Source organism: Lissotriton vulgaris, chromosome 4_1 (genome assembly GCF_964263255.1).
Source record: "Lissotriton vulgaris chromosome 4_1, aLisVul1.2, whole genome shotgun sequence".
Classification (NCBI taxonomy): domain Eukaryota; kingdom Metazoa; phylum Chordata; class Amphibia; order Caudata; family Salamandridae; genus Lissotriton; species Lissotriton vulgaris.
In genome coordinates, this window is record NC_141691.1 from 165,831,060 (window position 1) to 166,407,775 (window position 576,716).

The following is a 576,716-nucleotide window of genomic DNA, read 5'->3' on the forward strand; positions in this document are numbered from 1 at the left end:
CGCCCCGCGGCCAGCCAAGGAGGCGCCAGCTAGTGCCGATGTGATGAAAGGGGGGGCGCCGGGGGAGCGAACTCCGTGAAGCTAGTTGTTGCGTAGCAAGAAATGGAGCCAAGATGGCGGCCGCAGGCCGTTAGTTACTGATAGGCCCCGGGAACAGCGAAGCACACCACCGGGCGTGCACAACAGGGCAGATCCCACTGCCGACAGAGGAATATCACCTTCTCACTCCAGCACACTTCCAGACCACCATGCCACGACGGCCCCAATGGCGCGTCTCAAAAGAAGGCGATCGCCGACAAATGTCTTCGGGAGGGTACAGTTTCCCGCCAAGGGGCTCCGGCGCCTTGCCGGCGCACCTCCAGGCAAGAGCAGTTGGTTCACGGTTAACACACCTCCGACAGCAGGGCGACCTCGTCCACTCCCTAGACTGCAGCTCAAAAGCACTCAGCAGGAACTGCAGAACAAACGCTGAGCCGGCAGTCCGAGTCCACTCCGGTATCACACGCCGCACGCAGCGTGACGTAGGCCGGGCAGCCCCGCAGGATAGGCCGTGGATTACGGCCTGGGCCGTCACTTCGCCCTCCGCCGACTAGCGGAGCGAAACCTTAACCGATTTCGACCGGGGAAAGTCCCCTCACCAGCACCGGGGGCAGCTGAAGCGATACCCACAGTACCTAAGGCCAGCCAGGCGCCAAAAGGATAGTTTTGTGGGATATTAACGGGGCTCAGGCGAGGAGCTCAGCGCTCACACGTCTTTCATGGACGCCGGCAAGCTCCGCCCCCCCAATAATCAGCACGATTATCAGCAGAATCAGCAATATTTGAGAAACTCGCAAAGGTACGAGTCTTCTCAACAACGTTTTCCGTATAGGCCTAATCAGTGTGCACATTGCAAAGAAGAGGGCCATTTCAAGAGTAGTTGTCCGGTTCTGTTACAGCACACGAATGGTGCTTCTGGTGTGAGAGGTTGAGGTGCTCAACAAGCCCCTAGAGGTAGGGTTCATGGTCAGAATACGCGTTCTTTGCCTCCACAGAATTCTATGAATAGCTTTGGTCAGCAACAGGGTGCATCTGGTAGGACAGCTCAGTACTATGCAGACGATTACTACGTCGAAGGTGAGGAAGTGAATGGTAATGAATATTAGGACAGCCATGGACAAAGAGAGGGAGTTGTTTCAGTTCCAGTAGATCAGAGTGGACCTTATGTTGAAGTGATTGCATCAGGTGTGTCAGAGCCTTTTCTGTTGGATACTGGTGCTGAGAAGAGTTCTATTTTGCACTCTAAATTCCCTGGCGCACCTTTGTCTGGCTTAAAGAATGTTTCAGTAGGTTTTTCTGGCGCCCCAGTTACAAGTCCGATTTCTACTCCGTTGTCTATTTCTGTTGGACCTTGTGAATTCGAAGCACCCCTTATTCTGACGACCGGTTGTGGTGAGAACTTGTTGGGATTGGACTTGTTAAAGAGATTGTATGCGACGCTATATTGTTCTCCGTCAGGAGTACATCTTACATTGGGTGAGAGCGTGATCTCTCCGATGTATATATCTACAGATCGACTTCCACCTGAATTGTCTTTTCTCCCTGATTCTCTTTGGGCTACTGGTCCGAACGATGCAGGCCTCTTAGAGATTTTTCCATATGTTGGGATATTGAAAGAGAATGCTAGGTTACCACGCATTCCACAATATGGTATCTCAAGCGATGGTGAGCGAGCACTGTTGGCGATCATCTACGATCTGATTGAAAAGGGTGTGATTGAGGAAACAAGAGGTAATGTGTGCAATAGTCTGGCTTTGCCTTTTCTGAAGAGAAGAGATTCTTCACAGCCTCCTGTATATAGGTTTGTGATCGATCTTCGTGAGGTGAATAAGATCGTTGTTCCGCAATTCCCTGTTGTCCCTGATATCACCGCTTTGCTGACTTTGATCCCGGGTACAGCCACGTGGTTTTCGGTGATTGACTTGAAGAATGCTTTCTTCAGCATCCCGATTGCCGTGGAGAGTAGAGATATTTTTGGATTCTCGTTAGGAGGACGAAGCTTCCGCTTTAAGCGCGCTCCTCAAGGCTATTGCGAGAGTCCATCGATCTATAGCCAAGCTGTGAAGACGCAACTTGATTTGTTGGTTTTACCTGATGGTGCTGCTCTTATTCAGTACGTTGACGACTTGTTAGTTGCTGCCGACAATGAAGAGATTTGTAGAGAAGCCACTTTGTCGTTGCTACGTCATTTGTCTGATTGTCATCACAAGGTTTCTCTTTCGAAGTTGCAATATTGTCGACAATAAGTTACCTATTTAGGTCACCTCTTATCGAAGGAGGGAAGGAAATTGACCCCAGAAAGAATTCAATCTATTGCGAAAATGAGTGTCCCTACGACACAGAGAGAAGTACGTGCGTTTTTGGGTATTTCGTCGTACTGTAGACAGTGGATCCCTAATTTCTCGTTGTTAGCGAAGCCTTTGATAGCTCTTACTGTTAAGGATACTCCAAATCCTATTCCTTGGACTGACGAATGTCAGAAGAGCTTTTCAGAATTACGCAATGCGTTGTTTTCGGCTCCTGTGTTGGGTACCCCCGACTACAGTAAGCCTTTCACATTGTATGTCCACGAGAGAGAGGGATGTGCATTGTCAGTTTTGACTCAACAGTTTGGTGATAAGCAGTGTCCATGTGCTTATTTTTCGTCGACCTTGGATCCGGTAGCTAGAGCGTTGCCGAGTTGTTTGAGAGCTACAGCAGCAGCGGCTGTTTCTATTCGACAGTCTGCTGGTCTGGTTATGGACAATATACTGATTGTGATGGTTTCACATGCAGTGGATACCTTGTTGAATCGTACCAAGAAATAGAGAAAAACAGTTTCCCTTGGTCAAATATCTAAAGAATTGAAGCCCAAATATTAATTCTGGACACAAGACTCAATTTTGATGCAAACATAAACAGCACTCTATGTAAAAAGGTAAACAATTTTATTAAAACAATATTTTCATAATTCTAAAAAACACATACACAAAACTTAAAAATCGAGTTTCTCGCTCTTTACATTACTCATTGAGACATTCTAAGAGAAATGTTGATCCTACAGTGCAAGCACAATTTGTGTGAACATAAATGTTAAAAACATGTATAAAAGAGACACCTATAAATATGCTCTTGTTCATACAATATACAATAAACGAGGAGGGGAGAGAAGAAAGGACACAGACATTCACGATTTGTCATATATTAGTGCACATTGTATCCCTCTGTGTTACTCAAACCCAGACTTGTCTTTCTTTCAATATTCGTGGGGTGAGTTGGGTTATTGAATTGTGCAGAGAATGGGCGTCGACGCGTTTCGATGGACTCATAGGATGTGGGCCATCTTTTTCAAGACATAAGATTTTACTTCTCTCCTGTTTGGCACTGGGTGGTTGCCTATGATTGGAGACCCTGTTGGTGAATATATTTAGATCAGTACATCACATGTCACTTAATGATGTTATTTTACAAAACATTCGAGTGATCGTAATACCTGTTTCTACAATCATCTTAATACTACTTATACATAGTGATTATGGTAATCAGTGCAATTTTATAAGATAACCTTCTATTGCATCTAGATCTAGATTAACAGTCCAACCAATATGTGGGCTTCTTGTCATCAATCCCTTGGCAAATATGGGGTAAGTAGATCGAATGAAGTGCCAGGGCTCACTGTGGTATTATTTGTGTTGTTGTACAACACACCTGTTGCTTTTGCTTATAAACTAGCCATTATAAAGGGGAAGAATTACCTTATAACATGATCCTAGTTAGCTGCATTCTGGTGGAGTCTTTGTCTGGTCGGTCTTTGCATTGCAATTATTGTATGCAGTCAGATCTAAAAATATTATTCAAGGATATAGTTATTTATGCCTCAAGATATACTTTAATACATACTATCAGACTGCAGATTGCTTGTTGGGGGTGTTTTACCTGCTCTTTCTGCAGTTTCTCGGTATCTTAAAAAGCACACCTTCAGTCAGCAGGGAGAAGTGAGTAGACAGCAGTCTGTTTCCTATGTAAATGGTTCAAACTAGTTTAATTATAATTGTTCCCATTTGTTATTAGGAGACAATTTGTCTTAAAGTAACCTATTTTTTAAAATGTACCTTGTATTGACCACGTTGACTGCTTTGGATATTTTGCCTGCTGTCAAACCTCGTCATAGGCTGTGATATCCGTTCTTTACATTGTAACCTAAGGAGGGATTTTATATCGATGGGTGTTAGTGTTATTTGTTGTTTATTTTTGTCTATTCTATCGGTACACAGTTAATTACAGCTCTTACCCGGTCTTTATGGGTTAAGTATCCCAGGGTCGGGTGCCTGCGAATGATACACGCGTTGCAGTCTAAAAACGGGTGTCTCACGTCCCTTAAACAAAGAGTGTTAAACACTAGGTTAGTGATGATTCCTCCCTTACTGGATAGTTAACTGGGTCCGTAGTTAAATACAATCCTTACCCGATCTTTTTAAGTTGAGGGTCCCAGGATCGGGTGTCTGACACTGGGGCAGTCGCTGCGGTCTAATGCCCTCGATTGTCCCGGCGTCCCTTAAACGCAAGAGTGAAATCCTCTGTAAATCTTCATACCTCCCAGTGTGGGTGCTATCTCTATTAACCCCCTCAAAGTCAGTTTCCTACCTTGGTTATACGGAAATCTCGATCGCGCACCCGACCTCTTGCGTCTGTCGTCTGTTCTCTTCGATACCTCTCGGCGTAAGTTGGTTAACCTGGTGCTAGTTAATGCGACCTTATTTAAACTTTGGGAAGTGCCCTCCCATTGGCTGTTATTAACTATTGCCAGCTGTATATGTTTACACCGGTACACGGTTCATTGCTTCCGCGTTTCACTGCTGGAACGCATGCTGCATTACTTCCGCGTTTCACGCCTCACTCTCGGAAGTTTTGGATTTAGCCGTTTATAAATTCAAGCCTCGTTCTCGTACTAGCTATCGAATATTTACAGTTGCTCCTACCTACCTTCGCTTATTTTAATTCTTTCACGTTATGCTGTATCTGTTTAGCTTCGTTTTGAGAAGTATTATACGGTATTTTTTAAAAAACTTATCATTATCTACTTTTAATATATGTGTCCGCATTGGTTCACTGTACTGGGCGATATTGTACATTTTTTAGATTTTATACTGACTAAGGGCCTTCATACTATCCTGCACTGGGACACAATTATGTGGGGTCCATAGTATAACCTATATTGAGCCCTCTTTCTATTTATCGTACCAAGACACAGCACTTAACTAGTGCTTGGTTGTCGGGTTACGAATTGACCTTATTAACGAGTCATGTGCATATTAAAAGATGCAACACGTTGAATCCAGCCACGTTGTTGCCAATTTCAGCTGAGACAGATAATGACACAGAACAACATGATTGTTTCCTTAGAACTGAGGAAGAAACGAAAGGGAGGATAGACCTTAGGGATACTCCTCTTCCAGAATGTGATGGTACTTTGTGGGTTGATGGTTCGTGCTTCAAGCTTCCGAATGGTGATACGACTGCGGCATATGCTGATACGACTTTGCATACGATTGTTGAAGCTGCACGTATCCCACATAATTCAGCGCAAGCAGCAGAGTTGATTGCATTAACGATAGCATGTGTGTTGGCGAAAGGAAAACAAGTGAATGTGTACACTGACAGCCAGTATGCGTTTGGGGTTGCTCATAGTTTCGGACGTTTGTGGCGAGAGCGTGGATTCCTGACTTCGCATGGGACGAAAATACAGCATGGACAGTTAGTGAATGAACTCCTTGAATCACTTACTTTACCACTGCAAGTAGCGATTGTGAAATGCAGTGCACATAAGAAAGTTACGGATGATGTTGGTCGCGGAAATGGGTTTGCAGATGAGGTCGCGAAAGAAACTGCGAGAAATGTGATGAGCCGAATGTATGTTGCAGGTCCGGCGAGATAGGTTCCAGATAGAAGTATGTGTGAAGATACGATCAAGAGTGTGAAATCCATCCAAGCTGAAGCTACAGAGAAAACGTTGAATGAATGGAGAGAGAGCAAGGGTAGATTGGATTCGAATGGTTGTTGGACTGATTTGTCAGAGCATCAAAAATGGTTGTTACCTGATGCGTATGTGCTTCCAGTTGTTACGATGGCTCATGGAATGGCACATATCAGCGTGAAATGGATTTGCAAGTTGTTGGCTCCGGTTTGGCAGAATGCAGGAATTCCCAAATGTGCAGAGAATCTGGTTAAGAACTGTATGGTGTGTTTGATGTACAATACTGGTAAGGGAACTCCAACTCCAGCTGGTCATTTTGCTCCTCCAACGTATCCGTTCGAGGCTTTGCAGCTAGATTTCATCCACATGGAGAGGTGCAACAACTTAAAGTATGTGTTAGTGGTTGTTTGCTCTTTTTCTAGATGGGTGGACGCTTACCCTTTGAAGGACAATACTGCCTTGTCTACAGCGAAAGCCCTTATCAAAGAGTTCTTTCCTAGGTTTGGTTTGCCAAGAATGATCTGGAGTGACAATGGGAGTGAATTTGTGGGTCAAGTGATGAAGAGAGTGGGTGAGGGATTAGGAATAAGGCAGAAGTTCCACGCTGCAAATCACCCCCAATCGGCTGGTTTAGTCGAGTGCTATAATGGCACCTTGAAATTAAAATTAGCCAAGATTCAAGCGAGCTCTGGTTTGCAATGGCCAGATGCTTTGCTCCTAGCCCCTTTGACCACTAGAATGACTGTGCATTCGCGAATGGGTTTGAGTCCATATGAAGTTGTCTTTGGCCGCCCGGCGAAGGGGTGTGCCAAGGCCGACTAAATTCAGTGAGATTGAACATCCTGTATTGCTTGATTACCTGTGTGAAGTGACGGCTAAATTGCGTGTTTTACACCAACAGGTTCATGACACTCTTCCACAGCCTTCTGAAGATCCAGGTCACGCCATTGAACTCGGCTCGTGGGTGTTTGTCAAGAATTTTCAGCGAACCAAGAACGAGCAGCCCCCTTGGACAGGACCCTTCCTTGTCTTGTTATCTACACGTTCCGCAGTACGAGTGCACGGCAAAAAGAATTGGATCCACAGCGTACACTGAAAAAGGGCTCTGTTGCCCTTGCCGTACGACCGGTGGGTCCAGAAGGGACTTCCAGACTCTGAGACTGAGACCGTGCCTCGTTTTCTGCCATTCAGGGATCCCCGTTTGATTGGAACGAACACTGAGAAAGAAAGTGACGATCTTCTTCAAGAAGCTGTGCCTCCCTTGAATCATTTGAACACTACTGAGCCTGAACTCTTGTTCCACGAACAAACATTGCCTGCCAAAGACCGTTATAATTTGCGACCGAGAGTCGCGGGACAAATAAATAAATAAAGTTTTTATGATTTTTCTGTTTACAGGTTAACTCTCCTCCGAGGAACTACTTTGATTTTTGTTTTTCGAACCGCCATCCGGGTTCAGCTGTAGGGTCGCGGTTGACAAGTCTTTGGAGTGCAAGCCTGAGACAATAGGTCGACGGTTCTGGTTGACCTAAGGGAGTTGCCCTGGGCTGACAGAGGCATTCCTTAGCATAGAACACCCTACCACTGCGAGCAGCATATTTAGTGAGGATGGAGTTCTTCGAGATGGAGAGACCTGTTGAGACAATAAGCTTTAAGAGTAGAATTTGCAAATTGATGACTCAAAAGCGATTTTTAATATTGTGTCTATTTATGCAACTGAGTTTAATGATATTTTTAATTGGTTATGTGACATTTTCTTTTAAAGTGACGCTCATGCCCACTGTGCAACCTACACCTCCTCCCACTATTTCTTCTCATTCTTTTCACCCTCTGCCCGAACATGAAATAGTTAGAAGATTGGAATTTGCTAATAATTCCTTTATTCAACTTTTGCACCAACACCAGCTAGTTATCAACACGACAAATTGTTGGATTTGTGGCCTAATGCCCCATACGACCGATAAAGGTATTCCGTACTTGGTTTTGCCTTTCAGCCTTAATGGTTCTATTTGGGCATATAGAACGATGTTCATTTATGCTCATAACGTCTATCCCCAACGTTCACCGAAAGACAATCCGAAGAATAGTGCTCTGTCTAAGGGTATAGTCAACATGGTTAAAGGGACTAACTCGTATGAGGCTATTCCGAAAGATGAGAGACAACCATATAGTGGTTGGGACGTTACTGGATATGGAGTTAGTCTGAGTGTTAACCAGTGAGCAAAATGTTCTCCACCGATTTGGATAGTGCCCCATCAGGGTCGCTATTGTCTGCAGGGTAATGGCAAAAATCCGAAAGCTCAGTTAGGGAAGAGTATCTGCATTGAGACATATGCATTTGCGTCTCAGACTTCCCCAGCGTTCTTAGCAGCTAAGGGTACCTATTTCATCTGTTACGACAAAGCATATACATGGTTGCCCCCTGACTTTTCGGGCACATGTTTTGTTTCTTTCCTGTTGCCTCCCACTTTTACAGCTGCAGCAGATTACCATAAGATGAGAGTTGCTAGAGGTGTCTTCAGCAAGGAAGATACCACAGGGCAAGAGTTGGGAGATTTCTTTAAGGGTTTTCTGCCATTCTGGGGACCGATGGCTAACAGCAGGGACATTCGCCAGTTGACGAGAGTGGTTGAGTCCACCATAGTCAAAACTGCCGGTGCCCTTAGTAACTTGACTGCTGAGCTCCAGTCGGATCGACTTATGACACTTCAAAAAAGAGTTGCTCTTGATGTCATACTTGCAGACCGAGGTGGGGTGTGTAAACTGATTCAATCGAGCTGCTGCGTTTTCATTCCAGACAGCGCTCCGACAGTCTTCCAGGCCATTTCCAGACTACATAAGCTCTCCAACTCTGTACATATAGACAAGGGAGATTGGTCGTTGATGGGATGGTTTTGGGGATTGATATCCACGTGGGGATGGAAGATTCTGATGGTCATTTGGATGGTCTTAGCTATCCTTTTCCTGTTCTGTCTCTGTATACAGTGTGCTCCCGCTATTTGTGGCCTCTGTGCTACTTTGTGTGAGAGGAGACCTGTCCAGAGAGAGGTACTAAGAACTAGGATGATGCTGCAGCAACATATCGATGATCTGATGAATATCTCAGCACTTACTAAGTTCTTAGCTCTTTTTTTGATCTTTCTGCCATATTTCCCTCATTCCCCTTACTTTTCACATTTTGGTCAATTCTGGTTTTGACCTTTTGCCATTTTCTTACTTTCTCCTTTATCTTTAACACGTCTTGCTTGTTTCTGCTTTGGTTTGCTCTTGCCCCTTTGCTCATTTTTTGCTCCTTTCTTTCTTCTCCCCTCTCTTTTGTGTTTTCCACCTCGTTACATTTTCCTTTTCCTTCAATGATCTAACCCTACTCTATTCTTTATCTTTTCTCTATTTCCACTACTCTTTCACTCTGTGCTTGCCCACTATGGCATGCGCTATGTTTACCCTTAAATGACAATCTAGATTATGTATTACTGTGTTATCCTGATGATTCTGTTTGCTGCCAGTTGCATCTGGAGCTGGAGTGGAGAAGTGTGGCTCAATGGTTAGAGCGGCAGACCCTGATGCAGAGGTCTGGCCCGGGACCAGGGTTCAATTTCCGCCTCAGTGGGTCTTGGGCTCAAAATTCCACGGACCAGATAATTCTCGCCTTGGTGCCTATTCCAATCACAGAGTCCCACTCTGCAACTCTGCTTGCTTAATCTCCACAACAGCCCCCACAATGCTAAGGATGCCTGGCCTCCACCTTGGGGGTGCCCAGGAGTGGACGCCTCACAGGGAAAGCCAGGATGGGTTCCACAGCGGTATTTGTATAAGCGCCTTGAGACCCTTGCTGGTGAGTAGTGTGCTATACAAGTATCAATTTACATTACGATCTGTATGGACTTACTTGCCATGCTGAAATAAACCTACTTTGAATTTACTTTTTGGAATTGGATACCATTTTAATATTGGCGACGAGCGGAATTAGAATCATTCATGTCATTTTCAGACAGCACGGGTACAGAGTGTTTTCTTGGACCCATGGATTGAATTTCAAATTATCCTTTTAATTGGAATTATCATCAGGTACTTATTTATTCATTTTATTCACCTTTGTATATTCATTGGAAGAACAGCAAAGAGCTTTTGAGTGCATTAAAAGAGATATTGTTAATGCTCCAACATTGAATGTATCATCACGTTAGATGCAAGTTTATATGGACTTGGAGAGGTTCTTTCACAAAGAGTAGGTAAAGGGGAATGGAATGTGGGCTTTGCGTCTCGCACATTAAATGAGTGTGAACGTAAATTTGCTGTAATAGAAAAAGAACTTCTTACATGTGTGTGGGCTGTTGAGCATTACAGACTGTATGTGTGGGGCAGTAAGTTCACTCATAGAATGGATCACAAGCCATTAGTGAACATTTTATCTACTGGTGGGAGTTGGAACTCCAGTGCCAGAATTGCTAAACTAACATCTAAATTACAGGAATATAATTTCAAAACAGAGTAAGTACCAGGAAAGAAAAATGTTACAGCTGATTTTCTTTCCCGGTTACCTTGTGACCTTGGTGTGGAGAACACCATCAAAGAAGCTGAGTTTCTTGTTACTATTAATGATGTAATTCCTGTACAATTTCAAGCAATAACTGAAGACGGTTGGCAAATTTGCGAGCAACTTGATGACAGATGGTGTGATTTAAAGAAGTTTATTATAGGAGGTTGGCCAAGGAAAAATTTGGTAAGGCCGGACTTGGTACCTTTTTTCAATGTTTCAGGAGAGCTGGAAATGGAAGGAAATGTATTATTTAAGTCTGGTAAGTATATTCCTCCTAAAGGTATTCAGGACATTATACTCAATATAGCTCATAAAACTCATCCAGGTATATCTATGAAACGGTAGGTCAGAAGTTTTTTTTTGGTGGCCAAGCATAGATAAGTTAATTGATCGTGTTATTAGAGAATGTAAAGAATGTGTTTCCAGTGAGAAAATGTTAAAGGTGCATGTACCTCCATTGAAAGTTGTCAAGTGGCCTGAAGAACCATGGCAAAAAGTTGCCTTTGATATTTCAGGTCCATTCAATTGTTTACCTGAGAGTTCGCGGTTTGCTTTGGACATTATAGATTGCCATTCGAAATGGCCAGAAGTAAAATTTGTTTCAAAGGCTACCACAAGTGCCGTTATTTGTTCTTTTAAGGAAGTATTTGCTTGTGAAGGCTGTCCTTCCATGTTAGTTACAGATAACTAGGGTAGATAGGGTACAACTAACATCTATAGAAATTGAGAATTCCCTCAAAGATTGTGTTATAAAGCATAAACTTACGTCTCTGAAAGGGGCAGAGGGAATAGGTTTCTCCATCAGGCTGAATGCTTCTGTTTCATTCTCAGGAGCTTTGGTCTATCGTCCTCCAGGTAACGCCACCTCATTTCTTGACTCAATAGGAGAATGCCTAGGACAACTATTGGTGCGCTACCCTCATTTTACGCTTATGGGGGATTTTAATCTCCAGCTGGGATCTAGAAATAATGCGCAAGCTACTAACTTTTACCAGACTCTAGACATTTTCGGGTTGTACCAATTGGTTGAGTTATCTACCCATTCTGCAGGGCATACACTGGACGGTGTCTGTTCCAATTTCCCGGCACTATCTACTCTCAACCCAGTCCCTCAAATTTGGACAGACCACAGTCTTATCCCATTTAATATCGGTCTTTTGGGTCAGATAAAAACACCTAGCGTTTCTCAACAGTCAACTGCTAATACTAAAGAAGGTGGCTGAGATTATAAAAGCTTGCCCTCCACGCCAGTTGCAAGCTCCTAGTTTGTTAGGAGATGCTTCTCATGATTCTAGAAATTTCCACTCCTGGATGCATCAAGTCATCACAGAATGTGCCCCGTCTAGAGTACGCCAACATAAGGGCACAAAGCCAAAACCGAATGCCCCCTGGTTTTCACAGGCGCTGGCAGAAAGTCACCTACTATGAAGGAAAATGGAACGTAAATGGAGGAAATCCTATGACCAATCCGCCAAAATTGCCTATGTTCAACAACGAAAATCCTACTTGGCTAACATCAAGCTGGCCAATAGAGAATACTATATTAAGGCCATTAACGACGCCCAACATAAGCAAAAAATGGTCTTTTCTATAGTCAAATCCTTTACACACCCTAAAACTCTTGAGCCGAATATTCCGCTTTCTGAAGCCTTCTGCAACCAAATTGCCGACTTCTTTGAGGAGAAGATTGCGCTTATCCAGAGGGACTTTCCTCGTCCTGATACTAAGCCCTTTCTTGTTCAATATTTATATGATCCCACTTATTGCATTAATAGAGTCATACGGCATACTTGTAACATCTTATGCCGATGACACCCAACTCGTAGTCTCTCTGGACAAAAACTCCACCAAAGCAGAACAAAATCTTAAGATCTGCCTGACGGATGTATTCCGCTGGATGGACAACAATCATCTAAGATGTAATGCCAACAAAACCGAGATTCTACCTTTGGGTATTGAAGCCCTCTTTTTTATCTAAGGACTGGTGGCCTGAGGAGTCACCTGCCCCGCCTCCTTCAGTCGAAACTGCAAGAAATGTAGGGGTCCTCTTCGACTCCTCTCTTTCTTTTGATCAGCATGTAAGAAACACAGCAGGAAGCTGTTTCAGCATTATCAAATCTCTCAAGAAGTTCTTCGACTTCCTGCCTACAGACTCCCAAAAATCAGTTGCAGTGGCTCTGATACTTTCGCGGTTAGATTACTGCAACGGCCTAATGGCTGGTGTCAAAATGTCCACGCTAAATAAATTACAAAGTGTCCAATATGCGACAGCTAGACTAGTTCTGAAATTACCTAGAAGATCTTCTGCCTCCACCGCGCTTCAGACCCTACACTGGCTGCCCCTACACAAAAGGATTCTTTTTAAGATCCTGTTAACCGCCTTTAGATCCCTGAATAAGACAGGCCCGAAATATCTTACGAGACGTTTCACTCGTTATGATCCTCCGAGATGCCTGAGGTCATCGGGGTAATCTAACTAACATCCCTAGATTCAAGCTTAAAACAAAAGGTGGAAAGACGTTTACAGTACTGGCCTCTAAGGCCTGGAACGCCATGCCCTTGAACCTCAGACTCCTTATCCAGGAAAATGCCTTTAGGAGACATTTAAAAACCTGGATCTTCAGTCTATCAGACAGTTTCGTAATGGCGGCCATTTAGAGCCCATTACTCAGTTTGCACACATGTTCTTAGCACCAGGATGCTCCTTCCGGAGCGACAGTTAGCGCTCTAGAAATACCCCATACAAAATACAAATACAAATCTCTGTATGAACCACATGAAAATGGACAAGTGGAACGCTTTAATAGGGTTCTCAAGACTTTTGTTACAGATTCCTTGATGTTTTGGGGTAGTGGGTTGAGTGCGTTAAGAGAACGTTTGTGGGTTTATCGCATTACACCCCATTCCACGACGGAGGTCAGTCCTTTTAAACTTCTTAAAGGAAGAGATCCTGCGTCCATCATGTGTCCATGGTGGTTCAGGGACAAATGTCATACTAAGTTTACTGAAAAAGAGTGTGTACATGATACTGCAAAAAGAGTTGAAATGAAACAGTTTAAAACTGCAAAATGGTATAATGACAAATGGAATACTAAGGCACACACATTTCAAGTGGGTGATTGGGTTAGAAATCCTAAACTAGGTTTAATGAATTTAGGGGCACATGCATCAACCTATTTAGGAAGTGCAAACGGTGCGAATCGGTAAATTCGGCCGTTTGCGATTCCTAAATACGTTTTTGAGATGCATCAAACTTTTTGGGGAAAATCGCTATTTTTAACGAAATCCAAAAATGCGATTGCTTTTAAGGAATCGCAAATTTGCGATTCCTTAAAAGCAATGCATGATTGCTTTTAAAATTGTGAATTCGCAATTAGGGGGTGCAAATTACCACGAGGGTGAACCTCGTGGTAATTTGCGAAAAACTTTTAAAATGCTCAAATTAGCATTTTAAACACTGTCATGTTACAGACACACATGTCCTTAGGACATGTGTGTGTGAAACATGCTCTTTAAAATACATTTCAGGGGTGCAGGGGGGGTCCTTTGGACCCCCCCTTCACCCATGGAATGCATTAACATTTTGCGAATCGCTAATTAAAATTCGCAAAATGTCAATGCCTTCCCATTGATTCCTATGGGCCTTTTGGCCCATAGGAATCAATGGGAATTGCGAAATCGCAAATTAGAATTCGCATAATATTTGCGATTCGGTAAAAATTGCGATTTTTACCAAATCGCAAAAACTATGCGATTAAAGTGATGCATCCCGTTTTGCGATTCCTTATTTGCGATTCCCTATTTTTCGCAAATAAGGAATCGCAAAACCATACATTGATGCATGTGGCCCAAAGGCTCCAACAAATTTGGAAAAGCTATCCGGGTCAAGAAAGTTTTTAGCAATAGTGTCATTACACAAGATGGTAAAGTGTGGAATGTCAAGGGAATAGCTAAATGTCTGTATAAGTGCGCTTCCCAGCTAGATACTTATAATAAAACATGTTATTCCACCCCTAATACAGAAGATGAGCAAAACAATGGAACTGTTGCTTACAGAGTTAAACTTTCTGACCGCGTGAGACAATTACCAAAAAATGTAATGATTTAGTATAGTTACACATAATCCTTGTTTTAGCTTTTTATTAATAGAGGGGGATGTGTTACGTTTCCTTTTCCTTCAATGATCTCAGCCTACTCTATTCTTTATCTTTTCTCTATTGCTACTACTCTTTCACTCTGTTTGCCCACTATGGCATGCGCTATGTTTACCCTTAAATGACATTCTAGATTCTGTATTACTGTGTTATCCTGATGATTTTGTTTGCTGCCAGTTGCATCTGGAGCTGGATCTGTATGGACTTACTTGCCGTGCTGAAATAAACCTACTTTGAATTTACTCTTTGGAATTGGATATCATTTTAATACACCTTTTCCCTCCCTTTGCCTCCCCGTACACTCCTTAGCTCTTTTCCCTCCTCCTGTCTTGCCATGCTCTCCCACTATCACGCTTTCTGTCTCCTGCTCCCCCTCCCTCACCGCCCTCTGCTCTCCTCTCCTCCTCCCCGAACCAATTTAGGGGTCGATTAGGATGGCGGACGGACAAAGTCGTCCGCCATCCTGTCTGGGGCAGGGACCATCCGCCAAAAGGGCGGAGTTATCGTGCCCCGAATTAGGATGCACCCGCCACAGTGGCGGGTGCATCCTGCATTTTTAACATTGCGGCCGACGGTGCTGAAAGTACAGACCGCCGCAATGTCAAAAATGCATGTTGTGCGTTTCACAGCATCACATGACAGGCACCGGGTGAAACGCAGGTACCCCCCACCTTCACCCTGGGGGCCCGCAACGGGCCCCCAAAGCAAGAACCGTATGCCTTTTCGTGGCAGCATTGCCGCCACAGAAAGGCATTCCCCTCAGCCCATCCTAATATGGCTGGCAGTGTCTGATAGACACCCCCACCATAGTAGACCTTAACGGTCTTCCCATCCGCCACGGTCCCCCCTGCCATTGTAATATGGCGGGTGTTAGACCTGTCTGGCTTTTTGACGTAGTCCCTTCTATTTATTATTTATTTTGTCCCCTTTTTGCCCCTCATACCCTTGAGAATTTTTGTCCACTGACTTTTTATAGGTGTTGGCCATGGGGATAGGTGTTCTTTTGTCCCTCATAGTTTTTTACCTCAGGCCCAGAGGCCTGTTCTGTCAGGAAACTCCTGTATTCACAAAATGGAGGGCCCTAACTGTTTCCAACTGCCACACCTTAGTCAGCCCCATAGGATAACCTTAGGCCTTCCAGAACCTTCTGGACCCTACTGGACTCTGTGGGGGTTGTCTATATAAGGGCAGAGGTTAGGAAGCCATTTTGTGTTGACCAGAGAGTGGAGGAGTGAGGCAGTGGTGAAAGGAGGAGGACGCACTGGGAGCAGTTAGTTTGTCCCTGTGACAGACAGCCACTACAGGGAGACGTTCCCCCTTCTACCCCTGACCAATCCCTCCCAACCACCTTCTTCTACTGAAGAGATTGTTCCATCTGAGGTGGAAGCCCCCCTCTACACTTGAGCCCCATTGACCCCTGTCGGGACGCTCTGCTTAAGGACTTCCTTGACTTCCCCCTGGCAGTGTTTCACTCACCAACGTTGTGGAGAAGTCAGCTCTAGCCCGGTGTTGAGCCCGGTGTTTGGGAAGGACAGAAGGCACTGAGGAGGCAGGGGCCAGAAGAGATCGGCGCCGGATTTGGTCTGAGGAGGCGCTTTGGAAGTGAAGGGTGCCGGTTTTATTGGAGCGGCGCTGTTCTCGCCGTCTGCAGGACCCCGGGGGCACCGGCCGCGTCATCGTGAGAAATCCCAAGGTTTGGGAGTAAGGGAGCGCTTCCGCGCATGTCTCAGGCGTGTCCACTTCTGGGGACAGGAGGGGCCTAAGATCGAGCAGGCCCGGAGGAGCGGCGACCTTACTGCGGAGCCTGCGCAGAGGAAGGCGGGAGCGGAGGCGGGCTGAGAGGCGGAGTAACCAAGGAGCTTCGCGCATGCCCAGGTGATCAGCGCGACCCCCGGTCTCAGCGCGGTGAACCTGAAGAGAAGCGCCAGGAGTTTCCCTGACAGCGGAGGCAGCGGGAATTCCTCTCTTCGGCTTGAGCGCCCTACTGTGAGGCAGGCGCGAGCAGGAGGGGGTACGGAGGAGCCCGGCAGCCGGCCGTCTACAAAGATCTCTCTTCCCCGCTTGAGCGCTACCAGTGAATTCAGCGCGAGCGGGAGAGAAGAGAAAGGTGCACCGGGAGGCTGGTGATCTTTGTCAGCGCTGAGTCCTCCCTTGCCCCGGTTAAGCGGATTTTCTCCCTGACACGATAGAAATACCGGTCTACAAGTAAGGAGTGATACACAAAGGGGAGGGGAGCAAATCTACACGAAGAAGGGAATAAAGAGGCCCTGTCAGAGGGTGGAGCTACCTCAATACCTGAGAGGCAAAAGTTATAAAACAACATTAAAAGTGGAGGGAACTAACAGGTGTAAACTGTTGAATCTAAATCAGATCGTTTTAATGGTAGTTTCAGTAGATAATTCAACTGCCAGGAATTAGCAGTGAGGGAGGTTGGTGCTGTGGGAGACCAGTATTGTGCACTGCATAGTAACCTTTTAAAGCTGATTCTGGAGCCTGATGAAATGCCTAATTAATGTTGGTCATTGAGTTTAGATAACAAATTGGAAGTGTTATTATTAATTTATTGATAAGTGTACTGTATTATTGAACTAGGTTAACATCTCTGGAAGTGGTATTTCTGATTTAAAGACAACTGAATGAAATATAATTTGGAATCTAACTGATAATTTGCTTAGAAGTTTAAGAAGTTTAATTGCTGAAACTACAATATCCTGAAATGTCCTAAGCTGTAAATTTTGACAACAACGAGAATATTATTTTTATAAAGCAATACTTATTTTCCTACATTTTTGGTGTAGCGTTTTCTTTTTGAGTGCTATTGCGTGGTTTTACTGTTGGGTGGTCTGCAACCTTTACACTGTGCCTCTGATATGTTAGTCTTGCCCTAGGCCAGGCTACCCCAGTTCCCACATATTGGTGCCTAGCGGTGGGATCCTGACTTGGTTGCAGCTACTCAATAGTAATTCAACGTAATACACTAAACCTACACCAGGAGTTTTCTCCTTGCGGCCCTCCTAATTTGTCTTTTTGATTTTTCCAAATTTGTTCCTGGTGGTGGGTGGAGGTGGCTTTAGGTTGCCCTAGCAACTATGCAATTTCTGGTGTGTTATCTAGGTTTGCCTAACTCAAGATGGAGTTCGCTATGGAGAACCTAGAGGTCTATTCTGTGTCACAGTTGAAAATGTTCTGCCAGCAAATGGGGGTATTTTTCAAACATGGTGCCAGGAAGGGGGAGCTCCAGACCAGTCTTAGGGCTTGGGTGGAGGCACACCAAGAAAAGAAGGAGGAGGATGAAGAGGCCGACCAGGACACGGTGGGGGGGGGTAGAAGGTTTATTCCGCTCTGAGGGGGAAAACTTACTCCCAGGACCAGTGTCCTACTCCAGAAGGGGCAGTAGCGCCTCTGGGGGAAGCTTAACGGAAGCCGAGCTCACCGATAGGAGGGAGAAAAGACAGTTGAGGTGGGAGTTGGCCAAGTTGGAGCAGGAGAAGGAGGAGAGGAGGATGCTCCATGAGTTTAAATGGAAGGAACTGGAGCTCCAAAGCCTGCGAAGGGGGTCCTCTCCTGAAAGGAATGGTGGCAGCGAACCAAAGGAGTCAGCCAGGGAGACCAAACCCTATTTACCAAAAGACCTGATAGCGAGCTTCAGTCAGGGGGACGATATAGCTAAGTGGCTGGCTGCTTACGAGGTTTCTCTGAGGGTTCATGGGGTGCAGGAGAAGCACTGGGAGGGTAGTTTGTACAAGTACATGCCTCCTGCTGGTCGGGACACCTTGCTGGCCCTGGAACCAGAGGAACAAACAAACTACCCCACCATGAAGCTGGCGTTGTTAAGGAAGTTCGGGCTTACCCCAGAAAGGTACCGACAGAAGTTCAGGGGGAGCCACAAATTAAGCACCCAGAACTGGGTGGACTTCCTTGACTACGCCAGAAAGGCCTTAGAGGGTTGGGTCAAGGGCAGTGAGGTAAAAGATTATGAGGGGCTGTACGATCTATTTTTGAGAGAACACCTCCTCGAGAAATGTTTTCCCGAGCTGCGCCAACACCTGGTGGACAGCAAGCTGACCAATCCCCGGAAGCTTGCAGAGGAGGCGGACATCTGGGCAAGTACCCGGGTGTCCTCCAAGGGGACTGGAGGGGAATCTCAAAAAGCCGGACAGGGCGCCCCCCCAGAAGAAGGAGGGGGGGGAGAAAAAGAAAGAGTTCTCTAAAGGTCCCCAAAATAACTTCCAAGGGAAGGGAGCAGGTTTCACCCCTAGGGCAAACCCGCCCAGAAACCCTAATCCTGGCCAAAGCCATCAGCCAAGGGTTCTCCACTGTTTTGAATGTGGTGGTGTTGGACATTATATGGGGGATGTCAGATGCCCAAAGAGACCACCCCCTCCCACCGGAGGAAAGTCACCGGGAGTAGCTAGTGTAGCGCTCGGGGAGGAGTTGCCCTTAGATAAGGGGGGTGAGTGGGCGGGTGTCACCTTAGTGTCCCTGGGAGAGCGGGAGATGGTTCCAAAGATCCAGGTGCCCCCAAATACTACAAAGTATGGGCAATGGGTTACCATCAATGGCCAGAGAGGGGAGGCTCTGAGAGATACAGGAGCCAGTATGACTATGGTGAGAAGTCAGCTGGTGTCTCCAGAGCAGGTTGTTCCTAATGTACTCCACCCCTCCGCGATGGCTGACGGCAGAATGGGCCACTATCCAGTGGCTGAGGTTCCCTTTGAGTGGGAGGGGGTTGCAGGTTCACTTCGAGTTGCTGTAAGCTCTGCCGTGCCAGTCGATTGTCTGTTGGGGAATGACATGGAACACAACACTTGGAGAGAGGTGGAATACCGGACGCATTCTGCGATGCTGGGTACACCTGACTGGGCCTGTGCAAGCACACGGTCTGCGACTGCCCGGAGAGGGAGTTCGCCTGGGTTGGAGCCTGGAACAATGGCCGAACCCGCTGCTAAGAAGGGACAGACCCAGAGACAGAGAAAGCCTGCTCCGGCTTCCACACCCCATGAGACAGATCGGCCACCTGCGGTGGTGGACCAGGAGTCCGTGGAGGGGGAAGTAGGCTCTCTGGAGGATTTACCCATCCCTGCGGAGTGGCATGTGGAGGGAGGTCCTACCAGAGAGGAATTCTGTAAGGGGCAGAGGGAGTGCCCCACCCTTGAGGGACTGAGGCGACAGGCTGAAGCCCAAGCAGCAGGTGATGTTACGGGACACTACCATATTTACTGGGAGGATGGACTCCTCTACAGTGAACCCAAGGTACCCTTGCCCGGTTCATCAAGGGCCTTGGTAGTCCCGCAACAGTACCGAGCCTTTCTTTTGGAATTGGCTCATGCCATACCCCTGGCAGGACACTTAGGCCAGGACAAGACCTTTGCACAGCTTGTCCTCCACTTTTACTGGCCGCAGATGAAAGTGGCGTCCAACACTTACTGTCGGACATGTGTAACCTGCCAGGCCAGTGGGAAAACAGGGGTGAAGCTAAAGGCTCCCCTGGAACCACTTCCAGTCGTTAGCACACCCTTTGAGAGGGTGGGCATCGACATTGTAGGGCCTTTGGATCCACCAACAACAGCTGGTCACAGGTTTATCCTGGTTCTGGTGGATCATGCCACACGGTACCCAGAGGCAATACCTCTGAGGACAGTCACTGCACCTGTAGTGGCAGGAGCCCTCATGGGAATCTTTACCCGAGTGGGATTTCCCAAGGAAGTTGTGTCTGACAGGGGGACCAACTTCATGTCAGCTTACATGCGGGCAAAGTGGAAGGAGTGTGGAGTGACCTACCGGTTCACCACTCTTTATCACCCCCAGTCGAATGGACTGGTTGAGAGGTTTAATAAGACCTTGAAGAGCATGATCAGAAGTCTGCCCGAAAGCCTGCGGAGGAAATGGGACGTCCTCCTACCCTGTTTACTCTTTTCCTACAGGGAAGTGCCCCAGAAGGGAGTGGGCTTCAGCCCCTTTGAGCTTCTGTATGGGCACCCTGTACGCGGACCTCTCAGCCTGGTGAAGGATGGTTGGGAGAAGTCTCCCAGGAAACCCCCCCAGGATGTGGTGAGCTACATGCTGGCCTTCAGGAGCCGAATGGCGAAGTTGTGGAAGCAAGCTTCTGACAACTTGGAGGCCAGCCAGGCAGTCATGAAGGAGTGGTATGACCACAATGCTCACCAGGTGGAATTGGAGCCTGGACAGAAAGTGTGGGTGATGGAGCCTGGAGAGCTTAGCGCCCTCCAGGATCGCTGGACAGGCCCCTTCGAGGTGTTGGAGAAGAAGGGTAAGGCCACATACTTTGTGGACCTTAAGACCCCCTCGACAGCCCCTACGGGTGCTGCATGCCAACCGTCTCAAGCCCCACCATGAGAGGCCCGAAGTCATGTTGATGATGGTGACTGACGGGGAAGAGGAAGCGGAAAGGGAACCTCTCCCAGATCTCTTTTCGTCTCAAGAGAAGGATGGGTCAGTGGAGGGAGTGATTCTCTCTCCTACTCTAACTCCTGAGCAACGGGAGGACTGCCGCCAGATCCTGGAGCAGTACTCTTCGTTGTTCTCCCTTGTCCCGGGAAGGACTCACCTGTGTACCCATGACGTGGACACAGGAGACAGCCCACCAGTGAAGTCGAAGACCTACCGGCTGTCTGACAAGGTGAAGGCTAGCATCCATGGAGAGGTTGCCAAGATGCTAGAGCTGGGAGTAATTGAACCTTCCAACAGCCCTTGGTCCAGTCCGGTGGTGCTCGTGCCAAAAGCCGCACCACCAGGCACCACACCTGAACTGAGGGTCTGTGTGGATTACCGAGGACTGAATTCAGTGACAAGGACCGATGCTCATCCGATCCCTAGGGCGGATGAATTGATTGACCGGCTAGGAGCTGCCCAATATCTGAGTACCTTTGACCTCACTTCAGGGTACTGGCAGATCTCCTTGACAGGTGGAGCAAGGGAAAGGTCAGCCTTCTCCACGCCTGAGGGACACTACCAGTTCTGTGTGATGCCCTTTGGGCTCAAGAACGCCCCTGCCACATTTCAGCGGCTGGTGAACCAGGTCCTCTCTGGAATGGAGAGTTTCTCTGCTGCTTACTTGGATGACATTGCTGTCTTCAGTAGTAGTTGGGAGGACCATCTGCAGCATCTGCAAGCAGTTCTCCAGGCCCTGAGACAAGCTGGATTGACAATCAAAGCCAGCAAATGCCAGATTGGGCAGGGGTCGGTTGTGTACCTTGGACACTTGGTCGGTAGGGGGACTGTGCAGCCCCTGCAGGCGAAGATTGAGGCAATCATGGCCTGGGAACCCCCCAAGACACAGACTGAGGTCCGAGCTTTCCTGGGCCTCACAGGTTACTACCGTCGCTTTGTGAAGGGGTATGGCACTATTGTGGCGCCCCTCACAGAGCTCACCTCCAAGAAACAACCTCGACGGGTAGTTTGGACGGGAGCTTGTCAGCAAGCTTTCGAGAAATTGAAACAGGCGATGTGTGCGGCACCGGTCCTGAAGGCCCCAGACCTCTCCAAGGAGTTCATTGTCCAAACAGATGCATCAGAACATGGCATTGGGGCAGTGTTATCGCTACTAAATGAAGAGGGCCTGGATCAACCTGTAGTCTTCTTATCCAGGAGACTGCTTCCCCGGGAACAGAAGTGGAGTGCCATTGAGAGGGAAGCTTTTGCGGTGGTGTGGGCCCTGAAGAAGCTGCGGCCATACCTCTTTGGCTCGCACTTCCTGGTTCAGACTGACCACCGACCCCTTCGTTGGCTGATGCAAATGAAGGGGGAAAATCCCAAGTTGTTGAGGTGGTCCATCTCCCTACAGGGAATGGACTTCCGGGTGGAACATCGGCCTGGAGTGGACCACGCCAATGCAGACGGTCTCTCCAGGTATTTCCGCCTTAGTGATGAGGACTCCCAAGGGGTTGGGTAGTTCTCCCCACTTTCAGCTGGGCGGGACGCGTGTTAGACCTGTCTGGCTTTTTGACGTAGTCCCTCCTATTTATTTTTTATTTTGTCCCCTTTTTGCCCCTCATACTCTTGAGAATTTTTGTCCACTGACTTTTTATAGGTGTTGGCCATGGGGATAGGTGTTCTTTTGTCCCTCATAGTTTTTTACCTCAGGCCCAGAGGCCTGTTCTGTCAGGAAACTCCTGTATTCACAAAATGGAGGGCCCTAACTGTTTCCAACTGCCACACCTTAGTCAGCCCCATAGGATAACCTTAGGCCTTCCAGAACCTTCTGGACCCTACTGGACTCTGTGGGGGTTGTCTATATAAGGGCAGAGGTTAGGAAGCCATTTTGTGTTGACCAGAGAGTGGAGGAGTGAGGCAGTGGTGAAAGGAGGAGGACGCACTTGGAGCAGTTAGTTTGTCCCTGTGACAGACAGCCACTACAGGGAGACGTTCCCCCTTCTACCCCTGACCAATCCCTCCTAACCACCTTCTTCTACTGAAGAGATTGTTCCATCTGAGGTGGAAGCCCCCCTCTACACTTGAGCCCAATTGACCCCTGTCGGGACGCTCTGCTTAAGGACTTCCTTGACTTCCCCCTGGCAGTGTTTCACTCACCAACGTTGTGGAGAAGACAGCTCTAACCCAGTGTTGAGCCCGGTGTTTGGGAAGGACAGAAGGCACTGAGGAGGCAGGGGCCAGAAGAGATCGGCGCCGGATTTGGTCTGAGGAGGCGCTTTGGAAGTGAAGGGTGCCGGTTTTATTGGAGCGGCGCTGTTCTCGCCGTCTGCAGGACCCCAGGGGCACCGGCCGCGTCATCGTGAGAAATCCCAAGGTTTGGGAGTAAGGGAGCGCTTCCGCGCATGTCTCAGGCGTGTCCACTTCTGGGGACAGGAGGGGTCTAAGATCGAGCAGGCCCGGAGGAGCGGCGACCTTACTGCGGAGCCTGCGCAGAGGAAGGCGGGAGCGGAGGCGGGCTGAGAGGCGGAGTAACCAAGGAGCTTCGCGCATGCCCAGGTGATCAGCGCGACCCCCGGTCTCAGCGCGGTGAACCTGAAGAGAAGCGCCGGGAGTTTCCCTGACAGCGGAGGCAGCGGAAATTCCTCTCTTCGGCTTGAGCGCCCTACTGTGAGGCAGGCGCAAGCAGGAGGGGGTACGGAGGAGCCCGGCAGCCGGCCGTCTACAAAGATCTCTCTTCCCCGCTTGAGCGCTACCAGTGAATTCAGCGCGAGCGGGAGAGAAGAGAAAGGTGCACCGGGAGGCTGGTGATCTTTGTCAGCGCTGAGTCCTCCCTTGCCCCGGTTAAGCGGATTTTCTCCCTGACACGATAGAAATACCGGTCTACAAGTAAGGAGTGATACACAAAGGGGAGGGGAGCAAATCTACACGAAGAAGGGAATAAAGAGTCCCTGTCAGAGGGTGGAGCTACCTCAATACCTGAGAGGCAACAGTTATAAAACAACATTAAAAGTGGAGTTAACTAACAGGTGTAAACTGTTGAATCTAAATCAGATCGTTTTAATGGTAGTTTCAGTAGATAATTCAACTGCCAGGAATTAGCAGTGAGGGAGGTTGGTGCTGTGGGAGACCAGTATTGTGCACTGCATAGTAACCTTTTAAAGCTGATTCTGGAGCCTGATGAAATGCCTAATTAATGTTGGTCATTGAGTTTAGATAACAAATTGGAAGTGTTATTATTAATTTATTGATAAGTGTACTGTATTATTGAACTAGGTTAACATCTCTGGAAGTGGTATTTCTGATTTAAAGACAACTGACTGAAATATAATTTGGAATCTAACTGATAATTTGTTTAGAAGTTTAAGAAGTTTAATTGCTGAAACTACAATATCCTGAAATGTCCTAAGCTGTAAATTTTGACAACAAAGAGAATATTATTTTTATAAAGCAATACTTATTTTCCTACATTTTTGGTGTAGCGTTTTCTTTTTGAGTGCTATTGCGTGGTTTTACTGTTGGGTGGTCTGCAACCTTTACACTGTGCCTCTTATATGTTAGTCTTGCCCTAGGCCAGGCTACCCCTTTTCCAACAGCGGGGGAAATAGGTGGCGGACGGGCAAGGATGGCTGACGGATCGCCACCACCTGCATGGAGGTGGCAATCCGTCCGCCATCCTAATCGGCCTTTAAATGAGGACCACGGTCCTTCCCCCACCACTACTCTGCCATGACCCTGCACACCCTCATTCCTGGTAACCGCTCACCTCGCTGCTACCACACAGCACATCACTACAACAAAGAAGTATTCTCCTGCTGCACCTGCAAGCTTTCCTGCAATCTCTCATGCCCACTGCTCACAACTCCTACACCAACAGCACTCACCACCTGTCGCGTTCACTGCCACACTCACCAGCCATGGACCGCACACCACTCTAAACTCTATTTCAAACTCCTCAACACCCACTCACACCACAGCCTCCTAGACGACTAGGCATCTGACCTGTTGTTCCTCACAGAGACCTGGATTAACCATGCACCTGCCCCGACATCACCACAGTCATCCTTCCCGGTTACAGGATCTACAGACAGGACCGACTAGTCAAGCCTGGTGGCGGAATCGCCGTCATCTACATGGACTCCATCAGCTGTGAGGGAGCATTTTAATAATGACGAGAAAATAATACGGAATGAACATATAGACTTTAATGAAGAATACAATGTGTTCAAATGCAAAAATTGTAGTAGGCAACCATATTTACTCATACTAGGGCTGAAATGGCTGAGAACATTGCCTTACAAGCTGTTATGACTAGAAAATGCTTAATGCGCATAAAATCTTAATTTTGCAACCTTTTCATGGACATGTTTTTCATCATGAACAATAGTTGCATAAATGTTTTCACATAACTCTGTAAAATTTTTCTACTCACACAAAGATCACTGTTAACTAATGATTAGAGATTTGTCATGTAGAGAAGTAATTAAGAAATTCACACATGTAGATGCAGCCTTTCTAAAGGGAATGAATGATTTGAAAGTCTAAGAAAATTAACATTGTAATTGATTAGAAATGTTTCACTCGAATTGCTCTCTGTGGACTATTGTATTCTTGGTGAGAAGACAAAGAGTGATCCTGTTCCCATGAAAGCATCAAAAGCTCATTGGCTGACTAGAGACGGAAGAAGAAACTAGTTACAAAAGCTTCAGACTGTGTGTTCGATAGTAGTGTATGTTCCTAGATATGTTCAGACTTTTCCAGACCCCTTCTTTTTATTTCATCCACAGCTATCCCTAGGCTATGCTGATTTGAGTCTCTATTGAGTTTCTTGAACCGCTCTTTATGAGAAGTTCTGCTTTGATCGATTCATGATTTATTGAGTTGATTTTTTATGCTAATGCTTCATGCTTTTATTCTCACTCTCTCGAACTAGAACTCTGTATGGGTTCTGAGTGACACCGTTCCTTCCCTTTCCTAGAATAGGGATTCTTTCCTTTCTGAAACACACTTAATACATTTGTATTGCAATTTATTGATTAGTTATTAATTATTGATTTCTAATGACATTCTAATGACTAACAGCCTGCTTACAAGTTTGGTGATGTGTCAGCAGGCCAGCACGCCAGTGCCCCACTTCCACACCACCAAACTCGTCTGCATACTGCCCGCTAGATTACACGTTAAATCCTGGCTGGCGGTCTTAAGGTGGCAGTTCCATGGCAGTAACTTTCAAAGGCTCATATCTGAAAGGCACTGCAATGGAAATAGCAAAGCACATTCCTGCATGGCATGGACTGTGCAGTCCATGCTGTGCAGGACAAGGGGGTGTATACTAACAGGGAGGGCCCCTTTGCATGCACCCAAGGCCCTGAGGCTACAGGGAGCCCTATAGGGCCCCTTTAGTTTCCTTTCTCCACACTTTTCATGGCAGGCTCACTGCCATGAAAAATGTGGCAGTGAGGAAACTTGTAATATGCTTGGTGGTGCTACAGCTGCACCTCCAGCATATTGCAGCCTCTGACTGCCGCGCCACAGCAGTGGGATCCATAATCCCCAGTAGTTGGGAGCGGTCCTGTGGCTGTTCGACCACCAAACTCGAAATACGGCGGTCAGACCACCGGAGCGGCGTGATCGCACTGACACCACAGGTTTGGCGGTCCAATGGACCGCCAAACTCATAATTAAGCATTAAGATTGATTACATTAACTTGTGACCTTAATAAAGATGATTTACTGAGACTGGATTAGTAAAACTCTTTAACTCATACCAAACTCTCATTATTGACTGGAAATAGATTAGTTATTGTGATTATAATTAATGTGATGTGCAGCTCCTGATCTTCTGAAAAATAACTGCAAAGATCCATCGCCTGTAGTGAGAGCAGCGGGGGTCAGCCCTGTTGAATGGAAACCGAGATTTTAAGTGAAAAAAACTCCACACCTCCAGCAGCTGCAACACCTTCTTGGACCAAATTCGAAGTAACATCGAACACCTATCCTTCAAACTCCACTTCACAGCCAATTTCACTCAGAGCAAACACCCTCATTTACTGGCCTCCGGGACAATGGACCAACTTTACTACACTATTGCTGACTTTGTCCTACCGCCTCATCCCTAGCACCTTCACCCTCCTCGGAGATGCCTGGAAGACTGCACCAACCCCAACACGACCGCACTACTCGACAATCTGGAAAACCTTGGCCTCATCCAGCCCATAAAATAACTGCACCCTCTGCCAGATATCTCCTGAAACCAGTCTTCACCACCTTCAGCTATATTATGGTCAACAAATCCATGCCGATCATCTGGACCAGCCACACCCTCATCAACTTCACCAACCTCAACCCACACCAACACAGATCAACCACCACCAATCCAGCAAGTCAAGACTAGAACAAAATCCCAGATGACTAAACAGCCGGACTCATGGAACACCTTCCAGAGCACAGCAGCAGCCTCCTAGACTCCATGTCAAACTTCAACAACTGGATCATCACCTACCCCAACATCGTAGCTCCACTCAAACTCAACAATGCCCCTAGATCAGGCCCCAAGCCAGCTGGTACATGGAGGGGCTTAGGATAATGCAGCACCCCTATAAACAAATGAAACCCAGCTGGAAAACAAGCCAGGGCAATGCGAACAGGATCATCTTCCAATCCGCTTTCAGCCACTACCAGCATCAGATCTAGCCTCCAAATGCTCTGCACTCGCAGACCACATTGATGTCTGCACTATCATTTGCTTAGAGATGATTGTTATTGTGAGAAGTTGGCCTGGTATATGATGTCCACTAATTAAAGTGGGCACATTACACCAGTCCAAACAACTCTTACGGTGATTTAAGAGGTGAAAGATAACATTAGAAAGCTATCCAGTGGTAGCTGTGGAAAGCAGCCTTCAGGTTTACTCTTGAAGGAATGTTAAGCAGCTTGTTTTACCAGAATGCAACCTTATTGTATTGGTTAAATGAAAGGAGAACCACACAGTAGTTATAAAAAGATGTATTTATTATTATAACACACCTTTAAATACCTCACAGTATCTGCTACACGCAGATAAACACAAATCACCCAATACTGTAGCACAGAAACAATCTTAAGTAGCACTAATACACAGTGGGCTCCAGGGGGTATAAGAACGACAACTCGAGTCCAGACAGTATCTAGAGGGTGTAGAATCGCTGGGACCCTAAGGAACCACCAATGGTGAGTAAGGTTGGACCCCATAGAGGATGGGTGCAGTGCGAAAACACGACCATGTGATACGTACAATTCAATGGGAGAGTCCCGGTTGCAGCTTTAAAGTTTAAGCACCCTTCCCAGTGGATTTCGAAGAAACCCTTGGGAACCCAGAAGGTTGGAGAGCCACCCCACCTGTGGATACTGAAGTACCAGAGTTACCTATCCCAGGGAAGTCGGGTACATAGGGATGAAGTGGCGTCAGAAACCGTTGTTGATCTCAATGGGAGTCTTCAAAGAAATGCGACTGCTGGAAAGGAGAACTGTGTCCGGTAGAACCCACAGGTGGATTCTTGATGGAGGAACCTGAAAGCAGACGGGACAGAGTCTGGGTCACTCAGTATTGACCACTGATGTCGTGTGCTTCAAGTGTGATGATGGAGACCTTGACTCTACAGCTGCAGGGACCGGGAGATGTCAATGGCAACTGGGAGCTAGCTGTCCCACAAAGGATGTCGAGTGTTAGGGGTCGGCGTCCGGCGGGAACACCAACAAGCCTTGGCAGCGGCAAGCCGCGCAGAATGTCAAGGAAGATTACGGTCTGGCCCAGCAAGGACCAGGAGACTCAACTCAGGTAGGGGAGTCAGGGCAGGGTTGGAGCAACCAGGGGAGCCCAAGAAAAGCAGTGCTGTCCCTCAAATGGACCCACAGGCCGGAGGCACAGGAGTCACGAGAGGACCTCTAGCAGTTTCACAACATAACAGCGGGCAGGGCACAGAGTGCAAGGCGGCCAAAGACCTATGTGTGAAATATGCGCAGAGGTTGGGGCTATTCGTAGCCCAATGCACTTGTTTGGGAAACCCCAACAAGCATATGCACTTGCAAAAGTATGCAGTACACAGGGGTTTGGGTTATGCAGTCCCCACGAGGGATGCTGGACTCAGACTTGATGAGAGGGCAGCTCAACCTCAAGGAACTTAGGAATCTACCTCCTGGGTTGCTGGTGACTTTAGAGTCTGCAGGAGCTCTGGGTTAGCAGGAGGGTCAGTTGCGTTATGGTGCCTGTGAATGCCGTGGAGTGACTCCTTCACGCCAAGGGAGATAACTTCTGCCTCTGCCTGATTCCATCACCTTAGCCCTGCCTCTGCCTGATTCCATCATTTTAGTGGGTCAGCTGTGCCTGTATTTCTTGGTACTGTTTGGTTAGTATTGTCTTAGTTAGAGTTTTATCATCTGTTTATTCTGATTGTGTGCCCGCTCCGCTTTACCCCGCTTCCCCCTTCCCACCACTGCTGCCCCTGAGGCCCCTAGTCACCTGTTTTTCGCCTCCTAGCTCCAGCTGCTCATCCCTCCCCCTGCCCTACTTAAAGGCTGTCGCTGCAGGGGAGCGCGAGTAAGACCTCCGACCCTCGGTCTCAGGGTAACTCTCTCCACAACAGCTCCGCTCCACCTACTCAGCCACTGAGCATCCAGCCTACTCCTGTGAGGTGTTCAAGGCTGCTGTCTGCAGGTTCCTATGTGTGTGCCCCGTTACTGCCTCTGCCTGATTCCATCGCCTTAGTGGGTCAGCTGTACCTGTATTTCTTGGTACTGTTTTGTTAGTATTGTCTTAGTTATAGTTTAGCGTCTGTTCATTCTGATTGTGTGCCGACTCAGCTTTTACCCACTTCCCCCTTCCCGCCACTGCTGCCCCTGCATCCCCTTCCCATTGTCCTCGCCTGTTTCCCACCTCCCAGCTGCTCTTCCTTGCCCCCTTCCTTACTTAATGGCGGCCGCTGAGAGGGAGCGCGAGTAAGACCTCCGACCCTCGGTCTCAGGCCTACTCTCTCCCTAGCACTCCACTCCACCTACTCTGCCGCTGAGCCTCCAGCCTCCTCCTGTAAGATGGTCAGGGCAACTGTCTGCAGGTTCCTTCATGTGTGCCCCGTTCCTAACTCTGCCTGATTCCATCGCCTTAGTGGGTCAGCTGTACCTGTATTTCTTGGTACAGGTTTGATAGTATTATCTTAGCTATAGTTTTAGCATTTGTTTATTGTGATTGTGTGCCCGCTCCGCTTTTCCTCGCTTCCCCCTTCCCGCCACTGCTGCCCCTGCGGCCCCTTACCCTTGTCCTCACCCGTTTCCCACCTCCCAGCTGCTCGTCCTTGTTCCCTCCCCTACTTAATGGCGGCCGCAGTGCGATCGCGCTGCTGGTGTGCCAAATGCGCGCCTAAGGTACCCCGTCTGCGCCCGCCTGCGACCCGACCACAGCCAGCGCCAGGAACCGTGGATCTTTGGCCTTCCACCACTACAGCTCCGCTGCCTCCTCACACTCAACCCCGGAAGAAACAACAACTGCCAGAGTTCAACGCCGAACGTCACCCATGGCCAGTTCTCCTGCCGACACTGCTGACTATCCTTCACCATCAACAGCCCCCCCATGACCGCTGAACCCATTCAGGATGCCCGCACCACCAAAACCCTGACGTGCGTCCTCCTCAACATGTGCTCACTACACAGACATGCCATAGAGATCTGGGACCTGCTTGACACTCGCCAGACGTCGATTTCTTCACGGAACCTTGAACCAACGCCACCTCCGCCCCCGACATCGCCACCACCATCCTAGACAGATGCAAAATTCCAAAGAAAGGACCTTCCCCACTGCCCAGGAGGAGGACTCGTCATCGCACACAGGAGCTCCCTCCAACTCTCCACCTCAAGCACTAGAGACCCCCTCTCCAACACAGACCACCTCCACTTCCAGATCCAGACCAGCCCTTAGCACCATTCTCCGCGGGACCGTCACCTACAGACATCCCGGGCCTCACACCTCTTCCTCCACCACTATTGCCGATCTACTCACACCCTACGCCATTGCCTGCACGGACTACATCCTCATCGGAGACCTGAACTTCCACCTCTACAACCGCAGCGACCCCGACTCCATCACCCTCCTCGACAACCTCGACAACCTCGGACAGAAGCAACTCGTCACCACCCCCACCCAAAAAGCCGGACACACCCTCGGCCCCAACTTCGCAGAAGGAACAAACATCCACTTCAGCCATGCCATGCAGCTCCTCGGGACAGACCACCACTGCGTACACTTCACTGCCAACACCACCACCGCACGCAAACCCGCCGCATCCTCCACAAAAAAACTGGAGTAAGATCACTGAGGAACACCTCACCACCTTCACGACCCCCCCTCTGCCATGACCAATGCCAACTCCGTAGCAAAAGAGCTACACCACCAGATCTCCAGCTGCGCAGACAAGCTTGCACCCCTCCGCCACCCCGTCAGACAACACCCCAGGAAAGCTACCAGGTTCACCACCAACCTCCAAGAAGCCAGGCGCTCCTGCTGGCGCCTCGAGAAACTGTGGAGGAAAAGGAAAACCACAGAAGACCAGAACACCTACAGGAATGCCATGACTGAATACCACCAGTGCATAAGAGTCAACAAGCAGAACTTCATCAAGAATAAAATCCACACCAATGCCAGCAACCCAAAGGAACTCTTCAACATCATACAGCAGTTCACTAAACCCCCTAGTGAAGCCACGGATGACACACCTTCCCAGGACCTCTGCAACAAGCTCAGCTCCTACTTCCACCTGAAAATCAAGACCTTCAACGAACAGACTCCAGACACTGCCCCCTCTCCATCACCAGCAACCTGCCTACCATCACCACCTGGAAACCTGCTACCACCGAGGACACCGGCATAACCATGAAAAGCACCAACTCAGGAGCCCCCACGGACCCCTGCCCGCCGCATATCTACCACAGAGCCGCTGCCGCCATAGCACCAGAACTAGGCCGGACCATTAAGGTCTCCTTAGAATCCAGCATCTTCCCCGATGACTAGAAGTGTGCAAGGTCAAGCCCCTCGACAAGAAGCCCTCGACCGACTCGACGGACCTGAAAAACTACCAGCCCATCTCTCTCCTTTCCTTCGCAGCCAAAGTCACAGAGAGATTTGTGAATGCCCAGCTGACCACCTTCATCAAAGAGAACGCCATCCTCGAATCCTCCCAGTCTGGATTTTGAAGCAAACACAGCACCGAGACCACCCTCCTCGCCGCCACCAATGACATCCGCATGCTACTTGACCAGGGCCACACTGTGGCCCTCATCCTACTAGACTTCTCTGCAGCCTTCTACACCGTCTCACACCGCATTCTCACCACCACTCTAACCACCCTCAACTGGATCCGCTCCTTTCTCTCCAGCAGAACCCAAAGGATCAGACACCCACATTTCCTCTCCTAACCCACTGAGATTAAATGTGGGGTACACCAAGGATCCTCGCTCAGCCCCACACTCTTCAACATCTACATGGCCCCCCTCGCTGCCATCGTCAGGCAGCATGGGCTCAGCATAGTATCCTACGCAGACGACACCCAGCTCATCCTCTCTCTCTTGAACAACCACGAAAACACCAGACTCTGCTTCCAGGAAGGAATGAAGGGTGTCACAGACTGCATGAAAAACAGCTGACTGAAACTCAACTTGGAGAAGACAGAGGTCCTCGTTCTCCTCCTCCACCGCCTGGGACAACACCTGGTGCCCACCTACTCCATTGGACCATGCCCAAAACCTCGGCATCATCCTAGACTCCTCCCTCACCATGATCCGCCAGGTCAACGCCGTCACCTCCACCTGCTTCAACTCCCTCTGTATCCTCTGCAAGACCTTCAACTGGATCCCCTCGAATGCAGAAAGACCGTCACCCACGCACTCATAACCAGCATATTACACTACAGTAACGCCCTCTACGCTGGAATCACCAGAACCCTGCTACACATGCTCCAAACCATCCAGAACACCGCAGCCAGGCTCATCCTCGGAACCCCACAACACGAACACATGACCCAGCACCTACGAGACCTCCACTGGCTCCCTGTTGAGAAGAAAGTAATCTTCAAGCCTCTCACCAAAGCCTACAAATCCTTCCACAACATCGGACCCAAGAACCACAATGAGAGGGTCTCCTTCCATGTACCCAAAACAAACCTCCGCTCTGCGGACCTCGCCCTGGCAGAGACCCCTCGCATCTGCAGAACCAGAGCAGGTAGAAGAGCCTTCTCCTACATCGCAGCAAAGACCTGGAATGAGCTCCCAGTCCGCATCAGATGCTCCCCAACCCTGCACACCTTCAGGAAGAGTCTCCAGACATGGCTCTTTGACTGATCCGGAGCTGCTCCCCCCCACACCCGCCCCCAGCACCTTGAAATCCTCACGGGTGAGTAGTCCACCCTATAAACCCCGTGATTGATTGATTTACTGAACTTCAGTTGTCCTTGATGCTCCACAAGTCCAACATGGAGCCTTTATGGTGCAAGGGCACATACAATGCTTTGGACGGAGAGGGAGATGAAGTTGGGCCTAATCGAAGTCCAGCGAAGTCCAGAGTATCAAGACGTCGAAGGTCAGTGGTTTCTAGTTCAAAACCTTGACCACTTCGAATCTAGGGTCCTACAGCCAGGTAAGACCTTTTATACCCATGGGAGAGGGTTGGACAGATTCAGGGGACCCTCCTAGGGGAGGGTCAGTGTTAGAAATGGCGATTTCCGGTTGGCTGAGGCTTGCGCCAAAGCCAGGCAGAAACCACCATTCTACGTCAGGACAAGGAAGTCACCCGCCAAAGATAACCCCTGCTCACCCCCTTGGTAGCTTGGCACGAGCAGTCAGGCTTATCTCAGAGGCAATGTGTAAAGCCTTTGCGCACGCACCCAGCAACAACACCCACGGCCCACCACAAAAGAAACTCCACACAAGGTTATATATAAAAATAGCCTTTGTATTATATCAAACACATTGGATAAGAAACACACAATTTACACTGTGCCAACTGGCACGGGCAGAATTTACAGGGGATTATATACACAGGACAGGGCCACGTGGATCACTGTCAGGAATGAGCACTTTTAGAACTAGCACTTTTAGAACATATAATATTTGTAGCACCAAATAGCAAATGTAGCACACAACCAGTAACCACTGGTAAAAGGTAAGTACCTCCTACGCAATCCTAACCACTTTAGGCATATATCACACAGGGAGCCATGAACTCACTAATATAACCCATACTAGATAAAACAACCTCCTAAGCATAAACATATGTCTAGAGGTATCAGAACACAGGGGGAGCAAAACATACTACACACAGTACATTTCCTAACACCCCAAAAGCAATAGCACATGAATCATAACAGCACATAAATCACATTAGGATCCAGGTTTGCGCCACTGCGCCAAAACCTAAACGTAGCAGCTGCCCACTACTTGCTGGGCAGCTGAGGACAAGAACAGGGCCTAAACGCTGCAGCTGGCACTAAGTGCTTCCCAGCTGTGGAAGGCGAAGGTAGGGATGAAGGAGTGCGACTCATTCCTGAGTCTAGAGACCTGTCCCTCGAAAGAAAGACCTAAACGGTGCAGCTGCCCACTACTTGCTGGGCAGCTGGGAACTCAAAACTGTGACAGGAGCTCTCACTGGCCCTTAGTAACAAAGACTGCGCCAAATGGGGGAGCCATCTAGGCTCTGGAACAATACTGCGGCACAGGCTGGAGCCATCTAGGCTCTGGACACATGAAGTGCATTTTGGGAGCCCTCCAGGCTCTAACAGAAACAGGTCCATTTTGGGGGAGCCCTCTAGGCTCTAAACAAATCATGCCAACTGGGGGGAGTAGCCCGCTACCAGCCGGGCCGCTCTACCTCCCGAAATGCCCCCTTCGTTGGTGGAGCCTCGTTGTCTCTAGATTCAAAAATGCCCCTTTGGCTCCTCGGAGGATCTGGACTAAATTGCTGCCACTAACGTAGGAGCCATGGGGCTCTGAACAGAAATGCCCGGAATCGTTGGAGTCCCAGTCAGGGGACTTGAAACACAAATATGCCTGGGTGGAGCCCTCAGGGTCCTAAAATAATTGTGCGCCCAGCATGGGGAAGATCTGGCCTTCTTTCTGCACTCTCGGAGCCCCCCAGCCCTTTGCACTCACCAGGCTGCTGCAGCGGGGATCTCCTCTCTCCGGTGCGGCGGTAGCGCTTTGCAGGGCTCTCTCACCACATGAGAGCTCCGCCTTCACAAGGCGCCCGGCCCGCTTCACCCGGTCTTCACCCAGTCCCCCATCTCGGGACCGGGACTTAGTGTGTGGAGCCTTCGTGGCTCCGGGGCAGCAGTCTCCTCTTCCAGCCGGGCGCCGGCCAATCCCAGCGCGCCGGCGGGGACTTCCTTCGAAAACCGGAAGTCCTGCCCATAGTCAGGCACTACGGTGCCTGAATTCCTGTTTGCGGCGCGAGGGCCGCAGCAGTGACTTCTCGGGGGCAATAACGAGGGGTGGGCACCCTCGAAATCCAAAATAAAAGTAGAAACGGGGTGGGCACCCGTTAAATGAACATAAAACGAGGGAATAACAGAGGGTGGGCACCTGCTGTTAAATCTCGAAATAAGCGGGGTGGGCACCCGCAATTCGGGGGAATCCCTACACTGGGGATTCCCTCAGGGCGACGGGCAGCTCAGCGCTGCCAGTCTACATTTTAAAAATAAGATACAGCGCTTCCAGGCTGTCAGAGGTGCTGGAAAGAAAGGGGAAGCCAAAAAGGGTTCCAGCAACAAGGTCCTCATAGGTGAGAGGGCAGGAGGGTCCAAAAGAAGTCCTCCAGGGCAACCAGGGGTTGGGCAGGGCCCAGGGAGGCAAGCCTTCCCCTGGGCCCCAGCAGCAGCATGCCCCTGGTAGATTCCAGTCAAAATCAAGAACATTTAACATAAGGTCACAGCCTCTTTTTATACACCAAATCCCTTTGTCTCTAGGGTGCAGATTGGGGGAAAACCAGACGCAGCTGGTTCTGGAGTACTCTGTTGTGCTCAGCCCCTCTCCCCATTCACAGGACAGGCTAGGGACATCAGACGCACCACAGGGGGCGGAGCCAGCATTGTGGAGGGAAAACCCAGCCCTATTCAGGTCCCAGGTGCACTCCTCCCTGCCATCAATATGCAGATCTCTCCACTCACCACCGGGGCAGACCCATCCTGACTCTTGCAGCCAGGCACACCAGCCCGCTCCAGCCAATCACAAGTCAGACAGTCATTTCACCTTTATTACACAGACATGCCAACTTCTAGAAGTGGCACTTCCACACTAGACACATTAACGCCGCACACATCATCGCGCAGCATTCAACCTCACGAGTTCGCACATACCAAACTCAACCTTGCACTCCCCACGCATCAGGAATTACCATGGACACATATATTCCCAATGCATTCCTATGGGGGGGCAGGCCACTCTCACACACGCACTCAGAGAGCGCACGCACTTTACACTGCGCCACAGTGCTAAAGTGCGCAAAGACCAGAAATTATTATACTAATGTAACATTAAAAAGGCAAAAAGTTCAGGGGTGAACCTGCCAGAAGGGCCAAGTCCAACAGTCAGGACAGTGGGGAGGTTACTCTTATGTCCTTTGTACAGTTTCATGCCAGATTGGGAGCCAACGGCTCCCAGGACTGGTTTGAACTGGATTATGCACGGGACATCAAGTGTGATCCAGATGCAGGCTTTCAGGCACTTTGGAAGTGCACCCACCCATCCCCAAAACACTTAGGGGGTCATTATGATTGCGGATTTTCCGCATCCTCGGGGCCGGCGGAAGCCACCGCCGGCCCCGAGGATGCGGAAAATCCGCAGCGGACTGACCAAAGACCCACCGCCAGATTAGGATGGCTGGTGGGTCCTGGTTTCCGTCCGCAGCTTTTCCGCCGCGGTCGGATTGCAACCGCGGCGGAAAAGCTCTAATATGGTGACGGTGTCTTCCAGACACCGTCACCATATTAGGATGGCCAGTAAAGTATGCTTTTCCGCGTCTGGTTTTCCGCCGCGGAAAAGCATACGGAACTTCACTGTGGGGGCCCGTTGCGGGCCCCCTAGGTGAAGGGGGGGTGGGGGGTGCAGCAGGCACCGCGCGGTGCCTGCCTCTTTCTGCATGCAAATGCAAAGCGTGCATTTTTAACATTGCCGCGGGTGCAGCTTGAAGCGGCACTCGCGGCAATGTTAAAAATGGAGGATGTGACCGCCAGGGTGGCGGTCACATCCTGATTGCACAGGAGGGAACACCGCATGCCATGCGGAGGTTCCCTCCTGCTCTGGGGTCGCGGACGGAGTCAAGTCCGTCCGCGATCCTAATCGACCCCTAAATCCTGTCTGGGAGGTGGTCCCCCTTCTCTGTGACAGGATGCCTATTGTGCTGCCTTCCGCTGCTTGAGCTTGGCTCTGCAGCAGGAGGGCAGAAATGTGTCTCTGGTTGGCAGCAACCATTTTGTGATGCCCCAGTCAAGAAGGCTGGTACTGGTAAGACCAGGGAACCCACAAAGCTCACTTCAGAAGGGTGGAATCTTACCTCCCACACTGGTTACCTGTGTGGAGGTATGAGTTCAAGGTGTTTGACGTGTTTTGTTGCAGCCGTTTCCGAGATAGCATGTAGAGGAGCATATCATGTCCCTCTACCTATATGTCTGGCTACGTCACCGAAAACAAAGGAGAATTGTCTCTGAAGGCTGCATGGGTGCCTGCTCATGCAGGGGCACCCTCTCATGTAAAACCCAGAACCCTGCCTTCAGGATTGTCAAGGCCTACTAGAGGGATGACTGATAGGTTTTAAGTGTAGTGACCTTTTTATATAGTAAACCTATATCTAAAGGAAGTGGTGCATGCACCACCTTACACAGGCTGCAATGGCAGGCCTGAGGTTCCATTTTGCATGACCTCCATTGGTGGCATAATATATGCTTCAGCCCAGGGTAGGCCTCTGGGGTACCTAGGCCCTGGGTACATGTGTACCATACACTAGGAACTGACATAGGTACCCCAGTATCCAATCTGGAGTATACCTAAGTACATGGCATACAGATAGATTGGGGTCCTGATTAGCAGCATCTCAGTCAGACTAGTCAAACAGTGTAACTTCAAGAAAAAAGAGGGGGTAACCATAAGAAGCAGATCCTACTTTCCTACAGTTATCATGAAAGATTTCACCTACCCAGCAGCCACCTCCAGTTGTGTCACCCCCCTCATAGGGTCTTTCCAACAGGCTCTCCCAGCTCTCTTGCAGCAAGATAACCAGCATTTAGAGCAACTTTGACCCCCAAACTGAACTGGCAGTCATCCTAGCGAGACTCCACATCTTATCCATGGAAACCACATGCCCCGCTATCTGCATGGATGAAGGCGCCTCCACCATGCAGTCCATTCTCTCTGTGGCCCCATTGGACCATTGCCCCCACCAAGTCTGTGCAAAGAACAACAACCCATCAGCTTAGCTCTCACCTTGATCTTGAATGCCTCTATCTCAACAGCCATCTTACCAGATGCCTGAAAACACACCACCATACTCACCCTGCTTAAGAAGCCATCTGCTTAAAAAGCCATCTGTGGACCCAATGACACTTGATAGCTACTGACCCATCATTCTGCTACGGTACCCAGCCAAAGTCCTGAGAGCTGTTCAGCAAGTGCCTAACCACCATCTTAATGCACAACAATCTCTCAACACCACACAATCTGGCTTCAGACCAAACCACAGCACAGAAACGATCCTCATAGATAGATAACTTCTGGACAGGGGAGACTGAGCAGCCCTCATTCTGCTGGACCCCTCCACGGCCTTCGACACAGTGTCCTACCATAACCTCACCTGGCCTCTACACGTGATTGGAATCCAAGGACCAGCATCAGCGCTGTGAGTTATCCATTGTGTGAGTTTGGAGGCAGCATGGTTTGGGTTCGATGATATGGCAGGAGGGTTTTGGTTAAGCGATGTGAAGAGTTGGTCGGTGGTGACTTTGTTCCAGTTTCTTCGTGGAATAGGTTGTGGGTGGTTGTGGGTCGTGGTCGTTTTGTAGCTGAAGTGAACGCAGCTGTGGTCTGTCCAATGGAGAGCTGTGGTGTGATCGAAGGAGATGTGTTTGCTGGAGGAGAAGATAAGGTCGAGCGTGTGTCCGGCAAGGTGGGTGGGGGTGTCAACAAGTTGTTTGAGTCCATGATTGGCCAGGTTGTCCAGAAGGGTGGTGGTGTTGCTGTTGTTTTTCTTTTCCAGGTGGAAGTTGAAGTCTCCCAGAAGAATGTAGTTCTCAGAGGTGAGGGCATGTGGGCTGATGAAGTCAGTGATGTCTTCGTTGAATTGTGTGCGGGTTCCTGGTGGTCTGTAGATGAGGGTGCCTCTAAGTGTGGTCCTGGGGTCGGTGTGGATCTGGAAGTGAAGGTGTTTGGCGGTCGCGAGGTTATCGTCGGAGCTGGTCGAGATTCGGATGGTGTTCTTATGGACGATGGCGATTCCTCCTCCTGTTTGGTTGGTGCGGTCTTTTCGGATGATCTTGTAAGCGTCCGGGATGGCAATGGCGATGTCGGGGGCTGATGATGCGTTCATCCAGGTTTCTGTAAGATATGCGACATCCGGCGATGCAGTGTCAAGTAGGTCCCAGAGTTCAGTGGTGTGTCTGTGGACCGAGCGGGTATTCAGCAGGATGCATTTCAGGTGGTAAGAGTGGGAGCTGTGTTTGGAGGTTGTGGATTTGGTGTGGGTCCTGATGTAGGCAAATTTACAGGATTGGCAGGCGAAGGCTCCATGTGTGTGTGCTGGGGCGGCTTCGCAGCATTTTGGTGTGCGTCCAGGGTTAAGGGCAAGGAGGGTAGCGGCGTCATACAAAATGCGGGTGGAGTGGGTTTTGCGAGGACCAGGGGGTCTGGCGCTGGGCACGGTGCGGGCGCGGACGGGCGTAGACGGGCTTACCTTTGGCGCACCTTCGGCACGCATGGGGCGCGACCGCTTCGCGTTACCGCTGCACGAAAATGCATTTGTCGTATGCGGATAGAGGAGGGGGAGGGGCGAGGGATGGTCAGCTGGGAGGCGGGAGCGGGGCGGAGATCCGGGCAGGGAGGCACAGAAAACAACAACAACAAGATCAAAATGGCCTCAGCCAAAATCGAAACCGGATTGGGGCACAAAGATGAATAACGCGATGCTGATGGCAGTGGCATCGGTACAATCAGGCAGCAATTAGTTAGACAGGCAGCGCAGCAATCTTTAAAATATAATTTCAGCGTAGTTAGGCAAACAGAGCGCTACGATTATACAATGTTCAACTATTCCGCAATCTAGCGCTACTGGGTACTTGCGACCTCGAAGCAGGTAATGGCGTATGTGGGAGCGAGGTGAAGAGGCAGAAAGCAGTTCAGGTGGCAGGCAGAGGGGGGAGCAGCCTCAGGTGCGACCGTTTCTGTGGGAAACAGGACGGATCATCCCCTTCATCCTGGGACGACTCATGGTGGCCACCGGCCCTGGGTAAAGCACCCATACCTACAGATCACGCACGTAACCTGGGCTTCATCCTGGACTTCTCCCTCTCGATGACCAAACAAGTCAACGCCGTCTCATCCTCATGCTTCAACATCCTACGCATGCTCAAAAAAATCTTCCACTGGATCCCCACCGAAACAAGAAAAACAATCACCCACGCACTGGTCACCAGCCGACTGGATTATGGAAATACCCTTTACGCCGGAACCACTGCCAAACTACAGAAAAAACTACAACGCATCCAAAACGCCTCAGCCAGACTCCTACTGGACATCCCTCGTCAAGCTCACATTTACGGTCACCTGAAAGACCTCCACTGGCTCCCCGTCAACAAGAGAATAACGTTCCGTCTCCTCACCCACACTCACAAGGCCCTCTACGACCTAGGACCTGAATGCCTCAACACAAGATTGTCCTTCTACACTCCCACCCGCCAACTACGATCATCCAATCAAGCCCTTGCCGCAATTCCACGCATCCACAGATCCACCATGGGAGGAAGATCCTTCTCCTACCCAGCGGCCAAAACCTGGAATTCTCTCCCCACTCACCTCTGCCTTACACAGAACCACCCCTCCTTCAGAAAGCAGCTGAAAACCTGGCTTTTCGATAAATAATACACCCTCCCTCCCTCAAGCGCCTTGAGACCCTCTGGGTGAGTAGTGCGCTATATAAATTCTTGAACTTGAACTTGAACTGCAATGGATATGCTCCCTCTTGACTAGAAAAACCTAGTCAGTCAGTCTAGTCACCTACTGCTCAGACACCTACAACTTCATGTGCTGAATACCACATGGACCATCTCTCAGCTGAAACCTCTTCAACACATACTGATCACAAGCGTCATCAATACCTATAGGATCAACCATCCTACGCAGACAACACTCAACTGATTCTCTTGCTCTTGGACAAAACCCCCAACACCTCGACCAAGTTCTCCAACTGCGTGATGGATATCGCTGACTGGATGATGACCAACTGACTCAAACTGAACACTGACAAGACAAGTGTCGCGAATTTGGGAAAGAACGAATAGCCGTGCGACTCCCCCTGGTGGCCCACTGAACTCGGATTCACCCTCTCTCCCACCACCCCTGCCTTGAGCATGACTGTCCAAGACAACACAGTCACCTGCTTCCACACGGTGAAAATGCAGAGCATAATATTCAAATGCCTCCCACTACCACCTGTAGGAGAGTAGGGTCTGCTTCCTATGGTCACCCCCACTTTTTGATATGATTTTCTGGTTTTCGACTTTAGTGTGGCTGTGGGCCTGCTAATCAGACCCACAGCCCAGTTGTTCTCTCTCTAAATTAATACCATGTACTTTAGGTACATACCTAATTGGGTATTGGGTCACCCGTGTGAGCCTTGTATAGTGTACCATAGGTACCCAGGGCATAGGTGCATCCAAGGCCTACCAGGGGCTGCTGCATGTATTATGCCACCCCTGGCTGGCCATTCAAACTGACACCACAGGCTGATCACTCAGCTTGGGTAAGGTGGTGTAATCACACCTTACTTAGATATAGTATACCTATATCTACCCATATATATAGACACATATGCACCTATTAGTCACTCCTATGGTAGGCCTCGACAATCCTTCAGGCAGAGTGCTTGGGTTTATGTGAGAGTGTGCCCCTCATGAGCTGAGCCCCTCTGCAGCTTTCGGAACCATCTCCTTATAGCTGTTCTATGATATAGGTATACCATATACTCTTAAGTGCATTATAATCCTCGTGGTTAATGCTAACTTTGGTTTGGCTTTATCAAAACATGTTGTGTAAGGTTTCAAACACTTTGGAATACTACCCCCCTCCCGCCAATTCTGGCGGCGGGGGTAGCATTCCACCCTTCTAGAGGGAAAAGACATGTAGGTTACTGCTTTACCCGGTTAAAGTTAAACAGAGCCCCAGCATCACAAAATAGATGCTGCTGCCACAGACACAAGTCTGACCGCCTGCTGCTGGACAAAACTCTGGCAGGGGAGGCCTGGACAGTAGGTTTCCTGTCCAGGGAGGTGCCAGCACCTCCCCAGACAGGCAGATGTGTATTGGGACAGGGAGGGCTGCATCAGCAGATGCTTTTTGAGACACTGCCTGGGGCACACAAGGTGCTCCATGCATAGCCCGGTTCAAACCAGTTGCTGGGGCACTCCAGCCCCACTCTGGCACGAAACTGGACAAAGGGAAAGGGGTGTAACCACCCCCTTCCCAGGTCCACCCATAGGAGGGACCTAACAGGTAATCCAGACCCTAAAATAAGTATAAAGATAGGAGCTGTGTCCCCAGGATTTTACATTATCCTGGAACGAAACTTTGATACAGAACTCTTGGACCTTCGACGTTCTATTGTGACAAGAAGACTGAAGACATCTCCCTTGTGGTCAAGGAATGACCACCCTGTGCAAACAGGCACCACCAGTAACTTGCCAGTCTTTTTTGTTGACGCTCCCGCCGGAATCCAAAGACTCAGCGACACAGAAACTGGACTTCAAGACTTCTCTGACTCTGATCCAAATGTACAGCAAAGCTGAGACCCATGGCGGACACGAGAGACGTGGGACCGGACACCCTGGACATCCTGCATTTTGCTAACAGCTCAACTACCGAGGTACCCTCGCAGTTGTGCATTGGGGTACAAGAAGCCCCAGACCCGAGCACCATTTGCATTGAAGCTCAACCCTCCACACTCTACGAGTGCTGTGTGGGGCCCGCTCTTGCATTTCAACTCAGTGCGTTTTCCCGGTTGCCAGCCTGCTGGCTAGGGAGCCCCCTGAAGACAAACCTTTGAAACCAAACTGCTTTCCTGGCTGCTCTCGGCTTGCTCAAGCTTTCCTGCAAAGGAGAAGCTCCTCAGACCTTGCTGTGTTGACCTGAATCCCATCTTCACTTCCTGCATGGATTGCATTTGCCATGGCTTGTTGGGTCCAGTCTGGATACCAACACCGCAGTCAACTAGACCCTTTGTGGGATAGCTCGAACCCAGCTCCTGGTTGTCACCGACACCTCCTGTTCCTCGTGGCTGCAGAGACAAGCTTCATCTATTCTCCTGAGATCATCGCGACATCGCCTGGTTACTTCCTGGTTACTTCCTGGTCACTGGCTAGTGACCCAGACTCTGTCCCCTGTGCTCTCAGATTCTTCACTTCACCGATCCACCCTTGGATCCCCCTGGACACTTTTCCTCTGGTCGCCTGCAGCACCTCTTTGCATATCTCCATAGAAAACGACGATGAAACCCGACACGAAAAGACACTAATGCACCCGGCTTCCCTGGGTGAGGTAACACGAGTACTCGGGTGCTCCTGTGGGTCTTGACTCTCGAAGTGTCCTAATCTAAAGGGGTTTTACCGTAGTCCATCCGGAAGTGTCCTTAAACAATAACTTTGTAACTTCTTCGTTCTCCTTTATAAGTCAATGGTAACTCGTAACTGTGTTTAGACACTGCGCGCGTCTCCCGTGGGTCTCCTACTTCCTAACCTTTGGTTGTTTAGTGTAGCCCTAGTGATTCCCTAGGCCTACTCACTATTTCTGTAGTGGTTCTTAGACCACTTACTTAGTATATGGTTTGTGAGGCCCCTAGGGCATAACTGTATTTGTGCAACTTATGGTATGCTAATTGAGTAACTTGTGATGTACTTCGATCTCTGACCTTATAAAGAGTGCAGAGGGGTTGTGCTTACAATAAATACATATATATTTGATATATACCTTGTGTGGTGTCCTTTCATTTGGTATTCAAGGGATTATAATTGGGAAAACAGCTTGCTTCACATGCTCTCTGAAGTCTTAGCCTAAGACTGCTGGTTCATGCTACCAGTAGGATAGCTTGTCTATAAGGTTGACTTTACAACCACCATCAATAAGAATCGTTTAGACTGGTGCAAGGTGCCCACTAGAACAGTGGACATCATATGCCAGGCTAACTTCTCACATTTAGGATCGTTTAGACTGGTGCAAGGTGCCCACTAGAATAGTGGACATCATATGCCAGGCTACCTTCTCACACCACCCACAAAACAACCACCAATGCCATCCACACTATCAAGCTGTACTACGGGAACACCCTTCATTCAAGTATAAGCAAGCAACTCACCACACAACTGGAAACAACCCAAACTCTGGCAGACAGGACCACACCCCATTTTCCACACCACATAAGCATAACATCACACCTCAGGAAACTCCACTGACTTCCAATACACAAATGTTACCTGTTCAAAGTCCTCACTCACATCTTTAAAGCCCAACATTACATGGGCATAGCTTAACTTAACAACCGAATCTCGATTGACAACCCCACTAGGCACTTTCACTCTGCTGGACTCCTACTTGCACACATCCCACAAGAAGGCAGAACCAGAGCTGGGGGTCGAGTCTTTTCCTGCATTGCTCCTACAGCCTGGAAAAACCTGCCATTAAACAACAGAAATGCACCATTAATTCCCAAATTCTACAAGAAGCTGAAGACATGGCTCGCCAAATATACTCACTGTCACCAGCCATAGGTCGGGCCAGACTTGCCTCCCGGCTGAATGTGCTCTTTACAAATAAACGTAATACAACATAAACATTCTCACATCATCGTTTGGTATCATGGGAGGAAAGGATGAATATTGCTTATGCTATTGTAGGCTGTTCCTTCAAGTGAAACATTCAATTACTTGATTTGATTTCCTTAGTGGGTGTTCCATAATGCGCTAATGCATCTGAATTTATTAGCATTTTCTCTGAAAATCCCACCACACACTCTTACAGTGCTTAATTTGTGCAGGTGGTTGCAGGTGGTGGGCACCTCTCTGGGCACTTCTCTGGGACTAGAACTTATTTTTCGTCATCAGATTTTGATCAAGAGCAAGAGAGTGAAAGAGAGAAATTGGAGGAAGAAGAGAATGTTAGGAAAAAATTACAAAGAGGGAAAGAATGGATGAAGAGGAACCTGCAAGAATGAGAAAAACAGGCCAAAAGTGTAGACTGTGGGAAGAAAGAGGCATGAGATGTCACCAAAACTATACAGCCTTGGTACTCAGCAACCTCTCCACTCAGTAGCTCTGATGGTACATTGCTATGTAACCCTTTAGGCCCCCGTGCTTATTTTATACAAATGAAACATTTACACATACTAACCTTTCACACAACAAAATGCAGAAAGTCAGCTAGAGGCGCTGCATTGCATGAAAGGGAGAGAGCAGAAATGCACCATATCTACTAAGATACGGAGCTCTTCTCTTCCATTGTGCCATGTTACAATGTTGCCTGTGTTATGGGCAGAATTGTTTCCTTCCTGCACACAATCAATCCGTGGGAGGCGTGTTCCTCTTTCCATGTGTGCTTCAAAATGCAGTATACATGGAAAGATGAATAACGAGGAGAAATCAAGATATTTCTTCTCGTTGCGCATCTCTCAGGTAGGCGCACCATTTGGGTGCAAAGCCAGGTGTACGCGTATAGTAAATCTGGGTTTGCCATGGGCGTAGGAGCATCTCCCCACTGCTTTCTTGCAGTGCAAGAAGCAGAAACATGAAATGGTATTTTAAACACCATTTTATCTTTCTACATCTCGCACTGCGAGAAAGCAGAAGGCAGGGTTTGGTTGGGGCCGGGTTGGTGGGCGGGCCTGCTCCAGGCAGGGGAGGAGTGGTTTGGCCACTGTTGTGGGCTCTGACTGTTTGGTCGGCCCCAGGGCCGACCAAACCAGTCATGCACACTCTGCATTTTCTCTATGTAGGCTGCATGCAGCCTACATAGAGAAAATGGCCCTCCCATAGATGCCTGTTGGGTTGGCATCCCAGCCAATTTAAACGCTGCGGCTGCCTCCTTCCTGTATGTAGAGGAGAGAGGAGACGCAACACGACGCAGGACTGGAGGAGATGGTAAATTTACTTTTTTTATTAAATTAACTCCCCCTCCCCACGCAAGTCTCTTGCCCCCCTCGCCCCCACCTGCGAGTAAAGCCACCCGCGACTGGGGTTTGCATCAAAATACATGGGTGGATGCATGGAAATGCACATACTTCACCCATGCAATGCCTACCGAACACAGGGTAACGGAGCACTGCACAAGGAGCTGCATGGCTTTACTTTTTTTTACAAAGCCACGCAGGGCGATGCAAATTGGCTCTTGTGTGAATTTGTAAATCTCAACTAGCTTTTTGTGTCAAGGTTGCACCAAAAATGTACTGCCCCCAAAATGGTGGTAAATCTGGGCATTAATGTTAAAACGGGTCGGTCCTCTTGGGTCTCTGCTGCACCACTACCTAAGAGATAGGAAGTCTTAGAAGGCGCTTGGAGTCCAGAGATGGAGTGGGAAGAAGGGTTTATGCCCCGGGTTGTGTCCCAAGCGGCGGCCATGTCTGCGCCCATCCGTTCGTCACCAAGGCACGTTTAATGCCCTCCAAAAACATTGCTGCGGACAATCTCATAAGGGCTACTGTGTACCAACACAGAACTCCTGGTGACCACTGCAGGCTCAGTGCCAGGCCCTGCAATCCTCAGAGAAGCTCAACAGATCTCAAGGAGGAGCTACAACTGAGGGACACGCCCTGTTTGCAGTTTTTAATTTCAAGAACAGTTGAAAAGTTCCGTTTTATGTCATGATGATTCAGTTTGCCAGATGTGATGACTCTATGGTTATCTTATGTTTTTATTATTGAAAATATGCAAAACAAATGTGTGCAATTTGGATAAAAGAAATACTAAGACAGCAGAAAGACAAAAGCATGGAGCAAGGACCAGCTCCAAATTACACATTTAAGAACAAAGACTCATTTTGCAACCCACCTGTGTGCATCACAATGGAGTGAAGGTGAAAGTGGCAGCCTCCTTCTGTGCTTACAGCTCAGGTCATGGATAGGACATGGGTTGACATTGATGCTGTGGGCGGGCGATCAGTTTAAGAGGTTTACCTCCTCCCTTCTCTGCAAATCCTAATCCGGCCCTCACCATCCTGCTGAGCAGGGAGTCTGCGGGGTTGGGACACTTGGGGATTATTTCCATCTAGGAGCGGAAGGAGTCTATGAAGAGGACGTTTACAGTTCATGAACAACGTAAGGGTGCTACTTTTTGGCCCCTTTTTCGCATTTGATGCGGCGCCCTCTCATGGGTCACCTTCCTGCGCAGGCTGATAAAACCGATATTAATAGACTAAAATGGTTGGGTTTCTGATGATAGGCAAAGGAGGTGTCCGAAGTACTTGGAGTTTATGTTGGTAAGTAACTTACAAATTGCGGTAAAAAAACGTATGTGTGTATGTATATAGGATAACAGCATAGATATATGATTATGTTGGTTTTATCATGGTTAGTCATTGTTGAGCAACGCATATTTATTTTTATTGTATATGTTGGTTTAGCAATACACTTTAGTAGGGAGACTGGATATGTTTCTAGACATACTCTTCATCAACCCAAACCATTGTGTTATTGATCTAAAGATGTTTGTGGGGTGAAACTATAGCAACCAAAAATAGCACATTTTTAGGCTTCTTGAGTACATCAGGCATACACAACTGATAGATTTCACAGTCACGGTGCCAGTTTGAAGATTTCGCCCTGTGGTTGAAAAACAAGGATTTATGTTTTGAGATGTTTCAGTTCAAGGGAGGAGCCAGAAAAGTAAAATACCCCCCACTTGAACCACAACACTAACCCCACCAAGCACGTGAAAGCAAGTAAGCCTCTTGCTTTCACATGTTCATTCTCCTTCCATCTATCTTTCTCCATTCTACCTAGCCATCCCTTCTCCTTTCACCCTTTCTTATATACATACTTTCTTTCAATCTTCCATCCATCCATTCACCATTACATCCATTAATTCTCTCATCCTTCCGTTACCTTTCCTTACAAACTTTCATCTTATCTTCCTTATTCTTTTCACGTTTTCTTCGCTTTTCCTCCTGTTCTTTCCTCTACCCATTTTTTGTCTCTCAAATGTACAAATTATTTACTTTCTCTTTTACTGACTTTTTATATTCGTCCTTTTCTCTGTAAAATGCCCTATTGTCCCCTGTCCTTTCCTGACTTCTCTTTCTGTTTCATTTGCTGCACATGCTAGTCCACCTCCCACGCCTCTCTGTCATTTAATTCCCTAACAAGTATGGTTTACGACCGCCTAGTCTGCAGACCTGCATGCATAAGGGGCTTATACACAGGTAATTAGTCTTTTAGTGGCACCCAGTTTCCCAGCCCATTGGGCCAGTGGCAGCCCCCGCTTTCGCTGCTCAAGTCCGCGGCTCACTACTCCACTGGTTCATTCAGCTAAAAGGACTCAAGTGCAGTGGGTAAAACATGTCCTATCTTTGACGTTGTTTTGTGCTTCAAATGTCTGGAGCAAATACTGCATGTGAAATAACACGCTTTGTAGCTGTTGTCGGAGGACCTCCTTTATGAACGTTTTTCATACATTCTGACACGTTTCAAAATGCAAACGTTTGCTGCAAGCAAAACTTATTCTGGCTTCATTAAAGAAAACGTGTAGGATTTTCTTTACTCTCCTAGGTTTACGCCTTCATTTGGAGAAAATGTAAGATTTTTCTGAAACCTCGAATGTCAGAACTACTGTCAGAACTACTCTCCAGCTCAGTGTACTGATCGTGTGCAGAACTATTTATCATTCCTCATTACCTGACGTGACAATTACACTTTTTGGGTACCTAAGGAGAATTGTGGGACTCAAGAAGGTTTAATGAGCGAACCTTAAAAGTTGAGTGGTCTGTTTGGTATGTCAAGCAAATAACCCACCAAACAATGCATTGTCTTGCAAGTTTCAAATCAATAAATGTAGATCTTTTTTGGGCTGTGCTAATTTGAATTGAAAATAAAAGAAAAAGGATGAAGAGTGGTGATTATATATATGGGGTGAGAGGAAGGCTTTGGTAACATATAGAAACATGGGTTTACAATTATTAGAATGTTCTTTCAAAGTTAGAAAAAGTGGCAGTTTGACAGGGGAATAGCTGAGCCAGTAAATACATCTCCACCAGTAAGATTTGGATAAAATGTCCTCATGTGGTTTAAATCTTGGGAGGTTAACTCAATAATGTATCTATCTAACTATGACAAAAATAGAGCCATTTTAAGAGAGAAGCAAGAGTCTCTCTAAATTGCACTGTGTACATGTGATCCAGTTAAACCATTGTTGACTTGAAAGTCATCATAATCTGTGACAGTCAAATATCAGTTAATCTCACTGAGCTATGAGACCGACCAAACTCCTTCTGACGCCTGACCAATCATTTCCACAATATATGACCTAGTTATCTAGTTGTCATTTTTTATGCAACATCTCACTCATACTTGACACTTACTGGCTCCCAGGCTGACTCCGAACTGTTGCGCTTGTCTTTCAAACACCTTTTCTGAAAGGCATTGTTGATTTGTGGTGGTTCGGCTGCTAATGACGCTGTGGCTGCGCTTTTCTGTCCTTGATTCAAGTCAAGTCGAAAGTTTAGTGTATGATTAATTAAAATCTTTACAATCTTCCCTTTATAAAATAACTGTACTGAAACGATTAATATCAATTAATAACAACAGCCTTAAAATTAAATACGACAATTAAAATTTGGATTTAGGTCAGCACCTGCCATCTAACTGGGCTTGAAATCGACTTTAGATTCAGTCTGTGTGTACCGTTCGGGATCCTTAAGAAGCAGGTATAGGGCAACTTACTCCTGTGTTTTGAATCTGCTCAGGTTGCCCTAACCGTTTCCTTACCTCTGCCAAGAATTTTACTCCCCGGCAGGCCAGAATTATGGAGGAACCCCCCAGCCAGCTAATCACTGCCTGTCTGCAAGTACGAATTTTCAGTTCATTAAAAATGGGCTTCAAGTACAGTCTCTTCAGGACCATAAGTCCTGGACAAGCACATAGAAAGTGAGATAAGGATTAAGTTTTGTATCCACATTGCTCTGTTTGATGGTTGTATTTCCAGGATGGTAATAGATCTTTTGCAACGTGCTGTCCCATTCGGTATTCTATATAGTTCTTTTCTAAGTGCCCGCTAATATGAGATACTAAATATGCTTGCGGCTTAAGTGATTTTAACCCCTTCCAGGCTGATGATGAGCTGGGCTCGTCATGGCGTAGCCTCCTCGCACGCTGATGATGAGCCCAGCTCGTCACGTAAAGTGCGATTTAAAAAATCTCAGCGCAGGAGCGGAATTCCGCTAGCGCGCATGAGGTTAGAGAGATGATAATAGTCCACCCGTGCCGACATTTAGAGGTAGTATTTTTGTCCGCCAAGAAGGATTTACTTTTTGCTGCCGCGTTGACCTCTCTACTGATACTTGCTTTGTCTGCCCTGATATCCCAAACTGTTTGTAGACCAAGCTCACTCAAGCAGGTTTGCAAATACCTTCCCCAGGAGCTCGGTGTTTCGTTTTCCACCTGATGTTTGATTTCTTCCCAGCATAGACTGTCCATGGTCTCTGGGTTGGCGGAGCGAAATTTTTGGCAAAGCTTCACAAACCTGCTCATGCTCCGGAATTTCTGGTTTTGAAGGCCAAATTCAAGCCGCACTTGTGAGGGGGAGGCAGATTTCGGCAGATTAAAAACAGCTTTATAGATCTTTGTCTGCAGGTCATTTAGTAGATCAGCCTCCTTACCGCACGAAGTAAGAGGGCCGTAGGACAGGGTGGGCAGAATTTGAGCAGCCATAACCTTTAGGAGATGATTGTAATTTGGGCAATCCAATTTTGCTTTTAATAGTCGATATGCGAAAATTAGCGATTGCGCTTTCGCTTTTAATGCCAATGTATACTCCTTATGTGTTAATCCTTGCCCTATTGTGATACCAAGGTATTTGTAGAACCGTTGCTCTTCCACAGTTGCACCATTAGTCATCCATTTGTACTTGATTTTTTTTGATTCCACTAGGCGGACGACTTCTGTTTTTGCTTTATTTAATTCCAGTTTTTCCTGTTCCAAGTAAGCTGTTAATATATTTATAGCTCTTTGTAGGCCTATTGGTGTCTGACTTAGCACTACTATGTCGTCCGCGTACTGTAGTATATTAATTGGTTTGTTGGCCAAAGACGGTGGGTGAAATTCAGTGGCATCCATGATCCATGTCCTTGATTCATTTTTCTTCTCTTTATCCTAAACGTGCATGGGCCCAGACTTATATGTTTGATCTCTTTCAGCTGGCATCACAGTTTGGCAGGTAAGCATGGGTCTGGGCATAAACTGTAGGTTAGAGGTTTCAACCACTCTAGGTTGGTCTAGGTTCTCCTTTCTTTAAAGACCAATAACTTGAGCGCCATCCAGTGTGATATGATTCACAAAGCTTTTTCTTTAAGTAGTTGTATCTTTATCAGGTCTTGTGTGTGACCTATTCATGAATCTCCAAGCAAAAAGTTATGAAATGCAGCTGCAGGAATGATCTCACTGCATTCAACAACTGCACTGATTGTCAAAGTCTTGGATACCACCGCATATACAGCTGCTAGAAATGTGATCTTTGTATAAGGGTTTCCTACAGAAGCTAAAAAAACACAAAGGCAGATATCGACCTTCCAGAAGATTTAACTTTCGACTAAGGCCCTGATTACAGGTGAAGGGCTAAATTATGATCCCTCTGTAAATGCATGTTTGCACAGGGATCGGAATTGCGAGTTGTGTAATAATCATAATACAAACACAGGTCAAACCTGCGGAAATTAATGGAGAAAAAAAGGCCTGTAAAAAAGACAAAACATACCGAATTCGGTGGGTTAACTACCAATTCTGTGCGTTATACCTCATTTGCTGGTTAAAAAGTCGGAATAGGAGATATTTACCATGTGCGATTAATGCCTCACCTATTTCTCCTAACTTGGAATGAGGGCTTCTCACTAATGTTGACCAGTTGTGTAATATTGACTAGACACGTTATATAATTGTGCGCACTGGATTAAGGGAATTAACCTAATTCCTGAGTCGACAATTCACTTGAACACTGTGCACTAGATAAGTAGCTAAAGCATGACTAAACATTTTATTATCTCTGGATATGGTCCAAGTCTCGCGAGAACCATACTTCAGTATGACTTTTAACTTTTGTCCCTACCTACATTGAGTCTTCAACGGGCTAGCACTACAGGTGCAGTGCTTTATTATTATTGTCTTGCCCATTGTGAACTCTGGCCAACCGGGTTTCAGAGAGTTGTACAATGCATATTTTAAAAACAAAAATGGCAGCCATATGTTGACTGTGGGAGTGTATAAGCAATTTCGGCACATATGTGGCATACATACACCACTGTCCTCAATCTTACAAAGGTAATTAATGCTCTCCATTTTTAGCAGTGGGGGCTGTGGGGGGCATGACTGTAAAAGGCAACCAGGGTATATCCACCCCAGAATGAGGAAGCAAATGGCTCACTCCTTATACCGCATATGGTGGGCCACTGTTTTCACCTTGTTGAGATTTGGTAATTATCATTTGAATCCCACAGAAGTAAAGTCATCATAGTTGTTCCTTTCACCTTCATTCTCATGAAAATCTGCTTGGTCATACCGTGCTAAAGCGCCTCTAGTGCCCTGGACGAGTAAGTGCATAACTGAGCTGCCTAATATCTAGATCCGATTATAGGGCATGTGTCATTGGCGTGTGAGCTGGAAAGTCATTGATTGTCCTAGAACAGAAACTTAGTGCGCAAAGGAGATCAGCATTCAGTTGAGGAAGCGGCAGGACTATTATGTGCTTTGTGTTTTTTATGGTTTCTGAATCTCTCATTGCATTCATTTATTCATATTTGTGTTTTGCTCATTGTTTTGTTACATGTATTCCTTATGTGCCAGATATATTAAAAATGTGGTTGCAAAAAAGCAGTCGCAATTTACGTGACAACTTTTTTTGACCACTAAATTATTTTACAAACCTACCTAAGTCAATTTATATAATAATACTTTGGAGTTCGTTGCAATCCGACCTAACTCATTAATATTCACGAGGTAAGTCTCAAATTGCAACTCCATCTGATTGATGGCCATCACTAAGGTGGCGGACTGATAGGTTAGCAGACCACCATGTCTGTGATCACCTTTAAATAAAATATTCTTTTTTTACGGTTGTTTCCTTAAAGTATATGGGCTGCGTTAAAAAAAAAGTTAAATTTTTTTTAAACCTGAATCTGTGACTTCACAGAGGTCTCTTGGACCACAGCCTACACCTCAACAAACTTTCTTTTACATTCACGAAGTGGGAATCTTTCCCTTTTGCAAATGAGTTAGTACCTGAATTCGGAAGAATAATTTCAGGCCCAGAATACATTTGTAAAACATTGAAACATCCCATACTGAATATCAATTTTAAAGGGATGCCCACATCCCATTCTGTCCAAATAGTGATTTGGATTGAGTTGCAAATAAATGCTAGTATTCGGTAATATTTTTTTAACTCCTAAAATAGGTCTAGTACATTGTAAAAAAATTATTTACAGTCACAAACAACAATTTGAACTATTTACAATTGCAAAAACGTTTAGTATATCTGCTCCCACATAACGAAATGTTTTGCTCCCGGTTGATAGTGCGTCAAAAGCTCATATCTATAAAAATAGTTTAGTTTAGAAAACACCATAGACCCAGACAAACATTGAGGAGAAATTCATTTTTTATTTTTCTGCCACGTAGTTCACAAATTACAAGGTCTAACTTTTTCATAATAATATCACAAATAGTATGTAAGCTCAATAATCAGACAATTTATTGTAGAAAGCATCTTCAGAATTGAGGCTGCATGACGACGCACAGTGGAAAATGCACCGAAACCTTCCTTCACAACAACGAAGGGTAATCCCTTTTGATTGTACAGTTTTGTCTACCTTCCTGAAATCTGATGACAATTGATATTGGTTATTTTACTTCCTTGGAGATTATTAAGTACTGTCGAACGGTGTTATGATGGTAAGTGGCATGCATACTTTTCCAATTTGCAGGAAAGTTAAACTTGAAGTGTAGAGTAAAAATTAAAGAGCGCAGTGATGTGTCTCTCCCGTCGTGTCTTCTGTAAGAGTGTGACATCTGTCTATGTACTGTAAATTTCTTTTCTTAGACATATATTTTTGGTTGGTATGGATGTTAAATTTTGTTTTGTTAGGGTGCCTCGCTGGTCCTCTCAGGAACATCAAACTTTTTCTTGTAGTATATTTTCTTGTGTTGTGACTCCTTTCAGCCATACAAGCAGTGAATCCATCACCTCTTTTTTTTAAACAGCTGGGTTTTGAAACTTATCTTGGAACACTTGATGCATCCACATATTAAACTGAGAGGAACACATTTCTGCTTTTACACTTGTTGGATTTTGAAGAAAGGACTTCCAGAATTAGGCTTAAATTATGGTGAACAAATAAATGAATACCCAGAAGCCCCAAAACAAATTATGGATCAGGTTTGATGTCCAGCCCAGTCTAGTAGTTTCTAGATAGATGATTTCTTAAGAGTTCACAAACTAGGATAAGACGTTGATAATTACATTACAACACTACCCAAACTGAAAGCTGAGTGGCAGTTTGAAAAGGTCAGTGTCCAGTTAGACTGTGAACTATTCATTAGCCATTGCAATGACAAAGGCATTCGCCAGAAACTATCTATGGTTAATCTTACACTAAAATAATTTATCAGAACGCTAAGGGCATTGAAAATTAACAGATTTCAGCTAAAGTTCTTGAAGATAAAGTAGTCAACCAAGTTGGTGCTGTTCACTCCTGAATGGATATGGGAAGGAAAACTATCCCACATGTTGAAGCAAAAAGTTTTGTTTACTCTAGCATATATCTGTTTGAGATAAGCGGTAATGTATCTCAGTCAAAGTCTTCCAAACCCAGTACGGCCAGAAATATTACAAGTAGGATATTCAAAAACAGAGTAAACCAGTGTAAGTGAGCCAAAGCTAAAACCATATGTCAAGCAAAGTTGATTATGTGCATGACGATAGTGTCCAAAATAATAGTAATGAGTTGTTACTAGGCATGGGCGGAAAATCCGTTCCGCTCGCGGATTTTGCGGATTTTCGGGAAATCCGCAATCCGCGAGATTTGCGAATTTCCTGCAAAATCCGCAAATCCGCGAGCAGCGGATTTTGCTCGCACTGCTCGCACTGTTCGCGTGAGTTCGCGCCCCGCGAATAAGTGCGAAATTGCAGAAATATGATCTAAGCAAAACTGAAAGTAACTACTTACCAGGTTCAAAAGTTCAGGCACATCATTAGTAGCCATTTCCTGTAGTGCTTCCTGAGGGGCCCCTCCAGAGTTCAGTTGCCAGTTGAAACTATTATGTGACCCTGCTCTGAACCTCAGAATAGTTACACATATGCCACAAAGGTCATGAATTACAGCTAAGGGAGACAAGCAGGAGCCAGGCTGGAAGTTAAAATCCATTAATCAGCCCCTAATTCATTATTATCAGTTGGGGCAGGGCAGGTGTTGTAACTAATTTTGCAACAATGAAAGCACTTAGCAAGTGCAAAAGATCACTAATCAGGGCGCACTAAGGAAGCAGGTGCCAGCTAAAAAAATATTCTGTGACACATTAATCAGCCCCAAATTAATTCAGGTCACTTGAGGCAGGGAAGGTGTGCTTTGCTTTGCCGAAAATAATGTACACTGGACAACCAGAGGGTGTGGTGATGAAACAGAGGGTGGCATGGGTGGGCCAGAGGGTGGCATGAGTAGTCAGAGAGTGGCAGTGGTGACAGAGAGTGGCAGTGATGAAGAAGAGTGTCCCAAACAGGTTGGACACGTAGAAACAACAAGTTCGCAAAACTTGCGACCCGACAGGTAAGTTCGCAAATTGCGAAATTGTAAAAACCCTCGCGAACTGGCAGAAACACGGGCGAACACAAAAAAAAAAAAAATCCGCAAATTCGCGGGAATTCGCGGATTTTGCGGATTGCGAGTTCGCAAATCCGCAAATTCGCGGATTGCCAATCCGCAAAATCCGCTCATGCCTAGTTGTTACACTGTGACACTCACAATTTGGTTCTGGTTGTTACTGATGACACTTAAGAGAGGAGACTCTTCTGAATGTATTGACCCCTATGATGATATTGTGTTGGGTAATAAACAACTACATCTTTTAGGTGATTGTGGTGCAAGGATCACAATGATTATTCACAAATTCTAGACTGATATCTGGAGTGGTAGACTGTTACTCCCTCCTCATCGTTGTATTTTATGAAGGACAAGAAACAGACATGTGTGCTTTTTGAAGATATTTTATTATTCAAGGAAAGGTGTCTTGAGGGGAAAGAATACCTTGCTGTCAAGGGTCTCATCATCCTCAGGTGGCTCCACCAGTTTCTTCTTTTGGGATGGTAACAAGACCTGGAACAAAATACCAAGTCTTAGTTATCAGAAGAAATGAAGTTGCTTAGCAGTTAACCAGTGAATTCCCCAAACATTTTCAGGGAAGCTGGGGAATAAGTAAAGGTTTCAGGAACTAAATAAGAACTAAAGAGGGGGCATCCATGTCAGACATAGAATGAGAGGTGTGCCTTTCAGTGTAAATTATGATCTAGAAAAAGAACTAATGACCTCACAATAAAGGGATAAATTAACTTGTTGAATTTTCCATTTGATTGTCACCGTTGGTTGTGTCATGGAAAAGGAATGGGGAATTACGAGTTTGTGTTGACTTTCTTAACCTGAATAAGAAACTTTGGGTTGACTCTCACCCCCTGCCAAAAATTACTGAATTACAGTAAAGATCCTGTGCACACGTTAGGCGAGTTGATTTGATACAACGTATATCAACAAGTATCTAATGTTAAAGCAATAATGTGAAGACAGGGTCGATAAATATTAGAAGTTTTTTTGGTTATATATATTGTGGACCTCCTTCAAGAGGAAACAACAAGGAGAAACCAGCCGACACGTGTTTTGCCAAACAGGTAGTCACCCGTGACTCTTCAGGGCTGAGTAATGTCTGAATAAAGAACGGAATCGAGGGACAGGTGATAATTCCAACCCGGTCCGAGCGGGTAACGGATGCAGGAAAGGCCGGTAATGGCGTTAATTAAAGCAAGAATGCTCCCCAATTCCAGGAGCAATGATCGACGGGCGGGTACTGCCGTCTGCAAAGAAACTGCAAGTGCAGCAGGAGGAGTGTTCTGTCGATCTCTCCGGATCCGGAGAGATCGACAGAACACTCCTCCTGCTGCACTTGCCGTTTCTTTGCAGACAGCAGTACCCGCCCATCGCTCATTGCTCCTGGTATTGGGGAGCTTTCTCGCATTAATAAACCAAAAAAACTTCTAATATTTGTCGACCCTGTCTTCACATTATTGCTTTAACATTAGATACTTGTTGATATACGTTGTATCAAATCAACTCACCTAATGTGTGCACAGGACCTTTACTGGGCTTTGACAGGGTGGGCCCTCGCCCACTCTTTTCAGGAGTTAATTGGGTTCCCCCTGACCTAGTTGCACCATATTCTAATTTGTACTGATTCCCAATTTCACCGCTACCTGTGAAGTGCGCCATTCTTCCTGTACACCAAAAACCCTCAGCAGAAACTGTATAAAAATTACTGAATTGTTGATCTTGGTTGCAGATGCTAGGTGGTTCTCCAAACTTGACCTGACATCTACCTATTACCATGTGGATTCAATTCAGAACCAAGATACTTAACTGCTTTTGTATCTTCCATTATTGTGGAATACCTTTTGGGTTGGAGTCTGCAGCTTTGTTTTTTTTACGCACCATGTTTAGCATGCTCAGGGACGTCAAAATTGTCGCAATTTTTTAGGATGATGTGTTGATTTTTGCCTCTGAATGTAGTTCTCATGATCACATTTTGGACAGAGTCTTGATTATTTTTCAAGAAAATTTGGTGGTTTTGAAGCAAAAGAAAATGAGTTCCTGAAGGAAAAGGTAGAGTTTCAGGGTCACGTAATATCAAATGAAGAGATTCAGCCAAAACAGGGTTTGTTTGATGCTATCTCTTGCACATCATCACTCACTGATAAGTCAGGTGTTAAGCCCTTTTTCGGTTTAAGTGAGTTTTATTCCAGTTTAGTTCCCAAGTATGCCTAAAAACTTTGACCTACCATCAAACTTCTATTGATAAATGAAGCTTTTATATTGGACTAACATTGTCAGGAGGCCTTTGAAGGTTTAAAATAACATCGTCTGATTATCAAAGCATTGAGCCCATTTGATCTTTCTGTGAAACGTTCTTTGGCAGTAGATTCCAGTCATGTGGCAGGCTTTACTCAACAAAGGGGCAACAAAGTATTCATGAGCGGATATGCATCTAGAGTCCTTAAAGATGCCGAACATCATTTTTATGTGATTGAAAAAGAACTGCTGGCCTGCTGGTGGTCAATAGAAATGTTTTGCAGCTAAGTGTGAGGATGATGCTTTACCTTAAAAACTGATCATAAACCTTTAACACAAATTTTTAATGGAAAAAAAGTCCAAAACAACACACCAAGGATTGCTTCTCCAATACCAATTTGATATTGTACACATACCAAGTGGTAGAAATACTAGGGTAGATTTATCTCAAGGTTTCCGATTAAAGATGCCCATGATGTTATGTTTGCAAACATCAATGATGATTATGAAAACTGTCTTATAGTATGTGTTCTGAAATTGAGAATTTTTGTGCTTTTTCTGAAGCTGAATGGAAGATTGCCAAAGCTGAATATACTGTGTTAGGGCATATAGTGTGCTTTCTGAGTGATGATTGGCCCAAAAAAAAAAACTTGATAAACGTTTCCAACCTTTTTCTAACGTTTCTGACAAACTGTCTGTGGAGGATGGCCTGATCTTAAGGGGAGAGAAGTTAGTTCCATCAGCAAAATTAAGGCCTGGTTTGTTTATGAGTGCACATGAAGGGCATCTGTTTTTAACCCTGATTAAGAGAGTTCGGTCTAACTTTTGGTGGCCATAAATAGACAGTGACATTGATGATCTACTGAATAACTGTGTGTTCTGCACCAGCAATGCTTCAATGTTGTAAACTTTCAATGCCTGCTTTGACTCCCATTGTTTTGCCTGGTGGCCCAAGGAGAAACTAATGAATGGTCAAATAGATCCGTTCAATTCTCTTATTTATTCACGGCCTATATTAGTTATGATAGACTATTTCTCAAAGTGGCCAGGAGTGAAATTTTTGAAAGAACCAACTCCAAGGCTGTGATTGAAATCATGAAAGATATTTTCTTAAAAAAAGGTATTCCAGAAACTTTAATTTCTGACAAAGTGGTGCAATTTGTAAGCACAAGGTGTATGATTTATTCAAAACAAGCGGGATAACTCAGCTCAAAGCTTCCTAAAACACCTGAAGACCAATGGAATGGTTGAGAAGGCCAAAGCAAGAGGCATCTAATTTTGACCTTCACCCGTAAGTGAGAGGGAATGTTGCAGCAGCCCAAACCAGACAAAAATGTGTCACAAAGAACATCAAGGATGTAACCAAGATGGCAGGAGACCTTACGCGCATAAATAAACCTATCCATATGAAGGAAGGTAATAGTAAGTTCACTGAACAAGTATGGGTTGAAAAGATATGTGGCAACTCAACTATGATAACTGGTGGAAAGTAGTTAAATGTATCTAAAGTAGTGAAAGTGAATCTTCATTTGCATCCTCCTGACACCGTATCGGTTGGAACCGTTCGACCATTGGTTCCAACTGCCTGATTTGCATGCAATCGCTCATAGGGCGGTTGAAAAGATCCATTTGTCAATAGAAACTTGTGCGTCGGGAGGAAAACGCTTGCAACACATCCTTCCATTGACAAATGGATGTATGTAAACATCCCTGCACCGTGTGGCAGGCACCTCATGGTGCCTGCCACACGGTGCAGGGTTGTTTAGGGTGACACCATAGGTGCCCCCTGGGCCCCATTACGGAGGGCCAGGGGGGAAAGGGTCCACCAAAAACACTTTACAACATTCTTTTCATGTCAGAAAGGCTGACATGAAATGGCTGTTGGAAAGTGCCATCATAATCCAGACAGCAGAGTCGAGTTTTACTCTGCCATCATTAGGGGATTATGCTGGCTTCCGACACTCCGGCGGGCTCCTTAAGCCCAGTCGGAACCGCATCAGAAGCACCCAGCTGTTTTCGTTCCAACCGCCGTCATCCTGATACAGCGGTCGGAATGATAACTGCGATGTCAGGCGGAAAGCCTCCGACCAGCGGTCGACATCCGCCTGACATCGTAATCAGGCCCGTAGTGTTCATTGTGTTGGGTGTGTCCACCGTCCGCCATGTAAGCAATTACTAACCATTGTGACAGATCTCCTTTGTCACTGGAGTTCTCACTGGAACGTATGCTTTGAATGTGAACCAAAAATGGAGAGGTTTACCAAGCTGTGTGGACATGCCTGGCTCTTGCTCTGATCACACTTGTTAAATAAACATTTATAGTTGATGTCCAAAGACAACCCCAGTCATGCACAGATGGTGCTTGGACTCAAGTTGGGGCTTAGGTGCATTTCATGTCATTTCTTCACACTTTCGTTAATTTGACCTATAGAGATATTGCGGAGATGTGTGCAACATTCGGTCCCTACAGTGGCGCAAACTCACCCTTTGGTTGCCACAAGGCAATTTAAAGCCCTTCCATTCTGTACTAACATCATTGCGTGGGCATCCAACTGTTTTAGCAAAAGATCATCAAAATGTGTTGTGTGTGACCCCTTTGAAGGTGCTGCTGAAGAAACAATTGTCCTTCAGGAACACAATACTCAAACCATATTTACTGTGCCTAACAGGAATAAAGGATACATTTGCACCTCAGTGTTTGCAAATGAACCCCCGGTCAGTCATTTCAAGGTGAATAGTGCCTGGCATGTTCCGATTATGAGGGGTGTTAAACTTCTCGAAGCCTGGAAAGGAAGAGGGGAAAATTCAGGCACATTCTGCCACTCTGTGTCCCATATGATAAAGTTGCAGGCAAATAACATTAAAACTGCTGGGTGTCCCAATCAAAGGAATACTATCTCCTTCCTCAACAGGCACATGTGTACAGACCCAGCAGGAGAAAGAATTAATTGTTTGCATGGACTTTTTCTAACAGCAGCACATCAGGCTTGCTTTTGTCAGATGAGGGGCAGTTTCTTACCAGGGGAGACTTGGAACAGTTCAGTCTATGAATAACTCCCCATTCTGCCACAATAATATATCCCATCAATAGCAAGATGCTCAGAGCATCAGCAAATATAGCAACCCAGAGGCATAACAGAATCCAGGGGCATATAATCAAGGCCAGGCGATACATTATCGCCGCCTTTATCGGCAGGAAACTGCCGATAAAGCGGCGATAATGGCCTTGATAATATGCTCTATGAATTCCAATCGAAGCCCATGTTAAATGTGAACACATCTAACATGGGCTTCGATTGGAATTCTTAGAGCATATTATCAAGGCCATTATCGCCGCTTTATCAGCAGTTTCCTGCCGATAAAAGCGGCGATAATGTATCGCCTGGCCTTGATAATATGCCCCCCAGTCCCTAGGGGAAGAAGACTGCCTACCAGGGCCAGACCCGATAACGATAAGTGGCCGTTGGCATACCATCCTGCGACGAAGAAGCAAGAAGGGAATCAGGGACCTCAAGTAGGCTGTAGCAGAGTGGGTAGTGGAAGTCCATATCTGCTTCAGGGTCTGTTCCAGGTCCTGGCTTGATTGCAGGAGTATCACTGCCCTTGGAGGACTAACTTGCTTGCAGGGAGAGGAATGCATCCACATCAACAGGCCTCAGCATTTAACAACAGTGTTTGTGATGCACGTGGCTTGTAGATCTGCTCCCCTGTCTTTGGGTGAAGTGATGTTTGTAACACTAGGTATCACAGGAGGGGCTCTAAGCAGGAGTACCCACAAAATTGGAAAAATCAAGTGTGACATACTTGTTCTTGGCTGTCATTAACCTTTCTGAAGCAGCAACAGGGACAGGCCTGGCCTGGACACTTCCTATCCTTGAATAAACTATAGTCCCACCTTTCACCACTACCATCTACCAAATACCAGTGCTCTGGAAGAGCTGCCTTTGCTAACAAGTTTCATGGAATTGCTAAAAGTAGCCTCACTTCACTGCCTGGGTCGCCACCCTGCAGCCACACAGATGGAAGAAATACACTTTCAATGTCTGTGAAAGCTAGCCTCACCCTCATCTTGTGCCATGTCACAACCAACAGTATTTAAAATTGATTCCACTAATCTTGCGTACTTAATACTGTGAATCACATTTTAAAGGTACCACATAATGCATCTGCTCCAGCATTTGCAAACTTATTTTTCGATATTTGTATTATTTATTTATTTAGCTCTCTCACACTGCTATGATCATAAGGTTATTGCTGTCTTTCAGAGTAACCCAAACTCTCTATATTTCCCTATCTGTGCATCCGCCACTAAATACATGTTGTTTTTCTGAATTGGTCTCTGATTTGTTCTTGCGTGTGTCTCTCATTTATGGCCTCTGTGGGTGCGACAGGTGCTTGGCGCTTCCCTCTGGTGGGTCTGGGCTGCTCGCCCGCACTGCCACGAGGGAGAGCATTTTGGATTGTTACTTATGGCTCTGTGGACTAATGGGGGTCGCTTGGGTTCTCTGCGCAGTGTTCCTTGTTTTGGTGCACTTTGGGGAGAGCTAGCTTCTTACACTAGTCATATTCATCACCCAGAACTGTACCAGTCCACAGCACTAAACCACTCTTCGCCATCTGGACAGGCATGCAGTAACTAAATAGATCTGCGCCATACCAGAGGACTTCAATTTTTTTTACTATTGCAGACCCGACAAGATAAATACAATGACTGCTTCTTGAAATCTCACAATGACAGTCAGATATGGAATGATATTAACAGTCTATCCCAACAGATCTTACCACAATTTCACCCCGAAACTAGTGGCGTAACGAACACCCCCGCAGCCCCTGCGGTGTGGGGGTCCCCACTCTCTTCAGTAAATGAAGAGGGCCCCCTCAGCTCTTCAGTGAGAGCTGTGAGGGAGGCTTGCGCTAAAGCAAGCCTCTCTCCCTCTAAAGCAGGTGCAGCCTGCTCTGAGCCCCTCCCACTGACTGAAGAGAAACAATGTAACAACTTACATTGTTTCTCTTCAGTCAGAGCCGCTGGAAAAAGGATGGGGGTGGGGGCCCAGAGACAGCATTCTCCACAGGCCTCTGCTCCTCTGAGAAGAGACAAGGACAAGGTTGGGGTGGGGGCCCCAGAGACAGCATTCGCCAGGGCAATGCTCATATGAGAAGGGATGAGGCAGCAAAATGGTGCCCTTAGGTAAGCACTCTTGTTAGAACACACCAGGGGCGTCTGCAGGGGGGCAAGGGGGTGCACTTGCGCCCCCCTGGATCGCCAGTGTGTCTGGTGTGGGCCCAGTCAGGGCCGGCCCTAGTCCATCATGCTTTTGACATGGCGCCATTGTTCCAGGTGGCAGCCCACTCCATTGGGTGGGAAGGGTGCAATGGGGTGGCAGAGAAGGTTGCTAGACAGCGGGGAGAAGGGTGCAAGGTAGAGAGGAGAAGGGTACAAGGCAGAGAGGAGAAGGGTGCAAGGCGGTGGGGAGAAGGGTGCAAGGCAGCGAGGAGAAGGGTGCAAGGCAGAGGGGAGAAGGGTGCAAGGTAGAGAGGAGAAGGGAGCAAGGCAGAGAGGATAAGGGTGCAAGGTGGAGGGGAGAAGGGTGCAAAGCAGAGGGGAGAAGGTTACAAGGTAGAGAAGGGTGCAAGGCAGAGGGGGAGAAGGGTGCAAGGCAGAGGGGAGAAGGGTGCAAGGCAGAGGGGAGAAGGGTGCAAGGCAGAGAGGCGAAGGGTGCAAGGCAGAGGGGAGAAGGGTGCAAGGCAGAGAGGAGAAGGGTGCAAGGTACAGAAGGGTGCAAGGCGGAGGGGAGAAGAGTGCACGGCAAAGGGGAGAAGGGTGTAAGGCAGAGAGGAGAATGGTGCAACGGGAAGGGGGAGTAGGGTGCAAGGTGGAGGGGAGAAGGGTGCAAGGTGGAGAGGAGAAGGGTGCAAGGGTGAGGGGAGAATGGTGCAATGGGGAGGGGGAGAAGGGTGCAAGGCAGAGGGGAGAAGGGTGCAAGGCAGAGGGGAGAATGGTGCAAGGCAGAGGGGAGAAGGGTGCAACAGGGAGGGGAGAAGGGTGCAAGGCAGAGGGGCGAAGGGTGCAAGGCAGAGAGGAGAAGGGTGCAAGGTACAGAAGGGTGCAAGGCGGAGGGGAGAAGAGTGCACGGAAAAGGGGAGAAGGGTGTAAGGTAGAGAGGAGAATGGTGCAATGGGGAGGGGGAGTAGGGTGCAAGGTGGAGGGAAAATGGTGCAAGGTGGAGAGGAGAAGGGTGCAAGGCATAGGGGAGAATGGTGCAATGGGGAGGGGGAGAAGGGTGCAAGGCAGAGGGGAGAAGGGTGCAAGGCAGAGGGGAGAAGGGTGCAAGGCAGAGGGGAGAATGGTGCAAGGCAGAGGGGAGAAGGGTGCAACAGGGAGGGGAGAAGGGTGCAAGGCAGAGGGGCGAAGGGTGCAAGGCAGAGGGGCGAAGGGTGCAAGGTGGAGGGGAGAAGGGTACAAGACAGAGGGGAGAAGGGTGCAAGGCAGAGAGGAGAAGGGTGCAAGGCAGAGGGGAGAAGGGTGTAAGACAAAGGGGAGAAGGGTGCAAGGCAATGAGGAGAATGGTGCAACGGGAAGGGGGAGTAGGGTGCAAGGTGGAGGGGAGAAGGGTGCAAGGTGGAGAGGAGAAGGGTGCAAGGCAGAGGGGAGAATGGTGCAACAGGGAGGGGGAGTAGGGTGCAAGGTGGAGGGAAAATGGTGCAAGGTGGAGAGGAGAAGGGTGCAAGGCAGAGGGGAGAATGGTGCAATGGGGAGGGGGAGAAGGGTGCAAAGCAGAGGGGAGAAGGGTGCAAGGCAGAGGGGAGAATGGTGCAAGGCAGAGGGGAGAAGGGTGCAACAGGGAGGGGAGAAGGGTGCAAGGCAGAGGGGCGAAGGGTGCAAGGCAGAGGGGCGAAGGGTGCAAGGCAGAGAGGAGAAGAGTGCAAGGCAGAGGGGAGAAGGGTGCAAGGCAGAGAGGAGAAGGGTGCAAGGTACAGAAGGGTGCAAGGCGGAGGGGAGAAGAGTGCATGGCAAAGGGAAGAAGGGTGCAAGGCAGAGAGGAGAATGGTGCAACGGGAAGGGGGAGTAGGGTGCAAGGTGGAGGGGAGAAGGGTGCAAGGTGGAGAGGAGAAGGGTGCAAGGCAGAGGGGAGAATGGTGCAACGGGGAGGGGGAGTAGGGTGCAAGGTGGAGGGAAAATGGTGCAAGGTGGAGAGGAGAAGGGTGCAAGGCAGAGGGGAGAATGGTGCAATGGGGAGTGGGAGAAGGGTGCAAGGCAGAGGGGAGAAGGGTGCAATGCACAGGGGAGAATGGTGCAAGGCAGAGGGGAGAAGGGTGCAACAGGGAGGGGAGAAGGGTGCAAGGCAGAGGGGCGAAGGGTGCAAGGCAGAGGGGCGAAGGGTGCAAGGTGGAGGGGAGAAGGGTACAAGGCAGAGGGGAGAAGGGTGCAAGGCAGAGAGGAGAAGGGTGCAAGGCAGAGGGGAGAAGGGTGTAAGAGAAAGGGGAGAAGGGTGCAAGGCAGAGAGGAGAATGGTGCAACAGTAAGGGGGAGTAGGGTGCAAGGTGGAGGGGAGAAGGGTGCAAGGTGGAGAGGAGAAGGGTGCAAGGCTGAGGGGAGAATGGTGCAACGGGGAGGGGGAGTAGGGTGCAAGGTGGAGGGAAAATGGTGCAAGGTGGAGAGGAGAAGGGTGCAAGGCAGAGGGGAGAATGGTGCAATGGGGAGGGGGAGAAGGGTGCAAGGCAGAGGGGAGAAAGGTGCAAGGCAGAGGGGAGAATGGTGCAAGGCAGAGGGGAGAAGGGTGCAACAGGGAGTGGAGAAGGGTGCAAGGCAGAGGGGCGAATGGTGCAAGGCAGAGGGGCGAAGGGTGCAAGGTGGAGGGGAGAAGGGTACAAGGCAGAGGGGAGAAGGGTGCAAGGCAGAGAGGAGAAGGGTGCAAGGCAGAGGGGAGAAGGGTGTAAGACAGAGAGGAGAATGATGCAAGGTACAGAAGGGTGCAAGGCAGAGAGGAGAAGGGTGCAAGGCAGAGAGGTGAAGGGTGCAAGGTAGAGAAGGGTGCAAGGCGGAGGGGGAGAAGGGTGCAAGGCAGAGGGGAGAAGGGTGCAAGGCAGAGGGGAGAAGGGTGCAAGGCAGAGGGGAGAATGGTGCAAGGCAGAGGGGAGAATGGTGCAAGGCAGAGGGGAGAAGGGTGCAACAGGGAGGGCAGAAAGGTGCAAGGCAGAGGGGCGAAGGGTGCAAGGCAGAGGGGAGAAGGGTGCAAGGCAGAGTGGAGAAGGGTGCAAGGCACAGAGTGGAAGGGTGCAAGGCAGAGGGGAGAAGGGTGCAAGACAGAGAGGAGAAGGGTAAAAGGTACAGAAGGGTGCAAGGCAGAGAGGAGAAGTGTGCAAGGCAGAGAGGTGAAGGGTGCAAGGTAGAGAAGGGTGCAAGGCGGAGGGGGAGAAGGGTGCAAGGCAGAGGGGAGAAGGGTGCAAGGCAGAGGGGAGAAGGGTGAGAGGCAGAGGGGAGAAGGGTGCAAGGCAGAGAGGAGAAGGGTGCAAGGCAGAGAGGAGAAGGGTGCAAGGCAGAGGGGAGAAGGGTGCAAGGCAGAGAGGAGAAGTGTGCAAGGCAGAGAGGTGAAGGGTGCAAGGTAGAGAAGGGTGCAAGGCGGAGGGGGAGAAGGGTGCAAGGCAGAGGGGAGAAGGGTGCAAGGCAGAGGGGAGAAGGGTGAGAGGCAGAGGGGAGAAGGGTGCAAGAAAGAGAGGAGAAGGGTGCAAGGCAGAGAGGAGAAGGGTGCAAGGCAGAGGGGAGAAGGGTGCAAGGCAGAGAGGAGAAGGGTGCAAGACAGAGGGGAGAAGGGTGCAAGGCAGAGGGGACAATGGTGCAAGGCAGAGGGGAGAATGGTGCAAGGTAGAGAAGGGTGCAAGGCGGAGGTGGAGTAGGGTACAAGGGGGAAGGGGAGAAGGGTGCTAGGCAGAGGGGGAGAAGGGTGCAAGGGGGATGGTGATGAAGTAAAAAATGTGCCCCCTGGAAACATTTCTCCGGATGCCCATGGAACGCACACTACTTTGTGAGAGAGAGTGGGAGAGAGTGAAGGGAGAGAGTGGAGAGAGCGAGAGTGGAGAGAGAGTGGAGAGAGACAGTGGAGAGAGAGAGTAGAGAGAGGGTGAAGAGCGAGAGTGGAGAGAGAGACAGTAGGAGAGAGTGGAGAGAGAGTGGAGAGAGAGTGAAGAGAGGCAGTGGAGAGAGAGAGAGAGTAGAGAGAGAGTGGAGAGAGAGAGAGACAGTGGAGAGAGATTGGAGAGAGAGTGGAGAGAGAGAGTGGAGAGAGAGAGTGGAGAGAGAGTGGAGAGAGAGACAGTGGAGGGAGACAGTGGAGAGAGAGTGAGTGTAGAGAGAGAGAGTAGAGAGAGAGTGGAGAGAGAGAGAGACAGTGGAGAGAGACTAGAGAGAGTAGAGGGAGACAGTGGAGAGAGAATGATGAGAGAGTTGCGATAGAGACAGTGGAGAGAGAGTAGAGAGATAGAGTGGAGAGAGAGTGGAGAGAGAGAGAGTGGAGAGAGAGTGGAGAGAGAGTAGAGAGAGAGAGAGAGAGTGGAGAGAGAGTATAGAGAGAGAATGGAAAGAGAGTGGAGAGAGAGAGTAGAGAGAGAGAGAGAGTGGAGAGAGACAGTGGAGAGAGAGAGTAGAGTGAGAAAGAGTGGAGAGAGAGAGTGGAGATAGACAGTGGAGAGAGAGTGGAGAGAGCGTGGAGAGACCGTGGAGAGAGTGAGGGAGAGTAGAGAGAGAAAGTGGAGAGAGAGTAGAGAGAGAGAGTGGAGAGAGAGTGGAGAGAGAGTATTGAGAGCGAGAGAGTGGAGAGACAGTGGAGAGACAGTGGAGAGAGAGAGAGAGTAGAGAGAGAGAGAGAGTGGAGTTAGACAGTGGAGAGAGAGTGGAGAGAGCGTGGAGAGAGTGAGCGAGAAAGAGTGGGGAGAGAGAGAGTGGAGAGAGAGTGGAGGGAGAGAAGAGAGAGAGAGGGGAGAGAGAGTGGAGAAAGAGTAGAGAGAGAGTGGAGGGAGACAGTGGAGAGAGAGAGTGGAGAGAGAGAGCGCAGAGAGAGAGAGAGAGTGGAGAGAGAGTAGAGATACGGTGGAGAGAGAGTGAGAGAGTGGCGAGAGAGTGGAGAGAGAGTGGAGAGAGACAGTGGGGAGAGAGAGAGAGTGGAGAGAGAGAGAAGGGAGAAAGGGTGGAGAGAGAGAGAGTGGAGAGAGAGTAGAGAGAGAGTGGAGGGAGACAGTGGAGAGAGAGAGTGGAGAGAGAGAGTGAGAGAGTGGAGAGAGAGTAGAGAAAGAGAAAGTGGAGAGAGAGACAGTGGAGAGAGAGTGGAAAGAGAGACAGTGGATATAGAGTCGACACAGTTGAGAGAGAGAGAATGGAGAGGGAGAGTGGAGAGAGAATAGAGACTGACTGACTTGGAGAGATTGACTGCGAGAGAGACTGACTGACTGACTGAGAGAGACTGACTGAGAGAGAGACTGACAGAGAGAGAGAGAGAGAGAGAGAGAGAGAGAGAGAGATTGACTGAGGTAGAGAGAGAATGACTGACTGAGAGAGACTGACTGACTGGGAGAGTGAGAGACTGACTGGGAGAGAGAGAGAGAAACTGACTGACAGAGAGAAAGACTGACAGAGAGAGAGAGAGAGACTGACTGAGAGAGACTGACTGACAGAGACTGACAGAGAGAGAGTCTGACATAGAAAGAGAGACTGACCGACAGAGAGAGAAAATGACTGACAGAGAGAGACTGACTAAGAGAGAGAGAGAGACTCACAGAGGGAGAGTGACTGACAGAGAGAGAGACTGACTGACAGAGAGAGAACGAGACTGGCAGAGAGAGACACTGACTGAGAGAGAGAGAGACTGACTGAGAGAGACTGGCTGACTGCTAGAGAGAGAATGACTGACAGAGAGAGACTGACAGAGGGAGAGAGAGACTGTCTGGAAGACTGACTGATAGAGAGAGAGACTGACTGAGAGAGAGAGAGAGAGAGAGAGAGAGAGAGAGAGAGAGAGAGAGAGAGAGAGTCTGTGATGGAATTGGGGTCAAAGTGAGCATGAAGCTATGCAATGCTTCTTAAGATTGCTATTGTCAACAGTACAGTTTATAATCAGGCACTCAGAATGTGCCTGCATTGACAAAGGTATTACCACGTTATGGCGGTAGTGAAAGTACTCCGTTGGCTTTCAAAGGAGTCCATGATCAACACAAATAATCATGACATAAAACACAAAACAATTTAGGGCAAAGGTCCTGGCAACCTCCATCATCTAACATTTTGCTATGTGGTTGGTGTCTTATCTGATTCAAAACTGCCACTACCGGATGCTAAATCAGGGCTGCCTGTATACCTGGTTGTGGCTCCAACTGAAGAATACATTCAGGTAGAGACACTGATATACACTGTCACTGGTCTGTCCTGATATAGGTTATAATTTAGTAACACAGATAGAGGGCAATAAATTACGCTTTATAAAAGCTGTATTCTGGTCACATTTATTGGATGCCTATGATACCATCTTAGGCGAGGATGATTGTTCATAATTTTTGCAAGGAACACACCTAGTGGAGAGGAGGTAATACTTGAATCATTTTCTTCCTTAGTTACTAAATTCTCAGGGACAAATATTCAGGTGACTGAACTTTGAAGTAAGCTCCAGCACTGTCTTGAAACCAAGCAGGATGGAATAAAGAGTCTGTGCCATTGTGCTCCATTGTGACTTTCCTCTGATCTAGTGCATCCAAATACCTGCAAGTATCGTTTTGTGCTTTTAGGTGCCACGTTCACTAGAAACCTTAAAATGGAATCTCTCCGGTTCTACAGAGTGGCTTTTTGTCCTTCTGGGATCATTTTACTTACTAAAAGTTACTCTATTTTTCTAGATTGGATAGGGATTTTTCTTGTATTGTGTTTTCACTTTATTATAGCTGTGTGCTGCATACGTCCTTAACACATTGACTCTAAGTTAAGCCTGACTGCTGAGTACCAAACTACTAAAGAATTAAGCTCAGGTTAATTTAGTGACTTTTGCGGTTCACCCTGACAAGGATTGTAGTTGTTGCCTGAGCGGGGTTTCCACCCCCCTATAACTCAATTTTTTATGAGTTGGACATTAAGAACATATAATTCTCACAAGGTGCCCTGGTCTCTGATCAACAAGGCTGCTCTTTTCTGCCTTATAATCTCACTGCCAGGCAAACCCTTCTCTAAGAAGGAGACATCCTACAATTTGCTCTCAATTCTTCAAATAGTGTATGCCCTTCTCTTCTGCTTATGGTCCACGTTTAATGTGGTTATTGCATGGAATATTTTCTTATATATCACTTCTTTTCATTTTTGTGTTTGCCGACAGCAAACATCTACAACAGGGTATGATTGCATATACAAACATTCCTAGAAAATATTTCCCTTTAAATTCCAGTGTCTCACCAATGGAGATCCTGCATTCATTATTACTTGTTTATGCAGTAACTGCTATTTTTATATTTCTAAAAAGAAAATATTATCGTGAAATATCATCTGTTTTGTTCATATTAATTATAGCCTGAGGTCTTGTGGCTTTGTACCATACTTATACCTACTTGCTATTAGAACAAATGCTTCCTGCTGTGGTCTTGCCCAAGGACACGTACATTAGTTATATTAGTTAACTCTTCAGAAAACGATAAAATGGTGTGGAGTTTTTAGCCAATGGTCAGTGTCACAAATATGCAGCTAGAGAAACTTAACACGTTACCTGCAATTTTAACTAACAAAAGGGGACCCTCTGACCTCTGCAGCAGAAACGTTTTGCCTCTAAACAGCTCACACTGCATGTGACATATAGCAGCTTGTGTACACCCAGTTTCTGACACATTTTGCTGATTTGCTTCACACTGTATTTTGTGCATCGAAAACAAAGGATATTTAACACTTTTTCAAAATAATCAGCGCCATTGAGATCCTAAAGTGTATGTGCATATTTTTAAACAATTTCAGGATTCTGAAAACTTAATATTAAACGATTTTTAGTATAAAAACAACATCCCATTTTGGCTGGCTCCCCAGTATATGAAATCTTAACATACCTGCCCAAAACTATAGCTGTTTCAATGTCATACAAACAAAGGAGGAACCAGTAGCATACAAAGGAACAAATATACCTTTATAGAGAATGCCTATTTAAACCAACGTTGGGCAAAAATTATCACCAAAATTAATCACATAAAAACTCTCACACAAAATTTTTAAAAGGACCGCTAAACGAAAGGGGCAAAACAGAACAAAAGAGAGTGATCTTTTGCCCCATTATTTACTTTCTAATAGTTTTTTACGCTTTTAAATTACCATAAAACATTTAGCAAACTGGCATGTAAATTGAACATTTGCAAAATCCATATTTTCTCAAGGCCCGCCTTAACATGCATATTTGTAGATAATCAAACAATGGTTATAGCAGGTGAACTCTCTCATCTTTGAATTCTGGGCGCATGCGTACAATATTCTTGACTGGCCCACAGTGATAGGCACAGGAAGATCATGGTTGGCTGAAGCATGTAGACCCAATATTTTAGCAGTTATTTTGTTAAAACTGCTCTTGCACTGTTTTTAGTTAGGGTATCAGGAGATACTCATTAAAATACTTTCTGTCTTGATATTCAAGTTTAAATTGTACATATCACTATCTTCTATTTTTTGCACTGCACCGTTCACTCTGAAATTCTTGTTCATCCTTCTGGATGGGTATTGCAGAGCTCCATCTATCAGATCGTGTTTGAAAACATCTGTGAGCTCCCTTCTGACAGACAGAAGGTTGCAGCCCTTGGTTACCTCAGTGTGTAACCAGGAGGAGATCCCAGATAATGAAGCATGTCACCTAGGTGAGTGATGGGAATCTGTCCTCCTTTTAGGATTATTCCTATGTTTCCTTTTTCTTGTTGAACAAAAGAGAAAAATACTTTTTCTTCTTCCTTCCTTTCCAGACCCTTGTCTATGAGATCATTGGGACTCAATATTAAGTTTTTGTAAGGCCACCTGGACCTTGTGGACCCGTGGACCCTTGCTAGTGTTTAATATGCTACAGATGGGCAATATGTCCACTCTTAGTCTTTAAACGTTCCCATAGACCCCTCTCTCCCGTTAGTTTGTTTTTGTCGAACCTCTCATACCCAGCTTCAGTCAACGTATGCAAAGAAAAAGCCTCATGCGTTTAGGTGTGAACTCACCCCACATGATTCTCACACCTGCTACTGTTTGAAAGTTTCATTGTAGACTCGTGATTAATTGTGTCCAGTGGTGTTCTTTAATTTTAACCCATTTGGTGCAGAGGACGTGATCTCCGCATCCTTTTAACCAACTTTGAAGTTCAGATGATGTGTCGCTAAGGTTCTTGCACCAAAGACTGGGAATCCCTCTGGTGCTTGCATCATAATGATCTCCCTATCAGGTCTCTACCTCGAGATGCAAGGGAAGAGTTTCCCTTGACGCCTGAGATCTACGCTTTTGTAAACTTTGAGAAACGTTCAGCATTCCATGCATGCGGAGCCATTGAATGTGAATTAAACTGAAAGTAGGTGAAGCCAAAAAGCTCTGGCTGCTTTCATTGTGATTGGTGCCTGAAGGCACAGCTTAACCACAGAGCATCAATCTCCACCGAAGAGATACCTTTGGGTTTCCATGTCCATGGCTGCAACAGTGGGGCCAAGGGTCGCCTTATCATCCCTGGGCATTTCTGAAGTCTAGAGAAGAAGAAAAATCTAGGGTGGTTTGGCTTGCATGGATTCAAACAGGTTTTCTTGACCAGAATTCCCTATGAGTGTAATAACTATGCTTAACCCTAATTTTCTCTCACTTGCCAAGGCCAGGGCTGGGACTCCTGCCAGCTTTACCACTCCAGATTCTGCCAGGTGTCCAATTGTTAGATATATGTGGCGTTTTTGGCTTTCACTGGGTGTTTGCAGAACCCAGGGCCACATGCCAGAGTTACTGCCATCTCAAGAATCGATGCACTTTTAAAGCAAAATCCCTAATGTTTCACCTGTATGTTTCTTCGCTGTTCCTGGCCTGGGCGACGGGCCCAACCACACAAGTGACGTACCATTTTTATTGACCAAATAAGTAAAAGCATATTGATAGTATTTGCGTTATTTTGCACAGATTCTGGAACGTTCCCTCACTGAAATGTGAGGAAATTCTGTGATTTTATCCACAGTTTTACTACAATTGCAGGACATTCTGGATAAGAAAAAGTGGTGGGATTTGGGCAAGTTGCTCTACCTTGGACTCCTCCAGTTGTCTAGTTTTCAGAATTTTCTGGGGTTGGTAGTTTCTCTGCATGTCAGGTCATGATCTTTGATATTGTTTAGGCAGATTCAATAGCGGTGAATGAAAGGATAAATTCTCTTCAATTAGATCTAAAATGACGACGCCAGAGATTTTGTATTTATTGACTTGAGAACATCTATACTTCTGAAACTCAAAATTGTAGTATAAAGCCAATATGAGTATAAGGCACATATCTATCAATAAAAGCAAAGAGCAATTTGATGTATGATTTACTGGAAGGGTGCCATTGATAAACACAAACATTACAGAAGTTCTATATAATGTATGTTTATTTCTTTATCAGGTGACTGGAAATGCAGCTCTGACTATCTCATGACGGAACTGAAGTAAAGCTTGAATACCACTTCATCAACCTGCGCTGTAAAACGCATAAGTGCAATGCAACAAGAGCCTTGGCCATTTAATACATGTGCCTTAAGATTTACCAACCATCTGCGATGGAATGAAAGTGAATACCTTATATTTTCAAATCTCTCCGCAAGGATATTCCTATATTGGTCTCTGATATTCATAGTCCTCTTTCCACAGCTCACGCATTCTATTCCATACCGAGTAGGCGTTGTAGGTCCATGGTCTTGTGATCCCTTGTTTTCCAAAGCCCTACCCAGTGCCGCCGCCAAGCTCGCCATTGAGCGCATCAACAGGGATTTATCCTTAGACATCGGGATCCCCTTCAACTATGTGATACTTGAAGAAGATTGCCATACTTCCAAAGCTCTTTCAAGTTTTCTGTCTTACTCTGGGGTGGCATCAGCATTCATCGGTCCTTCCAACCCCGGATACTGCGATGCTGCCACCCTCCTTGGCAAAAACTGGAACAAAGCTGTATTCTCCTGGGCGTGTATCAACTATGAATTAGACAACGTGAAAAGCTATCCTACGTTTGCAAGGACTCTTCCGTCACCGACCAGGGTCCTTTTCAATGTAATGAAGTACTTCCAGTGGGCACACGTTGGTATTATTTCATCTAATGAGGACCTCTGGAAAGACACTGGAAATAAGGTTGCAAATGCCCTTCGGAACAATGGTCTGCCAGTGGGCATTGTTACTTCTGTGGGTGAAGATACAAGGAATATCAGAGAAGCCCTGGAAAAAGTCCGTAAGGTGGACAATCTCCGCAGTGAGTAATGATTTCCAGTTTACAGCCTAGTGCTTAAATCGAACTAAGTGAAAGTGGTTTGATTAAGAATGCATATTACTGTGGCATTTAGCAGACTGAGTAAAGAATATGTCTTATTCAGAGAAAGAACTTTTCAGAACAATTGTTTGGGAATTTGTGCAGCCCAGATTGTGACTACCACAGACATACACCCACCTTCCTATTTTGTTTGTCTTCTGTGGTCCTAGAGTGGGGGAACTGTGCACTGGGAGAATTTGGTTTGATTATTCGTATATGAACTATGTTTGGTTCAAAGACCACCTAATTATTCATAGAGTAGAATACCAGCCAATACATCCTTTGCATAATACTATTGTTGTATCTAGCAGGATAATGATATCCTGTGCTGTTGCCAATGCATGCAGTTAACCCATCTATTCTCTGTCACTGGCTCAGAATTATTTCAACAGACACAACCTATGCTTGCATTCAGGATAGGGACTTGCCACATTTTATTCTCAGAGGGTTCTTAAAACTCTTCTATTAGAAAAATAAAATGTGTGCTCTCTATAAGAAAAGAGACTCTTTATTACAATCAGAAAACAAATACCTGTGTCTTACACCTCAGGTCCAACAGTGATTGTTGGCATTGAGGGGTGGCATTTTACTACTGGATGGTTTATAACAAGTATCACAACTAGCTCTTGCAGGTGGTACTCCAAATTAGTGTGACAACTTGTATTGATCATAATACTTGGAAGACACCTGTGTTGCTTGTCTATCCTCCACTCTCTGGAGAGGTACTTATGTGTCTTACATATGCTGCTGGGGGATTGATTAGGCATGTGCCATTTTTTACACCACAATACTGCTTGATTTTGGATGCTAGATGACTCCCAATGGGCAATCAGCTATAGGTAGACTGCACAAATACCACAGCAACCAACAAAACCAATTGACACGAGCAGCACCAGACAATACAGGTGGTAGAATAAGCCCTTAACTCCTTGACAGCCACCAGCGGGGAAAAGAGCATTTTCCATCTTGATAGGAGGGCCATAGACAGGCACCAAAGATGCACTCTGAAGAATGCCTTGCTGGGTCCAATTTGACCATCAACTACCAGCTTACTTGAAATTAGAAATGCTTTCACCAGCTACACAATACTGTTGGAATGACAGGGACAAGCAGATGACCTTCTATCTTGGGGGGGACAGCAGCAGCACAACACAACAGAGCCATCTTCCAGCTCACCATTTTTAGGATCCTCATCTGGGTTGGTTTGGCATTCAACAAGCATGTCTGGACTACCGGTGACACAACCCTCTGTATCTAAGAGGGAAACATGTTCTCAAATTAATATGTGTGGCAATTGGTAATAGGAAGTGAGGTACGAGAAGGGATAGGTTTATGGTACACTTTTGGTCACAGAGTTAGGTTGGAGAAAGGGTATATTCATGGGACTGTGTGCGTTAAGGAGTATGTGTGCTCCTGTAGGTGAATGCATGTGTGCTAACATTAAAAAAAGTTCCAAACAGCATAATCTCTTGCTAAAATTGCTTATCTAAAGGCATGCCTTCATCATCAACACTGCTGTGTCGTAGGCCTTTCTCCCCATTATAAGCACACTAAATTGGATAGAAATATTATGTACGATGCAAGAGAGGACTACACAACAGCGTACATTTGCACCAATAAGGCCAAAGGCATGTCCATTGGTGTTCCTGATCTGTTTATGGCCATTGTTCACATTTCCTTCTGTTAATGGATCACGTATTGGGATATAAAAGGTATCTTGGTCAGATCTTACTGTCTAAAAATAAGTGTTTTTGGTGGGCTTGTATCATGACAACATATGTGCAGACAGTAATCTGTGTTGTAAAAATCATTGATGAGTGTATGTCGTGATAAGGTTACTTGTTTGCATTCTGTTGGTAAACCCTTGTATATTTAAGGTCATCATAATAATTTTCCAGACCCTGCTGAAGGGTTTGTCAGGTTTGCAAAGCGTATGTGTCTCTGTAAAGTCTGACTTTAATGATAAAAAGCCCTTCTCCTGGACAAAGTATGATTGTATGATGTTTGGGCTCTTGCTGTTGTGGAGGAACCTTGAGTCATATGTTGAACACGGGAATGGAGCACACCCAAGTGAATGTTCGATTAGTATTGCATATCATCTGGAGATTTATGGAACAAGATATTTTCCTATTTCTCCACATCTCCTCTAGTCCTTGAGTAGCACCAGCTGGACGTGTGTGCAGTCAGGAGGACCAACATCATTTGGGAAATTGGCAAAGACATGAAGACAGGCTTTGAGGGCATTGACAGTATATTGATCTGGTTGGAATGCTTTGTAGCATTCCACTTATCTCAATAGGGCTTCCATAACATGCTGCGTGATTTGGGAAAAGTTTGGTTGGGCGATGCCGTGTGCCAGTGCAACTACAACTTCAAGACAGCAGCTGGTAGTCCCATATAAATGTAGCTCTGATAACAACTTCACAGGAGAGGCTATCACTGTTTGTGACCATATGTTAGATGTTCCTATGAAGGACAGTATGAATATGATGCTACCCATTTCAAATATGTGAGAACCTGCAACCTTCAATCATCAAGACTGCCGATGACTTTGCCCATTGGCCACATCTCCAGTAGTGCTTATTGTCAAAAGGATTGTGATGTCCCAGTTTGACTATCTTTAAAGCATTCTTCCATTACTAATAGGAATTAATCTTCTTTGACACAACCATCATGCTTTTAAATGCTTATATAGCTACATCATACAAAGTACTTGAGATCCTGCCTTCAAGTACATTAGTTGCAACAAGACAAACTATCTGATGGAGTCTTATTACATAATGCACCAACTGTAGCAACTGGTATATTTGACACCGCAGTCAAAGTCCATCCCTGCCTCGGCCAGGATAGAGCATAAGACACTACAAAATCCACAGTGGCTAGGATTGTCGTATGGCACCATAGCTCCTGCAATCCTATTGGCAAGCCCTGTCATACATGCCATGCCTTCAGCATGCAAATAGATCCTTTGGTACATGTCAGCCCCTTTCTGGAACAATGCTGGTCTCTAGACTTGCAAACATAACAGGAAAACAGAGTTGGAGGTGGATCTAGAACCTAGATAGATTAGACGACATGCTGGAGAGAGGGCTTGTCACATCTTTTTGTAACCTCCATGTGTATTATCTGAGTGACAGTCATATATAGAGATACAATCATATGCCACCTTGCCTGAACTACTGCCTGGGGATTACTCATATACTAACTCACAGGTTCCAAATATTGAAATACATTCAAACATATGACCACGGGGCAAGATGGCTGCCGTGAGGAGGGGCAAGATGGCCGCCGTGACGCCGTAGAGGAAGGTCGTGTCCTGACTCACTCCTGATGGCAGAATGATACTGCTTTGAATTATGTGCTCACATATGCAACTGCAGCTTTGACTTTCTTTTGTTATCGGAGGACTCGAAGTTTCTGAAGGTTGAGGTGTGTGCTTAAGGAGTTAGAGCTGTCTCGTTTTAAGCCCCAAGACCTTAAGAACTGCTGCAATAGCGGAGGAATCTTGGAGAAGAGTTGGTGCTAACAACTTAAACAGAAGTTCTCGTCGCCGAATAGAGTGTGATGCTGAGAGAGTTTACTGCTTGGTCTTTGCAGATAAGAGACCTCTCCAGGGAAGAAGAAGGAGCTGTACATAATTATTTCATATCCCTGGTAATCCGTCCCCTGTTTGTTGGGAGCACATACCGGAAAAACGCTCTGAAAATCATGGCTCCAAAACTTGCACGCTCCCCCCCTAAGAAAACCCGTGATCGAGATGGTTGGGGAAATGTGGGTGAAGAAGAAGATGATACGGACAATTTTGGTGCACCTGCATCGAACCTGAGGGGAAGAGTCAGGTCTAAAGCGCAACAAAGACGAGAGGCAGCAAAAGAAATTAAAATGAAGAAAATCTGTGAAAAGGATGCGGGGGAAAAAAAGAAGAAATCGTTAGCCCTAGAGTCAGTCTCAGCAAGGAGGAAGGATGAGGTAAAAATCACTGTCAGCGAGGCTTCAGGGAAGGAGATAGCACTCCGACAAATTACAATAGTGGAAACGTTTTCACCCGCTCTGGTATCTGTGGCACCCGTGTCTGTATCAGCAAATCCTCAGCAGGATGTTTCACGGAGAATGGAAATCCCCACGCTGGCATACCTGTGTAGGAAGAAGCAGCTTGGAGCTGTGGGGGAGCCGCTCGAGCAGACGGGAGCTGACTGGAATACGACCGGCGCGCTGGAGGCACAGCTTCAGATTGGAGTTACAGAGCCCATAGAAACTGAAGGCTTTTCTGCAGCAGTAGAAGAGGGCGGACCTAACTTCTTAAAGGAGAAGGCTGTAAATGATGCGGTTCTTGGGGATAAAGAAACAAGCACAAGCACAGGTCAAAATTTGCTGATGGGCTTAGAATCCGAAACGGGAAAAATCAATGTTAAAGAAGTAATCAACTCAATTAATCCAACTGGAAATTTAACGGAGATGGAAATAAGGGCTAAAGTATGTACAAATATAGATCTACTCGGTAAGGTGAATGTAAGCACAATTAATTTACCTGGCGATCAACCTGATGTTCAACCGGTCTCTCCAAGAGATGATGTCTTCTTTACTGGCAACGACGAGGCAGATGACGAGGAAAGTGAGAAAAGCAGCTTGGAAACAGTGTCAAATACAGAATCGGAAATGCCAGTGGATTCAACAGTGAGTACCGATATATAAGACAATGAGATTGAATCAGGGACTGACTCCGAAACTACCTCTGCCTCTACAAATAGCGATATAGAATCTATAGAGGCAGTAAAAGAAACAGTTCAAAAGAATGCTCATACAAGGCTTAAAGCAGTCAACACAGGCAGCATCAAAGTTGTGGAGAACGTTAAATCTAAGAATAAAACCAAATCTAAGAAACAGAATAGTAAGCCTAGACAAAAGAAATTGTCAAAAGGATTACGTAGAGGCAACACGAAGTCTGTGGCAAAAAGAGTTGAATGGGACAACGCGACGGAGAATTCTGTACCACCTACGGGGGAGCTTGGATATGATGAAGCAGGCTCCCAGGATGCTTCATCGACAACGCCTGCTGAGGCCTGATCGACACCGAAGACGCGACGCCGGATTGCTCGACGCCGCTGGTCATCGTGTGCTTCATTTTCCTAAGGTACTGTGTTGTTGGGGGTCCGTGTGACTCCAGGCCCGACGTAGCGCTCCTCGCGGTCGACGCCGAACCTGTGGATTATCTCTGCCCCGGCGTTGTGTAGCTCCCGTGTGAGTTACCCTGTTGCTAAGAACTGTGTTTCCAAGAAGAAGATTTGCTTGATACTAAAAGACTTTTTCGTGCTACAGAAGAAACTACCTTTGAACTATCCTTTTTCCTTCCCAAACGTATTTATTCCGATTGTGTACAGTTTTGCCGTTATTTTGGTCTTGTGCTAAGCCTTATATAAAAATACTTATTTTTATAATACTACGGTGTCGTGTCCATTTGTAGCGTATTCACTGTATTACTGTATGTGGTCATAATTGCTTAACGCACAGCCTCTGAGATAAGCCTGTTCTGCTCTGCCAAGCTACCAAGGGGGTGAGCAGGGGTTATCGAAGGGTGTGATCCCCTTGCCCTGACTAGAAAAGGAGTGTCCCTATTTGTCAGAAGTGCATACCTCTGCCAACTAGAGACAGCCGGTTCTAACACATTCCATGTCACTAATCTAACAGACATACTTTTTTACCAGGATACTATCGGCTAACTGCTTGCTTTTATTTATCAACCTAGAAAGTTTATCAATTACTAATTCTAACACACTAACTGAACAGAATCCCGTGTTTATGTCCGTAATGACTTCCATACGGCCATCAAACTCATACATTTGATTCAAATTGTGTTCTTCAGATTCCAATAACCTATGTATGTATGTGACTTTTATGGCAAAATTGGCCGAAATAAAGTAATAAATAAGAATAAATAATAACCTTATAGTTCCCTTGTGCCCTGTCCATGTTCCTGACCTCCCCCACCCCAGGCTGCCCACCCTCAGTTCCCCACCCTCCCTACAGGCAAATAGGTCCGAAGGACCTATGTCTGGCCGACTTTGCCTACAGGATGTTGCACCCGTCATCACTCCTGACTTTCCATCGTGACTCAATGTGCCCAATATGTGCCCAATATGTGCCCAACAAATTCCTCCCCTACTTTTTTTTTTTTTCTTGAAAATACTAGTATCAACCATTTTGCTAAACCAATTGCACACCTTCAGAACACAAAAAGAGAAAGAAAAAAAAAGATCATCTTTAACTTGCTATAAGTGGTCACTTATGTCTAATTTTACACCCACTTTAAAGACAGCAGACATAACATCAGTCAACTCAGGTTCGCTGCTGTGGAAGTGGTCACTAAGCGTGATGACAGAGACAATAATAACTTTTTATCGCAGCGTGAAAACCACTGGATAAAATATCTTCAATCCATGAAACCTTAATGACCGGATGGAATTCACATGTTATCTGTAGAGAAGCTATGCTTATAAGAACATTTTTTGTTTCATTGATTATATCAGTTTAAGTATCTAACTGAAATGCTTTATTTCATTTATTTGAATTCGCACTATGGACATAATTGTTATTTTATGCTCGATACGTGATTATCATGCACTGTTCACTAAATTGGTTTGAGGGTCCCTCTTTACTATGTTTTGTTACCACTATAAGATGGCCGCCATTTGGAAAGTCCTCTTTCTATGTTTTCTGCTTTATTCAATTCACTTCCGTATATACGGAACACATTGCTTGCATTCAGCGGCGAAGGGCGCACGAGTGAGACGCGTGATCTTGCTCCACTTTTTCTGTAAGTTCCATGCACCGCGAAACTCGCATGACTTAGTTTGATTTTGGTTATTATACGTGGTTACGCTTTACACGTAGTTTGGACACGAACTATCACCATTTAATTCTTTGGCACTCTTTTTGTTACGACACTGGGCTCGCTTTACTTGTCAGGCAACCTGCAATTCTATCGCTCATTTATATATCTTTGGGGAAGCACATTTTCAGATACTATTTATCTCTGTTATATTTTTAACTTTAACTGATTAATCGTTTGACTTACTAATGGATGTGACGATATGTATTTATTTGTTTGATTTCATCTCGGTGGATCGTACTTAGATTGGATTATTGTTTTTCAGGATTCCCCTGATGAAGGACTATCTTGTCCGAAATGCATTGGGAAATGATGTCATAATGCATACACTAAAGTGGATTTCAGACATGAGCTATTGAAATGAAACTCCATGAATTATGTTGAGAAACTCATGTGAATAAAACATGAAGGAACTGGTTACAATGTTGATTTAACTTTATTTTGGCATTCGAAGCATTTGACACAGAAACGGATCTTGTTTCACACAGGTTGTGCTCAGAGAGTTGGCGCTTATCCTAGGTGCCACCAACCACGTTTCTAATTTTACACCCCGAAATGTTAATGTTATCAATCTTTCTCTTCCATTTTTATATTTTATCTTTGCTTCTTACGGGGTACATCGCTGATAGCAACAGTGCGGTCACCATTTTCTGTATTCTCCTTATGACGTGTGTTTTGTTGACCCCTAGTCTCTCGTAAATAATTGAGGTGTTCTTGTGCAAGGATTTCAGAATGAAATATTTTAAAGTTCCCGTTCTTCAAACGTGCTGGAAACATAAGATACGCCTCACAACCTATATTCTGAAAAGGAGTAATAAGTTGTCTCATTCGCCACCTTCTTTCCACGGTGGTGTGGCAAAAGTCAGGGCGAGAGAAAAATTCAACACCATTATAGCTACATTTGGATTGAGGTTTTGCTTTACTAATTATCTCTTCCCGCAGTAGGAAGTTCCCGACATAGAATAAAATTGCACGAGGCTTACCCTGTGTCTCTTTCCGTGTCATAGGGAAACGATGTGCCCTTTGTATTTCATGGTCAAGATCCCAAGCAGACAACTCTGGAAGGGCACCCTTTAATAGTTCAACAACAAAGCCCCGAGCATCATTCCCCTCTTTCCCTTCCTGGATTCCAATCAGTCGTACAGGATGCGTCGAAGGGCACACGGTTGATGCGATCAGCAGCGGGGCAGACACGAGGTCCTCTGGAGTTAGAGCCGTACTCCCACTCACTGGCGTTGCTGCTGGCGTCGGTCGGGCCCAGCGTCCGATCGTCGTGATTGCTGGTCCTTTCAGAGGTGCTGGATTCACACTTCCAGCAAATAGCACTTTTAGCAGATGAAGTCCTTTAGCCCTGTGACTTCAGCAGGAGACTGGCACTCTTCCAGTCCTTGGAGATTTTCTTAGCAAGCGTGAGAGTACACACACAGTTCCTCTCTCCTGGTTCCTTGGCAAAAATAAAGAAGCACTGCAGGATTCCCCCAACAACAGCACACTGGCAGAAGGGGTAGGCAGTCCTTTAGATCAGCAGGCTTCTTGTCCTTGGTTACAGGGTTCCTTGTCAGAAGTGATCTGATTTCCTATTTCAGGGGTCCTTCTCTTATACCCCTTTTCGTCTTTGATCCCTTTGTCTATGCCGGGGATTTCCCAACATCCCGGGTCTGTGGTGGGTGGAGCTAGGCAGTAGCACCTGGCCTATTCATTGAGCCGGGCTGAGTCCTCAGACGCCCCGCAGGAGGTGGAGCCAGCATTGATACTGGCAGGAGCAGAGCTATCGCCCTCCTGGCAGGAGGTGGGGCTAGGATCGCCCATGGCAGGCACAGAGCCATCAGTCGCTTGGCAGGAGGTGGAGCCAGCATTGTATCAGGCAAGGCAGGCTATCAACAACTACTCTCCCCCTACTCTCAACGTAAATGTCCCACTCATCCCACACTGACTCATCCAGACCTCTTGGAGCCACCCAGCTCCTGTCACACACACGTAAGACCAGCAGAGACCAGATATGGTTAGACAAGAAAATAGACACTTTCTGAAAGTACTATTTTCGAACCCAGAGTCCAAAAACCATCCACACCAACGGATGCGTAATTAAACCCCGAGTTCAGGGATACCAAACTCGACATTGCACCATGCTCCCCGAGCCAGCTAGGATTATAGCGTTAACAACCCCGGCGGCCCATTCTATCCAACGGAGAGCAGGCTACCTCGCAATAGTGAAGCACGAAGATGGCGGCACGTCACTATCAGGACATGCCAACTTGGTCAGGCGTGTCCTACCTTACACTTACAATGCACCCTGCCCATGGGCCTACCATAGGGGTGACTAACATGAAGTTAAGGGAAGGTTGGAGGGGCTGGCAAGTAGGGATACCTGCGCAGCCGGCGTGACAGTACAGGACTGCATGTGGGTCTCGCAATGACCGACCCGTAGACATTCTTTTACAAGGCCGCTCCTGTGGGTGGCACAACACGTGCTGCAAGCCCACGAGCGGCATTTGTATTCACAAGCCCCGGCACTCCTGGTGCACTAGACTAGGGACTGACAGTAAACCAAATAAGCCAAACATGGATACAATAGATACATCATTTTAACATAGGGAGCACTTGCGCTATGGCACTGATCAGCAGTGACACGGCGCCCAAAGCATATACCAGCCAAACATCGTAAAACAGTAGAGGCAAACAGAAAAAATGGAGGAGAGACTCAAGCCAATGATGTCAGGTCTAACACGTGTCCCCTCCAGCTGAAATGTGGGGAGAACTACCCTTAACCTAGGGAGTCCTCATCATTAAGGCGGAAAAATCTGGACAGACCATCAGCATTGGCGTGATCTGTACCAGGGCGGTGTTCCACCGTAAAGTCCATCCCCTGTAGAGCAATAGACCACCTCAACAGTTTTGGATTCTCACCCCTCATTTGCATTAACCATCTGAGGGGCCTGTGGTCTGTCTGAACCCGGAAGTGAGTCCCAAACAGGTAGGGTCTTAGCTTCTTCAGCGCCCAGACCACAGCAAATGCTTCTCTCTCTATCGCACTCCACCTCGTTTCTCTGGGAAGTAATCTCCTACTGATGAAGGCTACCGGCAAGTCTCGGCCCTCTTCATTCACCTGAGCTAGAACAGCCCCCACGCCATGCTCTGAAGCGTCCGTCTGAACAATGAATTCTTTCGAAAAATCGGGTGCTTGGAGTATAGGTGCTGTGCACATTGCAGTTTTCAGGGTGTCAAAGGCCGTTTGACAGGCATCAGTCCCGATCACGTTTCGTGGCTGCTTCCTGGAAGTCAGCGAAGTCAAGGGGTGCACAATGTTGCCGTAATCCTTGACAAACCTCCTGTAATAACCCGTGAGTCCTAAGAAGGCTCTCACCTGCGTTTGGGTTTTGGGCGGTGCCCAAGCCAGGATGGTATCAATCTTGGGTTGCAGGGGGGCGACCTTACCGCTCCCTACTTGGTGCCAAAAGTACACCACAGAACCCTGCCCAACCTGGCACTTACTGGCTTTGATTGTGAGGCCTGCTCCGCGCAGGGCCAACAACACTTCCTGGAGGTGGCGCAAGTGTTCCTCCCAGCTGGCGCTGAACACTGCGATGTCGTCCAGGTAGGCGGCACTGAATTCCTCCAGTCCAGCCAAGACCTGGTTGACCAACCTCTGGAAGGTGGCAGGGGCATTCTTCATCCCAAAGGGCATCACCCGGAACTGGTATAGCCCATCTGGTGTGGAGAATGCTGACCTCTCTTTTGCACCATCAGTCAAGGCGATCTGCCAGTACCCAGACGTTAAATCGAACGTACTAAGGTACCGGGCAGCCCCCAACCGATCGATGAGCTCATCAGCTCTGGGGATGGGGTGCGCATCAGTCTTCGTGACTGAATTGAGCCCTCAGTAGTCCACGCAGAACCGGAGTTCCGGTGAAGCACCAGGCGCTGCAGCCTTCGGGACCAAGACCACTGGGCTGGCCCAAGGACTGCTAGAGGACTCAATCACCCCTAACGCGAACATTTTGGAGACCTCCTCCTTAATGTACGCTCGGACCTTGTCAGTCACCCTGTAAGCCTTGTGCTTCACAGGAGGGCTGTCTCCGGTGTCAACGTCATGGACACACCAATGCGTGACACCCGGAACCAAGGAAAACAGATCCGGGAATTGCCCCAACAGTTGGTGACAATCCTGTCTCTGCTCAAGGGTCAGTGTGTCAGAGAGGACCACACCATCCACTGACCCGTCTTGCTCTTTAGCATACAGGAGGTCAGGAAGAGGCTCACTCTCCTCCTCCATCCCATCATCTGTAGCTAGGAGCATGCCCACTTCGGACCTTTCTAAGTGGGGCTTCAAACGGTTGACATGCAGGACCCGCAAGGGGTTCCTGGGAGATTTCAAGTCCACCAAGTAGGTGACATCGCTCTTCTTCTCCACAACCTTAAACGGTCCAGTCCACCTGTCCTTGAGCGCACAAGGTTCCACAGGGGACATGACCCACACTTCCTGACCAGGCTGAAGCTCTACCAGAGTGGCATTCCGGTCGTACCATCGCTTCATCTCCTCCTGGCTGGCCTCCAGATTTGCCTGAGCAAGTTCTCTGAAGCGCCGAGTCTGGTTCCGAAAGGCCAGCATGTAGCTGTATACATCCTGGGGAGGTTTCCTGGGAGATTGCTCCCAGCCTTCCTTGACCAGACTCAAAGGTCCTCTTATCGGGTGACCGTATAAGAGCTCAAAGGGGCTGAACCCTAGAGCCTTCTGCGGCACCTCACGGTAAGCAAACAACAGGCATGGCAAGAGGACGTCCCATTTCCGCCTCATTGGTTCTTCAAGACCCATAATCATGCCTTTCAGAGTCCGGTTGAATCTCTCAACCAGCCCATTTCCTTGAGGGTGGTAAGGAGTGGTGAACTTGTAGGTTACCCCACACTCCTTCCACAGAGACTTCATATAGTTCGAAATGAAGTTGGTGCCTCGGTCGGACACCACCTCTCTGGGGAACCCCATCCCGGAGAAAACACCCATCAGCGCTCGTCCCACCACGGGGGCCGTCACTGTTCGGAGAGGGATGGCCTCCGGGTACCTCGTGGCATGGTCCACCAAGACCAGGATGAACCTGTTGCCCAGGGCTGTCTTGGGGTCCAGGGGCCCAACAATGTCAATACCCACCCGGTCAAAGGGGGTGCTGACCACCGGAAAAGGTTGGAGGGGAGCCTTCTGCTTCCTTCCGCTTTTCCCACTTGCCTGGCAAGTGCGACAAGTCTTGCAATGGATGTCTACATCCCTACGCATCTGAGGCCAATAAAAATGGGTGACAAGCCTGTCATAGGTCTTGTCCTGCCCCAGATGTCCAGCTAACGGTACGTCATGAGCCAAACCCAGTAGGAAGGCTCTGAAGCGCTGGGGTACCACCAGCACACGGGCTGACCCAGGCTCAGCAGCCTTAGGCTTGCTATACAGGAGGTCGTTCTCCCAGTACACAAAATGTGACCCTGACTGATCACCTGAGGATTGGGCTGAGGCCTGCTGCCTCATGCCCACAAGAGAAGGGCACACCTTCTGTTCTGCACAGAATTCCTCCCTGGAGGGACCACCATCCTGCTGCCAGTGGGTCAGCTCGGGCAGATCTCCCAGTTCGGCAATTTGTTCCCCTGTGGGCTCCAGGGCATCCCCCTCAGGGTCTACCTCCTCCTGGACCACGGGAACAACGGGGGCCGGTTTCCCGCGCCTCCTGCCTCTTCTCTTCACAGCTGGGTCCTGGGCCGTACTTTCAGGCTCCGGGACCCCATCAACACCCTTACTCGCTGTCATGGATCGAGTGGTTGCACACACCCACTCTGGCACACCCAACATTTTCAAGTGCGCCGCTCGCTCCACCTTAGCCCAAGGGGAGTCTTCCAAATCATTGCCCAGGAGACAATCGACAGGCATGGCGGGCCTCACAGCAACCTGAAGAGTACCTGAAACTCCCCCCCATTCAAAGGAAACCTGAGCCACCTCACACTCTTTCTGGGAGTTATCGGCAGCTATCACGGGGTAGAATGCGTGGGGAACCACCTGCTCTCTGGACACCAAGTGACACTTGACAGCTGTCACACTCGCTCCGGTGTCTCTGAGAGCTTCCACTCTATGGCCATTAATGGTCACCCACTGCCTATATTTACTAGTGTTACTAGGCAGAGGGGGTGGAGGGACCATTTGCATGTCTCCTAGCGAGACCAGGGACATTTCTGCGGGACCCCTCCCACCATGGACAACCATCTCCTCCCCTCCCAAGGCTACACTTGCCAACTGACGAGGGGGTGCACGCGGCGGTGCATTCGAATCCTTTTTGGGACACTGGGGGTCATAAAACCGGTGTCCCACCTGCCCACAACCGTAGCAGGTTAGGGGGCCCCTATGAACAGGTTTACCCGTCGGGGCCCCTGGCTTCTTCTCAGGGGGAGGCTGGGAACCTTTCCCTTGGTTCCCTTGGGGATTACTTTGGGGCCCTTTCTGAGACTCCTTCTGTTTACCCTTGTCCCCCCCACTCTTCTGCTGGGGACCCTGCCCACCTTTGTCTGAGTCTCCCACTGGACCCTTGTGGACCCTGGTACTGACCCAGCGGTCCGCCTCCTCAGCAAGTTTTCTAGGGTTAGATATCTTGCTATCAATCAGGTGCTGGCGCAGCTCTGGAAAACAGTTATTAGACAAGTGCTTCCACGCAAACAAATCATAAAGAGCTTCATAACTTTCCACTTTGCTGCCCTTTACCCAACCATCCATGGCTCTGCAAAAATAAGACACATATTCAACCCACGTCGTACCAGGCAACTTCTTACATTCTCTAAAAGCTTGTCTGTACTGCTCGGGGGTTAAACCATATCGCAACATTAAAGCATCTTTCATATGAGCATACGACATCCTATCCGCAACAGGCATGTCTAACAGGGTATCTCTTCCCTCATTCACAAAGCGACCCCACAACCCCGCTCCCCAATTCTTCTCAGGGACCTGGTGGGCCAACAATGCTAACTCATATGCTTTAAACCATTGACCAATATCTTCATTCTTATTGTAATCTTTGATCACATCTTTCGGGAAGTAAAACTTACTTTCTGCAGGCTCGGATGGAATGCTGCCACCAGAGGGATTCAACTCTAACTTTTTAGCTTGGATATCCAGTTCCCTCAACCTGGCTTCACGCTCCAAAGCTAACTTCTCTCGTTCAAACTCCAACTTTTTGATCTCTAAATCAGCTTCCCTTCTACCTCTTGCATTTTCTAACTCCAACTGCCCATTTATTTTTAGCCTCGCCATCTCCATGTTGTAAGCTCGCTCTTTCGCCCTTTCTTCTCTTTCTTCAGGGGAAAGACCTTTGGAGGAAACACTGCTTCCGGGAGAGGGCACAGGTCCATTCACTGGCACCTCCTCATCCCCTTCCTCTGTGGGTACCACCACCACATCAGAGGGATTTCTGGACTCCCACCAGGCCTGCAATGCTTTATAAAAATCATCTTTTCTCGAGAGGCCGGTGGTAGGAACTTCAAACTGGTTGCAAAAGTGTTTCAGCTCATCTTTCTTGTATTTCTTTAGCTTACTCCTCTCGAACTCTTCCACAACAACGATAGCAGGGGCAGTGACTCCGTTGTCACTCATGGTTAAAACTGGCAGTGTTCAAAAAATCAAGTTTCAGGAAAGCGGAGAACAAAAATAGGATCCTTCCAAATTAGATTGTGACTGCGTTATGGTCTGCTTTCACTACGTAGCGCACACTAATCACTGTACATGGGTCATAAATGCAAGGTCCAAATCCTCACCGCTGCATCCAATGTTAGAACCGGCTGTCTCTAGTTGGCAGAGGTATGCACTTCTGACAAATAGGGACACTCCTTTTCTAGTCAGGGCAAGGGGATCACACCCTTCGATAACCCCTGCTCACCCCCTTGGTAGCTTGGCAGAGCAGAACAGGCTTATCTCAGAGGCTGTGCGTTAAGCAATTATGACCACATACAGTAATACAGTGAATACGCTACAAATGGACACGACACCGTAGTATTATAAAAATAAGTATTTTTATATAAGGCTTAGCACAAGACCAAAATAACGGCAAAACTGTACACAATCGGAATAAAAACGTTTGGGAAGGAAAAAGGATAGTTCAAAGGTAGTTTCTTCTGTAGCACGAAAAAGTCTTTTAGTATCAAGCAAATCTTCTTCTTGGAAACACAGTTCTTAGCAACAGGGTAACTCACACGGGAGCTACACAACGCCGGGGCAGAGATAATCCACAGGTTCGGCGTCGACCGCGAGGAGCGCTACGTCGGGCCTGGAGTCACACGGACCCCCAACAACACAGTACCTTAGGAAAATGAAGCACACGATGACCAGCGGCGTCGAGCAATCCGGCGTCGCGTCTTCGGTGTCGATCAGGCCTCAGCAGGCGTTGTCGATGATGCAGTTGCACAGAGTGAGCAGCGCTCACGGCGTCGAAGGGCACACGGTTCATGCGATCAGCAGCGGGGCAGACACGAGGTCCTCTGGAGTTAGAGCCGTACTCCCACTCACTGGCGTTGCTGCTGGCGTCGGTCGGGCCCAGCGTCCGATCGTCGTGATTATTGGTCCTTTCAGAGGTGCTGGATTCACACTTCCAGCAAATAGCACTTTTAGCAGATGAAGTCCTTTAGCCCTGTGACTTCAGCAGGAGACTGGCACTCTTCCAGTCCTTGGAGATTTTCTTAGCAAGCGTGAGAGTACACACAAAGTTCCTCTCTCCTCGTTCCTTGGCAAAAATAAAGAAGCACTGCAGGATTCCCCCAACAACAGCACACTGGCAGAAGGGGTAGGCAGTCCTTTAGATCAGCAGGCTTCTTGTCCTTGGTTACAGGGTTCCTTGTCAGAAGTGATCTGATTTCCTATTTCAGGGGTCCTTCTCTTATACCCCTTTTCGTCTTTGATCCCTTTGTCTATGCCGGGGATTTCCCAACATCCCGGGTCTGTGGTGGGTGGAGCTAGGCAGTAGCACCTGGCCTATTCATTGAGCCGGGCTGAGTCCTCAGACGCCCCGCAGGAGGTGGAGCCAGCATTGATACTGGCAGGAGCAGAGCTATCGCCCTCCTGGCAGGAGGTGGGGCTAGGATCGCCCATGGCAGGCACAGAGCCATCAGTCGCTTGGCAGGAGGTGGAGCCAGCATTGTATCAGGCAAGGCAGGCTATCAACAACTACTCTCCCCCTACTCTCAACGTAAATGTCCCACTCATCCCACACTGACTCATCCAGACCTCTTGGAGCCACCCAGCTCCTGTCACACACACGTAAGACCAGCAGAGACCAGATATGGTTAGACAAGAAAATAGACACTTTCTGAAAGTACTATTTTCGAACCCAGAGTCCAAAAACCATCCACACCAACGGATGCGTAATTAAACCCTGAGTTCAGGGATACCAAACTCGACATTGCACCATGCTCCCCGAGCCAGCTAGGATTATAGCGTTAACAACGCGGCGGCCCATTCTATCCAACGGAGAGCAGGCTACCTCGCAATAGTGAAGCACGAAGATGGCGGCACGTCACTATCAGGACATGCCAACTTGGTCAGGCGTGTCCTACCTTACACTTACAATGCACCCTGCCCATGGGCCTACCATAGGGGTGACTAACATGAAGTTAAGGGAAGGTTGGAGGGGCTGGCAAGTAGGGATACCTGCGCAGCCGGCGTGACAGTACAGGACTGCACGTGGGTCTCGCAATGACCGACCCGTAGACATTCTTTTACAAGGCCGCTCCTGTGGGTGGCACAACACGTGCTGCAAGCCCACGAGCGGCATTTGTATTCACAAGCCCCGGCACTCCTGGTGCACTAGACTAGGGACTGACAGTAAACCAAATAAGCCAAACATGGATACAATAGATACATCATTTTAACATAGGGAGCACTTGCGCTATGGCACTGATCAGCAGTGACACGGCGCCCAAAGCATATACCAGCCAAACATCGTAAAACAGTAGAGGCAAACAGAAAAAATGGAGGAGAGACTCAAGCCAATGATGTCATGTCTAACAGAATGTATGTGGTTTAAATGATGCTCAAAAAAGGCAGAAGATAGGAATGCGGCTGCGACAAATGAATGTAGACTTTGTATTTTTACAAGAGACACATATAATGAGTACTCAGGAATTTTGTCTTAACCAGCTGGGGTTTCACTTAATAGTTAGTTCTAAACAAGGGGCAAAACATAGAGGGGTAGCTATCTTATCAAGGAGTAAAAATGTAGTTACAAGGAGAAAATTAGAAGATCAATGGGGGAGGTGGGCTATGGTCGTGATTCTATTAGAAGGAGTATGGACAACATTGGTGGCGGTGTACGGCTCTACTCAGGATGATCCAGAAATTTTACAGTTTCTGGATTCTGAATTGGCAGCCTGGGCCCCTCGGGTTATCATAGGAGGAGATTTAAATATCAACGGAGCGGAAGGCCTGGGACTAGGTACAATAAGAAAGTATAACGGAAGGAAGAAAAAAGTTCACAAGGCCCTTTTGGAAAACAATACTCTCCGAGATGTTTGGGAGACGACTAGAACAGTGCATCTTATACAAATGGATCTTATACAAATTGGTCATGACTGTACTATAAAGAGATTCTATTTAGAGATGACAAAGTTAAAGAAAGATGACCTCGAGAAGTGGATAGTTAAATGGTCCTCAGACTTAGATATAGATAGAGAAAGGGATATTTTTACTGAATCACTTGAGATGGGAAGTAAGTTATTGTGTTCATCATCCCTTCAGGCCCAGCATTATAAGACTCTGTACCACTTGTACTATACGCCATGGAAAATTGCCCAGTGGGGGGGTTTATCCGGAACTACTTGTTTTAGGTGCGGCAGTATGGAGGCTAACTTGATACATATTTTCTCGACCTGCCCGCACCTAGATAAGTTAAAACAGGATATTGGGAATTTTTTTCGTAATGCTCTAGAAACAACATTAGAGCTAACCCCGGTAATCATCTTGCTGGGGGTGTATCCCAATGGGCAAATAAACTGTAAATACTTCTTGTTTGTAGCAATGGCGATTTTTAGATTACTAGTGGCCTCAGCTTGGCTTGACCCAAACCCTCCAACTTATCATCAATGGTTAGGTAAAATCTTATCAACACAAAAATTGGAAACTAGCAAGGGCAGAAAGGGTAAAAAATTGGGCATGCAAATCTGGGGACCCTTGATTCAGTGGAAATTTGGAACTGAATAATGCAATGTGTAGAATACATACTATAGAATGTGAATATATATGAATATGTTTGCATTTGTCCAGATTGAATCTACATGTATCAAGTGTATATTGTAATATGTCTCTATATCCAACCAATATTTGTGACATGTGTTCTCTGGGAAAAAATCTCTTTTTATTTTGTTTCTTTTTTTTTGTTTGTATGCATCTATTGTGCCTTGTACATGTAATCAAGGGGGGAGGGGGTGGGGGGGGGAAATGAGGGGAAAAACTTTTCAATAAAAATACTTAAAAAAACAAACAAAAAAAAAACATATGACCACTATAAGAGAGTGTATAACGTTACTACCCATATCTGTTTTTGTATACTTTAGAGGCAGAACTGTGCTGATTCTGTCAATATAATGTGCCCCACTAGTGCAATAGACATATCGTCCCAACAAATCCATCTGAAGATGTCAAAGCTCAAATTTAACTATTTCAAGATACTCGTGAACTAGTATTGGGATCCTTCTAAACTTTTTCATGCTCGCCTTCATTGAGACAATATATGGTGTAGATCGGATGGACCTGATTGCATAATACTTTCTTTACTGTGAATGCTTATATTCCTTGGGCCAGTTGTATGTCCCTTTTATTTAGCACCTCGCGATTTGCGACACATTGCGAGTCGCAAATTGCGAGGTGCTATATGAAATATATAACAGTGTGTTTACATTGTTTTGGGATTCCCAATGGGATCGCAAATTGTGAAGCTCATTAATATTAATGAGCCTCTCGCAATTTGCGAGCCCATTGTGAATGCCAGCCCTCCTAGGGATGACAGCCTGCTGGGCTCAGCAGACCACCATGTCTGGGACAGCTTTTTAATTAAACAGTTTTTTTTAAAAAGTGCAGCCCGTTTCCTTAGAGGAAAACGAGATGCATTTAAAAAAAAAGGAAGAAAAGTTTTCCTTTAATTTTTTAATTTTTTATGGGCAGGCAGTGGTCCCTGGGACCACGCCTGCCCTTAAAAAGTATTTCACATGCATTTGCAAAGGGGAAGAGGTCCCATTGGGACCCCTTCCCCTTTGCAAATGCCTTACCACCTACTTGAAGTAGGTGGTAATTGCTTGTGTTTTGTGACCGCAATTGTGATTGCAAAACATTAGTACATTCTTTTGAGACTTGCTATTTGGAAGGGAACGCCCCTTCCAAAAAGCGAGTTGCAAAACCTATTTAGGGAGTCACAAAAAATTGTGACTCACTAAATAGGCTATGTACATGGCCCAATATGTTTTTGCATGCGCAAATGGGTTCGCAAACCCGTTTGCGCATGCATAAACGGGTCATACATCTGGCCCCTAGTCTCATACTGATCTGTGACCTGGAGCACTATGTGCTACATTAATGTGTTCACATTTCAACCCTTAGATAACCTTGAAATGCTCCACAACACCTCTGATACACCATCTCACATTAACCAGATGGAGCTCCACCTCTTTGGCAGTGGCCTAGGTATGCATACTTAGACACTGGTATCACTCAATATACCGACACATAATGATAAACTCTTGGAACTTGTCAGTTTAGCTATCTATGAAAGAGTTTTTTACAGAGGACCAGATCTATGTGTTAGTCTGACTCTTGTCCTCATTTCGAAATGTTACTGCAGAATCCATTGCCCTCTGATCCGTCCCTGTTTCATGTTGCCACCATACGGTGCTATGCTGCATGCTAAAAAGGATTTAACATCTGGCATGAATTCCACATCAGAATTAGAGCTCAGAGAACTAGAGTGCTATACTGTAATGTTCGCTCACTACTGTGAGAAATGAGTGTGTTGGTTGAGTGGGGTCAAGCCCTTCTCATGCAGCAGCCACAATCATTGTCAGGGTGAATCACTAAAAGTCACTAAATTGACCTGTGTCAAATAGCTTAGCACAAAGGCAATAAAGCTTAACTTAGAGGCAATGTGTAAAGTATTTATGCAGCACTTAAACAGTAATAAAGTGAAAACACAACACAAGAACAATCCCACACTACTATAGGAAAATAGAGTGCATTTTAATAAATTAGTTGACACCAAAACGACAAAAATCAAATCAGTAGAATGAAAGTTATGAATTTTTAAAGTTTAAAGTTTATAATAGCGTCAAAAAGATCAGTGCGCCAGCCGCAGACATCTAGTGACACGAGACCGGGACAACGTTGAAATTTATGGCCGATTGCGATGGAGCACAGTTTCGATATATGAAGTGGATTGGGCACGGTCTCCGCTTACCTTCGGACTTTCAAGAAAAATACCTGAGTAGGTAAAGTCCAGTGGGGCAGGCAGCCAGTAGTGTCTAAGGACGGGCATTGTCATCGGGAAATCGCTGGACAAAGTCGCAGTGACTATTTCAACATTCGGACTTAGTCTCTGTTATGGAAGCCTGAAATCTCTAGTGGGAGGAAGCTGCAGTCTCTAGCTGATAAAGGCTCCACAAGAGAGCTGCAGCGAAGTCAGGCCGACTTGATCAGTGAGTGGGTAGGTCTCAGTCTTCACTTGGTTCTAAAAGCAGTTTCTGGCAGAAAATGTTCTAAGCCCCAAATTTTGGATTTGGGCTATGTGGGCACCTTTAGCTCCACTTTCCAGGGTCCACCACTTGGAAGGTGATGCCTCACTCAGGCTGGGTCCAGGTGCGGGTACAAGGGGTTGGAACCTATTCTGTCCCTGAGGTTCTGATAAGGAGACCAGCCAACTTGCATTTAGAGTCATTCTGGAAGTCTTGGGTTCAAGCAGGAAATCATATCTCGAGCAGCAGGGAAGATCTTTGCAGGCATGTGGCAGGCTTCAACCTGCAGAAAAGTCCTGTTGAGGCAGCAGGGCAATCCTCTGAAGTGCACAGTAGGCCAACTTTGAAGTGGAAAAACTTTCTGCAGTATTCCCCCCAAAGAAGTGTCTGGAATTTCCTGACTTCCTGTCCTGGTGTTAGGCTGTCTGTAGACACAATGAGCTAGTGTGTAGTTCTTTGTGTGTGAGCTCAGGCAGAGTCTTTGAAGTGTAAGTGGGACTGTGCTAAGCTCCGTCCCCCATCTCGCTTGGATGGCCTAACGTGCCAACACACAGTCCCTCTTTTGTGTGGCCCTCTTAGAGAATACACATAGGCCAACTGCCAACTACATCCAGTCTTCTGACCCAGGAATCAGGTTCTAGGCACCAAATAGTTGGGACAAGAAAATGCCAACTTTCTAAAAGTTATAGCTTACAACCAGTGTTCACATGGAACTTAGAAAACAATTTCATTTTATCACAAAATATTATTCTGTGTTGGTTTAGTCAGGAAAAGAAACAAGAAATAACAATAAGGCAGGGAATATCTGCCACAAATTAATTTTAACAACAAAAATATTTTCATATAAAGTAGCCCAATAGTTGTATTTCATTAAACTCAATTCAGCCTAACTGAGTGATGTATTTAATTATTCATTCATTTGATTAATAGAACAGAAAGGAAAAAGCTATATAGAAAACATATTTTTTTAATCTCTGTAAATGTTTTTATTTTGACGCAGTATATTTAGTGAGTGGTGTTTCAGAGAGTAGAGTGATATATCAACCCCAAGTGAAGTGACCATAACCAAAACATTTACATTTGTACATGATATTGAAGTGACTTAAAATTGCGAAACGGTTATAGGTGTATACAAGGTTGTCTGAGTATTTTATTTCTTTAATCCACAAAAGATCAGCCAGACTGTTCTGTGATGCTTTCTTTATAAGACTATGCCTGGGTGTTGTCAATGACATTTCGACCCTACTTGAAATGAGAGGGCCTCTTCAGGACGGGTATACCCTGTGGACTATAAATTGTGCCGTGTTAAAGCTGTCTTAAAAGAATAGTATCATTGATTGATGGAAAGTGACTGAGGGCTACTGAGGTCAGATTGCAATGCTTACATAAGAGTAGCTGTTACTGTGCACAGAGCAAGTTCTCTTGGCATTTACAGAACTTTAGGTAGATGAATGTCCTTTCTGAAGGCATCTTGAATTTACCTAAGGGGAAGGCTGTTGTTATGAAATTATTTACTTACAGTGGACTGTTACCGTATTATTTGGTGTGAATCCCTTAATACAGAAACTCACCATACAATTAATGGCTTCCGGGCGTGAGCCATTCTATTAGTGTTGGTCACCTGAGGATATACAATATGGCCATGACAGATGAACCAGACTTCTCTGTAGGACGTTAATGCCTGAAAAGAGCAAGTGAGCATGGTTGCTAAAATTGCCCATGTGGACATATTTATACATATCTGCACCGTAGTGCAGAGATTTTTCACAATTAGAAACTCACCATCTGTACTTAGTTTGGCAATCAGCTGGCTCAAAATGAAATGCATGGCGCATGGAGGGATCTACGCTGTATGCACTCCATGATTAAGTAGCAATGATTTCTGGGTTCCAGAGTGGAGCTACGCATATTACTTATGTTCGGACTTGACGTGCGTCTTGTTTGCATGGTCGCGTCCAAGTCTGAGTGAATGCTGCTAGACCCTAAACGTAATGGGTTGTTCTGCAACATTAGTGCGCATGTGCCATGGGGTATGTGCCATGGGGTAAACTCCACTTGCACTAAACTTATTATGAAGGTTGTTCCAATGTTGCGTATTAATCAAAAAGGCAATTTATTCTGCTCCAGTAGATTTGCAACATAACAGTTAGTAGCCCATATTAAATTCTTAATCGTGAAAAGAGTCATTTTTAGGATTGAAAATCCAACTTTACCATTAAAAAGTGTCTTAAATTACAATTTCTTAGACACCAAATGTGAGATTTCTACCTGCTCCCAAACAAAAGTCATCACTAATTAAATGTAATAAGAAAACTCAATGTTATCCTATGGGAGTGGTAGGCTTCACAGAGGTAAAACACAAATTTGTGAGTTTTTCACTATCAGGACAAGTAAAACTTAAAAGTACATGTCCAACTTTTTAAATACAATGCACCCTGTGCCTTAGCGGTGACTCAATATGTAATAAAAAGGGAGTTTTAGGTCTAGCAAGGGGTTTATCTTGGCAAGTCAAACTGGTAGTTTAAGACTGCTCCCAGGTTGCAGTAGTAGGTCTGGGACTTGTTTTAAGGGGCTACTTAAGTAGGTGGCACTATAATCACATTTAATTTACCAGCCCTGGGTATATGGTATACAGCTTTGCTAGGGAATTATAAGTAAGTTAAATATGCCAATCAAGTATAAGTAAATGTTACCATATTTTAGGAAGTGAGTACAAGCACTTTAGCACTGGTTAGAAGTCATGAAGTGTAGAGAGTCCTTAGGGCAACACAAATAAATTCAGCAAAACAGGAGGGGGAAGGCAAAAGGTTTGGGGGTAGACCACCCTAAGGCTGACAGGTCTAACACCTACACTTGGCTCGTATCCATCTGATCTTTATTCAAGTTATTTACATATATGATTTTGAGTGATTGACTTTATATAACTCCTCCTTCTGCTTGGATCTATTTTGTTGTGAGCCAACCAGACTGTTTTTAATTAATCAGAGTTCCCACCGCCCACCTGCTAATTTTGGACAAATTATCCAGCCCCTCTGCCTTCTTACCCATGTAATACTGCCCCTCCCATGCCATTGCATGCCTCACCCCCCTTTCCACCTCTGCGCCCTAAGCATGGCCATCACAAAGGAAGCGCAGCCGGGCTTAGTTGCCTCATAACAGGGCGCCGCACTGCTACTGCAAAATTGATTTATGTGTCAAAAAATCCGTTTTAGCCTGCTTTTGAGGTACCTTTTTGGTAAGGATAGTAACCTTAGGTGCCACAACTTGTCGGCATAAAACAAAAGAAGGGCCCGCATCACATTGTAACCTAAGCCTGCCAAAGCTTCGGACAGGCACAGGAGCCCACCAAAGCATCGGACAAGCACCTGAGCCTGCAAAAGCTTCGGACAAGCACCTGAGCCCACCAAAGCATTGGACAAGCACCTGAGTCTGCCAAAGCTACGGACAAGCACCTGAGCTTGCCAAAGCTTCGGACAAGCACCTGAGCTGCCAAAACTTCGGACAAGCACCTTAGCCTGCCAAAGCTTCAGACAAGCACCTGAGCCCACCAAAGCATCGGACAAGCACCTGAGCCCACCAAAGCATCAGACAAGCAGCTGAGCCCACCAAACCATCGGACAAGCACCTGAGCCTGCCAAAGCTTCGAACAAGCACCTGAGCCCACCAAAGCATTGGACAAGCACCTGAGCCTGCCAAAGCTTTGGACAAGCACCTGAGCCTGCCAAGGCTTCAGATATGCACCTGAGCCCACCAAAGCATTGGACAAGCACCTGATTCTGCCAAAGCTTCAGACAAGCACCTGAGCCTGCCAAAGCTTTGGACAAGCACCTGAGCCTGCCAAAGCTTCAGACAAGCACCTGAGCCTGCCAAAGCTTTGGACAAGCACCTGAGCCTGCCAAAGCTTCAGACAAGCACCTGAGCCTGCCAAAGCTTTGGACAAGCACCTGAGCCTGCCAAGGCTTCAGATATGCACCTGAGCCCACCAAAGCATCGGACAAGCACCTGAGCCTGCCAAAGCTTCAAACAAGCACCTGAGCCCACCAAAGCATCAGACAAGCACCTGAGCCTGCCAAAGCTTTGGAAAAGCGCCTGAGCCCACCAAAGCATTGGACAAGCACCTGAGTCTGCCAAAGCAAAGCATTGGACAAGCACCTGAGTCTGCCAAAGCTTCGGACAACCACCTGAACCTGCCAAAGGTTCAAACAATCACATGAGCCCACCAAAGCATCGGACACACACCTGAGCCTGCCAAAGCTTCAGACAAGCACCTGAGCCCACCAAAGAATCGGACAAGCACCTGAGTATGCCAAAGCATCGGACAGGCACCTGAACCTGCCAAAGCTTCAGACAAGCACCTGAGCCCACCAAAGCATCAGAAAAGCACCTGAGCCTGCCAAAGCTTCGAACAAGCACCTGAGCCTGCCAATGCTTCGGACAAGCACCTGAGCCCGCCAAAGCTTCGGACAGGCACCTGAGCCCACAAAAGCATCGGACAAGCACCTGAACCTGCCAAAGCTTGGGACAAGCACCTGAGCCTGCCAAAGCTTCGGACAAGCACCTGAGCCCGCCAAAGCTTCGGACAGGCACCTGAGCCCACCAAAGCATCGGACAAGCACCTGAGCCTGCCAAAGCTTCGGACAATTACCTGAGTCCACCAAAGCTTCAGACAAGCACCTGAGCCCGCCAAAGCTTCGGACAGGCACCTGAGCCCACCAAAGCATCGGACAAGCACCTGAGCCTGCCAAAGCTTCGGACAAGCACCTGAGCCCACCAAAGCACCAGGCAAGCACCTGAGTCCACCAAAGAATCTTACAAGCCTGCTGTAAGGGAACAGACTAGAATAGAAAATACATTTGAATGTTAGTTGTTTCTTTCCTTGTTTACTATGCTTGACACTGAAGGCAGGAGGGAACTTCAGAACAATGATTTGAAGTTACATGTATTGCTACTATTACTCGAGAACATAATATTCTCTTCCACTATTTTCTCTTCCAACTAGTAGAAAACATTATTCCCATGCAATTTTATAATATTCTAAAAGTATCTCAATTTAGAGTTGTTTAAAAACATATTACCAGAGGGACTGAGAGAGAAACTTGACGTGTGGCCCAACATCACAATCTAGAGAGTGATGGCTGAAAGTGGTGGGATCGACCCACAAGCGGCTGCTTTGAAGATTTCTGCCTCAATGATGCGCACCTAGAAGATCAGGCTCAGCTATCTTTACTGTGAGTCGAAAATGCTGACTCAGTTCAGGACCTGCAAGAACTGTCAATTACCGAGGGAGTTAGGGAGATATATTTAGCTGTGATATGAGTAAGGAGTGAACCAAACCCTTAATGTCTTAAGCAGGCTGAATCCCATACTTGGTATACATGTATTACTGTGTGTATAGCACTCATGTGACCTGTTTGTGTTTGGCACCCTCCTCCGTAAAGATAGTTTTGGAAAGAATCTTTAGAAAGTATTAAGATGTATGTCATGCATTTATTTTGTATGTTTACAAAATAATGGTAATACAAAACAGTGCCATGTGAAAACCACAATAAAGATAATAAAAGGTGTAACATACAACAAGCTTGCTAGTTCTAAAACTCATCAAAGCATTTTAATGAACCACAAATGGTAGTAACCTATCAATAAAATGATTAAATATTGCAGTAGCAGTTTCAGTAACATATTTAACAAACGAAATAATGGTTTCTGTTTTCCAAATAACACTTGGTCTTATATATAAAGGGTTGAATCAGGCAAATGATGCAGTCACTCTTTTCTGCAGTGCCTGAGCTGCAATCCACGCCTAACACTCTGTCCCCATCCAACCCTTTGAAAATACTTCAAGTCACCAGGCTACAGAATGAGTGACTTGAAAGACCAGTCTTTTTCCTGATTCCAGTAAACTAATTCAGCAACAATGGCATGTCTTCAACAGATTAGGATCTACCTCATCACACAAGCCATGGTTTCTCCAGGTACCCTGATGATTCAGGTAGTGGTCCAAGATAAATTTCTATGTTGACCTTCCCACATCTGCCTCTCCTTTGTCAAAGATGGCGCTTCCAGGAGGCAGCTGGCTCCAGACCGACCATCAAATTCTCAGAAGTCAGAAGAATGGAAACTAGCTGCAGCAACTAGGACTTGGCTCCTCACTCTATCTTCCCACCGATCACACACACATACACAGGAGATGCACACCTACTCGAAGGGCTGCAAGCCTCGAATTATGCATTATTTATTTCTTCCATGGTTTACTTTTCCCCCCCTTTTTACTTCTGATGTTTCTTATTGCCTGTAGAGTGCATAACACCACCTATTGGTTATGAAGGGTCTAGGTGGCAAATCTAATGTGCAGATTTTCTTCCCTTTCCTGTCAAAAAGGCTCATTACACATGTTTTGATGTTTTTCATTTAAATTATTGATTAGTCCCTCATTAGAGTGGCCCGTTAATTCGAATAGACCCGGTAGCCAGAACAGCATGGAAAGACGAAGATCGATTCCTCCATGATATTCCCCTAAATCTTACAATCTATGTTATTTCACCACCCTATGAGGTACCTGGACCCAAAGTACCGGTAATCCTGAATGGCAGGAAACTAATTTATGTATGTGAGATCATCGCCAAGAAATATGTATTGTCAAACAACAGTAGTTTGAGCAGTTACTGTAGCCTAAGATGCCACATATTTAAATGTATTTATATTTGCATAAAAATCTGAAGTTGAAGGTATGATGTCATGCTACAGTTGCAATACAAAACCTAAAAAAGACAGATCAGTTATGTCTGGCTGTGCGGGTATAACACCAAATACCCCAACCCACACACACATTGGACTGCTCTTGACAACAAAAGTCACTTCATAAAACTCAAGATCAAAGCTATCTATCCCTGTTGAGATTGCAGATGATGTGACCAATAACATCATCAATAAAAACACTGATGTCCCTTCACAAATGCCAATGTCTGCTAGTGAAAAACTGCACTATATGCCTGAATGTTCAGAGATGTTTTTGTAATGATTAGACATTAAAACTAGCTGTACCACTGATCGTAAATAGGTGTCCTCACAGTAAACAAGCAGTAGGCACATAAATAGCTGCTGTACCACTGACAGTGAAAGGGTGTTCCTGCGAAGACTGTGCAGAGATGAACTTTGCACATACTGTTGACAGTGGAAGAGATAAGGAAGCTGTTTGCACCATGCAAACTTGGCAGAAATTCGATTCTCTGCTATGTCCACTGGGATAGATTTGTATCTGAAACTGAGGTTAAAATCACAAATTCAGCAATGTATCAATGACTGTGACACAGACCATGCCCCACAGAAACGAGAGGGAGAAGGGTACATTTTGCAAATCATAAAGAACTTGGTGTCGGCCTCATTCTCACGAATAATATTTTTTGTTATGGTAAATTATGTTATGTTATGCTATGTTATGCAGATTTGTAAAGCACACTATCACCTGGTGCTGTCAGAGTCTTCCAACACTGTGGACTTCACAATATCTCACAAAGGTGCAGGTGCTGAGAACCATTGTCCATCCAATTAATTGCAACAAACATGACCTACACACAGTCAGCCTACAGGAAAGAATACATTTCATAAAAACGTGGTGACACGAGTGCTTGAAACAAAAACAACTTTATGCACAACAAAGAGAAATGCAGCAGTTTGTTTCCAATATGGAGTAGAGTGCTTAGGTCTATGTCGGCTCGTGTCAATTTTAAGATGTACACATTCTAACTATAGTTAATTCAAAACATAGCAATCACTCGTTTCACTAAATCTAGTTGTAAAATAACGTATGCACACATGTCAGTAATGGATAAGAATATTGCAAGTTAACATATCATGAAGCACAATTAAATGATGGTGACCCAGCGTCGCATTTGTTAATAGTAGTCCTTGCAGTTATTGTTTGGAAATGTAATGTTCTTATAGCGCAATGAATGAGTCTTAGAACGCACAGCTAAGGGTTTGAAACACACGTTGACAAAAGACAAATACAGCAATTGACTGAAAACTATGGAATTATTCTGCAATATTGTGTGCCCTGAAAACACCTTTCTAAATGTATACCTGTAACTCTGTATCACTTGTATAGGTTCAGTAAAAGATGTTCTACACTTCCATCGTTTCTAAACTTCTGCTATTTAAATGATGACCATGTGTAAGTTTTGTTTATATGTTCACGTGACACTCTTATGTATGCATTGCTTGTGTGTTTCAGTGATAATCATGTGCATGCATTCAGTCCTTATTGGTGGGCATCTGCAACAGCAACTTTTGGAGGTTGCCCACGACTTGAAGATGACAGACGGCTCGCTGGTCTTTGTGCCATACGACACCCTTTACTACAGTCTGCCGTATGAAAAACATATGTATGAGGTGCTGCAGAACAACTCCAAGCTCAGAGCAGCCTATGATGCTGTACTGACCATCACCATGGAATCAGAGGACAGGACCTTCCACCAAGCCTTTCAAGAGGCCATAGACAATGGAGAGCTGACCACAAAACTGAAGCCCACTCAGGTAGGCAACGCCTGCAGCATCCGCGACCATCGATGCTGGTATTGGTTCTTACAAAGTGCGGGAGCAATAGAGTGTCGTAAGATATGCTCAGGGCCATGTTCCTAGTTGCAGAAGGATTGGGGAGAAGGATTGTTGCTGGATTTGTGCATGCTGAGGAGCTGTGGTGTTTCTTGAGAACTTATTTCCATCTCAAACCCTATTAGTTAATTGCCACTCAACTCTGATGAGGCTGGTAATAACTTTGTCAAATAAAAGTCTGGAATTTGTGGATTGAAGTGACGAATGCAGTCCAAAACATAATGGAAAAACCTGTTGTATAAATAGGTGAATTTGGGGGCATATTACCAACAACTAGCGATATTTATCGCTAAATGGGCTTAGCGAGTTTTTTTTTTATCGCCAAGCATCGCCGGATATTATCGCAGAGATAACTTGCTATTAGCAACGTTTATCTCAAAGCGATAAAATATCCGGCGATAGCGTCGAAATGCGTGAATATCGCTGAGACTACAGCGATATCCACGCATTAACGCCAATAGGGTCTTAGCTATAATATCCACCTCCCATTGGATATAATGGCTAAGAACTGGTCTGAGCAGGCGTTAGCTTTTGGAGATATTTGCGCTTAGCGCGAATATTTCCATCGCTACGCCTGCGTTGATAATAGGCGATAGCAATGTTAGCGACTGCTTTCAGTCGCTAACAGGTTGGGTACGCCCCCTTTGCATGTCATTAGCGATAAATGACGTGCAAAGCGGGCCCCAAACCGCTCGCTAGCACCTAAAAGCTGTCGCTAACTGATGTTAGCGACAGCTTGCTAATAGGGTGATGAAATTATCGCTGCTTAGCGGCCGAAAACGGCCACTAAAGCGGCGATAATTTCATTTCGCCCGCCTTGATAATATGCCCCTTGCTCCTCTTATAGAGATAATAGTTATGGGTTTCAGATGATTGAACTAACCCCAGTCTAAGAAGCCCAAACAACCATTTGCAGATTGGCGATGATAGTGATGTAATCATGTCATACATATTCTATCAACTCTGGCAATTCTTATAATTTTGCAATGCTTCCAGTGTTCTATTTAGAGCTTTTCAAGTGTCTATTTAGCCATCCTGGGGTGGGATGGGGGGTAATGTTGATATTTGTTTAAGACAATAGTTTAGTTGTGCAAAGTAGCTAGATCCGCTGACATGTGCTTATATTGCAAAGTTTAAGAAAATAAGAGGGGTCCTCAGGGAATCTAATGGACTGGTTCTCCTTACTACCCACCCATGTTCCTTTCCAGACCCCCCCTGCTGCAGTCAGTCTGAGTCTTGGTCCCCTCCGGAACTCCTTTGTCCCCTGCCCACCACCCAGACTGTCCCCTGTGGCTATACCAAGCCAGTGTCAGGATTTTGGGGGCTACGGATAAGACATTTGAGAGGAACACATTTGAATTTTTTTACCCATTTCCTGCTAACTCAAGCCTGCATGATTCCAAACAAAACAAAACGGTATATTAACCCTTTAAGTGCTGCCGTCGGCCAACGGTCATCGCGAGCACTACCTTGCCAGTGCTGCACACGACCGTTGGCCGATGGGGCCGCACCCGTTATTCGAACGTTCAGCACTGGGCGCTGAACGTTCGACGCTGCTAAGGTGTTAAGCTTTAACAGTTTCACACGAAAAACAATTGAAATAGAGTGTTGGTTGATGGCATTTGAAAGTGGTGGGTTTTAAAAGTTGAGTATGACTTTTACATATTCAGCGAAGCAAGCAAGTTCAGTGAAAAAATGTGGGGCTTGAGGGTAGGCAAAGGACCCCATCATAAGAAATATTTGAAAAAATGATAGGCAAATGGTGCGTATTAAATCACAGATCAATAAAGAATTTAGTGAGAACGCATGGCATTTTATAAAACAATTATGAACTTGTAGCCTTGAAATATTCAAAGACATTTAAAGCAGTGGCGTAACAAAGGGGGAGCACGAGGGGCGGACTGCCCCGGGCGACACGAGTTTTGGGGGTGGTGGTCTCCCACCACCTCCTCGCTCGTACCAGCTGCCGTTGCGTAACCGTGCGTTAATCGCGCCAGCACCCCCCAGCACTCCCAGCTCCCCCCCGGGCCATCGTGGGAATCCATCAGCACCCCCCAGGTCTTACATGCCACAATAATATGTTCAACAGTTATTGTAGTGTGAAAATTGTACATTACAGCAACTTTAGGCACTTTAAAGTTTGTGCTTGCCCAGTGTTTTGCATTGCATGCAGCATCGACTTTGTAAGAAAATGCTCTGACGAGACTTGGGGAGACACCCACAGCTTCTGGCTGTGATAAGTCACATAGAAATATGTTCAGACAGGGGTTTAAGTGGGATGAAAAAAGGGAAGGTCTCTTAAAGGGCGTGGCTTAAACATGTAAACAACATTTCTGTGATTCCAATAGTGTACCACACAACAAGTATTTTGCTTCTCTCTGAGCTTGTTGCAATCATTTTTGAAAATTTTTCAATTCTAAAACTGTGAGACTGCGAATTAAATATCATAAGTCCTGTGGAAGGAGTATTAATCTTCAGTTATGTGTATTTTATGTTTGACATGTATGCCTCTTTTCTCGCCACATCTCGTCTATCTGCACTTCTTAAACCTCATCTCCTTGCTCTACAGCACTCTTTTTTCATTCTCTCCTGAATGCACTTCCTGCATCTCCGTCACCAAACATACACTGCACTCACCCACATTTAAGAAGTTTATGTTTTCTTACTTTCTAACTTCTCAATATTTTGACAACTTTCTACCCCCTCCACACACATTTCCACAGAACTTCAATTGCAACTGGAATACATGACCATTGCTCTGTATACTCTGCAGAGATGCTAACTCACTGACAGGCACTGTGAGAAACTCGCACTCACCATGCCACCAAGGGGCAACCCTGATGGGTGAGGGTTATATTAGAACACAAGTGTGTTTTCTTCACCTTGTGGAGGGTTATTTCGCAGCAAACTAAGTGGCTCACTATATTTTGGTTACTTATCGTATGCAGATGAGCCTCTCTGTCCCTCTATCCCCCTCATTTTTGATAGCACAGTCATGGAATGCCTCCTGCAGGTGTCCAATCCACTTGTGGTCAGATATATTTGGTTTGGTTCTAGCTGTAAGGTATGTGCTAGTTATTTTCCATGTCAGAGAATATGGTTTCCTCTTCTTCCAGAGTAGGTCACAGTAGCAGCATCCCTTCCATGTTCATAGATCCTTCCCACCCTAAGAGAAAACTGCAAGTCAAGTTCATGAGTCGTTTCATGGCCAGACAACCTTCTGTTAAGGCTGAGCAGAACAGACAAATCCAATGGTCTGACTTAGTCCTCATTCACACCTGTCAGCCTGCTTGGCTTCAGGCCACAATATTTCTCTATTCTAGCTCATTGAGTTCTGTATATCTCACACTTCCACCCATCCTGACATTTCTCCCATATCCTATTCCATACTTTTAGATGCATTCCAGCATGGTCCCGTCAAAAATGTCACTGTTATCAGCGCTCTGACAACTGTTTCAAGTGTTGGAGGACTCTCCCCAGCTTTCTGTCCTGGTAGGCACATTGTATTCTTGTGTCAAAAACATTGTGTATCGGAACTCGCCTCTCATTTTGATCTCATTGTCCATGTGCGTCTTTTACTATTTCTCAGTCAAACAGGTTTGGCTTCTATCTGTACATCTTGGTCTGATCAGGACTCATCATTTTTCTGAAATGTCATTGTCTGCAGGATACAACTGTAGTTATACCCTTGCTGGTCTTCCCTGAGAAGTACCTTCTATTATGTTGTAATGTTCGCAGAACCACCCTGAGTCTCCGCGTCTGCTAGATGAAGATCTCTTGCCTGAGCTCCGGGCCTTCCGTTTACTTAAATGTTTCTCTTCCATTCCCAGCTCATCTCTGCCAGTTTGGGAATAATATCCATTGATTATCTGTGATTTCATGCATTACTCATTCCCTTCTGAACGATGTTGTGCTCCAGAAGGCCCAGATTTGATTAAGATTGCTTTCTCATTGGTAAATAAGGTTATTGCCTGACCATGCATACCTTGTCACACTGAGCCGTATCATGATTCTGTGCAGACAAGATCTGTGCATTTGTTTTTCTGAAATCACATTTTATACAGTACATGCATTAACTTGGAACATCTAGGAGTTCATGTATGAGCTGCAGGCAGCATAGCTCAGAAACACAGACAAGGAATGATGGTTCTGTGCAGGCAAGTTTTGCGCTCTGTAGCTCCTGCACTACTAACTCTGAAACTTTCCATGTTAATATATGTGCTGTAGACAGTGCCATTATAGATAAAACAAATGCATGGACCCTCTTCTTCGACTGTACAGTGCTTAGAATAAGAACCTAAAATATTCCAGATGGAGAATTGATCCCATGAAGGCATTTTGTACTTTGTTTTAAACTTAGTAAAGTTTATTAAAGTGATTATGGGCCCAATTTAGAGTTCAGTAATATCGAAAAATCTTCCACTTTTGAAAGAATTCCTAAGTGTTTAAGAAAACTCAAAGGTCTACATTTATCCACTGGAGTGATAGTGAGGTAAAGGAAATTCAGCCAGTGGATCTACCCCATATATAATATTTGCTATAAAAGCTGAAGGGTTTTCAGTTCCACTGATCTCTTAATCAGATCCTGTTTTCCATGATCATACCTTGAAGTACTGGTTTACTATTCTAGGAGACTACTTAGTCCAGTTAAGATGCTTGGGGAAACTATTTCTCAAAAGGTAAAATCCTGTGCAATAGGAACATTTATTCTGTCAATACTTTATTTCATCGCCAGTACTACAAACATTAACATAGAGAATATTATAAGTTTATCTGATAAATATAACAGCATGATTTTATTTCTTTGTTTTAATCAATATAGGTGTCACCATTGTTTGGCACAATCTACAATGCAATTTACTTTATTGCCCAGGCCATGCACCACAATGAGAGACACCGGACATGGGTTTCTGGAACCAATTTGGTTAGAAGTTCTAAAAACATGGAGTTTTATGGATTTAACCAGAGGATCCGGACTGATTCAAACGGAAACGGATTCACAGATTATGTCATCCTTGATACCGACATTAAAACCTCTCAGCTCCATCGAACTTACCTGGTGGACATGGAATCAGACATGGTGCGATTCATGGGCAGACCCATCCACTTTCCCAGTGGAGTGTCTCCCAAATCAGATTCCTACTGCTGGTTCAGCCATGGAAAGATCTGCACTGGAGGTAAGGTGGAGTCTAACTTTAGTAGTTCAGTGACGTCAGCTGTTAGTAGTAATGTGTTTAGTACTTGGTCTTCGGAAGTCTGCCGAATTCTAAAAAAAGTCTGTGGACTTTTTTGAGCAATTCACTGATCATCAATAACAATGCATGACTTTAAAAATACTTTTCAGACTTATTTCTGTAATGTAAAAAGACACATGGAAAAAGACTCCTTTTATATGATTTACACCATTTGTTAGTATGAAGAAGGGGATTACATCTGAGGATGTTGCATTCACATTAAACAACAAAATAATTGGAAATTCCAGCAAACCATATGTTAGGACACTAATGCCCCTTGCATGGTGTATGGCCATGTCTCCTGACCTGCATGCTCAATTGTGACTATCTGGTATACTAGTTTTTGGATTCTGGCCCATCGTCATACCAAACTAGCGTGTGCGCAAAGGCAAAGGCCTAATCTTGACAAGAGTGTGGTCACGAACCCATCTTGGATCTGGAAAGATGCACCAATTGCGCTTTCCATTGTGACAGAGGATTACTGTCCCTGTTATGGGTTCATGCATATAGCACAGTAGTGGCAGCATACCGTGTTTTTGACAATCCTAGTGCGACCAGACCATTTAGTTGTGTCAGGAGAGTGGAGACCTGCTGGCCTGTTTGCACAAAGTTCTGCTGCTTCATGTGAGCCTGGATCCTTGCACTAAGATCCCTAGCTCATAGGTGTATGGATACTGTGTGTGGTTTACATGCTACACATATACATGAGTGTCTGAGGCCTGCAGGTCTGACAATGACCTGCCAGTTCCATTTTGGAAACCCCTGACCTGTTCATGTGCACAAGACAGAGGTTCGTTTTCTAAGCAGTGGGAGTGCATTTTGCTGAAATTCTTGAGACTGCAAGGAGGGAACTTAGACATTGAAGTGGGAAAAGAGGAGACAGGCTTCCCCTTAAAAATGTGGTTAGGCCCTTTTGATTCGATTGCAGCCGGTCAACCTCCTTCCCCATGGGTGGGGGGTGTATGGACTGAAATGTGGATAGTAATGAATGTTCCTACTTAATAAAGTACTTTTATTATTAACAGATAAGTCTTTTATGACTCTGCTGGGTAGTTGTTGAATGCAGAGACTGTTGTACTACCACACAAACCTCTCTGAGAAGCCTGTGAAAGCTCACCATCGTTACCACTGAGAGTCAAGTGTTGAAGAGGTTGTACTTGGCCTAGTTTGCACAGTCATAGCACTTGGTCCCTGGGACATCAGAGACAAATTACCCCAGGGCCAACGGTTGTGACCTAGTGGCACCGGATTCTCTCATGACCCAGAGGGGGTATGACACTATACAAATTAAGTTGATTTTAAGATACAAGGGAAACCCAGCAGTCACCAGGGACTGGGGCAAATGGTTGTGCAAATAACAGATGTCTGTAGTTAAGAGATACAATATTTCTGTAAATCGCAACCCTCCATGTTTGACCCGCTTGAACTTAGGGATGGTCAATAGATTTTGACTAGAAGAACGAAGAGTGCGGGACGGGGTATAATTCCTGATCTTATTAGAGATAAACCTGGGACCTCCTCCCAGTAACACCTTGTGAACGATGCAGGCTTGCTTGGCGTAGGTGATGGCTCCCTTTATGACATTCTCCAGAAAAACCTTTAGCACACCGCGGGTCACCTCATGGATGAGGCTGGAGATATGCTTGACTCCTCCATGGCGCTCTAGGCAATGAATAGCAGACGTGGTGATGCCCTGGATGTTGTTCCGAGGCATCTTCCTGTTCCTCTTGACACCCCCTTTGCTGGGACCCTTTTCTTCTTTGCAGAGTAACAAGAACAACACAGCCCAATACATCAAATCAGAAACTCAAACCGAGTCTGCAGCTAAGTCAACAACATTTGGATCCTTATTTAAAATACAGGATAATCATGAGAAGCTCCAAATGGTCATGAGCCATAGAGAGCTGAAATCAATGAAAACATAACACATAAGAAATCCAAGAACAAGACTACGAAAAGCAATAGTAAGAGGTAATCAGTATTATCCACTTTTTATGTAAAAATGGAAGGCACTATTGGGGTAGAAAGAAAGAGGAAGGGAACTAGAATTGCAGTCCTGTCAAAAATATTCAATCAATCAATCACTTGATCACTTGGTACTTGAAAAGCACAGCTTATCACCTGTGAGTGTATCCAGGCTGCTGGGTTCAGTCGAAGAGCCAGGTCTTGAGCTTCTTCCTGAAGTCTGTCTGTGAGGATGAAGTTTGGAGGTGGAGGGCATTCCAGGACTTGGCAGCAAGGTGGGAGAAGGAGTGGCCTCTGGTGAGGCTGCAGCAGATCTGTGGTGTCTGAGCAAGGGTGAGGTGGGTGGAGTGGATGTTCCTGGATGGTTGGTGGAAGTTGAGGTGGTGATTCAAGTATGCCGGTCCGTGGAGTCAACAGTTTGAAGTGGCATCTTTTTTGATGGGGAGCAAGTAGAGTCCTTTGAGATTACTAAGTATGGGCGAATTTTGCAGATTTGCGGGCCGCAAATTCGCACGAAATTGCAAAAAAATCCGGGAGTTCGTGAAAAAAATCGCGAACTCGTGGATTTGCAGTTTTGCACAAATAGACTGTACTTTCTGTACTTCTACTGGCTAATCAGTAAGTGCTACCTCGTGTGTGGGTGGGGCCAAATGGGCGGGCTTCTATGTAAGTTCACATGCCTCTTGTGTGTATAAAAGGTCAGAGACCGATCAGAGCAGCAGATGAGGAGAAAGAAGCTCCTGGTCACAGGAACTGCATGGGGATTGCGCTCGTGAAAGTCAAGGATGCAAAGGGCTCCATCCAGCATCACAGCAAATTTTCGACGTTAGATATGGGGAGGAAGCACACCTGCCCAGCCTCGACAAAGCTCATGATTGTTTTTGGGCTGAAGAATGCGTTACTGAATTTGAGCTTCAACTCGGGCACCTGCTTTATTTATATCTGTAAGTGCTTCCTGTTGAGGTTTAATTTTTGTGATAGGAACATCATGCCAGAATGAACCCTGCCGTTCATATTTATCCAAGAAGACGCCACCGGTTTGTGCGATACCTCTACTCAACCCTGCCCAAAATCCGCCCGCGAGCAGATTTGCAAATTTTTCTGCAATTTCGCGATATTCGCAGATCGCGAAATTTCCAAAAATCTGCAAAAAATCCACGAGCGGAACGGATTTTGCCTTCTCCTCCCTTAGAGACTACCTATTGAAAGGGTGACTGTCCCCTGCACAGAATAATGTATGTGAAAGGTGAGAAGTGTCTCTTCTAGAGGGTCATAGTTACGAGAAAAAGCCCACAAGGTAAACAAGGGGAGCAAATAAACGAAAGGAGGAAGTCTCAGTTTTCACTAAATTTGGAGGAGCGAGAAGAAAGAGAGGGAAGAGGGGGGACAAACAGAGGGACGGGCAGCTGGCAGCGGCAGGAGAACAGACACTGTTCTTGTTTTCTCACAGGGCACAAAGGAAAAGACAGTGTTCAAGGTGGTTGCTGGCTGAAGACTGTAGAGGGGCCCCTGGAGCACAGGGCCCCCAGACCGCAGGGGCTGCGGGGGGCCTGTGTTACGCCCCTGCTGAGGTAAATGGGGGTAAATAAAATGAGCAGTACGCAAGGCCCTACTCTCTTGCTTATAAATCATTGTTACAAATGGGCTCCTTCCATTTAGTAAGCCAGAAAATGTAGCTTTTTGATCACCTGGTTTATAGGCCTTTATTTTGGATGAGTCTCACTTCCTGAGTGTGACTCACAATAAGTGCCTGGTAATTGGATTGCTCGTGTTTAGTGTCAGCGCCTGCCCTCCTCTCCATGACGGAATATCTGCGTCTCGTGCTGGATTCTGGTCGAACGGCGGCACTGGTGTTACTTGACCTCAGTGCCTCGTTCGACACTGTCTCCCATGCGATACTACTACAGCGACTGGGAGAAGCGGGCGTCTCGATGTGGCATTGGATTGGTTTCAGTCATTTCTAACAGATCGTACTTTTAGGGTTGCTATACCGCCCTTTGAGTCTAAACCCCATGCCATTGAACAAGGAGTACCTCAGGGTTCAGCACTTAGCCCCAATCTGTTCAATCTCTATGTGCAACCTCTAGCTGCAGTCGCCAAGCGCTGGGACTTAACCATGGTCTCTTACGCAGATGACACGCAGTTTGCGGTTGCACTTAGTGGGGACTCCTACCTTGAGGCCTCCAGGTTTTGAGATGGCTTGACAGCAGTAGCTGGTTGGATGAATGCTAATTGTTTACAACTTAATGCTAAAAAAACGGAGGTTTTAATTGTTGGTAAGCACAGAAACCTCTGGGGTGAAATATGGTGGCCCCCAGCACTAGGTCCAACTCCCGCTCCGGCATCTGAGGTTAAAAACTTGGGGGTTTGGTTAGACCCAGCCCTCAGCTTTTCCGGTCATACAAAAAAAGTAGCTGCCACCTGTTTCGGGATCTTACGTGGACTTAGGCCAATTCTGAAATTTTTTGATGCCCCCACCAGACAGCTGATAATTCAGGCCACGATCCTGTCACGGCGTGACTACGCCAGTTCGCTCCTGCTGGGGGCTAATCAGGCGGAAGTTATTCGGATGCAGCGCATTCCGAACGCTGCAGCCAGAGCCTTGGTAGGCTTACCTAGGTTCTGTTCAGCCAAGGAAACCATTCGGAAACTTCACTGGCTACCTATGATACAAAGGATTGAATTTAAGACATTATGTCTCTCCTTTAAAATCCTTAAACTTTCCTCTCCCCAGATTCTTGAACATCTTCTTATGCCTTATGTTCCTTCTCGATTCAGAAAAGGGGGTGGTGATGTGAGCTAAAAAACGGTGTTGGATCTAGCCCTGATCTCTTGACTGGGTGAGAGTATTCTGCTTAATTCAGAAACTCTGTCCATCACCACCCCTTGTTGTTTAATTATTTTGTCCACCATAAGCGTGGAAGGGTATACTCAGATGTGAGTCCCTTGCTCATTGCACCATCAGGATTCAAGCAAGCCGGGCCGAAGAAGGCTGTAATGCCAGAAACCGGTCCCCGGAAGCTTGTTTCCTTCCCAGTGAAAGAATTGGCTTTGTAGTTTGGTTTGCCCTGTTCCCATCATGCACTGGGACAGGAACAGACTAATTTGCATATAGCCAGGTTCTGAGCTGGGATGGTGCAGTGAGCTAAAAAACGGTGTTGGATTTAGCCCTGATCTCTTGACTGGGTGAGAGTATTCTGCTTAATTCAGAAACTCTGTCCATCACCACCCCTTGTTGTTTAATTATGTTCCTTTTCGGCACTTGAGGTCACTGGCCATAGTCCCACGTTTTAAACGTAGTAGGGCGGGTTAGCGTTCCTTCTGCGTTTTGGCGGCAAAGCTTTGGAACTCACTCCCTGCCCACATTCGTGCTCTGGATGAGTTGCTTGCATTTAGGAGGGCCATTAAAACTTTTCTCTTCCCTCCTGATTCCCAATAACTGTTCTTCTGATTAATTCATCTTCTCTGCTTGCCTCGCGGTTGTGGTCCTTCTTCCAGATAAAGCGCCGGGACGCCCCTTTGCTGGGGCAGCTGCACGCTCTAAAAGTTGAAATAACATAACATAACATAACATAACATTTTCAGATAAGGTCGCTGCGACGCAGTTAGGGCACTGGGCTGTTTGCATGTGAACACATGTGCACATGCGCACAAATGTTTGGTCTGGACGGTCGGAACCAGGGCCGGACTGAGAACCAAAACTGGCCCAGGCAAAGTGCTCGGCCGGCCCCCCTCCCCTCTCGGGGGGGTTGAAGGTGCCGCCGAGCGCTTTGCTAAGGCCAGTTTTCGGCCGATTTTGTTGTAGGGCCGATTTTGCAGCTATGCTGCTAAATCGGCCCAGTAACAAATTCGGCCCCCAGGGGCTCAAAACCGGCCCCCACCCTAGCGGTGCACCCGGGGATTGCCCGGTGCCCGCTATGGCCAGTCCAGGCCTGGTCGGAACTGCAGTCGTGCGATGCCTGGTAACTTGACATAGGTGACATGCCTGAAATGCAAATTTCACCTGCCAAAGTAACCTCTTCTGGCATGCCTAAACCTTCCTTTTATATATTAATAAGTTACCCCTAAGTGGTCCTTATTGTCCATGAAGGCAGGGTGCATAATATTTGAAGGTAGGACATGTGAAAGTTACTGTTGAACATGTCCTTACAGTGATATATTCACAAAAGCGATTTTCACTGGAACAAGTCTGGCAGCTTTGTTAGGGAAACACTGGGCTAGGGTGTGACATTTAATAAAAGCTAAGTTCAGATTGGTAGCAGCTAGACAAATATTTCTATAAATTAGTTATTAGAAATAGTTATTCAAAAGGCAATTTAATATTGAAATTTAGTTTTGAGCCTAAAGCTTCAAAGCCTTCAACTTTCACCTGACAGCTGGATGGCTCTCCTGTAGTGAGTTGTGTATTGCTCTCAGGCAGTGGGTAAAGGGCCCTGGGTGTAGGGTGGGAGTTTCCTCAGGAGGATGACCTGGGGGCTGTGCTCTGTAACGTGATTATCTTCATAGGGGCCACCCCAGGCATCAGCGTGATGAAACTGACACGAGATCTGCCCTCTTCGTTTGTGCTTCAAACCCAGTGAGGCAGGAAACTGCCCCATGACTTGTTTGGAGTAACCACAAGGGAACGTTTTCCCATTATAATAGCTAGACCTCTTGGTGGGCACAGGAGCTCTGGCCAGCCGAAGAAGAGGCTTTCCATGTTGGACTGTGCCAGAAATCTGTGCTGGAGGCTTGGGACAGGGGTGGAAGTCATTCCTTAAACTTGGGTGCTGTCCCTTTCCCCATCTGCAGGCCACCCTGCGTTTAGCCAGGAGTAAGGACAACAATACGTATCTTCTGAGTGAGGCTGCGAGGTCTTTTGTTTATCCCAATAGTGCGGTGAGAGGGGTATGAGCTCTATAAATCCCTGTCATTTGGCTGAGGGCTTCTAGTACTGTGTTCCAGTATGTCTTACTGGAGGCGCATTCCCAGGCAAAGTGTAAACAAATGGCTCCCTCCATCCCACATCTGTCCCAATTGTTGTTACTCCTGAGATAAAAACGGAATAGTTTTACAGGAGAATAATAGAGGCGGTGGAGGTATTTGAAGTGAATGATAGGCAGTCTGCTACTGGTCAATATTCTCCCTGTATGCTGACAGCAAAATGTCCATTGATCAACACTAAGAGGGGTATCTAGGTCTTCCCCCACCTGGACTATGCGTTCTGGGCAGTATTTTGGCTCTCTGCCTGGGTGATCCGGTACAGCAGGGATACCACATGTGCTGGAGTGGACCGTTGGAGTAAGGAGTGTAATGGGGCCAAAAATGGGGGCTCAGCTGAAAAGTCAGGAGTAGCAGACTTGACATTGGGGCAGAGCATTACATACATAAAGAGCTCCATAGTAGTGGGTTAGCAATCTTTAAAAAACTGTTCTCGTGTGCGAAAAGTCCCCCCTTTGTATAGTGTCCCCCAGGTTTGTGTTTTAAATTTACGAAGCATTTGTCGACATCTCCCCTCTTATGTGACTGGAATATCCTAGCGGCCTGGTAATGACAGCAGGGGAGAGTATATCGTATCTACTTACAGTCGATTAGCTATTGCCCCCATGCTCTATTCGTGCATTCCACTGTGGTTGGGTCTTTACAGTTAGGATTAGTCGGTGCGCTTATATATGCCTGGTAGGGAGTCGGCACCATGGGCCAGTGCTCTACTGCGAGGTGTGGCATGTACGGTGGTGGATGTATACAGTACGCAGTGAAATGTGCCTGGTTGCACCAGAAGTACAGTTCCATGTCTGGCACCTTAAACCCACCCTTGTCAAAGGGTAGAGTCAATGTTTCCCACCTTAGCCTGTGGTGTTTGCCCCCAGGTCAGTCCGACAAGTTGAGATTTGAGAACATTAAAAAAGTATTTGCTGGGCGCATAGGGAATGTTTATATAAAGATAGAGAAGCTTTGGGAAAGTTGCCATTTTTATCAGTGCAACCCGACCTGCTAGTGAGATAGGCATAGCGATCCATCTAGTGATGGAATCAGTTAAAATGTCCTGCATTGTACCATAATTAACTCTCATAATGGTTTCCTTGTCTCTGGTTATTACTATCCCAAGGTATTTTATTTCACTATCGCAACAGGTTAAGGGGTAGTCTGGGATGTATCTCTTGACCGTATCTGTGAGGGGGAAGATTTGTGACTTGCTCCAGTTGATATTGATCCCCGAATACCTTCAAAACTGCAAAAAAGCACGTAATACAGGGTTAAGACTCTCCTCAGGATCGCGTAGGTATAGTGGTAGGTCGTCGGCATATAGGGAGATTAGGATTTGCCTGTCAGGGTATTGGAGAGCGTATTCATGGTGATGTTGACGGAGTTTAGCTGCCAACGGCTCCATGGCCAAGGCAAATAGGAGGGGGGAAAGCGGGCACCTCTGCCTCGTCCCTCTTGTGATGTGAAACCTAGGGGAACATGTTCCGTTTATGATCTGCTTGGCCTGCGGTTTAGTGTACAGCAGCTGGATACAGACTAGGAAGGGGATGGGGAAGCCCATACGTTTCAGTTCGCTCGCCAGGTAATCCCATTCGAGGGAGTCAAATGCTTTTGTGGCGTCCAGGAAGACAGCCACCGCGGCAAGATCTGGGTCAATGTCTTGCATAAGGGAAAAGAAAGTGCGCAGGTTGTGCGACATCGCTCTGCTGGGTATAAAGCCTAACTGGTCTTACAATACCAAAGCAGACATCAGAGGGCTAATGCGATTGGCTAGTAGTTTTGTCAGAATCTTGGTGTCACTGTTTATGAGCGAGGGCAGCCTGTATGAGTCGCATCTGATGCTTGGTTTCCCTGGCTTCAGTATAGATATAGTAAGTGCTTCGGTCATTGTTTGCGGGAGTATGCCTTTCTCTCGTGCCTCTTCATAAACATATTTTAGAATCGGGATGAGGGCATCGCTGTATGTTTATAGAATTCTGCAGGTAGGCTGTCCGGTCCAGGGGCCCGGCCAGACTGTAGCTACATGATTGCCGTGTGTTTCCCAGCGTCTTCAAAATCTGCTAGTAGAAATTCTCTCTGAATGTCACCCAGTCATCCAAGTGCTTTGTCTTCGAAGTATGGCTCAAACTCCATTGGTTGAGTCCTATGCGTTGTATGAAGGGTATTATAAAATGCATGGAATGTCTCTAATATGTTTGGGGTGTCTCTCTTCGTTTTGGCCATGTGGTCCAATAACTTCCAAGATGGTGCTGGAAAATCTTGGTTTTCGGGTCAGCTCTGCCAGAGCCTTCCCTGGGCATTACCTTTCTCCATATTGGCGGGCGCAATGGTACTTCCCCCAATGTTTGCATTCCCTCCCTGCTGTCTCCTGGTAATCTGTCGACTTCTCCCTGAGCTGTCTCTTTAGGTCAGTGATGGGGTTAGATTGCAAATGAGTCTCCAGTTGTTTAAGTTCATCCTCTAGCTTCCTAAGCGTGTTACGGATGTCCTTTTGGATTAATTCCCCCTTTGCAATGCACACTCCCCTAATGGTCACCTTAAATGCCTCCCAGACTGTGGAGACCTCAGGCACTGGGTCAATGTTGCGTGGGAAGAATTCTTTTATTTCTTGTTCCAAATCCGGTCAGAATGGGACATCAAGCAAAGCATTCACTGACAGTCTCCAAGATTGGTAGGGTGTCATTGTGCAGAGTGGGGTCAGGATCAGCAGTACAGGTGAATGGTCGGAATATGTTCGCTGTAATGGTCTTGATTCCGTTAGCCATGTTTTTAACACTCTGGTCAGTAACCATCCATCTAGACATGACCATGAGGAATGTGCCGTTGAGTAGCATGTGCCCTCTTTATCAGCTGGGTGTATCCCTCCATCCATCCACTAGCCATTTTCACTGACTATCTCTAGTAATTGGCGTTGGGCCCTTGTGTAATGATAGCGTTGTGGGTGCTGCTGGTCCATTGTCGGGTCTAAGGTGACATTAAAATCTCCGCCCCATACCACATGAGTTGAGCCTATATCTAAAATTGTCCCCAATAGGATGTTGAAGAACTCGGGGTCATCAATATTAGGGCAACAGCAGCATGCAATTGTTATAGACTGGGATGCCATTTGCCCCCACGTGAAGCAGTATCTGCACTTGAGTAATTTACACATTTGAGTAAGTTAACTACTTTTTGCTTATTCACAAAATCTGTGTGTAAGTTACAACTAAAAATAAAAAACCGTAGTAAATCCGGTACCACACATGCCCAACCACTGGCCTATTTCTTTTTTGAATGATATATTGCTTTAGAATACTTTTATGGTTTTATGCATAAACCGGAAAAAGTGAATTTGATTTGATTTGACTTGCCAGGTGCAGGCAGAGTCCAGTCCAGATCTATTTGCCACAGGTCAACTGGGTATTTGTAGAAAAGGCCTCTAATAACTTGCTGTATCCCTGTAGCTTGAATAGGAAGTCAGCCTTATAACTCTCGGAGTCCACTTCTTTGTCCTGGGTACAAGAGAGAGAGAGCAGGTACAGTTCTTTAGGGCTCTTCTTGGGTCTCAGATTCAGTTTTCTTCTGATCTTCTAGAGGTTGAAGTGTGTGCCTGGAGGTACCACCTTCATGCTTGGCATGTGATAGTGGGTGGGATTGATGCTTGGGGGCACCCTAACCAAGGGGGTAAAGGCTCCCAAGGCTAACACTACCCACTTTGGGCATTTTCAAGTTAGCAAAAATCTTCAGCCACACTAAACCTGGCCTCTGAGGGCTGGTGGTGTGAGCTATTGTAATCCTAGTGTTATCCAACATCTAACACTAAAATCAAGTTTTAGGCAGTCCCTGTACCGCCAACAAACTCAGAGACATAAGTTTGGTAAACTTGAAGCTGAACTTACCGCAACCAGACAGCGGATACACACAAATTGTTTTGACATTCTGTTTCCCTCCTTTGACGTTCATCCAAAATGTTTTATGTCAACCCCCAGCAGACCTGTCAAGCGGGATGTGATATTCAAGCAGGATTTGAAACTCTAATGTCAAAGAGGATGCTCAGAGCCCTACCCCAATAGTCACTCCAAACCAGTTCTGGGATAGCTCTCCCTCCCCATGTTGTTGGTGCCTGACTGACTAGAAGGACAAAGGGGGGGGGGGGGGGGGTCTGAGCTTCATTTGCCCGTGACAGGGGAGGCCACTTTGAAGTGCACTATGGGTCTGGGAAAACCCCAGGCTATCCTGTTAAGCCAGGCTACAGTGGTAGGCTGTGAGTCATGCTTTATTTTGTCACTGTATTGGTTAGCACAATGAGTGCTGCACCCCACTGATGACCTTAATGGAAGGGATAGATAGGTGTCCTCTACCTTTGGATTCCTGAGCTAGAGATGGGCTCTTCCAATTGGTGTGAACTACCAAAAGAATATGAACTGATAATCAATGGACTGGAAAAATATGAAATAATATTCTTTGTGTGCATATTTAAATAATTAGGGAATAAATTCGACAGCCTAATCTTTTCTTTAAAACGTCTTTATTAATCGTGTTCCACAGATTTCTTGAAACTTATTTTATTCATGGCAAAATGCTCCTTGACTTCTAGTCATTATTGTTACCTTCCAGTTCTGCAGTGGGTGAAGGATATGGCATTTTGGGGTCCTGTAACTAATCTTACACTTTGTTAAGTCACTGGGATTTTGGTTAAATCCCCGATGGTTTTAAATATTGACATTAAACAGTTGGTCAATTATGTATAGATTTGTAGAGGTCAGTTAATATATTTGTATCTCCCACTGATTTCTGGAATAAAGTACATAGGGCCCGATTCACAGAACTAACTTAAGACAAAATCCTAAACTTACTAATTTTGGTATTCACAGAAGGCATTTAGTAGTAGTAAAGTTAGGATTTTATCTTAAGTCTGTCTTAAGTCTGTCTTAAGTCTGTCCTAAGTTTGCCTTAAGTCTGTCTTAAGTCTGTCCTAAGTCTGTCTTAAGTCTGTCCTAAGTCTGTCTTAAGTCTGTCTTAAGTCAAACTTAAGACAAAATCCTACCTTTACTACTACTAAATGACTTCTGTGAATACCAAAAGTAGTAGGACAGACTTAAGACTGACATAAGACTGACATAAGACAGACTTAAGGCAAACTTAAGACAGACTTAAGACACACTTAAGACAAACTTAAGACAAACTTAGGACAGACTTAAGACTAAGACTCCATTGTTGTAGTTGAGGTCATTTATCTCTGCTGTCCCAGGGTCCGTCCTACTATGGCTTTGCAAACTGGGCAAGTTCAACACTCCTGCACTTCACTCTCAGCTGCAGCGATGGCGAGCAGTCACAGGCGTCTCGACGAGGCAGTGTAGAGGGAGCTCTCGTACTTCACTCTCAACTGCAGCGATGGCGATGGTGAGCAGTCACAGGCGTGTCAACGAGGCAGTGTAAAGGGAGCTCTCGTACTTCACTCTCAGCGGCAGCGATGGCGATGGTGAGCAGTCACAGGCGTCTCAACGAGGCATTGTAGAGGGAGCTCTTGTACTTCACTCTCAGCGACAGCAATGGCGAGCAGTCACAGGCATCTCAAAGAAGCAGTGTAGAGGAAGCTCTCGTACTTCAGTCTCAGTGACAGCGATAGCTATAGCGAGCGGTCACAGGCGTCTCAACGAGGCAGTGTAGAGGGAGCTCTCATATTTCACTCTCAGTGGCAGCTATGGCGAGCGGTCACAGGCATCTCAACGAAGCAATGTAGAGGAAGCTCTCGTACTTCAGTCTCAGTGACACCAATAGCTATAGCGAGCGGTCACAGGCGTTTCAACGAGGAAGTGTAGAGGGAGCTCTCATATTTCACTCTCAGTGGCAGCGATGGCAGGCAGTCACAGATGTCTCAATGAGGAAGTGCAGAGGGAGCCCTCGTACTTCACTCGCATTGGCAGCAATGGCGAGCAGTCTCAGGCTTCTCAACGAGGTAGAGTGGAGGAAGCTCAAGCTGAACAGTTGATCAACAATTCAATATTTGAATGTCCATCCCAAAGCTTACTTTTACAAGAATGAAAATACTAGAATAGTACACACTACCAGCAAAAGAAAAAATTTACTGTCTTTGAGCATTATTTGTCAGTGCTTGCCCTCCACCCAGGCTCTCTCTTGATTCTGCATGGTCCCTACTCTCCACAGGGATTGTCACAGTAAAGTGAATCTAGCTCAGTTGCACAGGAGTCACCCACAGATACATGTGCACACAGTCTCAGTTCCGTGTCTTACCATTCTGGAAGAGAATCAGTCTTCACAGGTCAATCTTGTCGGACTGAGACTTCAAGGGCACTCACACCCTGTGCTTGAGTGGTGATGTACCAGCAGCTCCTCTCTCCTGCTTCAGGATCCGTGGCTGAACATGATGATGCACCCACTCAGTGTCTTTCGGCAGTTGGGAACAGCCACCTTGGTTCAGTGTAGTCCTGACTGGTGTCTCTGGCTTTTCCTGGCTTGGTGCTGGCCCATGCCGGCATCCGTCCCCCCCAGACTGGTCACATCTTCAGGTATTGCAGTACCGATTGGGTAGAGTACAACTTTGGCAGCTGCAGATCCTGCATGGGTATCTCACCTTGGCAGTTTTCATCATGCTCAGGTCATACACCATCGGGGTAGTTGCAGCCATGCATGGACTGATCTTCGTCTTAGCAGTTGCAGCCAAGCATAGGTTGATGACAACTCTAGTAAGCATTGCCACACACAAGTCAATAATTCACTTGACCGTTGTGGCAACAGGAAGGCAAATCATAACTTGAACAGGCACGGCAATGCACTTGCCGATCTTACACTTGGCTGCCGTCACGCACAGGCTGATCCCAACACTCAATCACAGCCTTGACCGTACCTTGACAATTGCAGTCACAGAGTCCTGTTCCTGCCAGTAATCACCATGGTGAGACTGTAAGGCTGCCTACAGTCCAGTTAAACAGCGTTCCTCTCTTCTGGCTACTCCATAAACACTGATGATGTGCTGCATGTTGCTTCTACTTGGACAGCCACTTCTCCTGCAGAGTTGGCAAGCTCCTTCTCTTCTCAGCATATGGGCAGGCTTATAGGCACTTCGTGAAAGTATATAAGTCCTCCAGCAAGAGATCCAGACCACAGATGATGTCCTTGCACCTCTGGTACACTGGTTGTCAGGCAGACAGTGTACCAGACATAGCCTTTGAGCATAGTGAGTCTTCTCATAGCAGGATAATCTCCAACCTTGAGCACCCACAACAGAGGCACAATGAGGCATGAAGTGTCTGCACCTGGCTGTCATCAGCCCACTGAATCAGTAGTCAGGGAAGACAAAAAGGCAGACTTCACCTAAGTCCTCACATTGGACAACAGAGTCTGTAGTCCCACCCTTCACCCCTACCATCTACCAAGAGGCAGTGCTCAGGAAGCCGAATGATCAACTCCTTGCTAAGAAAATGGCATAATCCAATATTTAAAGAAGCCCTGCCTTCATGCCCCTGTGAAGGCCACCTCCCTCCAGCTTCACCAGAGTGTGCACACTTTCACTCTCCAGGATCACAACCCTTACCTCCATCTTGTGCAAGGCTAGACCCGAGGTATCTAAAATGTTTCTCATTGACCCCCACTTGTCTCGCTCACTCACACATATCAGGGCATGATGCACCATTTCTCCCTCCACATTTTTCACTTCGTCAAAGAATTTGGGAATTTAGTTCAAGTGGCCATACACTTTTAAAACTTTCCTATTCTCTTTGGTTAATAATCGTTTTACTTTTGAAATATATTTACTGCATGTATTCAAAGAGAACAATGTCATTGTACCAAACCCTGTAGATCTCAATTTCTGCAATTACGGTAAATTATAAGAATAGTGTACTACTATGCGACTGATAGTTTATATATAGATAATCTGTGATTGCAATGGCTCAGCTCCAGCAAGCCAAGCGCCATGCAGACCACATCACTTTTACTTGCCACTGATTCTGTTAAATTTGAAAGTTACAAATAGATTTACACTATGTGGCTGGACAGGCACATCGTTATTTCTATACCTGATATCCAGGTGGGGTGTATGCCTTTTCGTGCAACCAGGAACATGTCGTAAATAAATGGAAATGATTTCTAAAAAGCTCTAGAACTTCAGTCTGTTTTACGCCTTGCCTCTAACAATGGATGTAGACCAGTTTTCCAAATACAGTTCGACTGATTTCCTCAACAGTGAGTACACAAAATGATCGGATATTGGAACTGTTAAAGAACCTCAGAGTTTCCTCCCCTTTGTGATTGTACCTAAAAAAAAGGCAGAGAACACCCTGCGATTTCCAGTGCCTTTGTGGCCAGCATGCCATTAGACATTGATCATTGTCAACAAGAAAGGACATGTGCGTGGAGCAGTTCTTCAAGTTCACCACTTCATTGAGACTTTTGCGGGAAACAACCTTTACTACGCGGTCAAAACACCGCACATTCACAACGCAGCTTTTACAACGCAAGTCGTTACCACGACTTGCACTGGAGGGCGCTCTAGACTAAGGAATAGTGTGATTTACTATTCCAACACCTTCCCTACTGTACGTAGGCTGGAGTTGGAATAGTAAATCATACTGGCCCACATGCATCATTGTTACATTTTGCACTTCCTAATTTGCGAAAAATAAGGAATCGCAAATTAAGAAGTGCAAAATGCTATGCATCATTGTTTTCGGTATTCATTTGGGATTCGGTAAAAATCGCAATTTTTACCGAATCCCAAATGAATACCGAATTCTTAAGTGCATTTTCGCAATTCCTATTGATTCCTATGGGCCAAAAGGCCCATAGGAGTCAATGGGAGGGCATCAGCAAATTGCGAGTGGCACTTTGAAAATTTCATGGGTGCAGGGGGGGGTCCAAAGGACCCCCCCATGCACCCCTGAAATGTATTTTTCGCATCATGTTTCACACACACATGTCCTAAGGACATGTGTGTGTGAAACATGAATGTAGAAAAAAAAACATTTGCAGCATTTTAAACACTTTTTCCAAATTTACCGAGTGGTTCAACCACTCGGTAAATTTGGCACCCTAATTGCGACTTTGCACTTGTGAAAGTAATGATGCATTGCTTTTAAGAAATCGCACATCTGCGACTTCTTAAAAGCACCCGCAATTTTAGAACTCGCAACAATGTTACGAATTCTAAAATTGGTTCATGCATCCCAAAAAGCACTTTTGCATTCGCAAACGGCCAATTTTAAGTAATCGCACCGTTTGCGACTACAAAAATGCTTGATGCATGTGGGCCACTATTCCTAAGCCCAGCACCCTACAGCGCAAGTCGTGGTAACGACTTGCGTTGTAAAAGTTGCGTTGTGATGTACCGCGATCATTTTGATCGCGTTGTAACTTCATACATCCGACTTTTTCTTATGTCCAGGATACTGAACATGTTCACGGTGTTGAGGTTACGCTTGTTCAGGTTGGACTTTTATACGTTATGCTTACTTTCCCAGGGAACGGGTCTCCATGTTGCTCGTTCCAATCTTATGTGAGACTTCACTTTCTTGGGAACCACTTCACACTCCATGCTGCCCATTTGCAGGGCAGCTTTTGGGAAAAAACCATTGAATAAATGGACTTTTCCAGTTTTCTTGCTTGGGTTTGTGGAGCGATGTCAGGCAATGCATTGACTGATTCACTTGTCTGCAGAGCAAGCATGCTGTTCTTAAAGTATGCCAATCTGGTGTACTTTTTCCCAAGCAGGAAACAACTGCAGGCAGCAGAACTGGTTTGGTGTGGCTTCCTATTCAAGTACCTCTTTAAGCAGTTTTGCAAGTACTTGGGCTGATGCGGGATAGTATCCAGCGTGGAGAAACCACAGCAGAGTCACAAAGAGGTGTGAACTTTCTGCATCTTGCTGTGTATAGCCACAAAGACAGTCATCACAGAGACAAAAGGGTGGTTTTTACCTAGGATAGGATAACATTTATAGCGCTCTCTTAAACCTGAAGGATCCCCAGTGCAGGACAGATGAATCAGCAAGAGCAGCGAAGCCAAGAATAAAAGATTCTGAGATGAGAAAAGGCAAGTTTTATGATTTTTTTAAAGGAATCAGCTTCTGAGATATAGGTAGGTTGAATGTTCCATAGTTTGGCAGTGGCTACCGAGAGGGAGCGCCCACTCCAGTTAGTCTTCCAAAGTCTGGGGATCCTACGTTTTTTACAGCATGAGGATCTAAGTAGATTGCCCAGAGAGTACCAGTGAAAAAGGGCATTCATTTGTATGAGGCCCCTAAAAGACCCGTCTCACTCAGAACAACAACCAGCACCCACCTTCGCTCCCACCATCTACCAAGTGGCTGTGCCACAGGAAAGACCACATCGAATTTCTATAGGAGCCTCGCCTCCTTTGTCCTCATTTCACTGTCCGGGTCTCCTGACACCTGCATCCTGACACACCAAAATGGAACCCACAGGCCTCTATCACTGTGTTTCACTAATATGTACAATTCATTTATTACAATAGCCACATACGCTAACACGAACAACGTACACTTGGATGGGATTAGGTGACAAAACAGAGTATAAATTGGACTGCACATTGGTGAAACACTCTCAGTCAGTGCTAAATAACTCAGGGCCATATTTTCGAGAACAGCAATAACATTATAGCCGCTTTAGCGGCAGGAAACTGCAGCTAAAGCGGTGATAAGGGGCTTGATAATATGCCCTTGAATTCCCATAGAAGCCCAGGTTCTGGTGTGAACCTGGGCTTCTAGGGGAATTCTCAAGGGCATATTATCAAGCCCTTTTTCGCCGCTTTAGCAGCAGTTTCTTGCCGCTAAAGCGCTGATAATGTTATCGCCGTTCTTGATTATATGGCCCGTAGTGAGTGAGTGAAAAAGCATTTAATTTACAGAATAGTGAGGGAAGACCTTGAAATGGGACCTTAATTTTTTCCACACAAGCTCCCTTGGAGCAACGCACAGTCCCTGTGCCAAGGTTGAAATACTTCAGACTATGTTTAAAGAGCTGCCCCAGATTTGCCACACATCATATTGGGCTCTTCATTTTTTTGTAAACAGACTTTATTCAGTTACATCATATGCATTAAGATCAGTGCTCGGAGGAAACGGTATACATAATATCTGATTCTTTAACATCGTTTGCAGGTATGATTACACGGTCGTAGGAATTACTTCCCTGTTGATGTCTTCGCCTCCGCCAGTGTTCCTGTAGTCATCCACCTAACCAACATTTCTCCACCTAGAAAGTCAAATCCTTGCGACTCCATGCTGGATCGTACTCTTAACAATCCCAACAGTCAATGGGGTAACGGGTTAAAAAAATCGCCCCTACCCTACTCCCCCCTCAAACAACATATTGGGCTCTTAATGGCTAAACGATGTGTACATCATATGGCTAAGCTGTCTACCCCAAATCTCTGGAGTACTTTGTATAATGCTTCTTTCTACAGATTACATTCTCCAATTGCTTGCTATCTCAGAAAACCTTCCCCCACTACACTCCTAAAATCCTGCATGAAAAACTGACCTTGACATACTTTCTTACTTCAGAGTGACCCTCTTCTTACCTTTCATCCTCCACATACCTCAATTTCTGAGTATAGCTTTCTCTTAGTCGCATGCCCATCTGCCTCAATCCTTCTTATTGCAATTTTTCAAAAAGCTGATACCTAATTTTATATCACAACTTCTCCTCTTTAAAACCCTATCCCTCTGATCTAACAGTATTAAATCTCCACCATCCTACCTATCTCATCAACCATTCACCTGAAACCACACATCCCCCACTAATGATCACACATACATTGCATTAAATTATCACAGATTAACCAGAGTAAATGCCTTAAATCTTTTCTTGAGAGCTCATGACTAATCACAATAGCCAACCATAACCACTAAATTAACCACAAACCTTGGTTTCTGGTATCCAAAGAAAATATGAAAGTTTTAAAAGTTTAGTGCCACTTGAACTGAACTCTCCAAATTTTTGAGGAAGTGAAAAACGTGGAAGAGAAACAGTGCATCGTGCCCTGCTGAGTGTGCTACTCGCTGTAAAGCGGTTCAACAAGTCGTCGTGTGTACTAAGCTATATAGCAATTAATCCGAATTACAATTACAATCACATAGGCTACACACATCAACATGCAGAACACCTGCTGTGGATGTTAGATCATGGATCTGTAAGTGCATAAAAGAGGAACTTTACATGAGTGTGGCAACAGACCTTTACTCCAGTGACTTAGATAAAAAAAGGTCTGATCACACTAAGGATTCAAAAAACAGTATGCTGCCACCACTGCTCAACGTGCCAGGGACAGTGGTCCGCTGTCAGTAAATGAGAGCATGCTTGGTGCACACCTGCAGGTCTCAGGACAAGTGCAGGACTTATTTATGCCCGGGACAAGCATAGGCCTCTGGGCACAACCTGGATTAGTGTAACACCAGAGCCAAAACTCAAAAGTCAGGATATCAGATACACATAGTCGGGCACTCAGGGGACCAGTTCACCATGCATGGGGCATTCCCATCCCAACATAAGTGTAGTTTATTCTTAATGTCAGATCAAACATATTTTGTTTATGTGATTCTAAGAAGAAACACTTGTAAGAACCTACAATGTTTTCTCATTTCTAACTTACAGAATTATCTGACAACTTTTAATAGGTTTTCTGGGTTCTGTAATATTCTGTTATGGTTTCGTTTTATTTTGTGCCGTTTAAGTGTTACTCTAATTCTCCTGGCTTGGCATTTCAGGCTGGACTGTTCCCATGAGGAACAGGGTCAAGTCTGATTTGCATATGGATGGGTCTGAACTGAGGTGATGAAGTGAGCTAAAGAATGATGATGGATTCAACCCAGATCTGTGACTGTGGGTGAGTTTCTGAAAAGTTTTTTCACTCCGTTCATCATCTCTTTGTGTTTGCCACATTTATTGGATGACATTTGCTAAGACAGTTCCCCACTCCATTTGTCTCTAGAATTATCGGTACTACTCAAGCTAAACGTGATGCAACCCTAGTGCAAAGTGTTGTTTTGGTGTTTACTTTCCAGTGCAAATCCTGAATTGCTTAGAAACGTAGCCTTAATGTAACACGAACTAGCACTATGCACTACTTTGCATCAAGGAGGTGGTACATGGATGTTCTCATGCACTCATTCATGGATTCTGATGTGAATCCCTCATCTACTGACTTTGGGAGAAAGGGATTTGCAACAAACAATTACTCCTCTTTGGGGCATGTGTAAAGTTGGAGAAAATATTTATTTTCCCCAAACCTTTCCAACTTTGTATGTGTACTCCACAGTACAGCACACATACAAAGTGGCAAAGTGATCAACTTTGTCAAAGCATAGAATTGTGTGCCAGAAGGGTACCCTTCCTACATAAAACCTGTGACTGACATCATGCACACACCCTTGCACAAATGTGTGTGTGCATTGGTGCAAGTAAATCTGCCACTCCATTCTCCAGATCAAGCACTCATAACATATAATGTGTGCTGGTTAGGATGATGTGACTGCTACACCTTTTAGTCCTCATTGTGGTAGGCAAAATTTCCTTCACAGTGGTTTACACACTTGTCTGACTCAATGTCTCTATAATATGAGTGTAATTACCGGCTGTGGGGGCTAGAGGAGCACACTGCACAGGACTCCAGTTCCCAGGAGTCCATGCCTGGTCACACCTGTGCCGAGGCCCGCCCACACGCCCAACAGACCTACATAATACCGCACGGCCCACGCTGCGCGGGACGAGCCGGGCGAAGCCCGGGCAAAGGGCGGGCCGTATGTGACCATCCGGGGCTGGCTAAGGCTGGGCTGGGCCATCCCTCTAACTTCTGAACTTTAATAGGTACTTGGTCATTATTATTGTATCTTGCACTATTCCAAAGACTTGTTGTTCTGTGATTGCTAATAGAACGTGTGTTTGTCCATGCCAATGTCTTCCCGATCTGGAAGGGGTAAGCGGGTGGGGGGAGGCAGAGTTAGCGGCACAATGGACCAGTTCATCACCCGGGATTTCTCGGTTTTCCGAGAAAGAAATTGCCATCACTGAGCGTCGCCTCTCACGTGAGTCCCTTAATCATATTCGCTCTTCCCTAGGGCCCCTGGCTCTGGCGATCTCTCCTGTACATACAGTTAAGGTCATTGATGAAGTTGCATCTGGTATAGATCTGCCAAGATCGGGCGCTATAAGGGCCAGCCTGGAGAGGCTTAATGCATTAGAATCTCATAGGCAATTGGTTACCCTGTCAACATTGAGGCCTGCCTTATCTGTAGCGAACCATGCCCCCATTAGTAATGCCATAACTTCCGAGGGACCCCCTGTGCAACTAGAGGCAGTGGCTGTTAGAGGAGCTAGAGCAGCACCTATTAAAAGGAAAAGAGCCATAAGCTACCAAAGGGGTGGACCCTTTAAACCCTCAAAGAAGCCCAGGGGAACTTGCTCAAAGGGTAGTGTGAAATCCATGGTGCTAGGGGGGGTCGAGAAGCAGATGAATGCTAGTAAACGAGGAAGCTCCTTGACTTGTGGTCAGCCGTTATGCACTCCAAAAGAGTTGGAGAATGTACGCTCAAGGCCCATCTCCACTTCAGACAGTTTACCTCAGATACCCCCCATCGCCCAGATAGAGAAAATGATGAAATCCCTGATACTCCCTGTACTTGAGAGGGTGAAAGTTTTGACGGAGAGGCTGGATAGATTTGAGCAAGCCACTCTCGACAATTTTTTTCACTTAAGGCTCTAATTAAGTTACATTCGAAAAACAGGGAGGGTGTGTCAGAGGCGTACAAAGATCCCCAGGTGGATCTTACATCTACAGAGACGAGGGTTTCAACAGCGCCAGAGGAAGCTCTTGGGTCTAAAGAGGGTGCAGACATTGTAGTACAAGATGGACCTATTCATACTAACGATCTAACTAGTTCCATCTGCAATTTGAATACGGTCAAAGGGCATAAAGGTCCCCGCCAAAGTTTCTCCACGCACCACCTTGGGAAGAAGAGGGAACCAAAACCTTAACTTATCTTCTCCAATACATATGCCCTTCCCGGCTGAGAAGGGAGACACTAACCCTCCCCATATTAACCTTCCACCACAATGCCAGCCCTATGTAGTTGTGCTCACCGGTGTCCCACAGCGTAAGGCTGGCAAACAAGAATCGTATGATGAACTTAAAAACAGAACTATGTTTTGGTTAAACGAGAACAGACCTCTTCGCACCTTCATTTGACGGTCAGGTTCTTCATGTTAGAAGGGTCAGTTGGGTTGGAAGCAGGACAAAGGACACAACAGGAGATTGCATTCTGGTTAACTTCAGGGACGTTAGGTGTTGCAAGGTATATCTCCAACCAACATTCTGGCCAGGAAAGTTCAGGAATTGGCACTCACGATCTTAGCTATTTCCAACTTCAACCAGTACTTCCCCTGATTCCTAGCTATATGCCCTGGGGTGGGATGGAAAGAGGGTTCCACCCCTACGACTACTACACCAATATGACCTAAGTGTCAAACGCTGGCCTAGGAGTCTATAGGATGGGTCGTGGCTACTGACATGGCGTTCATTCTCCCGACAAGAGGCTAGCAGTTGCAGCTGATACGTTTGGGTGTAGAGAGTCGACCGAGCACGGTGCTCCATATGGGCCCCCACACTCTCCTGAGCACTTTTCGTCTCTTAATACTTTTAGCCCCACAAAAATAAGCCTGCTTCTGACTTTCTCCAATCAGAGAACAATCGTAGGCCTGTCGAGCTGGAGGGCATGCCGCTGGAGATTCAAACTAAGTCCAGAATGCCAGCTACACAGTCTCCATTTGAGCAAGTTGTAGCGAATAGTGATTTGAGGATCCTCAGCTGGAATATAGCGGGTATTTCCAGAAAATCAGAACTCTTGGATTGGAATTCCTTTATTGAGTCTTTTGTGATATGTATCTTTCAAGAGATCTGGAGTGTGGAGCCTCACTATAAGGTTGGTCACACCACGTATATTGTACCAGCGATTCCACCCCCTACAGGGAGAGGTCGCCGCTCAGGAGGACTTCTTATATGGGTTAGCATTTCTCTGGGTTGTCAAATCAGGCGTAGAGAATCTAATACTCCAGACATTTTAAGAATCTCAGTTAGGGGGGCCCCAGAGAGGGCGCACTCTGGAGATATTTAATATTTATGCTAGGGGCACTAAAGGTGGGTCTCCATCTCCGACCGTTACTGAGATTGAAGATGAACTCAGTCAGTGTAGTGATAGCATGTATGTCCTGATCGCAGGGGACTTCAACTGTACCTTTGAACCCCTTGCGGCAGAGGATATTTTGGGTATCTCCGATGAGGATGCCAGGAGGGGTATTCCATCTTTAACAATCTCGCCCATAAAGAGGTTGGTCCCAACAGGCCATCCAGCTTAACACCTTAACTTTGGAATTTGGTCTAAGGCCAGTGAATGGTAGATCACCATCGGACCCTTCCGGAGCCCATACGTTCAACAGGGTAGACCATTCCTCAAGGATAGACTACATCCTACTTGACCTTAAGCTCTGGAGCTTTATGAGTGACATGGAAGTTTTGCCCACTGCGGACAGCGACCATAATCTGCTATCCTTGATCTTGCACTCTCTGTGGTCGCTTACAAACGGTCTGCAGGAACCATCTGTATTACGGTCAACCTTAGAAGTTTGTCCATCTAACTGTGGGAGGCGCCTTAAATGGTGCAAGTTTGTCCTGGAGGAGGGGAAGGTCCAGAATATTGGGGCACTTATGGGTGCGGCCCTGTCCAAAATGGACAGTACCATCTTGGACCACCCAGAAGTATCCATACTTTTTTGTGATACTATTAATGCCCTGGGCAACCTATTTATAACACATAGTAGGGGTCCCCCTGCAAGGGAGCGCCAGAGACCCAAGGGTAATCCAGGTTAGTATTCCCAAAAATTTCGGCAGACGAAATCTGCACTCTTGAAAGCAGTTAAACTCAAGGGCCCTGAGCTGATCCGGGTTGCTAGGAAGGATTATAAGCTCTCCATTAGCGAAGCCAAGAAAGTTTGGGAGGGCCAGTTCTGGTGCGACCTAAAGGAAGCTAGTGCGGGGAGGGATTCTAGTGGTTTCCGGAACCTAGTAAGGGCTAGGAATAGGCCTGACAGCTCCCTCATAACGTGTAATATCACTGGTCAAACGTGGTTTGATCATTTTTCTCTTCTTTATACCTCCCACCTAGATGACAGGCAGGGGCCGACTATACCATCTCTAATGGGCCCCACTGGGGAGAGTGAGGCTCATCCCTTCACAGTTAAGGAAGTGGAAAACGTGATAAAATCATTAGTACCGAACAAAGCAGCAGGCCCTGATGGGATACCGGGGGATCTGCTCCGCCTCAATTTCAGAGAATGGGGGAGGCTTATTTCATCCTTACTCAATGCCATCCATAACGGTGCAGCGATTCCAAACTCATGGAAGGGGGCAGAGGTCGTCCCGATCTTCAAAAAGGGGTGTCGGGACGACCCTGCCAACTACCGTCCTATAAGTCTAATTGATTCTACACAGAAGGTTGCAGGAAAGGTGGTTCTTGGGAGAGTGCTGCAGTGGGTTGATGATAATAAAATTCTTTCGGACTACCAAGCAGGATTTAGGACGGGTACAGGGACCATCGAGCAGGCATTGAGATTACTGCTCATATATTGGAAGGTGGTTGTACTAGGCAAAGGCAGTCTTTATCTCGCTTTTATTGACCTAAAGACTGCCTTTGACCTGGTGCCCCGGGATCGTCTGTGGGGGGTATTATCTGAAATGGGGATGCCCGCATATATCTTGTCTTTATTGGTGAGGCTCCATACTGGAAACTTTGCTCAGGTGAGGTGGGGTACCCAGGGCCAGAAGACAGTTAGAATTCCAGTGAATAGGGGCGTCCGCCAGGGATGCGTCCTTGCCCCCACTCTGTTTTCACTTTATGTGAACGGAGTGGTGGAGCATCTTTTGAAAAATCCAGCTGACACACCTTCCCTGGCGGGCAAGCGAATACCAACTCTCATATTCGCTGATGATACCCTCCTCATCTCTAAGTCCCCTGTGGGTTTACAGAGCCTTCTGGATAGCTTCTAGTCATTCTGCACCTGTAGGGGGCTTATAATTAATACTGACAAAACAAAATACCTGGTGATGAACCCCCCAAAAAACCTGGACACCCACCTGTTCTGAATCTTGTGCCTCTAGAAAGGGTTGCGGAATTCGATTACCTAGGTATCCGCTTATCTGACACCATGCAGTGGAACCCTCACCTCCAGAAGATGTTGTTAAGCCACAAAAGGGTAGTGGGGGTATTACTTAAGGAGCAGCGCTCTTCCTCATTCAAACCTATTGCCCCTGTGTTAGATATATATAAGGCAGGAGGAGTTAGCGGAGCCCTCTATGGGGCAGAACTCTGGGGAACCCTTAATATTGATCAGCTATCCAGATCCGAGAATAAATTCTTGAAGGATTTGATGGCCCTCCCTCAGAGTACCCCGACGCTACCTTTGCTACATGATACGGGGTGCCGTTCAATCAAAGACCAGGCACAACTTCGCCTGTTACTACTTTGGGCCCGCCTATGGAGAGTCCCCGAACTAGCCAAATATGCGGATGGGTTGTTGGAAGTATTATGGACGCCTGGATGGTCCAAAATTAGGTGGCTTAAAGACGGTAAATTCTTACTTGGCGAATTGGGGCTCAGGGATGCTTGGGCATCTAGATCTGCTCCCCCTAAAGCTGTCCTTAAGAACATCTATTGGAGTTGGGTATCCAGTATAAAAAGTTCAGACCCCAAACAAAGTAGAGCAAGCACTGAGTTTCTTAGGATCAAGGACGTGCCTTTGCGGGAACCCTATCTTGATATGATTTTAAAACCCACAGATCGGGCTCTGTATTTTAAGTTTAGGGTAGGCATGCTTCCAGTGGGTGAATTGACTGCACGCTGGAAAATTCTGTCTCAAACCTCACCCTTCTGTTTATTTTGTACGTCTAGGGTAGAGTCTGTTGCCCACCTTTTATTTGAATGCCCGGCATATAAATCCCCGAGAACTAGGTGGTTAAAACCATTATGTTGGGGCCTAGGCACCAGACATCATATTGTCGCATTGCGAATTTTGACCCTCGGCCCTTGTATGTGTGTGGCTTATCAACATTTTTAAGATGGGCATGGTCGATCAGATCTAAAAGGCTTAATGAAATTGTTTAATTATGGTCATTTTATTTAGACCTTCTTAATGTATTTTTAATGATATATATATTATTTTAAACTGATCTGCTGAAGCATTTTATATGTTGTGGTTTTTAAGTTGATGTATTATGTATGCTTTTAAAGATATGTCTTATCGAAATAAAGCCTCACTGACTGGCTGAGTGTAATGTCTAGCGCTCTAACTCTGGGGTGAGTAGCACTATATAATAAATAAAAGCGAGAGAGGAGCTTAGAAGAGATAAGGGGTACTATTGAAGGGTGGTACTAGTGAGGGAATCCATTAAAAAGGATGTCATTGTGTGAGTTGGGCGTCACCAACGTTAAAGCCAGCCCTGTGCAAACCAGGCGCAAAGTGTTAGTACATTCGGCCCATAAAGTCAGGATTTTAAGGATTTGAAACTTAACACAATAATTGGGGTGTCATACTAATAACATTGTATTCCCACCCAAGGAAACCTTTTTAGCATTCTTAGAATAACGAAAGATTGAAGAAAAGATAATAAGGTTCTAAACCAATATTTGAAATTTGCATGCTGCCCTTTGATGCCAGTTCATAGCTCAATGTACTACATGAGAAGGATTATAACTTACGAACGTCAAGTAGCAAAAGGATCACTATGACAAAGGCAGTAACCCACTGAGCTATGTACATTAGATGCAATATGTGATCTGGATGTTCCACGTTAGGCTTTGCAGCAGGAACAATACTCCTCTGTACTTCTTTATCATGAGTCAAAACTGTGACTAGGCAAATCACAGATGCATCCACCAAGTGCAGAGTTACTGTACCATTGCTATTATTCCCTGAAAATGCCAGGCCAAAAGTTCTAGGCAGGCTGCTCTTGTCTCACCTCTGCCTATCATGCAAATGGCACCCCTTGAGCTTGGTGCTCAGTGTGGCAGCACATGACGCACACCCTAAACCCGGCACTGTGCGGGGTGTAATTATGTGTTTGGGTCTCAGTGTTAATAGTAAGTTGCACTCCTCCTAGGCTTGAAAAGGGTCTATTTTGTGAGGGTTCTACAACTGATAAATAGATAGGATGTTGTATTCATGTTTCTAAAATTAAGAATGTGTTGTGCTGGCTGCTCAGATTACAGTGCTGCACTGATATTGGCTGACTAGCTTTACAATATTGAATGTTTTTCAGCAATCATTTTGTTTGCAGATTTAACTGCATCCAACCATAATTTAGATCCTCTAAACGCTCAAATAGTACAGTCTACAGAGGAGAAAATGATGTGGACTTGTTCATTTTCAAGCCACACCAGAATCCCAAAGGTCTCAAACTGCTTAGAGGCAGAAGAATGGCTCCAATTGCCTTATTGGTTCATGATCCAAGGCCCATATTTTTGCAGGTTGGATTATGTATAACATACGTTTCCACGGAATCTCGTTTATTTGCAATAGCGTTTAAAAATTTAAATTTGATGTAGTGTAATGTTATTCTTATGTCGTTCTCTTCTCGTGCTTATTGTTCTTATCTCGTGAGCACATGTATGAGCGCATGCACAGAATGTACACATGTATTCTTTTGAATGTAGGGCGCCTTCAGAAGCCAGGCGTCCGTTGTGTATGTTCAGTTGCTGCTTGGACTCCTGGCTGATGAGGCGCTCCTCCTGTGATTGGAAACCTACTAATAAACCTCTTTTTGAATATAATCCTTCTCTGGGATCTTATTAAGACTACTTGTCTTCTACATATTGGCGACGATCGGGATTGTTTCCATCACCGACCCACGCAAAGGGATTTTCTTCTTTTGACTTTTGACGGATTTTACATTTTTTTTTTGGATCTAAAAAAAATCTTTCCCGTCAAATTTGGATTTGGATGAGCGATTCTATGCTCATTTCAGACACGAAGTGGATTGTTTTGTCGAGATTTATGCTTTGGAGGAGCGGATTTGAATTTCGTTCTCGACACTTCCGATCCTGAGAAACTATTTGTTGTTCGACCGACCTTGTGCCGATGATTTTGGTCGGAACCTAAAGACTCAGTCTGGATTGTCATTTCATCCTTTGAAAGAAAAGAAAGAAAGTCCGACGATGCCCGCATTTTAAATTGCGCGCTTACCGGTCTCCTTGGAACGCCGGCATCGCGTCTTCAGAACTCCGGCATCGCATCTTCTTCACGCGAAGGCGGAACTCGAAGCTGGGCTTCGCTTGGAATTCTGGGATACTCACGACACGTCACGCTTCTTGGAATACTCACGACGCTACGCACTACGTACGGCGGCCATTTTGGTGAAGTTTGAAGCTTCAACCATGGTTCAATACTGCGTGTGGCGCTTTACCGACGATTCACACGTCTTTCTTTATTAACTGCGTGTGACTTCCTCGGCGATTCACACGCCTCACAGTCAAGTGTTAACAGTTGTATCTGGAAGCTGTATTTGGAACTATTAACGAAGCCTTTTCTTTTCAGCAAAACGTGTGATGATACAGGTTTTACTTTTTACTTTTGTGAAATAAGTTTTGCATTTTTGTTTATTTGCTAATTCTAATATTGCTCCTGTATTTTATTTTCTGAACATTTACTGTTTATTATTTATAACATGTCTTCAGTTAGGGAAGTCACTCAACCTCCTCCTTTCCTGGAAAAGCCTGGAAAACCTACATTGTTATGGTCTGAGTGGTTTGGCTTATTTGAAAATCACATTGCAATTGATGCATCTGACTATTCTCCTCCTAGGAAGTTTTCTCTTCTCTTTGGCAGTCTTGGGTTAGCTGCTCAGCGCATTTTTAAGAGTCTGGTACCCATTCCACCTCCAGCCGCTCATTCTGGGGATAGTGAGTGGAATGTTTATATAGAGGCTATCGCCAGATTAAAAAATCAGTTTGAGGAATCTCCTAATATCATGTTGGAGAGACACAAATTTTATAAAAGAAAGCAAAAGGAGGATGAAAAAATTGACGAATATATTTCTGCATTAAGGGTGTTAGCGATTACCTGTGATTTTGGCCCTTTGCTAGATAATTATATTCGGGACCAATTCGTGTTCAATTGTTCCTCTACCAAGGTTAAAGAAAGAATCCTCAGTTGTAAGAATCCATCGTTATCTGAAGTTATTGACCTTAGCCTTAGTATTGAAAGATCAATAACTTCTACCAAAGCGATGTCAGTTGATACTTCCGCTAAAGTTAATTTTATTTCGGACGAAACATCTGAGGAAGGTCTATATGCTATTTCTAGTAAAGAAAATAAGGAGAAATGGCAAAGTAAAACAAATGGTAACCTGAATAAACAAAATTTTTGTTTTAGATGTGGATCCAAATTTCACATTGGGAATTTTAAGGGGTGTCCTGCCATGAATAAACGCTGTGTTTTGTGCAAAAAAGTGGGACATTTTCAAAAGGTTTGCAGGTTCCAAAAGAAATCTGTTAAAGTCAACTATGTGGATATGGATGAATGTTGTGACAACTTTGATAATCTGATGTTAATGGTGGAGTGTGAGGATTCCGAACCTATTAAAGGGCCTTTATGTGAAGCCATAATTGACAATGTTAAGTTACAAGTAATGGCCGACTCTGGAGCTCCTATTACTATCCTCAGGGACTCTACATTTTTTGATAAATGGGGAAATGATATGAAATTAAACCAATCAGATGTCAACTCGAAAGCTTTCGGGGAGAAAGATATTGACATGTTAGGCTTCTTCTTAGCAAACGTTCAAGTCCTAGGTAGGTCCATTGTTACAAAGGTCTATGTGGCAATTAAAGGGAAAGATATTGTAGGTTGGAAGGACCTTGCTAAGATGGGCTTATATCTTGTCCCGGGTGATGAGAATCCAATTAAGGTGCGAGAGTTCCCTATCTGTTTTGTAGAGGATGCTAAAATTGATAGAGCTGATCTTTTAAATGAGTTTAAAAATGTGTTTAGCAACAAAATTGGCCTGGTGAAGGGGGCGGAGCACAAGATTAGACTTATTCCGGGAGCATCTCCTGTTTTTCATAAGGTTCGCCCTGTTCCGCTTAGCGTCAGGGCTGAACTTAAAAAGATGCTTGAGGATTTGGTTAAAGACAAAATTATAGAACCTTCAGAATCTTCTCAATGGGTTGCGCCCATCGTCGTAGCACGCAAGAAAAATAATGAGATCAGGCTATGTGCGGACCTCAGGGGTCTCAATAAAAACATTAAAATTGACTGTCATCCCCTTCCTAAAATTCAAGAGCTGTTGGCAAATCTAGGTGGAGCTAAATGGTTTTCATTGTTGGACTTAAAGTCCGCTTACCATCAGATTCCCTTGTCTAAAGATTCTCAAGAGTTAACAACCTTTGTTACACCATTCGGAGCTTTTAAGTTTCTGAGACTTCCATTTGGGCTAGCTTCAGCAGCTAGCGTTTTTCAAAGGTTAATGGACTCTTTGTTTGGGGATCTGGTGGGGGTACAAGCATATTTGGATGACATTTTGATTTTTGCAAAGACGATGGATGAACATAATATCCTTTTGAAAAAAGTTTTGTCCATTCTGGGAGGTAAAGGTATGACCGTCAGAGAGGACAAATGCAAGTTTGGGGTGTCCGAATTGGAGTACTTGGGTCATTCAATTTCAGAATCTGGCATTAGACCTACATTTTCGGTGGTTAGGGCTCTGATGGAAGCTAAACCGCCAAGTGATAAAGATGCTCTGCGTTCATTTTTGGGACTGGCAGAGTACTATGCCAGGTTCGTGGAAGGTTATGCTCAGGTGGTGGAACCACTGCGGTTACTCCTTAAAAAAGGTCAAAGATTTGTTTGGACCAAGGATTTAGATGAGACTTTTGCTAAAGTCAAGGACTTGATTGTTTCTGCACGTTCCCTTCAGGCATTTAGGGACGATTCCATGTGCATTATTGCGGTAGATGCAAGTATGAAAGTCCTTGGAGCTGTGTTATGTCAACAGGTAGAGGGCAAAGAACACACTGTAGCCTTTGCCTCTAGATCTTTGAAAGATTTTGAAAAACACTACAGCACAATTGAGAGGGAGGCGTTGGCCTGTGTGTGGGCGGCTCAAAAGTTTAAGATGTACATCTGGGGCCGCAAGTTTGTGATTCTATCTGATCATAAACCCCTTTCATTTATTTTTAGCAAAGTTTCTGGTACTAATAGTCTTTCTCCTAGGCTGACTAGACTGGTCTCTAAACTTCAGGAATTCAACTTTGAGTTAAGGCACATTGCTGGGGGGAAAAACTTCAGAGCAGATTGCTTGTCCAGGATGTTGATGGACAAAGATGATGAGGATGACATGGTGGAGGAAGACGTGGAGTGTGTGTCAGTGGTGGACGCTGTTGAGGAATGGAATTCGGTTGTGTCTGAAAATGATTGGAAGGAGGCTAGTGAAAAGGATGGTATTTTGTCCCAAGCTTTGAAGTTTTCTGCTAATGTTTGGCCAGAGGTTAGAAACCTATCTGGGGATTTAAGGAATTTTGCTCAGGTGGCAGAGGAACTTTCAGTCAAGGATGGAGTTTTGTTGAGAGGCGATAAATTCGTTCCTCCCAGTGGGTTAAGAAACACTATTGTCAAGTTAGCCCATGAGGGTCACCTTGGTGTGACCAAGACTTGTATGAGAATCAAAGCTCATTATTGGTGGCCGGGTATTGATTCCCAGTTAAGAGCAACTGTTGACAATTGTGAGGAATGTTTGTTGTCTGATAAGCATTGGAATACTCATCAGACCCCATTACAACCTTCTCAATTTCCGGGGATGGCTTGGGAGAAGGTTGCTTTAGATTTCTCCGGTCCGTATAAAGTACTTCCTGAAGGGAAGAGATACCTTATTTTAGCAATTGATTATTTCTCGAAGTGGATGTATTATAGATTTGTAGAGGCTCCGGATTCAGATAATACTATTTCTTTTCTGGAAAGATTGTTTCTTTTGGAAGGAGCCCCTCGAGTCTTAGTGACCGACAATGGGACCCACTTTGTCTCAGACAAAATGTGTAAATTTTTGAAAATCCACGATGTAAAGCAGCTGAAAGTGGCGCTTTATTCGCCCTCTTCCAATGGACTGGTAGAGCGTGGTAATAAGGTTTTGAAAGAAGGAATTCAAACGGCCCTAGCTTCTGGTGTGGATGTTTTTAAGTTTTTGGAAAAGAAAATTTGGAATTATAATGTCTCTCCTCATTGTACGACTCAAGTGTCCCCTTTTCAATTGTTGCGGGGTAGGGAACTACATTCTCCCTTGTTTCCTGCTTGGTTAAGGAAGGTGGAGGGCAAACAATTTTCTTCAATTAGGGATAACATTGACTTTATGGTTAAACAGAAGCAGGCAGTAATGAAAGAGAATTTTGACAGGGCGAAAAACGTGAAGGACGTTTAAATGTTTGTGGGGGATTGGGTTATGATCAAAAAACCCTATAAAGTTACGAAAGGTTTGTCTATGTTTTCAAGTCCAGTTCAAATTCTTAAAGTCAGCAAGAATGCTGTTTTTCTGGGGGACAAAGGCTGGTGGAACGTGAGATAATTGGCAAAGTTGACTGCGGACCAAGCAGCCCTTATTTCTAGGAGGAAAAATGTATCTACTCAGGAGGGATGTGATTGGTCATATTGGTTACAACCAAATGTGGTTCAATCAAATGTTGGTTTAGATCCTACTTCACTTACTTCCTCTAAAGATTCCTCTCCTGCGCAAGGTTCTGTAGTTACCCCTGCAATCCCATCTTGTAGTCGCAGTGGTCGTATCAGAAAACCCCCTGCAAGATATAACGAATTTATTTCCTTTTAAGTTATTTTATTATTACTCTTTCTCTGTATTTTTTGCATAAGGGGGAAGGTGATGTAGTGTAATGTTATTCTTATGTCGTTCTCTTCTCGTGTTTATTGTTCTTATCTCGTGAGCACATGTATGAGCACATGCACAGAATGTACACATGTATTCTTTTGAATGTAGGGCGCCTTCAGAAGCCAGGCGTCCGTTGTGTATGTTCAGTTGCTGCTTGGACTCCTGGCTGATGAGGCGCTCCTCCTGTGATTGGAAACCTACTAATAAACCTCTTTTGGAATATAATCCTTCTCTGGGATCTTATTAAGACTACTTGTCTTCTACATTAACCTAGCAAAATGCATCTACGGCACTCAGGGACACAGCAGGGATATATGTACTATTTACTGTTTGACTGGTAAATAATTTTCCAAACTTATATGTACAATATCCCAGTTCAAACTGGATTGAATTGCATTCCAACCTGCCTTATTAATACTTTTGAGAGTAGACAGTAGTCCCATGGATCATTGCTTACTCCCAAGCAAACCTTTTTCAATTCACCAAGGACCCCTTCCATTTCGAAAATTGGTTACCACCCCAACTTGGGGGTTGCAAAAATGTCAACGTTGTAACAAGAGTTTGGTTCCAAAACATTGATACATATGATACCTATTCAGCGTTTGGAAGGGACGCCTACAACACGCCGATCCCATACAGGGCCAGACTGGCCGTGGCAGACAGCGGCTGTTTTACCAGGAGGCTGGAAGGGTGGGGGACGGTTTTGCAATAGTGGGGGACGGTTTTACAATAGTGAGGGACTGTGTTGTGTTACTGGGGGCCGGTCTGGTTTCCGGTAACAAAATAAAAAATGTGCTTATTGTAACATTGACATAGCTGTCAAAAAGGAGTCTGACATTTCAATAGAGTTTTGTAAATATTCCTAAGAAAGCCATCAACTTCTGATGACCACCCCCCTTTTTAAAGCCCCTGTCAGCCACCTTTTGTAAGGTGATTGGACCATAAGGTATACCTCTATCCCTACAATATCAAGTGACTGAAAATAGCTATTGATATATTACTTTACATCTCCGTTTGTCCATAAAACTGTGCAGTCATAGGCGAATATTTAATTTGTTTCCTTTATGCTAACAATGAAAGTTTTCCACACTTTAGTCTCTGCTCCCTGAAAGCTAACCACTACATATTCTCTTTGCATATGAGCCTATCTTTTTTATTTTTATATTTTCAATTTGTTTTAAGAGAGGTGAGTTTTTGACTCACATTTATGCGTCATTTCTAAAAATTGAAGTTGATTGTCCAGTGTGGTCAAACTTTTAGTTTTACTTTTAGGATGGATGTTCTAATCTTGCTGCTGCCTCTTCTGAGTTTCTGACTGTAAAGGCAATTATAATAACAAGCACAAACACCTAACATTTTGCTTTCAGTAGACAATGACCATGTATAAATTGCATCCAATGTAAATGTTCAATACTGGAGAAAGAACAGCACTCTAGGATTTTACTACTTCTGAACCTATTTGTGTCATGTATATACTGGGTATACAGACAAAATATAGAGTACAAAATATCGAATTGCACAAATATCGACTTCAAAATATAGAATGGACAAAATATCGAATGGACAGAATATAGTCATCAAAAATATCGTTTTTTGGGTAAGTAATGTAATATCGATTTTCATAAATATAGAAAGTCAAAATATCGAAGTATATAATATAGGTTATTAAAATTATTGAATTTTTAATAATAAAGAATTTTTAAAGTGTTTTGATTGTTAGTATATGTGTTAAAAGTGTATAATTTTTTGTAATTTATTTTAAGTAATAATTTTATGTTATTTAATTTTTGCGTAATTTAATTCTGTAGCGGGTTGTGGGGTTATAGGGGAATTGGTTGTGAAGTAATTTAATCATAATTAATTAAATATGTTAATTTATTTATTGTTTTTTATTTCGAATACATTGTTAATTAATTTTTAATTGGCAATTAATTAATTCTTAATTGGTAATTCATTTTTATTAATTGATTCATTGATAATTATGTGAATTTTATTAATTTATTTTCTGTAGCGGGTTGTGGGTTTATAGGGGAATAGGGTGGCAAGTAATTTAATTATAATTAATTAAATATGTTAATGTATTGGTATTTATTTTGAATAAATTGTTAATTATTTTTAATTGGTAATGAATTAATTCTTAATTGGTGATTACTTTTTATTAATGGACTAATTGATAACTAAGTGAATTAAATGTATTTATTTTCCGTAGCGGGTTGTGGGTTTATAGGTGAATGGGTGGAAGTTATTTAATTGTAATTAATGAAATGTTTTTATTTATTTGTTGGTATTTATTTTGAATTAACTGGTAATTACATTTTATTTTTTAATGAATTAATTGTAAATTGGTAATTAATTTATATTAATAGTTAATCAATTTTAATAATAATATATTTATTAAATTGATTAATTATTATATTGTATTAAATTGGTATTTAATTTTAATTAATGTTTTATTGGTATTGATATTTAATTTATATGTATTAATATATTAAATATTTACTTTCTCTACTGTTAAGCTCACTAGAGTGGGAATAGTAATTTTTACCCCTTCGTTACCCAACGCTTACCCTGGGAGTGGGAATAGTACATTTTACCCCTACGCTATCCAACGCTTTCCTTACTCTTGCACCCTCTGGAGTGGGAATAGTAATTTTTACCCCTACACTATCCAACGCTTTCTCTACTGTTGCACCCTCTGGAGTGGGAATAGTAATTTTTACCCCTACGCTATCCAACTCATTCCTTACTGTTGCACCCTCTGGAGTGGGAATATTAATTTTACCCCTACGCTATCCAACGCTTTCCTTACTGTTGCACCCTTTTGAGCGGGAATAGTAATTTTTACCCCTATGCTATCCAACGCTTTCCCTACTGTTGCACCCTCTGGAGTGGGAATAGTAATTTTTACCCCTACGCTATCCAATGCTTTCCCTACTGTTGCACCCTCTGGAGTGGGAATAGCACATTTTACCCCTACGCTATCCAACGCTTTCCCTACTGTTGCACTCTGTGGAGTGGGAATAGTAATTTTTACCTCTACGCTATTCAACGCTTTCCCTACTGTTGCACCCTCTGGAATGGGAATAGTAAATTTTACCCCTACGCTATCCAACGCTTTCCCTACTGTTGCACTCACTGGAGTGGGAAGAGTAATTTTTACCCCTACGCTATCCAACTCATTCCTTACTGTTGCACCCTCTGGAGTGGGAATATTAATTTTACCCCTACGCTATCCAACACTTTCCCTACTGTTGCACCCTTTTGAGTGGGAATAGTAATTTTTACCCCTACACTATCCAACGGTTTCCCTACTGTTGCACCCTCTGGAGTGGGAATAATAATTTTTACCCCTACGCTATCCAATGCTTTCCCTACTGTTGCACCCTCTAGAGTGGGAATAGTAATTTTTACCCCTACGCTATCCAACTCGTTCCCTACTGTTGCACTCTCTGGAGTGGGAATAGTAAGTTTTACCCCTACGCTAGCCAACGCTTTCCCTACTGTTGTACTCTCTGGAGTGGGAATAGTAATTTTTAACCCTACATTATCCAATGTTTACCCTACTGTTGCAGTTGTTGGAGTGGTAATAGTAAATTTTAACCGCTTGCTATGCTACAGTAAAAATATTGTATATTTTTAATTAATATTAAGTTAATATATATATGTGTTAACAAATCAAGTTGTATTTCTAAGTATGTTTTAATTAATTATAGTTATTATTTAATTAATCTTACATTATTTTTAAGTTATTTTAATAAATTCGATATTTTGTATTAAGTATATATATGTATTCGATATTTTTGATTCGATATTTTTGTACTTACCTGTTTGTAGATAGGATTTTTGTCTTTCTATATTTTTACTTCGATATTTTTTTTCGTCTATATTTTTGTAATCGATATTGTTTTCAGTGATCCGCCATGTTTGTATTTTGTATGCAGTATTTCATACAACAAATTACACATGGTGTTGATTGTTCTAAGAGACTGCATTCAAAGAGACTATATAAGTTACCAGCAAACTTACACATTTGGTATTAATGAATAGTTTAAATATTTTGCCTTCGTGTTATGGATTCTTCTGCACTGCAAGTGTCAAGTCTTTGGATCATAAATTTACCTGGAAAGGGCCACAGTGACACTATTGTCCTTGAGAGTAGCCGGTAGTGTTGGGCGTCCCCACCAGAGTGGTTATCTGTTAATGGCTGTTGTTTTGAGAAATCTCCGGAGACTGTAAATGATTTAAAAACTCTTTAAGTTGCAGTTAGTAAACATGGAGATGGGTTATTATAGAGCGAACTATGTTTCTCCTCTGAGGTATATGTTTTGATGTGTTAGACTTGAGTTTACGAAGGTCACAGGAGTGTAAAAACTTTCTGATATCACCAAATGTATGTCACATGTCAGACTGAGTTATGTTAATTAGCAAACGTTATGTTTCATCAGTGGAAGCAGGGGATCACAGTTGGAGGGAAATTTTGGTGATAGGTCCACTCAGACTACTCAGACTACTAAAACGCCTGTATCTAAAAATGAGAAAATACAGGGGGACCCTGTAATCTGCAGGGAACCAGGTATAAACATAGAAGAAAACAATGTTCTGTACGGGGATTAAGTAAAAGTAAATTTAGTAGCTACTACCTATTAGAGTCTCTGGTAGACATTGCACAGTTAATGAAAATCAAATTTTATCTGGCCTGCACTGTACTGTTTCTTCATATGTGTGTTTTATTTATAAATTGTTCTTGGCTTTGTAACACAGTTTAATCCTTTGGGTGATGTTTTCTTCTGTAGTAAACATAGAGATTATCAGTGTGATTCAACTGTGCAGGCGGTGCAGAGAGAGAGTGAATATGTACGGAAGGAATTCAAATATATATACAATTTACATCAACAGGACATGAGTATGATCAGTCAATAACTGACAGGTCTGTGTACAAAGTTGGTAAGAAATTGTAGAACGAGGAAAGAATCAGATAGGTTCCTACAATCTTCACAGTTTTTACTTCATATGCCCTCTGCTGCCAATATGACGTGGGGCGGGGGTGGGAGGGAAGGGTGAGTGCGGGGGGAAAAAAATAATAAATGACTTACCTTTCACTGCCGACTGCTACAAACTTCTGCTACCACGCAGTGCGTCGCTGCTCTTTTGCTCCCGGCACTGCAGTTCCCATGAGCACCGACTCCCTATGCACTCCCAGCGCTTCTCTCATGCTACTACTCCCAGCATGAGAGAAGCACTGGGATTGTGCGGTGCGGGTAAATTTCAGTCTTCAGCAGGTACTGGATCATGTGCCCCTGAGCACTGCGGATATCGCCTACCCCGGGACTTCTTCTCTGACCTCTTTCAGTTTCTAGCGCCAAGAAACCGCTGGTGTACGTGCGCTGTACAAATAATTTTAAATAGAAATAGAAACAGTCTGGAGATATCCAAGTGTGCATGTTGGTTTGGCCATCCTAAGGCTGCCGTCCAAACTCTCATGCGCACTTTCAGTGCCTACCACTCCTCCTCCTCTGCTGCTAGCGTTGCCTCGTGGCCCTAGCCCTGCCCTAGACTATGTGACTCTGTAAGTGAAAAATAAAATGACAATTGTAATTTTATTTTTCTTCTGTCTTCTGCATTTCAGCAGTGGGCCACCACCCTTGCATATGCCAGAAATTGAACAAGGTCATCATAGGGACAGATATTCAACAATTATTCAGAATTGCTACCATCATTTCAAACAGTTAAAAAAAAAATGAAAAAGTGTTACCAGGCACTGTTAACACAAAGGTCAAAGACAGTAATCAGGGCAATATATTTTAGTTTTAGGAAAAAAAGAAGAAATTGCCAAGTTGGTTTATTTTAATTATTGGAGGTGAAGTATCTGGTGCAGTTCAGCACAGAAAGCATGTCTGCATATGTAGAGTGCAGTGTATGTAATTTCAATAATAGTTGCATACAATATTTTTTGGGGCTCTGATTAATGTTTTCTTATGTCTTTCTTTTCTCTTTCACGTAGGTATTGATCCAGCTTTTGCACTGATGGGCTCTCTATGCGTACTTTTAGCCATTGGTTCATTTAATGGACTTGTGTATGCTATAAGGTATGATTTTTTATCTATCATTGATCTGTGTTGAAAATGATTACTTGTATTCCAGTTAGATTTTTATGACAGAACCACTCCCATACTAGCTCACGACATAGGAGGAAGAATAGTCCAAAGTACAGGTTTTATGGTGTTTATTAAGAAAAGACTAATTAGGTCTTGCCTGAGCCAGCGTACATGCACTGCTCTGCGAGGCTTCTAGTAAGGACTTTCAACTCAGACCACAAGCTCATGCGTGTGCTTATTTTTTTTTGCTCACACACTATTGGCCTTTGCGTGCATCTTTCTAAGAAAGATAGCATGCAATTGGCCAAAGGCGGGTGCATGTCCCGCCTTCTCTCACCCTGGCCTAGGGAGCTCGGAAGCGAGCAGCAGCGCGGCCGGGTTCCATCTGCATACCTCACATTCCTTGCAGTGCGCCCGCACCGCACTTGTTTTTCTATTCAGCTGTGCCAGAGTATTAGTCTCTATCTTTCAGATGTTCTGATTTAAGATGACAAGGGGGCAATAGTGCATTAAAATAGCTCGGTAGGGGGGCGTGGCCAACTACATGGTCGAGTGAGTCGCACGGCGCTGCAGCTCCGATGAGCCGAATTGATCCGTCGCTCTTTCACCCATCCAGCCGCCCGAAAAGTCCCCCGGAGGTGTGGAGGGAAGGTAGCAGACCTCGGCGGCTGCCTTGGAGAACTCCCGGAGGCCGGGGAGAGGCAGAGAAATAACGGGAAAAGTTTCGGCGCCCAGGGCCGGACCCAGATGCAAGATGGCGGCGCCCGCAGCAAGGTGACAGCGGAGCCAGAGATCGTACCCGGTGAACGCCCAGGGAGGCAAGGGTACGAGCACTGCAGTATCCGGGGCCCCACGACAGCAGGTGAGCCCCGGGGAGCCTGGCCGGGCCATTGGACCGGGAGCGTGATCCGCTGGAGGACACTAGGGGCCTGAGACCCACGCCCTGCATGGCGGTCCCCGGACGAGAGCGTGCGGAGGATGGGGGATCCCATTTACAGCGTTGGAGACATCGAGGGACCTCCTCTCCCCCATTCAGCCGCCCGGGACTGTAGCGACGCACCGGGGGGCAGACGGAGACCGAGTATGCTGCGCAGCGAGACTGCCGCCTCCACCACCCGCCTAACACCCGCGGTCCGGGAGAGGAGGTACAGAGGACGGATAGGGAGCTACAGCAAAAGGTTGCGGGAGAGCAACGCTCGGCCCCAGCGGCACCCCAGGGACATTTAAGATGCGATTGTGAGACCAGCTGCGGGTGGTGAGGGTTCCTAACTGCCCCCCTCCCTGTCTCGAACCGACTGGTGGGCCCGGCATACCTGGAACGTGGAAAGAAAGACCCTGATCGGGCGCTCGAGCTGAGACTGGCGCTGACCCGGGGGGAAGCCCGAGCTGGTTCCTTTGGAGGCCGAATGGGTTGAGCGCCTGCTACCACTGGATCGGGGACGGGGGAACCAGCCTGACCACGCGGCCCGACCACCATCCGTCGGTATACACGACCCTCGGTCCGGACATACCGTGCATCGAGACCCAGGAGGCGCAGGAGATCCCACCGACCCCTTGGGAGAGCGCCGGGGTGTGGAGGGTCTGAGACCTGCGCTTGACACACACGACTGTTGAGAACTGACCCACGACTGCCGGACAGGGCCGGTGGAGGAGCGGCAAGGTGGAGGGCAGGAGAGGACACCGGAATGAAGCGAGGCACACAGATAACCCCCCTCCTCCCCTCCCGGTTAAGGGACCGGTACAACATGGGGAAGAAGGAGGCAGCTCCCAAGGCTTCAAAACAAGGCCCTATCAACAGATTTGCAGTGGCACCCCAGCAGAACGTCATGGAGGGAGCAAGCTCAGACACGGCGCTTCTCATGGGGGCGATACAGGCTTCCAGGGCAGACATCCAGGCCTCACGAGCAGCCCTCGAGGTGAAGATTGGGGAAGTGGGGGTGGAGGTCAACCTACTACGCCAGGACTTTCGAAACCTCACGGAGAGAGTCACCACGAAACAAGACTGAGTGAAGCGGAGGACGTCATACATGCCCTACAGCTGGATGTTAAAGAATTGAAAGACTCTCACAAACAGCTGCAATGGAATGTGGACGATGCAGAAAATAGAGCGAGACGCAATAACCCCTGCTTTGTGGGATTTAGGGAAGGAATTGAGGGGTCCAACATGGCGGAGTTCCTGCGCACATGGCTGGTCAAAACACTACCCCAAGCGACGTTTTCCAACTGCTTCATTATAGAAAAGGCGCACAGAGCACTTCTTGCTAAACCAGTGGCGGGGGCGCCGCCCAGGCCTATCATCGCGAGATTCCTGAATTTTGCTGACACAGATGTGATCCTACGGGAAGCCAGAAAATTGGGCAAGATAAGGGTTGAAAATTCGCAGATAATGATCTTTCCAGATTATAGCCAAGAAGTGCAGAAAATGAGATGCTCCTTCAACGCGGTGGAGGCAAAACCTAGAGACCTAAAGATCCAATACATGCTCCTCTTCCCAGCCAAACTCAAAGTAATATATAAAGAAAGTCCGCACTTTTTTACACATCCGGATGATGCATGGCAGTGGCTAGAGGAACGCCCGCCAACGCGAAACGAGAGGAGAGAGAGCGAGATGCAGCAGGGGGTGGCCCCACAACCGGGAACCATTGGGAGTTGGTGAAACCACAAAGGAGATGCAGAATAAAGGGGACGAGGAAGACGCAAACGACACCGTATCCTTCACAGACCCGGACTCCCAGGTCAGAGCAAGACTCTGGTACCCCGCAGCAAGACAACCAAGCAGGTTCTAGGTTCCGCCCCTTGGAAGTCCCGGAGCGCTCCGGGGGAGAGGAGGACACAGGGGGTGGCATGTCAGCAAGGGAAGAGGAGGAGGACCAGTCCCTACACCCACTGGTGGCGGCCATCAATTAGCTGGAGCGGGATACCGCGGCTGCAGAGATTCCGGCGCAGGGCGAGAGCAGGGACCCTCACAAGTGAGCAGAATTGGAGCTGGATGGACGAGATATCGGCTACAAGGACTATGAGCATGCAAGTGACTTACACGCTCCCCAATTGTTATTGTATAGACTGTTTTTTCCTTTTTACTTGTATTTCTACAATTCTTCTTTTCCACCGAATAGCCGCACAGGATCGCAGACTTGGTGGGATCATATCCTTGACAGTTGTTCTTTGACAGACAGGTAGGGGTAGGTCGGTAGAGGAGAGGGGTATCAGGGGGGGTGGCAGACCTTTTCCTACCAGTAAGTCCTATCGTAGGGGGGGAGGTTGATGGGACTGCAGGGGGAGGAAGGTGGGGAGGGGGGAGCGGGGAGAAGTTGGGGTTGTTCATTGAGTCAGAATGCATGGGTTGTATGTTGGGAGGGGAGCGAGGGTTGGGGAGTTGGGAGACACTGGGGGGGAGAGGGGAGGGGAATCCATATCATGAGGGCCACACAACCTGACACCACAGACACCAGCCACACACAAGAGACCGGCGATATAGATCAGACACTAATGCAGGACGTTGGGTGATACGAGGGGACAGGAGTCTGAAAGAGAGGGTTTTACGGTATTAACGTGGAATGTAAACGGCCTGGGTAGCAGGATAAAGAAGGGCCTAGTGAATGCATACATAAAAAGGCAACAACCTGACTTAATACTCTTACAGGAGACACACCTTAAAGGGACACACTGCGCTTTCCTAGCTAGAGGTCAATATAAAGTATTGGCGCATGCAGGATATACTATGGGCTCGAGAGGGGTGGTCATACTGATTAGGAAGACCACACCGTTCGCCACTAACCAGACGTGGACGGACCCACTGGGGACATATGTCGGGGTGAAGGGAATGTGGAAAAGATGAGAATACACGATCATCTCGGCATGTGCCCCCCCCCGAAACTGAAAGCCACTACGCTTAAGGGGGTTGCGGCGATACTACTGGACACTGCCGACACCACACAGGTTCTCGGGGGGGATTTCAATGACGTCATGGACCCAGAGCTTGACAGAACTGGAGCGAGCTCCAGAGATAAGACTCAGACTGTACTATCCAAAACAATAGCTGAAATGGGGCTAATAGACGTATGGAGGTGGTTGCACCCTGAGGGTAGGGCCTTCTCCTTTTTCTCGGGCGCACATAAAGTGTACTTGAGGCTAGACCATATCTTCCTGGCCAGACAAAACTTGAAGGTAGGGAACGTAGCAGAATACAAGGCGAGAGGGATCTCGGACCATTCCCCACTCTTGGTACAGGTGGGAGTTGGGAGACATGAAGGTAGAGGCTCCTGGAGACTGACAGCCTGGGAATTACAGAATACCACTATCCTGAAGGGTATAAGGGCAGAAGTCAAGGTCTATATCTCGGAGAATGAAGGGACGTTCCAATCCAGGACAGTTTTCTGGGAGGCGCTTAAGACAGTCATGAGAGACAGGGTGCAAAATAGACTGGCGGTGGAGAGAAAGAAACTCACATTAGAAATAGAGGCTCTGGAGACCCAGGTACTGGACCTAGAGCGTAGGTATCAGGATTCGGGGGAGATAAGGGTCCTCCGAACGCTGACAGATGTGCAACAACAGTACCGGGAGGCGGCGACTGGGGAGGCAAAAACACAGGCGCTGGCCACACTACACAGACTGTATGATGTAGGGGATAAGTCAGGGAAACTGATGGCATGGCTCAGTAGGAAAGAGCGAGCAGCTAGATGGGTAGAGCAAATTAGAAACCCCCAGGGGGAGCTGCTCCGATCCGACACTCAGATAGCGGAGGCGTTCGCTGCCCATTACGAACATTTCTACAGGGCCAGAGATCTTGGGACCAGTGAGGACGCACTGCACTATATGGCGGCAGTTGAACTGCCGGCATTGACCACCGAGGCTCAACAGGGTCTTTAGGCAGACATCACGATGGACGAAATTAAGGTGGCCTTGGCCAGACTGCGGACCGGAAAATCACCGGGTCCGAACGGCTTCCCAGTGGAGTTATTTAAGCGGACGGCAGACCTCCTAGTGCACCACCTCAAAGGGTTGTTCGAGGAGGCAACTCTCGAAGGGAGACTCCCACCAGACTTATGTATGGCAACAATAATACCGACGAAGTGTCACGACTTACTGGCAGACACGACAGGGCTAGCCCTCGGAACGATTATGTTCTTGGGAGACCCTCCTGTCGGACACCATTTCGGGTTTATGAAATTCATAAACTCGTGAATGTTTTCCCGCACTATTGGGATCAGCCTCCACATATGACTTAGAAAACTTAGAAAAGTACGGATCCAGAAGACCTGCTCTTTTCTGGGGGTCTATCAACCGAATTACGGGAGGGCCAACAGTGGCGCTGATCGCGACAGTCCTGATGAAGACGGGGGTGACCTTTTTAGGCACGAATTTAGCTGTTGAAACATGTTGACTTCAGCAGTGGTAGGAGGGAAGTCTTGAGGAACTTCACTTTCTCAAGAAGACATTTCCCATCCTTTTCTTACTTTTAATCCTGGTAGGGGTACCAAGCTATGTTTAATAAAGCAATTCTCTCAGTTGGCACCCTAAATCAGTTTTAATCACTTCCTCGTACTGCACTTTTTTGTCGCACTATCAGTTTCAGCCACAGGGTGTTTTGCATAGCTTTTCACCTCATTCTGTGTTACGTGTTGTATGTGTTGAAATTATTCGGTTGTACGTCTTGTAGTGTGGAATTTATTATTTTTCCCCCTTCCTTATGCTCCGCCCTGGATGTGGCTACACCAGGGCGTTTTGTAGCAGGCACAATGATCAAGCATGTCACATACTTCGGGATGTGAGTGAGGGCAGTTTTTCCAAACAGAGAAATTTGTCTGAGTTGTGTTTGTCGTGTACTCTACACACCCCTTTTGTGTACACATTTGAATTTGTTTGGGGGCCTGGGATGGTAGAGTCTAAACATTAATGGCCCTCTCCCCTTCTTCGTGTTGAGTAACAATAATACTGATACATAAAGAGGGAAAACGGAAAGAGGACTGTAAGTCGTACCGCTCCATCTCCCTCTTGAACATAGAGCTGAAGTTGTTAGCAATGGTCCTGGCGCTGCAACTGCGGGCGGTAATAGACGGGCTGATCCACTTGGACCAGACGGGCTTCCTCCCAGACAGGGCCTCGAAATTTAACCTTCAACGCACACACAACTGGCTCCAGGAGGTCCAGGGGAGGGAGGAGTCGCATGGGTTCATATCCCTCGATGCCGAGAAGGCATTCGATGCGGTCCATTGGCCGTTCCTAGAGGGAGCACTAATTAAGTTTGGATTTGGCCCAAAATTCCAGAAATGGGTAAACTTGCTCTACACGGAACGCAGAGCCACGGTGAGAGTGAACGGGGTAGTCTCTCAAGACTTCCCGGTACGGAGGGGGACCAGACAGGGGTGCCCGCTATCCCCCCTCCTCTTCACACTTACAATAGAGGTGCTAGCGGCCAGGATACGTCTGAATGAGCTGATTTAAGGTTTCAGAATGGGGAGAGATGACCTAGCAGAGGAGGAAATATCCCGTAACGCAGACGATGTCCTGCTCTACATTACGCACCCAGAGACCACAATCCCGGAGCTGTTCGAAGACTTGGAACAATACTGGAAATATGCGGGGTAGCAGATACATCTGCACAAGTCGATGCTATATGACCCTAAGGGGCGAGAGTCTTGGCCGACATTGCCTGGATGCTTACTGACGACATCAGAGGGGTTTAACTACCTCGGAGTATACATTACATTACCGGAAAAGGTCGTTTGAGCATAATATTGAAAGGATAATAAGGAACTTTATTGAGGACACAGCCCGATGGCGACAGCTGCCCCTCACCATGTTGGGGAGAGCAGCGATGTTCAAAATTATCACTCTACCCAAATTCCTATATGCCATGCAAAATGAGTATTATCCCCTACCACGAAAGGTGTTTGACAGGATTAACACAGAACTTAGGTCCTTCCTGTGGCTGGGTAAACAACCAAGGGTGGCGTTGAAAACACTACAACGCCATCAATACAGCGGAGGGCTGTCACTGCCGAACCTGGAGGCGTATTACTGGGTAAAACAAATAGCTCCGATCAATGACTGGCTACATATACAGGCAGACCATCCCACATACGCCCTCGAGCGATACTGCATGTCTGCGCAGACACTGATGTACTACCTGTACGGTGGGAAGCGGGCCAGGAAGCTTCTCCCGGCCACGACACTTACCATAGGGTTGTGGAACAAAGCCACTAAAGGTATCGGATGGGAGAAAAGAGCCACTCGTCAAACGCCAATCTGGCAGTGTACGTGGCTGCTGGAACTGCACAAGTTGAAGGGCTTCCAGAGTTGGGACGATATTGGGATATCGACCCTGGGGGGCTTACTGGCGAAAGGAGAGCTGAAACCATTCTCGGCCTTGAGTGCAGAGTATGGCCTGCATCAAGCGCAACTTTTCAAATACGCACAACTGCGGCACACCTGGAGTGCGAAGCAGATCCCGTCGGACACACTCCCTGAATGCGCACCACTTGAGGGTAGATTGCTGCAAGAGCGGATACAAGAAAAGGCAGTATCACTTACATATAAAACACTACAGAACAACATGGCGGACGGCTTGGTCAAACTCAGGGAGCAGTGGGAGAGAGAAGTTGGGTCGATGGATGATGTGGATTGGGACACGGTTTTAATGCATTCTAGAGAGGTAGCCATAAAATCCAGACTAAGACTAATACAATTTAATGTGCTCCACCGTACCTACTACGACAGAGAGAGATTGCATAAGATGGGCAGAGCTGATGACGCGAGATGCCTTAGATGTCTTGCCGCGGAGGGGAACTTTTATCATACTGTTTGGCTGTGCCCAGTGATCCAGGGGTACTGGCAGGGAGTGTTCAGTGAGCTGAGTGAGGTACTAGAGACCCCCCTCCAGGCGGAACCTAAGCTAGCCCTCCTAGGGATGACAAATGACGTGGATTTGGTCCGCCCGCAGTTGACCTTCCTGGTGTTGGTATTAGTAGTGGCCAAAAGAGACATAGCCAAGCACTGGGGAGTGCCCGCGCCACCAGCACGGGAAGAATGGAGGAGGGGATTGGATCTCTATATGGCGGCGGAAAGGGTCACATACAAAGTGAGGGGCTGCCCTAAGAAGTTCCGAAAAGTCTGGGGCAAATGAAGAAAGTATCACAGGCTGGATGGGGGCCTATGAGCTGAGATGGGAGAACCTAGGAGGGGCACGGATGCTATCTTGTATGCATCGAAAGTGTAAGAGGTGGGTCACACCGGAATCTTGTACAGCCCTTCATGGGAACGTAGGACGGGAGAATCAAGACAGTACAGCTGATTTATTGCTGGGGGGTGGCGAGTGGAGTGGGAGGAACTGTGGTCTGAACATGATATGATGTTAATGTTGACTAATGATAAAATGCAAATAAAAATATATATATTTTTTAAAAATAGCTCGGTAGGTTTGTGTTTGTTGCCGCAATCTATCCGAAAACTTTTGGGCACAGTTTCTAATCTCAGCATTCTTAAAATGTCTACTGTCGTTTCTGAGACGTTCGGCCAATCGTGTTTTCTTTTTTCATCTTGCATTGTTAGAAAAAGAGCGACTAGCAGTTTTTAGTTTTGCCACCTTCGGAAATTTTGTCGCTAAAACATAACACGTGGAACAACTAAATAGGGGAAAACGACATAACTCATTGGCGTTAAAAAGTGCTTAGTTCCATATCCAATGCAAATTCTCAGAAAATAAATAAAAATCTAAATGGTTATGTCTATTTGAAACAATTCTGTGTCTGACCACGGGTAATCCGGCAAGCTCAAAACCACCCTCCTTCCTTCCGAGGTCGGTGAATTGGGAATCCTTGAATTTGGTAAAACGAACACATTTATTTACATTGCTTAGAAATAGCAGAAGCGTGCTTTGAATTACTGCTTCCAAAGTTATTATTGTTACTGGCCTACTTTGCATCCATTCCTGTGTGTCAGACTCCCTGATACCATGAATGCCTGACTCTCCTCGCCTGATGGGTGTCGGGCTCCTTCAATCCAGAGCCCATTTATGGCATGGGCTAAGTGGGCAATTGCCCAGAGGCCATAATTTCTAAGCCCCCATGGTGAAGTGATCAGGGAATACCTGTCTTGATAACAGCATGCATAAAAAAGATGCCTTTTAAAATGTGACATGTGGGCATGCACACTTTATGGATTCTCTGCCTGCCCAATCTTATCCTATTGCGCTTTCAGGCAGTTGATGGCAATTAATAATAAAAAAAACAACAATCTTTCTGTTTTGACTCAAGCCTGTGCCCTTACTTCCCCTCACCTCTTCTACCTCAGCCTCATATGCTATCTGTTTACCTACCTCTACATTTCACATTTCTATATCTACCCCTTGTATCTCAAGTGTCTGACTCATCGATTTATTATCCAGTCCCCGCTCAATACACCTCTCTATCCCATCTCTCTTCATCACACTCTGTGCCTACCTATACCACTCAACCCACTCCCTCTCTACGTCAGTTTCTCTCTTTGTACCTCACTATTCTGTTTCATCTCACCTACCTGTATTTCTCCCCCAGTTACAAAACCTCCCTGTCAAGCTCATCTCTCTTTACCACACCTCTTTACCTCTTTCATCATGTCTGTACCTTACCTCTGCCTATTTAATTTCTCTCCCGTCCTCACATCTGTACCTAACTTACATCTCTCTACCCCATCTACCATTATCTCTCACTTCCTAACCTCTTAATTTCAATCACTGTTCATTCACTCGCTCCATCGGCTTTCTCCATCTCTTTCTTTCTACCTCTGTTTTCTCCACCTCACCCCTCTCACCATCTTAGTCTTTGTCTTCCTCTCTTTCTTTACCTCTGTCTCTTTTGTCTATCGGACATTGCCTCTTGTACCTCATCTCTCTCAGCATGCCATCTCTATGTAAACATACACTCTTTAATTCGCCCTGTCTCTCTCTGCCCTTTTTCGTTCATCTCTCTACATCATATCTCTTCTTCAAGCTCTCTCTCTCTCGCTATTTAACTTCTCTCTGCACATCAGCCCTTCTCTCGATACTGCTTTATCAATCTCACCTCTCTTTCTTGCTTCATGTATGTCTCTTTCACCTCATCTCTTTTAACCCTTCACTTACTCTCTCTTTAGCTTTCTCTCTGCCTCACTACTCTTTTTATCTGACTTATCTATCTATATTGTTTTGCCTCTTACCTTACTGCTGTGTCTATCTCGTATCTCTCTAAGTTTGTTTATGTCTTTAGCTCTCTATACCTCACCCTGCTTTCTACCTTACAGCTCTCTCTGTCTTTCCCCTCCTTGTAACCCACAACTCCCATGCACAATACATTTTCATATCCTGAGCTTTTTCTACCCGACAAGGGTAGAAAAAGGGGAGAGAATTTAGCAGAATATGGTCACATTTCAGCCAATAACAGGTAAAAACATCTTCAGAGCTTTGATTTTTACTGTTTAAACAAGAATGCGAGTTGTGAAGAGAGATTCAGTCAATTCATCTACAATTTCAAGTGCTATGTCCATATAACATATTTTAATATTATGTACAAATCCATTAAACATCAACCCTTACTGTGTTTTTCCCACAATGAGTGGAACTGGTTGGTTAGTCACTGAATCCTTATAAATGATTGTTGTTGTAAGGAACAACTTAGATCAAGCGTGAAAAGAAATTAATTTAACACTGCTGCTCAACCTTTATTTTGGTACTATTTGACTTGCGGATACCAGGAAGCTAATGCTTTTTGTCGCTTTCACAATCCTTACTGTTGAAAAATGTATCCTACAATTCAATACTGTTTAGCATTAGGAAGGCTTGAATTATCTAAAAATGTGTAATATATTCCAAGTTGTTTCAAAAAATCTTAACATACCACTGCCTGACACATTGAAGGCCAGGCTACCTGCTGCACGAATAGCTGACTGATACTGATACAGCGTTAATTTCACGGTAATTTCTCAATGCAAAACCTCATCTACCTCTATTTACCGCTGAAAAGGTGTTGTGCCCTTGACACCATGTATTACCTTCAGGACACTTTACATAAACATGAATAGTCAAAAATGCAATTATTATTTAGGCCATTGAAGAGAGTTGTTGAGTATTTTAAAGGGTTTTATTTTCTAGTCAAAAGTTAAGGTTTTCTCTAACCCTTTATTCATTAGTAAAATATCAATCAGGTTACAGAATTTTAATAAACAGAAAAAATAGCATTAATACAGAACATATTACAGTCTGCATATAAGCATCACACTCTAATCGTTGAGAAGTGTGGCTCAATGATTAGAGCGGCGGACCCTGATGCAGAGGTCTAGCCCGGGACCAGGGTTCAATTCCCCACCTCGGCGGGTCTTGGGCTCAAAATTCCACGGACCTGATAATTCTCACCTCTGTGCCTATTCCAATCATGGAGTCCCACTCGGCAACTCTGGGCAATAGCTTGCTTAATCTCCACAACGGCCCCCACAACGCTAAGGATGTCTGGCCTCCACCTTGTGGGTACCCAGGAGTGGACGCCTCACAGGGAAAGCCAGGATGGGTTCCTCAGCGGTATTCGTGCAAGCACCTTGCGGGTGAGTAGTGCGCTATACAAGTATCAATTTACATTTACTTAAAAAGAAAATGTGGCGCAAAATGTAAATCCTAACTCTTAAAGAGTTTCTAAGAAGGGGCGTGGCCACAAGCTGAGCATGGCGGACGCATAGTGTGTTAGCTCCGTCCATTGCCCGAAATAAACGCTGATTATCCTGCTATCCCTCAAGCCATCGACCACCCACTCGAGTCCTTCGAAATCGCCGTGATGGTGAACAACCGGCGACGACTAGCCACAAGTCCCGTGGAACGACTGGGACCGAAGAGGAGGAGCAACGCCGGTGAGGCCTGGGTCCCCGTGTCAATCCGCGGCCTAAATTAGCGAGAAGAGCCGAGTTGGAGGAGGACGGCGGACCCTGCAGCGTAAGGGGGCGAGCGGAGCGGAGAACTGCCCTGGCGAACTGTGCATGCCCGGTCGCAACAGCGCAGACACCGAGAACGACTATACCCCCTAAACACGAGTGAACACCCAGGACCCAGCCGGGGGCAGGCGGGCGCGGTGACCGGACCAGCAGCACCGGAAGGTTCGCGGATGTGCGAACGTGCTGGGCGGCCGGCGGAGAAATAGCGCACCGAGCTGGGCGCTTCTACACAAGCCGAGGAGCGGACATGGAATAGAGGTGAGCCCCGGAGCTGCACTGGGGAGGGCGCTCAACACTACAACCGGATCTCGGCGGATGGCGCCATTTTGTTGCATACTACCGAGACGGCGTTACCGCTACTGGTTGTACAGCGGCCTTGCGACGCCCAGAATCGAGACCGGGGCAAAGACAGTGTTGGCCGATTGGGGACTACACCGCAGTGATACACGCTACTCATAGCAACGCGCTGGTTGCACACAACGGTGAGGCTTACTCGCGTGTCACCGCACAAACAATAGAAGCGCCCCCCCAGAGAAGCAATAACAGTGGGGGAAAGTGCAGCGGCGCCTCTGACTGCCCACGACCCGGCTCCCCGGAGTGCTGTGCGTGGTGTTCGCCCTACCCTTGAGCAGCAGTACCATACCAGGCACTAACAAAGAGGCCAGAGATACACGCAGTAAGTGCTGGGCTGAGACTCTAATGGGACTAGGGCGTCAAACTAGATGTACCCCCGACCCGGCGAGGCATTCCCCTTATACTGTCAGGGGCGCTGGTCTGCGTGACGGAAGGAAAAGAACGTCGATAACCGGAGACCTCTGGATTGGTAAGAACAAGTAGGATCCTGCCACCGCCACCCTGCAGACGAGAGCTATGGGGAAACACAGGGCCAAAGTGCAAGATCAGGGCACAAATGCTGACGTTCAGTCCACTGGATCAGAAGACCCGCTGGCCTCCTCCAACATGGAAATTATACCACCGACGGGCAAGTGCACGCAAGACGCAAAACTAGACCTCATTTTAGCTGAAATAAAGGCCTCAAGGGAGGCACTGGAACTTCGCATGGATAACATGGCGACGGGATTGTCGCTCCTCAGGGCGGACCATAACAAGTTAGCGGAAAAGGTATTGGAGCACAAACTTGCGCTTGATGACCTTATACCGCAGCAGACGGACCACTCTACTAAACTAGAGAACATGGAGAAGCAGATTAAATTACTGTGGGACAAGATGGATAACGCGGAAGGGCGGGCTCGCCGCAATAACGTGAGAATTTTAGGGATTCCGGAACGAAGCGAAGGGAGAAACCCCACGCAATTTGTTGAAGACTGGCTGAAGAAAATTGTTGGTCCACAGGAACTGACCCCGCTATACAGTGTGGAAAGAGCGCACAGAATGCCAGCCAGACCACCCAGATCAGGAGCACCGCCGCGACCACTAATAGCGCGCCTTCTAAACTATAAAGACAGAGACTCAGTCCTAAGAGTGGCGAGAGAAAAGGCACCGCTAAGGTATGAAGATAAAATCATCTCAGTGTATCCTGACTTCACTCCAGCGGTACAGAGAGCCAGATCGACGTTCCTGGGAGTGAAACGCAAATTGCGAGACAGAAACTTGAAGTATGCACTGCTATTCCCCGCCCGTCTTAAAATATTGTACGAAAACAAATCATATTTCTTTGACACCCCTGAGGAGGCAGCAGAATGGATGGAGGTGACTCTGTCACCCCCGAACACGCAGGACCCGTTTGAGGAGGACCTAGGAGAAGGGTCAGTACACCCTGACGAGCAACGGCGGAACGGCACAGGAGGAGAACACTCGAACGACCCGGCGGCAAGCGGGAAGACGAAGTTGAACCGTCCTGGGAACTCGACGGGAGTACTCCAACTGACGACGGCTGCAATAGCTGCTCACAATGCAAGGGACAAATCTGACCTGGACAGCAACTCGGGCACGCAGACGGAGGTGTCCGGTTCTGCAGACAGCTTGCAACTATTTCCTAAAATCACGGCGCAAGGGGCAGAAGAATTCTGAGTGTATCCCTAGAAGACTTCGGTTGGTAATGTATGAGACTCATGCAAGGACAGAAGTGGGTTGGCGGGGCTTGGGGAAACACTAGTTTAGGGCACGCTGTAGTCTCACCAACAGGTCTTGGACAAGTGTACGTGGGACCCCACCCCCCCAACGAATAGACATGTTCTGGTTTAACTCTTGCCCACGTTGGGCAAAAATGTTTGGACCTCGGGGGTTTTTACTCGGGGACCTTGAAGTTAGGGGGTTACAAGTTCTGATAGCACTCAGACCTATGCATATCCTACACATGGCCCTACTGGCACGGTGCCTAATGGACACGACCTCCACGGACAGTGATGGGGACTCCTAATAACTACAAAATATGCACCTGGAACGTACGGGGCATGGGGTCTATACACAAGAGACATAGACTTTTGGCACAACTTAACCGGAGAAGGGTGATGATAGCCTGCCTCCAAGAAACACATCTGAACAGTGCGGAGAGCGTAAAACTTCAAAAGAAATGGAAAGGACAGCTGTTTGCCACCTCTTATTCTGTGTTCTCTAGGGGGGCGGCTATATGGTTCAGGAACTCGGTGCCCTTTAAGTTGGTGGAGAAAAGACTAGATACGGAAGGTAGATATATGTATTTGTCCGTGGCTTACTAGATGGCTCCCCCGTTGTCATAGGAAGCGTATATGCGCCAAACTCAGGCCAATCAGATTTCTTAACTAACATTAATGGTGTGCTGGCAGACTGGGTGGAGTACCAATGGATTATAGGCGGGGATTTTAATGCAATATTGGATTTAGCACTAGATAGGTTACACCCACCTCTACAAGCCACTGAATGCAGGAGACAGGCGGATGCACTAGCGCAATGGGCAGAGGGTTGGGACTTAACTGATACATGGTGCTGTAAACATTTACTGGACAGGGAATACACCTTTTACTCCCCGCCCCATAAACTACACACCAGGATAGACAGGGTTTTCTGTGCCAAGTCAGTGTTGGAAGCGGTTGTCACAGCGGAACATATGGGGAAAACCCTTTCTGATCACAACCCAGTGGAAGTCACACTACAGTGGGGTAGAGTCCCGACGCCTATACCGACTTGGCGCCTCACCACGGAATTACTATCAGACACTGTATTTAAAACAACAATTGCAGAGGCAATTACTAATTCTTTCACAGTGAATGCGAATACTGCTAGCTCCCGGCAAGTAGAATGGGACGCCTTTAAGGTGTCAATCAGGGGAGAGGCAATAGGAACACGGGTGGGTATGAGACGGAATATAGTACAGAGACTCCGGGAGGTGGAGGGCCGCCTGGCTATGTTGGAAAGTGAAGCTGCAGGCACAAACTTACCATTCACGCCACTTCAGGAGGCGAACATACGGCACGCTGAACTCCTAGAGGAACTGCCTGTGCTGGATTACAGAGAATACACATGCAAGCAGCACACACAAGCAGACAGATCGGGGCCCCTATTGGCCCGTATAGTGCGGGATGTACCAACACACATGCCTATACTAGGTGTCACTGATCACAGGGGATCTCAGGCCACGACACAAACAGACATTACCACCGCCTTCAGGGACTACTATGAAACGCTATACGGCCCGCACCGGCATCTCTCAGAAACAGCATTTGAGGAGTTTATGGCAGGACTAGATTTGCCGCGCCTAAGGGCAGGCAGGGGGAGGAGCTAGCACGTCCTATTACAATTGCTGAGGTACGACAGGCCATTCGCGCACTCCCACGAAATAAAACCCCCGGAACGGACGGCCTCCCAGCTGAGTTCTACGGGACCTATATTGACCTACTTGCCCCACGTCCTCATGTAGTGTACCAAGAAGCACTACGAACCCACACGCTGCCACAGACGTCCCTACAAGCATTGATAGTCTCGCTGCTGAAACAGGGCAGAGATGGAATGCAGTTGGCCAACTACAGACACCTGTCCTTACTAAATACGGATTTTAAAATATTAAGTAAGATCTTGGCGACGAGATTAGCTCAATACATCCCACAACTCATACACTCTGACCAGTGCGGTTTTGTACCGGGCAGAAGTACGGCTATGAACCTACGACGGCTCAGCCAACTAATGCTATGCGACAGACCACATGAGAGAACAGAGGGGTGTATTTCCCTAGATTTACAACAAGCATTTGACTCCCTCAGGTGGGACTTCATGTTTGCAACATTTGCGAAATTCGGAATACCGCCAGGGTATGTTGCCTGGGTCAAACTGTTGTATACCCATCCGACTGCCCGGGTACACACAAACAGGTGCATCTCGGAACAACTGGACATAGCGAAAGGAACCAGACTGGGATGCCCACTGTCCCCACTCCTATTTATCCTGGCACTTGAGCCATTGCTCTGTAAACTTTGCAAATTGGCACATCACAGGGGCATACAGAGAGCCGGAACAGTACATGTGGTATCGGCATATGCAGATGATAATATTCTATATTTACGGGATCTGAGAGGTGACCTGGACCCTATCCCTAGTATTTTCGAGAACTTCCGCGCATTGTCTGGTCTCACTATTAGTGAACCTAAATCCTATGGGTTCTGCTTCGGCGCCACGGGAACTAATGCCCCACTGTCCTTCACGCCACACACTTTCCAGGTAGCGGAGACAACCTTCCGATACCTAGGGATACAAGTATACAGAGGAGCCGGGGATATGATTGAAGGCAACCAGGGCAGGGCGACTGCAACACTGAAATCGCAGGTTAAATTCTGGACTGCCCTGCCATTGTCGGTGGCGGGCAGAGTCGCCATCTCCAAGATGGTAGTTCTACCTCGTCTAATTTACTACTTTACGGGCCTACCGTTCGTGATCCCAGCTGCTGCGTTCCAGAAATTGAACACAATACTGACGGAACTGGTGTGGGGGTCGGGACGGAGGCGCATTGGCCTGTCCAAATTGCAACTTACCACAGCAACAGGCGGAATGGGTGTCCCGGACATTCGGGCATACAACTATGCCTGCCAACTGCAATGGCTGGCCTACTGGCTGGCAGGCCGCAACTTACATGAAATTGGCGTGTCAGAGACGGACTGGTCGAGGGGGATCATCCACACCTTGTTGCTACCTGGGTCGGAGGTTCCCGGGCACACGCCTCCCCTACTTCGACTCGCGATTACCTATTGGAGGAAGGCGGTGAAATACACGTCCCTTGCGTCCTCATATGCCCCCACGATTCCACTTCTGGGTAGCCCACTGGGGACGGGATTGCTATCGAACCAAACACTCAGTACATGGCACAAAGCGGGGGTTACACAGATGGGGGATCTATTTGCAGATGGCCAAGTTATGTCATTTGAGGACTTCCGGGAAACTCATCATGCCCCGGGAGGAACGTTCCTCTTCATGCCCGGGTGCATCGGTACCTAATTAAGACGTGGGCACCGACTGGGGAGGAGCCTCCCACAAACCCACTACTAACGATGCAATACCTCATGGGAACGGGCAGCCATTTGACGAAATGGATCACAAGTGGTATAAGAGCCGGGAGGGCGGTTTCGCTACAGCCTCTGAGAACCAAATGGGAGGAAGATGTAGGAAGGTCATTCAGGGATAAGGAATGGGAGCATATCCTCAAATTCCCCAAAAAAGTGTCGAAGAACCCAAAATTCAAATTCATCCAACTAATGGTCTTACACAGGGCGTACCTAACACCACACCGCTTGCACGCAATGTTTCCCAATACACCTGATAGTTGCCCCCGATGCAGCGCGGCAAATGCGCGACTGATACATATGTTATGGGACTGCCCGAGACTAGGTTATTATTGGAATACGGTGCACGAGACCCTAATTAAACTGGCCCCTTCTAAGCCATATGACACTTTGGCTTACTCTATACTAGGGCTTGGGCCTACGGAGCCTAAAAAAAGTGTGTCCACCCGATTTGCAGACCTAGCCATACTACTTGCGAAACGCACAATAACAATGCGCTGGAAATCGGCCAGACCACCAAACCCAGAGATGTGGAGGGCAGAGGTACTGCGCTGGGGAAAGCAGAGGGGGAGACACTGAAGCGTGAGGAGCGTAGGGGACTCAGGAAGAATCTAACATCCCTTGATTGGAATACTATGCTTGGGGCTTTCGAGGTAGGTGGGTACCCTGTGTCGGACTCAGAATCGTCCACTAATTAAGATATAGAGCGATATGCCAGGATCTAGTGTGACTCCCCCTATGGATGGCATCACCTTCCGCCCTGCTGGAAAGAACGGATCTAGGTGCACAGATAGAAGCCTATAGAATTATCATACTGTACATTGTCCCCGAAGGGTACGTGGTGGGTCGAGAACTGTGATCCAATCGTGCTAGTTGAAGCCATGTAACATGTATATTGAATGTGATTACTCTGAGTGTGGGGAGAGGGAGGGCAGGGGTGGGGGGAGTTCAGACTGTACGTAATTGAGATGTATGGCAACAAAAAACAGATAATGTCAAACTATTCTTGAGATACTTGCTATGGATATTTGAACGTACCGATTTAAAAAGTGCATGATTATGTCGAATACAATGTAAAGGTCTTATCTACTCTGCTAATAAAAAGAGTTTAAAAAAAAAAAAAAGAGTTTCTAAGAAAAATAAGTCTTGCAAGGCTAATCAATAATTACATTATTTGCAAAAATCTCTAATTAAGAGAAATAAATGCATAAGACAAATAAATCTTTTCAAAACTAATTAATTATTCAAAGCATAAACTTAGAATTTTAGCATCTAAATCTAAAAAAACCCTTTTTTATCTGTTGCTGCTCTCTGCATCTCTGCCACTCTGAGCTACACAAAGAGTGAGAAAGCCCGCCCTTCACAGACCACAGAGGAATGTGATCTGCATTGCCAAAAATATAACGTGCAAGGACTTCTCTAAAAAGAATATGAGCAAGAAACCCCTCCTGTCTCTCCTCAGGCACAAATCTCCACCCAGGCTGCACCCGCGACGATCACATACCTAACCCATATGAATGTCTGATCTCATCTGCTGCCTCTCTCAAGAACTCACACGCCCCCCAAAGCCTCATAGCCTAAAAGCCTAATGAGCCAACCATGCCTCCAAAGAGGTCATTATTTATACTCTAATTCTTGGCAGACTACACAAAAATGTTTCACATTCAGAAAAGCTTGTACCTGATTGGTCAGCCACGATGGCAAGAGGTCTCATCATCCTGATCTCATTGCAAAATCCTAACCATACCAGTTTTAACAAAAGAAGCGTTAATGATTCAATACATGTGTATGTTTTAGCAGCATTTACTAGGAAAAATGTTTCTATTTTTTCCTCCCTGTCACATCCAGGCAGGAAGGATACTTTAGCTAACACTGATACATTGGCACAATAACAAGTATGTATAGTTCACAGTGGCCTTGACTCCTTCTGTACTTGAGGCAAGCTGGTACAATCTGCGCATGCTGTCTTCTTTTAATGCAAGTCGCAGCCTTGCTGGATTGACAGGCATTCATGTTATCTTAGGCCGAAAAACAAAACAAACACAAAATAGTGTTAACTTTATGTAAATAAACCCATTATGTTTTCCAACCCCCCTACTAATACCCTTTATAAAAGATTTCCTAGCAAAGCTATTAGGTTAAAGCAGCTTTTCCTATTATTTGTGCTCAACATGCAAAAATAAAAATGTGCAACATAGCATAAACATGCACTAGTGTAAATTTTCAAAGCATACAGTTCATACATACTCATAGCAACATGCTTTAATGTTTTAGATAGCTTTTCATGCAAAAAAGCGTTTTGCCCCATGTGTAGTGTTTGGTGCATTTGTTAATTAAAACACATTATAAAAGAGGTGTTATAAACTGAACATGTTTATCCATATACCGTATTTTCCGGCGTATAAGACGACTTTTTAACCCCTTCAAATGTTTTCAAAAGTCGGGGGTCGTCTTATACGCCGGACACTAAATTTTGATGAGTGGAAGCAACGCTCCACCGACGTCGAACCCTCCAATATGACCTGGGCTCTACTCGCGCGCTCACACTCCCACGTTTACCGGTTACATTAATCTAAAATTGCACATGATTTAGTGCAGTTACTCACCGGTACAGTCCCGTAGTGCTGTAGTGCCGATGGGAGAGGGTCCACGGGGCATTTCAGTATTCTTACTGCGTCTTCATCCTAGAGACACAGCGGTGTAGGCGCTGATCTGGCGCCATAATCCTAACGTTTCACGTTCATCGGAAGTAGAGGAGCGTCACTAGCGCACGCCTTCTACTCAGTTCATGGACATGGAAAGGGGACTTCAGAAGGTTCCAGCCGGCGGAAGTGGGGGTCGTCTTATACCGCGAGTATAGGACGAAACCTACATTTCATCATGAAAAGTAGGGGGTCGTCTTATACGCCGGGTCGTCCTATACGCCGGAAAATACGGTATGCAAAAAAAACAAAGTCTTTGAAGACAGGACAGGGGTGTAGATTACAAGGAAAAGAGCTGGGAAGAGAGAACACATTCTATTAGTATCTTCAAAGCTAAAAAAGGCCACTTAAATCACAAACTTTTTCTCTACACTGCAAAAAACACATGTTAATTCAGCAAAAGCATTTCAGACTGACTAGGCCTCATTTCATGTCTCATGTGCCATTTGTTTTCACTTGCACCAAATGTGCATGTCAATTTAAATGCAGTCTGTCTGAAGCACAAAAATGAAGCAATGCCTGACTCCAGATGAAATCTGCTCCATCAATACGATGAATCCCAGACTTCCTGCCCTTTGGATGCTGGACTTCCTCATTCCTTGAAAGCCATACTCCTGGCCCAGCCTGTGTCAGGCCCACTTGCTGTTGGAGGGCAGTCATATTGTTCCCATGAAGCAAAGCTTCCTGTTTCTTTGATGCCATATTGTCATTCTCATAGCTAGCAGACTGTCTTCTTCTAGGATGCTAGACTCTTTGCTTCATGGACTCCAGGCTGATCATTATATGGCTGTCACAATCCCATTGCAGGGGATGCCAGAAAGCATTCCACATGAATGCCTTGCCCATTGTGCAATGTGACCATTCATTCCAGCAAAGATGCCACATTGAATGCTTAATGTAACCATATTTTTTGCCAACAGATATTACATTCGCCATTCCACAGATTTCATATAACACACTCTCTAGAAGCAAAGCCACACGCTCCACGGAGACCAGAGCCTGTATTATAGGGATGAGAAATTCCTAATTCTTGGAGGCCAAAATCCTTGCTGTGGAGGCCACCTGGATGTCTAAATCCCTTGTCTGTTGAGGTCAGTCACTTTACACCATGAATGCCAGACTACATGCCACATAGACGAGAAGCGTTCTGGCACTTGGAGGCTAAAACATCAATAACAAAAACAAAACAAACCAAAATAATAAATCCTTTCCTTTCTGTATTTTATAGGATCCTGTGCCATACATGCAGGGAGGGGCTTATCAGCACTATTTATTGTAGATCCCAATGGAAACCAAACATAGATACTAGTATAGCCTCTTATTAATCTCACTATAGGCCTCCCCCATATCACAGCTGTCGTTATTTGCAAAATTATAATTCATACACAGTTAAAGCAGAGCTCTCTGTGGTATAACATAAACATAGCAAGAGGTAGGTACAGTAAGAGAGAAGCTGATAAAAAGATTTTAGTCTTTCATCGGCTCTTCAAGACAAAACTGTAAGCATGTAACCAACCATGTGCCTTGTATCCACTTTCTTGCTGAACAGTATGTTGTGTATAATCTAGGGAGGTCAATAGTAGGACATCAGAATACTATATGCAGAAATATCGGCTGATATAAATATCATGACCTAAATATAATTTATGAAAATATCTTGTCACTGGGTGTAGATTTTCTAAAATTAACTCCAGTGGAGTGATTTTTAGGTCGAGCCTGGGCAGCGCATGCACTGTTCTGGAGGCATGCTGTACTGGAGTATGGACTTGAAGCTCCGCCCACTCTCCACCCATATTTGTCATTAACTTGTGTCGTTGTCCTTCATAAATGCTGGCTTTGGATTCGTTAATATGCTTGTTGGTCCCTCCTTAGTACCGCCTTGTTCTTTATTTGTAACTTCCCATCAGGACTGGCCCTTTTACTTCGGTTGTTACACTGTACGTCATATATAGTCTGTAAGCACTATTTTCTTTAATGAGTTTCTCCTACTGCAGGCACGGCATGCTTTCCTGCAATATGCAGCCTGCCATGCGCACTTTCACTTTCCAAGCAGCCCGGGACAATGAGGGGCGCTTCTTTAAAGTGAAATAGGTCTCACATTTACAAGAGTTTGAGCTATTGGAATTATAAATGACAATGATTTTTATTTATGTGTTAATGATCAAAACAGATAAATTAAAGACATTGTCATTTACAATGCCAATAGCTTAAACTCTCGCAAATGCGAGACCTATTCCATTGCAAATGCTTGTTTTTCTTCTTACGTCTGTGAATAGAATGTAGTATTGAGAAGGACCTCTCACCAAAACTGCCCAGCCTTTTGTGATGTTAATTTCCAAACATTGGATCATATATTGGTTTAGGAACCCTGCATGAGTTTCTGTTACAGATGTTGAGGACCTGCAGAATGGAATGCTGTTGACAAATGTCAATAGTTTCAGTTGGCTCCTTTGTTTTATTGCCAGCTATAAGACATTCTGCTTTGTATGCAGTAAGTAAACTCAGACTGGTTAGCTCTCAGCATAGTTCTAAAGAAGCAATGTTTAATCCCAGGGCCTGAGTTAGTGATAGGACGCACTGTCTTTATTTGCACCAGTGCACCCTACCACAATGAATGCGCTTTCTCCAGGGCAGCGCAAACGTGCATCCCTGGGGGTGGGCATTCAGTGAAATATGGAGCAGCAGCTTCAAAACCGGTTGTTGTTTCATAGTGCAGATGGCAACCAGCCTAGGGAGAGAAATCCCCTTGCAGGTTGGTTAGTGAGTGACTACACCCACCTGCAGGGAAATGTCTAGGGGGTCCATGGAACCCCCTATTCAATGATCCAGAAAGCTGCCCTCAGGGGGCGCACTGAAAGTGTGCTACCTTTTTGTGGTGCAATTTCAGTGCAGCTACTAACAATGGCGGCTACTACGCTAAGGCAGAGGAGCGTCGCCACACTGCCTTGAAGCAGTTAAAAAATAAAAAATAAAATGATAATGTAATGTTATTAGCCTTATTTTTTTTATCCTCCACTTGTGGCAGCTTTGCGTTACGGGGCGGGGATGCAGACCAGGGGAGGAGTGGTAGAACCCTCCTAAGTGGGCAATGAGTGTTTGGCCGGCCCTCTCGCGCTGCCCAAAACAGTCATCACTTTCCCTGTTCTCCATGCAGGCTGCATTACAGCCAGCATGGAGAACGTGTTCAGGCCCCTAGTCCCTGGCTGAGCGCCAAACCACAGTGCTCAGACAAATCACAATGCTGCATTGCAGCATTGTGATTGATCAGGGGAGACTGGCTGTGCTTCATGGGGTCTGATAAAGAGGAAAGCAGTAGCAGAGCCGTGGGACCCGGCGGAAAGGGAAGTGTATTTAAATTTTAATTTTGCGTTGTGCCCTCTATTCGGCCGTATGCCGTAGTTTACTACCCCCACCCAGCTCCTCCCCCGCCTGACTCACCGCCCCACAGAACTCCCACCACAAGCTGCTACTGATGTCATATAACCCTTATCTTGTTAGAGCCAAACAATTAGTGATAAAACCTAGCTTATTCGTATGTTCTATAGAAGTTATTAATGCTGCATAACTTGAGACACCGATCACAAACAAAGGTTTACACATAATCCACATAAAACATTGTGGAGGCCCAAGAGACAGTTTCTACAAGTAATATCTAACTCTTCCTACCTATCAGTAACCTGAGGCCTCTGACTACAGCCCTTGGAAATGTCAAATAATTCCACTGATGCAAGGAAAGTCTTTAAGGTGACACAGCAGAAGGAATTTCATGAAGCACTGCAAATAAAAAACATCTGGAAGGATATTCTTAACATCTGACTTGAAGATAATGTCAAATAGGGAGTCCCGATTAGATGTGTAGAATTGAGCCATAAACAAGCAAAGAGCAGAATCCAAGCAAAGGCTTCTCTCATCAACAGAGAGGAAAGCCAAGCACTGGAACACCTGGTCATACCACCGTTTGTAGACTGTGGATCTTCGAAACCTGCAGTAAAGCCTCTGATTCCTGGATCCTTCAATCCTGCTGTAAATCCTCGAATGCCAATATTCTTGCATCTTGCAGCAAATCCTTAAATCCTGCTGTAGCCTTCCACTGCATTGGGTCATATGGTCACCGCTTTTGGAGTGCCCAACTGGGGACAGGATTGACTGTGCTGATGATGGAGAGGAAGTGGGTAACAACTTGGTAGCCACAATTCTGGGTGGCAAAATTTTTCCCAAGCACTGTGGACACCATGCTGAGTGACAATGGCCTCATTAATAGGTGGCAGGGGCAGGAGAGAGGTGGATTGGAGTGGGGTGAGCACCTACAACAAGTCACGACACTCGTGTATATGATAGAGTCCAGGATTACTCCAAAATTCTTAATATTTGCAGATTTACTTGTTTACTGATTAGGACTTCAAGAAAAGTCTGGCAGCCCTAAGCAGCAAAAAAACCAACAAGCATTGGCATAGCCAAAAGGTCTCACCCTTGGGACGTTATAAGTGTTTAGTTATCCAGCACAATATCCTTGGTGGAACAACATCAAGTGTTGCATGGCTAAACACTTATAAGGTCCCAAAGGAGAGACTTATTGGATATGCCAATGCTTGTTTTGAGTGAGTGGATCGTGCACGTATGCCACTGTGAGGAAGAGATGCTGCGAGTGCTTTTACAGGAGCCCCAGTGACATTGCGGCTCTTCAAAATGTATCTTGGGTCTGGTGTAATACTTCTAGCCCCTATTCCTGTCTTCTCTCACTCAATGCATCCTTAAATGTCCTATGTACAGCCGGGGTTGACATTCCTATTACCTCTGCCCTCCAGTGACACTTTACTCGTCACAGGTGGTGGTGGTGAACATGGTGGTGGTGGACGTGGTGGTGGACATGGTGGTGGTGATGTTGGTTGACGTGGTGGTGGACGTGGTGGTGGTGGACGTCGTGGCGGTAGTGGATGTGGTGGGGGTGGTGGATGTAGTGGTGGTGGTGGATGTGGTGGTGGACATGGTGGTGGTGTGGTGCACGTGGTGGATGTGGTGGTGGTGAACGTGGTGGTGGTGGACCTGGTGGATGTGGTGATGGTGAGCTGTGTTCAATGCTCAGGGGGACAGATAGACGGGCTTGCCTAACGTGATTGAACAGTCTAGCTGCAACGGCATTCACGCACGCGACTACTCTTAAAGGGCAGATGACGCGGCTGCGCAGCAGACGCATGCAGCAGGCGCGCCGCTGGTGCGCCGAAGGTGCGCCTAAGGCAAGCCCCTCTGCACCTGTCAACGCCCAACCGGGACCAGGACCCCTGGTCCGTTGACAGAAGGTAAGCCTTCCTATACATTCGAGCAGCTATTTGCTTATAGACAGAGCCCTCTTTCTCCTTGTGCACATTCAATGTCGCCAACTAATATTGCTAACAAATGCCACCATTGCCCTTTTGAAATAGTCCCTCCTTCTAATACCACCGATTAAAGCTAGGTACTGACATCCACTTTTAAAATGGCTCTTCTCAATTGTCGCTCCCAACCCAAACACACTACAGAGCTGCACTTACTCCTGGAGGAGCAAGACCATGATGCCTTGCTGCTTAGCGAAGTATGGCTCTCTGACACCTCGAATCCAATGGTAGTGCAAGCTCTGCCTCCTTGCTTTCTCATTCAAAGACTAGACCGGGAAGCAAATAGGGGTGGAGGTTTAGCTATCATCTAGAAATTGAAAGAAATTGAATTGTCGTATGTCAGCCAATAAAATTATGGATTGTGAAAGCTGTCTATTATCCCTTGTTTTTTCCCCCATGTGCACTTTTTCTGGTGTTCCTATATATCGACCCCAGGACACAGCGGCCATTTTATTAGGGTCCTCCCTGAAAATATAGGTAAACTTGTCAGCTCCTTTTCCAACTTTTCCGTATGAGGAGATCTTAATCTCCATTTTGATATGGAATCCTCCACGGATGCTGAAGCCATTATCGACAGTCTGGGGGCCTTAGCACTGAAACTCAAAGTCTCCAGCCCCACCCACCAGAAGGGTCACCTTCTTGACCCTCTTTTTTCTAATATTGACAACCTGACAGTAAGAAAACATATTCCTCTACCATGGTCTGACCACTTTATGATTCCCTTTGCCTGGACCCCTCAGGATGGTGCTCTGCCACGAGATAAGATACAAAGTTGAAGTCGAGATTGGTCCAAACTGGATAGTGACTCCTGGCCATCGACTCTTGAAAAATCTAGACCCATCCTAGCTAATAATAAAGTGACTAGTTGGCTGGAAACGTCGCTAGACTCAGTAATCCCGAAAAAAAGGATGACCAGGAAAAAAGATAGTTATGGTTCAGAATGGTACAACTCTAAACTTAAGGAGCAGAAACAAATTCTTCAGCGCTTGGAAAGAAGCTGGAGAAAGGACTTCTTGGTGATCGAGAAATTGAAGTATAGAGACGCCATTAAAATCTATAAGGCTGAAATTAGGTTAGCACAAGCAGAGTATTATAAAAAGAAGATTCCAACTGCCCCTGGAAAATTTTTAAAATTGCCAAATCCCTCCTTAAGCCATCTGAACCTCCCCTTCCTTCTGTTGACCACTTAGGTCGGTGTAATAATTTGGTGCTTTTTTTTAACGAAATTTATTCTACCTTTCCATCTCCATCAGGACAGGTAGGCAGCCCCGCCCCTAGGTAGCCCGGACCAACTTCTAGCCCCAGGCATTGAGACCATTCCTCCCATGGACTTGAAATCTTTAAAAGCGTATTCATACCAGTTGAAATCTGGCTCCCCCAGTGACGTGTTTGCCCCTATTTCTATTACCCGGGTCTTTGACACTATTGGTTCAGTTATTCTGGGCCTTATTAATCTTTCACTGTCCACCACCGGGATTGTCCCATCCCCATGGAAACGGACTATGGTTTGAGCGCTCCTGAAGAAACCTACCCTGGACCTAGAAACCTTTGCAAACTACCAGCCAATCTCGCTGCTACCTAGGTTTGCAAAATCTGCGAAAAGTATGTTAATTCTATCCTCTCTCCTTTTTGGAGGAGAACGATCACCTGCATCCCTCTCATACTGGATTCTGACCTCAGCAAGGCACAGAAACAGCCGTGCTAGTAGTGGTCGAAGAAACAAGGAACATTCTTGATGTCGGTGGGTCCGCAGCCATTGTTCTACTCGACCTCAGCGCGGCCTTTGACATGGTCAACCATCAACTTCTGATTGAAAGACTTAGAGAGATTGGGGTTTCGGAGCCTCACTCAAATGGCTGGAGTCATTCCTTAGAGATAGGTCCTTTCAAGTTATTGAGGGTAACGTTATCTCGGAGAGAATGCCAGTTCACTGTGGGGTGCCTCAGGGATATTCCCTTAGCCCCATGCTTTTTAATGTTTACATGCGACCTTTGGCAGAAGTCGTTAAGCCCTTTGGCATTAGGATTGTCTTGAATGTAGATGATAACCAACTGATTGTGTCTCTCAATCAGCTGGAAGATAAACAGTACTGCTTAGCCAATTGCCTGGAGAGAGTATCCACCTGGATGGATAACTCCTTCCTAAAGCTAAACGGAGCAAAAACTGAACTGATGTTTTTAGGAAAACCCATTAACATTAATCCTTGTGTTTTCTGGCCTAAATGCTTAGGTGTTATGCCCCCACCTAAAGAACACATAAAGAGCCTTCGGGTTTGGTTTGATCACAAATTGGATTTTAAGGAGCAAGCACGCAGAGTGGCAGTCACCTGCTTTGGAATCCTTAAAATGATCAGGAACATTCTCCCCTTGCTACGTTTTAATGCAGGGCAATTGCTGGTTCAGGCCCTGATTTTATCACGGCTTGACTATGCTAATGTGCTTTTTCTTGGATATTGATGCGCCAACATAAAAAAACCTCAAATGATACAAAACTGCGCCGCACGCTCTCTTCTGTAGGCTCCATATCGGGCATCGGCTAAGCCCTTGATTGTCGCTCCACACTGGCTGCCAGTGGCCAAGAGAATTCAGTTTAAGGCCCTGTGCATTGCCCACAAGTTGATGTCTTCTAGGGCACCTTCGATTTTAAGAACCATCATCACCCCATACCTCCCTAAAAGAACATTATGCTTGGAAAAGAAACGTCTCGCAGTAGCCCCGAGAGTTAATCAAGTGCGGAGTGGTGGACGGATGTTCTCCACCATATCGCCAAAAAGTTGGAATCAACTTCCAGATCTTATTCGACTCAAGACCAAGCATCTCTCTTTCCGTAAATATCTGAAGACCTTGCTGTTCCCCGATGCTCCTTTTGTCGGTAATTTACTTTGTCTTTAGCCCTGGGAGGCCTTTGGTAGCCATGTTCTAGTTCTCATTCATTCATTCATTCATTCATTCATTCATTCATTCATTCATTCATTCATTCATGTGGTGGTGGACGTGGTTGACGTGGTTGTGGATGTGGTGGTGATGGTGGATGTAGTGGTGGTGGTGGTGGACGTGGTGGTGGTGGATGTGGTGGTGGACATGGTGGTGGTGGTGGACGTGGTGGTGGATTTGGTGGTGGTGGTGGACGTGGTGGTGGTAGACGTGGTGGTGGAGGTGGTGGTGGAGGTGGACATGGTGGTGATGATGTGGTGGTGGTGGACGTGGTGGTGGATGTGGTGGTGGTGGTAGTGGATGTGTTGGTGGACGTGGTGGTGGTGGAGGATGTGGTGGTGGTGGTGAGGGTGGACATGGTGGTGGTGGATGTGGTGGTGGTGTTGGACGTGGTGGATGTGGTGGTGTTGGTGGACATGGTGTTGGACATGGTGGTGTAGTGGACGTGGTGGTGTACATAGTGGTGGTGGTGGACATGGTGGTGGTGGATGTGGTGTTGGACATGGTGGTAGTGAACGTGGTGGTGGTGGTGGACGTGGTGGTGGTGGACGTGGTGTTGGACATGGTGGTAGTGAATGTGGTGGTGGTGGTGGACGTGGTGGTGGACATGGTGATGGTGGATGACATGGTGGTGGTGGTGGACATGGTGTACATGGTGGTGGATGTGGTGGTGGTGGACGTGGTGGTGGAGGATGTGGTGGTGGACGTGGTGGTGGTGGTGGACATGTTGGTGGTGGTGGATGTGGTGGTGGTGGTGGATGTGATGCTGGACATGGTGGATGTGGTGGTGGTGGATGTGGTTGACATGGTGGTGGTGGTGGATGTGGTGGACATGGTGGTGGTGGTGGATGTGGTGGTGGTGGTGGATGTGATGCTGGACATGGTGGATGTGGTGGTGGTGGATGTGGTTGACATGGTGGTGGTGGTGGATGTGGTGGTGGTGTTGGACGTGGTGGATGTGGTGGTGTTGGTGGACATGGTGTTGGACATGGTGGTGTAGTGGACGTGGTGGTGTACATAGTGGTGGTGGTGGACATGGTGGTGGTGGACATGGTGGTGGTGGATGTGGTGTTGGACATGGTGGTAGTGAACGTGGTGGTGGTGGTGGACGTGGTGGTGGTGGACGTGGTGTTGGACATGGTGGTAGTGAATGTGGTGGTGGTGGTGGACGTGGTGGTGGACATGGTGATGGTGGATGACATGGTGGTGGTGGTGGACATGGTGTACATGGTGGTGGATGTGGTGGTGGTGGACGTGGTGGTGGAGGATGTGGTGGTGGACGTGGTGGTGGTGGTGGACATGTTGGTGGTGGTGGATGTGGTGGTGGTGGTAGATGTGATGCTGGACATGGTGGATGTGGTGGTGGTGGATGTGGTTGACATGGTGGTGGTGGTGGATGTGGTGGACATGGTGGTGGTGGATGTGGTGGTAGTGGTGGACAGGTTGGTGGATGTGGTGGTGGTGGATGTGGTGGTAGTGGTGGACAGGGTGGTGGATGTGGTGAACGTGGTGGTGGTGGACATGGTGGATGTGGTGGTGGTGGTGGACATGGTGTTGGACATGGTGGACATGGTGGTGTGGTGGACATGGTGGTGTACATATTGATGGTGGTGGATGTGGTGGTTGGACATGGTGGTGGCGGATGTGGTGGTGGTGTTGGACGTGGTGGATGTGGTTTTAGACGTGGTGGACGTGGTGTTGGACATGGTGGTGGTGGACATGGTGGTGGTGGTGGACGTGGTGGTGGACATGGTGATGGTGGACAACATGGTGATGGTGGACATGGTGGACATGGTGGTGGTGGACGTGTTGGTGGATGTGGTGGTGGACGTGGTGGGGTGGAGGACATGGCCGATGTGGTGGTGGACATGGCCGATGTGGTGGTGGACATGGTGGTGGTGGAGGTGGTGGGGGATGTGGTGGTGTTGGTCAATGTGCACTCTCAGCACTGGGACGCTCTCGGGCAGCCATGCGCTTTATAAATCCTTTTTCATTTCATTTCATTTCATTCATGTGGTGATGGTGGACGTGGTGGACGTGGTGGTGGTGGATGTGGTGGTGGTGAACATGGTGGTGGTGGACATGGTGGTGGTGGGCTTGGTGGTGATGGGCATGGTGGTGGTTGTGTTGGATGTGGTGTTGGATGTGGTGGTGGATATGGTGGTGGACATGGTTGTGATGGTGGTGGACGTGGTGGTGGTGGAGGATGTGGTGGTGTTGGTGAACAGGGGGGTGGTGGATGCGGTGGTGGGGGACATGGTGGTAGTGGATGTGGTTGACGTGGTGGTGGACGTGGTGGTGGTGGTGGATGTGGTGGTGTTGATGGACGTGGTGGTGGTGGATGTGGTGGTAGTGGTGGACAGGGTGGTGGTTGTGGTGGTGGTGGTGAACGTGGTGGTGGTGAACATGGTGGTGGTGGACATGGTGGTGGTGGTGGACATGGTGATGGTGAAGGTGGTGGACGTTGTGGTGGACGTTGTGGTGTACATGGTGGTTGTGGTGGTGGTGGATGTGGTGTGGACTTGGTGGTGGTGGTGGACATGGTGGTGGTGGACATGGTGGTGGTGGACATGGTGGTGGACGTGTTGGTGGTGGTGGACATGGTGGTGGTGGACATGGTGGCGTTGGTGGACATGGTGGTGGTGGTGGACGTGGTGGTGGACGGGGTGGACATGGTGGACATGGTGGTGGACATGGTGGTGGACGATGTGGTGGTGGTGGACATGGTGGTGGTGTACGTGGTGGTGGTGGAGGTGTAGACGTGGTGGTGATGATGGACGTAGTGGTGGTGGTGGACGTGGTGGTGGTGGATGCAGTGGACATGGTGGACGTGGTGGTGGTGGACTTGATGGTGGTGGTGGTGGTGGACGTGGTGGTTGTGGACGTGGTGGTGGTGGTGGACGTGGTGTACTTGGTGGTGGACATAGTGGTGGATGTGGTGGTGATGGTGGATGTGGTGGTGGTGGTTGAGGACTATTGGGTAGGAGGGTGCTGGCAGAATGTGGAAGGAGAGGAGGATCTCGAAGGGGGCACATGGGAGAGCAGAAAGAGGCCGAATATCAGAAACAACAAGCAGTCTCTGCATGGTAACGGAGCCCAGACATGCAGTGTGTTTACTTTTGCTTAAATGCATGCATGTTTTGCATTGGGTTATTTTGCCACTAGTGCACGTTTGGCGCTTCCCTTGCCGGAGCAAGGAGCGGTGGCATCTGTTTTGAAAGAGTGATCAAGATAAATAAAAACAGACGGCGCCGCTGCTCGCTCCCGCAAGGGAATCACCAAACGTGCGCGAGTTACAATACAAACCAATGGAAAACATGTAAGCGTTTAGTCAAAAGTCCAGAGCGATGGCTAAAGGTCCCCCTAAACAGTACTTGCGCGCTGCGTAGGCGAGACCTAATGACCCACACACCCGGGGATAGCAAACTCCTTGGTGTTGTAATCAGGGATGACACCAGTATGATGTAGTCAATGTAGGTTTATTGTAGTAAAGATAATGCAGGTAAATAGGTATCCATAAGCTCCATCAAGGTCTTAGGTAGGTCCCATCACAGTCCTACCAGGAGCAGCATGCTAGCTGCTCAACCCCATCCATCCAACTGTCACTCTCTCTCAGTCACTCAAACCTTCCACACATAGCTCACACACTAAACGTTCCATTTAGAACACACACAGGCTGAGCAGCTAGGGAGAAGAATAACATGAGATATATAGTAAGAGGAGAATACTACATACCTCTTTCCTTATAAAAGAAAGACAGTGCTAAACATCATGAAACTATATGCTTAAGGATATAAGATAAGGTAATACTAAAAATGTCTATAACTACAAGAATAAGTGTACAAGCTAAATAGATACATTTAACATCTTAAAACTGTAAACAAACCAGTATAAGAAAAGTTGATGAATATGTACCAAACATCCTAGAGTTGTAAACACCTCAGCAAAGGATGTTGTTTCGTCAAAAGATAGGCAACATAGTCAATAACCCAGGGATGATATACATAATAACACCACTGGAGGGATAGAAACTACGCAATAAAAAGAGAAGGGAAAAAGGTAAAAATAAATGAAATACAGAATACCCATCTCCCTTCTTTAATATTGGCAAACAAAATTGAAGAGAAAGTGTAGATAATCCCATGTAGGGAAACTCCTTATAAATATGTGGAAAGAAGGACAGTGTATCCAATACCCAATTTCCTGCCCCCAGCCTAAACAGGGAACAACCAACATGTGCAGGGACTATTACCCAAAGTCCTGCCCCCCACCCTTAACAGGGACAACTGAATGTGATCTCCATGTAGAGACATATGTAGCCTCGATGTAGAGACAATTCATTCAAAAAACTAAGGGACTAAAAACCCAGTGTCGTGTCCCAAACCAAGCTAAGAGACACAAAAGCTAAGTCCTGTGTTTTGGACAAAAAAAAGTGTAAATGTGGACAAGAAGGACTAGTACCAAATGTTCTGCCCCCCGTCAACCAAAAAGGGACAACCTAAAATAAAACGTAATGAGTACATAAGGACTTACACCTTATGTCTTGCCCCACCAGGAACAACTTGTGAAATCACTCCAATTACATGGAGAAAAACTGTGTGAAAAAGCTTACAAATCGTGCGGCGCAAGGCGTCTTAAGCACGCAGGGTCCCACCCCTGCAACAAGTCAAATGTCCACCCTCACGTAAGGGTACATATGTAATTCAGCGTAAAATTTGACATAACAATCCCCACCACATACTATGATGTAGAGTCTACTTTCTTGTAGGGAAAACTTACCCAGTGTAAAGTTTTACTCCTGTGTAGGGGCTAAATATCTCTCATCAAAATGCAATATTATAATACTGTAACTTGTTACACAAAAATCGGAACAGTGAAGAAGAAGAAAACAAGAAAAAGGAAGCAGGAGAGAAAAGCTGAAAAAAGAAAGAAGAAACAGGAACAGGCAGATAAAAGAACTTAAACACTAAATTTGAGGATAAGAGAACTTTAAACTCTAAATCTATGAGGAACCACCCTAGTACGTAAACTGCGCCTCAGGACTGATTGTCCCGTACAATCTTGATAATGACTGACAGCAGAGGAATTACAAGGTTCACCCGGCGAGGAACATTTCACTAACCGGCTCTTGTTCCACCAATTCCCATTAACCAGTTTAACAGAATTCCCTCTGACATCACACACTTCAACAGGAGAACTGAACTTAGAAAAACCCTTTTTAACATGAACAGGTTTCTTAATGGAGACATAATCTCCAGGAACTAAATCAACCACCTTTACATTTTTCCTCTTATCAAAATACGCCTTTTGTTTAGATTGAACAGATTCCACATTAGACCTTACAACATCATCATTCCACCGTCCACCTTTCACCCACTTAGACATCCAACCAGGACAAGACAAAGTAGAGGCTTTCCGGCCTCGTAACAACTCAAAAGGTGAGATGCCAGTGGTGGAATGAGGCATGGTCTTGTAGAACCAAAGCATGCTTCTCACTGAACTGCTGACAACACAACCATTCTTTAGAGCCCACTGTATGCATTCCCCCAAAACTTTGTTCATCCGTTCTACAAGACCATTAGTTTCCGGATGATATAAAGAACTCTTCAAGTGCTTGATGCTACACTTGTTCAAATAATCTTCAACCTCCAACGAAACAAATTGAGTACCATTGTCCGTAACTAGAAATTCCGGAAACCCTTCTTTTAAAAAAACATCACGGAGGAAGTCAACAACAGTTCTAGCAGTAACCTCCCTGACAAACTTAATCTCCGGCCATTTTGAATAATAATCCATAAGGACCACTACAAATCTAGAAGAAGAATCAAGCGCATTGAAAGGCCCAACGATATCCAAACCAAGCTTCACCCAAGGTGCAGATGGCTACTCAATGGGGGACAAAGGCTGGGTACGCAGTTTCACAATTTTATCGCAGCTAGAGCAGATAACACAGCCCTTAACAAACTCATCAATCTCCCTATCCATGTAAGGCCACCAGAAAGAAAGACGTACTCTCCTCTTAGTCAAAGTCGCACCTAAATGTCCTTCATGCGCACATTTAATCAACCTATCTCTCAGGACCAGTGGAGGAACCAATTTATCATCTCTTAAAACCAACCCACTCTCAATCGTAAGCTCATCCGCAACTTGTAGAAAGGTCTTGAGATCAAAGGCAAGATTTCCTTCCTTAGGCCATCCATTCTTAATGAAGGTAACAACCTTCTGCAAAGTCATGTCAAGAAGAAGAGCCTGTCTCCACTCATTCTCAGACACCGCACACAACTGAGGAAGATCAATAGCAGCAACCAAATATTGATCCTTATCTTCTTCATCCATATCAATATCCTTGTCAATTGTGTCAGAAGAACGAGAAAGGAAATCAGCACACCCATTCTTGTTCCCAGGAATATATTCCACAAGAAAGTCAAATTGAAGCAACTTGGAGGACAAACGTGCAATTCTAGGTGTGAATCCTCTCACATTCCTCCCACTAAGGATAAACACAAGAGGTTTATGATCAGTCTTAATGCAAAATCTCTTTCCCCAAAGAAAATTCCTGAACTTCATTACAGCCCACGAGCAACGTATCCCATCCTCGTCACCAAAAATAATATGTGGTAATCAGGGATGACACCAGTATGATGTAGTCAATGTAGGTTTATTGTAGTAAAGATAATGCAGGTAAATAGGTATCCATAAGCTCCATCAAGGTCTTAGATAGGTCCCATCACAGTCCTACCGGGAGCAGCCTGCTAGCTGCTCAACCCCATCCATCCAACTGTCACTCTCTCTTAGTCACTCAAACCTTCCACACATAGCTCACACACTAAACGTTCCATTTAGAACACACACACAGGCTGAGCAGCTAGGGAGAAGAATAACATGAGATATATAGTAAGAGGAGAATACTACACTTGGGTGTCAGAGTCTTTAGCATTTTGTTTTAAAACACATACTCCCAGTCCGGAAGTTTCTTTCTGTAAAACCCAAAGACTGATGAGAGGCAGCAAGAAAGATGACAGCTACTCAACAAACGTTTAGTGCCTTTATATGAGCCGATCTCTGAATACGGCAGTCAGTAGTCAGCTAGGGTGGCAGAAGTCATGGCCAGACTGCTGCCTGCCATGACCTCCACAACCCTGCCAGGCTGTGGGCTACCCGCCAAACTCTAAATGAGGAACTCAGTCATTTTGTACATTTAATATGTATTTAAATACTTAAATAGAATCAAATTCTCATCCTATTATACAACACCAAAGTTCATTTTAAGTGCATAAGAAGCCATCTACATGGCTGATTCCCAAATCCTGATTCACATTCAGAGATTTACACCAGTAGATAAAGAATGTGGCTGGGTGTAGCGAATTTACCCCAGTCAGAGGTTGAATGTTAGGGCTGGGAGGGAGGGAGTATGTACACTTCAAAACCTAACACCTAAAAAGAGGGGGATTTCCTAAGTGAAGGTAATAAGGGCATAAATTAGAGTTTGGTGGCAAGGGTACTTTTTCACAATGGTGAAAGACTACCTTGTCTGCTAAGCTCTAAACCAGGCCCTTAGTCAGGTGAACTGCCAGGTTTACGTCGAAGGAGTAAAATGTACTCCATCTGCCTAAATCTACCCCTGAAGAACCTATGGAGTATGGGTTGTCGGAGGTTAGCCATCCTATGGTTTTCCCTATTTAAAAGGGATGGCTTTTTTTTCTGTCCATCACCACCAGAATAATTCTTGGGAATGAAGGACAGTAAAAACTTTAAAAAATGAACCCGACACCATGGGAGAAAAATCCCATGGTGTTAGGCCATTCTTTTTTTTCTAACAACCAACCTGAATGATGAATTCATGAGTGTATGTATGAATGTATCTGCCTGCGCATGTGTGGGTTGTGAAAGGATGTGTGCGCTTGCATATGCTTATGAATGGTGGGTGTATGTGTGCGCTTGTGAATTATGTGGATTTGTGTGAGTATATGTGTGTCTTTGTGGAAGAGACTGCATGTGTGCCTACCCGTCACTGCTGCTTATTTCGGGTTGCAACTGCTACCAATATTACTAGGAGCGTTTTACTATTCAAGACATTCAACACATTCGATCATAAAAATGCAAAATAACTGGAAGTGTTCTACACTCTTGATTTGTTAAACTAACTGCTACTTTGATAGCAGTGCCTTGGATGAGAACATGAATGTGCCTCAAAGTGAAACAATTCATGACAAAGATTGACTTAAATGAAGTGTTTGTTTCCTGTAGAACTTCCCTGAAAGAATGGACTTTGCTTGATTTGTTGTGAATTGGTTCAGTAATTTTTCAGCAGTTACCATTTAAAAAGTGTTCCTGTCTGGGCATGTAGGGGTTACATTTTATAGATATCTTAACAGTTGGAAAGGTATATTTTTGATTTGCATTTAGTGTTAGCGCTGACGCATTTGCACAAAATCCAGCAGATGCTTAATATGTTTACTTTACTCTCAGTATGTTTAAATTTATGCAGATTCGTCACGGGAGGCACATTTGAAAGAGCCAAAAAATGTCCATTGCTAATAACTATGACATCATTTTGCATAATTCGCTGAATCCAAATGAAATTTGGCAGACATTTAGTATGTTTGCTTGCTATGCCAAGAGTCACCCAGATTAATGAAGGAGCAGCAAAGTTAAAAGGGATGAGGAGGCAAAAGCGGTTTTATAGTCTAATAACTTTGGTAATATTTAATGATTCCGCATAACGTTTCGAGGCTGTTAACATGTTAAGCCCATTGCACGACTCTCAAGATTCATGCAGATCCAGGAAGCCATGGGGCAGATTTAAATGGAGGGGTAAAAAAACATATGTTTGCTAATTCAATTCAATTCAATTCAAATATTCTTTATTCGGATAGAAGTATCCATAAAAGCACAGTTCATCACCACCAGCAGGAAAAAAAAGGAAAAAATTTAGAGCGCATAGATCCAAATTAAAATCCTATATAAATACAATACTACAACAGTAAATTTCCAAATAAAATAATAAAAATAGCATTAAAAAATGGTTGGACGGGCATACAAAGTCTAGCAGCATTAATAGCGTAGTGCAAATATAAAGTTAGGCGAGAATACAAAATCAGCAGCATGAAATGAATAAAGTGCAATAAGTGTTTAGCAGCATTCGCAGCATGGTGAAAATATGATTAATTATAACCACCCATTACAACGCATCTCTTACAGCGCAAGTCGTAACTACGACTCGCGCTGGAGGGCGCTCAAGGACAAGGAATAGTTAATTTACTATTCCAACACCTTCCCTACTATCCACCGGGACTGGTGTTGGAATAGTAAATTAAACTATTCCTGAGTCCGCACCCTACAGCGCAAGTCGTGGTAACGACTTGCGTTGTAAAATACGCGTTGTAACGGTACGCGTGGTAATAGCCCGCGTTGTACCGTCATACATCCAGTACATTTATCACATTAAAATTTGCTTGTGGAGGCACGTGAGCGTACCGCTGCTTGTAGGAACGCACTCACACTGTGAATCAGATCATCACTTCCAAGCTGTAAAATTTAAAAATGTGCGGATTTGAAATCAAAGATTCATATATCCAAATGTTGTTTACATGAGGTTGCAGCTTAATTGCTTGATTATATGGCGATCATCAAAAAGATTTCTCCAAACATGTCCTAATACCTTGATTAATGAAAAATCGTGCTAACCCATAATATTTTGTACATACAGAAAAATAATAATAATTTGCTGAACCTACTCCCTGAACCCAAAAAAAGACACAACAGTAAACAGTGCATCACCTCAGTAACTACCATATTTTGCAGATATATTCTACTTATAAGTACCTCATTTGAGCGTTTCTTTCTCATAAATCTGCAAAAGACATCATGTATTTTTTCTCTGTTTCTTGTTGACCAAACTAATAGCTGGAAGATATCATATCTTTATAGAGTGTAAATTTGCAAAGGACTAAAGTTTCAAAGTTTATTTATTATGATACGGAACTCATTTTGAGGTCCACATAAAAACAACATATACATACAAAGCACAAATATTAAAATAGAAGGAAAGCAAAAAGATAATTTCATCATAATCACAAGAAATATCTTAATACAAGTCCAAAAAACATTTAAAAAAGTTGTACAGTCTACAAACAAACATTTCATTAGGAGGTTTAATTAAGGCTGCCTTAAATGAAGACGCTGATAGTATATTAAGTTGTAAGCAGATTGATCTTAACCATCTACGCCTGCATGGCATCAGTGTAGGGCAAACAAACATCACGTGATCTAAATCCTGATCATGTAATTGGCAAAGATCACAGCGTGCCGAACAACCATACCAGCTGGCTTGTAAAACTTTTAGTGGAAGCAAATTATGTCTTAATAAGTACACCAGGCGTCTCACGCCATGGGAGATGTTCCAGTACATATATGGTTGAGCTTTCCGCAGGGTATAAGATTCAATAACAGGCGTACAACCTTTTTTCATTAAACAAAAGTCTCTATCAAGACAAAACCCCAATTCCCAAGAGGCTGACTTCAAAACTGTTTTTAATTGATGAGAGGAGAGTGAAAATAAAGTCTCCTCATCCAGTTTCAATTGCAACACAGCAAATCTGAAATTTTTTACAATTGAAGAGAAGCCATTAAAAGATCCTAGCAATTCCTTTTTTATCAGGTCTCTCAAGGTATTGGGTTCACCTTTAGATAATGCTACTACCCAACGTATGATACTAGCAAGACCTTGAACCCTACTGCTGCGTAAACCCAATTCCTGACGCAAGGAAGCAGTCGAATTTACAGTGCCAACAGACATTAAACTCCGAAGAATTTTTCCCTCTGCCGAGTTTAGAAAACTCCATTTTTTTAGATCAACTAATTCAATGCCATATAACAGGGAGGCTGGTACTTTCGCTCTAAAAACATCTAACAAAATAGAGAAATGCCTTCTACCTGTGGCTTTATATAGGGAGACTAGGCTCTTTCCCTGGGAAATCGCCTTCCGGGAATTATTGTCTATGTGTGGTTTGTCACTTAGATTGTGAGTGACAATTTTACCTAAAAAGGTATAAGATTTCACACATTCTAGTTTTTCCCCCCTACAACCCATGGAAAGGTAAAACATTTAGGCTTCTTTCTACCAGAAAAACAAATTATCTTGCTTTTTGCCGTATTTATTGATAGAAAATGACTTTCGGCGTATTTATGAGGTGCGTGCAATCGGTCATTTAGGCCCTTTGGGGTGAGATCCAAAATTAAGATGTCATCTGCATACATCAAGCATGCAATTTGAACACCCCCCAAAGATGGGGCAATACCGGCGCATGCAGAAAGAGCGATGGGTAAATCAGCAGTGTACAATGAGAATAGCAATGGAGCCAAAAGGCAACCTTGCTTCAACCCATTAGATGTTTGGATTAATTTGGAAGCGCCGCGATCACCTCCAAGTAAGACTCTGCACCAGGTGTCAGAATATAGGGCGCGGACCAAATTAATTAGGGAAGCAGGCATACCAAGATTAACTAACTTTCTCCACAGCAGATTTCTATCTACTTTATCAAACGCGGTGGTAAAGTCAATAAAAGCGCCATATACCTGACCACCCCGCACTTTCACATATTTTTCATTGATAACTTGCAATGCGGTCAGGTTATCTAAGGTTCCATGATTTCGTCTGAAACCTGTTTGCTCCAGAGGCAGAATATTATGTTCAGATACCCAATCGTTAATTAAAGAAAGCACACACTTTGCAAACACCTTGCCGATGGCATCAAGCAGGGCAATTTGCCGATAATTTTGTGGGAGATCTCTTGCCCCTTTTTTATATAAAGGGACAATAATGCTTCCTTTCCAGGAGGGGGGGACTGTTCCGTTAGCAAAACAGAATTTAAACACGGGAAAGAGTATTTTACTCCAGAGTTCACTCTGCTTTTTTAATACTAGTATTGGGATTTTATCAGGACCCATCGCCCCTGAGGAACGCATATTCTTAATGGCACATTTGATTTCTTTTTCTGTCGGACCGTCAAGTATAGCCGCAGCATCTTCAAATTCAACATTAATACCTTGAGACTTATTATTACTGTACAACTTTTCAATATAGTGAACCCATACCTGTTCCTCGATGGCAATGGGCGTGGGACTGGCTCTAGTACCGCATCCTTTGCCAATTAAGGACCAAAAGGTCTTACTTTGATGATTAAAAGAAGCTTCCCTCAATTGAATCCAGAGGGCATCTTCCTTAGAGCGTTTTAAGCGAGCCTTGAGTCTAACTCTCCTTCTTTTCAGGGTAGATAACCTAAACTTAGCTTCTCGAGTAAAACATAAAAATTGCCCCCTTATAATTTTATTTATTTCTCTATTTATAGCCCGCAGAGGGTAAGGAGCTACAAGGGACTGTTTCCCACCTGATTTTTCTTTTGCACAAGATGTTACAGAGTCTAAAAATTTTACAAAACAATACAACTCTTTCCCCTCCCAAAGAGGAAGATTCTCGACAGTATTACACAAGAGAGGTGCCAGGTTTTCCACCGTGCTGATGTTCCAAAAACATTTCCCTGTACTGGAGTCAAAATTCACAGAATCTATATCCAGCCTCCATGGAACCACTTTCTGAAGACTAATAGAAACAGAAAGCGTCAATACATTATGGTCACTAAGATTCGATTCAATGACCTTCATATCTTTTAATAGGTGAAAACCGGCATAATCTATCATGATAAAATCAATAATAGATTTTCCCTTATTAGATTTATGAGTAAAAGCTGCCGGAATATCAGACGGAAGCCTCCCATTTACAATTAAGCAATCCGCATTATGTAAACCATCTAAAATAAGTTTACCTCTTTTGTCAGTTTTTATATTTGGGGGAAATTGAGCTGAAGGTATATTCAGAGACTCTTCCAACGGAATATTTCTAAACAACTCCAACCCGCTGTTAGATACCTTACAATTTAGATCCCCAAACATTAACACATGCGGAGTAGGTGAGGTCTCCAAAACTTTTGTTAAAAAAGTGAATAAAGTTTTTAAACCATTATTAAAACAACAATTGGGAGGAATATAAATATTTAGCACAATCAGCAATCTATTAGGGCAATCTTCAAAAACATCTTTCAAAGTTATTGCTTGAAACATTTTTCCTGGATCCAAATAATGAGTAAAGTTCCATTGCAATCTATTAGATAATAAACATGCTAATCCTCCCTTAGCATGGCCTCTTCTAGTGCTGGTTGCGCTACAATCCAAAACAAAATAATCTTTATCCAAAATAACACTTCCATCAACCCAAGTTTCTTGCAAGCAGATTATATCTGCCTTTTGAGCATGAAGGAAACCCAATTTATCCTTATTATCTTTAAAACCGGCCGTGTTCCATGAGATAAATCTCAGCTCCCTGTTAAAAATTGGAATCCTGACTGGAGCGGGGAGCGGATTTACTCGCAAGAACTCCCGGGAGCCAACTCCATTTAAATTGATCATCCTTCACTGTTTGTTTGAGGGGAGGGTTTTTATAAGAAACCAGCCTTTCATTGCTAGCCACACAAACTTTTAGGTTCTCAGATCCGAGATTAGACCAATCTGACAATCGCGCATCAAAATTGGAGGAAAATGATAATACGGGATTAATCGCACTATTTACAATACGTTTTTCCCCAAAATGAGGCATCACATCTATCCCTCTAATTTGTAATTCCTCAGCCCATTGTAAAACAAGATTCAACACAACTTTTGAATAAAATTTCACCCTTGTTGATCTTAAAGGTTTCCCCGCATAAGATTTGAGGAGAAGTACAACATCTAGATCGGAGGTTTGAACTAATTTCAAACCTTCGATCTCTTTAAAACAGAGTAACAGGGCAGATCTATTCAAAATTAAATCTGGTTCAAAAAGGGGCGAGAAATCAAGGAATAATGTATCCACAATTGTTTTTTCCTTTGGAAGGACAACTGTCGTTAAGGATGGAGCCTGAAAGGGTACTGCTATAGGGTTTAAATTAGAAGGGGGAAGAATAACAAATGGTGGGGTAATCTTGGATAAAGCTTGGCAAGGATCTTGACTAACCTTACAATAGGAAAAGGGATTAGTAGATGGGAGAGAAACCTTAGGAAGAAAGGGATTAGTTAAGTTTACTGGACCAAACCCAGAGGAGGTGGCATCTTCTTTAGGCGATACCACCCTAATTTCAACCTTAGGGGTAAGACACTGCTCCGCCTGCGGGGGGTCATCTATATTTACCTCCACATTATTATCAAAAAGAAGTTTCCTCTGTCTTTTTTTAGCAAACCTACGAATAGGTTTCCTCTTCTTCATTCTAATCTTTTTATGTTTCTGAGAACTCGTATTTCCCATCAATCCCGTTTTTCCTTTAGGAATTTCCTCTTCCTTTTTTGATGGCAAAGAAAATATTGGAAAGAGGGAAGGCAAATCAGATTTGGCATCAGGAGGGGGAGTTGTTATTACTTCTATCTCGTCTCTAAGCGGGGCTATACAATTAGCGCCAGCCGAAACCGCTTTAGAGGATTTAGAGATAGTTGAGAGTACTATAGGCTGCCTTTCCTTTTGACTTTCTAACAAAGGAGAAGAAAGCTCTACATCCAACTCTACTGGAGAACAAGGAGCACTTATTTTCTGTGGCATCAACCGTGGGGCCACTGGACTAGAAGGATCTGATACTAGTTCTTCTCTGTTTAATATCAGAACTTGCAGAATCTGTGTTACGGTATCGAAGATACATTCCGAGCCTCCCACAAATTTTTCCAGCAATCTTAAGATCGAAGACAAGACTGATTCCAGAGATGACAAGGAATTAGAAATTAGTCTCCCGTTAATATTTGGAGAACCCTCCGCTAAATTGTTCAACACAGGGCCTGAACAGGTTGTAAGATTTAATTGTGGGAGGGAGAAATCCAATTTATTAGAGGGAGTACTACTTAGGGGACCAGTACTTGAAATTGTAATAACTTCCTCCACAGGAACACCTGTAGAGATCCCCTGAAACACTTCCACCCGCGCCCTATGAGCTGATAAATCAATATCAGGCAGAGTGAATTCATTCCCTACTACAGGGGATATAACTTTAAGTGTTTCCCTTAATGTAGCCGATGCGGGAGCAATATCTTCAGATTTTGTAGGCATACTGCCCGTAGAATTCAGGTAATTATTCTGATTTGGCTGTACATTATTTGAAGACAAAGGTAAGCCCCTTAATTCTTCCGAACTGACTACAATTGGCAAAGATTGACTGGCCACCATACTTAGACTAGAGGAGACATTAATGACCTCATTAACTGACACCGCTACATTGCAACCTGGAATTTCGCTCGTGGACTGTGAATCTGTGGGTTTATCTTTCCCTTTGTCCCAAAGATTAAAGAGCTGACATTGGCCCTTCAACTGCATCGTAGACGCTATTTTGTTTCGTAGGGGATTAGATTTAGTTTTAGACCCAGATCTCCCCACAATCACTCGTCCAGAACGTAATTTTTTAGCCGTCATGAGACTATTTTAAAGGGAAGGGGGGAAAGATTAAGAAAATAGCAATTATAAAGTATAATATCAAATTTAACAAAATCGTTAAAATACGAAATCAGCTTATGAAAACAACAAAACAGGATATATAGCAACTATAAAACCAAGGGAGGGGGCCCAGCCCAGCCTCCTTCGGCCTCTGACGGCCTCAGACGGTCCCGCCCTTGTCCCGGGCTTCTCCCGGCGCGCTCCCGCGCGCTCCCGCGTTGCTGGATTAGGAAGGAGAATTATAGCCGCGCTGAGGCGGGGGAGGAGCCAGCAGGGAGAGCGGGTCAGCTGCTGGTAATGCCGAGTGTCAGGCGCTCCTGGGACTTGAAGTCCACGCCTGACCTCGCTCGCAGCCCTGCACACCCCACACCACAGAGGCACAGTTGACAAAGATCTTAGAAGTCTCAGCGCTATTCCAGCAGCGCTGACAAAGTACCCAAACGCGAAGCGGGACCCGCGGAGCGGGTACCGCGAGTTGCTGGCAAAGGAGAATTACGAGAGGAGCAGCTCCAGCGTGCTCACAGTCCGAGGCTCCAACTGCTAAACAAAACGAAGCACAGGTGAGGAAACAGTCAGGAAGGCAGCCGAGCTGGATTTAGCCGCGCTGAGGCGGGGGAGGAGCCAGCAGGGAGAGCGGGTCAGCTGCTGGTAATGCCGAGTGTCAGGCGCTCCTGGGACTTGAAGTCCACGCCTGACCTCGCTCGCAGCCCTGCACACCCCACACCACAGAGGCACAGTTGACAAAGATCTTAGAAGTCTCAGCGCTATTCCAGCAGCGCTGACAAAGTACCCAAACGCGAAGCGGGACCCGCGGAGCGGGTACCGCGAGTTGCTGGCAAAGGAGAATTACGAGAGGAGCAGCTCCAGCGTGCTCACAGTCCGAGGCTCCAACTGCTAAACAAAACGAAGCACAGGTGAGGAAACAGTCAGGAAGGCAGCCGAGCTGGATTTAGCCGCGCTGAGGCGGGGGAGGAGCCAGCAGGGAGAGCGGGTCAGCTGCTGGTAATGCCGAGTGTCAGGCGCTCCTGGGACTTGAAGTCCACGCCTGACCTCGCTCGCAGCCCTGCACACCCCACACCACAGAGGCACAGTTGACAAAGATCTTAGAAGTCTCAGCGCTATTCCAGCAGCGCTGACAAAGTACCCAAACGCGAAGCGGGACCCGCGGAGCGGGTACCGCGAGTTGCTGGCAAAGGAGAATTACGAGAGGAGCAGCTCCAGCGTGCTCACAGTCCGAGGCTCCAACTGCTAAACAAAACGAAGCACAGGTGAGGAAACAGTCAGGAAGGCAGCCGAGCTGGATTTAGCCGCGCTGAGGCGGGGGAGGAGCCAGCAGGGAGAGCGGGTCAGCTGCTGGTAATGCCGAGTGTCAGGCGCTCCTGGGACTTGAAGTCCACGCCTGACCTCGCTCGCAGCCCTGCACACCCCACACCACAGAGGCACAGTTGACAAAGATCTTAGAAGTCTCAGCGCTATTCCAGCAGCGCTGACAAAGTACCCAAACGCGAAGCGGGACCCGCGGAGCGGGTACCGCGAGTTGCTGGCAAAGGAGAATTACGAGAGGAGCAGCTCCAGCGTGCTCACAGTCCGAGGCTCCAACTGCTAAACAAAACGAAGCAAAGGACTATAAACATAATAAATATTTATCATAATATATTGGGACCTCAGACCATAAATATAGATGTATAAAATATACTTTCCACAATTCCATGTCTAAAATCAAATCATAAATATCATATAAAAATACATAAATAGTCCTAAAATGTACCTCTATAAATAAAAATATAAATATTTAAATATCTCCCTTGGAAAAAATATATATCTATACATAAAAAGCAGTGTATAGAAAATCGCGACGTATGTTTATAAAACGTTGCACACAATTAAAGTTTACCAATTCATATCTATTCTTTTCTGTCACAGAAACGTGTGGAAATCTTCACTGGTATTTAGTCCCCTGAGGTATTTAGAGTCTAATTCCAGAATGTACGATGTCTCCTTTCTTCTAAGTTTTAGCTCTCTATCCCCTCCTCTTTTCTGGGGACCCTCTGCGTCTATGACAAAATATTTATGATGTTTCAAATCATTATTGTGGACCTTTTTAAAAAGTCTCTCTACAGGGTAACTATCATCACTATTTGTGATTGCTCGCATGTGTTGTAAGACTCTTTTATGTGCCTGTAACTTTGTGCTTCTAATATATTGTGACTTACAACTACATGTTAAGACATATACAGCATACTCTGTTCTGCATGTGAGATGTTGTTCTATGCTCCGCGGCTTGGTATTAAACACCATTGTGTAGCTGGGTGTGTACATACCATATTGGCGAGCTTTACAAGTTGCACATTTAAAGAATCCTTGTTTTGCCATCAGCCATTTGCCTTTTGCTCTGGTATCAAGGTTGTTACTGGTAAGCATACTTCCCATGCTGTTAGCTTTTTTAAACGTAACAGCCGGATAATTGGGTACAAGCTTACCAATCACAGGGTCCCCTCTCACAATAGACCTAATCTGTTTTTCCTGTCGAGAGTAGGACAAAATCAACCTTGTCGGTTCCTCCATGCATGGCTTGGTGCGGTGGTCTTTTTAGCCCAGTATTGCATGAGGTCTAATATATATTCACTGAAAAAAAAAAAAGGTTGCAGGGACGTTATATTTAGGCTGATACTTCACTCATACAAAACCAGAGAAATTTGTTTTCAGTGAATTTCTAAGGTTCTCTTTAATTTTATTTCCTAACTGTAACGTCCCTGTAACCTTTGTTTTTTTTCAGTTAATTTCTAAGCTTTTTTAAATGCTAATTCTTAACAATAAAGTCCTGGTAACTTTTGTTTCTTTTGTGTGAATTTCTAAGGTTTTTGAAATTTAATTTTCCAACTATAACTTCTACGTAACCTATGATTTTTTTTGAATTTTCTAACTAAAATGGCTCTATTAGAGGTCAATAGGGTGTTTTGTAAATAACCTGAAACTCTTCATCCGTTCTTCTGTATAGCAACCATATACACACAACCAACGCAACAGCTCTTGTCAGAGCCACTCTAGTACCCGAAACATTGTGAAGTTTTCTTCTGAACATTTAGTCTTTTTTTCCAGGGAACATATATAAATATGGTCCTAACACCCCAGACACATGAAGCAGCCTCCTAGGAAAACTCTTCATGCTTCTGGCCCCAGCACTGTCACTTTGCATAACTTTAAACATTTAAATTAATCCTATCTTTCTGACTCCTAGTATGAAGGTGTTTACTGCCTTTCTTCTTCTTGCTGCAGTATAAGTCATCAACCAACATACGGAAGCAACAGCTGTCTCAGGTGCAAGACACTGCACCTGCTGCATCTTCTTGACCCTGGGCCCACTCCTGCCTGGATCTTGACCTTGGGCTGACTCCTGCCCGGATCTTGACCCTAGGCCCCGCCCTGCCCGGAACTTGTCCTTGCCTGCGTCCAGTACGCACTGAAGTGGATCTGAAGTTACACAGCACAATACAAGTCACTGTCAGGGAAACATTTAAACAGTATCAATTGCAATGTATTAATATTTTTTAATGCAAGGTTTTTCGTTTGGAGAATTTAGGCCTCAGTGAATGGCACCTCTTAGCGCTGCCTCTGAATTCTACTCACTTTGTATTTTCCTCCTTTCAATGTCATTAATTATGACTTTTTATTTAACTCTGTTTTCTACCCCTAACTCACCCCACCACTACCCTGTGTTTTACCCATCTATAGCTTCTCCTACCTAAACGCGAGTAAGGATACCTTTTTCTATGCCTTATTACCACTACTCCTTCCTGTATCCTAGTGTCTCTAACCAGTATCTCTACCCCTTGCCTATTCTTTAGTACATTTTATACTCTGTTTTATCCACCCCTGCCTATACCCTGGTACCTTTACTCATGTCATAACTTTGGACCTTTGAACGTTTACCCTAGCACAACCACCCTGTCTCAACCCTAGTGTATTCTCTACTGCCAAACAGCGCCCTAGTGTTTATTCCCCCTTCCATTTTTGTATCTATTTTCCTGTGTTGTTATTATCCGCCATGGGCCCCTTTTTTCTAGTGTGTTTTGAGGATATGTTCTCATTTATGTAGCTCACTAAAATAGTTTCACTAGGGTGATGTTCTTCAATGTGGACATTCTTCTTAATGACGTTAAGCTGTATTTCTCCCAAAGAACAATTTTGATTCAAATTTATGATGCCGTGTCTTGCCTTATTTCTTTTATATTTCAGACGTCGAATAAACAAAATAAAGTTAGTTAGAGGACCAAACAAAATTCTGCTGACATTGGATGATGTGACATTCATCAACCCACAGTTAAGTATGAAGGTAAGGTGTTTGTGCGTATTGAGTGAGTCCCAGCTATTCAAAAATACACAAGAACTTGAACGTGTTAAAAAGTTAGACTGAAACCAGAATCAGCCATCCCACCCAACAGTGGTCCATGAGTGACCAAATATGCCTGAGAGTCTTTCACTTGAGGACATACCTACTTCAGCCCCAGACAGTTGACTTTAGAGCCTTAAAAAAGTAGTCCTGGTGTTACCCCAACTCTTGTAAAAGTAGTTCTCTTCCTGAAAAAGATTGTGGGTGTCTGTAACAAGTCTCCTCCGAAACTGTATGCGTATAATACTAAGGGAGTTAGCTCTCCTTAAACCAAGTCGGACAAAAAACCAAGGCAAAGCCAGATGATTTCATATATTTGTATATAGTACTGAATTCACACCGTGGAAGCATGGTGGCTCCAAAAAGAAACTCCAGACAGGAACTAAAAGAAACTTTGTGAACTTTCGTGGAACTGGAGAAAGAAAGAGGTTAGTAGAAAAAGAAAAACTTCAGGGCCAAAAAGCAGGTGATTTTGTATACACTGTCGTTGCAATGAAAGGTCATTCCACAGCTTTGGACCTAGCGATCTAAATGAACAATTTTCACACCTGATGCATCAAATCAGCCGAAGACGATCTGTAGGGGAAAATTTTTTTTATCACGCAGGAAAGGTTGCAGTCAAGGAATACTTTTGAGCTCCATAATGAGTTATCTGTTATTTCCACAGGTAGATATTAGGACCGGAATTAACAATTAATTCCTGGTGATATCTCCCAGTGAGAATATGTGATTACAAGTTTTCCCTCAGGATTGGAGAATAACATGCAGAACTGGAGCACTGTGTTCAGTTTTGAAGGTTTTTCGTCATTCAAGGGAAAATACGGGCCGAAATATTCAAACATTTAGCACCTGCTTGAAACAATTGGTAAATTATGCTGAGGGGGTACCTTTGCATGTCGTAGGGTTGACAGGGAGGCATCAGGCTAAAGGAGGACAGGTTTCCTTTAGGTTTAACAAGACCTTCTTCTTCTGCTCCACCCAGCTGAAGAATGCAAGATGGAGGCAAGGGCAGGTTGCAACATCTGCCAGCAACCGCTGCAGCTCAGTGGGGAAGTTCAGGACAGACGTCTTGGGGCCCAGAACTATCGGGCTTGAAGATTGCTGATGTGATAGTTCTGGGCTCAGACACACCAACTGGGATATAGTTGCATGGCAGGGTATATGCCCCGAGGGTGATGCTACAGGCAGCTCGAAATAGGGGTCCTTTGTGTATTAAACAGAGCGTGGTCCTTTGCTGAAGTTGGAGGAAGGAGGAAGCTCTGGAAACCTCAGCGGCATGATTCAAATTCTTCAAGGACACATCCTTAACAGGCCATTGTCTCTAAGATGTATGTTGATGCGGCAGGAGAATTTGCCTGTGGTAAGGGATTTTGTCCTGCACGATGAATTAGGGACATCCCGCATGAAGAGGGGTTGAATCTAGGTGACACTTTTCTGGCCTCTTGAAGTGCAATTACAACCATTGGTAACTTATATACATTTTTATTAAGGCTTAAAGCTTTTTAAAATGTCCATGTTTACTTAAGTGTTAATATTTTTTGTTTAAATGTAAAAAAAATAATCTTTGTTATTTTTCAAAAGTTACTTTTCAAGTCTTTAATTATTTATATTTAGATCAACCTTTAGAAAAAATGACTATGTGAAAATTTGTGTGTGATATTTATAACTTTTTCAGCAGCTACTACGTCATTTTGAGAATCCCACTGCTAATCCTTTTCCGCCTTGAAAGGCCTTCAAGGAGTTATATTGGACCATGGTTTCTATGAAAGGTTTTAGGATCTGCATTAGTCCATCACTTACAAGAGCCTTCCTGGAGCTAAACATGATATCGCTTACGAAGGGTACTGGGATTTTATCACACTTCCCTGTGATAGGAAACGGTACCACCAATTCAGGGTGGGGACGCTTCCTGTCAACTCTTTCACCGGCAAATGGCATGCCAAAACCAGCGAAAGTTGCCCATTTTGTCCTTCTCAGCCGGAAAGTATAGCACATATCCTGTTTATTTGCCCAGAGTACAAATATCCTAGGTACACGTGGTTGAAGCCTATCTGTCTGTCACTGGTTCAGAGGCACTAAGGATACTTAAAACAGATTGTTCAGAACCCACTGTTATTGGGTGGACGAGTGTGGCTCACTGATTAGAGTGGCAGACCCTGATGCAGAGGTCTGGCCCGGGACCAGGGTTCAATTCCTGACGTGGCAGGGTCCTGAGACCAAAAATGTCCACGGACTCGATAATTCTCGCCTGGTGCCTAATCTAATCATGGGGTCCCACGCTGCAACTCTGGGCAATAGCTTGCTTAATCTCCACTACGGCAGCCCACCCGCTGCGGGATGCCTGGCTTTCACCTTGGGGATGCCCAGTAGGGGTTATCTCACAGGGAAAAAGCCAGGACGGGTTCCCAAGGCAAGCGCCTTGATGCCTTCGGGTGATACGTGCGCTATATAAGTCGCAATACATTTACATTTACATTGCTGTCGCTAAATTTCTACACTGGATGTGGGTAATTCATGCGCACAAGTTAAGCCAGAACTAAAGTTGCTGTAACATATTTATGAATATTTATAGCTAAATTAATTCTGCGATGTTCATTGTATTCTGGCCCTGGATTCTTTTTCTACATTTTTTATAGCCTTTTATTCTGTTTTTAGATAAACTATTGTGTATTGGATGGATTAACTTGATGATCAATTATTTTGCTGTGTTGTTCTGTCACTCATATGAGAATGGAATGTTCATGTTTCTTAAACTTTTTTAAATTTAAATGTATAGTCTTTTATGATATGTGTATCGAAATAAAAACGTTTTGAATTGAATTAATAAAGGTAATTCTAAGCTCACCAAAAGTCTTCATTAAAAAAATACTACGCTTTTCTATAACAATACCTAACTTAAAAAAAAAACAGATACATGTTGTAATTAGATCTAAGTTAATAATTTGCTCTTTGTAACTTGGAAACAGCATAGGATTGTTTGTGGAAAAAAATAGTTTTTGCATATAGACACCTTTAACACCATATAAAAGGTAGTAAGGATAAATATATAAAGTCTGTTTCATAACATTTTAACAATCACTACTTTTGGGAAGAAAAAGCTATAAAGGCTGAGAAAACAGTCGCCATTTTAGAATAATTGTATGGAATGCCTTGAGAGGCAGTATTTTCTGTGAGGAACCAGGGCATGTGCCCAACTGGATATGGCTCTTGCATGTGAGGGAACACACCATTGCAGATGACCTTTCTCTTCTCTTCACTTACAGAAATCGAGCAAAGATGGAAGCCGGGCCAGTGGAAGCGGCCAAGGAGCGTCAGATGGTAGAAGCATCAAGTCACCAATGAGGTCATATTCAGTAAAGAGCCTCACCCCTGCTACCCTTGAAAACTCAAATGTGGCCGTCTATGAGGTGGGGCGCGGCAACTGATTATACATCTTATACACCCACAAGATGCTGTAAACTTCAATATGTTCCCTATCTTGCTTTCTTACCCATGTATAATGTTAAAATGCAGTCTTCATTTCTAAATGAAATGTTACCATTCCACACATTGCTAAATCTTTATTCTCGTTGCATATGTAGATTCGACTCACACTCAAAAATATGCTTTTTCTCTCAGAAGGTATTTTTTGTGAATGCACACGTGGATTTCTAGCACAATGATTTCTATATGAGTAGTGAGTTGGCATAACAGAGCTACTCAGTTTTTGAACATGCACTAACTTATTCGATTGATGGAATTCACATGCTCTTCTTTGACCTGTTCTTAACCTGGAAAAGGCCACATCTTTACTCCTACGAAGGCAGGAGTAAATCAATTTCCAGCCTTCCCATGGAAACCATTAAATATGGTGGGAGAAAAGGGCTGTGGTTTGGGAAAATGGGGAAAAATATTTTCCACCTGGAAAATAAAGGCTTACTTCTGTAATTCAGAATTCTTACAAGAGTATGTCACATCAAAAGTCCCTACGTGTCTATTTTCTTCCACACTAAAGTGGAATTCAGAAAGGCTTCTCAGAAACCTGAACACCTGGGGATGTGGCAGGTTTATGAATGTTGCCTGGAAATCATTTCGAATTCCAAAAAGAATGCCTCAAGGCTGAAAACCTTAACAGCTCCACAGTGTAGACTTCTGCCTTTTTTTGATTCAGGATACATTTTAAATTGCTAAAACATATAACCATATTTCATTTACATTAACCACATAGTCTGCACGCTGCTACAGCACATATATGCAGACTTCAAGCTTGACTTCAATTTTATTCTTTATAATAGAATATTATTATTATATGTATTATTAATATTATTTTTGTTAGTATTATTTTGTAATAACACCCAACAATGTGGTGCTGATATGTATTTTGGAATCTTATTGATGACTGCAGTACTGAAATGAAAAAAGACGCACTTTAAAATAGCAGTCATTGTAGGGACAATGAAGAAAACTAAAAATAGTGTGGCTCGAAAGTGTGGACCATGTATGTTGGTGCCCAGTAGCATTTCAGGAGAGGTTTGTGTATGTAGTAATACATGTGTGCAGATAAGTGTCACAATTGATGTCTGATTTGTTTTCGCATATGTCATCTTTTTAAGGGCAAGTCGGAATAATCTAAAATTTACCTTATGCACGGTTTTGATTCTCTGTTTCATTACATGTGCTTGTCCCTCCTTCTCTTGCAGTGTAGTTTAAATTTATTTGATGTATAGTTTTGTCCTCTAAAATAATGTTTAAGTTTCCAAGAACTGAACTTATAGCTCAGTAAATTCCAAGGTACCAAATGGAACACATGTTCTATCACTTCTAATATGAATATTTCCCACATATATTATATGCTTTTGCTGTCTCCTGATATTGCCTAGAATGTAATTGTTCTGTACATTTCACATGTGCTGTAACTGAACTATAAGGATAGTGGCCCATCAATGCATCAGTTATGGACGAAATATAGGTTTTTATTTAGAAGAGTCATCCCAAGTCCATATTTTTGAAGAACAACACTTGTTTTTGTTCTGACCCATTCACACCTTAGACACAGCCAAATATTCACTCATTACAAGGGGGTGAGTATAGCCTTCGTAGGTGGGAATATTTTTGGAACAACTGTACCTTGCAAGGCGTATAGGGAGGTTTAGGCATGTGCAAAATGTGTGTGATTTGATTTCACGCAATTTGAACATTTTTTGACAAAATGACACATTATTACGAGAAAAGCATATCTATTATTTGGCGCTATATTTTAGTTCAAAATGCATCATCATATTCATTTTGAAATGCGTGGATGCAGTTGCAAAAAAAATGTGGAAAAAAGCATGAGTATTGTGAGTGACAGTCACTCGTGTTCTGGTCATTTGCATTGTTTCCATGCTCTCGGGGGAGAATCTTTTAGCAAGCATTGCATAATTGCGTGGTATAATTGTATAGTTTCAGGATATTCACATAACAATGTAACCCAAAATTCCCAAAAGTCCATGAATCATACTGGCGTGATTTAAATTTTCCATGAGTCTAGTTTTTCTTTTTTTTTAATCTTAGCAAGAGAATTTAATAAAAGACAATTTCACACATGCAATAGTAGTTTCATATGTGCACATGTACACTATTTGCAAGTGGGAAAATACAAAATATATGAAGGAGTATTCCTGAAAACATTTAGCAACCCATGCAATATGTGTTCAGTTCAATATTTACAAATTTTCAAGAATCTAGCTAACTATCAGAGATCTAATCTTAATTGAATCAATGAACAGATATTAGTTTACATTTCGTAGGTGCTAGCTTGTGTCTGTGAGGTCAGAATTAGTTTAAATTAGTATTATAGGTTGATTTAAATGATTATGGGCCTTATTTACATAGAGGCAGACGAGTTGCTCAGTCACAACGGGGACGGATAACCCGTCCACCTAAATATAAATCCCATAGGATATTATGAGATTATTATTTTGGCGAACAGGATATCTGTACCGGTTGTGATGGAGTAACCCATCAGTCGATATCTGAATCAGGCCCTATGTATCTTTGCAATAAAAAAGGTAGAACCGACTAGGGGCCCTATTACGGTGCCGTAAGAAATGTGCACGACATCGTAATCGGCTGTTCGGATTCCTTTTCGACTGACCCTATCCAAAATGGATTTCCCAATGGCCGTTGGAGGCCATTCGGAGAGCCTCCATTAATCCCTCGGGCTGCTCTTTCCGCCCGAGGGATTATGATGGCAGATTACAACAGTCTTTCTGTGGCAATCTGACTATGGGGGCGACCTGCAGGGTCCCCATGGGTGCAAGGCCTACGGATGGCTGCTAAGGGTGCACCATACCCCCCCTGTTGATGCCTGCACCCCGTCGGAGGCACCTTGAGGAGTGCCCCAAGAGTGCAGGGGTGAACTGCACCTCAGTTCTTTACAATGAGAGCATGCATTCCGATCGGAATGTATGCTCCCATTGTAAAGAATAGGAATGCGACCGAACAGTGTTCAGGTCTATCCAAATTGCTGGGTTGGGACTGACAACAGGAGGTCGTTCTGTCCCAGTTCCTAAACAATGTCAGACGGACTCAGGTCCATCCGACATCGTAATCGGGCCCTAAGGAACATTGTACTGCATTGAAAATGTTATTTTGTTTGGCTCACAGGCATGACAAGCACCAACTCATTAACACAATTCATCATGCACAAACCACTTCAAAAAGAAGAGAGAAAGTTAATGCAACCGGAAGTGTTTTTTCAAAAACAGCAACTGTCTGGTGTTCCCTAAAAAGTAGGGGTTAACAAACTCTACTTCATCTTTACTACTCATTTAATAAAGCTTATCCTCTTTCTGCTACTCCTTTTCCTAAAGTCCGATTGGTCCTACCATGTATTTTATTTATCTTCAGTCCTCTTCCCTCCCGGCATCCTACTAAATCCTCCCTACAGTATCTTCTAACTCGCAAATCATATTACACTCCTCTATCTGTTCTTCATGACCATCCAATACATGTTACATCTCATAACCGCGATATTCTCTGCCAACCCTAGTGTAGGTTGTATAAGCGTTTAGTTCCTTGTTCTTTCCTAAGAGAGTTTCTCTCAATATATAGCTCCAGCATATCTCTTCACTGCAAGATGCAGTATATAAAAAAGTAATATAAAAAAATTGCCCTTTATGAAAAGGGGGTTTGAAACTTAGACAAGTGGGAATGGTGGACAGACAGGCACGAAAACATCAAGGAGTGAGACTAGGTAAGACTGTGACATTTTTAGGTTTTGTTGGCAGTTCATGTAATTTGAAAGGAGAAGAAAATGGTTGAGGAAATAGGACATGACTAGAGGGAGGATTATTAAGGATATCCTGCTGTGAGCACCATTATGTGGGCATCACATCATCACCTCCTGCCGTCCTTCCTCCAATGTGAATAGTTTGTTATGACACTGAGGGACCATATAACATGGTTAGATTATGTTGTATAATACTATATTCTTATATCATAATGCATATTAATATTGTACTTGGCGTACAGTTCTGCAATACTTGTGTTCATATTGCCTTTACATTATATATTTACATTTATTTTAGGGTGACTGGGTCTGGATGAAAAAGTTTCCTTCTGGGAATTTTGGAGTCATTAAACCAAGCACAAGTGATGTGTTTGAAATGGTAAGTTTTGTTATACGATATAAGACTTAGAAAAATGAGCCACATGTACATAACTAACCATTGTCATCATTCCACTAATAATAAGCAGCACAGATGGACAAACATTTTCACCTCTTTCTAATGTCGTCTACATTTATTGTGGTGATCATTCCCGATGTTATCTCACAAAATTTAAAGGGGGTAAGATAGAAGTGGCTTCAGATGCTGGGACATTCTATATTTTGCAGCAGTCTTTATCGGAATCAAGGGGAAATAGTGCTAAACTTTGATTGATATTACATATAAACAATCAGCAAATATGCAAAATCCTCTAATTACATATTTACTTTCAAGAGACCAGTAGTCATACTGGTTCAATTACAGAGAATGAAAAGCAGTCCACAGGGGTTTCATGCATCAGACATAGTACTTGACTTCAAGGATGCTGGAGAACAGCACTTGGCCCCTAATTAAGATTTTTGAGGGAATAGCCAAGTCTTCAAGCCTTTCCTAAATCTAAGGAGACCAGTCTTCTCTGTGAGATGCATAGGTAGTTAGTTTTGTTGTGCTGCAGAAATAGGGAGATCTTGGACTCTGAGTGATGACCGATGGAAACATGGGATCACCAACAAGGATTGATCCCTAGATCTCAGAGACCATGAAGAATGATAACAATTGAGCCAATTTTTAAGAGCAGAACTATTTGATTAGTAGACACTTTATGAACAAGTCATAGCGATTTGAAAATAATACTCTTAACAGGAAGCCAGTGGATAGAACCAGATTATGTGGCTGGATTAATGCAATGCTGTTTATCTTGAGCTTTAAGGCCCACCACCAACCTTGAAGAATTATTTTAACCAATTGAAACGTGAGAATCAAATAATCAGACAGCTCAAGATAAACAGCATTGCTTTAATCCAGCCAAGTAGATATGATAGCATTGAAGATGAGCACCAACTGCAAAAAAGAGCACACATTAAAGAAGATGAAAAAACAAGAGCTGGCCACGGATTTAATCTGCTCATCTAGGGACAAAGTCGAGCCAAATATCGCCTCTAGGTTTTTTACACAAATTACTGGCGTTGGCCTAGAGCCCAATATGACAGGCCAAAAAAGAAGATTCCAGGAGGAACTCTTAAAGGACAGAGAATCTCCGTCTTGTTGCCATTAAACTTTACATGATGGCTAAACATACAGTATTCAATCTGAGTTAAACAGTCAAAGAGTTTAGTTGCCACTCAATTAGGTGCATTGAAGGTCTTTAGTATAATCTGAATTTTATCAGTATATATATATAGAACAAAGCCATGTGACTGGATGAGCTCAGCCAGTGGAGCCATATAAAGATTAAATAATAATGGGGAAAGTATTGATCCATGAAGGAGTCTGATATTATTTGAGTGGGATTAAAGATGAATGCTCTCCAATGGTTACTCGGAAAATTACACAACCATTCCCGTGTCTTGCTGTCAATACATAGAGTCCACAAATGAATAAGGTAATTAACAGTAACAAAGGCTCCATCAAATTCAAGTGCTGCAGGGGTGTTGTAATTGGCATACTGGCGTAAATAGTCCAGGGCAGAGAGAACCTCCACTTCTGTAGTTCTATATGGCTGAAACTCTACTTGAAGAGAATGCAATAGTTTTTTTGGCATCGACAAAAACTGATACCTGGTGAAAGATTTGCTTTTTCCAACAACTTTGCCACACATGGCTACGGTGAAGTATAGAGTTAACAGAAAAAAGTGGCTAAATAGGGAAAATTTGTGACATAAGTATTAGTGACGTAGTCAATATGTACCACGTAACTACGGTCAAAAGTACCAAAAACAAATTTATTTTCTTTTTTGTTTTTTTCAAAGTTTCAACAACACAAGGGCAAACCAAGGACTGTCACGGCAGTGATTCCATGAATACCATATCTACACATATATACAAAAAATGCAAATGTACAATATTTACAATAGAAATAACGCAAGACTAATGAAAGCAAATGACCAAAAAATTAAACAAATGACACACGAATAACAATACATCAATACACTATTCACAACTTGATTGCATTAATAAACAGTGAAAAAGTTCGTGCAAAAAGCAAGGGACAACCAGTCCATGGGGATGTAAAACCATGGGACAGGCGGGAATGGATGGAATGGGACGCCTGCCTGCCTGACAACACTGCGGTACAAGGTTTAAATTGGGTTGCACTGCTAGGAACTCCGCTGTTAGACAATTTCTTTTCCTAGATGCACCCTTATGCGTGACCGCAGGGTGGTGGTTGTCCCTTGCTTTTTGCACGAACTTTTTCACTGTTTATTAATGCAATCAAGTTGTGAATAGTGTATTGATGTATTGTTATTCGTGTGTCATTTGTTTAATTTTTTGGTCATTTGCTTTCATTAGTCTTGCGTTATTTCTATTGTAAATATTGTACATTTGCATTTTTTGTATATATGTGTAGATATGGTATTCATGGAATCACTGCCGTGACAGTCCTTGGTTTGCCCTTGTGTTGTTGAAACTTTGAAAAAAACAAAAAAGAAAATAAATTTGTTTTTGGTACTTTTGACCGTAGTTACGTGGTACATATTGACTACGTCACTAATACTTATGTCACAAATTTTCCCTATTTAGCCACTTTTTTCTGTTAACTCTATTGTTGAGATCCGGGCTAGGTAGACGTAGGATCCAAAACCTTATCTGTTTCTCAGTACGGTGAAGTATGGCAGTAGTTTGAGTGGTCATCAGAATTTAATGTTGGTTTCATTAACAGCAGTATTACAGAGGTGAACTTAGAGCCATTAGGAACCCTTTCTGATGATAAAGAGGCATTAATCATGGCTTCTGGAAAAGAATAATCAAACAGTAACAGCTCCTTGAAGATCTGGCAGACAAAGGGCCTGTCTTTAGGTGAACCAGTAGCTTTACACACACTCACTTATAAGTTTGAAAAGGTCTTTGTCAGATAGCGAGACAAATTGTTGTAAATAACTACTATTATGATTATTAGGCTGAGATAACTGAAATCTCTAATGAGAAGACTCGCATACACTCATATTACACACAGCATCAGAAACCTCAGTAAATGGCAAAAGTGGCTAGTCTCTGATCCAGCGCCAATCAGGGATCGATAATCAACAACTCATACATCAGAGGCTTGTTAGACCTGGCACCATTGGTGTGGGTCTACCTTCCATATTTTGCTGTTGTCTCCTCTGTTTCTGTTGGTATTAGATGCTCTGGGCGCTGTGCCACTGTCATTCAGTGCCACAGCGTGAATACTCCCTGTGTAAATGTAACTGTGAATTGGTATATCCCTGATTGGCTTATTTGGGTTACCTGTCAGTCCCTAGTAGTGTGGCCTGTGTGTGGCCAGGGCCGGTAACCCAAATGCTGCTGGTGGGCCTGCAGCGCTGGTTTGCGCCACCCACAGAAGCAGCTTGTAAATGGTACCTCAGACCTGCCACTGTAGTGTCTGTGTGCAGTCCAGGACTGCCATCTTGGCTGTGAAGTGCCCACACTTCCCAGTCCCTGAACCTTCCCTTGGCATCATGTCAGTCACCCCTATGCTAGGTGCATTGTGTGTGTAAGGCAGGACATGGCTTGATATGTGTAGCATATCCTGGTAGTGAATGACCCTCCATTTTGTTTTTCACTGCTGCAAGGCTACCTGCTCTCCATAGGTTAGAATGGGCAGTCTGGCTATTACATCTTATAGTCCTAACTGTCTCAGGGAACATGGTAGAAATTCGAGTTTAGTATGCCTGAGCTCAGAATAATAAAATACATCTTTTAGCAAAGTTGGATTTAATATTCTGTGTTTGAAAATACCACTTTTAGAAAGTATGTATTTTCTTGCCTAAGCCTTCCAGTGTGCTCTGCTCTTATGTGTATTGACTGTCTGGGTTTAGTGGGGCAAGACAGTCTGAGTCCGACCTGGGTTGAATATAGAGATCTGCATTGAGTACTGGGGAGGGGTAGCTCCTTGACCTGAATAGGGCTGTGCCTGGCAAGGTGAATGCTGGCTCCACCTCCTACTGTGCATCTGATGGTAGACCCCCTCTTTCTGAAAGGAAGGATGCAGCCTGGTAAACAAAGTGCTCCAAGCCTGAGCAGAACTGGTTCTGGCTGGGTTCAGTGACTAGAGACTTTTGAGAACAAAGACTTTTGGGGTATAAATATCTGTGCCCAAACCCCTGATTTGTATATTGCTCCTGGATGTCAAGAACAACCTCTGTCCATTTCACTGAAGGACTCTGCAGGAGAGGACTGTCCTTGTGCTTATGTGCTATTACTTGGATTGGCCTGCAGTACTTTCCCCTGGACGTGGAAGAAGAGGGAAAAAGAATTTTGAGAGAACTTTTATTTTGCCAAAGCAATCACCCAAGGGCTAGAAGAGAGCTAGCCTCCTGCTGGAGTCACAGGCACACCTGACTCCCCCATCTGCCTCCTGATTCCTCCCTGCGAGGATTTCTATCTGAAGGTGAGGCCCCCTTGAGTTCCAGGGCCTCTAGTTCTACTCCAGAGAAGAGAGTGCTGAAATCGTCGCTAACGCCCGTTTGCGAGCCGCCGCAGATGAAGAGCATCGGAAAAATCACTGCACTGCTGCCGCCGAGTGCTCGCAAACCAAGAACCATCGCACCACATGCTTGCGCCCCAAACTGCTCACTACTCCCAAAGATCATCGCATTGCACGTTTGCGGGCCGCCGAGTGCTCGCTAACCCCGGATCATCGCATCGAGATCGTCGCAAGACAGTGTGGGCGCCGCGCGTCCGCCATTTTCCTCGCATCATGCCCGGATCGTCGCTCCCTCGCGGAGCGCCATTTTCTTTCATCGCAGCAGTATCACACATGCAATAGGCTCAGCGCATCATCCCCCCCTTGCGGCAAGGATTCAATGCATTTCTGGCCTAGCGTGAAGAAGTTTGTCGCTTTGTCCCACACGCATCCGCAGACCGGTGCATCATTCTACCTTGCAGCAAGGATTCAACGCATCAACGGCATCGCGTGAGGTAAATCATCGATACAGCTCGTTTGCGACATTTTGTTGGTTTTGCTACGAAATCCAGGTACTTTGTAAGTAAAAGGGTCGCAGAGACCACTGCCTTGAACTGAACTCCTATTTGCACACTGTGAACTATTTTTACAGCATATTATTGATAATGTCACTGCAGCTACTGAAATAATTGGTGTTAGAATTTTCCCTAAGAAGCTACTCCCAAATGTAGAAAACCATTTACCTCTACATGGCACAGATTCTGCCTTCTTTTACCAATAAAATATCAAGGGCAAGTCGATTTTTCAAAACCATTGATCTAATTGCAACCATTTCAGTATCAATCATCAAGTACCCACCAGCAGTATCTGTTGATAAATGATCAACCACTGTGGACAATTTTCGAATTTTATGCAAATTCAGAATGACTCCAACTGAGTGTATCAGTGCTCCAAAAATATCACCAATTATTTCTGAAAAACTTCCTCTCCTTTTGCGTGTTAGTCCATGTTTTATGTAATTGATTCTATTAGTTATATCAACGTGGTAATCTTTAGGGAAAATAATTCCAAAGTAACAATAACCATACCAATGTGCAAGCAACCTATAGTAGGCATGCTTTATCGCACACATAATAGACTCCTGGAAAAACAGGATCAGTTCCACCATTCAATACCCTTCCACCAGTTATTAAGAAAGTATGTTCACATTCACTAGTACGAATGAAATAATTATTATAATCAGTTTTTAATCTAAGCAAGCAAAGTTTCCCTTCATGATACCAATCCAGAGACATTGCAGCGTACGTCTCGCCCTTTTTATAATTTCCCTCTCTAAATGTCAGACTCCACGCTGCAGGATTCGGTCGTTGTACATATAACTCCACCTCCCGACCTCACCAACACACTGGTACTAAAAACACAGTGTGTTCGAGTGATAGGGCGAGGGAAAACAAAGAAACAAAACCAGGAGGGGACGGAAAGGGTCAGCAGGGAAGGGATGGCTGAAAGACAAGAACACAAGTTTACGGGTTACCACTGATCACAAGGAAACACCTACTCTCATTTCAATCTCACTAAATAGTCTAAAATGTTCACCTTTTCAGAAAGCAGTGTACTCCTCCTCCTCCCCGAGGTGTGAATAAGAATAATCGAACAGATAGTCCCTATGGAACAATAACAACAGTTACACTCTCCTTTTACATGAACACCTGCACCAAATTCTCTCTGCTGTGATAGTACGTACCCTGCCTGGTAAGTGTTCCGTGCCCAAAGTATAAACGTGTAATATTGAGTGAACTCCACCCTTGAAACAAAACAAAAGTCAAGTGTTTGGCAGTGAAAAAACGTTCCACCTTAAAAGCACCAATGTACTCCAGATATAGACACGGCATGACGTAGCTTCCTACTACCGTCTTCCGCTCTAAGCCAGCTCCTGTACCAACAACTCCAAACACGGTAAGGTGTAGCAGACCCACTACCTTCCGCTTTGGCACTTGACGAGCTAGACACTAGTGCCTGTCTTCGTAGCGGTGGTGCTCAGAACATATAGCTCTAATACACTCCGCTCCCTCTTCACAGTAACTATAAATCTTTTTGATACAGGTCGCCGCCGCGCCTGTGTAATCCTCTCTGTTCCTTTTTTAACAGGCAGGCAAAAAATGAATACAAGGCTTCTCCACATACGCTACGCGTTAAATGACACGCGGAGCGTATTCTACTCACAGTACTTGTAAGGAGTCTCTCTTCCCGGTTCGTTCTCCTTCCTTTCCTCTTCGAAAGGACCTTGGTTCAGAAAACCCTCGGAGGCTCTTGGAAAGCAATGCGCTTCACAACGCGCTACTCGGCAACCCGAGCAAACACCAAGGCGCGGTTCCGTTTGTTTCCCCTTCGCCACCTTCACAAGTTTTATGTCAGTTTCCGTCCTAACTCGGCTCGGATTCAAGAGCAGACGAGCCGCTGCTCTCCACCAGGGATAAACCACCAAACAAACGCTGTAACCACAAAATCACGAACAACGTGTAGAGGGTCCGCCCTGCCTTTATAGTGCCACGCCCCCTCACTAGATTTCTGGGAGATGTATTTCCAAAAGTTAGGCGGCGCAATTTGGTAGAACCTGACAGAATGTCCCCCTCCCTAGCGCCTTCTAGGGCCAGGCTTAGCAGGAAACCTTTGACGAAAAGGCAGCACCTTCCCAGGAGCAGGCACCTCGGAACAGCCCACCTCTTGCATGTACTCCTCCCTGACCTTGTTCAAACATCCCTGCACCCCATTGTGATTCCTCTGCAGTATTAACACCTTTTCCTTAACTACTGGCTGAAATTGGAGATCAAAAGGGATATCAACCGGCAAAGTGTTGGTATCAATTCCGGAATTAGCAAGGAAGGGGAACATTCCAGGGGGACTATGCCACTCATTCTTACTAGACCTCTCCGTCCTCATCATGCGATTAACCTTCCCTGTAGGAATGATAGACTGTTTATCGTCCACTCCCTCCTTGATTGGCAGCATCTGTCGGGTGAATGTGTCTGTATTCTGACTACTCAACCTAGTGCGAATGGTGACCACCTCTTTCTTTGCCAACGTGGCCACCCTGAACTGACATGCGACTACCGCTAAAGGTGATGAGGCATAAGACACCAGATGTTCCTGACAATACCCAGACAAAAAATGTACTGTTCGAGTTCTCCAATCTATAGAAGGGTTGTGGTACGTAAACCACGGCATCCCCAATATGATCTCGTATTGGGGAGCTTCTATGATGTTCAACGTTATCTTTTCCACATGTCTCCCTTCTGACACATCTATTGACAACATTACCTCAGCTGTCTTCTCCACTATTAGACCTGATTTTATAGGCTGTCCATCTACTGCCAAAACCTCCTCTGGTATATCTCTAGGTACTCTGAGTATAGCTAAGCGAGATACTAACCCATTATCAATAAAATTACCTGTGGCTCCTGTGTCCAGCATAACCCTAACTGGATGACTTTTTTGCTCATACTCTAAGGACATGTTAAGAACCAGGTGTGACTCATTCACTCCTATACCCGGTGTAGATAGGGACGTGAGTCTCCAATCAGGTATCACTTTCTCTAGGGATGAAGGTGCTAACAAGTTGTCTGTCTCCCTTCCCATAGTGGAAACAGCTATTCTTTTATTCTTGTTCCAACTAGAGGGGTTTTGGGGCTTAGAAGGGCATTCACGCACGTAATGCCCTTTTTTGCCACAGTACATACAAAGACCGTGTACTCTTCTGCTTTCTTTCTCATCATAAGACAGAGGGGATCTAATAGCTCCTATTTCCATAGGTTCTGCCCCGTCTGCCGATGCCTCTAGAGCTATAGGAGGGGAACTCACTATACTATTGTAACCCCTGTCCCATTTTCTTCTATCCCCACTCAGCTCAGTCAGCCTACCATCCAATCTCAGGACCAAGTTCACCATATCTACACAAGTGGAGGGTTGAGGATCTATGTAGGCCACAGCGTTCTTCAATTCATCTCTCAAACCCTGATAAAACAAGGACATTCTTTTTCCCTCGGGCCATTACGTTTCCGCTATCAACCTGTTGAAAGTTGTTAAATAGGTAATTAAATCACTCCTTCCTTGTCTCAAAGATAGCAACTCTTTATCAGCACTGAAGTTGGTGGCCCTTCTGTCAAATACTTTTTCGAACTCTTCCCTAAACGCTGTCCAGTTAGACAACATGGCATCATCTCTCTTTACCAGCGGAACCGCCCAATTGGCTGCATCCCCCACCAGATATGATATAGCAAATGCCACCCGGGAGTGATTCGTAGGGAATGAGGCTGGTTTGCACGAGAAATGAAGCATTATTTGGGTCATAAATGCTTGCGTCTTACGTGGATCCGCCCCATAACGTTCAGGGGTGGCCAAGGGAATAGGGGGAGGAACCGTAACCTGGATCTGAGAAGGGCCAGATGAAAAAGGGTTCTTAGATAGTTGTTCAACCCTATCTTTAAGAGCCACTGCCTCAGCTTTGGAAGATGCCAATTCCTGTTGGACCAAAACCAACGCCCTCAACACATCATCCAAGGTGGCCATATGTACCCCGACCGAACCAGGCAGAATGCAATTCATGGGTTCGTGATTCTGTCAGACTCCACGCTGCAGGATTCGGTCGTTGTACATATAACTCCACCTCCCGACCTCACCAACACACTGGTACTAAAAACACAGTGTGTTCGAGTGATAGGGCGAGGGAAAACAAAGAAACAAAACCAGGAGGGGACGGAAAGGGTCAGCAGGGAAGGGATGGCTGAAAGACAAGAACACAAGTTTACGGGTTACCACTGATCACAAGGAAACACCTACTCTCATTTCAATCTCACTAAATAGTCTAAAATGTTCACCTTTTCAGAAAGCAGTGTACTCCTCCTCCTCCCCGAGGTGTGAATAAGAATAATCGAACAGATAGTCCCTATGGAACAATAACAACAGTTACACTCTCCTTTTACATGAACACCTGCACCAAATTCTCTCTGCTGTGATAGTACGTACCCTGCCTGGTAAGTGTTCCGTGCCCAAAGTATAAACGTGTAATATTGAGTGAACTCCACCCTTGAAACAAAACAAAAGTCAAGTGTTTGGCAGTGAAAAAACGTTCCACCTTAAAAGCACCAATGTACTCCAGATATAGACACGGCAAGACGTAGCTTCCTACTACCGTCTTCCGCTCTAAGCCAGCTCCTGTACCAACAACTCCAAACACGGTAAGGTGTAGCAGACCCACTACCTTCCGCTTTGGCACTTGACGAGCTAGACACTAGTGCCTGTCTTCGTAGCGGTGGTGCTCAGAACATATAGCTCTAATACACTCCGCTCCCTCTTCACAGTAACTATAAATCTTTTTGATACAGGTCGCCGCCGCGCCTGTGTAATCCTCTCTGTTCCTTTTTTAACAGGGAGGCAAAAAATGAATACAAGGCTTCTCCACATACGCTAACCGTTAAATGACACGCGGAGCGTATTCTACTCACAGTACTTGTAAGGAGTCTCTCTTCCCGGTTCGTTCTCCTTTCTTTCCTCTTCGAAAGGACCTTGGTTCAGAAAACCCTCGGAGGCTCTTGGAAAGCAATGCGCTTCACAACGCGCTACTCGGCAACCCGAGCAAACACCAAGGCGCGGTTCCGTTTGTTTCCCCTTCGCCACCTTCACAAGTTTTATGTCAGTTTCCGTCCTAACTCGGCTCGGATTCAAGAGCAGACGAGCCGCTGCTCTCCACCAGGGATAAACCACCAAACAAACGCTGTAACCACAAAATCACGAACAACGTGTAGAGGGTCCGCCCTGCCTTTATAGTGCCACGCCCCCTCACTAGATTTCTGGGAGATGTATTTCCAAAAGTTAGGCACCGCAATTTGGTAGAACCTGACACTAAAAGCCCATGGTGGTACATGTGACTTCTATTCAGCAGCTTTTCTTTGAAAATCCAGTCTTCTATCTTCTACCATGTTCATGAAATCTTTTTCTTCAGCACGCAAACAACAGGTAAGATTATGTCTATGAGCATATACCATATTTAGTGTCTGAGTAATATGGAAAAATTCTCCCATGTATCCAGCATTTCTTTTACCATACACTTTATTCATATCCTTTCTAATTGGAATTTCTGAAAATACTAAATCTAGGTTTGAGTAGTAGTAATCCAACTTCCCCATCATGTACAAAAAGACTAGTTAGTACACTGCATGAGACACCATATGTTAAAGGTAAATGATGGTAAGTCACTCCCTCTGAGACAGACGAAGGTAATTGCATGCACACGTAACAATCTCTCACATCCATTGTCTCAACATACTCATGAAGTAATTTTGTAAAGACATTTAATGAGAAATCATTAATCGACTTATCATGATGATAAACACTTTCATCTATCTCTTTAGTGTTAGCATTAGGTGTTCCTTTAGTAACGGAAATCACACTCTCACTTACCACATTATTAGTATTATTTTTGTTATTAGTCAGTCACCATTAAAACAGGCACAATGACAGTCAGTATTAACCACATCAACATTAGTAGTAAGACACTACATAAGCAAGTGTTAATACATCTACGTTTTAGACTAGGTTTTGGATGGCCAGTCACTCTATCATCTGCCATTTTGTATTGTTGAAAAAACTAAAACAAAATCTAAGAAAAAACTCTAACAAACTGTCTAGATATTGACAAACAGTCCAAACACCAACGTAAAATAGTGTATCCTACACTTTAAGGCATTCTTCTTTACCCCCTCTTTTATTTTTTCAAAAGAGTGTTCTTCAAATCTCTGAATCCTTTCAATGTATTTTTACTAAAGTTGTTGCACCTTAATTATTCAAAGTTCTCTTAAGGGGTTTCAATTTGCTCTCATCAATCTGCTCAGAATCAATACCAACTTCTCTTTTTATTGCATCTGTGCTTTCAATTTCTTCCAATAATACATATGTCCATTCTAGAGCTGCGTATTTCTTGCTTGTTCTTCTTACTAGTTCTTCTTCTGATTATTCTTGCTCAGTTTGGCTTGAAACTTCATTTATTTGCTCTGGTTTTGTCTTCTCAAGAGTGTATTTCAGTCTTTTCACTCCACTTGGCCAATTAGCACCCTTTTTTGCTCTCTTAGCTTGAATTGGTTCTTCACCTTCATTGTCTTGTTCACCAGTTCTTTTATTTAGACCTTTTCTTTGTTGTGCTTGCTCTTGTTTTTCAGTAACCTTCTCTTCTTCTTGCTCAATAGCAGTCTCACGAGATCCAGTAGCTTGTGCCCACTCTACTTGACTTGTGCTTGATTGTTCGTCATCCACTTGCTGATCAGAATCTATCAATCTAGACTCTTTAGCTTCGCAACCTTCAGCCTCTGGTTTCTTCTTTTCATTTACCAGTTGCTGCTCACCTTCTATTTCAAGTGGACTTGAGACTCTTCTTGTATGACTTGCATTTATCCAACTTGGCAAGCCACTTCTCTTCACCGCTGTTGTTGTCACTAGTGGTGGGCAGAATTTGCGTAGTCTCCGCGAGCACCTCAAAGTTCCGCAAACATGCGGAATTGCTTGTTCCACCGCTCGCAATGCTTTTTTCCTGTTCGCAAACACTGTTTGTGTGCTCGAAAGAAATATCTAGCGAACACGCATTTTGAAATCCCGAACAAGCAAAAAATTCCGCGAAGCAGCCGATCGTAGATCATCAGAAATATTCACCAGTTTGTTTGCTGGTACAATTGCTTGTCTCATTGCTCTTCCAATTAGGACTTCATGAGGACTCAATCCAGTCTTTTTTATCTGGAATGCTTCTAAGACTCTTCAAGACCAGGGGTAAAGCATCAGGCCATTTCAGTGTTGTGGATGCACAGTCTAGACTTTATAGTGTCATTAATTTGCTCGACCACTTCAGATGCATCTGGTTGATAGGCACAATGCAATTTTTGCTCAATTTGTAATGCTGCACAAATCATCCGAATGATCTCATTATTGAAAAGAGAACCGCGATCTGTTTCTAAAGTGACTGGAAAACCGTACCCTGGTATTAGTTCTCTCAAGAGTAATTTTGTAACTGTGAGGCTGTCATTCCTTCTTGTTGCATAGGTCTCCACCCAACGAGAAAACAAACCAACAACAACTAACACATATTTTAGTCCATTACATACAGGAAGCTCTATAAAGTCGAGTTGGAGCCTCATAAATGGACCTGCTGCTTTTCTAATCCGCCCCCAACTAACAACTGTCTTTCTGCCTGGATTTTGCTGCTGACATATAGCACACCTTTGGCATAGACTCTCTGCAATGACTCTGAATTTAGGTTTATACCATTACTGCTTGAAGAGCCTGATCATAGAATCTCTTGCAACATGTGCAATTCCATTGTATACCCTTGCCGTTTGAGGAAGTAAACGGTCTGGCATGAATGGTCTCCCGTCTGTGTACACCCATACCTCATATTCTGCTCTCTTTTTACAGCCTGATTTTACCCAAAGTTCTTTCTCCTCGTCTCCTGCATCTTCCTGCAACTGCCTAATTTCATCCCAAGTTTCCCCCAACATCAAGGGGCAATAGGGATTTTTTGTTACCACCCCTCTGTTGATTGTAATTTAATTTTGTGCACAGAAACGTGTTACTTGATCAGCGTATCTCTTACCGTTCATCACATAATCATTTCCTAACTTATGTGCAGAACATTTCACCACCACAATCTTTTTAGGCAATTGCAAAGCATCCAATACATCTTTTACATTTTTTCTACTCCTGATCAGAGAACTTGAAGAAGTCAGAAATCCCCTTTGCATCCATAACTGGCCGAAATCATGAACCACCCCGAAACCATATTGACTATCAGTAAATATAGTTACTCTCAAATTTTTGCCAATTTGCATGCTCTAATCAGAGCTATTAGTTCAGCAATTTGTGCTGAGTTTACCCCTTCTTGACAGGATGCTTCTAGAACTGCAGCTACTGTGCACACTGCATAAGCAGAACTCAATACTCCTGTTTCATTTCTCAGACATGATCCATCAACAAACATCACACTGTCTGATTCCTCTAATCGAATATCCTTAATGTCTGACATTGGTTTCGTGCACAATTCTGTCACATCCAATCAATCATGATACACTTCATCTTTCACTTCCCCACAAAATGGACTACATAACAGCGTTGCCTGATTTATTGTCGTACATCTCACCACAGTCACATTTACAGCACCCAAAATTACTCTTTCGTACCAAGTCAGCTGACTATAGGTCATGTGCTGTGTACGTGTCCTTGTCAAAAGAATCTCAACTGAGTGTGGCACATATACCTTAGCTGGATGTCCCATCACAATTATTTCACTCTGTTCCAAACTCACACAAGTAGCAGCAACTGCTTTCAAACAACCTGGTAACGCTGCAACCGCTGAATCCAAAGTAGCAGAAAAATATGCCACTGTACCTAGTGCCATTCCATGTATTTGAGTTAAAACTGAAAGTGCACACCTATCTCTCTCACAACAGTACAACGCAAAATCCTTTGTATAACCTGGCAATACTAATGCAGGTGCTCGACAACGTCTTTCTCATAATTCAAGAAAAGCTTTCATACTTTCTTCGTCCAACTCAATCCGATCAGTCATATCTTTGTGTGTCAACCTCTGTAAAGGTTTTGCAATCAGTGAAAAGCCACTGATCCACTGTCTGCTGTATCCAACTAGTTCCAAAAACATTCAAACTTCTTTCTGAGTTTTAGGAGGACTCATTTGTTGAATCACAATGATCCATTCTGGTGTCACCTTCCTGATGCCATTCTCTATCTTGTGTCCCAAATATTGAACTTCCTGTTTACAAAACTGCAATTTTGCCGGTGACACTTTGTGCCCACCTTCTGCCAGATGGTTCAGTAAGGCAATTGTATCTGTCACACATGCCTCTCGTGTTTTTTATGCCACCAATAGGTCATCAATGTACTGAACCAAAGCTGATATTTCTGGCATGAACAAAGTCTCCAAACATCTTTTCAAAATCGTATTAAAGATCGAAGGACTCTCTGTGGACCCTTGAGGAACTCAGCACCCTGCCAGCACATGGTCTCTGAACCAGAAAACAAATAAATACTGGCTGTCCAGATGTAAAGGAATCGAGAAAAATACCTGACACTGATCAATTACTGTATACCATTCTGCATCACAAGGAATTTGATAAAGAATCACTGTTGGATTTGGCACTATTGGACAACAGGGTATCACAATCTTATTAATTTTCCTCAAATCTTGTACTAACCTATGTTTTCCGCTTGGCTTTTTAATTCTCATAATAGCCGAATTACATGGACTGCTTAGTATTTCTCTAAGAATACCTTGCTCAATCATTTGGTCAATCACAGGAATAACTTCAGGACTCATCTTGCACTGAGGTGTGTTTGGATATGCTGCACCCTGTTTCACCGTGACCTGAGCAGGATCCACACCTTTCTAATTTCCTGTAAAATCCCAAACATCAAACCTTACTGTATTTCTCAACTCTGCAGGCAAATTTTCCTCAGTGAGAAGTGAAAACAACTCATCCACATCTGTCCCTTGCTTTCCTAGCATCATCTTAAACGCTACATCCTCATCTGGCATTTGAAAAGCGATACCATCTGGTGTACAATAGAGGGTGCAGTTCATCTTGCAAAGTAAATCTCTCCCTAAAAGATTCACCAGACTTGTATCACATACCATGAACCGATGCATGTCTCTGAATCTCCCAAAATGAACTTCTATTGGCTTTGTGATTTGGGTTTTGATGAGCTTATTGGAAACTCCCAGAACTTGGATAGTTTCTCCAGAGAGGGGTAGATTTGGAATTTCTGCTGCTCTCACAGTAGAACGGGTAACACCAGTGTCCACTAGGAATGTAACATCATTACCTTTCACTTTTCCATCAACAAAAAGACCTGACTGATCTACCTCAAGAGTTGTGCCAAGCACAAACTCTTCCTCCCCCTCAGGCACTGTCATTGAGATGAGTTGAATCAATCTCATTGCACTGCAACAAGTATTGTGAAACCACTTGTACATTTTCATTCTTACCAACTTGTTAACCTGTGTGAAATCCAGTGTTCACATTGTATCTCTGCACTTGAGCATTCTTATTTTTTGGCATAGGAGCTTGTGGCACCTGTAATTGTGGTGTGACTACCTGCTGCTGCTTTTGCTGTTGTTGATTCATAACCACCTCATTCTGCATCTGTGAATTAAAATGTTGATTCATCCCATTATTACTCTGAACAGATCTACACTCATTCTTCCAATGTCCAAACTTTCCGCACGCATGACAAGGAAATTTCTTTTCCAATTCATCTTTACTCATTTTACCTCTACCTCTATCACCACTGAAACTTGACCATTCTGATTCCGACCTTTCATCTGATAATTTGTCTGAGAACCACTGCTTCCTTCTCGCTGCTCTGCCACTTTCACCTGTGCCTCATTTTCTCTTTTAACTTTTTATGTCTTGACTCAATATCATCACTACAATATTTTGCATACCTCAAGATCTCGTCAACTGTGTTACTCTGCCAGCAAATTAAATGTTGCTGAATCATGTTACTAATTTCTGGTTTCAATCCAAACACAAAACGATACACAAAATGTCTCATATACTTATCTCCAATGTTCTTAAACCCACTGTACTGTTTAAACACCTGTAGCAAACTTTCATAGTAAGCATGTACCGACTCTTTCGTTCTTGGGTTGTCCTGTCAATTTTAACCCAATCTGTTTCCTTTGGACAAATTTTACCTTTCAAGTAAGTGATTACCTGATTGTATTTCTTCATCACCTCATCGGAAGGTGCACCTGTTTTCACATCTCTAGGGTATTCATCTTTAGACCAATCAATAGCTATCTTAAATTTCGGTAAATCAGCAGGAACAACAATCTAAAACAATCCATCTAAGTACTTTAAAAAGACCTTAGAAACTTTCACAAACCTCTCTACATGTTTGTACCACTCAACCGTTTTCTTAATCTATAAATTTTCTGTAACACCCTCTATGTCTATTCACAAGCAGCCTCTGTCAATTTCTCATGAAGATTTTTTGCTTTCAAAGTGAAATTTTTACACAAAAACAATAACTCTTCATCTCAGTAAGTACTCTGTCTGGAATTATCGTACCAATAATCATTCCTTCCAAACCCATTCTCAGTTTACTCACATCAGTACTCTGTGTTTTAGGTTTTTGCTTTTCCATCCCCTTATCCAGTCATCTAACTCATCTGGCAAAGGACCCATCAAACTCCCTGACACTGGAGTAACATTCTGCACTATTCTCCTCGGATCCATTTGCGTACCTCTTTTAGGGGTTTCAGTTATCAAGTCACAAACTGGAAGGTCAATAAAAGACGTACTTGTTTTAGCCTGTCCAGCCTGATCAGTTATTGTTACCACCTTATTCCTGTCACTATTCATTGGAACTGTCAATGCATGTACTCTCGATATATTCTGTTTTTCTCCATATAATGGAACTATAGGGCCAATCGTTACAGGCACTGGAATGCTTCCACATTCAGACTCAATTGATTAATTTTCTGAGCCAACTCTTCTCTTGCATTATTCAACTTGTCAATTTCACTCTCTTGCACCACTCTACTAACTACCGGGATTTCTGGAACCTGTGTAATTAGTGGTGCTCCCATTAATGGTGCATTTGATAAAAAAAACTCAATTGGATCCCACGGATTTAACTAATTACCAGCCCATCTCCCTCCTGCCTGGAGTAAGTAAAATTGCAGAAAAGCATGTTAACAGTGCCCTCCATACATTTCTTGAATCCCATAATCTGCTCCATCCATCCCAAACTGGTTTCCGTCCCAGACAAGGAACCGAAACCGCTCTAACAGTGGTAGTGGAAGAATCAAGAAAGATCCTTGACCAAGGAGGCACATCTGCCATCATTCTTCTTGACCTCAGAGCGGCCTTTGACACAGTTAACCACCAAATCTTGATCCAACGTCTTAGGAACGTCAGTGTGTCAGGCCACGCACTCAATTGGCTTCAATCTTTTTTGGAAGGAAGAACATATCAAGTGTTCGAAGATGATGTCATTGCAGTGTGGTGTCCCCCAGGGTTCCTCCCTGAGCCCTACTCTTTGTAATGTCTACATGTCTCCCTTAGCGGACATTGTTGTTCCCTTCGGGATTCATATTGTGTCATATACCGATTGTAGGAAGGTACCTCCTGACTATGGTTGCCCCCAACTTTTTGCCCTGTGTTTTAGCTGGTTTTTGACATAGTCGACCTGGGACCCTGCCAATCAGGACCCCAGGCCTACTGCTCTCTCTGTAAAATGGATTCCATGTACCTTAGGTACATTTCCAATTGGTACTGGGCCACCTTATCAGACCCTGTAACTCAGGGCATAGATGTACCCAGGGCCTACCAGGGGCTGAAGCATGTATTATGCCACCCCTAGCTGGCCTCCTAAATTTGACACAACTGGCTGCATGACAGCTGGGGCAAAGTCGTGTAATCACCCTTTGCTGTAGATATAGTATACCTATATCTAACCCTAAAAATGGACACACAGATTCCTATCAGTCACTCCTATGGCAGGCCTTGACAATCCTGAAGGCAGAGTGCTTGGAATCGTGTGAGATGGTGCTCTGGCATGAGCTGAGCCTGTCTGCAGCTTGCGGAACCAAGTCCTGATAGCTGTTCCATGATAACGCATACCATATACTCTTAAGTGCATTATAATCCTCGCGGTTAAATGCTAACTTTGGTATTGCTTTATCAAAACATGTCGAGTAAGGTGTCATACGAATTGGAATACTAACCCCTCGCCAATTCTGGCGACGGGGTTAGCATTCCACCCTTCTAGAGGGACACGACATGTATGTAACTGTGAACCCCGGTTAAAGTTAAACGAAGCCTCAGCTCCACAAAATGGATGCTGCCACCACAGACACGAGTCTGACCCCCTGCAGCTGGGAGTCCTTCCAGCGAGGGGAGCCTGGACAAAGGGTTTCCTGTCGAGGGCGGTGCTAGCACGTCCCAGACAGGGTTTTGTGTATCCTGGGTAGGCAGGGCTTTACAGGAAGGTGACTGCTGAGTGGCACCCCGGTGCTCACTACGCGTAGGCCGGTCAGAACCAGTTCCAGGGGCACACCAGCCCCTGGCCTGGGGAAAGTCCGGCATGGGAGAGGGGTGTAACCACCCCCCTCCTAGTCCCACCCATAGGCGGGACCTAGTCACCGGGTCAGCCCCCTTTTTTAGTATAAAGATAGGAGCGGGCCCCCTGTTCAAATTAGATCATCTTTGGAATCAAGACACGACTTTCTGCGAAAGGACATCAAGATTTCTTCTTCAAGATTCTCCCTTGTGGCTAAGGAGTAGTCACCCTGCATCAAGCGGGCACCATCCTAAGAACACTGCGGTCTGCTGCAAGTCCTTCCTCCGGAATCCGACTGCCCAGCTCGACGAGACCCGGCTTCCCTGGCACCTCTGACCTCTACTCACCTCTACAGCCAAGCTGAGAACTGTGAGTGCGACGAGACCTCGAGGGACCGACGATCGCCAAGACTGCACGACTTCTTTGCAACAAGCCCACCGTGTGCTCCACTGGTGAGTGCTTTGGGGTCCGAGAAGCCCCCACCCTGAGCAGCTCCAGCACCGAAGATCAGCCCTCCAGCATCTCCACGATCTGCGTGGGGCCCTTCTGCTTTTGCCTGCTCACCGCGTTGTGGGCTACTAGCCGGCTGGCTTGTGGCCTTCTTCACGACGCCCGACGACATCACTGCTGCTGGTCTGGTTGCTCCAGACTGGCCCTTGCTTCCTTGCAACAGAGAAGCACCCCGGACCCTCCTGGTCCACTCCAGACGCCATTTTGAGTCCACCGCGTGGGCTTGAATTTGCCAAGGCTTTGTTGCCCAATCCTGGGTCCAGCGATGCCGACAGCTTCATCCATCGTGGGACAGCTCGCTCCTCCATCCTGGTCGCCGACAACGCCTCCTGGTCCGTGAGATCTGCGAGCACAGCGTCACCCACTCACCTAGTCGAGGTGACTACCATCCGGTGCCCTCCTGGTGCCACCTGACTACTGGCTAGTAGTCTCGAACTTGGTCCCCTCTGCTTTCAGGTGTCATCTCTCTTCAAGATCCAGGCTTGGATCAACTCGAACTCTCTTCACTGGTCGCCTGCCAGCATCTTCCTTCCAGGCTCCTGGTCCGTCTACGAGGATTCCCGACGTCTTTTGAGACCTATGCAGCTGCAGCCCCTGGGCTAGGTAACTTCGGCATTTTGGTGCCCCAGCATAGCCTCACTATCCAAGGGTCCGAATCCACTTTCGTTTTCCTCCTACCAGGCCGGGTTCGCCCGAGAACACTAACTTTGTCATTACTAGCTACCATAGACTTTGTCCCGCATCATGCGTGAGACTGCACACTCTGCACCCGAGTCTCCTAGGCCTCCTAGAAGTAATCTGAAGATTCTATAGTCAAGTCCTAGCGATTCCTAAGCCTATTAGTACTGTACTTACCTGCTAGTAATTTCGCATTCCACTTTCAGAGTATATGGTTTTCCGTGCCCCTCGGGCATTTGTATATACTGTGCTAACTTAAGTATTTTCGTAAAAGTTTTGTTTTGTGCTAAGTACCCTGTCCTCATAAAGAGTACAGGGCTGTTGTGATTCTTAATAAATATCTTGTTTATTTTCATAACACTTGTGTGGTGTCCTTTCACTGGGTGTTCAAGGGGTATATGTGTGGTATAACAGCTGGCTTAACACGCCCTCTCGAGTCTTTAGCCTTAGACTGCTCGTATCCATGCTACTAGGATAGCTGGTCTATAAGGTTGACTTACAACCAATCATCAATAAGGGTTGCTGGACTGATACATAGTGTTCACTAGAATAGTGAGCACTGCATATCAGGCCACCTTCTCACATTGGTGAGCAGCGGTTGGGATTTGAGCTTGCTGTTGTTTTACCACACGTATCCTAAGAATATCTTGTTGAAAGATCACATAAGTACTTTTAGGTACATATAACTTAGCTTAGAATACTCTGAGTTCTACTTAACCAGCTGTTGCAGCTCCTCAAGGCTTAGCACCCCTTGGCTGCAACTCTTAGCAAGGGATCAGTAGGCAAACACATAGTGTAGGTAGGTGCATCACTTACACCACACTAGAATCAGCATGTCAGACAAAGGAGGAAACTCTGAGTCTCCCCTTGTGTCAGTGGACCCTCCACAGGTCACTTCCAGATATGCTGCTCTTAGCTTCCAGGAGATGAGACAAGTGTGTACCTCCAGGAAGTTGAGACAGGGGTCTAACCCCACAATCCCATTTCTGATTGGTCTCTTAGAGACTTATGATGCTAAGAAGGCTGCTAACACAGATCCTTCTAATCCAGATGGGAGTATGCCCTCCTTACAGGGTCCCTTTGATAACCATGACCATCCCCTCCAGGAGGCAGATGATGCTGAGGATGAGGATGAGTTATCAGGGGATGAGGCAGACAAGGGACAGGTAGAAGTCAGCAGACTAACCAGGTCCAACTTAAGCAGGCATGAGAATGGTACTAGGGGACCCCTGGGACCCCTCTCAGGCCAGCTTAACATTGGGAATGGACGAGTTAGGTCTCTATCAAGAGGCTCTGGCAGATCCATTCAAACCAATGGCTCTCAGAACTCTGCTGTGAGGAGGATGACTTCCCCTCAGAGGAGAATGTATGAAGCTAAAGAAAGGGCAGCCAATCTGAGGATTGAAAGGGAAGAACTTGCCCTGGCCAAAGAGAGGCTTGCCTTTGCTAGAGAGCAACAGTTAAGTGGGGTAGTCCCCACTGGTGGAAGCAATGTACCTAGCAAATGGGAAAGGAGTTTTGATACAAAGCGCCTGAATAAGATAGTGCCCCCCTTTAAACAAGGGGATGACATCCACAAATGGATAACTGCTTTGGAGAGGGCCTGCACTGTGCAGGGTGTTCCCCAAAGTCAGTGGGCAGCTATCTTGTGGCTCTCCTTTGAAGGTAAAGGTAGAGATAAGCTCCTCACTACTAGAGTTGAGGATGCTAACAATTACCAAGTCCTGAAGAATACACTGGTTGATGGGTTTGGTTTAACCACTGAGCAGTACAGGATGCTGTTCAGAGACACCCAGAAAACTCAGTCTCAGGATTGGACTGACTTTGTTGATTGTGCCACTAAGGCTTTTGAAGGCTGGCTACTGGGTAGTAAGGTTACTGATTTTAAAGGATTGTACAATCTAATTATGAGGGAGCAAATCTTAAGTAATTGTCAGAACCAGTTATTACACCAGCACCTGGTAGACTCTGATCTGACCTCTCCACAGGAATTGGGTAAGAGGGCAGACAAATGGGTCAGAACCAGGGTCAGGCCTAAGAACCAGGGTGGTGACCAAAAGAAGGAATCAACCAAGCCTCAAGAGAAGGGTGGGAATAAATCTGCTGATCAAACCACAGGGCCCCAAAAATCCTCTGACAAGGGTGGGACCCCTACTTCTCCCAAAACCCAAAAGAAACCTTATTGCCATACCTGTAAACAGGTGGGCCATTACAAAAGTGATGTCAGTTGCCCTAAAAATAGCAATAAGGGAAATATACCCCCAAGTAATACTCCCAAGCCTCCTGTTACCACTGGTGGTAATCCCCCAGGTGGTGGGAGTGCCCCCAAGAATGTGGTGGGCATTACTTTGGGAAACCAGGAGGACTATGGCCTAGCCAGGTCCCCTAACAACACTCTTGTCTGTGAGACTGGCTTGGGGTTTGCCAACTTCACTACTGGTTCCCACATTTTGGGAAAGTATAGACAGGAGCCCCTTATCAATGGTCAGAAAGTTGAGGCATACAGAGACACAGGGGCCAGCATCACCATGGTGATTGACCATCTGGTCCCCTCTGCTCAACTGACCCCTGGTTTCACTTATCAGGTGACAGACGTTCATGGAGTGAAAAGAAGGCATCCCATGGCAGTAATTGAGCTCAGCTGGGGTAATGTCACAGGGCCCATGAGAATGGCAGTGACAGACACCCTACCTGTAGATTGCTTACTGGGGAATGACCTGGAAATCTCAGCATGGGCTGAGGTGGAGCAATAAACTCACACCAGAATGATAGGCCTACCCAGACAGGTTAGTGGGGCAGTAATAGCTACAGCCCCACTCCAAGCACCATTCCTCCCTGAAAAAGGTTGGAAGAGCAGTGGTAGCCACTGCCCAGCCTCAGACAGACTTTCCTGAACAGGATAGGAGGGCTGTGACAGTCACAGCCCAAACACAAACTGAGTGCCCTCCTGAAAAGGTTGGCAAGGCTGTAATGGTCTCAACCTCTACTCAAACAGATGATAGTGTTGTGAAGCCTGAAACAATGGATCACTCCACTCAGACAGAGAGCATTGAGGAGGAAGAGAGATCTCCCTCCCACCAGACTTTAGGCAAGGATCAGCCTCCTCAGGGAACTGATCTGACCCCTTGTGTAGGAACTGCCCCAGAGGTAGTCAGGCCTAGCCTGGCAGAGCCCCTGATGTCAGTGGACCCTTCCAAGGTGGGACCCAGTCTGGAGCAGGTAACCTGCCCCTCTCTACCCTGCCTCAGTCAGCCCAGGGCTGAAGAGGTCAGGGAGGCCAGTGGTGGACCCCAAAGGGCCCCCTGTCCAAAAGAACTCCTTAATCAGCAGATTAGGATCACTGAAGCTGGTAAACCTAGCCAAGTGAAAAGAAATCAGACTCCTGAGGGATCCCCCTTAAAAGTAGTTAGGGACCTCCCACAGCTGGACACTGTTGGGCACAGCCAAACATGGGGCCTTAAAACCCCAGACCTGACCTGTCCCTCCAGTAAGCCAAACAGAGGGACTCAGCCTCCAGCTTTAGGTAGCCAGAGGCTGACCCTGAGAGCTCAGTGCATCTCAGCTAAAGAAAGGAAGGCACACATGATGGATGGTGATTGGAGGAAGTTGAGCCCAAAGGTAGAGGAGCCTCACTTCAGCACTCCATCCCAGCATCAGCCTTTTTCTTTCCCAAGACACACCAGAGACAGAGATTCCCTATGGTGGAGACCCTCAGACACCCTTAGGGTGAGGGGTTGCCTAGTGGACCATGACACAGGGGGAAACCAAGCCAGAGCTGGTCCTTCCTTATATGGCCACTTAGGTAATAGAGGCTTACCTGGACAAGGATAGCCTTATCTCCTTTCGTTTGGGGGGGGTTGTGTAGGAAGGTACCTCCTGACTATGGTTGCCCCCAACTTTTTGCCCTGTGTTTTAGCTGGTTTTTGACATAGTCGACCTGGGACCCTGCCAATCAGGACCCCAGGCCTACTGCTCTCTCTGTAAAATGGATTCCATGTACCTTAGGTACATTTCCAATTGGTACTGGGCCACCTTATCAGACCCTGTAACTCAGGGCATAGATGTACCCAGGGCCTACCAGGGGCTGAAGCATGTATTATGCCACCCCTGGCTGGCCTCCTAAATTTGACACAACTGGCTGCATGACAGCTGGGGCAAAGTCGTGTAATCACCCTTTGCTGTAGATATAGTATACCTATATCTAACCCTAAAAATGGACACACAGATTCCTATCAGTCACTCCTATGGCAGGCCTTGACAATCCTGAAGGCAGAGTGCTTGGAATCGTGTGAGATGGTGCTCTGGCATGAGCTGAGCCTGTCTGCAGCTTGCGGAACCAAGTCCTGATAGCTGTTCCATGATAACGCATACCATATACTCTTAAGTGCATTATAATCCTCGCGGTTAAATGCTAACTTTGGTATTGCTTTATCAAAACATGTCGAGTAAGGTGTCATACAAATTGGAATACTAACCCCTCGCCAATTCTGGCGACGGGGTTAGCATTCCACCCTTCTAGAGGGACACGACATGTATGTAACTGTGAACCCCGGTTAAAGTTAAACGAAGCCTCAGCTCCACAAAATGGATGCTGCCACCACAGACACGAGTCTGACCCCCTGCAGCTGGGAGTCCTTCCAGCGAGGGGAGCCTGGACAAAGGGTTTCCTGTCGAGGGCGGTGCTAGCACGTCCCAGACAGGGTTTTGTGTATCCTGGGTAGGCAGGGCTTTACAGGAAGGTGACTGCTGAGTGGCACCCCGGTGCTCACTACGCATAGGCTGGTCAGAACCAGTTCCAGGGGCACACCAGCCCCTGGCCTGGGGAAAGTCCGGCATGGGAGAGGGGTGTAACCACCCCCCTCCTAGTCCCACCCATAGGCAGGACCTAGTCACCGGGTCAGCCCCCTTTTTTAGTATAAAGATAGGAGCGGGCCCCCTGTTCAAATTAGATCATCTTTGGAATCAAGACACGACTTTCTGCGAAAGGACATCAAGATTTCTTCTTCAAGATTCTCCCTTGTGGCTAAGGAGTAGTCACCCTGCATCAAGCGGGCACCATCCTAAGAACACTGCGGTCTGCTGCAAGTCCTTCCTCCGGAATCCGACTGCCCAGCTCGACGAGACCCGGCTTCCCTGGCACCTCTGACCTCTACTCACCTCTACAGCCAAGCTGAGAACTGTGAGTGCGACGAGACCTCGAGGGACCGACGATCGCCAAGACTGCACGACTTCTTTGCAACAAGCCCACCGTGTGCTCCACTGGTGAGTGCTTTGGGGTCCGAGAAGCCCCCACCCTGAGCAGCTCCAGCACCGAAGATCAGCCCTCCAGCATCTCCACGATCTGCGTGGGGCCCTTCTGCTTTTGCCTGCTCACCGCGTTGTGTGGCTACTAGCCGGCTGGCTTGTGGCCTTCTTCACGACGCCCGACGACATCACTGCTGCTGGTCTGGTTGCTCCAGACTGGCCCTTGCTTCCTTGCAACAGAGAAGCACCCCGGACCCTCCTGGTCCACTCCAGACGCCATTTTGAGTCCACCGAGTTGGCTTGAATTTGCCAAGGCTTTGTTGCCCAATCCTGGGTCCAGCGACGCCGACAGCTTCATCCATCGTGGGACAGCTCGCTCCTCCATCCTGGTCGCCGACAACGCCTCCTGGTCCGTGAGATCTGCGAGCACAGCGTCACCCACTCACCTAGTCGAGGTGACTACCATCCGGTGCCCTCCTGGTGCCACCTGACTACTGGCTAGTAGTCTCGAACTTGGTCCCCTCTGCTTTCAGGTGTCATCTCTCTTCAAGATCCAGGCTTGGATCAACTCGAACTCTCTTCACTGGTCGCCTGCCAGCATCTTCCTTCCAGGCTCCTGGTCCGTCTACGAGGATTCCCGACGTCTTTTGAGACCTATGCAGCTGCAGCCCATGGGCTAGGTAACTTCGGCATTTCGGTGCCCCAGCATAGCCTCACTATCCAAGGGTCCGAATCCACTTTCGTTTTCCTCCTACCAGGTTGTGTTCGCCCGAGAACACTAACTTTGTCATTGCTAGCTACCATAGACTTTGTCCCGCATCACGTGTGAGAGTGCACACTCTGCACCCGAGTCCCCTAGGCCTCCTAGAAGTAATCTGAAGATTCTATAGTCAAGTCCTAGCGATTCCTAAGCCTATTAGTACTGTACTTACCTGCTAGTAATTTCGCATTCCACTTTCAGAGTATATGGTTTTCCGTGCCCCTCGGGCATTTGTATATACTGTGCTAACTTAAGTATTTTCGTAAAAGTTTTGTTTTGTGCTAAGTACCCTGTCCTCATAAAGAGTACAGGGCTGTTGTGATTCTTAATAAATATCTTGTTTATTTTCATAACACTTGTGTGGTGTCCTTTCACTGGGTGTTCAAGGGGTATATGTGTGGTATAACAGCTGGCTTAACACGCCCTCTCGAGTCTTTAGCCTTAGACTGCTCGTATCCATGCTACTAGGATAGCTGGTCTATAAGGTTGACTTACAACCAATCATCAATAAGGGTTGCTGGACTGATACATAGTGTTCACTAGAATAGTGAGCACTGCATATCAGGCCACCTTCTCACACCGATGACACACAACTGGTCGTTGCATTGAATCAACCCAACCAGTCGCCTACCGATCTCCACTCCTGTTTAGAGGAAGTAGCCAAATGGATGAGCCTTTCCCACCTGAAGCTCAATGGCGACAAAACTGAGTTGATGCTGCTGGGTAATCCTTTCAGCCTTAATATTAACTCGCTTAGGCCAGCTTGGATGGGTCCTGCCCCGGTCCCCAAACCACAAATAAAAAGTCTCGGAATATGGCTAGACCAAGATCTTTACTTCAAAACTCAAGCCTGAAAAACCTGTTATGGTTTGCTGAAAATGATTCGGAAAGTACTTCCTCTACTTCTGTTTCTAGCTAAAAAGATCTTGGTTCAGGCCCTGATCCTCTCCAGGATTGATTTCGGAAACACCCTCTATCTGGGGTCACCGAAGGCAATGATTACGAGGCTTCAGATCCTCCAGAATGCGGCAGCAAGATTACTGACTGGTACCAGCCACTATTGCTCTGCAAAACCTGTTATCCGCGCCCTTGACTGGCTCCCGGTTCAAGAAAGAGTCCATTTTAAGGCCTTATGTATTGCCCATAAATCTCTAGAAAGAAATAGCCCTACCATCATCAAAACTCTGATTCGTCCAAATAAAGCCCCCAGAAACCTTCGTTCAGAATCACTCAATCTAGCTACGGTTCCTAGAATCAGGCTCTTCTCGTACAATGCTCCCAAGCTTTGGAACTCTCTTCCACTGCACCTCCGTAGAGAACCCAACCATCTTGTCTTCCGAAGGCACCTGAAGACTTGGCTCTTCCCTTAGGTTTGGTTACCTGTCTTATAATTGATCAGCGCTCAGACACTTCTAGGTAGCCATGCGCTCTACAAGAACCCTTTTCATTTCATTTGGGAACGTCTCAATTGAGTTTTCTTGATGTGGCAGAGATCTTTTAATCAGGATATCATCTAACAACTCATCATCAGATTCACTCGGGTCAAAATGTAATCCTGGTGTCTCTACATTTTTCTTTTTCTCTTTACATTTGCCTCCAACTGTTTCTTCAGCAACTAAAACTGGATACAAGCCTTCCGTTACCACAGCTTTCCTCCATCTTTTCACTCTTTCTTCCCAACTTTAAAAAGGATATCTAGTCATTATATTTCTGTATCTTATTTAACCCCTATACTTCTCTTGCTCGTATGCCTCATATTCCCATTCCTCAAGCGCTTCATACTGAGTAGGTCTAGGTCTTGGTTCTAAAGAATTCATTCATCCTATCAGATTCTGTAAAACCATTACATACATGTACCATTCTCTGGAAAGGCTAAGACACCATCACCTTCTTTGTATTTCCTCCAATTCTCTAACCAAGTACATGTATGGTAACCACATTCCAACATCATAAAAGAAGCAGGAGTTCTTGGAGGTGTAATGGGAATTCCCTCCCTAGTCACTATTGGTTTGTCCTTTTTAAAGAAACCCTTTCTCTTATTAATCAGGGTCATTTTTCCGGCTCTTCTCACTTAAATATAATTCAGTAAACTAACAACAAACTCTTTGTTCCTCTGCTAATCCTGTTTGATAACAGTCGACCAATGCCAGCGCGACTCACACAAACCGACCAATCAGAACACTACTATGTAATCTGCACCTCAACCAATACCAGTGCACCTCACTGCTTATCAACCAATCACAACTCTCTAAGCATCCGCTGTCTGACCAATGCCAGCTCAGTCATTCTGATGTCAGTATCGCTCCAGCTACTGACCCTCCCTGTACAAAATATTACAGCAATATATTTCTAAGTTTTTCTCAACTGAAACTTGTTAGAAAACAACATTAAATATTGCTACCTTGTGTGTTCCTCTAAATAAAGAGATAGTCTTCACTTCAAAAAGGGAGATTCTTTCCCTTCAAGTAAAATAACGACCAGCGCTATTCTACACACAATCAAGCTACAGGAGGACTTGGTACTCCTCTAGGGATAGTAGCCAAAGTTTCGAAAGAGGACTTTTACATGTAAAGAGGTCTTGGCACTCCTTTGGGGATGTAAGGCCAGTGTTTCGGTAGTGGGCCCTTCACTATTTCAAGCAAAATCTACTCCCATACGAATACTTCCTAAATATAATACTAACAGCCTTTCGCGTTCAATATTGTGACAACAGACAAAGTGCCTCTGCAGTGTGATACCTTAGCCACACTATTCTTCTCCCTCTTCAGGCTTAAATAACATTATCCCGGGGTCTCCGGTTTCTCCATACCCGCAATTCTAGGCAACATATAACAAAACACTAACCTTTCATGTTAGGAAAATAAATAATCAATAATCGATAATTATTACCAAACTAATCAATAATTAACCGTCCTCTGCTCCAAAAACGGGTCCAGTACCAATCAGGGATCGATAATCAATCAGCAACTCATATCTCACGGGCCCAATACTCATTTACCCAAACATAAATCCCTGTTGACGCTGGTGATCTGTTCTTATAATGCAGACTCTCTCACTAAATACATAACTAAGCCTGTTTATCAACTTCTTTCCTCTGGTTGATGGACCTAAAGTTGAGAAGTTGATGGCAATATTTATCTATCTATCTATCTATCTATCTATCTATCTATCTATCTATCTATCTATCTATCTATCTATCTATCTATCTATCTATCTATCTATCTATCTATCTATCTATCTATCTATCTATCTATCTATCTTTTTAAATAATCACAAACTCCATGTAAGTTTAACAATGTTTATCGCAAAATAATGTGAAAGGTAAAAGCTCATCATGTACAGGTTACAAAGCAAACAAAAGATCAATCACAGAGAGAGAGAAAAGACAATAATAAATGCAAACAGTGTCAAACTCATATCAATTGAACATATGCAAATGAAGGAGTGGATAGGTAAAGAGATAAAACATTCGGAGACATAAATAAATTTGCAAATGATAATGCAAAGTATGGATCATTTAGCTAATACTAACCTAAGCAAAAAGCATGCGGATAGTAGGGGATCCCCCGAGAAAGATTCAGGGTACAAAGATTATCAGGATACTGGTTACAGGATTGGAACAGGAAACAGGAAGGCCTCAGCAAACCGACGGACAGCGACGATCTCCCTCTAAGTTTCTTCCCAATAGCGCCATCCAAACCACACCCCCAGAGCACCTCAATTATCCCCTAAAACCTACATGTCCCACCCACATTTGTTGAAACATTTTCAGAAACTCAATCTCTCATTGGCTGATTTGGGGGGTGTTCTATCATACCACCATAGTCAAGTTCATATTTTCATAGCATTCTTTGTTCAATATATTTCACATTACGTTAACCACGACTTTTCAAATACACATTTCCTTATGTAAGCAACATGTTACAAATCGCTACAGTTTCATTGTTCAACATTGCCGCTTCTGCTGAAGAAGTGTGTACATTTCCTCTCGTTCTAACGGCCATCCTTCCATTACTTGGCAGACATACAATGGCTCTGCGAAGTTTATCAGCCTTTTGCCTTCTCCATTCTCTGTCAGAGCTCGATTTTCGGTTTATTTCTTCTTTTTTTTTTTTAAACTTTATTGCAGCATTCATAAGGTACAAGTACGGGCCTACAACCGCAGGGGCCGGCCGCTAAACAGAAGTGAGACCTGATGTATCAAAATATAACACAGCTCCTCAGCCGACAACCCTGAGGTCCGGCAGCGATTCAGGATGGATCTTCTACTGGAACGCTTTGATAAATTACAGGATATAATAAAGGTTTCATTTTATATTATTTAAATGAGCGGATCAGGTGCCATACAATCTAACAATAGGATACGGGGGACAGGCTAAGAAAACAGGATATGCAGATAAAAACAGCCATTCATGGGACTCTGGCATTAAGACTACGATTAAGAGGAAACAACAGAGCAATATACATTTCCTTGGACACCAGTTCTCAGGGCCTGCCCACCCAAAAGTTTGACTTAACGTAAAAAGCAAGGGCACTAAATACCAGGTCTCAATGAGTCAAAATAGAGCACAAACCATACTGATCCTAAAGGAATAAAGGGAAGGGAGAAGAAAAAGGCCATAGAAAATAAGAAAGGCAAAATAAAATAAAAAACCTCCAACACCCCACCCTGCACCCCTGCCGGTGGCTATAGCCTAACCCCACTAGCAGCGTGCCTGTCGCCCCATTAACCTAAACCCTAAAGGAAGGAAAAAGAAGAATGGAGGAGGGCATAGTCATACGATGTTCCCGACCCCTTAGTCCCCCGCCTAACACAGATCCCCCCTGTCGCAAAGGACGGATGTAGAGCTACTCTTACAAAGGACCACAGGGGGTACCGTGATACACCGCCCAGGCTCTTTAATCAGACAGTTGCAGTTCAAGCGTTAATAACAGTAGTTCCAAGTCGTCCCGATGCAATGGACTTAACCCTGACCCTTCCGAATCAGCACACAAACCCTCCCCAGTGAGACCCATGAGCACACATACAAGCCATAAATGAGAAGAAAGCCATCGAAAGTCAATCCATTACCACTTGTAGCTGGTAACTCTACGCAAAGTTCAAGCACTGAAAGTTTCCTTTCCCTCGCTGTACCGTCACGATGATTCCTGCCCCGGGATCGTGGAATCTCCAAAGGAGGGAAAGACCACCACATGATATGGGGAGAGTCTATAGCACAGGTCTCCGGGGGGGGGGGACGCTACACGATACTTCTAAAGTCAATGGTGATGTAAGGTACAGTGACACACTCACGGCCTTGGGGACACATTCTTCCAGAGCGCCATCCGTTGGTTCCGATATTCGCTTCCATACCCGTTCCCTCACGGGGTCCTCGCACAAAGTCAAAATGGCCGCTGCTTGAATGACTGTAGATTGCTGACTCAACCGTAGGGCAGGGTCCGGTACCTCAAGCAGAATCCCAGGTAAGCAAGCATCCATTTTAGTCAAGGACACATCCATTTGCGAGTGAAATGACCAAAGTTCTGACAGTATTGACCTTAACGGTAGCCCAGATGTCGTTCGATCCATATTATCAAGTTCGGTACCAGTCACGATCAGCTCCCCGGGTGATACTGGCATTTTCGGGGGGAGCGAATAGGTTCACAAGAGGGCAAGCGTGGACGGTGACCCGTCGTTATCCACAGCCGCGGTAACCCGGCGGAACACCGCAGGCCGGGGTCCTGACCCGCCGAGCCCTGGCATGAATCTATGTCGGGTCCGCGGAACGGGGATCCCCACCCCCAGTCAGCAAGCAGGTCACCCCTCTCTTGATGCTGGGAAAGGAAAACAATCGCCACCAAATTCGGGCATAAATAAAGTCTCCACTGCGATCGACCAGACCCTGCCAAGGTCCCCAGCTGATGTTGTTGCACTGCAGCCCGGCCTTGCAGATACTCGAGGCCCCGGCTTCACCGCCAGAACAGGCCACAATCTTCAACTTGGTGTAAGTTCGTTAAATCAGCCGATAAAAACGTCGGGATTTCGCCATCGAAGTGAGGAACACTTCATACAAGCAGGGGCTGGGCGTAAGGTCAGGATATTGTACAGGATCTTGCGGCGGAATACGGAGATCGGCGGAGCCGGGAACCTAAGCAGCCATCTTGTTTGCCGTCATAGCTCCTCCTTTGGTTTATTTATTCTTATTCATTTTCTTTTAACCCACTACTGCCACGCAGAAATGTAGGCCCATATTTGTTTCACTACAATGAACAAAACACAGATATTATTAATTTCACAAAATGTACTTCTCATTGTTTACCACCCACCATTGCACGAACCCATATTATATTTCTAGCAAGAGCATTAATATGCAAAAGCAGCATTATTTTATTTTATTCTAAAAGCAGAATCAAATGCAGCCTAGACTTTTATGCATTAGTCCAAGCATTAGTGCACGTATGCGCAAATCATTTTCTCATATGTTCGTATTTTGTGCACGTTATTTTCATAGCATACTGTTAGTAAATGTTACTGAGGAGTCGATTGAGCAGGTTTTATTTTCTCAAAGCCCTGCTCCATCATCTCTCAACTCACTGCATTCGAGAGTAACTTTGTCTACTCTGACAAACAATTGTTAGGTACCATTTGGAGCCAACATATCAAAGGGAGGATTAATTGATTTACCCATTGAATAGTAGTAGGGACAAGAGAAATGGGTGACAAAGAAGCTACATCTAGTGCATGATCCTTGAGATGAGGTGGGTGGAAGGTGATCATAACCAAATTAAACCAGTCAAATGTCTTGTTAAAATTACTAGTGAAAGGATGGGCTGGGGTTTTAAATTGAATATTAAAGTCCCCCAACATGATTATTTTTCATGGCTCAATATTGATCTCTTATAAGTCACTGATTAATATGTCCTGCACTTCTGGATCTCTGTGAGGAAGACATTGTTTTCTAAGTCCCTAAAAGGGCTAGAAAATTCACTGTTGCTGAAGATTTGCACATCATTGGAGGGTATCAATGGTATAGTAGGGTAGGATTTAGTATGTGTATGTTATGGTATGGTCTACAGTAAGGGAGTTATGGTATATAGTATTGTTTGTGTTTGAACATGCCCCTCATGCATGGCAATCCCCATATTTTGCTGATAGCTATTAATGGATGTTTAACTTTGCACACTGAGGCAATGTTGCCCAGTCCCAAGCGTATGAGCTCAAACCCCTCCAACTTTTCAGTAAGGCCTGGAGAATATGGTGTAGGAAAACGCACCAATAACCTACAAAGTTAAATGTCACCTCTGAACTGCAGCACATATTATGCAGTCCACTAGGCTGACCAGGAAAAAGCATGGCTTCAGGCCTACATTCATACCCTTAAGTTCACATGCATGTAAACCTGTCAAAGTAACCATTTTCAGAGCGCACATAAGAAAAAGCAGCACTTCTCTCCCACAATACTTGCACTATGTAAACCCTTGTGGGATTTATGGGGGAAACAGTCCAAACCTGGCTGCTTGGACAGGACATTCTGCTGTATTATGGCACTGTCCTCCATTCAAAGATGCATAATTCGGTATGTGGATTAATATTGGACTCAATAATTATTTCACCCAACAGGACCAGTATTTAACGTGTGCAGTGTTAGATCCCCAAATAATTAGGATAAATAAATAATAATAATAAATTATAAATAATAATAAATAAAAAATGAAAATACATCCTCTAAATGGTAACATTGTAACATTGTGAATGCCTACAAGTGGGTGTGCTTGCCCTGTGTACTATAAACATACCTTTCAAATGACACATTCTTTTAATAAAATGGCAGTCTGAAACTTTGAACCAGAATGGTTTAACTTGAGTTGAGAGCATCACTGCTGCATCCTCTTCTACAAGCATGTTTCAAACTCCCAGTTTTCCTTCTTATTGCTCCACAGATGAAGGACATGCGCCATGAGAATGTCAATTCCTTCTTGGGCTTCTTCCATGACTGCGGGGTCTTTGCCATTGTGACTGAGTTTTGCTCGCGAGGAAGCCTGCAGGACCTTCTGAGAAATGACGACGTCAAGTTAGACTGGATGTTCAAATCTTCCCTTCTTCTAGACCTAATTAAGGTAAGCTGTGTATTGGGAGCTTTAATGCATGTTTGTTTGAAAATTCATGCAAAAGTGATTAAATTAGCCAAGGGCAAGAACATGTGGGCTACAAAAATCTTTGACAAAGCTTGGACCAATTTGCAGAAAAATGGAGAAAGAGGCTGGAGGAAGCGACTACACGTCGACGGGGAACAGCGTTTACAATGCAACTTTTACAACAAAGTACCTTTACGACGCAACCATTGCAACGCAAGTCATTACAACCACTTGCGCTGGGGAGCGCTCTAGGATAGGGAATGGTTTTCATTTACTATCCAACACCTTCCCTACTATCCACGGGGACTGGAGTTGGAATAGTAAATTAAACTATTCACTATCCAGCGCCCCCCAACGCAGTTGTAATGACTTGCGTTGTAAAAGTTGCGTCATAAAGGCATGCGTTGTAAAAGCATGCGTGGTAACGACGTACATCCCACGTCGACATGTCAGATTTCTTCAAAACATAAATAAATAGAATTCAGTGCTGTAATATTCAAACAAGCTGGAATGAGAACCCAAAGTAGCCATGTACATTTTCTAATACAACACCCATTTTGCAGGGGCGGCTCCTCCGCTAGGGCGAAGGTGCATTGCCCCACTTCTTAAAGAAAGAAAATGAAAAATAAAAATATAATAAAACACTTTTATTATCATTTTATTTTTGATTGACTTAGCCGAGTGTGCTGAGTCTGTCAAGTCTGAGGCAGGACAGGCCCCGGTCGCATCGTCACCAGCAGGGGGAAGAGAAGTTGTAGGCACTGAAAGTGCACATGTTGGTTTGTCAGCCAAACCGACATGGCCACTTGGATATCCCAGAGCTATTCCTTGGAGATATCTGCAGGGCTCAAGAGCTCAGGCTCACAGTCCTTGCTCTGCCCAATCCCAGCACTTCTCTCATGCTGGGAGTAGTAGCATGAGAGAAGCACCAGGACTGCGTGGCTCATGAGCTCTGGGGAACTGCAGTGCCGGGAGCAGTGGAGCAGTGAGGCGCAGTGCCCCACGCTATCCCCACACTTTTATTTATTTTATTTTTTATTTTAAAAGTTTTATATAGCGCAAACAAGATCTTTGCAGATAACAGAGCACTTTACACAGGTAAAAATGAGTGGAAGAGTGGGTACACTAGGGAACATAGTATGGAGGATAAGGTAAGGCAAGGTAGGTCAATGCAGTAGTACAAATAAGAGGGGAGAAGAACAATCAGTTAGGTCAATATTACAGGTAAAACATATGTGCAAAGGGATCAAACCCTACCACGTAGTATGGGAAGCAGCCATGACTGCCATTTTGTCCAGCGAACATAGCGCACTTGACCAGCCGTATGCAGCAACATTTGCATGGTCTTTCCTGGCACATGCAATTCTGAACTCCTTTATTCGAGCGCTATATATTTCCTAAAGGGTTTGCCACTGCACCTGGCAGCAGTATTCCTCTGCAGTAGCAAAACAGACCCTTGTTGTACCAACCCACCATAAAGTCTCCTGGGGATCCTGTGATGCAGTCTAGATGAAAGGAGCGGCTGGCACAGGAGGCTGTCTGGATCTCTGATAAATGTAACTATATTTTGCGGTAACATGCTGCTATGGAAATATTATAGTTTAAAAGTGATAATGGATCATATATTCTCACAAGACCTGCCAGATCTATAGAAAAGCATGGATAATTCCAATAGGTCTGGCTTTAAAATAATGCTGTATGGTAATGTGAAGCATTAAAGTAAATAGCATGGGAATTAATACGTATTTGTTTGGAAGCAGAGAACTGTGCAGTAGTATTGGTGTAGGTTAAAAGGTCAGGTTAAAATTTCAAGTGGCAGTTGTGCTGTCAAGCCAGAACTAAACATAGGTAAATGTAGGTAGATGGATCCCCTCCTCACATCTGTTCTGCCGCCATAGAAAAACACCATAAATTATCTAGTACTCTAAGACACTTTTACAGCATTACAATGTCATGTTTGTGCCCCTGAAAGTTCAAACTCAGGTCGCTGGATAAATAAGCAAAATTATCACAGCTGTGTGAAGGGCAAGCACTTTTTTGTGGAAGAACACAACTTCTGTCCAATCGAAACATATACTACTGGTTTCCAACATGTGGGCGGAGCCAAAGCCTGTTTCTAGTGATGCTCAAAAGATTGTCTGGTAAAAGCTATGCTATCTAGCCAGACCTTAAAAACCTATGGTTGTGTATGTTTGTTTTCAGCAAAGCATCTCCTATAGCCATGATAGAAGTCACTTTGGTAAAACAAAAAGAAAAAAATGAGTTGTGGCCATGCAATAGAGGAATGACGGGCTGCTCCAAAGTGTGGGTATTTTTTTCAGGAAATACATTTCTGTGGTGCATTGTATTGTATTGTATGGTATGGTAATTGCATTTGTATAGCGCTTACTACCACTGACCAGACGTTGAAGCTCTTTTTTTCCGCGAGTAGCACGCTACTCTTGGACCCATAGAAGATTAGTGTTGAATTAGTATAGTGAAACATGCAAGTATATTTTAAGTGGTGGATAGGTTAGTCAGTTATTTTGATTCGGAAGAATAGCTGAAGGATAGAAGAGGAAAAAAGGTTTGTATTTATAAAGCGCTTGTTACACCTGATGGGGTGTTGAAGCACGCTACTCCAGAAACCCATGAAGGATTAGTGGTGAATTAGTATGGTGAAATATAAAAGTAATTTGAGTGATAGATATTAGTCAATTATATGGAGTGAGAAGGATAGCCGAGGGATAGAAGGGGAAGAAAGGTTTGCATTTATATAGCACCTGTTACCCCTGATGGGTGTTTAAGTGCTTTTCTGGCAAATAGCACCCTACCCCGGACACCATAAAGGATAAGTGATTGAAAATTAGTCCAGTGAAATATGAAGTAATTTCAGTGAATGAGTTGTTATTCAGTTATTTTGGATAGAGAAGGGTAGTAGGTGGGATAGAAGAGAGAAAGAGGTTCGCATTTATATAGCTCTTGTGACCCTGATGGGGTGTTGAAACGTTTTATTGGCGAGTAGCACACCACTGTGGAACACAAAAAGGATTAGTGGTGAGTTAGTATGGTGGAATATGGAATTTGAGAAGTGAACATGTTAGTTTGTTATTTTGATTGAGGGATAGAAGAGTGAAGGATTTTTTCTCTGTTTTTTCTTTTTTAAAGTCATAGCAGTAGGAGGAGGCTTTTGGATGAGTAAAAAGTTGTTTTTGAAGGGAAACAGTCAGACGGAAGAGTTGAGAGGTTTGTTTTGGGGGATCGGTATAGTAAAAGAGGTGTCAGATGATGCAAGGAGGAATAGAGTAGGAGAGAGTCTAGAAAGGGTTATTTTGGGGATCATAGTAGTGGTATGTGGTTTGGGATAAATGAGAGAGTGGATGTAGAGGAAATATTGATAGATGTATAGGGTGAGAGATAGGGTAGTGCATTGGAAAGAGTAGTAGAAAATTGTTTGAGATGAGTCAGAATGTTGGGCTAGAAGATATATTGAGAGAAGTATAGGCTGAGAAATAGGGTAGTTTATTGGAAATGCCAAATTAGAAGAAAGTGATAAATATATAGCTCCATAAGTACATTGAAAGTATATAAATGCATAAAGGAGGTAAGTATATGTAGATGAAAGATATTGATAGAGGTAGCGGATGAGCAATAGGGTAGCGCATTCAATATGCTTCTTCAGGAGAAAAGTAGCAGACACACAGATCCAAGTACATGGAGGTACATAGATGCACAATGGAAACAAGTACATGTAGACCAAAGATGTTTTTTCTTTTTAAAATAACATCATTATTTTACAAGTTTATACAAAGCATAGGTACATATCTATAGTGAAAATAAATTGTGGTTGGGTATTACTGAATGGGAACATGGGCAGCATTTCTGGCCCTGATCCCGACCAGTCTTGAACAGGCAACTGCCCTTGTTCTCTCCACCTAACAGGCACAAACAGGCAACTGCCCTTGTCCTCTCCGCCCTACAGGTTCAAACAGGTAACTGCCCTTGTCCTCTCCGCCCTACAGGCTAAAACTGGCAACTGCCCTTGTCCTCCCCGCCCTACAGGCCCAAACAGGCAACTGCCCTTGTCCTCTCCGCCCTAACGGCTCAAACAGGCAACAGCCCTTGTCCTCTCCGCCCTTAGCCCGACATCCGGGCTGAGACGCCCTAAGCCTGGACTTTTATAGGCGTAGTAATGGGGTGACCCCTTCAGTCAATGGAAACCCTAGCCCTAACACTATCCAATCACAACATTGTGAGTTTTCTCCCAGCATAAGGGAACATTTTTACGTTTTTCCTGCTTTTTGTGCACAATACTTTCATAGCAGTCCCAGACAGGGGGAAAGTGGGTCTACATTGTGTCAGACGTCCATCCTAAATGAGGAGGGCCTTCCCCAAACAATGTTTGTCATTTGATCCTTGTCACAGAAATATTTCCTGATTTACTTACAAACTCTCACACTTTAAACAAGAGATTGGGGCAGAAACAGATGCTACTTATACCTACCGCTACATGACCTCCCTCACTACCCCACAATCATTTTGTAGCATAGCTAGAAAAAAACATTTTTTTTGTGTTTAACATTGTTTGCAGGGCATGAAATACCTCCACCACAGAAAGTTCCCCCACGGGAGGCTGAAGTCTGGTAACTGCGTGGTGGATGGGCGCTTTGTGTTGAAAATTACAGACTACGGGTACAACGAGGTGTTACAGGCGCAGCGAATTCCACACAACAAGGCTCTAGCACAAGGTATGTTCCTCTTCTCACACCACTGACAGCCCACACATTCTCCCCTTGTGGTAGGCAGTCCACGGCTCCAGGAATTGGTATTTGGGTGGGCCAAGGGTGCATTTGGGTGGGCCACTGCGGGCCCAATTTGTCACTTCTTGTGGTAGCCTACACAACCTTGATGACATCATATCTACTTGCAAACAGTCACCATGATACAACAGATCGATTCTGTGTGTAAACAGAACATGTGGAGAGTTATTTGAAAGTAAGAGCAATGTCTGAACCTAAGTGGAAACTGTTAAATTATCCTTGTTATATTTCTTTAATGTTTAGAATGTTAATGCATTCATGATCCATGTCAGAACGTGGTACTGGCACTTGAAGAACAGCTATTGGTGTGTGCAGATCTTGGTGACATCTCCTGTGAATAAAACTTCATAAAGACATCTCTTTCTACTGCGTTTTCATACATTTTAAAAGTGGCGACGAGGGAAGAAACGATCCATCATTTGTTTGTGCTGTGATATTCTATTTTATTTTTTTGTTCCTGCTTTCAAAAAAAAAAAGGGAAAGCCATCTACCTTCATGCCGTGAGTAAATTGATATCTTATTAATTGACTTCTTCAAATGCGTCTCTCTCTTTGCGTATTGTTTTTCAACAAGAAACGCTGAAAGACCCGTGTACAAGAAACACTGTGAAAGACCCGTGTACAAGAAACGCTATGAAAGAGCCGCGTATAATCTCAAGAAGACGTTGAACATTGTTTTTATCAAGCATTACTAGTAACGAAGGTACGGCGGCGTTTGAGAGAGGCGTGTGGAAGCGGCGTGTGGAAAGCTGCGTGTTATTTAAACGAGTGCTTTGAGATTTACCGCACTAACAACACCAAGTGAAGAAAATTAAACCCTCTGCATTTTATGAAATCTGGCACGAGACGTGTTTACTTTTGAATAGATTACCTTGCTCGTGGATGCGCTGTGCTCCATTTCAACGGCAAGATACAGGAAGCTTCAGGAAATACACCGATGACGCGCAATGCATTCTGGGACCCGCTATGCATTCTGGGGCGCGTTGCTTAGCAACTCTACGATCTTCATTTAAGTTAACTATTTATATACTACAAATCTTTTAAAACTCGGTTTTAACTTCATTTTACCTAAAATCAACGTCTAACAAGAAGAATAAGACTACGGTGACTACTTTTATTTTGTTAGTTTATTTTTTTTTCTCTTTCCTTTTCTTAATATTACATATTAATATACAGTTAACACTATGGAAACCAATACTATTTTAGCTCCTCCTAAATTTTTACAGGACCCTGGCATTCCTCCTATGAACTGGGAGAATTGGCGTGAGTCTTTTGAAACATATTTGGAAGCCATTTTTAGCTTCACGCAAATTAGCTCTACTTAAACACAGTCTTGGTGTAGAAGGTAGAAAAGTGTTAAAAACATTACCCATACAGTCTAACAAGGTTACTTCTAAAGTATGTGATGTTGGTGATGAAGACCTTAGTGATGAAGAAGTTGTGTTTGACTCTTCAAAAATTGAAGCATTTTCTTCAGATGAATATCTTGATTCTCTGAAGGCTTTAGAGGAAAATTTTGGAAAAAAACAAGTATAGTAGTAGAAAGACATAAATTCTTTTCAAGGGCACAGTTACCTGGTGAAACTGTGGAACAATATGTTACTGTTTTAAGAAGACTAGCAGTTACTTGTAAATTTAAAGATTTACATGAAGAGATTATAAGAGATCAATTCATTAATAGAACCAACAATACCAAAATCCAAGAGAAATTATTAGATTTAAAAGATCCTTCTCTTCACAAGACCATTTCAATTGCTAGAAGAGTTCAAAATAATTCCAGATATGTTAAAGAGTTAAGCTGTGCACATAGCAAGGACTCTAAGTTGACTGATAATAAAGAATCAAATGATGTGTGCGCTGTAGTTAATAACAAATCCAAATCTTTCGACAATAGACAAAACACGAAACGTGATTTTAGAGTTAGACCTCAAATATTTTCCAACACTAATAAAAATACCATGTCATACAATACATCTATATCATATAATAAACCATCTTCTAGCAAGTCACAAAATTTTAACAAACAAATGTGTTTCAGGTGAGGAAATGCGAGAAATACTTCAGAAAATTCTTGGTGTCCTGCATCAAATGTTACATGTTTCAAATGCAACAAGACTGGTCATTTTGCGAAAATGTGTAGATCTGACAATCCTAATGCTTGGAAAAATTCAGTTAACTATATTGATCAGTTTAATCATTCTGATAGCGATACTGACATAGAAGTTATGCCTATTTGGAATGAAGTTAACCATATTGATGATGAAATTCAACCTCCCAAATGTGATGTCATGATCAATGGTCACATGTTAATTCTTTGGGCTGATTCTTGTTCACTATATACCATAATTGACAAAAATATGTGGGAAGCCTGTGGCAAACCTAGTCTTACTTGTTCTCAAAGAACTCCTGTAGGTTATTTAGGTATCAAATTACCAGTTATTGGATGTTTTGTATCTGAAATTATTTTTAAGGACAGGAACACTTCTGGTACTGTTTATGTTGTGGAAAAAGGAAGAGCATTATTAGGATGGAAAGAAGTGTGGAATCTAGGTATGACTCTTGATCCCAATCATCCGGATAAAATAGTATTATCTCCTAATTGGCGCAAAAAACAATCTGATGTAGTTTTACTAACTCAAGATGATGCTAGTTTAGAATGGCACAAAAAAATTCCTGATTTATTTAGTACAAAATTAGGATGTCTTAAGAAATTTGAGCATCGCATTATTCTCAAGCCAGATTGTACACCTATTGTCCACAAAGTACGCAATGTTCCCTTGGTGTTAAGGTCTCAGCTTAAAGTAGAACTTGATCGTTTATGTCAACAAAATATCATTGAACCTATCGAAGCATCAGATTGGCTTAGTCCAGTGGTTTTGGCACGGAAACCCAATGGAAAATTGCGCATGTGTGTGGATTTAAGAGATTTAAACAAAAATATTTGGGTAGATCGCTATCCCTTACCCAATATCAACGAGATGGTTGCCTCTGTCAGAGATGCTAAATATTTTTCGTCAATTGATTTGTCAAATGCTTATCATCAGATAAAATTATATCCTGAGTCTCGTCATTTAACGTCCTTTATTACTCCAGAGGGAGCTTTTCAATTTTTAAGAATGCCTTTTGGTTTGTCCTCTGCATCAGCTGTCTTCCAGAGAGTTATGACTAGAGTTCTTGAAGGTATACCTAACATGTTAGTTTTTCAAGATGATGTATTGGTGTGGGGGGAAGACAAAAATATGCATAATGAAATCTTGAATGATGTATTACTTAAACTTCAGAATGCTGGTTTAACGGTTGCTGCTGAAAAATGCAAATTTGCTACTAATGAAATTGAGTATTTGGGACATACCCTATCTGCGCAAGGTGTTAAACCGAAAAAAAATCTATTAGATGCTATAAAGAATGCTCCATCTCCGTCAGACAAAGACCAACTTCGCTCCTTTTTAGGGCTTGCGGAGTATTATTCCAAATTTGTGCAAAATTTTGCTTCCAAAGTTTTTTGCTTAAGATCACTAATGAAAAAAGGTGTTAAATTTGTGTGGAGTTCTGAATGTCAGTCAGTTTTTCAAGATGTGAAAAAAGAGATAATAGATGCTGTTGCACTTAAACCTTTTGATCCCAACAAGAAGTCCATCATTGTTGTTGATGGAATTGCATATGGTTTAGGAGCAGTTTTGATGCAGGGTAAGGACAAATCGGAATGGGTAGTATCTTTTGCTTCCCGTACTTTAAAGGGCGCTGAACCATCGTATTCTGTTATTGAGAAGGAAGCTTTGGCTTGTTTCTGGGGTGTAAATTATTTTAGAAATTATGTGTGGGGCACAAATTTTAAATTAAGAACTGACCACAAACCCCTTGTTGATATATTTTCAACTAAAGGCGCTGGGAAAGCTACTCCTAGAATTGCGAAGTGGATTTATAAACTACAAGAGTATGATTTCTTAATGAAGTATGTACCAGGCATTAAAAATGTTAATGCGGATTGATTATCCCGTCTTCCTATCTGTGGTGAAGATTCTGTATCTGACCAAGATGAGGAATGGTCAGTAGCCTCCATTCAAGGGGTTTGTAGTGGTGCTATTGATGAGGTAGAGTGGAAAAAAGCAGTTCAAGATGACCATATTTTGAAGGAAGTAATTGTACGATTAACCTCACCATGCAATAATTTCTCATGGAGTGATTGTGAGCTATCTGAATATAAAACTGTGTGGCCAGAACTATCTTATAACATAGAAACAGGTATAGTCAGGAGGGCGGATAAACTTGTGGTACCATCTAGTTTACGTAATAGATTGCTTGATCTTGTTCATGTAGGACATTCGGGAATGTCCGGAATGAAAAGAAGGTGCAGGTGTGATTTTTGGTGGCCTGGAATGGATAAAGATGTAGAAAGGCGTGTGAGGAATTGTCCAGCATGCACGTATAGTGATAAATCTCATGTTTCCCAAGAATCTCACATTAGTTCTGTTGTGTTTCCTGACAAACCATGGCAAAGATTAGCTATGGACATTTGTGGTCCGTTTAGCATTGGCAACATTGCTGGGAAATTCGCCATCGTTTTAATGGATTATTACAGTAAGTGGCCTGAAGTAGCGTTTGTGAAGGAGATCAAAGCTTCTAATATTGTCAATTTTTGTGACGAATTGTTCCATAGAGAGGGTTTTCCTGAAACCATCACCACTGACAATGGTCCACAATTTGTTGCTAATGAATTTCAAGCATATTTACGCTTGTGCGGTGTGAAACGCATTACCACTGCAGTTTATTGTCCAAGAGAAAACGGTATGGTTGAGAGATTCAACCGTGTATTGAAGGAATGCTTACAGTTGGCCGTGTTTGAAGGTGCCGATTGCAAAGTTGCCGTTAAAGATATGATTTGGAGCTATCGCAATACTCCACATTCTGCAACTTTGGTATCACCTTTCCATCTTCTTAAGGGGCGTTCTGCTGGTAATAAAGTAACCCCTGCTTGGATGCTCAATACTTCTAAAAGCCCTGTTCTTAAAGAGAGTCTAGATGACAGAATGCATGTTTACCAACAGAAATATGTGGATAGGCACAACAGTAGAATCAAGAAATTGGAAAGATCTTTTCATATAGGTGATATTGTGAGATTGTCTCGTTTTGGTTTGTCAAAGGATGGTTCTTCTAAGTGGTCTCATCCTAAGAAGGTGTTGAAGGTTATGGGAAATTGTGTTCTGTTAGATGATGGTCGCAAATGGAATTTGTGTAACGTTGTTTTATGCAATGAATTGGAAAGGAAGTTATGATTAAACAGAAACCGTGATATTCCTACACCCAAATCCAACCCAAATGTTGTGCCATCTAATTCTCTTACTATTCCTACTGTGTTAACAAAAACATCTTCGCCATGCTCAAGGAGATTATCTGGGAGGATTATTGTAAAGCCTGTCAAGCTCAATGATTACATGTTGTAACTAACTATTCTACAATTATTGTTTTGGGTTCTTGTTCTAGTTATATTTTATGTTTTTTTAAAAATATTTTTTAGAAGGGAAGATGTGTTACATTATCCTTGTTATATTTCTTTAATGTTTAGAATGTTAATGCATTCATGATCCATGTCAGAACGTGGTACTGGCACTTGAAGAACAGCTATTGGTGTGTGCAGATCTTGGTGACATCTCCTGTGAATAAAACTTCATAAAGACATCTCTTTCTACTGCGTTTTCATACATTTTAAAAGAAACCCTCAAATTCCAGCAGGCCAGGCTTAAATACAAGATCTTCCAGGCCTGATTATCCACTTTTCTACCATCCCTCTTCTGTGCACCTTATCTCTCAGCTGACCTTGGGTGCCAGCCCCATATCAGCCACCATCAAGTTCCACTTTCATTATTCCCGTAAGAAACATTACTGAAATCACCTTCAAACTTAAAACATTGAATACATCAGTACATATAATTAGCATGCACTTTAAAATATGTTCCACCGTTGCCCTAATGACCTGACTGCTAATTAAATAAACAAAAACGGAAAGGCCATGATAGGGCCATGACAGGACCGGTGGCGCCCCACCAGTGACTTCTTTCTTCGCCTATACCATTACTACCACCCTCCAGCAGTGCCCTTCATCTCTCCGTAGCCCCTCTCTCATATGCATTTCATTTGTTGTAAAGCGGTACTGGTATCAGTGTCGGGTGTCACAGTACTTTACATCACACACACATTGAGACAATGAATCATACAAGTATGTAAATTAGCCTATAGGGAATGTCACATAAGCCAATGAGGATTACAAGGTATAGGAATCAGTTGTCATCCATACTGGTGGGCAGTATATTTTAAGAGGGTTTGGGCTGCGGAAGCACAAATTCAGGAGTTAAAGCATACATCAGTAGTTGGGGGTTGGCTTTAAGTTATCACATTCTATTTCTTTGGGGTTCGTTGTGTATGCATTGAATGTCTCTGTCCCAGAATTTACAGCTGTCTGTGTTCCTTTTAGAATTACTCTGGACGGCCCCCGAGTTGCTGCGAGACCCCCACGCAGCCATGCATGGCACCTACTCTGGTGACGTGTACAGCTTCTCCATTATAATGCAGGAAGTTGTTGTTCGGGGACCTCCATTCTGCATGATGGAACAAACTCCAGACGGTAGGATGGCTGCGCCTTTTCTAATGTCATTTTATTGGCAATCACAATGTAAAATACGCTCATATAACATTGACGAATTGAAGAGTTATTGCTTAATCTTCGATAATGAAATCTTTTTTGGGAGGAAACATATATAAACAAAATATTTTAAAAAAGCATTACAAATACCTATCAGTGAAGAACAAGTCATCAATGCACATAGTTTTTAGTCATATACTCCTCAGTTAGTCCAGTTGTCTTCTTTTCCTTGAAGTTTCTCCCGGAAAGCTTGAGACACTTTGTAATTGAAACAATCTCTGATCATTACTTTCGCATTCTTTTCCTCTTTCTCATAAGATTTATTTGGCCAATGTCGAAGACTTTGGAAATCCACAAATTGCTGTATTTATACTTGATCTTTAGATGAGTAAAGTCATTCACAAGCATAGAAGAAGGACTAAAGATCAGTCTACATGTCAGTTCCATTCTTTCCTGCACTTTAAGGGGCGAAGGTTTTACACGAAGGGTCAGTGGTCTGATCCACAGAGGGAGTCAGATCATGAAAATATGTTTATGACTTTGGTTAAAGATGCAATATTAGTGCTTAGTTCACCAGGAAGGAGGAAGGGAGTATAGTCCTGTTCTCTGTGAAGGTTTTAGATTGTATTTACCCGGAGACAGAAGTAGAGGAAATAGCGCAGGCCCCTAAGACATTAGGGGTGGGGCATCATTCAGGGGTCCCCATTCTTCCCAAGGTCTGTGAATATCTGTGACATCACCACATTCTGCAGCATCATCAGCACACTAGGCCCTGCTGCACAGAGTCCCCCAGGTCCACAGTTTGGTGGGTGGACACTACTGCCTGCCTAAGGGACTATACAGAAAGTGTAGGGAGGATAAAGAGTCCTGGAGAGGGCAGTGTCTGACAGCATGGTTGAATACACGCGCCCCGTGGAGTGGAAGAGCACACGCAAAGGACAGCAGCATGCTAATACAAATAGCCTAGTTCATAAATCTGCTTCTGGAGTTCTCTCTCCATAGGAGGTGGGTTGCCCTGATTAGGTACAAATTGCACAACTGTTTACTATTCCCCTCTCTTGGATGTCAAAAAATAGGCGAGTATTATTAGTGGGCGCTTCCATTTAGTGTTTTCCAGAAATGCATGTGAAAGTCTCTGCAGTAACGATGCTAATCATATGGTTGCTGACCTGACTGAGGGGGGGGCGAGGGGGGGGGGGCGGGGTCACCAGCCTTTTGGTCACTGAACCCGTTCATGCAGAATTGCACACTAGTTTTGTGTCCGTCGAATATCTCCCTTTACAAATTGTGCTTTGACGAAGCAATTCGTTTTCAAACAAAGCAATAACTTTGATAAGAAACCACAGCATTTTTCTGCAGAGAACTGTGTGTTCCTAAATCCCGAATACCTATGTGCCTGCTCTGAAAGGTAATTTATGTTATTACACTCCATAGATACTGCTTCAGGTCACGTGCTGGGCTGTCCTCGGATTACGCAACAATATGAATGTATTTCTTGACAAAGACTTAAAACGCCATTTCTTGAAGAAGCAAGTCATGACATTTCCCCAAATCTCTCTCCTTCTACTGTTGTGCTTACATTTCAAAAAAACATATACACATGCAAAACAGGTCAAATTGGCACATCAGGTTTACGGATTTGCCAATGGCATTCATCTCATCCAGGGGCTTTACCTCTGTATCCACTGGAGTTCTTTTTGCTGCAAGAAATTGCAATTTTTTTGGGGTTCAAAGCCTTAGGTTTTATTGCCTAGCAGTGGTCTCTGTGCCCCACAAAAGATTGATAGTGTTACCATGTCTCTTTCATAGTGTGAAGGTGAGTCTTCCCATGCATCACAACAATCTTAGGATGTTTTTTCTTGATGACCACTGCGGATGTGCAAATGCACGGCAGCCATCTTGGAATGCAATACCACCATTTAAAGATGATACAACTTATCCAATCAAAACATGGCGAGACCAAAAAGCTTCTGGGGCATGCCAAATGCAAGAACAGGGAGAAAAGCCATTGAATCAGGAGCAGGGACCTGAGATAGACAAGGAAGCCATTGAATCGTAAACAAAGAGCAGACAGAAAGTCCACTCTAGGTCTGTATTCGATACAGTAGTTCTGTTGTCTGAAGGAAGAACCTTTCATTTTTTTAATGATGTAGGGGCATATGTATGAAAATCCCCGTTTGCGATTCTCAAATAGAGATTTTTTGAGAATCGCTATTTGAAAATTGCAAAAAGGGATGTATGTAAAACATCACAATTTTGTTTGCGATTTCTTAGTTTTCCTTAATTGCGATTAGCAAATTGGGAAATCGCAATTAAGGAATACTTTCCCATTCATTTCTATGGGCCTGGAGGCCCATAGGAATGAATGTGAAGTCATTCTAAATTTGCGATTCGTAATTTGAGAATCGCAAAGTGAGCATAATTTCAAGGGTGTCATAGGGACACCCTGATGCACCCTTGAAATGAACATGTGTGTGCATATGGTGCACATACATGCCCTAAGGGCATGTATGTACGTCATATGGCACCTTCACAAATGCAAAAAAGTACATTTGCGAAAGAAATCGCAAATTCCCACCAACTTGATGCATAGCATTTAAGGAATCACAATTTGCGATTCCTTAAATGCTTACACAAAATTAAGGAATCACAAATTTTGCGATTCCTTAATTTTGCAATGCGATTTCCCTACTACATACTGTTTTGCAAATTTTTGGTCACAAACGCAGCTTTTTTGCGAATCGCAGCGTTTGCAACAAAAAATTGCGTTGATACATCTGCCTCGTAATCCCAATTCAATTATTTAAAAAGTGCAGTAGATACATTCTTTGCATTTATTGCAGATAACTATCATCAGAACATTAATTTTGCTTAAGTTAACTTGCAGTGTGCCACAAGACAGTTAATTAAACCCCGTCTATTTTCTGAATAGAAATCATCCAGAAAATAAGGAAACCTCCACCCATGTGTCGGCCATTGGTATCTCCTGACCACGCCCCCATGGAGTGCATCCAGCTCATGAAGCAATGCTGGAATGAACTGCCAGAGCGACGCCCATGCTTCGACGACATATTTGATCAGGTAAAAAGTATATATTTCTCAATTATGTACCACTTGACGTGGAGCAAGGTGGCAGTCCTAACTGCAAAAGATATGTTTTGACATTGACTGAAAATCTGAAAGTAGCCCACTCAGGTAATATTTCCAGACTGCATGTGCATGCACTATACTGCTGTGTGTGAGCAATGCATGAGGGACTGTCCATTAATACCCCCATTTTTTTTTATATCACCTCACCGTTTTCATGCCTTGCCTTCAAAAAGCTGTTCTCCTTCCCAGCAGTATGTTGCTGTCCAACACATGGTGTAAGTACCTCCTTGTAAATTTCAGCTCCCCATAGTCTGTCCAGCCTCCTTCCTGAATAGAATGCTGGTTGCATCCCTCTCCCAGCACAGTTTTGTCTTCTGTGCCCCCTCTCAAAGTGCAAGAGTCATTTTGCCTTTTCCAAGATGCCCCCAGTCTGCGGGTGTGCGACAGGACGCATCTCTGTTCTCAAGCGTTGTGCACAAAAAAAAACAAAATAACAATGACTCCACACTCTGCGGGTCAGCGGTTGTGGTGATCATTATTGTTTTTTCCTGTCCCTCACCGTCAGGTCTTTCTTGGCAGTAACGGACAGGAAAAAATAGGCATTACACAATCCAGCCTAAATTAATCAGAATGTACAGTATCCTACTACGGCTCCTACTCCTTCAGGCTGTCGAAGTGAGTATTTTTTTCGACTGCGCAAATGGGAGCTCCATTGGCAGAATTTGGTGGGTAAGGTAGTCTTTAACATTTACAACAGAGTACCCTGTCTGCCAAACACTAAGGAGCATATTTATCAAGGTTTTGCGTCACACTTTCACCACTTGCAAGGGGACACAAGCCAATGCAACACCACCTTGGAGAATTTTTTTTCTAAGCGATACAAAAGGGGATGATGGACGGAGCGTTTGAGCCAATCAAACACTCACCCCCAGTCAACTGATCTGGGTTTAATCCATCACCATTCTTTAGCTCACTCAGCCACCCCAGTTCAGACATGGCCATATGCAAATCAGTCTGACCCTGTGCCTCATGGGAACAGTCCAGCCGGAACTGCCAAGCCAATTTTTTTTCGAGCCAAAAGAGCGCATGGACACACTTTTATCATTGAGCCCTTGAACTGACACAATATCATTGCTTGGACATACGTATTTTCAAATGATGCTTCATTTAAATGATGTGATATGACCTGTGTATCTTTCTTGAACATACAGTGTTTACAAATCAATTGGTCTAATACATTGGCAATGGTTATACAAACAAGCACAGTTTACATTTTGAGCCCTGAAGAAGTCAGATTGAAGACGAAACGCAACAGCGGTTGCAAAATTTTTAAAATAAAGAATTTGAATAAAGGATGAACTTCAATATAGCAAGATCATATCGACTCTTTCTTGGGAAAACAATCTTGTTGTAAATCTATTTCACTGTTTGATACTTAAAAGTGTGCTGGGCTGTTTTGTTGTATGTTACTAGAGAGGCCAGGTAGGTTTCTTCTGGTTTCTCTATACTGGGACCTAGGGGATTGTGTCCCAAACTCTTTGCACCTTGTTTTCATCTTATATAACCCATAGGGACGTCAAGACTGGTGCGGGCATCTATGCTTTGATCCCCGACCCTGTATGATATAAAACCTAAATGAGATTTATCAAGCCATGGAAGGCCACCTTGCATGGGCCTGAGAGGTTTGATAAATCTAGGGGCATAATTATCAAGGTTTTGAGCCACACTTGCACCAAGCAAGTAGACGCGAAGGCGATGCAAAACCTAATTGAGATTTATCAAGCCACACAAGGCCACCTCGCATGGCCCTAAATAGCTTTATAAATCTAGAGTAACGTTACCTTGCAGGTAGGCGTGCTATGGGTGAAGCATGGGTGCTCTCACCCATGGACGTATGCATTCTGACCAATTCCCAGATTTACCAACATTGCTAGACCTGGGAATGCGTCAGAATTGAACGCCACCCCACCAGAGGCGCAACAAGGAGAAATATCTTCATTTCTCCTTGTCGTCTCCCTGTCCCTTCCTGCACAAAAACAATTCTGCCTGCAAAGTAGACACCCATGCAACATGACACCAGAGTGCCTGCATTGGTGCTAAGCAGCCAAAAGTGCGCCAGCGCTAGGAAAGGATAGGAATTTGCTGTATAATGGTAAATACACTGCATTCCTGCCCAATCCCTTTAACGCAGCGCAGCAAGGTGGCTTGCTGTTTTGCGTTGTGGGAATTTTTGATAAATATGGCCCTATGTTTGACCAGGAGGCAGGAACCTGATAATAATGCTGGAGGAATTGTGTCAGAACCTTTCAAGTTGTGAATAAGTTGGGTGGCAAAGTGTTCTGCTCTTTGTTGTTTAGTCATGATTTATCCAGGAGTCTCGTATAATCGCCACTGTAGTAGTCGATTCTTGCGAGAGGCACTGTTAGGACCAGAGTAATCAGAGTTTGCAGCAGAGAGAGTATCCTATGAATGAGATGGAGATGGAAAACACTTACTTAGCACAGTGTTGCTCGCGTTGTGAGAGATAGTTCTTTGTTGAAGCTGACTCCAGGATTTCTGACATAATATAAAACTAACATTGTCTTGTCTGTCATTTCCTCCTGTGGAAGAAAATGTAAGAGCAGTAATAATATTTTTATTTTTCAAACACACTTTGGTTGTTTTTCTTTATTTTTTCAGTTTAAAAATATCAATAGAGGGAAGAAAACAAATATTATTGACTCCATGCTACGCATGCTAGAGCAGTACTCGAGTAACCTGGAGGACCTGATTCGGGAGAGAACTGAAGAGCTGGAAATAGAAAAACAGAAAACAGAGAAACTCCTGACACAGATGTTACCACAGTAAGTGAGTCACATTCGACTTTCCTAATGTCACGCATAATGTGTGACTTGCACTTTTGCATTCACAACTTAGGGCCTCATTACGATGTTGGGCGGAAACGTTCCGCCTGACACTGTCTCGGGTTCAGGACCCGACCAAATCATGGTCAGCGGTTCCACCCGACCAATTACAATACGACCGCACACTGCTCGGTCAGAGTCCCTCTGATCCCTATAGGAGCCTGTGTTCCAACCGACAACACAGGCTCCTATGGGGAAATGGGGGGTGTGTGTAAAGCCCTGCACCCTGTTGCGGGCAACCCACTGTGCCTGCCATACAGTGCAGGGTTTTAAAGGGTGGTCCCTTAGGTACCCCCTCGTCACACAACCGGAGGCCTCAGAATGAAGGGGGCCATGCCCCCAAAGTCACTTTCCGACACCCTTTTTGTGTCGGACAGGTCGACTCGGAAAGGCTGTTGAAAATCGAAATAGTAATCTGTCAGTCGGAAACGCTGTCAGTAGAGGTGCACAATGTAGTTCTGATCGACAGGAATACTTTGTGAGCGAGTCGGAACTGATTCGGAATAACTGTGCGGTTTCCTTTCCGACCACGGACATAGTAATCAGTCGGGTGGATTGTAAACCGACCCAGTCGGTTGGAAGGGTTCCAACAGGTTCTAGGAGATTCTGAGTGTCAGGCAGAGGGTTTCCTCCTGACATCGTAATGAGGCCCTTAATCTTGTCTTGGTGACATATGAGAACTAGGTGACAAAATTAGAGAAACATTTGTAAAATAACATAGCCGTGGTTTATCCCCAACGCTGATTTTATTATTTTCTAGAATTAGAGAACTCACAAAAAATGGCTGTCAATCAATCAGAGTTTTGTATAGCGTGCTAATCATCACAAGGGCTATCCAGGCGCTAGCATGATGTGAGTCTATTTGTCGAGATTCATTTAATTAGACCATTGAGATCAATTTGGATTCCTATAGAGGATAACAAATCTATAGGTAATTCTCTTTCAACTGTCTTCCAAAGCAACAGGAAACCAGAGGGTGAAGGATTATTGAATGGTTGTATGTCAGAGGGTAAACAACCCTGACCATGAAACCGTCACCCTGCATGTTGTTACAACGCAGTCATTACAATGACCGCGTTGTAACAATGCATACCATTCCCCCACAAGTCGTAATAACGACTTGCGGAGGAGGGAGAAGGTGTCAGATTTAAAATCCAACACCTTCCCTACTGTCCGCACAGACTGGAGTTGGGATTGTAAATTATACTATTCCAACATCCAACATTGTTATGACTTGCGGGGTAATGGTATGCATTGTTACAACGCGGGCTTGGTAATGACCGTGTTGTAACAACATGTGGGGTGACGGGCTGCGGAAAAAAGAGGCGTTTTCATATCAGAGTAATGATGATCAAAATATCAACGTGGCAAAATGTTGTCGTCAAATTATCATCTACTTTTTTTGCAATGAAGGTAAGTACATACAGGTAAACATAGATTTGCTTTTCTGAACTCATAATCTATATGCCTTGAAGAAATATATTATCAAGGTACATATATGTGGAGTTAAGATTAGTAAATCAATTCGTATCTATACATAGTTACCTTCTCGATGAGGTGGTTGTCAATATTTTGGCAGGCTGGCATTTAAGTCTCCATATTCTGGCTAAAGAATTCAGATTTGTGTAAAAGGGGCTATCACCAGTTGAGGATCCTGGTTAGGGAGGAGCTATGCATAGAAAGCAAACACTCACACTGATAATCTTGAAGAAATGCACAACATTTTTCAGTGATTATCCGAAAGTATCGGCACAACTGATTTACACATGACATAGGAATGGTATTGAAATGTCAAGGACCTGATAAAACTCCAAGGCCTGACCAAGATGGTGAAATCATAATGGTTCCACAATAGGACAAGCTAATGAACCCCTTTTTTAATGACCTAACTAGTGCCTCAGATATCGTAGATGCCTTAGATAATACCTGGAACACAAAGGGATAGGTTAAATCAAGCTTCATACTCTACCCTCTCATTAATAGATTCTTCTGTATACTGATCACCAAATTGCTGCTGCACTGTAATGAAGAGGGGGATAGAGACTAAATATATTCTTGAGGTATGCTAGACAGTATTTTGCGACAGAGCAGTGCCTATCGCACTTATATTTTCACTCCCGCTCATTATAAGTAAGTGCAAATCTCTATTTATGCTATATCTGCACACATTGACCATGATTTTTAGTGACTGGCTAGGGATTTCTTCTGGTCTTCTTTGAGAGCTGAGGAGATGAAAGAAAGCCTGGCGGAAGCATTGGAGCAGGTATCATCTGAATAATCCTTTCTGATTCTTAGTGGGTATTTTTGGAGGGATAGACTTGATACACATCTCTGTACTTCTATTCGACAATGATGCCATGTTTCTGCCATACGGTGAGACCTCATTGATGGCTTTATTGAGTATTTCATAGATTACTTCTTGTGTAAGACCTCAAAATAGCTAATTTAATCACATGGTGTTTGGTTAGCACCTACACCTTGATTAATACAATTAGGTGCTCAGAAAAAAAAAATTCTTTAGATTGCGTTAATAATGGTTAAAATCATGACCAGAGCTGGCGGTCCAAAGGTTAAAAACATTACCTTCCATGAGCCTGAACCTTGGGGCCATCTGAGTTGTGTTATCTTAGTAAAGACAGAAATACCTGTTTGAATCTTGCTTTGTGTTCCTAAAAGCATCCTACACTGTGTATCTGGCAGCAGGTTTGATTCTGACATCGCTGTGGTCAACATCTAAACAGATTTTCTTAGGGATTAATGGAAACACTTGATTTTGCTAGAGGGTGAATTTATAGTGACACGAAAAGGCCAATTAAATGCATCACTTGTATAATTGATTTAGCTGAAATCTGGGAACCACCTGACCTCATTTCTAAGGTCACTTCGATTAGAGAATGATTTTTTACTGTACCACGTACCACGTGTCTGTACAGATTCTGTATAACAGAGCTTCTAAAAATATGGTGTCCTTATTTGGTAATAGAAGATTAGGGCATTGCGAAATACTGTAATTAAAGATTGTTCCTGCAGTGGAGAAGAACCCCTGTCTAAGAATATGATTGAGCAGTTTATCTGCTCCATATGTTCTGATTGCTTTTGAAATGCCAATATAGGGCAATTCTTGAGCTTTTTTTGTCTACCTCCCATACCTAAGTTACATAAACGCAGCAGAGCTTAATGACAATCCTCAATATAGTGAAGCCAGTAACTTCTTTGTCAAAAGGCTTATTGTCATGTTTTCACACACCGTTTTATAGAAGCTGTACATGTATTTTGAGAATGATGCATTCATAAATTTCAAAAACTACTTTGATGTATGATATGATGTATTTCCTGTTGATTCTGAGAAAAAAAATCTTTTTGCTAGGATATTACTTATAGTGCAAATATAATCCATCAGTTCCATGTTCCTTCTGAATGCCTCCTCCTCTTCCACAAATTCCTCAGATGCTTGGAAACACGCAACTGTCTTCCCTTTGCGAAGAAACAGTCTCCGGACCAGTCAATGCTCGCTAACTACAGATCGATCTTCCTGCTACCATTCCCAGCCAAGGTCTTAGAGAAAATCATCCACAGACACCTTACTGAATACCTCAACAACTATCAACTTCTCAACACCACTCAGATTGCTTTCAGACGTAACCACCGCACAGCCACTCCCTCGTCGTTACAACAGGTGACATCCAGAAAACTCTGAACAAAGGAGACACAGCAGACCTCGCAGCGTTTGACACAGTCTCCCATCCTATCTTCATTCAAGGCCTTCACAACATCAGAATCTAAGGACATGCACTCTGATGAATCTGCTCCTTTCTCACTGCAAGTTGCCAGTCAGGCAGCTTGGCACTGTACTCCTCATCTGTGGAGTTCCACAAAGATCCTACCAAGATCATCATCAGTTCTCATGATATCATCGTCATCTCCTACACCAATGACACGCAACTCATTCTCTCCCTCACGGAAAACAGGACCCAAAAAAACCAAAGTGCCACTCACAGCTATTTGGTTGTGCGAGACCGAAAGAAAGTCACTAGTTCAGGTTGACTGAAATGGATACAGGGACAAGGCGAGTCCCGCTGAAAATGCACCTTCTTTAGCTCAATGAGCAACGTTCATGGTGGAGGGGGACGCGAGGACCAGAGAAGCATTGAAAGAGCAGTCCTGGTGTTGTGTACCATCACTGCTGTAGGGCGAAGATGCTGTTGAAGATCCTGTTGTCATTGCAAGCATTCGGGCCGGAGCCCCGTGAGTGGTCGATGCTGTAGCACGAAGAGTTGGGTTGAGGGAACTTCATGTTGGCAGACTATGCAATGAAAACTGTTGTACCCCACTGTTGGTATAATTCTTCCTTCCTATTGATGTTCTAAGTCCAGCTACTCAGCCAGCGTGTGATGCCATTACAATGTTGAGAGTGTTGTTGCTTGGATGAGTGATCAATTGGATTGAAAGGGCTGAGCAGCAAGGAGGCTGCTCCTATTGGGGCAATATTTAGATGCTTACCATCTTCCTGAGAACTGAAGATATAACTTAAAAAAATAAACCTTCAGTAGTAATCTACATGATCTGTCTACGTGACTTTTTAAAATTTTAACAACAACGTTTCAGAGCCAATGGACCCATTAGAAGTCTCAAAGAGCCCAAAAACCTCAATTCAGCCTCTCTGAAGTCACACCAAGGGTCAAGGACCTTGAGGGTGAGCGGCTTCGTCCAGCTGGAATGGATGAAAGGCTAAGTGGACCCACTGGGATTTGAACCTGTGACCCTGAGGTTGAACACAGGCCCCTACAGTGGCCACATTAAGCCACCATACACTACACCCTGCTCTATCGGCTGTCCGGGCCTACTTTATGGGTGACATATTTATGAAAAGGAATGATTTGGGCTTGGCAAGAGGTTTATCTTGCTAGGTCAAAATGACAGTTTAAAACTGCACACACAGTCAATGGCAGGCCCGAGGCTTGTTTTAAAAGGCTACTTAAGTGGGTGACACAACCAGTGCTGCAGTATCACTATTATTATTTAACTTGCAGGGCATGGGCACAGGTAATGCCACTTTACTAGGGACTTAGAAGTAAGTTAAATATGGAACTTGGCTGTAAGCCAATGTTGTTTCATAGCTACTTCAGCTGGTGGCATTATGGGTGCTGCGACCCACTAGCCGCATTTAATTTGCAGAACCTGGCTATTGGTAGTACCATACACCAGGAACTTAAAAGTAGATTAAATGTACCAATAGGGGTATCCCAATTTTACCATGTTTTAAAAGGGAGAGCAAAAGCACTCTACCACTGTTTAGCAGGGTCAATGTGCATAGAGTCCTAATGCCCCAAAAAACTGGTTCCACTACAGAAGGCAAAAACAGGGGTAATGCCACGCCAACAATGGTCAATTTCAACGACAACGTTTGTGGGTTTTTTTTTATTTTATTTTTTTAAAACCTTTATTGATGCATTGAAGTATTACAAGCGCCGGCCTACAACTACAGGGGCCGGCCGCAAATTCAGCAATTCAAAATAGGAGTTATGCATCTACCATCGACCCTGGCAACAGCTGCAAAGAGATTACAGCGTATGATTGAATGCGCCGCCGGTACAAAGGGTATATCAAAGGTTTCATTTTTTTCTTTTTGAAGAAGCAGTAGTGGCATTACTGTAGGAGCCGTCACACCATTTTATAAGAAGCAGTAAGAGGTGAGGAGATGTACCACACACTGCAGTCAAGAACAGGAAACGAATAATACAACCTTAGTCAGACAACAGACAAGGAGTAAAGTTGATCTATTAGCTAGCGATCAAGTGCGAGCACCCTCCAGAAAACCCACCCTTAGGAGACAGTAAAGTAGAAGCTGGTATAGACGCCCAATAAAGCAAGAAGTGACAGAAGGAGAGACAGCAGACCCTACTGAGAAGAGGAAAGGAAAAGAAAGGGACCATAGAACAAAACAAACTAAAATAACAAAACCCCCCCCAACACCCGCCACCCTGCACCCCTGTAATGGCTACGGCCTACCCCACTAACAGCGAAAGGAAAAGAGAGCGGAGGAGGAGAACAACATACACACTCCCGATCTCCCTTACCTCCCGCCATTTGCGACCTCCCCAAGACATCGTAGCCACTGTTTGAAGCAAGTATTGAACCCCGACCTGGGGAGGACAGCAGTAAAACCAACCGACCCCCGTTACATTATAAGGTACAATCCCAGCATAGAGCACAGAACGGAGCAAACCCCAGAAACCAAAGTCAACCCTGACCAGTACGGGTCTTTACAATAGCCCTCGCCGCCCAAGCCACAGTCATTTTAAGGAAATCGAAGCGTTCAACACAGTGCAAGTCAATGGTATCGGATCGAAGACAGGATACAAGATGGCGACTTCTACAATTCCGGCAAGGAAAGATGAAGAAGAAAGGCGAACCTCTCCAATAGTCACTGAAGAGCTGTTCATGGTGATCAAAACCTTTAGTAACGATATTCCGCCGAGCAGGGATCGAGTACGGAAAGCCAACGATGATCGCGGGTGCGCCATCCATGGAGCCAGAAACATCAGAGTGAGCCAAATCAGGCTTTCGCCCAGGGCCCTTGAAGTAGTAAGCAGAGTACTCCACAGGAACCACAGCTTGCTGATAACATGTCGGAGCATCGTCTTCCGGTCTCAAACAAACGTTGTCCAGCGGTACAGACATCCGAGCATACATGCCGGTGATATGAGAGTGGAGCGCCCCAATGGCGGCCATTACGGACCTCAACGATATTGTGCTGTCCGTCCCCTACATCCCCTCTCGCGAAGAGACAAAGCAGGATTCGAACCCCGGACACAACTCCGAGGCACCAGGCACGCACAAAGCTGATGACAACAGCGGGCGCTCACAAAACTGGCAGAATCGACACCTTCACCTCCTGCGGTGGCCAAGCCCGTCCACCCCGGCCCCCCAGGAGGGTCTCCGGGCGCCGGACCCCGACCGCGGTTGCCGATCTTCACTTGCGTCACTGTACCGTGTCCATAGCGTAAGCCGGTAACTGAGTTGCCAATCGAAAATGCAAAGAATGACCCAAGTTCGGGAGACCGGACGCAACCCTGGTCCCACAGCCGATGTTGTGCAACTCCAACCCGGATGGGCTAGTAATCGAGGTCCCGGCTTCAGCCCTGGAGCAGGCCAAGAATAGTACTCGATAATACTTCGTCACCCGGTAAGTTGGGAAGTCCGGGATTGCACCGCAGGAGTCATGAGCACTTCATGTGTACGGGAGTCCGGCGGCAGGAAAAGGATAGTCAACAGGATATACGAGCCGCCGGCGGAGGTTGGCGGAGCTGGGAGCTTATGCAGCCATCTTCGTTCGTAGCGTAGCTCCTCCAACGTTTGTGGTTTTGAAAGTTTCCAGGGCCATTTTATAGCTGCTTTATTGCCATCTACCTGGATCTTTATCTTCAGCTCTTAATTCCAAAGTGTAGTTATTTTTGATGTTGGTTGATTTATTAGTGCATACATTGCATTATCTATTTGTGTTCCTCATTTAATGATAGCTATTGTGAATTACGCAGAATTGGATCTCACCATCCAACCATCTCCTGCAACTAATCTTTTGAGGTTAGCCAGGCTACCAAATGGAGTTTGGTTTACCTCTGTGATTAAATAACTTCTGTTGTAGGCAAACTGTTGCTCCCCAGTATTGCAGCCTCCAGGCCAATTGAGGCCTTACAAACACTTGAAATGCGTGTCACCCGGAAAGGCTGAGAACCAGTTGTCGGCTAATTCACTTAGCTGAGTTGCTAGACTTCATACCTGGTTTGGTAGAAATTTGTGGCTTTTACTTCTAGTATTGCAGTTTCAGTTAATCAACAAAGTCTGAAACTGCAGTACGAAACAGGACCCGCAATCAACAGCAACCTCGTCATTCCCTATCACCCAAATAGGAACCTCCGCTCCTCTGAGGCCTTCCTGGCAGTGGTTCCTAGAGTGAAGAGAGCCAGATCCGGGGGCAGGCTGTTCTCATTGAATACCGCTAAACTTTGGAACACCCTCCCCCTCTCACTCCGTTCCAACCCGGACCTGCTGTCATTCCGTAAAAAGCTGAAGACTTTACTATTTGCCAAAGCCTCCGAGCTCTAATCTATCTCTCCGCTTGTCCCTCCGATTCTCACCCCAGCGCTTGGACGCCCCTGGGCAGCAACCGCGCTCAATAAATCTATTTCCATTCCATTCCATTCCATCTCCTAGCATAGTCATGGCCATTTAGATGAAGAATTGTAGTTGTCTGACACTGTGTCATGTTTGTCTGTTTCTAGAAAGGGGTATTTTTCTTCCTCATGAACCAGCTTTTTTTGCTAGTTCAGTTTTAAATTGACTTTGTAGTTCCCTGATTGTTGGATATCCTTTGTAATTGATGCTAGCTTACCAACAGGAACTGGAAATTTCTGTGGTCCCTTCTTTTGATGGTGCCAGTGATTTTCAAAATATTTCATTCTCTGAAAGAGAAGGGCTTAATGTGTTGTCTATTTTTGTGTGTGGTTGTAATTGTTTGTTTGTGAGGAGGGGTAAATGCCTATATTTGTATCTTGTTGTACTTGTGTTGTTGCAGGGAGTCATATTTGCCCTTTCAAACTTCTTTTACTGATTTCAGAGTATAAAATACATGAAAGAAGAGCGTCTAAACAATTTCAAATTCAAGAAGTGTAATTGTCTGCTATATTCTATTTCCATTTAATAGACTGCATGTTAATATATTATGGGCCCGATTCACAGAATTAACTTAAGACAAAATCCTAAACTTACTACTTTTGGTATTCACAGAATGGATTTACGACTACTAACTTTACGTCTGCATTCAGGCCAGAGATTCCTGCCCGGAGGGGGAGATTGCAGACCGGAGGCAGAGCTTCCGGTCCGAGGCGGAGCTTCCAGCTTAAAGGCGGACCTCCCAGCCCAGAGGTGGAGATTGTGCCGCCTCCGGGCCGAAAGCTCCGCTTCTAAGCCGGAAGCTCCGCCTCCGGGACATAATGTTCTCTGCCACCCATATGGATAGCGAGCTACCCGCCAAACAATAAAGCGTTCCCTTATGTACATAGCAGTTTGAATTTTTCATATATCACTAGTCTTTAAAAGAAATTTTATTTAGTGATATGAATATAAATATTTATCATGATGTACCCCTACCTTATTCTTTACATAATCCTATCGCACAATTCATCCATTAAAAGAAACTCTTTGACTAAACTCATTTTGATTTCTTACCCTTCGTTCTGGATGCCTTTCTCTAAGGCTAGACCTCACTCTGCACTTTCTTTCAGTCATTCTAAATGTATATTTTTAGAGACTTAAATAAAATGTTGCATCTCTTCCGGGTTTTACCCCTCTTATCCCAAACACAGTGGTGGCTGCAACAGAATGGGCATGGTGGGGCAGGACGGGAGGCTTAGGGGAATAAATAAAAAATAAAAAAATCACTTATCTGGGTACGGTCGTCGCCTCTCCTTGTGTCTTCTGACTCCCGGCCCGAAGCAGGAAGCACACAGGCTCCCCTAAGTCAATCACAATGCTGCTGTTACCATGACAGCAGAGTTGTGATTGGTCTGAATGCCATGGTTCGGTGCTTAGACAAGAAATATGAGCCTGTGCATGTTCTCCACCAGGGCTGTGCAATACAGCCGGTTGGAGATCATGAAAAGTGCGCATGACTGTTTGGCCAACCCAAGACGGCCGGTTAAACCGCCATGAGCACTTAGAGAGTGCCACCACTCCTTCCCCTGCTCTGCACAGCCCAGCCTCGTCCGCACCTAGAACTGAGCAAGTAAAGGAAATTAAATGATAAGAACATTGTGTTATTATCATTTTCTTTTTCCTTTTTAAAGTGCTCAAAGAGCAGTGGGACGACGTTCCTCCACCTGAGCGGAGGAGCCACCACTGCCCAAACTAATTTTGGGCTTTGTGTTTGTTTCGAAATAGCAGAAGGTCAATACTTATATTTTTTGCTATTATCAATATTAAGCTAATATGTAAAAGTGCTAATTCTGGGTTAAAAGCATCTCACAATGTATTTATAGCAGTTGTGTCATAATATCCTCTCAAAGAAAGTAAAGCCAACCCCCCTGACCTCCCATCTCTTATGCTATTTGCGACTTACTCAGGCGCACACTTGTTTGTTTTGCTGCCCAGCCAAATAAAACTGCTTATCATGCTAACTTTTTTTTAAATCATTTATCCTGAAAGTTCCAAAATATGATGGAAAATAAAAGATTAACAACAGGACGATGGACATCTTCACTAAAGCGACCTTTACATCTTTCCATTGTTTTAGCTGCTTTATTGCGGAATGGTTTAAAATGATTACTTCAAAACGCTTCCCATGCCTCTGTATTCCAAACTCTGAGTTACCTTTTTGTTTTCTTATATAATATATCCTTGCATTATGTAACTTGGAAGGATCTCTTTTGTTGTGTGTATTGCTAGTGTCTCAGTTTTTTTGGTTTTAATGTGGTTACTCCATACCTCCTAAATTGCTTTATTAACTGCAATATTTAAACTATGTTTTTTTCCACGCTTCTATGTTTGCACATCACTCAACAGCTGGAGTGCCTTTCAAATCACTGTCTATGCTTAATTTTAAATCCTAGCTTGGGTTTAATTTGTAATCATGTGACTCATAGATACTGGGAAATGTATTTTCTGGTAGAGGAACACTTTTGTAAAAGTCAGTAGACCCTGGGGTAACATATTAAAAGTGAATAGGTAATCAGGAGGTACCAATTTATTTTTCATTTACTAGGTGAAAAAAAAACATGGAAAATTGAACCCCAAAGGTAGGCACCACCATTGCTCATTCAAATTAGTCTGTGGATTTAAATAAGATTAGCACATATTTGCTCATGATTATACAAGGACAATTCCGCCAAATTTTACACTAGGAACCAATCTTCATTCTGCACACACCATTTCTTCACTCTGCATTGGACAATTATTCTTATATTTCAAAAGACTTCAGATCCTAATATGCATTTAAATCCCTGATATATTCAGTATGAGCAAAACCGTTTTTTTTTCGTGGTGATAAAACTAATTATCTGTCTGAAATTCGAAATCCTTAAAACCGGCAGTGGTTGTGTTTATCCGTCATGGTACAATGTGTACATGTAAGCAAGGCTCGTTTTTTCCATTGATTTTCTAAGTGCAATGCACCTGCTTATATTAATGCGTCATCTTGCACCTTACCAAGAACAGTGCAGTTAATTTGGAAACAACCCCAGTGTAATAACACCTGTCTTCTATTTTGATTCTGACATTTTGATGATCGTTTTTGAAACTGTGTTTGGGTTAACGCTATTGTGAAAGTTTAAAGGTGAATACCTCTGTGCTGCATATTTATTTGAAACAAGAAGACGCTGCATGCATTTGTGTTATAATTAGATTGCACTGAATTTGAAAGATGTGCATTTTCCTTACCTACTCTTCAACACTGTACCATTTTGGTCTATTATTCTATTTTAAAGATTGTTTTTTTGTTGTTATTGTCTCAGCTAAACAGGTTATGTTGGTGTGATGTTTAAGCAACATTGATTAGACACATAAATCCCTAACAGCCAGAGCTCAATGACTGTGACAATAAATGCTCAGTTAAGTTCGTGCACAGCTAATGTCCTTTTCTGCTTGTGGTTGCTGCACACATTTGAGACCTTCATAAAACCAGGGTCCTCACAAAGTTGGGACCTGGGTGAAAGAAGTTTTACCTGTTGAGGGATTTCTCTTCGCAAACTGGTACCTTTACAACAGTGCTACTATTTGATTAATACTCATATTGTGAAGTTTTGGGCCATTTTTCAGAAGCCACAGGATAAATTACTGGTAGGTGGGAAATTAGAGTTCAGGAGGGAATCTTAAAATGTGTTTGCTGAAATGTTTGGCTGTGTCGAATATATTTAGGTAGTGTATGTTTTTTTTCTTCCAGCTTTGCAACTACAATTTTTAGATGGGGTTTGTTAAGTGCTTGATGCTCTTAGACCACACAACGTGTGCAAGAGCGACGCAAACCTTCCATGTGATTTATGAAGCCGTGCAAGGCCACTGTGCATAGCCCTTACTGGCTCCATAAATCTGGAGTAAGGCAACGCAGCGCACCTCGCTGCGTTGCCTCACTCTGCCCTGAAAAGGCGTTCCATGGGCGTTGCGTGGGTGTTTCCAATGGTTTTTGATGCATTCCCAGATTTACCAGAACTGGTACACCTGGGACTGCACCAAAAAGATACGTCTTCTCAGGTGAGGCGGAACAAGCAGAAAGGTCTTCATTTCTCCTTGTTGTTTCCTTCCTGGGGCCTCGGGCTGTTCTTCTGGCTTCTGGTGGCTGGCAGGCTGCTCTCCATCTGGAGTGGGTTCGCCTTCTTTCCCTCGTTTCCTTGGGCCCTCTAGGCTTCTTCTTCCGCGTTTCCTGTCTTGGTATTGGGCAGAGGCTATGTTGCCTTGTGGAGGGGTGAGGGGGGGGGTGGGGGTGGAGAGGGTGGTGCTCCCTGTCCTCCTTTCCTTCCATTGCTTTCCTCTGATTAAGGGTCATCTGGCCATGTCTTGCCCTTGTCCCTTGTGGGTGGTTGCCCTCTATGTTGGGGTGGCCTGGAAGTTTGTTGTCCCTGTCTGTCTTGGGAAAGGTCCCATTCCTTGCTCAGGATGGGGGTGGTGGTTTTACTAAGTGTGCCATGACTTTTAAACATGTTCTTTGCCTCCAGGGCACAAGGATGGGAAGCTGTGTCTATGTGCTGGCAGGGTGACTGCCTAGGGTTCTGCTTGTTTTTCTTTCTTCTTTCCCTGCCCTTGGGTTCTGCGGTGTTGGCACTACTCTGGTGGTGTTGTTGGTCATTGTTTCTTTCCAATTTTTCTGCTCTTTGCACACTGCTCCCATGCTTCCAGTTTTTTATCTGGTGATTCCGCGTTGTGGTGCGGAAAAGTTCTCCAAAGAAAACTGACGCAGACGCGCCGGGGCAGGTCTTATGTGACCTTGCTGGCTTCACGTGCACGGACGAAGCCTGGGCGGAGTCGCAAGATGTTGTCCCAACCAACGGCATGCAGGGATGCTGTCGCAAAAAAGGTTCTGGATCCAATCTCACGCCTGGGGATAATCCTAAGTGAAGGAATATGCGGCTAGAATCGTCTCTACCAGATACAACGTTACCGAAGGTAAGTAACTCGTACATTCTGTGTATGTTAATTAGGCCAAGCTCCAACCTAATAGATGGGTCTTCTCTGTCACCATTTGGGCTGTCACTAATAAGCACAATTTGTCTAGCCCAGTAATATGATTTTATGTAGCCCCATCCCAACCCTGCATCATATGTCGATTGGCAATCTTTCTCAATTGAAATGAGATTTGTGGTATTGCGCCGTCCCATAACTAATTCTTGAACCCGCTATTATCAGGTAAGAGAAAAGTACACAATTTCTAATCTGGATAATGACTCTTTTTAACTTCTGACAATAGTGTAATTTCGAACTGATACATTTAACATAGTACCCTATAGCTGATCATATGAAATAGTTGTACTTGGTGGATTGGTGAATTTTGTAATTTGTTTAATACTCATATTGTGAAGTTTTGGACCATTTTTCAGAAGGCACAGGATAAATTACTGGTAGGTGGGAAATTAGAGTTTAGGAGGGAAACTTAACATGTGTTTGCTGAAATGTTTGGCTGTGTCAAATATTTAGGTAGTGTATGTTTTTTTTCTTCCAGCTTTGCAACTACAATTTTAGATGGTTTTTGTTAAGTGCTTGATGCTCTTATACCACACAACGTGTGCATGAACGACGCAAACCTTCGATGTGATTTATGAAGCCGTGCAAGGCCACTGTGCATGGCCCTTACTGGCTCCATAAATCTGGAGTAAGGCAACGCAAAGCACCTCACTGCATTGCCTCACTCTGCCCTGAAAAGGCGTTCCATGGGCGTTGCGTGGGTGTTTCCAATGGTTTTTGATGCATTCCCAGATTTACCAGAACTGGTACACCTGGGACTGCACCAAAAAGATACGTCTTCTCAGGTGAGGCGGAACAAGCAGAAAGATCTTCATTTCTCCTCGTTGTTTCCTTCCTGGGGCCTCGGGCTGTTCTTCTGGCTTCTGGCGGCTGGCAGGGTGCTCTCCATCTGGAGTGGGTTCGCCTTCTTTCCCTCGTATCCTTGGTCCCTCTAGGCTTCTTCTTCCGCGTTTCCTGTCTTGGTATTGGGCAGAGGCAATGTTGCCTTGTGGGGGGTGGGGTGCTTTGGCCTCTCCGGCCTTGCCTTTAGTTCCTCTGCTGTGAGTGTACGAGCTTCTTCAGCCTTCTTTTCCTTCCTACGTCCCCTTGGCGTCGGTGGAGTTCTGCTTGTGAGGGGGGTTTCCCTTGCATGGCAGGGGTGAGGTTTTACCTGGTCCACAGATCTAGTTCCCTGTGGGGCCCTCTGTTCTGTATTGGCTGGCGGGGTCCTTTCGCAGACCCTCCTTCCCAGTGGGTATTGGTAGGGTATCTATTCTACGTGAAGGAATCTGCGGCTAGTAGTCTCTATCAGATGTACGAGTTACTTACCTTCGATAACGATGTATCTGGTAGAGACGATTCTAGCCTCAGATTCCTTCACGGCCCGCCCTTCCTCCCCTATTCTGCGAGGACCCTTGGGTTGGTCTTCGGTATTCGCCACCCGGTGGGGGGCTGTGTCTCCTGTGAGTGCCTTCCTTGTTCTTGACGGGTGGCTCTGTCTGGGGGCGGTTCATTCCTCCTTGGTTCTTTGGAGGATGGGGTTCTGGTGCTCCAGTGCCTTGCTGCTCTGGCTACTCCAGGTTTGGGGGGATTGCTTTCTATCCCTGTCCTCCCTCCCCTCCCTTTCTTCCATTGATTTCCTCTCATTAACGGTCATCTGGCCATGTCTTGCCCTTGTCCCTGGTGGGTGGTTGCCCTCTATGGTGGGGTGGCTGGGTAGTTTGTTGTCCCTGTCTGTCTTGGGACTGGTCCCATGCCTTGCGCAGGATGGGGGTGGTGATTTGACTATGTGCGCCATGACTTTTACACATGTTCTTTGCCTCCGTGGCACAGGGATGGGAGGCTGTGTCTATGTGCTGGTAGGGTGACTGCGTAGGGTTCTGCTTGTTTTTCTATCTTCTTTCCCTGCCCTTGGATTCTGCGGTGTTGGCAATACTCTGGTGGTGTTGTTGGTCACTGTTTCTTTCCAATTTTTCTGCTCTTTGCACACTTTTCCCATGCTTCCAGTTTTTTATCTGGTGATTCCGCGTTGTGGTGCGGAAAAGTTCTCCAAAGAAAACTGACGTAGGCGCGCCGGGGCAGGTCTTATTTGACCTCGCTGGCGTCACGTGCGCGGACGATGCCTGGGTGGAGTCGCAAGATGTTGTCCCAACCAACGGCACGCAGGGATGCTGTCACAAAAAAGTTTCTCGATCCAGTCTCACGCCTGGGGATAATTCTAAGTGAAGGAATATGCGGCTAGAATCGTCTCTACCAGATACAACGTTACGAAGGTAAGTAACTCGTACATTCTGTGTATGTTAATTAAGCTAAGCTCCAACCTATTAGATGGGTCTTCTCTGTCACCATTTGGGCTGTCACTAATAAGCATCATTTGTCTAGCCCAGTAATATGATTTTATGTCGCCCCATCCCAACCCTGCATCATATGTCGATTGGCAATCTTTCTAAATTGAAATGAGATTTGTGGTATTGCGCCGTCCCATAACTAATTTTTGAACCCGCTATTATCAGGTAAGAGAAAAATACACAATTTCTAATCTGGATAATGACTCTTTTTAACTTCTGACAATAGTGTAATTTCGAACTGATAGATTTAACATAGTACCCTATAGCTGATCATATGAAATAGTTGTACTTGGTGGATTGGTGAATTCATTGACACATCAGGCTGGGCATGTGTATTCTTCAGTTTATTTAAGCTTTGAAAATATTTTAATTGGTATCAGAGCCAACTGCGGCTACTGGAGCTGCAATTGGTTACTGCAATTACACAAGGTAACAGTTTGATACATTGGATGGTATGCATCCAAAACAACAAGAAAGAATATTTTGTGGTTGTGTACTTTCAGATAAGTCAGAACGCATTTGTGGAACAATTTACTTTGGCATTAATGACATGAGGAGGAATGCAGTGATTGAGTTGAAGGAAAACTTCTAGAAAATTGGTGTATGGGTTCAGCTGTGCATGAAGTTCCCAAAGTGTTAGCAATATTGAGACTGTATCAAGTGAGATATAAACCATTAAGGCGACCCAAACAGTTAATGGTGGCCTCTAAAACATTAAATCTAAGAATGTATTTAATACTAGCAGCCCGTCCCGGCCTTGTCCGGGAACAAACAGTCTTCAGGGCCCCCGCCCGCCCCGACGTTGTCCGTGGGTCCCCCGGATCCTTACTTCATATATTGCAGTATTATACCTCTATGTTTCCTTTGTACGCTTTTGTAACCTGCACAAATCACGTTTTCCTTATGTAATGCACCGTTTGGTAGCTCTTGTATTTTGTTGGCTCACAATTCTCACTTTTGTAATGCACTCACTTTTGTAATGCACGGTTTGCTACCTCTTTTGCTTCATTTAATTCTCACCGCTCCTCCCCGCCTGTATTTCACCTACGCTCACCGCTCCTCCCGCCACTTTTTCCTCATGTAATGCACCGTTTGTTAAATCTTGTATGTTGTTGGCTCACGATTCTCACTTTTGTAATGCACTCACTTTTGCCGTTTTGCTTCATTTAATGCTCACCGCTCCTCCCCACCTGTATTTCACCTATGCTCACCGCTCTTCCCCGCCTGTATTTCACCTACGCTCACCGCTCCTCCCCGCCTGTATTTTACCTACGCTCACCGCTCCCCCCCGCCTGTAGCTTTTTTTATTTCACCTACCTCATCCGCCACTCACCGCTCCTCGCCGCCTGTCCGCCGCACCTCGCCGCCTGTCCGCCGCTTCTCACCGCCTGTCCGCCGCTCCTCCCCGCGCTCATGTCCGCCGCTCCTCCTCGCGTACGCCGCTCCTCCCTGGTTCCTGATGTCAGTACGCACGTCGCGGCCGACCGGTTCTACTTCCAAGGGACTACTTTTTTTTTATTAGGTAAATATTTTAAATGACGTATATTTTTTTATTTTATATAGCCTATGTCCATCTACAGACCCTGCCAGTCAAAACAATGTATCAGGTGTTTGGATTGGCGCGGTGGTTCCCGAGTTTACCCGCCTCAAAGGTTCAAAGTTCTTCCTTTATAATAGTAGTATAGATTTTGGTATGCCTCAGGCAAATGGAACCAGGTTAGCGAGAGGGGAAGCCAAGAAATGTTTTGGCACTGACAGGGGCTGCGGGTGGAGGGGGTTGGAAATAAAAAGGGATGAGTTGAGGGTGAGAGGCCAAAAAGGAAAGAAGTAACAGACAATCCATCACAGAGCTGCAAGGACCATTGGTGAGTTTGTCAGAGAAGAGTGGTAAAAAGTAGGTCTTCATGAACTCTTTCCAGAATTTCAGCAGATACAGATAGCAGGCTTAATTGTGCAACAAAGGCAAGTACTCTCCAAGTCCCATATCACTTAGAAAAGGTGGATGAGAAAACAAGATAGCTCCTACATGGATATAGTTGCTGATGTTCAGGAAACAAAGAGATTCTTATCCCACTTTAATGATCAGGGAGGCCTGAAAAGAAGGGATGGTTGCCTTTTGTACTGTGGTAGGTGACAAAAGAGTGTGGTTGAGTAAAGAAGTCACAAACCGATGCAGAATTGTATGCTTGAATGTTGTAAAACTTTTTTTCTGATTTGCATGCGAGTTTAGCTTTAGGTAGTACGTTGTCAGATAGAGGTTCCGTCTCATTATATTTCTTTCCTAATTGTACTTTCTGTGTCGTCCAATTTGCAGATCAGTTGCAGAAGCACTGAAAACCGGCTGCACTGTGGAACCCGAGGGCTTCGACGAGGTCACCTTGTACTTCAGTGATATTGTGGGCTTCACCACCATCTCGGCCATGAGCGAGCCCATCGAGGTGGTGGACCTGCTCAATGACCTCTACACTTTATTCGATGCTGTGATAGGGAATCATGATGTCTACAAGGTTTGTATTTACACTAAGTGTGATTTTGTCATGGGAAACCTGTTTGGCAAACACCATGTTATAACTTCTGTAATTGCTAGTATGTTGCAGTTTTTTCAGTAAATCGTTTCAGAAATGTAAATGTTTCCATTCAGTATTACTGGTAATATGTTGCCCTCTGGAAGTTAGATTTGGTGTGTGTGTCATTGCAAGTGTGTGTAGCTTTTGTATTCATGCTTTAGCTTGAACGCTTAGTTTAATTTAATTATAGTTAAAAGTAATTCCTTATATATACATACCTCCCTTTGGTCCTCTTCTATACTACTATTACAAAGAGAGAACTTGCACCTTTTGGCCAGGTAAACTCGGGAACCACAGCACCAATCACAACACCCAATACAGCGTTGGAAAGGGCAGTTGCAGCAGAAGGACATAGGCTATGCAGACGTCCACCATATACATTTAAAATGTAAAAGAACCGTGCCAGCAAAGTAGTCCCTTGTGGGCGTGTCTGCATTGTGCTGTGGGTGTGTGCTGGGGGCGTGACAATCGCTGGGGGCATTCCGTCACAAGTGTTGTTTTTTCATCCCAGGTTCTATACATTCCTGCTCCCTTTAAATAGTAATTCAGTGGAGGTCCCATTCTCTTAGAACCACCCCAAGCACAGTTATGGGCAAAAATACAACTAAAAGGCCCTGCAAAGCATTATGGGATAAGCTTAGCATAATTTTTAGCATTCATGAAAGGGTTTCAATGTTTTGGAATTTTACTCATCAGGGACATCTTGGGACGACGAGGTGAACTGCAGCTTGATGTATAATATTTTAAATGCTATTGCATTTGCCTCATCAGGGACATCTAGGGACGGCGAGGTGAACTGCAGCTTGATATATAATATTTTAAATGCTATTGCATTTGCATCATCAGGGACATCTAGGGACATGAGGTGAACTGCAGCTTGATGTGTAATATTTTAAATGCTATTGCATTTGCCTCATCAGGGACATGTAGGGACCATGAGGTGAACTGCAGCTTGATGTATAATTTTTTAATTGCTATTGCATTTGCCTCTTGGGGACAACTGGGGAGAACGAGGTGAACTGCAGCTCTTTGTAGAATTATTTGGATACGATAATATTCACTTCCCACTGCTAATCTCGTCCCATAATGGTTTGCAGGGGCTTGATCTCAAAATCATCACCTCTCTCACTGCTTGCTGGAAGCTAATTTCACTTTTGTGAAATGACTATATGCATTTTAGCATCTAGAAATACTTGTTATTTTACCTTGAATATATGAGGCTTCTGTTTTAATAATTGGAAATCTGACGGAACGAAATATTGCGGATTTATTGTACCAAGTTCACGCCAATTCCGCCCACCCCTACTTTAAATACCCCTGCACCCCATAATCATAACCCACCCTTACTCTATAAAATACCCCAACACCCTTAAACACTAACCCATCTCAACCCTATAAATATACCATGTACCCCAAAACCCAAACCTATCCCTAAACCCTAAAAACACCCCAGTACCCCAAAACCAAAACCTAGCCCTGAACCCTATAAATACCCCTGTACCTCAAAACCCAAACATACCCCTGAACCCTAAAAATACCCCTGTACCCCAAAACCCAAACCTACCCCTGAACCCTAAAATATCCCTGTACCCCAAAACCCAAACCTAGCCCATAACCCTTAATATACCCCTTTACCCCAAAACCCAAACCTACCCCTGAACCCTAAAAATACCCCTGTACCCCAAAACCCAAACCTAGCCCAGAACCCTAAAATACCCCTGTATCCCAAAACCCAAACCTAGCCCTGAACCCTAAAAATACCCCTGTACCCCAAAACCCAAACCTAGCCCTGAACCCTTAAAATACCCCTGTACCCCAAAACCCAAACCTACCCCTGAACCCTAAAAATACCCCTATACCCCAAAACCCAAACCTAGCCCTGAACCCTAAAAATACCCCTGTACCCCATAACCCAAAACTATATCTGAACCATTAAAATACCCAAACACCCCAAAACATATACCTCAGTACCCCAAAACATATACCCCTATACCCATACTTGCCTTAACCAAACATTTTTAAAAAACATGCTTTTACCATTCATGCATTTACAACAAATTTCGTTGTAAATGTATGCGTGGTAAAAGCATATAAAATGTAATGCCATGCGTTATAATGGCATTGCGGAGTCATGGTACTTTCATAATGAAAGTATGCAGAGTGATGGTATGCGGAAAGAAATTTGCAGAATAATGGGTGTTTACCCTCCCCCGGTAAGTACATTGGTGGCACGGCGGCCCACATCTCCAGCAACATACTCATATTTTTTCACCACCAATTGGAAAAATGCACAGGTCTCTCTCATTGATGCCCAGCACCGACATACACTTTTAGACACACCTCCCACCACAAGTTCTAGAATTGCGAACTTTAGAGATGGGGAGCTACGTTAGAATCTCGGCATCAGCTCAACATCCTGTGATTACAGGCAAATCGCTTTGTCTCCCCGTGCCTACCACAAATCAATGTGTTCTTCTGTAATGTAAATTGTGCTCATGCCATGTTGTCGAGTTCGCGCTATATAATATTGCAAGGAAAATAAAGTAGGGAAACTCGAGTTCACACACTACTGAACGCGCACTCCTAAGTGCATCAGCAGTGCACTGTGAATTGGAGCGTTTCAAAGGCCTGTCACAGATAAGAAATGCTATCAAAATGAAATCCTACGAAGCAATATACTACTGGCCGGCAGCAATTCATACCCGGACAACGTCGGGACGGGCTGCTAGTATATATCTATTTGCCTATCTATGCACCTGTTTCTTTTTTTATCACTGTATGCATATACAAACAATTCAGCAGCATAAGTAGGATATTGCTAGAGGGAACTGGCCACATGTTTATAATAGTAACAATGAAAGGCAGGTTCAAACAACATACAGGTCAGCCTACCCGCCCTTTAATGCTGGCTACAGCTACTGAATGATGCAACAGAATGCCAAATGCTCACTCTTCGGTATGCTGCACCACATGTCTGCACAATCCTCCTAACATCTCTGAAGCCACTAAATGATGTAAATTCAACATCAAAACACCACTGTTCCTTTGTTATTCTTAATATTTCTTACCCCATTTTCAGCCACCCTGACGGCTGCCACCCACTGAGATGCACCTGCACCATTAGTTTCAATATAATATGGTCCCGTTTACATGGTCCCTCAAACATTCAGCCTCTCGCTCATTCACACGTTCACAGCCACTACTCAATGCTCTCTTGATTATTGAGATAACTCTTGATCAGCACTGTTGGTACCACCATTACCCCTCTTTCATCTTCACCTTCACTATTAATCGGCTTTCTAGACTCACACACATTCTTCCCTTCACTCATTCCACTTTGCCATTCATGGTATCCCATCACTCATCTATGCTCCTCGAACTCACAATTAGCACTTACCAGTTGATGCATCAGGTCATGTCATCAACTTCCTTTCACTGGCCAAATTTCCTACTCTGCTTGACCTAATAATTCACCTTTGTAGAATTTTACCCACTCTTAACCATACTTTTGCCACCTCTAAGTCCAAAGAAACATTATAAGACATGTTCATCTTCTCTGCATGCCACTTTCCTTCTCATAACTTGTGTCCCTTCATTGGACAAAAAGACACATTTTGTCTCCCTTGACCATTTAGCAAGTGGGCATTCAGTGCCCAAATATCCACGCGCCTGTCCATCTGTCTAAGGAGATGTAAGATTTGAAACAACAGAATATTGAGCCTTCTGGAGATCCTTATCATAAGATAATTGCCTGCCACCCTAATTATGCACCCCTGGCCAACGTCAAGAGTATATGGAGTATATGTAGAATGAGGCTATCTCATAGATAATGCCCTCCAGACTGGGGATTAATATAGCCTTATAGCCCGCCGTAGCGGGCTATACCGGCTATTAAAGACCCGCTGAATCGTTAAAGGCCTGAGCCGAAGGCGAGGGACTTTAAGGAGACAGCGGGACTTTAATAGCCGGTATTGCCCTGCTACGAAGGGCTATAAGGCTTTTAGAACATTCTGCCACTAGAGGGCAGAATGTTCTCACAAATTAAACAAAGGATTCTCGAAGCTCGAGGGGATATAAATCCCCTCGAGCTTCGAGAAGCCTTTGTAGAACATTGGAATGTTGCTCTGCGGGCCTTTACCGGCCCGTAGAAGCAGGTAGCACTCCATTGTCTGCAATGGAGCTCCCAACATTCCAATGTTCTAATAAGAATTAGCACACAAAATATGGCTACATTTTGTAAGTAAAAATAAAAGTCAATTTCACATGCTATTCTAAAAAACCGTGTACTCAACCATTTGAAATTAAAAATCTATTTCTCAGATCTCACTAGCATTTTTCATTTTATGCCACATACAGGTAGAGACAATAGGAGATGCCTACATGGTGGCGTCAGGACTTCCGAAGCGAAATGGGAACAGGCATGCAGCTGAAATCGCCAATATGTCGCTTGACATTCTAAGCTCAGTGGGATCTTTTAAAATGAGACACATGCCAGATGTCCCTGTCAGGATACGGATAGGCCTGCATTCAGGTAATAATGCTTTGTATGGACAAAGAGAAGCTTACCAAGTGACCCACATGCATTAAACTGCAAATACTATTAATGCAAAAATGATCCCACTATATAGTTTGACCCATAGTCTCCAAAATTGTTTCCATGTAACTTCATAACGTTGTGGGTCTGGGTGGAATCAATAGAGGAATTGCATAATTAGCTGTGAGGTGTTAAGGTATGGTTATTAAAGGTTATGATATAAGTAGAAAGTAGTATGAATCAGGGGTGGCTCCTCCGCGTTGCTCCACTCCTTAAAGGTAAAAATTTAAAGATTAAGGGCCAGATGTAGGTAATCTTGATTTACCTACTCTTAAATACCGAATCATACCGATTCGGTATTTAGGAGTAGGTAAATGGGATGTAGGTAATTTCTCTTTTGAAATTACCGAATCGGTAAGAATCGGTAATTACCGAATCGGAGGCACATAGGCCCATAGGAATGAATGTCAATTACCGAACCGGTAAATACCGATTCGGTAATTGGGGGAAACATTGAAGGGTGGCAGGGTGTCACTTTGACACCCTGTTGCACCCCTCAATCGTGTATGGGTGCACATGTTGCAGACATACATGCCCTAAGGACATGTATATCTGCAACATGCCCTAAGGGCATGTATGTCTGCAACATGGCAGCGTTTGAAAAGCAAAAAAAATGCTTTTTCAAAGCTTTTCATTATTTACCACCAACTTCTAGTTGGTGGTAAATAACATATTCTTAAAGCCCTGTAGCACTGATTACAGTGCTACCTACATCTACAAATACAGATTCTGTAATTTTACAGATTCAGTAATTTTACAGAATCGGTAAAATTACTGATTCGGTAAAATTACCAAATCTGTATTTTAGGTGGCCCTACATCTCAGTATCCAAATACTGGTCGGTAACGGCCGAAAATCGGTATTTTCGGCCATTATCGACCGGTATTTGGATACCTACATCTGGCCCTAAATGATAAAAAAAAGCACTTTTCTTATCATTTTATTTTTTGTTGACTCGTCCAAGTCTGGGGCGCTACATCACCAGCAGTGGGAGGAGGAGGAGTGGGCACTGAAAGTGAACATGTCTGTTTTGCCGGCTGTCCCAGGCTGGGCAAACTGACAGAGGCACTTGGATATCTCAAGGCTATTCCTTGGAGATATCTGCAAGGCTCAGGAGCACAGGCCCCCAGTCCCTGCTGGAGCGTGAACCCAGCCCGCTATGCTATATCCCATTGCTTCTCGCATGCTGGGAATAATAGCATGAGAGGAGAGCTGGGATTGCGTGGTGAGCTGGGAGGCTGTGCTCATGGGAACTGCAGTGCCGGGAGCAGAGGAGCAGCGAGGAATGATGCAGGAGCAGAAGGAAAGTGTATATTTCTTTCTGTTTTATTTATTTTTCCCTGCACTGCCCCACCACGTAGAATGGGCAGCAGCCGTGACTGGTAAGAATAGTGAATGCCAAAGAATAGAGACGTCTGTTACTGATCTCCGTGTATGGCGTCTTCATTTTGCATTCTCCTGGACTGGGGATGATGTGACAATTGTCTAGGAGTAGGGGATACATACCCCAAAGAAACAAGACTGCTCTCCCTGAGAGTTTGAAACAATAGAGCAAACTCCTCGTGCCTTCCACGTGCCTGCTACGTCAATGCAAAACCAGCCAGCAGTTGGCGTTTGTGTTGAAGGCTTTGCAGAAGAGCATAGTTGGAAAAGCCCGCCAAAACCTGCTGACAACCAGGTACAATGCTAGAGGCAGTGATAACTAGGTATGAGAAATTAAAATTAACTTACCAGTAAAATGAAATGCTTGACTACTTTGAAATCTGATGTGACAACCTGGACCTGAATGAGAGGCCAATGAGTGTGAAGTAGCAAGTGGCATCCAGCATGTCTCAAATTCCAAATCAAGCGTAGTTCCCAAAAGCACTGCCCCCTGTTGTAGAATTGTAGTTGGACTGAGAATGGTGGTAGCTGCTGGAATAGCACAGAAAAATAATGCGAACAAAGCAAAAAGACAATAGGAAAGATAACCATGTGTAAAAACAGAAAACTCACTCACCACCAAGGATGAAGACAGAGCCACATGATCTGTGAGTGGGCAGAACCACCTAGGCTCCAGCACGAAGACAGAGCTTAGAAAAGACACAGATTCAGGTTTACAACAAATGCTGTTGGAACATCATATACTCTCAACGGCGGTAGAAAGAAGCATAAAGTACCTGGCAGACATTTTTCTGAAGCCACTACTGCCATTCAACACCGTCAAAAAGCAGAAATATTGCCATTCTACAGGCGGCAAGGGTAGCACCACCAGTGAAAGTTCAGAACGCAACTTTGGCCTTCTTCCCAGATTACACGGCTGAGGTGGCCAGACGCCGGAAGTCCTTCACTGAAGTAAAAAAGACGCTACGTGAAAGGGGCCTGCCCTATTCGATGCTTTTCCCCGCCAAATTACGGATTGTGGCTGAGGGAAAGACGTGGTTTTTCGACACGCCTGAGGTGGCACGTGAGTGGCTGGATGGCTGGAGGCCGGTGGGCAAACCCCAACGCACGCACAGGGACCGCCAGGACCACCGCAACGAGAGGACGACGGAACACCGGGCAAACAGCCCGGCAACTGAACAGGGCGCCCCCGCGGGACTGGATTCTGATCTTGAAAGGGACCCATTTGATTCCGGTCAGCCTAGCCGGGGTTGACTTCTTGAGCTATATGCAAGAGGACGCGATCAAAGCCCTTGGGACTTCGAGCTGATGGAACTGAGTAGGGCGGGCACTGGCCGGTGCCTGTAGGGGACTCACCAACCCCACGAGCAAGTAAGACTACACAGGGAGGGGACTAAGCACTCTGCCAAGTTGGGGATGCGGGCGGGACTTCGTCCGTGGAGCAGGGGAGCAGGGAGGGGGTGGGGGGGAAAGTTCTACTGTTACGGTTATGGTTACTGGTCATCACTGTGTGTACACGAGGCATAGTTGCATTGCTGAACATCAGCGCCAAGTACCCCGGCGCACAGCTCATCATACTGGCTCTACCACATTACTGCATATTGTCAACATGGGTATTGGATCCAAATGGCACATCAAGAACAAGCAGCACCCACTGAGGGCGCCCCTTTAATGACAATGGTTCCCCCACTGAAACTGCTTACATGGAACGTCAGAGGGTTGGGGGATACAATTAAGCGAGGTTTGGTACTGCAAACCATCAAACGCCATAAATCTGAACTGGTACTACTTCAAGAAACACATTTGGCGGGGACTACCTGCAAAGCACTAAATAGGCGTGGCTACACCATGGCAGTACACGCTGAATTCACTACAGGCTCTAGAGGCACAGGTATACTCCTCAAGAACAACTCGTCCTTTTTGGTTAATAGCCGCAAGACGGACGACCAGGGGCGTTTTGCGGCACTCTCTGGCCAGTGGGAGGGGAGGGCCCTCAATGTGGTATCTGTGTACATCCCCCCGGCGCTTCACTCTACAGCACAACCGGCACTGGGGCAGTTTCTCATTGACCTCCCGGAGGGTGACATGATCATTGGGGGGGACTTTAATGCTATAGCGGACCCCTTACTAGACACCTTTCCCACACGTGATCGCCCGAGGGGGACTGCCACGCTTCCTGGATTCCTGACTGCCATAGGCCTCACGGATGTGTGGCGTCAATTAAACCCCACGGCGAAGCAATACACGCACTACTCCGCCCCCCACAACAGCCTTTCACGCATTGATTTCTTCTTTTTTCTAGGGGTGGGACTGGGTTCCATAGACAAGCTGGAGATTCTACCGAGAGGCATTTCAGACCACTCCCCAATATCCCTTCACCTTACTACAAAAGAACAAAAGCGCGCTAGACTGTACCCGATATACCCCAATTATCTGCAAATTCCTGGTGTAAGGAAAAAGCTTAAATTGGCTACAACACACTACTTTCGCGAAAACATGGGCACGGTCTCCTCACCCTCGGTGCTCTGGGAGGCGTACAAAACGGTCCTACGTGGGGCATCCGTATCGGCAATCACTGGGCACAAAAGAGAATCCAGAGCCGACCTTGCAAATTTAGAATTGGCACTCCACATGGCGAACACCGCTCACATGGCAGACCCCATTCCTGACAACGCACATACGTTACAACTCCGACAGCAGCAGTACCAGGCGCACCTCACCACGGTCACTAGGGGACACCTGGCAAACACCGCACACCGAATATATGATGTGGGCGATAAGGCAGGGAAAATGCTGGCGTGGTTGGACAAACGGGGCGGCAGTAACAGGGGGATACAACGCCTATATGATACTGAGGGCCAGCTGCAGACTCACCCGGACCGAATAGTGCACACCCTAGCGCGCCACTTCCAAGGGATATACACACCGACACGATCAGTCACAGAGCAGGAGGCCCTGGCGTCTCTCGGAAACATTGCTATCCCTGTGCTCCCTCTTGAAGCGCAGCAGGAACTAGACACAGACCTAACAGAAGGAGAGATCCAAATAGCAATACAGGCATTACAGTCCGGTAAGGCACTGGGTCCTAACGGAATACCTGTGGAATGGTATAAAGCGACAGACTCGGTGCTGGCCAAGCCTCTCTTGGACATGTACAATGAGAGTGTAGAGAGGGCACTGCTTCCACTCGACCAGCGAACGGCCACAATCGTAGCCATTCCCAAACCGGCCAAACCGCCAACTGACTGCGCCTCGTATCGGCCCATCTCTTTGCTCAATACTGAAGCGAAGATCTTGGCGAAACTCCTGGCAAGTCGTCTGACCCCGCATCTGCGCACCCTGATACACCCCGATCAATCGGGCTTCATGCCACACAGGAGCACAGCGTTGAACCCACGAAGGGTGCACGGGGTGCTGGCACGGGCACATCGTCTTACGGACCAAGCTGTGATCCTTTCCCTAGACGCTAAAATGGCATTTGACCTGGTGGAGTGGGAGTACCTGTTTGCTGTCTTGACCCGAATGGGATTCGGACCAAAGTATCTTGCATGGGTGCGGCTGCTCTACACATTACCGGTTGCGCAGGTGGTTGCGAATGGCCATATATCGCCCACCTTTCCACTGGGAAGGGGAACTAGACAGGGATGCCCGCTATCACCCCTTCTATCTGCACTAGTGCTGGAGCCGCTGGCAATCATGCTCAGAGCGACACCACTGTTCCGAGGCATCACTTGGGAAGAAGGGTGGGAGGACAAAGTCTCCTTATACGCAGATGACATGCTGATCTATATGATCAATCCCAACGAGGGGGTCCCTGCCCTGTTGGCTCTATGCGATGAACACGGCAAGGCATCGGGTTACACCCTGAACTGGTCCAAATCCATACTTTATGTACTCAAAGGCCCGGGTCCAGTGCTGCACGCCGAATGTCCCCTAAAGATAACAACCACCTCATTTAAGTACCTGGGTATCTTTATTACTGCCAATGCTACGAAATTCTATACCGAGAACTTGCTTCCACCTCTGACGCGCTTGCGTGCGGACGTCAAATACTGGGCAACGCTACCGCTGACCCTCCTAGGGCGAGCGGCACTATATAAAATGATGGCCCTCCCAGGGTTTCTGTATGTGCTTGAAAACTCCCCTTATGTAGTGAACCCGCGATATTTCCGACAGGTCGCTGCATTGATATCCAGTCTGCTATGGAGCAACGGCCCGGCGCGAATAGCGCAGGACAAACTGGTGAAGAGCTGGTACGAGGGGGGGATCGCACTGCCCAATCTCCAATTAAATTACTGGGCGTCCCAGCTTAAGGTAATCAATCACTGGATACACGTCACGCGGGAGGACCCCGCGTATAAGGCAGACTGGTCACAACTGGGGAATGAAGGCATGCTCTCAGTGCTATACAACTACTCGCAAGTGAAGACTCTACTAGGCCCAACGCTTCACACGGCGACGCTATGGCATACAGCACAATCACGTATGGGGTGGAAGGGAAAAATAACTAGGTTAACTCCGTTGTGGGACACTAAAACACTGGGAAACTTGCGGACATGTAAGGGGTTCACACGATGGGACACCATAGGGATCTCGGTGGTTGGAGACCTTTGGGACAAGGGCACGGTTATTCCTTTCCCCCAACTACAACAACTGTACGGCCTGGGCCCCTCTGAAACATACCGGTATGTGCAGATCCGTCACGCCCTACTGCAGGCAATCCCTCCTGACACCACACTCCCAGAATCATCACCACTGGAAGACAGGTTACTGACCGAATTTATGGAGCAGAAGGCAACCTCACTCACGTACAAAAAACTGATAAATAACCTGCCAGACCCCACACAGAAACTCAAAGAGAAGTGGGTGGGGGAACTAGGTGAGATGGATGATACAGAGTGGAATGAGGCACTTGCTTCACCGCGGGAGGTAGGCATTTCGGCCAGATTCCGCCTAGTGCACCTCAAAATTTTACATCGCACCTATTACACCCGTACGCTGCTTCACGGAATACAAAGGGCACCACACCCATACTGCCTCAGGGGATGCGGGGAGGAGGGAACTCTTCTCCACACATTATGGGAATGTCCTCAGATCCGGGAAGTCTGGAGGCAGATTATGCGCACAGTCTCCCAGGCCGTCAAGGTGTCTGTCCTGCCTGAACCCCGTAAGTGCCTGTTGAACATTTGGGCCCCTACAGACCTAAACAGGTATGGCCAACTATGGGTCACGCTGGCGGTGACAGTGGCCAAACGAGACATTGCGCAGAGGTGGGGTGCTCCGGAGCTGCCAACGGTGGCGGGGTGGATAAGGAATATGGACCTCCTAATGGTAAAAGAAAGGGCAGTGTATGTGTTACGGGCATGCCCCCGCAAGTGGAATAAGGTATGGACGCCATGGAACACGTATAGGGGAGAACCATGTGAGCCCCTACCGGAGGGTGAAGACTCAGACTCGGAGGAACATGAGGACTAACCGAAAAGGGTCTGTTAACGAAATGATGGGGGTAACCGGGAGGCTGCGGAAACGCAACACTACCTTGGGCGCAATGCTGAACAAATGTACATGCAAAAGAATGTCTGTAGATGAGCACACTCAATTACTCAGGGATGACCATAGTTAGGTTTTAATGTTTTTGTTTTTTCTAAAACTTTACGTTGTTAGTCTTGGGTGAATATACTAGAAATGTAATGTCAGGGACTGACTTGTGGATGGGAAGCGGAATTCTGCCGCGACCTGAATGTGTTGGTTACTCTTCACTGCTCCGTGCAATGACCGTGGCAGAAATGGATGGTTAGGGACACACGTTATGTTCTGTTCATTTCTCTTGCTTACTCATGCTACTGATGTGACACTGTGTCATACGAGTGAAATTCTGAATATCTCTTTTGAATTCCTGACAATAAAGAATTTATAAAAAAAAAAAAAAGCAGAAATATTGGCGCTAGGTGGACTCCATGGATGGAGACGTGCGATGACTTAATTGATTACCCTACAAGAAGTAGATGACAAGAAAGTCATTGCAACTCAAAGAATCTTGCTGATGAATGAGTAAAAGAAGTGATAAAGTAAGTCTTACAGACTGATACAATATTGTACCGTCAAATCAAAGAAACATTAGGAGGCAAGTTCAATCTGGTGTTGAATGTTGCCTACCAAAGGTACATTTTCAATCAAGCAAGACAACAAGTTGGTGAAACGATGATGAGTTTGTTGAAAGGTTTGACGTGCTTGTCAAGCACTGTAAGTTTAGTGAGTTTCAGAGTCATCGGTGGCCATCTTCGGACTCGTTCAGAAGACGCATGTTGAGAGAAAATACTGATGGCTGCAAGATCCGTTAAAAGGACGGATCGACAACCCGCTGACATGGAAGCTGGAACAGCAAAGAGTGAATCAGAATTAATCATGGAAAACTTACACAAGCACAAGGTAGATATCAAGTCGATATGCTCAAAGAAAGAAAAGTTGGGTTTCTGCTGTGAGTTTTCATTTCCCCATGAAAAAAATGTCCTGCCATTGGACAGACATGCAAAGATTGCGAAAATGAAAACCACTTCATGATAGTTAGCAAGTCACTGGAGAAACCAGCTACATCTCAGCGAGTATAGAAAATGGACACCAGAAGGTTCTAGAAGCATTCTCTCCCTGTCCACAAGGCCAAAAAGCAAAATCAGTTACGACAAGTAGAAACCAAATGAAGTCGATCATCATCAAGTTCATCCAACAAAGGGTTTTTAACGTCATTATCGAGCGCAGCTGAAAAAGATGAATGTGCAATGATAGCTTCGACCTAAGAACGACATGCACAAGTAGGTGTGGCTGCTTGCAAAGAAGAAGTAAAGACCAAAACAGACAAAAGATAAACAACAGAACTCTTTGAACATTGCCCCAGTTTTACAATAAAAGTCAGCAGTTGCCCTGTAACTTTTACTATAGACAGTGGTGCATCGATTATCGTCATGCCTGTTGAAAAGTTTAATAACCTGTCACCAATGCCACATCTTAACCCATCAAACACAAAGATATATACGTGGGATGCCTCCAAACCGTTGCAAAGTCAAGGTTCGTCCATAGCAACATTGCGACATAAAACAACGTCAGTGCAAGCACCAAACCATGTTTTTCAAGGCACTTCATCTAGTGCATACTTACTCAGTTTTGTCACCGCTGCTGACATGAGACTAATATCTCTCAATTATAACCTGCATTCTCAAGCTGAAATTGTAAGTAAGTTTCCATCATTGTTTCATGGCCTAGGAAGGCTCAAGACAATGAAAGTGCAACTCCATAATAACAAAGACATTAATTTTGTTGCCCAGCAACACTGCAGAATCACTTATCACTTTCAAGGAGTCATTGAGTAAGAGCTACGATTGCTGGTGAAGCTTGACATCGTTGAGCAAACCACAGGTCCTACATCATGAGTTTCCCCCATAGTAGTAGTGCCAAAAAAGAACAGTGAAGGTGCCGTGCACATCTGTGTTGACATGCGCCAAGCCAACAAGACAATTGAGTGAGAAAAACATCCTGGTCCACACATGGCAGACATGATCTAGCAGCCAAGGTCTTTTCCAGTCTTCACCTAAACAAGGGATATCATCAACCCGCCCTGGAAGAAAACTGTAGGTACTTCACTACCTTTTCAACCCATATTGGTTTGTTCAGATAAAAAAGGTTGATTTTTGAAGTGTCATCCGCTGTGGAGATATTTCAAGATGTTGTACGTAGATTCAACCTGTTACACATGCTTTCAACCACAGTGCTGACATACTGGCATTTGGGAGAACACAAAAAGAACATGACAAGGCTCTTACACAAGTGGGCCAGTTAATTGCAGATGCAGGTCTAACTCTCACATCAGAAAAGTATGAGTTTCATAAAACCAAAGTTAAGTTCTTTGGGCACATATTTTCTGATGGGGAAATGACTCCTGAACCAGGCAAAGTACAATCAGTGTTAGGTATGTGCTGCCCACAAGATGTTCCCATGCTGCAATCCTTCTAAGGCATGGGCCGTTATTGCTCAATGTACATTCATGATTTTGCTACTGTGAGTGCCCCAATGAGAGACCTGACAAAACAAAATTTTACTTTTAAGTGATCTCCTGAATGTGATCAAAGCTTCAAAAAGGATAAAACATGCAATTGAAAATGCAATCAAGATGGTCTATTTTGACCCTGTGTTACATACTGAGAACAGGGCCGGATTGGCTACCGGGCAGTTTGGGATGCTGTTGAGCTGGGGGCTGATTTCGTTCTTGGAGACCTGCGTGTGCTAAACGAAATTCGTTTTGCTTTAATTATTTTGAAGCACACGCAGGTGCCCATGAACGAAATCAACCCCCACCACATTGAAATCAGCCCCCACCTCGGCAGCATTCCAAACTGCCCGGTAGTCAGTCCGGCCCTGACTGAGAACACAGTAGATGCAAGCCTGGTGAGGCTGGAAGCATACCTTGCTCAACATAATGGTCCTCCAAATGCTCAAAAAACACATTGTGGCTTACGCCAGTCAAAGCCTGTCTAACACACAATGCGCCATTTCTCAGCCAGAGAAAGAGAGTAATCTGGGCCTGCGAACCTTTTCATTGTGAAATTTGTGGAAATAGTTATAGTCAATGTTTATTGCCCTAAACAGGTTACTTTGATTAATCCTATTCCTACACTTGATTCCATTGAAAAACCTTGACACTCAGCAGAAGTCCAATTACTCTAGCAAATTACAGGAGAATCAGGATAAGGTACAGAGTAACACTATCTATTTATTAATACAATTATTCAGAGAACCTGGGTGCCCATTTCTATCCAATGATCCAGATAACATTTCACCTCATCCAACATTTCTTCTGTCAAATCATACAGGGGTAAATTGATAAATGGCACCCATACAAGGATAAATGGCAACAAATGAAAAAAAGCCAGGCCTCTATACACTGAAAGAGCTCCAGTTTTTCTACATAATTCTAAAGGGAAATCTCTGCAAGATGTTTCTTCTTTAGACTTGTCTGGGTGGTTTCCATTATACCCCTTAGCTGCAGAATTTGGTTCTGGGATCCCCATTCATTCACTTTACGTGCAGTGGAAAAAAAGGTTCATGAAGTTCCTGCTTTGCTCTTAGACTTTATTTATCCCTGCCCTGAAGAAAGGCGCATTTGATCATTCTATTGAATTTCATGTATTTATATCTTTCTTTGTTGTACAGTATGTGTGGGTGCTTCATTCATAAAGCAGGACTGATTTTCACTCTAGGACCTGTTGTTGCCGGGGTTGTAGGCCTTACCATGCCTCGATACTGCCTCTTTGGGGACACTGTTAACACCGCCTCTCGAATGGAAGCTACAGGGTTGCGTGAGTAAAGCAATTGAAATGAGTTGTTGTTATGTTAATGTGTGTAGCAGTACATTTCTTACTAGTTCTGCACACCATGTTCTGACTTGATCAAGCAAATTCACTTAGATTTGCATTAAAATTGTGTTTTAGTTACAATAGAAACAGCATATCTGTGTTTAACACCTGCATTTTCTGAAAAGTTAGTCATGTTATGTGTTGCATGGTCTATTGTACTATTCTACCCAAGCCTTAAACATGAATGTAGGTTTACGTAGGACCTAATATCAACTGTATGAAGCACACACAAACTATAATATTTATATGGGGTTATTTAATGTGAAAATGTTCAGACCCTAGGCTTCTTACAGTGGATATACATGGTTAGATGAAACGTAAAATGTATTGGGAAACTGTTTGCAGTAAGTCTAACCACCATCATTGATACGAAGTAACAAAAAACTAATATTGATTACATTCTTATTGCTTGGATCATGAATCACTTCAGAAGATTTTAAAATGCCTACAACGTTGTTACAGTTATGGTAACTGCTCCTAAACAATAAATCAGTGCCATATAAAGAATTTGTTTGCACCAAATCTATAAACACATCTAAAACAGGTACCAGAGAAGGACCTCCATAGTCCCTTCTAAACTTGTGTAACTCTGCTATACTGAATTTCATGGCATGTACGTGAATCTTCCATTCTAAATCTGACATAAATAGCATTCCATGATATTTATAGGAAGTCACATTGTCTACTTTTGTTTTTATTAAGAAACCAGGTTGGCTTCCTAGGAGCAAAAAAACATTGGGCTTGATTTGGTGCAGAAACAGAATATCGAGTCATAAATATTGAGTTTCACAAATATCGAGGTATAAATATTGTGGGTCAGTAATATTGACAGCAAGAATATTGTGGTCAAAAATATCAATTTAAGGTAAGTAATATCGTTTTCAAAAATATAATTGTTATAAATATTGTTTTTATTATTGTTATGTATTTTAGTATATATTTTATATGTATTTGATGTGTGTTTTTGTATAAGAATTGTTTGTATTTTTAACATAAGTGTTACATTTTTAGTAGTTATATATATATTTTTTTATTTATTTTGTGTTTTTAGTTTCGTAGCGGGTTGTGGGTTTATAGGGGAATAGGTTGGGAAGTAATTTAATTATATAAAATGTATTGATTAATTTTTATTTGTTCATATTTATTAATTTCGTTTATTAATATGTGTTTAATTGAGATATTATAGTGTTAAATGTGTAAAGCCAATTATGATTAATTAAATAATAATTGGTTGTTAATTAATTCTAATTAATGAATTGGAAATTAATTATTGTAATTGTATAATTAACTTTAGGAGTGTGTTGTGGTGTTTATAGGTGTAAAGGGTGGGAAGTAATTTGTTTTTATTTATGAATTATTAATTGGTTGTTAATTTTAGTTAATTGGTTATTACTTTTGGTAATTGTGTAATTGATTTTAGTAGTGTGTGGAGGTTTTTATAGGTGTAAAGGGTGGGAAAATTATTTTTAGTTGATGAATTCATATTAATAATTGGTTGTTAATTCATTTTAATTAAATAATTGGCAATTAATTAAATATGGTAATTGTGTAATTAATTTATGTGGGTGTTGTGTAGGTTTTAGGAGTAAAGGGTGGTAAGTAATTTGTGTTTAATTAATTAATATAGTTGTTACTTAATGTTAATTATTTTGGGTAATTGTTTATTTTTGTGTGTGTTGTTTTTACCTATAAAGGGGTGAAGGGAGGGTATTAAATTAAATTAAATTTAATTATTTAAGTATTAGTTGTTAATAGTAATAGTTTTAATTGTGTTTCATTATTTTAATTGAGGTGTGTGTTGTGGATATTATAGTATTAAAGATTGTGTAGTTAATTATTGTTTATTATTTTTTTATTAATAATATTTTTTAATTGATTATGAATTGTGTTAATAATGCAAATACATGTAATTAAAAATGTTGAAGTGTTTTGTTATTGGTGTGGTGTGATAGGGAAGGAAATAATACAAAAACATTTATATATTTTTTTTTTTGTAAAATTTTTATTTTGCAAAACACAGAGAAAAAAAAACAGTGAACAAAAGGTACCACCTCGGGTGCACAGATGGTCCCACACAGTGGGAAAGCAGTAAATTAAGACGAGGCAATAATGCAATGCGAGAGAAGTGAGCAAATAATAGGCTCCAACATCCGCAAGACGGAGGCAGTCGTGCATGTAGCCCCAAGGCGGGGTACTCAGTTAGGTCAGCCGGCAGAAAGTCCAGTGTCACAGAGCCGTCGAACTGAGCCTCGTCCCAGCAGCACTGATGTCCCAATAGCAGTACACAAACTCAACTTCCCGTTTCCCCCCCCCCCGCCCCCCTCCCGTGACGGCGCCTCACTCATTCCCCACTCATCCGTCACACAAACTTAGAGCTGAAATAGATGTAAGGCCCTCAATGATGCTGGGCACACTGCCGAGGGTAAACCAGTAGAGAGAAAGGACACCAGGGGGCCCCATATGTGTTTAAAGTGTTTGTAGTTGCCTAGGAAGATGTCCGCCATTCTCTCAAGACTCAGGAGCCTCCACAGTCTAGCGTGCCAAAGTGAGATCGCCGGCGCCTCCTTCCGCTTCCAGGCTGACGCCAGCGTGAGCTTGGCAGCGCCTAGGCAGAGCCATAGAATCTTCTTGTCTGCGCGTGTCTGGTGCTCAAGGCCAGGATCTCTCAGGCCCAAGAGTACGAATGCCAAAGAGTTATCGATAGGATACTGCAAGATATCTTTAATATGGGATAGGATCTCGTCCCAGAAGGGTTTGATGATCGGACAATCCCACCAAATGTGGCGGAAGTCCCCCAGCAGGCCACAACCCCTCCAACATCTGTCCGAGACAGCCGGGTAGATACGGTGAAGCCGGGCCGGGACCATATACCACTGTGTGAGAGTTTTTAAGTGCGCCTCCCTCAGGAGTATTGAGTGGTTAAATTGCGTCATGTCCCTCCACAACGCCGACCATTCTCCATCAGTGATATCCCTCCCCACCATCTCCTCCCACTGCTCCATGTAGCTCGGTCTAGGGGAAAGGGCAGATCGAAGCAGTAGTTGATACAGAAAGGAGATGGCCCCCTTCATGGTAGATGTTTTTAGCAGGAAGGCTTCAAATTCGGAGGGAGGCCTCGTGGCTGCCTCCCGTACTCCCGGTGACGTGGCCCAGTGGAGCAGTTGTAAATGCCTGTATTTTTCAGTTGGCTGCACTTGGTAGTCCCGCATGCAATTCTCAAAGGTCAGGGGGTCAGGGCCGTGGAACAGATGGAGCAGCGCACGACATCCTCCCTCTCTCCAAGTATCAAAGGGGCCCTTGGCGAGTGCCGGCGGGAACGCCGGGTTGAAATGCAATGGAGTGAACGGAGACGGGAAGGTCGTCCATCGCTCATCCCCCGCCAAGGTGTCCCATACTTTCAGTGTAGTCCCCGTGGGCGTACTGATGTACGCATTCACCGGGCGGTCACGCTTTGGTTTCCAGGCCAGATCCCAGACGGACCGGCCAGCCACGCTCCGGTCCATATGCAACCAGTGTTTTTCGGAAAATTGCTGTGACCATTCCACCATGACTCTTAGTTGGGCAGCTTTATAATAGAGGTGTAGATCCGGGAGGCCGACCCCCCCGTCAGCCCGTAACCGTCGCAGGAGTGCAAACGAAAGTCGTGCCCGACCTCCCTGCCAAACAAATTTCAAGATCAATGTTTTGAGCTGGCTAAAAAAGGAAGTGCTCAGTGGAATCGGTAGGGCCTGAAAAAGATATAAGTATTTGGGGAGAAGGACCATTTTAATGGCATGCACCCGACCTAGCCAGGACAGGAATTTGGGCTTCCACTTCTCCAGTTCGGCCCGCGTCTTGGCCAGCAGGGGCGGGAAGTTGGCTGCAAATAAGCCACCCACCGTGGGAGTGAGGTGGACTCCTAAGTAAAGTATCGAGCCCGAGGCCCAGGCTAGTGGTGTTGTCGCTCTCACCTGAGCAACTTCGGCCTGTGATAAGGTTAAATTCAGGACATAAGACTTGCCGTAATTAACCTTGAAGCCAGCCACTCCCTCGAAGTCCAGCAAGAGATCCCGAACGCATGGGAGAGAGTTAGCGGGATCGGCCACCGACAGCAGGACATCGTCCGCAAAGAGAGAAATTTTGTGCTGCTCTCCTGTGAATGGTATGCCCTTCACCCCCTCATGCTCCCGAACCGCCATCGCCAAGGGCTCAATGCTGAGCGCGAACAGCAAGGGAGAGAGGGGGCACCCTTGTCTGGTGCCTCGCGAGTGCTGGAAGAAGGCCGATAGGTGGCCGTTCACCGCCACCCTCGAGCGTGGGCTACAGAAGTTTGCCCTCACCATGGTGATGAATCTGTCGGAGAAACCAAACGCCTGCAACGAGCGGAATAGAAAGCTCCAGTCCACCCGATCGAAGGCCTTCTCCGCATCCAGGCCCACCAATACCGCCGGAATGCGGAACCTGTCCGCCTTCTCAATGAGATGAATCACCCTACGCGTATTGTCCTGCGTCTGGCGGCCTTTGATGAAGCCAGACTGATCCGGATGAACAATCGCCGGTAGCAGGTCCTGGAGGCGGCTCGCTAGAATCGCTGAGTACAGCTTCGCGTCAATATTAAGTAAGGCTATGGGACGGAATGAAGTACAGTGCTCCGGATCTTTCCCCGGCTTCGGCAGGACCGTAATCACCGCCTCCGCTAGGGTCCCGGTATTCACACCGGACGTAGCCATGTCATTAAAGAGGGCGACCAGGAAGTCGCACACCTCAGTCACGTAGGTCTGATAGAAGACTGCAGTATACCCGTCCGGGCCGGGGGCTTTATGTAATTTCAAGTTTTTAATGGCGGAGAGGACTTCCTCTCTCGAGATCGGAGCTTCTAACAGGTCGTTCCACGCACTAGAGTCCTGCGGGAGCGGCAAGCGTTGCAGGAACTCCCGCTGCGCTGCAGCATCCAGCTCCTCGCCCGTATACAAAGCGGCATAGAAGCGGCCAAATATGTCCGCCTTCACCCCGTCACGATGGTGGAGTACTCCTGCGGGGTCTCTGATCCCCCCTATGTATTCTCGTTCCCTCTTGTCCCGCAGTTGCCGGGCTAAGTGTCTGCCAATCTTATTACCACTGGAGTATGAGTGCCGCCCCAGCCGCAGGAGAGTGACCTCGGCCCTGTTTGCATAGTGTGCCTTCAGTTTGCCCCTAACCGCCGTCAGTGGACGCAGGGTGACCCTCGAGGGGTTGATCTTATGAGCCCTCTCGAGCTCAAGCACCTCGGCTTCCAGCGCATCCCGTTCCTTCCTACGCAGAGTGTTAAGTTGCGAATTGAGGCCCAAGCACGTCCCTCTGATCGTCGCCTTGAAGGCGTCCCACGTAGTCGTCAGAGAAGTGTCCGACGGGGGATTGCAATCGAAAAAATCACGGATGGCCAGGCGCAAGGCTCGGTTGGAAACTTCGTCTCTAACCACCGACGCCGGGAAGTACCACTTTCGGCTCGCGGTGTCGGGCGGCGACCAACGGAGAGTGAGCACCAAGAGGCTGTGGTCCGACACCGAGATCGGAAGAATGGCGGCATCTAGAATGTTCCCTCTGAGGGATTGACTAAGGAAGATGTGATCCAAGCGAGAGTAGGAGTGGTGCACATGTGAAAAGAATGTGTAGTCTTTCATGGCGGGGTGAAAAAATCGCCATCCATCTACTAGACCCAACTCCCCCACCCCTTGCTGCGTGGAATCAGAAAAGACCCCTGTGTCCGCTCTGCATCCCCCCGAGCTGTCCAAATCCCTGTCCCACACCAAATTGAAATCGCCCAACATGAACAAGAGCCCCTCCGCAAAGTCCCCCACCTTCACCAGCAATTCTTGTAGATACCTGTTCTGACCGGCATTGGGCAGATATACCACCACAAACGTACACAACCTACCCTGAATGTGCCTCTTAACCATCAGCCAGCGACCCTCCCTGTCGTTGCGGACCTCCACTGGTTGAAAATGCAACGTAGCCCTGAACAGAAGTGCCACCCCCCGGTGCTTCGTGACAGCAGAGGACCTGTAGATAATGGGGTACGCCCTATGGCGGAGCCTCAACTCATCCTTCCGTGCCAAGTGTGTTTCTTGCAATCCAACTACATCAAGGTGATGGTCCATCACATACTTCAGAACCCTCTGTCACTTCTGAGGCGAATTCATGCCCTTAACATTCCACGTCCCTATACTAAGCGGCATAGCAGATACAAAACCCAGAACCCGCTCTCAGCATGCCAAGTGTCATCCACCCCGCATCCAGCCCCGCCCCCAGGCAGTAGACAACCAGTTGCTTCCAGAACATTCGCGGCATGACATCACCAACAGTAATGTGCGCACTCAGCAGCAGACACACAACAAACATCCCCTTTGGCCCTCCGTCACGGGTCCCCCCCCACTGTCCCCAACAACCCCCATCCCAACCCCACCCCAAAAGATATGCAAACCAAACAAAGTGTAAAGTCAAAAACAAAAGTGCAGAAATAATACTCATCAAGACCAGTCGGCCGAAGTCCGTAGGAAGCCTCCCACTCAAGAAGCAGGCAGGGGGAACAAAAACACTATTCCCCATGGCCATAGTCGAGGGCGTCTCCTCCAAGAGTACTTTCAGCCCCCTCAACCAGAAGGCCCGGGCCCCTCCGGCGCCGATCCGCCATTTCCCGGGGATCACGCCGCCCCAGAGCTATGCTGTGTGTCGGCCAACGTGACCGACGCCACCGAAGCGACTGCTGCACCCCATTCTTGCAGGCTGGCAGAGAGATCCGGCCGTTGTCTGATGGGTGAACCCCCCACCCTTTGCCATGAAAACGAACGACGGCGCCTTCGGGACGGGGAAGCCGTCGCGGCCTGCGAAGACGGTACATCCTCCAGGCCCAGAAGTTCTTTTGCTGCCTGAAGCGTGCGGATTTGAGCGAGGCGATTCTGCCACCTGAAAATGATCCTGAAAGGGTGCCCCCAGGAGTAGGCGATGCCCCTCTCTTTCAGGAATGCTGTCACCGGTCGAAACTCCCGCCGCTTTTGCAAGGTAGACGCGGCCAGGTCTTGGTATAGCTGAGGCCGATGCTCCCGGAACTGTAGCGACTCGATGGCCCTGGCCTTGCGTAGTATCCGTTCCTTAAGCTGGAAATCGTGTACGCACACTAGGATGTCGGGGGGGCCCCCCCCCCGCGCCGGGGCAGGCCTACCCTGTGTACTCTGTCCATCCGAATCTCCTTCGTGTCTTCCTCGTCCAGCACCTGGAGGAACAGCTCCTGGACATACCCCCGCAGGTCCCCAGCCTCACCGTCCCACGGCACCGCCCGTATTCGGATGTTATTTCTACGGGAGCGGTTTTCTGAGTCCTCCGTGTGCAATTGTAGGTCCAGATTTTGCTCGGTGAGGCGAATGATGTCTTGCTGTAGCAGGTGAACGTCGGTGGCTACGCTCAGATCTCGGTCTTCCAGGGTCGCCACCCTCTCGCCTATGCCGTCCACGTCTCTCCGCACCTCCCTCAAGTCGGAGGCTAGCTGCGCCCTGAGTTCGGAGATGTCCTCCTTGATGGAGGCAAACAGCTCGGTCATAAAGGCTTTCGTCGCCGGGGCCTCATCGTCCGATTGTTTCGACGACCCACTCGCTCCAGGGGAAGCCGGTTGCTGAGAAGATTTCGGGGCATTGTCTTTCCCTTGGCCCCGTTTGCGCGGCACAGTAGACATGGCGGCTCACAGCGCTCCGACCCGGCGCCACATGGCTCAGGATAGTGGTGGGCTCCTCAGGCAGTCCAAACGCACAACAAGGCACGCTCTGTAGCTTCCAGCTGTGCCCAGCCCCACGTACACAGCTACTCGATTCGTGGGCCCCACCGGAGCCCAGGCAGGGCAAAGTCCAAGTGCCGGCGCCTGCTTTCCAACGCCCTCCGGGCCTTCGTGCGACGCAAGATGCGCCGGTATCCGCTGGCCAGTTCCGCTCCCTCACTCCACAGTAGACTCGGCGGCCCACAGTGCTCAGGCCCCGTGCCTCGTGGCCAAGTTCAATGGCGGGTTTCGCCGTTCAGTTCAAACGCTCACCAGTACTTGCTCTGTAGACGCCGGCTGTGTCCAGCCCCACGTGTGCGGTGGCGGGTGGCGCTAACCGTGGATGCCTCCGACTTCTGTGCGCCGCAGTCAGTGCTGGAAACCGGTGCAGCAATACCCCAAGGGCAAGGGGGGTCGATCTGGGTCTGTCGCCAGGTCCACCTGTCGCCGGAATGCAGCTACTCTCCGCCTTCCGTCTGCTCCGACTTCCTCAGGGCAGCTCCAGGGCCCCGCCCATCGACCACGCCGGGCCTCGATGTCAGGAGAGCCCGGGGTCTCACAGGCCGTGGGGCGCGTTCGATCTCAGGGGCGAACTCGGGGTCACACCGCTCCGGCGACCACACCAAGGCCAACCGCTCCGTCAGGCGGACTTCCCCGCCGCTTTTGGGGCGGGTGAACTCCCACAGATTCGTGCTATTAGAAGCTTTGTAGGATCAGCGCCGGAGCTGCACGAAAAGGCGTCCTACTCCGCCGCCATCTTGGCCACGCCCCCAAACATTTATATTTTAATACATATTTTTGCTTGTAAATAGTTTCTAGTTTTCAAGAATTATTTTTTTGTAAATGTATTTATTATTTTAATTTATGTAATATTTCTTATTATATGTGATTAATATTTAATGTGTTTATTTTTATATGTTTAATATGTTTCAGATTTATTTTTTTAAATAGTGTGTATTTTTTATTTTTTTATTTTATTAAATGTTTTCTTTAAGTGTTTGAGTGTGAATAGTATTTTGTTTTACTCCGCTATTCAACACTTTCCCTGCTGTTGCATTCACTGGAGTGGGAATATTAATTTTTCCCCTCTGCTATCCAGCACTTTCCCTACTGTTGCACTCAGTGGAATGGGAATAGTAATTTTTACCTCTCCACTATCCAATACTTTTTCTACTGTTGCTCTTACAAGAGTGGGAATAGGAATTTTTACCACTCTGCTATCAAACACTTTCCCTACTGTTGCACTTACTGGAGTGGGAATAGTAATCTTTACCCCTCCTCTATCCATCACTTTCCCTACTGTTGCACTCACTGGAGTGGGAATAGTAATTTTTTCCTCTCCGCTATTTTACTGTTGCACTCAGGGGAGTGGGAATAGTCATTTTTACCCCTCTGCTATCCATCACTTTCCCTACTGTTGTTCTCACTAGAGTGGGAATAGTAATTTCTACCACTCCGCTATCCAACACTTTCCCTACTGTGCCCTTACTGGAGTGGGAATAGTATTTTTGTCCCCTCCGCTATCCAATACTTGTTCAACTGTTGCACTCAGTGGAGTGGGAATAGTAATGTTTACCCCTCCGCTATCTAACACTTTCCCTACTGTTGCTCTACCTGGAGTGGGAATTGTAATTTTAACCCCTCCACTATCAAACACTTTCCCTACTGTTGCACTTACTGGAGTGGGAATAGTAATTGTTACCCCTCCACTATCCAGTGCTTTCCCTACTGTTGCACTCACTGGAGTGGGAATGGTAATTTTTACTTCTCCACTATCCAATACTTATTCTACTGTTGAACTCAGTGGAGTGGGAATAGTAATTGTGTACCCCTCCGCTATCCAACACTTTCCCTACTGTTGTACTTACTGGAGTGGGAATAGTAATTTATACCCCTCTGCTATCCTTCACTTTCCCTACTGTTGCTCTTATTGGAGTGGAAATAGTAATTATTACACCTCCGCTATAAAACACTTCCCTACTGTTGTACTCTTTGGAGTGGGAATAGTAATTTTGCCCCTCCGCTGTCCAATACTTTCCCTACTGTTGCACTCAGTGGAGTGGGAATAGTAATTTTTACCCCTCTGCTATCCAACACTTTCCCTACTGTTGCTCTTACTGAAGTGGGAATAGTAATTTTTAAAGCAAACACAAGGAGATGATGGACGGAGCACTGAAACTTTTCAGACACTCACCCCCAGTCACAGATCCGGGTTGAATCCATCATCGTTCTTTAGCTCACTTCCCCACCTCAGTTCAGACCCAAGTATATGCAAATCAGTCTTGACCCTGTGCCTCATGGGAACAGTCCAGCCCAAACTACCATGCCAGGTCTTCCCTGAACTGGAAACAAGCATCCTGGGACCGGTTTCTGGGTAACACCATTCATCAGCCAGACTAGCTTGAATCCAGTGGCAAAGTGAGCAAGGGACCCACGTAACCCTGCTCCCAATGCAGCAATGGCACCACTGACTGGGAATGACTTAGAAACATTGCTAACACTACAATCATTGGAAGAACAAACACAACTTGAAAATGATGTGGATAACAACATTACTACATGTCTTGATGTTGCAGGGATTTCGCAAATGGGAGGACAAAGTATGTTCAAGGTGAAATCTGAAGTCACACCGCAAACGCCACATGACGCCATTGACGTTTTCCACGAAGCGATCATTGTCGATTTGAAGAAACTCAATGAGGAAACAACCAAACACAAACACTTCAATATCCCAATGGGACAATGGAAAGCGATCATGGACTTAAAGAAGGACGAAACAATAATAATAAAGCCCTCCGACAAAGGGGGTAATATTGTGATTTTTAATAAAGAATAATATTTCAAAGAGGTTTTCAACAACTCAACGATGCTGATTGTTATACAGCCATACACAGGAGGGAATACAATGATTGTGTTATTAAGATTCAGGAAGTTCTGCAGGGTTGGCTCGCAAGTGGCCTCATTAATTCAGAAGAACTTCGATTTCTGTCCTGTGAGCACCCGGTGATACCTACCTTCTACCATCTCCCTAGGGGGCATAAGGATCTCAACAAGCCACCAGGGAGACCTATCGTAGCCTCACAAAACAGTTTGCTTGAAAATATCTCTATCTACATTGACTCCTTCTTAAATCCTTTGGTGAAGGATTTTTCCTCCTATGTCAAGTACACTCACGCCTTCCTGAGACTAGTAGAAGGTATCGAATGGGAAAATGATATGGTGATGGACACACTTGACATCACCAGGCTATACACTTGTCTTGAACATTTCAAGGGTCCTACTGCCATTAAGTGGTTCTTGAACACACTGGCTGCCTGCGGTGTGTCGGCAACACCAAAGAAGGCAGACCGCCGAAACGCGTTTGGTCAAGGAATAAAGATCTTTCAAGAACGCCACCCTTGAGTGCTTACTTTCTCCTTAACTGGCGAATTTGGAGCTGATATTTTAGCGGAACGCATCACCGCCCCACAGCACCCGTCCTGGAGTGATTCGTCTTGATGCACTCGGAGCTTTAAAATATATATATATATATATATATATATTCACTGAAAAACACCATAGGTTTCAGGCCTTATATAGTTAGGAATTAGCTTTTAAAAAACCTTTGACATTCACTCAAAAAACTATAAGTTTTAGGGGTGTTATAGTTAGCTGGACATTTCACTCATACAAAACCATTGAAATTGCTCCTATATAGTTAGTTGTACTAACTATATTTCACGCACCCGCAATCCACTGCTGATGATGTCACATATTAGATCATTCATGACATGGTCAGTGACATCACTGATGACATCTTAAATGACATCACTGATGATGACCCCCCACACTTCTTTATCACTCTGCCCCCACTATTTGGTCCCCCGGGGGGTAATTTTATAAGAAACAGACCAGGTTTAAAAAAAAGAAAATTGGGTGTTTTTTGTCCTTGTGGGACCACTTGGGCAGGCCTAGGGGGTCAGGGTGTATCTACCCTGCCCCCTTTTTGTGTTCTTCCCGTTTGTTTTTCTGCTTTCTTGTGCCTCAGTCTATCGAGCACAAGATGGATGCCAACACTTCCTGGTTAGAAGTGTTGACAGCCAATGAGCATGCAGCTTTCTCGGGAAGGCATGCTGATTGGCTGCCACTGTCTGTCAACACTAGCACAAGATGGATGCCAACACTTCCTGGTTTGAAGTGTTGAAAGCCAATGATCATGCATCTCCTGCTCGGAAAGTTTTAGAACTCAAAAAAAGGGGCAGGGTAGAAGCACCCTGACCCCATGGGCCTGCTCAGGGGGTCCCACAAGGACCCCCAAGGCACCCCTCCCCCAATTTTTGGGGGGGAGAAAATCACGGGATGCGCGCACGGTGCACGTACCCCGTGTTTTTGAAAAAATATTATTATTTTTTTGCCTTGGGGGTCCCTGTGGGACCCCCTGAGCAGGCTTAGGGGGTCAGGAACCTCCAGTATGTGCCAGGGGGCTGCCTTGCAGAGAGGTGTAAAAAGGGGCATGGCCTCTTTACACGTCTCTGCAAGGCAGCCCCCTGGCGCGTTTGCAGAGGGGGAACTAATTCCCCTTGCATACTGGGGGTGCCTGGGGGCCAACTAGCCCACCAGGAGCCTCCAGAATGCGCCAGGGGGCTGCGTTGCTTTGCCCCGGGGGGCGGCGGTCCCCGGGGCAGTGTGGGGGGATTGAGGACCCCCCACACTTCTTTATCACTATGCCCCCGCGATTTAGTCCCCCCCGGGAGGTAATTTGAAAAAAACCAGACCAGGTTTTAAAGCAAAAAAAAATGGGCCTTGGGGGTCCTTGTTGGACCACCTGGGCAGGCTTAGGGGGTCAGGGTGTGTCTACCCTGCCCCCTTTTTGTGTTCTACATGTTTGTTTTTCTGCTTTCTTGTGCCTCGGTCTACCGAGCACAAGATGGATGCCAACACTTCCTGGTTTGAAGTGTCGACAGCCAATGAGCATGAAGCTTTATCGGGTAGGCATGCTGATTGGCTGCCACTGTCTGTCAACACTCCAATAGAGAAATTGTTGGCAGCCATCTTGTGCCTTGGTAGACTGAGGCACAGGAAAGCAGAAAAACAAACGTGTAGAACTCAAAAAGGGGGCAGGGTAGAAGCACCCTGACCCTCTAGGCCTGCTAAGGGGGTCCCACAAGGACCCCCAAAGCCCCCCCCCCAAAAAATTCTGAAAAATCGCTGGGTGCTTGCACGGTACTCACACTGTGCGCGCACTGTGCGTGCTTATAGATATATCAATGTTTTCAAATTCCATTTTCTCAACAACTACTGAAGGGATTTACACCATTTAAACAAAAGGATGTACTGTGTACCAATCCCTACCATTTTGCCAAGTTTGGTGTAATTCCGTTCAGCGGTTCGGGCTGTAGCCGTGTATAATCGTCCTATGGAAAATAACATGGGGAAAACACGTTTTGGGACCCCCTTTTTTTCTCAGCCCCCACTTGACGAAACCTCCCAAAACTTTCAGGGAAGGAGCGGAGCGGGCCATCTTCTTTGAGAAATTCGCGGAGATTCATCAACCGGCGCCAAAGTTATTCCCAATAGAATGTTGCGGATTTCCTATGGAAACTAGGTCCTAACTATATATACCTACTGGCGATCGCCAGTAGGTAATATATATATATATATATATATATATATATTCAAACTGTGTTTGTCCCCAGGCCACCCGGGTCCAAAACCAAAGACCACTGCAGTCAATGCGTTTTTCAGAAACTTATAGATTTATTTTTCGAACCTCTACAGCTTGTAGTCACAGCGAAAACCAACGCGTTTCGTGAGCTCCCAACTCACTTGATCACGGTTGTTACAAACACTGTTTGCTGAGAATAATTTAAAAGGGAGTCCCTCCCCCCATCGGTCACATGATTTCGACCAAATGTCACCTTGACACTATGGCCTTCTGGGATTCGTAGTTTTTTTGCAAAATAATTATTTCATGTTATTTTCACAGAAGAAACAGTTAAACACCCATTCCCATGTTGATTAACATTTTTTCAAAATATAAATTCCTTTCATGATATTTACATTCAGGATTTCTTGTGACCTGGAAAACTTAAAGATGAGAATTGACTTTTTAGTAAAAATAAAAGCCCTCAAGTGGGCTGACTCAGTCATCTAATATCTTATACATTCATTGCTGGCTTCCAGTCTCTCAAGCTTTACACATTTTAGTATTTCCAGTCTTTGAAATTAAATAATTTTCAACTTATAGTTAATCAAAATTAAAATTGAACAACCAGTGCGGTGTTTATATTCAAGTCTTATTTCTTAGACTTATTTAAAGCCCTCTAGTGGGCTGACATTGAATAGGGTGTTTCAGAGTTTGGTTCTCATCTATCTTGTGCCGTGGTTTTGTGGAGGGAAAAAGTTAGTTATGGAGTTCGTTCAGAGAGGCGTTCTTGGGTTTCAAATGTGTACATAAAGTTCTTCGGACTGGTTCAGACCATAAGGGGTCATTGTTCGAAAGTTCAAGATGTGGCGTGATTCCTTTTGGCGCAATAATTTTTCTCGATGTCCCCCCCGGTCAGTTGGGGCCAATGTTTCCAATCCTAGAAATTTCAAAAGTCGCCAATTGCCATCATGATTTGTCTCCATGTGTTTGGCCACAGCGTTTCCTCTGTCTTTGTTAGTTGTGGCCCTGGTGTGTTCCAAGATACGCTTCTTAAGTTCACAGATAGTGCTACCAATATAGCGTAGCTTGCATGGACATTCAATTAGATAGACTGTATACTGACTTTTACCATTGGCCATTTCGATTTGTTTCATTGGTCTGGCTATCTCGCAAACCTTGCAAGGTTTGCGAGATAGCCAGATAGCCAGACCAATGAAACAAATCGAAATGGCCAATGGAAAAGTTTGGAAGATCAAGGAACTAATCACCTGTAAAAGTCAGTATACAGTCTATCTAATTGAATGTCCATGCAAGCTACGCTATATTGGTAGCACTATCTGTGAACTTAAGAAGCGTATCTTGGAACACACCAGGGCCACAACTAACAAAGACAGAGGAAACGCTGTGGCCAAACACATGGAGACAAATCATGATGGCAATTGGCGACTTTTGAAATTTCTAGGATTGGAAACATTGGCCCCAACTGACCGGGGGGGACATCGAGAAAAATTATTGCGCCAAAAGGAATCACGCCACATCTTGAACTTTCGAACAATGACCCCTTATGGTCTGAACCAGTCCGAAGAACTTTATGTACACATTTGAAACCCAAGAACGCCTCTCTGAACGAACTCCATAACTAACTTTTTCCCTCCACAAAACCACGGCACAAGATAGATGAGAACCAAACTCTGAAACACCCTATTCAATGTCAGCCCACTAGAGGGCTTTAAATAAGTCTAAGAAATAAGACTTGAATATAAACACCGCACTGGTTGTTCAATTTTAATTTTGATTAACTATAAGTTGAAAATTATTTAATTTCAAAGACTGGAAATACTAAAATGTGTAAAGCTTGGGAGACTGGAAGCCAGCAATGAATGTATAAGATATTAGATGACTGAGTCAGCCCACTTGAGGGCTTTTATTTTTACTAAAAAGTCAATTCTCATCTTTAAGTTTTCCAGGTCACAAGAAATCCTGAATGTAAATATCATGAAAGGAATTTATATTTTGAAAAAATGTTAATCAACATGGGAATGGGTGTTTAACTGTTTCTTCTGTGAAAATAACATGAAATAATTATTTTGCAAAAAAACTACGAATCCCAGAAGGCCATAGTGTCAAGGTGACATTTGGTCGAAATCATGTGACCGATGGGGGGAGGGACTCCCTTTTAAATTATTCTCAGCAAACAGTGTTTGTAACAACCGTGATCAAGTGAGTTGGGAGCTCACGAAACGCGTTGGTTTTCGCTGTGACTACAAGCTGTAGAGGTTCGAAAAATAAATCTATAAGTTTCTGAAAAACGCATTGACTGCAGTGGCGGCTTCTTTGGTTTTGGACCCGGGTGGCCTGGGGACAAACACAGTTTGAATACGTTGCGGTTTGGTTCTACCGCGTGAAGCGACGCACTTGCCAGAAGCGCCCAAACACAAGAGGAGAGCGGAACCGCCTTGGGATTATTAATATATATATATATATATATATATATATATATATATATATATATATATATATATATATATATATATATATATATATATATATATATATATATATATATTAATAATCCCAAGGCGGTATATATATATATATATATATATATATATATATATATATATATATATATATATATATATATATATATATATATATATATATATATATTTATAGATAGATATATATATGTACATACACTGAAAAAACCATAGGTTTCTGGGATGTTATAGTTAGACATTAGCATTTAAAAAAAACTTTAAAATTCATTGACAAAAAACCATAGGTTTCAGGGACGTTATAGTTAGTAATTAGCATTTAAAAAACCTTTGAAATTCACAGAAAAAACCCATAGGTTTCAGGGACGTTATAGTGAGAAATTAGCATTTAAAAAAAACCATAGCAATTCACTGAAAAAACCACAGGTTTCAGGGACTTTATAGTTAGTTGAACATTTCACTCGTACAAAAAAGAGAAATTCGGCCATTATAGTTAGTTGAGCTAACTATAAATCAAATCCTCACAATGCACTGCTGATAACGTCACATACTACATCCCTCATGACATGGTCAGTGACATCACTGATGACTTCTTAAATGACATCACTAATGACATCATCCACTTAATATCTGATGCAACTCCTCACACCCTAATATAACATTTCATACACCCACTCTAAAATACAGGGGAAACAGCATTTACATTGCATGCGCTACAACGCATGTGATTACAAAGCGGTCGTTACAACTACTGCGTTGTTACAACGCTGACCATTACATTGCAAGTCGTTTCTATAACTTGCTGTAGGGGGCGCGCTAAACTGAGGAATAGTATAATTTACTATTCCAATACCTTCCCTTATGTTGCACAAACTGGAGTTGGAATAGTAAATTATACTATTCCTAGGTCCAGAGCGCCCCCTACAGCAAGTCGTAGAAACGACTTGCGATGTAATGGTTAGCGTTGTAACAACGCAGTCGTTGTAACAACCGTGTTGTAATCACATGCGATGTAACATTGCATATTCAAAATACAGATTACCATTCTCAAAACCAAAGACACAGCAATACCATCTAGTACATACCCACTCACTGATTCATAGGTCTACACACATCCACTCACTTACCGATACAGTCACTCATCAATACAGCCTCTGATATATACACTCATATAACCATATAGATACCAAATACTGCCACTCATCCACAGAGATACTCACACACATAGTCAGTCACCCAAAGACTCAATCACTCTGCCACTTTCTCACCAATTCAGTTATACACACACACCACCTCACTTATTCATACAGATACTAACACATAATTACTCTTATACAATCACTGACACAAACACTCACTCATCCATACAGCCATTCTCACAATCACTCATTCTCACATATAGTCAGTTATTTTTTTTAGTTAAATAGTTTTTATTGAGACATATAGTCAGTTATATACTCCAACACTCACATATACTGCCTTTCACATATGTAGTTACTCACACATATACCACTGAGACATCAATTTACTCACCAACACAGCCATACGCTTATTCACTCAGCCATACAGCCCCTCGCAGATGCACTCATGAACGCATACACCCACTGAATCACCCGCTCACACATCCATGCAGGGAGTTACAGCCCCACACCCACCCACTCAGACACTCAGACAACCAATCATTAACCCATATAGATATTCATGTAGCTACTCACCAACTCATGCAGCGACTTACACAGCAACTGCCAGACTGATTCAGACATTCACACAGATTAGTCATTTACCCATGCATTCACTAAGACAAGTTTAATCACTCGCTTATACAGTCAGTCTCGCACCCACTAAATCATCCATTCAGACACACATACACCTGCTCATTCTTCAATACACCTTTGCGTATCTATATATATGGTTCTTAAACTTTTAAAAATCACCCAGTCTCTGGATGATGTCATCAGTGATGTCATTAGTGATGTCATTTGAGATGTCATCAGGGATATTAGTGATGTCACTGACCATGTAATGAGTGATTTAATATGTGACGTCATCAGCAGTGCAGGGGCGCGAGTTATAGTTAGCTCAACTAACTACAACGGCCGAATTTCACTGATTTTGTATGAGTGAAATGTCCAGCTAACTATAACGTCCCTATAACCTGTGTTTTTTTGTGTGAATTTCTATGGTTTTTTAAATGCTCATTTCGAACTATAACGTCCCTGAAACCTATGGTTTTTTTCAGTGAATATATATTTTTATATATATACACACACACATCTTTAAGGCATACTGGGTACACATTTTTGCAAATACTCCTTTTCTGGAAATAGGGAGGAATGGTTTCATTTTCCCACATTATTATGCTGGAAACCCAATTATTGTTTTTGTAGTGAATTATAAGATTTGTATAGAGTTTATTACCCTTATGCTGGGCGCTGAAGGACTTGCTTACAAGCTTAGCAATGTTCACCATGCAAGTCCAATAGATCTAGTTAAATATATCAATCAGGGTCTGCTAATATCTGGATTTTTTTTATTATTTTGATGTGCTTGGATATGTATTATTTATCTTTCAGGTCTTAGAAATGTTAATACATCAGTGAGGTATATGAGTGTTGCATATAGTTTGGGCAATATTCACAAGCAGGTTCACATATACACTGATATGGAATATGCTACTTACCAGTATGCATCTGTTCTTGGCATAGAGGGCTGCAGAGTGGTACATTATGAATAGATCGCCATCTGGTGTTGGGCTCGGATGATTGCACTTTGTTTTTCTCTTGGAGAGTCTTTTGTCTCTTGGTGACTCCTCCCTTGGTTGGTAGTGCGCATGGGCATCGGCTCCATCCTTAGATTGTTTTGCCATAGTAGGGTTAGATGGAGTAGTATAGTAGAATACAGATAAGAGTGCCCATGTAAGTGTATCTAAATAAGATAATGTTGGAACAGACACAGGTTTCCGGGGAGGCTGGGAGGGCATGTACCACTCTGCAGCCCTCTATGCCAAGAACAGATGCATACTGGTAAGTAGCATATTCCGTTCGAGGCATATGGGCTGCAGATGGTACATTATGAATAGACTATATAGCAGTTCTCTCCCTAGCGGTGGTAGCCCGTGTCTGTTGCAACTGTCTGAAACAATGTTTTTAATACTGCTTGTCCCACTCTAGCTTGTTGTGTTGTGTGCACATCTACACAATAGTGTTTTGTGAAGGTGTGCGGTGTAACCCAGGTAGCAGCTTTGCATATGTCGTCTAGTGGAATGTTTCCCAGAAATGCCATAGATGCTCCTAGTTTACGTGTAGAGTGAGCTCTAGGAGGAACAGTTAATGTTCTCTTTGCCTTTAAGTAGCATATTTGAATGCATTTTACAATCCATCTGGCAATGCCCGCTTTGGAGATGGGATTGCCTTTATGTGTGGGAGAAAACGCAACAAATAGCTGTTTTGTCTTTCTGAAAGTTTGTGTTCTTTCTATATAGTACAATATGGCCCTTCTAACATCCAGTGTATGTAGGGCTCTTTCAGCTACTGTTTGTGGTTTTGGAAAGAAAACCGGTAATTCCACTGACTGATTGATGTGGAATGCTGAAATAACCTTCGGTAAGAATTTTGGGTTTGTTCTAAGAACCACTTTATTGTGGTGTAGCTGCATAAATGGTTCTTGAATCGTAAAAGCCTGCAGTTCACTTACTCTTCTAAGTGACGTGATAGCTATGAGGAAGGCTACCTTCCATGTGAGGAATTGTATTTCACACCTATGCATAGGTTCAAATGGTGGCCCCATTAGTCTGGTAAGCACTATGTTGAGATTCCAGACTGGGGAAGGTGGTCTTCTTGGTGGAATGACTCTTTTGAGTCCTTCCATGAAAGCTTTAATTGCTGGTACTTTGAACAGTGACAGATGTTGTCTGTTTTGTAGGTATGCCGCTATGGCTGCTAGATGAACTCTAATAGAGGTATATGCTAGGTTACATTGCTGTAAGTGTAACAAATAGCAAATGATTTGTTTAGTGGATGCGTCCAGAGGGTTGATGTGCTTACTGTTACAGTGTATAGCAAACCTCTTCCATTTTGCTGCATAGCATGCTCTGGTGGTAGGACGTCTTGCTTGTTTAATGATTTCCATGCATTCTGGTGGTAAATCTAAATACCCAAACTCTATGACCTCAGGAGCCAGATCGCTAGGTTCAGTTGTTTGGGATCTGGGTGCATTATTTCTCCATGGTTCTGTGTAAGATGCATGGGTAATAACCTTAGCTTTTGATGTGGTACTTGTGAGAGTTGTAGCAGCGTGGTGAACCACGGCTGTCTTGCCCACGTGGGTGCCACTAGTATCATTGTCATTGAATGTTGCTGCAGTTTCCGAACCAGTAATGGAATTAGTGGTAGAGGAGGGAACGCGTAAGCAAATCTGTTGGACCAATTTATCCACAGAGCATTGCCCTGGGACCTTTGGTGTGGGTACCTGGATGCGAATTCTTTGCATTTTGCGTTCTGATGATTGGCAAACAGATCTATCTCTGGTTGCCCCCATTTTTGGAAGAATGGCTGTAGTATTTGGTCGTGCAGCTCCCATTCGTGTACTTGTTCTGACTGTCTGCTTAGGATGTCTGCTATTTGGTTTTGAACTCCTGGTAGGTGTTCCGCTAACAGGTAGATCTTTTGAGGAATGGCCCATCTCCATATGTCCTGTGCTAGTCTGGACAGTTGGAGAGAGTGTGTCCCCCCCTGTTTTTGAATATAATACATTGCAGTCATGTTGTCTGTTCTGATCAGGACTGCTTTGCCTGTTATTTGCATTTGAAAAGCTTTTAGTGCTAGAAATATTGCTAATAGCTCTAGGTAGTTGATTTGCAGTTTCTTTTGCTGCACACTCCACTTCCCCTGTACTGTGTATCTGTCCATATGCGCTCCCCATCCGGAGAGCGATGCGTCCGCTGTTATTATCACTTGTGGAATTGGCTCTAGGAACGACCGTCCCTTGGAAATGTTTTCTGTGTTCCACCACTTCAGAGAGCGATACGTCCGGTCGTCTACCAACACCAGATCTGTAATCTGACCTTGAGCCTGATTCCACTGTGTCGCTAGACACTCTTGTAGTGGGCGCATTTGTAGTCTGGCATGTGGTATTAGCAGTATGCAGGAGGACATCATGCCTAATAGTTGCATAAACACTCGTGCTGGTAGTGAGTGTTGTGGTTGAAATCTTTGTATTAACCCGACCATTGTCTGTACTCTGATTGGGTTGGGGTATGCTATTGCCTTTTCTGTGTCTACTGTAGCCCCCAGGTATTGCTGAATCTGGTTTGGTTGCAGGTGTGATTTTTTGTAGTTCACCGTGAACCCTAGGTGGTGCAGCAATTGAATTGTCTTCTGTGTGTTGTGAAGACATTCTTCCTTTGACTTGGCCTTTATTAGCCAATCGTCCAAGTATGGGAAGACATGTATTTGTTGTCTTCTCAGGTGTGCTGCCACCACAGCTAGGCATTTTGTGAAAACTCTCGGTGCTGTTGTGACACCGAATGGAAGGACTTTGAACTGATAGTGTTGTCCTTCTAACACAAACCTTAGGTATTTTCTGTGGGCTTTGTGAATTGGGATATGAAAGTAAGCGTCTTTTAGATCCAGTGTAGAAAGAAAGTCCCCTTTCTTCAGTAAAGGGAGTACTTGTTGGAGCGTGACCATGTGGAAGTGCTCCGAATTTATGTAAGCATTGAGAGGTCTGAGGTCTAATATTGGTCGTAGGGACCCGTCCTTTTTGGGGATCAGGAAGTATAGAGAGTATACTCCTGTGCCCTGTTGATCTTTTGGGACCTTCTCTATTGCATGCTTTTGTAGAAGTGCTAGCACTTCTTCTCTTAACAATGTCAGATGATCCTGACTCATTGGACGCTGTTTGGGGGGGATGTTTGGTGGGGTATCTGTGAGTTCTAGGCAATAACCATGTTGGATAATTTGTCTCACCCACTTGTCTGACGTGATGTTTTCCCAGACAGGTAGGAACTGTGATAGACGTCCCCCGACCGGTGTTATGTGGTCTGGGGGGAGTTCTATGAAGTCACTGTTTTGGTGTTGAGGCGTTGCGGTTATTATTATTTCCGCGGCCTCTTCCCTTATTGTTGTTACCTCTGTAACTGCCTCTTGAATTACCTCTGGGTGATGTTGGTGTGAAAGATGTGGATTGCTGATTCGTTCCTGTGTTCTTTGAGCCCCCTCTATAGGTGGATCTACGAAAGGAACCTCTGTGTGTTGGCTGTTGCAATGCTCCCATTGACTTAGCCGTTTCCGTATCTTTCTTCATTTTCTCTAATGTCTCGTCTGTGCTTGAACCAAACAGTGTCTTCTGATCAAATGGTTTGTTCAGTAGGGCTGTTTGTACCTCTTGTTTGAATCCTGAGATTCTAAGCCATGCGTGCCTTCTTAGCATGACACTAGTGTTAATCGATCTTGCTGCAGTGTCTGCTGCGTCTAATGCACATTTAATGGAAGTATTTGTTATTATTTTACCTTCCTGTATTAATTGGTCTGCCTTCTTCTGATGTTCTTTTGGGAGATGTGTAAGAAGTTTTTCTAACTCATCGTAATGTGCCCTGTCATAACGTGCGAGTAGTGCTTGTGTATTGGCTATACGCCAGCTATTCGCTGCCTGTGATGCTACTCTTTTACCTGATGCATCTATTAACTTTGACTCTTTATCTGGTGGAGGAGCCTCTCCTGTAGATAATGAGTTTGCTCTTTTACGAGCGTTTGAGACCACCAGCGAGTCTAGCGGTACATGCCCTCTAATAAATATTGGGTCCTTTGGAGCCGCTTTGTATTTTTTATCAATTCTTGGGTTTAACACCCTGGCTTTCACTGGGTTTTCGAATATCTCATCTGTGTGAGTAAGAAGACCTTTCAACATAGGAAGAGTACCTGATGTTCTCTGTGCATTAGGTAGAGTCTCTAACAAGAAATCCTCTATTTGCGGTTCTGTATGTATATCTACCTTATGGTATTTTGCTGCCCTATTAATGAGCTGCACAAAACCTCTGTTATCATCAGGTGGTGAAGGCTTTGAGGGATATAGCTCTGGGTCGTTGTCCTCATCTGACCCTACATCATAATTTTCCCATGGATCCTCCTCATCTGGGATAGTTTCGTCATCCCCTTGAGGTTCTCCCTCCCCTAGATCACTGTCTACATCTGACTGAGGTGTAGCTGGTCTTGGTGTGGAAGGTGTAGGAATATTTGGCCTATTGTGAGGAATAGGAGAAGAGGGTGTTACTCTAGGATGAGGAGAAGCAGGAGGAGTTATATTCGTCCCCATTGTTCTCTTTTTTGAAGGAAGAGGTTTATCTTCTGACTGGTCACTCTTTCTCTTCTTCGTGACCACTTTCCCAGTTTGTGGATCAATAAACAAGATCTTTTGTTTGGGATCTGTCTGTTGCTCCTGAATCGGTACCGAGGGTCCTGGTTCCGAGAGGTGCTTTTGTTTTCGATCGTCAGATCTTGTTGTTTTCGACACCGAGTGTTTGCTCGATTCCGACTTTCTTGGTATCGAGTGTCTCTTGGGCGATAAGTCATATTTATGTTTCGACATGGAATGTTTCGATCCCGAGCTCTCCTTTGTATGTAGCCTCGGTGCCGAAGTCGATGTCGCCCTTTTCTCGGATCCGACATGGTGGGAGTCCGAGTGTTTCGGTTTCAGTTTCGGTTTCATTGCCGGGCCCGAGGGCGGGGCGTCGGAAACTTTTTTCAGCGGTTTGACCGGGCCCGAGGGCGGGGTCCTTACCGCACGGGGTCGGTTTTTCGGTAAGGGGACGTCGTCACTCACGGTTTGTTGCTCGATGAGTTCTTCAACCTCCGACTGGTCCCCTTCCGACCCCGACTGGTCCTCTTCTTCCTCGATTTGTTCGTCTCCGAACAGCTCCGGGATCGCTTCCGCCTGCATTCTGGAAACCTCGTGTCTTCGAGCTCGACAATTTCTAATCGTTAGCTTGGAGGAGAATGCTGCGCAGGCTTCACAGTCCCTGGATTCGTGTTCAGGCGATAGATAGAGGTTGCACACCTCGTGTAGGTCCTTGTGTGGGAACTTAGCACCACACGTTGGACATTTTTTGAATGGAGTCCTTTCCATGGACTCCGGGCTTGACTGCGTCGAGAAAGGCCTCCTGTTCTTCGACGTAGATCCAAGTTTTTCTCTTCTATTTTGAATTTGTAACGCGTCGGAATGGAAATGAACGCGTTCGAATAACAATACCGTCGAATTGGAAAGGGAATACGCGCCGAAAATCACTTTCTTGTGAAGTTGATCTGGAGCGTCTCGATCTTCATCCGAACCCGATGGCGGAAAAAAACAATCTAAGGATGGAGCCGATGCCCATGCGCACTACCAACCAAGGGAGGAGTCACCAAGAGACAAAAGACTCTCCAAGAGAAAAACAAAGTGCAATCATCCGAGCCCAACACCAGATGGCGATCTATTCATAATGTACCATCTGCAGCCCATATGCCTCGAACATATATATATAAAAGTAAAAAAGGCCTATTAACTAGAAATAACAAATCAACATAAAGTACGCATGTTGAATGTGTAAATGGTTGCAACTGAATCCATGGTCATTCGGGTTGGATATATTGACACTGTACCTGGAACCTTACCCTGACTACCCTTAACAGGATCCCACCTGGGTGTTCACAATATCACAGAAAGTGGGCCCTGGGAGCACTTGTTAAGACAGCCTCTGCCACAGCTTTAGACTGACTGATGTCTTAAGAAGTTGTAGGACTGGTGCAGCTCTATCTAATAACTGATATTGGTAAATTGTTTGTCACAGGACAGTTCAAGGCATGTGCTGCTTTTAGCTGAAAATGTAGCTGCATTTGTAGACTTATCAAAAGCAAACAGAACATAGAACTGGTGCATACACAAAGCAGCTGCAACATAACACAATGACATTTTAATAAAGCACATAGTACCAAAAGAGTCAAAGCAGAATGCAGCTCAACAACTGCTGCATAACACAAACAAAATCACATTTGCAATAATGAAGCACAAATACAGAGCAGGAAAAAAAAACCATGAGAATTCAACACCACACCAACAACATTCTTCACAGCAAATATGCGCAAACGTTCTTGTCTCATATTACCACCTTCAGGATCCTGTTTTGATAAAAGTTGTTTGGACAAGCACTGCCTTAACTTACCACCAGTCCCACATTTCTTGATATTTGGTCTCTCTCCATTCTGCCCCTAGGAGTCTGAACTTGTCCCATGCTTAATTGCACTTGCAGTTCACATACATTTCAGTGTGGTGTGATTCTGGAATTTTTATGAATGTGTTTTCAATCACGTAGTTTGTTGCAAAGAGGCGCGTACATTTATATAACACTCTGATTTCTTTTGCAGCGTACAGGATTCATGTCAATCACAGCACTGTTAAAACCCTTAAGTCTTTAAATGAAGGCTATATGCTGGAACTAAGAGGAAGAACTGAACTGAAGGTAAAGTCCTATATTCATCTTTTTCACCCATGTGTGCAAAAAATATAGTAAAGGGATAGTGGGTATTTAGTAGAAATTAAGGGAAAGAATCATTTGTAGAGGTTATTCTAGTTGTTATTGGAGGACTGGCTTTATGTAATTGAATTGTATTTGTGGCAAGGAATTTGTTTGACAGTTTCCACTGAACAACCTAATTCCCAAACATAGATATATGAATTTAGGTAACTGAAGCATAATAGGTACTGAAGAAATAAATAGTTGCCCGCAATACATAATTGCTTTAGACTAATATCCTGTTTGAAACAGGGTAGCATACATTTTAGTCAACCAGTGTTTATTCTTTTCTATACTGGGTGACTACCTAAGTCCAGTCCAGATGTCTGCTCCACTCCTAAATGTTTAGCTATATTTGTCTAATTAATTCAGTGGAAGCAAGACAAGACTACAACACCCAGAATGCATTAGGGTATCACATAAAAGTACTGAACCGGAAAAGGTGTCCGTAATGACCTGGAAAGAGGTGGTCACACAATTTGTATATCTTATTGGAAGAGTTAAAGGCATGCTCACCATCACCATGCAGAGCAGTTCTAAGCGCTGTAACATGATGCTGCCATATGAGTGAGTTGACCATTAGCCACATGCAGTTGTTTCCTAGATGTGGTTTTGTTGTTTGTCTGACCTGGATATCCACTGGCCCCGTAATGACTGCTTTGCAAACAAAGTGGCTTATGACAGTAAAGGCTTACACAGAGTTACTATTTATTTGACAGCACCTGCACATTGAATTGTAAGAGATTCCTTACTGGAAATATATGAACAAGGATATTGTGATAACACTCTAATCTCCTATCTGTGAGTAGGCATGGGCGGAAAATCCGTTCCGCTCGCGGATTTTGCGGATTTTCGGGAAATCCGCAATCCGCGAGATTCGCGAATCTCCCGCAAAATCCGCAAATCCGCGAGCAGCGGATTTTGCTCGCACTGTTCGCGTGAGTTCGCGTGAGTTCGCGCCCCGCGAATAAGTGCAAAATTGCAGAAATACGATCTTAGCAAAACTGAAAGTAACTACTTACCAGGTTCAAAAGTTCAGGCTCATCATTAGTAGCCATTTCCTGTAGTGCTTCCTGAGGGGCCCCTCCAGAGTTCAGTTGCCAGTTGAAACTATTATGTGACCCTGCTCTGAACCTCAGAATAGTTACACATATGCCACAAAGGTCCTGAATTACAGCTAAGGGAGACAAGCAGGAGCCAGGCTGGAAGTTAAAATCCATTAATCAGCCCCTAATTCATTATTGTCAGTTGGGGCAGGGCAGGTGTTGTAACTTATTTTGCAACAATGAAAGCACTTAGCAAGTGCAAAAGATCACTAATCAGGGCGCACTAAGGAAGCAGGTGCCAGCTAAAAAAATATTCTGTGACACATTAATCAGCCCCAAATTAATTCAGGTCACTTGAGGCAGGGAAGGTGTGCTTTGCTTTGCCGAAAATAATGTACACTGGACAACCAGAGGGTGTGGTGATGAAACAGAGGGTGGCATGGGTGGGCCAGAGGGTGGCATGAGTAGTCAGAGAGTGGCAGTGGTGACAGAGAGTGGCAGTGATGAAGAAGAGTGTCCCAAACAGGCTGGACACGTAGAAACAACAAGTTCGCGAAACTTGCGACCCGACAGGTAAGTTCGCAATTTGCGAAAGTGTACAAAACCCTCGCGAACTGGCAGAAACACGGGCGAACACAAAAAAAAAAAAATCCGCAAATTCGCGGGAATTCGCGGATTTTGCGGATTGCGAATCCGCAAATCCGCAAAATTCGCGAACGCGAGATCCGCAAAATTCGCTCATGCTTATCTGTGAGCCTAAACATCATTGTAGTAGAGATGCTGAAATCCCTGTACACAAAGCTATGTACTCCCTGTACACACAGCAATGTACTCTCGGCATTTGTCAAGTCCTTTTTCATCTCTGCACCCAGGTTGTTGAACAGTATTCCCATATTCACTAGGACCACCCCAAATCTGCTCCAGTTTAGGAAAGAGTTGAAGACACACCTCTAAAGACAACTCTACCTGGCAATGTAGTAACTCTTGGGGTTGCAGAATCCAGCTACCTCTCCTAGCATTTGTTGCATGTATGCTGCCTTTGACTCTGTACAGCACACTGCTGCTTTTGGGCTAGGTTGGCAGTAAGCAAATACCATATGCATACAGACATACAGAATGTCCAAAGAATTATGAGCATAAATTGTTATTTGACTTCAATCTCCCACTGGTTCTGTAGGGGTGTGATCAAATACCCCTCTGATAAACAGAGGTCAACTGCAACTCACGTTCATATTTTGGTCAACGTGTGGCCCTGCAAATTGGGCCACTTTGCACAGCTGACTTTGCGAAGTGAAATGGCAGATCCAACATTTCTGATGATCATGGGGCCACATTTATGATCGCTACTTTTTGCGAGTTCCTAATTGTGACTTTTTTCAACTCACAATATGGTCCATGGGATCACGACCTTCTCTTAAAAATATTTGTGCCCCCAGTTGCACAGGGAAAGAGGGTACCCCGGAGAGCCCTCACCATTTGCGAATGGGTTACAACCAAATAAAAGTTGGCATTCCGTCGATAAACATTCATACATCTCCCTGCGACTCGCTGTTAGGAAGGGATACCTTTAACATGCTCCTTTCTAATGCTTACTCGCAAACCCTATTTTGTGATTCGGTAATAGGTTACTGACTCGCAAAATAGGCTTACTACATGTCAAAAGACTATTTAGTGGTCACAAACAACCTGATTCTCCATTTGCGACCGCTAAAACGTTTTGTACATATGGCCCATGGTGAAAGGCAAGTCCCATTGCAGGGCACGACAAATACCAGGACAGTACAAGCTACAGGGCTGCCCATATCCATCGTCTTCCTTAAGTGAAAAACTTCCATACAATTGCATACACGTCCTGCATTCTTATTGCATCTCGCAACTAAGGTCTCTGAGCTCACCTGTAAATCTGATTAAAGCATTTTAGGAATTACCAGAGCAGATGGCGAGGTCACACACCTTAACTTTGGTAACTACTGCATTTTGAATATTCTCATTTAAACCTAAGCACAACACACCCGACGTTGTCACATTAAGGGCCGATTAAGATGCGGTCAGAAAAGGCTCCGAATGGCATTTGCTTTGTCCGAACCGATGTCGGAACCCAGGTTTCCGGCCAACTCGGAAATATATCCGACCAACCGATTAGGATACAAGGTAATCAGTCGGTCATTCCGAATCGGTTCCGACCGGCATTCAGAGAGTCTGAGTCGGAGCCGAATCGTAAAGCTCTACGGACCGTATTTCTGACCGACCGATTACGATGTCGGATTCTGACAGCCTTTCCGAATAGTTCTGCCCGACATGGATCGGCTGTCGGAAACCGTCTTTGGGGGCCAGTAGCAGGCCCCCTTCAACCAGAAGCCTCCGGTTGTCCAACCATCCACAGTGTGGCAGGCACCATGGGGTACCCGCCACAGGGTGCAAGGTTTTCTGCAACCACTCCTTTTTCAATGGGAGCTGTGTTCGGAGCCGAGTCGGTCTGAAACGCTTCCGACTAGGAGTAGTTCGGAAGACTTTCCGACCAACATCGTAATGAGGCCCTAAGTTAGATTCACTATGTATAAAAAGTATTGCATAATTTATCACAAATTCTCTTACAGTGATTTGTTCATGTCACACGGTCCACATTATGCAGACTGATGATAGATTCTCAAAAAGACATACAATATCAGACCATTTGGCACCACCAGGTCAGCAATATATAGCACAGTAGAATCTAAGGTAGCAGAGGCATGGTAGAGAACATCAGGATTTGATCATTCATAAGATCTGTCCTCCTAATTTTAATGACAGACATTTCTAATAGTTAGATAGCCACAGGAGTCAAAGGTGGACACATCTCGGAAGGTTTCAAACCCAACACTGTCATTAAAATGACTGCCAGGTGTAAAAGTACATTTGTGATTGAACATTACAAAACTATGTAATAACTGGCGTCTGTCACTTGGATTTATTCATCTAACACTGTAGTTATACATATATGGGTGCAGGAATTGTGTAAAATGCATGCACTTGAGAGCTCCAGCACATCAATTTGGCATGGAGAGGGACAAGTTGGGTTTGGATCTTACAGGTTAGTAAGTGGATGCCTCTCAGAAAGCAGTGTTTATGACACAGATTATCCATGTAAACTCCAGATAATGTTGTTGAGCAGACATTCAGGTACGTCCATATAGAGCCGAGTGTTGTCCTTTCACAGTCTATTGTGAGATTGCTTGGGCAATAAAGGTGTGATAGAATGCCATGATAGGTTCACATACAGGTGAACTGAGGCTTACAGAACATTACAACCTAGTTAACGAGGACAGTTGGTTTTAGGTACCTGGCTGACAGTGTATACATAGCAATGAGGAAACAATACATTATTATTCTCCCACCTCTGAAAAGCCCAAAACGTGCTTGCTGATAGGAATTATTAATTGTGTCTTTCCACACACCACTCAACTATGATGAGTTATACCATGATCCAGGAAAGTGTTTGAATGCACTGTGAAAAAGGTGGTCACACTTTGACTGCATGACACTTCAAGACTATAGAAACCCTATACGGATTTCAAATACTTGGGAATTCGGGACTCTAAAGATCCAGCTCACCTTTATGAACACAATATTCTGTCCCCATTACAGCGACTTGGGAGTGATGTCCTCAATTGGTAGTCGCTTCCACTATCCCTATTGGAATGTGCAGCCCTATTCATAATGATATCCCTCCCACTGTTTTTATATGTCTTACAGAACACGCCGCACCCGGTAGGATCACACTACTTCAAAGCCACAAACGGTGCATTGAGACAGCTTTTGTGGGATGGGACCCACCCAGGATTGCCACTGAGAAGCTTACACTTGTGTGGTATGATGGAGGAATTGGTCTCCCTGACATTAAGAAATATTACTAGGCGACACAACTTCCTGTACATACAGGTCACAGGGAGACCCCAGATTTCACACGGTTAGATGGCTTCTCCCAGTGGGGAGGTTTCGTAGGGGCACTATACACTAATCCAGCTAAGCTGAAATTGTTGGATCCACGGGGCACGCGGTCCAAGTGTGGTGGGTGGGTAGCCATGAGGAGCTTGGGTTGAGAGAGTAAGATCACATCGGCCACACCACTTTGGGACACCAACTTCCTTACAAATTTAAGACATACCCATGGATTTGACTGTTGGGATTTAATAGGCATCTTTAAGGTGGGAGATTTATGGAATGTGGGTGGAGTGATCCCCTTCACCCAATTGCAATTGGAATATGAACAGGCTCCCACAGAATATGTCAGGTACCTACAGATCCCGCACCCTTTACTTGCGGTGATTAAAAAGGGAGAGACACCACCAGAATCTTCCCTGCTAGAAGATAGGATCTTAGACGGGCATCTCCCAGAGAAAGTCATATCACTAGTATTTAAAAAACTAACCAATAATAAGACGGACCCTCTACTCCGACTTTGAGCAAAATGGGAATACAACGTTGCTGGGTTTGAAGACGAGGAGTGGCTCAAAGTTTGGCCTTTCCCAGCAATTGAAGATACTCCATAGAGTATATCTAGCTGGACCAACGTTGGTAAGGATGGGGTATGGCACTGAGGCCAGATGCCTTAAGAAATGGGATCAAGAGGGCACTTTTATGCACATACTCTGGGAGTGTACTGTCATTCAGAGATACTGGTCCTCAGTAGCTGTGTGTATGGAACAAGTAATGTGCAACAAAATCGATTGTAACATCAAACTATGGGCCAGATGTAGGTGGCAAAATAGCGAGCGCTAACGCTGAAATTCGCAGAATTTCAGCGTTTGCGATCGCTATTTGGCAGCGAGCAATGTAGGTAAGTTGAAACCCACTAGCAAAATAAGGAATCGCAAAATTGCAATTCCTTATTTTGCTCTTGCATTTAAGGAATAGCAAATTGCGATTCCTTAAATGCAATGTAAGTAGCACAACAGAAAGGTCACATTAGCCTTAAGGAATCGCTAATTACTACCAACTTCAAGTTGGTGGTAATTAGCGATTTCCTTTAAAAAAACACTTTGCCCTTAGGGCAAGTATGTGCGTCACATGTGCACACATGCACATTTCAGGGGTGCAACAGGGTGTCCATTTGGAACCCTGGCACCCTTGAAATTGCGGCCGCAATTTGCGAGTGCCTCTTGGTGACTCGCAAATTGCTGGAGCAATTCCTATTCATTCCTATGGGCCTCTTGGCCCATAGGAATAAATGGGAAGGTATTCCTTAATTGCGACTCGCAATTTGCGATTTACAATTAAGGAATATTAAGGAATCGCAAAAAATATTGCGATTCCTACCTACATGGCATTTTGCGATTCCTTAATAGCGATTCCCTAACAATTGCTATTAAGGAATCGCAAACATGCATTTACCTACATATGGCCCTATGTCTCCTGAATATTTGGGGCCCAAAAAATTTGACTACTCTAGGGAAAAATATGGGAGATGCATAGAATGATGGTGGCTAAAAGAAATATAGCAAGAAAATGGAGGGCGCAGGAACCACCGGCACTGGATGAATGGGGGAAAGACATGGACTGGTGCATGGTGACAGAGAGCACTATATTTGAATCCAGGGGAAGTCCCACTAAATGGAAGCATGTCTGGGGAAAATGGAATGACTATAGGGGAGGCTCTGTGATCCCCCACAACCCAGATGAGATACTGATCCAGATAACCTGCCATAAGTGTATCTAACGCAAACAGTGTGTATCTAGCATGTGATCTCAGATTTTATTTTTACCTTTCGCCAGTATAAAACTTCAAATGTACATGATTGTACGAAACCCTGTTTATATGTAAATGTGTGTGTCTTGTAAAGCGCACTGCTACCCAGAGGCGTCCTGGCACTATAGACCGCTGGGGAACCCGTCCTGGCTTTCCCTGTGAGATGTTCCCTCCTGGGTATCTCCAAGGTGAAACCAGGCATCCCCGGTGTTTGTGGGGGGCCGTTGTGGAGATGAGGCAAGCTAATGCCCAGAGTTGCCAAGTGTGATCCCTGGTTGGAGTAGGCACCGAGGCAAGAATTATCGGGTCCGCTGACCCTTGTTCACAACCCTGCCGTGTCAGGGATTGAAACCTGGTCCTGGGCCGTCCTCTGCTTCTGGGTCTGCCGACTCTAACCAGTGAGCCACACCACTCCACTGTAAAGTGGTGCTCTTGAGATTTTACAGCGACCTTTATATCTCTGATTTGTTAGCAGTGTGGTATTCTTATTTTTAGGTGGTTTGGATATATTCTGGAATATTGGAAATATTCTTTGGAACTGTTATGTTCTATATGTGGAAATTGGTGCTTTCATTGTTGCTGGCTTAAGATCACTCCTGGTCTGCTCATGCATTTAGAATAAACTTTGCTTTTCAGCCATCTGGAAGTCAAAGCTTTCCTCACAGCAGCGATGAGTGATACTACAAAATGAAGTCTCCAAGCTCTCTGAACTGAGTCACAGTTGAGTTTGTGCTATCAAAAGTCTTTATTTTCACAATGTCTCAATTTTGTCCTCGCCAACACCGGTTTCATCTCACGCTGTAGATGTCGCAGAAGATTTCCTCAGTCTGGTGTCTCTCTGGCATTAAATATTATCTTCATGCCATCACTTATAGGTCTGCGAAGTTCGTTTTAACACCAGCTGTTCGGGTAATTGCAGATTGCCTTTCTAAATTGGTAGGTCCAATCTCTGGGGGAGTACTCTGGGCCCCTCCTGCTGTATGGTAGTGTAAATTCTGGTATGGGTGATAGCACAGGAGTGATGGGGTTCTGATGTTCTTCAAGCAGTGCAGGAGTGGACTGGGGTTCTGTTGTTCTCCAAGTGGCCGCTGTCTATCTCATTTAAGCTGCACACTGGCAATCTCTGGGGGAGCTATGTTGAGCCCCTAGTGGAGTGGGAACTCTGGTATCCCATATTTCCAACATATTTGAAGGTGTTAGAAGGGGAGGATTGCACCCCACAAAGAAAACTATCTATGCTTAAGCACTGCCTGAATGGAGTTGGTTTGAAATAATTAAAAAATGCTCTGCCTTTACACAATGCTGGCAATACTGATGTATTTCAGTATGCAATTAGAGAGTCGCACACATGGTATGGTAAAAAAGTAAACATGGTAATGGAAAGGTATACATTGTATTCACAAAGGGAGGATGAAATGGTCAAAGAATAAATGTCTGCCTTGAGAAACCTACCGGTCACATGGGAATTTTAGGTCATCACCCATGTCGAGGTTTGAAGAGATCAAGTCATGAAGAAAACTAAGAGTAAAAAAATTCAGGAGAGGTCATGGGTAGGTATGAAAATGACCATCTGTTACCACTATGTACTTTGCCAAAAGAACTGAACAGTCTGAAATATTTATTCAAATTAGAGAAACATCAATGCGAGCAAATTCAGAAAAATGGATAGTGCCTTTGAGTTAATGCTGTGAGTGCCAAGCAAACTTTAAAAGCAAAACAGGAGGGAGATAAAATGAGATGTGAAATTTTCAATAGGTTGGGAATTTTAAGGAATGTCTTGCTGTGGACAAGACTTGCAATCGATGTAAGAAACATGGCTATTTTGGGGGAGTAGGCAAAATGGCTGTTGGAGCCAAAGGTAATTCCGTAGCAGACCATGATGATAACTCTAACTAAAACCCTAATCTTGTTTCATGTGTTTGTTCTGATAAAGCTGTGGATGGACGAGAAATGAAGAGGAGGGTTCAGTGGAGTCTTGTACCTACATTAGCATTTTGGAAAAATCCTTAGTCAAAACAACTATGAGCAGGGAAATTGCAGGCACCAGATGTTCGACATGTTGGGTACACCAAGCATAAAATTGACTTGCATGGATCTTTTTGGGTGGATTTTGAATTTGCAGAAAGAGGTAAAATTTCAGTACCGGAGAAGTACAATCCCATTGTTGGATGGCCCCACCAACAAGAACTGGGGATGCACTTGAATACGAATGCTAATAGAACTGTGTTTGCCGTTGGTGAGAGTACTGAGAATGAGTATGTGAAGTTTCCTGAGGTACCTAAGGAAGGCCGCAGAGAGTTTGTGAGATTTAGACACAAGATCCTCTTAAAGGACATGTGGTTTCCTGAGGCATACGTTTTGCAATGCCCCAATGATAGGAAGAGGGAAATGCTCTAAGATCTAAGGGGGTAATTGAGCCCAATGAATCATCTCCATGGATATCTCCTGTGGTGTTGTCACATACAAACATGGGAGGGTTGACGCTGTGTGTCGTCCTCTGCGGTCTTAATGAGAATATTTGGATAAACAGGCACCCACTTCCCAATTTACATGAATTAGTGCCCACACTGGTGTTCTCCACATTTTTTATGTATATTATTTTCTCGTGTGTCCTTTTGTTGTAGCTTTTCTGTGTTGTGTAATAGCATAGAATTCAACTGTTTTTTCTGAAACATTTTTGAGATTCTAGTCTTAGTTGGAGAATGAGACTTGGAGAGTGGGTGCTCTGATTTTACTTTTGTGTTTCAGCTGCTAGGTGAAACACTACTCATATTTGAACTCTACAGATAGCTGATCTATTGCAGTGCACACTAATAAGAAATATGTCACACCCGACCTGTTTTTGATTCTCTCACTTTGTACAAAAGATATGCTAGTTAAGCATGAGCGAATTTTGCGGATCTCGCGTTCGCGAATTTTGCGGATTTGCGGATTCGCAATCCGCAAAATCCGCGAATTCCCGCGAATTTGCGGATTTTTTTTTTTTTGTGTTCGCCCGTGTTTCTGCCAGTTCGCGAGGGTTTTGTACACTTTCGCAAATTGCGAACTTACCTGTCGGGTCGCAAGTTTCGCGAACTTGTTGTTTCTACGTGTCCAGCCTGTTTGGGACACTCTTCTTCATCACTGCCACTCTCTGTCACCACTGCCACTCTCTGACTACTCATGCCACCCTCTGGCCCACCCATGCCACCCTCTGTTTCATCACCACACCCTCTGGTTGTCCAGTGTACATTATTTTCGGCAAAGCAAAGCACACCTTCCCTGCCTCAAGTGACCTGAATTAATTTGGGGCTGATTAATGTGTCACAGAATATTTTTTTAGCTGGCACCTGCTTCCTTAGTGCGCCCTGATTAGTGATCTTTTGCACTTGCTAAGTGCTTTCATTGTTGCAAAATTAGTTACAACACCTGCCCTGCCCCAACTGACAATAATGAATTAGGGGCTGATTAATGGATTTTAACTTCCAGCCTGGCTCCTGCTTGTCTCCCTTAGCTGTAATTCAGGACCTTTGTGGCATATGTGTAACTATTCTGAGGTTCAGAGCAGGGTCACATAATAGTTTCAACTGGCAACTGAACTCTGGAGGGGCCCCTCAGGAAGCACTACAGGAAATGGCTACTAATGATGAGCCTGAACTTTTGAACCTGGTAAGTAGTTACTTTCAGTTTTGCTAAGATCGTATTTCTGCAATTTTGCACTTATTCGCGGGGCGCGAACTCACGCGAACTCACGCGAACAGTGCGAGCAGTGCGAGCAAAATCCGCTGCTCGCTGATTTGCGGATTTTGCGGGAGATTCGCAAATCTCGCGGATTGCGGATTTCCCGAAAATCCGCAAAATCCGCGAGCGGAACGGATTTTCCGCCCATGCCTAATGCTAGTCATACACTGTTTAGAGGAAATCCATTCACCTCAGAATTTAGCAAAACATTTTGGGGCTGATGTATGAAACTTCTAATCGCAAAAAGTGGTCACAGACTGCTCACTAACATTTTGTTAACCGACCTAATCAATATTTATGAGCTAGGTCACAAAATTGTGACCAACTGCAATTGGGTGCCATCACAAAGATGGTAGACTGATGAGGTCAGTAGACCAACAAATCTATGAACGCATTTAAATAATGTACAAAAAATGTAGATATTGCTTTTTTGTTTAAGGGAAAGACATGTTTTGAGTTTGAGGTGTGACAGTGTGCTTTCCATTGTGGAAAGTTTCATCTGCACAGCTAAATATCTGGAAAGTCTGGTTCTGTGAACAGGGTCTTCAAATTTACAATTTACAATAGAGTAATTGCCCATCTAAGTTGTAAAAAGTGTGGAGAGGAGATTGTGAGTTGGCCCAAGCTTCTAAAACCTCTGTCATCTTCCGTAGACTGCATTCCTGGACAAAGAATGCAACAATCCAGACTAAGTCCTGCTAGTCCTGCTAGCCACCCTTGATTTAGTTCAGAATGTGCTCTCATGTTGTTCCTCACTCAGTCATTGAACGTGTTTTGACTGGGCTTCAGTTCAAAAACTCTCAAAAAGTTTATAGGAGAATATGCAATCTTTCTAGATCCCCTTCCACTACTCTCTTTCTGTTCCTGATTATAAGAATATTTACAAGCCATTCTAAAATGTGTTACTCGCGCACTCATTTACAATAATTGATTGATTCAAAGATTTCCATTATCTGTTTCTCAGTTCGGTATCATGGCTGCCAAAGCCACTTTGTTCTCAAGGGAGCATCAGTAACTTAAGAAATTGAACAGTGACATACTACAATCATCTATGAATAAGTGCCCCAATGTTATGCGATGATATAGCCAACCATGGGCTTTCAATGGGTAAGGTGTTATTCATCTAACCACAAGCAGTAAGAAGTAACCACTAGAGACGAATCTGCTGCCCATTCTCTTACAGATGAGCAGGAAATCACAGAAAGTGCTTATGCTCTCTTGTCCAACATTTTCCGCAGCCATTTGCAGATGCTCCTTGCCCTCGGCCACACCAGATGTACACTAACAGCTCACCAGGACTAATATTACTGACTGGTGTAACACCACTCCAAGAGTTGCATTGGTTCTAGTGTGTTCATCCTCAGACTTTGTGGGGGTTCCATTTTGGGTGACCTTGTACATACCAAATAAAGATGCTGTTGAGTCCAGGTGGAGGGAGACATGAGACCCTCTGAGGCCTTGGGCTGTTGGATATCCAGCAAAGTTAAGTGAATCTGAAAGGACTGCTACTCTCACAGCAGCTGATCAGTTCTTGTTGTTGCTCCTGCCTGCTGGTGGTGGTAATATGTGTTGTCTCTCTTTGTAATATGACTGCAAAAACTTATTCTGCTTAAGCTTTGTTTGGCAACATATGCCCGTGTGTGTTTCATGTTAAGTATGATATATTTATAAAAGTCAATAACTGCTTAGTATGGTAACTGAACTGGTGCCATCAAACACCCAAGGACGAGGACTCACTTCACACAAAAACCTGATTCCTGTGCTCGATTTCTTCTGTGAACTTGCCTTGACTTATTTTTAACTTGATTTAACAACTGCCTTTGGTTTTCTCTTCTTAATAAGGGTAAAGGTGTTGAAGAGACCTTCTGGCTGGTTGGAAAAGAAGGTTTTACAAAACCACTCCCTGTCCCTCCAGTGATGAAGTCAGGGTAAGCAGAGTGGCGTTGTCGTCCTTGGGCCGTGCCCTCTCTTGCTCTCAAGCTGTTGTGTTTTTTACTTCACTATTTTGATATCTTTCACAGGCAACAGGGTCATGGTATTCTGCAGGATGACATAACCGCTTTCAAAAGAAGAAAGGCTGAAAAACAACTTGCAAGGACGAATAACTGAGGTAATGTTATGCATGAAAATGTATAACATTACGTGCTTGATGTGTTACAATGCTCATGGTTCTGCTCTCTGCACTTTGGCCACCACAATAGTATTTATAAATACAATTGCTTTTTGCCATTGGGCATTTTATGAAAATGCAGTGCACTTACTCTCTAAGGCTGATCTGCATACACATGTTCTGCGACAGAAGTGCTTGCCATAATTGGCTTCTGTAGATGTGAGTGGCAGCAGACTAACATCATCGTAGCCATGTTATTCAGTCTTCTCCCTTGATGCTTCTAGTCTTAACCCTTATTTGTGAAATGTGTATTTTCTTTTTTCTGCTAGTATTTAAGGGGCAGATGTATCATCACCATCATGTGCGATTCTCAAATAGCGATTTTTTAGAAATCGCTATTTGAGAATTGCAATTTGTGATGTATGTAGAAAATCGCTATTTTTAGCGATTTCTTAAAATTCCTTAATTGCGATTAGCAAATTGCAAATCGCTATTAAGGAATAATTTCCCATTCATTTCTATGGGCCAGGAGGCCCATAGGAAGGAATGGGAAGTTATTCTCAATTTGCGATTCGCAATTTGCTAATCGCAAGTTGAGAATAATTTCAAGGGTGCAAGGGTGTCTTAAGGACACCCTGCTGCACCCCTAAAATTTACATGTGTGCGCATATGGTGCACATACATGCCCTAAGGGCATGTATGAGCGCCACATGGCACCTTTACAAATGCCAAAAAGTGCATTTGTAAAAGAATTTGCAAATTGCCACCAACTACAAGTTGGTGGTAATTTGCGATTTCTTAGTGTGAAATCGCAAAACTTTATTGTTTCATACATAGCATTTAAGGAATTGCTTTTTGTGATTCCTTAAATGCTTGCGCAAAATTAAGGAATCACAAATTTTGCGATTCCTCAATTTTGCGATGCGATTCTCTTCATATATCGCATTTGCCGATTTTTTGTCGCAAACGCTGCTTTTTTAAGAATCGCAGCATTTGCGACAAAAAAAACGGATGATACATCTGCCCCTAAATGTCCTTGGGCTCCATACACCCTCTAGTTCGCCTGTCATCTGCTATGTTAAGCTGTTTCCCCGTATGCCTCTATTTTACAAAATACCTCCCAGCCAGTTGAAGCAGCAGTAAGATCAATGTTCAATACAATGTAATCAAGAGAATGATCTAAGAAAAACACAAGAATGTATCAATATTTGTAGTCCACATGATCATCTCTAGCAGACATATGCCTTTTATATTCCATTAGCTATGCCCCTTCAAACGCGGCTTGAACCTTTAATTACAGAAATGTGTTTCAGTCCTACAAACTTAAGAATGTATCATAAATTTAGAAGGTTAATTCAACTGATGTGGTCTCCAGTATACAATCAGAAGAAAGAAAAGTAAGAGCCTGGAAATTGGCTATTTTGCATGTCTGCCCTTCTGGTTGCTACTGCTGCTTTAAGCTAAGAACCCTCACATTCCTATTCCTTTTACAGGCTTGTTGTATTGCCCTTCCTGCAAAGTGTGTTTGTTTCTGAAAGATTGGATTCAGAGTAAAAGTGTTATGTAGTACAGGTGTCGTTGATATGCCAGACAGCCTTATAGGGTTGCCCTGTGTTCGAGTACAACTCAGCCACGGAAAAAGGATATTATACTGCTCTTTCAAAAGTAATGAACACACTTTTTTTATGCTTACACAGACAAAATGGCTTGTATAACTAGGCTACTCTTCTCCTCTGAATAATGGTCCATTCTGGTGTTTCAGAAAACATTCTATTGCCAATAGGTCGCAGTCATTATGCATAGGGCCACAAAAGAACACAGGCACTCCTTGAAGAGAAAGGATGTCTGGATGACTCAACCATTTCTTTGTGTTAAGATGATCTGCCTTGAGGTCGCAGTGTGGCCTGCTCTTCCCCATATTGAATGCGGTGGCACGCCAGCCTCCCTAAGCCCACTTTAAGAGATCTGTGAAAGCTGTTCACTTATGGAGCTAGCACATGATACTACTGGCCTGTTGTAACCAACAATTTAGGAAGACATGTTGTGTACAGTGTTAAAGATCAGCAAACATCCTGAATTAGAACAGTTCTCGAGATATGCACCATCAAATATGGAAGTTTCTGCTTGTATTTAATATTTGTTAGGACTCAGTGAAATAATATAGCATAATGTAGCTTTGTGCAAAATACAATGACAATGAATATAGGGACCCCTGTGTTTGTGATCTCCCAACACTTGCAATACAATATACTGTGTTTATAGCATGAAACACAGCCTGTTACAGCTACTATTCTATATTTATTATCTGCCAGTAGCACCAAGAAACTCATTGGGTTGTAATGCATCCTTGAAATATATGCCTGCTCTTTTGCAGCAGGATACGGCTGAAATAGGTGCAGATTATTAATTCCTATGCAATATGGGGGTCATATCTTCTGTAACCATGAGACATTTATTCTAATGACTTTTATGTGACAAATCATTTCATGGCAAATACAAATACTTCAACATATTTCACACGTGACCAGGCTTTGGTGGATTTACCTTAGCCCAGCTGTATGCCTTACTTTTATATGTCCTATGGGGGGTATTGCAGAGACAAGTTTGCACTATTTCTCCGCACAATCAAGTAGGAACTGTTTGTTTTGTATGAATGGACTCATCCCATGTCGCTGTGTTTCTATATCAATGTGTTTAATATTTGTACTTAAAGTAATGTCTAGTAAAGGCAAATCAACATTGTCAATAAAAATCTGCACCAGAGAATAAACCATGTTTGATACAAATGTGCACTGTAAAAGCAATGCAGTGCCTATAAAGGTGGGCACTGTACTGCAATGTTGGGCCAATACAATGTGCACTGTATGCCTTCCAGAGAACAGACCATTACCTCTCTTCTGATCACTGCCTAGACACATTCATTCTACAACACTATTACCGCCACTGTCATTGGTACCGTTATCCGGTGAAAGTGAAAGTAATCAAATAACCATGGAGAATGTATTTGAATGGTGTGTAATTTACCCTATTACAATAAAACAACCGATACAGGGAGGGTTCAGGGGAGATATTTAAAGTCCAAAAACAGTTACATTCCCTCAATAACTATACACATACTACTGAGTAACTGTTGGTCTAATCATAAAGTGTGAAAAGCGTCTCTGACCACTGACCTAATAACTATGCAAGGTACTTCTTCAAGTGAAAAAAGTATCGATCAGTCAACTCTTGGTTCCGCCCTTGTCATCATTTGGGACTCCTTTTAGGTTTAAAGTATTTTATTAAGGCACAAAAACACGGGGAGGGGAGCAGGAGGTCAAGCAAACATACAGTACAAGAAGCGGAACGTTGCAGCGAGTCTGAAGAAAAGCAGGGAGGCAGGAAGCCCCAGAGGGTAACAAGGCAAAGACATAAGGCAATAAGGCATTGTGAACGACCCCCCTGCAGACCCCCACTCCCTAGGCAAGGCCGAGCCCGAATAGCACCCCGCAACACAGTAAAGGAGAAGCATACCGTCCCACCAACCCCCCGACCCCAGAAAAGAAGAAGAAGGAAGAGCAAAGGAGGAAAAGAAAGAAAACAACACCCCAACATCCCCGTCCGAAAGTCAGCATTAGAAGCATATAACCTCTCTTCCCGCCCCCAACCCCCGGCCCCCAATCCGCACATTCACTCCGCCGCAGCTGCCGGCGGCGTCAGCCTAAGGAGGCGCAAATACCGTGGACACGTGAGCTCGTGAAATTCCGTGGACAGCAGTGCCAAAAAGGGGTGCCAGAGTTCCTCAAACTGGTCAACATTCCCAGTCACCGTTAGCGACATCTTCTCCATGCCCAGTACCTGCCAGAGCCTGTGCAGCCAACCAGTGATAGAGGGGGCAGTAGGGGTGCGCCAGAGCACCAGTATGTTCTGGACGGCGGAGCCTAGCGCAATCGCAATCTGCCTGCCCCTGCGGGATTTCAGCGGGTACATCAAGTCATTGGGGAGGCCTAGCAAGACATACGCGGGGAAGCGCGGGAGCTCGATCTCAAAATGCCTATCCACCTCATCTAAGACTTCTTTCCAATAGGCCGACAGCACCGGGCACTCCCAGAGAATGTGCGTGAGGGTGCCCTCCTGTCCGCAGCCGCGCCAGCAACCTTTATCGCCGATTTTGCGCATCTCATAGAGCCGCTCCGGGGTATAGTACCAATAGGTGGACACTTTAGTGAAGGTTTCCGTCAGCCCAGTGTGGTACGCAGAGTGCCTCGCCCGATACGCAATCCTGTCCCACTCCTTGTGACTTAGGGTCCTGCCCAGTTCCCTGTGCCAGCGTTCCCTCCCTGGGTTATGGTAATGAAACGGCGGGGGTTGGAGAAACTTATACAAATCAGTGATGAGCTTGGCGTCCGAGGTCCGGGTAACCAACCATCGCTCGTAGGGCGTAATCGAACGGGCAGCGACGTCACGCACTGGGGGCTGAAGAGCCCAGTGGCGGACCTGCATGTAACGCAGTCTGTCCCCTTCCGTCAGGCCAAACTCCTGTCGGAGCTGCTGGAAGGGGAGCACGCCCTCCGGCCCGTAGATCTGGAAAAGCGCCCTGCAACCCGCGCTCACCCAGTGGGAAAAGGCTCCCGGCTCCAGACCCGGGGTAAAGTCCGGATTGCCAGCAATGGGAGTGAACGGCGATGGAAAAGTGGTGAGCTCACGCAGCTCACACAACGCGTCCCATACTCTTAGCGGGACCCGGGTGATAAAGGAGGCGTAGAGATTAGGCGGGCGGTGAGTGCGCCGCAGGAACGGGACCTCCTGGAGGGTACGGCCTGCAACTGCCTGGTCTTGAAAGAGCCAGTGTTTGTCCGATTCCCACCGGCTCCACTCCACCAAATACCGGAGCTGCGCCGCCTGAAAATACTTCCGGAGGTCCGGGACTCCGAGACCCCCCGCCTCCGGAGCAAGCATGGAGAGGACCCGCTTCATCCGAGGTTTACGGCCCTGCCACACAAAGCGGGAGATGTCTGCCTGCGTCTGCCGTATCCAACCCACGGGGGGCCGGAGAGGCAGGGCGCGAAAAAGATACAGGATCTGAGGCAGTATCGTCATCTTCACCGCCGCGATACGGCCCAGCCACGAGAGTAGGCCCTTGTTCCATCGGCCGAGTTCCTCTTTGATCTTTTTGCCCAGAGAGGAATAGTTAGCTGCGACCATGGCAGGCAGGGAGGGAGCAAGCAAAATTCCCAGGTAAGGCACCGTGGAGGAGGACCACTGCAGAGGAAAGAGACTCTGAAGGTCCCGCCTGGTGTCAGCAGAGAGCGACACATCCAGTGCAGCCGACTTAGTCATATTCATTTTAAAGCCCGCCACCCGGGCAAAAGCGTCCAGTTCCTGGACGCAGGCAGGGAGCGACCGCTTGGGTTCATCCAGGGTCAGCAAGACATCGTCCGCGTATAAGCTGACAGTGTGCGTGTATCGCCCCATCTTCACCCCAATAGCGTCCGGGTTATCGCGAATCCTCTGTGCAAACGGCTCCATATAAAGGGCAAAGAGGAGCGGCGAGAGGGGGCAACCCTGTCTCGTACCGCGCTCAATGGCAAAGCTGTTGGAGCTGTGTCCATTGACACGCACTGACGCTGATGGTCTCCTATAGCAGTTAAAGACCATAGTGCGGACCTTCTCGCCGATCCCCAGTTTCCCAAGGACCAGCTCGAGATATGGCCAATGAACCCTATCAAAGGCCTTCTCCGCGTCGACCGATAGCAGCATCCGCTCCCCCGGGACGCGTGAGGCCTTTTCCAACACGTGCGTCACCCTCTTTGTGTTGTCGACCGTCTGCCTACCGGGTACAAAACCGGCCTGGTCCGCCTCCACCAAACCCGGTAAGTGTAGACCCAATCTGGCCGCCAAGATTCCGGTGTAAAGCTTGAGGTCCACATTTAGGAGCGAGATGGGCCGGTACGAGCCGCACAGGGTCCGGTCCTTCCCCGGCTTGGGGTTAACCGACACCGTCGCTGAGAGAAGGTCCGGTGGGATGGCTCCCGGCTCGGAGAAGGAGTTGAACAAGCGAGCCAGGAGAGGCGCGACAGTGGGACAGAAGGTCTTGTAAAACAAGGCCGTATAGCCATCCGGGCCCGGGGCTTTACCATGCTTCAGCCGTGCAATCGCGGAGATGACCTCCTCCACGTGAATGTCCCTCTCTAGGTGGTCCGCCTGGGAGGGGTCCAGGGCCGGGAGGGTCACGGATTCCAAATAGGCCTCAGCCTCTCCCGGTGGGGAAGGCTCTGCAGCGTACAGCGCCTCGTAAAAGGAACGAAAGGTATCTGCCACCTCCGCGTCACCGGAAACCGGGATCCCATCCACTCCCACCAGCTCCTTCACCACATTGCGTTGCTGCGCAGCCCTGAGCCTATGGGCCAGGAGCTTACCGCACCTATCTCCGCCGGTGTAAAAGGCATGCTTCAGGCGTAGCGCGGCATACTCCGCCCGATCTAGATCCAACGCAGAGAGGAGTTTCCGTGCTGCCTTCAGCTGCTTCCAGACACGGGGAGCCCCTGTTCGGCGGTGAACCTGCTCAAGCTCCCTAACCTGCGCTGTCAGTTCCTCCCTTTTGCGTTGGCGTTCCCTGTTTTCCGCCGAGGAAATGGAGATAAACTCCCCCCTGACGACTGCTTTCAAAGCCGCCCACTGCGTTGCCAGGGACGTGGCAGAGTTGTTATTGTGGGTTAGGTAGTCCTGGATGACCTCCTCCACTCGCTTCACAACCGATTTCTTATGGAGAAGCGTGTCCCGAAGCCGCCACATCCCCCTAGAGGGGGGGGCCGCCGGCCAAGCAAAGATCCCAGAAACCGGCGCGTGGTCGGACAGGGACAAGACCCCGATGTCCACCGCTGTAGCGGCCGAACGAAGCGGTCCGCTCACCAAGAGGTAATCCAACCGTGAATACGTGCGGTGCGCGTGGCAGAAATAGGAGTAGTCCCTATCGGTGGGGTGCATGGCGCGCCAGAGGTCATGCAGGTCCATTTCCGCAAGCTGGTCCTGTACCGCCCTAGAAAGCTCCCCTGTCTGCGGAAAGCGCTGGGCAGACCTATCCAGGGTGGAGTCGAAGACCATATTCAGGTCTCCCCCCAAGATAATATGGCGATCGGGCGAGGCAGTAACGTCCACCAACACAGATTCCAGGAAACGATCCTGGTGGTCATTTGGGCTGTATACCGAACCAACCGTAAAGGCAACACCTCCCAGACGCATGCGATACACTAGAAGCCTCCCCTTCTGCTCAGCATGTTTATGTAACACCTCCCCCCTGAAGGAGCTGGCTAGAAGAATGGCCACCCCAGCAGTCTTAGTCGCAGCAGAGGAAAAGAGTTGCGTGGGGAACTTGGCAGAGCGCAACCTATGGCAATCTTTGAAAAGTAAATGGGTTTCCTGCAGGAGGCAGATATCCGCCTGCGACCCCTCCAACAAGGAAAGGATCGCCCTACGCTTCACGGGGTTATTCAGACCCTTAACATTAAGGGTCACCACTTTCAGGGGCGGCATCGCCTCCAGGGAAACAACGCGCTATGCAGCGAGCGAGGGATCAGTGGAGGGGGCGCGCGGGGCAAGGGCGCAGGGAAGGCCAGAGGCAACATCGCACATGTTCGGACAACTTCGGACGGGACCCCCCCCACCCCAAACCAACAGTTAAACCCCCCCAGAGCCAACCCATGGCAACCAACCAAAACAAAGAAAAACAAGAAACAACACCCCATAGTCTCAGTCTGGCCCAAGTGGGCGAGTCTGCAGAAAATAGTCAAGTGGACGTCCAGCCACACACCCCCCCCCTTTGCCCCCCCAGCCCCCAGCCCCAGCCCAGCATCGTTAAAGCTAAGAGTCTCTCCCCCCGGAGAAAAGTTAGGCCGTTAGGGCCACACCAGTAGCTTCAGGCAAGTTCCTGGCCGCAGTCCTCAGGGCCTCCGCCATGTCTGCTCTGACGGTGGGCGAGTCTGGACGACTCGCCGTCGCTGACGATTGGCGCCTCCTCGATCTCCGTCGGCCCCGCCGCTCGGGGCGCCACCATGCGGGTGTAGCCCCTTCCTCCTCCGTAGCAGTAAGGCCCAGTACTCCACAAACATCTTGTAAAGAGCGCAGCTGATGCAGCACCCCATTCCATCGAAAGATAAGACGGAAGGGGTGACCCCAGGAATAGGGTGTCTCATGCTCTCGCAGAAAGTCCGTAGCGATGCGGAAAGACCGGCGCTTCTGCAGTGTGATGGCGGACAGGTCCTGATAGAGCGCCACAGGTCTTTCTCGGAAGGTCAGCGGCTGCTTCCTGCGTGCCTCCGTCATGATGTGCTCTTTTAGGGGGAAATCCGGCAGGAATGCCAGGATATCAGGCGGGGGTGCCGATGACTGGCGCTGGCGGCCCACCCTGTGTGCTCTGTCAATGCGGATCGGGAAATCCGCTTCTTCCTCCAAGATGTCGCGGAACAGGTCCTGCAGATAGGCCACTAGGTCCGCTCCTTCATCCGCGGACGGAACACCTCGCACCCGGATGTTATTCCGCCTGGACCTGTTCTCGAGGTCCTCCGAGTGGGCCTGGAGCTCAACACATTGCTCCCGGAGGTGGAGGACGTCCTGCTGGAGATGAGTTATCTCCTCATCGCGACGTTGGGCCGCCGTCTCCACAGTATCGACCCGCTCGCCCAGGCCTTCGACTTCCCTGCGCACCTCCCGGACCTCTCCAGCCACCTCGGTCTTAAGAGTCTGAAATTCCTCCTTGAGGGAGCTGAATAAGTCCTCCATGAAGGACCTCGTGACTGGTGGCTCGCCCACGGTTGCGTCCGTTGATGCCCGGGAGGCCCCCGGGGACGTCTGTGCCCTGTCGCGTAGTTGCTGGGACCTGCCGAGCATTTCCGGCAAAGTGCGATCTCCTCGTGTCGCGCCACGTCTCCCAGTCATCTTGGCCCCCGGTGAAGCCTAGGGTCAGTTGCTGTAGGCGAGCGCCACCGCTCGCGGGCACCAGATGCGAGGCCCTCGTCGGGGACAAGGGTAGTGCGTCACAGGCGACAAAATGGCGGCCCGGGCCTGGGCAAGACGACCCCCGGGCCAGCAGGGCAGGCAGCAACGTCCAAAGTAGAGGCCTCCAGCCTCGTACTCCCAGGGAGGGCAGCAGATGAGTCGGTGCCAGGCCGAACCGAGGCTCCCGTGTGAGAAGGGTGCAGGCAAGGGTCACTGGGCTCAGCTACACAAAGACAAGATGGCGGGAGGGTGGAACCCAAGGAGGCAGCCCGGGCCAGCAAGTCCGTGGGCGACTCTCAAACAGCAAGGGGCCGGAAAGTGCGAAACCGATGTCTCCCTTCACCACCAGCTGACTTGCCCGGCTCGGGCACTGCTCGAACTCCGCCATCCAGTGCCTCCAGGCGCGGAGTTCGCAAGGCTTCACCCCTCGAAGCCCAGGGTAGGGGGAAGGTCGCCGGTGCAGGGCTGGGGTCCGTCGCCCAGCAATGGTGTGTGCCACCAGGGCACCGGTCAGGAAGCCTCCTCACTCTGCGGAGTCCGTCTATTCCGCTCCCTCGGGAACTCCGGCTTTCAGCCTTTCAGCACTCGGCCCAGCCGAGGCGCGCGGACAGCGCCGCCGTATGCTCCGCCTCCAGGCTCTTCTCCTCGGGGCGACCCGGGCTCCACTCCTCGGAGCGATCTCCGAATAAACTTTACGGGGACTTCCCCCGGGGCCACAGAAGTCAGAGTAGCATCAAAATGTGCCCCACGAACTCCGGCACAGTTCTCTCACGCGCAGTGCAGCCGCGGGGGGAGAGAAGCGCGGGGATCGGGGCTCGGGCTTAGCTGGGCCGGAGGAGCTACGGGAGGAAGCGTCCGCTCACCCCGCCATCTTGGCCACGCCCCCTGGGACTCCTTTTAACAAGGAGAAAACTCTTGCATCAGTTTTGAATGTACTGTATGCACAAGGGTAACCCAATGTAACTCTATGGGTGAAAGATGTAACCAACTAGAGGTGACTGGGATGCAGTGCGTGGGAGTGAAAAAAAGGGTGAAAAATGTGAAGGGATTTAAAAATTGGATAATGGAGAGCTAAGTGACTTTATTATGTGTCTCTCGTATTTCCAAGTCTAAAAGCCAGTGCGGGATCATAGTAGTTTTAACAAATATCTACTATATCGATGTAAGTGGTCAACATGTTTCTGCAGTCTGTGGACCTCAAAAAGTGTCCGCTGCTTTCTTCAGGACCGTGTAGTCGCTACTGCATGATAATTAAAGAACTAAGTGTGTTATAATAAAACCAAAAAGATGTCACCTGGACGTCTTTGTGAAGTAATCGTCCTACTATCGGAGATGGCATCCAAGTAGAACAGGTAAGTATATCAGACAAACGTAACAGCACATGTAAAAAAATACGCAAACATATAAATTGTAAGGTAACATTACATACACAATAGATACATGCATATATCTTTTTGTGCCACCAGTACCCAAAATAGGTGTGCTTCGCCTCATATTAAGGCTGTTGTCCACTTACCGAATTAGTGGGGCGTGAGAACTGCACCTCACCTGGCTGCAGCTCAGGTAAATTAGCAAAAAACACAGTTGATGGACAGAATGTAGAACAATGTCATACATTCACCCCAGTACAAGGATCTGGGCCTAAATCCATCATTTTTTTGCACTCCACACCACCCTGGGTTAGACACTGGCTATATGCAAATCAGCTCTGACCCTGTGCCTCATGGGAACAGTCCAGTCCGAACTACTAAGCCATGTCTTTCCCAGACCGGAATCAAGCATCCAAGGACCGGTTTCTGGCTATCAGCCTTCATCAGCCTGGATAGCTTGACTCCAGTGGTGTGGAGAGCCTGGGACTCACGTCTGAGTATACCCAGCACACTCGTAGTGAAAATTGCAAAAAACACAGTTGATGGACAGAATGTAGAACAATGTCATACATTCACCCCAGTACAAGGATCTGGGCCTAAATCCATCGTTTTTTTGCACTCCACACCACCCTGGGTTAGACACTGGCTATATGCAAATCAGCTCTGACCCTGTGCCTCATGGGAACAGTCCAGTCCGAACTACTAAGCCATGTCTTTCCCAGACCGGAATCAAGCATCCAAGGACCGGTTTCTGGCTATCAGCCTTCATCAGCCTGGATAGCTTGACTCCAGTGGTGTGGAGAGCCTGGGACTCACGTCTGAGTATACCCAGCACACTCGGGGTGAAAATTGCAAAAAACACAGTTGATGGACAGAATGTAGACAATGTCATACATTGACCCGAGTACAAGGATCTGGGCCTAAATCCATCGTTTTTTTGCACTCCACACCACCCTGGGTTAGACACTGGCTATATGCAAATCAGCTCTGACCCTGTGCCTCATGGGAATGATCCAGTCCGAACTACTAAGCCATGTCTTTCCCAGACCGGAATCAAGCATCCAAGGACCGGTTTCTGGCTATCAGCCTTCATCAGCCTGGATAGCTTGACTCCAGTGGTGTGGAGAGCCTGGGACTCACGTCTGAGTATACCCAGCACACTCGGGGTGAAAATTGCAAAAAACACACAGTTGATGGACAGAATGTAGAACATTGTCATACATTCACCCCAGTACAAGGATCTGGGCCTAAATCCATCGTTTTTTGCACTCCACACCACCCTGGGTTAGACACTGGCTATATGCAAATCAGCTCTGACCCTGTGCCTCATGGGAACAGTCCAGTCCGAACTACTAAGCCATGTCTTTCCCAGACCGGAATCAAGCATCCAAAGACCGTTTTCTGGTTATCAGCCTTCATCAGCCTGGATAGCTTGACTCCAGTGGTGTGGAGAGCCTGGGACTCACGTCTGAGTATACCCAGCACACTCGGGGTGAAAATTGCAAAAAACACAGTTGATGGACAGAATGTAGAAAATTAGAGCACTGCTCTATTAAAAACAACCAACATTGATCAGGAACATTTTAGTATCTAATTCATTGTCCAGCATCAAACGCTATTCACTGCTTTCATGCTTTAAGAGGGAACATAAGGGTCTGGAGCCTCCGGCTCAAGTTTCTCCTGGTCAGTAACATCTCAGAAGGCCACCAAAAATGGGACCACCTTTGTAATCAAATCGGGGCTTATCAAAACGATGTTTGATCTCATATCCGATGTAATGTGTCTGATAATAGCCTATTGAGTCGATATTAATACCGTTCTTGCTTATTTCTTATCTAGAGAATATCGACCTATAGCTAGTATCATGTGTAATATATTGTTTTGACATGATTTTCAGTATCACTGTAGCTAATACAAAGTTACAACTACTTAAAAATGTACATAGATGCCTCCATGTATTTACACAACTAACTTCCATGATGGATGTATCTGGCATTAGGGGTACAGGCTTAGACTTGTGACATTGTGCCCCGGTAGCGCCAGGGTTCTAGACATGCTTTGTTTCTAAACATGCTTTGTTTTGATAAGGCCGATATCGGGTGAGTTTGTCATTACTGAATGAGATCGCATACCGTAGACTGTTGTGTGGGCATCAGCAAGATCGTAATGATGAACTTGTTGATTTGTCAACGTGTACCCTTAAGCGTTGTAACTCAAGTTCTCGAGTCTTTTTTATGCGCACAAACTTTTTATCATACTACCTCAAACGGCATGCCTACAGTAGTAAACAGCGCCCATTGGTCACTTACCTTCCTGTCGGGACTCCGGGCGTCCCTCTGGGCCGTCTCCTTGTTGAAAGGTGTCCCAAATGATGACAAGGGCGGGACCAAGAGTTGACTGATGGATACTTTTTTCACTTGAAGAAGTACCTTGCATAGTTATTAGGTCAGTGGTCAGACACCATTTTCATACTTTATGATTAGACCGACAGTTACTCAGTAGTATGTGTATAATTTACCCTATTAACATATTTTTTTGAAAGATACTAAATTCCCATTGAGCGTATACAATAAAACACTTACTAGAGGTGAAGTTATGGGCAATACATTGCATTATGGCTATAGTAAAGGGAATACCTTTTGGAAAACGAATCTAGTGTACATTAAATTAATTAGAAATAATGACATTATAAGTGGAACATTTACCATTGGTGAGGTTATGGTTAGAGATGTGATGCAAGCAATAGAGCTTTTAAAAATTAAAAGAAAATAATTAAAGTGATATAATTGAAGATACTTACTTTCATGTGATTAAACAATTATATAATAAACAATGATTAGTGTGAATGATGGATAGAGCTAGCCTTTGGGTTAATGCTAGATGGTATCAAAATAAATGTAAACTTTCTGATTTTAAATAATTAAATAAATCACAATAGAATTGTAAGAGTTACCACTAAAGCTAGGATAACAATACTATATTTATATATACATACATACACACACATATATATATGTTACCTACTGGCGGTCGCCAGTAGGTAGTTATATTTAGGACCTATTTTCCATAGGAAATTGGCAACATTCTATTTCCAATAACTTTGGCGCCGGTTGATGAATCTTCACGAAATTTTCAAAACTTGTGGCCCGCTCCGGTCCGCTCCTATTTTGAAAGTTTTGGGGTGATTAATCAAGCGGGGCCGATAAAAAAGGGGGGCCCCAAAACTTGTTTTCCCCATGCAATTTCCCATAGGAAACTTTAGAAACGGCTACAGCCCGAACTGCTGAACAGAATAACATCAAATTTGGCAAAAAGGTAGTCCTTGGTTCAGAAAGAACCATTTTTTGTTAAATGGTGTAAATCCGTTCAGTAGTTGCTGAGAAAATGAAAATTTAAAAAGTTCCGATATCTATGGCCACGCAGGATCCGCGCACCCTCCCGATCACGAGCTGAATGCTAATTGGCTGTTAACACTTCAAAGCAGGAAGTGTTGGCAGCCATCTTGTGCCTCGGTAGAACTGAGGCCCAAGAAATCAGTCAAACAAACGCAATAAAAGAAGAAAGGGGGCAGGGTAGAAAAACCCTGACCCCTAGACCTGCTTAGGGGGTCCCACAAGGAACCCAGGGCCCCCCAAATGTATTTTTTTTTTTAAATCGGCAAAATGCGCGACGGATCCGGACTCTGAAAAAAAACCTGAAGCATGGGCTTCCACGCTTCGTTACTATTTAGCCCCCGGGTGGGCCAAGTCCCAGGGGCAATATTTTTATTGCAATGGGGGGCCCAGAGGGGCCCCCCAGCCCTGGGGACCACCACCCCCAGGGTGTTTAAAAAATATGTGCGGGGGCTCACAGCCCCCCCACCTCCGGGGACCACCACCCCTGGGGCTTTAAGAAAATATTTGCAGGAGCTCATTGCCACCCGCAGCCCTGGGGACCGCCACCCCCGGAGCTTGTGTTTTTCTTTTTTTTTTTTTAAAACCTGTGAGAGGGGGCTCGAGTCCCACCACACGCCCCAGGGACCGCCACCCCCCTGGGGCTTTTGTAATGTTAGGAGGGGGCCGCGCGGCCCCCCTCCTGGAGCCTTGTCATGGCCCTGGGGACCGCCACCCCCCTGTGCCGGCTCCTACAGTGTCCCGGGTTGCCCACCCCTGGGACACTGCAGTTTGCTATAGCAGGGTGGGAGCCTCGCGGCTCCCACCCTGCCATAGCAAACTCTCGTTTGGTATTTGGAAGAGAGAGCAGGAAACCTGCTCTCTCTTCTAAATACCAAAGCCTATTGCTTTTCCACACGGGGAGCTGCATGTTCGCAGCTCCCCATGTGGAAAAGCAATGCCAGCTCCCGCAGGAAGCGGGGAGACGGCGGGACCCTTCCCCAATTATAAAAAAAAGGCATGGCTGGACCCGGGGGATGGGGTCCCCGGGGCCAATTATGGCCTCAGTAGGGGGGCCCTTCCAAATGTATATAAAAAAAGATTAAAAAGGGGTCAGGCCCTGGGGAATGGGGTCCCCAAGGCCAAAATATTAGGAAAAGCTTTTAAAAAAAACGACATCGCGCCGGTGGCCCCACCCCCTCCCTGCAGCACTCTACAAACGTGCCCCCTGGCGCTTTTGCAAATGGGGGACTAATTCCTCATGAATATTGGTGGTCCTTAGGGGGTCAACTAGACCACCAGGAACCTCCAGTATGCGCCAGGGAGCTGCGTTACAGAGAGGTGTTCTGAGGCCACGCCCCTTTTTACACCTCTCGGCAACGCTTACTGGAGGTACATGGTGGGCTAGTTGCACCCCAGGGACCCTCAGGATTCAAGGGGAGTTAATCCCCCAACTTAAAATGTGCCACGGGGCGCGTTTGCACAGTGGTGAAGGGAGGGGGCGGGGTCTGAGGTGACATATGTGCAAACACGCCCTGTGGCGCGTTTTAAGTTGTGGAATTAATTCCTCTTTTTCTTCTTTCTGTGTGTTTTTTCTTCTTTCTTCACATGTCCTGTAGGCATAGTTAGAAACTACCATTCAAAAAACCTTTGAAATTAACTGAAAAAACCATAGGTTTCAGGCATGTTATAGTTACAAATTAGCATTTAAAAGCCTTTGAAATTCACTGATAAAAACCATAGCTTTCAGGCACGTTATAGTTAGGGATTAACATTTAAAAAACCTTAAAAATTCACTGAAAAAACCGTAGGTTTCAGGGGCGTTATAGTTAGTTGGACATTTCACTCGTACAAAGCCATTGAAGTTCCCCCGTTATAGTTAGTTCAGCTAACTATAACTTGCGCGCCCGCAATGCACTGCTGATGATGTCACATATTACATCACTCATGACATGGTCAGTGACATCACTCGTGACATCACTCATGACATATATATACTTGAAAAACTCTTATAAACGGAGACCCGCACTCCAGTGTAAAGAAAGAGTCCTGCAGTGCTGTTTCATTCCATAGTTTCCTAGTGCAAAGGTACACTACAAACAAACCAACCATGTTTCGGTGTCTTGCACGCCTTGGTCATGGGTACCAAGGCATGTAAAACACCGAAAAGCATTGGGTTTGTTTGTTGTGAACCTTTGCACTAATAAACTATGGAATGAAACAACTGTGCTAGACACTTTATTTACACTTGAGTGCGGGTCTGTTTTTGTTGATCAGATTTTTCAAGTGTCTGATCCCGCACTGAAGCCGCACGGTTCCAGATCAGAGGACCGGTAAAGCTGATATGTGCATGATTAAATATATTTTTTCACTGAAAAAAACAATGCTTAATGTGTGATCTTAGAAAAAAGGTGTTGGAATAAAACATGAGCTAATATTAAAAAATACCCCCAAAAATACTGATATACACTATTTAGTGAACTAAATAGAACTTGGGCTCCCATCATGCACTGCTTATGACGTCACATATTACATCACTCACGACATGATAAATTACATCATTGATAGCATCGGTCGTGACACCTCTGTCATCGCCTCCGGCCATACCATGCATTCAGTTCATATCAGGACTTGGACTCAGTGCCTAGGCTCCGCAAGGCCCTGCACGAGGGAACAGGGAGTATGGCAAAGCAGAGGATGCACCAAATTAGGGTGGTTCACCTATCTTGCCAAACTCCTATTAGTGGTCTGTGTTGCATGAAATAGATGGAGCAAACATACACCATATATACTAAGATATGGCACACTTCTGCTTGTGCTGGCACACTTTGTGCTGCCTACCGCCATTGTAGGTACCTTTGCACCATGTTGCAAGAATGCCTGCATTACAGCCAGGAATATTTTCGTACAGGAAGGAGTACCTTCTTGCATAAGAACAATCCAAAGAGGCATTTTCCTCTTTCTTTGCTTGATACAGAACACATAGAAAGAGGAAATAAGGAGGAGAAAAAAAATATGGTTCATCATATATTTCACCATCCTCTGGGAGGTGTACATATTTGCCGCAATTCCTGGTTTACAAACCTTTGCAATCTGGAATTGCGTCAAATCCATTGGTGTATTGACAGGAACACCCATGCTCCGCCCATGGAATGCCTACCAGCTCGAAATGTAATGTAACGCAGTGCAAGTCACTGTTTTCATTACATTTCTTTATGAAGCCACGCAATGTGGTGCAAATCGCCCCATGTGTGACTTTGTAAAACGTAATTAAGATATTGCGCTGCCTTGTGTCAACTGGCAAGAAGCAAGGACAACACAACTCCTAAATCTGGTCCAAGGTTTCTCAATATATTCTCAATGAGTCTGAGCAGGGGAACACTCTATTGAAAACAAACATGCCTTTGGGTTATAACTTTGCCACAAGGTTCACATGATGAAAACAGTCTCTGTCCTGATTAAAATATGATGTGCACAGTATAGTCCATATTTCACTTGTTCTGCATTTTTAATGCGTTCAAAGACATGCATAGGTTCAAAATGGATATTCAAATCCTTGTCATTATTCCTGGAGAGTTCATCTATTAGCATTGTAGTGCAGATGCAAGATGTACTAATGGCCTTCACCAGATTTCTCTATTTGAGCTGGACTTACTTAGGAAGGCCACTTTCTCAGACTGCTCTGAGGAGACGTTTTGTGGAATGGCATGTGTGCATGCTTGTATCTATGTGGCATGTCTGTAGCACACACCTACCCAAAAGGCAGCAGAGTGCTGTAAATGGGCAAAAACAAGTATAAAGTCAGCGAGCAATAGGGAAGGAAGCTGGATTGTGGACAGTTATTACATTGTGATGTAGTGTTCTTAAAAGAAGTGTTCAGCTCTTTCCTAAATTGGAAAGGCATTTGGGGCAGTCCTGATGGCTACAGGGATGTTGTTCAACATCCTGGATGCGAAGATGGAAAAGGCCTGTTGGCTTGATTTTTCTTTTTTACACTACTTAGTCTGCAGTCTGATGATGTTCTGGTTGTGGTTTTTGCAGAGAACCATCAGAGATGGTCAGCTTGCTGCACGATAAGCAGAGGCGCTGGTCAGGAATGGTTTGGTAAAGGATGCATCTAGTTTTGAAGAAAGTGTGGGCTGACAAGGGGAGTCAGTGGAGTTCCACCAAGATGAGGGTGATGTGATCATATATCTCCAAGCCATAGATAAAATGTGCTGTGGCATCTAGGATGCCTCTTAGGCAGGGTCCTTCAAACCAGGGTTCAGTGGGGGGGAGGCAGGGGGGTCTTGGGGGGCCTTAACTGATCTCGGGGTGGCACCAGGCTCTGGTTAAAAGAAGCATCCTGCTGACAGAGGTGCTTTGTTTTGAGCTGAAAACAAATGATCAGCAATAAGTCACTCTAATGGACCATTACTAACATATTTTGCCATTCATATCTGGCTGGGAGTATGTGTCAAAAGGGAAGGGACTCCAAATATTCTTCAAACCTCTCCACTCCATTTTAGATAATCACACTGTGGATACTTTTACATGTTAGTAAGGCCTAGCTAAATAGAATAGTATGTTTGGCATTCATATATTTAAATGCTTTTTTGAAAGGTTTAACATAACTGTAATGTTGAAATAAGTCCAGACATATTTAAACATTAGAAATGTAATAGAATATTTGTGAAAATGTGTGGGTGGTGGCCCTATTGATTATTATTTTTTTTTAACTAGGGGGCACGGCATAAAAAAGTTTGAAGACCACTGCTCTAAGGGGAGCCAGTATGATTGTGTGAACAGTAGTTCTGAAGTTGGTTTGTAGTGTGTTGAGAACAAGAAGTATTAAGCTGATTTCAGAACTTCTGTTAATTCAAGACACACAAAAGGAATTACATTACCTTATTTTCATCTCAGGGTGGATAAACTCAAATCATGTTTTTTGGGAGAGATGAATCTTAATTATAGAAAACAATGCTCTAAGTGGACCATTTGGCCTCTCTCAGCTGCTAATGACCTTGAAAGCCATGAGACCTCTTATTGCTTTGTTTACTCTGTACAGCAGGTGCAGTCTGCCCAGTTATTTCTATACATGCTCGAGACCAAAGCGTTTCCAAGAGTTGCAGAGCATGGCTGCCCTTCCCGCCAAGCCCGTTGTAACCCCTACGGACCCCGCGAGGCAATGCTATCACTGTACTGTATGTGTATATGAAGATTTGCTAATAAAACTTGTTGAAAGAAAAAAAAAAGAAGGTCACTCGAGAGGGGCTTTCGCTCTACTCACGTTAGGAGCCAGGAGTATATGTAATGATTGGGCCAAACTTGTGTGCTTCCGCAAAAAAAGTGCTGCCCTCCATACAACTGTGATAATTTGTTTATTTAAACTTTCAGGGGAAGACACATGACATTGGAATGCTATTAAATTGTCTTAGATACCTAGATATATAGTGTTTTTTTCTCTGGCAGCAGCGCAGATGGAAGGAGGGCAGTCATTGACCTACATGGATTTTTAGGTTTGGTTTGACAGTGCAACTGTCACCTTACCTTTGACATACATTATTAGTCTTCATTTCTGTGCCTAGACACAAACACATATCCATTCCCATGCTATTTCCCTGTAATGCTTCACATTATTTTACAACATTCCTTTAAAGTCAGACCTATTGGCATTGCCAATGCTTGTTTTAGGAGGTAGCATTAGGACATAGTTGTAGTAGAGGCGGCGACCTGAGTAATGAATAAGCTCTGCTCACTCAACGCAGGCTTGTTCATGCCAGAGTGGATATTTTCTCTGTAAATGCATCTGGGACTTCAGTCAAAACCCATTTCATCAAAAATAAAGGTGACATTTTGTAATTGAACAGTGCCTTTGCACAATATCACAATATTTCAGACTTAAACTCTTTAAATACTCCTGCCTCAGAATGACTTTCACATCTCAAAGAGGAAGAAGACTACTTGCCCCAGTGTGCCGTCACTCAGCATAGCACCACTTTTTTGGCTTGGACACAATAGTCGAAGTGGGGGAGTGGAGGGGGGGAATCTGAGGGGCAAGTCATGCCTACACTTTTTTTAATTTTAGAGAGACAGTTCCTCTACTTTTTGTGAAAAGATAACCATGCTGGGACATTGAAACCAAGGGAGGGCAGACAGGTAAACAAGACTTCTTGCCGGGGTGTCTGCTTGCCCGAAAGACATGTACATGTGTGCAACTGGTCAATCTGCAAATGTAAAAGGTGCTTGGAATCCAGTATTTAATTGATGGAATCACTTGAAACTTCCTGATGACACTCATGTATTCCTTTTGATGAATATTGTAAGGGAGCTACCAGCTAAGCTGTGAAGAGGGTGCCTTTTAAAAGCTAAGTATAAAAAATAAATTGCATTACATACAGTTTGCAAAAATACATATTTTGGAAACACTTTTTTATCTTAAACCTTTTTGAGCTTTTTGTAGCAGCCTATATTAAACTATGTGTAATGCAAGTTTAGAATTAAGACTTACATGTTCACAGTGCTTTCTGTCACAGACTGGGACCTTGTAGCACTAAACTTATACAGGTCACTATTCTTCACTGCACCAGCCAGGATTCCGCTCTGTGGCTCTCTGGTGCAGTGCATTAACTAATAGAGGTTTCATAATGTAAACTAGTGCTTGTCCCATTGGTTAACATAACCTGCTTTTAATTTTCATCTAACGTGTGCTTCTGTTTTATATGGAGTTACCTGAAGGTGAAAGATCTAAAAAAGCTACAGAATATTTTGTTCTTTTAGCAACATCTTTGACCACGCTCCCACTCTCACTCATCCCGCCCCCTCGTGCACAGCATCACAGTTCCATACTTTTTTTAATGCACTTCGACCACTACTTGGATACCTAGGGACGTGCAAAATCTATGGCCTGCATCTGAAATGAACTTCCTGAATGCAGTCTGCAGCACTTTTCGAGTGGTTGGGGTCTAAGCACCTCTCTGTCCTCATGTGTGTCTTAACCTCATTGCTGCTGCACATATTCCCCTTCGGTGCTGAGGAACAATTATAATGGGTGTGGTCATGACGGAACGGTTTCGTCATCAGCACAGCTCCACTGTGCCTCATGACGGAACCGTTCCGTCATGAGCATCGAAGGGGTTAAAGAGAGCCTTGCAGCTTGGGTCCATTGCAGTGGCGTAACAATAAGCCCAGCAGCCCCCACGATGCAGGGGGGCCCGAGCTACCGGGGCCCACTCTGGCACTGTGCCCGGCCGGTTGGTCCCTTGGTCTTAAAGTGCCTGACTTGGTCCGGAGCATGGAGGGCCCCCTCTGTGAACTTTACAGGGGGTCCCCCTCAAGTTTCATTTCACCACTGGAAGACCATTGCAAATGTTTACCATGGTCAGAGCATGTGCAGCAGTCTGAGTAGTTACTAAGAGGAGAGGTGTGGCGCCGCGGCCTGGGCGACTGATGCTGGAATCTGGGGATCACGGTTCGATCCCTGGCGGCAGGTTAGCCCAGCACCATGTGACTCTGGGCAATAGCTTGCTTAATCTTCCCGACGGCCCCCAGAGCCTAGAGACCCTTACGGGTGAGTGTTCGCGCTTTACAAATGTGGAATATTATTATTATTATTATTAATGGTGAAATTGTCCATCACTGAACTCGCAGCATTTCGCACTTGACCCTTTGAGACCAGAACCTCACACTGCTTTACACAGGCGACAAGGATGCCTCTTTAGGACATCTAGCAAGGTGTATAATGAACTCCGGCAATGGAAAGCTGAAACGAGAGTGGTGGAAACACCATTGGCCTCTACAATCGCAGGAAACCTGCATGATACATGTACCAGGTCGCTGGGACTCTCTATAAAGAAGACGCTAAGGCCTTCCAGCCATGTCCAGAAGGTCCGTCCAATAGCCAGCAGTACTGATGAATAGAAGTATTCCAGCCATCGGCTCTCTGAACCAGTCCAGGCACCACAGCTGCACCCCAGCATGTGTTTCTGTGAGTGTGTAGATCAGGATGGTGAAGTGATCTCATTCACAAAACATGCTCAAAACAACAAAGCAGTGAGACCAACCTGACATATGTTAGTTAAAGGACATTAAGTGAAAGCACTTATTTTGACACTGGGGTCTCTATGAATATCAACATCAAAATTTCACAATTCCCAAAACTACACCAACCAGAACTAGGAAAACCAGAACATATATATGTTATGTGTATTTGTATAGCACACAATTCACTATGAAGGGTATCCTGGCCCTGAAGCAGAAGCTTTAAGGGCTGAGCCAATATTGGGACAAGGTGAAGAGTCAAGACTTCAGTTTCTTGTGGAATTCAAGAACTGAGGAGGAGGCTGTGAAAAGCAGGGGCATATATGCACATGGCAGCAACAAATACGATTCCCCTCAACTCATTGTATAGGAACAATGGCGTCACAATTCTACAACAGAATGACAGGAAGTGGCACACTGATCAACTGCCAGACGGCAGATTCCCTCAAAACCCATAGCCTTTGTGCACTAGGTCTGCTCAACAGGTGTTGAAGAAATACTACATGATTTCATCAAAGAACGAGAGTGTCTGAATGTCGTTTTTCTCTATTGCAAGGGCTGGCTCTCCCATAGGCTATTATAGGAGCTGCCTTGTAACATTTTATTTAACAACAAGGAGTGGTGATGGACAGAGTTTCTGAATTAAGCAGAATACTCTCACCCAGTCAAGAGATCAGGGCTAGATTCAACACCGTTTTTTTAGCTCACTGCACCATCCCAGTTCAGAACCTGGCTATATGCAAATTAGTCTGTTCCTGTCCCAGTGCATGATGGGAACAGGGCAAACCAAACTACCAAGCCAATTCTTACACTGGGAAGGAAACAAGCTTCCGGGGACCGGTTTCTGGCATTTCAGCCGTCGTCGGCCCAGCTTGCTTGAATCCTGATGGTGCAATGAGCAAGGGACTCACATCTGAGTATACCCTTCCACGCTTAGGTTGGACAAAATGTTTAACAACAAGGGGTGGTGATGGACAGAGTTTCTGAATTAAGCAGAATACTCTCACCCAGTCAAGAGATCAGGGCTAGATCCAACACCGTTTTTTAGCTCACTGCACCATCCCAGTTCAGAACCTGGCTATATGCAAATTAGTCTGTTCCTGTCCCAGTGCATGATGGGAACAGGGCAAACCAAACTACCTAGCCAATTCTTACACTGGGAAGGAAACAAGCTTCCGGGACCGGTTTCTGGCATTTCAGCCGTCGTCGGCCCAGCTTGCTTGAATCCTGATGGTGCAATGAGCAAGGGACTCACATCTGAGTATACCCTTCCACGCTTAGGGTGGACAAAATATTTAACAACAAGGGGTGGTGATGGACAGAGTTTCTGAATTAAGCAGAATACTCTCACCCAGTCAAGAGATCAGGGCTAGATCCAACACCGTTTTTTAGCTCACTGCACCATCCCAGTTCAGAACCTGGCTATATGCAAATTAGTCTGTTCCTGTCCCAGTGCATGATGGGAACAGGGCAAACCAAACTACCAAGCCAATTCTTATACTGGGAAGGAAACAAGCTTCCGGGGACCGGTTTCTGGCATTTCAGCCGTCGTCGGCCCAGCTTGCTTGAATCCTGAATGGTGCAATGAGCAAGGGACTCTCATCTGAGTATACCCTTCCACGCTTAGGGTGGACACAATATTTAACAACAAGGGGTGTTGATGGACAGAGTTTCTGAATTAAGCAGAATACTCTCACCCAGTCAAGAGATCAGGGCTAGATCCAACACCATTTTTTAGCTCACTGCACCATCCCAGTTCAGAACCTGGCTATATGCAAATTAGTCTGTTCCTGTCCCAGTGCATGATGGGAACAGGGCAAACCAAACTACCAAGCCAATTCTTACACTGGGAAGGAAACAAGCTTCCGGGGACCGGTTTCTGGCATTTCAGCCGTCGTCGGCCCAGCTTGCTTGAATCCTGATGGTGCAATGAGCAAGGGACTCACATCTGAGTATACCCTTCCACGCTTAGGGTGGACAAAATATTTAACAACAAGGGGTGGTGATGGACAGAGTTTCTGAATTAAGCAGAATACTCTCACCCAGTCAAGAGATCAGGGCTAGATCCAACACCGTTTTTTAGCTCACTGCACCATCCCAGTTCAGAACCTGGCTATATGCAAATTAGTCTGTTCCTGTCCCAGTGCATGATGGGAACAGGGCAAACCAAACTACCAAGCCAATTCTTACACTGGGAAGGAAACAAGCTTCCGGGGACCGGTTTCTGGCATTTCAGCCATCGTCGGCCCAGCTTGCTTGAATCCTGATGGTGCAATGAGCAAGGGACTCACATCTGAGTATACCCTTCCACGCTTAGGGTGGACAAAATATTTAACAACAAGGGGTGGTGATGGACAGAGTTTCTGAATTAAGCAGAATACTCTCACCCAGTCAAGAGATCAGGGCTAGATCCAACACCGTTTTTTAGCTCACTGCACCATCCCAGTTCAGAACCTGGCTATATGCAAATTAGTCTGTTCCTGTCCCAGTGCATGATGGAAACAGGGCAAACCAAACTACCAAGCCAATTCTTACACTGGGAAGGAAACAAGCTTCCGGGGACTGGGGACTGGGTAAGAGTGGTCTGCTTAATTCAGACACTCTGTTCATCAACACCCCCTTTTCTGAATCGTTTTTGGCCACTATAGGTGTGGCAGGGTATACTCAGACATGAGTCCCTTGCTCACTGCACCATCAGGATTCAAGCAAGCCGGGCCGACGATGGCTGAAATGCCAGAAACCGGTCCCCGGTAGCTTGTCTCCTTTCTGGTGAAGAATTGGCTTGGTAGTTTAGTCTGCCCTTTTCCCATGATGCACTGGGCCAGGGACAGACTGATTTGCATATAGCCAGGTTCTGAGCTGGGATGGTGCAGTGAGCTAAATAACCGTGATGGATCAAGCCCTGATCTTTGGACTGGGTAAGAGTGGTCTGCTTAATTCAGACACTCTGTTCATCACCACCCCCTTTTCTGAATCGTTTTTGGCCACTATAGGTGTGGCAGGGTATACTCAGACATGAGTCTCTTGCTCACTGCACCATCAGGATTCAAGCAAGCCGGGCCGACGACGGCTGAAATGCCAGAAACCGGTCCCCGGTAGCTTGTCTCCTTACTGGTGAAGAATTGGCTTGGTAGTTTAGTCTGCCCTGTTCCCATGATGCACTGGGCCAGGGACAGACTGATTTGCATATAGCCAGGTTCTGAGCTGGGATGGTGCAGTGAGCTAAATAACGGTGATGGATCAAGCCCTGATCTTTGGACTGGGTAAGAGTGGTCTGCTTAATTTGGACACTCTGTTCATCACCACCCCCTTTTCTGAATCGTTTTTGGCCACTATAGGTGTGGCAGGGTATACTCAGACATGAGTCCCTTGCTCACTGCACCATCAGGATTCAAGCAAGCCGGGCCGACGACGGCTGAAATGCCAGAAACCGGTCCCTGGTAGCTTGTCTCCTTTCTGGTGAAGAATTGGCTTGGTAGTTTAGTCTGCCCTGTTCCCATGATGCACTGGGCCAGGGACAGACTGATTTGCATATAGCCAGGTTCTGAGCCGGGATGGTGCAGTGAGCTAAATAACAGTGATGGATCAAGCCCTGATCTTTGGACTGGGTAAGAGTGGTCTGCTTAATTCAGACACTCTGTTCATCACCACCCCCTTTTCTGAATTGTTACATTTTATGAGCATAACTTTCAATTGGGAACAGCTAGAGATTTGGAGTTTAGGCTCTCTCAACTCAGAATTTAATAACACGCCTTTTAGTAAAGGTAGTTTTTAAAATGTGTGTTTGAAAATGCCACTTTCGAAAGTGGGCATTTTCTTGTTTAACCATCCTGTGTGCCTCTGCCTGCTTGTGGTGGGAGGAGTTGTCACTAGCACCTGAGTAGGCTGTGGCTGCCCTACACAATGCTGTCTCCACCTCCTGTAAAGTTGCTGGATCAGGATGGACAAAACTGGTTTTACTGAGCAAGACAGAGTTTCTGAACAAAGACTTGAAAGGGAAAAAGGGGTATAAGTATTCAACCTAAAACCCGAGAACTTTAGATTACTTCTTGAATCAAGAGAAACTTCTGCCAAGGAAGAAGAGCTGAAGATCTGTAAGGAGGAGTACTGCCCCTTTGCTGTGTGTTACTTTGCTGGGTTGGCCTGCAGTTGCTGCTTCTAACAAGGAGAGGACATAGACTGGACTTTGCTGTGAAACCTGCTTGAGAAGAATCTCCAAAGGCTTGTTTGTGCTTTCTTCCTCTGCTGAAGTTTCAGGGACACAAAGACTTCACCTACAACGTTCTTGAACTTCACTCCTGGGAGTTCTGACATGCCTCGAGATGTTTATTTCAGTTCTGGGCCCCTGGTGGTTGTGTTTGCTACAGAAAACTGTGAAGAACTAAAGAAATCTACAAAATCGATGATTCACTCTTCTTGAGGATACATTTTCCGACGCAGCACTGCAGTGCAGGAGAAATTCCCCATGCACTGCCCTGTGCGGCTGAAGAAATTGACGCAGCGCCTGCCCACAGCCAGAGAAACCATCGCACATGACTCGCAGGCCCCACTAAAAGAATCGACACATCAACGGTCAGCGGCTACAGAAATCAACGCAGCACCTGAAGCGCCTGAATTTTCTCACGCAACACACCTCTATGGCAGGTTTTTCCGACGCAACACCCGCATACCTGAATCGTTTAGGAAATACACGCATCAATTCCCCCTAAAGTCCGTATTCCCTACACCATTTTGTGCAGCAGAGCTGTCGCATCGCCTCCACAAGGACTCAGGAACTGATGTATTGCTGTGTTTTTTGACGCTTCCCTCCTCTGCGGTTGTTTTGCCTCATGGATTTTGATGCATTTGAGGTACTCTGTGTAAATATCATACATCCATAGATTTCTATAAACAGAATTGCTTGAAACCTTTAAAAAGTCATATTTTGAGCTTATGTTGGATTTTTTTCGTTTTGGTCTTGTTTGGTTTAGATAAAGTTACTTTATTTGTCTAAACTGGTGTGGTGTGCGTTTGTGGTGCTTTCACTGTGTTACTGTGTGTGATATGCATAAATACTTTACACATTGCTTCTGAAATTAGCTTGTCTGCTCATGACAAGCTAAGAAGGGGATGAGCAGGGGTTATCAAAGTGTGTAACTCCCTTACCCTGACTAGAAGGAAGGATCCCTACTTGGAAAGGGTGCAAGCCATTGCCAACTAGAGAACCTCAATCCCAACAAAGTGAAGTTTTCTCAGGCTTAGTGGGTGTTCTGAAAGACAGTGATGATTTCCTTATTCATGCCAAGACACACCCTGAACACCGCCAAACGCTAAAGGACACCTTTCAGCAGATATCAGACTGCGGACTAACTCTACACCGCCAAAAGTGTTTTGTGCTAACAAAGAAAATTAACTTCTATGGATACCTTTTCTCCAATAAGGTAGGCCCCCCAAAAGCAACAGAAAGTAGAGAAGGCAAGGCTCAACATGCTGCTTCAGAAGTGATGAGATTTCTGAGAATGGTTGCCTATTGCGGGAGATTAATCCTCAATTTAGCAACTCTCACTGACCCACTCTGACAACTAACCAAGACAAAAAAAAACTGACAGTAGATAAATGAACAAGAGCAAAATTTCTTAGAGAACTTCAAGTAAGACCTACTTAGCAAAACAGCCATAAAATACTTCAACCTGAAATTCACATCAGAATTGTAGTTGACACAAACTTGGAGGGTTGGGGATGGTGTTCCTCCGAAAGTAGCAAGCAGGTATCTGGGATCCAGAGGCATTTGCATGTAGGGCTGCAGAATGGAAGTATCGGGAGACCCCTATCAAATTCTGCAGGGGCCATCTTTTTGTGCTGTGCCCCTGATCTGCATGACAGGGAGGAACTTAAGCCACGATAGGGATGCCAATTGCCTGCACCTGGTCTTGACACAGCATGACGTCATTTAGGGGTCACCATGAGTCACAGCTGCGACCTCTTGCTTGCCCCTTGTATTCCCTGGCACTGCCTATGTGTCCGCTGGCCTCAGAAGTGGCAAAATCAGTACCTGCAACACAACGGTAGCTCGTCCTTCTGGACATCGGTTGGGGCTCCGCTCCCCTTGTTTTCACTCAATTTGTCATCACACCAATAGTGAATAGCACTACATTATTCGCTATCAATGTTATAAACATTGAGTACAATTAGCTAGAAAATGACCTTACCTAGCAGCTAGGGTAAGTAAAATAAAATGCTTTATAAATGTAGGTGGTGTGCATGCTTGCAGATGGGAGTGTGTTGATGTGAGAGAGCATGCATGCATGCATGTGCGAATGTGTGTCTAGGTGTAAGCATGTATGTGACTGAAAATAAAGGTCAAATGGCATGTGTGTCACATTCGATATCCCTGGCATTTTGGTGAATTGACGTCCATGACTCCTACAGATCCAGATTTGATTCAAATGCAGATTTTACTCATCTGATTTATTAATCTGTCTTTTCACGTATTCGGGAGTTTGGCTCCGCTGAACAGCAGCGGCTCCTCCACAATGGCGGAGAAGCGTCACCCCACGGGCTCAGAGCCAGCAGCTGAAAAATAAAATGACGTTCTCTCATGGTTTTATTTTCCACCTGCTGGCTGAGCCAGAGTGTGTAGGAAGGGGCGGGGCCAGGCCATTGGAGGAAGGAGTGGAGTGTCTGTTTGTTTGGCTGACTTAGGTCGGCCAAACAGACATACGCAGTTAGGTTTCTCCAACCCAGCTGTGTTATACAGCACATACTCCACTCCCTGAGCGTTAAACCAGCCTGCTCAGGCCAATCCCTGAGCTGCTCTCATTGCATGAAAACAGCACAGGGGATTGCTCAGGGAGTCACTGGTGTTGTCCCAGTGTCTGCTGGGACCAGGAAGAACACCAGGGCACTAGGAGTGAGGCAGCCGGCAGCTTCAGGTAACTCTTTTTTTAAATTAGTAATCCTCCCCATGCACCCATCTTCCCTTGCCTCACCACTTCTTGTTTGTGTCGGCCGCCACTGCTGCTGAACAGCTTGTGTCCTAATGGAGGCCATCTGCCATCAGGGTCCTGATTCCCATTGGACAACAATCTTATGGCAGGACACTATGCTCAGGGCAGCACAACACTTCTAGGGTCTCTTCTTTCTGGTGAAAACATAAGGGTGGTGGCAGGGCTTTCTCTTTCTTGGTTTCCGCACACTGGAACTTCCTGTCCCTGTTTATCAGGACTTCTGGGAGCTATTCTAGGTTCATGGAAGTCTGTTCCTTGGTTAAGATCTTGCCCTATTTCTCTTCTCGGTTTCAGTTTAGTCAGGCATTAAGGGCCTCGGACATTTTACTGAACACACATCCAGGGAGACTTGCCATCATCTGGTGATGAACTACAACCAGGGTACTTCAGTTTTTACACTAACGTTCAGCACTCCCCATTCCAAAACCTACAACCTACCATATTTAACCTTCATTCAAATACAAAACGACTGTCCACCTTAGTAAGGATATGTGTGTTGCATCATGACTTATAGTAAAACACGCCAGCACAGTCACAGCAAGGTTATTTCAGGCATTCATACAGGTATGGAAATAATCAGTTTCACTTCCTGTTATGTAATACAGAACCCAGAGTTTAGATTGGCAGCGTGTAAATTCTGAGTCAACCCCTTTAACTAGTATCAATCTGTTCCCGATTAGGCAGAACGGATTTTAGTTGAAGCAACGTAAGGCAATAGTGCCATCTATTGGTCAGTTGTTTTAATTCCAACTAAGTAATTTTGGCAAACTAGTAACAAACATTTCCTTCCTTTCGTACTCTTTTCTTCCTGGATTTGCCCTACTCCTCTACTTTCCTTATTTCAGTTTATCTTTTTCATCTTTCTTAATTTTGTTATTTCTTGCTTTCCCTCTTTCGTTTTCGATTCTTCCACATTTACTCTTTTACTTATATTTCCTCTTGTTTAGCTTTCTTCCTTTGTTCTTTTTCCCTGTTTTCTTTCTTATTTTTTCCATTCTTCCTCCACCCTTCCGCTTCATTGATTTTTTCCTTCATTCCATGCTCTTTTCTCATTCAATTTCTATTGATCTCAATTGTATTTCTCTTTTATTTTGCCATTTTCTTCGTTCACTTACTTTTTTTCTTCTTACGTCTATTCTTCCTACCCCCCTCTTCGATTCTTGCTTTCTCGCTTTTAACATGCGTTCTTACTAAACATTTGCAGAAACTGAGGTGCCCAACTGTTGAGAGGAAAGTTCAGCTTTCCCTTTGTAAAGTCCAAATTCCAAGAACTTGTGGCCACAGTACACAGTCTGTATCATTTCAAATACTAGGTCCATTAAATATGTTCAACAATCCCTATTCCCAATTGTTTTCAGGGGATTAGTCGCACTTCTTCCTAAACAAGCCTTATTTGACGTGAAATGGATGTAATTTTACATTCTACTTTCCACTATCTCATTAAAATAAATATATGTTGGGGCTGATCGACAAGTGAAAGTGATGCATTTGTACTCCTACGTGTAAACGCATGACTTAGGAATTCGCGGCTCTGGTTGCAGCATTGCTGACATATGGCTGGTAATGTCATGTGACTTCCTTATTTCTCTAAAGCAGAGTTATACGCAGGGTATAACTTCTCATTGGGAAAGGCAGACTGATGTGGTAATGCACTTTTTTACATTTTACTTTTTTACATCTCCACGGGGGAAACATTGTTCCCCTTTGAGAATTCCCTTCCCATAGGAGTGTGGCTCACTGGTTAGAGGCGGCAGACCCGAGAGCAGAGGACAGCCCGGGACCAGGGTTCGATTCCCGGCGCGGCAGGTTTCTGGACCAGGGTCAGCAGACTCGATAATTCTCTCGCCTCGGTGCCCACTCTGATCAGCGATCACACTCGGCAACTCTGGGCATTAGCTTGCCTCATCTTCACTAACGGCCCCACCAGACCGCCGGGGATGCCTGGTCTCACCCTGGAGATACCCATTAAGGGACCATCTCTCAGGGAAGCCAGGAAGGGTTTCGCAGCGGTCGAAGCGCCTTGGGACCCTACGGGTAAGTAGTGCGCTATATAAATGCCAATACATTTACATTACATTTACGTAGGCCACTAGAAACTGTGTCAGTGAGAACCCCCCAGAATGTACAATTCGCAGTAGGAAGGCCATTCATGCCTGACAGAAATTCTTTGGTGGATAATTATTAGACATAAATGACTCCATTTTGTGTTCTGACTATGGGGTTACAAACATATTTTGTTTTGTGAATCAGGCCCTATGTATGCTACAATAGTCTTGGGTTTTTGATAAAATTACCGCCCCATCTCGCTCCTTCCATTCCCGGCCAAAGTCATTGAGAAAGCTGTCAACAACCAGCTCGCCGCCTTCCTCGTAGCCAACAAATCCCTCGACTCCTCACAGTCCGGCTTCCGAGCAAAACACAGCACTGAGACCGCCCTAATCGCAGCAACAGACGACATTCGAACTCTATTGGACAATGGAGACACAGTCGCCCTCATCCTCCTCGACCTCTCCGCAGCCTTTGACACAGTCTGTCATAGCACCCTTCTACAGCACCTCAGAAACATCGGAATCCAAGGAAAAGCACTAGAATGGATCACCTCGTTCCTCACCGGAAGAACCCAGAGAGTCCGCCTTCCACCATTCAAGTCAGAGGCCACTGAAGTCATCTGCGGCGTACCACAAGGATCCTCACTCAGCCCCACCCTTTTCAACGCATACATGAGCCCCCTTGCGGCCATCGCCCGCCAACACAACCTCAACATTATCTCCTACGCGGATGACACTCAACTGATCCTATCACTCACCAATGACCCTAGCACCGCCAAAACTAACCTACACGAAGGAATGAAAGAAGTAGCCAAATGGATGAAACACAGCCGTCTGAAACTGAACTCGGATAAAACAGAAGTCCTCATCTTAGGTACCTCCCCCTCCGCATGGGACGACTCTTGATGGCCAGAAGCCCTTGGAAAAGCACCCATCCCGACAGACCACGCTCGTAACCTGGGCGTCATCCTGGATTCCTCACTTTCAATGAACAGACAAGTCAACGCCGTCTCCTCATCCTGCTTCAACATTCTTCGCATGCTCAAAAAAAATTTCGTTGGATCCCCACCGAAACTAGGAAAACGGTCACCCACGCTCTGGTCACGAGCCGACTGGACTATGGAAATACCCTCTACGCCGGTACTACCGCTAAACTCCAGAAAAAACTCCAACGGATCCAAAACGCCTCAGCCAGGCTCATATTAGACATCCCGCGTAAAGACCACATCTCTGGTCACCTGAAAAACCTCCACTGGCTTCCCGTCAATAAGAGGATCACTTTCCGGCTCCTAACCCACGCACACAAAGCACTCTACGAAATCGGACCAGAATGCCTCAACACACGACTGTCCTTCTACACCCCCTCCCGCCAGCTACGATCATCCAACCAAGCCCTTGCCACTGTACCTTGCATCAACAAAACCACCATGGGAGGTAGATCCTTCTCCTACCTGGCAGCTAAAACCTGGAACTCACTTCCCACTTACCTTCGACTTACCCAGAACCACCTAGCATTCAGAAAGCAACTTAAAACGTGGATATTTGACAAGTAATTCCCCACCCCTCCTCAAGCGCCTTGAGACCCTATGGGTATGTAGTGCGCTATATAAATTCTCTGACTTGACTTGACGGAGAATCTAGACACTGGAATTTGAGGGGAACGCTCACAAGTAACTCTGTGGCCCTTCTTAACGCTTGTTCAAACCTAATTAGAGCACCTACAGAAATGCTAGTGTGAATTTACAAATCGGATGCAAAAAATTCATTCCAACACGCCTTACTTTTCAGGGTTGAAGAGAGGAGGGTATCCACAAACAAAAAATACAATCTTTTTTTATTTGAGGAGAAAAAATAAGAAACAAAATCTAAAGCCCATTTATATCGTCACCCTGGGCCCGATTCACAGAATGAACTTAAGACTAAATCCTAAACTTACTACTATTTGGCATTCACAGAATGCACTTAGTTCTTTCGGGATTCACAGAGTGAACTTACTACTTTCGGGATTCACAGAATGAATTTACTACTTTCGGTATTCACAGAATAGATTTAAGACTACTAACTTTACCTCCGCACTCGGGCTGGAAATTCCGTCCCGGAGGCGGAGTTTCCAGCACGGAGGTGGAGCTTCCGGCTTGGGGACGGGGCTTACAGCACGGAGGCGGAGCTTCCGGCCCGGAGGCGGAGCTTGTGGCCCAGAGGTGGAGATTTCATCCATGGCTAAATCCCCACCTCCGAGCCGGAAGCTCCGCCTCCAAGCCGCAAGCTCCGCCTCCAGGCCATTCTGTGAATACCAAATAGTAGTAAGTTTAGGATTTAGTCTTAAGTTCAGTCTGTGAATCGGGCCCCCTATTCATGAACTTTGAAATTTTCCAGTTATTTTCATGCATTGCCAGTGGGCCGCTGTTACACAGCCATGGTTGAGTACTTCCACGTGTAAAGGTCATTTGAATCTTTTCGTATGTCCATCCAGACAGTCAGTCTAGTTCAGTCGTGCCCTGTGTAATCTTCGCGCAATTATGTGAAAATATACTTATCCAGAAAATTTTTGTTAGCTCCAGTCCTACTTCCTAATTCTACCAAACTGGTCCTTAATTGCCCAAATACTTCCATGGCCTCCATTTATCACAAAGGCAGCTGATATCCCGCCAACTGAGTCCTTTCAGTAAATGGTTCTCTCTCATTCAGATTTGGTTACCTCTGCGTCAAGGATTGTGTCACCACTCAAGAAAGCTATACATGCTGTTGCAGTGTGTACGGCTGTGTTGTGGTGCTCACGGTCTACACATTCGTAATCTTTCTGTCCCTTTTGATGCTCCTTACATGCAATCCTTCCCTCTTTGCTTCCTGATTGTTACCGCCACCTTACTGCTTGCTTTTTCCCCTATCCCCTGCTGCTATTTAAGCCCTTCTGCTGCTGACAGTATAACCATTGTACCTTCCCCATACGTCCATGCTTCCTGGAAGTAGCCATATTTTGATGCTTCCCCTTTAACACCACACGGCAGCCATAGAAATATGCCCAAATATTTGAGGACAGGAAAATTTGCTAATTTTGCTCTAGGCGTTGAATATTGCATTCAAAGCAAATATTGACAATTTAATGAAAAAAATACAAAACAATTATCATCAATACAGCATGGCCTCAACAATTGCCAAAGTTCTAAGTTGTGCTAAAGGATAAAGATTTGGGCGCTTTATTAAATTTACATGAATAATTGTTATCTTCAACCGTCAAACTATACAATATTTTTTAGGGAAGTAATGAAAGTCTCTCTAGTTAAGTAATGCACATAACTGCTAAGTAAAATGTTTCAGCCAGCAAACCATACGAGCAGAGCCAGCCAAGGCACCCCATGCCCTGACCGCATCCGACACACCAATTGGACCGGATGACAGACGAAGTGAGTTGGAACACACACATATCAGAGACGCCCTATCACAGTCCTCGCCTTAAAAGCATAGCTCCAGGATAAGACGGGGGAAGTAGTCGAGCCACTTCCCGCATCAACAGTCACCAGCCGCCAAGTAGCCACACACACACCTACAAAGAGGACCTACTCAACCCCCTCCCGTCTGCACACACCCTCCCTCCCCGCTAACCCCAAACCAGAACCCCAGTTCAACGCCCAGGTTCTAAGTTAAGGATACCAGCCAGCAGCATAGATAACGTCATTAGGGGACAGGGAACGTTGCTCAATTACTCGGTCAGAATATAATGACTCCGACAAGTACCTTGGGTAGACGTAGCTCCACGAGCAAGCTACAGGCCTACAGGCATATCCCAGGACACATAATAAAGTCGTAGATAGCCTCAACATGTTTTGTAACATGGGGGACTGTGATGATATTCAATGGCAGCTAAGAAAAATAGTAACCACCAATGTACAATCAAGTGCCTAAACTGTCTCTGTCTACCTATGCATGTAACTCAAGAATAAAAAAAATTATGCTTCACTGTATCTAAAGTGTTAAAAACTAATAAAAAAATCTAAAAAAACCTGCTAAGTAAAATGTTCAAACAACTGAGTACAATGTTTGACATACATTGATATGTATTTCAATGTCAGGTAATGAGGGCTACAGTTAAAAAGAAATCAGGTGTAGCCATAGCTAAGATGTCAGTTGATCGTCCCCCAATAATTTAATGTGGATCAATAATTGAATGTGGGGCACATGGGACCAGATATACAAAGCCACTTTGCAATCACAAAACCCGGGTTGTAAGTGCAGAAGGGCTTTTCTTAATGTAGAAAACCCCTTTTATGAGTTTGAAATGTTTTTTGACTCGTAAAACGCCTTTGCTATACTTTCTAAATTATAACTCAAGGGGTGTGAAAGGGGCAACCCCTCCTATTTCTGAACTGAAGAGGAATGAATGGCCACCCTTGGTCACAAATCATAGGTCAATTACGGACCCATGAGTTCGGGTGGTAGCTGATTCACTATGGGACACCATCCCCTTTGTAAATCATGGTGGCAGCTTGGGGCTTGGGAAAGAAGAGGCAACGAGAGCTGAGACGTTGAATTGCTTACATGTTTTATAATTCATTTGTTAGCTATTCTTTAATGCAATTAAATCCTCGTTTTGAACATGTTTGAACTGCATCTTGCTGTTCCTCTCTTTGAAACAGAATGCATGTGATGAAGGCGCACCCTTCACAGGGTTACCATCAGACTCCTGGGCGCAGTGTGTTACATAGTCTAGTAGGGTTTAATAGAATGGGTCTTTAAGAAGTAGTCTGTAAATTGAAGCCGCGGATTGATGCCGCAGTCCAGGAACCAGAACACATTCCAAGCACTTTCCTAAACTATGGCCAGCACATAGAGGTTTCAGGTGTAGAAGGGTGTGCTTCTTTTTGTTATGAACATAAAGTGGAGGCTACAGATTAGGGGCTGATTCTGATGCGGGTTGGGAAGCATTCCCACCCAGGGCCTGATTCTGATACGGTTAGGAAGGCCTCCTAATGGCATTTGCTCCTTCCAAATAGGATCGGGAGCGACCCAGTGCCCAATTATGATGCAGTTAGGAACATGTGCTCCCATTGAAGTCAATGGGAGTCCAACCAAATCGTATCTGGAAGCATCCAGATGCATCGTACTTGGTCGGTCGGACTCTCCCGAATTGAGTGGGTCGAAAAACATTTCCTACCCGATTCGGTCGGGAAGCATTTCCAACCCGCATCAGAATCAGCCCACAAGTGTGTCTCACAGTTGTCTAAATGTATGTAATCAACAACTTCTGCTATCTTGTACCATGAGGAGCTTTGGTCCTAGAAGATTTCTTACAGCTGGGCTATCTAAGTTAATGACCAAATGCAAACTGCAGGCAAAGCTAGAACAGTCCCAGTGCCCCATGTAAAGGGGCATTGGGATGTTCTGCGACACAAGCACACCTGTCCACATGGCAGAGCACGGTATCCCAGGAAATTCATGGGTTGCAAACGTCTTTGTAACCTCATCTCTTCCGCGTCACAAATCATCTCTGATATCCTACGTTAAGGTCCTATGGGCACATCCAAGCCTATGATATGAGTACCCAACACACTGCCTCCTGCCTTTATAGACACAGTCTTGCTCACAATTGTCCAGTATTGTTTATGCATTAATAACTAAGTAAACCTACTTATCATAATGCAACCTCTGATCAACCCACATTATTGTTGATGCACCTTGTACTTCGTGTGTAGCCGCATAAAAGGAAGTGCCTTAGAGTCTCTTCTGTTTCTCCACAGGGAAGAGGTGGTATTCAGAGACTTGAAGCTGTTGCTAAAGACAGCCGTGAGACGAATCACCCAGGTGCGTCAAATAACAATCGCAAGAACTACGGAATCTGACAGTGGCTGAGCGTCCGGCGCACGCTGCCCCTAATACCAGGATTACAGCAAGTCAGAACCAGTTAAGAAGGACACCTATGGGAGGTCATCCTTAATAAGATATATGCATTACTGCCGATCAAACCAAACATGAGCATGTTAATGCACCACTTCTTTTTACATCCCAAGGAAGTTCTGAATCTTGCACACAGCTGTCAAACCGCCGTGCGGGTCCTGTTGTACTCGAAGGTTAGGATGTGAGATCCATAAGTAGGAAAGATGTTTCTTTGTTTCCACGATAAAGACACAAACATAAAAGACACTATTTTTAGGCATGTTTACATTCACAAATGTGTGGATGGAAGGATGTAATAATGCAAGTAAACCATTGCTGCTGCGCCCTAGGATAAAATGTATATTGGGATTACCTTTCCAGTCAGTAATGCATTTTGTCTCCCTATATTAGATGCGGAAAATAGAATGAGTTACTTTTTCATGATTTCATATGTGTTATGTTTGTGTATATACACACACACACACATATATATATATATATATATATATATATATATATATAGATGTGTATATATATATATATATATATATATATATATAGATGTATACTCTCTCTCTCTCTCTCTCTCTCTATATATATATATATATATATATATATATATATATATATATATACACTCCATATGTGCGTGTGTGTTTACGGATTAAAAGATTGCAATTAAATTGTGTAAGATGCAGAGTAATGCAAATTATATATGCAAGCTAACATTTGCCCATCTGTACATAGGGTATTTATAAAATTGACATTTGGTCAAATTCCTATAGGAGAAAATGTATTGGTTAAAGAGAGACGGGATTAGTCTACGTCTTGGCTGACATTTTTATAAGTCAAAATACAGGACACGTTCATGTTCTGTGTTTTTTGTCCCAGCTTGACGCATTTACAAATAAAACTTATTAGACTTGTTTGGTTTTACAAATATACAGTAGAAACCAATGAGGAAGCATTTATTGTTAAACCCACTCACTGTGAATATTTGTTATTGCCTGGCGAAATTTTATGGCTCATTTCTTAAACTGTATTAATGCTGTAGATTGCAGTTTTTTAAATATTTTTAACAAATGGATGTATTCCATGATAGAATACAAATTCATATGGAAGCACTTTATCTATTGTTAAATTCATCTACCGTGAATATTTGTTATTGTGATGACATTTTTTGTCTAATTTTCTAAACTGTAATAATGCTGGAGATTTGTAGTTTTATATTTTGACCAAATTAATGTAAATGTATTCCATGATAGAACAGAAAGGACCAAGGAAGTAGTGTTTTTATTTACCCAATTCTCCTAGTGTATTTATTCAATAAATATCCCTGGCTCAATTTATAAAGTCATAATTGTTTAATCATTATGTATTTTCTTTTTTTATTTGTACTAGATTTTAGTAGTGTTTCCGCTGTGTTAAATTAAATAAATTAAATTATGTATATATGTATTGCTGTGAGAAAGGCCTCTTTGACGGTCGAAACACATCGCCAGAGCTTGCTTAAATAAACGTAAGCATCTTGTGATCCCGAGCATGCAAGGGCCTGTTTGTGGATTGGGAATGGGCGTTGTTGAAATATGTATATACATATACCTATATATATATATATATATATATATATATATATATATATATATATATATATATATATATATATATATATATATATATATATATATATATATATATATATATATATACATACATATGTATTTATATATTGATATGTATACATATTACCTACTGGCGGTCGCCAGTAGGTAGTTATAGTTAGGACCTAGTTTCCATAGGAAATCCGCAATATTCTATTGGGAATAACTTTGGCGCCGGTTGTTGAATCTTTGCGAATTTCTCAAAGAAGATGGCCCGCTCCGCACCTTCCCTGAAAGTCTCGGGAAGATTCGTAAAGCGGGGGCCAAGAAAAAAGGGGGTCCCAAAACGTGCTTTCCCCATGTTAATTTCCATAGGACGATTAGACACGGCTACAGCCCGAACCGCTGAACGGAATTACACCAAATTTGGGAAAATGGTAGGGTCTGGTACGCAGATCACCCGTTTGGTTAAATGGTGTAAATCCCTCCAGTAGTTCCTGAGAAAATCAAAAGAAAAAATATATATATATATCTGGGCAGAGCCTAACCACACATTTCATCGCGAGATCTGATTGGCTGTTAGCACTTCATCCAAGAAGTGTTGGCAGCCATCTTGGGACCAATATACATGATAGCACCTCATTAAAAAACATTGCAGTTAATAGAAGGTTTTAGGACTTTAGTTACATTATAAATCATTTGTTGATGGTACCATACTCATTTTAGGAATTGTGGTGTGTTCTAAGGATATTTTACCATGTGAAAAAGCCTTCTGCTGGGATATCATGAATCATGTTTGAAAGAAAAATATTATCTCATGCTTTTCCCACAGTGGTTTGGAAGGGGATCTATAAGCTAAACTGAAAGCATATTTTCTGTAAATTCACATTATCTTTCTCAGTCATGTGAGAATGAAGTCATGTGAGAATGAAGAACAACTAGAGCGCTAACAGTCCTACTTATTACAAAGGTATCGCACACCTGAAGCCATCTTGATTGGAATAAAGTGGTAACTCTTAAAACATTTAATTTAAAAAGGAACAAAACGTGGGGGTATATTTTGCCATAGAAAGTATGATTAGTGCTGCAGAAAGAAAAATTAGGGCACATTTTGAGTGACTTCTGACATGCAGTCCTCCAAGATGGCCACCTGAGACAAAAAAGCCCAAATGTAGCCCAAATATCACCCAGATGTAGCCCAAGTATAGGCCAATGACAGAATGTCCCAGAGTGTTTTAAAGAACAACTAGAGCGCTAGCAGTCTTACTTATGACAAAAGTATGGCACACCAGAAGCCATCTTGATTGGAATGAAGTGGTAAGCCTGAAAACATTTAATTTGAAAAGGAACAAAATGAGGGGGCTCATTTTGCCATAGAAAGTATGATTAGTGCTACAGAAAGAAAAATTAGGGCACATTTTGAGTGACTTCTCAAATTCTCTTCTATTTCATTAAACAATTCTGACATGAAGACTGAAACATGCACTTTCAATACCAGAAGCGGACTTCCCTGGTGAGAAGTAGCTTTACTACAGTGATCTAATAAGCAACTAGCGTGCTAACGTTCTGAATCTATGGCAAATGTGTGTCACATCTGAATGCCTTCTTGATGGAATCAAAGTAGAAAACTGAAAGTATTTCCTATTGAGGAGACTGTAGTAAATGAGGAAATTAGGAAGCTTCATAACAAATAAGTCTCCCAAGATGGCCACCAGAGACAAAAGAGCCCAAATGTAGCACAAATACCCGCCAGATGTAGCCCAAGTATAGCCCAATGACAGAATGTCCCAAAGTGTTCTAAAGAACAACTAGAGCGCTTATGACAAAAGTATGGCACACCTGAAGTCATCTTGATTGGAATAAAGTGGTAACACTTAAAACATTTAATTTTCAAAGGAACAAAATGAGGGGGTTCATTTTGCCATAGAAATTATGATTAGTGTTGAAGAAAAAAAAATTAGGGCACATTTTGACTTCTCAAATCCTCTTCTATTTCATTAAAAAAATTCTGACATGTAGACTGAAACATGCACTTTGAATACCAGCAGCAGACTTCCCTGGTGAGCAGTAACTTTACTACAGTGATCTAATGAACAACTAGAGTGCTAACATTCAGAATTTATGGCAAATGTGTGACACATCTGAATGCCTTCTTAATGGAACCAAAGTAAACAAGCATTGAAACTGCAATAGATCTCGTTTAAGTTAAAGTCATTCTGTTTGTAATGTAATGGCTTTTTAGCTTTGCTTTTATTAGTGTTTTTCAAATTTTCATGTAAATAACATGCATATGTATGCAATATATGTATATGTGTGCATGCATTTATATTTGTATTTATATAGATATGCAGATTATATATGTTTATATATGTATGTATATATATATATATATATATATATATATATACATACATATATATAAATGCATATGCATATATATGTGTATATGTGTGCGTGTAGAGAGAGGTAGAGAGGTAGAGGTAGAGACTAGTAGAGAGAAGTAGAGAGAAGTAGAGAGAGGTAGAGAGTAGAGAGTGAGTAATAGAGAGTAGAGAGTGAGTAGTAGAGAGTAGTAGAGAGCAGTAGAGAGAGTAGCAGAGAGTGAGCAGTAGAGAGTAGTAGAGTGAATAGTAGAGTGAGTAGTAGAGAGTAGTAGAGAGTGAGTAGTAGAGAGTAGTAGAGAGTAAGTAGTAGAGTGAGTAGTAGAGAGCAGTAGAAAGTGAGTAGTTGAGAGTAGTAACGAGTGAGTAGTAAAGAGTAGTAGAGAGTGAGTAGTAGAGAGTGTGTAGAAGAGAGAGAGAATAGTAGAGAGTAGTAGAGAGTAGTAGAGAGAGAGAGTAGTAGAGAGTGCGTAGTAGGGAGTAGTAGAGAGTGAGTAGTAGAGAGTGAGTAGTAGAGTGAGTAGAAGAGAGTGAGTAGTAGAGAGTAGTAGAGAGTGAGTAGTAGAGAGTGAGTAGTAGAGAGTGAGTAGTAGAGAGTGAGAAGTAGAGAGTGAGTAGTAGAAAGTATTAGAGTGAGTAGTAAAGAGTAAGTAGTAGAGAGAAAGTAGTAGAGAGTGAGTAGTAGAGAGTAGAGAGTAGTAGAGAATGAGTAGTAGAGAGTAGTAGATAGTGAGTAGTAGGGAGTGAGTAGTAGAGAGAGAGTAGTAAAGAATGAGTAGTAGAGAGTGAGTATTAGAGAGTAGAGGAGTAGTAGAGAGTGAGTAGTAGAGAGTAGTGGAGAATATTCTAAAGTTTGGCACAGCACCACTTGCACAAGTCCAATCAAATCATATCACTTAGAGTCCTTATTGAAGCGCTGAATCTTGGTGTATATTCAAATGCTTTTATTTTCCTTAAGTTTATGTACCACAGCCAGCCGACGCGTTTCGTTCTGTACAACAGAACTTCCTCATTGCGTTCTTATTTCCTTCAAGTTATGTCGGTATCTTGTTGTCATATAACTAGATATTTCTTCCAAATGTTAGACGAGTCGTAAGTACATTCTTATTCAAAGTGACTAGGTATCAATTTTACCAACACAATTCGGGCAGACTTGAGTAATTTATAGCATCCTCAAAGTCAGTCTTTCAAAAATTCCAAAGTATAGGACATGATAATCCAAATCCAAATGTTTCTCAAGAAAAGTCATGTTCAATCGTTCGGAATATCGGCGTTTGGGCAGATAAGATCCACGGACACGGTTTATGACTTTTCTTGAGAAACATTTGGATTTGGATTATAAAGTCCTATACTTTGGAATTTTTGAAAGACTGACTTTGAGGATGCTATAAATTACTCAAGTCCATGGATGCTGCTGGGAATGCCCCCAGCAACACCCATTGCACGCCCCTGTAATGCAGGACACTGCGTCAAAGGGACTGATATTTATCAGGCAGGATTACGCCACAAAAAGTGGCTTAGTCCTGCCTGATAAATATCACTCAGTCTTCTGCGCAACCGGAACGTCACAAAAAGTGACGTTCCCGAGGCACAAGGGGCTCGTAAATAAGGCCCCATAGGTTTCACACTTGTTATAGTTAGGAATTAGCATTTGAAAAAACCTTTGAAATTCACTGAAAAAACCATAGGTTTCACACCAGTTATAGTTAGCTGGACATTTTACTCATACAAAATTATTGAAATTCCTCGTTATAGTTAGTTGTACTCACTATAACTCGCGCGCCCGCAATCCACTGCTGATGATGTCACATATTACATCATTCATGACATGGTCAGTGACATCACTGATGACATCTCAAATGGCATCAATGATGACATCACTGATGACATCATCCAGTGAATGTGGTTTGCTTTGATATTTAAATATGTATTATAAATACACTACTTTGCATTGAAGAATGAGTGGATATAAAAATATAAATGTGTGGATGATGGATTTAGTAACAGTGTCATTGATTGTTTCCTTGACTAATTTGTAGAGTCTCACTAGTAGTAGAAAAGCTTTATTCGATTTTTGTAGAATTTAAAATCATAAAAGCAACATCGTCAGAAAATCAATACATAATGTACACAAATATAACAATACATCTAAAGAAATGGCTATAGATACAATGATTTAAGAACACATTAAACTTTTCCTTTTTCTAAAAACACTCTTTAAAAAACCGACCATAGTGGCCACACACAGTTCATCGTGTAACAACTGGAGATACAGTAAAGCTGGGCGGCACTGGTGCCAAGTTCCATAGTTTTTCAAAAGTGGTTTAATCCATTGGGCTCTTTCTTTATGGTAAAATCCACAAAAACAGATCACGTGGAGGGTTGATTGTTCCGCCCTCCCATCACATGGGCATTTAGTGAGCATTTTGAACCAGTCGTTAATTTGTGGAAAAGAAACTAGGCGAAAGAAAATGTCAAATCTAAACCTAGTAAGTAAAAACCTGTCAAAACCCTTGGTGCACCAGTTCAAATAGGGTTGCATGTTGCCCGATACAAGCAACATTTGGTGCCGCACAACCGATCCCTTATTAAGCTCTACCCCTAGCCGCAGGGATTCCGGATGGTACCAGCAGTTATTCTTTAGGTCTTTCCTCGAGATCCTGCATAGCCCCTCTGGTGCAGTAAAAAACTTGGGTTTCCCCATGTCTTGACAGAACTTTTGAATATAAGCTAACCATGCTATTTTGTTAGATTTGTCTAGAGCCAGAACATCACAAAGGATCTCTCTATTAAGTTCCAATTCAACTGTGGTCCAAACCCTGTGCCAAAGTAACAGTGGTTGCATTGCGATCAAATCACTGATATGGCGAACCCCCAGCTCAGCATGACAGTTGAACACAGATAAACTAAAAGGTACGGCTAAAATAAACCTTAAAAAAGCATTTTCAACTAATTGTATATCCCTAGTGTCTTGGATGCCCCAAACACCAGCCCCATAAATTGCCGTGCTGACACATTTGGCCGTATAGATTTTAAGTAAAATTTCAGGGGGTCTTTTGCCCATTTTTCGTGAAAAAGCCATAAGTGCTGCAGTCGCTTTTTTAAAAGACAGGGTCCTACTCCTGATGGCTGGACCCCAGTGACCCCCGCCTTCAAGGACTACTCCTAGGTATGAAAAGGATTTAGTAGTCTTCACTTTCTCTCTGCGTGCAAACAGTTTACAAGTTTTGATTTTGCCCCTGGCACACGTCATCACGAAAGTTTTTTTCACGTTCAAAGTCAGACCCCTAGAGTCCATAAAATTAATATAAGCATCTAAGGCTGACTACAGACCTCTCTCTGTCCTAGCCATAATGACGGCATCGTCGGCATATAATAGGGACACCACTTGTTTAGAAATAATTCTGGGTGAGTCAATGACTTTGGACACCAATACATCCTCTAGGTCATTGGTATATAAGTTAAAAAGAAGAGGCGCAAGGACGCACCCTTGCCTCACTCCATGGTTCACATGGAAGGGCTTCGTGCATTCTCCACTAGTTCCGAATCGTACCCTTGCCCTTGCCCCCGCATAAATTTGCCTTAAAAAAGAAATAATGGCCTCTTCTGCCTTAAGATCTTCCAGCACCTTCCACAGTCGATCATGCTTAATGCAGTCGAATGCGGCACTCAAGTCAAAAAATGCTGCATAGAGTTTTCCCGCCTTGGCCTGAACATATTTCCCTTGAAGGAGTGTAAAATTCAGGACCTGTTCCACTGTGCCCATCCCTTCTCGAAAGCCGTACTGAACCGGGGATAGAACTCCTGCTTCTTCCACCCAGGATAATAACCGATTCAGGACAGCCCTTCCCGTGATCTTCATGAAGGAGTCAAGAAGGGAGATAGGGCGATAACAAGAGGGACTCTCCCTATCACCCTTCTTGAAAATGGGAATGATGATAGAATCAGACCAGGTCCTGGGAAACCCCAGCTCACAACTTGCGTCCAGGACTCTCTTCAGTATGGGGGACCATAGGTCGACTGAATATTTAAATATATCAATAGGAACCCCGTCTATTCCTGGAGCTTTGCCTCCCCTACTCTGCTTAATGGCAGCGGACATTTCGCCAATTGAGATGCCCAGTTTAACTTGTTGAAAGGTCTGGCATCCCTCCTTATCTATGCCCTCCATATCAACTAGCTTTAGAGACCCCTCCGGGTTATAGACTTCTGAAAAGAAGTCGATCCAGGAATTTTCACTGATAGCGACCTCTACCCTAGCATTATTTGATGTGTTAAAAAAAGGTGCGTTTACTGCGCGCCAAAATTGTGCGCTGTCCTTAGATTGTGCAGCAATAAACAGATCATTCCAAGCCTCCTTTTTGATGTTATTCTTACAGTTCTTATGGGATAGGCGATACACTTTCCTACAAATAGCCACCTCTGCCGGGTCCCTATTCTTTTTGTGTAATGCAGCTATGAGGTGGGAGTGCGCCCTAGAACAGGGAGCGTCAAACCAGGAATTGATCGTCGGCCTAGAAGTATGCCCTCTCCCTGGTCGAGACAAACTATCTCGGATGGTCCGTGTGATAGCCTCGAAGGCTGCCAAGGTGTCCTCATGGGAGGTTTCTACATCTAGACACCTTTCAATTGGGGCAAGGGATCCGCTGACTATCTTGGCATGCATGACCTCCGGGTTGATCTGGCTCCATTTGATAACATAGCCATTTTGTCTAGGCATATCACAGAATTTTAACCAGGACAGTCTTTCAATCAATGAGCTATGCTTGACCTGTGGTAAATTTAAAGCAAAAGAAAGGGGGAGATGATCACTAAATCCTACAGGATGAGTGGAGTAATCTGCATACCATGTGGCGTGGCTTTCAGAAGCAACAATAAAATCTATAGTGGTGCCAAGCTCTCTACCTACAAAAGTTGCACTAAAGTCTACACAAGGGGAACACAGCCTGTTAACAAAGTCTAGATTAAAAGATGCCAGCATATCGTTCAAGGATTCACCCCCATCCGAGTGGGAAAAATGTGGGGATGTAACTTTTGCACCTGCCCCTGTAAATCCACAACCCTACCACTCTTGTTCACACAGATTATGAAATCCCCCCCACAGACAATAATACAATCCCTCCCTTTTGAGGTTACAATCCCTTGTACGTCTTTAATCAGGGAAGAGACCAGATCTGGGACTAAACGTTTGTGCAAGTTGTTATAAATATTGATCAAAATATTATCAACCTTGGAGCCCATCCGAATTAATAGAATTTGGTGGCAGGTTCCCATTTTAACTACCTTGATGTTCTCGACATCCAGCAAATTCGAAATAAATATACAAAGACCCCCGATATTCCTCCCACGCTTGGAGTGTAAAGCTGCAGCATGAAAGGATCTGTACCCATTTAGGTGAACAGGCTCAGTAGTCCAGGTTTCTTGGAGGCACAGGAATCCAAAAGGACTAACAAACTCCACCCAAGAAAGATCCGAAGCCCTATCCCTAATCCCTGAGATGTTCCAAATTAGAAACTCAATCTTCCCTTGTGAACTATGTTTAGCAGCTGGTACCTTATTACTAAATCCACCAGGAAGATCACAAATCTGCCTAGCAGGACTAGCTTCAGGGACTTCAGAAATGTCAGGGCCTAGGCTGCAGAGAGTGACTGCAGTACTGGCTTCAGGAACTTCGGGATTGACAGGGTCTGGGCTACCAATAGTAACAGGACCAGTATCATGGCGCAGCCCAGAAACGATAACTGAGCCAGTAACATGGCGCAGCCTAGGATAGAAAGCTGGACTACTGTCATTGAGTACTGGGGGTGTACAAACTGTCGGACGAACTGGTGCAAGGAATTTGCGACTCAGTCAGTCCACACCCTCTAGGTCTCGTAGGCTTTCGTAGTGATTATGGAGGGGGATTTGGAACCGGTTAAATGACCAGGGATCAGGTGGAGCACGAGTGTCATATAAATACTGGGTCCAAGGATCAGGATGGGCCGGATAGACTGGATGTAAAAAATTAGCCAGCTGCGAAGCAAATGGAGGTCTAAAAGCACGGTAATGACCCACAGGGTGATTACGTTGTCTCCTCATACAGTTGACCTGCGGGTGCATCGGAGGCCTAATCAAGCTTTCCGCGTTGAATGCCCGCAGCCCAGGATTAGCCAAAGGACTTAGCAAACTTCTGGGATAGAAGTAAGGCAGTTCTCGAGGTGTAATCAAACTACTGCGTTTGGGGGAGGACCAATTTAGGATGTGGCTAACCGCCCTTTTATCCTTGAAGCTAATTATAACAATATCCCCCATAATACTTTTTGGGGTAGGCCCCAGCCAGGCAAGTCGCCGTACCATTAGTATTTCTCCATTTAGGTGAAGAGGTAGGGGCCGGTTCTGTCTTAGCCAATAGATGGCCTTGTTTTTAAGCTGAACTTGGTCTTCCCTCTTTCCTGCCTCCAAAACTGGAACACCAGTAAGGATTACCACAAAGGGGGCTGCTTCAGGAGGCAAATTGACTCTTTGGCTATTGGGAATATGGGGTCTAACAGTGTCAACTGCAACAGTAGGTTTAGGTAATGGGCAAATAGGTGTCACACACCCCGTGGTGTCCTTATCCTGCCTATTGGTGTCCTGCCTTGGGACAGCAGTAGCCTGTAACGTGGCACTTTTAGGTTGTTTGGTGGATTTAGCCTGGATCCGAGGTGCAGAGACCAGGGAAACAGTAGTAGTAGAAGTAGGGACAGGGGGTGCTCCGTCTGGGCCCTTATTGCCCAGATGAAACGCCATGAGGGCCTTCTCTAGATCTCCCAGCTGGGCAGTTATCCTCTTAAGTCTCTCCACCAAAGGCAGAGTAAATGATCTAATCATTTTTTCGATACACCCCAGTAAATCTGGACCCTGCTGATCTGAGGAATGGGTGGAAGTAACAGACGGAGGGGTTAAACCTAAAGGTAGGTGATCAGTCTTCTTAGTACAAGGGGAGGACATGACTTTATTTCTGATTGTACCATGCCCCTTCCTTCTCCTTTTCTTAGGCGGAGGACCGTGACAGCGGTGTACTTCCACAACTGCAGCCTGTATATTGGGCTTGGAAGGTGGTTCAATCGTTACTAGCAGAGTATCTGTCATAAGTTCCACCTCGTCTAAAATGCTGTCCAGCGAGGCGGAAAGATTTATGACAGGATTAGAGGCAACCAGAGAATCTGGGGGGGGTAGCCCTGTCCTAGAGTAGTAGGGGAATACTAGAATCAAGCGGAGGCTCAGGACTCTTTAGGCCTTCTGCGTTGTCGAATAACAGAGACATACCTGGAAGAATGGGGCCCAACGAAGACCTTTTGCTCTTAATGTGCTCAATCGAGCGGCGCCTATTAACGCGTCGCTCAGCTAGGGCTAGGTCCCTATCAACCGTAGAGGCCGCCCTGATAACAAAACTTTCCAGCGTCCCCTGTTTAGCACCCCCCTCTAGAGATAATTTGGGGATGGGTGAGGACATCCTACAGTACAAAACGGGATAAGACAAAGAAATGCTGAGAATAAGGAGTGGTAAAGACCCGGTAACAACAATGAAAAGATAAAAACAATAGAATAAGTGAATACACAAAATTAAGAAGTGGCACCAAGGTGAGGCAGACCTTACTGAACTAACCTACACGGACAAACAGCAAGGGGGAGAGGCCCGGCCCGACCTCCTCTGGCCTCGGAGGGCCACAGAGGGCCCGCTCTTTGCCCGGGCCAAGCCCCGAGCTATGTCCTGCGCACGTCCCGCGCACGGGAGGTGGAGCCAATTAAATAGAAAGGGAAATTGGGGGCGTAGCACTCAGGGAGAGCTGGCCAGGTGTTAAGGCTCAGGTAGCAGGGACTCCTGGGAAATGGAGTCCCTCAATACACCGCTCGCAGCCCTGCAAGTGCTTTGATTACCCCACGGCGGTCCCTGCAGTCTTCAGTTGGTCCAGGCAGAGATAGCAGCGACGCGGGACCCGCGCAGCGGGTCCGGCAAGGAGTTGCAGTTTCTGGAAACAGCAGAGATTCGGTCCGGCAGTGTCCCAGCAGGTACAAAGAAAGCGTCCCAGGGATGCTTGTGGCGCTCGGTGATTTATACCGCAGGTGGGGGCGTAGCACTCAGGGAGAGCGGGCCAGGTGTTAAGGCTCAGGTAGCAGGGACTCCTGGGAAATGGAGTCCCTCAATACACCGCTCGCAGCCCTGCAAGTGCTTTGATTACCCCACGGCGGTCCCTGCAGTCTTCAGTTGGTCCGGGCAGAGACAGCAGCGACGCGGGACCCGTGCAGAGGGTCCGGCAAGGAGTTGCAGTTTCTGGAAACAGCAGAGATTCAGTCAGGCAGTGTCCCAGCAGGTACAAATAAAGCGTCCCAGGGATGCTTGTGGCACTCAGTGATTTATACCACAGGTGGGGGCGTAGCACTCAGGGAGAGCGGGCCAGGTGTTAAGGCTCAGGTAGCAGGGACTCCTGGGAAATGGAGTCCCTCAATACACCGCTCGCAGCCCTGCAAGTGCTTTGATTACCCCACGGCGGTCCCTGCAGTCTTCAGTTGGTCCGGGCAGAGACAGCAGCGACGCGGGACACGCGCAGCGGGTCCGGCAAGGAGTTGCAGTTTCTAGAAACAGCAGAGAATCGGTCAGGCAGTGTCCCAGCAGGTACAAAGAAAGCGTCCCCATATGCTGTTGGCACTCCTACGACCCGCTTCACAAACCGTTCTGCTCCTTGGTCCACCATAGCTTTCCCGATTACGTGGAGGAAGTACACGGCAACCACTTTCTCATTTCCGAGCAGGAGGCGGAGGTGGAGTCACACCATATATAATGTGTAGTTACTAAACTGTGTGAAAGTCTTTATTGCTTTGTCTTAATTGCTATGTTAACCACATCCGTGCGGGTAAGATTTACCGCCGGTGCTGAGCCCTAACGAAAATGGGCGTGGTCTTGACGGAACGGTTCCGTCATGAGGACAGCTCAACCGATGCTCATGACGGAACCGTTCCGTCATGAGCATCGAAGGGGTTAAAGACTATATTTGTGATTGGTTTCTTAACTGAGTATTTGTATGGGTAAATGAATGTCTATGTGGTTTGGTGGGGGTGTGTGATTGCCCAAAAATTTGTGAATAGTTAATTCAGTAGGTATATGAGGGTAAGACTACATGTTACAACAGTTGTTTCAGTACGTGTATATGTTTATGGGTGTGGTGGTGATGAAATATTTCTCTCAATGGTACATCTCCATTAAACTTGGAAAAAAAGGCAGTGTATGTGATAGTTATATCTAAGACTTAGTGATTGTATGAGTCACTATATGGATAACTGTATACTTGTAATAGTGATTTTATAACACACTAAGTGTGAGTTACTATCTATATAAATAGATTAAGTGGTGTTTGTATAAGTGTGTAGGTGAGTAAATGTAAGTATAATCAATTGTTTACATAAGTCAGAAGGATGTCTTTATAAGTGAATACAATGTGTGCTGGTGTGTAATGTTGAAATAGGCGTATAAGTATATTTGATAGTGTTCTGTTGATTATTCACTGCATATAACACTGAATCTATAGGTAAGTGATTAGATGTGTGTATAGTTCTATGAATAACTGAGTGGGCGTTTAGAAATTTCTATTGGTGTGTCAATGGTTTCAAATATGGCACTTTCTATTTTACAGTGAGTGATGAAAGATTATACTAGTGTGTGATGAGGTGTATTTGATTGTCACATGGATGATGTCATCAGTGATGTCATTTGAGATGTCATCAGTGATTTCACTGACCATGTCATGAATGATGTAATATGTGCCATCATCAGCAGTGGATTGCGGGCGCGCGAGTTATAGTGAGTACAACTAACTATAATGAGGAATTTCAATGGTTTTGTATGAGTAAAATGTCCAGCTAACTATAACTGGTGTGAAACCTATGTTTTTTTCAGTGAATATATATATTCACAGAAACTGTTTTTTAACCTGATAAGCAGATAAAACCTCATTTACTGACTTCATTAAACGAAAATCCCAAACTTGAAGTCTAAAAGTAAATTTAATTAGGTTATGAGTTTAGTATATGCTATGCTAGTGTAAATGTTCTGTGATAAATTTAACTGCAAACCTCCTAAATACCACAAATACCACTTAGTGCTACCTTTTGGAGATACTCTGGAACTGCATATCATAAGCTAGAATGCTAGATAATATTACCTTTATATTTGGTGTAGGGGTTTTATGTGACCTGTACTCACAAGTGGTGTCGAGAACCTCTGCTGAATACAAGACATGCTATGTAAATTGATCTCTTCAATGTCTTACTGCAGTAGCAATGTTATCAAGCCTAGAACCACTGATGACATTGCCACTTGATGTGCAAGGAAAAGTATTCTTGTTATGTGGGCTGTTCAGAGCAGCACAGGGCCCTGCAAACATACACAATATGAATTCTAATTTTCAAAAGGGTACGTTATGTAGTCAGTGTACTGTAATGCAAGTGTAGATAAAAGTCAATTTGGAGAAACATGGCTGTTTTTACATATATTGTAGCATAGGTCAAACCTGTAGGTATCTTTTTTCATGAGACACTTCTGGCAGTTAGGTGTGAGATGGTGATACACCGGAAACCTATTAAGCATGCACAGCGTATTATGATAAATTGACCAGATAGATAAACGCTGATCACCTTTGATTGCCTGTGTGACAAAGCATACCTTAGAGACAAAGATCTACAGACATCTGATTGTCAAAAAGATACTAACAACATAGTGGAGGGTCCTTTCGCATGCTTGTATTGCAAAACCCAGTTCTCCACTCAATTGAAGGGAAAATGTTTTGAGAGACATGTTATAGCCCATACTCCCTCTCCCAAAGCCTTGGATATTACTTCAAATATTTCCAAAGTTACGGGCCTAAAAAACATCCTTTGCAACATACGGTCACTACCTAAACATACTTCTGAAATATGGGACCTCATTTCTACGAATGAGCCTGATTTCTGTTTCATTACTGAAACATGGCTAAAACCTCATTCCACCCCCTCCATTACTCTGGCCATTCCAACAGGATATAAAATAATCAGGCTAGATAGACCTAAGAAAATAGGTGGAGGAGTTGCAATTGTACATAAAAATAACATCAACTGCTCCGTTTTGGCAGAACTTAGCACCCCGAGATTGAACTATTGATCTTCAAAACAGCTCATTCCCCAAAACAAACCAGATTGGGTGCTCTTGTGTACCGTCCTCCGGGACCGAGCACAAACTTTGTTAATACGCTACTTGAGAACCTAGCACCATATGTTCACAAGGATAAAGATTTCCTGTTAATAGGAGACTTCAACATACATAGTGAACAAAAAGACTACAAAGAAGCACAATCATTCCTAAATGATCTCTCACTGCTAGGTCTCACTCAACGCAATGTGGGCCCAACACACGTGGTAGGACATACCCTAGACCTTATAATTACCAATTTTCCCAGTGTTACATGTCTACCCCCGCACAAGTCAGCTGGACAGACCATTTTATCATTGAGTTTTACACCCCCCATCCTGTCACCACCATCCATGAACCGACCAACATTCCTAAAGTACGGTGGCAATGGCACAAAGTAAATGAGATATTGGGGTGTGGGTCACGCACTCCTCGGTGAGATTAGGGTGAGCTGGTTGTGGTGTGCTTCAAAGATATCACCCCCTGACAGAGAAGGTGTATAAATCAAACTTATGGTTAGTGACACCTAGGGTAGGTGCCAACTCTCTGAGCACAACCTCAATGAAACAAACAAGTTTCTTTAACAAGTGTTCCAAATATCGCAAAAAATTAAACCAAATTTGTTTTCATGTTCCTCATGTTTAATTCACATGAATCTCTCATCAAAATCCATGAAGTTCCATTTCATTTGTAAATCCAAATTCATTGTGTACATAATGACATCATATCCCAATGCATTTCGGACACATGGTCCTTCGTCAGGGGAATCCTAAAACAATAATAATGATACAATCTAAGTATGATCCACCGAGTAAAAAATTAAATGTACAAATGCATTATTATAATCATGAACGTGTCTAGTAAATGATAACGGATAGTGAGCATATCGTGAAAAAGAAAAGCACCCGGAGAACGTGCTTGCCCGAAGATCACCGATCGTGAAGAAAATGAAAAACGAACCCAAACTAAAGTAAATGCTAATAAATGAGCAAAGCCAGATAAGCCAAGTGTCACCAGAGAAAGGAAATTAGTTAAATAATCACCGTGAATAAGAAAAACAAAGCTCGTGACATTTAAAGACAAAACCTCGAGTTCAAAACCAAGTTTAAACGCGTTGCGTGGTGTGTCAACACTTACGGAGGGAAAGAAGCAAGATCACGCGTCCTGCTGATGCGCCCTTCGCCATGGCATGTGAACCAGGCGTTCCATATATGCGGAAGTGAGTTGAATGATGCAGTGTGTATGGAAAGAGGACTACAGGTTTGGCGGCCATGTTGGAATGGTGCAAAAAAGTAACGGAAGGAACCAAACATAGAAGGACAGTGTATCGAGTATAGAGGAAAGGAAAGTAATCACAAGAAAGAAAAAGTAAGCAAACCAATAATAAAATAGAGTAAGACCTCAAAGATGATAACAAAAACGTAATAAAACAGTACATATCAAAGTTGCTTCTCTACAGATAACATTGAAATTCCATCCGATCATTGAGACCAGATGGTTTCATAGACTGAAGGAATTTAATCCAATGATTTTCACGCTGCAATAAAAAGTTATTATTGTCTCTGTCGTCTCGCTTATTGACCACTTCCACAGCAGCGAACCTGAGCTGACTGATATTATGTCTGCTGTCTTTAAAGTGTAGAGCCAATTTGGATTTCATGTTGACAGTTCTTATGTTGCTCTTATGTTCATTTATTCTCAATTTCAGTTTGCGTGTGGTTTTCCCAGTATATATCAGTCCACACGGGCAATTGATAATGTACACGACATTTTCAGTGTCACATGTGGCGTTCAGTTTCAATTTGATATCGGTGCCCTTCATGGGGTGTTTGATCACGGGACCTTTGATCATGTTATTGCAGTTCTGGCAATTGAGGCAAGGTTGATTACCTTTGTATTTGACTGTGGATGTAGGTTTAGGGTTTTTGATCAGTTCTTTGAGATTGTTGCCTCTTTTGTAGGCAAACAGTGGTTGTTCACAAAAGATGCCATTAAAATCCTGTTCTCGACTGATGATTGGCCAGTGTCTCAAAATAGCAGTTTTATATGCCCTTGAGGCCTCAGAGTATTTGGATACGACCACAGGTCTTTTCTTGTTGTCCTTAGGTTTTGTGATCAATGCATCTTGCCGTTTGATCTTGTCACAGCGTTCTTTGGCATGGGCCAAGATGGTTTGAGGATATCCTCTTTTCACAAAACGTTCCAGCATATTGGATGCTTGTTCATCATATTTGGTAGTATCAGATGTAATCCGTTTGACACGGAGAAGTTGTGAGAACGGCAGGTGATTTTTCAATGGTTTTTGGTGATAAGAACTGTAATGAAGGGTATTGTTTTTGTCGGTGGTTTTCCTGTAAAGATCAGTCTCTAAATGATCTTGAAACCTTGTCACTCTCACATCTAGAAATGTGATGGTTTGCTGGTTCATCTCCGATGTAAATTGAATCCGGTCATTGATGTGATTCAGATCTGTTACTGCTTTGTATAGAGAGTCATGGTCTCCTCTCCATAGAACAAAAATGTCGTCTATGTATCGCAAGAATGTCATGGCATGCGTGGTCCAAGGTGTCTGGTTCAAGATGTTATTTTCCTCAAAGTATATCATAAATGCATTAGCATAGACAGGTGCAGCACAATTGCCCATAGAAGTCCCGGACAACTGTGCGAAGAATTGATCATCCCAAGAAAAATAACTCTGATATAGAGTGAAATGCATAGGTTGCATTAGAAAGATTTGAAAGTCTTGTGAGAGATCAGAGTGTAATAGAATGTTCTCGATTGCTTCCATACCTAGATCGTGAGGGATGCTTGTGTATAAAGATTTCACGTCTATTGAACATAGCCAAACTGTTTCATCCTCTTCAAATCTGATTCCATTTATTATCTGTAAAAAGTGTGTGGTATCCTTTATGTAGGTACGAGACTGTTGGATTAATGGTTGAAGATACCTGTCAATGAGTTAATGAGACCACTTTCTTAAGAAAATGTGTTCAACCCTTTTCTACGACTCCTAAGGATATTGATAACGCAGTTGAAATATTTACAAGAGCTACCAAAACGGCCATAGATGAGATAGCCCCCTTAAAACAATTTAGACCTCGACCAGCCAAAAAGCAAGAAATCTGGTTCTCCGAAGAGCTCTGGACTCTAAAGCAAATAGCTAGAAAATTAGAAAAGAAATGGAGGACCTCTCATCTTGTCACTGACAGGAGACATTACTGGGACGCATTAACCACCTACCATAAAGCAATCAAAACTGCGCGGAAAGTCCATATTACTTCCCTCATTACGGCTGCAGACAATTCCCCTAGGGTTTTATACCAGGTCTTACAGTCTTTTACTAATCCTGCAGCATGTGAAAGCCCTGACATTTCTTCACAAATACTTTGTGACAAAATATCTCAATTCTTTTCAAATAAAATAGATATCATCTATGAAAAAATAGTCAACTCCAACAATACGTTGACTACCAACGCAGCTTCCATCTTTCATGATTCAGAGTTTAACAACGGCTCTCACACCCTAGATATTTTTCCCCTATCACTCCTAAAGATGTGTCTCTACTCACTAAGCAGATTAAAAGCGGAAGTCCTGATGACATCATCCCAGCAAGACTTATGCCCACCCTGTTGGAAATTCTATGCCCTACTTTTGAAAAACTTGTCAACCCATCCCTGAGTACAGGCTCTGTTCCCAAACAATGGAAACAGGCCTTAGTTAGGCCTATTAGGAAGAACACCGCTATTCCCTGGACCGATCTAGCAAACCTCAGACCAATCTCTCTGTTACCGTTTTTAGGAAAGCTCACAGAGAAATATGTCAATCGACACCTATCCAGCTACATTGAGATAGCTGGCGGCCTAGACTACTCTCAATCTGGTTTTAGGCCGAAAAACAGTATAGAGTCCACCCTCCTGTCTGTTATTGATGACCTGCATATGTTCCAGGACAAAGGCTACTCTGTAATTCTTGTGTTATTAGATCTGTCGGCAGCGTTCAACACCGTGTCACACAACATCCTTATTGACCGGTTGTCGAACGTAGGGATTAAGAACAAGGCCCTTGCCTGGCTAAGGAGTTTTCTTACCGATCGCACCCAGACTGTCACCATGGGTGAATATCGATCAACGGAGGTGGAGATTACAAAAGGGGTGCCACAGGGCTCTTGTCTGAGCCCAACACTCTTTAACATCTACGTGGCACCCCTGGCAAGAGTGATGCGCAAATTTGGTTTCATCCCCGTGTCATATGCGGATGACACGCAGCTCCTCTTTCCCTTTCAAAATCTCACCACTGAAATAAGAAACTCCTTCGTTGCTGGCATGAAAGCTGTCGCACAGTGGATGTCCACCAACTATCTACAGTGCAATGTCAACAAGACGGAAGTAATGCTGTTCGGAGAGGCCAAATTACTGTGGACCCCAGATTGGTGGCCATCTGATCTTGGTACTGTCCCAGAGCCCAAACAGGTCGTCAAAAACCTAGGGATCCGTCTTGACCACGAACTTTCACTTAAGCAGCATAGTAACCTTGTAGCTGGCTCATGCTTTCACACCAATAGCATGATGCAAAGAATCTTTCCCCTGTTACCAGATTCTTTCAGAAAAACCCTAGTGCAGGCCCTCATCCTGAGTCGTATTGACTATTGCAACGGATTGCTCCTCTCCGCAAATGAAGGAGTGCTGGACAGACTCCAGGTGGTCCAAAATACGGCAGCTCGCCTTGTCCTAAATGCCCCTCCCAGAACAGCATCAAAACCTCTCCTCGACAAATTGCATTGGCTGAGTATTCGACAAAGGGCCAAATTTAAGATATGCTGCATTATTCACAAATGCCTAAATGGACATGGCCCGACCTACCTGGAACAGAAATTCACTCCCTACATTCCCTCCAGATCACTAAGATCTAGCAAAAATCTTTTGTTGGCAGTACCTCGTGTCAAAAAAACCAGGCACGGAGGGAAAGCACTATCTGTTGCAGGACCCACACTGTGGAACAAACTTCCTCTGACCCTCAAACTATGCACAGATCACTTAAAATTTAGAAAACAATTGAAAACTTTGCTTTTTACTAATAAGATCTAGTTTCATGCCTTTTCATCTGCTCATCTGTTATAATCTTATCCGGTACCAAAGCGCAGAGATACTCCAGTTGGAGTCGATTCCAGCGCTATATAAACTCATAAATAAAATATATAAATAAATAGGTGTAGGTGCATTGCTTAAAACAAAATCACAAGATTACAATAGGATGTGATGGCCAGATTTTGGCAGTTTGTTCCGAATTAAAAAGTGGTTGAATGTTCCAAATGTGGCTCAGAAGGATGACAGTGAAGGACTGTGATGCACGGTTGGAGACAGGGATTAGGTGGTTTATAGGTAGTGAAAGTCAGAAGGCAGCAAGCCTAAGAGCCTGTGAAACAAGGTGCACAAGATATTTGAGGCGTAAGGAAGGAGGGACAAGGGGAAAGGAGTGATAGGTGGCAGGATTGGTACCTTCACCATCGGCTTCTAAACCAGTAGGCTCCATAAAACATTACTGAAGCAGGTGAGTAGGAGCCTTACTCTGAAGGGGTGTTCCAAGTTCTGTATGTGGTGGTGGTGCCCAGGAGAGTGCAGTGGATTAACAGTTTTGGGGTACAAAGATCAGATAGAGTACATGAAGGGTTCCTGTAAGAGTAATGTGGGTCAGAATCCTAGTGTGAGGATGAACAATAGACTGACTAGAGCGTGATAGGAGGGGGTGATGGAACAGTGCAGACAGAGTTTTCCAAATGGTTTGGATCTTGAGGAGGAGAAAGAGTTAAAGTTGTCTGCCAAGGCTGGTAATCGGTTCTAGCTGTAAGGAGGGAGCCTGGTGGATTGTATAGCACCTCATAGGGTCGGATTAGAGTTAGGTTATAAGGAAATAAAACAAAGCTGGTTTAGCCTGATAAAAGGCTGAAGTAAATGTATACAATTCTCATCTGTAGCATGTCAATGTGCAAAACGATTCCCATTTGCAAAAGTGAACACCTGTAATTTCTGAGAGAGGCAATAGGTGTGATCATCTTGGGTGGAGGGCACAATGGAATAAATATGCGGACAAGTAACAATGAAAAGAATATAACAACAAGAAGGGTGACACGGAAGCCCCCAATCAGCGATAAAAGCAACGATTCTAGTAGGCTGCATTCAGGGAGATCGCTCACACAGGCAGTGCATATTACCAGTGTGCCTGTGACAAACTTCCTTTTGGAGATGTGAGAGGCTGGTGGGTTTCGGTGGGGAACTAAATTGACATTTGTACAAAACCGGTGGCTGGATGTGGAGGTGTCTATGGTGGGGTGTGAACTCGACTGTTTTGGATCTAAGGATGGGGAAGAGGATTTCCCGAAATGTGACTCAGTAAACAATGTGTGAATACCATAGAGTTACTCAAAAATAGGACAACAGAGACATTTTTCACAAGTGACTACCAGCATCAAGTTTCATTACCTTAGTGTATGGTTGCCAAACATCTAAAAGGGGTGGACCAATGCCAGCTTTTCAGAATAACTAAAAGTAAATAAATAAGTTCCCTTTAGATTTAAATAGATTGTATTTGACTATTGTCTAACGCTGGCATGAATGAAGCTATCCTGTACCAATGTTCGACACTCCTGCCTAAGTACACAGGACAACAAATTCTGCATGTGAGTACATTTTCGTAGCTAATATTGAGGTTAGGGACGCTAGCCTCTGGACTGGGCTCTCCAATAATAACGAAAACACAGTTTTCTCCTTAGATTGTTCAAGATTTATTCCAATTCGAACACTTCATATCAGTTCATTTGAACGTAGTATTTGTTACTCTTGTCAACATAATAGACATCTTATGTTGAATAGTACATCCTTATGTTAATCCATGTTTTCAAAATACCCAATGCATTTCGGGTCCGACAACAGCCATGACCCTTCGTCAGGGGTCTAAAGCAAGGGAATCAAACAGGACCAAATTAGTCACCCAACATAGTGGCCAACAGTTTATAAAATAACCATGTCTCTTTGCTGTTAATCTCACAGTGTGAGAAAGGAAAGTGAAAACAACGGAAAAAATCGTGAAGAAATGAGAACCCAAATGTACCAGATCAAGAATACATAGCGCTGATTTAAGAATGCATACATGAGCAGTAAAGTGCTCAACCCTCATACTGTGAAAGAGTTCAAAACGCTAATCACTGCCACTCGATCGAAAAAATCAGCGTTACAAAATACGTCACAAAGATCCAGAAACTTACATGCTTACATTCGCGTTCGCGCTTCCATAGATTTCAGCAAGTTTACCACCAACCAACTACCCTCGTTCTAATAGGCTGATGCAGGTGTCACGTGGTCGCGGTTGCAACCAATCGCGTTGCGCAGCCGCGGTCACGTGAGAAGAGTATGCCGGCTTCAAAATAAGGAAGCAATGCCACGGGGATATCGGAGCTTAACCACAACAAAGTATCTATAAACACCCCAACGAACGTTGAGCCTGAATAGTGACAAATGGTATGATACACATGGGAACTCAAATGAATAAAGACTGAAATGGACAAGTTTAAATAAAACATAACGGATAATGAACCTTACTGCATGCAAAAATCATCACATTGAATATGAACACATATTAAGGGAAACAGGACCTTGGCACAAGTCAATGCAGGTTAGGTAAGTCATAAGACCCACGCATACTCAATGCGATCGTTCAAACCCATAGGCTGGGAAGAGTTCAGTTTTTTAATCCATTGAAACTCTGCTTTAAGTCTTTGTTTCATGGGATCCATGTCTGGGCGCTGATGGATGACCTCGATTACCATGAATTTTAGCTGGGATATTTGGTGATTCATTTCTTTCCAATGGCACGCTATAGCTGACTTGAGATTACTGAGTCTGATATTGCTTTTATGTTCCGTGATGCGGATTTTTACTTTGCGTTCAGTTTGCCCGACATATACCTTACCACATGGGCACTTTATCAAATATATACAATTTGCTGTGTCGCAATTACTGGAATGCTCCAATTTGATGGGAAAGCCTTTGGTTGGATGCATCATAGTGTTTCCACAGATGACGTTGTTGCAATGGATGCAATTAAAACATTTCGACATTCCTTTCCAAACTTTTCTCTCTTTACTTGGAGTGTTCAACACTTCTTTCAAATTTTTTGATCTTTGATATGCAAAGGTCACATGGTCATTATATATGTCTTTCAGATCAGGCTCGTTTTGTACCAGGTGCCAGTGTTTCTTAATGATTCTTTTGATTTTCTCTGAATCTGACGAATATTTAAGTACACATACCGTTTTTTGGGTGGTTGGTTTAATTTTGGGTCTCAATAAATCAATCCTCTTGATTTTGTCAACTTTAGCTATGGCTTGTATCAGAATATCATCCGGATACCCTCTTTCTTTGTACTTTGCAGTTTGTTGAAGGATTGATCTAGTGGCTTGTTCTTCATCCGATGTTATTCTCTTCAGTCGTGTGTATTGCGAAAAAGGCAAATGTTTTTTCAATGGCTCAGGATGGAAACTTTGAAAGAGCAGACTTGAGTTTCTATCCGTGGGTTTCTGGAACACTTTGGTGCTGATCTCGTAATTGGCAATATTGATTTGTACATCAAGGAAAGATATCGAATCTTTGGATACAGTGTGTGTGAATTTGATCCTTTCATTTTGACTGTTGAGTGACTTGATGTTGTCTTCCAATTTTTCTCTAGAACCGCACCAAATTAAAAAAAATATCGTCAATGTATCTCTTAAACATGGTGAGACCTTCAGTCCATGTTCGGTTGCCAAGTATATGATCTATTTCGAATTTCTGCATAAAAATATTCGCGTATGAGGGAGCCCCCCCAAAGCCCATTGATGTTGGGTATTTTGAAAACATGGATTAACATAAGGATGTACTATTCAACATAAGATGTCTATTATGTTGACAAGAGTAACAAATACTACGTTCAAATGAACTGATATGAAGTGTTCGAATTGGAATAAATCTTGAACAATCTAAGGAGAAAACTGTGTTTTCGTTATTATTGGAGAGCCCAGTCCAGAGGCTAGCGTCCCTAACCTCAATATTTGCTTGATTTTCTAAGGCACGTTCAGGCTACGTGCGACGACGTGGGCACCCACCAGGAACTTTAAAGTCTATTTTGTTGAAAAAAGTGCACAGAGTGCTCAGGATAATACTATTTGTTGTTTCAGTATTACATTTTCGTAGCTCCCACAGATTCCATTTGACCCTGCAAAAGGATATTTTCAGGGCTTGTCGACACAGCACATGCCCTGTGCTGCGAGATGTATTGTTTAAAATTCAGTTGGTTCACAACCTGGCCACATCATACCATTACTTATTTTTGTTGTCACTCTCATTTACCATCTTTCAAATTGCTCAGCTTCCATAGGCTTCCCTTCTTTTCTTGTGTTAGCTCCTCCCTTGAGCGTGGAACAAGTACATATGTTCTTCCTCGTCTTTGTTCTTCCTTGCCTTTTTGCAAAGCATTATTTTTTAGCACAGCTGTCTGGTTGGAAAAGACTTGTTGGGGACATTCTGAAAGCTCTGGGAATGTATTCCACCCATTGCTTACCAGTGGCTGTGTAACTTACATTTGCTTTCTTTCTATTTGCTGGCTTTATTAGAGTTAAACAGTCCAGCATGTATTTGTCCCTCACGTGGAGCATAACCTGTTTACCACTTCTCTGACTGTCTCCTTGTATTGTTCCATGAGTTTTCACTTTCTGGGAACTCTTTTTTTCTTTTTCATGACGCAGTCCAGGAGAGCTGATGGGTGTTCAGTTATTTCCTGCGTACTAGTTCACAGCAGGAAACTGCTGTATTTCTTTGAAAGGTTTCCTGCCTCCAAATGTTCTACCTGCCTGCCACTCCAGTTCATCAATTTTGCATGCCTGTGAGGAGTAGTGCTCTGTCTACCAGCTTGTGTATTTTGGTCAATGCTCCTTACTAATAATATAACTCAAACAAACCTTTTCCTCATTTTCGTGCCCATGCCGTAGGCACTGGAAGTAGGGGTGCTGAAACACCACCAAAATAACAATGCTGGAGTTCAGAGGTGAATGGGCAATATACAGGCCTTTTAACTTTGCTTTTATCTTGTCATATTTGCTATCCATGTATAGACTTATGTCGAATGGTAGGCTCTGTTTCCCTGGGAGCTTGGTGGCTACTTTTCTTTATCCACTCCAAAATGGGGGGATTTATGTGGCAATGTTGCAAGATTTGGGAATGTAGATAGGCTGTAGGATGTTATTTTTTCTAGCACATCACAAAATATGAAATGCCTGTAAATGAACTGTTCAAATATTTCTGACTAAATCAGAATTAGGAAGGCACAAATGAGGCACATTTTCTATCATTGTGAAGTGTGGTGGAAACAAATATTTTAATAGGTTCACAACAATCAATACACTAGGTGATACTGATTTCCATTTGTATCAAAGGATTTCCTAGAGAGAGAAGGTGAGGGACTAGGAGCTGAATGAGAGGTCCAGTGCTCATACTCCTTGGTTTATGACACAAACACAAATTATGGCTACTGTTCCTTAAGAGAAAGAGGAGACATTGTCAGGTTGTGCAGGACTCGGGCATATGCACGGTGGCATATAGAGAAAATGGCAGTGGTTATAAAAGTAAAGTCAGCACCTCCATCACAGTCTATTCCCTGTGGCATATTAGTATATACGCCACTTCACTCTATATATCAATCCAATCTATGCCACTCTACTGTATGCCACTGTATGCACTCCACTCCAGTCTACACTACTGTATGCCACTCCACTCTACGCCACTTTATTCTACGGCACTCCCCTCCACACAATGGCACTCTGCGCCACTCCCTTTAATGACACTCTGTTCTGCACTATTCTGCACCCCTCCACTATACACCACTCTACTTAATGCCACTCTCCTCAACACCGATCTACACCACTCCACTGTCTGCCACTCCGCTGAATGCTACTCTACTCTGTGCCACTCATTTTCACTCTTCACCACTCCACTTCAGGCCACTCTCATACATGCCAACATTTTAGGACAGGGACGTGAGAGATTTAAAGTAAAAAATCGGGAGAATAAAAATTCCCAATTGACTTTCATTGTGGAAAATGCAATTTCAGGCGGGAGACAGCTGAAATACAGATATTTTTGGCTTGAAAACTCGGTAGTCTCCCGCCTGAATCGGGTCTATTGGCATGTATGCACTCTGCTTGCGCCACTCCATCCCACTCTGTCACTCTACGCCACTGTACTGAATCCCACACAACAGTACACCACTCTACTCTATGCCACTCTATTTCGCTTGAGGGTACTCTACGCCACTCCACTATCATCTGTGCCACTCTTCTCTACACCACGCCACTAACCTTTAACCATGCTGAACAGCAGCCATGCTACTGTTCCACATGCTAAAAGACATTGGTAAAGCCAATAGCTTTCACATAGGTGAGATCGATTGGTTTTGCCAATGCTTGTTGACTTCACCAGTGCTTCCTCAGCCCATTAAGATAGTCAAATATTTGACAGGCGGAGGCTGTTCCAAGGATTACATAGTGTGCTTAGTTTCACTGGCTTAAGTAGTTTAAATATTTTTTTTCCTGTTCTTTTCACATCCTGCACATTTTCCAAAAAGTGAGCAAAAGAACAATGGATTTAACCCAGATCTCTTGACTGAGGGTGAATGTTTGATTTGTCTTTTGCTTTCTCACTCTAAGTGTGGCTGGTATGTCCAGACGTGGGTCCCGGGCTCACTGTATCATTGGATTCAAGCTGGCCTGAATGATATGGGGTGATGCCTCAAAACCGGTCGAGGAATGACCTAGCTTGGCAGTTCGAGCTGGACTGTTCCCATGAGGCACAGGGTCAAGACTGATTGGGAGCCTTCTGCAACCGGAGAGTTGCTCACGGCCGGGCTTTGCTCCGCTGTGCGCTTGTGCTGGGCGGCATCATCGTTGTGGTCAGAGGAGGGACGGGCTTTGCTACGCTGGTGGCCTGGCCGGGCTTGGCTCCGCCGGGTCACGAAGAAACCACAACTCCCAGCAGCCCCTTGCGGCAAGGAAGCCGCTGACGCCCTCGAAACCAGGAAGTGCCTGGGGGCATAAAGGAACACCGGCTCCCTCGTTCCGCGGGACACGCGCGGGCGCGCCCGGGAGAAGCCCGGGACAAGGGCGGGCTGTCTGCGGCCGTCAGAGGCCAGAGGAGGCTGGGCTGGGCCACGGACTTTGGCTCCTTGTATTTGGTCTATGGACATAGAGTAAGCCCTACTTTTTTAATCATTGATTTATGGTTTTTTTAATAACTTGGTCTTATTGTCCTGATAGTTCTTTTTACCACAATCAGGCTTGACTCTTGCTACCTCGTATACCCTAAAATTTGCATCTGTAGGGCCTCATTATGTCTAAGCTCAGGTTGGCTAAACCAGCGGCAGCAAATGAGGTCTGGACAATGGATAATTATCTTGTTAAGGTTGTAAGCAAAATTAATAAAGACAGGAGATTATCACTAGTGAGGGGTAGCCCAGATAGTTCACCTATAAAGGTGAGTGCACCTTCCACACTGTTGCCTCATATTGACAGTGGTTTGCCCGCTGCAAATAATGATGACATAATTAATGACGATTCCATTATAACGCCAACAGAGGAGCGGGAAATTGTAACTGAAACTACCCCTAGTCAGAGATCATCACCCTCCCCAAGGCCCTCTCCCCCTCAAACACCTGTACGGAGGATAGTGCGTGCTTGCAGGAAGGCACCTGTCAAAAGGGTGGTGGGTAGGAAGACTAAAAAGACAGGCCCAACACCACAGAATAGGGAAGATAACCCCGAGCCTGCAAATACAGTGGGTAGGAGCACTTTACATCCAGCCCACATTGAACTCTTGGTTTCCATTATGGAGACTAAACTAAAGGCATTGATTAGACCCCTGGAGGAAAATATAGATTTAGTTGCCAGTGAGGTCTCTAGACTTGGTAGTCTTATAGATTCCCACATGACCCGGCTCCCTATTCAGATGAGTCCTCAAACTGGCCTACAAGGTCATTCGGGTAAAACTGCAGAGGGACCCGATGGCCTAGTATCAGTTAGCTCTAGGGATAATGGCCTAGGGGTTACTGCTCAGGCGCCCACAGTTGTACATGCACCGAACATCTCAACTGCAAACCCACTAATAGTGGCAACACCTATAGAACAAACACCAGCACAACCACAAGTAGCACTAAATGGTACCCTAAATAACCTAGCAGGGGGAGATACGACCGGGCGAAGTAGGATCAGGAGGAAGAACTCTGTCAACCTCCCACCGGAGTGTGTTCCATACACGGCGGTTTTAACAAATGTACCTGAGGTTGACTCCTGCCTAACAGACCCTAGGCTAGAAACACATGCAGCCTTAAAAAATAAAACCCTTGCTTGGTTGAATAGGAACTGTGGCTTTCCGTATGCCTTTTCTAACGATATAATATCTACACGCAGAGTCAGTTGGATTGGCAATGGTAGGAAAAATACAAGTGGGGACTGTATTATTATAAATTTTAAACATCCGCAACACGTTGCAACTGTCCTCCTTCGAGCTGCCTCCCCACCAAACCTTGATAACTCAGTATGTGCTAGACCTCTTGGTTTTTTCTATAATCATCTGGACAACTCCCAACATCGAGTGCCTCATAACCAAAGGTATCTTGCACATAGGCATGGGAGGGGAATGACTGGTTGTGGGTCGAATACTCCTTTAAATGTACCCCTGCAACACATTAGAGCGGACTCTTACTGTTATCAGGTGGCAAACAGGCAGTTTGATCACAGTTTACCTCTCTATAATCGTTTTTCTGCCCTGGCATCATTAGAGGAAAACGATTGACTGCCTGTTGTTCCGGAGAATTCTAGTCAGATATTAACTCCGTCTTTTAAAATTGCTGCTTGGAATATTGCTGGCTTGAAGAACAAAATTGGGAATGACGATTGGCTACAGTCATTAAAATCCTATGATATCATTGCCCTACAAGAGACTTGGGACCAAACAAATAGTTTTTCTTTGGATGGATTTTGCCATTTTTTCAACCCAGCCAGTAGTAGTGTGGCAGGAAGATCTAAGGGGGGTCTGTTAACCCTTTTCAAATTGGACATAAAAGGAACATTAACTCAATGTTCTTCGGGCTCGGAAAACTGTCTGATTGTTGAACTATCTATTCAGGATAAAACCAAGATTATGGGGGTCATTAGGATGGAGGATTTTCCGCATCCTCCGGGCCGGCGGAAGCCACCGCCGGCCCGGAGGATGCGGAAAATCCTCTGCGGACCCACCAGGACCCACCGCCACATTAGGATGGCTGGTGGGTCATGGTTTAGGTCCGCAGCTTTTCCGCCGCGGCTGGCTTACAACCGCGGCGGAAAAGCACTAAAATGGTGAAGGTGTCTCTTAGACACCTTCAGCCAGATTAGGATGTGCATGGAAACATGCTTTTCCGCGGCGGCTTTTCCGCCGTGGAAAAGCATGTGTAACTGCACTGCAGGGGCCCATTGCGGGCCCCCTAGGTGTAGTGGGGGGTGGGGGGTGCACATGGGGGGTACCTATGGTACCCCCCTGCATTTGCGTGCACAATGCAGCAGGCACCGCGCGGTGCCTGCCGCTTTGTGCACGCAAATGCTGTGCATGCATTTTTAACATTGCTGCGGGTGCAGCTTGAAGCTCCACCCGCAGCAATGTTAAAAATAGAGGATGTGACCGCCACCCTGGCGGTCACATCCTAATCTGCACAGAGGGAACGCCGCAGCCCATGCGGACGTTCCCTCATGCTCTGGGGTCGCGGACGGACTCAAGTCCGTCCGCGATCCTAATGACCCCCTATGTTTGTTAATTTTTATAATTCACAGGCAAATGAGCATACCAGTCAAAACTTGGAACTATTGGATACATTTTTGTCAACGTACAGTACTAATGTAAATGCCTTTGAATTGATATTACTGTGGGACTTTAACATTCACCCATGTACACTACCCTGCATTATTCATGATTCTGATGGTCCCCCCCTCTCCACACCTGTCCATCTGGAACATACTATGCGAGGAGAGGTCCTCGAAACATTTCTTGCAAGATGGAACCTACATGAATCAGGATGTGGGGATGGGAAAGATAGGTCCCCTACTTTCAAGGGTAAAGACGTGGGCACTATTATAGATTATATTTTTGTGTCTTCTTATTTGTTAAATAATGTGACAAAATACTATACAGAGGTGTCAGTTTTTAGCGATCTGTAATGGCTGGATTTTCTGTTTAGATGGGATCAGCCCCCAGGGGCCCCTGTGACCCAGCCAAAACGTACTCACCTTCCCTTCTTAGATCGTATTCACAATGAGTAGATATACAGATAAATATACAGGTTGCACCTAAGAATGGGGAATGACAATATACATATACGGATTTTCTACAATATCTTATTCACATCAGTTGGCCTCGCGGTCACCCCGACCCAGACCGTTCTACCCTAGGGCAGATCTGACACACAATCCGGTGTGTCTACACACGGGCCTGCAGAACCCAATGCTCCCTTTTCCAAATTGTTCGCGATCCTGCGAAACTACGCGTCAGTGTCCCTCCTGACGTTCTCACTTATTTAAGCCACAATCTGGTGGATTTACACGTCGGTATCCTCCCCGACGCTCTCATTAACGCCGCATATCAACGACGACCACATTCCTATGAACCATTATTGGGATGATATTTCGGCAATCTACTTGGGACAAAACTAAAATAATAACTTTGAATATGGGTCCAGATTATATAGTGTACTTCTTGCTTTTGGCATCAAAGGTCCACTCACTCCCTCTTTATTCGATTACCATCTACCTGATCGGGATTTCTCATCCGTTCACCTAAATAGCGCTCGACTAGGAATGTCGTTTACCAAGATTGAACATAAGCACCAGGTACACGATAATTCTATATGAATTAGGATATTTATTAACAATAGACATAAATCACATTACTATGCAGCATTACATTTGCAAAGGAAATAAAAGATAAAGGTTAGAGTGCACATACTACAGGTATTGGTCGGACATCACCTGGTTAATGGGAAATCTGGATTCGGCAGTCATCTAGGCTCCTGTCTCGTCTCTGGGTCCTGGCTCGCCTTGCAGTCACCCTCAGCCGTCACAAGTACACGTCTGCACCGCTAGGCTCAACCTCGTCTGCTCTCCCTCAGGACCTCGGAACCTTGCTGTTTATTAACTACCGTCTCTCTCTCTCTGTATCAGTGCGCTCCGCGCCACTTCTCGTTCAGTCTATCTCAGAGAGTTTCGGTCTTAAATCTTTCTCCGACTTCAAAGATGGCGACTTGTCCACCATGAAAATGAATAATGGCAGAGATGCTAACGGCTAGATGCCGCCTACGGACTAACTGACAAAAAGACTAACACCTTCGCTAATATCAAAGCCCGTTCCTTCATGGAAATTCACGGCCAGTAACCTGCCGCCCACCAAATTCTTGTACCTCCCCGTACCAAGGACACTTTCCCAGCCGGCCGGCCTGAAGTTGTGTCTTCGGAGTGGAGAAAAATACATTCCTTCGATAAGGGTCAGCCTGAACCGGTTCTCTCCAAGCGAACAACAGCTTGAAACTAAAACATTACACTTAACCTAGAAAGCCTTCTCGAGCTACCGGGCAGAAAGCAAAATGGAGTCTGTCTCGTTTAAGGCCTACGGAGCCCATAATATGCATAGCTCCATGAAAAACAGATCGGCATGTTAGCAAATGAGTGAATCATGACTAATACTTATATATCTAACCCCTCACTTAAATTCATAAGCCTTACTCTAAGGAAAATAACACGCAACAAGTAAGGAGTTTAAAGCGGAGCAAGGAGGTCGGCAGCAGCGTGGGGGAGAGGCCGAAAAAAAAAGAAAAAGAAAAAGATAAAACCAAGGCTGTACCGGCAATAAAAGGAAATAGGGGGAAAGTAACTGAGCAGGGAAATCTGAGGCAGCCACTGGTGTCAGAAGCTTTTTTTCCGCTAACTTCAATTAATCCTCAGGCAGCATTGGGCTCAGTTACCCCCCAAACAGATTTTGGTGAAGTTGCAGCCACAGAGCCGGATAATGGACTGGATAATGGACAGGATAATGGCTCCAATGCGAGGGAGATAGGCAATAATTTGCCGCCAGCCAGTTCTCTAGCACACCCTGATCATTTGGGTGCTTTAATTAAGAGGGTGCACAGGAAAGACGAGCTGTTACGAGACGCTCCGGCACAGGAGAATGAGGAGAATGAGGAAAATTTGGAGGTTGTGGAGGCTGCAGAGATTTCTACTGGACAGAATGAGCAACAACATGGGGCAGGGGAGGAACTCTTTCCTAACACGGGGGTAGTTACGGGGAATGGGAATGCTGGGAATGCTGGAACTAATGCCCCAATCTATCACGGCTTTATAGAGGATGTTACTCTTCCACACCGTGTTGAAGAGAGTATTCCACCTTCAAACTCAGGGTCGGATAATGTTACGAATTTGACGAATTTGACGGAGGCACTGACAGAGGCATTAAGGGATGAGCAGAGCAATATTAATGTCTCCAGTATTTCTGCTACTATAGAGGGGTGTAGTAAGGATGTTAATGTAAATGTAAATAATCACCCGGAGAAGGGAATAGCTGTTGGAGGGCTTAGTGATGGTAATGGAAGAGACCATCTGAGTAAAATGATTAGCAGTGACCCTAAGGCCGTGATTTCTCTTACTGGTTCCCCTTCTGATGAATGTTTTTTCTCTGTTAATGAGGGTGAGGAGGAAGGTGAAGAGGTGGGGGCAGTTGGGGGGGGGGAGTCAGAGGATTCTTCTCTAGCCGATTTGGGTAGTGACCAGACATTGTCAGGGCTTGTAACAGAGACTGTATCTACAACCAATCCTAGTTCTGAAGAACCTTCTGAAAAGGATACAGCTACAAAGCATAAATCTAAGGTATTGACAAAAAAAAGGAGAAGAGCAAAAGGATCTATAAGCCCAGCAGCTATAAATGTAGCAAAGAGACTTGATTGGGACTATGCAGCTACATCTCAGATGTATAAAGAGGGGGCTGGGAGTGTAGATGTCTCCCTAGGATCTCTGCGGATGAATGAGGAGAGAGATAGGCAAGGTCTACCCGAGTCTCAGATACAAAACCAGGAGCAGTCTCAGCGCCAGAAATCGCCCTTGGGGTTTGAAATGATGTTCTCAATGCTCAAGCAAATGCAGACGGAGGCAAGGGTAGAGAGTCAGAGAGCTAGACAGGAAAGTAAAAAAATACAAAATGCTCTTCGAAAGGTAAATAAAGCATGCACAGAGCTGGCAGGGAGAGTTACAGAGGTGGAAGAAAGAACAGGGGGCCTGGAAGACGAAATGAAGGGATGGAAGGAATTCAGACAAGATCAAGAGAAAATGAATAATGATGTATTATGGAAGCTTGAAGATTTCGAGAACAGGCAGCGGAGAAACAATGTCAGGCTCTTAGGTATTCCGGAGGGGAGGGAGGGGCAGGATGCAAGAGCCTACATAATTGAATTCCTTAAGGGTGCTCTACCAGATATAAAAGGCTGGAACTGGGAAGCTGAGATTCAGCGTGCCCATAGATTTCCTTTTATACAGAGAAAGGGGGACGGATTAAAAAAGCCGAGAGCATTTTTAATATACGTGGGCAATTTTTTATTAAGAGAGGAGATAATGGCCAAAGCAAGACCCCAAGCAAAATGCAGGTATCAGGAGATAGAGTTTTTCGCTAGACCTGACTTCTGCCACATAACGGTAGAACGTAGGTGGAGGCTCAGGGAGCTAATAGCTCCATTTCAGAGAATCGGGTGTGAGGCATACCTAATGTTCCCTAGCAGGTTGAAAGTGGTTAAGGATGGCCAGTTTAAGATCTTTTATTCTGAGGTCAGAGCAGCTGAATTTTTGACATGGCTTAAGGAAAGGACCTCGCAGAACAGTGCACAATCCCAGGACTTAGTGGTAGGCTTACCAGCTAAAGGCAGTCGGAAATAAAAATCAAGACAGTTGAAATTTTGTATAGAAGCACGAGAATTGCTATATAAATGTGTAGGAATTAATAGGTGAGCATTTTTTCTACGCAGAGAGTTTGTGGCACAATAAGAGTATTAAGAGCAGGGGGGGGGGGGCGCGGGACCCAACACAGACACAGCTGTCACATATAGGTCCGATGGACCTATTTGCCCGTAGGGGGGGTGGGATAGTCGGGTGGGGGGAAAGGGTGAGAGACATGGGGGGGGCATGGAGCATAAAACATACAGGAAATGCATAATACAGGAAATATCATGGAATAAGGGGAATAATGAAACAGAAGGAATCTTTATGTTCGTTGTGTTATATAAAGCTGTGGTTACAGTGTACAACTTGTTTTTCTTTTACTATGTGATCAATTATGCGAATGTATTTGTTATAAACCCAGGATGAGTATGCGAATAATGACTTGGAACGTGTGTGGCCTTAATGACAAGACCAAAAGGCAAAAGGCAGCTGTCTTGATCAAAAGTTTAAAAATAGATTTTTTACTACTCCAAGAGACCCATATACAATTGTCTGAAATTAGTTTGCTAGACCAGCTGGGTCTCACTGTTTTAGCATACTCTAGGCAGGGAAGTAGGAATAGGGGGGTTGCGGTTATGGCAAGACAAAGAGGGGTCATTACCAGGAAAAAATGTGAGGATGTTTGGGGTAGATGGGCCTTGATAGAATGCCTGATTGGAGAAACGTGGGTTACCCTTGGGTCTCTTTATGGGTCTACAGGAGATGATCCTGAGATCTTTGAAGATATCGATATAGAGCTGGCGACATGGGCTCCATTTATAGTAATAGGAGGGGATTTTAATATCAACGGAGCAGGGGGATTGGGGCTGGGGTTGGGGCCCCCAGTTAACTATAAGGGAAGGAAGAAAAGAGTTTACAAAGCAGTCACTAATCTAGCTAGAAACAACGGCTTGATTGATGTTTGGGATACTCTTAATCCGGGTCAAGATGGTTTTACATATTATTCAGCACCCCATAGGATAAGTGTCAGACTAGATTATTTCTTAGTCAAAAACCAAGGCACTGACGGGATAGATATTGAAAGAATGCCAAGGTTGTTATCGGACCATAATCCTCTTATCATTACTTTAAAAGATATGACAGCGGTAAGGAAGGTTTCGGAGTGGTCCTTTGAAAAGGCTTTTTTAGTGGAGGATGCATATATCCAACACATGAGGAGATGGATAACTGAGTTCTTGGATATAAATAGACATACAGCACCTGCAGGAATAGTGTGGGATTGTTTTAAAGCCGGAGTGAGGGGTGAGACCATCAGTTATGGGGTAAGGAAAAGGAAACAGGAGAGAGAAAGAAATGAGAGGGTAAGGAGGGAACTAATGCGGGCAGAGGAGGAATTGAATAATAGGACAGATCAAACTGAAGCTCCAACGGACTCCGCATACCTTACACTTGTAAAATTGCGAATGGAGGAGGAAGAACAGATAGCAGAAAGGGCAGCCAAACAATATACAGTGAATAGGGAGAATTGTTATGAGATGAGTGAAAGGGTGGGCAAAATGTTAGCAGCTAGAACTAGGCAGAAGGTATCTTTTGGTGAGATAAAAGCAATCAAAGATAGCTCAGGGGTGATTGTCACTGATGCACAACAAATAAGGGAAGTATTCAGGAATTTTTATACGGCTTTATATGCTGAAAGTGATTTAAGAGACCCTGAAGATATAACAGAGTACTTGAATTATCATGAGGGGAAACAGTTGGAGGAAGTAGAAAAGAAGAGGATTGATAACTTGCTAGAATTAGAGGAGGTAAAAGCAGCCATGAAGAGTTTACCATCAGGAAAGGCGGCTGGCCCGGATAAAATCCCGCTAGAGTTTTACAAGCTATTCTGGGAGGAGGTATGTGGGGATATGCTCTACACCCTGAAACAGGCACAGGAGGGAATCTCAATACCAGGTACTTGGTCTGAGGCTGAAATTGTGGTTATTCTTAAGAAGGGGAAAACGCCAACTAACCCGGGGTCATACAGACCGATTACTCTTATGAACACGGACACTAAGATCTATTCAAAAACGCTGTCAACAAGATTTGCAAGTGTAATAACACCTTTAGTTAGTAACAATCAGCATGGTTTTATACCGGGGCGGGGGACAACACATCATGTAAGGAAGCTAATTACACTTATGGATAAAACAGAGGCTGATGGGGACCCATTCGCTGTTTTATTACTAGACGCTGAAAAAGCTTTTGACCGGGTGTCATGGGTATATATGTGGAAGGTTTTGGAAAAATTTGGATTCGGGATTGGCTTTATAAAAGCGCTAAAAACATTGTATAGAGAACCCGTGGCTGCTATTAGAATTAATGCAGGGCTAACGAATAAAGTAAAAATTAACAGGGGCACAAGGCAGGGCTGCCCATGCTCCCCGCTGTTATTCGCAATATATCTAGACCCTCTAATTAGAAGACTGGAGTTAAACCGGAACATCCCCCCAATTGTCACACTAAGAGGGGAGTGTAAGATATTGGCCTATGCCGATGACGTGGCGGTTATAACATCATCACCCACAGAGGCTATAAGACATGTGGAGCAGGAGGCAAAGCATTTTGGGAAGATCTCCGGGTATTCTTTGAATACTGGAAAAACACAAATTATAAAAAATAGTAAAGCTCTATGTCAGGACCCTCGGGTGGTACGGACGGGAATCTATCTGGGAATAACCATAACTTCAGAATTAGACAAGTTAGTTGAATTAAATATCGATCCTATTGTACGGAAAGTTGGGGGGGATCTAGACAGATTGAACAATCTCCATCTTACCCTGGTTGGAAGAGTGAATATTATAAAAATGTTAATTATGCCGAAGTTTTTATACCTCTTCCGAACAATTCCCTTATGGTTCGATAATATGTGGTTCAAAAGGATTGAAAATCTGATCAATAAATTTATATGGTCCAAGGGTAAAACTAGAAGAGCAGCAAGGTTTCTGGCACTCCCGCGAGAAAGAGGAGGATGGGCGTTGCCAGACATTAAGTTGTATTACTGGGCAGCTGCCCTGCAGTATATGGTAGGGTTAATAGGAGGAGCCGAAGTGGAAGGGGAAGATCATTTAGGGTCATTAGCGGTATATGGTATACTGATGGGTGAAGAGATAAAAGATATTTTTTTGAAAAACTTTGACACGGCATATTTCAAAAGAACACGCTTTAAGACTTTACTGGGCGCACATAAAATATGGAAGGCTTTTATGAAAAAGTTTGGCTTAGGGAAGTTTAATAGGTATACAAGGTTATACAAGAATATGTTACTTTCGGGAGATATATTTTCTGATCCAGTTTTTATAGAATGGTATGGGAAAGGGATAAGAAAACTAGGGGATGTAATGGGGACACAAGGGGTGAAACAATTTGCAACAATACAGAAAAAATATAATTTGTCAACACAACACTTCTTCAAATATTTGCAAGTAAGAAGCTGTCTACAAAGTAAAAGAGGGGGTGCATGTGGATTTGAAAAAACCAACATATTAGAGATAATAGGGTCTGGAGTAGATTGCACAATCAAAAGGTTCTATCTTGAGTTAAACGAAAAAAGGCCAGACGACCTGGCTAAATGGGGGGAAATTTGGTCAATGAAGTTGGGTGTAGAACAAGAGTGCTTTAACACATCATTAGAACTAGGGGTGAATATTTTATGTTCTGCGTCATTACAAGCACAACACTACAAGACTATGTATTGGCTATATTATACCCCGGCTAAACTGGCACAGTGGGGAGCGACAACTGGCATAAATTGCCCCAGATGTACAAGCGCAGTCGCAGACTCAATCCATATGTTTGCAACATGTCCGAGCTTAGCTATAGTACTTAAAGATATAGAATTGTTTCTACATAGGGCATTAAAATTACCTGTTAACCTAACACCTGCGATTATTTTGCTAGGTGTAGATGGAAATAATGGTGTGGAGACAGGGGAATATTTCATCTTTGTGGCTATGGCAGTATACAGACTGTGTGTTGCCACTGCATGGTTAGACCAATTGGCTCCATCATTTCAACAATGGTTAGCCAGGCTGTTGAGTATATACAATCTAGAAAAAGCGATCTACTCCAGAAGAGGGAAAAGGCTGAGGAAAATAGGTCTGGAAATATGGGGGATAATAACGAAATGGAAGGAAGAAGAATGATCTGCATAGGAAATGTATATGTATATAATTTGTATATAAACTGTATTTGTGTGTATAGGAAAATGTATATGTATATATTAAAAAAGGGAGGGTTTAACAACGAATAACATGTATAGTATGCAATTGAAGTTAATGTGTATGTATAACTAGATGGAACTTACCCCAATATGGAGGGTTGTTATTAAGAAAATATCTCTTCTCTTCTGTTCTTTTTCTTTTTCTTTAGTTAAAACATATGTTGTAAACCCTATATGAATATACAATTGGTTTTTCTGTATTGTTTGCTCCATGTCCCCTCTGTGCTCCAGAGGGTGGAAATAATTTAAAAAAATTCTGTGAATAAAAAGATTTAACAAAAAAAAAAAAAAGGAAAATAACACGCAAATGCCTTTATGTATATAAGACAGGGTCCCTGTCTATCGGCCTAATCCCTATGCTATGGGGGTGATAGGCTGGAGTCACTCTCCATCATTCTCCTTCTCCAAAGAGCTAGCAAAAAGACAGCCATAACATTACACCCCTTGACTCCAGTCTATTAACCACAAACTAAATGGAACTAACGTCAGTAGACGAATAATATGAAACAAAACTAACTGATCTATGAGCCTTAGTAAGTCTAAAAAATTGTAGCAGGGAAGGGATACACTGAATAAAGCAACAAATTGCTATAAGGATACAAACAGCAACAATAACCCCTCCCAAAATTTGTCGTAAAAAATGCATGTCAGGGAGCCAGTTAAAAAGCCAGTCAAAGAAACCCTGATCTATATGTTCTCTAATTTCTGCAGTCAAGTCGTGGAGTTTATTAATATGGGATTGGATATCTTTAGAATGGTCAGATAAATTAAAACAGCATAGACCTTCAAATTCAGAGCACTCGTGCCCATGTTTTAACAACAAATAATCGATTGCTGCACGGTTTTGCAAAATAGCTCTACGTTCACCTTGGGAATCTAATAATAAATCTGATAAAACAGTAGATGTTTGGTTGATCGATTTGACCATCCAGCAGGCCATTTTGCCGATTGTTTTGGCATTATAAACGGCCAATGCCGGAACACCAATAATAGAAAAAGCTAAACCAAGATATTCTGATCTAGAAAAAAGATGAACAGAGGAATCACAGTCTTCATGTAATGACATAGAGTCTCGAACAATACGAGAATGGGAAGGGGGATGTGAAGAAAACATTAGCAAACTTAATCTAGTGATGGCACATGGGCCACCAGAAATATTCGCAGGAATATAGGGCCAAGATGAATTCCCGCAGGAAAAGAGCCATCCAGCTGGTAATAACATTGAACGATAATGGCTAGTGGCTACAACTAAACTTTTACAGGTCATATTGTTTTTCACTGAAAGGCACGAATTAGGAAGTCTCTTTGAACATAGCAAACGTTGATGAAATGAAAAAGTAGTAGCGGCTTGGAGTTTCAACCGCAGACATTCAGAGATGGCCTTAGGGTTGCAGGTCATCATGAAACAAAGATCACCAGGGGTAATATTAAAGGTAGTAATTCTGGAATTAATAGGGACATCCAGGTCCGGAAGAAGAGTACATGAGGGACAAAATTCATGGGCCGCGAAATCGCCCAGAATAACATTAGGTCGGGCATTGGATACATTAAACACATGATGCAAAGTTTCAGTAGATGCAGGGACAGCAACCAAACAGGTCGATAAAATGTCAGTGACGGACTTCATGGGGGTAAGGCAAAAATGCGGAGAGTTCGTCACCCGCTTCGCGAGTGTAATCCAAAAATTCGACGAGGTGCGCCACGCGGACCGCGCGGCTCTTATTATCCCATCACTCGGCGTCGGTGGATCCTCTCCTCTCCCGGCGTAGCAAGCCAAAAGGAGTCCAACGCCGACACATCCCGCAGCAGCAGTCCAAAGAATGATCTGAAAGAATACAAACACAGGCCTTAATCATTCTCGTAAGTAACATTTATCAGCTGGGACAGCTTCCCAGCCATCTTTCCCTGGCTTCATCACCAAAACGGTGTTGTCATGACCGGTCGCAATAATATCAGCCTGTTCAGGAGGATTTTTAGGCGATTGCACCCATATTTTAGCTCCAGGAAGATCAGATGATCCGAAGCCTTTTTGTCCTCGCACAGTTAGCAACGTCGGGGCAGAGCCTTTCTTGATCTCACCACTGAAGACAGGCATAATCAGTAACTGAGCAACACGGTCAGACTTTTTGATCAATAAGTCAGTCTCACTGCTATTAAGCAAGAGAACCTTAATCTCTCCCTGATAATCACTGTCAATCACTCCTCCGAGTACTTGTACACCTTTCAGGGCCAGGCCAGATCTAGGGGCAATTAATCCAAAACTACCGGCAGGTATAGAGACACCAATGCCAGTTTCAACAATGATTCGATCTTTTCCTGGGAAGTGTGCATCATTTAATGCATGCAGGTCGAGGCCTGCGGAACCTGGGGTTGCTCTACATGGAGCCAAAGCACCGGGGGTAATTTCTCAATATGTGACAGTGGTCGCAACAGAATTAGGTTTTGCATCAACATGTGGAGGAAACAAACGCATTAAAGGAGATTCAGCATGTAACAAAGGACGATTATTTAAAATCAATAAGGCTTGAAGTAGGACATCTCTCCACTGGCTGTAACGGTCATCAGTCAACTTGCGCAACTGTTCTTTCAACAAGCCATTCATTCTCTCAATCAGTCCTGAAGCTTGTGGATAATATGGAATATGAAACACCCAGTCTATATTATTCTCTATACAGAATTCCTGCACCAATCTTCCACGAAAGTGGGATGCATTGTCCGATTGAATCTGGAATGGGACACCATAGTATAAAATAATGAGCTCCAGGGTTTTAATTGTATTCACTTGGGTAGCATTCTTGCAAGGGAAAGCGACCAAAAGGCCACTATAAGTATCAACCACTGTACAAATGTATTGACAATTTCTGCTCATGGGGAGCGGACCAATATAATCAATCTGCCAAATTTGGGCGGGCAATTTACCTCGATGTAAGTGGCCTCGAACAATTTGAGGCACCTCTTTCTTTCTAGAATGCTGACAAATGGGACAATGTAGAATGGCATCTTTAATTAAAGAAAAGGGAATATAAATTCCTCTATCAGCAGCCCACCTGTTAGTGGCTTTCTCTCCAAAATGTCCTGCTTTCTGATGGGCCCATTTCGCCAATCCCGCCAAATCAGAATCTTGCATGTCAACCACTGCCTCAGAAATTTTAGACTGTTCATCTGCAATATTATGGAAAAATTTGTCAAGGGAGTCGATTGGAGTATGAGCATCCACGTGAAAGATTGTTACAGTACTCTGCGGAAGCAGTTCCCAAATATCTTGCCACAACTCCTTACCCCACAACTCCTTAGAATGCAATTCCCAATTATGCGAGTGCCACGTAGGCAGCCACACCGCTAGTCCATTTGCAGTGGACCAAGAATCAGTGAAAATATGACATGTACCTGGTAACTCCTGTTTCAAAACTTGGTAAACCGCATAGAGTTCAGCATATTGACTACTCTTACCGTCTCCAGTTGTGCTCAATAATTTCTGTGTAATCGGGTTATAGGAGACAGCCTTCCAATGTCTCTTGTCACCAATGAACTTCGCAGAACCATCCGTAAACCACACATGTTTTCTATCCTCCGCGGACAGATCATCAAATGATTTACCCCACTTCACGGGAGACTCCTGCACTACGGGAACCGAACACTCACTTTCAGCCTCATTGGAGGGCGCCTGCGCCACTCGCTCATGTAAAACCGCCACACCTTTCGGACCCACACGTGCCCTGTCCTGAATGTACCATTTCCATTTAATCACACTAGCCTCCTGAGCATGTCCAATTCGATGGGACTTCGGTGAACTCAAAACCCACTGCATGATGGGAATTTCAGGCCTCAAAATTACAGCATGGCCTAAAGTCAATTGCTCGGTATCCACCAGAGCCCAGTAACAAGCAAGCAACTGTTTTTCAAAAGGTGAGTAACGCTCACCAGCCTCTGGTAACTTTTTGGTCCAAAAACCTAATGGCACTTTTTGTCTGCCCTGCTTTTGCCACAAACTCCAATTGGCATACAGACCTTCCACGGACACATTCAAATCCACATCACCGTCACTCACAGGCCACAAATCCAAAGCATACTGAATAGCTTCTTTAGCCAAATTAAAAGCAGTCTGTTGAGGTTCGCCCCATTCAAACGCATTCTTTTTACGAGTGACTCGATACAATGGAGCCAAGATCTGACTCAAATGGGGAATATGCTGACGCCAAAATCCAAACAATCCGATAAAGGATTGTGCCTCTTTCCTATTTCTGGGAACAGCAAAATCAAGTATTTTTCGTTTAACCTGTGGAATCACCTCTCTGTGACCCTCATGCCAATTAATTCCTAGAAATTTTACAGCTTGGGATGGAGTTTGTAATTTGTCAGGGTTAATTTCCCAACCTTTTGCTCGCAAACAGTCAATGATCTGATCTAAATGAGACTGTACCTGGTCTTGCGTTTCACCTTGAATCAAAATGTCGTCAATATAATGACAAATCTGAACTTGTGGAGTCGTGGGCACTTCAGACAAATGTTCCGCCACCAGCCGGTGACAGATCGTAGGACTATGTACATAGCCTTGAGGAAGACTCCGGAACGTCATTTGACGTCCATTCCATGTAAAACTGAATTGTTCCTGGCATTCGGGGGCAATCGGAATTGAAAAGAAAGCATTAGCAATGTCAATGGAAGCATACCACGTACCTGGATGCTTTTGAATTCTCTCAATCAATGTAACAATGTCAGGCACTGCAACAGTCAATTTAGGTGTATGTTTGTTCAATTCTCGATAATCAACAGTCATGCGCCAAGAGTTGTCACTTTTGCGCACGGGCCAAACAGGATTATTCCAAGCAGATGTAACCGGAGTAATGACTCCCGCGTCAACCAAATCCTGAATCGTAGCTGTAATTTCTTCATGACCACCTGGGATGCGATATTGTTTCTGAGAAATCACTTTCGTCGCTAAAGGGATCTTAATAGGTGGCATGCGTAAACGGCCAACCCGTACGGGTCTGGTCGAAATGTACTGTCTAGTACCAAATTGATAGTAACCATCATCCAAATGCAAAGTCATACCTTTCAAAATGTCAATTCCAATAATGTATTCCAAAAGTGGCACAACCAACACAGAGTATTCTCTACGAGGAATTCTACCAATTTTAATTTCAAGTGCAGTTTGAACTGCGGGTGTTTCTTTACCACCCAGACCGGTAATTGTGAAAGACTGTCCATGAAATTTTCTTGACTTACCATGAATTAAAGTGGCCTCCGCCCCAGTATCAACTAACGCTCGGGCCCTTTGGATATTACGATGTTTCCAAAAAATCTCAATATCTACATAGGGTCTGTAATCTCTGTGGGCCCACCTGCGTACCGGAGCTTGACCTATTTCCTAGTCATTTTTCCTGCGTTCCGTCAACCAAGACAGATCAGGGTAAATGTTCTCAGTTTTCTTGGGTATCAGAATTTCTTGTTCATATCCGTCTCCAGTACGAAACGGATTAGTATCGGGTTCAAAAAGTTGTGAGTTACGATCAGAGAGTCTGTTACGATCCTCCCTCTTTCTTACGTCAGGGGAATAACTCCTTGCATCTCTACGTCTGCTAGAGCCACGATCATCTCTTCCTCTCTCACGATCATCCTCTCTCCCCCTCCCATCACTACGGCGGGGGGAACCACCACGTTCATGGCGCCGATCATCACGGCGATCAGAATTCACACGTCGTCTCTCATCACCACTGTCATCCGAACCACGATCATACTCATTCTTTCGCACACGACGGGCACCTTCCTTTCGATCCAAACCACGCTTACGAAACATATCCCATAGGATATTATTAGGTTCACCATCAATCTCTTCCCTTTTGACACCATCAGCAATGAGAGCAAGAAACATGTCACGTCTAGAGAACTTATAGTCCCCACCAGTACGACCCTCAGGTCGGGATTGTCTTTCAGGTTTAAACCATTCACCCAGCTCACCAAGCTGACGAACAGACTCGAGCACAGCAGACAAAGGATTGCCAGTTTGGTTAATCAATAATGTCATCATGACCTGCTTGTAAGCAACAGGAGAAGTACGTATAATGCGGTTACGCACAGAAGATGTTAAAAGACCATCCAATAACCTGTCAGCAGTACTAAGGAAGATACACGTTTTCATGACTTCTTCCTTTAAACGTTGCGACGCATCGCGCAGAGTATACCACAGCTTTTCATCAGAGGGCCAATCAGACTCAGTTGGATATTTATGATTACAGCCATCAGACGCAAGCTGGAGCAAAGAAGTTTGGACATTACCATTATAATTCCGAAAATGGTCCTGAATAGTAGAATCAGAACTCAAAGAGCAAAATCGTAAGCAATCAACAGCATCGAGCATAATACCGGAAGCGCCAAGCTCATAAAGACGCACCATCCAGGTAAGCAAGGTCTCACCAGGCCGTTGTTTAAATCGTTGCAGGATGTCACTGATCTCCTGCTGAGTAAAATCTTCAATACAGTCAAGAGCGATACCACCCGGATTACCGGGGGCTTGTTGTAATTTCCGTCGAAAGATCGGGTGAGCAGAAACTGCGGGAAGAGCTTCCGAGGAAGCCCGCATCTTAGATTTAACAGAACAATCAGGGCAAGCTACGTCATCCGCACGGGAAGAACGAGCACGGTCACCATCGGTAGTCAAATCAATGCACGAAGCAGATTTACAATCACGTCCGGAGCGAGAAGACTCGCGCTTGTCACCCTCCTCTGCCGAGGAGTCAGAAGTATGAGAATCCCAGATATTACCGTCCCACTCATCGGGGTTCCAATCCATTCCAGCTTTTGCTACAACCATACGCACTTTGCGTGAAGACACACGTCCACGACGATGTTTATATTTGTACCGTGCAATACGGACCGCAGCTCTTTCGGCAATGGTCTGATATGTTTCAAGTTTATCGGCAAGCAATTTATTTTGACAACGCAACAAAGTGTGCGCATTTTGCAACTCGACACACTGTCCTTCCGAATCTTTAAACTGTTTTTGTAGTTGAACAAACCTCTCATGCAATATTCTGTATGCATTAAGAATAATCCACCCTCTGCGTCCTAAAATAGGAAGCTCATCACCCTTCACTACTGGCGCTTTCTGTAGGCACGAAATCACATCAGCAGGCTCCGCCTGCTCCAAGAATGAAGACCAATTTTCACTCAAACCAGTAGAATCAGCCCACTCACGGGCCAAAGCCTCGTAAGGCGTAGACTCCCAGCCGGGAATCTGGATCGGTAATTTAAAAACCGACGATGATTTTTTCGCAAACATAATGACACACAAAAAATTATATACACAATTATAAACAAAATTTTATACGTACAAGCCGAGCGCAAACCAACGAGATGAAAACAACACAATGCACACAGGCTTCGTAAACAGTTCGTGACGCCAGATGTAATGGCTGGATTTTCTGTTTAGATGGGATCAGCCCCCAGGGGCCCCTGTGACCCAGCCAAAACGTACTCACCTTCCCTTCTTAGATCGTATTCACAATGAGTAGATATACAGATAAATATACAGGTTGCACCTAAGAATGGGGAATGACAATATACATATACGGATTTTCTACAATATCTTATTCACATCAGTTGGCCTCGCGGTCACCCCGACCCAGACCGTTCTACCCTAGGGCAGATCTGACACACAATCCGGTGTGTCTACACACGGGCCTGCAGAACCCAATGCTCCCTTTTCCAAATTGTTCGCGATCCTGCGAAACTACGCGTCAGTGTCCCTCCTGACGTTCTCACTTATTTAAGCCACAATCTGGTGGATTTACACGTCGGTATCCTCCCCGACGCTCTCATTAACGCCGCATATCAACGACGACCACATTCCTATGAACCATTATTGGGATGATATTTCGGCAATCTACTTGGGACAAAACTAAAATAATAACTTTGAATATGGGTCCAGATTATATAGTGTACTTCTTGCTTTTGGCATCAAAGGTCCACTCACTCCCTCTTTATTCGATTACCATCTACCTGATCGGGATTTCTCATCCGTTCACCTAAATAGCGCTCGACTAGGAATGTCGTTTACCAAGATTGAACATAAGCACCAGGTACACGATAATTCTATATGAATTAGGATATTTATTAACAATAGACATAAATCACATTACTATGCAGCATTACATTTGCAAAGGAAATAAAAGATAAAGGTTAGAGTGCACATACTACAGGTATTGGTCGGACATCACCTGGTTAATGGGAAATCTGGATTCGGCAGTCATCTAGGCTCCTGTCTCGTCTCTGGGTCCTGGCTCGCCTTGCAGTCACCCTCAGCCGTCACAAGTACACGTCTGCACCGCTAGGCTCAACCTCGTCTGCTCTCCCTCAGGACCTCGGAACCTTGCTGTTTATTAACTACCGTCTCTCTCTCTCTGTATCAGTGCGCTCCGCGCCACTTCTCGTTCAGTCTATCTCAGAGAGTTTCGGTCTTAAATCTTTCTCCGACTTCAAAGATGGCGACTTGTCCACCATGAAAATGAATAATGGCAGAGATGCTAACGGCTAGATGCCGCCTACGGACTAACTGACAAAAAGACTAACACCTTCGCTAATATCAAAGCCCGTTCCTTCATGGAAATTCACGGCCAGTAACCTGCCGCCCACCAAATTCTTGTACCTCCCCGTACCAAGGACACTTTCCCAGCCGGCCGGCCTGAAGTTGTGTCTTCGGAGTGGAGAAAAATACATTCCTTCGATAAGGGTCAGCCTGAACCGGTTCTCTCCAAGCGAACAACAGCTTGAAACTAAAACATTACACTTAACCTAGAAAGCCTTCTCGAGCTACCGGGCAGAAAGCAAAATGGAGTCTGTCTCGTTTAAGGCCTACGGAGCCCATAATATGCATAGCTCCATGAAAAACAGATCGGCATGTTAGCAAATGAGTGAATCATGACTAATACTTATATATCTAACCCCTCACTTAAATTCATAAGCCTTACTCTAAGGAAAATAACACGCAAATGCCTTTATGTATATAAGACAGGGTCCCTGTCTATCGGCCTAATCCCTATGCTATGGGGGTGATAGGCCTGAGTCACTCTCCATCATTCTCCTTCTCCAAAGAGCTAGCAAAAAGACAGCCATAACACGATCATAACCCTGTTTTAATTGAAATGATGCATTCGGATTTAATTTCTTTAAAATCAGTAAAAGTTAGAGGGGGACAAAATGTTATGGTAAAAGATCAAAACCGTAGGCTGAAATGGACAAAAATAGTCCCTGAAACTTTTCTTCAAGAGGTCTTGTCCAAAGTGGAGGATGAAGTTGCAATATGCTTAGCGAACAGAATAGAATGTAAGGATGTTATAGCAGCATTTGATAATATCTGTATTGAAATTAACCAAAGTCTGCAGAAAAAATCGAGGCAGCCCCCGCTACAGGGAAAAAGATGGTTCGATAGGAAATGCTCAAAAGCGCATGGCGTGCTATTAAAAAACTCTGAAAGCCATCCCTAAGAACCGCGCAGATATCGCTAATGCTAGGATTGCTTATAAAAAAACTATCCTGGAAAGGAAGAGGGTCCTAAAAGACAATGCTTTGGCCCAACTTCTTGAACCAGAAACTTTAAAAGATAGTGGCCTTTTTTGGAAAATTATAAACCAGCCACTCTTTTCGAATGAAGAAAATACCCCCCTAGAGGCAAATATTCCAGATGAGGGCTGGATTGAACATTTTAGCCAAATATACTCGGAAGCTAGCAGTGCCACCACTTCTATTCCTATCACAGAAGCTGAGGAAATCACACCATTTACCCCTGTGGATGCCGTTATTTTTGTTGCCACAGAAGTGGAAAAGGCGATAGATCTGACCTTAAAAAATAAGGCACCGGGTCCCGATGGGGTACCAGGGGATGGCTTTAAAAGTGCCGCCGAAATTTTGGTCTAAGGTCTTATGTAATGTTTTTAATGCTCTTTCATCTGATACAATCCCGGATTCCTGGAAAAAATCCATCATTATACCGGTCTTTAAAAAAGGTAACAGGCAAGACCCATCCTGTTACAGACCCATTTCATTAATAGATTCATCGGTGAAAATACTGGGCCGGATTATTTTATCAAAACTGAATGATTGGTTAATAGAAAATAGGGTCCTATCAAACGTTCAGTATGGCTTTAGATCAAAAAGGAGCAAAATAGATCAAGGCCTTAATTTGCACTTGTTGGTAGAAAAGTATACAAGGGCTAAAGAGGGGTCCATGTACTTAGGTTTCATGGATCTCTTGTCAGCCTTTGATCTGGTAAACCACGCTAAATTATGGAGAATTCTGCTTGAGATAGGATTAGATAGGGCACTTGTTTGCCTTTTAGCAGATTTACACACTGACCTAATAGCCTCGGTCAGAGTTACCCAGGAGGGGCGTTGCACGAGCCACTTTAAATCAGAAAGGGGGGTTAGGCAGGGGTGTATTTTGGCCCCTCTTTTATTTACAGTCTACATAAATGCCCTGGAACCAGCACTTACAGAGGCATCTATTGACATCCCACGTATAGGAGAACTGGGAATCCCGGTTCTCCTATACGCGGATGACGCCGTCCTGCTCTCGCGCACTGGTGTCGGTCTCCAAAGACTCCTAGATGCCTTTGAGGACTTCATGGGGTCATTGGACCTAAAAATTAATGTAAAAAAGTCTCAAATAATGATACTGGGTAAGGGTACAAAAAATAAGCTCACAAAAACATTTACTTGTGGCAAACAAGAACTTTGTAGGGTTGCCACTTTCCCTTATCTAGGTATCACTTTTGATGACAGAGGCACATGGGGCCCCCAGATAAAAAATAGGAACATCTCCCTTGCCAGATCTTCTTCTGCATTGCAGGGCTTTTCAAAAAAACTGGGAGCAAGGCCAGTAGCATCTCTTTTAAAAATGTATAAAGCTAAATGTCTTTCCCGTTACTACATATGGAAGCGCTATATGGGGCTATTGTTCCATGGAAAATTTACAGATTACTGAGAACAATGTTTTAAGAGCTGTTCTCTCTGTACCACAGTCCTCCTCAACATATATAGTTCACACTGAACTTGGTTTAGGTTATATTTCAGACCTGATTAAAGTGGCTCCTGTTCTGGCTTGGTTAAAGACATGGCTGAACCAAGAAATTCCCCTTAATCATATTATTCTAAAAGACTGCTTGCAACTGGACAGAGTAAATAAAATCCAGTGGCTAGCCTACATTAAGAACTGTCTTGTTAAAGTGGGGAGACCAGATCTCTTTTCTTCCCTGACCTCTATAACTGTTAAAGATATTGAGCTTATTAAAGGCCTGATGGGAGAAGCTTTAAGGCTGGAAAGGGAACAAGTAGAGCTCGAAAAACCAACAGTGCGGACTAGTATTATTCTGAGCACTCATGCTGGACCAGAATCATACCTAATTACTGTAAATCAACCTTTTCGTCGCTTTCTTTTGACCCGTTTTCGGTTCAATTTGATACATTTAACTCTCGGACATTTCTCAACTTGGAGTACTCCCGAAAATGCTATGCCGTGTACCTGTGACAATTTTTCAATCCAGAACACTCTAGGGGGCATATTATCAAGGGGGTTTATCTCCGCTTTTTTGGCTTTAAAGCCAAGAAAGCGGAGATAAAATGATCTCCCTATTACCAAGCTGTCGCTAACACCAGTTAGCGACAGCTAGTAGGAGATAGCGACCATCTTGGGCCCCACTTTGCATGTCAGTGATATTTATCACTAATGAGATGCAAAGTGGGCGTGCCAAGATGTTAGAGATTGAAAACAGTCGCTAACATCGCTATCTCCTATTACCAACTTTTGGAGATATTCACGCTAAGCGGGAATATCTCCAAAAGCTAACACCTGCCCTGAGCAGTTCTTAGCCATGTTATCCAATGGGAGGTGGATAACATGGCTAAGAGCATTTGCTCGATAATGCATGAATATCGCTGACTTTTCAGCGATATTCATGCATTTCGGCCGTTTTTTATCGCATTTGCGATAAACCTTGTTAATAGCAAGGTTTATCTGCGATAAAAATCGCCGATGTGCGGCGATAATTTTTGTCTCTAAACAAGTTAGAGACAAAAATGATCGCTAGTTGTTGGTAATATGCCCCGCAATTTCTTAATGTTCTGTGATCACTACACGGCACCAAGAAGGAAATACTTGATCCCTATCTTAAAGGAGGCAGGTTTTATGCAGGTTAGGCCAGCGCTCCTGTTCCTACAGTTATTACAGACCCCAGGATTATGTTCCATGTTGCGAGTTTTTTAGTAGGGGCTGTTAGGATCAAGAAAAGTATGTTGCCCGATAATATAACAAATATGACCCCATAAGTGATGAAATCAAATACTGGTCATAGGAAAATGTTTTACAACATGAATTAATATCCTGAAATGCAATATGTATATATGGTTTTAACTTACTGACCTCTTTTTAATACTTTAAAAAAAAATGTTTAGTCTGTTATATAATGTGTTTCTTATCTTTTTCCTTTTGTATAAAACTAGAGAATGTAAATTAATTAAGATCTGATGATGTATAATTATGTGTTGTTGTTTGTATAAGATTGTATTTTTGCCTATGTCTTTTTATGATATTAATTTATCGAAAATAAAGTATTTTGACTGACTGACTGATTTGCATATGGTTGGGTCTAAACTGGGGTGGCCTGGTGAGCAAAAGGATGATGGATTGACCCAGATCAAGACTGGGAGCGAATGTTTGATTTATTCGGCATTTCATCCATCATCTGTTTGTCTTTTGCATATCTGTCTCAGGCAATACACACATGCTGAATTTTCACGTTATAATCTTCGAATTCATTCATTTAGTTGTGAAACTCGTTGTGTTACCAGAAACATGACTCCATTATGGTAATTGTTCTTTTTCTTAAAGATTTCGTTGACCTCATTTCCCCATCATCCTCAAAAGTCAAACTCATAATGCGTGATGGAATTGTTAGGTGTTAGTGGAGGTGAGAGGAAAGAGCTGGCGAAGGGAGGGGCCGAGGGTTACTTAAAACTCATGTTCGCACAGCCAGCCCTGCGAGAACAGTTCACATTTCAGAGCAGGGAACCTCCGGAGACAGGCATTACAGCGCCCAGCACTAAATATACCACCCGGGGATTGGTTATTTAAAGGAGCGTGTAGCTTCCTGTAAGTGAGATGAGAAAAAGAAATTAAGGGGAGCCGGGCTCTCCTCTGAGGAGCAAGAGCGTGAGCTGGCGTGGAGCTTATGGCAGCCAGCCAGACAGGCCCCCGGCGGTCAGGTGTGCGCCACGAGTCCCAGACTGTGCCGGGCGCGTCTCCATTCCCGCGGCGTCCGTCTGCTAAACCGCCTCGGGGAGGGGAAGTGGATAGATTTTGTCACAGATCCAATGCCTGCTTCTGCCTCAGACGACCTCGTTGCCGAGGGAACATTCAGAGACGCTTTAGAGTCCATTTCCTTCTACAAGAAGTCTCTTTTCTCCTTTGTCCTCCGCTGAACTTGGAAACCCCCCAGACCTGACAATCTTCGTGTTGTTGTTTGTTTAAGGAAGCGGAAGTAGACGCAGGCAATCGAAGGCCTTCAATTAATAGCCGCTGAAACTGATGCGCCGTAGGCAGGGTCTGGCCTTGTTGTTGTGTTTCTATTGAACGCCGTGTAGGGGATGTTAGAGGTGTCAGTTCTGCCGGTGCTTCTGAGGTGAGCCTGAAGTCTCCTAGCAACCGAGGGGGGAGGAAGAAACTGATGAACAAGTGTCGCATACAGCGGTGACCATAAACTGCACTTCCAGGCGCTTTATGACTCCTTGTGAGCACTATTCAACCACCGTCTTTTATCGGCTTCCTTGGGCCTGTGAAACAATTTATGAAACTCTTTTACGATCAGTAAAATAAGTCATTGAAAACTTGCAGTGCAGCAACGCGTCATCACAGTGCATCCTGGGTGCAGCAACTCACCACCCCCAGCACACGGCACCATAACTATATCCCTATAGCGCCTTGCAATAACCCTTGAAACTGCAGGAGCAGACAACGGCCTCTTCCAAACCTCCTTAATTGGATCTGACAAGGCATCAGTAAACGGCAGAGTTGGCTCCACAATCGAAGAAGGAGAATGCAGGACTTCTGTGAGAATGTTGGGCTTGTACTCCACTGTACACAGTACACAGATAAACAAACCCACTGTGACAAATTGACAACACCTGATCCCTCCCGCACCCAACATCAGAGCAAAGAGCAGACCTAGAACCAAAAATCCAAAATATGCTAAAAACTGAAATCCCAGAAAATTAGAGTAAATTCAATAAACAACCTCGATAGAGACATCTAGATAAGAAACAAGGAATATCAACAAGACAAAATGGACACCATTCGCAGGGGCCATTAGGAAACACGCGTACAGCCATTAGGAAAATCGCACAGGGCCCTAGAAAATAATATTGACACTTTGGGCCTCATTTACAAAATGTTGATGCAAAGCAGCACAGCAGGCTGCCTGCTGCGCCGCCATGCGTCGAAAGAAAAGAGCAAGAATGAGCCATATCTACAAGAAACAGCACTCCTGTCCTTCTCCCCTGTGCTGGCGCACACTGCAGTGTGTTGCGCCACTGCAGGTACCCCTGCGTCATTTTGCCACGGCGCCTGCGTTGCGGGGATGATTGTTGTCAACAATCATTGGTGCCATTTTCCTCTTTCGATGCATGCAGCAGAATGCAGCGCGCATAGAAAGAGGAAAAATAGAGTAGAAATTAAATTATTTCTCCTCATTGGGCCACTCCTACGCAGATTCTGACGCATTCCTTTCTTTGCAAAACGTTGTAAATCCGGGAATGTGTCAGGTTCCATGGATGTTGCGTGGAACACCCATGGAACGCCCTTTACACGCAGAGTAATGCATGAAAGGGGCTCAGTTACAGTGCACCAGCAGCGCAATGGGGTTGAAAATGAGGCCCTGTAGGTCTCTATTTCACCGGGGGATCAACAGAAACTATCAGGCAGAGTACGGAAACATTTTCAGCCTTAATGGAGGCACAGCCGGCAATTTGGGAGCTGCAACAACAAGTGAAAGACCTAGCAGAACGAGTGTGATCCCTGCAGTGCAGATCAGGGCACGCAGGTAAGGAACAATGTAAACATATGCACTTTGTATGCAAATAAATTGAATTCCTAAGCCGAAAAGAAACAACCTTTTTCGCACACCTGCAAGGACCACAATGATCTCAACAGTGATAGTTATAGTTAACACATATGCTCACAACTTGGTATAGAATACCTACATCGAACATTACAGGAAAGGGAGATGTAATAAAAAAAATATGCTCTTATGTGTGCAGGAGGGATCTGGACATAGCATGCCACCAGTAAACACACTTTCACGAAATCAGACACCGCTATCACTCAAAGAAGGTGGAAATAGCACCTGTACTATTCAACACAATTAGGGCCTCATTTACAATATTTTGACGCACAGCAGCGCAGCAAGCCTTCCTGCTACGCTGCTGTGCGTCAATGGAAAAGGGCAGGAATGCGCCGTATCTGCAAGATACAGCACATTCCTGTTCTTTTTCCCTGTGCTGGCGCACAATGGCTGCCATGTGCCTATGCAGGATGGTGCTAGGGTGTCGGTGTTCTAGGGGTGATTGTTTTTGTGCAGGAAGGAACATCTTCCTGCACAAAAACAGTCAGTCATAACAGGTATTTTCCTCTTTCTACATGTGCTGCAGGATGCAGCTCACAGAGAAAAAGGAAAAACAAGGAGAAATAGAGCTTGCCCAAACACCAACCATGTGGGGAGGAGGTTATAATTGTATACAGGACTTAGCAATGGATAGGTCCCAGCCTATTTTGAACGGTGCACAAATATTGAGAAACTCTGAAAGACTCAAGAGCTGGATCAGAAACTGGAACCCCAGCCGGCACAGTTGGTGGGGCCTTAATCCGACAGGGAGAAAATTCACACATTTCTTGCAAAATGATTAAGCAGGTGCCAAGTCACTGCCATCCCTGGACTTACCTGGACCAGTCAAGGCCCTCCTGGTCCTGGTACCCGTGGCGGAGGCTCCGGCCTCTGCCCCAGTAACTTCAGCTCTGCAGCTCTTTGCTTCTTTCCCACTCTTGCTCCTTTCTCTTTCTCTAGCCTATGCTCTCTTTCCTTCTCACCAACTCGGTTCTTCCCTTGTACTCTTTTTGCACTCTTGCCTGTTTGACCCACTCACTCTGTGCTCTCGCTCTTTCACTTGGCCGCTCTGTAGTTTTTTGGCCGTTGTCTGTACTCTCTGCCTGTTTCATCACTCACTCTGTGCTCTCACTTTCTCACTTGCACAATCTTTAGCCTTTCTGCTGTTTTCTGTCCTTCGTGCCTGTTTTCATCACTCACACTGTGCTGCATTTCTTATGTCCAGCTCATGCGTGGTACTTTTTTTGGAACCCTTGCTCTCTTCTGCTGTTGCTGCATTTTTCCTTCTGTTTTGCCCTTCTGTGCAGTAGCGGTGGGTGAGATTTTAAAGTGGTGGGGCGCAAACTAATTAGCATACAGCACCGTTGCAGAGCATAAGGACTAAGGATTACATGCTATCGCTGTTACATGGTAATAACACCATTTCTACGCACACGGAAAGCGACTTTCACAACCTCAAAGACAATGTGTGTAGCTGGCCAGATGTGCGCCGAAGGGCAACGTCACAACAGAAGGCCATGTACATAAACAGCTGGAAGGATTATGTCTTCCTTTAGTCTGAGTACACCATCTCGCTCACCTCCGATGACCCTGCATTACAGAATTAAAGGTCATGAACACCTGCAGACAGCCCAAGGGATAACAATTGACAGTAAATAAACAACACTGATGCACCTCCACACACACTGAAGCATCCATACGGAGAACGGCCTGTCTCAGTGAGAATGAGGACCAAATACTAAACTCACTACAGAAATAGGTGCAAAAACAAACTCCCAACCACATACAGACCACAGAGAAAGGCATGGTTTCTCCAGGCAGTCTGCATATACCCTCCTTCATACAGTGAAGCACCCAGAAAAGTAATTCCGGACTACAAAATGCTGCTCATGGACAACTATAAAAGTGCCAAACAATAACAGATGACTAACATACTCCAAAAGGAGTTGCAGTAAAGTTGTTATAAGGCAATTTCTGCCCCTACTCATCTTTCTTACAGAAAAAACTGTTAAGTGGTAAACATGTCAAAACACCCATCAATAAACCTAGACTCAATCCCATTGCATCACTACAGTCACTTGATCTAGCCACGCACTGTCATCAGAAGAGTCCATCGGTCAACACAAGAGGTCCGTCAGAATCTAACTTTCATCAGGTGAACGTCTGCTGAAATTTTGTAGGCAGAGGGCCTTAAGACCTGAACCCCCTGCAAACCACCAAGCACAGATAGCCACTAGGTGCTCCACATTTACACAGATTAAGTTGGAAGGTCCCTATGGAGGACCTCCTTGAATATAAGCCTCACCCCTAAATCATGCCCTCATGCCAAATGTCGATTGGGAAGGAAACCCCCAGTGGAAAACCTCCCCTGTCTGCATTACAAGCACGGACCACAGTCAGTACATACTGATGAGCACTGGAGCACATTTTGTTTTAAGCCAATGGATTTCGGCACCTAATTCCCTTCATTCACATAGCCAATGCCGTGTTCTGAGGACAGACCTTAATTGGAGGTTCAAAATGATAATTTATGTTCTCAAATACAAGACAGAGGGATAGATGTAATAATACCAAACAGGCATGTCAAGTTTTTGCAGGACCCAGGTTAAAAATGTCATGCAGGACCGTAGCTGTTTGGTAGTTCCTCTGTGACTGGGAGAAAGAATCTATAGAGAAGAGTTGGCGTGACTGGGAGACGCTTGACGGTGTTGGTCGGTTGTTACGACCGGACCTTTGTTCAGATCGGACCGTTGGATTTCTTCACGCATTTCAATGCCAGGTTACTTTGCTAATATGAAGATTGACCAAATGAGATGCTTGGTGTGATATACCAAAGCGAAGAAGAATTTTGATAATAAACTGGGAATACGTACCAGATTTAATATGGTAAAGTACTGCTTGTTTTGTTTGCCCATTGTCCTGATGAGGCCTGAAACTGTTTGAAAGGCCGAAACGCGTCGACAGTTGATTATTGATCTCGACACACTTTGTTTTACTTGGAAGTAATATGAGATATATGCTCGAGGAGTTGGAGTGACTTGAGAAGCCAAAAAATCATTGAGTTGTGCTTCAACAACTCCCAAAAACAATTGTGGTGTTCGAAAAAGGAATTAAGGTTATAAGAGACATTTCCAATTTTCCTTAGTTGTAAGCTATTGGGCTTCAGACATAACCATAGATTAAGGGTTAACAATTGTCTAAATGTTATTTTGTTACTGGTTTTTCTGCCTGTATGTCTTGTTGAAAATGGTTTGACAAAAGAAAAAAGATATTGTGTATTTTTGATGTGTATGATTACAATACTGAAAACTCCCAAAATTTTTTTTTGAAAAGATTACTAAAAAGAAAAAACTATATCACTTATGTGTTTGGTGTTTCTTTAGAAATTTAACCATAAGATGAACAAAAAAGTAGGACATCGGATTAAGTCATTGTAAATGTGTGTAGTGGAGAGGGATAATTGATGGTATCCTTGTCCTTAAATAATTACGTTCAAATTGAACACCATTGGCATCACTTGTATTTTGCTAAATGTATATTCACCCAGATGCCTAGTGGTTGATTGGGTACCCCCTGTTTTTGTTAAGAGCACATTTTGTTTTAAGCCAATGGATTTCGGCACCTAATTCCCTTCATTCACATAGCCAATGCTGTGTTCTGAGGACAGACCTTAATTGGAGGTTCAAAATGATAATTTATGTTCTCAAATACAAGACAGAGGGATAGATGTAATAATACCAAACAGGCTTGTCAAGTTTTTGCAGGGCCCAGGTTAAAAATGTCAAGCAGGACCAAACAGATCAGAAATACTTGTTTTTAGGTTAAAAAATATCCTCAAAGGAAAGGCAAAATACAGCAGCTTCTGCATCTGGTGCTATTTACCTATACAGCTATGTTAACTACCTCAACATTAATAAAAGATGGGCTTGCTTAAATCAATAGATAGATTTTGCAGCAGGAACTGAGGGCCCTGAAAAGTGCCGAGCCTAAGGAATAATGCCTCCTTTGCTGCCCCCCTTCTGACGGCCATGATGCCCAAACAGGAAGGTCAATTTCCTTTATCTCTGCAGCTTCTGTACTGGCCCAAACGCTAGCACATTTCGCAGTGCCATCCACATCAATCCGCTCACACGTGCATGACACAGAATAGAAGGTGAACCCCCACACACTCAGAGAAAATACACCACATTATAGGCCCAATTCACACAAAAGTGTAAAAGTATATGTGGATTTTACACCTCTGTCTGAAGGTGCGTTTACAATTTTGTTTGCAATTCACAAACATTCTGAGGAGTATGCCATGCCACTGCCGCATCAGGCACAGGTTTCCAGGCAAAATAGTGGAAATATCATGCAACATGTTCGCTGGGTTTCCACTTCCCATCGTACATAATGTACAATTACAACCTAGAGAGAATGCACCATACCCCCCCTACAACAGGCACGTGATGTCTGCATGATTCGTGCTGAACACACAATGAATCACATATTCCATGATTTTACACGATTTTCTCTCACTCACATAGATCGATGTCCAAGTCCAATTACATCAGAGACGACTCGAGTCCAGTGAAGAAGAGCGGTCGGACACTGACAGTGAGTCTGAGTGACGACGACGGTCTGCTGGCCCTGCGCGCACGAGGAGACAGAGAGGGAGCCCCCGCCCTAAAGAAACTTATATTATACAAACGGTCAGCCGCGCAATTAGTGGAAACGTAAATGTCACGGCGCGCACCGGCGCACGTCCCCCAAATCCAGGGCCAATCAGTCCACCCACCCACGCGCCGGCATCCAATTAATGATTGCCTGTATTTCGGCGCGGTGGCCCAGCCAATCCTGGCGCTGCATAAGCGCCAGGATTGGCTAGGGGGTCACGCAGTCTACTCGCCCTGGCGCATTCTTACACAACGGGGCCCAGCCAAAGACACCCCCCCCCCCCCTTGACGGCTAACGGTCGCTAACCTGGCTAAAGCGCATGCGCTGGCAAGTTTCCTCCAGAATTCCTCATGCGCAGTCGAGTCAGACAGACTGTGACATCACGTTCACGTTGTTGACTTGTAAACCAGCCCCACCCCCCTGCGCACTCCCTATTGTATCGGGTCTGTCCCGGTCGGAACACTCGAACACTCGAGTCAATTGAATTGAAGCGCCGCTGTGTGTATTTTATTTATTAGGTGTGTAGCTCTCTGCTGCAGCAGCCGCAGGTGCGTCCAGGCTTAGAGGGGCTACGCCCCTACGCCCCAATGGACGCACCGCTGCTGCTTCTGTGCCTTTGGTCTGTGATCTCTTTTGCCCTTGTGCTGTGCTCAGCCTCTCAGTGCCCATTTTTCTGCCTTTCACCCCCACCCCCACCTCCTCCCTCCTCCCCCAATCCTTACCGTAGTCTTTCCGGACCTTAGTCTTTCCCATTAAGCTCTGCCCCTCCCTCCCCCCACCCCCCTGCACTCCTCTCCTCTCCCAGGATGTACTTAATTGCGGCTGCAGTGCAGATGCACCACTGGCGCGCACATGTCCCCTCTTGGACCGTGACCAGTGTCCCAAACCCTGTTTCGTCTGCCCTCGAAACTACCCCGCAGCATTCCTTGGATCCCTGGACCAGGACACACCTTCCTCGACTGCTGACCCCCCTGCATCGCACAATATAGAGGGAGCTTTCCTGTGCGCTCACTGCCAGTTTATGTGCAACACCTCACCATCCACACACACATCAGCAAAATGCAAACTACCCACCTACAGCACACCTCCTGCACCCACCCATCCACCCACAAACACGCACCCCAGTAAACAAGCTACTGCTATCCGAGATATCCTGAACAACGACACACCGGACCTCCTCTTCCTGATGGAAACGTAGCTGACCACTGCACCTGCACCCCACATTGCCACAGCCATTCCAGCAGGTCACAAGATCACTCACCAGGACCGCAAACACAAACCAGGAGGGGGAATAATGATCATATTCAAGGAATAATTCAGCTGCACCACCTCCACGGATAATGACACCCCCTAAAGAAGCACCTACCCTTCAAGGTAAAACTCTCAGCTACATTCACCCTAACCGTAACCCTCGTCTACCGGCCGAATCAAAAGCCACTTTCACCAAAAACGTTGCTGTCTTTGTTGCCCCCCTCAGCGTCAACTCCAAGAACCTACTAGGAGATTTCAACCTTCACCTAGAAGACGGAAATGATCCTGTAGGAAGAATGCTCTTTTTATGGTGTATCAAAAATCTGATATTTCGTGTAAAGAGTCCAGGGGTTCCCTTCTGAGTGGACAGGGCTTCCTATGCAATCCCAAAGTGCTCTATTAGGGGGTAGTGTGGTCACGCAGCCATAGGCTTAACACAGAGAAGTGCAAGACATTTTCAAATACACACAATGATTAACGACTCAAGGAGGAGATCCACACCAATTGATAAAAGTAGCAAGTAACTTTATATACGTTTAGGCATCAGAATTTTTTTTTTTTTAAATTACTTACAGTTCAAAAAGTGGGCAGCACAATTTTTGAGTTCTGCAACTGATTCCTATGGTAGGTAAATCAAGTTCTGCAAACAGTGCAGTATATCGACTTACAGGACCAATCCCTGGGAGTTAAGGTGAGTGGTGGGCAAGGTCCAAGGCAGCACCTACAGTACACCAGCAGCAGCACGGGGCGGCCGGATGCATAGTGCCAAACTGCGTCAGGAGCACAATAGGTTTTAATGGGGACCGGTCTCTGTGGAAAGAGGCTGCAGGCTCGGACAGGGAGACCAGTCAGGGAGAACCAACAGAGGGTTGAAGGTTTGCAATGCTTGGGGATATAGGCACGCCAAGGGGCCCCTTCTCCATGGCCCAGTGGTGATGGATGCAGAGGTGTCTTTAGTTGGGTTTCCTTATCGGAATTAGTTGCAGTCGAGGGGGGCCTGTTTGCAGAGGCTGCAGGTGATGTTGGGGAGTCTACAAGGGGTGAGACCACGCTGGACTCAAGCTCTGGGGCGTTGGGAAACCTTGTTGGTACCAGTGGGCCACTTCAACTCAGGTCGGAGGCATCAGGTGCAGAGGTGACTTTGGGTGTCGGGTCTTTGGCGGTTCCGGGGGATTCAGAGCCTTTTCTTTGGAGATCCCCTGTTCACTGGAGGTCTTGGTCTTTATTGAAAGCAGACATTTCTCCCAGGTTTCTGGAGGTACTCAACTGCAGTATGAGTCAACTTTGGCGCAGAGTAGATCGAGAACGGCAGGCAGGTCAGTGGGGCTGGGGCCAGGTCAGGTGCTCTCTTCTGCCTTCACAGCTCTTTGTATCCTTTTTCTTCCTAGGCCGGCCACAATCTGCTTCTCTGGTGCCAGGAACTCTCCTAAATACTGAAGTTAGTGGTGTTAGTGGAGTGTAGGGTAGTAACCAATGGGCCACTAACCCTTGGGGTCACTCTGCCCCCTATATGACCACTTCCTGTGGGAGTGCGCAAAACCCTGTCACAGAATTCCTAAGTATGCCATCATAAAGAAGGCTACTTTTAAAAATTCATGTCCACCTCATAGCAGTCCACCTTAGGGATGGTACTAGCATGGTGGTGTTCCACCTACCTGGCTAGCTAGTTTTCCCACCTCTTCAGGTGACAAAGGGATCCTGGACAAAGGGGTCTACATTCTCTCCTGTGAGGGGAGCCAGATTTGCATTTCAAAGGCGGCAGCCCTTTGAGGGTTGCCACTCAAGGAAGGTTAACCAGCAGGTCAACCTGTGGGAGGGTGTCACACCATCTTCCTGCCCAGGCTTTTGTTCTGAGTCTCCTGAGAGTAAAGGCTCTCATCCTAGGAGGTTAGAACAGTGTCTCAGATGGCAGGCTGGCAGAATCAAGTCAGCAAGCACCCAAGACGCTAGTAGGTTATCAGGGGGCTCTTCTAAAGTGCCGTCAGGGTGCATGTATTGGTAAATCCAACACCTGCAGCAGTATGGGGTTGCCAATATGAGATGTTTGATCCTAACCATCTCTTTTTTCAGTGAAGCCATCATGTAGCTGGGGAACTCATTTTCACCAGTGTCCAGCACGTGGTCTAAAATGGCTTCCCTAGTCATTTGTACTGGCAGTAATGGCACTGACCAGCACAAGGACATATCTGTACATGCAGGTATGCCCTCACATATAGTGCTAAGCACCATGCCTCAGGGCCGTCTTGTCTTCTTTAGGGGTGACTTACAAGTATCACATTCAATGGTAGGGGACATGGCACACAGGGATGTTTGACATGTCATGTTTTCACTTTTTTCTTCACCAAGACACGCAGCCTGCACTGCAGTCTTGCATGTGCTTGGTGAGGGGTCCCTTAGCGGTGAGCAATTCGTGCTGCAGCCCTTTGGGGCTCTTTTATATACCCCTGGCTCAAGATACCAGGGTACCATTTACTAGGAACTTGCAGTGAAGAAGAAGAAGAAAACTTTATTGCATGATTTAAAAAAAAACCTTTGCAGGGAACAAGAGATAAAATGTTTTGCTACTTATTAAATTGATAAAAATATAGATTACAATTTGACACTTATTGGATAAGATAGAAGTGGAACCCTAGAACAGTGATAAAAGAATGCCCAACCCTCCACATGTCCAAGCTTTCTTATTTGTGCTCTGCACCGCAGGTACCTTTGAAAACAATCCCTTCAAGATAATTGTGACCAAGATTGTGTTTTGCAGTCTAAAGGTGTCCAGCCTGTGCACGCAGCCCTTTATTTATGTTAATTGTGCTTTTGCAGTTCCAACAGGATTTTGTATGTCAGGGTGCCAACAGAGCAAGAATTCTCCTTATTATGTAGGTCCATTGATCTACGCCTCTGGCTGAGGTAGCGATTGGCATCTCCCCTTCCCTAGTTTTTTTACTGCGCAGTCCATAAACCTCACCAGTGCGCAATTTAAAAGTGTGTTCCGTGGGTCGAACCAGGCCAATACTGCAGATCTACATGATCTGACTTCCTTGTTGTTCCAGGCCCGCCATAGGAGGACCTTTCTTTCTTTCAAGAGGCTTGGGCACAGGCACACAAAGTAAATTATGTTGTCCCTATTGTTGCCGCATAATCGACATGTCTCCGGGGCTTGTTCTCTTTTCCATTTGGGAAGGTGGCAGGACAAGTTAATCACCCCTATCTTAATTTTAAAAAACAGAGTTTAGTGCGTGCATTGAAGGTACAAGTTAAATAACTCTGAGGTGTCAGCTGATCATATGAGGTGAGGGTCATCCAACCATGGCTTCTTCTTGCAAGGCTCGCCTTGTCTTCCAATGAGGAAAGCATTTTGCGCTTATTTTTGCTAGCCTTTTAGACTCATTTTGGCTGACGTGTAGGTCCCATACATTGCTCAGGCCTAGGGTTTTTAGCCCACTTGACAGATATCGATGCCCCTCTTACCATCGTTTTGTATTCAGATTGCACCGTAGGTGTTCTGCTAAATTGCCCTCTTTTGATAACCTCAGTTTGTGGCAGCACATTAGGAACTTCATCATTCTGCCCAATGTTTGCTTACAGATGCCTAGTTCCAGCCTGATTTGTGCCGGTGACGTGAAAGATGGTAACTGAAAGACTGTTCTAAAAATGTTAACTATGATTGTGTCTAATTGACCACTGTCCAATCCCTTAAGCACCTCGCTTCCATATGTTAGGGTTGGAATGACTTTTGCCAGTGCCACCTGTAGTGATTGGAGCAAATGTTGGGCCAAGTAATTCCTTGTGGATGGAACTGAGAGCAAATGCTAGCGCTGTACCTTTCTTTTTTTGTTCTCCCATGTCGTTTTTGTATCTTCCATTATTGTTGAAGAGCATTCCTAGATACTTCTGACATTTGGATTCTCTAATTCTTTGAGAGTTTTAGACCCATGTCAGCTTTTTTGGCCTTCCTGGGCGAACCGCCAACATTTTTGTTTTCTTGTTATTTATCTAGAGCTCATTCGTATATGAGTATGCAGCAGTTGCATCCATAAGTCTTTGTAAGCCCACCTTTTGTGCTACTTAGGAGAACCATGCCATCTGCATATAAAAGATTTGACAGCTGTAAGCTGCCTAATTTAAGAGCATGAGAATTAACTGTGTTAAGGGCTACCGGGGGATCTGTTAAAAATAGATTAAAAAGTGTGGGGGCCAAGACACATCAGTGTTTCAGTCCTTTTGTTGTGAAAATTGATCCTGACAGTCTGGAGCCATCAACAATCTTAATCCTGACCCATGTGTCCTGATGCAGCAGCTGTAAGGCTCTTAGTAGACCATCTGGGATGTTCAGAGCAAAAGCTTCTGCAACAACTTTTCCCTATTGACTTTGTCGAAAGCTGAACTAAAATCTATGAAGCCCATGTAAAACGACCTGGTGCTAAACTCCGTCTGATCTATCAGATGCAAGAGAGCCAGGAGGTTAACCATAGTGCCCGTACTGCTTGCAAAACCAGTTTGGTTTAGAGGGATTATTGAGTGTTCCCCTGCCCAGTCCCGTAATGAATTCAGCAAAATCACTGCCAAGTAATTGGCTTCATTATCAATGAGAGCAACTAACCGATAATTGCTAGGGGATTTTTTGTCCCCTTTAAAGATTGGAACAAGGATCGATCCTCACCAAGAGGGTGGAATGTTATTCTTTGCTAGAATGGAAGTAAAAAGTTGAGCTTGTTTGGACGCCCAGAAAGCTGGGTCCTCCTTGAACAAAGCCGGAGGAATTCCGCCCGGTCCTGGGGCCCCATCTTTCCGACCCTTTTTTATCTGCCTTTCAATTTGGTCCTCCAAAACTGTACTCTACTCAGTGCAGTTATCCTGATTTTGTCTCTCTGTTTCCTTTTTGATTTCTGTACTTTTGTGGGAAAGCTCATCCATTGTTGACCTTATTCGAAAGCGGTTTAAAAGTAAGTTTGACTCTGTCAGAGTGTTGCTGCCCTTTGTGCCAGTGACCTGATTCAGGGTGTGGTCTTGTCGGTTGTTGAAATGGCTGAGCAGAAAGATGTACCACTCGGACTCCAGTATGTTTGATGAGGCAGCTTTCGGGACACAACCCCCAAGACTATTTGCAGTACGCTAGAATCTCGCGGAGTTGTTTGACCTTATATCTTGATATAGTTTGGCCCAGAAGGAGTGTGCCCTTCACTGTTCTCTTTTTGTTTCCTTCAGATGTCTATGAGCTCCCCTCAGTTTGGTTACAATTAATGTGCCCATTTGCTTTGTTTTTAATTTCCGCCAGAGCCGGTTCATGCTTTTTTTTGCCGATCGTATCACTGGATCCCATGAGATCGACTGTTGGGACGCTGTACTTTTCCATGCATTATTGGCTTTGCATATTGGCTTAGCTTATAAAGCTGGTCCAAATGGCAATTTGATCTTCAGTTGCCTCACCGATGATCTCTATCATGTGCTTTACATCCTTTGATACTAGCTGTAGGTTGTTGACTGAGCACTTTATGCGTTTTAAGTTGATTGTGAAGCTTCCAAAAGCTAGTGCTCTTGCCTCATCATGTTGCACCATTCTGGTGCTCAACAATATTTCTTGAGGACTGTGATCGCTTTAGAGTCTGTTGCCAAACCCGAAGGCAATTACTTGATTCAAGAGAGAATGATTAACAAAAGTGTAGTCGATTAATGATGCACCGGTGTTTGATAAGAATGAGAGACCAGGTGGCTTGTCCAGAGTGAAGCGCCCATTGAGCGCTCTGAGGACAAGATGTTCAAGGTTTCCTTGTAGGATGCGTCCTTTCTGGTCATCCTTGCACCATCCGGGGCGATCCTGTGGTGGTACAGCCCAAACACTTTCCTGTGATTTAATTACCTCGTTTTTTTGGAGGTCCGACATTAGCCACATATTAAAATCTCCAGAAAGAACGATATCAGCATTCGGGAGCCCTGATCTCATTCTTAGCACTTTTGCTGTCAACTCTTCTGAGAGTTTTCGCCTGGACGTGGAATTTGGACGAATGTACACATTCAGTAAGATTATGGTCCTCGGCTGGCCTTGGGCGGTATTGAAGGAGATTCCCACAGACTGGAAAGAGTAGGAAGGGCTTGCAAGATCCCATAATGTAATTGCATTATTTGTTGATATGAGAATAGCTAGACCTCCGCTGCCTCGTCCTGATAATTTCACTTTGATAGCAGGTATGTGGTAAGTTTTAAACCCTTCCAAATGCTGTGTCTCTACCAGCCATGTCTCTTGTAATAGAATGATATCAAATGACCGTAGGTAAGAGATCATGGATTCTTCTCCCAGTTTGTTCGATAGTCCATTTATATTCCAAGAACAGACCCTTCGTGGGCAGGCTTCTTGTTCTTTTCGGCTGCTTATTTGTCAGCGTAGCAGCCGGGTTGAGTTTAGTGAGCCCGCCAACCAGGACCATGTACAGGTCTGTTCCATGCCCCTTTTTGATTTATGATGGTCATCTCTTGCCTTTTGGTCTTGCGAGTCGGAGTCTTGTCTCGGGCACTCCTCAGGACCAAGTAGACTTTTCTCTGTTCAGCTCGTGGGTGCTCGATGGCTCGGATTTTCTGTAGGACATACAGGCATCCTGGATCCCTGCCAGGGAGTATAGTGATGCCCCACTGATTGAAGATTTCAGTATGGCTTAAAATCCTATTTGTTACCACACTCGAGCGCCAGGTGACCTTCGTGGTTTCATTTGTTTGCCCCTGTCCTGGTGCTATAAATTCTATCGAGATGATATCTTGTGAGGTTACAATGTTAGACAAACTAATGGTTTCTATCAGTTTAATTATGTTCCCACGGTTTAGTATGTCGCAGCTGCGTTTGGACTAATTCTCTGGGTATAGAAGAGTGACGGTTGTAGCTCCATGAGAAGGTGCCCTGTCAGCCCAGGTTAGAGACTCAGGTCTTGTCACACAGTGGGTTGGGACTGGTCCTGTCCAGGGTCCAAGTATTCCCCCCTTCATTGTTTTATGTTCGGGTTTGGGAGACGTCCTTTCCAATGCTCCAGGGCTCTTTTGAATTATATCACAGCCGTTTTGCGCCTTGTCTCCTTTGTCCAGCGCCGATGATGAAGAGTTGTCCTACTGAACTTTGTGCTGGCTACTGACTTGGGCCTGATTGTGTGCTTTAGTGCTGCCTGGCGACTCTATAAGCCTGATACCCCTGTGACCTACATCTCTTGTCGAGGGCGTAAGGTCCAATAATGGACCTTCGATGTTGGTACTTGGCTCAGTCACCCCCCTTTGCTTGAGTGGATCTGGACCTCTCCGGCTGTTTCTTTTTCCATCTCATGGGGTGGAGAGCCCACCTGATGCCTCTTTGCACGACTTAATGGGATTTTTGGGGTTTCTGTTCCCTTTGTTTCCTTGTCTGTTCTTGTTAGGCCGTTTTGCCCGATTGAGTCTGCTCGTTTGTGGGTGTTGAACAGGGGTAGAGGTTCAGCTCTTGCCTTGGCCGACGATTCTTATTGCTGCATTTTTGCTTCTTTTGTCTTTTCCCCTTTCTGTTAAGATCATCTGAGTCTTGATCTAAATGAGATAGTAGGGTAGTGTCTACTTTGCCTGCGGCTAGGAGTTTTTGGTAGTCGGCCGTTATACTGCCAGTGGATGGAATTTCTAGAGATGGTGTTGTTGCTCTGACAGCTGCCCCTCTTACCCCTAGTCTTGCAACTGCCTTGGCCTCGTTTACGAGGCATGTATCATCTTCTCTTTTGCTTAAGGGGAGAGACTTTGCATTTGTAGTTTCTTTTATGTCCTCCAACAGTTTTGTCATCATCTCTGGCAGCGTGCTTAGTTTCCCTCTGATTGGTGAGCAGTCATAGCCTTTTTGATTTGTGATTTTGTCGTCTATGTTAGCGACATATACTGCCAATGTGTTTAAAAGACTCATTTGTATGTTCGTTTTGTTGGCTTGGTAGGTCATAGCATCAGCTTACCTTTGTGAGATGTCCAAGGCGGTGGCCCATGCCGACTCCTCTTTGAAGTCCACCTTTTTTGTCTCATTTGGGACTGGTGATGGCCTGAGATGATCAGGAGTGTCTTTGCCATATGATGTGAGCATGTTTTCCCATTATTTTGATTAAAAAAAGGTGAGGTCTCTCTCCACGTCTTGAGCCTCTACCTCCCCTGGTGGAGGCAAAGAACAGCTCTGCCTTTGGTTTGAGGGCTGGGCTAGAACTATATCGCCCTCCCCCAAAGTAATGAATGTTCTTGCGGTGCCAGCGATGTGGTTGCATGAAAGTCCTCTCCTTGTTCCGTCGTGTCGGTTGTACTACCCTTTGTAAGTGATGTGACTTCGTCGGGCTTGAAGCCTGAACTGACCTGGGGATAGGATGTGTTTTTGGCTGCCAAATCACTCGTTGGCTCTTGATGAATTTATGAGTTCATTGGTATTGTGCGTTCTACAATCAAGACAGAAGATGAGACCCCTAGTCTGCGTGGTTATGTTAGGATATCCTCCCCCATGTTGTGGTTCTGCCTTATCCAACTTGCCGATGGCAGTTACTTGGTGTGTTAGTGACATTCTTGACACTGTAGTCTCACCTAAACTGTCCTTGCAGATGGTAACTATGGGACTCAGAAGAACAGGTAACCCCGTGATTTTCAAGTTGCCTGAGAAGACCCTGCGTCTTTCAGAAAGGAAAATGTTGTTGTTATTTTTGGTTGAAAAGCAGTTAATTTGTATCCAACAGAACTGGCTTCCTGTGAATGTGGATGTGGATGGGATGAACTAGCTATCATGCCTCAGGTGCACTTGGTGACAGGTCGGGAATTTGATCAGTGGCAGCACTGGGTGTCTCAGTCTTTCCTTTCCCTTTCTTTTTGTTTGGAGGGAGTATATTCTTCTGCTTCCCTGATTGCATCCTGTGCTTGAGCCTGTGTTTAAGCGGGTTTTGTTTTGGAGGGCAAAAAGCCCCGTCCTAAGCCCGCTCGCTGGCTAACAATCTCTGACAGTCTCTTGTTGTGATAGTCGGTTTCCACAGCTGTTATTCTTCCTTCCCTACAGGACTTGTCACATGGGCCTGTACCCTTCAGGCAATTTGCCCCTGAGGCAGAGGTTGTTCAGCTAGCCTCTCGCGTGTTGCTTAAAAACTCCAAGTGGCTCAAAGTTCCATACAGGCAGGCAAGTTGTGCTGTGATATGTTGTGATTGAGCAGTCAGTAGTCAGCCTCTGTCGACAGCCACCATGCCCCACTGCTTGCCTTTCGACCTTTGCCCTCCTCAGAGCCTCAGTCTCAACCGCTTCAGCGTTTATACTGAATGTAAGTGGTTATATGTGAGGTAATTTTATATTTCACTACATGGATCCCACCTTTCATTGTATCCCTTTGCTGTAGGGGCTGCCACAAAGAGGAGCTGTGGGCCAGAGCTCTGTCCAGCCTTATTTGCTGTTTTGCTGTCTTTACTCTTTTGACTGTTGCTGTTTTGGTGCCTTCTTTGATGCCTGGAGACTCAAGCGAGCCGGCGAAATGGAGGCACTAAGAGCATTGAAGAAATGTCCCAAGCCCCAAGGCGAAAATGTCTGGTGTTGTGCTGCTGTAACGGAGCTCTGTGTGACCCCTGCGCTCCACTACCTGCTCAGCGCTCTGGTACCTTTGGTCTTGTCTGTTTTGATCTGCTATCTGGGGGTACACTATAACCCCCCCTCAGACCATGAGGAAGCGGGTGCTTGGGAGCAGAAAAGAGTGGAAGATAAGGCGGCAATGCTGTAATGGCTGGAGGGGCGAGCCCTTTGAAACAAAGGAGGAAGAAGAGGAAGAGGGAGACGGGAGCAGCGGGTGCTCCGCTCCCTGCTTCAACCCCTGCTTCAACCCCTGTGTTTCCAAATGCCGATGTCGGTCACTGATCTCGCCGGTCTCGACCTCCGCTTGCTCTGCTCCTGCAGCCTCTCACCGCTCACACAGCTGCTTCGATTGCTTCACTCACTCCCGTGAGCTCCAATGTGCTCCGCCGACCCGCAAGGACCGCGATCACCGTGGGAACCAGGGGAAGCCGCGGGAAAGCCCCACGAATTCCAAGTCCAAGCGGCGCCCTGCGGGCCAAAGCGGGGTAAAACGGAGTAAGGAAGAGCGAAGCAGAGGGTAGCGGTGCAGCGTCCTCCCGGCGCTCAAACTCGCTCACTCAGCTACGGCGATCCGCAGCATCTGGCCGGACTCGAACTCGCTCAGCCACAGCCGTAACTACAGGTGCTCCTTAACTCAGCCGGGGTGCTAAAGGCTTTACCAATTGGGAGAACAATTGTACAGTTTTGGGAAAGAACTCTGGCACTGGGGACCTGATTAGCAGGAACCCAATGCACCTTCAGTTGAAGGCACCCCATTTACCAGGCAAACAGTGGGGAGAAACCATGTCAAAAGGGGCACTGTTGGATTTGGCCCTCTTGGCAGGGTCATCCCTGAACTTTTTGCCTTCCTCCAATATTCTCTCTGACCTGTTTTTGTTGGTTTAATGACTCTGGGCACTTTACCACTGCTGTCCAGTGCTAAAGTGCATATGCTCTCCCTGTGCAAAATGTATATGTGATTGATTTCCATGATTGGTTCATTGGATTTGCTGTCAGTCCCCAGTAGAGTGCACCAGGAGTGCCAGGGCTTGTGAATGCCAATGCTGCTAGTGGGCCTGCAGCGCTGGTTGCGCTACCCACAGAAGCAGCCTTTTAAAATGTATCTTGGGTCTGCCATTGCAGAACCTGTGTGCAGTCTGGCACTGTCATGCTGACTGGGCAAGTGCACACACTTGCCAGCCTCTAAACCTTCCCTTTGCTTCATATTAGTCACCCCTATGGTAGGCCCTAGGGCAGGGTGCATTGTAAGTGTAAGGTAGGACAAGCCCTGATGTGTGTGGCATGTCCTAATAGTGAATTACAGCCAATTTCGTTTTTCACTATTGTAAGGCTACCTGTTCTCTTAGGCCAAGATGGGCTGCTGGAATTATTACACCCTATAATCCCAGCAGGCTCAGGGAACATGGTAAAAAGTCAAGTTTAGTATGCCTGAACTCAGAATAATAAAATACATCTTTTAGTAAAGTTTATTTTAATATCCTGTGTTTGCAAATGCTACTTTTAGAAAGCTAGCATTTGCTTGCCTAACCATTTCAGCCCGCCCCTGCTAGGATGTGTATCTGACTGTCTGGGTTATGTAAGTGACAGGGCTGGTGGATGACAGGTAGTGAATGCAAGGATTACACCTTGGTGGGAGGTGGGAGTGCCCCTGGACTCTGAATAGGGCTGTGCTCTGCCACCACAATGCTGGGTCCACCCCCTGGGGAGCGACTGATAACTCTGCCCGACACCTGGCCCAGGAAGGGTGAAGCACTGTCAACAAGGTACTCCTGGCTGCCCCTGTCCACACAATGCTGGCTCCACCTCCTGTGGAGCGTCTGATGTGCCTACCCCTCACACTGAAAGAAGAGACCAGAGTACACCCAACAAAGTGCTCAGAGACTGAAAGAAGTTATGCTGAGGCCCCCCTGGCCTACAAGAACAAAGAAAATGCTGTATAAAAGTAGGAGCCCTGCTCCTTGTAAATCAGAATCCTGTTTCCCACAAAGAACCTCTGCCCAACTAGAAGAAGACGCTGGAAGGACTGGCCTGCTGATTGCCTTGCTGAGGAAGGAGAGGAAAGGGCTTGCTGAAAAGACTTTGCAGACTTGTGCTGAAACTTTCTCCAAGGGCTTGATTGAGCTTGCCCCCTGACCTGAGCCACAGGACCATCTGGCTCAACCTGTGCTTTGCCCGTCTGTGATCGCCGTGAGGATTTCTTCCCCGCCGGAGCCGTGAACCTGGTGCCCCCACAGCCCCTCCTTGGCCGTGTCTACTGCTGCCTGACCGTTCCCGCCGAGAGAGAGCCCCGCTCTGTTGAGCCGCTCTTCCCCCGCTGTGCCAGGCCGCCCCTGCCACCTCGCCGCTGGAGGATCGCTGAAGGTCCCCCCACGCTCCCGCTGATGCCCCCACCATGATCAAGGATCCAAAGGACAGACCTGACGAAGACCGGTCGCCTCGGACACCTGTCTCGCCCGGTGCCCAGAGCCGCTGTGCGCCCCGCCTCCGTCTTCGCCACTCAAAGTTAAAGGTACTGTGCACACCACGGGCTCGGGCCCGCAACGTTCTTTTTTCCCCGTCTATAGTAAAGTGTGCACTTGCTATTTGAATCTGATCCGAATCGGAAGCGCATTTGGGGAATTGGAGCCTTTGTATTCGGAGTGCATTACCTTCCCTGTGCGCTTGGCCCGAGGCTCCTCTCATCGCCTCCCTGCTCCTCACTGCAGCCGAGAGCCCCCACCTCCGGAAAAGGCCCTGCGTTTCTCGAAGCTCCTCTCATCGCCTCCTTGCTCCTCACTGCAGCCGAGAGCCCCCACCTCCGGAAAAGGCCCTGGGTTTCTCGAGGCTCCTCTCATCACCTCCCTGCTCCTCACTGCAGCCGAGAGCCCCCACCTCCGGAAAAGGCCCTGGGTTTCTCGAGGCCCCTCTCTGGTCTCCAATCAACCCACACAGCGAGATGCGTGAGACTTGGTAGGGTGCCGTGATTTCTCCCGTTCATAGCTCACAGAAGCGCTACGAAGCGCCCAGCTGGCCTAAGACTGGCCTAAAGTACCTGGAAACCATAAAAAGAGCTTTTTTAAAGGAACTAGAACATTGACAAGAGTAAAAGGAAGCAGCTATTAGTTCAACAGAACACTTGTCATTTTTCTATGATCTTGTGGCCTGACAAAAATTGTTATATTGGTCTTGTGATAAATACTTGCCTGCCTAGATATATTTTTGCATAAAGAGTACGTATTTTTACATATCTACATCCTGGTGTCCATTTGTGGGGGGATTGGTATATTTACTGTGTGTGTGATTACAAATGCTTAACCCAGAAACGCATGATGAATAGCCTTGGCTGCTCATGCCACGCACCTAGAGGGTGAGCAAGGGTAATTCTAAGGGGTCATCCTTCGCCCTGACTTAGAGGAGAGGGTCCCTGCTTGTCACAAGTGAATACTTGCGCCAACCAGAGACCTCCAATTCTAACATTGGACGCAGCGGTGAGGATTTGCGAATTTGCATTTGTAGTTGACATACAGTGAAATTGCTGATCACCACATAGTGAGAGCAGACCTATAACGCAGCCACAGATTTCCATTTTTATAATTTTGCTGGGAGATCTCCATGTGTTTTTGAAAACGTCATGCCTAGTTCAGTGAGGATGGAAAAAGCAGCAAACAGATGCCTGTCGCCAGAGGAGCTGGCAGACAGGGCAGCAACCAGGGCACATGAAATGGAGATGGCAAAGTTAGCTGGACAAATAGAAATGGAAAAGCAAAAAATGGAAATGGAGAAACAGATATTAGCCATGGAGGCGCAAAAACGCCAAAGAGATCACTTCTTGAAAATGAGAGAACTTGATTTGGACATCAAGGAGCTTGAAGCCAGGAGGGCTTCAGACCAGCAACAAGAGATATGTGTAGCTCAAAGATTGAGCTTTGCTGAGTTGGAGGTGGAGTCCAGCTCAGCTGGTGGCAGCAACATTCAGGTATCTAGTGCTGACAGCATAGTGCGCGCACCTAGAGATATGGCACCTGACTTGGAGGGGGTTAACTTACACCAGGAGGTTCAAGGGCATGAGGTAGCTCCATTAGTGCGCAGCGTCCCTGAAGGGAATAGGGTAGCTGGCGTAGGAGATCATGGTCCATGGGTCCCCCATGGTTGAGGTCCTGGTGGGGGAGTTTAAAGACCGCCCAGAAGAGTGTGGGTTGTGTGACAGAGACAGTCCGCTACTGTCTGGCCAGTCTCAGAAGAATGGTGTGGAGTATGTGTGTGAGGCACTGGATGGAGAGGTGAAGGATAGTTTGGTTAACCCCACTAGGGGGCTGTGTAATCCAATTGTGGGAGAGCATACTTTAAGTCCCAGTTTTCCAGAGCTATGCCAACACCGTTTGAGAGTGAGTTCTCTGACCCCAGGGAGCTCACGTTGGAGGCAGATCTTGTGTTGGATTTCATAGGGTCTGGAGAGGCATTGGGGTGTGATCCTGTGAGGAATGGCTCAGGTATCATCCAGCCCAGAGTGGTGGAAGTGGCGCAGAGTAGCCCAGCTAGGTCCTGTAGTAGTGAGAGGGGTGTAGGGCCTCATGTCCTGTCCTTAAGGGGAAGGAGTGAGAATGGGTTTTGTTCCGGTAGTGCCCAACCTCAGTCTCAGAGCCTGGATGGTTCTTCAAGGGAACACCAGGTGGGGAGCCTAAGCTGTCCGGATGAGTCACCCTCTGAGGGGGATCTTCCAGTGGCTAGAGAACGTGGAGGCTCTGTAAACAGAGCTCCAGTAGTTCTGTGGTCTGGCAGTACCCCCCCAGTTGGGAGGGTGCATAAGTCCAGAATGAGGTGCGAGAGGGGAAAAGAGTCCCCAGTGGAAGAACCAGTGGGTCAGGGGCCAGCCAGCAGGGCTGTGTCCCCAGTGAATGACCAGGGGGACACCACTTCTGTCCTGGGGAATCTTCCCACACTGTCAGAGGGACAGGGGTTGGGAGGTCTGCGCCAGGCAGACTGTCGCAGGACACATGAGCTATGTGCCACCCTCAGGGGGGGCTTGCGTGCTCCCCGGAAGTCCTGGTGCACCAGGCAAGTGTTCAACTGCAGGGTTGGGTCCCTGAGTTGAGAAGCCAGGTTCAGGGGTTGTCTGACCTGGAGGGCAGGAACACCGTAATCAGTGTCCTGGCCCATGTCGCTTCTAGGGGTACCCCTTCAGTTGGGAGGGGGCAGTACTCTGGAAGGGGGCGAAGAGGGAGGGAGTCCTCGCCTCTGACCCCGGTTCAACTAGAGGGTTTAGACCCTGGGATAGAGGGCCAGGTGCAGGGTGTCCCCCCTGACCTGGTGTCCCAGTTGCAGGATAGCACCCCTGAACTGGTGGGCGATTTGTGCAGGTCACCTGCCACAGGTGCCCTGACAATTCTGGAAGGGGGTACCACACCAGGTGGGAGGGTACAGAGCCCCAAGGAGGAGGACCGGGTGTGGGAGAGCCCACCCCAGTCTTTGCTCCAGCCGCCAGGTACAGGCCTGGGGCTGGTGGGTCAGTGCAGGACGACATATCTGACCTGACAGGAGGGAGAGTGGACAAAAGGTGCAAAGCACCTGGGGCTACTGCCCCCCGCTCCTTAACGCCACAGAGGTTTGAGAGCCCTGAAGGGCATAAGGCCTGGTTCTCAGTCCTGACTACTGTCAGTGGCCACTGTGATTTGATGATTGTCTGTTGGGACACACCTGTGAGCAAGTTAAGGTTAGAGGCTGCACAGGTGGTGTCCACAGAAGAAGAGAAGGGTGCCCCATGGAAATGCTGGGTAGACCCTGAGAGTATGGACAGAGGATTTGAAATAGGTTCAGATTGGCGTAGAACTGGAATGTGCCTCTGCTGTTGCGGGCCAGGTCCATGTTCTATCGCCCAAAGCAGGGAAGCCCATCACAGTGGTGATTGGTCTACCCTGTGTTTTGGCTGGAAGGGGGTTGTGTTGGACTTGGCCCTCTTGGCAGGGTCATCCCTGAACTTTTTGCCTTCCTCCAATATTCTCTCTGACCTGTTTTTGTTGGTTTAATGACTCTGGGCACTTTACCACTGCTGTCCAGTGCTAACGTGCATATGCTCTCCCTGTGCAAAATGTATATGTGATTGATTTCCATGATTGGTTCATTGGATTTGCTGTCAGTCCCCAGTAGAGTGCACCAGGAGTGCCAGGGCTTGTGAATGCCAATGCTGCTAGTGGGCCTGCAGCGCTGGTTGCGTCACCCACAGAAACAGCCTTTTAAAATGTATCTTGGGTCTGCCATTGCAGAACCTGTGTACAGTCTGGTACTGTCATGCTGGCTGGGCAAGTGCACACACTTACCAGCCTCTAAACCCTCCCTTTGCTTCATATTAGTCACCCCTATGGTAGTCCCTAGGGCAGGGTGCATTGTAAGTGTAAGGTAGGACAAGCCCTGATGTGTGTGGCATGTTCTAATAGTGAATTACAGCCAATTTCGTTTTTCACTATTGTAAGGCTACCTGTTCTCTTAGGTGAGGAAAATTGAATTTTATATGGCCAAGTATGTCCCCTATCCTGTACCCCAACGTTCCATGTATGTGCATGACCCCCATGCATTCCCCTCCATGGCCGAAAATGAAGACACATATGCATTTGGGTCCAACGTTAACATGTCATCTACCAGATCCACCATGAATGGATCGATAATTCAGTCTTTAAACATGCCATGCCAACGTCTTTACATGGTATACTTTTGACATCGAGAAACACACGTTTTCTGGCTCGGCTGAGCCAGGCCCCTGTTTTCTGACTCCGAATCATTTCTGCCTCTGTAAGCTGCAGCCCCACCTGCATCCCTGACCTCTGCCTTACTTCCTGCCAAGCAACGCGGTGCCCGGCTCGGCCTGGCCTGCCTGCCAAGATGGTATTTTGCCTACAAGTTATCTGTTCAGCTCCCCGGATCCACATTCCTAGCTAACGAACAGGATAAACATATCCTGCCTTCAAAAGATATAGTCCAGTCTTTCTGTCTCCATGCAAGTGATTTACTGAATTAGTTTCCATAGAAGATCCACAGTTCCACTTAATACATAAAGAAATATATGCATACACTAGCCTTTAGTGACAAGTAGCCTTTGTCCTGATGGCCTTTAGAATCAAGCAACATGTACTCCAAACACAAGATATCAGATATGCTATAGGTACAGGTCGTTCTGACATTCCAGACTTCAGTCTCCTCTACTCGTGCTAGAAGTCAGCCCCCCCAGCTCTCCTCAGTCATACGTCATGATCAGTTTTGCGCGCACAAGTAGGTTAAAGGTTCCAGCTGCCCATGTAACCCCCTCCATGTGTCCACCCACTTATGACACTTCTGTGACGTCTACCTCACACACTTTCGTGCACGCCCTGTGCACGCCTTCTTTTACGCCCATATGTTCTTATCTCTTTTCTTTTCACTTGTTACGCCTACTGTATTCAATGTAACTGTACAGTTTTACTATATATATTGTATGATGTTAATGAAATGTTGAATATCCCTTCCTGAACCTCAGTGGTGATGGAACCTGATGTCCATTGGCTCGAGCCTCTTAATTAAAGCCCGTATGACTCAGATACCACGGACTCTGCCTCTCATTTATTGAGCTATCCGCATTGTTATTTAATGCCTAGAAAAATAGTCCCGGTAATTTTATTTACCACATAATCTGGTGCCCGAATAGGGACCCCCCCCTTCCCCACGCGCTGGCGATGTAACGCAGGCCCCCTGACCCCTTCTACAGCCGTGACGGACCCCTTCTGCGCACCTGCGGATTTTCCTGCTAACTCCCTCAGGCCCACGGAGGAGACGGAGACTGCGGTCCAGCATCCAGACGAGGCGGTGAAGAATGCGGAGAGTCCCGACCAGAGCCCAAGCCGAGAGAGCAAGGTCCGAGGTATCCGGAGGCCCACCTGTTCCGAAGCCCAAAGCGCATGCGTAGTGCGTAGCAGTAACCAGACGTCGTAGCAGTCCAGTCCAGTCCAGTCCAGTGTCGAGTTTCCGAGGCCTTCAGTTTTGCTTCCCGGTGAGTACCGTTGCTGGGAACGCATCTAGACGGGTTCATTAATTTGTGCCCGGTCAAGACGGGTCTGGGTACACAGACCCGGTCCGGACGTATTCACTTAGGTGGATACGGTATGACGTGTCTCTTTATGGGACCGGTATGTTCTGTACTGTTTTAGCAGTGCATCCAGTAATTCTGTTTTCTAGTATTGTTTCTCGAGATTTCCAGTATTATGTTTTTCTATGTACTAGGTAGTATCTGTTCAAAATGTTCTTAATATGTTTAATGTCGTGGTATGAATGATCGTTTGCAAGTCATTATTGTGTTTATTGTGTCCGAGTTCAAGTAAATACAGATTTGCCACTGTTCTCGAAATTACGTCAGATAGGAACCAGAAAAGGGATACTCGAGGAAGCAGTTCCCGTACCGCCTGGGAACAGTCCCGGACATTTCATGTACCATAAACATGGCTTAGATGCCATACTGTACTTAGACTTATGGGTGGATTACACCAAAGACCTGGAAGAGAAATATAGATGGCCCGTTTCAGGAACATGGGATGCTGAGTGCATCATGAGAGTAGAAGAAGCATTATGGAAAAAGAAAGCCAGACAATCCCAGAAAGATGCCATAGAATTGTGGCGTAAAGAATCGCATAAAAGAACAGAAAAAGAAATCAGGAAAGCAGAACTAAGTAGGGAAGCATCAGAGAAAGCTCAAGAAAAGGAATTACTAGAAGAAGGTGAACGAGTTAGAGCAGAACAGTTAGACCGACAAAGAAATGCCCTTATTAAAGGCATGTATCCCCTTCTCACCGAGGGCCTGCCTAGGGCGACCCCGGAAGTACCTTGTAATTTACCGCCACCATTGGTCCCGACTAAGATACGTCATAAACCGACCGCAGCTGAAATTTTCCTTTCTTCCTACTTAGACGATACTGTCCCAGAATATGCAATCACGAATCCTCCTCCACCTGCTCAGCCTCACAACCCTGTTAATAACGTGATTCCTGTTACTATTCCTCCAGCCACTGGTCCTGGCAATCCTTTTAATCCGCCAGTAACCCAGGACCAACCTACATTACTTACACCTACTTTGCCAGTTGCACTACCACCAGCGACAGCACACCCAGTATTAGTTAATGATCCCATTCCAGAGGGAGCAGTGGGAGGTATCCCTATCACCCCGCCTCAAGTAAAACGAATAACGCTGAGAGAAGCAGCATTACAACGGACGCCAAAAGTAACTACATACACAGCCCTCAAACAGTACCTTACTGATTGCAGATATGATCCAGTACCAGGCGAAGATCAGATGATATTATATTCCATACGTCTACGACGTGTTACAAACTATTTGACTATCTTACCAGACATGAGGGAACATTTAGACAACATATATCACTTTATCAGAACGGGGGAGAGACCAGAAAGTATTCACGAGGCCATGGTACACAGGAAGGTGGAGACTCAAAATATGATCTTACAGTTCTTGATAAATTGTTTAATAAGAGAACAAGACCAGCCAGGTAAAAGCAAAGACGAGATGAAAGTCCTGATATAATGGAGTGACAACATAGCAGAGGGAAAACATAGTAAACAAGGTTGTATAGAATCCATGTATAGAAAGATTCGTAAAGAAATTCTAGGCATACACGAAAGGGAAAGAGCAACGAGAGAAACCGAGAAAGAGGATGACACTTCAGAAGAAGATACAGAAACAGAGAACCCAGATAGAATAGCGTACGTAGGTAGGGCGAGACCCTTTGACAGACCAACACGCCTAGAGTGCAAGAAAACTTTTCTTCCTCCCATATCAGAACAATGTTCTCTTGAACATTTATTCCAAGCCACCGATAAAGTCCTGAAACAACAAATAGGTTACAGTGAACTTAGTACCATGCATGAACAAGAACTAGCCCGATCAGCAGTCCAATGGGCTAGTGATTCTAGCACATATAAAGACGACATAGTGGCCCGAACGTTTTTGAATCTTTCCCCAGACGAACAGCGACTGGTGGGTATGTACATGATCAAACACCTCATTACACTGTATGAAAGTCAGCATTCTGATCCAGGTCCCCTATATAACATATTGGACGAGTTACTCCTGAATAGATGGAAAGGCCTAGGTACCGATTTGATTAATGTCATTTTAGAACAACGTCACAAATACAGAACGTTCCTGACTCCACATTTTGTTTCTGTTCCACCCCACAGTAAGGAAAACATTGTACATAGACAGACAGAACCCTTTACGAGAAGTTCATCCTGTTCGGACAACAGGAGGTGAGCTCCAACGAGTATTTGTTTACACCCCCTTAACGAAAATAGAACTATTGGAAATGAAAAAGTTAGTGCCCTGTCACGATAAAGATCCAGGAGGGTTCCACCGTGAATTAAAAGACATGCTCCGCATGGGAGAGTATACGTATCCTGATATTATTAAAATGTTAAAGGTCCTGCTGCCTGCGGGCATTTACGAAAAACTCAAAGAAAAAGAATGGGAGGTGGGAGAGAAAAAGATTGATTAGGCAGAATTAGAAAACGAAGATAAAACACGAATTCCAGGTACTGGTCTTGGGGAAAATGCCAAAGCATTGCCCGAGTTATTAATACAAGTTTTGCCAAGATTACTAGCTACTAAAAAGGAAGACTGGGATGCCATCTCAGCCTGTAAACAGAAACAAGACGAAGACACTAGTGATTTTTATTCCAGATTCGAGAAATGTTTCATTATTAATAGCGGCCTGAAAACAAGTAGTGAATCGTATCCACATCTTTTTGTTACCAAATTAGTAGAGAATTCTTTACCACAAGTTAAAAATCGAGTACTGAAGTTTGAGAGTACCTGGCAAGCTAATACCCCGTCACAAATGTTACAGATGTTACAGTACCACCAGAACCGAATCAGAGAGGAGCAGGAACACGAAAAGAGACGCCTGAAAGACACGAAAATGAAAGTACTAGTTGCACAGTCTGTTCCAGCAGATAGTCAGAAGAGGGGTACGACACAGACTATTCATTCTGCAGCTCCTTTAAAAGGGACATGCAATTACTGCAAACAGCCAGGTCATTATATAAACGAATGTGCCGTTCTGAAACACAATATTGCTACTGGTAAGACGAAAGAAAGACCGCGTCCTCCTAGACAGGAACATGTTCCGCAAAACACGCAATCTCCACAGAACACACCACAGACAGTAGCCGTACCGCAGCCCATCGCTGCCACACAACAAGTTACACAGCAGATGTATCAGTATGCACAGTCAGATTATCCAGATTATCAGCAGTATTCATGAAACAGCCTAGAGAGGGAGGTTGGCTTGCCTCTTATCGAGGTTCCTGTAGATCAAGAGGGTCCCTATGTACACAGCCAGGTATTAGGGAAAGACAGAACATTTCTGATTGACACAGGGGCAAGTAGAACTACTATTAGTCATGACGAGGTTCCAGGGGCTCCCCTCTCAGGCTCAAGAAATGTTTCCCTGGGATTTTCAGGAAAGCCTATTGTTAACGAAGTATCGAAACCAGTTTCTCTAGAAGTTGGTCCATTGTTCCGCACTACAGATTTGTTACTTACGAAGTCATGTCCAGAAAACTTGGTTGGTATTAAAACATTGAAAGAACTAGGAGCAGTGATTTGTTGTTCTCCGGAAGGAGTGAGACTGTTTTTACGTGATTTCAAGGGACATTATGTGTTAAGAGATTTTGATCCGAGATTGCAGAATGTACCACAGCATTTATGGGCGCAAGGTCCAACTGATGTAGGTTGCATGCACATTACACCATACCGTGTCACTCTGAAACAAGGAATTGTACTACCCCGAATCCGACAATACAAGTTGCCACCTGAGGCTGTAGCAGCCTTATTGAAAATTATCGACGAGCTCATTGCTCAAGGAGTGGTTGTAGAAACTGACTCCAATATATGTAATTCTCCTATCATTCCGATTCTTAAACAAACTGACCCAAATGCACCTCAAGTCTACAGACTGGTGATCGACCTTCGAGAACTTAACAAATGCATCATACCCCAGTATCCAGTGGTCCCAGATATTTCTTCCCTATTGACTGCCATTGATTCCGAAGCTGCGTTCTTTACTGTCATCGACCTCAAGAACGCCTTCTTTAGTGTCCCCATCCATCCGGACAGCCAGTATCTGTTCGGATTCTGTTTAAATGGCCGAAGTTTCAAATTTACACGTGCACCTCAAGGGTTCACAGAAAGTCCTAGTATTTACAGCCAAGCACTGAAACGACAACTAGACAGTATTCACATGCCAACTGACACTGCCCTGCTCCAGTATGTTGATGATCTATTGATCACATCCCGTACAGAACGTGACTGCGAACGTGCATCACTGACAGTTTTGTATTTCCTGGCAGAAAAGGGGCACAAGGTATCCCCTTCAAAGTTACAATTCTGTGTCCAGCAAGTTGTGTACCTTGGTCACTTGCTGTCCAAGTGGGGGAGACAGCTGACACCTGACCGTATCCAGTTAATTGCACATCTTCCACAGCCCAAGACACAGAAGGAGGTACGAGCTTTTATTGGCCTCACTTCTTACTGCAGACAATGGATCCCTCAGTACGCATATCTAGCAATGCCACTGATACAGTTGACAACACAGGAGGCAGCGACATCGACTGTCCTCCCTTGGACTCAGGAACATACACTTGCTTTTGACGAATTGAAGAAAGCGTTATGTCAAGCACCTGTTTTAGCGACACCATGTTACAGCAAACCTTTTACACTGTTTGTCACTGAACGCGATGGTACAGCATTATCTGTTCTGACACAAGATCAAGCAGGACAACACAAGCCTTGTGCTTATTTTTCTAGTACATTGGATCCAGTAGCCCAGGCTTTGCCTGCGTGCCTCAAATCAGTTGCAGCCACAGCTTTAGCTATCAGACAAAGCGATTCCATAGTGTTAGGACATCCTTTGACAGTACAGGTTCCACACTCCGTGGAAGTTCTTTTAAACAGAACACAGACTCAGCACTTGACCATAGCACGATTGACAGGATATGAACTGACACTGTTTCAGCCACACATAAAAATCAGACATTGCAACATATTGAACCCTGCTACACTGTTACCTTCGATGACAGCAGACTCTGCGACACATGACTGTGTGGAAGTTATTAAAACCATGACGAAGCCAAGACAAGACTTGACAGACATTGCGTTACCCGACCGAGACCTGACACTTTATGTGGATGGTTCATGTATGAGAACAAGTACAGGAGAGTTAGTGGCCGCATATGCAGTGACTACTGAAACTGAGGTTATAGAAACACATCGTATTGACACCCTGTCTGCTCAAGCAGCAGAGCTCATCGCTCTGACCCAAGCCTGCATACGAGCCAAGAACCTGAAAGTAAACATATACACAGATTCACGTTATGCCTTCGGAGTCGTTCACGACTTTGGAGTCCTCTGGCAAGAAAGAGGTTTTATGACCTCCCATGGTGCCAAGATTCAGCATGGTCTCCTCATTCAAGCACTGTTAGAAGCAATACATTTGCCTACAGCCATAGCCATCATGAAGTGCAAAGCACACACGAAAGTTACTGATACCATTTCCCAGGGTAACGACCTGGCAGATCGAACAGCCAAGCTTACAGCACAGACTCCCGACATTCCAGCTGACACGACAAGGACAGACGTTTCATCACCGACAACTTGCATGACAGTTAGGGATCCCACACAAGATGTACTAGACATTTAGACACATGCTACCCCAGATGAAATCAAGAAATGGACTGAACAAGGAGGGGTCCAGACAGATCAGGGATGGATGACGAAGGGAAAAGCCACTTGGTTTCTCCCCGACTCTATGGTTCAAGTTATCATTAATACAGCACATAGTCCAGCACACTTGGGAGAAAAAGCCATGTTAGACAGCATCCAGAACCTTTGGTTTAACAAGCATTTACGAGCAGCAGCAAAACAGAAAGTGCGTACCTGCATGATCTGTTGTCAGTTCAATCCAGGCAAAGGTATTCCCGTGGAACAAGGTGGATTTCATCCTCCTGACCACCCTTTTGAAGTCCTCCAGATGGATTATATACAGATGGATCGTTGTCGAGGATTCAAGTACGTCCTCGTAGTTGTATGTGCTCTGTCCAGATGGACAGAAGCATATCCAGTCCCAGATTACACTGCCGTGACCACTGCCAAGCAGCTGGTTCGTGAATTTTTCCCACGATATGGTTTGCCCCGTGTCGTGTACTCAGATAATGGACAGCCATTCTCGTCCGAACTCATGAAACAGGTATCACTCCTGTTAGGATACCAGTGGAAATTCCACTGCGTACGACACCCCGAGGCAGCTGGCCTCGTCGAGCGACACAATCAAACTCTGAAAACCCGATTAGCAAAAGTCTGTGCAGAAAAAGGTGTAGATTGGATGGTAGCCCTGCCGGTTGCCCTCTTCTATATGCGTATGGTAGCCCACTCCAGAACTGGTTTATCACCTTACGAAATTATTTTCGGTCGTCCCCCAAACATGTGGGGTACACCTATGCCTCGCAAATTAACTGATGTTGATAGTAACATGCTGACAGATTACCTGGCTTCCTTGATGTCTGCACTACTCTCTTGTCGTTCACAGGTCGCGGCTGCCTTCCCGGACAATACCCAGGTGAAACCGCATGAAGTTGTTCCTGGCGATCTCGTCTTGGTTCGCAATTTTGATCGCTCAAGCCCTCTGGAGCCCCGCTGGAAGCAGCCGAAGCTCGTTTTGATGACTACAAGGACCGCCGTAAAACTGGAAGGAAGAAAAGGCTGGCTTCATTCCAGTCATATCAATCGCTTTCATGGACCGTGTCCAAAGACTTTTTTCAAGGACTGCCCAGACATTGACTCTAAACTTCCCCTGTTAGAGGAAACTCCGCAACAGGAGTACAAAGTCAAACTGAGGTCTAGTAAGTCAGACAGCGTTTAATTGTTTAAGTCCCCCTCGGGTGAATCGGTTAGACAGGTTTTTGACATGTATGAGATAGACCCACACAGTGAGAGAGATAGACAGAAATTCAAGCAAATGAAATATTGTAAAAATCTCCGAAGCAGATGCATCGTTACATTACTTTTAATGTTTTTTCTGAGTCTTATGATCATATGCGTAAGTTGGACGTTACATGTATTTTTTCCTCCGTTTGGTTCGCATGAACATTTTTCCTCTAATGATACTGTAGAGCACACATTTAGTGAACTACCTCCTCACGAGTTATCTTATCGACTTGCATTGCGCAACAATACTTTTATTCGTATGTTACACCATTCTCACCAGACCAGCAATGCCACCAATTGCTGGGTATGTGGCCGACTCCCACCCTACCAGAAAATGAAGGGAGCTCTGCCCCTCTTTCCTTATCCGTTTTCACACAATGGCTCGTGTGGAGCATGGTTTACATTGATGTCACCATTAGGCAGTAAGTCCACAGTTTCCCTTCTGAATATGGACATGAATAAAGTCTGTTTCCCAGACAAGGACGGTCATCCCCAAAGAACAGGGACAGATCTAGAAAATGAAGTATATGATTTAGGTAATTTTTCCCTTAACCTCATGATTTTGAATGTTCAGTCCGAGACTAATTCAGACTTGCCTTTTATAACAGTTCTACCAGTGAAAGGTGAATTATGTGTCAGAAAGAATGGTTCAGTACACATAGGACACAGTGATTGTACTACTGTGGTCGAGTTCAGTGATAAAGGGAAGTCTACTTTCAAAGCTTCTCGTCATTCCTATTTTATTTGTGGTCAGACAGCTTATGTACATTTACCTTTAGATTGGGATGGAACATGTTATATTGCATTCCTATTGCCACCAGTTTTTCTAGCCCCATCCGATTATTACCAAAATACCCATCTAGTTCATGTCAGACATAGGAGGGAGATTGAGTCCCCAATTGTCGATCAGACCGAAACTACATTGGAACAATATACGGATTTCAATAAGGTTTCTTTTTTTTCATGGGTCCCTTCCAGAATAGTAAATTAATACGTAGGTTAACCAGAACCCTTGAAGCAGTAGTGAATGAGACTACTTCTGCTCTAGGTAACTTAACAGAAGAGCAGTCTGCTATGAGACTTGTAGTTCTCCAGAACCGCCTTGTCCTTGACGTCATTCTGGCCGATAGGGGCGGAGCTTGTAGAGTCATCGGATCCAGTTGTTGCGTTTTCATTCCTAATAACGCACCATCAGTGTATTCAGCAATAACCAGGCTTCATAAAATAGCTCATCAGCTGCACCAGAATCCAGGCACCTGGACTTGGTCCGGTTGGCTCTGGAGTGTAATCTCTGCATGGGGATGGAAAGTACTGTCATTCCTAGGAGTAGTACTATTGATCATATTCAGTTGTTGCCTCTGTCTACAATGTGGCCCAGCAATTTGCGGCTTATGCGCCACAGCTTGTATTTCCCGTCCACGTCCACGACCCCGTACCCGAATGAAAAAAGACGAGCAAATGATGCTATATGAACAGATAGATGGTCTCATGAATATTGATGTTACCTGAAGGGAACGTAGGGGACAAGGAGGGAATGAGGAAAATTGAATTTTATATGGCCAAGTAAGTCCCCTATCGTGTACCCCAACGTTCCATGTATGTGCATGACCCCCATGCATTCCCCTCCATGGCCGAAAATGAAGACGCATATGCATTTGCGTCCAACGTTAACATGTCATCTACCAGATCCACCATGAATGGATCGATAATTCAGTCTTTAAACATGCCATGCCAACGTCTTTACATGGTATACTTTTGACATCGAGAAACACACGTTTTCTGGCTCGGCTGAGCCAGGCCCTGTTTTCTGACTCCGAATCATTTCTGCCTCTGTAAGCTGCAGCCCCGCCTGCATCCCTGACCTCTGCCTTACTTCCTGCCAAGCAACGCGGTGCCCGGCTCGGCCTGGCCTGCCTGCCAAGATGGTATTTTGCCTACAAGTTATCTGTTCAGCTCCCCGGATCCACATTCCTAGCTAACGAACAGGATAAACATATCCTGCCTGCAAAAGATATAGTCCAGTCTTTCTGTCTCCATGCAAGTGATTTACTGAATTAGTTTCCATAGAAGATCCACAGTTCCACTTAATACATAAAGAAATATATGCATACACTAGCCTTTAGTGACAAGTAGCCTTTGTCCTGATGGCCTTTAGAATCAAGCAACATGTACTCGAAACACAAGATATCAGATATGCTATAGGTACAGGTCGTTCTGACATTCCAGACTTCAGTCTCCTCTACTCGTGCTCGAAGTCAGCCCCCCCAGCTCTCCTCAGTCATACGTCATGATCAGTTTTGCGCGCACAAGTAGGTTAAAGGTTCCAGCTGCCCATGTAACCCCCTCCATGTGTCCACCCACTTATGACACTTCTGTGACGTCTACCTCACACACTTCCGTGCACACCCTGTGCACGCCTTCTTTTACGCCCATATGTTCTTATCTCTTTTCTTTTCACTTGTTACGCCTACTGTATTCAATGTAACTGTACAGTTTTACTATATATATTGTATGATGTTAATGAAATGTTGAATATCCCTTCCTGAACCTCAGTGGTGATGGAACCTGATGTCCATTGGCTCGAGCCTCTTAATTAAAGCCCGTATGACTCAGATACCACGGACTCTGCCTCTCATTTATTGAGCTATCCGTATTGTTATTTAATGCCTAGAAAAATAGTCCCGGTAATTTTATTTACCACATAGGCCAAGATGGGCTGCTTGAATTATTGCACCCTATAATCCCAGCAGGCTCAGGGAACATGGTAGGAAGTCAAGTTTAGTATGCCTGAACTCAGAATAATAAAATACATCTTTTAGTAAAGTTTATATTAATATCCTGTGTTTGCAAATGCTACTTTTAGAAAGCTAGCATTTGCTTGCCTAACTATTTTAGCCCGCCTCTGCTAGGATGTGTATCTAACTGTCTGGGTTATGTGAGTGACAGGGCTGGTGGATAACAGGTAGTGAATGCAAGGATTACACCTTGGTGGGAGGTGGGAGTGCCCCTGGACTCTGAATATGGCTGTGCTCTGCCACCACAATGCTGGCTCCGCCCCCTGGGGAGCGACTGATGACTCAGCCCGACACCTGGCCCAGGAAAGGAGAAGCACTGTCAACAAGGTACTCCTGGCTGCCCCTGTCCACACAATGCTGGCTCCACCTCCTGTGGAGCATCTGATGTGCCTGCCCCTCACACTGAAAGAAGAGACCAGAGTACACCCAACAAAGTGCTCAGAGACTGAAAGAAGTTATGCAGAGGCCCCCCTGGCCGGCAAGAACAAAGAAAATGCTGTATAAAAGTAGGAGCCCTGCTCCTTGTAAATCAGAATCCTGTTTCCCATAAAGAACCTCTGCCCAACTAGAAGGAGAAGAAGACGCTGGAAGGACTGACCTGCTGATTGCCTTGCTGAGGAAGGAGAGGAAAGGACTTGCTGAAAAGACTTTGCAGACTTGTGCTGAAACTTTCTCCAAGGGCTTGATTGAGCTTGCTCCCTGACCTGAGCCACAGGACCATCTGGCTGAACCTGTGCTTTGCCCGTCTGTGATCGCCGTGAGGATTTCTACCCCGCCGGAGCCGTGAACCTGTTGCCCCCACAGCCCCTCCTTGGCCGTGTCTACTGCCGCCTGACCGTTCCAGCCGGGAGAGAGCCCCGCTCTGTTGAGCCGCTCTTACCCCGCTGTGCCAGGCCGCCCCTGCCACCTCACCGCTGGAGGCTCACTAAAGGGCCCCCCACGCTCCCGCTGATGCCCCCACCGTGATCAAGGATCCAAAGGACAGACCCGACGAAGACCGGACGCCTCGGACACCAGCCTCGCCCTGTGCCCAGAGCCGCTGTGCACCCCGCCTCCGCCACTCAAAGTTAAAGGTACTGCGCACACCACGGGCTCAGGGCCCGCAACGTTCTTTTTCCCCCATCTATAGTAAAGTGTGTACTTGCTATTTGAATCTGATCCGAATCGGAAGCGCATTTGGGGAATTGGAGCCTCTGTATTCGGAGCGCATTACCTTCCCTGTGCGCTTGGGACGAGGTTCCTCTCATCGCCTCCCTGCTCCTCACTGCAGCCGAGAGCCCCAACCTCCGGATAAGGCCCTGGGTTTCTCGAGGCTCCTCTCATCGCCTCCCTGCTCCTCACTGCAGCTGAGAGCCCCCACCTCCGGAAAAGGCCCTGGGTTTTTCGAGGCCCCTCTCTGGTCTCCATTCAACCCGCACCGCGAGATGCGTGAGACTTGGTAGGGTGCCGTGATTTCTCCCATTCAGAGCGCACAAAAGCGCTACGAAGCGCCCAGCTGGCCTAAGACTGGCCTAAAGTACCTGGAAACCATAAACAGAACATTTTTAAAGGAACTAGAACATTGACAAGAGTAAAAGGAAGCAGCTATTAGTTCAACAGAACACTTGCCACTTTTTTATGATCTTGTGGCCTGACAAAAATTGTTATATTGGTCTTGTGATAAATACTTGCCTGCCTAGATATATTTTTACATAAAGAGTACGTATTTTTACATATCTACAGCCTGGTGTCCATTTGTGGGGGGATTGGTATATTTACTGTGTGTGTGATTACAAATGCTTAACCCAGAAACGCCTGAAGAATAGCCTTGGCTGCTCACGCCACGCACCTAGAGGGTGAGCAAGGGTAATTCTTAGGGGTTATCCTTCGTCCTGACTTAGAGGAGAGGGTCCCTGCTTGTCACAAGTGAATACTTGCGCCAACCAGAGACCCCTAATTCTAACAGGCACTTTCCTACAGATCCCAAAATCGCCACTTTCCTCAAGAGCCTAAAAAACATGGGACTAGAACGCCATGTTAACTGACTCACACACTTGTCCAGGCACACTCTCGACCCCATCTTCGTCGCCTTCAATAGCATCAAGTCAACACCAACCACACCCCTCACCTCTCACAGGACCAACCATTCCATTGTCCACTTTAAAATCAGCGTCCCTTGACTAATCAAGCTGGCCACTTCTAACCAGGCCAGACCCGGATGAAGCAAAATCTTGGACTCTGACTGGCTCAAAACACTGCACACAAATGATCCAAACAACACCAACAACCTCAACGCCGATTTCAGGCAGTTTGACAAGTAGATCACAAAGTTCGCCGGCTCTCTAGCACTGCTCAAACACAACACACAAAAGAGGACCCAGAAAGAAAGCCAGCTGGTACTTAGAGGAACTCTGAGCAACAAAACAATCTCAAACAGCTAGTAGGAAAATGGAAGGTCAACTGTCTCAATGCTGACAAGAAGAATCATAAATTAGTCCTGAGATTTTATAACAAGCTCATCAGAGAACCCTAGAGAAGGACCTAGCCGAGCATATCCAGAACAGCTCCATCAGCAGCAAAGAAAGGTTCGTAATTGTCAAAGATTTTACATCACATACCTCCACCACAAAAAAAAACCACCCCCTTCCTGGAACTGTGTTGCAAACTCTTTGACTTCTTCAACAACAAGATCAAAGTCATCATCAACAATTGCGACCCTCAACTAGACACCATCACCCTCACCACTGGATTACCCACCAGCAACCTTGGAGATACCTTGACCACCTGGAAAATTCTCGCTGTGGACAAAACAGCCAACATCATGGGGACGATCCATTGGCGGCGCTGTCAGTACCCTATATTTACAAGGTGACGTATCTTGAAGGATGAGTCACTTTTTGCAGTCCTGCGTCAAAAGGAACCTGCGTCGGAACCGTCTTCATCACGTAAGTATTAAAATATATGAAAGGTATATGAAAGGTGGGCGTTCCTTCAAAATTTCTATCATAAAAAAGACAAGGATGTTTCAAAAGTGAAGCATCACCGGCTTGAGTTGCACAGAGGCCCAATAGTGTCAAAAATCATGCGACTGTGAAATCCACACATAGGAAATGACACATTGACATTGGTATATAAAGAGAATCCAGAGAAAAAAGTGTGGCAAGCAAAACTACACCACGGAGGTGCTCATTTTGCAGCTGGGAGTAGCAAGGAGACGACCACCACCACCCCAACCACCCAAGTCTCCTCCCACCACCACAAAGGCATTGCAGGAGAAGGGAGCTTGTTTATCGCCAGTAGACTATCCTAATTGATCTCAGGGAGGATGAGGTCATCACTTACTACAGGCTCAGGAGGGAATCCATCGTCAAATGGCTACAGAGGATAGTGCTAATGCTCTAGGCATGAACTCGCACGACCACCAGCATCCCTCCCGAGGTGCAGCTCATGATGAACTGGGGTGGTGGAGTGAGCTAAAGAATGATGATGGATTAAACCCAGATCAGTAGACTGGGGGTGAGTGTTTGATTTGCTAAAACACTCCGTCCATCATCCCCTTTGGTATCGCTGTGTTCGCCTTGAGTTGGCAGGGTATGGCCAGACGTGGGTCCTGTGCTCTCTTTGCCACTGGATTCAAGATAGCCTGGCTGATGAGGGTTATGAACCGGAAACCGGTCCCAGGATGCTTGTTTCCGGTCCAGGAAAGACATGGCTTGACAGTTCAGGCTGGACTGTTCCCATGAGGCACAGGGTCAGACTGATTTGCATATGGCCATGTCTGAACTGGGGTGGTGGAGTAAGCTAAAGAATGATGATGGATTAAACCCAGATCAGTAGACTGGGGTGAGTGTTTGATTTGCTAAAACGCTATGTCCATCATTCCCTTTGGTATCGCTTTGTTCGCCCTGAGTTGGCAGGGTATTCCCAGACGTGGGTCCCTTACTCACTCTGCCACTGGATTCAAGATAGGCTGTCTGATGAGGGTTATAAACCCGAAACCGGTCCCAGGATGCTTGTTTCTGGTCCCGCCGAAGACATGGCTTGGCAGTTCGGGCTGGAGTGTTCCCATGAGGTTCAGGGTCAGACTGATTTGCATATGGCCATGTCTGAACTGGGGTGGTGGAGTAAGCTAAAGAATGATGATGGATTAAACCCAGATCAGTAGACTGGGGGTGAGTGTTTGATTTGCTAAAACGCTCTGTCCATCATTCCCTTTGGTATCGCTTTGTTCACCCTGAGTTGGCAGGGTATGCCCAGACGTGGGTCCCTTGCTCACTCTGCCACTGGATTCAAGATAGTCTGGCTGATGAGGGTTATGAACCCTAAACCGGTCCCAGGATGCTTGTTTCCAGTCCAGGGAAGACATGGCTTGGCAGTTCGGGCTGGACTGTTCCCATGAGGCACAGGGTCAGACTGATTTGCATATGGCCATGTCTGAACTGGGGTAGTGGAGTGAGCTAAAGAATGATGATTGATTAAACCCATGATGAGTAGACTAGGGGTGAGTGTTTGATTTGCTAAAACGCTCCATCCATCATCCTCTTTGGTACCGCTTTGTTTGCCCTGAGTTGGCAGGGTATGCCCAGACGTGGGTCCCTTGCTCACTCTGCCACTGGATTCAAGATAGCCTGGCTGATGAGAGTTATGAACCCGAAACCGGTCCCAGGATGCTTGTTTCCGGTCCAGGGTAGGCATGGCTTGGCAGTTCGGGCTGGACTGTTCCCATGAGGCACAGGGTCAGACTGATTTGCATATGGCTACTGGGGAGGTGGAGTGAGCTAAAGAATGACGATTGATTAAACCCAGATCAGTAGACTGGGGGTGAGTGTTTGATTTCCGAAAGCCCTCCGTCCATCATCCCCTTTGGCATTGCTTTGTCCTACATATGTTGGCAACAGGCTCATTCCAGATCACAACAAGCAGAGTGGAAGGAATCTCCCAGCTATCTTTCTCGGCATTTCTACCCTATGTCCTGAATGCTGTCACCCGCCTAACACCACAGTACCTCCTCTTCCCCAACACACAATGACTGCAGCTGGAGGTCAAGCAAGGCTTCTATGGCATCGCTAGTTTCCCACATGTGTTGGGTGCCATGGACTGCTCACATGTGCAAATGCTTCCCATCTCTACAGGAACCAGAAGCACACCTACTCCATCAATGTCCACTCCATCATTGACCACCAACGCGCGTGCAAAATACCCAGGGAGTTAGGCACTCCATCATTAATTGACGCTACTTGTAGGTACGCAAAACCCAAGGACCTAACAGACCCACTAACAGTCAGAAATGGATTACAGAATGCCCAGCTTTGTGTCTGTCATAGCAGATTGGCCCATAAGCATGAGCAGTGTGCCACATACATGCACCATGCTCACACATGTCAACATACCTAAAGTCATTTACATAGAATAAGTTCCACCCTGGATAAGGTGCCACAGTGTACTCAGGACACCATCTCTACATGGATCTCCTACAGCTATGAGATTAAATATAAGGCATACACTTACACAATCCCCTACAACTTCTACACATACATGTGAACGGAAAATGTATTGTGTCTACTCCTGTTATACACAGTTCCGCATGCACCAGTCTGTCCCACATGAGCATGGCCCACATTGCAATACATATTTGTGAAGCAAAGTGCACCATGATAACTAATATGCCCAAAAATATAGTGGAAGGCAGACAATGACTAGCGTAACAATCATGTTACATGTGAACTGCACCACAGGTATGACCCAACAACAATTTGGCAAGAAAGGTTAACATGAAAAGCCTGTGCCACTGTCACATAGGCCACCATCTACATCTTTGCATTTCCATGGACATATGCCTGTGTCAGTGTAAACCATGTCAGTCATGTCAAACCTACCTAGGGAGGATCAACTAGCCAATTATCAGATCATCAATCTGTCACTTCATAGGTGTAGTGGGAGCACATAACAGAGACAGGCCGGGACCATCTCCAAATAGCCATCACAGAAAGTTACAGGACCAACATGTAAGTCAGGATGTAGAAGTGTGCTATGTCTCAACCCATGCTCAGTATTTGCCATTACACAGAGTAATGGAGGGGACGTGTACACCTTTGACCAACTCAATGAGTAACACATATTGTGAAAACATTAGAAATGTGTATGACTATTTAACTGCACTTTACATACATGGACCAGAATATCTGTAACAATGACCCAAAGCATTGCCAGTTATCCTGTTTTCCTATTTCAGCTGACCAAGGACTTGGTCTCCAGCCATGGCTCATGTCCCCATATGCACACCCCCCAGACAGAGCCAGAGAGAAACTACAACCAGGCACTCTGATGCTCGGTCAGAGTCCAAAATGCCAGGACCTGAGAGTACGGAATCACACATAGGCAGATTGACTCATGCCCCGCGGAATTGTTGGTGATATTGGAATTACGATTTACCAGTGGTATTTACCTCGGATGATTGTAGCCAGATTTCCCCAGACTGGAAGATATACTGGACAGTGGCCACTTAATTAAGTCAGAAGACTATTGTCTTGAGGAGACCTCGAGGCTCAACAGGGGTTGAAACGTCAACATTTGCTTCACTTGGTTGTTTTAATTAACAATTTATTCACATGCTGTGATGGAATACACATGTGCTTTTCTCTGTAGTACATAGAACCAGTGAACCTTTTGCTTTTTTGTGTCTTTTGTGTATACATTTTTTTTCTCACACTGGAGCACTTCGTCACCTGCACTTATGTTATTAACTATAATATTACCTGCATATTTAATTATTTGAAAAAAATATAACAAAAGGTAACCACAGAAATAATTGTCAGCAATTTGTAGTCAATTTATTACACTTGCTTTTGCATGAAAGACTACCAAAGTGTGTAGGTACCACTTGGTGTTTGTGAGTAAATACATTAAATGTGGGCTTCCCTTTTCGCTTTTAAATGTGGGCTTCCCTAACGGATGGGAGAGGGTTGCTCATTTTTCTTAAAAGCGTCCCAAGGAAGAACGATGGTTGCATATAAATACCATTGGCCCTTGGTCCACGGAGGCAGAGAAGGGGTTGTCCATGTGATAAGATACATTTCACTAGCAAGACATCAGTCAAGAACAACACTTTAGTCGGAAAGGTGACGCTTCATTCAAAAAGGTATCGCTCAAGTAGGAAAGGTGACCCTATAGGAAACAAGGGGGCATATTATCAAGAAAGCTCGACACATTTTCGCCGCTTTTATCGGCAGGAAACTGCCGATAAAGCGGCGATAATGGGCTTGATAATATGCTCTATGGAATTCTAATCGAAGCCCATGTTAGATGTGAAGTCATCTAACATGGGCTTCGATTGGAATTCCATAGAGCATATTATCAAGCCCATTATCGCCGCTTTATCGGCAATTTCCTGCCGATAAAAGCAGCGAAAATGTATTGAGCTTTCTTGATAATATGCCCCAAGATGCTTGAGTAGTAAAGGTGAGGCTTGATTAGTAAAGTTGACTCATTAGGAAACGAGATGTTTGAGTTGTAAAGGTAACGCTTGATTAGGAAAGGTGACGCTTTAGTCAGAAAGGTGACGCTCAAGTAGGAAAAGTGACCCTTTAGAATACAAGACACTTTAGTAGTAAAGGTGACACTTGAGTAAGAAAGGTGATGCTTGAGTAAGAAAGGTGATGCTTGAGTAGGAAAGGTCAAACTGTAATTAAAGGGGTATGCCCAAATGACCCTCCTATACCTGGGCATAAAACATCAAAGATGTGTAACAGTAAAACTTACGGAGGGATCAATCAATTTTCTATTTTTTTTTATTTTGGGTCATCAAGGCACCATCAATTACCCTGACACAATATTTTGTACATCTAAATATATATGATTCTATTAGATACACGTGTTGTGTGACGAGACTGGGTACAAAAATCAAATACTCATACATTAAACATAATATATACAAGACATAAACAAATACATAATAATCACATATATACCATATCACATGTATAATAGAATACATATACACAATATATACAACATTTACAAAGACCCTAATTATAACTTAAACTGATGTACACTCCTTATTCTGAGTAATACACTCTGAGGTAGTCCTCTGTGCGCCTGAGGTATCACACCTCTTCACTCGTTTGCTTATAGGCGCCACTACTATAAGACAAAATTCAAAATAATTGGACTCCTCCTATATTTGTTGACGCGGTCATCGTCGTGTTTCAGCCAACAATTTCTTTCGGCCTCCTCGCAAGAAATGCGCATGCGCTGGCGCCTGCGCATGCGCATTCCTCTGAAGAAGTCGGCGCGCCAACAGGAAGAGGGAGCCCCGGGACGCCGCATCCAGGTAAGTGCTTTTTTGTTTTATTTTACTGTGTTTAATAGTAAAAATACGGGTGTAGAAGAGGGCGGGAGGGAGGCGGCCGGTGCGTAGTGGGGCTTCGCGAAGTGTGTGGGTGGGCAAAGCGGAGCTTCGCGTAGCCCCACTACGCGCACTACGCTCACCCTTAGTATAAATGCTGCATATGTATTTGTGAAGTGCCATAGTTAAAATGTAAGACTCATGCTAACAAAACCAGTAGGTAAGTTACATATCCACATTTGTTATTGGGGTTCACCCCTTAGCCCACATAACTCATGATATGTGGGAGCTGTCAGCCACCATCATGGATACCTGTGCCTTCCTCAGAGTACTGCATGTCGGTGACATGTTAGATGGGATGACAGAGGAGCAATTGTCAAAAGGGAATGGTGGTATAAAGGAGGTTGTCACAAAACTCGATATGCACATATATTTGGAGGAACGACCTTCAATCTGCCTATACGATGAACCTTGATAGTGTATACATGCACATGGCAATGTATGGCCAACTTTGTGTGGCTGCTCCACACAAGCTGTGATGATTCCTACCTCAGTGCAGACTGAATAGGTATGAGTCAATGTCGCACATGTCACCAATCTACACATGCCAATGATGTTACATGCCTGACTCATGCCTTTATATATCCAATGCGATATCATAGACAGGATCCCATAACTTTGTAGTGTTTTGTGAGGAATAAGGCCAATGCGTCAAGTACCACAGGCGTGTATGCACTGTGTTGTCAGCATACAGCCCATTTCACATTCCACTAATTGCTGTCCTTAGCCATACTGCATCACCAGGATTTCTCTCCATTGAACATTTTTGGCCAATTACCTGCAAGATACAGTGCAATATAGTCAACTATTTGAGATCTACAGCATGCATGCATCACATGCAGTAAGTATGAGTTGATATGCATCTAGGTAATAATCCGTACAGAGATGTATGGACAGACTATTCGGTATGTAGAGGAACATGTGCTCTTGTATTTTCATGAGCTGATCTATGTTAAAGTGTTCCAGGTATGTCCGTGTGTCATTCTTGGAAAGGGTCCAACTGGACTGTTGAATTGGAGGTAGCTTGCCACACTCCGACCATGTGTCAACTACCTGGCCCAGAGTCAATCTTTGCTGCTATATGTGTGGCCTTGTGTGTATGCCGTTACAGTTAAGCATTGCTGAGGCACAATTTGTGTACTTGCTGTACATCACTCATTTCACATAGGTGATTAGCCATATATTTTACCCTGTTGCATGACAATCCCCAGGGAGTACCTAGTTGGACCATGTGTACCATTCCATGTGTACCCAACATCATTGTTCAGACTGTCGATATATGCACATGAGTATGTTTATGAGGCCAGACACTACCATTTCCTGTACCTACAATTCCAAGACCTTTGTAATTTAGCATTGTAATTTTTGTGGAAGTGCATGATTCTCATGACGGGTGGGCATGATTCGTTCCATAGATATCATTTTTTGGCTGGACATGCCACTATGTAATTAGAGTACAGCAAAAAAGTCCGTAGATGACGGATCAAAAAGAACCTAGCCAAAGAAAACGGCTAGGTGTTTTTGATCCGTCATCTACGGATTTTTTTGCTGATGGCATTGATTAGGATATGTTTAGCATAATAATTGGCTAGGTTAGTTTTAGTGTTTTGATACCTTTTAATATCTTTTTTTAGGTGAGGATATGGGTGGGTACATTGTTAAGTGGGCGGGTGAGTTGATGTTTAGTATGTGTTATTCAAAAAACGAAAAATATAAAATATATATTTGTTTAAGTTTAATGTTTAGGGTAGTTTGGGTCTAGGTATGTGTATGTATGTAGGTATGTTTGTGTCTTATGTTTGTCTCATGTGCAAATTGAAAATGTGATTTAAGGGGTTGGGGGAGGTTTGATGTTTTACCTGTCTGCTGTGGTATATGTGAATGAATGACTGGGATTTATAAAGCGCTCAAAGGCCACTAGGCATCTAGGCTCTGTAGTATTGCAAATCATGCAGTGAACTGTAGAGAAACACAGATAGTACTATGCCTATTTATAGAGGAAATAGCCAGATTTTTAAGGATTTCCTAAAAGGAAGATGCATTGTCAAGGATGTAAGATAATGGGGAAAGGTGTTCTAGAGCCTGGCTGCTGCCACGTAGAAGGTTCTACTACCCCGTTTCTTCTTCTGGATTCCGGGACCCATTACTCAATTTTGGTGTGCTAAGCAGAGATTTCTGGGGGGCACATACCATTTAAACATGGCTTTGATGTCAACTGGACTTACTACATAGACAGTTTTATGTACCATACACAGGTCTTAAGCCATACACGTTTCTCTACCGGAAGCGTGTGCAATTCTTGGAGCCCTTTCGACACGGACTGCCACCCAGGGATGTCCAATGTAAGCTGTGCCAGTGCCTTCTACACAAGTTGCGGCTTTACTGAAGTTGTCTTGTTGCTCTCAAGGTAGATCACATTTTAATAGTATATCCTTGAGAAGACCAGAGCAAGAGCAACGTGCTTACCTGCTGGAAGGGCTATAAACAGAAATAACTTCCTCAACATGTTAATAGTCCAGAAACATGTGGAGACTATGATTAACCTGATGCTCCAGAGACAGCTCACTGTCCAGAAGGATGCCAAGATTTTTAGTAGTGTCCACTGGAATCGACAGTGTGTCTAGCAAATCCAGCCACCAATTACATTCCCAATGCAAGGTACACCCACTGAAAGGAGAGTAGAGTTTGATAAGTTAAGGTTAGGTAGGTAAGGCTAGTTTTAAGTTAGGATAGTGTAGGTAAGTTAGTATAGGTCATTTTAGGAATGGTTTAGATAGGAATAGTTAGTGTAGGTTATAGTTTTGTAGATTTTAATGGTGTGTTAAAGAAATAATCTTTTGCACTTTCAAAACTGCTTAATTATTAACTGTGTGGCAGCGGTCAAACTTGCTTAGGTTGAGTTAATCACATGCTGTAGGCTTTACTGCCAATGTGTGTGTGTACATGTGTTAGTAGATGGAGCACCTAAAGAGTAGATCATGTCAAGTGTGCAATGGAGTCATTTAAAAGTTCTTCTAATGAGATTGTGCACTGTAAGGGGCACTCTTGCTGCGAATAGACACACAGTCTAAAACGGTATTAACTTACTGTTGCACTTTATGTGTAAGTGATGCTGCATGTTTTGTATGGATGAATAAGTCAAACCATTGTGACTAATCTAGGATGTCTTTGGTGCCACACTGATGCAGCCACTTATACATTCTCCCTAGCACTATTTTGTTGTTACGTCGCTGTTGATTGCTGGCCCGTACGCATGGAAGTATCCCCCACCTTTGTTACTAAGACTTTCAGTCTTATCATTGACTGATTGCTAATTGCAGCACTTCATGCATGTGGCCTTGGGTGACTACCTGCTAGTTTTGATGCAAATAGGGATCACATAGACTATTTCGCATGGCCTGTGCAGATCTACCCTATGGTCGCTGAAGCACAATTTCCTTTAGAAGTTAGGTAGTATCTTTAGAGTCAGCACATCCGCCATGGTTTACTTAGTCCAATCATGACCAGAAAACAAAATGCTTCTTCCAGTAAGTGGGTTTATTGACACATGAACCTAGGATAATGCAGCAAGTGGCAGTCCTTAGAGCAACAACCCCAACTTATTATGTGAGCCATTGGATGTCCACGCAGAGTCCATGGGGGGTACATGTCATGGATATGTGAAGCAGAGGAGTGTCTCAGTTAGGAGGGGGACCAAATTGAAATTAGGGAAGAGAGGCCACATAGACAGTCTACAAATGGGTGAGATCAACAGGTGGTAAAGCAAAGGGAGGACAGTACTAGTTGTGAAGTACACTGGCATGGCCATAAGCACAGCTCAATAGGGAAACTGGCCATGTGGCATAGAGAGTTGCTACCGGAGAGTTTTTCAGTGGAAAGAGGGAACGTCTCATCTTCGTCCTGTGATGTGTGTGGTGCCTCCTGTGAGGGCAATGTTGGTGCCAGAGGCGACGGAGGCACACACACATCAGAGTCTGATGATGTGAATCCCCTGGCCCAGCAGCATTTCTCTGTGCCAACAAGCAAGGCAGCACAGCACTAAGAAGGGCCTGCTGGTTTGTCAGCACAGCAAAAATGTTGCGTTGTAAAGCACACATCGTTGCTAGGTAGAAGTTCTGCTTCCACTCCATGGACTCCGGGATGTTGCAGATCACCCCAGCTGGTTGGCAACCTCACTGGTGCTTTATCTGCAGGGCAGTTGTTCGTGCCTGCGCCTCATGACACCAGCAATGTCACCCAGGGACTGTTCCAAACCATGGAGTAGAGGGTACGAGCCTCTCATGGCACCGGAGGAGTCCTTATTGGAACTGAGGCACCAATGGACTCCCTCTAGAGTGCCGGCCACAGTATCCATTCACCACATCTACCAGCTCCCACTGAACTCCTACTGCAAGATGTTGAAATTTAACTTCGGGGTCCTCAGAGTCCAGGCCTGGGGGTTGGCTGGCTCGCAGCGTTTGATTGGTGAAAGGCGGATCCTCTGGAGATGGCGCAGCGCTGTAAGCCCTTCTTGTGATCAGAGATGGTGTCCAAATGGAGTACAGGATTTCCTGCAGGGTGTATTGGTCGAGAGTTTGCAGGCTGTCATTGTTAACAGTATCCTCATCTGGGACACCCAGCTATTCAGGAGTTGTTGGTACATCCTCTGCAATTAAATAGAAATGTTTTAATTATGGTGCATCCATGGCATTTGCGGGGAATGAGATTTTAATATCTTTTATGATCAATTTGATAACTTATCTCATTCGTCATTTTTGGATCGCTTGTTATCTGTCATTGAGTAAAAGACAAACCCCGCATAGGTTAGATAAACCCCATAAACTGACGCCACTATGAAGAACTACTTACAACTGATAAAGTTTAAAAGGTTTAATATAAAATTAAGAAAAAGTTGCAAATACAATCCTCTCAGGATCAAATTCAACAAATATACAGGAACTAGAAGGAACATATATTCCCTAAAGAACCTCAGTCTACAAACGAATACAATTAAAGTCAGTTCAAGAATCAGCAAACAAAAGCATCGATATGAAGTGGTTCTTTTGCGTCATCTACAGAAAGAGAAAAATAATCAAGTTAAATCTGTCCCTACTCTATACTAAGTGACATCCCTACTTCGCAAGTTCCTCTCCTAAAAAGGTGTCAGCAGTTTGACTCCCAAAGAAGTTCAAACTCTCTTAGCCTCTAAAGGTAACTTAAGTTTAAGAAGCAGTACCCTCGCTGCCTACCCATCCGCTCTCTAAGGGTCCTCGGCCTACTGCTCTCTTGCGCTCTGATCTCTCTCAGCGCATCTGCTCAAGTCATCTACTCTTCGCCCTTCGCTCTGAGCAATTAGCTTCGCCTTCGCTGTTCCTTCGCTAATCGCTATCTTCTCCCCGGGGTGCTGTCCCTAAAATACACAATCACCGTGTGGGTGGAACGCCCCTTCGACGCCCACCACGGACTTTCCCCGTGAGGTAATCTTCTAGCTTTTTCCTTGCTTCGTCTCTTTCGCGTCGTCCGTTAAGTTGACCCTTCTTCTTAGACGCCATCTTCGTCTTCTTATTGGTGACATCATTTGACATTTCGGATCAAAAGTCTATAACCTCAGCAGAACTTTAATCTTTATGACTATGTATATAACCTTTCTTGGTCCTGTGAATGGTCATTTCAAAACAAGACTCAAATTCCAAGCGTCTTCCTCTCACGTTTAGGCAATAAACTTCGTCCGGCATTGTCACCTTAAATCTAACAAGAACTAGACTCCTTGGCTCTCACGTTCACATCAAGGCTATTCACGACTCCTGTGAGCCCACTAAATCACATACAGCGGACTACCCTCCTGCGAACCCTTGGTCAGTCAGGTTAAAATCACAAATGACCTAAACTCTTCTAACATTCCTACAAACTTCTTCTACACAGTATAACCTTTAACACACATTTATATACAATCGCATTTTAGCAAATCCTTTACGTATAAGTGAATACATTGTACATAGAATATAAATTACATAGAGTATAACTTTATATTCTCATTTGTTACATCGCCGTGTATGCTCTCTGCACATTTCTCCATGTTACATTTCACGCCGTTTCTCCATTTAAAGTTACACACGTACATGAATTCTACTTTGCACGTTCTACATTTCGTAAGCATTTCTACACATTTCTATATTAGCCCATTATGCATACGGGCCTTCTAAATCTAATGTATGTTCAAGAGTAAATACAGTTACATTTCCTATATTACTTTGATTACATCGGTTAATTATGCTATAAGCGTCCACTTCGTGTTACGATATACATTTCATTCCTACGTTTATGCTATATACTTCTAAATATGGCTCGGATATACGTTTTATTCAAATTGCGCTCTCTCACATTTATAAATGACGTAATGAATTCCAAGTCATTTTGACACATCGATGACGCAGCAATGCGTCAATTATTGAATATGAGGCCAGTTGTGCCTCAAAGTTTGGGAACTTTAAAGATGTTAGAAGTTCTAGCTTGGTCTAAGAAGGTACTAAAATCTTCTTAGTTACTGTGCTTATTCTAATGGGAAATATGCAGTTTACCTATCTGTTAATAAAAGACTATTTTATAGAGTAAAGCACTGGAAATTGAAGTTATTACCCAGTAACCTCTGAATGTGCCAGTGCCCCTAAGAAAAGGCTGACCCACAGACTAGGGCCCACTGATGGTGCATTCTGTGCTTTATTACATATCTTCAAAAAACTCTCAAAAACGCTCTTAAATAAGATAACCACTGGCACAAAAGTTCCCCTGCAATATCATCACAATTAAGAAACGTTTGCAGCCAAACATTTTTTTCGGTAACAGGCCTTTTTAAGTTTACATTCAAAACCTATTCAGTTTTTGGCAATGTTATTCGCCAAATTTGCTTTAAGGTTCATAGTTTTCACCCGATTTCACCTAACAATCCTTAGCTGTGGTTAGAGGACCATCAGCAGTTTTGACCCAATGCCAGCAATACTTTTTCACTGGCTGGCAACATGTGATATATTTATTTGAAAGTTTTATAGAGCGCGAACAAGATCCTAGCGGATATCAGAGCGCTATACAGACATTAAATGTTACATATACAGTCAATAATGGTAGATCCACATAGAGGTACAAAGAATATGATAGAGAAAGACAATACAGTTATGTTTGGCATAGATAAGTGTCTTGTAGTTAGTGGCTTAGCTGCCTTTCCCCACCTTGATTCAGCAGAGCATACTCATGTGTATTGAGCCATGAGGATGGATTTAACTTCATTTTTAAACGCGATAGTAGAAGGGTTAAGTCTGATTTCTGGGGGTAAGGCATTCCAAATTCTGGGTACCATCCCAGAGAAGGATCTGTTATAGGTTTTTTTCTTATTGAATTTTTGTGGTTTCAGTAGAAGTTTTTCAGCATTTCTTGAGGATCTGGTCCCACCAGAGATCGTCAGTTTGTCTGCCAGGTAGCTGAGGGTCTTTTGATGTAGAGCTCTGTGTGTCATGCACGCAATTTTCATCTGAATTCTTGCATCTAGGGGTAGCCAGTTCAGGGATTGAAGGACTGGGGTGATGTGGGAGCTACGTTTGGATCCAGTTATGAGTCTTGCTGCCGCGTTGATTGAAGCTCTAAGGGGTGCGGTTGATGCTTTGGGCAGGCCACAGAGGGTGACACACCTATATTCCACTCTGGGTATAATCAAAGCTTGTACTGCCTGCTTAAAGTCATTGTGTGGTAGGAAGGGTTGTTTTCAGGTAAATAGTTGGGTACAGGGGCTTTCAGGCAGATATTGTGATATTTTGAGGTGTCTGACTGATATCACCAGGAATTTTCCCATATACACAGATAAAAACTCACACACAATCGGTTCCGAAAGTCTTAAAAATTGTTGGTTATTTTACAAAATATTGTGTGTTTCTCTCATTTAATTTGATTTGTGGCTTTATAAATAAAAAAAATGTGTCTATCGGGGAAGATTCAGCTGGCATTCTACTAATCAGCAATTTTGCATTGTCTGCCTTTCCATTTCTTTCCAGCAGGTGGCAGACTAGCAACATTTTACATTTCGAACCGTATCCTTGGATGGTGTTTTTCACCGATCTGCTTTGAGTAGCTGCTCTGTTTGGTTCTGGTGTAAATATTCTAGTCTGAAAAACACACCGAGGTCAAGGGTGAATGTGCTGCTTAGTCATCACGTGCCAGTGGAAAGTCTAAAGGTCGCTACGTTCCTCCAACAAAGAGCACAAACAAGAGACAATGCAAATAAATGACCTGCCTGCGACAGTTCGGTATTCCTGGCACTGAATGTTCCCGGGCACTTGCCAATCTTTCTACACGTGCTCATCACCGCATGCAAACATGTCATCTCTCATATATGTTAATATGTTCTTTGATCATATTAGCGACTAAACAAAAATAGATGCTTGTGAAATAATATATTTATCAGCATGCAATCCAGGTTTTTTTCAATTATAATGATGGGGACAGACCTTGTCGTGAAAGGGGGTGGGAATGTGACATTACATACCCGTTGACCTTTATTTTCATTCACACACATGCTTACACATACACACGTGCCCTCTCTCACATAAACACATTCTCATCCACCAGCACACACACAACCTACATTTAAAAGCATTCATTGTACTTACCTCAGCTACTAGGGAAGGTCATTTTCCAGCTAATCGTACTCCATTTTGATTACACTAATAGTGAATAATGTAGTGCTATTCACTATTACTCTGATAACAAATTGAGAGAAATCAAGGAGGTGATGTGCAACAGTTTTAAATCTATTCGAGTTTCTCGTTGCTCAAATGGGTGTAATTTCTGATATTCATAAGTTTCCCTTGTCTTCATTGCTTTATTTTTGCTCGCAAGTTTGTGTCACTCAAAGTTGTTGAATGTCACTCATATTACAGTGAAATTATGAAAATGTCACACATAAGCAATCTGAAACCTTGGCAGCTATGGGAGAGTGGAGCTCAAACCGACGTCCGTAAGGTCGAGCTGCCTTTGTGTTCCAGGCACTGATTTTGCCACTTCTGAGGCCAAGGCAGTGCCAGGGGTTGCAAGTGGCAGACCACCACCACCTCCCAGGTTTTCAAAACGGACCTCAAAGTTCTCCTCCTCCAAAGACACCTCCTAAAGTAATTCACGCCCTCTCTATTATCTGAAGGAAGACCTCCCATCACTGAAAACTCTATTCTCCATGACTATGGAAGTGCCTTCCAGTGTGTTCTTGTGGTTTGATAGTCCGCCATTTATTGCAGTATTATCCTTCTACCTGTGTTTGGTACGCTTTTGTAACATGCACACGCCACTTTTCTCTTGTAACACACTGTTTGCTACCTCTTACATTTTGTTTGCTTTTGATACTTGCACAAGTGCCACCATTGCTTATGTAACGTTTGTTCTTGTGCCTCTGTGTCTAGCATATATTGCAGTATACTACCTCTAAATGTACTTTGTTTTCTCTTGTAACCTGCACACTTGTCACTCTGTCCTCCTGTATTGCACTGTTTGCTAGCTCATGTATTTTGTTTGCTCACAATTGTCACTTTTACCTCATGTAACTTATCGTCTGATTTTGTAATTTGTTCATTTGTAATTTTCTGTTCCTTTTGTGAAGCGCTCTGACGCCTTCGGGTAAAGTCCACGCTATATAAAAACGCATAAATAAATAAATAGATAAACAAATAAATAAGTCAGAGTTGCAGCTGTGACCCCTGGCAATCCCTAAATGACATCCATTAGTAGGCTATTGCTTTCTCGGCAAACTACAGTCTACATATTTACTGAACAGGAAGAGAATGAACCACAGCCCTCTTCAAGTCATGCCATATCTTGACGTGCAGCTTAGCAGTGCCTGGAGCTTTTCACTGACAGCACTGCACTGGTATGTTTGCTTGTGACACGATGTACTCGCAAGGATGACTCTGCCGAGGAGCTTAAAGCCCATTTAATTATAACATGCCAGTTCTATCTCACATTGTCAAATGTGTCAAAAGACACACAGTCATTTTCTCTGATCTAGTTCCCCATATCAAGTGATGATTTACTATGATGTCTTCTCTGGGACTAAGATCACATCAAGGCGTTTCCTGTTGTGTCTTCATAATGCTAATAAATGGTTTTAAAACCTAACATAAATAGCACATCTTTTTAGTCACATAATGTTAAATTCTATGGAAATGTGGTACTGGAAAAAGGGTACAGTAATGCGACAGTGCTTAATTTAAAAAAAAAAAGTGCAGGAGCTGAAAGTTTTCTCCACGAGACAGACCCTGCACAGCAGAATGCTGGGTGGCAGAAAACCAAGGCTGTCTAGTCTGGATTGCACCCCATGAATAGTAGGTATAGTGTGCACAGAGTCCAGTGGAACCCCAAAGGTAGGCAGTGGTAAAAGTAGATAGCACCTTACTCTATATTTGTGGTAGTAGCAGTAAGGCTTTATCAGAGGGTAGTGTTAACCACTTCGGTGCTCACGGTATTCGTGTGCTCATGACGGCCTGGAGCGGTCAGCACGTTGCCGCTCCACCCACGCGCAATTAATTCCCTGCCTGTGCGGGCGAATTAATCAGTGGGCGGAGTTCTGCGACTCCAGGCCGTCATGAGCACACGCCTACCGTGACTCATGGCCATCATGAGCACCGCGGCGCCGCGCCCACACACCCCCCGACCCCCACACTGTGGCAAAATTCCCGCCGCAAAGGGGTTAAGCATTTGTTGTACACACTCAGGCAAGAAATTATGTCACACACTCAAAGACTGAACTAAGACCAATTTGTTTGTATCAAAAATATTATTTAGTTATTTTATTTCTAGAACCAAGCCAGGCATTGTGCAGGTAAGTGAAATAATACTTTGCAAGATTTTGTGCAGTGAATTACAGTTGAATGAAGGTTCAAATGCAGTTGGTTTATTTACAGTTAAGTCAACAGTTCAACATTACTTTTTAGTTACTTTACAGATTACTGTGCATAAAAGGTAAGTAATTCCGTTTTTACATATATTCAGTTTTTCAATGTTTCATACAAACCAACTCCACGCTTAGAAGAATTTTCAAGGAAAAGCAGTCAATGCAATCCTATGGGAGGAAATGAAGCTATAGTTTTGCAGGTAGGTACTTATTTGTGGGAGTTGGTATTCTGTGGTTAGAACCAGGGTTCCCCCAGGGTCGAGGATGCACTCTCAGAACACCCTCAGTGGCACTATGGCGACCTGGTTCAGAGTGCTGAGGCCCAATGTTATCCAATGGGGAACAGGGGACCTCCGGTTTGTGGCTGCTCAAAAGCAGGCCACAGGGTTGTGGAAGCAAAGCTCCTGCTGTTAGATTGAGGGCGAAGGGGGATCCGAGTTAGTACCCAAAGTGTACCCGCAGTGACAAAGTGGCGGCAGGTGCAGGGTGCTGTTTTGGCTTTGGGTGCCCTGTTGATTTCAATCGGGATTCTCCTTTTGCAACAAACACTGCAGGCTCTGGGACGAAGATCATCTGGAGGTGGCTACCGGTTGGAGAGGTAAGTTTTAATGCCTGGGGATGCTGGGACTAAGCATGGGCGAATTTTGCGAATCTCGCGTTCGCGAATTTTGCGGATTTGCGAACTCGCAATCCGCAAAATCCGCGAATTCTCGCGAATTTGCGGATTTTTTTTTGTGTGTTTGCGCGGGTTTCTGCCAGTTTGCGAGGGTTTTGTACAATGTCGCAAATTGCGAACTTACCTGTCGGGTCGCAAGTTTCGCGAACTTGTTGTTTCTACGTGTCCAGCCTGTTTGGGACACTCTTCTTCATCACTGCCACTCTCTGTCACCACTGCCACTCTCTGACTACTCATGCCACCCTCTGGCCCACCCATGCCACCCTCTGTTTCATCACAGCACCCTCTGGTTGTCCAGTCAGTGTACATTATTGTGGCAACGCAAGCACACCTTCCCTGCCTCAAGTGACCTGAATTAATTTGGGGCTGATTAATGTGTCACAGAATATTTTTTTAGCTGGCACCTGCTTCCTTAGTGCTTCCTGATTAGTGATCTTTTGAACTTGCTAAGTGCTTTCATTGTTGCAAAATTAGTTACAACACCTGCCCTGCCCCAACTGACAATAATGAATTAGGGGCTGATTAATGGATTTGAACCTCCAGCCTGGCTCCTGCTTGTCTCCCTTAGCTGTAATTCAGGACCTTTGTGGCATATGTGTAACTATTCTGAGGTTCAGAGCAGGGTCACATAATAGTTGCAACTGGCAACTGAACTCTGGAGGGGCCCCTCAGGAAGCACTACAGCAAATGGCTACTAATGATGAGCCTGAACTTTTGAACCTGGTAAGTAGTTTCAGTTTTGCTAAGATCGTATTTCTGCAATTTTGCACTTATTCGCGGGGCGCGAAGTTGTACTGGGAAGCCGCGAACTCACGCGAACAGTGCGAGCAGTGCGAGCAAAATCCGCTGCTCGCGGATTTGCGGATTTTGCGGGAGATTCGCGAATCTCGCGGATTGCGAATTTACCGAAAATCCGCAAAATCCGCGAGCGAAACGGATTTTCCGCCCATGCTTAGCTGGGACACCGTTTCTCCTTTAAAGTGCCTATTTGAATTAGGTGCAGTTTTTTTGGCATAAAACATTGTCTACTATTACAAGTAAATAGGGTTTTACATCAAAAACCTTGGGTGGTTGCATGGGAATGCCCATGCACCACCCTTGGAACGCCCCCTTGGCTTTAAGTAATACAAACCAGCACTAAGCCCTGCCTTGCGTTACTTTCAAGTCATTTTCCAGCATACAACAGGTTTTGCGCTAGAAAGTAAATAGGTAAAAAAAGGTTTTGCATTGATCTGCGTCAATTTTGTGATGCAAACAGCGTGTAAAATCTTAGTAAATGTAACCATACCAGTGTAGATTTAGGAATATTCTTTTTGTAAGATCTGGTCGTTTTGTTATGTTTCTCTCTATTACATTACGCAACATCACACCAAATTCTTCAAGCCCTTCTATAGTGGAGTACTGAATCAGCAATATTCATTCTGCTTTTGCAAACTTGAGAGAAGACCCTAATACAGCAGGTTAAGAGAAGGCACCTATGTGTGTTATGTGGAATAGCTTCTCTTAAGCCAGCATCCTCAAGGTAGAGCAAATAGCAGAAAAGGACTACATACAGAGAAAATACAAACCGAAGAAAGGAAAGGTCCCTTCCACGAGAAAAAAATAGAACGTTGTTAAAGTATTTAATTCATTTACGGAGGTAGAAGCTATGAGATTCACATTTTCTCAGATAAAATATGCTTCAACAAATCGAAGACAAATATTAGCATACAGCTACTATGGTTGTATTTATGGTACAACGCATGCCAGAATTAAGCATGCCTGTACTAGGCAGTCTCTACCACAACTGCGTCTTTAGCATGCATGCCTTTACCATGCAGGTCTTTACCACACAATTTTGTGATGAAGACAAGATGGGTAAAGGGGCATGTGGGCTGAAGATCATACCCTTCCCCTGTAAACTATCTCTTTTTCCCTGCCCCCTAAAAAGTAAACCCACACCCCAAAAACTACCCGACCCTATGCCGCCCGTCCTGAGAATAGACTATCCCCATCGTCCCTAAACTACCCTGACTATGCCCTGTAAACTGTCTTTTCTCCCGCCCCCGGTCTAAGCTAAAAAAATTAAGCCCAATCCCCAAAAACAAACCGGACTCTTGCCCCTCCCTGCCCTGAGCCCTAAAAACTATCCACTACATCCCTAAACTATCCTGCTCCCTGCCTTATAAACTGTCTCTTTTCCGCCTGCCCTGAGCCCTAAAACTTAACCCCACTACCCCAACCTAAGCCCCCCGCCTGAGCCCTAAAAATCTGTGCCCTACCTTCGTGAAGTACCCCAAACCAGCCCTACAGCCGCCCTGAGGCCTAAAGCTGTGCCCTGCCCTGAGCATTACAAACTATCCCCTACATCCCTAAACTACCCTGACCCTGCCCTGTAAACTGTCCCTTCTCCCCCTGCCCCTAAAAATTAAGCACATGCCCAAAAACTACCCTGACCCCAGCCCTGAGCCCTACAAATATCCCCTGCATCCCTAAACTACCCGACCCTGCCCCCTGTAAACTGTCCCTTTTCCCCTGCCCTTAGCCCTAAAAACTGTCCCCCACCCTAAAAACTACCCCAGTCCTTCAACGTACCCCCACCCCAAAAAACTTCCCCCTCCACTCCCCAAGACCTAGCCCCACTTACCTCACCGTGTCCTTAGCCCAAAAAACGTTCCCCCACCCTAAAAACTACCCCGACTCTCTCCTGAGTCCTAAAAACTACCACCACCCCAAAAAACCACCCCACTCAACCCCCAATACCATGCCCCGGCTCCACTTACCTCTACAGTGTCCTCTCCCGATTTCCAAGACAGCACATTACCTTAACCACACATATGCGTTGTTAAGGCACATGCGTGGTTAAGGCAAGCGTAATACGGCTTGCAGAGAAACTTCACGTGTGGCTCAGCCCGCATTGTTAAGGCCTTTTTCCAGCTACTACCTATAGGTAATGGAATTTCACCCACAATTTTCTCAGTCAAAGGTAGGAATGTGTTCACATGAGCCTTTTAACTTGTTTGGAGTTTTGGAATTAGAATTACTTTATATGTTATGTTATGTTATACTGTGCCATGTTATCTTGTGTATGCGGTGGAATTTGTATGGGCTATACATCATTAGCATTAGCACCATAGACCTTTTTCATCCAGGCACTCTTTCTATCTGATCCGTGAGTGCCATAATTCAACGCCTGTGTTTTGTTAGTGTTTGATTCTGGGGTTATTTGAAGCTTTGTTGACTTAACGTTTTACCAGTGGTTTATGTAGGTTAAATAATCGGAATGCCGAAAGATTCTTAAGTGTTTGTATTTTGCTTGGCGGTCACCTGTCCTTTGGTTCAATGATGGGTGTGCCCTAATTCTGACGAAATATCATGTCAAACGACTGTGGCCCAAAAAATAAGAACTCTCTTACCCCCAAAATGTCCTCCTGACAAACGGGTATCTAATGAAAATATAACAAAAACATTAATGAAATTATTTGATTTAAAATGTTGAAACTTAATCTATATTAAATTCCCACAAATAGAATTTTAACTGGGAAAATTGTGTGTGTAGACCACATATTTGAATCCCGTGTCAGGAGCATGTTCAGAAAGCAATTAAAACATTATCACAATTAAGGAATAAACAAATGCATTAATGTAAAACATGCACTTGGGAAAAACGCTACTTTAAATTTTAGAGAATTTAGAAACTATACCTAATCGTTTACTACTTGTGTGGTTCCTCAGAGGTCGCACAGTCCCTTTTCTGTTTCTATTGAATTTGAGCTTGATTCAGAGTTGAGGACGCAGAGACCAGGATATGGTGGGACAAAGAGTAGTCTGAGTTTAGATGAGCGGGGGGTGCAGGAGTTGGTGCCAGAGCTGAGAATGTTGAAGGTCGAAGCAGAATTTTTTATCAGCACCATGGAACCTGTAACAGGGAAAAAGGGGGTGCTATGAGGGGAATAAGGGAGGGTCCCCCTGCAAAAAGTGCAAGGAGGAGAAGCAGGGAAAGAAACAAGTGGGGAGGGGGGTTAATGCAGGACTCCCTCCAAATAAGTATTCAGGTGGGGAAAATACAACCACAAAGAAATACTTTGTCATCAAGAAGGGCATTTACTACATTGCTTTTGACAGCGTAGTGAAAGCCTTGCTACCTTACGGCTAGAGCCGTCGATCTCGAAGCTGGGGAACCGGGTTCGAGTCTAGGCAACGACGCTAAACATCCTGTGATTCTGGGCAAATCACCTATTCTCTCTGTGCCTAACAAAAATTAATGTGTCCATCTGTAACGAAACTGGTGCTCATGTAAAGCACTCTGATACCCAATGTATCGGGTCTAGTTAACACTATATAAAACTCTAAAAAAAAAAAAATTCAATTGGAAATTTTGTTAAAACCGGTTTGTCGCAAAAAAATCATCGGAACCGGTTTCTTCAGCTCGATGTTTCACTGATTACACATAGAACCCTAAGATATGCCTTGCATTATACCTGACTTTCCAACATGACTTTCCAAGTTGGTGCTGGAGTGTACACACCTGGGTGTAATGGTTCTATTTAAAGCTGCTCTTTCTCCCTTTCGGCTCCTACCTTTTCCGCCCGCTGCCCCTGATTGCACTCATTTGTCTGGTCTGTTAGTTAAGTTCGTCAGCTTATGCCCTCAGAGCCGATCGCTCGTTTCTATCCTCTGTGCTTTTGCTCGCCGATCGCTATGGCCTTGGGTGGGTGTGCTCCCACCAAGAGGGCCGCTGCCCGTGTGCACCTTCAGTTTCCTTTTACGCCGCAATAATTGTTCTTACTTTTCTGGCGTTGTCGTTGCCTCCCACTGCCCCCTCTGGCTCTCACTTGACTGGGCTGTAATTGCTTTTGTTGTTTGTTGGCTTTAGGGAGGGTGTGCTACGGCCAAGATGGCGGCTGCCTGTGTGCACCTTCAGTTTTGTTTTCGCCGCAGTAGATGTTTCTCTTTTTACGGCGTTTGCCGTTGCCACTGCTGCCCCTGGTTGCAGTCACTTGTCTGGTCTGTTAGTCGTGTTCGCCTGCTTATGACCTCAGTGCTGATCGCTCGTTTCTGTCCTCTTTGTTTTGCTCATCGATCGTTTTGGCCTCTGTGCTTTGCTCGACGGTCGTTTGGCCTTGGGTGGGTGTGCCCCAGCCAAAAAGGGCGCTGCCCGTGTGCACCTTCAAATTCCGTTCGCGTCGCAATAGCTGTTCTTTCTTTCCGGCGTTGTCGTTGCCACCCGCTGAAGCCTCTGGCACTCACTTGGCTGGACTGTAATTGCTTTTACCAAGATGGCCGCTGCCTGTGTGCACCTTCAGTTTTGTTTTCGCCGCAAAAGTTGTTTCTCCTTTTACGGCGTTTGCAGTTGCCGCCCGCTGCCCCTGTTGGCACTCACTTGTCTGGTCTGTTAGTTGTGTTCACCTGCTTATGTCCTCAGTGCTGGCAGCTCGTTTCTGTCCTCTGTGCTTTGCTCTCGCTTGGCTTTGGGTGGGTGTGCTGCTGCGAAGATGGCTACTGCCTGTGTGCACCTTCAATTTCGTTTTCGCCGCAAGTAGTTGTTCTTCCCTTTACAGCAATTAATGTTCTCGTTCTCTACCCCTGCTGGCTCTCACTTGGTCTGATAGTGCATGGGATTACTATGCTGCCGGATTCTCTCTCTCGCTCAGTCGCCCGGTCACTTCCTTGCGCTGGCTAGCTCCAGTGCGGCGCCATTTTCTCGCCCCCTTGCGCTTATCTTGGTCTTGTGTTATGGCTGTTTCCCGGCGGGATAAAAGGGATGACGGTCAAAGGCAACACGGTTAAACTAGCAGCATACGCTGATGACATTCTCATCATGACAGAGAACCCTGAGCCCTTGATATTTGCACTAATGAACACCATCGACGAATATGCAAAAGTAGCCGGGTACAAGCTTAATAGAATCCGAATGCAAGCCACTCAACGTTCACATCACTAGGGATGTAATAGGATCCTCAGGCCTACACTGGCAAAAGGGGGCCCCAAAATACCTAGGTATCTATTTTGATAGGGACCTCAAATCCACACTTGACCACAACAAAAAATCAATAATAAACAAAATAAAAGACAGGCTTGACACGTGGTCCCCCAAGTACGTCAGCTGGTGGGGCAGGGTAGAAACAATTAAAATGATGCTAACCCCCATGGTTAACTACTTGCTAAGCATGCTCCCACTAATAGTCACAGAAGAATTTCACAAAAAACTGAACACCATGATAAACACGTTCCTCTGGAGGGGTAAGAAAGCCAGGATTAGCTTCCAGAAACTTAGGCTGAGTAAGGACCTAGGGGGGGCTCAACGTCACAAACTTTAAGACTTTCCAAACAGCCTGCCTTGCCAGACAAGGCATATACTGGCTCACGCCAGAACAGGGATATGCGCCGGCTTGGCTGGAACTAGAAAGAGCCCTGCTGGGCGGCCTAAACCCTGCGGCTCTCCTCACGGTAAAGAAACACCCAGAAGCAAGAAACACAATTCTCAGAAACACCAGAAATGCCCTCCTGCAAGTAGACAAAAGAATGGAAAAGAGCATGAAAAACACAAAATGGAAATCCATTTGGTTTAACACAAAAATAAAATACAAATTCAGCACACTCACCTCAACCTCCTTGCTCCAGCAAGGTATCTCCACCCCATCCCAACTAGAGGAACGTGGGTCCCCCACCAACTTTGCCAGCTACAACAGGAGCACGACCTCCCAAACATAGAACTATTCAACTTTCTTAAAATTAAGGCGGCAATCACCAAAGCAGGACTAAGAAAAGAAGCACCAACAATCCACCAATACCTGACCAACCTCACCACACATGGAGACCAAACGTCACAACTATATAAACTCCTAAGTGCAAAAACAACCAGATTAAACAGGAGGCCATAGAATACTGGGAAACGTTGCACGCCGGGCGCTTTAGCGAGAGAGAAAAAGCTCACCTTTGGTCCTCGGCAAGCAGGAACAAAGTCACCACCATACTAGCACAAACAAAATTCTGGCTCCTACACAGAGCATACTGGACCCCGACGTGCCTAGCGGCGGTCGGGCTCGTAGACAATGACCTATGTTGGAACTGCCAGAAACGAAGAGGAGACCTAGCACACATGATTGTCCACTGCCCTAAGGTAAAAACATTCTGGGGGAAAGTAAGAGATTTAATCTATAACATAACGGGGTACACTCCACAACTAGACATCCTCAGCATAACAAACGCTTTCATGGCCCCAGAGATAAACTCTACTAACGACAGGAGCCTCATTGACTTAATCCTCACGGCGGCAACTAAGACAATCCTTTCTAACTGGAAGAACACGGGAAAAGCCACTTTCAGAGTCTGGTTCAACTGGGTCACCTTCCTAAGGGGAACAGACAACGTAACAAAAAATCAAACTCCCCAAGTGGGACGGGGCAATGAGATGTGGTTCTCCCTGGAAAAATACCTTGACTCGCAAAAACCGCCGTGAACGCACCACACCGCCAAACACTCCCATTGGCTCCCCCCCCAACCCCCCTGGTGCCGCCCGTCAGCAAACTCTGTAGTCAAGCAACATACAACCCACCACACTTGCGTCCGTTTTTCTTTTTCTTCCTCTTGTCTTTTGTCCTACTTACCTCTATACACTATCTCTTTGGTCCGACGGGGGCAACGCATATGAACCTGTATGTAACGCCAAAGATTCAAGCTGTCTATGTATAACCATCACTCAAACACCTCAGCTGTTTGAAGAGATGGGTGCAGTGGTGTCTTCAGGCGTCAGGTTTCTGCGGTCACGAAGTCATCACAGGAGTCTTTATTTTCCTGCAGGTCGCAGGGAAGCAGGTTCGCTACTTCTCGGAATGTCTAGGGTCCTGCATGAAGTGCTGGCAGGTCTCCTGGACTTTGGGTACTCAGCAGTTGCAGGATATGTTTGGCACATGTGTCAGGCAAGCCAGAAGGCAGGACGGAAGGCTTTGGAGCCAGGTAAGTTGCTGGATCTTCAATTCTTACAGGATGCGACTCTTCACATCCTTCTTTATCTTTCAGGTCGGCAGGATCTGGTCTCATGGTGCCGGGGCTTCCCTAAATGCTAAATTTATGTGTGTTAGGGGAGTGTATGGTAGGAGCAAATGAGCTACTTACCCTTGGGTTCACAACGTTGTTTATTGCTATATTTGAGTGTTAAACTGGTACTAATGAGATGCAGCCAATGCCCAGACAGTGTTATCAAGTGTAAAAATACCAAAATAATGAATTAGTAATATGACAAAATATACTGCATTATTCTGCATACTTTGCTGTTTCTTGCCACATCATTTACTCAACCTTGCCACATAAATTGGCCCTCCCTGACACATAATTTCAATGAGTGTGGATTTAGGTTAAATCAAACCTGCTGATAACAAATAGTCCTGTAGGAGCAGAATATGCCAGGCAGGAAGGGCCTGACTTGACAGGTGAGACATCAGAGAAATAGATGTGCTTGTCCTGCGACTATGGACAGTCCTCTGATGTCATAGGCACACCTAAAACACTGATCTACAGCCACCCACCTCTCACACTCCCAAATTCACATTCAAAACAAGTGCAGATATCAGTGTAAAAGGTGGCAATGCTCCCTGGGTATATACATTGTGCTTGATAATTTACAATGCATACATACATATATTTCACTACATTTATGCCATGTGAATAATATTTCATAAAGTCAGATATACCAATGCACTTCCACACTGAGGTCAATAAAAGAACACAGTATAGGAGAAAAAAATCATTTGATCAATTATCAAAAATAAGTACGCGTGCAAAATTAGCTTACCCGCAAAAGTAGCCTGTTTTATGAGTGTTAAACCCCCATTGTAATTCTTAAAACAAGGTTTTACACTAATAAAAGGATTTACACGCTTAAGGATTTTTCTACTACTAAATTTGTTCTTGTGTGTGAGGACTGGCTGTTCCAGGGTGGGAATTCCAAAGTTGGCACACCCCTAAAGTTAACAATTTCAGTTATTAACAATCACCTGTCTGACTCACTCTGTCTTAGTAATGGTCAGTACTGTGATTTAGTTCTGATAAGACAGTAGCAAATTCCTTTCTAGGGTGGGAGGATGGAAGCACATACGGACGTGGTGTGGGTGCAGGAAAGCAGGTTCTTTAAAGGAAAACTATTTTGCATGGGTAGTATACTGAAACTGAAAGTCCTTCGTGATAGAATGAACATAATTCCCATCCAAAAACGGGCACTGACCACCACTACAGCACTTTTCCTTCACCGCACTGGCTCTTTAAGAACTAATCATGTCCTACAGTAAATTTGGGACTGAAATGAAATCTTTTTTTTGCTCTTTGTATTTTGATTCGTACCTTGGGTGTGTTGTTTCTATACTTTGTGTGGTGACTTTGCAAACGTTTTAATTACCATATAGTAAAAAATAAATTTCAAATCAAATTTAAACTGGGAAACTTTTGCAAATTTATAAAATGAGTAAATCTACACCCATGTAAGGCCGTAAACCTTGGTGTGTATTCATATTTTGAGAATTGGACCATTGCGGGTGAGTAGTACGCTATACAAGTATCAATTTTTAATAAGAAGAATGCAAAATATCGGAAGTAGGCTGTATATCAAATCCTTGCATCAGGGTACTTTGAGAAATTGAAGAAAATAAGTCTACACTACGGTATACACAAATATTTTTTTTGCTTGGGTATGTTTGATCTTTTCTAGGATAATATTTGATAGGAATGTTCATTTTCAGCATAATATTCAATCAGGATATTTACTGAATGCCATGACATGACCATGAAACCTGTATGCAAAAGAGAGAGATGTCAAGTGCTGACATTTGCTCCAGATAAAGTTGCAGAAGGCAATCGTTAGTGCTATCAGCTCATAACTAGGGGGCATATTATCAAGGGCATTATCGCCGCTTTAGCTGGACTTTTTCCCGCGAAAGTGGCGATAACTTTATCGCCTTATTAGCATGCTGTTGCTAACAACAGTTAGCGACAGCTTGTAGGCGATAGCAACCGGTTTGGGGCCCGCTTTGCATGTCAGCGATATTTATCGCTAATGACATGCAAAGTGGGCGTACCCAAACTGTTAGCGACTGAAAGCAGTCGCTAACATCGCTATCGCCTATTATCAATGCAGGCAAAGCGATAAGAAAAATTGCGCTAAGTGCGAATATCACCAAACCCTAACGCCTGCTCAGACCACTTCTTAACCTGTATATCCAATGGGAGGTGGATATTCAGGTTCAGACCCTATTGGCGATGATGCCTGAATATCGCTCATGTATTGAGCCACTATCGCCGGATATTTCTTTGCATTTGAGATAAACATTGCTAATAGCACGTTATCTCTGCGATAAAATCCGGCGATGGGCAGCGATAAAAAAATATCTCTAAGCTCATTTAGCGATAAATATCGCTATTTGTTGGTAATATGCCGTCAGGTCCTATAAACTTTGCCGAAAAGTTATTACTATTTTAGTTACCAAATGTACCATCCATGATGCGAAGCAAATGACAGTGCCTGATTCACCATATTCAGGATCCAGTAATATTAATTTACTCACAGATTCAATTTAGGAGTATGTAAAATGTGTCTCAGTGGTACTTAACTGTTTGATTTCTTTGGACCTTTACTTAATCATTACAGGAATCAGGGGATCCCCACTGAATCATTATTGCAATCCGGGGACTCCCACTAAGTCATTACTGGAAGTTGGGGGCCCTGGCCAAAGTAGTTTTCATGATTTGAACCGCAAAACAATACTAATAAATAGAGGCACAGAAATTCAGCAAACAAATACAGAATTGGTGAAATATTTGACTTAATTTAATTAAGAAACATATGTAAAATAAAATAAACATTCTAATATCAGTGGGAAGGGTATAGCTTTTCTAAATTCAATTGAATCCAGCAATTGTCCTTATTTTTTTAAAATGTTATTATTGATTTTCCGTAGAACATTACAGTAATAATAAAAGCATGTGTAAATAGACACAGCATGTATACATGTGACTCTCAGTTCTTTCTCCCTGAGCGTGGTAGGACATACGAAATTGGATACTTATCACGTTACATTCTCGATAGGTATGTCTACCTCCTATCCTCTTCTCAGCAATCATCAAAATAGACATTTCCTGTAGCAGAAATAGCATATAACAAGATATTCACAAAGTATGGAACAAGGTGGCAGAAGCGCAACAATGCATGGTCATAGTGTCACAGAGTGAGTGTTTAACATGAAACGATGTTGTGTAGCAGGTGTGTATTCGAGAAATTAAACAGGGATGACGGGCAGTTCTCATCTTGCAGCCACCTCTCATATCACTTCCTCCGGAGGCCTCCTATTGTGCATTGGATGCCGGAACGTCTGCAGAGGGACCTTGGGGCTTCACAAGGAGATAACTTGTGAGGGGTCCCCATATGTCTGTGGGACGTGATGTGCGGAGCAATAATTCTGCATAACTGGACAACTATTCCTGACAATAAATTAAGTCATTGAGCTATTCTTTGAATTTGGGCATGCTACCCTTACCCCAACGGCAAGCAACACGGCGTTTAGCCATCAATAGTACCATGGCGGTGTATTTGCGGTGTGGAGCAGGGATAAGATGCGTGTAACCCAACAAGGCCGTCAATGGAGAACGCTCAATTTGGAGTATTGTCATCTGATCAATGGCAGCAAAGATTTCCCCCAAATATTCATGCACCCTAAATGGAGAAAATCCACTCCCAGGGCCGCATCTGTCACATCTGTCTGAGTCTTTTAGCTGGTATTTGTGCATTTTAACTGGTGTATAATACAGGCGGTGGAGGATTTTAAAATGTATAATACGTAGTCTGCTGCTGGCAGATATTTGTGCAGTTTGGAGCAGCAGTATGTCCATTGGTCATCCCACATATCGAAACCAAGTTCTGTGTTCCAGTGTTTGCCCTGGATGGGCAGGAAGATTCCTCTCGTTGACTATGAGTGGTGTGATAGAGCATGAAAAATAGTTACCCTGGAGAAGGAGCTCGCATCATCAAGTGTAAGGGAGGGAGAACGTTAGGTTCTCTGGGAAATTCTGGGGTAATTGAGCGTATGCCCTGGCGAAGTCGCACGTAAAGGAAGATATCCAGGGGAAACGGCTGAAGCCCCTGGAATGTCTGTTCGGACGTGCGGAACATGCCATGGTGGTAGAGGTCCCCTCAAGTGGCGATTTTTGCCTGTTCGCACTGTTTACGGAAGGCTGTATCCTGAAGGAGTGGGATGGTAGGATAGCGGTATCAGAGGTGAATAAAGCATGGGACATTTCAGCAGTGCACCAAGACAATGCCAGGCATTAACAGTGCCCGTAAGCGAGGTTGACGCTTCATTTCTGCGACTGGTGATTGCGTAGAGCACACCTTCGAGCCGTATTGGATCAGCCAGCCAGTGCTCCGTCGCAACTTGTGGCATATAATGGGGGAAGATAGAACCAGGTATTGGCATAATGAGCCTGCGCACTAGTGTAGTGCATCCCAAAATGTGGGATGTCAAACCTGCCCTGTGAATATGGTCGGGTAAGTATATTCCATTGCAAGCGCAGTGGTTTGCCCCCCCACATCAGACGGATCATTTCAGTATGGAATGTTTTTTAAAAAATAGCCTCCCGGATGGTATGGGATGTTAATAAAGAGATACAATAACTGTGGAAGTATAACCATTTTGATCAGAGATGCCCGCCCTAAAATAGAGAGGTAATCAACCAAAACAAACACCAGCACTGAGACCTAATAAACTGAATGATTTAATCAACAGACTAGAAACTTCAATTTTTTGTCTTGTGATTGACTTAATCCATCAGAATTGCTTTTTATTTTTGAATAGTTTTCGGCAAAAGGACATACAAAATATTTATAAATATGTGCAATGAACATAAAGACAGACGTGAATGAACAGATCACAGTGCTCTAAAAATCACTCCACACACCCTCTTTCACAATCACTCCTTCACTCACAACTGAATTCTCTTCACATAAACTTACATACACAAACACATGACACACTTGGTGGTGCAAAGAAAAAGTTTTGAAATGTAATGGGACCCACGTAAACGTATTAACACGATTGTTCCAATAATACATTCAAGACCTAATAGGTGGCAGCATGAAACATAAGTCACAATGAAAAATTTGATCTGCCACTATACAATTGAATTATATTTTTATCACAAACAATTGCAAAAATGAAACTGGCTTTAAACGTAGGTCAAACCAAAAACAAGACAAGGTCGACGCGTTTCAAACCGGACCCTTTTGTCCGGTTCTCATCAGGACCAACAGGTAATCTTGTTCTAGACAGTGGCTTCTGTCCAATCTTATGTAGTGTATAATTCTCCAGAGGGATGTGGAGAAGCTGAGCTATAGATTAGAGGTGGCGAGTAGTCTGGGACTTGTCAGGGAATCGTGGTTTTTCAAAATAAAAGACGGCGTTATCTAATTAAGTAGAGGAGATTCGTCTCCATCAGTGAGTGCCCGCAGCAGCGTTGTCGGCGTTTTCCGGTTTTCTTTTTCTTTTTGCAAATAGAAGACGGCGTTATCTAATTCAGTCGAGGAGATTCATCTCCATCAGTGAGTGCCTGCAGCAGAGATGCCGGCGTTTTCCGGTTTTCTTTTTCTTTCGATTTAATGATTTCCAAGCCGCCGTACCGCGTCCGTCGGCAACGGGATCACCGGGATCACTATGTGAAGAGAATTCAGTTGTGAGTGAAGGAGTGATTGTGAAAGAGGGTGTGTGGAGTGATTTTTAGAGCACTGTGATCTGTTCATTCACGTCTGTCTTTATGTTTATTGCACATATTTATAAATATTTTGTATGTCCTTTTGCCGAAAACTATTCAAAAATAAAAAGCAATTCTGATGGATTAAGTCAATCACAAGACTAAAAATTGAAGTTTCTAGTCTGTTGGTAAAATCATTCAGTTTATTAGGTCTCAGTGCTGGTGTTTGTTTTGGTTGATTAGTAATTTAGACTCTGCCTCACTGAAGAGAGTCAAAGCCCTTGGTTGTTTGTTAATTAACTAAAATAGAGAGGGGCAGCTAGATCCAGCAGGTAACATATCCCAAAATGTGGTCGAGTGCGGTGCCATAATTTAGGCGCATCAGTTCGTCCCTGTCCCTGGAAATGCGTATCCCTAAGTAGCGTAGGCCAGTATCGCACCATTCCATTGGGAAATCTAGAGGGAACCGTGTGGCCACTGGGGTGAGGGGGAAAGTACAGGACTTCCCCCAATTGATCTGCACTCCGGACAAGTGCCCTTATACTATGAATTCCCGTAAAATCGGGTTCAGGTTGTGTTGCGAATCCCTAATGTACAGTGTAATGTCATCAGCATAGAGCGATATTAGGACCTGGCGCAGATTACAGCGGAGTGCTTTGTCCTGATGATGTTGTCTTAATTTCACCGCTAGGGGCTCGACTGCTAGGGCGATAAGCAAGAGGGACAGTAGGCACCCTTGACGAGTACGTCTAGTGATATAAAAAGCAGGAGATAACTGACCATTTATGAGGACTTTAGCAGTCAGTTGATGATATAACAGCTGAATCCAAGAAAGGAATAAGGAAGGAAAGTCCATTCGCCGCATTACCCCAAACATGTAATCCCATTCAAGTGAATCAAACGCCTTAGTGGCCTCTAAAAAAAAAATTGCCGCTAGTGGTAACTCAGGAGCCACATTATGTAGAATCATGAAGAGGGTTCTTAAGTTGTGGGTAGTTGCACTCCCAGGTATGAAACCCGACTGATCAGGGAGAACCAGTTTTTCCATCAACAGGCTGAGCCGATTGGCTATAACCGTAGCAAGTATTTTAGTGTCACAATTGATAAGGGACAATGACCTGTAAGAATCACATTGGAGAGGAGGCTTTCAGGCTTGAGAAGAGAGGTAATGAGCGCCTCCCTCATGGATGGGAGAAGTTGACCACATTCCAGGGAGTCTTAATGTACCTCTTTGAGAATAGGGGCCAGTATGTCTATATATGTTTTTATAAAATTCAATAGGTATGCCATCCATGCTAGAGGCTTTACCAGATTGGGTGCCCATTATAGCTTCCCGTATTTCATCTAATTTAAAGGGGGCGCATAAACAGTCTCTTTGGGAGTCTCCCAGCCATCCCAGCGCCACATCTCCCAGGAAGTCATCAATATCGATGGGATTGCACCTGGTAGAAGTGTACAATGAGGAGTAATATTGTGTAAATGTCTGAAGTATGTCAGTAGTGTCACAGTATATTACCTCCCCCGGTCCGGTTAATTCCAAAACATAATTAGAAAAGCGTGGCCTCCACATGGTTTCAGCTAACGCTTTCCCTGGTCGCTCCACCTCCACATAGCAGCGGGCCACCTAAAACTTGCCCCTGAACCATGTCTCTCGATTTGCAATATCTGTATAATCTGGGAGCTTCTCACGAAACTCATGTTGGGTGTAGCTATCAGGTCCTGCAGAAAGCGCGACTCCAACTCCTTAAGTTCAGCCTCTAATTTTTTCCGCATATTCTGTATATCCCGGAGCACCCCAAAGCTTTTTGGGACACAAAAGCCTCGAATTGTAACTTTGAATGCTTCCCAGATAGTCCCCAAGCTGTTGACCTATCCCCTAGTCCTATGAAGGAAATCCTGAATTTTGTCTTTCAACTCCCTGTGAAACACCGCATCAAGTAGGGCTAAGGGCTGCAACTTCGAACTACAGCGGGGTGTGTCATATCCCGGAGAAGTTAGCGTGAGCAACACCGGGGAGTGATCAGAGTATGTTCTTGCTAAATATATGACGCTACTTATACCAGCCCCGGGAAAGCAGCCAATAATCCAGTCACGCCCATGGTGCAGCTTGTGCTGTAAAGTGTGTGCCCTCCATTTTATGGGGATGTATATGTCACCAGGCGTCAATCAAGTTGTTGGCAGTTATTATGTCTTGCAGGACTTCACGTGTCTTAGTATAATGGCGCGAGGCCGTATTCAATCTATCAACGGTAGGGCGAAGAGCTACATTGAAGGCCCCCCACCAAATTAAGTGGGTAGAACCTATATCCACTATTTTACCCCATAGTGTAGTGAAGGAGTCAGGAGTATCAACATTGGGACCATAGCAGCATACCAATGTGACTGAATCTGTCCCTAACCGACCCCATGCAAGACAGTATCGGCCATGCTGATCCCAAGAGTCTCCAGCCAGTGCAACAGGCGTTCTCTTTTTAACAACTCTGGTTGTCCCCCTTGTGCAAGATGAATAAGAAGAGAATATCCTATATTCAGCCCACTTTGACGTAAAATTGTAGCTATGTTGAGGATTAAAATGGGTTTTCTTGTACCATGGCTATATGGATTTGGTGCCGGTCAAGATATGTCAAAATTTGGTGGCATTTTGAGGGTCCCCCAACCCCCTGATATTCCACGTGAGTATCCGCAATTTCTCAGAGGGTGTCAAGTTAGCCATAGGCCCAGGTGATGCGGAGAAGGCGGTCCTGTGACCTCGGAACATATATTGTAATGAGAGTGTAATCACATTCCTGTCGAACATGCTGTGTCATGACTATAGTAAACATTTGATTGATACAAAAAAGGGGTGACCCTTTGTCCCTCAGAACCTGGGTAAGTACATAAATATAACAAAAATGGTTCTGACGGGTTGAGCAAACGTGAATTGACCGATGCTATTAATGCTGTCTTAGAATTAATGCTTTATTTATTAAGTATGCTTTTGTGTCTGAGGCCTTAATTCTAAGACAGCACTAATAGCATCGGTCAATTCTTGTTTGCTCAACGCGGCAGAACCATTTTTGTTATATTTATATAGTAAACATTTGAACAAACAATCCCCTGCCCACCCCTTCCCACTGACGCATCCCAATCATGCCAGAACCACATTCCCCAACCCCTTGCCAAACGCCCAAAAGCATCAAAGATAGGCTGCGCCTATTATGCAGCAAAAGTCAATGGGGAAGCGGCCCTTAGGGGGAACCCCTAGGTGTATGCACGGTGACTCCTCACCCATGGAGATACAAGAAGATTGTTGCCTTTGATCACAGAGGGGCAGATGGTGCTCGGTGCTAATATTATGTACACACATTATTGTACTTAGCTGACCTGCAACATTTGGTGACAACTGCACAAGAGAAAGAGTTTAACAAGGCCCGTGAGGTGGAGTATACGGGCGGTTCTCTCAGTCCAACAATAGTTGGTTGCCGGTCGCTCAGCGCCAATCTTTCTCTGTGGTAGGTGATGTGCTCAGTGAGGCGGATGGTAGGTTGTTGCGCTTGAGGTGTTTTAAGTATTCGTCCACTTGCTGCGGTTTGGTGATGTATGTCTGCTTCCCTTGATAAGGACTCTGAGGTGTGCTGGATGCAGGAGCGCATAGTTTATTTGGGCATGTTGCAATTTTTGTTTGGCGGGCATGAACTTGCGCCGTTCCTCCTGCTCTGCAGCCATAAAATCAGGGTAAATGGTGAACGTGGTGCCCTCAAAATTCTGCAGTTTTTTGTCACAGGCCACTCGGAGTGCCACATCCAGATCCCTATAATTCAAAAGTCGAGAGATGATGGGACGTGACGTACTCCCAGGGGGCGGGTGGGGTCCCAATGATCATCTAAGCGCACGTTCAACTATAAATTAGGATAAAACGATTCAGAACCAATGGTTGCCAGTAATAGTCTCTCAACATAGTCCTCCATTTTCCCGATGCTTTCCGGTATGCAGAGAATGTGAATATTATTGCGTCTGCTTCTTGCCTCTAAATTTTTGCTGAGACCAATTTCAGGAGTTTATCCATTTGTGCCACATTTGTCTGAAGTTGAGAGGTGGTGCCTTCTACATCTGAGATGCGATGCTCTGCGTCTTTCAGACGTTCCTCATGCCCATCTCGCTTGTGGACTATGGGGTCCATACGATTTGTCACGGCTTCCATTTTCTCTGCTATGACAGATAAGCCTTGCCAGACCTTCAGAAGAATAACTTTCATGTCCTCATTTGGCGAGGTGGGGGAGTCCTGTGCGGGTTCGCCCCCAGCCTCGCCCTGTTCTTCCTGATGCAAGCGGCCGTTTCTCTTGGACTCAAAGGTCAATCATGGCTGCCTTGCGTCTGGCTTCCCCATGGCTGGTATGAGAATATGTTATCATGGATAGGTCTTAGCTAGCACGCAGCGGTCGTCTATAGCACTTAGCTTCAGGCAGTTACTTTAGCTCACAGGAGAAGGAATCAATAGCGTGTTGCGCTAGGCGATCAGTATAATTTGCCAGGCATGAGTGTGTTCTGTGTCTGACTCCGTCCCAAGGAAGGCAAGTAATGTGAGGCAGCGGCTTGTCAGAGGTTTGGCAGAGCCCCAGATGTGCCCCAACCGTCGAGAATGTGCCGGCCCACAAGGCCAAATGGGAACACTGCCGCTTGTAGTGTCTCAATTGGGGACCTCTGTATCCACCAGTGAGAATGTACTTGGGTATTGGGCCTAGTGCTTCTTCGGCCCCAGCAGCGGTCAGCAGGCAGGTTTTGTGTGATACAGAGGCGCTGGGAAAAAATAGAAGGCAACTATGCCCAGCGTCGGATGTCCAAAGCTTCCCCGCGTGGCAGTTGCGGGGCAGTGGCAGCCGTTATAATGCGCACCAAGCAAGCAGTCACGATGTTGCTTAGGTCGGCTTCACTGTTTGATCAGATGCAGCGCAGAAGCCTAGGGGAACAGCGGCAATTAATTTAAAGCATAATGCTCTGCTAGGAGATTTGTCTATGCGGGGAGCGATGGTCAGTCTCACCCGTCTCTGTCGCTCGCTTTCTTCTTTGCTGCCAGCAATGAGGCCGAGTCGCCACATGGGCGCCTCGGACCTCGCGTAGTCTCAGACGCCAATCAGCAGCTACAGACCACCCAGGCAGGCACAGTGGTGGCAGCAGGATGCACACACAGCAGCATCACGGAGCGCGGTAGACGCTCAAAATTCGAGGCGAAGTAGCAGGAAGCAGCAGTCACTTATTTGAAGCAGATATCATTCCTTGAGGATCAATTGGGCAGGATTAATGAGCAGAATTTGAAGCCAAGCTTCAGGAGCCTCACACCAGTGCGGCCATCTTGCTTGTGCGCCACCCAGCACCCCTCTGCCCCCACCAATTGTCATTATTGTATTCTGTATGATGTACTAGCACTGCTCCCACAAATCAATCTGAGGATTTCAACTTAATTTAGAGCCTCCAATTTCAGTTCCTTCACATTTGGAAACAATTTCAAATTTTCAAATTTACATTTTGCTTCTTAATTTATATAGACTTTATTAATCTGTTAAAATTATTTAATTTTCAAATTAGTCACGGACTTCCTGAGTAGGCGTCATGGACCCCCAAGGGTGCCCAGACCTCAAGATAAGAAGCGCAGAGCTATTGGATTTTGTTGAGTTGTAAGTTTATGGCTAGGCCAGGGAAGGTGAGTTTCCCAGAGGAGAGTTCGGGGTTTCTTTTGAAAAATCTAGTTGCTACCCATGAAGAGGAAACTTTGTGGTTATTCACAAACATATTGTACAAATGTTCTCTGTGTCAAGAAATGTGAGTAAGTGAGCAAATTGGGTATGAAAATCACCAACAAATCCTTATCTTTTCCTGGAATCTACGAGCAGAGAATCCTTTGCCTTAACAAATATTTTTCACATGGTGAATTTTACTTTTTGAATACTGTGTGTACAAATGCAAATTTGCACAATACATAACTCCTGGGTATTGTATGCTGTGTAGACCATCATCAGAACAAGTGAGTGTGGGAGAATGAGTATAAAGGGCTATCTATGACCAGCTTGGATTTCTAGGCATACTCTTGTTTTTCTTTTTCACACTTGTCTCCTGTCTGACGGTGTTCTGGCTATCGATGTTCTGTGAGCCATCAGAGCTTTGGAACTTACCAGCCAGATAGGCAGGGTTGCAGATTGTGCTGGCTTTGTCAATTATGCATCTGATTTTGAAAATGGTACCAGCGCAAGGAGAGCAAGTGAAGTTCCATCAGGATGGGTGTGCTGTGATCATATTTCTTCAGGTCCAGGGTAACACATACTGTGGCGTGAGGATGCTGTTAAAGAAGGGCCAATGTGGACTTTGGAAGGCCAGTGAGCAGGACATTTACACCAATCAGATGCAAGAATATGAGATCTTGATCAGAAGTCCTGAAATTGCTTCATGGGAGGAACAGTTTCACCTACCTTGGGAATGAGAGCTTGTACCAGGCTGTCCTTGTTTTCTGGGTGGTGTATTTTTTGTGGGAGTGGTTGGTATCCAAGGTGCATCCAAGTGACTTGGCACTCAGTGAAAGTTGGGGTTTGACGCCGTCAGTGTTCATGTCATTGAGTCATGTTTGTACTGTTTTTTGCATGTTGATCTTGGCAAATGACAGGAATTCTGTTTGGTGGGAATGAGCTTCAGCTAGGCGCTGGGTAGCCATGTCTGTATGAGGAACAGGCAGTGTTTGTGGCCTTGGATGCTGGAGCTGAGAAGTTTCAGCGCTCCATCCATCATCACCTTGTGTTTGCTTTGTTTGTCCTAAGTTGGCAGCTTATGCCCAGACTTGGGTCCCTTACTCACTTTGGCACTGGATTCAAGCTAGCCTGGCTGATGAGCGGTGTTACCCTGAAACCGGTCCCAGGATGCTTGTTTCCGGTCCAAGGAAGACCTGGCTTGGCTATTCAGGCTGGACTGCTCCTATGAGGCACAGGGTCAAGACTGATTTGCATATGACTAGGTCTGAACTGGGGTGGTGAAGTGAGCTAAAGAACGATGATGGATTCGAACCAGATCTGTGACTGAGGTTGAGTGTCTGAAAAGTTTCAGTGCTCCATCCATTATCTCCTTTTGTTTGCTTGGAGCTGAGAAGATGGTCAAGTAGAGTTGTGTATCTTCAGCATGTTGGCGAATTTTGATTTGTGAGCAGAGCCTGAGGGGATCCATGCGGAATTTGTTTGTGAATTGTATTTAAGGCCGCGCAAAAACATATTTGTATGTGGTAGTGTGCATAGCACGCCAGTGTAAATGCAACACTGTAGTGAAATGACAATTCAAAACCTATTTTTTTCTCAGTGGGGAAAATAATTTACAGTGCGGCGAAACAGTCAGGTGAGTATATTTACTTCCATCGGGGAGTAAATATCCTTCTATGTTCAAGGAGTGGCATGGAAGGGTTTGTGAATACATACAGACACTGCAGTTTGTAGGCGTGCTCAAAGATCACAGAAAATGCCCGTCATGGAATCCTCTCCTTGTGAACTTGGGACAACATTTACACATGAAAACGAACACTTAAAAAATCTTTTTTCAAGTGTAAATGCACTTATTTCAAAGTTATTTGCATATGTACATTTATATTAAACATTAAGCTAATGATAAAGTTTGGTATTTTCAAAAGGTGGTTTTACACCCAAAAAAAGATTTAGCCACATCAAAATATTTGAGTGAATAAATCTTCCAAGAATGAGGATAGAGTGTTCAATGCAGGGTGCCAGAATGCTAATGCACATCCACGAATGCTAATGCGCATCCAGTTTGTGGTAGGGAAGTACATTTTTTTAAATCTCAACTGATTCCAACCCTGGAACTACTTTGAGAGGCAGAAATAAATCTTTTCCAGGGAGGAACGGAGAGAGAACACTCCAAATGAGTGGGTGTGTAAGGTCAAGGGGTATTCCACTTGGCAAAATTTGGAGTTGGCATACCTTCAAGAGACCCTGAGCCTAGGATAGGGGTGTGCTTGGACTTGCTCAGAGATATGAATGCATGTTCAAATGTGAATATGTGTTAACAAAACAAAGGAAATCACAAACCAATTATAGCATTACTGTTGGGAAAACTGCAATAGCTGAAAGTTCTCATGGCTGCACCTGGACACCTTGGTGAGTTCCATAGCACAACGTGTACTTCAAACACAGGGGAAGACAGTGGTGTGACAAAGGAAGCATGTACCTTAATGTGAGCAAAGAAAATGGCCCCTGTGCCCCCGTGTAAGTGACAGTCATAATTCGATGCAGTGAGTAACTACCACTACTGGGCTGTATGCCACTGTGCACATGTTGCACATATATTGCTCATTAACTACTCTCTCCAATGCACTACCCTATTTCTTACCCCATACCTCTCTCAACATATCCTCTACCTCCACTCTCTCACTCATCCCATACCCCATTCTACTACTACGGTCCCCAAAATAATCCTTTATAGACTCTTCTCTCCTCTACCCCTCCTTGAATCATCTTATACCTCCTCTACTATTCAGATCTCCCGAACAAGCCTTTCTAAACCCGTCCCTTTGACTCTCCCCCCTCCACCTCCCATTTACTCATCCCAAACCTCCTCCTCCTATTGCTGTGAGCTAAAACAAAAATGTAAATCCTTCCCTCTTCTATCCCTCCACTATCCTTTTCCATCCAAATAACAGACAAACATGTCCACCACTAAAATTAATTTTATTTGTCCCTATACTAATTCCCCACTAATCCTGTTTGGGTAACGGAGTAGCGCGCTACTTGTCAAAAAGAACTTTGACACATCAGGGGTAGCAAGCGCTATATAAATATAAAGGCAAACCCTTTCCTCTTCTATCCATCCCTATCCTTTTTCAATACAAATAACAAACTTACATGTCCACCACTCAAATTCTCCTATGCTAATTTCCCCACTAATCCTGCTTGGGTTCTGGTGTAGCGTGCTACCCATCGAAAAGCGCTTCACCACCACATCAGGGATAGCAAGTGCTATATAAATGCAAACCCTGCCTTCTTCTATCCCTCCACTATTCTTCTCAATCCAAATAACAGAATAACATGTCCACGCTTAAATCAATTTCTTTTTTCCCTATAGTAATTCACCGTGGGGCGCGGGGCTAACCGCCAAGTATGGCAGTCGCAGACTAGCAGAGCTCCGAACTCAGGCACCCTAACCCTGCCTAATTACTGATAGCCAGAGCCCATCCAGGCCAAAATTCCCTCTTACTGGATAGTGAAATCGGGACTCACCAGATGGCTGCGACTGTGGCGAAAACGGACACCCGGAAGCTCGAGCTCCGAGACGAGGCCCTTGTCACGGGTGCAATCAGAGGCGCGGCGGCCGCCATCCGATGCGGAGAGAGGGGTGTGCCACTCTGGAGGAGTACTGAGGGAACGCCATGAGCGGCAGAGAACAGTGACTGCCTCCGACTGCACCTCCTGCTCGCCTGCTCTCCATAGGGCTGGAGCAGGAGGGCACAACTGCGGCTGGGGCCCGACTTGAGACTAGGAGGAACAGTGGCCTACAGGGAGGTGGGCGCGGACTCTAGTCTCCCCACCAGCTCCCCTCTCCTTTGGGTCACTGGAGTGCAAGACTTCTGTACGCGGATATCCCAACGGCGAAAGGCACTGTAGCTAAAATGTTGCGCACCGGAAGCGGAGACTGTGATTTCCACTCGGTCCGGAAGAGTGAATTGCGACTGAGCCCAGGAATGCTGCATGGCTCCCTGATCTGATGGGGTGAAGGAGGCCTCGTTGGCAAGACGCTGCAGACAGAGTGAGAGCTGCAGGGGGTGCCGGTGAATCGTCCCCCTGCCCCTTTCACTCGCTCCCTTTCTGTGGGGCTGTAGTGGACTGCATAATCGAGCCTGGGGCTCAGATGAGGGCCCACATGTGAATTAAACCCATCAAGGGGGATGAGCACTGGATCCCTCAGAGACCTCTCGGCTGCACACTGCCTTCTTTCCCTGTTGGTCGGACGCAGCCTAAGCTGTGTTCGTGCCAGCTCCCAGTTCTAGTGGACGTGCTGGGCTGCCAACTAAGAGAAGAAGGGGGGCTGGATACGCTAAGAACAACGCGACTAGAGGAGTACGGGCCGGGAAACGCATTAGGACAGACGAACTGGAAGTGGAAGTGGTCCATGCAGAACCAATGACCTGTAATGACTCAGAGACTAGTACTTTACCATCTTACCTGGGTGATGAGATTTTTCTGAAGAGGATGGATACTTTGTTTTCCGTTTTGCTTGACCCTGTCCTTTATAAACTATCCAGAATTGAGGAGAGGTTAACGCTGATGGAGGCTGGCTGCAAAGTACCTCACTCATGAGGAAAATAATTTCAGCTGAGTGGGTAGAGGGACAGTCTCAGGTGACACCTGCGGGGATAGAGAGTGAAACAGAGAGGTTCACAGGCATGAGGTTTCTCGGGCGGGGGTGTAGCACTGCCCGCAAACAACAGGGGGTAGCTGTAATGCTATCTATTCCATCTATTCCACATGGAAGAATTCCCATCAACAAAGTGGGTGCCCATGTAACTGCAACTACCATTGTTATCAACAGAAAAAGTTATTTGAGCCTTGAAAAAGCCCTGCGGGCAAAACGTGCATCGGCTGCAGCTGTTTCTTCGTTTGTTGTGGAAATAAAAGTGAAAAGACCTCATTTGGAAGTGTGGTTAAAGTATTTCTTGAAGCCTTGTTCAAAGGACATCTGATTAAGGATTTATTGGAAACACACCAGAAGGGAGAACTTTCTCTGTTATTGGCTATTGAATCATAGATATAGTGATTGAGTGTGCTTTGGTGTATTGTGATTAACTATTGCTCCAGACCACCCTGGTGGGTGGGTATTAAGACACCATTTTAAGCACCTCATACCAATTCAGTTGAAATGATTTATCTAGACTCAGAATGTCAAAAGATGTGCAGACCAAATAGCAAACCCACGTGTTGTTCTTTGATTGTGAACAATTTATGCCATTATTGGGACACTGGTGGCTGTGGTATGGGCTATAATAAAGAAATGAGCTTCCCTCACTTTAAACATTCTGGACCAGGAGATATTATAAACAATATTATGTTTACTGGAGATATGGGTTTTGCAAATAATGTATGCAGCACCCCGGTCTTCTTCAGCCCAACGTTTAATGGACGAGGGCTGTTTTCTACCATAGACTTTATTCTAATTTCGTCCAGACATGCCTCTAGAGTCACAATTTCCAAACTCATGAAATTTTCCTTAATGATCATTTCCCGCAGAGTATTGGAGTTAAGGTTGACTGTAGACTAGTTAAAGGGAAGGTTTCGTCCACTCACCTTGCTAACGATGTTACACTGGTTAGACAAAATGGCTATGCGCTGAGCTGGAAAAAATCGATCCGGAGTCATTTATAAGAAAGGTGACCTCTAACTGTAGTGAAGCCAATAAAAAATGTTTAGGAGATGACTATACCGGGTCGGAAATAGTCGAGGGTTTTTCTGAAATAGAAGTTTTTATTGGTAAAACCCTTCAAGTAACCTCAAATAAGAAAACCTTTCAAAATAAAGGATGGTTTAATTCTAGTTGCTCGAAAGCCCACTCCAAACTCAAATTTGCATTGCATAGACAAGTTAAAAATTCTGAAGAAATAAAAGAATCCAGAGGGCTTATAGATGTACCTTAAAAGCAAGGAAACGTTTTTTAAAGGAGGAGGCATGGAATGCCCTGAGAGCTGCGTCAGAATTGAAAGATTCTTCAGAGCTTTGGAAAGCGGTCAATGCTCCCTTTTTAGCTGATCCAAGGTGGGCAACTATAGAGGCAGCGGTTTCTATGGGTGAATGGGTTGATCATTTTTCTAAATTATACTCTGCACCCTGTCCTGAAACCAGTAGTAATGATTTGGCGGGGTTAAGGTAGAATAGCAGACTGTAAATTACCATTCACATCTTAAATTAGATCTTAATGAAATTGAGGAGGCATGAGCAAGAGTGGTAAGGCCCCAGGCCCAGATGGCATCCCCGTGGACCTTTTAAAACATATTTTTTTTGGGGGGGACCCATTTTAACAAAAGTTATTAATGCCTGTATCTCAACAATCCTTATTTCCACCTGGAGGGAATCAATTCTGGATCCGATTATTAAAAAGGGGGATAGGCACAACCCAGTGTGCTATCGGCCTATCTCGCTTTTAGACTCTACGGTCAAAATAATTGGAAGAGTACTCCTTTCTAGATTACAGGACTGGGCAGATAATTAATCTATTGTTGTAGTAATATACAATATGGGTTCCGCAAGGGCTTGGGCACTATAGATCAGTGCCTTAATTTAGAATTAACTATTGCCAAATATACTAAGGCAAAAAGGGGCCCTCTCTACCTGGCCTTTGTGGATTTGTCCGCAGCCTTCGACTGTGTCATCCATAAAAAATTATAGCTGATTTTGGAGAGGTTTGGCATGGAACCATCCCTGGTCTCATTAATGAGACAATTTTATATTGGCCAGGGCCCGATTCAGGACAGAGGGTGAGTGCACAGATTCCTTTACTGTCGGAAGAGGAGTAAGGCAGGGCTGTGTCCTGGCACCCTTTCTTTTTACCTTGTATATTAATAACCTAGACCGGGTTCTGAGAGGTGAGTGCCAGGACCTCCCAGCGGTAGGGAAGCGCTCACTTCCCGTGCTCATCTGTGAGGATGACGCGGTGCTTATGGCCTGCACTCCGAATAGCCTCCAGAAGTTATTATCTAGCTTTGTGAACTTTAGGTCCAACGTGGACCTTGCAGTAAACGCATCTAAAACATTCATTTTAAAATGAGGCCTAGAGAGCAAAAAGTGTTCTATGTTCTTCCTAGAAAAGAATCATTTAGACTGCGTTAATACCTTTTCATACTTGGAGGTCTTATTTGATCGTATTGGCACGTGGACACAGGCTGTTAATTTAAGGAGACTGTTATTCTCAAAGTCACTGGCAGCCCTGGTTAATTTTAGTAAGAAATTGGGCATACGCACTCCCTCAGAACTACTTCAAATTTACAAGGCTAAATGTGTCACAATAGCAACCTATGGAGCAGGTATTTGGGGACATGAGGATTTGACATCTTTACAGAGGGACGAAAACAGATTTATTAGATACCTGTTTGCTGTCCCAGTTAGTGTCTCTACTTTCAATTGCCAATCGGAGTTAGGTATATCTTGTATAGCCGATGTCATTGGCATCCAACAAATTCTCCTCTGACATCATGTTTGGACTTCAGAGAAGACTGTTTTAAATCGACAAATGATTATTGACTGCTGTGGGCTAGATGGGGTATCACATATAAGTTGGCTCAGTTATGTCAAGGAATTCTTTTGTAAATTAGGACATCAAGAATATTTTGATAACCCCAATACCTTGACTAAAGTAAATAAGAATGTTTTTAAACTTAGCTGTTTGCAGTATCTAGAAAACATTAAATTTAAATACAGAGATATTAAAAATTTCTGTTCTTGCCCACCAAAACAACCTGACTACTTTTAAGATGCAGTCGTATTTAACTTTTATATTCTCTGACTTTGAAAGATTTTTAATAACACGTTTCGGGATGGGCATTGTCCATAGATCGCTCAGTTTTCCAGCAATTAACGATTGGTCTAGGCAGCTGTCTAATTGCCCATGCGACGATTTGTCAGCACAATTCACCAGGAAGGTTTTATTCTTCTGTAAATTTTATACAGTCCAGAGTAAAATGTGGATTCTCCCCCTGCTTAGAACACTAGGCCTGCAACAATGCCTTCCTGCATTCATAGTCATGCAATCCCTTGAGGAAGAATTTGTAATTTTATCTGTTTCGTTGTTTTTAAAGCCTGTTTTTAAGTGAAGAAAATCTATTCTGATGTAAGATTTTTCACTGTCTAAGTTATTCCATAATTTTGTGGTTTCCTATCTTTTTGTAACATGCGACTTTATTGTTTTATAAATATGCTTTTATGATTATTTTATAATCGAATAAATCTTAACTGACTGACTGACTCATCTTGGCATAGACTACACCAGGAAACTGGTGGAGAGTGCTATAGTCTCCATACGACCTGAATTGCACTACCAACTTGGTGCACGGCGCACGTCAGAGCCCAGGAAAACCGAGGAACACCGTGTACGGCACTTAGGCTCTGCGAGGCCAGTGTGTGGTACGGAAAGGGAGTTTGCACCAGATTCAAGCAGGAAGAATAATTAATGCTGCTTGAAGAAGGTGAAGGGGTGAATAGTGAGAAGCAACACAATCAGAGGCGCAAACAGTCATGATGGCTGAGAGAGGTCCCGTGCATGAAGTAAACCGATAGCAGAGTGGGAGTAACAGTGCTAGTGGGAAGCAGGCTTCTAAACATCAACTCTGTAGTACTGCCAAGAGTGAAAAGAAGCAGGTAATTTCTGATGGTCACTAGAATACTACTGTCTAACAGCTGCCTGGAAGACTAAGGCCATGCTGCTAACTACAGAAGAAGACATCACAATTACTCAGTATCCTGCTGGAAGGAAGTGCCCCCCCCCCGCCCACTCAAAAACACACAAGCTGTAGAAATTGGCATGGCGCAGCTCCTGGAAGGAGGGGCGGATGATACAAGCACCACCTCCCACCCAACAGCAGGAGGTACGGATCAACTCCCACACATGAGACTAAAGTACAGTATGCAATGGGACGCCCTAAAGGGAAGCTACCGGAAACTACTTCCACTACCACACAGCAGCCAGAAGAACCGGAGCACCCCACCCAGCCACTCACGCTCAGCTGAATACCACCCACAAACAACGAGTCGTCCCCCAACAAATTGGACATTATCTTGCTAGAGGTCAGGGAGTCTTGCAAGGCCATAGAGCAGCAAATAAGCTCCCTCACGACTGGCCTTACGCCACTCAAAGCCGACCACAATACGCTGGCGACCACAGTACAGGCCAACAAAACCACTGTTGGCGGAGATACTACCGTAGCATAAAGAATACGGGACACAAATTAAGCAATTGTGAAGACAGGTTGATGGCATACAAAGATGCCGAAGATGCCGAAAGTGGAACAAGACGAAATAATGTCAGCGTCATAGTACATCCAGCGCGCTGTGAGAGATCCAACACCACCAGTTTTGTTGAGGAATGGTTCCATGACCACGTGGCCCCAGAGGGTCTATCGGAGTTCTATTGTGTCGAAAAGGCCCACAGAATTCCAACCAAGCTCCAACGTGAAAAATACCCACACATCGCCAATCAACAGCCTACCCATGAACAAGCCCTGAGGCGCAAAGAAGAGGCCCTGGCAGTGGCAAACACGTTTAGAGACTGTGGCCCCCGTACAACATCCGAATCTTCAGAGGAAAGTGCTGTGCATTCGGACTCAGAGAGCAGCTTAGCGCTGTACCCCACGGTAACGCCTCAGACGGTGGATCACCTGTGAGGCTGGACAAATGAAGTAATAGGGGTGAGAGCTACTGTGATGACATGTATATCCTGTGTCTGGCTACATGGGTAATGTATGAAGACAATCACAATGCCCGGGCACTGCGGAGCCCACACAAAGTTCACAATTTCATGCTTGGCGCGAGTGACACCCTTCGAATTGCGAAAGCACCATCTAAACGTACGAATGTTAACTTAGTTGTGTTTGTAGTTTGGACCAGCATAGTTCAAGGGCTGGACCTAGTATTCACAGTTAAATAGGAGTTATGAAGTCAGGCAGTCAGGCAGCGTGTCCTACACAGTAGATCTCGGTACCTATATTGAACATACAACATACTACTGACGTTAAACACACATGCAAGGTTCATAAAATATAGTCACCTGGAACATGGGTGGGCTAGGCTCAGTGCAAAAACACCACAGGGTACACGCACAACTGAATAGGCTAAAGCACAAATAGTATTCTTGTCAGAAGCCGCAAAAGTACGGAAAAAGTGGAAAGGTCAAGTTTTTTCCACAACATATTCCGTCTTTGCTAGAGGGGCGATGATTTGGTTTAGACATGGGGTCCCTTTTGAGATACTAGAGCAGAGATTAGACACTCAGGGAAGGTGCATACTACTACAGGAGTTGCTAGACGGTGTGCACATGGTACTAGGCAGTTTATATGCCCCAAATGTATGCCAGGATAAATTCTTTACGAGTCTAAACACAATATTAGCAGACTGGGAGGCTTATCCATGGGTCATGGGGAGAGACTGCAATGCAGTTATGGACACGCAATTGGATCGCTCGCACCCCCCCTTCATGGAGCGGGGACTACCAAACAAGCCGAGGCCCTATGCAGATGGGTAAATGGGTGGGCACTTGGCGATGTGTGGAAGATGAAGAACCCGACTAGTAAACAATTTTCATATTTCTCCCCAACCCATCAGTTACACACGCAAATTGATAGAATACTATGTTCACTCCCCATTGCTGCACAGGTGACACATGCCACTTATTTGGGGAAGACCGTCTTGGACCATAACCCACTAGAGGTCTCTCTTGCATGGCGCAGAATTCCCACCCTGGTCCCCACCTGGAAACTCTGGCTCTAAACACTAGAAGACACCGTATTCCGTAGCACTCTGTCCACCACCATCACTAACTACTTGACAGATAACACGAACACCGCTTCCTCGATCCTATCCGAATGGGACGCATTCAAAACGGTCGTAAGAGGTACAGCAATTAGCACCACATTGGGAGCAAGGCATGAGGTACATAAGAACCGTAAGGACATTGAGCATAAAATGAATACCTTAGAGCAGGAGGCAGTGAATGACCCTACAAAAGCAACACTGCTGCAGGAGGCGCACATACGACATGCTGAGCTACTAGAGAGTCTTAGGGTTATAGATCATAGAGTGTACACACAGATAAAACATACAGAAGTGGACAAATCGGGCACACTCCTTGCTAGGATACTGAGGGATACGCCACCAACTACTGTAATATACAAAGTTGTCATGCCAAGGGAGGGCACAGTGCACACCCAGCAGGGTACTAAAGAGGCCTTCTACACATACTATGACACACTATACCGTACACCTGTTCAGTTAGAGGATACGCTCATAGACAAATTCCTAGATGGCCTACCCTACCCCCAACTTAGTGCAGACACCCAAAAAGAACTGGCTGGACACATTACAAAAGCGGAAATCAAAGCTGCTGTTAGGGAGCTGCCACGCAATAAGGCGACAGGATTAGACAGCCTTCCTGTAGAGTTCTTTGACACTTTCTTTAAGGTGCTAGTCCCCCAACTGGAGCAATTATACAACAAGTCACTGGAAATAGGCCACCTTCCCCCTACTAGTATGCAAGCATTGGTGGTCTCACTCCCTTAAACAGGAAGGGATGCAACTGACATAGCGGGATATCACCCGCTCTCACACCTTGCTACTGAATACAAAATATTAAGCAAAATACTAGCTCAGAGGCTTCTCCCATATTTGAATAATCTCATCCGCATAGACCAGTGCAGGTTTGTGCCAACATGCAGTATGTCACTAAACATTAGACGACTACATCACACAATTGAAGCCACCCCTGTAGATAATAAAAATGTGAGATGCATTACCATTGACATGAAGCAAGCATTCGGTACACTAACATGGGAATATATGTTCCAGGCCATACGGAAGTTTGGTATACCTCCTGGATATCTCAAATGAGTACGACTATTATATGAGCTCCCCACTGCGAGGGTCCGTACTGGAAGCCACATATCACATGCATACCCAGTATGCAGAGGCACGTGACAAGGGTGTCCTTTGTCACCACTGCTATTTGTATTAGCGTTGGAACTGTTAGCTGCAACAGGACACGGGCCAAAAGGGAATCGGACTAGGTAACACCACACATTTGATATCAGCATATGCGGATGATATAATTATATATGCACGTGACCTGACAGGATAGTTCCGATCCCAAGTATCTTTACTCACTTTGAGCGACTATCAGGACTGGCCATCAATGAGGCAAAATCACATGCCTTCTTTTTTCAAGAGGGTCGACGTCCTGATACGGTCTGTCTGGAGCCCTACATCCTATCAGTAGCTCCACATACGTTCAAATATCTTGGCATACACATCTATAGGATCGCAGCTGGACTTGCTAGAGGGCAAGTTGACCAGAGCGATCAAAGCAATTCGGTCTAAAGTGGTCTTCTGGGTGTCACTGCCATTGTCGGTAATGGGCCGTATAGCCATATAAAAAATGGCGGTCCTCCCGCACCTCTTGTACTTCTTTACTAACCTACCAGTAGTTGTTCCTCCCTCTCTTTTCAATACATTAGACACAATACTTGTGGACCTCATATGGGGGACAGGACGAAGACAGGTGGTACTAAAGAAGCTGCAACTTTAGACTAGCAGGGGAGGATTGGGGGTGCCAGATTTCCGTGCGTACTGTTATGCGAGCCAGCTGCAGTGGCTCTCCTACTGGACTTCAGGTCATAACCTGGAGGAACTAGGAAACAACACACCCAATATCAATCAGAGAACCCTACACACACTACTATTTCCTAAAAGCAAGATCCCTCAAGATGCACCGTTGTTGCTACAGATAGCGCTCACATACTTGAAAAAAGCAACACAATACACAAACCACTGTCTTCCATATGCAAATAACATTCCACTGCTAGGGATCCCAATATGTACTGGGCAGATCACGAGACGCAGTATTCTGGCCTGGACTGAGGAAGGGGTTGATACAGTGGGGGCACTATTCAGCGATAACACCCTACTAGACCATGAGAATTTCTTACGAGAGAATAGGATACCCAACCACTTACACATGACGATTTTCACATAATGTAATATGTGAAGAAATACTGGGCTCCCAACAGGGAAGAACCCACAACACATGAACTAGTGCAGGCAACGTACTTGATGGGAGAGGGGCGGCACCTCATCAAATAGCTGTATGCCGGTGTTCTGCACAGGCTGCGGTGTCCCTCAATGACTTGCAAGACAAATGGTCAAGGGATATAGATAAGGAGATATCTGACAGAGAATGGGCAAACATTATAGAATACCCCAAAAAAGTGACCCGAAGTGCAAAATTTAAATTTATACATCACATGATTTTACACTGGGCCTACCTAACGCCACACCGTCTACAACAGATGTTCCTGAACACACAACACTGCTGCCCCCGGTGCAAAGCAGAGGGAGCGGACTCAGGCCATATGTTATGGTTCTGCCCACGCCTTAGAGGGTACTAGGAGCAAGTTCGACGATACATACAATCAGTAACGAACATCCTACCTGGGGAAGCAGTCACAGGATGCTTGCTAGGGTTATGCAGATGCACCGCCTCACAGAAAGTACAGCTCAGTTTTTTGGACTTAGCCCTAATTCTTGCCAAACAGTCCATAACAATGAGATGGAAGTCGGTACAACCCCAACGGTATACACCTGGCATAATGGGGTGGACCGCTGGGGTGGAGCCGAGAGTGCAGCTATACGGAGGGAAGAAGCCCGGGGCTGCGTAAGAACCCGATCTCTATGGAATGGAATATCATGATGGAGGCCTTCAAAGCCATAGAGCTGACTCCCCTACCCAGCACCCCTAATGCATAGCGGATACACGCTGGACTGCCGATGCAATGTGTGATGGAGCCTAGAGCACGTACGGGCAGGATGCCTACCTAGTTAGCATGTTCACTAATACAGAGGTCACACCGTAGTAGAGACGTGGCAATACCTCTGTGATTAGACCAGAGTAGCCAGACTGGTTATCGGAACCTTTGCAATTCATGAACAAGATCTGTTCCCCTAATGTACCTATAACGATCTCAACTAAGCTGCTAGTTGTAATACACATGTTCCTAACAAATGTATGAAACGCAGCCTCACCACAACATTGTGTATAAACTGTGTTTATTGAAATAACAGAAAAATCAATTTAAATTTGTTATAAAAAATATTCTAATTCACTGCTAATCCTTTTTGGGTTCCGGTGTAGCGTGCTACTCGCCGAAAAAGCACTTTGACGCCTCGTTAGGGCTAGTAAGCTCTATATAAATACAATTACAATACAAATATTAGCAACTTCAACGGAAGGAAACCCACTTAAGTATAGTTATGATTTGATTTGTGAATGAAGCCCTTATGAAAACACTTACAGCCTCATTTATGAGGCCTTGCGTCAGTTTTGCGCTTACAGATACGTCAGAAATACTGACGTATCTGTAACTGCTTACGACATGATGCGTCATACATTAAATATGACGCATCAGGTATGTCGCAAGCAGTACGTATTGAGAAGTGACGCATTGCAGCAGCAATGCGTCATTTTTCATAAATGAGGCCCTAAATATAGATTATTGATTTACCCTGGTAAATCTAACAATTTGACCAACTAGGTTCAACAAACGGATTTGCCAATGGAGCCCTATGTCTGAAACGTACAGTAAGCCTATGTATAAATATACCGGGCGGTAACCCTCCACCGAAGTTAAGAGTCCACGGGTTCCCCCTTCAAGACTTCACAACCCTACTCGAGTGTCGTCTCCTCTCGCATTACACGAGGATGACGCTGCTGCTCACAGGGATGAAACGAATGCCTGACCGCTCTGTGGCGTCAGCCAGAATGGAGCACGCGCCGCGAGGGGCGAGGATCCCAGTACAGCTGTGCACACTCCTGCCTGCGTCAGCACGTCAGCGACATCATTGTTTCAGAAGGGACACGCAGGCAGGCGCAGAGATGGAATGACTTATTGTAAGAATAAACAACACCTGTTAACCAGCAGCCATTATTCAGCAAGGCTTTCATAATTCAGGATTGGCTTTCAGTTGGGATTCCCAGCAATAGGCCGCCAAGTCCTTGTGCCTCGCTCTATCCCCTTCCTCCAGTGGGCAGCGAGGGGCACGCGGACCTGGTGCCAGCAGCGTGCCAGAGAACAGGTGATGCCTGTACGTACTGAGTCATGGGGACGCATTCATTGACGCACAGCACTATGGGGGATTACCACCATGAACCTTTCACCCTAACAGCGTCTGACTCACTCCATAGCTTTTGGTGGTCGTCACCTTTTTTGCACAGTGACACCACAGTACTGCAATAACTATGCGCCGCCAACATCAAGAGTTTACGTAAGCCGTGACATTCTAGGACGCTGGTTTAGAGCGCGCCAGCTGCTGATTGACTTTTAGATGAAAGATGCTCTGGGCCTGAAACGGCAACAGCACTTATTTGTGCTGGGAAGAACGCCCTGCCACTCCTGGTATAGCCATATGTGGCTCGGAGTTTGGATGGCTCAGGGGTCCTGGCCTCTTAGCAATGGCTCAAAGGGGAGTCCTGTTACTTGTGTGCACGCCTTGTATGACGTGCCTCCATGGGATAATGTCAGCAGGGAATCCCCCCACTAGGGAAGGGAAGGTTAAAGGGCTGTCTGCTTAATCCCACCCCAAATACTTAGCTAGGGATGTCCTTTCAGGCGTGCCCCACCCAGCAGATAAATAGTTGGTGAATCATTTGTATATTAATCTAGAAGTTTAGTGTATTGTCCACTACAGCACCAGATAGTGAATAATGTAGTGCCTATGCCAGTCAAACCACAGGACAGTGAACAGTTTGGTACATGTGACCCACCAGGGGCGCAAGCCGGTGAATAGTCTGGTATATTCATTATTTTGATAACTTTATTTCGGTCATTGACCATAAAAGTGCAAATAAAATACATACAAGCACAGTAATAAAATCCATTAATAAAAGCAGTTAAAAAAGTTATTAAACAGTAAGTTATCAAAAAGAGGGCTATTGCCCCAGTTAATTCCTTATAACAAAGTTAGTCCTTCTGCGCCATGTAGGAAGCGGGAAACCGAAAAAACAATAGGAGGGGAGGTGTCATATGTTAAAACTCTACAAGCCTGTGTGCATTGTTTAAGTCCCAAGTTTCTGCACAACGGTGTCAACCAGCATTTCCGTATTTTACTATACGCCTGGCAGAAGAACAGAACATGCGCAATATCTTCTATACTATTGTTGCAAGCTGGGCAGGTTCCCTCCTCTGAATCGGCCCATTTAGAAGTCAGTGCCCTAATGGGCAGGCAGCCATTTCTTAGTTGGGTGTATAATTTCCTTGCAAGGGGAGGCTGCACTAAATCTAAAAATTCCTCCCTCTTTGGTGCAATTTTCACCTGCAAGAATTCAGTGGACAGCCTACCCAGAGTTGTCGAACAATGTAACACATTAAAGCTGTAATATCTCAGAGAGGCCAACAACTCTGACCTCTGCACCCTCGGGCAACTCTCTTCGGGGGACTCCCACAGTTGAGGCAAGCCAATTTGGTAGGAGAGGGCCTTGATATGAGAAAACCAGGGTATATTTTTGTTCTTTATCTGCCCCCAAACTGCAGAAAATTCCGCTCTGTAATCTACAAGCTCCGGTACGGACCAGATCCTTCTCCAGTAGAGCAGGGGTCGTTGCGGCTATCAATTCTTTAATGGACTCAAGGCCCAAGTCTAGCCGCAACGGTATGAGAGGGGTGATTTGGGGTAGGCCCACCAGATTTCTCATGAAGGCCTGCTCAAACTTTAGTAGGCTCAGTGCATTCTTGTGTCCCCAAACTTCTGCACCATACATAGCTGCTGACCTTGCCTGGATTCTATAGATCTCAAGAACAGGGACAGCTGGTTTAAATTGTGATGTTTTGTGGAATTTGCCGATACCCCCTAAGTTCTGTGAAAGTCTCAGGGCGGAACTAGATACCTGGCGACCCCAATCAAAATCTTCGGTCAACGTTACACCAAGGTAAACAAAGGTTTTCACCCGTTCGAGTGAGGTGCCATTCATTACAGGGTTCGGGCGGGTGTGCCTCGGGGGATTGAAGATCATAAACTTGGCTTTCTCCAAGTTTACCTCCAATCCCCGTGGGCACAAAAGGTTGCACACCCGTCCAGAACCCGCTGGATGCCCGTTGTCCTCGAACATCACAGCGGGCACCCGGCCAGTAGCCAACTACGGGGCATCACTATCCCTGACACCGCCTAATTCATCCACCAAGCCATTAACATAAAGGCTAAAGAGTGTAGGGGCCAGGGCACAATCCTGGCGTACACCCCTGGTTATGGGGAAACGGGCCGAAAGTTCTCCGTTCCTCCCGCACCTCACCTGGGCATAGTTCCCTGCATGGAATCAAATCAAAACATCTAATAAGTAGGACGGGAGGCCTAGTTCTTCCAGCACCTTCCATAATCTCTCCCTAGGCACAAGGTCGAAAGCGGCCCGCAGGTCTACAAAGACAAGGTAGAGGCTGCCACCCTCTACTCTTGCAGTTGTGCAAAAAAGGACCTGCAGCCTAAAAATTTGGTCCAGGGTCGAGATGCCAGATCTAATTCCGGCTTGGAGGGTGGTCAGTATTTCGTGTTCCTCCATCCACCCCAGTATTCTGTCCAGTAGTATCCGGCCCATTCGTTTTTGAGTAGTATCTAAAAGACTAATGGGCCTATAGTTAGATGGAACTAACGGGCAGCCCTTCTTATAAATGGGGACGATCTCAGCACCCAACCAGGTTTCCGGTAACTTGGAACCCCAGAGGACCGCGTTGAACAGAATTACAAGGTACGGTGCCCAGATTTTGGGCTGGGAGCGAAAGAGGTCACCAGGTAATTTGTCAAGGCCTGGGGCTTTCTTTGGGAGCAATCTGTCAATAGCAGATTCCACTTCCTTGAAAGAAATGCTCTCGAGCTTTTCAGAGGGAATCGTCTCCCGGACATCCAGCAGGTCAGACCGATGACCCAAGCCCAAGGCCCCCGGCAGTCTATGCTCGTGCAGGAGGTCTAGGGCCGGGGAAATCTGATGGGCACTGTCTACTTCTGGCATCTGGTCCTGGCGTTGGTACACATAGGCGCCAGTGTTGGGACTTGTGTAAAGGGCTGCAAAGTGTGCCTCCCATTCTGAAGGAGCAATGTTCGGTAAAACAGCCTCTCCTTCCCCTTTAGCACCTGAATTAACTATGGCCCAAAATGATTTGGCATCCTTTGAGAGGAGCGCATATCTCAGTTCTTCCCACCTTGCTTCCTCCCACTCTCTCTTGCCCCTGATGATCTCCTTTTTGTACAGCAATCTAGTTGCCCTGATTTTTACATTATCTTTAGATTTGATTGCCGCATGGAGATCCCTTTTTACTTTCTTACAGGTACGGTTAAACCAGGGGTGTGTCCTAGGCGTGCGCCGCTTATTTCCACTTGCTGGGTAGAACACTTCCCCTAGCGTCACGGCTAACTGCCTGTGTATTTCTACGGCTTGCTGGCGAAGAGTAGGATCACCCATCTCGCTTATGCGAGGAATTGCGATCTGATATATTTTTGCAAGCCGGGTAGGGGAGTCCACAAAATGGGGCCATTTAATCCTTCTCCTGTTGTTTGTTACCATGAGAGGTGGCATCACCATGGCAGGATTGGGGTCGGAGTTTGTTAAACCAAAAGACCCAGGCTTAAGAGTTAAGACCATGGCATTATGATCACTATCATGCCTTGGCACGACCCTAAATTCTTTCAGCCTATCCCAATGTTTTGCGTCCATCATGAGGTAATCAATGATGGAAGTTTGGTGTTCTCTGTTAAACGTGGCTAGGCCTGGACAGTCGGGATCCAATCTCCCATTGCACGCCCGCAGAGACGTTGCAAGGGAGAGAGATTTTATTTGGAGCACCAACGGAGTCCATGCCCTGACCGGGGTGATCTTGGGATAGGGGATGCGCCAGAGTGAGTCTACTTCATCTTGTTCACACAACTCCAGACTACCCAAAGGCTCAAACTGGCAATTAAAATCACCACCAAGGATTATCGCAATTGAGGGGTCCAGTGCCTGGATAAAAAGATTAAGTGCTTTAATTGTGTTCGATTCCTGCCCATTCTTGACTGGCCTTGAGTAGATATGTATTATAGCTACTTGTTGTTTGTTTGGGGTGTTAGTAAAACACACTGGATGACTAGGGAATTTGTTTGCATTTGGGTGGCCTGGATGCCCAAATGAGTGCCTATCCATATTGATATATAAATAGAAGGGGGTTCCCCAGGGGGACTTAATGTTGCTGGCAGGAAATAGGGGGAAATGACAGCTGAATAGAAAAACAAGAACCCTGCCAGGACAGATAAAAAGGTCCCACTAAGGGATCCTTACATTGGAATGGCGAGTGACGGAAAACACCTGTCTGAGTGAACAATGGATACATTTATGATTCAAGCCGCTTTTAGGAAAAGTGCAAAAGTTGTATTTACACTACATAAAAAGAGTACATTCTGCATAGATATGGGGTCAGAAAAAGGTATCATCAAAGAAGACGGGTAAACAAAAAAGGCATAATAACAAGTCCCATATACTCCCACATACTCCCTCAGTCATTCAAAGGCATTCATTCTCTTTCAGCGCTTCAAGCATTCAGTTCATTCATACTCCAATCTAACATGGACACATGGCATTCTAAGAAGATACAGTTTTAAACAAAGGCCATAAAAAGCTGCAATGAAAATGAGGAGGCAAAGAGCAATTGATGGTTTTTTAGAGCTTTTGCTGCATAAGTGCCATCCGAGTAGATTGCGCCGACGCGCGTTTCGATGCTTAGCCTAATGGGGCTGCATCTTCATCAGGGCGAGGGAGACCATGGGGGACAGGGACAAAGCAATGATGGGTACACTGTTGATAAAAAGGAATAGGTTTAAAAATGCTGTATGGGCAGCAATAATCATTAAACATTGCTAGACACATAGGAGATAACATTGTTATTCAAGTTTGACTGCAAAGGGGCCTGATACCCAAAATGATATAACAGTTAACCTTGCTATATCAGTGAGATAGTTCGTTTCTAGTTAATAATCATCATGCACTGTTTTAGATCCCAAGGGGGATATCACGCTTCTCAGACAGGTGGGCGTCACTCGGGTTAATATCCAAGACAAATCAGGGGGGATGATGAGTTCACCAGTTCAAATAGGGATTCAGACATCCAACTCACACAATCAGGGTCAGGGATCGAATAACTAACGGGATTTGAGATAGGTTTGCTCTAGTAAGTGCCGGGGGAATGGATGGGAGCCTTAATGTAAAAGTACAAAAAACATAGGGAATTGATTAAGGTACCTGAGGGCTTGAGCTAAGGGGTAACTCGCCAAATTCAATTGTCAATAAAGGAGAGACAGGCTAACCGGGTGCGATCCAGGTCTGCCCTGTAGGAAAAGGATAGGAGCCGTCAAAGGGGTTAGGGTTCAAACATGGGTCTGGTCAGATCAGATTCTCATGGGGGATTGCCACTTCATTTACCTGGTAAATAAGAAGTGAACTCCGCTAAGAAGTCTCCGTAGGTTGTGTCAATTAGGTAGACAAAGGACAAATGGTCCCGCGGGATCGTGCGGACCAAGGGGAAACCTCCGATTACTGGGGTGAACATGGTAAATACAGGGAGGAAAAAAGGGAGGGGGGAGAGAGGGTTGGGTTACCTGGAATAGGGAATAAAGGCGCCAGCCAACAGGATGAGTCCTATTTGAAGCCAGAATTTTCATAAGGATCCTACGGAATCAAGCGAGCCACTGATGAAAAAGAGTGACGCCCACCTGTCTGAGAAGCGTGATATCCCCCTTGGGATCTAAAACAGTGCATGATGATTATTAACTAGAAACGAACTATCTCACTGATATAGCAAGGTTAACTGTTATATCATTTTGGGTATCAGGCCCCTTTGCAGTCAAACTTGAATAACAATGTTATCTCCTATGTGTCTAGCAATGTTTAATGATTATTGCTGCCCATACAGCATTTTTAAACCTATTCCTTTTTATCAACAGTGTACCCATCATTGCTTTGTCCCTGTCCCCCATGGTCTCCCTCGCCCTGATGAAGATGCAGCCCCATTAGGCTAAGCATCGAAACGCGCGTCGGCGCAATCTACTCGGATGGCACTTATGCAGCACAAGCTCTAAAAAACCATCAATTGCTCTTTGCCTCCTCATTTTCATTGCAGCTTTTTATGGCCTTTGTTTAAAACTGTATCTTCTTAGAATGCCATGTGTCCATGTTAGATTGGAGTATGAATGAACTGAATGCTTGAAGCGCTGAAAGAGAATGAATGCCTTTGAATGACTGAGGGAGTATGTGGGAGTATATGGGACTTGTTATTATGCCTTTTTTGTTTACCCGCCTTCTTTGATGATACCTTTTTTTGACCCCATATCTATGCAGAATGTACTCTTTTTATGTAGTGTAAATAAAACTTTTGCACTTTTCCTAAAAGCGGCTTGAATCATAAATGTATCCATTGTTCACTCAGACAGGTGTTTTCCGTCACTCGCCATTCCAATGTAAGGATCCCTTAGTGGGACCTTTTTATCTGTCCTGGCAGGGTTCTTGTTTTTCTATTCACCTATCCATATTGATAGCCCGCCCGAAGGGCGGCCCCTACCTGTAGAAACTGCCAGGATATCGTAAGTTGCAAAGGCCGGGCTAGTGCTCTCCTCCAGTGCCCAGGTCTCTTGCATCAGGCAGATATCGTGAGCAGCCATAAAGGAGGCCCACTCTGGTGTGAGCAGTTTGTTTTTTAACCCGGCTATATTCCATGAAAGGAGTTTTAAACATCCTTGCACTGCCTTTCAGAACCCTGTACGTACAGGTTCCCCTTTTCTCTGGTCCCCTCCCTCTTCGAAGAGTGGAATACTGAGTCATCTCCGGTGGAGGTGGATGGGACATTTTCCTCCAGAACCCGTTCTCTAATAGACTCTGCATTAATGATTTGTGGTGGGGAATTTCTCTTCGATTTGAGTCAATCTACCTCCTCCAGCACGCTAAACCTGTTCCAATGGTGTTGCAGCGGGTGTATGGGATTATATGGAAGTGTGCCCTCCCCAGATGTCAACCAGTGTTGCATTCTATTTGATGGAGGATAATGGCCCCTATTGTGGTAAGCCCTATTGGAGTGCGTTGGTCTCAAGTTGGGAGTAGGGTAGAAATATGACAGGTGTAGTGGGTATATTTGGGAATTTGACCTGCAGAGTGGAGCATTACAGCAGAGGTGTCCCTAAAGTTTATTATTACAACATCTCCTGACACTGTTTTTGGTCCCCTCCCTATCCAATCTATTCTTCTAACCGCCAGTATTTCCCCTGAAACATTTGGGGGTAGGGGTCTATTTGCCCTTAACCATTGAATGCACTTGTTTTTTAAATCGATCTCATTTTCTCTTTTCCCCTCACTAAGGACTGGAACTCCTGCGAGGGCTACCACGTATGGTAGGGCTTCTGGGGGTAAATTAATGGTTGGCAGCTGGAGAGGAGTAGCTTTAGATGGTACATTCCTGATCGTTGGTGTACTGGTTAAGTTTCCCCCTGCCTGGTGAGTTTGACCGTGTATATTAATGCTAGGAGGGGGAGGAAGTAGAGCATGTGCAGACTTAGGGATAATTATTGGATTTCCTGCATTTTTAGACTGTATTAAGGGTTTTTTAGGTGCAGCTACCCTGTCACTAGGTGTGTTTTTAGGTGTATCAACACAGTCAGAGGGTGCTGAGTTTCCCAAGGGATTAGCTGACTTTGTTATCCCTACCCCCTTATTGTTTAGGATAGTGACCAGTCTATCAAGCTTTGACACCAGGGGTTTGATATGGGTGACAATGGTCTGCTCCAAGCATGCTTGTAAATCAGCCACCATGTTAGTGACCCAGCACGGTATTCCTGAGGTCGGATGCGACGTGTTAACAGTCGGGGTCACCAGATTGTGATTGGCCAAATTCTTTTTTCCCGATTTTTTTGGGAGGCTCTCTTTTTTTTCCTGGGGCGTGTTTTGCATACTGTGGGGGTTTCCTTGGGAAGGGGGGAAGTCAGAACAATAAGTGGATCCTCAACATCAATAGGAGTCTCTAGAGGCGCCTGTGCGCAAGGCAATTCTACGTTGGACGATGTCAGGTAAGAGTTTATTTTACTTTAAGATAACTTTATTTCGGTCATAGACCATAAAAGTGCAAATAAAATATGTACATAAATAGCAATAAAATGCATAAATAATTGAGAACTTTAAGTTAAAACGTTATTAAATTGAAAGTTATCAGAAGTGCACATCACAATTTTAAAATGATTAGTTAATTAATTAATCAGGGAAGACCTTCTTCGCCGCATTCCATATAAAAAGCGGGAGACCGAGAAGACGATGGGAGGGGAAGTGTCGTGCCTTAGCATTCTGCAAGCCTGCACACATTGCCTTAGTCCCAAGTTTTTACACAGCGGCACCAGCCAGCAACTTCGTATTCTGCTGTATGCAGGGCAGAAGAACAGAATGTGGGCAATGTCCTCTTTGCTACAATCACAGGCTGGGCAGGATCCATCTTCTCTCCCTGCCCATGAATATGTCAATGCCCCAATGGGTAAACAGCCATGCCTTAATTGGATATACAGTTTTCTCGCGAGTGGAGGCTGTATTAAGTCTAGGAATTCCTCCCTCTGAGGCACCAGTTTTACCTGTAAGAACTCTTTGGACAGCCTGCCCATTCTTGCCGAGCTACATAATAAGCTTAGGTTGAAATGTCTCACAGTGGCCAGCAACTCTTTTCTCTGCACCGCTGGGCAGCTCACCTCTGGGGATTCCCACAGTTGGGGGAGGCCAATTTGTTGAGCAAGGGTTTTGATATGCAATAGCCATGGTATGCGCTTGCTCTTCAAGTGAGCCCAAACAGCTGAGAATTCCGCTCTGTAGCCCTCAAGCTCTGGCACAGTCCACAGCCTTCTCCAGTACAGCAGCGGTCGTGCAGAAAGTAATTCAGTAATGGGCTCAATTTCCAGATCTAATCGCAAGGGTGTCAACGGAGTGCTCTGGGGGAGACCCACCAAGTTCCTCATGAAGGCCTGCTCTACCTTGAGCAAGATTCGCGTGTTCGCGTGACCCCAGAGTTCCGCTCCGTATGTTACGGCTGGTCTTGCTTGAACACCATAGATCTCGAGGGCAGGGGTAACTGGCTTAAAGAAAGTTGTTTTTTTAAACTTGCCAATGCCCCCAGTGATTTGCGAGAGTCTCAAGGTGGATTTGGCAACCTGTGGGCCCCAGCTAAAATCTTCATTTAGGGTGATGCCCAAATAGACGAAAGTTTTTACCCGCTCAAGCGGTGTGCCATTTAGCATGGGGACCGGGCGGGTGCGCCTCGGGGGGCCGAAGATCATGAACTTGGTCTTACCCAGGCTGATTTCCAGGCCCCGCGAGGCGCAGAATGTTACAAACCGGTCTAGAACCCGCTGGATGCCCGTTGATGTTCGCGAAAGCAACAAGGTGTCGTCGGCGAACATCAGAGCGGGCACCCGGCCTGTGGACAACCACGGGGCATCACTATCCCTGACTTTAAGTAGATCCCCCACCAGACCGTTAATATACAGGCTGAAGAGCATCTGCCGGACACCTCTCATTACTGGGAAGCGGGGGGATAAGTCTCCATACCTGCCACACCTCACTTGGGCATAGTTCCCTACATGCAAGCGTGACAAGACATCTAATAGGTAAGACGGGAGGCCAAGACTTTTCAGAACCTGCCAAAGACTTGCCCTGGGCACAAGATCGAAAGCAGCCCGCAGGTCCACGAAGACGAGGTAGAGGCTGCCACCCTCTACCAAAACTGTCTTCCAGAAAAGGACCTGGAGCCTAAATATTTGATCCAGGGTCGAGATTCCCGATCTAAAACCTGCCTGGAGGGTAGTCAATATTTCAAGTTCTCCATCCACCCTAGTAGACGATCTAGGAGGACTCGGCTCATTCGTTTCTGGGAAGTATCCAGAAGACTGATTGGCCTATAGTTTGCTGGGGCTAGAGGGCAACCCTTTTTAAAAATGGGGACAATCTCAGCACCCAACCAAGTATCCGGGTGGTTGGCTCCGCCAAGAACCGCATTAAACAATACAGCGAGGTACGGTGCCCAGATTTTTGGCTGCGAGCGAAATAAATCGCCTGGCAGCCTGTCGAGACCAGGGGCCTTATTCGGAAGCAGCCTGGCAATGGCTGATTCTACCTCTTTGAGGGAGATGATCTCGATATTTCCCGGGCCTACCTCTGTCCCAGTCTCCTTCTCGCCCCTCAGACAGTCCCTGCCGCAGGTCCCCCGCAGTCAACACTCAAGCGAGGGGTCTGGGGCCAGAGGAGGCTGGGAGGCACTGTCGAACTCAGGTGTCCGGGGCCTATTTGTACATTCTGGGGTGTCAGGCTCGGGGCTTGAGTAGAGTGCTGCAAAGTGCGCCTCCCAGACAGAGGGGGCGATATTTGGTAGAGAAATTTGCCCTCTCCCTCTCGCACCAGAGCTTACTATTGCCCAAAATAATTTAGCGTCCCTTACCTGCAAGGCGCCTCTCAGTTTTTCCCACCTGTCTTCCTCCCACTGCTGATTTCCTTTTTGTACAGCGGCCTGATTGCCCTGGTTTTGACTAGATCACCGGATTTGGTTGCCGCAAGGAGCTCATTTTTTAATTTCTTGCAGGCAGCATTGAACCAGGGATGTGTCCTTGGCACTAATAGTTTATTCCTACTTACAGGGTAAAGCACTTCCCTCAAAGCCACTACTAGTTGCCTGTGTATGTCTACTGGGTCCTGAGCAAACGTCGAATCACCCATCTGCGTTATAAAAGGGATTGCAAGCTGGTATATTTTTGCTAGCTGTGAAGCTGATTCAGCTAGGTGTGGCCATTTGACCCTTCTTCTATTATTAGACACTACCAATTGAGGTGGTGGCGTGTGAAAGTTTGGAGCAGGGTTGGCTAGGCCAAAGGACCCGGGTTTTAGGGTTAGGACAAGGGCATTATGATCACTGTCGTGCCTTTTCACCACCCTGAATTCCTTCAGCTTGTCCCAGTTGCTTGCCTCCACCATGACATAGTCAATGATGGAAGTTTGCCTTGCCCTATTATAGGTAGCTAAACCTGGGTGGTCTGGGTCTAGTCTTCCATTGCACGCCCGCAAGGACGTTACAAGGGTAAAGGATTTTATTTGAAGGACCAGCGGGGTCCATGCCGTAAGCGGGGCGGCATTAAGCTCGGTAATGTGCCACATTGCATCCACTTCGTCCTGCTCACCCAGCTCCAAGTTGCCCAGCGGCTCGTATTGGCAGTTGAAATCTCCGCCGAGGATTATTGCAATGGAGGGGTCTAACACCTGGATAAAGGAATTCAGGGCTGTAATCGTTTTAGATTCTTGCCCATTCCTTGAGGGCCTTGAGTAGACGTTTATTATAGCTACTTGGGAGTTGATGGGAGTTTTTAATAAAACACACTGGATATCCCGGGAGTTAGTTGCAACTTGAGTTGCCTGAATACCCAAATGGGGTCCAATCCAGATGGATAACCCACCCGAAGGCCGGCCTCTACCTTGGGACACTGCCAGGACATCAAATGTTGCAAAAGTCTGGCTACTGCTTTCCTTCAGTGCCCAGGTTTCTTGCATCAGGCATATGTCATGTTCCGCCATGAAGGATTCCCATTCTGGAGTAAGTAACTTATTTTTTAACCCGGCTATATTCCAGGAGATTAGTTTCAAGCTCCCATCGGGTGTTTTAACAGGACCGCTTGTTTCCTTGCTCCCCTTGGTGGTAGACCTCTCCCTCAATGCAACATGAGTTTTCGACACTTCCCTGGGTGGGGGCAGTGGGGGGTTTTCCTCAGTTCGCCCTGCCTTGCTCAAAGAGTTTAGATCCGGGGCATCGGTTACAATAACTGAACAGTCACCTCCCTGATTTTGCAGACATAATGTGGGTGTAATTGATAGTCTTCTCTCTGTATTTTCGATTTGCAGCATCTTGTCAATTGCTGTCAAGCTGAGTAAAGTCTGTGGTACTGCCGCCTGCAGTCTGGTGTTTGGTCGTGTTGCTGGGGTTTTTGCTTTTTTGCCCAAGTTACTCATTCTGTAGGAATGAGTGGTGATGCGTGGAAATAATGAGCAGCTACAAGATCCCGATCACTTTGGACTAACACCCTCAAGGTTACAGAGAGAACTGGTGCTATAGTATGTATGTAGCCAGGGGGTTTGGAATCCAAGTAACAGTACCTTTTAAAGGGAAGCCTTTTCCTTGTTAATCTCCGCGGCAATGAAAGTGGGGTGGCCCGTCCCGTCCTCCTCCGGTCACCGACGGTCATAGATGGTCCCGCCCTTGTCCCGGGCTTCTCCTGGCAACGCCCGCGTGCGTCCCGCAACGCAGGGCGCGCTGGGATTTTGTATCGCCTCCAGGCGTGTGATTGGCGGCTGGTCGCAATGCCGCTGGGGAGTCTGGGGGAGGTAGTCCTCTCCTCCGCTCGGCGGCCGCTGTGCTGAAGTGGCGGCGGCGGGAGGGAGAACCCAGTAGCAGCCAGGAATCAGGTACAAGCAGTAGTGGCCCCCAAAAGTGCTTAGGTAGCCCCCCTATTTGCCGAACCAGAGCACAGGCTGTTGAAAAATATCTTGTATGTGCCCTGCCATTTCACAGCGGAAGAGCCACTTTAAAAATAGAGCATACTGATTGGCCCGGGAAGTTATTTTTCCCTTGGGCCATCTCGCTCCTGTGGGAGCAAGCGCTCTGATTGGCTGCCAGCAACTGGCTGCCAGCAACATGAGAAAATGTTGCTGTACGTCATTACAGGACACAAGGTCTTCTTCACCTGTCCTGAACTTAAAAAAAATATATATAAGGGGCAATGTAGGGCTATTGTGACCCCTTTGGCCCTATGGGGGCTTGTGGGAATTCAGAGGGACCCCCTCTGGTGCCAAAGTAAAGAAGAAATGGATGAATATTGCCAAAATCCTGCAAAAAACAAAACAAAATGATGGCTGCCATTATTTAAAATGCATATGAGGAGGGTCACGTCAGTAGGGCCCCCCTCCCCAGCCCATTTAGGCCCCCAGGACCCATCCATCAGCGCCGGGTATATTTAATTACTTAGTGAAGTGAGACACGTGGCCCCGTCCCCGAGCCTGGTTCAGCCCAGGGGCCCATAACCCTCCAGGACCCATTTTTTTATGGGGGTTCAGGTGGCCCCTTTGTCCGAGCCTTTAAAAGACCCTGCGGACCCCTCCCTGAGGCTTTAAACACCCCAGGGGCCTCATCTCCTGGAGATGACCTACTTGCTGTGTTTCGGGAGCCACCCCCAGGGCGCAGTGGTTTCCCTGCACACACCAGCACAGGGAGTGAAATGTGTTTGCTTCCATCTGACAGGAGCATGTCCAAATCTCCCACCAAACGGGAGCAAGCACAAGGCTGGCGGGAGCTTTAATACCGCTTTCGCCAGATGGGAGAAAACTTGAGATCACTTTCCCCTGCACTGATGTGCGCAAGTAAACAGAACCAAGCATGCTTCCGTCCATAGGAGCAGCATACATAGCTACTACCCCTCCGGGCAGGAGCAATGCCGGCTCCTGCACCATGTAGGGTGCAAGCTGTGGCCACTGGGGTCTGGGGATTCCCTCCGCGGTCTTCAACTTTGTGCTTGGAGGGTGCCCCTGGTGGGTACCCAACTTTAAATAATGGCTGGGCCAAAATAGGCTCATGGTGGGGAGCCACATGCCCCCACCCCTTTTTATAAAAATAGGCGGCCCTGGGGAATGGCATCCCCGGGGCCTTAGATGGCATGGGCTAATCCCTCTTCATAAACAAAAACAACTGGGGGATGGGGTCCCGAAGGCCTAATAAGGCTTGACGAGGGGGCCGTGTGACCCCTTCTCATTTTAAATGAGTCACGGTCCTGGGGAATGGGGCCCCAGAGCCTATAAAGAATCTCCAAGAGGGGCGTTGCGTGGCTCCCTACCTTTTTATCTAACTTTTGGGGCCGGAGATGGGGTACCAAGGACCTAATTAGCCTTCGGAAGGGGTGCCGCAACCCCTCTTTAATAATTATCCAACCCCAAGGAAAAGGGTGGCTCAGGGAGTGAGGGCCACCTGCCCCTCTCCTGTTTTTATTAAATTTGGTCCAGGGGCATAGGGTCCCCGGGGCCCAAAAAGGATTAAGGAGGGGAGTCACATGTCCCCTCTTTTTTATTTATATTTTGACCCATGGCGATAAGGTCCCCATGACCTAATTAGGCTCAGGGAGGGGTGACACAAACCCTTTCCCTTTATTAATTACTTAGTCCCAGAGGGTGGGGTCCAAAAAGGCTTGGGGAGAGGGCCACACACCCCATCACATTTTTTATTAAATTTGGCTCAAGGGTTGGGGCCCCTTGGTCCAAAAATGCCCTAGGAGAGAGCCAGGATGACTCCTCCCGATTTATTTACATTTCAGACCTGGAGGAAGGGGTCCTGGGTCTTAATTAGGCTCAGGGAGGGGGGCTTTATGCCACCCCTTCTTTGATTAATTACTCGGCTTTGGGGGAGATGGGGTCCTCATGGCCCAAGAAGGCTTAGCGAGGGGGGCTGCACTCCCTTTTCCTTTTAATTGGCTATGGTATCGAGGGATGGGGCCCCAGGGCCTAATAAGGCTCAGGGAGCGAGGTCACGCAGTTCACTTCACCTTCTAAGCAAAAAAGGCCCTGGTAAAGGGTTCCCCAGGGTATGTGAATACCTGGGGAAGGGTGTCTCACAGCCCCTCTTCTGTTTTGTTTACTATATTTGACCCTGGTGATGGTTTTCCCAGATCATAATAAGGCTCGGGAGGTAGGGCTGCATACCCTCCTCACCTGTTTAATTGCATTTGGCCTTGGGGATAGGGTCCCGGGGCCTTTTATGACTTGGAGAATGGGCTACATGCCCTCCTCTCCCCTTTTTATGAAACTGGACCATGGGGAGGGGGGACCCCAGGGCCAATTAAGGGTTAGGGAGGGGGCTTCAAGCCCCCCTTAATAAATGTGATTCGACCTAGGGGAAGGGGTCCCTGGGGCCCAAATGCCAACACTACACTGTGCACGCCAAAGGCTGTGCTCTGAGTGCAGTTGGCAGCCTGCTGGGGGTTTGGCCACAGGGCCTAGTGGCAGGTCAATCCCTGTGGTTAATAAACTGCAGCCCATGGCCAATGGCTGTGCACAGCATGGGGACAGCTGCCTGCATTGAGTTAGAAGCCGAGCCTGGCTGCAAAACTAACCTCATGCCACGCACTACCAAAGTTTGTGCACAGCCTGGGGTTGGCTACCTCTGGGTGGCTGCCTGCAGGGAGCTGGACATAGAAATTCATTGAAAAAAATCAAAGGTTAACATAACATTATAGTTAGATGTGATCAGGAGAGATATCATCCATATTGCTGGATAACCAGATGATAAGATTGATCACTCTAACTATTGATGGGAATCCAAGCCCTGCTCACTGATCTCTGGTCCCTTCATCATTCCTGTTTTCTTTACTTGAGTTTTCTCAACTCTGTTTGTGGATACCTCTAGCAGGGGCAGCCTTAGGCATGTGCAAGCTGTGCACCTGCACGGGCCGCCAAACCCCAGGGGCCGCCACGCCAATGTAGATCCTTAATATAATAATCCTATGAGGATGGATACATATTTGCATGGCAGGGATTTGGCGGCCTCCGGCTCTGTTCCACTTCCTAACACCCAGACCCCCTCTCCTGAGCTCAAGGGATCTCTGCCCTGCCCGGCCCCCTCTTCCGGGGCCCCCTACTTACGCTCCCTGCCCAGGGCCGCCAAGAGCCTAGAGCCGCCCCTGCCTATAGCACTTGGCGGCTTGTTTTCTATTGGACCCCCAGTTCAGTTGGTTAGTGTTGTTATGTAAATTGGGGATTGGAACTGTGGCCGGTCGGTAAAATATCCCTTTGACCTTAATTTCCCTGTTGTGTTTTTTTAATACAATTAAGTGAGCCAGTATTAAGCAATGGCTGGGCTTTAAGCCCACTGTACATTTTTATAAGCCCGCAAGCACAAGATGTTCAGTTGTGAAAGACAAAAAAATTACTCTCTGTGACCTTTGGTTCACTGATGTGCACATACTAAATCACATGACATGACTTGTGGCTTCAGAACAGATGAAGCAATCATGAGAATTTTTACTCAAACTGACAGTATGGGATATAAATGACATAGCATAAAAACGTAATCTGTGAGCGCATTTGATTTGATTGATTTGATTTGATTGGGTTTTATAGAGCGCATAGCTACCCTAGGGCATCCCAGCGCTAGTGACCACGGTCCTGTAAGGTGAGGAATCATGGGAGGAGTGCTCAGGGGAAGAGTAGGGTCTTTAGTCGTTTCCTGAACCTGAGGTGGTTGTGTTCTTGCCTCAGGGAGAGTGGGAGGGCGTTCCATAGTCTGGGGGCGTTGTACGAGAACAGGCGACCGCCTGTTCTGGCCTTCCTAATTCTGGGGACGTTTGCAAGGGAAAGGCAGTTAGATCTTAGTTGTCTACTTGACTGTTGTTGCGTCACAAGTGGCCTGAGGATGGGAGGGCCTTCATTGTGCATTATTCTATGGGCAATGCACAGGGTCTTGAAATTGACCCGTTCTTTTACTGGCAACCAGTGCAGGCTTCTAAGGGCTGGTTTGGCCGAGTTCCTCGCTGTGGTTCCTGTGAGGATTCTTGCAGCCACGTTTTGTGCACATTGAAGTCTGTGGACTACAGAGGCTGGGGCCCCCAGATACAGGACATTTCCATAGTCTAATCTGGAGTTCACCAGCCCCTGCATCAGGAGCTTCCTGGATTGGAGGGGGAGTAAATGGAGAATCTTTTGTGCCATCTTTATAAGGCCGAAGCAGGTTCCCGCAGTTTTCCTAGCTTGTGTTTTAAAACTGAGATCCTGGTCCAGCCATATCCCTAGGCTCTTTACTTCGGATTTGGGGGTTGGTGGAGTTCCCATGCATGGTGGCCAGGGGAGGGGTGTGGGGATTTTGTTTGGATTTCCCAGGAGGAGTATTTCTGATTTCTCCCCGTTCAGTTTTAACCGGGAATCGCACATCCACTGGTGCACCTTTTCCAGACAACTGAATAGATTAGAGAGGGCGTTGTCAGATCGGTTGAGGGAGACGACGAGCTGAGTGTCGTCAGCATACATTATTGATTTGATGCCAAAAGGCTTGACAACATCCTCAAGGGGTGCCATGTATACATTAAAAAGTGTGGGGCTCAGGGAAGATCCCTGAGGCACCCCACACTTGAGTGACTGAGCCTTGGAGATGGAGTACCCATCTGCCACTTGAAAAGACCTGTCTTCGAGGAAGGATGTGATCCAAGCTAATGCGGAATCCGCCACTCCTATCAGCCCAAAACGGTGAACAAGGGTTGCGTGGTCCACCGTGTCGAAGGCGGCGCTCAGGTCGAGGAGGATCACTGCCACTGATCCTCCTGCGTCCATTATGCCCCTAGCTTCTTCGACCACTGCTAACAGTGCGGTATCGGTCCCTTGTCCTGGTCTGAAGCCTGTCTGGGACTGGCGGAGGAGGTGATTGGTTTCTAGGAACTCAGAAAGTTGTTGGTTTGCTACTCGCTCGGCAATTTTGCTAATTGCCGGTAGCAGTGAGATCGGTCTAAAGTTAGATGGGTCCGTGGGGTCTAGATGCGGTTTTTTTATGAGAGCCTTGACTGTGGCTTTTTTCCAGTTTGCCGGAACTATGCCATTTTTAAAAGAGGCGTTGATCAGGTTGGTGAGAGGGGGGGGCTATGGTGGAAGCAACTTGCTTCAGTTTACTGATCGGAGCTGGATCTGATGGAGCACCACTTTTGACCTTATGTAGGACGTTAAGAAACGTTTCGGTGGTGATTTGGGGGAAGGAGGATAGCCTCGGGGTGTCTTGGAGAGGAGGGAGACTAGGGCATCCTTGTGAGATAGGAGGAGCTGGAAGGGAGGTCAAGATTTTTTCGATTTTTGCCGAGAAAAATTCAGCCATCTGGTTACATTTTACGCCATCAACGTCTGGAGATGACGGTGGGTCCTGTATTTTGGTGAGGAGTTTAACTATTCGGTAGGTCTCTTTTGCGGAATTGGCCGCTGAGGCTATTTGATCCTCGAAGTAGGAGGCCTGTGCTGTTTTTAATGCGTTTTTGTAGAGCCTAATATGGGTTCTGTATTCACTTCTGTCTTCTGAGTTCCAGTTCTTTCTCCATTGGCGTTCGAGCCTTTTGCCTTTCTTTCTTAGTTCGCGTAGTTCCTCAGTGAACCACGGTAGTTTGGAGGATTTCCTGCTGGATGGAAGAGTTTTGAGTGGCAGGACTGTATTAAGGGAGTCGTTAATCCATTTATGTAATTGGATTTCAGCTTTAGAAGGATCTGGGTCTACTGTTGGTAGAGTGGAAGACAGAGAGCGTTCCCATAGGATTGTGTCCAGTTTTTTTCATGGGCGTGATGGGACCCGGGGGCGAGGAGTATCCGACATCTTCCCTGGAAGTTGGAGTTTAAAAGGAACCAAGAAGTGGTCTGACCAGGGGAGGGGCAGAGGGGTTTGAGCGGAAAGTTTGGAAAGGTTGGAAAAAATGGGATCCAGTAGATGCCCTTTCGTATGGGTGGGTTCATTGCTGAGTAGTTGTAGATTAAGGGAAATTAGATCGGTTTTTAAATCTGTGGCAAGTTTGTTGCCTTGATCATCGAAGTGGAGATTTAAGTCTGAAAAAAGACAATCAACTCAGCACCCCTGGTGGACCTTTTCACTTGACCCGCTGTACCAACATTTTTTTTTAGGTCTCGCCTAGACGAAAGCAAAAGCAAAGCTTTTGCTGTCTAGGGAGACAACTTATGTCGCCACTTTCTGGGGAATGAGGACAGCAGACTATCACGAGCTTGTCCTCCTGGAGATTCTAGCTCGTGAGCGCGCACGTCGCCGTGCCTGATATTCCCATGCACAGAAAGGCTCCCGCACGCATGCGCACATACACACACTGCATACACACACGCACCCCCCCTTAAAGAAAGGCTCACGCACGCATGCGCACATACACACACTGCATACACACACACACACGCACCCCCCCTTAAACAGACACACGCGCAGACAGACACACGCACGCACAGACACACGCGCACACCCCACCCCCACTCACCCCTCCTCTCCCTCAACACACTCACCTGTTCTGGCGGTGCTCGGCGGCGGTTCTGCCTCTCGGGCGGCGGTAGCGCTTTGCGGGGCTCTCACCACATGAGAGCCCCGCCTTCCCCATGCGCCCGGCCGCTCTTCACCCGGTCCCCCATCTCGGGACCAGGACTCGATCAGGAGCCCTCGGGGCTCCTCGGACAGTGGCTTCTCTCTCCTCGCGCCGCGATGGGGGCGGGACTTCCGGTTGGGGCCGCGCTGCGATTGGCCGGCTGCCCAACCGCTTCCGGGTCATCGCAGGCAGTGCGGCGGCCCGGCGGGAACTTGAAGAAACTCCCTGGGCTGCGGTGGTGAATTAAAGGCACACGAGGGTCAGCCTGGAGTGCTGCATATTAAGTGTGTATAGGTGTTCCAAGTTTGGCAAAGTAGTGAGCAGGTTTCTAAATTTGGCCCAGTGGCGTCACTAGGGGGTGCGGGGGGTGCGGGCCGCACCGGGTGACACCACACCATCGGGGGACTGGGGGCGTGCTTTCGAAATGGAACCACTGACTTCCTTTAGGCCATGTATGTGTCCCTGCTTCCTTCACTGAGAGCGGCGGGGTCCGTGGCTGCTTCACTGACTCCCTCCCTCCTCCTCTACTCAGATGTCCGGGCGCACCAAGAGCTCGAGGTGAGCCCAGCTCTTGCTATGCCCGCGTAAAACTTTCTCTACATTAGGGGCCAAGGGGAGACTCCGCTCATCGGGTCAGTTTTCCAGCGTCCCCTTCAACTCGTACACTGAGTCACTGTCAAAAAGTTTCCTCCAGGAGTCAGCAGCCTCCACCTGCCTGTCTCTGCACCACTTCCCCTGAATGACGGCCGAAAGATTACAGGACAACCAGGGGAACGTGCTCGTATGCTTTTAAATTTAATATTTTATAGAAAATGGCAAGGCAGCGTGTGGATGTCGCGCCTGCTACGAAAGCGAGACTCGGATTGGTCTCAACATTCCATTCTTTCGATTTTTTGCTTCTTTGACCCACAGAATATTGGCATTTGTTGCTCTCGTCTCGCCACTCTTTCTCAGGCAGTCGGACACGCCCGCGGCTGCAGAGGAGGAGGTCTGAGGAGAGTGCTGCCTCCTTAAACCTTGTAAGGGAGGGTGCGCCCTCACGTGCCTTCGGCCACCGGATCCCTCCCAGTGGATCCCTCCCTGCACCCCCAGCTGGCACAAGTTGAAATAGCACCTTAGGCGTTGAGACACCAATGGCAGTATCCATGGTGTCACTTTGACCGTGTCCCACAAAAAAGAATTCCTGTGACTTTGCATTGTAGGTCTGACGAGTGACAGGCAGATAGGTACAGTTTTTGTCACCATTAAGCAAAAGCCAAAATCAGAGGGACCCAAAGTGTCCTCAAACAATATCCATTTTACCTGTTCTACTAGAGCTCAGCCCTGGCAGCGCATGCGCAGAGGCGTTGGTCAAATGTCCTTCGAATTAATTCCCTGACTGAAAATGCTCGTCTCTTTTTGACAGGCCTAGGTACATGGACATTCCTTTGCATCCGTCTCTCAGTAATGATTTATCGGGCACTAGCTGCAGGCTTTCTTGTGGGCTACCTACCAACAATTTATAGTTATGGGTGTAGGTACAACCCTGTTTTTTTTGCTGGAGAAATAAATAATCATAACTGATGTTTGAAAAGTTAAATCAGATCTTGGGGATTTAAGTTTATAATGTACAGCATGTGCTGAACCTTATTTTGGAAGCATTGCATGGCGTTGGTGAATTTTTCAGAGGGACTCATGGACGTTTATTTGATTGTATGTTCAGTGGCGTCACTAGGGGGGTGCGGACCGCATGGGTGACACCATGAGTTACCGCACTGGGTGACACCAACCCTAGTGACGCCGCTGGGCCTTTGTCAACTATAGTGACTCAGCTTCTGTCAGCAAACCACTTTGTCATGCCTTTAATACATCTACGAGGTGATGCTGCCCGGCGAGCAGCTGTTCGGCGACTACGTGGGCAGCCTGGGCGGGGGCAACAGCATGCATGTGGTGGTCTATGACGGCGACCATTTGGGCTCCTTCTACGCCCCGCGGGCCTGGTGGATGTTCCGGGCCTTCGGGTGTCGGTGCTCAACGGCGGCTTCCGGAACTGGGTGCGGGAGGGCCGCCCGTGACTGCGGAGGCCAGCCCTGTGACTGCGGAGGCCAGCAGGCCCGAGCCAGCCCAGTTCAAGGCCATGCTGGACGGTCGGCTGGTGAAGAGCTTCTAGGAGATGCTGGAGAACCTGCGGACCAAAAGCTTCCAGGTGGTGGACTCCAGGTACGAGGGCCGGTACCGTGGCACCGAGCCGGAGCCCGGGCAAGGTGAGAGTAGGACCAGTGGTCCGTCAGCAGAAAGCACTGCCAAGAAAGAGGGCAGTGACTTACTCACCTAGATTGCATACAAACATCTTCACTGTGATGATTGTCCATCCACACACGCCCAGGGCTGTACAATTAGCCATCCGTGTATAGTCCCCTTCTAACGTGCGGGTATACACGCACTGGCAGGCCGTGGCATGCATTGACATCCACATACACAGACTATTAAACACTCATATATATTCACTTCACTCGGGGGCACCACCACATCACTTGGGGGCGCCACCACATCACTCAGGGACACCACCACATCACTCTGGGACACCGCCACATCACTCTGGGACACCGCCACATCACTCTGGGACACCGCCACATCACTCTGGGACACCGCCACTTCACTCGGGGATACCACCACATCACTCCGGGATACCACCACATCACTCCGGGATACCACCACATCACTCCGGGATACCACCACATCACTCAGGGTCACCACCACATCACTCTGGGGCACCACCACATCACTCTGGAACACCACCACATCACTCTGGGACACCACCACATCACTCGGCCACACCACCACATCACTCGGCCACACCACCACATCACTCAGGCACACCACCACATCACTCAGGGACATTACCACATAACTCAGGGACATTACCACATAACTCAGGGACATTACCACATAACTCAGGGACACCACCACATCACTCAGGGACATTACCACATCACTCAGGGACATTACCACATCACTCAGGGGCACCTTCACATCACTCAGGGACACCACCACATCACTCAGGGGCACCACCACATCACTCAGGGACATTACCACATAACTCAGGGACATTACCACATAACTCAGGGACACAACCACATCACTCAGGGACACTACCACATCACTCAGGGACACTACCACATAACTCAGGGACATTACCACATCACTCAGGGGCACCACCACATCACTCAGGGACATTACCACATAACTCAGGGACACTACCACATCACTCAGGGGCACCACCACATCACGCTGGGACACCACCACCACATCACGCTGGGACACCACGAACACATCACTCTGGAACACCACCAACACATCACTCTGGGGCACCACCAACACATCACTCTGGGGCACCACCAACACATCACTCTGGGACACCGCCAACACATCACTCTGGGACACCGCCAACACATCACTCTGGGACACCTCCAACACATCACTCTGGGACACCTCCAACACATCACTCTGGGACACCTCCAACACATCACACTGGGACACCTCCAACACATCACTCTGGGACACCTCCAACACATCACTCTGGGACACCTCCAACACATCACTCTGGGACACCTCCAACACATCACTCTGGGACACCACCAACACATCACTCTGGGACACCACCAACACATCACTCTGGGACACCACCACATCACTCTGGGACACCACTCAGGTGCACCACCACTTCACTTGAGGGCACCACCACTGCACTCGGGGACACCACCACTGCACTCGGGGACACCACCACAGCACTCGGGGACACCACCACATCATTAGCCAGGCACACACCACCAGCTGTCAGTGCACTCGCAACCACTGCATCACTCAGCGCAACCACTGCATCACTCAGCACCACCACAGCATCACTGGTTCAAATATGTTCTCTCAATGTTTCAAGCTTTATTACAAATGTCACAAAAAGATGTTAATATTTCACTTCTGTTCTTGGATTTTCGTCACAATAAAATACACTAAACATAATGTTCACAAAAGTTATTTACAAAAGTTTAAGCTATTGCCATTATAAATTAGAATCACTTTTAAGTATTAATTATTCAAAAGAAATAAAAGCCATTTTTATTTGTAATATCAACACATGTAAGTCACGTAAATACAAAACATGTTGCATTACCAATGCTATAGGTGTTACATTTGTGAAAGTTATAACTATTGACAAAGCTATTAATTATGTTATTTAAAAAAAACACATAAATAGAAAATTTGTCATTTACCATACCAATAGCTCCAACTTTCCTAAGGCGAGACCTATTGCATTGCAAATGCTTGTTATTCATGTTGCCACAATAACTTAATTTTATTATACTAGATCGTGGCTTTTTATTTTCCTCATTTTGGTTTCGTGTTCGTGGTTTTTGAGAATGTTTATTTATGCTTTCACATAATTCGGATGACGCCATTATTTCTAAAGGTACACTGGATTCCCTCTTGAAGGCGTCCCGTTGTTTGTTTATACAAGTTGTGTGCCTGCTGGTTACATTATCGACACCAAACACCTCAAGCCTCCCATTGGCCATAGCTGGTTGGTTAAGCAGAGCTCTTGTCCAGTTTGTTTATTGTCACAATATGCCTTTGTGGTGGTGTGCGAAGGTCCTTCATCATGGCTTTTCATTTCACTCACATGATCTCTGATGATGCTAAGCAAGGCTTTGATGTGGGAGTCCAAGGTCTGCGTTTCTGACTCACCAAAATATGGAGCCACAATCTGTAATCTGTCTTGGGAAATGCTTGTTCGTGTTTGCAATGTGTCATTGCTTTGTGAATACTAAAAGAAAACAAGGAAAACCTGGAATAACAGAAATACAGTAAAAGAAACAGCGGGTTGTTGTGCAACCGATACCGTTTCACTTTGTTTTTCCCAGGGTGGGTATTGCCCTGTGCTGCTGCCAGCTCTGGTGTTCCTTGCAGCAAACGTTAGTTGTGAAGGTCTGTTTATACTTTTAGCAGTAGGAACATTTCACAACATCATGGGAGCAATAATAAACCAGAATCAGCCTGTGCTTAACCTGCTGCACAACAATGGAAGAGCTGTGCAAATCTACTTTTGTCAGTAAAGTTCCCAGGGACGGGCTCATCCGTGAACCATGTACCATAAAATGTAACCACCTCTTTCATTCACTCAGGAAAAACAAAATGGCTCCTAAAGAATTCAAAATGGCTTCTAAAGAATTCAAAATGGCTTCTAAAGGGGCCAGAATGGCCATGAAAGTTCTCTATGCTTGCTTCAAATGGGAACACGGAAACGTTTCATGCATTTGAATGATTTTGCATAAATGAATATATGTATGTTTGTTTAGTAAGGTAATACATCTGCAATGTACGTATGTATGCATGGGCCTTACACAGTGCATGCATCCCAAGACTTCTGATTTAAGTAGGAGACTCCGGTTTTCATTTTAGTTTTTCTCCATCTTCAAACCTCTTTCACTCCAGTAAAATAGGTAGTGGGAAAATAAAATTGCTGTAATTACTTTTTTAAATCTCCCTCTTAGTTGTTACTGAATGTTGGCATGCATTTTAGTGTGGGAGCTAAGAGGGGTATAGAGGGGGAAGGATGCATCCTACCAGAGCAGTGGGCATTACCTTGATGACAGGGGGATAAGATTTTGCTTGTCAAGAAGAGTCTTAAGTTCCCTCCTGAAGGGCAGGGGTGAGAAAGCGTGTTAGAGCAGGGTGGGAGGCAGTTCCCAATCCTAGGAGGGTAGTAAGAAGTTCTCCTTAGTTTTTGCCAGTATTTGCAACTATTAGCATTTTTATTCTGGTAGATGGGTCATTTTTGAAAATGGAGCACTGATGAATTCCCTCTTCAGTTATTCAGTCAGATTCTTAGGAACAGCAGTCTTCTCTCCCAGTAATAATTCTGGCAAGAACATAACTGGAGGTTATATTTTCTGTCTTCTTCAAGGCTTTCCCAACTTGCACCAACTCCTACTTCGACAATGATTCATTGCTCTAATCAGTTTTGTGGAATATGGCCACGTTTTTTCCAACTAATGAACTGTCCTACTTTACTTCTTCTGTGTCCACCAAAAGATGCGAGACAACCGGGATTCAGCATCTAGGAAAATTCAAAACTGAAATAAATTTAATTGTTTGGGGAGTCACCCAAACCCACCTCTCGCACATGAGCCTTTAGGGAGAAAACAATTAGGGCGTGTGGATTCACTTTTAGAATTGTGATTGAATTTTAAATAAAAGTGTCTTTGTAGATCGCATTTCCTGACATGGGAATATTGCGTAATGACTAGTCGTAGTGTTACCCTCTGTTCACCTTTTGAACTTATACATAAATTGATCACCATATGATAATATTGTTAGGAACTGGAAACTTTAAGCTGGGGAAAACAAGTTTGTTTCCCAAAAATAATAAGTTGGTATTAGAAGTCAAAATTAAAGTTTTACCAGGAAAATTGAAGCTGATGTTAGGAGTGTAAAATACTCTGTTATATTTTTTATATTGTATCCATACAGGCCCATAGGGGTATTGGACATAGGCAGATTGGACTCTACTGCAAGGGAGAAAGTCCACCCAAACAAATCAAACATTGGCTCAGAAACTGCTCCTTGTTGAGCAACTTTCTCGCTCAGTCCGACATTTTGAAAGAGAAACTATTCCGGAGGGGATACCCTTGCCGCTTGATCAGAGAATCGTTCAAGAGAGCGAGGTATTTCAACAGGGATAGCATGTTCCTTGAGCGTGACCGTACCAACTATGACTGCCTTGTTTGCATTACTAAACACTTGGCGATGAATAATAAAATCCGACAAGTAGTCAACTCATTGTGGCACATCCTTAATGCCAATGACCTGGAAGAACAGTTACCTAAACCTATTTTTGCATTCCGGCGCAATAAAAATCTGCGCAATCATCTGGTTAGAGGAACTGTAGGGACCACGATGACATCCAAGCAAGTCAGATTATTTGGCCTTCCCCCTGTGGTTGGGAACCACCACTGTGGGAATTGTCATGCATGCCCGCAAGCCCTGACGGGTAGCATGTTGCAGATCGGCAATCGAACTATCAAATTGAATGACATGAGCACCTGCCGGACTTCTAACATTCTTTATGTTATTGTGTGCCCCTGTGGGCAGCTGGGCTTCCCTATGTGGGAGAGACTGGACGTGAGTGCAGGACCAGGATGGGTGAGCACAAATCCAGTATTCGAAATCTGAAGAGCGGGGCTCCGCTCGTAGCCCACTGGAGCACTGCCAACCATTGCGACTCTGATCTTAGATGGTCTGTTCTGGAAAAGATTCGTGCAATTCCTGGTAAAGATGTGACGGCTATAAGGAAGAAAAGAGAAGTTTTCTGGATTTTCCTTTTGGATGCGGTTAAGTCCGGCCTGAATGATTGGTGCCCCTGGGAAAATGCCATCCAGTGAATCCTTTCTTTGATTTTACCTCGCATATTTTGGAACCGCTTATATAAACTCTGTGTATCTGTATGGCTCTATTTATATGCCCCCGGTGGCTGAGATTGAAACGACCTCATGGCAGCAGTCAGCCCTCCTCCCGCTTTGTATCCCTGTTTAAATTTGGTTAATCTGGCATGTCTGATAACCTCTCGCTTTGTAATCTTTGAAATGCTTTTATAATATGAAGTGCATAAACGATGAGACCCACATGGGCCCCGATGGTTGGTTCCGTATGCGTGACTATCCGATGCCTCTCATGATGTGCGAGTATTCTTTAGGCAGCGTGCCCCCATACCATTGAGGGATTGGTATGCAGTCTTCCTCTGTTTACTGTGTGATTTGTTTTTCCTTGCGGACCTATTGAGGGTGCGTGCTCGTGACATGACCAGCGGTTTGATCCGCGCCGGGTCTTACCAAGTACTACATGAGCTTCAGAGTGGGAGGCCAGGTGTTCCTATTTTGGAATTAGAGGCAGGTGTTCTACCCTTTATTAGCAGTGGGAAGATGCTAGGTGGGGTTGCTTGAAACCCGTTGACCGCTTGTAAGGATCATTAGACGAGAGGAGAGTCACACTTACCACACTATATCTGAGGTGAGAAGGGCTCGCCTATGATTAGTGGATTAACCACTCGGCTAGCTATTTATGCATTTCGATTGACGTTGTCGGGCTACTGTAGGAACTAGGTTATTCTTTGTAGAAGTACTCTTGTAGAAGTATCGCTCTGTTCCGATTTAATTTCCCGGTAATTAGTTACTCCGTGACGGAGGTTACCGAATTAAGATAGCTGTGTTCTTAGCACTTTCTTTGAAATCGTGGTTTGTGGCTGCAACCTTATCGATCCTCCGTGCTATTGTTGTCCTTTGCAGAATACAAAGCTTTTATATCTGTGGGCGGAAGCGTTAGAAGACTCTCCTTTCGACTGTGGGCTGGAAACTATGACCTCCTTCGCTGTTTATCTTACGGTATGTGCAAATTAGGAATCTCACCCAGCCTCTTGTCTAGAAGTTATTCGAACCAGCAGCCGTCAGTCTTCTACTCATAATCTTATGTACCGTTTATCTAGTTAACATCGAGAATTAGATCAACTCGTAGTCGGTCTAAATGCCTTTGGCGAACTGTGGATCGTTATGCATTATTTATTCATGTACATTTTTATCTAGATATACGTACACAGGACCGTTTGAAGCAGGAAGTTACTATCCGTGTGAGACCTACTAAAGACCTATGGAGGAACAAATATCTTTAGCGGGTAAGCCCCCGACGAAATGTTGCTTGTGGGCGGCTTTGCGATTGAGTCGAGCTCCCATGAAGCTGTGACCTTTGTTGAAATTATTCCATCTTCATTTATCTTTACTTCGTACTTAATTTCATTCCGATTCCGAGGGGATTAGTGGGGGTTCTATGCCTGCTGGGTCGGACCAGTGATATATCAAGCTGCGACTTTTTGGATCCCTGAACCAGTGGCTAAGGTAAAATAGTGACCCTCTAAGTTGAACCTGGCGTGGGCCGTATTAATATCTAAATAGTAGTGCCCTCAAAGGAACTGGCCTTATTTTCATAAGAAAAATTAAAACTCTCCCTCTTTCAGTTAAGTAGGGTACTATCTCTTTGGGGGTTGCCATATGGCCATTGGAGAACGTATATGTAAAGTTTGGTGTCTCTTTTGAAGTGTGATGAAATGTGACGTTTGATACTTCTTGCATCTAGGGATTTCTATGTGTGCTAAGTTTGGCGTTCTGATTTATATTTTTTTATCCATTATCATATTTTCAATATTGGAGCTCACCGGGTGTGTGGCGATTTCTTGAAGTAAAAAGCTACATATTGAATTGTATATGACTATCTAATCTAATGAAATGTGCATAAAGTATATCTGAAACTGTGGACCCTACATGACTACTTGAATTTAATGAAATGTTCATAACCTATATCTGAAACTGTGGACCTTACTAAAAATCTTAGGTTCCACTGTTGATTGTTTTATTGAGTATAAAATTGTAATTTAGTGAACTTTATATCAGATTGTTGAATCTAAATTCAATTTCTTTCTATAACAGATTGGTCACTGGTGTATCTTTTATGTGTCGTGTTCTCCCATCTGCCTCGGCGTGAAAGCCCTGATGAAGGTGCGCCCGTAGATCTGGGCCTTGCACCGAAACGCGCGTTGGCTTTACATGAATTCTGGATCCTGCCTTATCGATCTGGACTTCCTGGCAGTGTGCTACGAAGGCTCCGCAGGGTCCCTTTCTTGTGTCACTCTGGGGATTACGTTGAGGAATGTGTATCTAGTGTGGTATATCTGTGGATGTCTGTGTGTGACTGAATGAGAAAAGAGTGTATGCCTGTTGAGAGGTTGATGTGGGGAATTCATATTATGTGTATTTATTGATGCAATTTCTACTTATTTATTAATTGATGTACTATGCTATCCAATGTTTTGAATAAAAACTATATAAACTAAATAATGAGAAAAAAAAGAAAATAAAGATTTTGTACATCTATATTTGTAATTCATTTCACCTTGTGACCCTTCATGTCGCCCTGTGGTGAGTTCCATGTTGTACATTAAAACGAGTGGACACTTTATGAGCCATTGTTTGATTAGTTTGGGTGGACTTTCTCCCTTGCAGTAGTGTTATTTTCCCCTGACGTCTGCCCTTATTCGTTGCAGGGGGCCCCTTTTGTATTGGCATAGGCACATTGGATACAGCAACAAGGCCACATTACCCTCAGGTCCCTCCTGTCCTCGTCCCCTTCATACTTACAAGTGAGATAACCTATCTCCATGACAGAAAAAAGAAAAGCAGGAATGCTGGTACACCCCTCCCCCTCCCTACTGGGAGTACATAAAGGTGCATTACCCAGCATTCCTCCTGCTCTTTTTTCTGTCTTCCGACAGTATGGATTTGACCAAGAGCTTGGGGGCTCCTGTGGCTTACCTGTTGCTGGGCTCCAGGATTGTGCTGGTCTTCTGGGTCTCCCCCCCTGCCGGGCTTGGGGGGAGCCTTGTTGGCACTTCCTGGCAGTTCCTCTGGGTCCTGAGTACGTCTCTTCTTGCGCTGATGGTGTCCGTGCTGCGTCTTTGTTTTGCTGGGCATGTCGGGGACGCAGCGGTTCCTGTTCCTCCTCCGGGAGTGCGTTGGCCTCCATGTGGCTGGGGCGCTTCCTTCCGGAGTTTGCCTGACTTCCTTTGTTTGATGCAGGAAGTCAGGCGTTTTCTGATTGCGGCTGGCGGTGGTGGCATGGGATGCTTGCCGGCCCTCCCTGTAAGTACCGCATAGCGGTTTTTCACTATTTATGTGGCCCGTGTTTCTGCCTTTCACTGCATTCCTATTTGGGGATGGTTGGTGCACAGTACTGCAGTTTTGGGTCGTTTTCTGCATTCCTCGTTTGGGATGCCTCCGTGTGGGGTCTTCCCTTTCCGGTGGTCCTGAGCTGCTAGTGGGCTGCCTGGCTTCTGTCCTGGGTAGCCTGAGGTCTTGCTCCTTTGGTGGCTTGCTGTGCTTCGGTGGCCTTCAGTCCGGCTCCTGGGGTGGCTTGCTGCACCTCGTTGTCCTGTGGTTCTGCAATCATGGGTAAACATGCCAAGAAGAGCAGGCATGTGGTTGAACCTTCCTCATCTTCGTCTTCCTCACCTCTTTCTCCTGCGCGTTCCAGGCGTCGTTCCCGGGGTGGTGATGCCAGGATGAAGATGCTTGTTAAGGAGACTTTGTTGGAGATGGGGGGTGCTCCCAGATCCAAGTCCACTGGTCGAGCTCTGCCTCCTTCTTCCGCTGAGTCCGAGGATGAGTGGCTGGGAGGTGATGTTCAGAAGGGCAAGTATGTCGACAAGGACATTATGCCGGACTTATTATGTTATGTTATGTTATGTTACTATTTGTTTTGTAGAGCGCTCAGCTGCTCCAAAGAGCGTCCCGGCGCTAAAGATCATCACACCAAAATACCAGCAACTAACATAACGTCATAACGGCACCATGAATAACCAGAACAGCAATTACAGGGCAAAAAGATAAGTTTTAAGTCCCTTCCTAAAAACAGAGAGATCGGTGCACGTCCTCAGACTCAGAGGCAGTGTGTTCCAGAGACGGGGTGCAAGGTAGCTAAAGGAACGGCCTCCACAGCGAGCACGCTTCACTGTTGGGACGATAGCCTTGGCCTGGGCCGCAGATCTCAGAGGTCTAGATGGGAGATAGAAATAAACCTTGTTGGGTCATGTTAAGGCTAATATGGGATTTCCCGCTGATGGTGTCCTTAGTACTTCTGGGAGTTCCTTGCTTCGCCAGTTCCAGTGCTCGGCTCCTGTGGTTATGCCTGTTCATCCTTGTGTCAAGGAGGTGCTGGACCGGGAATGGAGGGATTTGGATCGCATCCTGCTCCCTCGCTTCATGGCTAAGTTCTATCCTCTTCAGGATATGGCCAAGGACTTGCGGGACTCAGTTCCTGTGGATTCTTTTGTGGTCAGTCTCGTTGGGCGCACTTATTTGGCTGAGGATGCTGTTGTGCGGGATCCGGTGGACAAGAAGGTGGACGCTTCCATGAGGAAGGTTTATTCTGAATCTCATCTTGCACTCCGGGCTGGCATTTACGGTACTTATGTGGTTTAGTCTCTGCTTTCAGACTTGAAGTCTTGGTATGGTCTATGGATGATGGCACTGACTGTTCGGAACTTCTGAGTCATGTTGAGCGGCAGGTTAAAGTTCTGTCCGACATTTCCTTCGATGTGGTGCGTGCTTCCGCCCTCTCTGGGGGTGCTTGTGTGGCTGCTTGTCGTAACTTGGTTCTGAAGGACTGGAAGACGGATTCGGCCCAGAAGTCTGCTGCTCTGCGGTTGCCCTTTCAGGGTTCTATGTTGTTTGGTGAGGAATTGGAGGGCAAGTTACATCGGTTGTTTAAGGAGAAGAAACATTCTTCCTCTTTCAAGCAGTCTTCTGCTGTGCTGGCTTCTTCCAAGCCTTTCTTCCATCCTCCCTCTCGCAGGCAGTTTTCCAGCGGCAGGGGTCGTATTCAGTCTGGTAGGGGTCGTGATAAGAATGCGAAGTCCCCTCCTGCTAAGCCTCATTCCTGACTATCTGGCGTCCGAGGCCGGATCCTTGGTCGGAGGTCGGCTTTGGTTCTTTCTTCCAGCCTGGATGTCCTCCTGTTCAGACTTGTGGGTGCTAGATATTATCCGGTTGGGGTACCTCTTGGAGTTTTCACCCCCTGCTCTGGACTCAGGGTTCCGTCCGACTCCCTGACGGTCCTGTCTGTCCAAGTGGGCGGAGCTGTCTCTGGGGGTCAGGTCTCTGCTAGACAAGGGGGCGGTGCAGGTGGTTCCTCCCGGAGAGTGGGGTCAGGGATTTTATTCCATCATTTTTCTGGTTCCCAAAGTGACAGGGGGTTTCATCTTGTCCTAGATCTGAAAGCCCTGAACAAATTTGTGCTGCGGGTTCCGTTCAAGATGGAAACTCTTCAGTGAGTGATTCCCCTGGTTCTCCAGGGTCATTACATCTGCACTCTGGATGCCTATTATCATGTGCCGGTCCACCCCCTTTCTCATCCTTTCCTGAGGAGTTTTCTTCTGGGGGTCCATTACCAGTTCCTGGTTCTTCCATTTGGCCTGAGGTCGGCCCCCGGGTGTTTACCAAAGGTAAATGTATGTAAATTTATTTGTACTTGTAAAGCGTACCGCCACCCCATTCCGGGGCATCCTGGCGCTGTACTTATACTGCTGTGGAACCCTTCCTGGCTTTTCCCTGTGAAATGTCCACTCCTGGGCACCCCCAAGGTGAATCCAGGCCTCCCAGCACTGTTGGGGCTGTTGTGGAGATTAAGCAAACTATTGCCCAGAGTTGCAGAGGGGGACCCATGATTAGAATAGGCACCGAGGCGAGAATGATCAGGTCCGAGGAAATTGTGCCTAAGACCCGCCGAGGCGGGTATTGAACCCTGTTCCCGGGCCAGACCTCTGCATCAGGGTCTGCCGCTCTAACCATTGAGCCACACTTCTCCACGTAAGTCACCAAGGTGGTGGCTCACTTGGTGGCTTACTTGCACCTTCAGGGGATGATGGTATACCCTTATCCGGACGATTGGCTCCTTCATGCTCCCTCCAAGGTTCAGTTTTTGAGGGATCAGGGGTTGGTGTGTTCCACCTTGCAGACCCATGGGTTCCTGTTGAATCTCCCCAAGTGTCAACTTCTGCCATCTCAGGACCTGACTTTCACAGGGGTGCGTTTCCGCACGGATCTGAATCTTGTCTTCCTGCCGGTAGCTCGGGCGGTGACCTTGTGTTCCCTGGCTCATCGGTATTTGGTGGGTCGGTCCTTCCTAGTCCGTCTTTGGTTGCATCTTCTATGTCTGATGGTGGCTACGGTGTTCACTGTACCTTGGGCACGTTTCTATCTTTGGTCTCTTTGGTCCTACCTGTTGGCTCGGTGGGATCCTTTGTCTCGGGATTTGTCCCTTTTGGTTCCGGTGTCTCTGTCGATCCTTCCTGCCCTGCGCTGGTGGACTCTGTTGGACAATCTAGCCAGGGGCTTGCCTCTGCAGTCACCGCCTCCGGTGATCCTTACAACAGATGCCAGTGCTCTGGGTTGGGTGGCGACTTTAGGGTTGGAGTGCCTTCAGGGTTGTTGGTCGCTGCTGGAAGGTCGGCGGTCCTCAAACTGGCGAGAGTTGTCTGCGGTGTGTCGGGCAGTCATGGGGTTTCAGAGCCTGTTGTTGCACCAGCATGTGTTGGTTTGGTCGGACAACTCGGGGACCGTGGCCTACTTGAATCACCAGGGGGTACCCGGTCTCTGTCCCTGAATGATGTGGTGTTCCCATTGTTTTGCTGGGCGAAGGGCCATCTTTTGTCTCTGGTGGCTGTACATGTCCGGGGGTTGGACAATGGGGTGACGGATGCCCTCAGTCGTTTTTTTTCCTGCCTTCCTGGAGTTGGCTTTGACTCCGGTGGCCTTTCGTCTGGTGTGCAGGAGATTTGGTCTTCCCTTTCTGGACCTCCTTGCTTCCCGGCTCAATACTCTGCTTCCCTGGTTCTTTTCCCGGGTTCCTCAGGGGTGGTCTTGGGGGGTGGATGCCCTGACCCTCCCTTGGCCTTCTCGCCTGCTGTAGCATTTCCTCCTCTTGCTCTGTTCTCTCGTTTTCTGTCTCGGCTGGTGATGGAGGATCGGGAAGTGGTGGTGGTGGTGCCCTTCTGGCCCCGCCGGTCGTGGTTTCCGACTCTGAAGTTGTTGGCAGTTCAGGGGCTTTGGTTCTTCCCCTTCCCTCCGTCTTTCTTGCGGTCCTCTCCAATGTTGTCCCTCCGGCGGCCTTGGCTGTCGATTTGGCGGTTGAGAGGCAGGGGTGGAGAAATAGGGGTCTCCCCGAGCATTTAGCTGTGGCTATTCAGCAGTCCCGGAAGCCTTCTACTCTTCAGTCCTATGGCAGGCATTGGGGGAACTTCGAGCGTTGGTGTCTCGGTCTGACATTTTCTCCTTTGGTTTGTCCTTTGCCTGCTGTTCTTCAGTTCCTTTGGGATGGGTTCGAGAAACGTTTGTCTGTCTCGACTCTGCGGGCTCAGTGGGCTGCTATTCGGGATCTCCATGCCCCTTGGGGGAATCTGCCTGATGTTGATGGCCTGGGTTCCCATTTGTTGTGCAGTTTTGCGAATTCCCGTCCTGTGGTTCGGCCTTCTTTTCCTCTTTGGGACCTCCCTTTGGTTTTGAGGGCCTTGGTGACCGCTCCCTTTGAGCCTTTGGAGGAGGTTGATTTAAAGTTTGTCACCTTTGTCTTTTTGGTGGCTATTACTTCTGCTCGTCACCTTGGGGAGCTGGGGGCTTTGATGGTTCGGGAGCCTTTTCTTTCTTTTTCTGCTGATGGGGTTGTTCTTCGTTTGGATTCATCTTTTGCTCCTAAGGTTTCCTCCCAGTTTCCTGGCTCTCAGGAGCTAGTCTTGTCTGCTTTGTTTTCTGTTCAGGTGGATGAGGACGACCTTCCCCGGTCCTTGCTGGATGTTTGCCGTGCTTTGTGTCTATGTGGACCGTACTCGTTCCTTTCAGCGTACTGACTCCCTGTTTGTTTTTCTTTGGGGTGGTCTCCAGGGGTTGCCAGGCTTCCACTTCCTCCATTGGTCGTTGGTTGAAGCAGGTTATTGTGTTGGCCTATTCCCTTTCAAGTTCCCCTCCTCCGGCTGGGGTTCAGGGGTGTTCTACACGGGGGGTGGCTGCTTCCTGGGTGGAGGTTCGTGGTGTGTCCCTTTCTGAGATTTGAAGGGCTGCTATTTGGGCCTCTGCTAATACCTTTGTGTTGGAAAGTGGGTTATTGGTAGGGGAAAATGTAGATATGCCACTGGCAATAAGGCCACTAACACATGATAGGACTCAGCATAGGTCTTAGAAAAGTATTCCTTTCCGCAACCCTTGGTAACGTGGCTGTGAGCAGACAGGCATAACTTCAAAGACAGGTATGTAAAGCATTTAAAAACACCATTTCAGTAAATAATTAAGACACAACAAAAGAAAAATCCAACACCAATTTATAAAAATAGTTAATATTTTTATCTTTTAAATGACACCAAAACAAAAATAATCCACTGTAGGGAACCAGAGCTCTGTTAACCTGTAGCTTGCAGGGAGTTTCCACTCTTGAGTCTTTTGGTAGCAAGGTAATCCACAGGGCTGTAGTTTCAGATGGTGCTGTCTTCATAGGTCAGGCCTTAGAGTTCCTTGCACACAGCACAATCTTCAGCAGGGCACTTCTTGCTTCATTCAGTTTCAAGCAGCAGATCTGGAGGGCTCTGCCCCTCTCAGATACTTATTCAAAATTCTCGGGGTCAAGCACCAGGTCACTGCTGACCAATGAGAGCAGTTCAACTCCTCATGGTTATGACCACATCCTGTGGAGTGTGGCATTAGTTTGTCCCAGAGTGCATCAGTCTTCCAAATCCATAATGGCTGATTTTCCAGCAAGGAGGTAAGAGCTGGCTAAACACACCCCCTAACATCTGCACATACCTTTCTTAAGCCAAGCGCTGACTCTGGGTCACGACTGTCTTAGTGGATTGAAACCCATGCCTCCCTTCTGTCTTTGAAGAACGTAGTTTACGACGCCACCTCCTGGCCTGGCATTCCTATAGAACAGCACACTGCCCTTCCAGCAGCCTGGCTAATCCACTTAACTCTGACCAATCAGGGCAGACCACTGAAAGTCGAGTTTGGGCAAAATATAAGGTTTATAAAGCTGTCCTGGCCACCAGTGCAGCTTTTAAACTGACCTCAGGCTTCAGCACTGCGCACATGCTGGTGCAGAGAATCTGCTGCCCTCTAAACTGCCATGCCCCAGGATACTGGAGACTTCTAGGTAGTTTCAATCCCATGCCCTATTACATACTAGGGGCTTAGGTGGTAGGTCATGCCAACTACAGGGGTACCCCACCATACTAAAGTGTACCCTAGTGTATGTTGGGTGTCTTAACTGTGTTCTAATGTGTTCCTTTTGGCTTGGCACTGGCCCTGATCCTGGTTGAACAGAGCCCAGGGTCAGTCAGAGTCAGTTACCACCAGTTCCAGTCAGCAAAAAGTTGGGGGGTGCCCAGGGCACAGGATGACTTTGCAACATAGCCCCCCCCCAAACGAAAGCTGATGGGTTACTGACCTAGACCCTGGTAGTCCTCATCGGCTAAGTGGAAAAACCTGGAAAGTCCATCTGCATTGGCATGGGCAACCCCAGGTCTGTGTTCCACTGTAAAGTCCATTCCCTGTAGTGAAATGGACCACCTTAACAGCTTGGGATTCTCCCCTCTCATCTGCATGAGCCACCTGAGAGGCCTGTGGTCAGTTTGAACACGAAAGTGAGTCCCAAACAAATATGGTCTTAACTTTTTCAGTGACCACACCACAGCAAAAGCCTCTCTCTCAATGGCACTCCACCTCTGCTCTCTGGGAAGAAGCCTCCTGCTAATAAAGGCAACTGGCTGGTTAAGGCTCCCTTCATTCAGCTGTGACAAAACTGCACCAATCCCTTGCTCTGAAGCACCAGTCTGAACTACAAATTCTTTTGTATAGTCAGGGGCCAGTAACACTAGTGCTGAACACATAGCAGCTTTCAGAGTGTCAGAAGCCGTCTGACACTCTGGGGTCCAAATCACCTTTTTGGGCCTCTTTTTAGAAGTCAGTTCTGTTAGGGGCCCCACAATGGTCCCATCATTTTGAACAAACCTTCTATAGTACCCTGTCAGTCCAAGGAGTGCCCTGACCTGAGTCTGGGTAACAGGAGCTGTCCAATCCAAAATAGTTTGTATTTTAGCTTGGAGAGGCTGTACATAGCCCTCACCTACCAGGTGGCCCAGGTACACCACAGAACTCTGCCCTATTTGGCACTTGCTTGCCTTAATAGTCAGGCCTGCCTGCTGCATGGCCTGAAGCACTTCCCTTAGGTGGTTTAAGTGATCCCCCCAGGTAGAACTGTACACAGCTATATCATCCAGGTAAGCTGCCCTGAACTGTTCCAACCCAGACAAGACCCTGTTCACCAACCTTTGGAAGGTGGCAGGTGCATTCTTTAATCCAAATGGCATTACCTTGAAATGATAATGTCCCTCTGGTGTGGAGAATGCTGACCTCTCCTTTGCTCCATCAGTAAGGGCAATCTGCAGGTAACCTGAAGTCAAATCAAAAGTACTCAGGTACTTAGCAGCCCCTAACCTATCAATGAGCTCCTCAGCTCTAGGTATAGGCTGAGAGTCCGTCTTTGTGACTGCATTCAAATCTTTGTAGTCCACACAGAACCTTAACTCCTTGGGTCCTCCCTGAGGATTAGGTTTAGGTAACAGTACCACTGGACGGTAATCAGACATAATATCGAGAAAAAAAATATCGGAAAGACAAAATATCGAAGATAATATATCGATGGACAATAATATTGGGAATCAAAAATTTCGGTTTCAAAAATATCGTAATAGCTAAGTATTATAAAATATCGAAATCAATAATATTGTATGACAAAATATCGACAATACAAAATATCGTTTTGTAATGGAAAAAAAAATAAAGTAGTTTCAAAAATTACAGAAATTAGTATAAAAATTTATCATAAAATGTTACAATAAAATTAGACAAAAATATCTAATAAATATGAATTATAAAAATACATATCTAGTTTTAGGAGCGGGTTATTGGGTTTATAGGGGATAAAGGTGGGGAGTGTATTAAAATGTATGTAACCAAAATAAAAATATAACAATACATTTTTTGTTAAAAACTTAAAAAAATAATTTTTAATTAATATAAAAATTAATAATAGATATGTAGTTTTAGGAGCGGGTTATTGGGTTTATAGGGGATAAGGGTGGGGAGTGTATTAAAATGTATGGAAAAAATAATATATTTAAAAAAAAAATTTTTAATAACATTTAATAAAATGGAATTAATTAGTGTCCAGCACCTACATCTAATTATCGTTAATTGGAGTAGGAATAGTATTAATTAATTAGTGTACAGCACCTACATCAAATTATCATTAATTGGAGTAGGAATAGTATTATTAATTAATTAGTGTACAGCACCTACATCAAATTATCGTTAATCGTAGTAGGAATAGTATTAATTAATTAATTAGTGTACAGCACCTACATCAAATTAATTTAAATTGGAGTAGGATTAGTAATTATTAATTAATTAGTCTCCAGCACCTACTCCAATTTAATGTAGACTGGAGTTGGAATATTATTTATTAATTAATTAGTGTCCAGCACCTACTCCAATTTAATGTAGACTGGATTTGGAATATTATTTATTTTTTAATTAGTGTCCAGCAACTACTCCAATTTAATGTAGATTGGAGTTGGAATATTAATTAACAATTAATTGGTGTCCAGCACCTACTCCAATTTAATGTAGACTGGAGTTGGAATATTAATTAATAATTAATTAGTGTCCAGCACCTACTTCAATTTAATGTAGACTGGAGTTGGAATAATAATAATTAATTAATTACTGTCCAGCACCTACTTCAATTTAATGTAGACTGGAGTTGGAATAGTAATTATTAATTAATTATTGTCCAGCACCTACTCCAATTTAATGTAGACTGGAGTTGGAATATCAATTATTAATTAATTAGTGTCCAGCACCTACTCCAATTTAATGTAGACTGGAGTTGGAATAATAATTATTAATTAATTAGTGTCCAGCACCTACTCCAATTTAATGTCGACTGGAGTTGGAATAGTAATTATTCATTAATTAGTGTCCAGCACCTACTCCAATTTAATGTAGACTGGAGTTGGAATAGTAATTATTCAATAATTACTGTCCAGCACCTACTCCAATTTAATGTACACTGGAGTTGGAATAGTAATTTTTAATTAATTAGTGTCCAGCACCTACTCCAATTTAATGTAGACTGGAGTTGGAATATTAATTATTAATTAATTACTGTCCAGCACCTACTCCAATTTAATGTAGACTGGAGTTGGAATAATAATTAATAATTAATTAGTGTCCAGCACCTACTCCAATTTATTGTAGACTGGAGTTGGAATAGTTATTAATAATTATTTACTGTCCAGCACCTACTCTAATTTAATGTAGACTGGAGTTGGAATATTAATTAATAATTAATTAGTGTCCAGCACCTACTCCAATTTAATGTAGACTGGAGTTGGAATAGTAAATATTAATTAATTGGTGTCCAGCACCTACTCCAATTTAATGTAGACTGGAGTTGGAATATTAATTATTAATTAATTACTGTCCAGCACCTACTTCAATTTAATGTAGACTGGAGTTGGAATAGTAATTATTAATTAATTACTGTCCAGCACCTACTCCAATTTAATGTAGACTGGAGTTAGAATAGTAATTATTGATTAATTAGTGTCCAGCACCTACTCCAATTTAATGTAGACATGGAGTTGGAATAATAATTAATAATTAATTACTGTCCAGCACCTACTCAAATTTAATGTAGACTGGAGTTGGAATAATAATTAATTAGTGTCCAGCACCTACTCCAATTTAATGTAGACTGGAGTTGGAATAGTAATTATTAATTATTTAATGTCCAGCACCTACTCCAATTTAATGTAGACTGGAGTTGGAATAGTAATTATTAATTAATTATTGTCCAGTACCTACTCAAATTTAATGTAGACTGGAGTTGGAATAGTAATTAATAATTAATTACTGTCCAGCACCTACTCCAATTTAATGTAGACTGGAGTTGGAATATTAATTATTAATTAATTAGTGTCCAGCACCTACTCCAATTTAATGTAGAATGGAGTTTGAATATTAATTATTAATTAATTAGTGTCCAGCACCTACTCCAATTTAATGTAGACTGGAGTTGGAATAGTAATTATTAATTAATTGGTGTCCAGCACCTACTCCAATGTTATGTAGACTGGAGTTGGAATATTAATTATTAATTAATTACTGTCCAGCACCTACTCCAATTTAATGTAGTCTGGAGTTGGAATAGTAATTATTAATTAATTAGTGTCCAGCACCTACTCCCATTTAATGTAGACTGAAGTTGGTATATTAATTATTAATTAATTAGTGTCCAGCACCTACTCCAATGCTATGTACACTGGAGTTGGAATAATAATTATTAATTATTTACTGTCCAGCACTTACTGTAATTTAATGTAGACTGGAGTTGGAAAATTAATTAATAATTAATTAGTGTCCAGCACCTACTCCAATAATATGTAGACTGGAGTTGGAATAGTAATTATTAATTAATTAGTGTCCAGCACCTACTCCAATGTTATGTAGACTGGAGTTGGAATAGTAATTATTAATTATTTACTGTCCAGCACCCACTCCAATTTAATGTAGACTGGAGTTGGAATAGTAATTATTAATTAATTAGTGTCCAGCACCTACTCCAATTTAATGTAGACTGGAGTTGGAATAGTAATTATTAATTCATTACTGTCCAGCACCTACTCCAATTTAATGTAGACTGGAGTTGGAATATTAATTATTAATTATTTAGTGTCCAGCACCTACTCAAATTTAATGTAGATTGGAGTTGGAATATTAATTATTAATTAATTAGTGTCCAGCACCCACTCAAATTTAATGTAGACTGGAGTTGGAATATTAATTATTAATTAATTAGTGTCCAGCACCTACTCCAATTTAATGTAGACTGGAGTTGGAATAGTAATTATTAATTAATTAGTGTCCAGCCCCTACTACAATGTTATGTAGACTGGAGTTGGAATATTAATTATTAATTAACTACTGTCCAGCACCTACTCAAATTTAATGTAGACTGGAGCTGGAATATTAATTTATAATTAATTAGTGTCCAGCACCTACTCCCATTTAATGTAGACTGGAGTTGGAATATTAATTATTAATTAATTAGTGTCCAGCACCTACTACAATTTAATATACACTGGAGTTGGAATATTAATTATTAATTATTTACTGTTCAGCACTTACTGTAACTTAATGTAGACTGGAGTTGGAATTTTAATTAATAATTAATTAGTGTCCAGCACCTACTCCAATGTTATGTAGACTGAAGTTGGAATAGTAATTATTAATTAATTAATGTCCAGCACCTACTCCAACATAATGTAGACTGGAGTTGGAATATTAATTATTAATTTATTACTGTCCAGCACCTACTACAATTTAATGTAGACTGGAGTTGGAATATTAATTAAGAATTAATTAGTGTCCAGCACCTACTCCAATTTAATGTAGACTGGAGTTGGAATATTAATTATTAATTAATTAGTGTCCAGCACCTACTCCAATTTAATGTACACTGGAGTTGGAATATTAATAATTAATTAATTACTGTCCAGCACTCACTGTAATTTAATGTAGACTGGAGTTGGAATATTAATTATTAATTAATTAGTGTCCAGCACCTACTCCAATGTCATGTAGACTGAAGTTTGAATAGTAATTATTAATTAATTAGTGTCCAACATCTACTCAAATTTTATATACATTGTACATTTTTAATATAATAGGATTGTTAGATTATAGTAAGACAATAATAAAAATAGTTCTACATGATTGTACAAAAATAATTTTATTATGTTTTTTTTCTGAGGTAACAATTTTAATCATAACAAATGCACATTTATGAAACTTTGGTTTTTATGATCATATTTTCTAAATACAATGACAAGCAAATCTACAGAAGCATTATATATTTTTAAATTTTCTTTATTAATATGTAATAAGATTTTATATACTTTTACATATTGTATATTTAAAAAAAATAGCAGTAATAACACATTTTTAATTCACAGAAATTATTTTCAGCTTCATTTCGAAACATAAAATGTTGATAACATAATTCACAAATTTTGTCAACACATTTTTAACATTTTTATATTTTATGACAATCTAGTAATATTTCTATACAATTTTTAAATAAATAATATTCTTTTCATAATATGTATTTATTAAGTTTTTATACATATTTGTAAATCTAATCAGAGTAGGCCTAAAGTAAAGATTTTTTCACAATAATAGCTATTTTTTATTTATTTTAGGGAATTTAGTACAGTATTGATATTATATTGAATACTTTGGACTATTTTATTGCTTTTGGGTTCTTTATTTTGTAACCGGGTTAAGTCATTTTGGCTGATTTGGATGAAGAGCTGCTCGCGGTTGGGAGACACTTCACGTCGCTTGAGGTAAGGTTTATTTTATATGTTTTATGTGTCTTTTAATGATGTTTTGAGAGTAGTGACCTTATATTTAGTGTTGTTAAATGTTAGGGAGTTGTGTTTTAGATTTAGAAAACGAATATTTCCGTGTGGTACATACACGTAGTTTTACTTAGTTAACTGATTGTTTATAGAGTTACTTTTTGTAAGTTGACAGTATATGTACTAGCTAAATCATGTTTTTTACAATGTTAGTGGTTAATTATGTGTTACTTTATCTGGGTGGGAATGTCTGTTTTCTATGTTTTTGTCATAGGTGTACGCTAAATACGGATTTCCGTTTTTTTTTAAGGAAGTGTTTGTTTGTTTTATTCAACACTGCTTTACAAACACTTCTTTACATTTTTCGGTTTTCCTGGAGCGATTCTTTCTTTTTTCTACATTTTCGGGTTTTTTATGGTTATTCGATGGCTCTTCACAACGTGGATTTCTTATTTTAGGAACAGTTGTATTTTTACATTTTTTTTGGGTTACTATTGCACTACCTGGATTACTTTGGTGGAGAAGGACGTCATTGGATTTACAACATGATTGGTAAGTCATTTCTTTGTTATCTTTTGTGGGTGGGTAATGTGATTATTAATATGGAATTGTTTTCTAGTTGTGATTTTGTTTTAATGTGTGCATATATGTGAATAATATCTCTATATATCGCATACATTAAATACTTTTGAAGCTCACGTTTGATATGTTTTGCATATTTAGGTGATAGTTTTAGGGCTTTATTTATTTTTGGTAATTATTCAGAGTAGCGTTTTGGCAATGATGTTTAAGTATTCTATGCCTTTGGTACTAGGGTACAGTTTTACTTGTTCTTCTAGGTATTTGTGCATTTGCTTATTTTGGTTTGACGTTTTAGGGACTAGTTCAGTTATAGATTGGTCCATTCTGAATTCCTGGTAGCTTTGTTCTTTCTGTAGGCATTTAATAAAATGTTCTAGAGTAGGTTTTGTTCTGCCAGTTGATTGTACAAATGCATTGTGCCAACCTTCTACTGCGTTGTTAGTTTTATATTCTCCATTTAAGGTGCTTCTGTATACGTTCCACCAGGGTATTAGGAATTTGGGGTTTCTTCTGTGGCCAGATCGGTGGAGTCTGCCTACCCAGGTGTCTTCAAAGTAGTCGAGAAATGGACTTAACTTAGCTTCATTTTATTTGTAGAAGGGGCTGTCTATAAGAATGTTGAAGTGTTCTGCTACGTCTGTTTCTGGGACATAAGCAAGTGCAATGAGTTTTTTAATTTGGAAAGCAAAAGATGAATTAGTAGCATATTCTACACTTAGGGTAGTTTTTTGTGGATGTCTCCATAAACACTGGTTTAAATGATAGTAGCAGCCTTGAATGCAGGTATGGGGGTGGATTTTTTGGATTGTTGAGAGCATTGCTTGCTCAAAATCTAGAATGATTTTTTCTGGAGAAAAATCATTTGTTTTTTGTTTAATAATATTTAATAATTCCATATATGTAGAATTATTTTTGTTTGGTAATAGTGCATATAGTAGTGGTATGTTGCAGTTGTGGTAGAGGCCATGTACTGTGTATAATTGGAAAAATGGTTTGGGACAGATGTTAAATGTTCCATCCATCATCCAATATTGGCTTTGCTGAAGTTTAACTAAATTCATATTTGTACCAAAAATTATAAGTCTTTTGTCATTGTTTTCGTTGTCGTAAACTATAAAGGGTTGTTTGTTTAAAGTTATAATTTGGTTAGCATTTAAGTTTATACCATGATATGTTCTGGGAGGTGGTGTGGCAGTAGTAGTAGCTTTTTTAGTTCGTGCTATAGTTCTTTTTAAGGAGAGAATATTTGGCATTTGGGTTGTGGCAGTTTTAGGGATTTTAGGAATGGATTCTTTTAATATGACATTTGTTTGCTTTTGGGAACCTGTACTTGCCTCTTTTATATTTTCCAAAGCTGTTCTAACTTCTATTTCAGTAACATTTGGTGGATGATTGTGTTCCCTAGTATAGAGTACTGTAGCTTCTCTAGTTGTTGCTCTTCCATAGCACTTGTTAGAATAATATTTACAACATTTCCAATTCACTTTCATGCCATATTGCTTTTCTTGTATATAAGTGTAACCCATGTAGCAGAGTAATAGTTTTCCTTTCTGGCTGGTAACAAATTCAGCTCCTTCTGTCATTTTGTACTTTGTATATCTAAAAAATATATACATAATAGTTAATGTCAATTTAAATGTGATAATTAATCTAAGTTAGTGATAAGTAGGAATGTATATACTTACGTGTTTTATAATTCACTGCAAAATTAGGATCTGCTTTATTCTTTTGTTGGGGATACTGGTTTGTGATGTTGTTGTAGCTGTTATGAAAAACATGAAAATAGTATATTAATAAACAATGTTTGTGTATATTTACAATGTTACAGCTAATTTCGACTACAAAAGTGGCTACTAATAAGTGTAGATTTATGTTTTACATTGTGAAGATACTTACATTTTTATATTTGTTGGTCTTTGCCAGTATAGTTGTTTCTTTGGCTTCTGGAGAGTAGTTTGTAGTGTTATCTTAAAAAAATAAGGAACATATGTGTTAGAATATTCACCATGTTGGTAGGTTTTTAACAGATTATCGGGTAATTATGTGCTTTAATATACTTACTTAGTGATTTGTATATTTATGATTCCGATTTTGGAGATCTGTATAATTTCTGTATATCTATTTGTAGTGTTAGCTCTGTAAAAAAACAATATATAATACAAACTGATTAAAACAAGTGAAAATGTTTGTTGGTTTTTTCCACCTTAATTTCAGTTTACAAATACTTACTTAGTAAAATGTAATGTAGAAATATTAATGATGTCCTTAGTTCATTAGTAGTGCAGTTTGCAGTAGTAGAATCTGGAGAATAAAATGAAATATGTGCGAAAAATGTCATACTTTCAGTGTGTTTAGATTTATTTACAAATAATTAAAAACTGTCAATTTACTTACATAGTTATTATAATCTATATTCCTATGCTTTTGTTCACAGTAATTTTGTGTAGAAAATTCTGTAGTCGTGGTATCTATAAAAATTGTTATATATAATTTATTTACATGTTAAGTAGTAGGAATAGAAAAGGAGCACTGGGTATTTAGCAGTAAGTAAGTAGTAGTAGCAATTAATGCAGTTTCAATTTTATTTACTTACTTTGAAGATGTAATTGTAGGTTGATAGTCTTGATTTTCTTGTTGTTGTGCAGCAATTCAGAGAGAGATGAATCTCCTTCAGTGACTTTTAGCAAGTAGTTTGTGTTTAGATTTTAATTGTTTATATAGGGGAGTGTCATTAGTAATTAGTTTGCTATTGGTTTATTTAAAAAATCAGGGTTGTGATTGGTTACTTAGTATATTTGAATTTCAGTTGTGATTACTTTGTAATAGAAGTGAAAAATCAAAAAGATTATACAATTATAAAAATAGCATAGAATATTTTTATATGTGTAGGTGATATAATGATACAAATAGCGTAGTTTAGAAGATGTAATAGTGTTACAATAGTGTTAATTTAAGTAGTGTGTGTTTATTTAGATGTTAAAACATATAAAATGTTAAATAAGTGTGGAAAGAGATGTATCTAAAATGTTGATATTGTAGAAAATCCGATATGTTAGTTCAAGATATTTTTGATGTCGATATTATAAGTAATGTCTATATATTTTTTAGAAAGCGATATTAATGTTTACCGATGTAAAAGTAGTCGATATCAATGTAAACGATGTTTGTGTATGTCGATATTGAGATATCGATATTTTTGTACATATATAGTTAAGTATAGGAAGTCGATAATAGTGATTTCGATATTTTTGTTCCGATATTATTGTATGTCGATAATCTGAATTTCGATAATTTGTCAGACATTCCCACTGGACTGGCCCATGGACTCTCAGACGGTTCAATTACCCCCAGCTCCAGCATCTTAGCAACCTCAGCTTTAATGCTGGCTCTGACATGGTCAGACGACCTATACATTTTATTTTTGACAGGTCGGCTGTCACCAGTGTCAATGTGGTGCACACACCACTCAGTGATGCCTGGGGTCAGAGAGAACAGGCCAGCAAAGTGCTCCAGCACCTGCTTACAGTCTCTGTGCTGCTGGTCTGTCAACTTGGGAGAGAGCACAACTCCCTCCACTGACCCATCTTGCACATTGGTGGAGAGGAGATCGGGCACAGGCTCAGTTTCCTCCTCCACACCCTCATCAGTGGCCAGTAACATGGGCATGTCTGCCCTGTCATGGTGTGGTTTCAATCTATTCACATGTAGGACCCTGTGAGGGTTCCTGAGGGTGCCAAGGTCAACCAAATAGGTAACCTCACCCTTCTTTTCTAAGATTGGATAGGGCCCACTCCACTTGTCATGGACGGCCCTGGGAGCCACAGGCTCCAACATCCACACCAACTGTCCTGGAGTATACTCAGGCATAGTAGCCTTTTGATCATACCAGTGCTTCATGAGCTCCTGGCTGGCCTCCAGTTTCCTGTTTGCCTTGTACATGTACTCCGCCATTCTAGATCTCAGGCCTAGCACATAATCAAGCACATTGTCCTTAGCTTCTTTAAGAGGCTTCTCTAAAGACTCTCTAAGCAGACTCAATGGCCCCCTCACAGGGTGTCCAAACACCAGCTCAAAAGGACTGAAACCAATCCCTTTTTGTGGCACCTCCCTGTAGGCAAACAGTAAGCATGGGAGGAGAACATCCCATCTCCGCCTGAGTTTTTCTGACAACCCATTTAACATGCCCTTCAGGGTTTTGTTGAATCTCTCAACAAGACCATTTTCTTGTGGTAGATAGGGGGTGGTAAACTTGTAGTTGACACCACACTCATCCCACATAGCAGTCAGATAGCTGGACAAGAAGTTTGTGCCCCTGTCTGACACCACCTCTTTTGGAAAACCCACTCTGGTGAACACACCAAGCAGGGCTCTAGCCACCGCAGGTGCATCAATGGTTCTAAGAGGTATGTCTTCAGGGTATCTAGTAGCATGGTCAACTACCATTAAGATATACCTATTCCCTGATGCAGTAGGTGGGTCCAGGGGACCAACAATGTCCATCCCCACCCTTTCAAAAGGAACCCCAACCACTGGCAGTGGTATTAGGGGAGCCTTTGTTTTGTAATGTAATGAAATGTAAAAATTATTTATAAAGCGCACGGACACCACTGGTTTCATGGCGCTATAAAACGGAAGAGCAATAGTGGGGAGCGAGGTGCAGGGATTAATCATCATATGCTTGACGGAACAGATGAGTTTTTAACATTTTCCTGAAAGATGTGTAGCAGGAGGTGGACCTGAGTTCGTGTGGGAAGGAATTCCATAGTTTAGGTGCCAAAAAAGAAAACCTAAGGCCACCATGTTTTTTCCGCTTGAAAGGGGGAACGGAGATAAGGTTATGGTGCAGGGAGCGGAGGTTGCGGGAGGTTGCCCCCCTTCCTTGCCACTGCCCTGACAGGTGACATAGGAGCTGCAAAACTCCTTTACCTTTTCAGACATATTGGGCCAGTAGAAATGGTTCACCAACCGGTTCCATGTCTTTGTCCGTCCCAAATGTCCTGCCAAGGGGATATCGTGACTCAAAGTCAGGATGAACTCTCTGTACTTCTGGGGCACCACCAATCTCCTGGTGGCCCCCTCCTTGAGGTTTCTGGCCTCAGTATAAAGCAGTCCATCTTCCCAGTAGAGTTTATGAAACCCACTGTCATCCCCTTCCTCTTGCTTAGAAGCAATCCGCCTCAAGCTCTCAAGGGTGGGACATTTACGCTGTCCCTGACTGAACTCCTTTCTGGAGTGTCCACCTGCTCCTGTCAGTTCTGCCAAATCTGACAGCTCTGGCAGGGATGGAGTCCCTCCCTCAGAGGCCAAATCCTCCCCATCAGGGTTAGATTCTTCCTGCACCTCTGAAGTTCCATGGGCTGGCTCACCAGACCCAGTGCCCTTGTCCTTGGATGCTTGGTCCTTTGTTCCAGGGTCCAAGTGTCCAGCCCCTCCCTTCTGGATAGTCTGTGACCTAGTCACAGCACATACCCACTCAGAGAGCTCCAATGTTTTCATATGGAGTCTTCTCACCACCTCTGACCACGCAGAGGTTTCAAGATCATTGCCCAGTAAATACTGGACTGGGAGCACCCTTGACACAGCTACCTTCATAGGGCCTTTCACACCTCCCCATTCTAAATCCACCACAGCCATGGGATGGAGTTTGGTAGTGCTTTCTGCATATGTCACTTGGTGAAACTCACCAGGTAACAACCTCTCTGGCGGCACCAGTTTATCCAAGACCATAGTTACACTAGCCCCAGTGTCTCTGAAAGCCTCAACCTCAGTCCCATTCACTTTAGGCCTCTGCCTGTACTTGTCCATGTTTGGAGGTAAGGCAGCAAGGGTGACAATACTTACCCCACCCAGGGACACTAAAGTTGCTTCCACCACCTGCCTGTTCTGTACACAACCCTCCACCCCTACACTGACACTGGCAATCCCTGTGTATGGCCCCTTAGGGGGGAGCTTCTTGGTGCAGACAGCATCTCCTTGCTTATGCCCTGGCTGGTTACAGTCAAAGCACTTACCCACCTTTGAGGGATCAAAGAAGTTCAAGTTCAAGTTCAGGAATTTGTATAGCGCACTACTCACCCAGAGGGTCTCAAGGCGCCCTGGGGGAGGGGATTATTTATCGAATAGCCAGGTTTTAAGTTCCTTTCTGAAGGAAGTGTGGTTTTGTGTAAGGCGGAGGTGAGTGGGGAGAGAATTCCAAGTCTTGGCCGCCAAGTAGGAGAAGGATCTTCCTCCCATGGTGGATCTGTGATAAGCATGGGCGGAAAATCCGTTACGCTCGCGGATTTTGCGGATTTTTGGGAAATTCGCAATCCGCGAGATTTGCGAATTTCCTGCAAAATCCGCAAATTCGCACGCAGCGGATTTTTTTGGCGGCGCGCGGCGTTGGTGATACAATTTTTGCGGCGCGCGGCGTTTATCATCGTTTGCCGAGTTGTTTTTCTCGATATTTTGCGAGTGCTGCGCCATTTTGGATCTTGCTGTGTGATCCCGCGGGAATTTGGCGAGCGCGATTACGTCATCGCGGCCTGCCAACTTGCACAGCGAGAGTTTGTCAACGCGAGTACTGCGAGATCACGTCTCGCGGTACTTCGCAATTGCGAGATTTGAGATGCGGCGAGCGAAAATATAAATTTGCAATTCTGCACAAGAAATCCACCAGCAAGCAGCATAAACCTTCTAGAAATGATGATTTTTATCTGAATAACTCCTTAGTTTGACATTTGCCTGCACTTTTTTAGCGAGGAGTCCATTTTGGGGAGGGGGGCAGGGGGGTGGGAGGAAGGAAGTGCCCCACAGTCTTCAACTTCCTGTTCCTGTTCAGCAGGCTCCTCCCAGTGCTTTGTCCATCTCCTGGTCACTTTTCATTTGGGTCTGGAGCTGGAAGGATTACTTTTTGTGGATGCTGCTGGATATTTGGATTTGAGGCCTTTTTGACTTTCTTTGGATCACTGTTGGATTAGAAATTTTACAAGTAAGTTTGTTTGGGGCATTACAGTTGCTGCAATTAAAATTTTGGAATTTTCGATTTTTGGGCTGTTTTGGGGCCTTTTGCCCAGGGGTACTCAGTGGTGGGTGGACTGAGTCTTTCTGTGGGTTGTCTTGAACTTAAACATCATGGAGGCCATGGATGAATTGGGATTGTGCTGATTTTTCTGTGTTTTTCGATTTGTGACCTGTTGTTGGGGCCTTGACCAGGGGTAGTGAGTGGTGCATGGGCCTAGTCTTTCTGTGGGCTGTCTTGAACTTAAACATCATGGAGGGCATGGATGGAATGGGATTGTGCTGATTTTTCTGTGTTTTTCGATTTTTGACCTGTTGTTGGGGCCTTGACCAGGGGTAGTGAGTGGTGCATGGGCCTAGTCTTTCTGTGGGGTGTCTTGAATTTAAACATCATGGAGGGCATGGATGCCATGGGGATTGTGCTGATTTTTCTGTGTTTTTCGAATTTTTGGATTGCTCATGGGGACAGGCCATGTGGGTGGGGGCCATTTTGAGTGCTGGTACAGGCAGGCCCTGGCCATGTGCTAGGAGGCAAGTGGCCATTTTGAATGCAGGCTTTGTTGTTAGGCCTCCAACCATTTTGCCTACTTTTCAACCTTTATTTATGCCCAGGGGTAGTGAGTCTTGCATGGGCCTAGTCTTTCTGTGGGTTGTCTTGAATTTAAACATCATGGAGGCCATGGATGGAATGGGATTGTGCTGATTTTGCAGTGTTTTTCGATTTTTGGGGGTGTTCATGGGGAGGGACATGCCATGTGGCTGGTGGCCATTTTGAGTGCAGCTACAGGCACTGGCCATGTGCTGGCAGGCAAGTGGCCATTTTGAATGCAGGCTTTGTTGTTAGGCCTCCAACCATTTTGCCTACTTTTCAACCTTTATTTATGCCCAGGGGTAGTGAGTCTTGCATGGGCCTAGTCTTTCTGTGGGTTGTCTTGAATTTAAACATCATGGAGGCCATGGATGGAATGGGATTGTGCAGATTTTTCAGTGATTTTCGTTTTTTGGGCCTGTACTTGTGGCCTTTTCACCAGGGGTATTTGAGTCTAGCATGGGCCGAGTCTTTCTGTGGGCTGTCTTGAACTTAAACATCATGGAGGGCATGGATGGAATGGGATTGTGCTGATTTTTCTGTGTTTTTCGATTTTTGACCTGTTGTTGGGGCCTTGACCAGGGGTAGTGAGTGGTGCATGGGCCTAGTCTTTCTGTGGGCTGTCTTGAACTTAAACATCATGGAGGGCATGGATGGAATGGGATTGTGCTGATTTTTCTGTGTTTTTCGATTTTTGACCTGTTGTTGGGGCCTTGACCAGGGGTAGTGAGTGGTGCATGGGCCTAGTCTTTCTGTGGGGTGTCTTGAATTTAAACATCATGGAGGGCATGGATGGAATGGGATTGTGCTGATTTTGCAGTGTTTTTCGATTTTTGGGGGTGTTCATGGGGACAGGCCATGTGGGTGGGGGCCATTTTGAGTGCTGGTACAGGCAGGCCCTGGCCATGTGCTAGGAGGCAAGTGGCCATTTTGAATGCAGGCTTTGTTGTTAGGCCTCCAACCATTTTGCCTACTTTTCAACCTTTATTTATGCCCAGGGGTAGTGAGTCTTGCATGGGCCTAGTCTTTCTGTGGGTTGTCTTGAATTTAAACATTATGGAGGGCATGGATGGATTGGGATTGTGCTGATTTTGCAGTGTTTTTCGATTTTTTTGTGCTCTATAACTGAACTGATGTTCCTCTGTCTTCCATTTTTTTTAGGTGCACAAGACTCAAGAGAACCACCAGTGCCAGGAAGAAGTCCTGCAGCGGTGTGTGTGTGCAGCATAACGTCACTCGACGTCACGTCTGGCCTCAGACAACTCTACAATTCGTGCAACTGCGGCCTGCTGTCTGACCTGCTCTGAAGAAGATGGCCCCAAAGAAAGTTCTCCGTAGCTCCTCTAGCAAGAAAGTTGCTAGTAAGGAGCAGAAGAAGCAAGTTACCAAGGAGGCTGGTGTGCCACCCGCCACGTTTTTTGGGAGAAAAAAAAAAAGTACGCCTGCAGCAGCAGGATCTGCTGGGGACCAAGCTGGGAGCAGCACCCCTGCTCCATTGGGTTCAGTGCCTCCACCACCACGCCAACTTAAGTCAAAGCCCTTGAGTGCTTCAGAGGCAGTCAGTGTACTTCTCCAATCACCATCGACCAGTGATGTTGGCTCATCGCAAGAAAGTAGCAGCAATGTCCCTGAATCAACACAGGTTGTTGTAACTCATCTGACAAGTGTTGAACAACCACAGCCGCAACAACAACACCATGTGCAAGTACACGCCCAAGTACATGTGGAAGGAGAGGCAGCAAAAGGAGATGCGCAAGCAAAGGTGCATGGAGGTTCACAAGTGCCCACAATAGTTGTTCCTCCCGAAGTAGGGGCACATCAGGAAATCGACAATGAAGCCGAGGTATCATTGGAAGCCACTCCTCCTGATGATCATTCATTGTCTTCCACATCCCTAGCAAGGAAAAGATCAAGGGGGGTGTCTACATCTTCTTCAAGCCCACCTCCTTCTGATGATACAGATCCAGCTTGGGAACCACAACTGCGGTCTGACAGTGAGGCACACCATGATCTGACACCGGTACCTAAGCGTAAAAGGAAGGTCGTCCAAAAACTCAAACCTATGGAGTGTGATGAGGCTCAACAAGAAGTGACAGATACTGCTGGTGATGAAGCCTCTCACGATGACGACGAGCCAGTCATCACAAAGGTCACTGCAGCCCCACCGGGCATGCAGCAAAGAGACATTTTGACCCTATCCCGAGAAGCTGCTGAGCGTGATGATGATGTCGGCGAGGAGGCAATGGAAATGGAATCATTAGATTTGGAGTTAAGTAGTACACCAAAACCTACCGCTTCCATATTTCTTCCTCGCAAGAAGGTACCCACCTCGTCCTCGACCTCAATTCGTGGTGGTGAAAGTGCAAAACGTACTGAGGTTCGGCAATCCACATCCTCCACTTCATCTGGCATTAGCAGCAGGACCACCACCACCAGTATCGCCGCCTCCTCCGGCCCCCGAAGACATTTCAAGTCTCCAGTTTGGGACTTCTTTAGTGTTTGCCCAAAAAAGGAAAACGTAGCCATTTGTAGCATTTGTAAGCTTCGAGTTAGTCGTGGTAAGTTGGGTTCCAACTATGGTACCGGAGGCCAGAGAGGTCATCTTAGGAGAACGCACGATGTCCAATGGTTTGCGCACCTACACGCGATCAAGGAAGCCCGAATTGCACGCAATGAAAACGTTGATTTTTCATCTGATGATGACGAGGAGGAAGAAGACGATTCGAACACTTCACTTACACCCAGTTCCCCTGTCAGCAGCACACCCCATGGGAGCCACACTAAGAGTGTGGGAGAGAGTGAGACATCAATGCGGAAAAGTTCATCAGCGAGCGTAACTGGGTCGAAGAGATCATCATCATCCCGTAAATCCTTGGTCCAGGGCAACATTAAAAAGATGTTGTTTACAGAAGCGCAATATGAACGCAACCACCCAATGACCCGTCTGTATAACACTAAGCTGGCTAAAATGCTAGCTCTGGACCTTCTCCCTTTTTCTTTTGTAGAAGGGGTTGGTTTTCTAGAATTAGTGGCAGCGCTCTGCCCTAAATGGAAGGTTCCTAGCCGGTTCTATTTTGCCCGAGTTGCGGTTCCAGCACTACATGAAGATGTTCTGAAGGTGATTGGGGCAGCTTTGCAGAAGAGTGCTGTTCACACTATACATCTGACAACAGACATGTGGACCAGTGGCGCAGGCGCTGATTACATGTGCATCACTGCACACTGGGTCTCTTTTTCAGGGGCTAAAGCAAAGCTAAACGCAGGTGTTGACACGAACATTGTTTTTAAAGGTGCTCGGAAACATGCAACACTAGCCATGTTTGGTTTGGAGAAACGTCACACAGCAGAAAACATTTTGGATGTCTTTAACACAAAGGTCCTTAACTGGCTGTCCCCACTAAAACGCAAGGTTGGTTATGTTTCCACGGACAATGGCGCCAATATAGTTAAGGCCATGAGGGACGGTTACTATTTCAGAGTGCCGTGTTTGGCGCACTGTATAAACCTGGTTGTCCAAAAATTCTTGGGTAATAAAGGCAGTGCAGCGTAGTGTATTGGAGACCTGCCGAAAAATGTGCAAGCATTTCAGCCATTCTTTTAAGGCCCGGAAGCATCTGAGGAGCCTGCTATATCAACGTCAAATGCCAGTGAAAGCACTCATCCAGGAGGTGGTAACACGTTGGAACTCAACCTTCTACATGCTTGAGCGTCTGTATGAGCAGTATACGGAACTCGATCAATATTTCCTTAAAGAGGGTACAGAGGAGCTGAGGATGGGTGGGCCGCAATGGAACATAGTTGAAAGCCTGACACGCATGCTTCGTCCTTTTGAGTTCTTCACGCGTGCAGTCAGCAAGGAGGACTCTAATTTGGGAAAAGCTATCCCATTGTTGTACATGCTGGAGGACCAACTGAAGGAGGTGTGTTCTGTGTTTGGAAAATATGACAAAAACCAAGACTCTTTGCTTCTGGCTGAGCAATTATTAGAGCTCCTACAAGGTGATGAACGCCTTAAAAAGATCCACTCAGAACAGCATTACATTTGTGCTACTATTCTGGATCCACGCTACAAAAAGGCGCTGGCAGGCCAAGCATTCTTTCCTTTTGATGATGAACATGTTCCAAAGTACAAACGTTGGCTAGCCTTGTCAGCCAAGAGGTTTGAAACAGAACGGCTGGAAATTGAAGGAAATGGCAGTACATCAGCAGGCCATCCCCAGTCAAAACAATCCACTTCTGCACCTGTGGCTGTGGCACAAGTGACCTCTCAGCCGTTAAAGACACCGGCAACCGGATCATCTGCACGAAACACAACAGAAACATTGGAGGCTGAGGAGGATTGGCTAGCTCTGCGTGGGTTTGGTTCTCAAAAGGTCAGAGGCACAGCAAGAGCTAAGCAAAGTGGAGGAACCTTGGATGAGGACCTTGAGTCGATGGTGAAGGACTATCTGAATGACTCAACAGAGGTCTATGTTAATTCTGACCCATTGGCGTATTGGCATGGGAAAAAAGAATTGTGGCCAGAGCTCACCAACCTGGCTTTAAACTACTTGTCTTGCCCACTCGCAAGCGTGTCTTCTGAACGGGTTTTCAGTGCAGCTGGTGGGATTGTAACTCCCAAACGGAGCCGCCTCTCGCCCAAAAATGTGGAGAGGTTAACAATGATCAAGATGAATCAGCACCTCATACCACCAGATTTCAGAGTACGAGAGAGCGTGCCGGATGAAGAGGAGGTGGCCAGCAACATAGATGAGGGAATTTCTACTCTGTCAGGTGACACTGAGCTCACCCTGCCTGAATTCGCAGAGTATGATGACGAAGCCTTATTCTCATTCCTGGACCGTGATACCGAGCCCTGAAAATGAGACAACGAATCAATAACTTTCTTTTTCGTCCCTATTCACTTTTATTCCTGTGTGTCTGTCTTTCTTTGTTGTGCACAGTTAATATATTTCAAACTTTAATCAGATAATCACAAAATCAAGCCCATCAGCAGAACTGTCTTCGCTGGTTTGCTAATTGATTTGAAGTTGCCGCAGTCTGCATTCCTCAGGTTCACAAGTTCAGAAGAACATGCTCCTCTATCCTCCTCCTCCAGACTCCTATTTCCATCAAACCAGAGGGCTGGTTTACGCCCAATGAAGAAAGACTCAGCACTTGTGGGGGTGTTGTTGTACCTCTTTGCAGGTGAGTTGACGGCTCTGGGACCATTGTTGGGAAGCTCTAATACCGGATAAAAGTGGTTTGGACCAAATCCCAGGAAGAATTTTTTTTGTGTTTTTGATGACTTGCTTGCCTTTTAGGTGCTCTTAGGGAAGGTTCCGTCTGTTTGTGGGTGAGTTTCGTGGTCTGGGAGCATTGCTGGGACACTCTAATCTTGATTGCATTTGCTTTTCAGGAAATCCGTCGTGCCTACCCCGACTTATGGCCTAGCTACGCAGCGCGTTTGGACCGAAGGCCCAGAAATATTGCAAGTATGAGATTTTGCTTTTGGCCTGTTTGGGGGTGTTATGCTTCTTGGCGGGTGGTTTGGCGGGTCTTGGGGCATTCCTGGGAAGGTCTAATACCGGGTAGAAGTGGTTGGGACAAAATCCAGGCCGATTTTTTTTGGGCTATTTCTGACATTTTGCTCTATGTAGCGTTTTCGGGGGCCTGTTTGGGGGGCTTCCTGGTGTTTGTGGGCGAGTTTCGTGGTCTGGGAGCATTGCTGGGACACTCTAATCTTGATTGCATTTGCTTTTCAGGAAATCCGTCGTGCCAACCCCGACTTATGGCCTAGCTACGCAGCGCGTTTGGACCGAAGGCCCAGAAATATTGCAAGTATGAGATTTTGCTTTTGGCCTGTTTGGGGGTGTTATGCTTCTTGGCGGGTGGTTTGGCGGGTCTTGGGGCATTCCTGGGAAGGTCTAATACCGGGTAGAAGTGGTTGGGACAAAATCCAGGCCGATTTTTTTTTGGCTATTTCTGACATTTTGCTCTATGTAGCGTTTTCGGGGGCCTGTTTGGGGGGCTTCCTGGTGTTTGTGGGTGAGTTTCGTGGTCTGGGAGCACTGCTGGGACACTCTAATCTTGATTGCATTTGCTTTTCAGGAAATCCGTCGTGGCAACCCCGACTTATGGCCTAGCTACGCAGCGCGTTTGGACCGAAGGCCCAGAAATATTGCAAGTATGAGATTTTGCTTTTGGCCTGTTTGGGGGTGTTATGCTTCTTGGCGGGTGGTTTGGCGGGTCTTGGGGCATTCCTGGGAAGGTCTAATACCGGGTAGAAGTGGTTGGGACAAAATCCAGGCCGATTTTTTTTTGGCTATTTCTGACATTTTGCTCTATGTAGCGTTTTCGGGGGCCTGTTTGGGGGGCTTCCTGGTGTTTGTGGGTGAGTTTCGTGGTCTGGGAGCACTGCTGGGACACTCTAATCTTGATTGCATTTGCTTTTCAGGAAATCCGTCGTGGCAACCCCGACTTATGGCCTAGCTACGCAGCGCGTTTGGACCGAAGGCCCAGAAATATTGCAAGTATGAGATTTTGCTTTTGGCCTGTTTGGGGGTGTTATGCTTCTTGGCGGGTGGTTTGGCGGGTCTTGGGGCATTCCTGGGAAGGTCTAATACCGGGTAGAAGTGGTTGGGACAAAATCCAGGCCGATTTTTTTTTGGCTATTTCTGAAATTTTGCTCTATGTAGCGTTTTCGGGGGCCTGTTTGGGGGGCTTCCTGGTGTTTGTGGGTGAGTTTCGTGGTCTGGGAGCACTGCTGGCTATATATACTTTACTTTGCAAGAGGTTTCAAGCAAATCCATGGTGGCAGAGGGGAGTTAGGGCCTAGCTGCAGAGCGCGCGCGGAGTGATTTGGGAAATTTGTGAAAAATTGACTAAGTCCCCATTTTTGTACTTTTGCTCTTTGGCTGTTTGGGGGTCTTCTACTCGTTTTCTCCTGGGTTGACGGCTTTGGGGCCATTGCTGGGAAGCTCTAATACCGGATAAAAGTGTTTTGGACCAAATCCCAGGCGGAATTTTTTGTGTGTTTTTGATGACTTGCTTGCCTTTGAGGTGCTCTTAGGGGGGGTTCCGTCTGTTTGTGGGTGAGTTTCGTGGTCTGGGAGCACTGCTGGGACACTCTAATCTTGATTGCATTTGCTTTTCAGGAAATCCGTCGTGGCAACCCCGACTTATGGCCTAGCTACGCAGCGCGTTTGGACCGAAGGCCGAGAAATATTGCAAGTATGAGATTTTGCTTTTGGCCTGTTTGGGGGTGTTATGCTTCTTGGCGGGTGGTTTGGCGGGTCTTGGGGCATTCCTGGGAAGGTCTAATACCGGGTAGAAGTGGTTGGGACAAAATCCAGGCCGATTTCTTTTTGGCTATTTCTGACATTTTGCTCTATGTAGCGTTTTCGGGGTCCTGTTTGGGGGGCTTCCTGGTGTTTGTGGGTGAGTTTCGTGGTCTGGGAGCACTGCTGGCTATATATACTTTACTTTGCAAGAGGTTTCAAGCAAATCCATTGTGGCAGAGGGGAGTTAGGGCCTAGCTGCAGAGCGCGCGCGGAGTGATTTGGGAAATTTGTGAAAAATTGACTAAGTCCCCATTTTTGTACTTTTGCTCTTTGGCTGTTTGGGGGTCTTCTACTCGTTTTCTCCTGGGTTGACGGCTCTGGGGCCATTGCTGGGAAGCTCTAATACCGGATAAAAGTGTTTTGGACCAAATCCCTGGCGGAAATATTTTTGTGTTTTTGATGACTTGCTTGCCTTTGAGGTGCTCTTAGGGGGGGTTCCGTCTGTTTGTGGGTGAGTTTCGTGGTCTGGGAGCACTGCTGGGACACTCTAATCTTGATTGCATTTGCTTTTCAGGAAATCCGTCGTGGCAACCCCGACTTATGGCCTAGCTACGCAGCGCGTTTGGACCGAAGGCCCAGAAATATTGCAAGTATGAGATTTTGCTTTTGGCCTGTTTGGGGGTGTTATGCTTCTTGGCGGGTGGTTTGGCGGGTCTTGGGGCATTCCTGGGAAGGTCTAATACCGGGTAGAAGTGGTTGGGACAAAATCCTCGCGGAAAAGCCTTTTGGCACTTTTTGTAACTTAGGGTTCGTTAGGGTTAGCCCTAGCAGCAGGATTGCATGTGTTTCGGGGTGTTCTAGATTTTTCCAACTGAGTTCTGGGGTCTTAGAGCACTCGTGAGAATGTGTAATTTTGGTTGCAAGTCATTTGAAGAAAATCCATGGTGGGAAAGGGGGGATTTGGCATAGTTAAAGAAAGCCTTTGCCACTATTCTTAACTTAGGGTTCGTTAGGGTTAGCAGTATTTCTATTGCATGTGTTTGAGTGGGGGGGATTTCGAGTCTTGGAGCGATGCTGGCTATGGCTACTTTTGCTTGGTTGCTTGCAAGTGGTTTGAATGCAATCCACGGTGGGTAATGGGTAATTAGGAAGGGGGTACTTCGGCCTACTTTTACTTTCAAAGTAAGTTTTGTCACCAGTTTTCTGCTAGGCCTCGTTTTTTGAGATTTGATTGGGGGTCTTCTACATTTTTGCGACTGGCTTTAGTAAGGGTCTGGGTGGGAGCACTGCTAGGAAGATCTAATTTTGTTCTAAAACACAGTTTACAGTGCACCTAGCTTGAGGGGCAATGTCCGCTACATTAATTTGCCCATACTTATTTATCCTTCAAAAGGTGACTCAGAGTACGCACTTTCAAAAATATTGTACTGTCTACTAGGAAAATCAAATTGTGACTTTTTGCACTCCACAGCCTACATACCTTATATTTATTTATCAGTGGTGTTGTAATATTATATCACTTCCTGTTTTTCGTTGAATAATTACAGGCCGGGTTTCAGTCTCTGCAATGGGGAAAAAAGGATGGAGTCAGGCTTCACAGTAGCGAGCCACAATTCAGCATCAGGCAGGCAGTGGACAGGGTGTCTTCTGGTGACCAACATCGATGGACGAAGCGTCGGCTGCAATGGAGGAGTGCCGCTAATAGGAGGATTTTTTTTCTGCAGGCAACTTACTTACCACTTCCAACAGGACCACTACAACCACATAGATACAGTATCCCTTGCCTTTTTCTCTGACTGTGACTGCATTTCTTGGATCTCTCTCTGCTTCTAAATTGATCCCTTAACACATCACTTAGTCCACTCCACTATCACATCTGCACCACACATAGTCATTTGTAAGTGCTCCTACGTAATTTGCAAGTCGCAGCACGCCCCAGGCCGTAGAGGACTGGGATGGCCCCAATGATGAAGCATGTCACCAAGGGGCAACCCTGGTGAGTGAGGGGACACCTAGAAAACAAGCAATTTCTCCTTTTCTATCTACTATACCTTCCAGACCAACCCCACTGAGTGTTGTTGTGAATGGATTTATAGTGACCAGCAAGGCTCTCGGGTATCTGGCTAAGTACAGAGACCTTATGTTGAATATCGTTATCAATAATTCCACACAGGCCCTGTACTGTCGCATTCTTTCTTCCACAGTTGTCGAATGTACTACTTACTTTTCACTGACATGCATGCAGTAGTGCATGCACTTTCAAAGATTGATGGATAGGTTTGTACCCAAAGAATTGTTTATGTTCCATTGTTTGTCTATGCTGTGCTTTTTTTTACAGGGTGTCTTCTGGTGACCAACATCGATGGACGAAGCGGCGGCTGCAATGGAGGAGTGCCGCTAAAAGGAGGATTTTTTTTCTGCAGGCAACTTACTTACCACTTCCAACAGGACCACTACAACCACATAGATACAGTATCCCTTGCCTTTTTCTCTGACTGTGACTGCATTTCTTGGATCTCTCTCTGCTTCTAAATTGATCCCTTAACACATCACTTAGTCCACTCCACTATCACATCTGCACCACACATAGTCATTTGTAAGTGCTCCTACGTAATTCGCAAGTCGCAGCACGCCCCAGGCCGTAGAGGACTGGGATGGCCCCAATGATGAAGCATGTCACCAAGGGGCAACCCTGGTGAGTGAGGGGACACCTAGAAAAAAAGCAATTTCTCCTTTTCTATCTACTATACCTTCCAGACCAACCCCATTGAGTGTTGTTGTGAATGGATTTATAGTGACCAGCAAGGCTCTCAGGTATCTGGCTACAGAGACCTTATGTTGAATATAGTTATCAATATTTCCACCCACGCCCTGTACTGTCGCATTCTTTCTTCCACAGTTGTCGAAAGTACTACTTACTTTTAACTGACATGCATGCAGTAGTGTATGCACTTTCAAAGATTGATGGATAGGTTTGTACCCAAAGATTTGTTTATGTTCACAATTGTTTGTCCATGCTGTGCTACTTTTTCTTGTCTCCCAAAACCTTTCCCAAAAACCCCCGTACCCATCCATTTTTCAAACCCTAACCCTCTTCCCCCGGGCTGTGTGGTTTTGATTGATGTGTGACTAAATTACAGCAATAAATCCACACACTTGCTGGGGAGGATAAGGTGATAGCAACAGGCTGGTGAAGAAATCCGAGGATATATTCTTACTCTGCTTGACAAAGACCCATGGCTAATGTCAAAGAACTTCAACCGAATTAGTTATACTTTAACATTTGTTAGGCAACAATGTGGCACTGTTCTAGTGTACTTCTGTCACCTGCTATATTCTGTATTGTACCTTTGTATTACTCAGGAGGACAAACCAGATTTCATTTTCTTTTTTTTCATAGGCAAGCAACTGCCACTGTGTCACACCACTAGTACCACCGCTATGAGGAAATTTTATCCGCCCAGGATTGCCAACCTTATTTGCTGTTTCCCGTGGAGCCAGCCCTGGGCCTAGCCCTACTTGCAAACAGAAATTACAGGTAAGATAGGCGTTTGGTTGGAGGTAGTATAATGGAGTATTAGGAGAGACGAGAGATTTGATTGACGGTAGTACTACTAAAGTCCTAGGACTATTCAGGAAAACAAACTTACTGTTATGTTAAACCCCCACCCACCAGACTCAAAAGCAGTAAAAAACAGGTATGGTCAGATAAAGTTTCAAAAAGTATATTTTTATAGCCCTAACAAAAGAATCTCCCGCAAGACCCTCCCTAACCCCAACGATTGTCCTTCAAAAGTCCCCAAAAATCACAACTCCCAATTCCCACCCCCCAAAAGTCTCTAAAAAAGGGGCAAGGGACACTATGGCAGGGTGCTGTTGGAATTAGCAGCCAGGGCATCATGCTCCTTGCGGAGGGTGGCAAGTTCGAAGCGGAGGCCCTCCACCACGTTCTTATAATTATGGACCTCCTGCTCCAGGTAGGACAGTCTGAGGGATAAGCGGCGCCGGTGTGCCTTGCAAATCCTGTGAGGGGCAGCTGCTTTCTTTGCTGCTGGGCGGTGGCGTTTGGCTTTGGTAGCCCGGCTCCGTACCGCTGGAGCACTGCGCTGGCTGGCAGCACGCACGGAGGAGGATGCAGCTGTCCCAGTGGACTTTGTTGTTGTACCAGACTGCGTCTCCTCCTCCTCCAGGGCCACCAGCCGCCGATATTCAGCAACAGTGGCATCCAGCCTCCGTTGCCGGGCCATTCGAGCCAGCTCCTTCCTCCTTGATGGTGTCTTGGATTTGGAAGGAGCAACTACATGAAAAAAGAAAGACATAGTCTGTAACCAATGCTCCTTAAGATTAACACAAAATGATTGAGCAGAAAGTTGTCACAGTACAAGTAGCAAATTGAAAGCACAGTGCATAACTATTGAGGACAGTATCTATGTAACCTCCGACTTCTTCATCCTTGCTCTAACATTAGTGGGAGTTTAAGGAACAAATTCTACGAGCACTATGGACTTCTATTACAGTCGACTATGACAGTACACCACTCTTCTTCTTCTTCTTCTCTCTTGTTTAGGAAAATTGGTACGTTATCTTATGCAAGCCGGCATAATGCCAGCGCAGTGAACTTGCACCCGAGAAAAACAGACGCACACCATGGTGAGTGAGACAGACTTGCGTTACTGTACCGGTCCAGTACATGCAGGTGGTGAAGCTCTTACTTTTCTATTACGGGTGGCACTGAGAATACTCTGTTAAAAGGGCTACTGCTTAATTAATTTAGCTTTCACCCTACAGTGCAAATGAGTATTAGAAAAGGAAAATGAAGAAGCTAAATTATCGGATTATCTATCACTTCACATGGGATGTATTTGATGACATATGGGATGACTTTAGGTGCTTTGCTTATTATTGAGTGAACAGTGATACCCCCACACATGAATGACGTACTACTACTAAACTAAAGTTATTAAGGGAGGTAGGGAGTGTCCACCGTAATAACTGGATATATGCTGTGCTTGCAGTTGCAATACAAACTACTGCTACTATTCATGGTAGTCTTTGGACAACGTTACAACTTCTTTTCCTTCCCTTTCCTACACTGGAACGGACGTGCGGGTGCGGTGTTACATGCTCTTCAAAGTAACACTTAGTTCATCCAGTGACCGTCTACTCTCTCTAGATTCACATATGCTATCTAAGAGTCAGATAGTACCATGAATGATCCAGGCATCCATCCATTCAAAGTATATTGCACACATACAGTTTCTGTCTCACCCACCCAGGCTGTTCTCCTTCCACCCATCCTTGCTTCATCATTCACCCAGCCACGCACCATACCATTTTCTTACCTTCCCAGCCACCTCGGGGACCAAGCAAACACATATCATTCTTCTTTGCCAGTCATCATTACATTTCTCGTGCTTCCACACTTACACCCTTCTTTCGCTTTTCGTTCATCCCATCCATCAAGTTCACCTCAGATCTGATTGGGATTCTTCTCGCCAAAAACTTCACAGCTAAGTCGAAGTACATTTAGAGGAGGCTACTACCTGCTTTTTTTATAATACACCCGTGCAGAAAGCACACTCTGCAGTCTTCAATCCCAATGACTAAGGAATGTATAGCTTACCTCTGCCCGCCACCACCGTGTGAACCCTCACAGGCATGTCCTTGTCCGGCACTTGCACCGCCTCCTCCCCAGAGTTGTCCTCCTCGTCCAATGCCACCACCACCTCCGCGCTGGCCCCGTCTCCAGATGTTCCACCTACAAAGTACATTTAATAATGTTAGAATACACCACTCACTACTATATAATATTTGGTCTAGGAGGAAGAAAGAAATGTGAAAAAAAGTGTACAATTTAATAATTTTTGACTGTGTACTCTAGAGTAAAAATGTCCCTTTTTCCAGGGAAGGCTGTTGTCTTGCTGCACTTTTTGGCACAACTGATGAATGTTTGCTTTTTACTTTTTAACACGCACCACTTTTTCTCCTAACAGACAGAACCTTGACTTCTAAGAACACGAGCAGGATCAAGTTCAAACCAGGTGAGAGCTCGGCTCGACCACAAGAAATGTGTCCAATTAATCGTCAGCACTAAGCACTTTTCCATTTTCAGTTACACGTTCACTTTTATGACAAACTTGAATTTAATAAATGTGTTTACTTTTAATAAAGCTTTTAAACTTAAATAGACTCTGTGGTTTTTGGTCCTCCAGACTAGAGTGGATGAGCTAAAGGTTTTCGAATTTTTGCAAGCATGAGTCCGTGCCTCTGCCATCGGTGACTTTGGGAGCTAAATGACTCTGCCACATTATCTAGTCAGTAAGGAGATTGGGGGTTCAACTACAAAGTCTGTTATCACTGAGGTATGTGGAAAGTCTAACAGTTACAGCACCTATTATAATTGATAAGCTAAGCGATGCATTATTTAGTGTCCATAGTTCTGTTTGTGCAGATTTGTCCCTGCAACAGTAGTAGAATGGATTGTCCTCCTATCGAAACCAAAAGTAAAGTAGTATCTTATTATTTCTTGGTGGTGGTCATTCACCTTTTTATTGTTGGCAATGGTCAAAGCATAAACATTTAGAATACTTGAAAAGACATTATGGACAATCCCAGAGGACTACACTCAGTGCATAGAGCTATTGCTGACTAGAATGGAAGTCCAATGGAAATGCCAAATGTGCAATCTTAGCTAGCTACACAGACAGACTAATAAGAATAATCTAGTAATACCACACGGAGTCATAGTCGAGGCAGGATAAGAATTTAGATCCTGTCTACAAGAAGATCAAAGACGATTTAGAAAAAATCGAATGAGGAACGCTAGGAAAAAATAAGTACTCTATATTAAAATTAAAACTTACTGGGGCCAGCAAAGGAGCCCTCGACTGCCCGGTCCTGGCCTGCATCGACAACAGCACCCTCCTCCTCCTCCTCCTGTGTCCTCCTCTTGCCCCTGGGGGAAGCTGATGTACAACATGAAAGAAAGAAAAACAGAAAACATGGATGATATTTCTCAACCAAATCAAACATTTAAAAAAGAACTAACAAAGTAACAAAATATTTTTGCGAAATAGCAAATAGGGAATGACTCCACAGGATATATTATTGACCAATCTCATGTGGTCGACTACGTCATTACTTTAGTATTGCTTGATTTGAGGACCGTCGAATTGGAAACTACCCTATGTAACTCACTAAACAAAGTACTAAAAAGGTTTGCCTAGGATTGGCAGGCAGCAGTCCGCAGCACGCAAAGTGACAGCCAAAGTCCATCGTGATTGAAGATCAGCGACAACACTAAAGTTTCCTACTACATTCACCAGTCATTAAAATACTCAAACTATTAATCCACCACCACTATTTCTTCTTATCGCCATGTGTACAAAGGAAGGACTGGACTTGAGTCTGTAGGGGCTGATTTAGAAGGCCCTTCCGGCTCTTTTGCTCCATTGTTGCGTGACTTTTGTGACGCAGCGACAGCACAAAAGAGGCGCAATGGTGCGGCGTATATTAACAACGTGACGCATCTGGGAGATGCATCACGTTGTAAAGCCCTGCGCCAATAGGGGTGTTCCGGCGCAAGGGAGGGCGTTCCTGAGCAGGAACGCATCCTAAAACTGGCTGAGGGAAATCTACAAGATTTCAATCAGTCACTTTGAGGACAATGATGCGTGACTCAAACCCTGCGCCTGCTTGAAGCAGACGTACGGCTTGACGCAGCATTGGGGAGATAGGGCACCCCAGAGCATTGATGGAGCTGCACCATCGTTGCGACGCAACTCCAGCAATGCGCCGCCTTTACGGCACAGATGCGTAACGCTTTGGTGACGTTTTGGGCCCATGGCGCGCCGCATTGTAAATACGGCGCACCATGGGTGATGGTGGCGTGACGCACAATTACTGGCGCATCCCTGCAACTTTTCAGGGATGCGCCGGTAATTAAAAATCTGAACCTTAGTGTGTAGCATTACGCAGTTCTTTCAACTACACTCATACATAATTTCACAGGCCAATGAAATGAACACAAAATCTAAAACAAATAAGCATAGTAGCAACACTACTGAGAAGAAGGAGAGCAGTGTACCTGAAATGCACAGAAGATTTTGAAATAAAATTTACCTACAATGTAATGAGCAGCATTATTGCTCTTGGTAAAAAACAAAAAATTGCAATATAATAACACAGCAGGAGAAAACATAGTAGTAAAGACATAGCTACTACTACTCACCAAGCCCGGGGATCTCAAGGCCAAGGAGGTCGAGCAGATCTCGCTCACGGGTCAGGACATCCGTCCAGCGGTGGGTGGCCTGGTTGTAGGTGCGCCAGACCCGAGAGTGGTGGTAAATGGCCTGGCACACCTTCTCCCACCGCTTCCGGCGCTCCCGGGCCCCGTACCCGGCACTGATCTTGCCGCCTCCCATGATGGTCCTGGGGAGGCGGCGCTGAACATAAAAAATGAGTTGGGCCACCTCCTCCGGGGTAAAGATCTCCCGTGGCATCACTAGCTCCCCCCTCAAACGCCCGCACGGGAGCCGGACACGGGGTGCGGGACCCTTCCCCTTCTCGGGATGCTTCCCGGCTCCCTTCACCATGGTCTGGGCGGAAAGGAATAAAGAAAATAGAATAGGGAAGAGAAGAAAAGAAAAGAGTTTACAAAAGTAGTTTAAAATTAACCAAAAGTAGCAGTAAACACAAAAATATAGGGCTAGAAAAATAGAGGGATAGATAATAAGTAAAATAGATCAAAAAAAACTTCAAACAAGCAAAAGATGGCAGAGATTGACAGAGGATACAAAGACCATGCCCAGAACCATAGCAATGAATGAGAAACAAGATGGCCGCGCCCGTTCACGACCGCGCGGGTAAGTTCGCGCGAGATTTTCCTTGCGAACACGCGCGAAACTGTACTGGCAAGCCGCGGACTTTGCGAGATTACACTTCGCGCCCGGAAACGGAAATACGTCAGGCAAACAAGATGGCTGCGCCCTTGAACGACCGCGAGGGTAACTTCGCGTCTTGCGCTACGAGCGGCTCGCAAAAACGCACAAAACCTTGCCAACTAACACGCCGCAAAAAAAACAAATTGCATATTCGCACGAATTTGCGGCTTCCGAATCCGATCTCGCGCGTGTTCGCACCCCGCGAACCCCGCGAAATTGCAGAAAAACGAGTTTTTCAAAACTGAAAGCACTCGGCAGGGGCAAGAGTTCAAACTCATCATTAGTAACAATTCCCGGTAGTGCTTCCTGACTGGGGCCCCTCCAGAATTCAGTTGCTAGTTGCAACAATTGTATGACCCTGCTCTGACCCTCACAGCAGGCTCATACAATAGCTACAAGTAGGCCACAAAGAAGGTCCTGGGGAAAAAAAATGCACTGCAACAGAAAGCAAAATTACAGATAAGGAAGCAGGTGCCAGACTGGAATTTTAAAACAGTGACACATTAATAAACTAACCCCCAATTAATTCATCTCATAGCAAGCAGGGCTGGTGTGCTTGCTTTTCCCCCCCATAATCTACAGTAATGATGAACCAGAGGGTGGCATTGATGTAACAGAGGGTTGCAGTGGTGAAACAGAGGGTGCTGGGAACCTGTGATGATGAACCAGACGTAGAAACAACATAATTCGCGACCGTTGCGCGACGAAATGTAAGTTCGCAATTGCAAACTGGTACGAACCCCTCGCGAACTGGCAGAAATCCTTGCGAACACAAAAAAAAAAAAAAATCCGCAAATTCGCAAGAATTCGCGGATTTTGCGGATTGCGAGTTCGCAAATCCGCAAAATTCGCGAACGCGAGATTCGCAAAATTCGCCCATGCTTAATCTGTGGATGCGCGGAACTGCGGCGAGGGCTTGATTGGAGGGCTTTCCCTGAAACCCCCTTCCTTTGAATTTGGGTTGGCTCGGGGCCCCCCTCCTTCTGCAGGTTTTTGCGGGTCTTTGGAGGACTCCTTAGTGAAGTGAAGTGAAGTGAACTGAAGGGGTTTTGTAGAGTGCGACTGCTGCCCGAGGGCGTCCAAGCGCTGATTAGAGGAAAAGGAGCTCTGAGGGACAGGGGAGAAAGACCAGTAGGGGAGCGAATTTCTAAATAGGAATGTTTTCAGCTCTTTGCGAAAGGACGAGAGAGTAGAGTTAGACCTTAGTGAGAGGGGAAGAGAGTTCCATAGTCTAGCAGCGTTGAGCGTGAAGGACCTGCCTCCTGCTCTGGACCTTTTAATTCTGGGGACTGCAGCAAGAAATGTGTTTGTGGATCGAAGAGATTTACCAGGACAGTAAGGGGAGAGAAGTGAGTGGTTGATCTCAGGGCTAGGTCTATGGAAGGCTTGGTGCGATATGCACAGGGTTTTGAACTTTATTCTGTCCCTGACGGGGAGCCAGTGAAGTGACCTGATCCCTGCCTTAGCTGACTCTCTGCGAGGGATCTGGAGAAGGGTGCGAGCTGCACAGTTCTGTGTGCGCTGAAGTTTCTCCAGCACGTATTCAGGGGCTCCCAGGTATAGAGCGTTGTTGAAGTCTAGCCTGGACTGGATGAGGCCCTGAATAACAACCTGCTTAGCTTCAAAGGGTAAAATCGGCAGAATCTTTCTCAGCATTCGGATAATCCAGAAACAGGTTGCTGCTGTTTTGATTGCCTGGGTATTGAAGGTGAGCGTTTTGTTCAGCCATACTCCTACGCTTTTGATGTCCTCCTTCGGGGTTGGAGGTGGGCCTAAGCTTACGGGCCATAGCTGGTCGTAGGCGATAAGAGTAGGGGGGCCGAGGATCATTATCTCAGTCTTGTCACCGTTGAGTTTTAAGGATGATGTTGTCATCCATCTTCTAACATCCTCCATGCAGGCTGCCAGGTTGGATTGGGGGAGCCCGCTGTTTTTCTGTGTCAGGGAGACCACCAGCTGGGTGTCGTCCGCATACAAAATGATCTTGGTACCTTTTTTTTGGACGACCCCAGCCAGTGGTCTCTTGTACACATTAAACAGCGTGGGGCTCAGGGAGGAGCCTTGGGGTACACCAGAGTTTAGGGGTCTGCTCGTGGAGCAGGAGTCGCTGTCGAAGACCTGAAAGGTTCTTCCGCAGAGAAAGGACCTCAGCCAGTCGAGGGCGTTTCCTGAGACTCCAAGATCGAATAGTCGGGACAACAGGGTTCTATGGCACACCGTGTCAAACGCGGCGCTTAGATCGAGGAGGACCACTGCCACTGACCCCCCTCGATCCAAGATCCTCCTAGATTCTTCCGTGACGGCTAGAAGAGCCGTTTCTGTGCCGTGTTTGGGACGTAATCCTGTTTGGGTGGAGTCCAGTAGAAGGTTCTCCTCAAGGTAGTTGGTGAGGTGGAAATTGATTTACTTCTCCAGAATTTTGCTTGCCCATGGCAGCAGGGAGATTGGACGGTAATTGTTAGGGTCTGTGGGGTTGAGATTGGGTTTCTTAGGATTTTGACCTTCATTTCCCTGGGCTTTCCCCTGGGGAGGGACCTGTCCTCCTTTCTTCTGGTCACACCCCTGATGCTGAATGGAAACCCAGGTTCTCACCCACTCATCAGCTGATTCCCCCAGCTCAGAGTCCACTAGGTACTGGCGTAACTTCTCTTCTGCACAATGAGTCAAAATGTGTTCTTTCAAAAACAAATTATACAATCCCTCATATGTGTCAACTTTGTTACCGACAATCCAGCCTTCCAGTGCCTTTACTGAAACGTCCACAAAGTCTACCCAAGACTTTGAACTCGATTTCTGCGTGCCTCTAAACTTCACCCTGTACTGTTCTGGAGTCAGAACGAATCTCTTAACTAAGCATGCCTTCAACTGCTGGTATGATTCTGCATCCTCTCCCTTCATGGTCAGGAGCCTATCCCTCCCAGCTACTGGAATCAACTCCCACAGGAGTGCACCCCAATATCTAGTGTGGACCCTACTCATTTTAAGAGCCCTCTCAAAAGCTGCTAGCCACTTGTCAATGTCACCCCCCTCAGTGTACTTGGGTACTATGCCCTTGGGAAGTTTAGGTTCAAATCTACCAGCCCTGGACATCTCAGCATCTTCTTCACTTTCGCTGCCACCATTCCTTTTCTCCTCCCTCTCCCACTTTCTCTTAGCCAATTCAAATTTCTCCTTTTCCAAGGCAATCAACTCTAATTGAGCCTGAAGCTGTCTCTCTGCAAGGGACAGTAGTGGTACCTGAGTAAGGGAACCTTCCCCACTCCCACCAACCCCTTGATTCATCTGGCTAACACTAGTCACAATGGGAAAGGTCTCATCCTCACCCACCCTCTCGGGTGAACGTTGGGGGGAACATCTTCCCACCCCCTTGGGTTCTCCTCAGCTGCCCTGGCCCAGGCCTTTAGGGACTCAAGCAACCCTGCCTTCCTCATCTTCTTGGCAGCATGCAGCCCCCTAAGCCTACACTGTTCCCTAAAACCAGCCATCTTAAAATGGGACAGTTTAGCCAGGTCCAGATCCATGGTTCCCTAGTTTTGGGTTACAAAAAAACTAGGCAAAATGGACTTAGAACAATTTGGAAAAATCAAAACAATGGATTAAAAACAGTTTAGTCCAAATTCCAAAAATCACACTTAAAAGTTTTGTTCTAAGGCAATTTAGAGGATTTTTTTAATCTTAAAATATTCACTGAAAGGTGTAATTTTTAAACACAAGTCCTCATCCACACCGCTGAACACCTAATGTTGGAAAGTGGGTTATTGGTAGGGGCAAATGTACATCTGCCACTGGCAATAAGGCCACTAACACATGATAGGACTCAGCATAGGTCTTAGAAAAGTTTTCCTTTGCTCAACCCTTGGTAACGTGGCTGCGAGCAGACAGGCTTAACTTCAAAGACAGGTATGTAAAGCATATAAAAAAAACCTTTCAGTAAATAATTAAGACACAACAAAATAAAAATCCAACACCAATTTATAAAAATAGTTAATATTTGTATCTTTTAAATGACACCAAAACGAAAATAATCCACTGTAATGAACCAGAGATATGAATTTTTAAAGATTAGTCACTTTCTAGTGCTTAGAAACCAACAGTGCCCCTTAAGTCATTTTGTTTTCTCTGTCAGGGACACACCTTTATAAATTGTTCTGAAGAATTCTCACCACTGTAGTGGGCCGCCTTCTTAAGCAAGCAGGGTCCAGTTAAAACACCTTCCTGGTGTTCTGCTTGCAGGTACCAAAGTATCCAACACACAATCCAAGGTTCTTGAATCTCCAAGAGGGTCCTTGAAAGTGTGAAAGTTTAATTCCGCAATCCACTTGAACAAAACCCTTACAAATCCACTGGTACTCCAGGCTTTGAATTCTTTGTGGGGCTGTTCAGGTGAGCTCTGTTAACTTGTAGCTTGCAGGGAGTTTCCACTCTTGAGTCTTTTGGCAGCAAGGTAATCCACAGGGCTGTAGTTTCAGATGGTGCTGTCTTCATAGGTCAGGCCTTAGAGTTCCTTGCACACATCAAAATCTTCAGCAGGGCACTTCTTGCTTCTTTCAGATTCAAGCAGCAGATCTGGAGGGCTCTGCCCCTCTCAGATACTTATTCAAAATTCTCTGGGTCAAGCACCAGGTCACTGCTGACCAATGAGAGCAGGGCAACTCCTCATGGTTATGACCACATCCTGTGGAGTGTGGCATTAGTTTGTCCCAGAGTGCATCAGTCTTCCAAATCCATAATGGCTGATTTTCCAGCAAGGAGGTAAGAGCTGGCTAAACACACCCCCTAACATCTGCACATACATTTCTTAAGCCAA

The 576,716-nt window shown here is 45.1% G+C and overlaps 1 protein-coding gene and 1 long non-coding RNA gene across 3 annotated transcripts; both read left to right on the forward strand.

Annotated features, from left to right (window-relative positions):
- Nucleotides 1-74,333: 74,333 nt before the first annotated feature.
- GUCY2F (guanylate cyclase 2F, retinal) lies at nucleotides 74,334-364,301 on the forward strand. Of its 2 annotated transcripts, XM_086966736.1 has the most exons (19): nucleotides 74,334-75,075; nucleotides 103,971-104,272; nucleotides 109,173-109,527; nucleotides 148,448-148,532; nucleotides 196,704-196,800; nucleotides 200,121-200,264; nucleotides 204,408-204,488; nucleotides 238,204-238,380; nucleotides 242,969-243,125; nucleotides 249,666-249,815; nucleotides 252,766-252,914; nucleotides 255,603-255,766; nucleotides 273,695-273,887; nucleotides 278,304-278,478; nucleotides 289,173-289,271; nucleotides 314,610-314,704; nucleotides 327,092-327,177; nucleotides 327,271-327,359; nucleotides 363,862-363,984. In XM_086966736.1, exons 1-18 carry the CDS (start codon nucleotides 74,334-74,336, stop codon nucleotides 327,356-327,358), a joined length of 3,339 nt encoding a protein of 1,112 aa, XP_086822862.1. In that variant the 3' UTR covers nucleotide 327,359; nucleotides 363,862-363,984. The 2 variants fall into 2 exon arrangements, with proteins under 2 accessions (XP_086822862.1, XP_086822861.1); XM_086966735.1 differs by lacking the exon at nucleotides 327,271-327,359 and having other exon boundaries at nucleotides 363,862-364,301.
- A 168,446-nt stretch (nucleotides 364,302-532,747) lies between these two features.
- Nucleotides 532,748-534,241, forward strand: LOC147718531 (uncharacterized). Its single transcript, XR_015309987.1, has 3 exons — nucleotides 532,748-532,845; nucleotides 533,044-533,132; nucleotides 533,941-534,241. It is a non-coding gene; the product is annotated as an uncharacterized LOC147718531 (long non-coding RNA).
- Nucleotides 534,242-576,716: the final 42,475 nt, after the last annotated feature.

What these genes read in the sequence shown, in the direction of transcription:
- GUCY2F (XM_086966735.1), top strand. Translation starts at nt 74,334, where the DNA reads ATGCAACAAGAGCCTTGGCCATTTAATACATGTGCCTTAAGATTTACC. An exon ending in CAAAACTGAAGCCCACTCAG is followed by an intron (nt 104,273 to 109,172) that starts GTAGGCAACGCC and finishes TAATCAATATAG; the next exon opens with GTGTCACCATTGTTTGGCAC. An exon ending in CTGACACAGATGTTACCACA is followed by an intron (nt 255,767 to 273,694) that starts GTAAGTGAGTCA and finishes TCCAATTTGCAG; the next exon opens with ATCAGTTGCAGAAGCACTGA.